The sequence below is a fragment of the Anthonomus grandis genome, chromosome 22 (assembly GCF_022605725.1).
Source record: "Anthonomus grandis grandis chromosome 22, icAntGran1.3, whole genome shotgun sequence".
NCBI lineage: Eukaryota > Metazoa > Arthropoda > Insecta > Coleoptera > Curculionidae > Anthonomus > Anthonomus grandis.
In genome coordinates this window covers 41,509,183-42,030,942 of record NC_065567.1, presented here as the reverse complement: position 1 = coordinate 42,030,942, position 521,760 = coordinate 41,509,183, and the positions used below count along the sequence as shown (strand labels likewise).

At 35.2% G+C, this 521,760-nt stretch overlaps 2 protein-coding genes and 1 pseudogene across 2 annotated transcripts; 2 read left to right on the top strand and 1 right to left on the bottom strand.

Moving 5' to 3' along the window:
- Positions 1 to 4,716: 4,716 nt before the first annotated feature.
- LOC126748474 (uncharacterized) lies at positions 4,717 to 8,448 on the bottom strand (annotated as a pseudogene).
- A 3,516-nt stretch (positions 8,449 to 11,964) lies between these two features.
- LOC126748532 (transcription initiation factor IIA subunit 1-like) lies at positions 11,965 to 47,463 on the top strand. The gene is made up of 5 exons (XM_050457838.1): positions 11,965 to 12,149; positions 33,559 to 33,727; positions 43,996 to 44,241; positions 44,304 to 44,863; positions 47,167 to 47,463. The coding sequence occupies exons 1-5, from the start codon at positions 12,120 to 12,122 to the stop codon at positions 47,272 to 47,274; spliced, it is 1,113 nt and encodes a 370-aa protein (XP_050313795.1). The 5' UTR covers positions 11,965 to 12,119; the 3' UTR covers positions 47,275 to 47,463.
- A 22,103-nt stretch (positions 47,464 to 69,566) lies between these two features.
- Positions 69,567 to 518,122, top strand: LOC126748530 (rho GTPase-activating protein 7). The gene is made up of 14 exons (XM_050457835.1): positions 69,567 to 69,802; positions 188,873 to 188,917; positions 294,169 to 294,238; positions 426,565 to 426,667; positions 469,192 to 469,602; positions 478,467 to 478,697; positions 486,743 to 486,785; positions 497,673 to 497,744; positions 502,529 to 502,759; positions 509,782 to 510,103; positions 510,223 to 510,470; positions 510,548 to 510,856; positions 512,240 to 512,535; positions 513,153 to 518,122. The coding sequence occupies exons 4-14, from the start codon at positions 426,614 to 426,616 to the stop codon at positions 513,879 to 513,881; spliced, it is 2,946 nt and encodes a 981-aa protein (XP_050313792.1). The 5' UTR covers positions 69,567 to 69,802; positions 188,873 to 188,917; positions 294,169 to 294,238; positions 426,565 to 426,613; the 3' UTR covers positions 513,882 to 518,122.
- The last annotated feature ends 3,638 nt before the right edge of the window (positions 518,123 to 521,760 follow it).

Genomic DNA, 521,760 nt, shown 5'->3' with positions numbered 1-521,760 from the left:
GCAACACCGGCACACGGACTATTCGCGGCACATCAAAGATTCTAATAGATCTCTGAACTGGACTTTATCGAGATACGGTTTTCACTGACCTATTTACGGTTTTCACTACATTTTTATGAAAAAAAATTCATATTATTGCATTTAATTTTTTAGAGAATTTTACAATTTTCTGTTATTAGATCAAAAAAACGCACTCTAGCGGCATTACTAAGAACTAGACATATCACAGATAAGATGGATTTGATGGAGCAATAAATGTTTTTTCCAACTAGACCAAGTTTGACCAAAAATCCGTTTAGTCGTTTAGGAGTTACAGCTGTTTATTTAAAAAAAAAACATTTAATTACCCCGCCTCTTTATTTTAATAGATGCGTAACAAAGTGTTAAACAAAAATTACTCAAGTAAAGCTGAGCTTTAAAAAGCATATATTTTTTGGTAACATATACTGGGTAGATTTCAGTGAAAAAATAAAAAATCACTTAAAAAGTTAAGATAGCTGTTACGCCATCTGGCGACCATCTTGGCAATCTGAAAATATTTTGCACAATATTTTTTTGGCCACTTTAGTTATAAAATTTTTTACCGCAAGTCTGTACGACGAATAGTTTCTAAAATACAGCACTTTGCATTCTTATCTAGCACCCTGTATACAGTGACCGCCTAAAGTTTCGCATAAATTCGATAAAAATTAGAGACATGATTTTTTGAGAAAACGCTCGGACCCGTCGATTTTTATTTTAAGTTGCGCATTATTTCAGATAAATTTTTGTATACAGGGTGGAACAAAAAAAAAGATATACAGGGGTATATACAGGGTGTCCGCTAATTAATGGTACATGGAAAAACCACAGACTCCTGATGTAAAAATATTACGATTTAACTATATTTACCTATATCCCAAACTCGAAAAACTCATCCATTATCCCAAAGATGCTGGTCATACACTTTTATAAAAGGTAAAAAACACGAAATCTACAGCATCACAAATACATTTAATAAAATAACGAAGGTTACATGTTTCGCTCGACTAGAGCATCATCAGACCTAAACAATAATTAAAATTATGTAACCCGAAAAAAGGAGAATTCAACAAAAACTTACCATAACATACACAAAACACCTGATATATAAGTAAACAAAGATTACAATAAAGTGGCACTATCTATGTACAAAGAACTCAACTAAACAATCAAATCACTTTATACATTTTAGAAATCTAACCATCATTTAAGAGTCTAGAACTACTTGAGGTTATTAAAAACTAGGTGGCCATCAAAATCAAACCTTTCATTAACACAGGACAGATCTGGGCTTTTAAAAGCTTTACTAATCTCCATTGTCTCCAACAAGTCTAGTTTTTTACTTTTATTGCATTGATGCAGTATTTTTATATTTTGGCTGTCAGGAAAATCATGTTTGGAGTCGAGAAGGTGATTAGCAAAAGCTGATCTGGTCACTGTGATTTCGGTATTTTTAAATTTATTGTATTGGGCCTTGTGTTCACTAATCCTAGTAGAAATCTTCCTACCAGACTGGCCGACGTACACTGCAGGGCTCTCTTTACACCTAATCTCATAAACTCCTGGAGAAGATAGCGGGGGTAGTTTATCTTTAGTTTTAACTAGATGTCTATTTAAGGTATTATTGGTTTTAAAAGCTGGGGTTATGCCAAAGGGAGAAAAAAAGCGGGATAATTGTGATGAAATTGGTCCAAAATAAGTAAACGACCTAAAAGTTTTGATATTGTTTGTTTGTTGTCTGATAAAATTAAATGATAATTTATACTTGTTCACATAATGAAAATACATTTTATATATAGGTTTAAGAGGGAAAAAGTTACTGACTGCTAGTTGTTTAATGGTAAGGAATTCTTTTTTAAAAGCTTCACGAGAAAGTGGGATGTTAAAAAGTCTGTAAAATAAAGAATGGAAAGCAGCAAATTTATGTGAGGACGGTGATGTTGAATTATATTGTATAATATTATCTGTTGTTGCTTGTTTACGAAATACTTCAAAGGATATCTTATTTCTTTCCCTCTTAAGTAATAAATCTAAGAATGGTAAGGTGTTGTTCTGTTCCCGTTCGATTGTGAACTCAATTTTAGAGTGAAGAGAGTTGACATAATTATGGAAATTTGTAAGCTCTACCTCACTTCCATTCCAAATCAAACATATATCATCCACATACCGTTTATAAAAGATGATGTTATTTTTAAAATTACTGCTCATTATTTTTGTTTCTAAGTTGCTAAGAAATAGTTCACTAAGAAATGGCGATAAACAAGAGCCCATTGCTAGACCTTCTTTTTGTTTGAAAAAACGGTTGTTAAATTGGAAAAAATTTTGATCTAACACAGTAGAAAGAAGCAAAAGTAGATTTTCCACCAAAAGTGAATCAAGTTTCCCCCTGAGAAGATCTTTGACTAAGACCAGACAATCAGCGGGTGGAATGCTTGGAAATAAGTTTTTCACGTCTAGCGATATAAGCTGGGCTGTATCTGGAACGTGAACATTCTAAATGCTTTTGGCAAAATTCACTGAATTTGTTACAGAATATGGCGCTTTGAAGTTTGAGACATTTTTGAGAACGTTGTTAAGCCAAGATGATAACTGGTAACAAGGGGAGTCAACAAAGGAAACCACAGGTCTAATTGGCATGCTAGTTTTATGGACTTTTGGCAACCCATATAATAGAGGTGTTTTAGGGTTCATGGGATATAGTTTTTGTTTTGTGGAATTAAAATATTCTAAGGTTACCAAGGTCATGTCTAAGACTTTTTTTAATTTATTAAAGAATGGACCTGTCGGATCTCTGTCGACCTTTTCAAAGTCTTCTGTGTTTAGAAAATCCATTACTTTATTTATGTAATCGTCTCTTTTTAAGGCAAGTAAGCATGATCCCTTATCGGCTTTTGTGAAAACTATATCGTTGTCCCTCATTTTCTTTTTTATAGATCTTAATATTTTGTTGTTGTTTTGATTTATTCTCTGTTTATTGTTAAGGAAACAATTTTGATTTAAAAAGGAAATAATTCTTGCTCTTAAAATGTTCTTATTTGATATATCCGTTGACTGTAGAGCATTTTCAGCCTCTACAGCCAATGTTTCCCTAACACATCGGTCAGTTCTGGTAGGAAGATTAAATTTTAAATTGTTGTTAAGAAATTTTAATTCGACTTCAGAAAAAGAAACATCACTAAGGTTCATAAATCTATCGTGAAAAACATGACTAAAATTTCTTTTGCGATATTCGTGGAAATCATTGAGTCTAAGTGAAGTTATATATTTGTTTTTAAGGTTACTAAGTTTCTTGTGTAATCTATTAAAAGTAGTAGAGCCGAAAGTTGTTACTTCATCTCTGAATTTACAATCCAAATAAATAAATTCCGCATAATGTAATACGTTGTTAAGTTTGAAAAATAAAAACTTTAATTAATAAGTTTTTAATACTGCATCAATGCAATAAAAGTAAAAAACTAGACTTGTTGGAGACAATGGAGATTAGTAAAGGTTTTAAAAGCCCAGATCTGTCCTGTGTTAATGAAAGGTTTGATTTTGATGGCCACCTAGTTTTTAATAACCTCAAGTAGTTCCAGATGTAGACAGTAGTTAAATGATGGTTAGATTTCTGAAATGTATAAAGGATTTGATTGTTTAGTTGAGTTCTTTGTACATAGATAGTGCCACTTTATTGTAATCTTTGTTTACTTAAATATTAGGTGTTTTGTGTATGTTATGGTAAGTTTTTGTTGAATTCTCCTTTTTTCGGGTTACATAATTTTAATTATTGTTTAGGTCTGATGATGCTCTAGTCGAGCGAAACATGTAACCTTCGTTATTTTATTAAATGTATTGATGCTGTAGATTTCGTGTTTTTTACCTTTTATAAAAAAACTATATCCCAAAGTTGATATTAACTGAGATACAGGGTGTTAACCTTAAAACTTTTTTTTTGTTTTTCTCCAATAACTTTAACAAAAGTTAACTTTTTTTCACAAAAATTTGTAGTTAGGGGTTTTTTAGGTCGAGAAATTCATTTTTTTAACAAATTGAGTGTACAATGTAAGGGGCGCTGTCTGCGACATCTTTTTCTCTTTCATAAGATCATAACTTTTTTGTGCTTAACTATATTTAAGTTTTTATTGAAAATAATACTTTTTTCATATTTTTTACGTAAAAAAGGTATGCTACTTTCGGGTCGCTCAGAGTCGCCGTTTTCGAGATATCTGCCTTCAAATTATTTAGTACAGCAGCTCAAGCAAGCAATAATGTTTTGTTACTCTTTACTAATCATTTTTTACATCATAAATAATGTTTTAGTATAAGTCATTGAGAATAATGCAGACAAAAATTGGATTATCATTTAATTAACTTTATTTAAAATAACTATGACACTGGAAAATCTATTGAAAGAAAATAACATTAACGAAAACAAACTTAACTATGCGACTGATAACTTTTCCATTTTGAAACTGTGACGAGATTTAGTAAAAAAATAGATCTGCTTTTCACAAAAAATGTTCAAAATGTCTACCATTCACTTCAATACATTTAACAGTTCTTTTGCTGAAAGATCTCCTAATTAAAAAAAATAATTGTTCGTTTCGTAGCTTTTGTGCAGCATATAAAATTCTCTGCCATAGTTCTTCTCTGGAATTCACTATTTCTTTGTAAATGAGCGACTTCATATAGCCCCATATACAAAAATCCAGCGAGTTAAAATGGCCTCTGGCTCCCACGACCTATCCAGCGATTAGGAAAACGGTTGTTCAGGTACTCTCTGACAGCTCTAGAGAAGTGTGCTGGCGCTCCGTCTTGCGTGAAATACATATGTTGCCTTATGTCCAGCGGAATATCATCGAGAAAATCTGGTAAATATGTTTCTAGGAACTCAAGGTAGAGTTCCCCGTTTAAATTGGGCGGTAGTTCGAAAGGGCCCAATAAATGATTATCGATTATACCACACCATACATTAATTTTGAATTCATGTTGGAAATGACGTTCGTGTACTGAATGTGGATTTTGTAATGCCCATGTGTGTTTATTTCTAAAATTGAAAATGCCTCTACGTGTAAACGTTGCTTCATCAGTAAATAGTATCTTATTCAGAAACATGGGGTCGGCATTTATTTGGGCACGGCAAAAACGAGCAAATTCTATCCTGGGCCACCGAACATAAACTAGAATAGAAGGATCACTCTAAGCGCCGCCCAAAATGTTGCCTTTCTCACTCGCTTTCTGATGCTACTCTTTTTTGCTGCCCGGTGGCGACTGCGTTATACAGGGGCGTCTTCAATATTAGAACTATAATAGCGTTGTGCGGAAGTTTTGTACTTTAAAAGTGCCGGCGATATGTTGCGTAGATGGCTGCAAGAGTAAAAGGGGATATACATTTTTTTTAAAATAAAAATGGATTAGTTTACAGAAAAAAATACACGCTTTTCTTCAGTATTTCTTAAATATCTCGGAAAATTGAGATCCTACAAAAAAATCTAATAAACAAAAGTTGGTTTAAAAACAAAAGATCTTTTGTTTGATTTATCTAGGTGCTATAGGCGCTAAGATATAACTGTGTGAACATAACCCTTTTTTTAGATAACAAAATATAATGACGTAAAATAATAACGTGAAATAATTTAAAAAAAAAACGTTTTTTAGACAAATATCTAGCACATTTTTTCAAGTATGTACTATCAAAAACTTTAAAAATAAACTTGATTGTAAGTCATTAGCATAAAAATTTAAAAAGTTAGGAATAAAATAAAAATAATTGTAGTTTTAAAAAAATTTATCATAAAAAATTATGTATTTATTTCAAAAATTAAAGCGTAGCCTTCTACAATGGATTATATATAGGTACCAATAATATGTTCAAAAAGTGTCAGCGATTTAGAGTACATATTTTTTTTAAATCGTGATTTTAATCTAAAAAAATGCAAAATTTTTGGTAATATTCTGTTATTAGTGGTGGTTTTTTAATAGTGAAAGCTATCCGATTTATTATTAGTTGCATTGCAATCATTTGAATGATATAAATTTTACCCACTTATACCGTCTAACCATACTTAAAACTGCATTTTTTTCGTCATTAAGGGTGGTTTTTAAGGGTTTAAGTTTCAAAATATTGATGTGTACTATAATCCCCAATGTAAAACTATATTTATTTTGCATATTGTTATAATTTTTTTTCCTAAATTGAATAAAATGGTGTGTAATGGTGAACCGATGAATGCCAAGTTAATCAAAAGAAAAGAAGTACTAAAAATAGTGAAAGTTTATGGCCTTAAGAGGGTCTCCAAAAGTTGTTTGATGCCCGGAGGAACTTAACCCCTCTTACCTGAAACGCCCAGAGAAGGAATCCTTCACAATGCTGCTAGCTCAAGCCGATGTGGGTTCTAGCTTCTTTCTCAACCAAATGAACCAAAATTTCTTAGGTAGTAACTACCCAAGAGTTACCCAATTAAATGTCAAAATCAGTATGGCGCCACCAAGTTTTGGATTTTATATAATCCCAAAGGACGCCCAATATTTATCAAAATTTATTTAGGCAAGTTCAAAACGAAACTTGGAAAACAAAATCAAGGTCAAGTCAGTATACACTATTGTTTCCAAATTACCTATGATATTCCAACCTACTCAACTCAAGTGAAAAACAAAATAACAACAGAAAATAACAATTTATTTAAGTCTTGATTATCACAGAGAATTATGTTATGTTATTTATCGTTAAGAGGAATAATTATTTAAGTTGGTAATAAGGAACCACAACATCACACCAAAAAAAATACACAATCAAAGTGTGGTTGTCAAAATAAAATAAATTATGTTACGCCCAAACCTTTTGGGGAACGAAGCTTCAATTCAAATTAAACTAATAATTTACATGGCCCGGTATATCCCGCCACGGACATTGACCTAAGCAAAAAAAAAAATAACAACCCTAACTGTTGAAGCTTCCCCACTTAAAATTACCCTTTTATTAGTTTACTCTAATATTTACTAGCTAATCTGAGAAAATTTGACATCTTAGGAGTAGTTTGAAAATAAATAATATAACCCAAGTATATACTCGTAGTACTACGAAGCCGGCTGCGTCTTACCTCACAGGAGTCACTTATCACATATATATGTACTCTTATCAGTAATATTCAATTATAATAGCATCGATCAAATAATGTCAATATAATTTTAAATAAACTTCTGAGACAAAGTACAGTCGAACCTGGTGGGTCTTTGGATTATCAAAGTAATATAAATATATCCAGCCTTTGAATGAGAAAAATAATTACATCCCCTAACCACCACAATTCGGCTTCACCCCGCTCAGATTGTAAAGTCATATATGTATGTATAAAATGCCAATTTTAACCTGTAACAATATTTATATGAATTCTAGGTTGTAAAACACCTATTTTCGTTTTATTTGAATTTTAGTGGTTTGTTCTTTTATCCCCTATTTAAAAAGCAAATAATTAGGCATTTAATAAGTTTTTTTATTTAACTGCCTTTTTATATTTCACTGTTACCGAGTTCCATATGCTGAGTGTTGTTATCACATTATTATGTAAATTTTATTAAATATTTAAAAAATGGGTATATTAACGAAGTTATTATTAATTAAGTGTATGTAATATTAGGTAGGTAGTTTCTTGGTCAGTTAAGAAAAGAGCATAAAAGGAACGTAAAGCTAAGATTTAATTGTGTACATTCTAATAAACTTAATTTTAAAGCTATCTACCAAGTGTTTTTCTTACAGTTATTTGTTCAAAAGAGATACTTAATAATATTCTTTCAATTTCATTTTAACAATAATACAAAGTGCCTTTAATTTCAAAAAATTCCATATATTACACGCTGCCCGCCGCGATGTACGAAAATATTCCTTATTAAAAATGTTTCAAACACCCCCCGTATCGTAAAGGATTGCCGTCGAAACTAAATAATGATTTAGGACCGCGTAAAAAAAGTCGGCACTGTTTAGAAGTCCCTACTTCAAACGACCGCAAGAGAGTGAACCTACTGTCTTGTTCTTTATACTGTGCCTGGGCGCAAAATCATTTTCTAATAAATTTTGCACAGGAGTGAAATGATACGGATAAAGATCCTCTTCGTGAAATATTTTACAAATGGATGACTTGCCTACTCCAGTTGCCGTAGCAGCATGTCTTGCACTTATTTCCGGATTTTCAGCCACGCGGACCAGAATTTCTTCTTCTTGTTCTGGAGTTATAACCTTCGGGCGCCCTGCGGAATTCCGTTTAGGATAAAATGTACCTGTTTCTCCTAATCGATCGTAAAGATTTTTGAAGATCTTGAAATCAGGTTTCTTCGATTTGGATAGAGTTCTGAATATCGTCTATAGGCTTCGCGTCCATTAAAATTTGCCTGCGCATATACACACAACATATCCCTCATTTCGGCATTTGAAAAAAGATTGTGCCTCGGCATTGTTTCTCAACTTACGAAAAATTCAACAAAACAGTAAACTAGATGCAAAATCACAGAAAACACTAATTAAATATTTTCTGACAACTTTAAACTAATCAACAAACAACCACAACATGGCGGTTTCCTAACAACTGCGTCTCTAAAGTTCATTTGCTTTCTCATAGCTTACTTTAAAAAAGCGAATTATTTCCCGATTATACAGTGTGTCCCACTTAAGGGTTAGCCACCCCTCTAAAATTTTTGTTTCTTGACCAATTTTCAAAAACTTTTTTTTGTTGGATAGATGGTCAAAAATGGCACTTATGAGCCAAGTTCGACATTTAGAGAAAGCAGGGCATGGCCTACTATATTCAAGTTTGAAGTGCGAAAAATCGAGAAGTAGTATTAGCGATATTTATTTTTGTAAAAATGGTACTGGATTATTGTTCAGGACCACTTAAAACATAAGTGTACCAAATTTGGTTATGATAGTATACAGGGTGTTGAAATAAATTGGTGTCAAATTTTTAAAAGGCGCAATAACATTCTTAATCAAATACGAATATTTTTTAAATTTTTAGCTAATTGGCATGCGTCTTGAGAACACAAAGGTTGGAAATATCCTTCAATAAACAACAATCGATCATATTATCATTCTATTTTGGGCTCAATTTGTTTGTTTTTTTATGAGTTTGTTTGTTAAATTCCAAAGATATGATTGTGTCTGGTTAAAAATTATTTTGTGGGAATTTTACCCAAGTATGCTATGAAAGAAAATGTTCCTGACAGTTTGTCAAAGTTTTCATGCATTTAGTTCATTTTGACTGCTTGTCGAACAATTATGGGTGATTATAATTTAAACGAAAGAGTTGAAGTAGTGCGGCTAGTTGGCGATGGAGTTAGAACATTTCGTGAAGCTGCGGCGGAATTTAACAGGAGAATCCTGGTAAAAACATCCACCATTCAACAATAGCCAGAATAAACTACGGGTTTGATCAGTCTGGTTCAGTAGGCGGAGTACGTCCTCATTTACATCGTAATCGAGCAAATAATAATAACCAAATAATTCTTAAATACTTTAATGCTAATAGCGTTAGCTCTAGCATTAGAGTTGCTAGTGCCAGCTTAAATATTTCCAAAAATTGCATATGGAGGTGTTTAAAGAAAAATAACAAGAAGCCTTTCAAGCCTATATTCCGTCACACTTTGGAACACGGGGATGAAGAACGCAGGATGGAATATTGTTTGTGGTTGCAAGGCGAGTACTTGGCTAACCCTACATTTTTGAAAAATATTTTATACACCGATGAGGCAACATTTACTACAAACGGCATAGTGTCATCTCAAAATATTAGAATGTGGAGTAACGTAAATCCCAATTGGGTGATTCAATGTAAAAGGCAGTATTCGCAGAAAATTAACGTATGGTGCGGTATCTTGAACGAACGTATAATCGAGCCGTTTTTCTTTAATGAAAATCTAAATGGACTTAATTTTCTTCGATTCCTGGAAGGTGATTTTAGTGACGTAATCGATGATTTGCCGTTAGCCGAAACAAGAAACTTACACATACAATTTGACGGTGCGCCTATCCACAATGCAGTGGTAGTGCGGAATTGGCTAAATCAGAAACATCCGAATCGATGGATAGGACGAAACAGTCCATTAATTCAGTGGCCAGCACGTTCCCCCGACCTTTCTCCCTTAGATTTTTTTTTTGTGGAACCCTTAAAAACAAAGCGTACAAATCAAGACCGCAAACTCTACATGATCTTTGTGAGCGCACTAGACAAGAGTGTAATGAAATAAGCAGGGTACAGTTAAGAAGGGTGGTAGTAAACAACAGAAGACGCATAGAAAAATGTATAAGAATTAATGGAGGACATATTGAAGGAACTAATATTTAGTTTTGTGGCATTAATTTTTAAATTTGAGTGTTAGTAAAGATAAAATACTAGTAGTATTATTATCTTTGGTGTTGGCGCATGCCAATTAGCCAAAAATTTTAAAAATATTCGTATTTGATTAAGAATGTTATTGCGCCTTTTAAAAAATTGACTCCAATTTATTTCAACACCCTGTATACTATCATAACCAAATTTGGTACACTTATGTTTTAAGTGGTCCTGAACAATAATCCAGTACCATTTTTCAAAAATAAATATCGCTAATACTACTTCTCGATTTTTCGCACTTCAAACTTGAATACAGTAGGCCATGACCTGCTTTCTCTAAATGTCGAACTTGGCTCATAAGTGCCATTTTTGACTATCTATCCAACAAAAAAAAGTTTTTGAAAATTGGTCAAGAAACAAAAATTTTAGAGGGGTGGCTAACCCTTAAGTGGGACATACTGTATTAATTATTCAGCCGGGGTCGAGTGCATGGTGCACTAAATAATTTAAATACAAATATCTCCAAAACGGTAACTCTAAGCGAACTCAACTTAGTATACCTTTTTTACGTAAAAAGTATAAAAAAAGTATTATTTTTAATAAAAACTTAAATACAGTTAAGCACAAAAAAGTTATGACCTTATGAAAGAGAAAAAGATGTCGCAGACAGCGCCCCCTACATTGTACACTCAATTTGTTAAAAAAATAAATTTCTCGACCTAAAAAACCCCTAACTACAAATTTTTGTGAAAAAAGTTAACTTTTGTTAAAGTTATTGGGGAAAAACAAAAAAAAAGTTTTAAGTTTAACACCCTGTATCTCAGTTAATATCAACTTGTGGATATAGGTAAATATAGTTAAATCGTAATATTTTTACATCAGGAGTCTGTGGTTTTTCCATGTACCATTAATTAGCGGACACCCTGTATAGGTATATAAATTTTCTTCGCTCTCTCGGATTTTTCCTGTTTTTTTTAAATCTACCTCAAAAACCGTAATGATTTTTTTAAATGAGAATCATACTGGTAATGTTTTAACAAAAATCATCACTAGATTGTCCTAAACATTATTGGTCATAAATGGTATGTTTGTGGCATGTCCTGTGTTATCTGGGTAGGAGATCTCTTATAAGCAAGAAGCTTGAGTTCAGCTTGTGGTAGCAAGTGGTAAGTATTTTTAAAATCTCGCTTTTCTGACTTAAAGTCTTGGATATTTAAAAGAAGCTGGTCAAAGAAGAAAAATTAACTACATAAAATAAATAGATAGACCAGTCAAACTATGATAGATAAACTTTCAACAAAAAAATGTTTGAATAATAATAGGGTTTTCTTGAAAACCGTCGAATTTATCGATATTAACCAAGAGTAGGTACTCCTTTTTTTGGGTAAGATCTGAGGTATCTAAGTATAAAAAATGTGTCAGAGTAGGCAAAAATGTTAATAAATTCAAATCCGGATTCTACCCGACATCCTGTATATGTAGTAATAGACATTAACATATTTATGGTTTGAACCTAATTATGAGGGTCGTTAACTTTCCAAAGAAATTTAACTTTTTTTAAAAACAATTAATTAGATGTATTCATCGAAGACTACGTGTAGCGAGTAAAACCACATCGCATGATGGTGCATAGAAGTGCTATAAGCAGTAACAGTTCAGTCAGTGTTCCACAACAAGTTGTTCGAGTTCGAGGTACGAGACAGTCGAATAATAACGTTGGTTCGGTGTAGTAACAGTGTAGAGAGAAAGTTCCAAAAGTAATGAAAACAACCGGACTTTAGCCTTTGCTGTGAAACAATGTCTAATTCTTTATGTAAATCTTCAGTGGTAAGTTGTAGTTTTACTTTTATTGTTTATATATTTCTCTAATAATAATTGCATATATGAAGCAGTGCATATATTTTAACGTAATTATTTGGCCTTCACAGTGGTTTGTTTAGAATGTTTTATGGGTCGGTACCCAATCAATTTAGAAATCTTACAAATTATACCCTGAGTTACTAAAAAACTATAATTTACTATGTTTTAGTTAGTACGCAATTTAAGACTTAAGAATAATGTCGCACAAGGTTTTGTTATGGAAAAATCAATAAGTCATCTTATGCTCTTTAAGAAATACTAATTTGCAGCTTTATTTGTTTTTAATTAATCCCAATATAGTATAATAATAGTTTAAATTCAAATTCAAAAGTAATTTATTTGCCATAAAGAGTCAATACATTGCTAGAAACAAAATGAAGATAATATATGTTATATTTTAAATTACATCGTCTCTTGGCCAAAAAGATCAGTCCCGCGATTTTCAACAACCGATACTCTTTAGCTACTGACAAAAGAGGTCAACAGTGGAATAAACCCGTCAACCTAAAGTTAATTAATAAGGAAATTAAAAACCAAAAAAAAAGAATAGCAAACTAAATAAATTATTACAGAAAAAATTACAACAAATTTGCACGAGTGTGCGCTAAGCGTCAATAAAAGTAATTAATATTATAATATTTTATTTTATTTTATTTTATTTTATTTTATTTTATTTTATTTACGCCATTCAACAGAAATACATCCAATTACTGAATGGGGAAAAAATACATTTACAATCAATAACAATAAGGAAATGCTTAAAAAGAAAAACAATGAGAAAAGTAAAGAAAAAAAAACAAAGTTTTACTAAGAATAGTGTACTTTTTTGATATCTGCTATGCTACAGTTAAATAAGTCACATTGACCCTGAACAGAATTATACAGTGCTTTCATTTCAAAACGATCCACCCTTAATAACATTCTTTAAAAAAAAAAAAAAAAAAAAAAAACACGTCAAATTAGATATACAGGGGGACGTTTAATTATGCATTTACTGAAGTTTTGTCAATCACCTCCACACCTCCAGCTAACCTCACTTTAGTATGTCAAATGGGAACCCCCATCGTGTGATACATCATAGTAAGCAGCGTAAAATTCTCTATTCAACGGTACCAAAAAAAATGAAATCGGTAAAGGTGTAAGCAAATAGTTAGCGAAAATGTCTAGAAATAATGAATATTTTATTTACGCCAAACTTTGGTATGTCAAATGCCTACCCCATGGTGTGATACATTATTTTGAAGGGCATTCATTATGCTATCAATAGGTTTAAAAAAAATAAAATTGATTGACCAAGAAGCAATTAAAGTGTAAATCGGTAGGGTAGAAAAACAAATTTAATTAGTTTAACAAATTTATTTTATTAAATGTTCAAAATGCATGCCGTTATTAGCAAGACAATAAAAAAGCCTATTTTCAAACTTCTTACGAACATTCGATTGCACCACGTCTGCCAATCCACTTTTCTCGAAAATTTTCATCAAGTCACTCTCGAACTACCAAAGTGTAGTGCGCGGGACCTCCATCCTGCTGAAAATGTATATTATTTTCATTCAATAATATAGTACCATGTTGATCTACTTGATTTTCTATAGATCGGATGATGGAAGGGTATATTGCATTTTCTGAAAGGTTTACATAAATTTCGCCAGTCAAATTTTCTTCCAAAAAAAATGGCCTATTTCATTCCCATAAATTCCTGCCCAAACATTAATTTTTTGGGGATATTGGGTATGGCCTTCCCGAAAAACATGCGGATTTTCATTATCCCAGTATCTACAGTTATGTCTGTTCACCAGGCCATTTAAAAAAAAGGTCGATTCGTCACTGAAGCAAATGTTCTTCAATAAATGGGGATCTTCACAAAATTGAATTCTCCTATCAAAATCATCTTCTCCGAGTTCATGAAGAATATGAATTTTATAAGGAAAGAACTTATTTTTTTTTTAAACTTTATGTACGGAACCAGTGAAAATATTTGTTAGTTTTACGGCCTTTGGTATAGACAAAGTTGGATCCATAGCAAATTGTCCTAGTACTTCAACTTGGCATGCTTCATCGACAACTCTATTTTCATATTTTTATTTATTGCAAATTGATCCCGTCTCTTCAAATTTTCGTATCAATTCTAATACGTATTTATGGCTCACGTTTTTATCTTGATACCTTCCATTAAATGCTCTCGCGGTTCTGCGAGCACACCGACCTTGAGCTCCATAAAGGAAAATTATTTCTATTCTTTCGGCTAGCGTATACACCATTTTATTAACTCACTGTTTTAACTAAAATTGAAAAATTGCACGCGTCAAACTGACAGTTTTAACAATAATAAATCGCCTGCTTTTTAAACGCCTTAAAAATGTAAGGTATTGCAGTGTTTTTTTGTACCTATTAGGTAGGTTTCGCAAAAAATATAAGTGAAATAAATACACATACAAAGTTATAAGGCTGCAAAGATTTTTGCAAAAAATTTGAAGACACTCTTTTTTCTCGCAAATAACGGTACACATTCTTTACTTAAAAAAAATAAATAATTTGCTTGAACTAAATGTACTGTTTGTTACCACACATTTTAACTTCTAAATTGCTTGTATTTTTTTTTGATGATCTATTATAAAAATGTAAGAATTTTAAAATGATGTCGGTACCACACTAAAAAAAAGTTATTAAGGGTGGATCCTTTTGAAATGAAAGCACTGTATGTGTTACATCAGGCTCTGCGTAGTGGAGAAAATTTGTTAATGTTAGTCCTTGGTCTAGGTAGGTAAAATGTTTGTGAGTTTCTGGCTGATATGCGAAGTATGTGAAAGTTCAATTCTTGTAATAATTCTGGCAAGTCGATTAAGTTGTTCACTAATTTATATAGAAACTGCAAATCGGCAGATTTTCTTCTATCTTCTAAAGAATGAAAGAAAAATCTTTCCAGTAACCGTGCATGTGGAAAACCGATTTCTGGGTACACTCCAACGCATTTATAGCAAAAAAATTTTAGAAATTTTCTCTGTATACCTTCAATCTAATTTATATGGTTTTGGTAATAAGGGGACCAAACTTGAGAAGCATACTCAAGTATGGATCTGACATAGGAGAAGAATAAGATTTTTAGGCTGAGGATATTATTAAAATTATGAGAGTTACGTATTACAAAACCTAGCATTCTGTAGCTACGTTTGACAATATCTGTAATATGTGGCTGAAAAGAAAGTACTACTACTTTTTTCTTTAAACTGAAAGAAACAACATTACATTTAGCAGCATTTAGAGGCAGGTTATTATTTTTACCCCATGCATTAAGTTTGTTTAAGTCACTTTGAAGTAAAATACAGTCCAAAATGCTGTTAATTCGATAAAAAACTTTTTTATCGTCCGCGTATAATAGACTATTTACAGAAAGTTCATCAGATATTTTATTAATAAATGAGTTGAAAAAAAGCAGTCCTAAAATTGAGCCCTGTGGGACTCCAGAGGCGGCAACAATCTTTGCCGAGCTTCGACCATAGCATTCTACGTACTGGGGGCGGTCACTCAAGTAGGATCTAAAAAGATTCGTTAGGCCGGAAGAAAATCCATAAATTCGATCGAAGTTGTTAACGAGAATGCCATGGTCGAGTCGGTCAAAGGCCTTAGAAAAGTCCGTATATATGACGTCGACTTGAGAATTGTTATTTATTGATTCAGTTATAAATTCAGTAAGAGAAACTAGATTTGTTGTGGTAGACCTGCCCTTCATAAAACCGTGTTGTCTACTGTCAATCAGATGTTTCATTGATGGATATAAAGCAGTATGCAAAACACGTTCAAAACATTTAGAAAAGTTATTAATTATTGTTATAGGGCGATAGTTTTCTATAAAATTTTTGTCACTCTTTTTGTGTAAAGGAATAATTTTAGATATTTTCCAAAGATCAGGAAAGCTTTCTTGTTTTAACGCTAAATTAAAAAGGAAAGTTAATGGTTTAACAAAAGCTATGGCACAATCATAGAGAAGGAAACCAGGAATTTTGTCGGGTCCAACAGTTGCTTTTGGTTTAATCATTTTAAGAGCTCGTAATACTTCATCTTTCGTGAATCTGGATATAATGATGGTATCTGCAAATATGTTTTGAGCATTGTTGCCAGGTTGTGTAGCAGTGGAAGAAATATATGCACTTTTAAAGAAATCTGCGAATGCGTTTGCAATAGCTTGAGGATCAGACATAATCATTCCCTGTTGGTCAGTCATATTTTGAGGTAACAAATTGTTATTTTGTGAGCTTTGAAATAGCTTCCAAAAATTGTTTGGTTGGGAAAATAAATTATTTTCAAGATTAACACAGTATTGTCTGTGTGACAGGTCAATATCTTTTTTGATTTTCGATCGCAGCTCTCTAAATTTAGTTAAATCATATTGTTGATGAAAACGCTTATATTTCCTCCACGAGCAATGTTTATTTCTAATTGATTCAATAATTTCAGAGGTAAACCAGGGCGGATAAGATCGTTTGCGCCTGGCAGTTTTAGGGACACAGTTATCAAGACAATTATAAATTTTATTATGGAAAAGTTCGCCGGCAGAATTGATATTATCCACAGATTTCAATATATTCCAGTTAATGGATGCCATGATTTCTTAGTTAAGGAAAAAGATATTCATCCAGCCTTGTTAATTAAGTTTAGATATAACCTTGTCAAAAAAATAAATAGCGGTAAAGTTGAAAATATTTTTTATAATTTTAAAAAAGCTGACCTAAGAATTTTATATCAGAGCTTTCTTAACATTAACTGGAATGTTTTTGATGGTGGTAGACAATGGTACAGTTAAAACATCTTGTCGAACTTGCATTGTCTTATTTATTTAATGTAACACGACGTTTCGGTTGGTAAGTATCTCCAACCGTTATCAAGTGTAAACTGACAGCAAACTACTATTCTATAGGCTTATATACTAGATGTATGCAGCGATGTGGAAAGGAAAGTCAGCCGTGAAAAGAGTTGGGGGGAGGACACGCCTCTCTCTAGATCCTACACTGTCCTGAGAGTAGAGGCTTCCAGATGTTGGGTACATCGACGCTTGGCTAGCTGAAGATCCCCTGATTCTGTGAAATGAAAACTGCCTCTACGAACTTCCTCTTCCGCCAGTGCTGTTCCTTGTGCAGAATCTTGGCTTCTGACCAATGGATATTGTGTCCATTATGCCACGCGTGCTCTGCTATTCCGGATTTGGAAACCTCTCCTCTTTGGGTCCAGCTGCGATGTTCCTTCGCTCTGACTTCTAGGGGGCGCTTCGTTTCACCTATGTATGAGTCACCGCACTCACCGAATATACGGTACCAACCGAAACGTCGTGTTACATTAAATAAATAAGACAATGCAAGTTCGACAAGATGTTTTCACTGTACCATTGTCTACCACCTTCAAAAACATTCCAGTTAATGTTAAGAAAGCTCTGATATAAAATTCTTAGGTCAGCTTTTTTAAAATTATAAAAAATATTTTCAACTTTACGGCTATTTATTTTTTTGTCAAGGTTATATCTAAACTTAATTAACAAGGCTGGATGAATATCTTCTTCCTTAACTAAGAAATCATGGCATCTCTGTACTTCACAAAGATCTGATCGAGATGTAATAACAAGATCCAGAAGCCGTCCCTGGAAATTTTCAATAAAATTTATTTGTTTCCAATCAAAAAATTCTAACAAATTATTAAGTTGGTTAACTCTAAATGACGGATTAGCTCCTTTCGAATACAAAATGTACTCTGGAATATTGAAGTCTCCTAGAAACATAATTTTTGAATTGTAAAGGTACGTTAGCGTTGAAATGTAATCAAAAACATTTTCAAAAACCTCTGAAAAACGTCCTATAATAATATGGGAGGCGGAGGAGACGACAAATGGCGGGAGATGGATGATGATCCAGACAATTTTTAATAATGTTTACTTGTATATATTTTAATTCAAAAAGCGAATGCATGCACCTTTATTGTTAAAAAAACAAAAAAAAGAAAAACCAAAGACAAGAATAAAACAAAAATGTATGTATTGTAACCTCCTCTTTATTTAGATTTCTGGTTTTTATAAAAATTTGCTGATTTTGAAATTCTTGAATGAAGTGGCACATATTATGCTTACGGCAGCCTATCATGCATGAATTATTCTAGAGATGCTTACCTTTTAAGTTGTCATCCAGTTTAATGTGTTTATTTAAAAAAGGTGCAGTACCTTTAACTGGCAAATTGGTTTTCATATAAATAAAATTATATTAATATACATATATCACACAATAAAACACAAAATAAGCTTAAATTATTGACATTATATTATCAAAATATGCTGTTTTCGGTCAATGTTCATTGTTTAAACTTTCACTTAAATAAATCAGCATTGTAAAAATTATAAGACAGTTTCTTGTGAAAAGTACAACCCCTGAAATCAATACTTTATGCACCAAAGTTCTAAACATAAAAAGAAATCAATAACCCGCTACAAATAAACAAGGCCAACCAAATAAACGTCGCCTCTGAGATGCGCAAACGAAGGAGTTAAAAAGACAGTGTGTGCAACAGAGACGTAGAAGAGAAAATTAATACTTTAGGCAGGATGTGCTGTGTTTACACCCTGCATATTGTGCTGTGTTTGTTCATGTTAGTTACATAAATATTTGATATACTACGTGAAATAATACTTATTACTAATTACATATTATACACTATTTAGTAATTATGAAATAATGGTATATTTATATGTACACCATACGAATATTTACAATTGTATATTTTTTTAGAAATGTTGCATGGCACAAAAAAAAAGTATATCGAAAGAGTTTTAGATAGAATAGTAGTAGTGATCAGACTTATAATGTGATTTTTTGTAAACCTGGTTAAGTATTTACAATAACATTCGTTTTATATAAATATTTCAGATGGCGTCCAATACTACGCCATCGCAGGTTAAAAAAACTTTGTTATATTAAATATTAATCTGTAGGTGTTTTTTTAAACATCCGTTTACTATATTGGTTTACATATTTAAAAAAATGTTTTTTTTCTTAAAATCACGTTTTTTATTACATTATTATTCTCCAGTTACAAAAATATTTAAAACTATATACAGGGTGGTTGATGATAAATGAAATGCAAATTCACGAAATAAAATATTATTTATGAACACACAACAAACATTTATAAATTAACATAGGTTCTATCCTCTTCAACAGTTAAGCTTTGTGATCCATCATCTTCGTCAAGTTCCTCTATTCCAGACAGTTCGCTATCTTCGTCCTCTTCAGTGTCACGTTCTGTATCACTATTCGTTGAATCCAAGTTAATTATCAGCTGCTCGACAACTAGGTCTATGGTTGGTTTTTTTCTAAATATTCCTGTTCAAAACGTTTGGCCCGTTCACATCTAGATTTCCATTTTTTGGCAGAGAATTCTTCAAAATAGGCATCACAATATTTTATAACTTCATTGAAGTTAAAATTTATGTTTTTTTTGGCCACGTATGTTTTGAGTTCAGCCCAAACCAACTGGATCGGATTTAAATCGGGATGATATGGAGGGAGCCGTAATACCTCGTGACCTTTTGCGTTAAAGAGTTCATCTATTTCATATTTTTTATATTTCGGCTTATGCAGCTTTATTAAATTGTATAGTTGCTGCTTTATCATCATAAGGTATTTTCCTTAATCGTAACCATTTCCGCTTTCTTCGTTAAAGATGTGGGTATTTTTTTTTGCTTGTTTATTGTGATATGGAGCGTTGTCAATTACTACTACAGTTTTTGGTTTTAGATTAGGAATAAGATTTTCCGTTACCCATTTTTTATAATTATCAAAATTCATCTCGTGATGGTAGTCGCCACTTGTGCTATTTGATTTCCACCTTATGTATGCGTTAGGGATAAATCCGTTCTGTCCACCTGCGTGTACTATGATAAGGCGTGGTCCTTTTCCAATAGGTTTTTTGATCCCCTCTGAACTTTCATCACTCCATCCTTGTAAGTGCGTATGGGAGGCATGAATATACGTTTCGTCCATGAAAATTATGTCGCGATTTTCCTCCCTATACTTTCCCATCCTTCTCAGAAATTCTATTCTAAGCAATCTTATAGGTTCACGTTCCATTAATATTTTCCGGTTATTACTAAATTTTCTCCAGCGAAAACCAATTTTGTGGATACTTTTACGCAAAGTCCCTCTACATCCATGATAGCCAGTGTCTTCTACAAATTTGCTGTGTACTGTTTTTAACGTGGGGACCGTCTTTTCTGTGATGTGATGGTTTATTACGGTTTTACGCAAAACTCCTAAATTAGCGTCGTCAAGAAGAGTGTTTGTTTTTCTCTTTTGACGTCTTTTTTTGGGTGTTGAAAACATTGTTGCTTCGCCTGTTTCCATTTAGGTTGCCTCCTGCTTAATTCTGCGACTACTCCTTAGGGAAACGCCCGTTGCCGCTGCAACACGGTCTTGAACCTTCAAAAGAAATTATTATTTAAAAATATGTCTGCCATATTTTAATTTTTCATTAAAGCCCTTTTAATTTTCTTTTTAAAGATGTATCACACTTGCAGAACATGGAAGTAATATACAGGGTGCAAGCTAATAAAAAATAAATTTCGGCTGTAACAGTGTTAAAGTTTCCATATATTTTAAAAATTTGCCACTATCATTCCTTTATGAGATAAATTAGTTTTTTTATTTGACAGGGCTCTTCTTAGCTTTAGTTATTTCCATCTTTTCTAACAAGTCCAGTTTTTTGCCTTTTGAGCACTCATTCAAAATATCCGCTCCCTGAGTTAAAGAAAAACCATGTGAGAGGGCCAATAAATGATTTGCAAACGCCGATTTAGTTTCGATCATGTCAGTATCCCTATACCTGTCGACCAAACTTGTATGTTCCTTTATTCTGGTGGAAATTTTTCTCCCCGATTGCCCTATGTAAATGGCATTACAGTCATTACATCTTAATGAATATACCCCTGATTTTGAAAAGAAATCTGCCTTATTTATTGTACTAACTAGCTGACTTTTTAAACTGTTTGTAGTTTTAAAAGCAATTGTAAGATTTATAGACTTAAAAAACTTTGCAAGCTAAAAAGAAATATTACCAAAAAAGGACATTGATCTAAAAAGGTGACTATTTTCATTATTAAGATGGATTAAGTTGTAAGTAAGTTTGTATTTATTATAGAATTTAGAATAAAGGCGATTAATTATATCAAGTGGAAAACCATTATTAAAAGCAATATGTTTAATTAAATTTAGTTCATCAAGAAAAGCTTCTCTAGAAAGGGGGATGTTGAAAAGCGGATACAAAAGGGAATTAAAAGAGGCAAATTTGTAGGAATAAGGGGAGTTTGAGGAGTATTGGATGACATTGTCCGTAGTGGTGGGTTTGCGGTAGATCTCAAATTCAAGTTTGTTGGTATTTTTTGAAATAAGAACATCAAGAAAAGGTAACTTTCCATCTCTTTCTTCTTCAATGGTAAACGAGATATTTGCGTGAAGAGAGTTTATAGAAATGAGGAAATCCGCCAATTCCAGATCATTTTCATTGCATGCCACAAAAATATCATCCACGTATCTCCTATATACAGTGAGAAAAGCACCAAACTTCCCATTGACAATCCTTTTCTCCAAATGGTGCATAAAAATCTCACTGAGAAGAGGAGAGAGGCAAGACCCCATTGCTAGTCCTTGTCTAAAAAACCTGTTGTTGAAAACGAAAAAATTCTGATCAAGTACTAGCTTGAGGAGTGTTAAAAGATCATCAACAATAAATCTGTCAAGCGGTGACTTAAGCAAAAGGGGCCTGACTAGATCAAGGCAATCACCAGGTGGAATGCTTGGAAATAAGTTCTTAACGTTGAGAGAAATTAGTTTTGAACCCTCTGGTATGCAGATATTTTTTAAAAAATTTGTCAACTCTACTGAATTTTTTGTGGAATAAGTACTTCTGAAACCAGTTACATCTCTGAGTGTGGTATTTAACCAGGCTGACAATTTGTAACAAGGTGAGTTTACAAACGACACCACTGGCCTAATAGGGAGATTGAGTTTATGGATTTTAGGAAGGCCGTAGAGGAGAGGAGTTCTGGGATTCATAGGGTATAATGTTTCTTTCCTAGTATGAAAACATTCTAAAGTCAGATTACACCTATCAAGGGTTTGTTTTACCTTGGAGAAAAAAGAGCTAGTAGGATCTTTGTTTACATTAACAAAGTCACCCGAACCCAAAAAATCCAAAACCTTCTCTATGTAATCATCCCTCTTAAGTATAATCAGGCAGTTACCCTTGTCAGCTTTCGAAAGGATTAAATCGTGATTCTTTATTTTATTTTTAAGAGAAGTTAGATGTTTATTATTAAAATTAGATTTATTAGAATTTGAGTTAATATTCTGTATGATTCTTTTGTAGTATATTTCTAAATGATTCTGTAAATTTATGAAAAAAAATTAAAAACATACCTTTTGTAGAGAAATACCTACTTCACCAGCAACTGCTTCTGCTTGCATGAACTTCAATACATTACTAATTATCTCACGACTTTGACCGTTCAACAATTTTTTCGTAACTTTACTTGTAAAAGGCATTTTAAAAATAAAAAAACGAACGAAGGTCACTATTTTAAATTTTTCACAATTAACTTTAATACGCCGATGTAAACTCTCTAAACACTCCGAACGCACAAGTAAAAAATGAGCTCTCCAGCTGGACTGGGGGTCTTGCTACCGCGCACCCGATTCTCAGAGGCCACGACTATTTGGTTGACCGTATGTATTACTCTTTGGCCAAAGTCAGTAACCTACCGCACAGTACACTGTACAACATGTACTAAATCAAATAAAAATAAAGCTTTCAGTGCAATTGTTTATATCTAATACTGTATGAAAATCAGGATGGTAAAATTAAAATGTATTAAGTAAAATATTATTTCAGTAGATATACAATTTACATTACAGTACAAATTGCGAAAAAGGAGCTTTAGGCACTAGACATTAATTAATAAATGAGCGAGCCATCAAATGATATAAATTAGCAAGGGCGTACCCAGGATTTTAGCTAGGGGGGAGCATCTCATACCTGTTTCGAGAAGATGGTCAGTCGGGTATATTAAAACAAAAAATCATGAAAATGGACTTTTATTTATTAGTTTGATTGACACAAAACAAAATATTATATATATAATAATCATAATATATATGTATATTAATTTAACAGTAATCTTCTCGGGTTTGCCGAAAATTGGTCTATGACAGTCTTTTCAATAAACTCACTGCTTTCTTTTAAATAATTGCGATATATAATAATACTAATAAAAATAAAAACGTTTATTAGTCACTCAAAAAACAAAAAAAAAGTACAAAGAGAGGTACACAGATAGTGAACAACACTATGTTTTTTTAATGTAAATAAGAAAAATAAGAATATTATTCGTTACCCTTAACCCAGACATTACGGAATTAATTTTTGGAAAGAAAAAATTAAAATTTTTGTCAAAAATGATTGATTATAGTTCCTACTAATCAAATTAAATCATTTGTATTTTATCCAATTTTTTTAAACCAGAATTTTTTTCAAAAAACTTGGGTCCTTTTAAAAGGTCGCTAGTAATATGGGGTACTAATAATACAACTAAAACTTTATAAATCATTTATCAAGACAAAATATTTTGTAGTATGTACTTATGTTATACAGTATGGTACTCTTTAAAGCAATCCTTGGGATGCAGCCCGATGTCACATTTATCGCATCTAAACTGCACTTTCTTGTGACAATTGCCACATTTTGTTTGCTTCTCTTGATATATCCCTTTTTAAAGGTCTCTTATATGTTTCCAGGAAATTAGTGGCAATTGCTCTTCGGAATGTAAGTTGATCCGTTAAACTTGCCGAACAGGCTCAGAGGAACATGCATTAGTAGCTATAGATACAACATTATTGTCATTACACTTACATACAAATATTTTGGAAGCATCAGACATACCATAGGAGCTTTCAAATTTGCCCCTGTCAGACTTTTTTTAAATCTTTGATGATGGTATAGGACATCAACCAAGCCTATTTTCTCTAATAGTACCTGTAGCTTTTACACCTCTCTGAGTGAGTACGTCTAATAATGGAAGGATCGTAAAAAATTATCAAAGTAAAAATGAAAATTTAAGTTTACTTTCGATGTATATAGAGCATCAGCAAATCGTAAAATTACACCAGGGCCTAATCCCAAGTCTTTATAGGATTGGTCAGGCTGCTGAATAAATGAACCCTGATATGGTTCAAACCATGCTACATAACCTAGTCTGGTTGATCCCACCCAAAATTTGTAGCCCCAGCGAATACGTTTTCCGCGTATAAACTGCTTGGTTGGATGACGCCCATAACCATAGCCTCATTAATACCGTAATTTTCCTTATTCGGAGAAAATAACATAAAACGCTGATTTAAAGCATTGAAGAGAGGCTTCATTTTAGAAAATTTATCATTTTTATTGAGATTATTATTATCGCAGCAATGAATGTATTTTATTATATATGTAAATCTATCACGAGACATTGCGGAAGCAATTAATTCTTCATGAGAGTCATTAGCAGTCTCCCAATACATAAATCGTTTTGATACGTAATATTTGAAACAAATTTGGTTTTGCCACAAAGTACTGAGAGAGGAACATCCTCGTCAGAATCCGCCTCTGAATCGGAGTTTTCACAGGTGCTCGAAGTTGACTTCCGGGTAAATTATTTATATCTACCAAGTCCTCTTCACCTGAATCTTCATTGGTATGGCACTCGTTTGGAGTTCCGGGTGGAAAAATCACTAATTCTACAGGCGTATCATCTTCGTCAATATAGGCATTCTCAGCCTCGATTAGAAGCTCATGTTAAGTGAGTGGTTTTTTATAGCTGAAATTAAAATATAAACATAAGTAAATATACACACATATTATACAATGTTTGGTTAACAATATCATTTTTTAATATAAAAAAATGCGTAAAATTTATAAAAAATATCTATAATTTCACAAAGACGCAAAGTATTACCCTCCAAAAAAACAAATAATTATCATTCTTTTATTATATATACTGTATACCTATTAGATGCTCAAATTACTAGCGTCCTTTAAAAAGGTCACTAAAGCTATCCTTACCGGCAAAACGTAAACTTATGCATCTCTTTTTTATTATTGCATATCGCCAAAGTAAGTATTTTTAATTATAATTAACATAATTTTCATCCAATTACTTTTAATTTGTTTCATTTACTTACCTTCAATTACACATGGTTTTATAACAAAATATACACGTCACAAAAAACTACTTAGTTTGTATACAAATTCGCAAACTGACGGCCACCTGTTTCTAGAATATTCCTACAAGTTTCGGAAATACAATTCAACAGGTATATCAGTCACTCCATCTTTCGGGCGGTAGCTGTAACATGAAATACAGCATTCTGTATAGCGTACTTTTAAATGGACGTTAGTAATATTTGGGTTAACAATATAATTTTGTACACACATAGTAATAATGGAAATGAGTGACCAAATAGGTCATTATATTTAGACTTTCAGGGATGACTTTTAAGACGTTCCCCCAAATTCTGTTGAGGCCCTAGAATTTAAAAATCGTATGCAAAAAAAATAAACGGGAACATATACCTAAAAAAGGAATCGGATAGAAAGAGGAGAGGGGAAGGTTAAACTATAATATCAATTTTAAATTCCATCTTTGTATATAATATAAAAAAAAAAACGTTTTTTTTATTTTATCATAAAATATTAATTTGCACATTAATATTCATAGTTATTTTTTATTTGTTTAGAAAAAGAAAATTTATGTGTTGAACAAATGCTGCTTAAATTTTGCTTTAAATGCGTTCTCGAACATCGAAAAGTCTTTAATATTTTAAATTTATTTACAAGGTGCACTATAACATATGAAAATTACTTTTTAAAAATTTCTTTGTTGTGAGAGGGAACAGTTAATAAATTTTTTCTTCTTATATTTAAATTATGTACATCTGTTCGATAGGTCACCTTTTTAACTAGATATAGTGGAGTTTACCATTTAAGCAACTTATAAAAAAAACAAACAGAATGCAGCAATCGTCGATTTTCCATATTTAGCCATGCTGCGTCCTTCAGCTTATGAGATATATGCTCTTTTCTTGTTAAATATAAGCTTAAGGCAAGAGTTTTGAAGTTTCTATATTCTATATGAGTGATAGGGCCCATAACAGGGCCACAGGGCCCCAAGACAGGGCCCATAGATGGTATCGCTGAAGTTTGTTGGTGATAATACAAGGGAATCGCAAAGCATTTTTTTAATGTTTTAAATTACTCAAAAGGGCAGCTCTGTGGCTATGGCTACAGAATAGAATAGCTGTTGATTTAGCAGAGTTAATTTTTAAATGTTGCTTTTGAATTTTCTCCAGTAAGTTGTTAAGATCAGTATTCATTTTTTGATTATGCTCAACAGACATAAATCTGTAAGCCTTTCTTTACCCATAGTACTTCTAAGCCACGTTTTAACTCTTCACAGCGTACTGAAAGACTGTTCTACGGTCACCCTGTTGCATGGGATAGTGCTTAAAAAAATCAATGCCTTTCTGACAGCAGGGTAAAAAATGTTGGCTTCGTTGAACAGATTAACTACTTCTATGTCCCTTAATTGATCATCTGATAAAGCCTTCGTCACCCATAGATTATGCCAAAGGTTCAGTTCTCCGGTGATATCCAGATTATAATATTCTTGAAATGATTCTGCGTTCTTGTGTAAGTCTGTAATGCTGGTTTTGGTCTTGGTCATATATAAGAGATGTAGCTTACTTAAAGCAAACGCCGAAGTATTTTCTTGGGAGAATCGAATATTCAATGATGATATGACTGAATCAATTTATGGTATTATCAGGGAACGCCGCCAATATTCGTTATCATTGTTTGATGGTGGATTACTTCTATGTGTGAAACTGAAATTTCTATGTTCAAATCCATTGCTCGCGCTTTTTGCAGCATTTCATTACTTCAGGAATCTTCTATCAGGAAACGGTTATTTCTGAGAATATCTTTGATATTTTTGATGTGTTCCCCCACCGAGATCATATCGATCGATTTAGCTTGCAGTGCGCTAACTACTGGTTCTGAAACTGCCGAATATTTGGCTATTGTTTGTAGAGCAATAATAAACACTGGTTTTGTAACGGCTGAATGCAACTGATGCAGATTTTCTGGTGGCATAATTTCCCTCTATGAGATTGATTTATATTTTTCGGACCATCTCGTCTCACACAATCGTGATTGGTTTGGAGCGTAGTTTCAACGTGCAGTCGATTCTCTGAAAAACTTTATATCATCCTTTACAGTGGCGACAGTATTTGTAATTTTTGGCACTGCGTTTGCATCATTCACAACAAGGTCGAGTTTGTGACGTGAACAATGAAAATATAAAGCACGAGGATATTTTTTTTCTTAAAATGGCTTGTACGCCACCGCCTTTCCCTGCCATTGTAGAACAGCCATCAAATAGAAACCCTACGCAATTTTTGGTTGAGAGGTTAGAACTAATCAAGAAATTGTCAATTGGTTTGGCAATTGCTGAAGTATTTTGTGTTTTTAGTTCAACGAACCCTACAAATTCTTCTCTGATTTTTCTTTTACTTTCGTCGTAGAATCGCTGACAGCTGTTCTTTCCCAGCTACGTCTGCTGTTTGTTGTCATTGTCGCTGTTAGGTGAAGGTTGGTCGTTGCATTCGGCAGTCTTTATACATATTTTTGAACTTTATATATGGCCTGACCATAAATGATCCCAAAATTCCTCTCACAGTGCTGATGGGTGGAGGTAACAAAACACAATGTTTACAAAGAGCATCTTTTAGTCGCTTGGAATATACTAGTCATGGTGCATATTGATCCAACCAAGAATGATTAAATTTTCTTTTCAAATAGCTTGCATCACTTTCAAAATCGTAATTTTTGGGCGGGATCCAAGGATTTTGTAACAACTCCCTCTTCTTTTCCATCGATAGCCGGGTAGCCAACCCAACATAATGACCCAGATCATTTTCATGATAGCCATTGCCCACTATAATTTCAGGATCGGCGTTGATGTCGTAAGTTTGTTGGGATGTCGATGGTGAAGAATAGTCGGCAACAGATGTATTTACAGATTCTGCTGGAGAATGTGACGCTTGTCCAATGTTACCATGGAATGAACTTGGCATTACATTTATCATGGTTGTCATTTTCATCACTTCCGCTTCCACTGCTACTTTCCCGACCTTTTTTTCTTTTTTCGCGTGTTTTTCCTCAAAAATGGATATACAAAATTACTCTAATAGTAGACGAAGTATAGGGCGAAAATACAGAAAATAAAGATCAAGATACCTATAACAACATCACATTCAAATATCATTCACTTCGGACTTCCTAACAGTAAAACTAAAATTGCGATATTCAAAGTTTGAACAAAGAAATCAAATAATTGTAGCTGTCTGCTTCAAGCATGAGCGGTGAAATAACTCATTACACTTTAAACACTTATTTGCCACTTCTACTGATTTTTTGCAGTAAAAACACACATGTTTATTAACTTTTCCATTTATTTCAAGATCGGAGCTCGAATGCAACCGTCCACTTGACGCCATCTTTGATGACTGATCTTGAAATTGATCTTTGAAATGACTGATTTTGTCAAACATATCCTTGGACTTTTCACAGTCCATAATATGTATAATGTACTTTTTGTTTATTGTTGAAATTATTCATTCAGCATCCTTTTTATTCCACTCATCCTCTCATTCCCACTTATCCTCTTGAGTTATACTTTCATATTTTAAGTCCCCTGTAATAATTTCATAGAGATCATATGCTTTAAATTTTACCACAATATGAAACTTCCAAATTTGGTAGGATGTTTCATCGCTTAATATCTCAATATGATTTTCGTCTGTTGGAAATGATTGAGCCATTTTTACAGCTTTGTTGACTAAGCTAACACTAACCTGGTTTTCTGTTACTGCTTTTACTTCTTATTTTCTGGAACTCTGATTAAACACAACACAAGGAGCAACACGTGTTTTACGGATTTTTTTTACTGTATTTTTTTATTGTGTTAATCATTACTTTTAGGTTTTTATTAATAAAATAAAACACACGTTTTGTGTAAAAACAAAAAGTTTTTATTCTAGAAAAACTAAAATCCAACGTTGCCAAGATTACGTAGAACTTAAAAACAAATCAACCTTAAACTTATTATCTCTAACATTAATAAGTTAAGGTTTTATTGGCTATGTACTAAATAATTGTTATTACTATGTTTTTAATAAGTTGGTATTTAATTCCCCATTTGCACTAGCCTATGAGAGAGGAATTGTATTTTTGCGTAGTGAACGCCGCACCCGACACAACTTAATATCGATACGTTCAATTTAATTTTCGCTCCCAAGACTAAATTTGGCCAGACGTGTATATCAATAACCTACAAAAAGAATTCTTTCTATACGGGGTGTTTCGGAAGGAAAGAGAAATATTTTGGGAACATATTCAGAAGGTCAAAATAAGATAAATTAACCTATATGTTTTAATCCGATTCTTAACCGTTTCTGAAATAATCGGCTTTAAAGTTTTTTTTGTACATTTTTGGAATAATTACGTCTTCTGTAGTTCGAAATCACGTTTCAGGTATTTCATCATTGTTTGTTAATACCTATTTTAATTGACTGATAATTTTCACAAACATGGTTGTCAGTTTGATTCTGACCGTTTCAATTTGAAAAGAGCAAAGTTTCCATTACGTAATGCCTCACACATTCACCCATAGGGAGTATACTGACATGATATTCGTGTATGGTTTCTGTAATGGTAACGCATTACGTACTGTTGATGAATACCGACGTCGTTTTCCAAATCGAAGAATTCCTAATCGAAAAGTTCCTAATCAGACAGTTTTTGCAAATGCTCAGGAAACAGGAATGTTTCCAAGCGTAAGAATTAATTCTGGACGAGAGGCGGGACTAAATGTGGAAAATGAAACAATGCTCTGGATATGGACGAAGAGAACCCGGGTGTTAGTACGAGGCGGATTACAAAAGAACTTCGATTAGCATCACATGTAAACGTTTGGAAGACACACAGGAAAAACGGTTTTAAGCCTTTCCATATTCAACCGGTTCAACATCTTTAAGAGGGTTGGAATGTATCCAACAAAATCGAAGCCTACATAAATACATTTTATTTAGCGATGAAGCTCATTTTACCCGCAATGGAATTAATCACCGACACAATGAACATCGGTGGTCAGATGAAAATCCTCATGCCACGTTTGAACGAAACTTTCAACATGGTTAACGTGTGGTGTGGAACGCTGATCGATCAGTTCGATGGTTTGGTTCCAAATGTGGCTATCTTCAAAATTTACATAGCCTTGTTAAAAGTAAGGATTTCTAATAGTTCCAAAAGGGGGTATATCGATAAATTTAAATTTGGCGCCAAAATTGGCAATTTGAAAAGTGTCTATCTACTCTTCAAATTATTTTATGAGGTCCAAATATGTTTAAAATCACATAGCTACTTTTGGAACTGTGAAAATATATTTAAAGGAGTCATTTTATCGCCATATTTTTAATTCTCATTTTAAACTATCATTCCATAAGCCTCGAAAGGATCAATGTCCAACATATACAGCGTATGAATCTGCTAACACAGAAAACAAAGTAAATTTGCTGCAAAACTATGAAGATCACATTAAAAATAAAGAAAGAGCCAGACAGGAAAAAAATTTGGATAAGGATGCAGCAAAGGAAAATCCTAAAGAAATACATTCCGCCAACTTTGATTTGCAACAAGTATTGTATGTGCCAACAGATCCCACTAACCCCATTCCTTTTTACAAGACGAAGTTAGCTAATAACAATTTCACTATTTTTAACTGTGGAAATAATTCTGGAAAATGCTACATGTGGTCTGAAGTAGAAGGTTCACGTGGCCCATGCGAAATAGCATCTTGTTTATTCCACCACCTCAAAAGTCTTTCTACATCCATTCAAAATCTAAGGCTCTTTAGTGACACATGTGGAGGCCAAAATAAAAATCAATTTGTTGCCGCTATGTTTATTTATGCCGTACAAGTTTTACCGATAGAGGTCATTGACCAAAAATTCATGGTTTCAGGACACAGCCAAATGGAATGCGATTCAATGCACGCAAGAATTGAAATTGCATCCAAAAATGTTCCAGTTTATTTGTCGCACGAATGTGTAACCATTGCTCGGAATGCAAAAAAAAAATGACCCTAACTACGAAGTTTTTCCAAAAAAAAGGCATAGCTTTTTTTGGCTGGAAAACCCTGGCAAAGCTAATTATGATCAACCGAAACAAGGATCAAGATGGGAATGTGGTTAATTGGCATCCTATTGAGTGGATTATGTATGAAAAGGCATGCATTTACAATGAAAATTAAAACAGATTTTGATGAAGATTTTCGCAGTATAATGATTCTTCCACACTGAAGAAGACGAGTGACAGTTACTTCCATGGAAAAATGTCTCAAACCCTTACACGAGGAAAAGAGGAAAATTTCAGCATTAAAGCTGAAACATTTAAAAGAAATTTTCAATTCTGGAAGTGTCCCAGATGACTGCCGGCTCTTTTTTACAAGTTTGCTAAGTAGTGACGAAACCATTGATGAGGATGAAACGGTGGTTCCAGATGTAAATGACCCTGAGGGCGAAGACTTTTTCTTACAATAATATTATTAATAATTATTTTTATCTTTTATTATTATGTTTAGAATTAGTTCTTTAAGTTTATAGCTTTTCGCATCACTACAACTTTGAGAAAGTATTATGTGCCAAATATGGCTATCTGCATTTTTCCTGTTTAAATTAGTTATTATTTATGTTTTTCGAAAATCTGGGTCATTATAAGAATTTTTTTTATTTTATTCAAATTAATATATAAAAAAATATATAAATAAAAAGATGAGTTTTATTAAATGTGTTTTTTTATAGATTTGATTTGATACAGCCTAAACTCCTGGACAAAATGATCGCACCACTAATTATTTTGTCAAGAAAATTTAAATAAAAATAAATATCAGTTAAAACAGTTATAATATCTTTTCTCGCATAAAAAGCAGAACTGGACAAAAACTATGTTTATGCTTTATCATGGAACATGCTGCTCGTGAGGAGTGAGAATACATCCGCAGGAAAGTTTTCATAATTTGATACGAGAAATGCTGCGAAGACTTCAACCGGTCATTGCAGCTAGAGGTGGCAATACACGTTATTAAGAATTCATTATGGGTCTATTGTTTTATTTTTGTATCAAAATTGAAGTGAAAATCGATGCTTTTCCTTGTATTGAATTTAGTTACTTAAATCTCGTTTTGTTAAATAGAATATAATTGTTTTTGTTAATTAATAATGCATAGTTAACAATGCTTATAAGTTTGCTTATTTTTTTATCTTTATTAAAAAAAAAATCTCTAAAAATCAAGTGGTGCGATAATTTTGTCCAGGAGTTTATTAAACTTTATTTTGTGTTTCCTAAATATAAAGCATTTTGTAGATAGCTACATATGGAAACACACCATCGAGTTGTTTGGTCCTTTTGTATTAGATGAGCGTCTTGCTGGAGAAGAATATTTACGCTTTTTGGAAGACCATTTAATACACAATTATGTTCCGCTAATTATTGTTCAACACCGAATGTATTTTCAACACGATCGAGCCCCGCCTCATTTTAGTCGCCGAGTGCGTAATTTCTTAGAAAATCGTTTTCCTGATCGTCGGATTGGCAGAGGAGGCCCTCAAGTTTGACCACCGAGATAACCAGACTTAAATCCACTGGATTATTGCCTCTGGAGTGGATGAAAGCTCTAGTGTACGAAACACCAGTAGAAACCATAGAAGGACTTCACAAGCAAATTTTAAATGCTTCAAATATTATTAAAAACAATCCCCAAGCAATTAAACGTGCGACACGAGCGCTTAACAAACGTGCTACAGCTTACCTTGAAGTTGGTGGGGTATTTTCAATCATCATTATTCATCATTCATCATTATCAAACATCATTATTTTTCATAAAACATTTTAAATTAGTGGAATTTTGTTTTTTTACTAGAATTTGTTTGTGTTGCTTTTAAAATAAAAAATCCTACAAAAAAACTTCAGAACCAATTATTTCAGAAACGGTTGAGAATCGGATTAAAACATATGGGTTAATTTAGCTTATTTTGACCTTCTGAACAAATATTTCCCTTTCCTCCTGAAACACCCTGTATAATAAAAATATAGGATGTTTAAAATATTATGAAAAATTTTGATATTTATTTATTTTTTGTCTGCTTAACAAGTATGATATACTTCCTTCCTAACGTTAATTTCAGTTTATTTTTAGTTTAAAACTTATCAAGAAGTTATAAATGATGCTATTGAAAACGTCCGAGAACATTTTCTCGAAGATGGTATCGATGAGGCAGTACTCCAGGAACTTAAAGCTTTATGGGAGACCAAACTCGCCGCAACGAAAGCAGTTGAAGAAGTAAAGGAAACTGATAAAATAATAGGTTAGTATACTCGCTTTTATATTAAATAATAATCTTCAGTCAAGGGTTTTGAGGGCTTCAAATTATCTGATTTAATTGAAGTATACATTTAATGAAAATATTACCCCAATATTACCCCCTGTATACAGGGTGGGCCAATCAAAACGAAACAAGTCTTTTATATACCACTGGTTAAAAAAAATCCCTTAGAACCGTCGATTTTTATTTTGAGAGGTAAAGTTTTTAAGTATATAATTAGCTTTGCAATTTCAACTTGAGAGAATAGAAAACAAAAGAATAATTAAAAAATCGATTTCTCTTTATTGCTTCCTGAAAAAAAATTAAAACCCGTTAATTTTTTATCGGAGCAGTCTTTGCTTTATTTTCAACTTGGTCACTAACCTCACGCAGAGGCGAACTTCATCCCTTAAATGAAAATAGGGTTAAATTTGATGAATTAAAAATCGATTGCACTAAAATCCCTTTTTAAAAAATACAATTTTTATTAAACGTATTAAATACCTAAAAATATAGTTTCCTTTTTGATTCCTAAAGTTATGACTTTACTCTGACTTACTACAAAAGCCACAATGAATAGAATAAAGCAAACGAAGCTGAAAATAAAAAGTGCAAGGTTAATAATCACTGTAGAACAAAGAAAATGTTTCGGGTTCAAAAATAGCTTCTAATGCATTACTACCTGCTAAATTCAAAAATAACCATAAAAAAGATCAATTAGCTCTTGTTTTGGAAATAAAGTTACATGTCTATTCATATACTTTATATTTTTTTAGTTTTGGGAAAATTTAGTTTTTAAAGTTGGCACACCTGGCAAATGGCAACATTATCTATTTGTAGGTTATACACACGAACTTAATAAATATCTCTGGACTGCTAATAACCACTGCCTGGTGGCCGCCATGTTTATAGTGGTTGTGTTCTTTTGATGTTGGTCACTCTGAACATTTTCAGTGTTGCCAATAAGAAATATTTTAAATAACGGTAATGAAGTTGACGACGCTGACTTTGATGTGTGACCTATCACGAACTAAATTAATTGTTCTCATTGACACTGTTTTTAAACCATCATTGGGATTCTAAAATCACGACTCGACAACGATCACTAGATATGACTGATTCTAAATAACATTCTCAATTGTGAGTATAGCGGATTGCCTAGTTTTTAGCGCTTTGTAAACGGCACGTTTAGTATATCGTCTGCAACAGGCGATATAGTTTCTTTTTTATTTAATTGGTGGATAATGTATCACCATCCTTATTTAAACGTTTTTGATTCACTGTTTCTCAAAACCGAATTATTGTGAATCGTCTGTCTGTGATTATCATAGAATAAAATAATATAGAGTTGCTTATTTTTACTATATAAACCCTTGCTAATTACAAGCCGTCATAAAATCATCTATATTTTGATTTTTATAGGTGGTTGTACCTATTAATGTGGAAACACTGTACATAGAAGGAAAGTAAAAGCCGTAACAGTCAAAATAAAAAGAAAATAAAAATGTTTTTAACTGATTACTGTGAGAAATACTAAGAAGGTACCCGCGTGACATTTCTACGAGGGCGGGTCAATAAGTCCGTGACTTTTTGGATAAAAGACAGGTTTTTATATAAAAAGTTATTTTATTTTTCAACATAGTCTCCTTTGAGTTCTATACACTTAGTCCAACGTTTCTCCAATTTATTTATCCCTTCGAAAAAATATGATTTGTCGAGGTCATCAAAATAGGCATTTGTTTGAGAGATGATTTCGTCGTTGGAGTCAAATCTCTTGCCGCCGAGCCATTTTTTTAAGTTTGGGAATAGGAAATAGTCACTGGGGGCTAAATCTGGAGAATAGGGTGGATGAGGAAGTAATTCGTAACCTAATTCATGGATTTTTGCCATGGAAACTGCACATGTGTGGACCCTTGCATTGTCTTGGTGGAAAAGAACTTTTTTTTTGGCCAAACGTGGTCATTTTTCTTTCAGTTCCTCATTGAATCTATCCAATAAGTTGGTATAAAATTCTCCATTGATTGTTTTCCCCTTTTGAAGATAGTCAATGTGGATTATACCGCGTGCATCCCAAAAAACGGTCGCCATGACTTTATTGGCTGACAAACCCATCTTTGCCTTCTTGGGCGCCGATTCACCCCGAGAAATCCACTGTTGTTTGGTCTCCGGCGTGTTGTGGTGGATCCACGTTTCGTCCACAGTGTCGAAACGACGCAAAAATTCGTCCATATTGCGGTTGAATAATGCCAAATACTCCTGGGAAATTGTCACACGGTTGCTTTTGTGGTCGATTGTGAGCAAACGCGGCACCCATCTTGCGGAAAGCTTTCTCATACCCAAATGATCATTCAAAATTGAAACTACTGAACCATGTGAGATGCCTATGGCTTCCACAATCTCTCTCACTTTCAATCTCCGATCGGCTAAAACCATATCGTGAATTTTTTTCGATTGTTCTGGATGTAGAGACCTCGACTGGGCGTCCAGAACGTTCGGCATCTTCCGTGCTTGTACGGCCACATCGAAATTCAGTAAACCACTTCTTTACCATGGAAATGGATGTTGCAGAGTCCCCATAATATTTATCAAGCTTAGCCTTGGTTTGAGTGATGGTTTTTTCCGTAAAAAATAATGCTTAATGAGCACACGAAATTCACTTTTTTCCATTTTCTTCTCAAAACGAGTGGTAGTCTGCTATCAACAGCTGTCAAACACAAACTAAATGACGCAGCTTGGTCAAATTTTGACAGGCGTCAACTGACAGTTCTCTGTTAACAGGAGCAGAGTTGCCATTTCCATTAAAGGGCGGGAAATTCAAAAAGTCACGGACTTATTGACCCGCCCTCATATATCAACTAAAAACTCTATTTAACCTATACTCTATATTTAATAAACGACTAAAGAATAATAATCATTCATAACGCTGATGCCTAATCAGCTCCTTTTATAAAAACAACTTTCGGTTCTTTTTCGATATCAGAAAATAAAAATTATATCTGGCGACTTAACAGTAATGTATTGTACAAAGATTATTAGGAAATTGATTTTTGTTTATATTCCAATACCAAAACCCATACATAGATCACTAATAAGCAAACCATAGAGTGCCTAGTAGAAAATACAAATACGGGACAAATCGGAATATTTCGACACGCAACGCCACTGGCGTTCGCTTTAGTAAGCCCGTTGACCAATTGAATTGCCGTGCAATCTTTTCCATGCACACATGAAGTTTTGAAAGAAAAATTGTTAATAAGGTCATTTTTAAATTTCTTAACCAAATGAATAAAAGTTAGGATTCTCCAAATCCCGTCTAAAGCGTAATTAATCCCGTAACACCCTAATAATTCGACAACTGCTCATATCTAAATTTAAAATAAAAGTCAAAGAACTTCTATTGCTTGGAGCATTATTCTCAGGAAGAGTATCTTGGTGCTTCCTTGTTGTGATGGTCTGCTAGATCATAATGATCTGTTCTTCCTTTCTGTGTTTTGTAATTTCACATTTTTTTTTTAAATGATGGAATTCCTAGATAGATCTTAACTATTAAGTAGAGTAATTGTTCTAACACTAATATTTTAAGTATTTTATTAGGTGTATTATTAAAACAAGTATAGAGTTAAGTTTAACTAAGTATTTTATATTTTATCCGATCTGAGTTGTGTGAATATAGTTCAGTTCAGAGATCTATTAGAATCTTTGATGTGCCGCGAATAGTCCGTGTGCTGGTGTTGCTTGTATTGTCACATGACATGTATGTTCAAATTGTTAAATTTTATGTGGAAAGAAACATAGAGTAATATTCTAAGCGATATTTAATCATTTCATTAAATAAATAAATGTTTTATGCTTTTTTTTTTAAATTTATACATTTAATTCATAAAATTTGACTACATGCGCCCACGTACTATTTTGTTAGACGTCTGACCTGAATCACAGCTACTTAAGCGTGAAAAGTTGCACAGGTCCGGCCTTAAAATTTATTTGTATTTATAACTTTATTATTCGGGATTTTTGGGTTTAGTTTTATTAAGTTAGAAATACATGATAGTTGATAGCAAGATTTTTTTTTGGGTATTGAGATTTATTTTTACTTGATGGGGATTTTGGCTGCCATATTCAATGTTCTTTATTATTGTTTTTTTAATTAATATTATGATATATTATTATAATAATATACTCATGAAAACCCCCGTCTCTAAATTTGTTACCAACTTTTTTTGATAAAAAGTAATTATGTAGTCAGAACAGTGGAAGTATATTTATCTCGCTGTCTATATCTTATGCGTGTAAAAGACACACAAGTTTTACTTTAAAAAAAACACACTTTACATCCTGAATGTAATATTTATTAATTTGTTTGCCTCATAATGGGTCTACCAATAGAAGTGATAGAAGTTTAGTGGGCCATGTACGCAAAATGGTATGTGTCAAAACGCGGATCAAGCGTCAGTTGTGTTAAGTATACTTTGACATTTCATCATGAATCGTTTAAGTCAAGAGCAACATATAGCTATCGTGAAAAGGTATTACGAAAATGCGCAATGGGTTAGAGCCTGTTATCGTGCTCTTAGAGAAGATTTTGGCCATCGTGGACTGCCTTCTGAGCTTGCAATAAGGCGCACAATTAATAAGTTTGATCGCTGAAAATATCGCCGCTGCAAGAGAAAGTGTTGACGCGAATAACAATGTGTCTGTTTTGTGGCGTTCTCAGCAATTAGGCATTTCACCAATGTCTCTGTGGCGCATTTTGAAGAAAGACTTAGGCCTATATCCATATAAGATGGTTCTAACTCAAGAATTAAAGCCTGCTGACCATGGTTTGCGAAGAACGTTTACCGACTGGGCCCTGTTGCAGTTGGAACAAAATGCCGATTTTGGGAAACAAATCATCTTTTCAGATGAAGCCCATTTTTGTCTTAGTGGCGTTGTCAATACGCAAAATTGCCGCTTCTGGTGTCAGAACAATCCCCAGAAATTAGTACAGGTGCCATTACACCCGTTAAAAGTGACTGTGTGGTGTGGTTTGCATGTCGGTGGAATTATCGGTCCATACTTTTTTGAGGATGCAGGGGGGCGTACTGAGACAGTCAACGGAGAGCGCTACCGCGACATGATAACAAACTTTCTTTGGCCTGCAATTGATGGTGGAGACTTCGAACAGAATTGGTTTCAACAGGACGGAGCAACATCACACACCGCCCGAGCCACGATTAATTTATTAAGAGAGCTTTTTGAAGATCGAATAATTTCGCGACATGGCAATATTAACTGGCCACCAAGGTCCTGTGATGTTACTCCCCTGGACTTTTTTCTTTGGGGATATGTGAAGTCGAAGGTGTATTCTAACAATCCTCAAACCATCAATGAGTTGAAAGTTACCATAACTAGGGTTATTTGCGAAATTCAGCCCAACTTGTTAGAAAAAGTGATTGAAAATTGGGTTCATCGTCTAAACGTCTGCCGCCGTAGCCGAGGTAGACATCTTAATGATATTTTGTTTAAAACATAATGTTACATAATAAACTACAACATGAAACATCAATCTTAGAAATTAACCAATTCGTTTTTACTTTTTAGCAATTTAAACTTATATCATTCTTATTGGTAGACCCTATATTTAGTTATTATGCCTATTAGGAGAGATTAGATGAAAATTAACAAAAATAAATGCTTATACTAAAAACTAAAAATCTTATACAAAAAACTACATTTCAAGTATACTGGATCCTAAAACTACAGTGAGGATACTAAATTCTTTTATAAATTTAACCACTCTTTTAAATTTGGCCCAAAGAGTTAATACAATTTTCTAAATTCTGCTTTTTTGCCATTGTTCTTTAGCAATTTCTTGCATTAAGGAGGAAAACAGTTTTTATATGTTGCCGCTATGGATTCCAACTTCATCTCGCACATCAGCATATAAATACTAAAGCATTACATTATACTTTATTGTGTCACTGAATGACAAACAGGGGCAGTAAGCTGAAAAAAAAACAAAACTTTAAAGTTGTTTAATTAATAAAAATAGGGTTTTCTTACCATAGCAAAAAAGGGTTTTTCCCAGAGAATGGTGAAAGAAGTAGTCTTTATTGTGTCACTGAAGGACAAACAGGGGCAGTAAGCTGTAAAAAATAAAATTTTAAACTTGTTTAATTAATAAAAATATGGTTTTCTTACTATGGCAAAAAAGGGTCTTTTTCCCAGAGCATGGAAATCATACATCAATCATAAATGTATTATACCAACGTTTACAGAATAGAATTCTATTCTGTAAACTTTGATTATACCATGTTTCGGCTAAATAATATATGGATCTTTCTTTCTCCAAAAATTTTTTAATTTTCTTCAAATATTCTATACACCAACTGACAATTCCATTACAGCAGCTCTTTTGTTAACCATCTTAAGCTTAAATCCAAGTTTTATCAGGTATCTCTGCAAGGTTGAGACTGAGAAATGGTTGTCCCTTGCCGATAAGGTGTCCTTAACCATCTCTATGGTCAGAACCTCATTGTTTTTTTATTTAAATTGTCCTGCATACTTCCTTTTTATTCTGTCTTTAATCCCTTTTTTTACAGGCATATTGTACTATAGGAACCCCCCGTTAGAAACGCTTTTTTTTTTTGCAAAGCACTACAATCATTTGTGAACTGAGGATCATTCCTTAGATTGTTATAGACAATTAGATAAATTTGTTTGGCATCTGTATTTAAACAATTACGTTTTAAAACTGCTTGACTTTCTGCTGTAGCAGAAAGTCAAGCAGTCTTACTTCCCTTGCTTCTTTTTGCTTTCTCAACACTAGAAAAAGAACTATCAGAGCTATCTAAGTCTAAATAACTGTCCAGATTATTCTTATTGTTTTCATCACAAATGTTATTATCTTTCTTGTGCGCCCACGGTCTCTATAAGCCCGCACAAGCACTTTCCTCTTCATTTGCCACATTTTCCTGCCTATTTTCCCAGGGTCAAAACATTTTAAGGTCTTAGGTATAATACCAAAACAAATCCACAAACACAAATAAAAAAAAACACACTTCCTCATAGTAAAAACTGCAAAAAATTTAGACGAACACAGGCCAAATTCTAAATTCTCCACTTTTACATGTAAAAAGCCAAACCAGCAAAACCCATCAAATAATAACCTCACATGGCCTCCCTTCCAACTATTAAAGGTACCCATCCTTAAAAATCTTTTTAAAAACACGACTAAAGTAATACAAAAACAGCCCAAAAATGTATCTGGGTATGGCCCTGTAATCCTCAAAATCAGTGGGATAGAGAGAGATACACAATCACTTGCACAACCCAAAGTAAGAATCGCCACAACGCAGGTGTTTTATCTTTGTTTAATAAACTGGCTAAAAAGAGGTGAGAAGTCTGTGAGTGCTGGGAGTGTTTAAAATATTTTGTAAGATGCTTGGATTTTAGTCCGCGGTCAATTTTTTGATATTATTTTCTTGTGATATTATTTTCTTTCTAAAAATGGACATTTTCGAAAGAAAAATAAAAAATTGAGTAAAACATGGGGTTTTACGTATATTTAAAATGATTTCATTGTTAAACTGTATAAAATGTTGTCATTTAAACATGTATATCATGCTACAATAAATACGACATTGGCGTACGGACTAGTTAGTGCGGCATCTGCGACACAACAAAGATTCTAATAGATCTCTGAACTGGACTTTATTTTGTATTTTTGTAAACATAACCTCTCAAAAACGTTAATTGTTTTGTTTCCCTACAATTGGCACAACTAAAATTTGTCAGAGTGACCAACATCGAAAGGACACAATCACGCAAAGTGGCGGCCCCCTAGTAGTGGCCATTTTTTTTCATTGAATTGGCAGTTCAGGTATATTTATAAGTTCGTGGCCCCGCCACATTCGACCTTCATACCGGTGCCCCCAGAAGCGTCGCGGAACTGCTTAAGTAGTAGACCAAAAGACGTCCGGGCGCAAGACCGGAAATTGAGGAACTTCTCTCGTTACTTTATAGGTTTAGCCGCTAGGGGCCCAACCAAAACCCATACATAGATCACTAAAAATTAAACCATAGAGTAGAAAAGTTAGTAGAGGAAGTCTTTTCTCCACAAATAAAACGCTAATCCTCTAATTTCAGGAGTTATGCATTTCGGCAAGTGTTGTTGCCATCATCAGACTTGGGTTACTTAACACATACACAAATTATAAACAATAACAAACAATACTTTACTTACTTAAGTACTGTATAATTTAAATACTTTACTTACTTAAGTAGCCCAAGTCTGATGATGGCAAGAACACTTGCCTAAATGCATAACTCCTGAAATTAGAGGATTAGCGTTTTATTTGTGGAGAAAAGACTTCCCCTACTAACTTTTCAATTTTATATTGACTCCACTTCAGAATGGACTTAGAATAGAGTGCCTAGTAGAAAATACAAATACGGAACAAATCGGAATAAATCGACACGCGACGCCACTGGCGTCAGCTTTAGTAAACCGATTGATCAATTGAATTGCCGTTAAATCTTTTCTATGCACAGCATATTGTAAACAATAACAAAGAGTTAAAGTGGTGATAACATTGATAGTTCAATGAAAAATATTGGCGAATTCCATTAGAAATCATAGGCAATTGTAACACCCTAATAATTCGACAACTGCCCATATCTCAATTTAAAATAAAAGTCAAAGAACTTCTATTGCTTGGAGCATTATTCTCAGGAAGAGTATCTTGGTGCTTCCTGGTTGTGATGATCTGCCAGCTCTTAATGATGTTCTGTTCTTCTCTACTTTTTTTTTTTGTAATTTCATATTTTTTCTAAATGATGGAATTCCTAGATAGATCTACTAACTACGAGGTCTGACTATTAAATAACGAGACATACGTTTTTTCCATTGATCGAAGCAGTGCTGGAAGTCTTTGGTGAGGGCCTTTAGGAGCTCTGCCGTTTTTTGCTTTACCGCTTCCATCGACTCAAATCGGGTCCCTTTCAAAGCAGATTTTATCATCGGAAACAAAAAATAGTCGCACAGGGCCAAATCTGGCGAATACGGCGCGTGTTCGAGCACTGGAGTGCGCTTACCGGCCAAATACTGCTTCACAGATAGCGCGTTATGGGTAGGTGCGTTGTCCTGGTGCAAAATCCACGAGTTGTTTTTCCACAACTCGGGCCGTTTCTTACGAACTTGTTCTCGCAGTATTGCCAAAACTGACAAATAGTAAGTCTGGTTGACAGTCTGACCCTGTGGAACCCATTCAGTCATCACGATACCGTTAATGTCGAAAAAAACGATCAACATTGCCTTGAATTTTGATTTGGACATCCTTGCTTTTTTTTATTCTGGACGATTCAGGCGTCTTCCAATGCATCGATTGTCGCTTGGTTTCAACATCGTATTGAAAAATCCACGTTTCGTCGCAAGTAATAATGTTTTTCATCAGTCCGGGATCTTTTTCTAACCTTTCAAGGAAATCTAAGCAGACCTGTTGACGCAAGAGCTTTTGGTCAGGAGTCAGGTTTTTTGGCACCAACTTCGCACAGACTTTTGTCATGTGCAATTCCCCGTGTAAAATTTTTCTAACCGTTTCTTTATCGGCGTTTACAGCCTCGGCAATCATTCTGGTGCTCATTCGACGATCTGCACGCACAATTTGGTTGATTTTGGTTACTGTTTCCGGACTTGAAACAGTGACAGGGCGCCCTGAGCGCTGGTCATCTTCAGTGCTCTCTCGGCCCTCACTAAAGCGCTTACACCACTCAAAAACACGCGCACGAGAGAGAGAATTTTCCCCATAGGCCTCTTGCAACAATTTATAGCACTCAGTCGGAGTTTTTTTTCAATTTAACGAAAAATTTAAGATTGATGCGTTGCTCTTGTTTTTTGTCACACATGGTTTTCGACACGAGAAAAAAACACGTTCGTTTCAAACCGCTACTGCACGAATACTATAATAGTGACGAAAACGTGTTTTGGTACGTGCATAGACAAGATATCTAGATACCCAACGTACTACTCGTTTTTTTCCCCACGCGTCTAGGGCGCCCTCTAGGCACGCAGTCTCGTTATTTAATAGCCAGACCTCGAATTATGTAAAGTAATTGTTCTAATACTGTAATATTTTAAGTATTTTATATGTAATGGTTTACATTTTATTATGTGTATTATTATATCAAGTATAGAATTAAGTTTAACTAAGTATTTTATACTTTATCCGACCTGACTTATGTGAATACTTTGTATCCTGACATCAATAAAGTGAATTGAATTGAATTTTTAGCTGTAAGTAAGTCTCAAAAGCTTCAACAACAACATCAACAACAGAATTACGTAAACCAATTAGCCCAACAGCAACTAAATAAACAATTGGTAGGGCAGGTTCCACCTAACAATCACATACCACAAGGAATAGCGCTTACAGAATGGAGGAGGGTACCTGTTCAACTCACTATCCCATCTCCTCCTGGGTGTGGCACTGGAGAACAAAGAATATTAGGAATCGAAGTTCCCGAAGTCTTTTTGCAAGGTAACATTATTTGTAATATTTAAAACCTAATGTTTTTGTTTGAAACAAGGGTATATTTTTAGGTCACCATTTAAAATCTATCCTAACTGGTCCAATTATTAGTCAAACTCTTAATCTACCTCTTAATGCAGCAACTACTTTCTTACAAGATCAAGTAAATAACGCATTTGTAAAACACCAACAATCAACAAATATTATAAACGTTAATATGGGTATGAACCAGTCCATCGTACAAACAGATGGTTACGTAACAAGTGAGGAAGAAAACTGTGCAAGTAATAAATTTGGATATACCAAAAGACTAAAAAATAAGTCGATTTTTCAATCCAAAAGAAAAACTCGACGGAAGCTTGATTCTAAAGTATTTAAAAAACAGCAAGAGTTAAAAATTTATCAAGGTGATGGCACCAACAGTTCATCTGATGAAATTGATTTAGATGATGAAGATGATGATGAAGAAAATGAAAATGACGATGATGAGGATCTAAATTATGATATTGAGAATGACAGTCAGGGTGCACATGAAGACGAGCCGCTTAACTCAGAGGATGATATATCTGATGCTGATGGTACAGAGGAATCCTTCGAAACTGATAATGTTATCGTTTGTCAATTTGACAAGGTGCGTATTTTTTTTAAACTTTAAGAGGATATCTTTCATAACAATGACCTTTAAATTAGTAATTTATTACAGTTTAAAATGGCTAAAATTTTTTTTTTAATATAATTAATAATTTATAATTACAGGACCATCGTAAATAAATAAACTGGTTATTTTTATTTATTTTTTTAATATGGTCATAGTACCGCCATCTGTGTATAGGCATTGAACTAGTGAATTAAAACCAATTAACAATTTACAATTTTCTATTTCTCATTCATATCGATCATCATCAAATAGTAGTTTCTTTAACTAATAGTTCTTGCTATTAGTTAAAGAAATTAACATTGAATTTCTTAGGTTTTTAATACAAAATTCACCAATCTAGATTTGTTAGAGCTTGTGACCAGACTTTACCCAATACTTCTTAGTTTTTAAAAAATTGAATGAAAAAATTGATTTTAATTTACTAGTTCAATGGGAGATCTGAATGAAATTAGTTTTTGCGGAGATACAACCAACCGGGTAAAAAACAGCAAATGATATACTCAGATGTTGCCTGTTATTACTGTGGATTCGGAGATAACTGCATTCTCGGTTACAGAGTTAATGATATTATATCTATGATTATTTCATTAATAATCTAATACTAGGAGATAAATTTATCTCATTAATAATCTGCGATATATCACTCCAACATCAGGATTATTCTTCTTGCCTAATAATACTATTAAACTACTACTGATGATTCTACTAATGAACTATTGCCATGATCTAGAGGATCTAATCACATCACTCCGATAGGATACTGATAGATTGGTAGAGTAATTTTCTACTAAAAAGTGGCCTCTTAACCAACCAATCATGGTATGATTATTATTGGTGATACAAAGGTAGTATATATAAACGTTTATTATATTATCTATTATAAAAAGTTTATATTGCCTTATTGATCTCGTAAAACTCATCCATGATTTCCAAATAGTCGTTAATCTAAGGAAACCTACGAAGAGAGAAACATTATAAAAAATGCAAAAAAGGTGTTGGTAACATCATTGTTTTTAGTAGTTATTGAGCTTTAAATAAATAAATTATTTGGTGTATTATTTAATTAAGTACATAGTGTAATATAATGCATTTTAGCTTACCAATTATTGTCTTCATATCTTGGGTTACCCAAGTATTTTGATTAAACAAGATCAAACAAATTTGAAGCCAGCAGCCTGCTTATTAACTTATTGCTTTATACTCGCGCAATAAAATCAAAGTGAATAATAACATATATACTGTCTAGCCAGTAGCGATTTTAAGACCTTGAAAAAAATAAAATAAAATAGAAGAATTGAAAGAAACATATTATTGTAACGAAACTCAGGAACACAGTCTGATTGTCACAGTCTTTATTGTTGATGTCAGAGTACTAAACTTTCACCTGCCTCGCCTTAACTATCAATTTTCAAGTTTAAACTACCAGAATTTACAATTAAATATCCCAAATAATCTAAATTGATTAAAATGAGGACCTTAAACAAAATGAGCTACTAAAAACTAGAACCTATAGGTGAAAATATTAAGCCAAAGGCAAGTAGAATTCTAAGTAAACCTAATTAACTACCTTAAACTACAAAAAATACGCAAATCTGTACAAAACCTATGAGAATAATTATTGTATTTATATTTTCATAACAATATCTTTTGGCTAGAAGATATGTGCATTAAAGTGAAGAAAAAGATTGTATGGGTCTGCCTTGTTCTTTAGTTAAGGATGGAACTAATTGGAGTGGAATATTCATTGGTGCGTCCGCGCTATGATAGTATTAGAATTGTTTATTTATTTTCTTTAACAATTTAATGGGTTTGGTAAATAATAACGAATATGCAAGAAATTGTATTATTTTTTTTATTGCTACTATGCTATTTGCAATGAATATTGTTGTACAGGATATAAATTAATTTAAGTATTTTATATTAAACTATACCTCTGACCTACTTAATTTCCTAAATACTCCCATTTGATTATCCCTTTTTATATAGCCTACTATCCCCATAAGTATAATCTTAATATACTCGCATGAACCTATTCTGAGCACGTATGCGGGTCAAGAAGGTGAGAATGTGGACTAGCTGAATGGGAATTTTGACAGTGTTCTTTTTCCCTGACCCTGTCCTGCGGTACAATGGCCATATTCAAAAGTAAATAAAAATAAACAGTTTACGGTGGTCTGGTAATTTATTTAAAAAACTTTTTAGCCAATTTAAACTATATCAAATTTTTATTGCCTATTTGAAAGTTTTAAACCTAAATCAAATTTCGTATATTTCAGATTACAAGAGCAAGAAATAGATGGAAATTTCATCTAAAAGATGGTATCATGAATCTTAATGGAAGTGACTACGTGTTTCAAAAGGCAAATGGTGATGCTGAATGGTAGCGGTAAAACTGTTTATTGCTTTATTAGTATCCTGATAATTTAATTCAGAAATTTACTGGTGATATATTACTGTAATTGATATTTTGAAATTATATGTTATATTAGAAGACTAAGAAATATTAAATTATGTTATATTATATATATTTTATATAATTGTTGTTTATCCTAATAAATATAAGAAGAATCATATTCTGATCATATAACATGGCCTTGAATCCATAGAACTCAAAATTAAAGTTCAAAGAATTTTAAAGAAGTTGCTTATTTCTACATTTACATCCAACTACCTTTCCCTATGAATCCAATTTTCCAAAATAAACTAATGTCATAGATCTTGATAATACGTCTCCACTATTTAGGAATCTAACTATGCAGAATTAATCTAGTAAGTTCAAAGAGTTTTAAGGAAGTTGTTTCAACTTTCTAAAAGAATCCTTATAGCTTTGTGATTGCTTACTAGTTTAGCGCCAAGCAACTATCGGCTGGCTGCCGGAATATTTATCTCCACAATGGTGCTATCTATGAATCTAAGAATTTATAAACGAGTTCCATTCTGCTTCAAACGGACCTCTACAAACTCCTGGTACTGTGGGATTCCGTGCCTGGTTACCCTCTTCCTTGACTTTCTTGCTGGGTGGTAGCAGTTGGTTCCCTGCACTGCGTTCTACTCTGTTATTGAGCCCCATAGATTTACTCCTGGTTCAGTTCTGTAGCTTTTAGGAGGCCTCAGTATTTGGCCCAGTGACGTAGTTTTTATCCTTTTTGGTGAAGGTTTAGCTTCGCCCTGGTCTGGTTAAATGCTTTGCAGAAGCATAGAATGCAAAGAGTGCTTTCTTTCTCTTCCTCACAACCTCCATATAGTGGTGTATCTACTTTCCCGAGTCTATGTAGGTATTTCCTGCAGGCTGCATAGCCTGTTAGCAGCTCTGCTACCTGTTGCAGTTGTTGCTTAAAGTAGCTTAGTACGTTTTCACCCTTCCTGTAGGACTACCTAGCTACCCAAAAGTTGTTTGGAGAGTTCCAGCTTTGGCAATTGTTCCCAGTAGTTTTTATGCTCAAGTTCCAACCAGTGTCTGATATAACTATTTCCAGGTTTTTTCACTCACACAGCATGTTAGTGCTGGGCTTATGAGCATGTGGCTAGACCCCTTCATTGCAAGTTGGATTACCCTTCTTGCACCGCCAAGGGTGTTCATATTTTGTGAAAGGATCATCTCTGGCCTGTTTTGCTCTTTTGCTAAGTCCACGAGATCCTTCTAGCAATTTGGTACAGTCTTTGCCCTAGCCTCAAACTCGCCTACAGATTTTTTTCACTGTCTTGTCTCCTGTAATGATTGCGCAGGTTTGGCCCCTTGGCACCTCTCCTCTCATCAGAAGGACACAGGTCTGGGTACCTATTGTGCTTCCCTGTTTGTCTGTTGCTTCCAGCACTAGGGTCAGCTTGAGTTGCCTGCTCTGTTGTCCATCTTCTAGTACGCCCACGGCTAACTCGATCTTCGATCGCATGGCCACATTGTTGCATACTTAGTACCCGCCTTGCCTACGCCGGGTAACTTCTGTTCTCAGTGGACCCTTTCCCTCCTTAATTACAAAGAGTTTGCCTGGCTGTTTGACCTTGGTTTTGTCCGTTCTTAATGCCATTCGCCCAAGGTCCTATATCTTGTCGAATAGGGCATTGTATCCAACTTTCGTTAGGATCGTTGCGCCGTTGGACAGTAGCCATTTTGCTCCTGATATTGCGTCAGCCCGTACTACTAAGTGTAGTGGGCTTAGCCTTGTCAGGTAATTAAGGGCAGCGGTCGGTGTCGTTGACATCATTGCTGCTAAACTCAGACATGCTGTTTTTTGTGCTTTGTGGAGTACCTGAACAACAGTTCACTTCTCTGCCGCATGCCAATATATTAGTGCTGTATAATGATGGGTCTCTCCATTCTTGTGTATAACCAGTGTATTATTTTTGATGGTAGTCTCCATGATCTACCGAATATTCTCTTACAGTACATACGATTTTTTATGGCCTTGTTTGTATCATTTATTACATGCTTCTTAAAGCTGTTTTTTATCTAGGGTCACCTCTAGATATTTGACCTCATCTTCAAGTCGCAGGTATTCGACAAAAAGCACTAGGTCCTAGGACTCTTATGGGCTCTAGTTTTCTCTTCTCATTAAGGTGATTTTTGCGAGGGTTTACTCTTTGTTATTCTTCTATGCAGCACTGCTCGACAACGTTCAGAGCTATTAGCATTTTTTCAAATACATGAGCCTGGCTCCCCCATACTAGTAGAATAATGTCATCTGCTTATCTCACAGCGAAGATATGCTGTCTCTCCAGCCGTGTCAGCAGTCTGTCCGATACAAGGTTCCTCATAGGGATGCCCACGATGTATCGAAAGTATCGATATTTTTGTTTCGATTTTCGATGATTTTGCATCGATATTTTTGTTCCGATGTATCGATGTACTGCCTGTAGATATATCGAATCGCTTCACTATATCTAACAAAAAAAAATAAAGATTTAACTTCGTAATATACATAGGCAAAGTGGAACCGAGAATTCGCCGTACTGTACAAATCGGAACATTGGCAACAATGCACAATGCTTTGATGCCCTGCGTTCGGGGAATCCCATTTTTTTAACCATAACACTGCATAATTGTGCCGACTTGTAAACAGTTTTTAGTGTTGTTTTGAAGGAGCTAATGTAACGTTACTTTCGAATGGTGCTGTTCAATTTTCGTATTTGTGTCTGTTTTACATTGAAATACCTAATAATTACATACTCTACAAGTAAGTAACTATTTGTCTTTACAAATTTGAATCATATTGCTGTCGCTTGTTGCAAACTTATTATTAATCAAAATCGGCATCGTATAAAACAAAAAACATTTTTATCTTTTTTTAAGCTCAAAATGGCACCTCCAAAAAGCAACGTTTGGCGACATTTTTTTAAAAATTCAGCAAACACTGCCACTTGTCATTACTGTTATAAAATTCTAAAAAAAACTTCTGGAAATACTACGAATTTATTACTGCTTCTTGATCGCCTGCATAAAAATATTAATCCAACTAAGCCAGTGGACTCTAAAAAAAACCTGCAGGTACAGGTATTGCCTCCAAAAGCAATTACTACGATGACGATGTATTACCAGGGCCATCCAGCGCAAGATCTCAATCTCGCTCACCAGAAAGTTCAGAACAAAGTTCATCTTCATCTTTCACAGTTGCCACAAAGTGTCAATGTGTCAACGTGAGTATACACGATCGTTTTCAGAAGGTGGCAATAAAAATCGTCAAATAAAGGAATCGATTTTTTATATTATATGTAAAGATTTACAACCATTTTCTTTTGTTGAAAATGAAGGCTTCCTGAATTTGATGAAGGTAAATGTTCCTCAATTTAAAACACCAAATAGAACTAGCTTTACTCGACTTTTGGACTTCAAATATGATTCTGTAGTTGCGAATGTTCGTGAAATGTTGAGTAAAATAAAGAATATTACGCTAACTCCGGACGTGTGGACTGACACGATGCAGACGCGAAGCTTTTTAGGCCTTACAGTGCACTATTGCCCTGATAATGAAACAGAACTAGTATTAAGTACTTTGGGTGTAATCGAGCCTCAAGAACAGACATACGGGACAATATTTAGCTGATGAATTAGTAAACATCTGCAAAATGTGGAATATAAAAAAAAATATTTCAGCAATCGTAACTGACAGCGGTGCGAACATATTAAAAGCAGTAGAGTTAAAGTTTGGAAAAAAATATAGTATTCCCTGTTTTGCACATTTAATTAATTTAGTGGCTGAAAAATCTGTTAGTGACGTCTGCTCTGATATCAAAATTAAAAACGATTGTTACCTGGTTTAAATTAAGCGTAGTGGCTAGCGACGAACTGGTACTGAAAAAGAAACTAATTCAAGAAGTTAGTACTAGGTGGAATTCTAACTACTTTATGATGGAGCGTTTTTTGAAACGAAGATCAACCATAAATGAAATTATTAATTGACATAGATTAGCACCAAATATGATCAGTGCAAAAGAAGCTGAAGAACTAGAAGAGATTAAGCACTTATTGCGACCCTTGGAAGCGGCAACTAGAGAAGTATGTGGGGAACATTATGTAACCAGCAGCAAAGTTATCCCAATGCTACACTGCCTGATTGGTAAAGAATTTAAAAAAAGCTTACTTAAACTGATGGAAAAGAGATTTTGAGATATTGAAAACGTAGGGATACTAACAGTGTCTACATTACTGGATCCACGCTTTAAAAGACTTCATTTTAAGAACTCATTAGCTTGCACAAATGCTGTTAATTTATTACAATGCCTTAACAAAGAAGAACTTAAGTTACAGAAAGCTGGCGAATATCACGTTGGCGAGGTTGACGGAATTGACAACGTAGATGCAAATCCAGGTAAAACTAATATTTTTTAATAAGATGAAACTTATTTTTGCATCTAAATTTATTTTTTTAGCCAGTTCAAAAGAATTTAATTTGTGGAGCGGTGATCATAACGCATGAACGAACAAAGTCGAAACAATTAGATGAATTTTCTACCTATATTACATTAAAAGTCACTCAATACTTAAGGAGTTCAATTTCCAATTTTATAGATAACCCGCTAGCTACTTGGAAAGCAATGTCGGGAATATATTCCATCCTAGCAAAATTGGCCAGAAAGACTTATCGATTGTGGCAACCTTCGTAACTTCTGAACGGCTTTTCTCTAAGGCAGGACAACACTGACACAAACGAGAAATTGTCTGAAAGGAAAAAGACTCTCAAAGTTACTATTTTTAAATAGTGTTAATTAGAAGCTTTGGAATGTGTTATTTAATTTGTTTTTATTTTATGTTGCAGTTCATTTTCTATATGGATTTAGGATTATATGTTTAGTGTAATCTGTAATCTAGAACATAAATTCCCAAAGTATTTTTTTAAATAAAATGAGTCTCCTTTATAATAACTTTTTACTTTAATGTTTAATGACTAGTTTTTCCAAAAATGATTTGAATTATGATTATTACTTTACTAATCAAAACTAGCAAAATACGCTGATTCGATACATCGATTTTTTTGAAAATATCGCTGCATTAGAAAGAACGATGTTGATTGAATTGATGAACACACCTCGGCTCTTACCGCAGTGCTATTAAATGTAGGGCAATGTGTAGAGACTTGCTAGCACTTTCCTATGGCTTAGCATTTGGTTGGCCCAACCGCGTATTTTAGGTTGTATACCTCGTACAGCTATGCCATGGTTGAATAAATTATATTTTGAGTTGTCAAATATCTAAAAAGGCTCCTAGGCCGATTTTATTGTTGTTTAATGATTGCTCGACAATTTTGTCAATGATGTTCCCTGCCTGATACAGTTTGTTTAGGGGACATGATTTTCCTAATGTGTCTCTGATAGCCTCTGTAATTGACTCTGTTAGAATTTCGAGCCCCAGGTTGCTTTAATGCTCCGTTGGACAGTTTTCCAGGTTACGTCCCAGAGTCTCTTTATAGATACCTACTCCAGTTCATTTTTCTCGGATTTCTGTTAATCCTCGGGGCAATGCAGATTCTAGTTCAAACCTTGTCACAGATGTGTCCTTTATCTAGGGTTAGCTCAACAGGTTTTTCCAATCTTTGCTGGTCTACCAGCCACCGAACTGTGGTGGGAGGTGGTTTCCCTTATTGATCGTACGGAAAATATGTTGATACTATTGTTGTATCGTAGCTTTCCTCCAGTATCTTAATTTGCAATTTGACAGCCGTGTCTCTGTCGCAAAACTTCCACAGCAGTGTGACCTCTACATATTTTCCTATGAAAATGCAGCTTCTTCGATTCGATCCCTCTTTTTGGTCTGACACAAGTCTCCCTTTAAGATTCCCATGAAAGGTATTAGTTGGTTATTAAACGAAAGACCAATATGGGCTTCGGCGTCACCTTTTACCCAGTCAACATGTGGTTTTTCTTTGTTCTCTTTTTTCCTCGCAACCCTACCCAATTAGCAATTTTTCGACGCGACAACGTTACAAATTGCAATACAACGTTGCATTGTTACGTTGTTTTAACCGTAGAGACAACCCTGTTTTACCTCAATGGAAAGAGATTTTTTTAGTTGTCTCAACGTTGCGCTGTGACTACCCGTTCACTTTTTAAACGCTTTTGCAACGTTTTTAGAGTTACTGATTTTTGGACGGATGGACGCCATAACGACAGAAAAATTAATTACCTTTTTAACAATAAACTAATAGATCAAGCAGCTACTCCAAAAATTCAACCTTCTTAATCCATCTTTTGAACAGTACGCCCTGAATTTATAGCGGATTTCGAGAAAAAAAGTAATTTTTTTTATTGGTAGAAATCCGTTGTCGTTGTCCCTGGTTGGCCTGAAGCAAGAGGAAGAACGGATGGACCTAACCTAAAATTTTTATATTTAAATTATTGTTTGCAGTTTGTTGCGCGTATGCAGCACGTTTTTTTACAAACATTAATAAACAAAAACTTTAACTTTTACAAAAAAATTACTTAAGCTCTTCGAAAAATATAGACTCCGAGAAAATGGAAGGACATTTTAAAGTAGTCCACATGTAAAATTTAATACAAACCTTTTCACTGCTATCTTCCGCCACTTCCATTGATTCTATAATTGTATTATTATTATTCTATTGTATAATCCATATCAACTTCTACCTTCAACTATAAGCTAGTTGTAGGAATTTTTGCTTCCATTATATGAGTTGAAGAATATTTCAAGTCTTTATATCTCTTAATTTTCCAAGCAAAACGAAAATAATAAATCCCAATTATTCCAAACAAAAAATGAATTATAAAGATAAAAATATAGATTAAGTAGGTTATGTTGAATTGAATTTTTTTTCCTCTTATTCTCTTTACCTTTGTTTTTCATCTTCTTCCTAAAACTCTTAACATATCAAAAAGCTCCCTCTACAGCCAAAAGTGCTCAACACAGATGATCAGGCAATGTAATACCCATTCGTTAACGATGAGATAACGTTATTCTTACTGGGTTTTTGATTCGAAAAATTGTACACGTCTGCACGTCGTTGTTTTAAGTGTAAATTACTACTGTTACCATCTATAGTAAAAAAATACGTTGTAAAAACAGCAGAGTTTTACAACAGTTGCGAGACAGGTGCAGTACGTCGAAGTTTGGTCAAAAAAAAACGTCCTTGCAAAACCAACTATATTTTGCACTGAAAACAACGTTGCAACTAGTGAAAATAAGAGTAATCTCAAATTAGGTGACTGCAAATTGTTACTTGGGTAGCCAGTGTAGTGGTTAGCTGACTACCGTGCCCCGACTCTGAATCTCCCTCTTAGTCAGTACACACTGCGGAAAAGAGGTCAGAAAAAAAGGACATCCCCAATTATAGTAGAGACTAAATAGTACAAAATACAGAATTTGGGTGAATAATTAGCTGGTCAGATCATTGGTGAACACACGAAGAAGATGTTACATGCAGATTTTGCCCTAAGCATGTAACATGGGATTTCATATAAATTCGGGCAAAAGTTTATGGGTATCGGCTTGAAAGGGTTGTGTGATTTACAGTTTTATAAATGGAATTTGGGGTTTGATAGTAATGCAATTTTTTTTTAAGGCTTTTGGGGGTTGATTATTTTTAGGAATGTATTTACCTACCCTATTCTGTCAGCACACCTCGGTGGAGTTAGTTGTATTATGTTTCCTTAGTCCCTATTCATGTACCTGGTGTTGGGAACTTTCTGACCTTTGATTTATTTGTCAAGGGTTTCTATGAGGCCGGTATATGTCTGGGGTATGGAGGGACTTCTAGAGGGTGCTGTTGTGCCACAGATTGCGCTACGAGTGGAGTAAATAAGACCTTTTAGAGGGTGATCCGTTAGTGTAGGAAAACTCACAAATACTTTCTTCTATAGCGGAATCATGTTGGGCAAGGTATCCTAATTGATTTAAAATTGGGCTCCCCAGTTTTGCTTGCTATATTTCCCTTCAATTCTTCAAGTTAAGTTTTAGTAAATAAACGTGCCTTGACATCTAGTTTCTAACCCTACTAGCCGATTGACAGTGACTGTGATTGACAGTAATGACTATTGACATACTTGTTGTTGTGGAGGTTTGGCAGCGTTGCTGTTTCCCATTAAAGTTTGGTTTCCATTTGGCGGATGACGGAGCGTTATAAATCAGGCAGAGCAACGTAAGAGGAAAATTGGAATTTCGTAGCCCCGTTGGGAAAATTTTGTTAGTTTTCCATGTTTTAGTATCCGAGCAGTATCATTTTGCTGTGGTATTGCGGAATTTCTATTTTGATAGAGTGAGGCTCCGCGTAGTTTGCACCAAGAGGTAGAGTCAGATCGTGTCGAAGAAAGAGAGTGACAAGTTTACTGCCAGTGTCACCTGTCATTGTCTGGTCGGTTGTCAGTTCCTTGTTCAGCTGGTAGCCATCCCGTTATCAAAAAGAACAGTCGACATTTTGTGGTTTTAAGAAAAATTTAAGTTCATCTTGCCGGTAATTCGGTTGAATGGAAAAATATTCCTCCCAAGTTTTGGGGTTTAATTTGATGAACGTCTAGTGGGAAGTTGTAGCCGAGAGGATTTCGGATTGACCTGATATTTTTGGATTTGGTCGGCTGCTCCTACGAGCTGTCGAGTTAAGCTACCTTAGCCAAAATACACAAGAGATTAGAGGAAACGCAAGTTTTTGCACATTTAATTTTATTTTTCTCTTATTGAACGGTTTGATTTAGGGTTGGGGGTTTATTTATTAATTTGAATTTTATGGGTTTATTTTCTTTTATGTAAAAAAAAGGAGTTCTTGCTTTTCATTTGAGTCGAGCATCGACATAATTGATTTTGACATTGAGCCTAGATCACCTTGTAAGGGATCGGCTATTTGCTACAAATAACATATTTAGTCATAGTGTTGGTTGTTGGTTAATAGGTTGTATTGCACCAACATACCATTAATAGGCTTTTAAATTCGAACCTTACTATTTAAAAGTTTTATTTAGATTAATGTGACTTGACTAAAGTTTGTAAAAGATATTTAGAGCCAGTAAGGTATTGTGAATTAGGCTCCAAACATATACTTCTTGTAAACAACACGTGATCACGTTTTGGATTTTTCCCCTTGAACAGTAGTTCAATGCGGATTTGTTTTTTTTTTACTAAATCCTCGCCTTAAGCATACCTCAAGTAACTCTTAATTCTTTTATCCATTTTTTTTATTTACTTAAAATTACTACAGTATTACATTTTGAATAATTATCTAAATTTAAATATCTCAGTGGAATTTAATTTTTTTATATATTAATGGAAGTGACTGTAAATTCTTGGATGATTATATCAATCTGGTGGACCTATGGATTGTTATTTGAGTTTTTCCCAAATTATTTTCAGCTTTTAGGATCTAGGTACAAGCATAAATATAGGTCATCATTTTCTTGATTAAGGGGGGGCTTATATTACCATCATAATATATCAGGGGTTGGTGTAAAATATTTAAATCAAGTGGCGCTCTTATTAAAATTTTTCCCACTACCTTCTCCACTGTCTAAAAGCTGGCGGCCACCAAATCTCTGAATCTTTTAAAATAAAATTTGTTTGTCTGGACTTAGTAATTTTTTTGTGGTTGGATAGTAGGTATGACTCACACGGGTTGGAAATAAATCGGTTTGAACCGAGTTACGCGCTACAAAGATAATAGGCAAATGTACATAAGAAATAGGAATTCGGCAAACGAGGCTATAAGGATTCAGTTTTTTAGCTAGGAAAAACTTAACTCAAAGTGAGACGAAGACAGGTTAGGCAAAAATATTATTCTGTGATTTGCCATATAATTTTCATTGGCCATTGAATTTTAATGATCATCAAAAGAGGTGAAACGGTTGTTTTTCATTTATTTAGGGTTTTATTTGATGACTTTAATAAAAATATTGCTGAAATATCAGCAAGTTTGAAAATAAAAAAAAAGTGAATATCCAAATTTAAATATATGAGTTACCAAGTCGCTCGTCATACTCAAAAAAATTCATATAATGAATTAAATGTATTCAAAAAGATAAAAAATCTTCTTTTTGTAAGAACAAAAAGAATTGAGAAAGAAAAGAAATCTTAGTGTGTCTGCGTGATAGTAATTTTTAGAAGTTAATTTTTGCACTGGTCCCATTATTAGGTTTTTAAAAATAATTATATAAGTCTTTTTTTAGTGTATTCTATTGAAAAAATTAATTTTGAAATAATCTGCTTTAAATCAATCTGAGTAAATGTTGATTGTATGCATTTCTGCCTTTTATTTATTTTATACCTCACCCAAACATAAGTTTTTCTGGTCTGACTTTAAAACATATTTTGTGCATGTCAGAGGGTCCTCTTCTAATATTTCCTGTAATCGACCTCTTAGTTTAAACTCTACGGAATGTGTTGAAATCAATAGCGTCCCTAAAAATCAGTTAAGTTTTTGTAGTATTTATAGTGTTTTATATATACCTACGTATACCCCATGCCAACTTGTGCACTGACGGCCATTGTATTACTTCACCCGAATCTATAAAGGTCTCCTACCTGATTTATTTGATTTTTCTCTTCTCTTTCCCTTTCAAGGGTTTATGATTTTTTAAGCACAAAAAGGATTTTAAACACAAGCCATTTTCTATATACAGATTGGCCCTACGGAATGAAAAAAAACGGAACTGAATTCGTGAGTTTCGTGTGACGTCAATAATATTGTGAAAATTGATAGTTTATGATTTAATGTGCATATTTTTAATAATTAACATGCCAGGATGTTTATATTGTCATGAAAATGTAAATACGTTAATTATTCTCATAGTTTTTGTACTGATTTGCTCGTATTTTGTAGTTTAAGTTTATTTAACCTATAGTGTATGGTTTTTTAGAAAATTGTTCCATGGGTCTTTAAAAAGGATCGCGTTTCGTGACATATTATTCAGTTTTGAAGAAGTAGTCCATACTTGCAGTGGAAATAATATGTCAATGTGTAACTAAAAATGCTTCGGTCATCTTCCACTAAATTTATTTAAAAATTATTAATCCTACATGCTTCGGACATATAACATGTCCATCATCAGGGATCTATATAGATTCAAAGTGTTAAAATACAAAAGGTATTAAAATTACTTACACAAATTGAGGGTTTTCGTCAATACATATTAAAGCTATAGTGCCTCCGGCAAGGTCAAAAGGTTACAACAATTAACAATGAATAAAAATGGCATCTACAATAAATAATTTCCGTGTAATTTCCGTCCAATTTCTATATTATCTAACCTCTCCAGGATAGTTGAAAAACTTGCAAAAATCAGAATTTTGTCTTTTTTTGCAAAATAATTGCATTTTATCTGCAAATCAGTTTTGATTTCAAACGGGAAAAGGGACTCATGACGTTTTCGGCTTTTTGGAGAGTGTCTATGTGTCCTTAAATTCTGGAGAGTCCGGGGCGGCAGTGTTTTGCGATTTATCCAAGGCATTTGATTGTGTAGATCATGATATACTGCTGTCTAAGCTCAATAATAATGGCTTTAGAGGTGTGGCATTGCAATGGCTGGAATCCTATCTGTCTAATCGTACCCAAAGAGTTACAGTATCTGGATGTTTATCCGATTCCAGATCCCTTAAAACTGGAGTACTTTAGGGTTCAGTGTTAGGATCATTATTATTTTTGCCCTATGTAAATGATTTGAGTTTATTAAAACTGCAGGGCAAAATGCTTGACTTTGCTGATGATACCACCATATTATGGAATCATAGAGATTCTGATAGAGTGGTGTTCTGCAAACAGGCTTGTATTTAATGTGGGCAAAACCTTTATTATCCTCCTGGGGCTCAGACATGTTTTTTTTAAGTTAGGGTTGTAAGGCCTTTAAATATAATAAAACATACATAAATAAACATTGTTTACTAATAACTTTTTTTATTTTTTTTCTTACTTTGACAGATAGATGACGTCCATTAAAATGAACGTTGGGTCTTAACCTAAATAAAAATTCCTAATATATAATATTTTTTTCAATAACATTTCAGTCTAAACCTATGAAAACGCAGAAAATAAATGTAAACTTAAATTTATTTGCTATGGAACTCCATGAAACAGTTTCTGATGCCATACACAAAAATGTATTGCATGTATTGCATGTATTACAAAAAAACTCTTTTTTTTTCACAAGAGTCATTTTTACATCTAACCGAATTTTTTAAGTCTGTGGCAATTTCTGGAAAGTGTTGTTTCCGTTTTCTTTCGGAACCTAATGACGATGACGGTGAATCGACAAAGATATTTCCAGGATTTCTTTTAGTACCTACACCTCGGATTTTTTTTTGGGATTCACTTTGTGGGTTGGGTGTATTTGTCAAAAGTTGAGTGGCAATTTCGGTTTTAAAATCTAAATATTGTTGTATATTGCGTGGAGGGATTTTAAATATGTTTTTATCTCTTCGATAAAAAAGCCATGAGTTAGCCAATGCTAGATCAAAGAAATGGAAAATGACCCTTATAGTCCATTTTTTTGAGCTGGCTCTAATTCTATAATAGCTAATCATTCGGTCTATCAAGGCTATTCCTCCCATACAATCGTTGTCCTTAGCAATAACGTAAGGTCTTTTAACCTGAATGTATTTAGAGTCTTTCTTAGACCACCTTTTACACTCATCGCTAGCTTGAATTCCTAGAGCAGTAGATGCCAAAATTATAGATTTCAGATCATACCATTGTACAACTACTATTTCGCCATCTTGTCTTACAATTTGTTTCGAGCTGCCTCTACCTATCTTGGCCATAATTTTTTCCGAAATTAAATTTGCTGCCGCTAGTACACGAGATTTCATAATGGTTCCAGTACAATATTTCTCTTGTTGACGAAGATATTCGAGAAGTGGTATTGTCGTAAAATATCTATCGCAGTACACATGACTTCCAGGAAATAATGTCTTTCGAAGGCGAACAGCAGAAGGGCCAACACCAACTCCTTACAGAATCATCTGGAAAAGTATCTTTTCCTTAATATAATTTAAAGTCTACGACAAGACCATCAGGGGCAGCAACAACAAAATTTTTCAAGCCCTCTGGATCTGGCTTTCCTCTAACGAACTGCTTCATTTTACAAGTCCCTGTAAATGGGATCATCTGTTCATCTACAGCAACCACTTTCTCTCTAGGTAGCTGCAAACACCTCTGCCATACTGCTTTTATAATAGGACGTACTTCCCAAAATTTGTCAGACCTGCGTACCTCTTCAGCGATGCTGCCATCAATGACGATTTTAAGGTTACTTCTTATAACAAAAAATCTATCTCGAGTCATTGTATCTGCAATTCAAATTCAAATTATTCAATTCAAATTCAAATTCAATATATTACATAAAGTTATATACAAAAGTGTTATTGTTAAATAAAAATAGATAACAACCCTATTTCATGAGAGAAGAAAAATAACGTTAAATACCTATATACCTAATGTAAAAATCCAAGAAGAGGAATCGGCCTAAGGCCATCTAATGACGTACCTTGTGTGCAGATTTCCTCTTCCAAAATGGCACAGATATTAAGCGGTTAAGAACGGCCGCTATGCAGGCGGAAAACAGACGAGAGAACAAAAAGGTAGTAAAAATTACGACTAATATGCACTAAAATAACCCAATATCCACACACTCAGAACAACGTTTCAAAAAATGTTTGATTTTTCAATAAAAATTGTTTGGTTTTGGCTTTGAAAATTTTTAGATAATTATAATATTTTTTCAATTCAGCAGACAGTGTGTTAAAAAGAACTGGTCCATAATAGGTTACAAATCTTTGGGTCACATTTGTACGTTTAAATGGAATAAACATATTTATCTCTTTTGTTGCTCTTGTGAGATAGTTGATAGAATCACTATTAATTGGTGATAATGTAGTATGGACATAGTTTAAAGTGGAATGGATATAAATATTTCTGACACTTGGTAAATTTAGATTATTATATAGTTCACCAGTTGAAAATCTATATGGTCTTATAAATATTATTTTTAGTGCAGAATTCTGAGTGATTAATAACTTCTTTATAGTATTGTTATACGCGCAACCCCATATAATAATACAGTACCTTAAATTGGATTCTATTAGTGCGTTATATAAAGTTTTAACATTTTTACATTTAGGATTTCACGTATCTGATACAATTTATAGAAAATATTCCTAATTTTTTTATTAACGAATGCAATATGTTCCTCCCATTTAAGATACTGATCCAGTATAACCCCCAGATATTTGATTTTTTCAACTTTTTTTATTTTGATACAATTACATGCATCATTAGGCGATAAGCAGTCATTATTATGAATAACAATCTCTGTGGGCGGTGGTTGATCTACTGACGTTGCGGAAAAACTCATATAATAAGTTTTATTAAAGTTTAAACTTAAAAGACTATTGTTGAGCCACTCATACATTTTACTAAGGCCAATTTCGGCTTTTTTAAAGACTCTCTTCCAAGAATTATCAGAAAACAATAATGCAGTATCATCTGCGTACGAAATAACTTCGCAGTCGTCCAATAAGCTTCCTATATTATTAATATACACAAGGAAGAGTGAGTACTGGTCCCAGCACTGTCCCTTGTGAGACTCCGGTTTTAATGTATTTAGGAGAGCTCATTGTGTTATTAATCTTAACAAATTGTTTTCTATCTGATAAATAATTTTTTAATAAGTTAAGAGGCCCGTTTCGAATACCAATTTTTTCTAAGGATTTTTTCGAAAGATCCATAAAAACTGCTAAACTTTTTTTTCTGTTTTGTAGATTAATATTAATATTATTAACTAAATCAAATACGGCTTTCTCCGTATTTTTTTTAACTCGAAAACCATATTGCTTTTGATATAAAAGATTATTCTTTTCCAGGAAACTCATTATTCTAGACTTTAAACATTTTTCAAATATCTTAGCAAAGTTATTTATGAGAGAATTGGGTCTATAATTAGTAGTTTCATCACGATTATCTGATTTATATATAGGAGATACCAGAGAGACTTTCCAATCAGAGGGTAAGTTAAACGTTGAAAATGACAAATTTATTAAGTAAACTAAAGGTTTTAAAATATGAACATGTATTTTTTTTATTAAATTTGTTGAAATTTTATCTTCCCCTAGTGCTGAGTTATTTTTTAATGTTTTAATGTGCATTATAAGTTCATTTGTATTAACTGAAAAAAGAAACATGGAGTTAGGATTAATTTTTATTTTTTTCTTTAAAACTCGATGAATTCTTATTGATATTTTTTTGAATTTTCGAACCTACATTTGTAAAAAACTCATTAAAGGTATTACTAATTGTTACTTCATACGTTATTATGTCATTATTTACTTTTATTTTAAAATGATTTTGGGGCGCTTTTTTTTGATGGTTGGTAATCTCATTAATAAATTTCCATGTTTTTTTATAGCAATAGCTGAAACTTTAGTGGTTTTTGCCCAGTACATTCTGATTTTGGTATATTTTAGACAGGACATCAAACAAACTATTCCAAAAAAATTTTTAATCTCATTAAGAGTCAATTTAAGAGATACTCCTTTAAGTTCAACGTACCTTGCATTTGTGCAATGACACACTTTTTGGAATAACTCATCTTCAAAGTACATGGCTAAATACGATTTTGCAGTACAATCATACCGGAGCTCTGCGCTGCATTCACTAGAGGGGCCTTCAAAATTTGGAGGTGCAAAAGTATCATGTCTTCTCCTCCAAAAGACTTTCGCTTTAAAGGATCCACAGATTACTTGGCCATTTTTAAGTTTTCTCTCAGGACACTTAGAGGAATTCTATCTTCTTCTTATTCCTCCTCACTGCTGCTTACTAGTTCTTCATTAATTATTTCTTCTTCATCATCAGACATTTCAATGTCAGAGTCATCATTTCCAATGATTTTTAGTATTTGCTCCAATTTTTCGTCCCCTGGCCGAAGCACTCTTTGATTGCCAAAAATTCCTAAAATAAATTTTATGAGTTAATTTAAAATGTGCATGAGATAGACCCAATGTCCATTTAAATGGACGCGAATAACTTAGGGTAATACAAAACTTATTTAATTTTTTTATTATTGTAATGTTATTTAAATTTGTCTATTAAACATTTGCAAATAAAAACTTTCACAAAAATCATTACAAAACGTTAAAAAATAGGCTACATACCATCATAACGAGAACTACGTGCAGCCGCCATCACAACAGAAAACAAACAACTGATTTCCAGCACATGTCACATGTGCACAATTAAAGTCGACCGAATCGGACTGGGCGGCAACACCGAAGTGGCCAACGTAGTGGATGCGGTGGATGAGGTCTAAGCTGCTTAAATAATAAATTAACGAAACTGGAAACATAAAACTGGCACGTCCATTTAAATGGACGCTAGGTCCCAGGAAGATATGGGATTTAAGTGTGACGTTCAGGGCCTTATGTTTAGTGAAAACTCCTCCTTGCAATACAAAGAAAGCTATAAGTTTCTTGGTATTACCATTGATGGTCGCCTTCGCTTCGAAGATCATATCCTAAATCTTGCATCAAAATTATCCTCTGGATGCTTTGCAGTAAGAATGGCGGGGCATGAGCTGGGAGGGGTAGTTGCACGTTAAGTGTACTTTTCTCTTATTGAGTCCCATCTTCGTTATGGCTTGCCTTTTTGGGGTTTAAGCAACAAGGGATTATTAAACATAATTCTTGTGATTCAAAAAAAGGCAGTTAAATACATATGTTCCGCTGGGTTAAGAGATTCTTGTAAACCTCTCTTTATATCTCAAAAAATCCTAACTCTTTTTTCTCTTTTTATCTTAGAAACAGCTACTCTTATTCATAAATGTCCTAAACCTTCCTCTAACACTGGTCATATGACTCGCCAGGTTAACGATTTTCCCTTACCAATCCCTACATCCTCCCTCACCAAGAACTCACCTATATACCTTAGCAAAAAAATTTACAACCATGTTCCTCTACGTATCAGACAAATTTTAGAAGTTAAGAAATTCAAAAAGGAATTAAAATCACTTTTATTATCCAGGGCATATTATAGCCTTGACGATTTTTTTAATGATACCTTTTGACCTGTGCTCTTACATCATTTTAGTGTTTTAGTTTTGTTTCCTATTAAATAATTTAATTTACTTCCTCTAAATTCTGTTTTATTGACAGCTTTACTTATTTTTTAATCAAATTTATCTAAAAGATGCTTTTTTTTAATTTTTTCAACCTGTTTTGTTATAACTAATTTTGGTAATGTGGGTAAATTTTATAGTAAAATGTTTTAGATGTTATGTTTGTTTGAAATTTGAAATTTAAAGTGAATTTGGAATTTTTTAGTTTTTAGGATGCTTGTACACAAGATTTTGTTTTGTCTTACGTAATATAGCACATTTTCTTTCTTTCTTTCTTTCAATATTGATAAAATAGCTTAATTAATTAACGATTAAATAATTGGACGTTGAAGTCATAAAACTTACATTATGATGCATGAAAAAGAGACTAAAATTGGATCTACACAAACATTGAGATCACATGATTACAACACTACGATAATTGTTATGTAAACAAGAACTGAGAACAAAAGAACTATATAAATTTTCAAAAGATTTAAGGGTGCGCCTTATTTAAAATATGGTACCTGTAATTTGCAAAAATAGACTTTAATAAGTTGGCTACAGATGGCGGTACTAGAAATGATACTTATTTAAATAAAATATAAATGTCTTTGAGTCTTTAATATGAGAGAATGAAAAGGCGTTATAAATTAGCATTAAAATTTAATGAATTAAAAAAGTGTGTGCATGAATTATTTAATTGATTACTAACACATGTAATAACATTATTCTGTATAGCTCTATATATCTCTAAAATTTCTTGTAAATCTAGTTTATTACTTTTATGGCAGAAATGTAAATATTTGGTGTCTAAAAGATAAAAGAGGATCGAAGTTATGGTTATTGAGTTGTTGTGTCTAGCAAAATTGGATTTTATATTTGAAGGGCAAAGATTGCGTTTTCTAGCCTTTTCGATATTATTACAATGTTTAGTAACACGAGTGGAGAATTTTCTTCCGGTTTGACCGATATAAAAAACGCCACAGGTATCACTGGAGCAGTTTAGTTGATAAACACCCGATTTTTGACCAGGAGGTACTGTGTCCTTTGAGTTCACTATAAAGGATTTGAGAGTGTGTACGGTTTCAAAACTCGTAATAATAAGGTGAGAGCTAAAAATGTTTTTTAATTTATGCGATATTGGAGCCCAAAAGGGCAGTGAATAGTTGGTTTCTTTAGATTCTTTATATACTAAATTTTTGTTAAGTGATTTATTATATTTTGTTAAGTGATTTATTGATTAATTTATCTGCTGTATCTACAGACCACCAAGCGATACTCAATATAGACGGCTGTTTTTGAACCTGGTTGATTGCATTAACCATCTGCAAATTAACTACCCAAGCGCAGAAATCATCGTCATGGGTGATTTTAACGTTCACAATATCAACTGGCTGCGCTTTTGCAACAAGAACGACGATGAAGGACGAGAAGCTGAGCTATTTGCCACCATATGCGGGCTTACGCAGCTTGTGGAGGAACGTACCAGAATCCCCGATCGAGACGGCGACTTCGCGAGTCTCCTAGATCTGGTCTTGGCTTCAGACCCTGACTCGTACACAGTATCAGTACATGCCCCCCTAGGAACATCGGACCACAAATTGATAACAGTCTCTTGCCAGTTGGAGGTTAAAACGCAGGATCCTCCGATGCCGCGGAAGGTATGGCACTATAAATCAGCAGAGTGGAACCATCTTCGGGAATTTTATCGCTCATTCCCTTGAAAAGAAGTCTGCTTTAGAACCAATAACATCTCAGAATGTGCAAACCAAATTACAGAGACGATCTTGGCAGGAATGGAAGCTTATATCCCTTTTTCTACTAAATGCGGATCAAACAACAAGCAATGGTTCAACCTAAATTGCAAAAAGGCAGTAAACACTAAAAACGCAGCATATCGCAAATGGCGTCAACATCCTTCCATCGAAAATCGGAGGAACTTTTTAGCCTCCAGAAATAGCTGCAAGCGAATTATTGATGAATGCAAAGAGAGTCACAACAACAGGATCAAAAACAAACTGCTAAACTGCGTAAATGAAACAAGATCTTTCTGGTCGGTATCGAAAGCCGTTAGTCAAGGATTTGCTAAGTCGGCCTTGCCACCCCTAACAGCAGATGATGGTTCTATCGCAGTAACAGCAAGGGAAAAAGCCAACTTACTGGGTAAACTCTTTGCGTCCAATTCTACTCTGCACTCGCAAGGCAAAACACCGTCATATTTGCCAAGGGTGAATTCATCGATGGGAGAAATTTCGTTTCCCCAACGAATTATAAATAAAATTCTTAAAAGCGTAGACACCAACAAAGCTTCTGGACCCGATGAAATTTCAGCCCTAATACTAAAACGTTGTGCAGACGAATTGACTCCTCTCTTATGTAGACTGTTCACGGCATCGTATAAGCAGGGCCAATTTCCAACAAGCTGGAAAACTGCTCGAGTGCAAGCTGTACCCAAAAAGGGTAAGAAGACGATGCCCTCCAATTACCGCCCGATTGCACCAGTTCCAGTAATATCGAAGATTATAGAGAAAGCAGTCAACCAACAACTGTTAAGATATCTGGAATCATCTGGACTAATCAGCGATCATCAATACGGCTTTCGAAAGCTTAGATCCACCGGCGATCTTCTGGCTTACGTCACACACTTGTGGACGGAGGCCATGGAGAAGCACGGCGAGTCCCGCTCAGTCGCTCTTGACATTTCCAAGGCATTTGATAGAGTGTGGCATGACTACTAACCAAGCTCTCCTCAATCGGCATACAAAACTCATTATTGAATTGGATCAAAAGTTTTCTTGAACAACGAACAATTCAAGTAGCCGTCGACGGATACCTCTCCGACAAATTTAACATTAACGCTGGAGTCCCTCAAGGATGCATTCTATCCCCCACCCTTTTCTTGATATATATCAACGATTTGCTAGGAACCACTGTCAATCCAATCTACAGCTTTGCGGACGATAGCACACTTATTTCCACATTTAAGTCCGCCAAACCAACGACAGCCGCAAGTTCTCAGAATCTTAGGCAGCAACAAGTAGCTTCAACCAACAACGATATTAGACCAATCTTGGAGTGGGGCGATAACAATTTGGTCAATTTTAACGCTAAAAAAACGCAGGCTGCAGTATTTACGATGAAGACTAGCCTTGGTGGCCCGGAGCTGGTTATGGCAGGGAAAACATTGCCAATTAAATCATCTTTACATATTCTAGGAGTCGAGGTCACCAACAGTGTGTCCTCGCATGACCACGTTGCCGAGGTCGCCAGGGCGGCTTCCAAAAAACTCAGAGTGCTTTTCAAAACGAAAAAACTGTATACACCAGAATAGCGGCTGACTCTTTATAAGGCTCAAATACGCCCTCCCCTCGAGTATTGCTCGCATGTCTGGAGCTCTGCACCCAAGGATAGTTTAAACCTGCTGGATTCTATACAGAAGAGAGCTAGCTATTCGTCTTATCGACAAACCAGAACTGACAAAGAGTCTGGATAGTCTGGAGCACAGGAGAAAGGTGGCTGATCTCTGTTTATTCTACGGTTATTATCACGGTAAGTGCTCCTCTGAGCTGGCAGGCCTGATTCCACCCAGGGCTGTACCGGCAAGAAGGACGCGTCTAGCAGTTGCGGCTCATCAACATCGAGTCCACCTGCCTACCCCAAGGACGTCGCTGTATCGGGACTCATTCATCTGGAGAACATCTTCTTTGTGGAACGGGCTTCCACCTCACCTATTTCCGGACGCATACAACCTACAGCGATTCAAGATAAATGCCCACAATTATCTTCACGCAAGCACCACTTCAAGAGTGACATAGGACTTTCCTCTTGTGCTTGTGTTTACCATAAAAAAAAAGGGGGAAGCTATAAGTATTATCGAAATGACACCAGCATGCTTGTACAATGGAAAGATAATAAAGTTGTTTCTGTTGCATCCAATTTTAAAACCACTGAAGTAACTAACACACTTCGTTGGGACAGGGTCACTCGATCTAAGAAGACCGTTCATCAGCCGAAAATAGTAGCCAACTATAATAAATATATGGGTGTTGTGGATAAATTAGATTGTCTTGTTGCGGCTTATAGATCAATATTTCGACAAAGGAAATGGTATTGGCCACTAGTCTTATATTTATTAGATGTATCTGTTGTGAATGCTTGCTTACTTATGCGAAAATTGAAAACAAATCATCCTGACTCTGTTAGTTTATTGGCGTTTCGACGATACATATCGCTAAGTTTTTTGAAAAGTGTTGGTACTAAACCCCTGCAAGGAAAAACCAGAGTGCTTCGACCATTACATGACGTACGATTTGATAATATTAGGCATCTGATAGTATACAATGAAACCGACCGCCGATGTGCCCTATGTGGAAATAAAAGTCAATTCATCTGCGAAAAGTGTAACATTGCATTGCATCCTAAAATTTGTTTCAAACTTTACAATGATAACTAAAATATAATGTAATTATATACAAAACATAATAAACATGTTATCTTACTTTAATTATTTTTTTCCCTTTTGTCCAGCGTCCCTCTAAAGGGACGCCCTAAAACAAAGGCTCTAGTGAATTAAAACTTAAAAAACATAATTTAAAAATAAAACAAAAACTAACTTTGGGCACTAATGGGTTAAGCTAACATCCAATAAAATGTCATTTTGGTCCATCAAAATATGTCCTAGGTGTTTACACTGAAAAAAAAATTAATCAACCCTGTTTGGAATGCATCAAATTCGCGTATCAAACTTTAATGCACTGCCATTTACACCGAAAAAATAGTCTTCATAACGTCATTTGATCCAAGTATTAAATATTTGGTACACGCGTTGTAAACGTAGCTATTGAGTCTTGTGGCCAATTTTGGCTGTTAGCGGCCCTGGTAGGACATTCTTGTAAATAATAAAATAAACAAACATTATTTAAATAAGCGAGAAAAAAAACATAACACCTTCGATACACGTTTTCTAATAAAAACATTTCTATAATAAATATCACATTTGACATCAGACTCACAACAATCTTAACACCACTACACTCAACTACCCCTTAAGATTAAATCATTGCCTTTAAATAAAAGCACCGAAGAAACTGTAAAAGACCGCCCAATGCCAATCTCTTGTTAAGTGGATTCAACAGTCAACACCCAAATACTCAGTCGTATCTAACCTGCGTTAGCGGTCGGTACTACCCGAGACCCGAGTGATCGTTGTTCGTCGGATTGACGAAAAATTACGCGCCGCGCGCTTATTGCTAATAACGCTAGTTTATGTTTTGTGTATAATTTTTAGTGAATATTTGGTGTTTTAAAATTTTATAAAAAAAAAACATATTAATTTTATTTTATGTATTTTTAACCGTTTATTGTGGATCATAGAGTATTTCCACTTGTCACCTTCAAAGAGCGGTGAGTAATAGCAGCAGCTAAACACTTGTTTGCTTGTTGACAGTTGCGACATTGTAATAATTCTATTTTGTACGTTGTCGACCAGCGATTATAGGAATTGTTGTATTAAAAAAAATTAAAATTTATTATATAGGTACTCTAACTACGCCTATTTTGAACGCCGTAAATAGTGTTAAATTTTATTTTTCTTGTTGCTTTAAAGTCGCTTGCCCAGCACGACGAAAGTATATTTAATAGTAGTCAGAGTATCCGGTTTTTGCATGGCCCGATGTAGAAGCTACATACACCCACAAATTATTATTATTAGGTAGCACTAAATACTTTAATTTTAAACTTATATAGGGTGACTCTGACCAGGAGATAGAGGACACTGTAGCGGTTTTAACTCACCCGCATTTTGTTTATTTACTAATATAAACAGGGGTGATTAAGCAATTTACGACCCAAGTATATATAGATTTTTTTTTAATGTTTAAGGAGTTTACGTTAAATCTATTATTTATTTACGGGATGTCCCTATTCTAACAAAATTACAAAATAAATTATATCCTAAATGTATATAATTATTCTGCCATTAACAAATATATTAATAAGATATTGTATAATGAACTTAATCTATTAAATATCCAAATTTTCTATAAATCTACAATATATCTATCTAAATGTATATTAATATGTAGCAGCCCAAGATATACAAAAAAGATAAAACATCACAAAAAGTAAAGCAATCAAATTTATTTGATACTTAACATATAGTACTCAACGAGTAAACTCACTCAGACACCTTTTAAGTTTTGAAGGCCTTAAATCATCCACTAAGTCATAAGCCTGATTAACTCTATTTCCCAGCATGTGGAGTCGATTAATTGGAGAAAATTTACCATAGTTTGTATGGTGACATTCAACCAGAAAAAGGGACGTCTCTCTAAGGACTCTGGTATTGCATCTAAAGTTTATCCGCGATAACAATTCAGGGCAATCAATAGCATTATTAATCAACTTGTGAAGAAATAGCCATCACACCTAGTTCGATAGTCCTCAAGAGAAGTCATATTTAGCCGTGACTTAAGTTCCAATTCCTGGTACATTTAATCGACAGGCACAAGTCCTGAGAAATTTATTTTCGACCTTATCAAGAGTGTAAATATGGTTAGCATAATAAGGGGACCAGACTATGAAAGAATAAGACATGACACTAAAAATAAGTGTAAGATATAAAACTCTGAAGGCAGCTACTGAAAAGTCTTGAGTATTTCTAGTTATAAAACCAAGAGTATGAAGGGCTTTACTAGACAAACTATCTATATGGGGTATGAAAGTCAGGAAACTGTCAAACAACACCCCCAAATCTTTAATTAGCGATACTCTTGAAAGTATATTACCATTTATGTGGTAGTCAAATGAGACAAATTTTCTAGATTTAGTAAAAGAAATGATAAAACACATATCCTTATTAAGATGTAAGCCATTAGAGATATACCAATTATATAGAGAATCTATGTCTGATTGTATCATCAGGCAATCAGAAAAGTTTAAAATATGTAAAAATAGCTTCAGTTCATCTGCAAATAATAGGAATTGGCAAAATTTGATAATACTAAAAATATCGTTAATAAATGGTTTATTTTCGATGTTACAATTATTTTAGCTTTTTTGTGCATTAACTGCTTATGTTTATTTATTGCTTTATTCGTCGCGCAGTACATGCCACATACTTGACAAATCCTGTTAAACAATTCAATATTAATAGTTAAAAAAAGATCTAAAACATTTCAATCAGAAAACCTTGCTGGCCATTATTACCAGACAACCTTACAACTGTGGCATTTTTATCTCTGTAAGATAAAAATGCCACAGTTTGTAAATGTACTTTCGTCGGTCCAAATCATATTCTCAAGAAAATTGAGGTACCTACTTGATGAGAACAATCCGCTGGTATAGTCAGTTCGAATTCGAAAAAAAAATTCTGAAAAAAATCGATATCTGATTTTTTTCCAACGGTTTTGTCTTAGTTTCGTCCTTCTGAATCCAACAAGACCATCCGCAAGGTTGCAGCCCTTCTAGTAGCTGAGATATCGCATTTTTAGAGCCCATTTTTGGCCTCAAAAACGAGGTCGAAAAATGACTTTTTTTGAATTTTCAAAGTGCTTTCATTTTCTTAGTTCTGCTCGAATCTTAGTATAACCCGGTGTTTTCGTAATGTAGGTGATCTAAAGAAGGCGCTGGTATGGTTAGTTCGATTTCGAAAAAAAAAATTTTTTTGGTGAAAAAATTCGATACGGGGGAGGTATACCCGAAAAATGAAAAAAACCAAACTTTGGAGGTCGATATCTCGGCTTCCATGGGTCCTATTGGGAAAATTCCAACGGTTTTCTCTTATTTTCGTCTTTCTGAATCGAACGAGACTATCCGCAAGGTCGTAGCCCTTATAGTAGCTGAGATATCGCATTTTTGGAGCCCATTTTTGCCCTCAAAAACGAGGTCGAAAAATGACTTTTTCTGAATTTTCAAAGTGCTTTCATTCCCTTAGTTCTGCTTGAATCTCGGTATAACCCGGTGTTTTCCTAATGTAGATGATCTAAAGAAGCCACTGGTATGGTTAGTTCGATTTCGAAAAAAAAATATTTTGGTGAAAAAATTCGATACGGGGGGATATACCCGAAAAATGAAAAATACCAAACTTTGGAGGTCGATATCTCGGCTTCTATGGGGACTATCCAGAAAATTCCACTGGTTTTTTCTTAGTTTCATCTTTCTGAATCGAACGAGACCATCCGCAAGGTCGTAGCCCTCCTAGTAGCTGATATATCGCATTTTTGGAGCCCATTTTTGGCCTCAAAAACGAGGTCGAAAAATGACTTTTTCCAAATTTTCAAAGTGCTCTCATTCCCTTAGTTCTGCTCGAATCTCAGTATAACCCGAGGTTTTCGTAATGTAGGTGATCTAAAGAAGACGCTGGTATAGTTAGTTCGATTTCGAAAAAAAAATTTTTGGTGAAAAAATTTGATACGGGGGGGTATACCCGAAAAATGAAAAATACCAAACTTTGGAGGTCGATATCTCGACTTCTATGGGTCCTATCGCGAAAATTCCAACGGTCTTGTCTTAGTTTCGTTTTTATGAATTTAACGAGACTATCCGCAAGGTTGTAGCCCTTATAGTAGCTGGGATATCGCATTTTTGAAGCCCATTTTTGCCCTCAAAAACGAGGTCGAAAAATGACTTTTTCCAAATTTTTAAAGTGCTGTCATTCACTTAGTTCTGCTCGAATCTCATTATAACCTGGTGTTTTCGTAATGTAGGTGATCTAAAGAAGACGCTAGTATAGTTAGTTTGATTTCGAAAAAAAAAATTTTTGGTCAAAAAATTCGATACGGGGGGTATACCCGAAAAATGAAAAATACCAAAGTTTGAAGGTCGATATCTCGGCTTCTATGGGGACTATCAAGAAAATTTCAATGGTTTTCTCTTAGTTTTATCTTTCTGAGACGAACGAGACAATCCGCAAGGTCGTAGCCCTTGTAGTAGCTGAGATGTCGCATTTTTGAAGCCTATTTTTACCCTCAAAAACGAAGTCGAAAAATGACTTTTTCCAAATTTTCAAAGTGCTCTCATTCCCTTAGTTCTGCTCGAATGTCAGTATAACCCGATGTTTTCATAATGTAGGTGATCTAAAGAAGACGCTGGTATAGTTACTTTGATTTCGAAAAACAATTTTTTGGTGAAAAAAATTGATACGGGGGGATATACCCGAAAAATGAAAAATACCAAACTTTGGAGGTCGATATCTCGACTTCTATGGGTCATATCGCGAAAATTCCAACGGTTCTGTCTTAGTTTCGTTTTTCTGAATTCAACGAGACTATCCGCAGGGTCATAGCCCTTATAGTAGCTGAGATATCGCATTTTTGAAGCCCATTTTTGCCGTCGAAAAATGACTTTTTCCAAATTTTCAAAGGGCTGTCATTCACTTAGTTCTGCTCGAATCTCATTATAACCTGGTGTTTTCGTAATGTAGGTGATCTAAAGAAGACGCTAGTATAGTTAGTTTGATTTTGAAAAAAAAAAATTTTTGGTCAAAAAATTCGATACGGGGGGGGGGTATACCCGAAAAATGAAAAATCTCAAATTTTGAAGGTCGATATCTCGGCTTCTATGGGGACTATCAAGAAAATTCCAACGGTTTTGTCTTAGTTTCGTCTTTTTGAATCGAACTAGACCATCCGCAAGATCATAGCCCTTATAGTAGCTGAGATATCGCATTTTTGGAGCCCATTTTTGCCCTCAAAAACGAGGTCGAAAAATGACTTTTTCCAAATTTTTAAAGGGCTTTCATTCCCTTAGTTCTGCTTGAATCTCGGTATAACACGGTGTTTTCGTAATGTAGGTGATCTAAAGAAGGCGCTGGTATGGTTAGTTCGATTTAAAAAAAAATATTTCGGCTTCTATGGGGACTATCAAGAAAATTCCAATGGTTTTCTCTTAGTTTTATCTTTCTGAGACGAACGAGACAATCCGCAAGGTCGTAGCCCTTATAGTAGCTGAGATATCGCATTTTTGAAGCCTATTTTTGCCCGCAAAAACGAAGTCGAAAAATGACTTTTACCGAATTTTCAAAGTGCTTTCATTCCCTTAGTTCTGCTCAAATCATAGAATAAGCCGGTGTTTTCGTAATGTAGGTAATCTAAAGAAGATGCTGGTATGGTTAGTTCGATTTCGAAAAAAAATAAATTTGGTGAATTTTTTTTTTGAAATTTGGTATACCCGAAAAATGAAAAATACCAAACTTTGGTGGTCGATATCTCGGCTTCTATGGGTCCTATCGGGAAAATTCTAACGGTTTTATCTTAGTTTCGTCTTTCGAAGTGGTCTTTTTACAGCAATGCGACCAAAATTATTTAACAAACAAATTATTCCGGATGCCTTTACTCATTATTTTTTGTCTCATAGTTTTTGAAGCATGGATCTGGTGACTGTACAAACGGTTTCAATTTCTTTGAAGCCTAAGAAAGCTACGGGCTCTGACAAAATACCCTCATATAAGGCTTGTGCCGATTTCCTGATTGTTTCTCTGAAGTTTCTATTCGATCTCTCTTTCAGGCTATGATATTTCCCAGACAGGCTAAAATAAACCATTTTTATACCTATTTTTTAATATAATAGGAGAAACAATATAATTTATTATCGACCTATTAGTATATTAAATAGCCTGAGCAAGATTCTTCATACATCAATATTATTACACCTATCTGAGGAAATCTCCGAATTTCAGCATGGTTTTTTCCACTGTTACAAATCTCTGCATTTTTTCTGAACATGTGTCACAAACAATTTCGAATAAGCAACAGCTTGATGTAATCTACAGTGTATTTACTTAAGTACTACTTACAGTGTATTATTAATTTAATAAAAAAAGTTATTCTTTATAAAAAGTTTGGTATTTTCCAAAACTTAAAATGCAATAATCAAATATCAAATGTTATTAATTGTTTATGAGGTTTGCCAAAAAATGTGAATTGACAAAAAATGCGCTCAAGAGTAAAGTACCTTTATTTTTGACAATACCGAAAATTGTTATAAAGAGAAGTTGGTTGGTTAGTACTAAAAACGATGTTCACATATGCAATTACATTCTGTTACTTAAAATATATTTTTTACAAATGTTTCTAACACGTGGCTAAATGTGCCAAGCCATTATTGCCTTGTTCTATCACAAAATTTTTTGGTTACTCTTCTAATCTTAACCGGAGTAATACTCCGAACCAATTCTGTAATGATTCTTTCCAAATGAGCAATGTCTGTAAATAGCCTTTGAAGATATACATTTTGATCTAAATGACCCCACAAGAAAAAATCGAGTGTCGTCAAATCTAGAAAGCGAGGTGGCTAAAAAATTTCCGAAAACCAATGTATAACTCTTCCATTAAAACAATTTTTAAGGTATTGCCTTACATCTGACCTACTGTGGCATGAAGGAATATCCTATTGGAACCATATTTGTTGACGTTGAAGCAGGAAAACTTTGTCAAGAAAATCTTCTAAATTTATTCTCTACAAAGAGTAAATAGCAGTTCCCATTCAAAGATTAAAAAAAAAAAAACTAATGCGATTAAGACCACACCACTGAAGTAAAACTTATTTATTTCATACACTTACTGTGAGAGTAAGAGAAAAAGAAAAATGTGCGCGCGCAATACTCTCTCTTGCTCTTACAGTGTGATGACTAAGATATTTAGTGCAATGGTGATCAGAGGAAGAGAAAAAGAAAATTGTGCACGTGCATTGCTCTCTCTTGCCCCTACAGTAATATACGAACCGTAACTCTCTCTTTTTTGATCTCCACTAACTCATACCTCCTTCAAAACTACCGTTCGCTTCGCCCGATCACACTTTTCGTAACGCATTCGCCAACTTACTCCTCAACCCAAGCGTGCGTAAAGAAATTTACTTCAAAAAGGTCCAATTATTTTATTTCGGTAAATTCCACACCACACATTTATTTCGAATACATACTGGTCGCGATTTTTTATGTTAAAATTTGGATTAGTCTCACTCCACCAACGAACATTTTGGTAAGAGATGGTTCCATTTGATTAAAATGTTGTTTTATCAAAAAAGATTATGTCTTCCCATCTTCTAACATCCCTTGGATATCACAGCAGAATTTTCGATTATCTGAGTCTCGTCTATCATGATCTCCTTGAAAATTTTTGAAAACTTGAAGTATCTTTGATAATTGGATATGACATGAAATCTGCCCTTGTTCGCAAGATGATCTTCTGCCACTGTGAAAATTTGTAAGATCCCTTAGAGAATTTACTGCTTTCCCGGAATATTTTTGGCTGACTCTACTTTTAATTTCTTCTAAAGCTCTTTCAAACGTGTCTTCTGGATATTCTTTTCTAGGGTAAAAAATACAGTTATTGGCACAGAGTATAAACAATTATTGGCACCGTGCCAACAACTGAATTGCTAATTAAATCCTTTTCATAGGTATAAATCAATTAAAATATAAAGTTTATAGCTTTTAACATATTATATAACTATATAGATGACGATTTTTTATGCTCCTATTAACTTATGAACACAAATATTAAAATTATAGTATGGTATATAACAATCATTCGTTTATTTTATCAAAAAAACTGTGTTTAACAAAATGTGAAGTAAAATAAAATTTCCATAATTTTAACACTCAAAACTGCATAGTAGGACATTGATTTTTACTATTTTTATGAAATTTGACAGTTGTTTGTCAAAGTTTTGCTATTTTTATTTAGGGTAAAAATGCCTGCTGTTAAGCCTTATTTATAATTTTAACATCCACCTCTACGTGGGGGTGATCGCTTAAAAATTCAAGTGGAAATAGGAGTAATGTACTTTTTTAATGGTTCCATGTAGAAAGAAGTGGTGCATATTTTTCACAAGAAACCTTTTGTTGAAACAAAACGAAAACCTAACATTTATTTTTGAAAATTTCAGTTTTTCGTTTTGTTTCTATATTTGTCTAATAAGGCGTTCCATTTTTTTAAACGAAAACGTTTTGCTACGCTTATTCTGTGCATTAAAGATTTGTCGGATCTGATAACTATAATGAATAAATAGAGTATTTATATAACGTTCCAACGGTGGCGTTATCATAATATTTTTAAAGGATCTGGGCTCGAGGTTTATTTACTCAGCCGTCATTGCAGTTTGCACCAAACAACAAAACATATATTTCCGTATATTAACTGTTAAACAATAAACAATAAATTGTAGAACTTTATTATGCTAGCATAATATCACTAATTACTTATTAGTAAAACAACTGTCAGTTTGTTTTGAAAAGGAGACCTCGAGCAGCCGGGAAATTACAGATTCGTATCCCTTGCACCACTTGCTTCTAAAACTGTTGAGAGGTCCCAAAAAATAGACATATTTCTTGTTGAAAATGAAATTCTTACATATTGCAATATATGAATCATCGTTAGTTTCATGACTTGAGTAAGGCATATGACTGCGTTCACTATAAATAATATCCTGATGAAGAAACTGAGATTATATTAGCTCAAGTAGCCTCATATCGATTTCGTTTTTTAAGGCTTAGTATTGACACCAATAGTTTCTTTTATATGATCTACGAAATAGCGAGACACCAGCCGAATATTGAATAATAGTGAAACAATCAAGGGCTGAAGAACGATCCTATATGAGCCAACTTATAAACCCAGGTAAAGCAAATCGAATAGTGTTTCTTATGAGATTAATATAGGGGTTAATCAGAGATTTATTGCAAATGGTACTGCAGTGGAGATTTATTGTGATATTACATTTTTTCTTATACCATACTTACTTATGACTTGCTCAAGTCGGCCGGATTATAAAAAAGGCGATGAGGATTTGCATGGTCGTCAGTATCTGAATGACGGCAGGTATTTGACTGATTTCAACACTTTTATCTCAGTATAGTTCAGAAAATGTATTTTTTATTAGGCATACTTTTTATTAATTTAATGCGTGTCATGATTATTTTACCAATATGTTGTATTTTAAATTTATGATTTTAATTTTCTTATACATATACTATAAATGAACAGATAATGCTGTTAATACACCAGTATATTATCATCAACTTTTTTTTAATTGAAGCGAAAATCCAATAATTTGGTATTCGGTTAAAGCCGCATCCAGACAACATTACCAAAGTGAGCCAATGTTAGTACCAGCATTCAGCACTAAAGTGTAGCCAATGCTGTCTCTAACGCTGGCGATGGACTTGCGTGGATTAGGCCTTTGTAGTCCATCTATAGAGTATGGCAAATGAGTAAATAACCTACATTAGCCATCTATAAATCTAATCATCATGAAATCTAAATTAATTTCACTGAATATAAAGCAGTTGGAGATATTGTTGCTCCTCAAACCTGTCTGTTTAAACGGTTGTCACAATAGATTTAAGATTACTAGTTTCAAAATACATAATATTTATTAAAATATTAATATTCTTCATTCGATAATATAAACTTCCAGAATGAGTGGCACAATTGGTCCAGGATTCTGTGGCAAGGCTCCACATACCCGCCGAACCTACTCGCTTGAAAAGCACACCACTGTCTTTCAGGCTGAAGTATTTGCTGCGTTACAATGAGAACAAAATATTTTTTCAACTTTCTCGGACATCAGAGCCGCCATTAAGGCTAAAAAGGTGAACTCTAAGCTTGACTTAAATTGTATAAAAGTCCTAGAGGTACTATGAAGCAGGACTACAAGGTTAAGCTCGTCTGAGTTTCTGCTTAGGCGTACATAGACTCTACCTATCTCACCAAACAACTACTGCGCTTAAAGAAACGCGACATTCCAGAATTCCGAATACCTCGGTTACCCGTACTGAGTACCGTTGGTGTTGGAAGGATGCAGAAACTGCAGAAAACATCATCGGTGAGTGCCCAGCACTCACGCGTGCTAAGTTTAATTATGTGATAAACACCTATAGCTTGCTCAGCGATATAAAATTTATTAGACCTGGGCGTCTCACTGGCTTCTCCATGGCTGTTGGCGTCTGGTAATCTGGGGGCACGACAGGTACATCAGAGGACCTATGTATGTAACAGCCGTCTGGCTGCACACTATCCCAATTCAATTTAATTTATAATGGGTAAACTAGGGCAAAAAAAATACATAGGATCGCATTTTTCGAGGAAATGGATTTTGCCTGATCACCGTAGTGGACAGAAGGTCAGGCGTCGAGGAGGTATCATGTTAAAGCCAGCGTGTGTTATAGAGTTTCTTTAATCGTTTTCGCCTGTTTAAGCTAGTAGTTTCATCATGTAAATTCTAGAGACTGGATATATCGTACATTTTAGGACTAGAAATTAAGGGATGAAATCCTAATTTAGGGATAAAATCCCAATATCTAACCCGCTTCATCCTAACCAACATGCATAAACTCCAGGGAGGTCAACAGACTCTGCCCTACACTCAATGATAAGGCGGGTGGAAAGGTCGATGGACCACTAAGAGTCCACCCTGGGTGTTTTTATTGACATCGACGGTGCGTTTGACATAACAACCTTCTGTAAAATAAGCCAATCGCTAAAAATTGGCAAAACACCTCAGACACGTTGATCGGGTCAATTTTCAATGTGCTTTCCAAGAGACTTTTGGACAGTCTCATTATCCGCCTGAATAATGACCACCACCACATAATAGCTTACGCGGATGACTTAGTCATTCTAGAAACGGGTAAATATGAACAATCGCTTTGTGAACGAATGCAGGCGGCTTTTCAATTACAATATAGAAAGGGTGTGCGGGTTATTTACTATCCATTAACCCGAAAAATACTAAATTGATGCTATTTATGAAAAAGAGGAAAATAACATCTCTTCTGGCACTCAAACTATCAGGCACCTCACTAATTTATGCATCGGAAATAATGTATCTAAGTCAGTTAGACACTTAGACACTTATACACTTAATGGCAAACTGAAGAGAACAGAAAGCATATATCTTTTACGAGCAGTGCAGGCGCACAATTGGCAAGACCTAGGGTTTCTCCCTCGGGGTGGTTAGGTGGATCTACACAGATATTATAGGACCTAAGCTTATGTACTATGCGCTATTCTGGCGCCAATCACAATTCGTCGAAAACTAGATATTTTCAAAGAATGGCTTGCCTCAACATAACGGGAGCATTGAGAACCATACCAAGTAGGGCTTTGGAAGCCATTTTGTGTTTGCGTCCCTGAACATTTATGTCAAGGAAGTCGTCCTACTAACAATTATGCGCTTCCGCTCTACTGAAATGAACGTAGGTACGAAGTTAGGCCTGCAAAGAGCTCCCCTCTAGCGAGAAGCAACAGACTCGCTCCCTATACTGGAGGCTCGAATTGACCTTGCCTCGAAAATCTTTGCTTTTAACAAATCCTACAAAATCAACATAAAGGGCATTGGTACCAATCGGTGGTATATGGAGGTATTACTAATATCTATTCGGACAGTTCCAAAACTAAAATAGGTTTAGGCTGCAGCGTATGCTCTAAAGACCTCCAATTAGACACAATGATATTAGGCACTGTGCCAAGTGTCTTTCAAACCGAAATATATGGCATAACTCTGGCGGCAGAACAAATAATCGGTAGTGAGATTACTGATAAAACGGTGATTATCCACATAGTCTGCAGACAGGCAGTTCTTGTGCTGCCAAGACGACGCCTCACGTCGGAATTTGCTCAACAATGCCATTGCACCCTGGTGAAAATTTCTTTCACAGGGAACAGATTTAATAAATTGATAAAACAGATTGAACGTCGGATCATAACCACAGCAAGCCGCCGCTCGTCAACCAGTAAAAGCATAGCCCTTTGTAGATCTCATCATGGCGAATATCAATGAGCTAATTAAATCTCACTCTCACACGCTTTTCAAAAAGCGATGGGATGCTTACCGAAATTTTTTAAAAGCCTGGCTTCTCACGTACCTGGAGAAACTGTGGGCAATTCCGAAATTGCCTCTGATTAAAGGGAAACTTGGTCTTGTAACAGGCATCCTATCTGGTCACTGGTCTGTCAATTAAATGGCCACCGTTTTAAAATAAAGCTTAGCAGGAGTCCAACCATAAAGACGAGAGAGCAGGGTATATCCCATCCATCCCTTGAAGAGATCCGGGAGTTCTTTGCCGATTTTCGTTGTTGATTCGCTGGACTGGATGATGAGCTAAGGGAGCAGCATACTGATGTATTTCAGAATCTTCACTAAAACCGGGTAAATCTGAAGTATATATAAGAAATACTAGTGGACTTGGGATCGACCCTTGTGGGACACCAGAAATAATATTTTTCGAACCAGAATATTCATTATTCACCCTCACTTTTTGGGTTCTACGCCATAAGTAAGTTTTAAAAAAGGACAAAACAACATCACTACAGCCATAACATTTCAGTTTCGCTACAAACAATAATCATGATCGGTGACATCAAATGCTTTCGAGAAATCAAGAGCTATCATAGTGGCTGAATTTTTTTTTTCAAGAGTGATATTATTGGTGACGTTTAGAAGTGAACTAGCTGTACTATGATGTTTCCTAAAACCAGACTGATGGGAAGGGAGGATATTATTTGACATTAAAAATGATGACAGCTTCATATAGACTATTCTTTCGAGAACTTTGGGGAATTACGGGAAGCAAACTTATTGGACGCAAATCTTGAACACTTTCAGGACTGGAAGATTTGGGAATCGGACATACCACCGACTGAAGCTACCTTACCGTCTTTTGTATTGACAAAGATATTTCCATATACATTTTTAAACGTTTTATAATTTTGTGTCTATACTATATGTCTCCCGCTGGTCTTGTTATTTATTGTTCTTCGATTAAATCAATTCTCGGATATTTCTGATTTTAAACTTAGTAGAAAATTAAAAAAAAAATTTTGACTTTAAAATCACATTACAGAAACCGGTTTCTTGCGAGATTTAGAATTAAGAAGAGAAAGTGTAATAGGTTTAGGACCTTAAATAAAACTGGTTTTATCCTATACGAAATGCCGACGTTTCGGTTTTTATTTAGACCATCTTCAGGACTATTTTTGTTTAAAAAACCAATTTATGTTCAATGATTAAATAAAAAAACATTATATAGCCGCTCATCATATACATGGCAACAAACTCAAAACAAAGACACCACGACAATTCATAGGATGAACCTACTGTATACTACACTTTCTCTCCATTTAACACTAAGGACGCTAAACTTGATTAATTTAAAATTACGTCTCTTCAAAAAATAAACTTTTTTTAACTTTTTAATTATCAAGTCCTAATTTAAAAGCAAAAGTAAATAAGTCAATTATACCATCCTGTATTATGGGATTTGTAGTTTTCATTAGTAATAATGTTACGACATCAATATAATTATTGTGTTTACGTGAGCGCAACCATGAAAATATCACAAATTTATTCATAAAGTATATGTATACTTTTATCAAAGCGGTATGCTTGCGGTACCTAAAATTTAAATAATGATGAAACTAGAATTTTAATTTCAGCCAAAAGCGTCGGTATTAAAATTATTCTTAACTGGTTTGGTAACATGTTATTTTTAAGGTTATTCGGTAAGCGATTGTTGTTTGTATTAATTTGCCTTATACATAAATCATCACTATAAAAAATTACTTGCGAGTAAATAATGTTTCAGGCAAAAGCTACTTATAACATATATTTTCTTATTAAATATAAAATGAAAATAAGTGCATAATAATTCTTACATCCACATAAATGTTAACAGCTGTACAGTTGGAAAATGATAATCTGCATATATTAAGTTCGCTTTAAATATAAATAGGTAAAAAAGAGTAAGAAGGTATGTGTCGGAATTAATGAATGCGGCAAAAGCTAACCGAAGACAAATTAACAACTTAATTAAAACATCTCATAAATATGAGCGTACATAGATTTATACTTGAATTCATACAATTTTACATTAGGTTCAAAAGATTGAGAGACGACTTTGTTGGATCGGAAGTTTTGCTTCTAATTATTTAAAATATAAAATTTACACGGTAGTAATTAGAAACGTGCATATATAGGGTGTCTCGAAAGTAATGGGACATAGAACTACAGTAGATTCCTTACGTCAAAATAATGTGATTGAGGTCAACTTGTCTTAGGCTTAGTTCAGATGATAGGCGTTAGACGCGCGTTCAACCCGCGTATTTTAAATGCTGATTGTACACATGACTGCGTTTATTGAGCGTTAGTATCATTTTGTTGGTCATCGAGAATGGATGTGAAAGAAGCTATTTGTTTGTGGATTGCGTATAGAAGAATGAGACATCGTAGAAGAGAAAGAGCATATTGGGTTCATCTTGTTAGAGAAAATTAATCATGATATTGCAGCCGATGTAAATCCAGCGGTATTGCATTTCACCAGAAGAAAAACTCATTGTTACCCTAAGGTAAGTAATTACTTTTCTATTTTTTAATTCCCAAAGTTGCATTAATAATAGGTTTGTTCGCAGAACAATCAAAATAAAAACCCAAACTAATAACATCAGCAACGTCTAGAAAACAAAGAAAACTAAAAACATTATTAACATTATCAAGAAAAACATAAAAACAAACAGTAACTAAAAATATTTTCAAATTAAAATGGCCTATATTCAAGTCATTTGCATCATAGACAATACATGAAAAAGCTGCGTTATCAAATAGGCGATATCGTGCGAATTTTCAAATTAAAACATTTATTTGGAAAAGGAAACAGCAAATTGGACAACAGAGCTTTTTAAAAAACGTGATATTAACTCCACCTACCCATATTCCTACTTATATTCACGTAGATCGTTAACTACATAATAAACCAATCTTGGGGTGCTTTTATCTAGAGGAGTTACAAAAAGCCAGTCATTCCGATGTTTATTTAGTTGAAAAAATGTTACCTAAAAAAATAATAAAAGTGTATGTAAAATGGTTAGGCTTTGATAACTCTCATATTAGTTCAATTAAAGCAACTAGTTTTAATTTATCATAATAGGCCTTAGGTAATAAATTTGTCATGTACAATTAGGTTAAAAATTTAGTGGTAATTTATGTAAAAAAAGGTATAATACAATAATATATGTCGAATAATATACAGTAATATATATCGAATCTATCATCAACTCGAAAAAGTGGATGGGCACAGCTTTTATTTATGAGCCTCATAGCTTATTCAGTACGCACTGTATACGACTTCTTTCAGGATCCGTGTCGTCCTCAATCAATCCATGATTGCTCCGATCTACGATTTAGGCCATAAAAAAGACGAAAAGCGAGATATGTTTCTCGAGCTCCACCATCTTCGTAAAAGATCTGCACAATTTGGAAGCGCTGTGCAGCTGTCAGTCTGTTCATGGAAAACTAAACTACAGAAAACACATATTAAATGTTTGGTTTCTCCAAATAAGAAGGCGCGGTTAGATCATCTCCTAACCTCCGTATTGATACTGGTGAATGATTCTCTACAGATAAACAAAAGATACTAAAAATTAAGTGGTTTTTATTATATCTGTGTACCAAGATAATAATATTTCACAAAATATTCAGATACTATACCAGAAACTTATCTAAAGTTTAGTAAATGCAGGCGACTGCTACCAATGTTATTGGTTTATTGGAGAATATCTTAGCAATGCGATGACCTATGACTACTACCAATTTACTACCCATATACTATCCTCGTCTGTGAAATAATGCACATAGAAGACCAGTGTAAGATTGTTGAATATAAAAATAAACGATATCTTAATTTGTCAAGATTTGAATTAGCTAAACAAGCAACACCAATCTTAGATCTAGCAAAAAACCGTCATAAAAACAAACTCTTCATTCCATAACACAACTTAACACAAAAACATGTGTTCTAGAAAATCAATAATTTAACTCAAATTGTGCTGCTTGACAGTAGGCAACACACAACATAATATGACTACATATTCTAAATCTACACTACATCTCCCCTTTACATAAGTTTTATAAGTCTAAACTAGTTGGTTTTCTGACAATGCGACCAGATCTAGTAGTAGCTGGCTCGTCATTGATCAAGGGCGGATTGTCAGATTCTACATTAGATCTACACACATCAAGGGGATCAGGGTCATTAACCAAAGGAAGTTCATCATCAAATAAAGTGGGAATATACTAATAAAGTGGGACTCCTTAAGGTCAACTCTATTTCTTCTAATTTTGTTTCCACTACTATTCTTTATTATATAAGAAGGAGGGTAGTGGTGTTTATTTAAAATTTTTCCCACTTCATTTGATCATGATTAAATACTACAACATTGGTATTGTCTTTCAGCGGTTTTAGATCCTTACAATTTTTGTTGTAATTCTGTTTGTACAATGTCTCTTTTCTACTTATTTTTTCTGCAACATTTAGGCAGAGTTTTCGCTTAAGAAGTTCACAGTTAATTGGCACCTTAGTCTTACAAATTCGACTCATTAGGAGGTACTAAACAAGCATTTTCAGGCCAAGCATTAAGGCTGAATGGAAATGGGAGTATATACATGACCATGCTCTTACTCAATTAAAACGCCATTTAACTTCAGCACCTATTCTTTCATTTTTTAATACAAACGCACAAACTGAAATTGAAACAGATGTTTCTAAAGATGGCTTGGGGCGTTGTCTCTTACAAAATGGTCATCCAGTATTTGCTTCTCGGAGTTTAAATCACAGGTATGCCCAAATAAAGAAAGAGATGCTAGCCATAGTTTTTGCCTGTCAAAAATTTCATTTTTTTATTTATGGTTTAAAACTCCAATTAGAGTCTCAAGTGACCATAAGCCCTTAGAGGCTATTTTTAAAAAAGATTTAAATAAAATTTCACCAAGGTTACAAAGAATGCGTCTTAGGCTCCTCAATTATAACTTAAGTGTTAATTATAAGCCAGGCAAATACCTTTATATAGCGGACACATTATCTAGAGCCTACCTCCAAGAAGGAGGTCTTATATCAGACAATGAATTTGAATATGCCATTCACTTTATTGAAAAAAAATGTAGCTGTATCTGAGTCCCGTAAAAATCAATTAAAAAACGAAACTAAAAATGATGCTAAACTTAAACTTGTAGATTTTTAAAGAGTTTGTTTTTATGACGGTTTTTTGCTAGATCTAAGATTGGTGTTGCTTGTTAGCTAATTAAAATCTTGACAAACTAAGATATCGTTTAATTTTATGTTCAACAATCTTACAACCAGTAGTGAGACACTTCTCGATTTAATCCTAACTTTATTCATTATTTTTGGGTAACACTTGGTCGAGTGAAACGCTATCGTATTGGAATACAATGCACTTAAAATTCTCTTTTTTGCGCAATTAAGTTTTTCGTCATAAACATTACACACATATTATGGTCACCCAAAATACTCGCTCACGCGATAATAATCTCTTTGTTTTCAGTATGATTATTTTGAAACCTGTGAGAATTCATGTCTGATCAATAATGCATATTTAGCTTATGTACCGTTTTATAAAATTTCATACTTTCATTATCAAAATAAAAAGAGTTAATGTCTGACCACATAATCTCAAAGTATTTTTTTTAGCTAGGCGGAATTAATTTTAGAGTATTTATTTTTTATAGTTATTTCTTTGGCAGTTCTTAAACTTGTTTTTTTTTTATATTATATAAGTGCTTTGTGTTAATGAGCTAGCTAATAATAATAAGCTTTATTTATGTCCAATAGGTTACAAATACGCAGTTACAGGAAAATCAATTAAATATATAAATGTACAAGTACAAATGCATGAACTGTATTAGATCCATGCAACTAAACTATAAAAGAATTGCTATATAATAAAAAAAGTAGTGAGTTTGAGAAAACAATAAAAAATCAACACTAAATTAGGATAAGAATCTAATAGTGTTAAAGTTTTGACACATAAAGTGAAAAGGACTCTGGTACAGAATGTTGGACCTGGCTGTGTCCAAGTTAAAAGCTGGACACTGTCTAGATTGTGGGCGTGGTATATGAAAGCAAATCCTTTGCAAAAGGGATGGGCAGTCAGTTTTATGGTTAAGTAAATTAAACAAGAATTTCACGGAATGCATTTCTCTCCTCTTCGCAAGTTATCAGTATATCTAGGGAGCAGCAGGTTATGGTCAAAACCCCTTGGAGGATAAACTCCATCATGCTTAAATGCCAAACATTGGCAAGAATCGCCGTTGGACTGTTTCCAATAGGTGAATTTGCTGATTGTAGATGGGAGACTAAATGAGGGAGCTGTAGTCCAGCCTGGATCTAACAAATGCATAGTAGAGAGTTTAGAGCAATTTCTAATAATAAAGCCCAGCATCCGAGTAGCTCTAGATACAGTATCTTCGATGTGAGGGATAAAAAAAAATTTTTGGTCAAAGGTGACTCCAAGAATTTTAAAATAGGTAGACCTTGCCAGAAACTCTCCATTGACTGAGTAATTAAGGATAACTGGACTTGATTCGAAAGTAGCTGGCCACATTACACTTGGAAACATTAAGGTTAAGCCTGTTTGCCAAGTGCACCAAGCCAAAGTGCCAAGCCAAAGTGCATCAATGGTGTACAGTATTGATGTTATTTTGCAGTTGACTACAATCTGCTATAGAGTCAATCCTGTGGAAAAGCTTTACGTTATCAGCATATGCTAACCGAGAGCAATTGAGGGAGGAGATCAAATCATTAGCGAGAACGTTAAAGAGAAGGAGGTCCAAGTTAGAGGACTGAGGGACTCCAGAGGTGAGTGAAAAAGAAGCAAATCTAAAGCCTTCGATCATTATAAACTGAGAGCAATCAATTAAATAGAAGTTAAGGCATTTTATCAAGCGACCGGAGAAACCAAACTGGCGTTCAAGCTTATTTAATATAATGAAGTGGTCAATCTGGTCAAAAGCCTTTTGAAACACTGTGTTGATAACATCGAATTGACCTCTATCATTAAGTGCTTCACGCAAAAACTGAGAAAATAATGCTAGGTTTGTAGTACATGATCGACCAGAAGCGAAGCCATGTTGATCGTTGGCCAACATGGACTTAACCTTGGGAAAAATTAATTGATATAGAGCCAACTCGAATAACTTTGAGAAATTACACAGAATGGATATAGGGCCATAATTCTCCATTGTTCCAGCATCGCCCTTTTTAAAGATAGGGCAAACTTTGACTTGCTTCCAAAAATTGAGAAAAATACCAGTGTTAAGGATAAAGATTAAAAATGTAGAGCAGAGAGCCTGTAAGTGCAACAGAGGTCATTTTGCTTTTGAGACACTTGCTCGCCGTAATGTCGGTAGCCCCGAGCGCGACGACGTCTATGCAAGTTAAGGGAGGTTCAGAGACGACAAGATGATCGCTGGGAAATGAGTTCGTATATCGATAGTTCGTGTGTAATAATCTCTCTGATTGGTTAGAAACCTAGAAACCTTCATTGAGCCGGGGATTTGAGACTGATTACGTTTGTTTCGAATAAAAGACCAAAATTCACTAGGATCGGAGGTTATTTTGTTCTCAATACTATGGAGGTACATTTTGTAGGCTTGAGAAGTTAGAGCTTTAATTGTCTTGCGCAGAGATCAAAATATCTCTAGATGATGATTAGACTTGGAAATCTTAAAATAACGAGATTGTGTTGATTGAATATGGTCATTAGCGATATTACTAAAGTTTGTTCTGAGTAGATACTTCTTAGAAAGGTGGCGGCAGAAATACTCGCACGTCACAACAAAGAAAACACAAAATTTTGGAAAACAAATATCCTTCCTTTTCAATATAGTCTCTTTTAACTACCCTTTTCCCAGCTTAAAATAGCCATCAATCTTTTAATTTTTATCAAATATTTTACGATCCCAAGCAACACACGATAGTTAATTAAACATTTATTTTTGGCTTACCAGGTGTACATTTTTGGTTGCATTTAAACTATAAATGTCGGATAAAATGTCCGCGTGATACGTAAAATAATGTTAATATTATGTCTATCGAATTCACGTTTGACAAGAATGTTTATTACATGTTAATAATATACAATTATAATTTCATAAAAAGTTACACATTTAAGTATGGTACATTGTTTATTATTTAAAGACTTTTACAAATTGCGTTTAGTAAACAAATATATTTATCAACAAAACGTTGAATATTTAATTACAGAAAACCAGTATAAGACCTTAAACCTAACTTTTACTCGAAAAATTTGAGGTTACGTAAAAAAAGTGTAGATACAAAAGTTACCAATTTTTTTATTGCCAATAAGCAAAACAACGGTAAGTACAATTAGATACATACATAATGAATGGGTTGTTTAAATAGGGTGGTGTGTACTTAATGTTTTTTTTTTATTAAATTTACGGGAATCCCCATTTTACAAAATAAATGTACAAAATAGATTATTACATAATAGATAACTTAACCTAGTGAGTTGATACAATGTAAATATATATATATATATATATATATATATATATATATATATATATATCTAAGAACTGAGTTGACACCATTACAGCCATAGTCTGCTCAGGCTATTCTTAAAAACGGACAGTGAACTACTACATAAATCAATGTTATGAGCGTTTAAGACATTCAGAGATCTATCGATATGAGAATGACGGCCATATTCAGTTCTGTGCATAGGAACATGATAAAAGTCAAAATTGCGTAGAGTTCTATTTGGAATATTGAGACCCACTTTAGAAAGAAGGTCAGGAGCATTAATCATGCCATTAACCAGCTTAAAGACAAAATAAAGATCAGCGTTCATACGCCTTTTGGCCAATGTATCCAGGTTAAGTCTTACTCTCATGTCCTCACGATGGTACTCGTTAATGCTAATGCCCATTCTAAATGCAGCACACCGTAAAAATCCATCTTGCACTCTCTCAATCATATCTATTGAATTCTGATATAGAGGAGACCACACTACTGAAGAGAATTCAAGATTAGATCTAACCAGTAAGACATAAAGGAGTCTATAGGCTTGCAGAGAGAGATGTGAACTATACCTGTTTACAGCACCCAACACTCTTCGTCCCTTTAAAGTTATTTTAGAGATGTGATGAACAAATCTCAGATGCTCATCGAACCACACGCCCAAATCCTTGACTACATTCACATACTGCAAGGACTTAAGGATACTATATGTAGAATTGAATCTCTTCGAACCTCTATGAAATGATATGTAGCAACCCTTGGAAATATTGAGCCTCAATCCGTTCATCACTAACCACTCACACAAAGCATCAAGGTCTTTCTGAAGTTTGGCTTTATCATTCACCTGCTTAATCTGCATGTAGAGCTTCAGGTCATCAGCAAACATACTTACAGAACTATGATTGATCACATTAATAATATCATTCACAAATAGATTGAAGAGCAGAGGGGCACAGTGAGATCCCTGAGGATATCCTGAGACTACATTAGTAGGTGCAGAAGTACAGGCATGCATCTTCACACTCTGAGTTCTTCCTATCAGAAAACTCTTTAGCCATTTTAAGTGGGAGTCATAAAAACCAGCACTTTCCAACTTGGCCAGTAAGAGACCAAAGTTCACCCTGTCGAAGGCCTTGGAGAAGTCGGTATAGACCGCATCAGTCTGAACCCCCCTCTCCAAGGTCCCAACAGATCACACTCGTATTGGACCAAACTGCTGGTTGTGGATTTCCCAGAAGAGAATCCTGACTGTTTTTCACTAATGATTCCTTTGCATTGCCATGCTAGCTGACCGCAAACCAAACTATCAAACAATTTGGCCAATGAGTTTTGAATACATACTCCACGATAATTGGCAATATCCCCCCTTATTATTGCCAGCCTTAAATATCGGCATGATGAAACTGTGCTTCCAAGCTTCTGGGAAGGTAGAGTCCTGTAAAGACATATTAAAGATCATCTGAAGAGGCCTACTAATTGTATAAATACAGTTCTTTAAAAAGACATTAGGTATATTACTTGGCCCACAGATAAACTTATTAGGTAATTTCTGGATATTAGAAAATAACTCCGAGAGAGTGAAGCGTCCAACAATAATATTCTGGGAACCAAATTCAAGAGAATCAGGAATGGGATAAGTAGAGTTGTCGTAAACTGTAGCAAAAAACTTTGCAAAAAAATCAGTAATTGCTTCCCAAGACTCTGCCATTTCCTGGTCCAAAAACATCGAATTTGGAAATGCATTGCTCTTTCTTATGTCATTGATAAACCTCCAAAAGTAACGACTATCGTCCACCACTGACCTCTCCATTTTACCAATATATTCACTAAAGCAACGATCGTGTTCTACTTTACATCGAGATCTAAAGGTCGAAAAATGAGCATAAGAGTCCGGTGAGGGAGTAGACGTATATTTCCTGTGTGCAGCCTTCTTTTTACAAATTAAGTCTTTAAGTAAAGGACTAAACAATTTAGGAAAAGATGAAGACCTTACTCTCTTTTTAGGAACATACAAATCAAGGCAATCCTGTAAAATATCATTTAACTTACCCGCAGCACCATCAACATTTAACCCATCAAAATTCATACTCCAATCAATAGCCCTCAAATGAAAGTTAATAGCCCCAAAGTCAGCATTCCGAAAATCGAAATAAAATTCATCAAGGATTAGTGAAGATGAGTCAGTTTGAATATTAATATGATAAGAAACGTGGTGCAAATTATTACTAAAAATGCAGTCAACAGCAGCCGAAATATTAACATTATGCAGATCAGAAAATACTAAATCTAAAAATGTGTTTCTGTTATTTGGTACGTTATTGCATTGAAACATATTATGATAAGAAAAAATGTCAGCTAATACTCGGGCTGGATAGTGTTCATTGCAAGCTACACAAACCCCATCAACATCAGTTTTTGGGTTGTAATCAATCATCAGGTTGTAATCACCGAACACCAACACCGATTATTGTTGGCAGCTTTCACAGATTTTATGAACTGACATTCCGTGTAACTCGCACTTATCGCGTGTAGCATTTGGTGGAATATACACTACACCAAAAACAAATGACTTCTTGCAAATATTTACTTCTACATATACTTGCTTCACTGCGATGTAAGGGGTAGCAATTTTTCTAGAACTTAATTTATTACTAACTGCTATAAGCACCCCACCACCTCTAAACTTTGTACTTGATTCCAGGTTACGGTCAGTGCGGTAGATGGTATACCCAGGCAGAAGGATTTCACTGTCAGAGATATCCTCATTCAACCAAGTCTCAACTAGGATTATGACAGAATAATCAGACAGCTGCACTCCGTGATGAAATTGTTCAATTTTAGTGCGCATACCACCAACATTTTGGCAGTAGAGGCTTAATCGTTTTTTGAGTTGTTATCACCATCTTGAGACCTCTCATTTTTCAACGGCCCGATCTTGAGCACTCCTCTAATGTACCTGATTCCCAGATTTTGTTCTTCATTATTAAGGCGATTCGAAAGAGTAAGCTTTAGTTCCTTAAACTGCTTTCTCTGGAGAAAAGTCTGATCAGGACCTAATTTAACACCAGTGTCACTATACACTATGCTTCTCAAAATCTTCAATGCCACTTGTTCATTAGCAAGAACAGCCTTGATAGGTCTCACTCCTGTACCCCTCTTCCCAACACGAAAAACTTTACTAATTTGATCCTCTGGTCTGTCCTCCACCACGTTCTGAAGCAAGCTTCTAACTTTGTTCGTATCAAACGCCACTCTCTCTCTCTAGCATCCTCAGATGTCGACTCAGTCACATTGTACAGCATGATGTTCTTAGATTGCCTCTTTCGCTCTTCAAATTCCTCAAAACAATCGCCACCTGTATCTGAGGCAATGAGTGCTCTGTGAATTAGATCTAGAAAAGGCTACTTGAAGTACTGCATCACTTACCGCCTGTTTCAAGGTAGATACTTCCTGTTCCAGACTTTCAATACGCTCTGATTTTTCTTTAGTCAGGTTGGGTATTTCCTGCAAGTCCAAAGTCTCATGCAATTCAGTTCTCTGATTAAGCATAATATTGAGCATATTTGAAAATAATGCAATAACATCTTTGGTGTTCACATTCTGTTTGTTCAGAAGAGATGACATCTGGTCCTTAACTCCATCAAAGAGAGAGGTCAGGGAACCGCCAACCGGGGCTTTGAGGGAATTGCTATTGTTGCGTCTTGTCCCATTGGTGACAGTCATGTTGCCGCTGTTTGAATTAGATCCCAATGGTTTAGTAGAAACCTTGTTAGTTTAACACCCTGCGAGCCACTTGTACTAGGTCCGCAAGCATCCATGGAGACTCTTCTGACTTCAGTTCTGGCACATGCTTTACATTCCCAAACATGTGCACCCGTATTTTCGAATGTCGAAAATATTAGTCAAATTGCGCATTACTCTGCCATAAATTGGTGGAAGTTCCGGAGGTGCAACGTTCAATCCTCCCTTCGACCCAATTAAATTATTATAAGAAAATTACCGTTTTTAGTATTATTTTTATATTTATTTTTCGAAGTACAAGAAAAAATTAATTTTCACCAGTGGCGTCCATAAGAGATTTATGAAAAGGTCCATCACTGCATTTTTGTAATATATATATATATATATACGCTCTACTGATTTTTTTCTTTGTATATCTTGTTTGGTGTTTTATACACGTTAATGCATTTCCTACTTTTTTCTAGATTTCCCTGTGTATGATATTCCATTATTACATTATAAGATATATACGTGTATGAAAAGTATATCGTATGCTACGAAGTGGCATACAGTGCATATCCACCCTTTACTTTCAAATGTTGTTCGGTCAAGATAAGCTTACGTGATGGAATTGAAGAGAGTTAAACCTATTAAACCCGTAGAATTGTTGAATAGCACTGTCAAACTGAAACTGTGTTTTTTTAGTTTACATATTATTTCTGCGAAAATCAGTGTGATCAATCGATACCAACATTTAAAAAAAAATTAAGTTCTACCAACATATCAACAAAAAGCTCATAATATCAACAAGAAACATATGAAAATAACAGATTTGCAGCATGGATCTAGTAATATGGCAGGGGACTGTAAGCCTCAAATTTTACTTGGACTTACTCGCACTTATTACATTATATATTTAACGCAGAACAGAGCAAGTCATATTGTTTAAAATGTATTGTGCAGAATGTACGGAGTTCTATTGTGGAGTACTTTAAGGAACAATTTTAGGATCGATTTAAAGTTTAAGCATTAGAGTATGATAGGTACTCAGCTTTATTGTCACTTATTACACGGATAATAAAGAGGGATCTTCAACTAACAAATATTTTATAAGAACTCTCTTTGAAACTTTACGCCTTGTACCAGGATGTATGAAGAAATACTCAACAACTAATTATAAATCTTCGTTAAAATCTATAATGATTTAAAAGCGCCTAGACGAGAATAAATTGACCCACCGCTAATCTTTCTGCCAACTGCCCAGGGTGTAAAATTACGATTATCTTGAAATTAAAATCAGAATCTTTTTATAATTAGTTTCCTTAATTAGTTTTTAGGTTTAAGAGCTATTTTAAGAAAGTTTTGTTAGTGGGTTGAGTTTGAGTAGAATGAAAAATTGTAAATCTATCATTTAGATTAGAAGACGTGAATTCCACTATAATTTACTAGTATGTATGTAAATAAAGGAAATTCAACCTTGTATAATCATTAATCAAGTTAAAATAAATTTGGCTTTTGGAAAGTTTAACACCTGATATCCTGCTAATAAAGTATTTATGGTCCATCCTTAATATACATTTTTTTATGAGAATTGCCGTTTTATTGCATTATTCGTGTAAAAATTATTGTATTCACTAATATGATAGAATGACATTTTCTGCCGAAAATAGTAACAAAATATATTTTTTAAATTTATAAGATAATTAGAAATTTTGTGAATTTATTTTTAAATCGTTTCTTATTCTGTCCAAATGATGAACATTGATTAGAACTGCATTATAATTTTTTTTTTCTCTAAATACCATATACTTTAGCGCCTATATACTATACTCCTAGCACACAACTAATGAAGGATATTCATCAGTAATTGTAAGGAATACTACACACAAAGCGGAAAAGGTTAATGTTCCAGTCTTCGAACACATAAGTCTTAATCGTTTAGTGAAGTTTTGAATAAGAGTTCAAATGAGAATTATCGTAATAGCCGTTACACATGTAGGTATATATGAACAACATCGCGACTTTTATGGAAAACAAGTTTTTTTTTGTTAAAATAAGTAAATTCATTAAACGACTAGTATATGTTCAACGACTGAGACATTCACATGTATGGGATTTCACCTGTATAACGTACTCTATTCCGAAACATATGTTATTGAAGTTATACAGTGCATCCCAAAAGTTATGTCTAAATTCATTTGAAATTCAGTGTGTTCGAAAAAAAAACGCTCGGACCCGTCGATTTTTATTTCAAGTTGCGCATTTTTGTACATGAAGTTTGTATATACAGGGTTGCTCAAAAATAAATTACGACCATCAACTTCATTTTTTCAAATGAAAGCACCTTTTCTTTATTTCATCTTCAAATTTCGCGTGGAATTCTACGTATGTTTCATGCATCATGTCCTATAACTAAAGTCAACAGTTATCAAAAAAAGACGATTCATGTAATAAATAAAAAAAGAACAAAAATTCAGTTAAATGTTCAAAATGGTTGCCATTCACGGCTTGACAATATCCAAGGCGATCAATAAGGCTCGTTGCACATTTTCAATCATTTCCGGAGTTATGGCGCGCACTTCTCTGCGAATTCTCTCTTTCAAGTCGTCTAGATTATTTGGCCTATTAACAAATATCTTCGACTTGAGGTATCCCCACAAAAAAAAGTCCATTGGTGTTAGGTGAGGCGACCTAGCATGCCATTCGATGGGTCCTCTCCTTGCTATCCACCGATTGGGAAAGGTTTCATCCAAAAATGTACGCACAGTGGCAGCATAGTTTGGAGAAGCGCCATCTTGCTGGAAAATTAATTCTTCGTTAGGATAGTGTGAGTCCAATGGATTTGGAAATAAAGCTAGTAATGCTGGAACTAATTCAAATTGGAGAAAATCGAGATACACTTGTCCCGTTAAAGTCTGTTCAAAGAAAAAAAAACCTATTACTCTTCCGCGCACTATTCCACACCACACATTTAGTTTTTGAGGGTACGGGTGTTTACCTCCATCATTCAATGCGGATTTTCTGTTGTCCAATATCGACAATTTTGTCTGTTCACACTACTATTCAAACAGTGTAGCGCGTAACTCGGTTCAAACCAATTTATTCCCAACCCGTGTGAGTCATACCTACTATCCAACCACAAAAAAAAAATTCCAGTCCAGACAAGCAAATTTTGTTTTAAAAGATTCAAAGATTTGGTGGCCGCCAGCTTTTAGACAGTGGAGAAGGTAGTGGGAGAAATTTTAATAAGAGCGCCACTTGATTTAAATATTTTACACCAATCCCTGATATATTATGATGGTAATATAAGCCCCCCCTTAATCAAGAAAATGATGACCTATATTTATGCTTGTACCTAGATCCTAAAAGCTGAAAATAATTTGGCAAAAACTCAAATAACAATCCATAGGTCCACCAGATTAATATAATCATCCAAGAATTTACATAGTCACTTTCATTTATATAAAAAAATTAAATTCCACTGAGATATTAAATTTAGATAATTATTCAAAATGTAATACTGTAGTAATTTTAAATAAATAAAAAAATTGATAAAAGAATTAAGAGTTACTTGAGGTATGCTTAAGGCGAGGAATTAGAAAAAAAAACAAATCCGCACTGAACTACTGTTCAAGGGGAAAATCCAAAACGTGATCACGTGTTGTTTACAAGAAGTATATGTTTGGAGCCTAATTCACAATACATCACTGGCCCTAAATACCTTTTACAAACTCTAGTCAAGTCACATTAATCTAAATAAAACTTTTAAATAGTAAGGTTCGAATTTGAAAGCCTATTAATGGTATGTTGGTGCAATAAAATCTACTAACCAACAACCAACATTATGACTAAATATGTTATTTGTAGCAAATAGCCGATCCCTTACAAGGCGATCCAGGCTCAATGTCAAAATCAATTATGTCGATGCTCGACTCAAATGAAAACCCTCAGGTTAATGTTAATAGACTTAGCAAGAACCCCTTAACGTTTTTGTTTTACATAAAAGAAAATAAACCTATAAATTTCAAATTAATAAATCAACCCCCAACCCTAAATCAAACCGTTCAATAAGAGAAAAATAAAGTAAAATGTGCAAAAACTTGCGTGTCCTCTAATCTCTTGTGTATTTTGGCTAAGGTAGCTTAACTCGACAGCTCTGGAACCAGTCAGCTACAACCAGGGTAACAACCACATGGGCAAGTCGATTTCGGGCAAGTTCCAATCCAAAATCGCAGAGCCACAGTACAATGCTCAGTCCAGGCTGTGTTGAGGCTCACTTCAGCCGGTCTCCAACAGTGTTGGGATGACCAGAAGAAACCAGAGAATAGGAAGAGACCAGAGAATAAAGGAGAGAATGAGAAAAAGGAGAGCCCTCTAAGGTGGTGAGCGAGGCCTAGAGTCTCGTTTTGTGGTTAGAAAATTTCAAAGTCCCATAAATGGTGTGGGAGCAGCCGACCAAATCCAAAAATATCAGGTCAATCCGAAATCCTCTCGGCTACAACTTCCCACTAGACGTTCATCAAATTAAACCCCAAAACTTGGGAGGAATATTTTTCCATTCAACCGAATTACCGGCAAGATGAACTTAAATTTTCTATAAAACCACAAAATGTCGACTGTTCTTTCTGATAACGGGACGGCTACAGGCTAGACAAGGAACTGACCACCGATCAGACAGTGACAGGTGACACTGGCAGTGAACTTGTCACTCTCTCTCTTCGATACGATCTGACCCTGCCTCTTGGTGCAAATTACGCGGAGCCTCACTCTATCAAAATAGAAATTCCGCAATACCACAGCAAAATGATACTGCTCGGATACTAAAACATGGAAAACTAACAAAATTTCCCCAACTGGGCTACGAAATTCCAATTTTCCTCTTACGTCGCTCTGCCTGATTTATGACGCTCCGTCATCCGCCAAATGGAAACCAAACTTTAATGGGAAACAGCAACGCTGCCAAACCTCCACAACAACAAGTGTGTCAATAGTCTTTACTGTCAATCACAGTCACTGTCAAGCGGCTAGTAGGGTTAGAAACCAGATGTCAAGGCACGTTTATTTACTAAAACTTAACTTGAAGAATTGAAGGGAAATATAGCAAGCAAAACTGGGGAGGCCAATTTCAAATCAATTAGGATACCTTGCCCAACATGATTCCGCTATAGAAGAAAGTATTTGTAAGTTTTCCTACACTAACGGATCACCATCTAAAAGGTCTTATTTACTCCACTCATAGCGCAATCTGTGGCACAACAGCACCCTCTAGAAGTCCCTCCATACCCCAGACATAAACCGGCCTCATAGAAACTCTTGACAAATAAATCAAAGGTCAGAAAGTTCCCAACACCAGGTACATGAATAGGGATTAAGGAAACATAATACGACTCCACAGAGGTGTGCTGACAGGATAGGGTAGGTAAATACATTCCTAAAAATAATCAAACCCCAAAAGCCCTAAAAAAAAATAAATTGCATTACTATAAAACCCCAAATTCCATTTATAAAACTGTAAATCACACAACCCCTTCAAGCCGATACCAAAACCCATAAACTTTTGCCCGAATTTATATGAAATCCCATGTTACATGCTTAGGGCAAAATCTGCATGTAACAACAGAACATGGCTTCATCGAAAAAAATAATATTTGTTATTAAATTATTATTTAGATTGCACATGTTTTGTAACCGTTCACAAAACTCATTTCGCCAATCGAAATCGTCATCAAATAACTCTTGCACAGGAATAACTTTCTAGGGATGATATTTGTGCTTTTTAACTATTCGGTGAACTATAGATTTCGCCATGTGTAAATTTGCCCCAATCTGCGACAGAGGAGTGCATGGATTTTCTTCCAAAGAAAGCAAAACGTCAAGTTGTTCATTTCATCTCGAGCAGGACGACCAGATTTCGGCAGATCTCTATCATGACCGAATTTTCTAAATTTAGCCTCTATTGTACTCACCACCTTTTGACATATCGGAGGACGATCAGGATGGATTTCATTGAATAATTGAGCAGCTTCTCTTTGAGTACGTGTTCTATCACCAAACCCAACCATGCACAGAATTTCTATTTTTTCTCGTTCCGTTAACTTTACCATTGTGAAAACCGCAACTTTGCTCGTACACTTCACACTTGACAATATCTGTTTGGCGTACAACTGTCAGACAGTTTCTATGAAAATACACGGTCACCAGCCAACAATAAAAAAACACAAATGAATGGAATTTTGCTCTGTATAAAAATTCTCAGAGATAAGGTGACTCGTAAGGTGAACTTCAATAAATTTATTTTATTTTATTTTTTATTTTATTTTATTTACGTCATTCATGGAAAAAAAATACATTTACAATCAATAACAATAAGGAAATGCTTAAAAAGAAAAACAATGAGAAAAGTAAAGAAAAAAAAAACAAAGTTTTACTAAGAATAGTGTTTTTTTGATATCTGCTATGCTACAGTTAAATAAGTCACATTGACCCTGAACAGAATTATATGTGTTACAGGCTCTGCGTAGTGGAGAAAATTTGTTAATGTTAGTCCTTGGTCTAGGTAGGTAAAATGTTTGTGAGTTTCTGGCTGATATGCGAGGTATGTGTCAGTTCTTGTAATAATTCTGGCAAGTCGATTAAGTTGTTCACTAATTTATATAGAAACTGCAAATCAGCAGATTTTCTTCTATCTTCTAAAGAATGAAAGAAAAATCTTTCCAGTAACCGTGCATGTGGAAAACCGATTTCTGGGTACACTCCATCGCATTTATAGCAAAGAAATTTTAGAAATTTTCTCTGTATACCTTCAATCTCATTTATATGGTTTTGGTAATAAGGGGACCAAACTTGAGAAGCATACTCAAGTATGGATTTGACATATGAGAAGAATAAGATTTTTAGGCTGAGGATACTATTAAAATTATGAGAGTTATGTATTACAAAACCTAGCATTCTATAGCTACGTTTGACAATATCTGTAATATGTGGCTGAAAAGAAAGAGAGCTATCAAATGTTACACCTAAGTCATTCAAAACTGTTGATCTAGGGACTGTGACATTGTCTATGGTATAGTCATAAATAATTATTTTTTTTTTAAACTGAAAGAAACAACATTACATTTAGCAGCATTTAGAGGCAGGTTATTATTTTTACACCATGCATTAAGTTTGTTTAAGTCACTTTGAAGTAAAATACAGTCCAAAATGCTGTTATATCGATAAAAAACTTTTTTATCGTCTGCGTATAATAGACTATTTACAGAAAGTTCATCGGATATTTTATTAATAAATGAGTTAAAAAAAGCGGTCCCAAAATTGAGCCCTGTGGGACTCCAGAGGCGGCAACAATCTTTGCCGAGCTTCGACCATAGCATTCTACGTACTGGGGGCGGTCACTCAAGTAGGATCTAAAAAGATTCGTTAGGCCGGAAGAAAATCCATAAATTCGATCGAAGTTGTTAACGAGAATGCCATGGTCGAGTCGGTCAAAGGCCTTAGAAAAGTCCGTATATATGACGTCGACTTGAGAGTTGTTATTTATTGATTCAGTTATAAATTCAGTAAGAGAAACTAGATTTGTTGTGGTAGACCTGCCCTTCATAAAACCGTGTTGTCTACTGTCAATCAGATGTTTCATTGATGGATATAAAGCAGTATGCAGAACACGTTCAAAACATTTAGAAAAGTTATTAATTATTGTTATAGGGCGATAGTTTTCTATAAGATTTTTGTCACTCTTTTTATGTACAGGAATAATTTTAGATATTTTCCAAAGATCAGGAAAGCTTTCTTGTTTTAACGCTAAATTAAAAAGGAAAGTTAATGGTTTAACAAAAGCTATGGCACAATCATAGAGAAGGAAAGCAGGAATTTTGTCGGGTCCAACAGTTGCTTTTGGTTTAATCGTTTTAAGAGCTCGTAATACTTCATCTTCCGTGAATCTGGATATAATGATGGTATCTGCAAATATGTTTTGAGCATTGTTGCCAGGTTGTGTAGCAGTGGAAGAAATATATGCACTTTTAAGGAAATCTGCGAATGCGTTTTCAATAGCTTGAGGATCAGACATAATCATTCCCTGTTGGTCAGTCATATTTTCAGGTAACAAATTGTTATTTTGTGAGCTTTGAATTAGCTTCCAAAAATTGTTTGGTTAGGAAAATAAATTATTTTCAAGATTAACACAGTATTGTCTGTGTGACAGTTCAACATCTTTTTTGATTTTCGATCGCAGCTCTCTAAATATAGTTAAATTATATTGTTGATGAAAACGCTTATATTTTTTCCACGAGCTATGTTTATTTCTAATTGATTCAATAATTTCAGAGGTAAACCAGGGTGGAAAAGATCGTTTGCGCCTGGCAGTTTTAGGGACACAGTTATCAAGACAATTATAAATTTTATTATAGAAAAGTTCGACGGCAGAATTGATATTATCCACAGATTCCAATATATTCCAGTTAATGTTAAGAAAGCTCTGATATAAAATTCTTAGGTCAGCTTTTTTAAAATTATAAAAAATATTTTCAACTTTACCGCTATTTATTTTTTTTGTCAAGGTTATATCTAAACTTAATCAACAAGGCTGGATGAATATCTTCTTCTTTAACTAAGAAATCATGGCATCTCTGTACTTCACAAAGATCTGATCGAGATGTAATAACAAGATCCAGAAGCCGTCGCTGGATATTTTCAATAAAATTTATTTCCTTTCGAATACAAAATGTACTCTGGAATATTAAAGTCTCCTAGAAACATAATTTTTGAATTGTAAAGGTACGTTAGCGTTAAAATGTAATCAAAAACATTTTCAAAAACCTCTGAAAAACGTCCGGGTGGGATGTAAGTTAAAATAATAAAAAGATTGGTGTGATTAATAATTATTTTTAGGCCAATGATTTCTATGATTCTACGCAAATCGTTAGAAAGAACCAATTTTAGGTTTACGACAGAAAAAGTTTGTCTAGCCGCCAATATAATACCACCTCCCTTATCCTCACTCATCTCGGCGTAGTTTCTGTCCCAGCGATATACTGTGTATTCATTCGGAAAAAGTTCTGAATCAAAAAACTCAGCACAGACTCTGTAATAGCGATAATATCATATGTACACGTTAGTACAGAATTGAAAAAAGATTTTGTTTTCGAGCGAAGGCCATTGGTATTCTGATAATAGATGCAAAGGTCGTCAGTACGCTGCTGCTGCCGGGTCTTGATCGACTGAGAGCCACTGCAGCCATAAGAGTTAAGTTAAAGCGAGAGAGTGTCGTAAAGCTAGAAGGAAGAGCGGTGTGAACCTGATGATTGCTACAGAGTGGACCCAAATATTTCAGATTTATACTTTGGATTAATTTGCTTATATGAATAACAATTTTTGTAATTCCAAGAAGCGTGTTTGGTGTCTATGTCTAACTTAAATCTATCTTTTACAAAGCTACAGTTACTACACTTGTAATTATCTTCTGAGCCATTGCAATTTTTAAATTCGTGTGAGCCTGAGCATAGAGGACAAACAATTTTATTTTTACAGAATTTATTAGAGTGCCCAAAATTATTACATTTGAAACAACGAGTTACAGAAGTTGAATCGTAAATTTGACAACTATCAAGCCCGACAACAATGTGTTTTCGATCTGTTAGTTTTTTAAAAGTGACTGTATCTATATGTAGCAAAGCCTGAAAAATGTTTTCTTGTTTCTTTGTTGACCATACTTTAATTACACTAAACTCAGATAAGAAAAGATTTTTATGTTGACATTTTAAGTGATATTCTAAAGCTTCTTTGGAGTAGTTTTCTGTAAAACCAACGACTCGTACTATCGGCCTAGCTGATTTAAGTTCACGGATTTCATATTCTTCTGCTAATTTCTCATTAGCTAAATTTATTATTCGATCAGCACTGTTTGGGTCAGCAGTTACAATTAACCCTCCATTGGCAGCATGCTTAACGCTCGCAATTTGTAGCTTCTCATTCGCCGGTTTAATATGATTCAGAATATCTGCCTTCGTGCGACTATTATCCTGGTCTGCATTCTTAGGTTTTATAATAAGTTTTGTCATCTGGTTCGCCACAACATCCGCATAACTAATTTTAGGTAAGGGTGTCTCGGTAGGACTTAAAACAGAAAATTTTTCTTCAATGGTCTGCAATATTGAGTCTTTCACAGAAGAAATGTTGTGCTCCGTAGACTCTTTGATGGTGCTCCTAATGTCCTCTAAAGGTAGGTTACGACATGAAGGGCATCGCCAGATTAATCCAGGAATGGTCGGTATAATTGTTGCCGCCTCACTGGGTATACGCATGCATTCAATATGAAATCTTTTCTTACAAGATCCTGCGCAGTTGATGTACGGCTTGCTGCGAGACGATCCGCCTGACGTGCCGCACACACCACACAGAGACATAGTGTATTTTTTTGCCTTATGTAGTAGGCCTCCAGGATGCCACAGAGCAACTTTCAGAAATTTTGGCACAGAATCACTTTGAAAAATTTAACTTTAATGGAGAGCGCTCGAACACACGCCGCTGTTCACGTCGTCGACCCACTATATATGCTTTATCGTTTTTTAATGTTTATATAATATTGTTTGGTCGTCTTTTTTTCGATAACTGTTGACTTTAGGTATAGGACATGATGCATGAAACATACGTAGAATTCTACGAAATAAAAAAAAGGTGCTTTCATTTGAAAAAATTAAGTTGATGGTCGTAATTTATTTTTGAGCAACCCTGTATATACAAACTTCACGTACAAAAATGCGCAACTTAAAATAAAATTCGACGGGTCCGAGCGTTTTTTTTTCGAACACACCCCTGAATTTTAAATGAATTTAGACATAACTTTTGGGATGCACTGTATATCAAATCAAGAAAAAGAAAAGATACCTATCAGTATCGAACTTCTATCACATACAAGGTGTCAATTTAAATACTTTCAATGCAAAAATCTCTGAAACTAAAAAAGTTAGAAAAGCGCAATTTGGTGCAACTGTTATACAGGTAGGGGAAGCTACAACCACCATATGATATAGAGTGAGTCACCCCTTGGGCTCGACGCACTCCAACCCCAACATTTTAATAGGGACCACCCCTTTTGTGATACCTTAAATTAAAGGTCTTTTGGAGTAGTATTATCCTGCATAAGAATTTTTCCTAAATTTTATACAGGGTCAAAGAGTAGTTTTCCACAATAAGTTGCATTTCGATGCTCATATTAACACAGTTGTTAATAAGACATTTAAGATTTTAGGATTTATAATTCGTAATGCCCGTAACTTTACTAATTTAAATACCATTACTACTCTCTATAATGTCTATGTTCGCAGCATATTGGAATATGCCTCGATTGTTTGGTGTCCATTCTATTCGGTTTACGAACAAATGTTGGAAAAAGTTCAAAAAAGGTTTTTGCGGTATTTGAACTATAAAAACATGGTGTGTATCTGATGGTTATATCTTATGAAAACCTTTTGACAGAATTTAATTCAAAAAAACCTACTTCCAGAAGAATTATTGCCTGCTTGTTGTTTACACATAAAATCCTTCATAATAATATAGATTGTTCATTTTGTCTCGAAAAACTGCTGTTAACGGTAAATATTCAACAATAGAGATTTAGGAACTTTTATATAAAAAAACAAATACCAATTTAGGTAAAAAGTCGCCAATTTTTTGACCTACTATTTCATATTGACATATTTTACGAACCATTTGGGAAATTTAAAAAAAAATATATCTAATATAGAATATTTTAAAGTTTTTTTCTTTTAGTTTTTTTTTTTTTTTAATTTACCTAATGTGTTATCTGGGGGGAAAAGAATCTATTTTTTTTTAATTTTGTAATAGGTAGTGCTTACTTACTGTGCTTATTAGTCATTAAGGACCAATTGTAATCATTTAATGGACTTTGTGTCTGTAGATTGCATAAATAAATAAATAAATAATATCCTGTATATAGGTTAGGTTTTAGATGAGTTTAGGGCGGATTAGAGAGGGTTAGAGAGCTAATTCACTGGTTTACTGTGGTTCACACTTACCTAGATTATATACAACCTGCTGAGCAGTTCTATTTTTCTGAAGTTTATTGGGGAAAGCACTTAATTATTAAAATCTTTTACATAAAATTTATCATTCTTTATACATATTCTGTAACCAGTATTATCATATGCATGTGAACAGAATAAACTCTCATAAGGACTTTTAAATATTTCCCGATATAAATTTACCAAATAAGTAGTATCAGTGTAATTGCAAAATGAATTGTATAATATTAATTACATAATAAAATTTATCTTGTATTGGTGTAAAATGTATTCTAGGCACACCGATTCTTGAAATATATCCTATTATTTCCTAAATGTTCTATACCTAATTATTTATTACAACCAGCGTTAATATAGAATCAGTTACTTAATATACTATTCTATAACTATTCATAATAAATTTAATGGGAATACCGGATGATGTAACATTTCCAGTAATATACCGTTTATCAAGGAGACATTTCTACTACGCTTATTTCTTTAGTCGACAGTGTGCCTATACTTTACCATAGCGTACTCCTCCTATATAGGTAGATAATTATAGATATAAATATAAGAACCACTCCTAGTGGAACATTTTGCTGCGAGATCTGGTATCATATAACACATATTAAATTTATTAAACTTTGAAGTAATTGCCTAAATTCCCCTATTAATGTGTAGCTTTTAACTTTATTTTAACTGACCTTTAATCTATTTTTATTAGGTTAAAAGTTTAATTTTAAGCAAATTAAGAAATGTGTAATAAATTATATTAATAACTCAATCTGATAAAGAAGATTGGGTTTATAGCGTATAATTAATTTATTGTTTAAATATGAATGTTTGGCATTAAATAACAGCGAATTTTTATTCTCATACTTTAAAAATTAATTGGTTTTACTTAAAACATTCATTTACTGATAGTTACATCGGTTGTTCTTTCTAATGGATTGAACCTGACCTTAACCTTTTCAATATACAAAATTTGTTTAATATCCCAATTAAAAATTTAATTTCATTCAATTTATATTTTAAACAAATATCGAGTAAAAATATATTGGGGTCTTGAGGGATGCAATCGTATATTTAAAGGCGTTAAATTAACTAACTATATTAATGACCCTACAAAATAGTTCTTAAGTTGCATCGAATGATCCACAATACTTTATGACTTCTTGGAGCCTGGTGGCTTAAAACACCCATAGGCCCGAGGTTCTGTTGGCAGGTTGTGGGTGAAAAATGATTCTTAGATGGGCGCCACACATGTTACTGACTAGTAAAAGACCCACTAATCACCCTGCCTAGGTGATATATTTAGTACTTTCAGTGGTGTATGTTTTAAGCTGTTTGTTCCGCAACCCAGCTTGTTGCTCGGTCAGCACAAGTTGCTCGCTTTAATAAGCTTTAATATTAATCCATTAACGCCTAGCGTTACCACATGGCTACGGCAAACACGTGACTACTCAAAGTGCGATAGCATTGGCCATGCGCTAGTAAATTTGTTGCGAGCGTGTCCTATCACCAATCACAGTGTGCAAAAACCACGCGTTCGCTTAATTTCCGTAAAAACGCCGAATTGTGTGTGTTTAGTGCAGTTAAATTTGATAGTTATTGAAACATCGTGAAAATATGGATATACAATTCGAGTAAGTATAATTTATTTTTTATGTGTAATAGTGGGGGATATTTTGTTACACTGTGATGCTCAGAATACTATGGCTTATCGTTGGCCAAATTTTGAATAAAATCCATTGATAAGTTAGTGAGTTACAAGGGCGTAAACTTGTATGTTACCATATGGCAACACTAGGCGTTTGCACTAAGTGATTTCAAATAATTACAGATATGGCTTTTCACTTGCGGAAGCGCTTGATATGGTGTATAACGATGATCTTGACGGCGATATTTACATTGAGCCACCAGAACCCAATGTAGACACAGATGAGGACTCAGCTGACGAGGACGATGGCGGGTAATAAGCCAACTTTTTATCGTAATTTATTATTTTTTGATAATTTTTTTTTCGTAAGCTAGTTGACAATTTGACAGCTCGACAGTTGCGAGCCCCGGCCGAACTAAGGTTATACAATAACGAGAGATTGGGTACCCAATATGAGGTTGAATGTGATGCAAATATAGCAGATCAGGAAACAAATACTGTGCCTACTTCGGTTTTTGTGCAGGAATACACAACTTGGCTAAAAGATAGGCGAAATCAGTCTAAATCATTTATATCTCAGTGGAAAAAAGGAGCAGACTATGCAGTTGTACCGCCAAAATATTTCCCGCCACCAGATTATTCCAGATTTGAGCAAATGTCCGTAATTCAAATTTTCGAAGAGTTTATAGATGATGAATTTATAAAACATTTGGTGGCGGAAACTCGCAGGTATGCATTATTTTTGAACTGTCCAGACCCTAATATTACACCAGATGAAATTCGTTGCTTCATAGCAATATTATTTGTAAGCGGCTATAATAATTTGCCATCTAAAAGGCAATATTGGAGCAGTGGCGAAGATCTTAAAAATTTAGCTGTGTCTCAACCAATGCGCCGTGATCGATTTTTACAGATCACTCGGTTTCTTCATTGCTCTAATAATACACAACTAGACAAAAATGATAAGTTCTACAAGATTCGGCCTGTCATAGAAATGTTAAAAAAAAAACTGTTTGAAAAATTTCGTTCCGGAACAAAATTTGGCTTATGATGGGAGTATGGTTCGATATTTCGGGCGACATAGCTGCAAGGAATTTATTCGTGGAAAAACCATTAGATTTGGGTATAAAATTTGGAGCCTAAATACTACAGATGGCTATTTGGTAAATTTTGATGTTTATCAAGGTAAAAGTCCCAAATCTAATGCGGACTACGATTTATTGTTTGGCAAAGCTGCGAGCCCTTTGGTAGTAATGTTAGATGAATTGCCGCCAGAAAAAAAGGATTTGCGATATAAACTTTATATGGATAATTTGTTTTCAAACCCAGCGCTTTACTCATATTTGCAATTTCGTGGTTATTCTGCAACTGGGACAATTCGTGAAAACCGCATGCCCAAACAATGCCTCCTTACGAATAAAAATATGTTTGTCAAAAAAGACTGTGGATATTTCGAAACAGCCATGGAGAAATCCGATGGCCATTTGTATGTGAGATGGATGGATAATTCAGTGGTAACTATGATGTCTACTTCGCATGGAGCTCAAGAAATTGGACAAGTGAAAAGGTACTCACAACAACAAAAGAAAAATATAATGGTTACACGACCAAAAGTCATTGCGAAATATAATGCCCACATGGGAGGAACTGATCCGATGGACCAGAACCTTGGCTGCTATCGCATCGGTATTCGAGGTAAGAAATGGTATTGGCCTTTGCTAACCTGGATTTTCGATGTTGCTCTTCAAAACTCCTGGATACTATACAATCGATCTCGAAAACAAAAGGTTTCACAGTTAGAGTGTAAAAGAGAAGTGGCGACTGTATACTTGAAAAAATTTCAAGTTTTGCCGAAAGGATCTGGGCGACGAGCTTCTGCATTGGAATTTTCAGATTCGCGAGTTTCGGATAATATCCGGTTTGATCATTTTGACCATTTAGTTCAACAAACAACACAAAACAAACGAAGACGATGTGCACTCAAAACATGCAACTCCACAGTAAGAACCATGTGTTCAAAATGTGATGTAGCTCTATGTATTTTTTGCTTTGCACCTTATCATTCCCGTTAATTTAAACCTGTTTACTTATTTTATATTACTTAGTATAATGTTTTATAATAAAATGTTAATATTTTCTAATTAAAAAGATTGTTTCAATTTTAGGTAGTGTAAAGTCCTAGCGTTGCTATATGGTAACGGCTAATATCTCAAAATGTTAGTAGCTAAAATTAAAAAACTAAATTTTTACAGCTTCCTGAACGTATTTTTAGTAATCTTAAAAGAGCATAAAAAGGTAGCATAAAAAAAATTATTCCGGCGCTAATGGGTTAATAAATTAATATAGAAGAAGACAAGCTTGGAAATAAATGTTTCCGGAGAAAAATGACTAAACGTAAAAAGCAAATTATAAAAAAAAACAAAATAAATTAGAAGCAAAGGTTTTCACCCTTCTTATAAAAAGATCTGCAAAATTATTATGTATTCTGCATTTTTGCATAACTCCACGATCATTCAGATCATATCAATCTCCTATCAATCAATGTCCTAAAAACGCTGCCAATTACTCTGACTTTTCCAGTACAAATCAAAAATTCACGGTTATATAAAACGTGTTAGTAAAAATAGCATGACATAATGTTACTTTAGCAACTATTTAAAGCAAGCTATTTAATGACTTATAACTTTTACCTAACAGTTGACAAATATGAATCTTGATCATGCTGCCTATTTAGGATACCAACTTCTCACTAGCGTGACAGGAGAATAAGTATCATCGACATATACAAATGATACAAAACATACACCAGAAGTAAAAAGAAATTAAAATTTAAATTCTGAATTTTTGCATATTATAACTTGATGCAATAAATAAACCGTTTCGCACGACTTGCCTAGCATCTTCTATAATTTCCGATACGTTTAGATGATGACCAGTCAATATTTGCCATACCTTTCTATTTAAGAACAATTTAAGTTTTTGTCTCTGCACTATATAAGGAATAAATTCAAATATGGTATTGCATCGATCGAATTATGTAGACATCAGACATTCAGTATTCCTTTAAGTAGAGTTTGGGACCACCTTTTATTAGATTTTTGCGTTTAATAAAAATTGGTGATGTTAAAAGTCTTTAATAAAGTGGCACATATGCTAACGGCAGCTTATCAGTCTGGAGAACATTGATTGGTAGTGGGTTGGCATGAATTATTCTAGAGATGCTACCTTGTGGTTGCTTACATAATATGTATAATATGGTATGAAGATCAGAATAGTGAAATTAAAATCTATTAAGTAAAATATTATTTCAGTAGATATGCAATTTACATTATAGTACAAATTGAAATGCAAGAAAGAGACTTAGGCACTAGACAATAATTAATAAATTAAGTAGCCATCAAATAGTGTGAATTAGCCAATATGATCATTCCCAAAATCGAAATAACAATACAAACCAGAAATCGTAATATTGCTTACACATTCCTTCTGTTCCACTATCCACAAATTCCACTATCTGGTTTGACTTGGTAACCCAGTATGCAGATTTAAGGACAGCAGTTAAATAAGGTCCAATCAAAAACATCATGAAAAGGCAAGGAATCCTGATAAAGCTCTAATTTATGATGGCAAATGGGAACAGCACCTGAGATTGCTCGGGATGGTCTTGGGATGGCCCTTGAAACTAAGATCTTACTTAAGGCATAAGATCTGGTTTATGACCCAGCATAAAATCCCTGAAATTAACATGTAAAACCCTATAAATGGCAGCCTTAAAAACCATGAGAAAACGTTTAACAAAGAATAGGAATCAAGCTTACCTCAAGTTATTGGAGAATCTTTTATTAAGTGTATTCAAATATTCTTTCACCTTACATGGCTAGTGTCGCCATGAGGTAGGTAACTATGAGGTCGAATCCTAACCTCGAACAATTGAAATTGAACTTGTTAACCCGAAAACCACACCACTTGGAAAGAAAGCCAAAACGCAATTTTTGGGTACTTTTTCGATGGATAATCCTACGCAGGCTTGGTTTTATAAGAATTGATAATATAATAATGCCTTGCTTAACTTTAAGTTGCAGCGAGTACGGAAATCAATCTAATCCCAAAAGGCAAAGCATTCAAATTACAGGAAAAACAATGGCAACAACAGCCCGGTATCGAAAATGTCAATACGTAAGGCATTCTGTACACGGAGCTTATCGTCATAGACGCGTACAAGATTCGTCTTGCAGCAACGATTCCTCTACTCTTTGAAATCCGCAAACGAATCGGCTCTCAAGCTACATACTCTACTACATGCTATATTTATTAACAAATCGTGTTCATACATAGTATATAAATATATTAGTTATTATCAAGATCATATATATAATAAAGTATAACTACTATCATTTTCTATAAAATCATGTTGTTCTAAATTGATAGCTGTAATAAGTAGCAAATGAAAATGGAGACGATGCTACATCGTTGGGCAAAGGAGCGGGCGTCATGACTGTTCTGCTGGTAGAAAATCCACTTAACCAAGATGACGCGATCTTCAGAGGTTGCTCTTGCTGCGTTATCAACTCTTCCAACAACATAAGAGTTTTTAATTTAAACTGTCGTAAAGTCCTATCCAACAGACTCTTTACATCAGGTAGTAAACTTGAAGAAATAATCATCACTTGGTGCTTCTAAGGTATTGTTTTTCTTTTCTTGGATATATTGTAAAACAGCCACGTCAACTTCATCTTTTTGTGGTGAAATTCTCTTTTTTTTCTGATTTGGCTGAGAGTATCTTGAGTGTGATGTTTAGAAGATTCCACCATTGAATTATTGCTAGAACCCTCAGTATTATTTTCAGATTCGTTCTCATTTTGCCTCAAACGGCTCGTCTGGTTTTTATCTGGTTGCGTTATTGACTCAGTCTGTGGTAAAGAAATATTTCCAGTGTATCCTAAATGTTGGACTGGCTTTACATACGGCATTACAAGTTGCATAACGTCGTGCAAGTAGTAGGGTTTTTGTTTTGAATGAAAAACCACCTGCCGCTGGTTTCAGGCTCCGGACAAACCCATTACGAATGTTCTTCCATTTTTCTTTACAATCAGTCACTGCAAAAGATACATATTGTTTGAATTTTAATACATACTGGTTTCTAAGAATTGGCCAAAATTCACGAGTGTAATTTTAAGGTCAAAATATTGTCAGTTTAAGTACTAAGATAAATTTCTATATGGCATTATCTTGGGTTAAAAATTCTACAAGTGAACTTTAGCCCATTACTTTGAGGCAACCCTATAAAATTAAAATTCTATAAATATTTTTGTTTGTTTTAGGTATTTAGCTACTGAATGTACATTTGCTGCCCTAGCTTTGTATTTTCAAAGAGATGAACGTACCATTGATTTAATTATAGAAAAAACTACAAAGACCATATGGAATTGATTTAAAGGACTTAATATCAGTTTACTAAATGAAGAAGGATGGAAAGATAAATCAAAAAGATTGTTTATATTATGGCAATTACTAATTTGTTTAGGAGCAATTGACGAGAAGCACATTAGAATTTAAAAATATCTTAATTCCGATTCTATCAATTTTAATTAAAAAAACTATGATTCTGTTATTTTGCTGAACTGTTGCGATGCTGATGGTATCTTTACTTCAATAAAATACGGATATGCTGGAAGAAATAGCGATGGAGGCATTTTTCGAGTGTGTATACTCAATAATTCAGTGTGATTGCGTGTTACACAACTTTATTAGAAAAAAGGAATGCTCAATATTAACAATTACTTCAGCACTTGCAACGGAAAATAATCAACGAAATGCTAGAACAATGCCAGATATGGACAACTTAAATAAAGATGAAACTTCTTCATCTCAACATCTACGAAACTACTTGGCTAGTTACGTTTTACTACCAAATGTTTCTTTACCATGGCAATGGTATTATTGTTTATAAAATATGAATAAAATCAATACAAATAACAAAACTGATATTTTAATACTTCCTTACGTGACCATTTCATCTCTTTAGCTATAGTTGACCAAGCTTTTTCAGTAACATCTTTTCTCGAGTATTCTTGTAGGGTATTATTATATAAACATTGATCATTTTCAATTAATTATACACATTTTAACGTTTCATCGGCCTTTTTCAGCTATTTTCATACAAAACAATGTGTTTTTAAGCCGGCGTATCGCAAGCGACTAACATCGCTGTACGCCGAGCAATTTACAGCTTGTCTGCTTTAACGAATCCGCGCCGCGGACAGCTCATGTACAGATTTCTATTAAAACACAAGTGAGCAGCAGAAAAGCGTATACGCTTCGCATGTTGCATGTAATACGCATCTACGACGAGAAGCTCCGTGTGCAGAATGCCTGAGAGTTGATCCTTGGGCATGGCGTACGTGACCAATGACAAAGACAGACAGATAGAAAATCACGTTAGTCAGAGAGAGAGAGAGAGAGAGAGAGAGAGAGAGAAAAACAACCTGATTCCGGTAAATTGTTTAAAATACAACGCGAAAAACACCTAACGCCGTCTAGGAGTTCTTATTTTTACAATGCCATTAACTAGACACTAGATGTCGCGAACAGTACTATTCATACAATATTAAATTATCATATTATAAAGGCAACCAAAAAAATAAAAACGCTACAAGTTCTTGCCGAAAACCTTATAGAACATAAATTTACATCTCCATGAAGTTGGATAAAATATTGCAATAATTTAACAATTAATGATAATTTTACTATTTACGGCAAAAAAAATAGACAGATGTTAATGAACCACCGATAAGTCGGTCCTTTCGTAACTGCTCCTCATACCTGTAATTAATTATTATAATAACTCCGACTTCTTATAAGAAAATAACTGACTCAAAGCTAACCACCTTAAAAGTAGTTTCCCTCTCTTTAAGACATCACACAGTTCTCTGAGAATCGCCGTCATTATTAGAAGCATATTAAGAAAGCCGCTTTTACAATGCAGTTTAACTCGCCTATCGTTGTAACCATAATGTCCTCTCTTGTTAGAAATTGCTTTCAATGGCTTCTTCCCTTTAGGAAATAACCAGGAAATGTACAGGGTAATATCAGGAGTGTAGGGAGCCTCTTGAACCATAGAGTCTGGTTTTGCCAAACAAGTTTGAACTGACTGTGAGGAATGAGCTTGAGCGTTTTCGATCGTTGATGAAGATGCCAGTTTTGTGAAGACCATCACTCTGCTCTTTTGCACTATAGAGCTTTATTTAGACGAGGTAGGAGACTCCTGGTATGTCACTGTACGGGAGTAAAAAAAAGCAGTTAAAATCACTTTGACATTGTTCAGCAACTGGCGGGGCTTGACGATTGGGTATCCGGATTCCATCCCTTTTTTTTATGGTAAATACAAGCATAAGAGGAAAGTCCTATGTCACTCTTGGAGTGGTGCTTGCGCGAAGATATTTGTGGGCATTTATCTTGAATTGCTGTAGGTTGTATGCGTCGTGAAATATGTAAGGTGGAAGCCCGTTCCACAAAGAAGATGTTCTCCAGATGAATGAGTCCCGATACAGCGACGTCCTTGGGGTAGGCAGGTGGACTCGATGTTGATGAGCCGCAACTGCTAAACGCGTCCTTCTTGCCGGAACAGCCCTGGGTGGAATCAGGCCTGCCAGCTCAGAGGAGCACTTACCGTGATAATAACGGTAGAATAAACAGAGATCAGCCACCTTTCTCCTGTGCTCCAGACTATCCAGACTCTTTGTCGGTTCTGGTTTGTCGATAAGACGAATAGCTCTCTTCTGTATAGAATCCAGCAGGTTTAAACTATGCTTGAATGCAGAGCTCCAGACATGTGAGCAATACTCGAAGGAAGGGCGTATTTGAGCCTTATAAAGAGTCGGCAGCTGTTCTGGTGTATACAGTTTTTTCGTTTTGAAAAGCACTCCGAGTTTTTGGAAGCCGCCCTGGCGACCTCGGCAACGTGGTCATGCCAGAACACACTGTTGGTGACCTCGACTCCTAGAAGATGTAAAGATGATTTCATTGGCAATGTTTTCCCTGTCATAACCAGTTCCGGACCACCAAGGTTAGTCTTCATCGTAAATACTGCAGCCTGCGTTTTTTTAGCGTTAAAAATGACCAGATTGTTACCGCCCCACTCCAAGATTGCTCTAATATCGTTGTTGATTGAAGCTACTTGTTGCTGCCTAAAATTCTGAGAACTTGCGGCTGTCGTTGGTTTGGCGGACTTAAATGTGGAAATAAGTATGCTATCGTCCGCAAAGCTGTAGATTGGATTGACAGTGGTTCCTAACAACTCGTTGAAATATATCAAGAAAAGGGTGGGGGATAGAATGCATCCTTGAGGGAGTCCAGCGTTAATGTTAAATTTGTCGGAGAGGTATCCATCGACGGCTACTTGGATTGTTCGTTGTTCAAGAAAACTTTTGATCCAATTCAATAATGAGTTTTGTATGCCGATTGAGGAGAGCTTGGTTAGTAGCCCCTTATGCCACACTCTTTCAAATGCCTTGGAAATGTCAAGAGCGACTGAGCGGGACTCGCCGTGCTTCTCCTTGGCCTCCGTCCACAAGTGTGTGACGTAAGCCAGAAGATCGCCGGTGGATCTAAGCTTTCGGAAGCCGTATTGATGATCGCTGATTAGTCAAGATGATTTTAGATATCCTAAGAGTTGTTGGTTGACTGCTTTCTCCATAATCTTCGATATTACTGGAACTAGTGCAATTGGGCGGTAATTGGAGGGCATCGTCTTCTTATCCTTTTTGGGTACAGCTTGCACTCGAGCAGTTTTCCAGCTTGTTGGAAATTGGCCCTGCTTATACGATGCCGTAAACAGTCTACATAATGGAGGAGTCAATTCGTCTGCACAACGTTTTAGTATTAGGGCTGGAATTCCATCGGGTCCAGAAGCTTTGTTGGTGGCTACGCTTTTAAGAATTTTATTTATAATTCGTTGGGGAAACGAAATTTCTCCTATCGATGAATTCACCCTTGGCAAATATGGCGGTATTTTGCCTTGCGAGTGCAGAGTAGAATTGGACGCGAAGAGTTTCCCCAGTAAGTTGGCTTTTTCCCTTGCTGTTACCGCGATAGAACCATCATCTGCTGTTAGGGGTGGCAAGGCCGACTTAGCAAATCCTTGACTAACGGCTTTCGATACCGACCAGAAAGATCTTGTTCCATTTAGGCAGTTTAGCAGTTTGTTTTTGATCCTGTTGTTGTGACTCTCTTTGCATTTATCAATAATTTGCTTGCAGCTATTTTTGGAGGCTAAAAAGTTCCTCCGATTTTCGCTGGAAGGATGTTGACGCCATTTGCGATATGCTGCGTTTTTAGTGTTTACTACCTTTTTGCAATTCAGGTTGAACCATTACTTGTTGTTTGATCCGTATTTAGAAGAAAAAGGGATATAAGCTTCCATTCCTACCAAGATCGTCTCTGTAATTTGGTTTGCACATTCTGAGATGTTATTGGTTCTAAAGCAGACTTCTTTCCAAGGGAATGAGCGATAAAATGCCCGAAGATGGTTCCACTCTGCTGATTTATAGTGCCATACCTTCCGCGGCATCGGAGGATCCTGCGTTTTAACCTCCAACTGGCAAGAGACTGTTATCAATTTATGGTCCGATGTTCCTAGGGGGGCATGTACTGATACAGTGTACGAGTCAGGGTCTGAAGCCAAGACCAGATCTAGGAGACTCGCGAACTCGCCGTCTCGATCGGGGATTTTGGTAGGTTCCTCCACAAGCTGCGTAAGCCCGCATATGGTGGCAAATAGCTCAGCTTCTCGTCCTTCATCGTCGTTCTTGTTACAGAAGCGCAGCCAGTTGATATTGTGAACGTTAAAATCACCCATGACGATGATTTCTGCGCTCGGGTATTCAATTTGCAAATGGTTAATGCAATCAACCAGGTTCAAAAAGAGCCGTCTATATTGGGTGTCGCTTGGTGGTCTGTTGAGATATAGCAGATAAATTTCGTGGCACCACTGGCTATTATTTTGAACCACAAGACGTCGAAGTCTGCAGGTTCAAGCGTTTCCTCCCGCTGGCAACTCAAATCGTTCTTGACAAATACTGCCAATCCAAAGTTTAGTCGAAATCGGGTGTGTAGATCGTATCCAGGATAAATGAGGTGAACATTTGTTGTTGAAGGTTTCACCTTTGTTTCTGCCAATGCCAGAATGTGAGGCTTATTTGATTGCAGGTGTTGGTATACTGCATTAATATTGGTGTTTGGGCCTCTAATGTTGCAGAAATTGATTTTTGGGCTTTTTGATTTGCCTGATGGACCCCCCCCGACCAGCCTCCGCCCGGAGATCCGAATGGGAGGCGAGTTTACCTCCGGAAAGGTTTGGCATCCCTGCACCGTTACTAGTAATTATAATGTTTCTTAAGTTATGACCATTATTTATTGAGTCCAGAATGTCCTGTGAGACAATAACGAGGTTACTTTTGCTCTGCCACTAGCATCCTTCTAACAGTGCGTCAGTCTTCTCTAAAGCCTAAAAAAAAACGGTTAACATTTTCTGACCTCTTATTTTTTTTTTAGACATGATAGCGCATGTCCAGAAAATATTTTGAAATATACACGGTGCTTTAAAACAGTGTGGACATATATTTTTGAAGTTTGGATAAGGTGATCTTTAGCAATAAGAATAAATTTAATCTCTTTGCTTCGAATAAACGTCTAGCAGTGCAGAGAAGACCTAACGAGGAACTTCTTAAATAAAATTTTATAGCGACATTAAAACACAGCGGAGTATCTGTGATGGCATGAAGATATATGTCTGGTGCGGAAGTAGGCAATTTGCATTTTATAGAGCATATTATTAATAAGGAAGTGTATCTCATCAACTTAAAGTAAAATATTAAAAAAAGTGCGAGAAAGTAAAACTTTAGTGGCACTTTTGCTGTTTATCAAGATGCTGAGATAGTCATACGAAAAATACGACTGTCTTTTACTAATGAAAATAACTTCATAGTCCAGCAATTTTCAGGAAGCCTAACGTCAAGAATTGACAAATATACATTCCAGTTATTTAATTATTTAGGATTGCATTTTAAAGAGCAATAGACTTACAAATTATTAAGAAAAATAAGAGACATAGATAGATAAAAAAGTAGAATCTCTTTAGTGTAGGAGTTGTGATGCAAATCTAAGGATAATAAATGACGATTTTTTTTCATTAATTTATAAAAAGTAATACCTAAAAAGCTATTATTATTCAGACGATTACTGTCACCTATGATTAAGAATTAATCATTTTTCTTCATAAGTATTAGACTCATGAATGTATAATTGTGGTGGAAAAATAACAAATTGTTAAATCTCGCCATTCCTCTTACTTTATTACACATACATATGTATATGCTCTGTATGCACTTTATTAATAAGGATAATTTATGACCATAGTTATTATTTTTGTTCTCTTTAGTAAGTAGAAATGAGATGACTAATTAATGAATATCCTGAATTTATAAACATAATTCAATTTTATGGTTTTGATGGTGCTATTTTCTATTACAGATCTATTACATTGTGATATGCCTAAGTTTTCATATATATTTAATATAGGCATTATTATTTCCATTTAATAATTAGTTAATTACTTTTTCAATGGTTAATTCCACAATTAATGTGTCCACTTTAAAATATAGTGGGCTCAAAACTCGATAAACTTATAGAAGTGAATCGGCGGTATTTATTTATCTCGACTACAAGGATTTGTTTATATTACTGCGATAAGTTATATGGTCGCTTGTCTGTTGACAAAATACTTGTGTATTAAAGCTTTTTCTCACGGTTTCCTGTTTTCCTAAAATCATAATCTACTTTGGTTTGTTTTCTCACTAACAAATTCTCTCGGAGCTCATCTAAATAATAGATAATATGTTGGACTACCGTGACCTAATTTGAAACATGTTTTTAACGATCAATTAATTCAATTACTAATGGCTTATTAATCGAGGAGCAAAAAAGTCATCATTCATCAATCATATTAGTAATACAAGGAAATGTTATTAGCATTTAATTAAAAATAAAATTTAAAAAAGCTAAAAAATATGATTAAAAGGTAGTAACACTTCATCTATCTAAAAGATTATAACATTGTAGCGGTAAATTTAATCTAGTCGTCCAAATTAAGATTTTACCTAACTAGCTTTAACTGTCATTACAGTTTAAAATTACAATAATTGGGTTCACAGTATTTGAAAAAAATAAATAAAAAATTAAAGGGGGAATTAATAATGTATGGCAATTTAAAGAAGTAAAATATCGAAAATTCTAAACAACAAAATTTAAAGAAACGTTAATAGAAAAGAAAAAGTCCTTGTTAATAGGTCGACATCTGTTTGGTATGCTCCTAATTAAATGTTTATTTATTTATTTATTTCAATATACGGCAGAGCCAGTTTACAAAAACAAAATAGATAATGCAAAATACTAGATAATATAACAATATAAATACAATACTAGAATTACAAAAAGATGTCAATGTCTTTAGATCAAAAATTCTTGAATTTGATCCCGATATTCGTTTGGTGTTAACAACCATTCAATGGGAACCAGATTAGTCCGAAAACCTATGGAAACACTGGCTAAAATCATCAAAGTTCTATCCACCCCACCATCATTCCGTCATATTGTAATATTGAAGTTCCGTAATGTCTGATGACAAATGAACCTATCATGTATAGGTTATGTTGGTCTTGTTTAACCAATATGACCTTCACTTACATCACCAGTCTCTTCAAATCTCTGTTACAACCTACCAAGAGCACTTGGTACAATTAACAGCTTCTGCGATGTCGCAGATGTTCATACTACCCTGTATGATACCAACAGTGCGTAACTGTATTGCCTTCGCCTATAGTACGTTGCACGCACAGTTAAAACAAGCTCTCACTACACTGGCAACAGTAAAAATTTTACTGAATACATTTTTCAGTTTTCTAAATACACCTTGAATCATTGAAAAACAAACAAATTTAATAATAATAATAATAATAATAATAATAATAATAATAAAACAATACCTAGTAAATGCAACCTCGACACTAAATGGCTGACTGAGAACGAACAAAGAGCCAAGTATATAATCTAATGGCATTTTTACCATTTTAAGTTGATGAAGTCGTCTAACGTCATAAAAAAAAAACTACTGGAGCTTCCGGCTCCAGGCCCAGATCACGTCCAAAATTACTGGTTTAAGAAATTGTGGTCAACACATCAACAACTGACCGACCTTCTAAACGACGCGCTTACGAATCCTCACAATTTGCCCAATTTTTTAACAGAAGATACCACTTACCTCTTATCCAAGGACTGCCAAAACACTCAAGATCCGGCAACATATCGACCAATAACATGCTTACCCACACTCTATAAACTAATTAAATCTTGCATTACAGAACGTATTTACCGACATTGTGATCAAAATAGTATCATAGCGACTCAACAGACAGGATGTACCAGAGGTGCCATGTGCTTTTTAGAATTCGCTATGGCATCTTGGCGAACATCAAAAAAATTTCAGGTGCCTAACGGTAACTGCATTGGAACTAATATGATTCCTATTCGTAGAAGTAAATTCCAGGGAGATTCCTTAAGTCCACTTTGGTTCTGCCTTGCCATGACCCCACTATCTAGCCAACTTAATTCAACTAGGTACGGATTTGGCCTAAAAAGGGATATTAGAAAACTAACAAGAGTAAACCATCTACTTTATATGGATGACTTAAAAATTCTTGCATCAACACGAAATCAACTAGATCAGAAGTTCACTACAATAGAATGTGACGACTTCTTAAAACAAGTCTTAGCAGCAGAAACTTATTTAAAGCTATTAATACATATGGAGTCAGTTTATTAACCTACTCTTTTGGTATTATAGGATGGAGTACAACCGACATCGAAAGGCAAAGAAAGGCTAGAACACTCTTAACGAAAGCCAATAAGCATCATCCGCGAACTACGCTACCTCGACATATGGGAGGAAGAGGAATAACCGACATAGAGAAGCAGCTAACTCAGCAAATTAGTAACTTGCGTTCCTTTTTCTTAAGAAAGGCTGAAACATCACATATTTATCATGCGGTATGTAAAGCAGATGACTCAACACCACTTAAACTACAGGAGCTTGAGCTGCCCATACACCATAGCACCGAGCCAGAAAAAATGCAAGCTTGGACAGGAAAACCACTAGATGGAAGGCATGTTCACGGAGATCAACAAGAGTATGTCGACATAGCGGCGTCGAACTACTGGTTGACTTCGGGACAGCTTTTCCCCGAAACTAAAGGGTTTCTTGTGGCTATCCAAGATCAAGTAATACCAACAAGAAATTATTTAAAGTTTGTCGTAGGTGATCCGATGCCGACGGTACAAAGTGACAGATGTAGATATGGATGTGAGACAACGGAGTCTATTCAGCATGTCACCGGTGGATGTTAAACTTTTGCACCAACGAAATATAAAGAACAACATGATCTAGTTGCAAAGATCATGCTGCATCACGAGCTCGCAGAAAAAAAACTAAACCTCTTATTGGCAGCCAAGGTACCATATGACTATAAGTCGGAACCAGTTCTTGAAAATGACCAACACAAATTGTATTGGGATCGCACTGTACTCATAGATCAACGAGTAAATAACAATAGGCCTGACCTAATCCTAATCGATAAAATTTCTAGGAAAACAACCCTTATTGATGTAGCTATTCCCAATAATAACAACCTAAGAGCAAAACATAATGAAAAGATTGTTAAGTACGGGGATCTAGAATATCAGATACGAAGACAATGGAAAATTAGAAAAACAGTTCCAATGGTTTCCAAGAGGACAGTTCCAATTATTGTGTCAACAACAGGAGTAATACCAAAGAGCCTGATCGAAAACATGAAACTGCTTAACCTTAAGAAAAACATCTATAAGCTGATGAAGAAGTTGACGCTATTATCCACATCTCAAATCGTCAAAAAATTCATTGGAAACGCAGAACATCAACTAGTTAATCACAATTTTTGGATAAAATTAGGGTATACACACGACCGATTAACTAAGTTTTTTGATGACATATTGATTAATCCTCAATTATTGCCCTTCTTTTTTACACCGGGATCAACTTATCTTCTGCCCAAAGACGATCTTAATAAACATGATTCTGCAAAATACCGCCCAATTACCTGCTTATCAATGATGTATAAGATTCTTACTTCGTGGCTTTGCCCAAAGGATCTACGAGCATTGCGAACACAACCCAATTATTGCAGATGAGCAAAAGGGGTGTACAAAGAATGCTATGGGATGCAAAGAGCAATTGATCATTGACTCTGCGATAGGTAGTCAAGCATATACCAAAAAAAGAAATCTTTTTATGGCTTATATAGACTATAAAAAAGCATGTGACTCCGTGCCTCATAGTTGGCTTTTGCAGATACTAAAAATCTACAAAATCAATCCACATATGTATTACTTAATTTTTAGAACACGCAATGTGAATGTGGAATACTATTATGCAACTAAATGAAGCAACCTGCAGTATCATGACGCAACCCATCCGAATAAAAAGAGGTATATTTCAAGGAGACGCGCTAAGTCCTCTTTGGTTTCGTCTGGAAATGAACCGTTTATCATGAAGATTAAACCCGACTAACTATGGATATTCTATCATAAACAACAATGCCGATATCAATAAAATAAACCATCTGCTTTATATGGATGACCTAAAACTACTGGCAGCCACAAAACATTAACTAAACCAAATGCTTAAAATCGTTGATGAATTTTCGACAGACATTAGCATGAATTTTGGAATGCATAAGAGTCGGACTCTTAATATCCAAAAAGGTAAGATTAATCAAGGTAATTTGATTGAATGAATGAAATAAAGGTATGATTAATCAGATGGAGAATGGAAACTGGATCGAGTCAATGCAAGTAAGAAAGACTTATAAATACTTAGAGGTTAAACAAGCACAAAGAATGGACCATCGGACTTGGAATCGGAAGAACTTGCTAAGTACTGGACTTAATAGCAAAAATCTTTCTAGGGCAATTAACACACGCCTGTTCAGTGCTGGACTACTCATTTGGTGTAATTACGTGGAGTAGAACGGATATTGCGAACATACGAAGGAAAATAAGAACCCTTCTTACTAAGTACAAATACCATCATCCTAGAAGTGCGGTTGAGAGAACCACGCTACCACGATGCGAGGGAGGAAGAGGATTTATCGATCTAGAAAACCAATTGGACCAACAATTTAATAATTTAAGATATTATTTCTTTAGAAAGTTTGTGGATTCATCTCTCCATGCAGCTATTTGCCAAATAGACGAGTTTGCCCCACTTAAACTGAAAAAATGAAGAAAATGTAGTGAACCATCAAACAACAAATGACAAAATACAGAACTGGAAACAGAAACCTCTGAACGGAAGACATATTAACGAGCTCATGCAAGAACATGTTGACAAATGTGCGTCAAACAGAGGGTTCACTCTTAGCCATCCAAGATCAAGTTGTTCCAACGCGTAATTATCTAAAGTTCATAGCAAAAGATCCAGTTATTGAAGATAACCGATGTAGATATGGATGCCAAACATCTCAGAAAATCAAGCACGTAACAGGAGGTTGCCAAATATTTACCCCCACGGAATACAAAGAGAGACACGATGTGGCAGCAAAAATGATACATCAAGAACTCGCTCTAAAACTGAAACTTCTGCAGAATGAAAAGCGTCCTTATAATAAATATGTTCCAGAAAAGGGTTCTGGAAAATGCAAACTTTAGGCTTTATTGGGATCGTACTATTTTAACTGATCAAACTGTGAGTAGTAATAGACGTAACCTAGTTTTCATAAATAAGCAATATAAGATAGCATCTCTTATGGAAGTGGCTATTCCCAATACTAACAATTTAGTTCAAAAGCACGCAGAAAACATTTCAAAATAAGGCGACCTAGAAGTACGGCTACAGAGATAATAGCAAATGAATGTTCCAAAGAACCTAGAAAGAAGCATTGAAGAACTAGGTCTCAATCAACATATATACAGAGAGCTACAGAAGTGCTGCTATTAAATACAGCCCGAATTGTAAGGAAATTTCTGGAAACCAATACCATTAATCGTTACCACGCGCTCGATAATCTGGTAAAGGCCCCCACAGAGCTCATTCCCTTTGATACTTGAGTATATGAGATGAATGAACGTTACCCTCTGAGGGAGGGCTAGCCATTTTGGCTGAAAATCATAATAATAATAATAATAGGCGTGTCGTACCCCTGGCTAATAAAAGCACTCAGAATTTCGCAAACAAACACTAGCCTTTTATCATTCATTACAAAATCTGTGAGAAACTAGAAGACAGACCTGAACCTAAGAACAAAAGATGAAACCTTAGAACATTGAATGCCTAGAATAATCCTAGCTGCAAATCATAGGCGAGGTGTTTGAGTTTACCATCTCTCAGACAATCGATTGTCCAATTTTTAATACAATATCTATTTGTTTTGTATTTTATAACAGCTAAGAAATGTATTCTCCAAGTTTTTCTTTTATTTGCTAACTAAGAATATATACTTTGAGACTAATCAACAAACTTCTAAAAATAAAAAAATATTCTTAACAAAAAAGTGTATGAAAAAAAGCAACGTGGCAATGTAGACTACTTCAATGTTTATAACGCAAGTATCCAATGTTGCCACCTTGTGTTTTTTTCTAAATGTTTTTGCATAACCAAAATCGAGAACGCAGCATATGTCAGCAACCTATTTATAGTCCGCGCCCGCTGTTATTTAGTCAATATATGCACGTATCTCCGATAATTCTTAAGGGATTTTAATAATTTTAGAATTATTTGATGCTAAAAAATATAAACGGCTATAACTTTCAAAGGAAACGTTTTATTCATATCCTTTGGGAGTTTTGTTATTCATCGACTTAGTTATTCATTGTTAATATTTGGACAAAAAATTATTAAAATTCCTTGGGATATGGCCATTATATCCATTATATAACATCAGGCGTTCAGGCTTGTAAAACTGGAGACAGTGTAACAAGAGAACGTTACGATATAGTTAATGATAGATAGTTTGGGGCCTACGGGACTATGGGATTTGCCGGCGAGATCGCCAGATCTGACACCCCTTGATTTTTATTTATGGGGTAATATAAAGGAAATAACGCCAGTAAACAGTAAAGAAGAGTTACTTCAGCGAGTTATTACCTGTTTTGAAAAGCTAGATGAGCGTACTTAGAACAACGATGAATATGTGCACCAGGAAACGATTTTATAAATGTCAGTAATTTCGAAATTTTTTTATAATAATAATACTTTTTTTTGTTACATAACTGTCACTGTCATTTATTAAACCATTGTGACATTTTCATAGCTAACTTGAGTCTAATTCTAATTAGAAAATTCTAGAATAAGCAGGAAGAAGTAATAGTCTGAGCAAAATCAAGAAGAAGTTTCGACCTACAGATAAGAGATTAACTAAAATCTTCAAAATCATTAAACACAACAATAATGACATGAAAAGAATATTTGAAAAATGTTTCAGATATAACATTGATAAAGACTTAAAAGTCAGGAGAGACATAATTATTAAACTCTTCCAAGTCAAGTCGAAATAACACTGACCAAGGACTGAAACAAATACTACCTACTAACCTTCTTCTCTAATCTTGCTAGTAATTTACAAAATAAAAATGTTTTAAATTATCAAGTTTCATGAAAATAAGTATTTATTTCTAAAAGGCGGCTACTTAAGTATAGGAATATGTTATACTAAATTTAGTAAAATTTTAATTAAAGGTATTTTAACTGTCCAGTAGAATAAAAAATAAAATAAGGGAGATTCTATTTAAAAAAATTGACTTTTCGCTATTTTTGTAAATGAAGTATTTGAATTTAATTTTTAATCACGCTAAATAATCCTGATTAGGTTGGGATATGGAAAGGTAATCAAGATGATCTCTTAAAGTGATATTTAAAATTTGAGCTTTTTAGGAACTTAAATGGATAAAAAATAAACAATTAGTTTTCCCCTGGTTTTTAACAAAAAACACAAACATTTTTTGTCCCAAAAACCGCTAGAGATAGAGAAGTACGATTAACAAAGACTCAGAACAGAACAGGGAATCAAAATATCTAAAAATATATAGGGTGTTCCTCTAAAAAAACCAAAGGTGTTGCCATTTTTTTATATAAGCGGCAACGCTGTAGTGCTGAAAATACTTTAGACTGATAGAACATTGTCTGTTACCATGGCTGCCACATTTTCAGAAAAATGCTACGTTCCGTTTTCCGTTTACGGCTAACGTACCATCGATCGTCAAACACCCTGTACGCAATTTTAATTTGCGAGAATTTTCATTTTGATTAAAAAATTTTAAATTTAAAATAGTTTTTTTCAAAAATGAACAATGACCAAATTACATAACGCTTGCTGATGATAATAGTAAAATGTGTCACGCTGTTACACACTAGCCATCGATAGAAATTAATTTTACACAATAGGTATGTTCATTCAAACATTTTTTTTTATTTGTTTCTATTAATCAGGAATTTTAGTAACCGGTCAGATTTAAAAAGGGTGATAAAATTCTCTAAAAGCACTTACCAATCAAGCTGTTATTGTTAAATTTGCTTAGTAATCTTTATTGACAGTTTTATGATGTGTTCGGGATGCTCTGCTTACTGCACAGGTTGTTTTAAATTTACATATTTATTATCCGAATAAAACGCGATTCTGATCAGGAGTTTAAGATAAATATCCACATATCAAAACAAGTTTAGTCTGCCTGTGCTCATTCTCAACTGTTTAAAAAATAGTTCAAGAGACTTGTTTTTTTTTCTAGAAAGTCTCTACTTACAAATCAAATAATCAAATATACACTACCGCTCAAAAGTATTTGCCCACCATGTATTCTTTTTAATATTTTAAATTAGATACAAAAATCTTATCTTTATACCTATATTTAGATTGTATCTCTTTTGTAAATTGCATATATGCTTAGGCAGCATACCTATCAACTATGGTTCGTTGAAAAACACTGAGTATTTAAAAATATGCACTTCTTCTAAAAAACTAATCTGTTTACAGCTCGTTTCCGATGAAATTTGAAACGTTTAAAGGTATTTACTCTTCAAGAATTGATTTTGTGTAACATTGGTAAATAATTTCGCTTGCTTATTGACGATTGTCACCGTTTCTTTGCTGGTTTTTCAACATTCTTTAAAATGGCTAAAACAAAAGAGTTATCAGTCGAAACAAAAGGTATCATCATTGGACTTCATAAGGCTGGAAAGACTAACCGTCAAATTTCGACGGATTTGGGAATTCCAAGGCAAACTGTCGATTATAATGTTAGGAAATTCACCAGAGAAGGGACTATTAGCAACAAACCTGGATCGGCAAGGCCAAAGGCAACAAGTTCAAAGGAGGATTTAAATATTATAATTACAAGCAAACGCAATAGACGCCTTACCGCCCCTGAAATCACAGCAAAAATCAACAAGGAGCGTAAAAAAGCGGTCAGTGTTTCGACAGTAAGACGGCGACTTTATAATGCTGGTCTTAAAGGACGCTTAGCTGTATCAAAACCGCTACTGAAGGATGTTAATAAGAAGAAAAGACTTGAGTGGGCCCAATCACACAAAGAATGGACCATTGATGACTGGAAGAAACTTCTCTGGAGTGACGAGTCGAAATTCGAGGTTTTTGGAACGAAGAGGCGAGTTTTTGTTCGCCGTTATGCCAATGAAAGGGTCGCTGAGAACTGTACGGTGGCCTCAGTCAAACACAGTGGTGTGGGGTTATTTCAGAGGATCTGCAGTGGGCGATCTAATTAGAATAGAGGGAATTCTTCGAAAAGAGGGTTACAAAAAAATGTTAAGTGACAATGTACTTCCTTCTGGTACTCGAATAATTGGGGAAAACTTCATCTTTCAACATGACAATAACCCCAAACACACGTCGAAATTGTGCAAGCAATATTTAGGTCAATTACAAAGGCAACATCTTCTGAAAGTTATGGTATGGCCTTCACAATCACCGGACCTCAATCCTATCGAATTACTGTGGGATGAACTGGATAGACAAGTGCGAAAATCATGCCCCACATCAAAAGAAGACTTGTGGAGGATCACGCAAGAAGAGTGGCACAAGATACCTCAGGAAACTTTGGACAAATTAATTAGAAAACTACCGAAACTCTGTGAAGCTGTTATTAAAAATCGAGGCGGACATGTAGATGAATCGAAAATTTGATTTTCTTAAATTTAATTAATTGAAAAATGGATTGTTTATATTCATTTTGTTATAAATAAACCGTTTCATAAGAATAACTGATGGGTTTATTATATTTAGTTAAAACTTTAAACTAGTATTTGTGGGCAAATACTTTTGAGCGGTAGTGTACATTAAAAACCAAAAAAAGAGTTTTTGTAGGGTACGTGAGAAAGAGATGTGTGGGGCAATGCAGAATGCTTTGGAATTGCTTAGGTTCAAGAAGCTAGGAGATGCAAATCCAGAATCTGGAGTCAAGTTAGAAAGAGAGATAAACAGCTCTAAATACAAATACATCAGAACCTAGAAAGTAACTTAACTTCTTAAGGTGATAATTAATTGAACTGTATTGAAAGGAAATGATCTATTTACCTCCTGTTATTTTTATTCATTCCTTTTATAATCTATTTTTTCACCAGCACGATTATTTTGTTTATCTCGTTTTTTTTAAGCGTTATAATATAATATGGGTCTATAGCTACAGAACGCATAATTTCTTATTCCATGTTTATTGTATTCATTAAAAATAAGCGTAGGAAGAAGGTTAAAAGTTGTAAAATATTGTAAAATATTATTTTGACTTCAGAAGACCACATTTTGGATCAGTTTCTTAAATCAAAAAGAGAAAGATATGTTCTAATTGAACTGGTTTATAAGTCAGCAAATGTGATGGCGATATTGATTAAGATTATTTTGATGACATATTTTCTTTTGCTTGTTCATAGTTAGATAACATTATCATCATTGGTAATGTAAATGTGAGTCATTATATAAACAGTAATTTACTATACTGTGTTTCGTTATGTGATTCTTCTCAGTTGATAAACGAACTATCTTGTATATCAGGTTATGCTCAGACACTGATTAGCATAATCTATTGTAATATACCTTTAAATATTTATCATTCTTTTAATGTAAAGGCTGATTAAATTACTAATCATCAGCAATATTTTGCGTAATAAATAATACCTATAAAAATCTTGGTGATTCTTATTGAACCAGATAGTGAGTTTGATATTGTTATTTGTTACATTACTGAACTTATTGTATTATCTGTCGATATTTCAATAATTGTCTTATTATTACGATTTGTTCCCTGTTGGACAATAAACTAGATTAACCATTGTGATATCAGATCTTGTCATCTCATCTTGGGATATCAGATTAGCGCAGATCATTAATTTGGATACAACACGAGTTTTATTTTATTGGCACAATGAACTAAAATTAGTTCCAAAGCATCAATAATACTATGGATATGGGAAGAGAACGTATGAAAAATAGTAGTAGCAGTAACGTTTATACCCAACTGAAATGAATGTATAGTGTCAATTATTGTCAGCTAGAAAAATAGTTCCTTGTAAGTATCTTATACTATTCAGACATTTAGGACCTGATTTGTCAAGTGATTCCAGTGAGCATCTTGAGCTCCTTTTCTTCTCAATAATTTTAATAGCATATAAATCATTATTATTTTTAATGATTGCTATTTCAACATTTACTCACCTATTTAAACCATTACAAGCAAATTAACAGCTGATATAGTGCGTATTCAAATACAAATTTATGGCTTTAGTACGGCAAGAGGCGCAATAATGGTAAGTTTAACAAACGTCTTGGTATGCGGCAATTTATCGGAATTTTTTCAGTAATTTTATATATCGCATCAGTATCTTATCAGATCTTAACAAATTTTAACACTTGGAAAGCGCAACAAGCGCAGAGATTTTTTATTTATGTACTTGTGCAATTTTTCTTACGATACGTGCAATTTTTTACGTGTCAAGCCGCTATGTTTTTATTTTGTTAATATTATTTAACATGATAGTGCGGTATATCTTAAGTAAATAAGTTATTTTTTAGCATCAATAGCCGTGCATATGAATAGGTGAAAACTTTGGTCTATCAAAGGTTAAAACAGAATAACAAAATTATTTAAAAAATCAGTAAAAAAATCGCATTTAAATGTTTATAAAGTGCAATATTTCAAACACCGTCGCCCAATTAAATCAATGATTGATATTGCACGTTTTCAAGATTCAAGAAAATATTCTCGAGTAAATATCTTTATTTGGTTAGGCCATTTGCTGAATTGAGAAAAATATGCAACTCTTTAGGAACAGTAGCCAAAGATAAAGTCTGGGAGATATCTAGGATTGCAGATAAGAACAGTAAACTCGATTTAACAGGATATGAAAGTATGAGGACCAAATATTGGAAATTATGTCGGATCACATGATTTCCAGAAATAACATTTAGTCATCTTTCTTGTAAGTTGCCTGTCCAAGCAGAGAAGAATGGAATGATAGCGACCTTATGATTTGTTGGATCTGATCAAAGACCTATGAAACCTAACTAAATTTTTAGAGAAAAACCAACACAAGAAATATTCCATCCATCTTGCATCGGTCTTTCAGACGAAAATTTTCCATAATAAAAAAAAATTCATTGACCTTCGAACTTTTAAATAGACAACAATTATCGGACTTCAAATTACGAGGTACATGAGGTCTTTGAAAAAAGGAACCAGATATAACCTGCGCTTGTAAGACACTATACTTCATTTTTTCAAATGAAAGCACTTTTTTTATTTCATTTTTGAATTTCGCATGGAATTTTATGTTAGTACATTTTTTGTTTTATGCCTAAGTCTATACCTAAAGTCAACAGTTATCAAAAAAAAAAAAAAAAACACGGCCGAACATTATTATTGAAGGTCGCACCTTATCTCGGAGAATTTTTATAAGCAGCAAAATTCCATTCATTCGTGCTTTTTTAATATTAGCTGGTGACCGTGTATTTTCATAGAAATTATCAATTGTACGAGCAAAGCGGTTCTCACAATGGTGAAGTTAACGGAACGAGAAGAAGTAGAAAATCTCTGTATGGTTGGGTTGGGTTGGGTTTTCAATTCACCCTTATGATTCTTCAATATGTCAATAGGCGGTAAATAAAATAGAGGCTACATTTAGAGAATTCAGTCATGTTAGAGATCTTCAGAAATCTTGTCGTCCTGCTCGAGATGAAAATTAACAACTTGATGTTTTGCTTTCTTTGGAACAAAATCCATGCACTGCTCTATTGCAGATTTGGGTTGATTTACAGTTAGTGAAATCCGAAGGTTACCGAGTAGTTGAAAAGCACAAGTATCACCCATATAAAGTTCTTCCAGTGCAAAAGTTATTTGATGACGATTTCGATAGGCGAAATGAGTTTTGTGACTTCTTGCAAAACATGTGCAATCTAAATAATAATTTAGTAACAAATATTATTTTTTCTGATGAAGCCACGTTCTGTTTGAATGGTTGTATGAACAAACCAAATTGTCGATATTGGGCAACAGAAAATTCACATCGGACGATGAAGGTGAACACCTAGTAACCTCAGAAACTAAATGTGTGGTGTGGCATAGTGCACAGAATAGTAATAGGTTCATTTTTTTAACAGACTTTAACCAGATAATTGTATCTTGATTTTCTCCAATTTGAATTAGTTCCAGCATTACTAGCTTTATTTCCAAATCCATTGGACCCAGACTTTCCTGACAAACTAATTTTCCAGCAAGATGGTCTCCTTCGCACTATTGCTGCCACTGCGCGTAAATTTCCATTAACGTTCCATAGTTGACAACCTAACTAAGACTAATCACTCTAAAATCCTCTCGATTACCTAGTGAATGTAAATATACCATATACATATATAATATACCATATATATATAAATATATGCATTCTCTTTTTAACCCACCAACTCAATTGATAGAGTTCTCAGTGAAGTGAAAAATCAGAATACTTCAGGATATGATGGTATTTCCCTAAAAATCCTAAAAGAGCTTCTTGAAAATTCTCTTTCAGCACTGGCACTTACTGTTAACTCCTCTTTTGCTGGAGGAAGTTTTCCCTCTTGCCTTAAGCTTGCTAACATAATACCGGTTACCAAAGGTGGTGACTCTTTTGATCAGTCGAATTATAAACCAATTTCATTGCTTTCCACTCCGTCCAAAGTAGTAGAACGCCTAGTTAACATATGCATCACAAAGGTTTTTACTAACTTCAACATCTTAAACAAAAATCAGTTTCAACATCAAAAAAGCACTGCAGATGCTGTATTCCACTTTATAAGGACTCTACTTATAATTCTTTGAACAAGCGTAAGTCTTCGGCAGCAGTGTTCTGTCATTTATTAAAACCGTTAGATTGTGTCAGTCACGTAATACTACTGTCTAAGCTTAATAAGTATGGCTTCCAAGGTGCTGAGCTTGCATGGATTAAGTCTTCAGACAGGACACAGTCGGTCTCACATGCAGAGTATAGAATAGCAAAACCATTACTTGTGGTATTCGTCAGGGGTCTGCGTTGGGCCCAACTCTCTTACTGATTTACATCAATAATTTGCTAAACCTTGATATTTCAGGAGAGAATGTAGTTTTTGCTGATGATTGTACAGCACTGTGGTCACTGGACGTGGACAACCCTCTCGATCTGCAACATATTATTGCTCTTGACGTTCAAAAGATTAAGGATTGGTGTGATACTAATCAACTAGCTCTTAACCTATCAAAAACCCATGTTGTTAAATTGAGAGACATGCGCTTGGAAAATATTGCCATTGAGATTCAAATTTTGAAGGTTGTTCAGATTATAAATATCTGGGTTTAAACATAGATTACAGGTTGAAATTTCACTCTCATGTGAGCTCTCTAAATAAGGAGCTGGCTTCTGGTTGCTATAGCGTGAAGGTAGCTGCAAGAGAACTTGATTCCATTATTGCACGGACTAGTTATTTTGCCTTGGTGGGATCACATTTAAGATACCGTATTCCATTCTGGGGTTTCTGTACACAATATCTTTTTCAATCTTCTCTTTTGTTCTAGACAAAAGAGCTGGTCGGTCATTATGTCTGATACATCCACGTACTCATTGCAGCCCACTATTCATTGAAAATAAAATCCTCACCCTACCAACTCTCTTTGTTTTGGAAACAGTGTGGTTTGTTCACAAACATTTTTCTAATTTCTCAAATGCCCGAACTTATCAAACACGCCAGGAACATGATTTATGTTTGCCTATTACTCACTTTAGTTACATAAAGGACTCCAATATTATGGGCATTAAAATGTATAACCACTGACCATTGAGTGTTCGTTGTATTGAGAATTTGATAATGTTTCGTCATAAGTGCAAAAACCTTTTAATTGACTATGTGTTTTACTCTGTTGATGAATATTTTTTCTTTAATATCGAATAGAATCTAGTCTCTATTAGGCTTTTAAGATTCTGTAATTTGACCAATAATTGTATTAGTAAAATATTTCTGTTGCTGATAAATGTTGCTATCTTTATGAATTCTATAAAATTTTATTGTTTTATTGTATATTTTAAAGAACTTAATATTGTAGATATGTCTTTCAAGCTTTGTTAATAAGAATTATATATGTTATAGTTCTTGAACAATAAAGTCTGTTATTCCATATCTATCGAATCGCCTGCTAGGGCGCCTGACCTAACACCAATAGACTTTTTTTTGTGAGGATACCTCAAGTTGAAGGTATTTGTTATAAGGCCAAATATTCTAGACGACTTGAAAGAGAGGATTCGCAGAGAAGTGCGCGCGTAACTCGGGAAATTAAAAATGTGCAACGACAGTTTATTAATCACTTTGGATATTGTCAAGCCGTGAAAGGCAGCCATTTTGAACATCTAATTTAATTTTTGTTTTTTTTTATTTGTTATATGAATCGTGTTTTTTTCGATAATATTGACTTTAGGTATAGGACATGATGTATGAAACACACGTAGAATTTCAAACGAAATTCAAAAATGAAATAAAAAAACTTGCTTTCATTTGGAAAAATTAAGTCGATGATCGAAATTTATTTTTGACCAAGCCTCACGTACAAAAAAGCGCAACTTAAAATAAAAATCGACAGGTCCAAGCATTTTTGCAAAAAACCCATCGCTTAATTTTAAATGAATTTATACGTAACTTTTGGGACGCACTGTATACACTAAATTCAGAAGGACTTATACCACAGTACCAAAAGGGCTGTACAGGGTGTCCCAAATTCGAGGGTGACCATTGGAATCTCGGAAACCGTAAGAGTTACGGGATCGGTCAAAATATTAGGTTAGGAAAGGATACATTTTCATTGAATTGGTTTCAAAAAAAATCTATATCAAAACAGAGTATTTTATAGCTTCAACTTATATAAAATCAATTTATTGGGAAATCCCATTGATATATCTTTCTCTCTTGCACTCATGGAGTTCTTATGGGAAGTACTAGAAGGAGTAATCGGACATGCAAGTGCAATACCTCATTTTAAAGACAAAAAAAAATACTTTTTAAAAATGAGAAAATCCATTATGGCGCCCATAGGAAAAAATAAATTTGATGATAATCGAAAAAAAAAAAACAAAACGTCGGATTATTTATTTTGCGTCATGTTGTAGAGCATAAAAAGTGGCAATGAAAAACTGTTTTTAGTTTTCCGATATCTCTTTAAATTAAGTCGGTAGAAGGTAAAAACGATTTTGACAAATTTCGGTTTTTTTTGAATATCTCCGGAGGTATCCGGAATTTATAATTTTTTAAACTTATTTTATTAAGATCCAAATTGCGCAACTTTGCCTTCATTTAACCGACCCCGTAACTCTTACGGTTTCCGAGATCCCAATGGTCACCCTTGAATTTGGGACACCCTGTACAGGCTAGTGCAGTGTAGGTTGTATAGTATAGATAGATAATGGAGTAAGCTAATATAAGGGATATTCTGTCTGATATCCCTTATATTAGCTATCTGATATCTGTCACCTGTCACAAGCTGAGATGTACTAGAGAATAAAAGGTGGAGGAGTCAGATAGAAAGGAAAAAAAACATAATAGTCTTAATAATATCTCCTGATTAGTGATTGTGCACCGGCATTGTTAATACTTTTGTTTTATTTATTTAATGTTTCGTTAGAAATAGTATATTTTTTGAAATGTAATAGTAGTAGTAGTAGTAAGGGTGGGGAAGCTAGAGCTCGGCAAATAGGCCTAAAAGTCCGTTTTCGCCAACCCCAGAAACACGTAAGGCTTGTATGTTGTTTCAGTCCAGATCCTTAAGATCTTCCCGTTGGAGTGTCGTTGCTCCGAAAATTTTCCTTGTCGGACAGAGCGGACTTTCTCTTATATCCAGAAGATGTAGAGGTCTGTTGAGGCAGTTATGCTCAGTTATGATTTTCACCAAGTCTTTGATTCCCTGATGGCTTTTTGTTAGCAGTCGTCTTACTTTAGAGCCATCATGATCTGTACTTCGCAAATTCTTTTCGTTTTTTCCCAGCCCCAATTATTATATTCCTGGGCAATTTGTTTTTTAATGAGGTCGAGACAAGGTTCGGGGCCTATGAAGGAGTTAACAGAACCTTGTCTGGCCAGTTCGTTGGCCCGCTCATTGCCCTCGACACCCTGGTGTTCTGGTACCCAGACTCTGGTCTGGACCTTAGTCTCACTTCTTTGTGTGCTGTCGATCTTTCCAATGCGTCTCTACACTCCTGGACTAGCGCTGAGCTGTCCTGGGTTTTCGGATCGCCTAGAGGGCAGCTTGATTATCAGAGTAGATACAAATCTCCTCGTTACCTTCTAATGCTTCGAGTTTTATTGCTACTTCAAGTATAGCAAACACCTCCGCTTGGAAAACTCTGGAATGTTTCCCTAGCGGAAAGGATTCGCCTATATTCGTGTCCATCCTGTACATAATAATAAATAATAATAATAATAAACAAAATTTATTACTTTTCATAAACAGGTACAAAATACAATATAAAAATTAAGTATTAAATTAATTAAATACACAATGTCTATGAAAAATAAAAGGCCGTGTTACATCAGTATTCTGGTACGCAGACCAGATACTGTTTAGGCGCTCTCTAAAAAATATAGCATTTAAAAAAATGGCTCTACAACCAGTACCAATATTTCAAAATAAAAATAAAAGACCAAATTTTTTTTTTTATAGTAAACACAAGCACAAGAGGAAAGTCCTATGCTTGCGCGAAGATATTTGTGGGCATTTATCTTGAATCGCTGTAGGTTGTATGCGTCGGGAAATATGTGAGATAGAAGCCCGTTCCACAAAGAAGATGTTCTCCAGATGAATGAGTCCCGATACAGCGACGTCCTTGGGGTAGGCAGGTGGACTCGATGTTGATGAGCCGCAACTGCTAGACGCGTCCTTCTTGCCGGAACAGCCCTGGGTGGAATCAGGCCTGCCAGCTATGCTTGGGTGCAGAGCTCCAGACATGCGAGCAATACTCGAGGGAAGGGCGTATTTGTGCCTTATAAAGAGTCAGCAGCTGTTCTGGTGTATAAAGTTTTTTCGTTTTGAAAAGCACTCCGAGTTTTTTGGAAGCCGCCCTGGCGACCTCGGCAACGTGGTCATGCCAGGACAGACTGTTGGTGACCTCGACTCCTAGAAGATGTAAAGATGATTTCATTGGCAATGTTTTTCCTGCCATAACCAGCTCCGGGCCACCAAGGTTAGTCTTCATCGTAAATACTGCAGCCTGCATTTTTTTAGCGTTAAAATTGACCAGATTGTTACCGCTCCACTCCAAGATTGCTCTAATATCGTTGTTGGTTGAAGCTACTTGTTGCTGCCTAAGATTCTGAGAACTTGCGGCTGTCGTTGGTTTGGCGGACTTAAATGTGAAAATAAGTGTGTTATCGTCCGCAAAGCTGTAGATTGGATTGACAGTGGTTCCTAGCAAATCGTTGATATATATCAAGAAAAGGATGGGGGATAGAATGCACCCTTGAGGGACTCCAGCGTTAATGTTAAATTTGTCGGAGAGGTATCCATCAACGGCTACTTGGATTGTTCGTTGTTCAAGAAAACTTTTGATGCAAGTCAATAATAAGTTTTGTATGCCGATTGAGGATAGATTGGTTAGTAGTCCCTCATGCCACACTCTGTCAAATGCCTTGGAAATGTCAAGAGCGACTGAGCGGGACTCACCGTGCTTCTCCATGGCCTCCGTCCACAAGTGTGTGACGTAAGCCAGAAGATCGCCGGTGGATCTAAGCTTTCGGAAGCCGTATTGATGATCGCTGATTAGTCCAGATAATTCCAGATATCTTAACAGTTGTTGGTTGACTGCTTTCTCCATAATCTTCGATATTACTGAAACTAGTGCAATCGGGCGGTAATTGGAGGGCATCGTCTTCTTACCCTTTTTGGATACAGCTTGCACTCGAGCAGTTTTCCAGCTTGTTGGAAATTGGCCCTGCTTATACGATGCCGTGAACAGTCTACCAGAACTTTATTTACTAACGTAAAAACAGAATGTCTTTAGTTTTTCTTTGAAAAGTTTGAACGGGCCAGATCAAATGATGTAATCTTTAAGGAATTCAAACTGGAAGCCAAATTATATGAAAAGCTTCGTTTAGAAAGTTCTTTTTTGTGTCGAGGAATAGTAAGAAGATGTAAATTGCGTAAGTTACGATTATTGCTGTTAATTCTAAAATCTGCTCTATCAAACAAGTATTGGGGAGATTTAAATTTTATTACCTTGTAGCGCAACGAAATGAAGTGTAGTTTTCTGCGGTTATACATATTAAGCCAGCCGATGTCTATAAGCTTATGAGAGATCCGATTTCTGCGGCGTATCCCAAAAATAAGGCGAAGGTACGCATTTTGTACTTTCTGAATTCTACGAGAATCAAACTGATCCAAACATGAGCCATATACTGTGTCACAGTCGTTAAAGTTGGATAGCACTAAGGAGTCACATAGATGTTTTTTTAATATTTGATTTAAAAATTTTCTTTGATTATAAATTAGTTTAAGAGCACCATAGGCTTTTCGGAGCTTTTCTGTGACATGCTCATGAAACCGAAGATCAGAGTCAATAACAAGTCCCAATGATTTCGACGTGTTAGTTAATGGAATGGTGACGTTGTTAATTTGTATATTAAGCTCGTTGCTAACTCTCAATCTATTATTTTTATCTCCTCCGAATACAGTAACGGATGATTTTGAAGGGTTTATCTTTAGGATTTCTATTATACTTTTTAAATCCAAATTTATACTTTTATTGGCAATTTCTGTATTATTTGGGTGAAAGTGAAGATAGAGTTGGGTGTCACAACATTCCGGCTGACTTCCATCCATGACCTATCTGTGTACCGCGCCTGGAAACTGTTTAGCTCTTTGATTTGCTTCGTTGACTATTATTTCCTTGTCGGGATTTCCACCCGAAAGCCTATCTTTAACCTTAGTTTACCACTTGCTGTTAGAAATGGGATAAGTGTGATAATTGTAATTAAAGAAGAATGTTATTATTATCAAATTGTGTTAAAGTTCTTGAAACTGGTCTATAACAGTAACTTTTCTACCTAATAAAAATGCATATTTAGTGCAGTCAAAAAACTATGATAGTGAAACTCTGATATAGAACTTGCTCCTCTGCTTTTCTCTTAATTTATTACTGATATATGTATGTGTCAATATGAGCAAGAAGGTCGTTCTTTGCTGAATTTAACTTGTGTTTTTAGGAGTATAATTTGAGTCATGTCATTTTTCCCTTTAACCATAAAAGTATAGTCTCGAGAGAAGAAGATACATAGTAATACAGGCACTGGAGAGATCAAAATACATAATACACAACAATTGATCATTTTCGCATATTTAGTTTTTTTTTGAAAACATCAATTAAAACACAACTTAATTATTTTTTTTCTAAAACTCCCTAAACATTTTAGAATGAGGCATCTGGCTTTTACAATAAACACTTTTTCTTCTGGATCCTATTATTTTAAGAATGACGGCAATTTAGAAATTTTTCTTGCACAAATGCATTCCAACAAAGAGCGAGTTATCGGATAAATATGCTAAATGAAGCAGAATAATCGAATGAAGGTAAACCGACACGTGTTTCTGCTTATGGACTTCATTACGGCGATGTAATCTTGAAAGCATTGATATTCTTTTATGGTTGCACCTAAACCAATCACGAATATCTCAGGAGATATTTCTTTCTACCTTACGACAATACCTTAAATCTCTACTCACTTTGCATTTTATTATTAAATAATTCCAATTATACTGGTTTTCTCTGCTTTACCCTCCAAGAGTCTATCTTATTATTTAAGGTATTTTAAATCTGATAACAGGATTATAAGAAATATTATTTCCCTTTTAATTTATTATGAAACGAAATTTGCATTAATCTGTATGACGGTTCCATGGCATCACATAACCTGTTTTTTCTACCTTAAGAATATTTTATGAACATCATGGAATTAACATTCTAATTATATTTGATGCCCTAACCTTTAAAACAAGTTCTGTGTTTTCTTTTTTTTTTAATTAAATTCACAAAAGTAAATGGAAATGTATAGACAGAGAACAACCCACTTATAGATAGAGCTCCCGTTGGATATTAAAATCTATTGCGATAAAATAGAACGTGATTTATATTCAAAACGATTTTCAAAGCGCGCTTTTCATATTGCATTTTCCATTGTACCATCACATTTCTGCTAATCCGTATAGAGGCTCTTTCTTTTGTAACACTGGAAAATTTCATGCAACAAAAAATATATATAGTATTGGTCATAATTTTTTCTTTTTTATTTCCCTTTCCTTAGTTTTCCTTTTCCAGTTTGTATCAATACTTTGTAAAATAATAAGTATCTTGGTCCTTAATATCAAAAACTTTTATTGTTACGTAAATAAGTGAATAAAAATATGAAGATAATAAAAAACAGCCTGGACAAAACTATTGCGAGATATATTTATTTTGTATAATAACATAAACTATTCATATCAAATAGTTCATTATCAATATGAGAGGGTTAAGTGACCTATTTATATCTTGGGTGATTTGAAATCAAATCAAATCAAATGGTTTATTGTGTCACTACAAAAAAAATGTTTACATTCGTCAAAATATATAAATCGAAAAATCTTACAGCTAAATATAAAATATTAATAGTAGATACTACACTACACATAATCAATTAAAACATGGAACAATACCCTAAAATATAAACACTAAAATTAAGATTAAAAAAAAAAACATTAAAATACAAATATACGTAATACATTTCAAAACACTAATAGAGAGTGCATTTAGATGCTATGGCGGACGATCAAAACTGGAAATCAAGAAATTCTTGTACACTATAGAAAGGATTTTTCAATAGGAACCTGATGTCGCATTTGAATTCTTTTAAATTTTTTCCCTTACAGAACTAGGTAGCTTGTTAAGCAACTTAACACCAATAAAGTCAGGTCTACTCTGACACTTTCCCAAACGGCAAAACATAGGAACACAGCTAGCCTTGTTTCTGGTGTCATGTGTATGTATGACTTGATGAGTAATTATATTTCCATTTTTCTTAATGTAAAGAAGGTTTTATAGGATATACGAGCCCTGTCTCAGTGAAGTTGGCTCCACACCCAAAACATGATATTTCTGCAGCAAGTTGAATGGTGCGTTTATGCGCTTCGATAAATTAAATGATAATATTTTACATTGCTAAGAAGCCGATTTTGACATTTAAATCAACTTTGTTATTAAGAAAGTATTAACAAATCCAGGTGTACAGCTCGAAATAATATTAAATTGTAAAAATCAACGGGATCTACTGCTCAAAAACCCAGAATTGGAAGCCGACCACGATATTGCAACACCAACTTAAGAGGCTTAAAATGGATTATCAAAGGAAATTGGCATGAAAATTATAATGAATTAAAAATATTGTGTTATTAATTAGACAACCACAAAAGAGTTTTCAAGAGCAAATTGTCACTGAGCTGGCCAAAAATTGGGATGTAAAACTTACAAGGTAGGCTTAAATTTTTTTTTATTATTCGTTTTTAATTCATTTTTTTAGGAAAAAGAGAAACTCTTACTAACAAAGATTCAGCAGAAAACAAACTAGCGTGAGCTAAAGAACACAAATTATGGTCATCGAACCAATGGAACTCCATTGTGATGAAGCCAGGTCTGAAGTATGCGTGAGTGATAATAGGAATCGCGCTATAAAAACTAAAGAAGAAGTGTTTAAGAATGAGATCTTAAAAAAAGTTAAGTTTCTGGTTTTTGTTATGAAGGGCCATGTCAGCAAGTGAAATAAGAAACTTACACTTTGTCGAAAGTATAATGAATGCTGAGGAATACATTAATGAACTTCAAAATACCCCAAATGTTAGAAAACATTATTTCAGCTTTAAAATGGACGTCGAGTAGTCCAGACCTATCGCCGATTGAAACCTTGTGGCATCTCATGCCGAAACAGCTTAGATCGAATCCCGCAAGAACCGTTCCAGAATTACGAATCTCCAAGAAATTTGGAACAGTTTTACACCAGATGACTGCCAAACATTAGTTGACCCTATGTCAAGACGTATAAAAGCAGTAATCAGTCGAAAAGTCGATGTAACGCCGTGCTGATTTGCTGCTATTTGGTTTCGTTGATTTTTATGATTAATTATACCTTAATCGGCAGTTGTTTAAATTTTTTTAAGATATTTTTTCTCTGTTACAAAATATGTCGTATTTTAGGCTAATATTAAATAAAAATATCGAATATTATCAGAAGTACATTTTAGTTTTTAATACATTTCGGCTAATACGACAAATTTCATAAACAAACGTAGTTTTAATAGTTGGGCCAACTTCACCGAGACAGAGCTCGTATAGACAAGGGAGTGTCAATATTCCCAACCGAGGGAAAGAGTTTCGGCAGTCCTCTTTATAGCCCATACTACACAGAATCCTAATGGCCCTTCTTTGAAGACCAAAAACCCTCTGTGCGTGAGAGGATCCTCCCCATACAAGCACACCATAAGCCATAATGCTGTGGAAGATGCCAAAGTAGGCGGTTTTCAGGGTATCAGCAGAAACAGACCCACACAGATTACGCAAGAAAATAACACTGCTGCCAAGCCTCTTACAAACACTCTCCACATGCACTTCCTATTTTAATGTTGGATCCAGAAGAATACCAAGGAATTTAACAGAGGATGTTTCATCCATGCCAGAGGTGTTTCTTAATGTGAAGGTCATATTTTGGATCTTCTCCTGGTTCAACAAGAGCCCGTTTGCTAAAAACCGTCCCTCCACCCGCTCTTTAGTCTCAGACAGTTTTGCGAGAGCTTCTGCCTCAGACTTACCAAATGCAAAGGCAGTGGTATCATCAGCAAAGATTACAAATCCCCATATTTGCCTTCCAAGGGGAAGATCATTAATAAAGATCAGAAAGAGAACTGGGCCCAGCACAGACCTCTGAGGAACTCCCACACTTACCCTGGCTTGATCAGAAAATTTATTATTGACCTTTATCATCTGCCAGTGATCCTGCAAGTAGCTCGATAAAAGATTTATGGTGTTTTCACCAAAATTATAGTATTTAAGTTTTTTTAACAATAAATCGTGAGACATACAATCGAATGCCTTGCTAAGATCACAGAATAAGGCAGAGAGATAAAGACGGTCCTCATATCCGTTCATGATGTTATTTAATAGGTCAAGCACCACATTTATGGTGTTGTCTAAAACAAAACAAGTTATTGCACTCAAAAAAATTTACAATTTGATTGGCTATGACTTTTTCAAAAATTTTAGACACAATTGGAAGCAAGGAAATAGGCCTGTAGGTATTTACAGAGTTTTTGTCTCTCTTTTTAAAGATTGGTGAAACTACAGCTTGTTTAAGGCAAGATGGAAAGGTGTTCTCACGTATGCACATGTTAATTAACTTAGTTAATGGACTGATAATTTGGTTTTTAATTGATAATAAGGTATGTACACTTAGACCAAATGTATCACAGCTTCTTTTGGGTTTCAAACCATTAATAATTTCCCTAACGCCATTAAAGCTCACCTCCTTGATTTTAAAATCTCCACAACCAAAGCTCGATCTAGAGAGATGAAAAAGGGGGTCAGAATTGCTCGATGGAAGATCTTTTAGAATGTTCCTTGCAATGGTCGCAAAGAAAGTATTAAACTGCTCAGGGCTTTATTGGTTTTTCGGGTTTTTATAATATTGCCAATCATTTCCCTATCATACCTCTTGCATATCTCCCTTACAAGAGATAATGTCTATCTCATTGTCTTAATGTTATCCGTAAACCAGCTTACCTTATTAGGGTCAGTGGATTTTTTTTGTGAATGTTTTTTTAGGATATGATCGTTCGATAGCATCTCTCAGAATTGACATAAAGACCTCAAACTTCTCATCAACAGTAACTTGCTCAGCCAAAACAAAATTCCACGAGTTACATGTGAACTTCACATGTAACTCGTGTGTATACATGTGAACTTCACATGTATTTAATGGGGCATTTAATTCACATTGTGAAGTAAATCCGGCCGATTGTACCGACCGTGCCGAGACGATCGATGTCGATTCAGTGGGAGTCGTGCTTAATTTGGGTCCTGAGCTGCCCGACCTTTTTGCAGAATATTTTAGGTCTGTTTATAGTATTGATACTGACTTGAATAGACCTGAAGATTTATCTTTTGGCCCTGTTTCTTTTGCCGATCTGAAAATTCCGATTTCTTCTATATACGAAGAGACCATAAAGTTAGAAACATATAAGAGCCCTGGTCCTGATGGAGTACCTCTAACTTTGTTACAGTGTTGCAGTATTATAATCTCTCGATTTTTACACATTATTTTTCAACAAATCATTTTCAACTGGAATATTTCCTAAATCTTGGAAGGTTAGCTATTTAACTCCAATATACACATCTGGAAATAGGGAAGATATTACAAACTACAGGCCAGTAATTAACATTAGCACCATTTCTATGTTTTAAAAAAAAATGTTATTGTATCTTTATCGAACTTATTATCTTGCACTATCATGGATGAACAATTTGGGTTCCTCAAAGGAAAATTTACTGATCTTAATTTGTTAACATATGTTGATTATCTGTCGGAAATTTTGGATTGTTCTGGTGAGGTCCACGCGATATATATCGTATTCTCTAAGGCATTCGACAGGGTCAATCATATTATTTTTATTGAGAAATTGGAAGCTGCTGGTATTGGTGGTAGTATGTTGATGTGGATTCAGAGTTACCTTAAAGATCACACTCAAATAGTAAGGGTACACAATTTCAAATCTAAAGAAACTCTGTGCCTTGAGGTGTTCCAAAGGGGAGCCATTTGGTTTAATGTCTTTATTAATGACATTTCTAAGTGTTTCCTTTACTCAAGATTTCTTTGTTTTGCTGATGACCTCAAGAGCTTTATATCTTCGTTACTGCCGCCGACTGCAGGCTGATGTGGAAAGGCTGGAGCTGTGGCGTCAATGTAATTTCATGAGATTCAATACATCTAAGTGCCTTTTTCTCTGTTTCTCAAAGAAGAAAAACAATTAGATTTTTGAGTATAAAATCAACAACTCCTCATTGAGTGGAGTGGCCTCTATTGTGGACTTGGGAGTTACAGTTGATCGCTTTTACAGAACATATTGATAACATGATATCCAAGGCTCTAAGGATGTTAGGATTTATGAAACTCTGAAGGCTAGAAGGAATGAAGCTGATTTAAAAATGTTTTTTTTTTAACTTATGAACGCTCTAGTGGATAGTCCTCTAGATTTATTATTATTGTTATTATTATTACTATAAAAAAACAATAATAGTTCATCCGGCATCCCTCAATAATACTGACTCGTTGTAAATGATTGGCTAAAAAATAAAAATATTTTAAGATGTTATCAAGGGTAATGACGTTCTGTGATGTGATTTTATTCGTTTAACTAAAACTTAAGATAAAAATTTAGTTAACTCTGAACAAAGATTTTCATTATTTTTTATTTTTAGATGTGCGGCATTCTTTTGTTTCTTTTACTTTTTCTGAACAAATTAAAATACCGAAAATACTGAATATTCAAACTATTCAATGTGAACAGACCTTGCATTATAAATATTTGTTCCTAATTGTGTAAGAGTATGCCGGGGCGATTGCTATTTTATTGGTAACCTGGTAAATAAAATTCCGTACAAGTCATCACTAAAATTCCACTTTCGTTGTTATTTAGTAAGTTTTGGTTCGGTCCCATTTTGACAACTAATTTATTCCTGCTATCTGCATGGTAAACACGTGACAATTTTCAATTTTTTCTGTGTAATTTATTTGATTATCTCGTTCAAACAAAAAAAAACATATTTAACATAGATAATACTTCCAATCTTCTTATCAGTGGTGGTCCACCATTCTCTAGATTTAAAGGTTTTTAACAAATAGGTGACGTTTTCGTAGCTAATGGGTCGTATGAATAAAAACGAGCATTTAGTATCTACTCAGGAATTTGGAGCAAATACTCCATGTCATATAAACAAAAATAGGGAGCAGATGCTCCATTTAAGTAGGTACTCTATGTATAATTTGTTGTGAGTTTATTCTCAGTTTTCCTATAAATAAAAATTTTTATCGGAAGGAGAATGTACTCCATAATTTTGGAGTCTGATATACGGGGTGTGTCAGAACTATGGGATCAAACTTCTGGGGGTTGTTCAGTGCAACAGAAGAATCCATTTGAGTATAGGAACCCATGTCCGGAAATGCGTCCCTACGCCACTACGGCCCTAAGACGCGTTAAAATTTATAAAAAATATTAATTACCTAAATAGGATCTGCTGCATTTATTTTTACCTTTTGTACATGATACCATAACAACAATTATTTAAAATCAACGCTTATCAATGTCATGTTTAAAAATTGTATAGCTTACAATTCTTAAACATTTATTGCTAATGGAATACTTTACCAATCAAGAATTGGCGGATATGCATTTGGCATACGGAGCAACAAACTGCAATGCACAAACAGCATCGCGGTTGCATCATGAATGTTATCCCGAACGACAGCATCCTGGATACAAAAAGTTTATTGCGGTTCATCGGCGGCTCACTGAGACGGGCATGTTTAAGACCAAGATGCATGATACTGGTGTTGCTCAAACCGTAAGAACGGTCGAATTTGAAGAAGAGGTCTGGCGGGTACTACACGAGCAACAACTCCATCCTTACCACTTCCAGAAAGTTCAAAGGGATAACTGCAGCCGATTATCATCTTAGAGTTCAATTTTGTCGATGGCTTCTGGATCACATCATTGCACAACCAAATTTTTTACGATATGTTTTGTAGACCGATAAAGCCTCTTTCACAAGAGACGGTATTTTTAATAGTAGGAATAGCCATGTTTGGGACGAAGAAAATCCTTATGCAATTTTTCCAAAAAAACATCAGAATCGTTGGTCTGTCAACGTATGGGCAGGCATTCTTGATGATTATTTAATTGGGCCTTACCTTCTACCGGAACGTGATACATTTCCGGACATGGGTTCCTATACTCAAATGGATTTTACTGTTGCACTGAACAACCCCTAGAAGTTTGATCCCATAGTTTTGAAACCAGGGATAGCAGACTTCAGTTTGACTACGTCAGAGCTATGGCTGAGTTTATGCTTAATTTGCGTTATAAAAAATATTACAAACCTAGAAGGCGTACCTGTGATCGTGATTTTAAAGTGTTATATCGATTTACTAAGGAACACGTAGAGTGGATATTAAATCACTTTTTGAGTACAGAATCTGGAGCAGCTATATGTAACATTGATAAAATGAAAATATTTTTGCAATACATTGGTGATCTGGGTTTCCAAACAGGAGTAGGAGAAGATGTTGGCGAGAGTGTTCATCAAAGTTCTGTCTCAAAAGTAGTGACGGAAGTTACTGAGAAGCTAAGAGAAAAATGTGGTCTGTGGATAAAATTTTCTCACACTGCTACCGACATAATAGAGGCGAAACAAAAATGGCAATCAAGTTATTCTTTTCCTTGTGCATTGGGCGTGATAGACTGTACCCACATAAAAATAAAAAAGCCACCCATTCATAGCGATGAGTATATTAATCGCAAAAGATATCACAGCATTAATGTTCAAGCCATATGCCAGTCAGATTAGTGGTTTACAAGTGTAGGCCATGGCCAGGATCTGTTCAAGATTCAGGGATTTGGAGCAATTCAGAAATGTTGCGAGGAATGATTTTCAGAGGTCCCAAGTACTACTCTTAGGATATGAAGGATATAGCATAGCACCGTGGCTAATGGTACCTTTTAGAAATCCTAATACACCACAAGAATGTGCTTTTAATAATTTATTTACAAAGGAACATGTAATAATTGAAAGATGTTTTGGTCAACTAAAACAATGATTTCCGATGCTACAATATAAAGTGCGGGTATCCATAGAAAAAGTTCAAAAATTTATCATATGCTGTTGTATATTACACAATGTAGCAAAATATTTAAAAGATGAGCTAGATCCTATGGAGCTCTCATTAGAAGATATCCCACTTGCGTATCCGGCAGTCTGGCATTTTAAACCAAAGTAAACAACAATTTTTTGTTTTTTTTATTCTCATATCAATAAAAAGTAATGCTGAAATAGTTTTTGCTTGCTTTATCATTACCAAGAACTAAATGGGCAAGAAGTATTAAGTGAGTTGTAGAAAATCTTGAAAAATAAATAATTTTCTTTTCTAAATGTTATTTTTTGAATTTTATATAATTCCGAAACAGTCAACGATACGTATAGGACATTGTATACAAAATATGTCTAAAATGATCTGAGGAATCTAAAAATTAATTAACATATAGGGTGTTATGTTTAAACTAAGCAAGTACACCCTGTATAAAAAGTTTTTATGAAAAAAAATGCGCAACTATAAAAACCAATCGACGTGTTCGAGCGTTTTTTCCAACACGCTCCCATCTATTTATTAGCTAATTTATTCCATTTGGCTGACACACACTGTATATGTGAACTGCCTATAGTCCATAAACTCTACCTACTTGTGCGAATTTTGAAACTTTACATTCCGCGATAATTTAAAATTTAAAATATTTATGGAATATCCGAAATATTGCGAATGCTGTAACTATTCCTTTCACAAGTTTGATTCATATATCATTTATTATGCAGGGTGGTCCATCGAAAACAGTCCAGCAAGGTTTGGGGCCCTATTTTAAAACATTTTTAAAAATACTCGGAGCTATCGATTTTTGATTTCAGGAGGACAATTTTTTTTATTACTTTTAACCTCTTAATATCAACTCCTTGGCGGGGGTTGCAACCACCCTCAAAATCTTAAATAGGAGTGGGGATCAAGTGATAGATTATTTTAAAGGTCTTTTTATTCTGGTTACAACTGCCAAGTTTGAAATTGCCGACTTGAGTTTTCACAGTATGACAGTTTGTCAAAGATTTTGAAACAATGCCATTGTTTAATACTTTTAGCGCTAGTTTTTAGAGGTTCTTGATTTAAAAAACAAAAACGCTCTGGAAAAATTTGTTCACACAAGTTTTTGCTTATTCAGGGCACGTCAACCAGAAAACTTAACCCAAGCAACACATCAGATATTATCGTTAACTATATATTAATTCAACGATTTTTTAGTATTTTTTTGGTATATTTATCGACCGTATTGGAGGAGATACCGTAACTGGAGAATATACGTATATCATATACTATTCTGTTTACAAAAGGGAGAAAATTTCGGCATTTAAAAAAAATTAAACTATACACTAACTATACTTAAACTATAGTACGCTTTACTAGCAAGAAATATTTTCGTCTTTGTATGTAGACTTCTTTCGTCTTTAGTCGTTTAAGTTGTTTTAGTTTAAGTTGTTTTAGTTAGTTGTTTTTGTTTATTCGTCTTAAGTTGTCTTATTTCTAGTGGAAGTTTATTAAACAGCTTTCTACCTCCATATATGATAGAGCTATGGACAAGTTCAAATTGAGGAATGGGTAGCGTCAACAAATAATTTTGTCGCGTATTATAGTGGCTTCCTAAGTGGAGTTCCTGTTTATATTTTCTAAAAACTAAGCAAACTGTTTCCAAAATAAAAATATAACACAGGGTTAAAATATTATGACTTACAAAAACATGAGTCACGAGGCTTGGCCCCACATAGATATCTAATGGCCCTTTTCTGGAGTACAAACACTGAACTAAAAAGTGAATTTGAACATGAACCCCAAAAGCAAATTCCATATCGAAGGTGCGACTCGATAATCGCGAAGTATGCAGATCTGGCGATGGAGAAATTAAGACTGGTGGCAATAACCCTTAGGGCGTAGCAGCCTGATGAGACTTTTCTACATACATTCACAATATGGTCTTCAAATTTAAGGAACTTGTCTATGGAAAGACCCAAAAACTAACTGAACGGTGGAATGGTGATGGCTTCATTATTTAAAAATATATCATTTGTGTCATTGTATTACATTTAAAATTAAGGATATTTGTTTTGGAAACATTAAATGTCAAAAAATTTGCATCACACCAGTCTTTTATTTTTAACAAATCTGCACGTATATTGGCCTCCATTTAAGAAACATCAGAGTCGTGCCAGAGGATGGTGGTATCATCGACAAACAACGTAAATTTGCCAGTTACCTGCAGTTGTGGCAGATCGTTCACATAAATGAGAAAAAGTAAAGGACCAAGTACTGATCCTTGCGGAACTCCCACATTTATATTAAGTTCCTCAGAGATACCACCATTAAATTTGACAGCCTGAACACTATTTGATAAGTAGGAACGAAACCACTTAAGGGCAGTTCCTCTGAAACCATAGAGCTCCAGTTTTATCAGCAGCACTCTGTGGCTCACGCAGTCAAATGCCTTGGACAAGTCACAGAATACCGCTGCTGCAACTTCACCAACATTCAGTCGGTTGTACAGGTGCTCTAGAAAGCTAAAGATAGCATCATTTGTGCTCACAGACTCACGAAAGCCAAACTGCTGAAGACTCAATAGGCCAAACCTATTTAAAAATGAAACCATCCTTACCTTAACGAGCCGTTTCACTATCTTGGCTAAAGTAGGCAATAACGCTATAGATCTAAAGTTAGAAGGACAGTCGTGATCGCCACTCTTGTAAAGAGGAACAATCATTGCTCTTTTTAAGCACTCTGGGAAAACTCCAGACATAAATGAAAAGTTAATTGACTCGGCCAAGACTTGCAAAGCAACAAGAGGTAAAGCAGAAAATATTTTAAGAGAAAGCCCATCCCAACCTGATGAACTCTTATTCTTAATATTAACCATGAACTGTTTAGGCTCTTCTACATTTGTGGGGGCAAAAAAGAAAGATTCGGCTACTACCACATTGCTGAGATAGCCCCTGGGATCTATTTTTTGTGAGAGATTGGCTGCAAGGTTACTAGCAATATCACAGTAGAAGGAATTGAGGACATTGGAATCTAAGGTACTTGGAATAACCAAGACATTATTTTTGCCCCTTAGCTCATTTAAAATCTTCCAAGACTCTTTTGCTCTGTTGGAGGAATTATTTATCCTCCTTTGAAAGTAGCTGTTTTTATACTTAATATTTATACATAAAATTGTATCCAATTTAAATAAACAGTGTTATTAAATTAAATATTGCATATATATTTTCTGCAAAAACATTGTTTTTTTCATCAACACACCCTTACCCCCCCCCCCCCCGCCCCTTACATTTTCCCAGTAAGAAATTCTTTTAAAAAATCACTGTTTTTGTATTAAATATTTATTAATATACAAATATATAATTATATCAAATTTAAATAAAGAAACTGTGTTATTAGATTGGGTATTAACGACGAAATCAGCTGTTAGTTATGCGTATTATTTTGGAAAACAATGATATTTTTAAACAATTGCTTAATGGCATGTTGTGTGGGGCGGGTGGGGGGGTAAGGTTGGGGTTAATGAAAAACGGTTTTTATTGCAAAAAATAATTGCCTGAAAGAAAAATGCTTTTTAAGAAAATTATAGGTGATAAAATTCCCTTCTCTCCCTTCAAATCTCCGGGCATGGATGGATTATATCCATGCCTTTTGCAAAACGGGTTAGAAATACTAACCCCACACATAATCAGACTATTCAGGTCGTCCCTTGCTCAGGACTACGTCCCAAAGTCATGGCGTCAAGTGAAAGTCGTCTTCATTCCGAACCCCGGAAAAAGCGATTTTACAGACCCCAAATCGTACCGACCTATCAGCCTTACCAGCTTTATGCTGAAGGCGATGGAGAGGCTGATTGATCGATACCTTAAGGAAAGCATCCTGGTCAACAAACCACTACATGTTTACCAATACGCTTATCAGGCGGGCAAATCCACGGATCTGGCCCTACACCACCTCGTTAGGAAGGTGGAGGGCGCTCTGGGTAGTGGAAAGGCCTGTCTGGGTGCGTTTTTAGACATTGAAGGGGCGTTCGACAACACCCCTTTTGCATTAATCTGCCAAGCACTCGAGAGCCGCGGCTCAGAACCCTGTTTGGTTAGCTGGATAGAGGCCATGCTCTCGAAACGTCATGTATCTGCCCAGCTCAACAACGAGATTGTCGAAACGTTGGCGGCTAGGGGCTGCCCGCAGGGAGGAGTATTGTCCCCTACCTTGTGGTGCCTTGTGGTCGACAGCCTGATAAATCTTCTAAACAATGCTGGCCTATACACACAGGCCTACGCTGATGATCTGGTAATCCTTTGCCCAGGGAAAGACGCCGTCTCAATGCGGGGCCCTATGATGAGAGCCCTGCGTATGGTGGACACATGGTGCCTCTCGGGAGGTCTCAGGATTAACCCCAAAAAAGCAGAGCTCCTACTATTCACGAGGAGACGTAACTCTGGCACGCCCCCTGTTATATCTCTAGGTGGCGAACAGCTGCATTACTCCAGGACAGTTCGATTTCTGGGAATCAAGTTGGATCCCAAACTCTCCTGACACGATCATGCAGACACCAGAATGAAGAAGGCCACCTGCGCGCTATGGGCCTGCAGGGGGGCTTTCGGCAATACCTGGGGTCTGTCTCCTAAGATCCTCCACTGGATCTACTCGCACATTGTGAGACCTCTTCTCACATACGGGGCTATCGTTTGGTGGCCATATACTGAGAAAGCGAAAATTCGCGCACAACTGGACAGAGTTCAACGTCTTTGATGTCTCAGCATAACGGGTTCCATGCGGACGGCGCCAACTAGAGCGCTTGAGACTCTGCTGAGCCTTCCGCCTCTGGACCTCGTTGTGCAATTCGAGGCAATGAGGACTGCGTACAGGCTATACGTCCTCGGCGAACTACGTGCTGGCGAGACCGGTCACGCAAAAATTTGGTCACGGGCCATACAGGAATGTCCTCTCCTTCTGATGGGCAGTGACTGCATGGCTCCAGTGACTGTGGACTGCGAGGGATTCGTGACGCATATTGCAAGCAGAGAGGAGTGGCAGCATTCCAACAGACCTGCATTGCTAAACAGGGGGACCATCTGGTACACAGATGGCTCCAGAATGAATAACAGAGCTGGATCAGGGCTTATTGGTGGGATCCCACATACCAGTAGGGCATACTCGCTGGGGGAGCACGCCACTGTCTTCCAGGCCGAAGTATTCGCTGTATTAAAATGCGGACAGAAAATCCTAAGCTGCGGATACCGCAATACAGTCGTATCAATATGCTCGGACAGCAGAGCTGCCATTAAGGCTATCACGGCCGCAAAGGTAAGCTCCAAGCTTGTACAAAAGTGCATAAAAGTCCTGAAAAAACTGGTACAGGTTGGATGCAGGGTCCAGCTCGTCTGGATACCTGGCCATGCAGGCCATGCAGGTAATGAACAAGCGGACTCTCTTGCCAGACTGGGATCCGCGAATGTACCGATGGGGTCGAAACCCATAGTTGGTATCGCCAAATGCGTTGCGGTCGCATCAATGAAGGGTCTGCTGGACAAGTGGACCCACCGAAGATGGACTGAGTCCCCTGGTATGAGACAGGCCAAAGCGCACATAGGTGGGCCCTCTGCCTTTCTTTACCAAAAATCTACTACGCCTAAAAAGACGCGAAATTCGGCTAGTGACAGGTCTTTTAACCGGTCACTGGCACTTAAGAAGCCATCTCCATACTATCGGTATTGCGGACAACCCGGAATGCCGATGGTGCTGTGAGGAGGATGAAACCGTTGACCATGTAGTCGGGGAGTGCCCAGCACTCACGGGCGCCAGGTTCAAATACTTGGGTAACACTTTCAGTGTACCGAGCGACTTTAAGTCCTTCAGACCTTATAGGTTTATAAGGTCTGAAGAGAGCCTTAGAGAGCCTTATAGGTTTCTCTAAGGCCGTTGGGCTCTGGTAACCCCCGGTGGGGCATGACGGGTCCATCAGGAGACCTATATGCACAACTGCCTTGACAGCCCACTGTTTCGTCAATTCAATTCAATTCTATAGGTGATAAAAAAATCTATACTTTTTGTGTCTATACTTTCGTCACATAACCTTAAGTTTTTCGAGTAAAACGTAATAAAACCTTATTTTATTTCTCGAAAGCAAGGCGTATCGCTATCAAAATTGCAGTAGTTGTGCCATTTTTTATCGCAAATAAGTGGATATTTACTTTTGTAAGATACAAAAAAATTTAAGTTTTTTTTTGTTCTAAACAATTTTTGATTATCTAGGTTCAAAAATACAGTTTTTAAATTATTAAAACGTAGTATATTTATCTACCTACCATATATGGGCAAGGTATATTTATTAGACCGCAGAATATACGTATATTATATACGATTCTGTTTACAAAAGGGAGAAAATTTCGGCATTTAAAAAAAAATATCACGAGATTTCCATATCTAGTTTTTCAACTCGATTACTACACCTCAAATATGTGATAAAATTTCTCCGATATCACATATATGCCACGGTATAGCATACAATATACTTTTCATACACGTATATATCTTATAGTGTAATAATGGAAGATCATACACCGGGAAATCTAGAAAAAAATAGGAATTGATTTAACATGTATAAAACATAATTATTATAAAAAAAACCATACTGACTTCAACATACATATCCCTTGCATGTTGTAATACATCTTTTTAAAAACATTAATAAGCATACAATATGCTTTGAATTTGCGCTCCAGGCTTCCGAGAATAATCTAATTTTATTGATTATTACTTACGTGTTATCATATTAAGTGCTCAAAATATCCACCGTTCACCTCCATACAATAGTATCTATAGCAGCTGTTTAATGTGTTCTCGGAGATTATGAAGAATATCGGGTGTTATTTGTTGGCATTCATTAGTGGTACGGTTCTGTAATGGATTAAGTACGGTTGGGTGGCAAACATTTTCGATTTTAAATTTCTCATGATAAACCGGAAGATAATTGGGTCATTTCGCGCACATTCGACAGCATAGGAGGGATGCCTTAATCCGTCTACCAGAAAACCTTTTTTCAAAGACAAGTAATTACTTGGAGCGAAGGAGCCTTTTATTGGTAACGAAGGTCCTTAACGATATTCTACAATTCCAACAAAAAATTTTGATGTGCTTAATCTGAACGACTTGGTATATCCTTAAATTGCCATGAGAAAAAGTGCACAGTCTTAAATTTTCTTTTAATTAGTGAAGGGTCAATCGTAATTTGACTTAGAACAGCTATGTCTTTTGCTTCACATCTCCTCTTGACTGTTAACACGCCTCATTCGGCAATTTCTTGCTAATTTTAGGATGTAACGCCGACATGCAGCTACATTTTTTGATCCGACGTAGGATAATTAGCAATTAGGACAATTAGCAATTTCACCTACGATCCCGCCCCACATGTTGACTTTCCACATTCTCTGAAAGTTTTTACTAACCGTAGCGTGAGGATTTTCCAAAGCATACTGCAAAGGGGGTTAAACAAACCTGCACGAGTGAAGATTCATCAGTCTATAGAACATGCCTTAAAAAATTTGGGTATTTTTTGTTAACCGCAAAATATGGCTGCAAAATGCAAATCTTCCAATTTCTGAACCTTCCTTTCATGGTAGGGATGCACGAGGGATGTTGTTGATCATTGAACGCGAGATTCTCAGGCGCCGTACAAGTTTTTGCTTGTAGCAGGGTTCTCTTTAACGCCAGCAAAAACCCGCTCTTCGACACATTTCCTGACTATCGGAGACGATCGATTGCTCGGAGAATGACGTTGTGATCAGAATGGTGATCCCAATCCAGGAAAAGCTCTCGGTACAAACGTGACGCAGCTTCAGCGCATTGATTGCATTCATTATACATGATGAGTGTCTCACAATAATCCGCAACAGTGTAATTATTCATGGTTACCACGTAACACCAGAAAAGATTTAACAAAGACTTACAGGTGACTCATTTTTTATATCTCTGTCATGGAATCTTCAAAATTCTATTGGATACCTCTAGTATCTACCTCTCAATTCTGTGCGGGTACTTTCTGACACCCGGTAGAGTCGTAAACCTTGCTAGACTATTTTCGAGGCAGTGGCGGATCATTAGGAATTCTTATTAATTTCAGTAGTAATATTTGCTGAAAAGGTTTTTCTTTTAATTTCTCTTGGTATATGAGACTAGGATCTGTAGTGCCTAAAATTGCTCAAGACTTTTTCCTAATGTTCACTGATTTTTCTAATGCTCAGATCTGTTATATGTCTGTATGCCCAAAAAAATGTTTGTAGTCGAAAAGCATCGCAGCGTAATTTGGATCTGTATCTGGATAGAAGGCAACCAAATCATCAAATATTTAACGTATTGTATTAAGCGATAACAGATTAACCGAAATGATCTTATTTTGATCAAAAAACATAAATGCGGAAAGACCAATGGTAATTTCATTTTCCGTTTAAACGGAAATGTTACGAAAATGGAAATTCGGTATAAAATGAAATTATGGTCCATGTTACCGCAAATCCTAAAACCAGCTCAAGATTATTAATGCAGCCACTGGTCTAAGTAAATTGCGTTGTTTGAAATTATACCCACGAATAACTATTATGCGTGTCACTTACTCCAGTTCAGAATATTCTTTCGCAAGACTCAGTTTGTCAGTTAATTTTTTGCAATAAAATGTTATTTGCGGATAAAGTCACGTTACTAGAAAAGGTATTTTTTATTGGGATGATAATTGGATCGTTTCGATGGAAATCCTCATGCTTTTCAAGAACACCATTTTGAGCATAAGTTTTAAATAAACATTTGATGTGGTATCTTTGATGATTATAGTATGGGACCATTTGAATTTCCAGCTAGATTTAATGAGGAAAGTTGTCAAAAATGTTTAAGGAAAGATTGACTCATTTAATTAGAAGATGTGCTTTTAAATTTAAGAATTGGCAGTTGGTATATACCCAATGGTACACCGAGACATTATTTACTGGAAGTCAGAACACACTTAAAAAACAAACATCATAAAGAAAAAATGTATTAGAAAATTCAAAAGTTAAACCTAGATAACAAACGAAATATAAATTTAAATAAACAATGGTGAACAAAATATAAAAATATGATCAACTAAAGCAGATCCTTACATTTTACACTAAACCTATTTAATGACATAAAGAGATCAACCTGATTAGATCTCATTAAAGCGTCTTTGCACTACAGACATTGGACTGTTGTATCCATAATTGGTGCAATGAAAGGGCACTTTAAATAGATTAATATTTCTAGTATGTTGACTTGGAACATGAAAATTAAGAAGACTCAAAAGTTTAGTAGAATTAATCTGCCCATTAGCAAGTTTAGGTAAGAAAAACATCTGACTGCAAAGTCGTCTAGATTCTAGTAATTGAAGGCCAAAAATTTTACATGTTTCAAAATAACTTATATGTGAAATATCATTAGTTAACCTATACCCCAGCAGCCTGACAGACTGATGCTGGACAGCCTCTAACAAATGAATATAGCACTAAAACCGAGTGACCACACGATGCTCCATCATATTCCAAACATGGTCTAACATAAGAAAAATATAAATGTTTAAAAACAATAAGCGAAACATCTTTAGTATGAAGCGAAATCAGACCAAGCCTTTCCAGCATTGATAAAAAATGATCACTGGAAAATAGCTGAGAAACTAAAATTACACCCAGACCCCTACCATTTTCTACCCTATTAATATTATTCCCATTAACACTATAGGCAAAATCAAGAAAATTTCTACTACGAGTAAAAGATGTTACTAAGCACTTTGATACATTCAAACGCAGACCATTAACTGACGACCACTTAGACAAATGGTCTAAATCCAACTGAAGGGCAAGAGAGTCTTGCCTAGATAACAAATTTTTAAATATTGTAATATCATTTGCATATGAAAGATGATTAGAATAAATTTTAACTGATGTTATTAGTAAAGAGCAAAAACAAAAAGGGGCGACTATGGGCGCCTTGCGGTATCCTAGAAGTGACCACAATCTTAGACGATAAAGATCCACCATTGCAACACATTGCAGCCTCCCAGACAAAAAAGCTGGGAATCCTTGCAAGGAAAGACCCTCTAATTCCCATTAGCTCTTATTTACCAATTCGAAGTTTGTGGTTGACCTGGACAAAGCCCTTACTATAATCGGTATATAAACTGTCTACCTGCCAATCATTTTCCATAGAAGTAATTAAATACTGCATGTTTTGTGTGGGATTGGTGACATTACACAATTTTACCTACACAAAAACCATGTTGATTGTCACTAAGAGATTTAAGACAGGTCCCAGCTAACTATGCAGTGACAAACTTATCAAAAACCTTACTCATGGTTGATTGAATATTTACGCTCGATGATAGTAGTAGTAGTAGTAAGGGTGGGGGATTTAGAGCTCGGCAAGTAGGCATAAACAGTTCCTTTTGACCAACCCCAGAATTACCCACTACTACGCCTCCACTCCGAATGCGCGATCTTCACTGAGTCGGCCCGTCCGTTTAATAAGGGTTTGCTCGTTGTCCCAATCCAGATCTTTAAGATCTTCCCGTTGGAGTGTCGTTGCTCCGAAAGTTTTCCTTCTCAGGCGATTCCACCTATCACAATTACGTAGCCTGTTTAGACTGTTGTGCCCGGTCAGGATTCCCACTCAGTCTTTGATACTTTGTCGGGTCTTTGTTAGCAGTCGCCTTGCTTTAGAGCCGTCATGGTCTGGTATCATTTCCTTGATCTGTCTACATCCTTCTGTTCTTCTTTAATTCTTCCTTGTTTTTTTTCCCAGGCCCAATTAATATGTACCTAGGAGATTTGTTTTTTGCTAAGACCGAGACAAGGTTCGGGGCCTACGAAGGGGTTAACGGAAACTTGTCTTGCCAGTTCGTCTGCTCGCCTATTGCCCTCGACAGCCTGGTGTCCTGGGACCCCCCTCCAGCCCACTTCCCAGTGTGCTGCAAGCCTTTCCAATCAATCAAATCAAATCAAAACTTTTATTATCCAAAAAAAAATAGACACAAAGTGTATGGATTTCGTCACAAAAAAAATATTTCTAACTACCTAGATAACTAAAATTCAAAAATATCCACCTATACTATATATTACAAAAAAAGTTAAAATAGTCGAAAGTAAAGTGACCTTACATCGTTAAAAAAGCTATAATACTCTATACACTGCCTAATCAGCTAGATAGCTATCTACATCATAAAAACATTTATTGGCTAGGAATTCCTTTAACTTTCTTTTAAATATCGAAACGGTTTTGCTAATATTTATATCATTCGGTAATTTGTTGTATAGTTTTGGACCTATTCTTAATATAAATTTTTAAGAAATAAGTAGCCTGCTATGAGGCATGGACAAGTCATTTCTAGAACGAGTTGGGTAATTATGAAAACTACCATTAACAGTAAAGGAATTAAAATTCTTAAAAACATATAAGCAAACTTCAAATATGTACACACACGGGACCGTCAAAATTCTATATTCCCTAAAAAGAGGTTTACAGGAAGTGATCGGTGATACTCCGGCAATACACCTAAGAATCTGTTTTTGGCTAATAAACACTCGACGTGCATGTGACGTACAGCCCCAGAGCTGAATATCGTACAAAATTCGTGAGTGCATCATAGCGTGGTACAGACAAATTAGTTGATTAATTTCCATTACCACCCTAAGGTTCCTAATGGCATAACATAAGCTACCGAGCTTCATCGACAACTCAGCACAATGAGATTCCCAAGAAAGTGAATCATCCAATATTAAGCCAAGAAACCTAACTGATTTTTGGCGTTTCAAACAATCGTTATCGTTAGTTACACACAAATTAATATCACCATTTATCTCACCATGACATGTATGAAAAACCATGTAATTAGTCTTTTTATTGTTCAAGTAAAGTTGATTTAAAATAAACCAATTGCTAAGTTCCTCTAAGGCTTTTCCAGCAGATACATCAATTGTTTCCATGTTCTGTCTTCGGACCAGCGCATATGCATCATCAGCATACATGGTGACGACACTACGTGTTATTGCCAGAGGCAAGGGATTAATAAATAAAAGAAACAACACCGGGCCCAATACGGAACCTTGTGGGACCCCAATGTCCACTTTAAGGTTTTCAGACCGCATACTAGATCCAAAGCTATCCCTCACTGCTACATATTGTGAGCGATCCGCCAAAAATGATGCAAACCAGCTCAACACTACACCCCTTACACCATAGGATTCCATTCTATCCAAGAGCAAAGTGTGATCTACGCAGTCAAACGCTCTGCTGAGATCGCAAAATATCCCAACAGGGCGCTTACCCGCCTCAAGAGCCTCAATTACCCCCGACAAAAATGCCAAAACAGCAGACGTCGTGGACCTACCAAATACCATGCTGGCCTGGCGAAATAATTTGATTTTTTTTCAAATAAGACATAAGCCGATCGAGCATTGCATATTCAAAAATTTTAGAAAAACAAGAGGTTAAGGCTATGGGTCTGTAATTGTCAGGCATAACTCGATCCCCTTTTTTAAATACCGGTATAACTTTAGATATTTTTAACGAATTTGAAAATTCCCTTTTCAAAAGATAAATTTATAAGATCAGTTAATGGTTTAAGGCAAGCCCCAGCAGTATTCTTAAAAATATATAAAGGAATGGCATCAGGTCCACTTGACTTTTTGTTTTTAATTTTGGTTTTAATAATATGCGTCTCTGCATTACTGGACTAGCGCTGAGCTGGCCCTGGGTTTCTGAATTGCCTTGAGGGCAGCTTGACTATCAGAATAGATGCAAATTCCCCCGTTACCTTCCAATGCCTCTCGTTTGTTTGCTACTTCGATTATAGCAAACACCTCCGCTTGGAAAACTGTGGCGTGTTTCCCAAGCGGAAAGGATTCCCCTGTGTTCGTTTCCATCCTGTACACTCCGGCTCCGGCCGAATTGGTGCTTTTCATCCATGATCTATCTGTGTAGGCCTGCAAACCATTTGGCTCTTTAATTTGGTTCGACGATCATTCTTCCCCTGTCGGGATTTCGACTTGAAACCCCTTGTTTAACCTTAGTTTGCCACTTTCTGTAGTGCATCTGGAGGTCAGAATTGGTATGTTCTTACACCTCCTGAGAGCAATCCTCATATGACCTTATCTTAAGTGAACATTGCGCCACTCTCCGCTATCCATCCTCTTATGCGCCGCCATGGCCTTCCTCTCAATCCAGACTGGGAAGTCCGGTAGCCCAAGAAGAATATTTAGTGATGCCGCAGGTGTTGTTCTCATAGCTCCAGTAATTCCTAAGCAGACCAGTCTTTGCACTCTGGTCAGCTTTTGGGCGTTGATGGCCTTCAATACAGCTGGCCACCATACCACGGATTCGTATGAGATCCTCGGTCGTATAACTGCAGTATCAAGCCACTGGAGAACGTGGGGTTTTAGACCCCATCTTGTACCTATTGTTCGCCGTAATTGCCATATTAGGGCTGTTGCCTTATTTACTGCCTGCTCTACGTGAGTTGTAAATGTGAGCTTGCTGTCTAAAGTGACTACTAAGTGTTTGACCTGCTACCTCAAAGTTAGGCGAGTCTGATACATAATGGGAGGTTTAAAGCCTGTCAAATTCGACCTCTTAGTAAAGAGAATGAGCTCGGTCTTTTCAGGGTTGACCGACAGCTCTGTCTCCCGACACCACTGTTCTGCACGCGCCTTGCATTCGCTCACAGACTGTGTTCACGAATTTACCCGTGACCATCACTAGTCCGTCGTCTTTTGAAAAATAGAAAAAAAAATTGGAAAATGTCTCTTAAGAAGAGATATTGAAATGTTTAAAGAAAGAACAGGAGAGAGTGCAAGCACAGGCTGGTATTCCAGCCTTCATGCTCAAGAATGGATAAGTTGACTACTTTTTGGAAAACAAAACATTATACCTTTTTTGGCTAAGTTTAAATACTGTTTTAATATTTTTACTCGCAATTGAACGTACAGGGAGGTCAAAAAATTTACAATAATTTAAATGAACCAATGCTTTATGTAGCGCCATGTGATAATGGTCAAATAACTATTATATTTCTATTACTAATACCAAACCATATACGAAGTTTCACTTCAATCTATGTAATAGATTCCGAGATATTTCATAAAATATCTTTCAAAAAATTTAGGGTTCTGTTGAACGAAAGTCAATAACATTTTACTAAAAGTCATATTAAGCTTAAACGCTTACTTTAACGTCAGAAATTCTATGTTAAGCTATGTGCAATTACTTACAGGAGACGGTGTATATAACCAAGCGTGTATTCTTGCAGCCTTCTTAATTGATTATAATAATGAACGTTAACGTGCTTTTATGTTAAACAGTCTATATATTTAAATACCCATTAGCTTGTTGTTTTATTAACCCGTTAAATATACTAGTTCAGGGCAATAATTTGAAAAAAAAATTGGATTCCTATATTGACATTGGAACTGGTGTAAAAACAAACTCATTCAATTTCATAGACAATAACTTAATTTAAATTAGTTATACTATCAGTCCGGAGTATCTACGCCCATGGTGTTTGTTTACAAGTGCCCTGACGCTAACCTCAACCTTGTGTTTATGTTCCGGACAAACATATCAATGCTTTTAGTATAGAGACTTCTTATCTCATCACATATAATCTAAAAATAGACTAGATTAAGCTTCATGAAGATACCTACTATATATTGGATAATATTTCTAAGCCTGTTTAGCAAAATTTAATAAAGATTAATTGGTTAATGTATAAAATGATGGTCAAAAGTTAAGTAACATAAATTTTCGCTAAACTAATCAATGGTATGTCGACCTTTAGGTTATTCTCATGGTGATTGACTAACCTAGTAAGTATTTATTACATACTAGTATTATTTTTTTAAAGAAATAATTTTATATAGCCAATCATCGTTATCATAAACTTAATAATTAATTATTTTATGAAAAATTTAAGGTTTATTAGATCATGAATTGAAATGTTGCAATTTCTGTAAATGGATGTTTTCGGAAAAAAACACAATTTCAAGATAGCAGATAGTTAAAAAACATCGTATCTTCGTTGTGTATTAATATTTTTTTTTACTTAAAAAAATATTTAGTTTATTGATTGAAGCACGTGCCACTTTTTGAATCATGAGAGATGAATGAGAAAAAGTAAAACAAATTTTGACTCAAAAAATGATTGTACTGATGTGTAGAAGTTACTTCATTGATGGTGGCACTTGTCTAAATCATCTTTAACCTAAAAATTGCATTGCAATTCAAACGAAATGCATTAATTATTGAAGCTCTTGCCTGTCTTTGAAAGTCTTTTTTTTAAGCAAAAAATTATGGTGAGGTTTCGAAGGATCGCCTTAATTTAAAAATTGCAAAAAAAAGACAATTTATGATTTTTGTTAAGCTATTAATTTTTCAGGTAATTTCTTTATTGCAAAAAAGTTACTTGCCAACCTCCGCATCACGTCTCTATAATTAAAAGTAGAGAAATACTTAGGTTTTTAGAACCTCAAAATGACAATAACAACAAATTATGATTTTTCTTGAAAACTGTTGTCTTCTCAGACTTTTTTATTGGGCAGTCTTAGAATCTCTATATCTCTATATTAATTTATCAAAACACAAAAATGTATCGAAGTATACCCCGTGAATAATAATGTATGACAATTTAACGAAGTAAATTATCGAAAATTCGAATTAACAAAATTTAAAGAAAAATAGAACATAAAAGCCCTTATTAATAGTGTATGACTACCCCTGTTGTTAATAATAGTTTGAGTCTCTTTTGCATGCTAAATAAATTGTCAATCTCATTTTGCTTAATTTGTTGCCACTGCTTTTGCATTCAGTTCAGCAAGTCTTCCCTTGTCTGGAACACTAATCCTTGATTTAAAACACGCTTTTTCAACATACCTCAAATGTGCTCGATAGGATTTAAGTAAGAATATTGAGTCTGACTATTGCTGCTCCAAGAAGCTTCTAGCAGTTCTTGCAACATCCAGGCGTGCATTGTCCTGCATGAGTACAAAATTTTCAGCAAATTCTCTAATTCGTGGATGAACAATGGGTTCCAGAATTTGATCCCGATACTCGTTTGCTGTTAAAAACCCTTCAATGGGAACCATATCTGTCAACCTATGGATTTAGCCTAAATTATTGAAGTGTTCGTTCCGTCGTGGTACCTATAAACTTTTTGAATAGCAAGGAAGGAAAAATTAATGAGGAAAAGATTTATGATTTGTTGACAGAATTAAAAGAGAAGGATAGACATATAGAGAGAATGAGAAGAAACAGCATGGTTTTTGAAGATGAAGTGTCGGAGGCCGAAAAGAAGTTCTCCTCATCCCTGGAAAATCTGCATAAACGGAATAAAGAACTTAAAGTTGAATTGGAAAACTTAAAAATTAAAGAAGGTGAATTGTTGGCATTACTGAAAGTGAGTGAAAGGGCAAGTCTTAAGTTCAATTCACAAATTAGCGAGCTAAGTATCCTAAATAAAAATTTAATTGTAACGATAAAAACATTAGAAGATGAGTCTTCAACCTATAGGACTGAAATAAACTTGCTACAAAAAGACGTAAACGACTTAACTAACTTAAATAAGAAGATGTTAGACTCCGTAAAGGTGTTGGAAGTTGAAAAAGATACCTGTTATTCCGACATTTGTGCATTGAAGGAACAGTTACAGATGTCTAAATCTGTTGTTATTAATTCTTCATCACAGCTACCAACTAGGCCAAATATACCTGACGATAGTCGACCTCGGCTTCTCTTTGTTGGTGGAAATTGTAGCAGAGTGTTCCTAAAACATTTACGTTTAAAGTTTGAAGCTTACTACAAGGTCCAGTGTTTCCTGAAGCCGGGCAGTTCAAGCAGTGAAGTGGTTAGGACAGTATCAAATTTAGTTAAGGACTTTACGAAAGAAGATTTTTTCATAGTAATGTTAAATAGAATATGTTCTTCATCTGATGTTTTAAAAAACTTAATTCAAAATCATGTTGATACAAACACTTTAGTGATGACAAGCCCTTATACTTATTTAAACCATAATATTATCTATAATAGTAATAAGGCCCTTTATCGTACTTTTCATGCAAATAATATTAATCTGTATGGGATTTTAGAGTCTAATCACGCCAGTAACTTTGGTTCAGACTTGGCATCATTATTACATGCATATATTTTCAAATATTTTAAAATTAATATTTCATCGAATAAATTGTCTTTGAATCATCAAATTAATGAGTCTGAACTGATTACTGATCGTGAATTGAATTCTTCTTTTTTATAGACATGTCCACGAAGGTTGAATCTCATTCATGTTCATATTCTACTAGTAAGATTGAAATTAGCTCTTCGAAAAGCTTAAGTATCTTTATTCTTAATATACAATCCCTAAGAAACAAGATGGATGATCTTCATCTTTTGCTGGACACATGTAGTTTTCCTGATATTGTACTTCTGACTGAACACTGGTTGAGGCCTTGTGAATGTTTTTTAATATCTGATTATATTCCTATATCAAATTTTTGTCGTCAACAATCTATACATGGAGGAACCATGATCTTGGCTAGCTTTCTTTTTGTAAGCGTTTTAATTTATATATTCTTTGTGTTTATAGGCCACCTACATGAGATATTGTTATGTTTCTGGACAAACTTGATTCTCTTTTATCCCAGTTGTATTCAGTTGTATACACTCTAAGGTTATATTGGCTGGTGACTTTAATATCAACTACACTGATGAAACCTTGCCACGTACTTCTCTTTTAAGTATTTTAAATTCTTACGACTTGAAAATGCACGTTCTTTCTCCCACACGAATAACTTCTTCATCTGCAACTACAATTGACTATTTCTGTACAAATTTTGATGACGTTTTATGCACAGTATTCCCATCTGGTATTTCCGACCATGAAGCTATTCTTGCTAAAATGCCATATAATACTGTATTATCTTCATCTCATTATATAGGAAGAATTTTCAGCAGGAGAAATTTCAATGCTTTTTCTGCTGCTACAGCTTCGGTAAATTGGAATGCACTTGAAACGGCTTCTGACCCACTTACTTTATTTTTTCAAGTTCTGTGTGATAAGATCAATCAGTGCTTTCCTAAAATGAGGCTTAAAACTAAGAAACGATAACCATGGGTAGGCCTTAGAATTTCAGCTAAAAACCTCCGTTTTTTGACTAAATTGTGCAAATATACCACAAATGAAAATATCCTTGTATATCATCAGAGATACCGTAGTCTGTACAGAAAGACAATTAAAGCAGCAAAATCTAATTATTATAGGGATCGCTTAAATATGTCATTAAATAGGCAAAGAGAGTGTTGGTCGATTATTAATGATTTTAGACATTGCCATAGAAAAGTATCTGAACCGGAGTTAAGACCTGACATTTTAAACGACTATTATTGTGATATGCCTAATATTGCTCAAGGGCATTCGTAGTAACATTGATCCCTTACGCTATTTTCAACAAGTGTCGGTTGAGCATTAATTTTTTTTTATCCTGTCCATCTTACCGAAGTAAAAAATGAAATCAAACACCTAAAAAACCATAAATCATCTGGAGCTGATGGGATATCTTCAAGGTTGTTACTCTTTTTGCCTGATTCAGCCCTAAATGCTTAAGGTTCTGCCTGAAACAATTCTTTACATATTGGCATTTTTCCTTCATGTTTAAAAGAGGCAGTGGTTATTCCTCTTCATAAGGGTGGAGATTTGGATCAGCCTTGTAATTTCCATCCCATTTCTGTTTTGTCTACCCTCTCTAAGATAGTTGAAAAACTTGCAAAAAGCAGAATTGTGTCCTTTTTACATCATAATCGGCGGCAGTGTTTTGTGATCTATCCAAAGCATTTGACTGTGTGGATCATGGAATACTGTTATCTAAGCTCGATAAATATGGTTTTAGGGGCGTAGCGTTGCGATGGCTTGAGTCCTATCTATCAAATCGTACTCAGAAGGTTACAATGTCAGGGCGTTTGTCTGCTTTAAGATCCCTGAAATGCGGCGTTCCCCAGGGTTCAGTGTTGGGACCACTGTTATTTTTACTGTATGTGGATGACTTGAGTTCATTGAAATTGCAGGGCAAGGTAGTTCAGTTTGCTGATGATACCACCATACTATGGAGCCATAAAAATTCTGATTCTATTAAGACTTGTATCCTTAAAGACCTTCAGATTTTATCAGGGTGGTGTGCTTCCAACAGGCTCGTGTTTAATGTAAAAAAGACGTCTATTATGGGGTTTAAGTGCGATATTCAGGGTTTGATGTTTGACGAAAATTCCCTCTTGCAGAATAAAGAGTGCTGCAAGTTCCTAAAAATTACCATTGATGGTCGCCTTCGGTTTGAAGATCATATTTTACATTTAGCTGGGAAATTATCTTCTGGATGTTTTGCAGTAAGAATGGCAAAACAAGAGCTGGGAGGGGTGGTTGCACGTTCAGTGTACTTTTCACTTATTGAATCTCATATTCGGTATGGCTTGCCTTTTTGGGATTTAACCAATAAGGGGCTACTTAACATTGTCTTTGTTATTAAAAAAAAGCAGTTAGATACCTGTTTTCTGCTAAGTTAAGAGATTCTTGCAAACCCCTCTTCATTTCTGAAAAAATCCTAACTCTTTTTTCACTCTTTATCTTAGAAACAGCTGCTCTTATTCACAAAATTCCCAATCTACCCTCTGACACTGGCCATTTGACTCGTCGTGTAAATGATGTTCCCCTACCTATTCCTACGTCTTCCCTTACCAAAAACTCATTAATTTTCATAAGTAAAAAAATGTACAATCATGTTCCGCTATGTGTTAGACATATATCGGATGTTAAGAAATTTAAAAGAGAATTAAAGACGCTTTTATTGGCTAAGGCATATTATAACCTGGATGACTTTTTTTATGATAGGTTTTAACCTTGGACATGTTGGAAAGTTTTTTTTCTCTAGTTTTGTCAACAAGTTTACTTTTATTTAGTAATTGATTGTTTTATTTAGTTATCTTTAATTCAAGTATATTAAAAAAGTTTTGTCTTCTTGTGTTTAATTTTGTTCATTGTTTTGTCAATTTTTGAAATTGTATTTTTTTTTTAGCTTGTAGGATGCTTGTACACAAGATTATTCTTACGTAATATAGCACATTTTCTTTCTTCCTTTCTTAGCAAAGTCTAGATTTTGAACATCCACTGTCCAATTTAAATTAAATTTAGCACGACGTTTCGGTTAAAAAGTATCTCCAGTCATTATCAAGTGTAAACTAACAACAATAATAACAAGTTCCATCGGAGTATCCCTTAACATTATCAGGGAAAGACTCAGTCAAGACGCAACACTTGCTGGACGCATTGGACTTCCACTGGAGGGAATGATGGACCTTTTGAATTCAAAGATAAGATTTACGCCCAGGACGAAAGTCTTCCAATGGACTTGCAGTTATCTCCAGTAGTGGCCAATATATACATGGAGTGGCTGAAGGAGCACGCTATAATCCAAACCCAAGATGTGGCTTGGATATATCGATGACACATTTATTATCTGGGACAAAAGCCATAGAGAGCCAGCAAACTTTCTTGAGCACGTCATCAGGCACCAAGCATCAAGTTCACGATTTCTTCTGAAGATATTAGGAAAACTGCTCGTCAGACACATTAGGGACGGACCATTGGTTGAACACCCTCTGCTGCAAGACCAATGTTCATACACCGCAGGCAAATCTACATAGACGATGCTGTATAGACTTATATATGTTATTATCTGCCTTCCTGGATGTTGAAGGAGCATTTGGCAATACACCATTCGAGTCTATTACAAGGACCGCATGAGAACTTGGAATAGACGCACTATCATGCAGGTCGATAGACTGCATGCTCAGAGGCAGGAGAGTAAGATGCGAACTGCTGAATGAAACTCTGGAAGCCTTTGTACCTCAGAAATGTCCACAGGGAGATGTTCTGTTGCCTATCCTGTGGTGCATGGTGATGAACGGGCTGCTATTAAAACTAAGGGAAAAAAGGTTTAGAACTTTAGGCTACGCAGATGAGTTGGTGATAATATTCCAAGGAAAATTTAATACAACGGCGAGAGAAAGAATGCAAACTGCTCTGAACATCATGAAAAACTGGACGGAAAGGGAAGGTCTTAAAATCAGTCCCCTTAAATCCGCAATTATACCATTTACCAAAAGATGAAAGATTAAGGACCTTGGGCTACTATTCTTGCATGGTAAAGAAATTCTTACGTCGGGAGAGATAAAATATCTGGGGGTTATCTTGAACTCCAAATTAAGCTGAAACCAACATCTCGACAAAGTGACCAAGCGATTGAAATTGATTTTATTAACGACCAAACCCACGCATGGGCTAACCTGAGAATTAGAGCCCAAAATGGCACACTGGATCTATACCAGAGTAGTAGTGCCTACTATAACTTATGCTGCACTAGCGTGGTGGCCAAAAACCCTGCAAGTAGAAGCAAGGCTTAAGTTAAGCAAAATATAAAAGCTGGCATGTCTAGACATAACAGGAGCCATGAAATTTACACCAACCGCATCCATGGAAGCCCTTCTTACCTTCCACCATTACACCTGGTGATTCAAGTAGAAACAAAGCTTGGACTGGAGAGAATGGTAAATAACAGTCAAGTTAACTTGACAGAACATCAAGGGATATCAAGATTCTGTGAGGCAATCAAATCAGAAATAATTTCGGATCACATGATTCTAAAGTATTACTTCCGCACACCATTCAAAGTTGAATATCCAAGAAGAAAAGAATGGAATGACAGGAACCGCAGACCAGATGGAGATCTTATTTGGTACACAGATGGATTCAAGACCGACAAGGGAACGGAAGCGGGAATTTTTGGAGAAAAACTTAAGCATGAAACATTCCAGCCGCTTAGAAAACATGCAATAATTTTTTAGACAGAAATATTTGCGATACTAGAATGTGTTAAGGAAAACATTAGGAGAGCATACACTAATAGGCAGATCCTAATAATAACAGATAGCCAAGCTGCCATAAGGACCTAATTGAACCTTAGGATTACATCAAAGCTGGTTTGGGAATGCCTCATAGAATTGAAAACATTAGGGGACCGTAAATCAGTTAGACTTATATGGGTTCCGGGACATACCGGTATTCCAAAAAATGAAAAAGCCGATAAACTTGTAAGAAAAGGCTCTATGAAACCTTATATTAAACCAGAACTTTCACTGGGAGTTCCAAGAAGACACACTCCGCAGTGAGATCAGGGACTGGGTGAAAAGAAAATATCAAGCTCACTCAACAGAAATAAGACAGCTGAAGAGAGAAAACACGTTTATGAACTTTAAAATAGACGAAAAAATTACCAGGGACCTCCTTACATTTCAGAACAATCTCAGAACACTTATAGGTATCAGAACGGGACACATTGCCGTTAAAGAACACCTTAACATTGGAGTGTATAATGGTGACCTTAATTGCCAATTGTGTGAAAAGAAACCAGAAACAGTGCGGCACATAATTTGCAATTGCGAAGCCTTGTGCCGCAAAAGGCAATAAATACTAGGGAGAGACACACTGCACCTAATTCACGATTGAGTTAGAAACTGACTCAGCACTGCATTTCTTAGATGTTCTTGTAAAGGACAAGAATGAACGCCTAAGGACATCAGTATATTACAAACCAATATACACAGTATCTACATTACAACTCCCATTAACCTGGTCCAACAAAGGTGGAAATCATTCAGGGTTTTAATGATTTATAGGAGGGCACCCACAATATTTAACAACAATGTTGACATCAACAGAAAAAGAGACAACATCACCAAAGACTTACAGCAGAACGGCTATCCCAGCAAACTAAAAAAGACCACTATTAGGAAAGCAGCAGAAATAACCAGGCAATAGTTACAGCCACTTGAGGATCATACTTCACTACACAATGTTTGGAAGGTGTTATAGCCACCCATTACAATGACATTCTCGAATAACTCACAGGCGTTAGTTTCATAAGGGTTGATTTAAAAAAGCTATTTGCAGCAATGAGTACTCCGTTTTTAGTATTAGTAGCAGAATTCTTGTCCGTTCTATATATGGCGTAACGAGAGTCTAGAAGCACAGTATCAATAGAGGATCCAGCCAAGTCTCGGTTAAGATTATTACAGGATACGACTTAATTGGAGCAGAGGTGAAAAAGTCTTTTAGTTTTGTTTGGAGTCCTCTAACATTTTGGTAAAATAGATTGATGGTTTCTATTGATTGAGATGCATTTTTCGTCGTTGCTAAAAATGTTATGACGCAGGCACGTTACGTCCTACTGGGCAAGAAAGACGGGGTCGAAACTCTTTAACGCCAATCCTTTTAAAAGAGCCGCTGATTTTAAAGGAGGCTACATCTTCGTTTTCATTGAGAATATGACACTTTACATCTTGCATCTGGGTAGATACAGTAATTTTTTCCTTTCACCGGCGCTTAGATTACTATTATTAAGACCAGTGCCAATAATCAGCTGTTTATATTCTTCTCTAGGATAGACTGGAGCATCGTTAGTTTACAATTGGAGATACTTCCCCACCGAAACCTTTCTTATTGCTCCTGATAGAATTTGCAGCTTCTGCGACGTCGCGGATGTTCATACAATTCTGTATCATACCGACAGCCTATCATAACTATCTCCGATCAAGATGCTAACTTATTTATAAAAAGCAGAGAGAGCCATCAACAATAAATAGCTTGTATTAGCACTCTTCTTTGATGTTAAAGAAGCCTTCAAGAAGGGGAAGCCCAATCAGATCTGCGAGGTTCTACAGACCAGGAGCACACTGGCTTCATTGATCCGTCGGGTCAAATTAGCGCTGCAAAAGAGGATTGCTCAGCTCTGGGAGATCACCGAGCAGAGATCGGGGTGGGTGCCCGCAAGGGAGTTGTCTGGTCATGGACGGTCTCTTAAGGCAGCTTGAGCAGGAAGGGTACTATGCGCAGGCCTATGCTGATGGCGGACTAGTTATAGTCACAGGTAAATGTGTGTCAAATCACATGCAAAGCGGATGCAGGAACATCCAAAGATGGTGCGGAAAACGGGCCTTTCTTTCAATCCTGACAAAACAGAGCTCATACTTTTTACGAAAAGGAGAAATCTTGCAGGACTAAGGCCGCCATTAAAATACCAGAAATCTCTGCACATGAGGCAAGATGTCAAGTACCTAGGCGTGTACCTGAACAGCAACCTAACGTGGTGTAAACACTTTACCGAGGCAGTCAACAAAGAAATCGCCATCTTGTGGCAACTTCAAAGGGTAGTAGGCAGGAAGTGGGGTATAAAGCCCAACATCCTGCACTGACTATATCCTGCTGTAAATGAGACCTAGTGTACGGCTCGGTGGTATGGTGAACGGCAACAAACAGGTCTTCAAATGCTCAAAAACTAGCTAGACTGTAAAGGCTGGCCGGTCGCGGCTTAACATCCTCCTGGGCTTGCCGGAACTCCCTCTATTCATTCAGAGGGAGTTCATCCAGTAAGGATGAAGGATAGCGCTACATGGCAAGATCGACTCGGGGTAGCAGGGCATACATCTATCAACAAACTGGTAGATAAGGAAATGCCAATTCTGCTGCCTCTCAATGCAAAGCCAGAGGAGATTGTGTGGTTTGATTGAGGTTGACATAGCAAGTAGGGATGAATAGCCTAACATAGAGGCTCGACCTCGAAAGAATTTGCATATATGGTACACAGACGGTTCAAGAATAGGCAACACAAGGCTGTCAGGAGCTGGAGTTCATCGTAGCGATATCGATCAAGGACGAGCTTTCTCGCTTGGAAGACATTTGCACTCTTTCAAGCGGAAGTGTTCACCTTTCACGAGGCGGCCACCAAGGAAGAAGTCAAAGAGGGCTCGGAGACTGAAGCACCAAGCCATCCAAGCACCCAAAACCAGCTCCAAACTGGTCCAAGAGTACAAGAATGCGCTGGACACATTAAGTAGGAGGAAGACAGTTCGAGTGTGTTGGGTTCCCGGACATAGCGGAGTCGAGGGCAATCAGCGGGCGGACGAGCTCGTGAGGTTTGGATCAGCTCTTCCACCGATTAGCTCCGAACTCTACCTTGGACTAAGTAAAAGACATATTTTCCATAAATACTAGACAACTGGGCATGGGACAAGACCGGGAAATACTGGAGTAGGAACAACGGTTGTCGATAGGCAAAAGAACTGCTATCAAATTCAACTAATGCTAGGATAGCGTGGCTGCTATTCAGGCACAGAGGGATTATAGCAGACCTGACCGGAGTCCTAACAGATCACTGCAGACTTAACCTCCATCTGCATATTATCTTAGGCGTACCCGCTGTGATCTAGGTGTTGTCAGAGGAAACGGCATATCATTTTATAGGAGGGTATGATGGTCTAGAACTAGGAGAGACACCGTGGGTCCTCCGTTTCTGCCACGAGAGGAGCTAAAGGACCTAAAGCCCTTCATTAGAAGGACGGGTCGCCTGCTAAGGGAGACTAGAGAGGCTGGTTAGCGGTGATAACGGGGTTTCACGGGTTGGCTGAAAGGGACTTTTAGGCCTACCCGCCTGACACTGTCTTCCCACCTACTACTACTACAGTGACAACAAAAGTTATACTGAATACATTTTTTAGTTTCTCTAAATACGCCTTTAAGAATTTAAACTAGTAAATATCAACAAGAATAAATTAGGTAATTAAATCAATTTGATGAATGAGATAATCTTAATCTCTAATGTTTTTTTTCAGATTTTTTTATTGACTCATAAAAGTTACTTCATTAGTCGCAGAGCGTGCCAATTTGTGAATCACATAGCACAGAAATTTTTGCGTTTTTTTGAAAATCGCCTGAAACACATAAAATGACATATTTTTTATTAAAATATGGACTTTTCAACTAGTTTCTTTTTTTTCCAAACATTAATAAACTAAAATCGAGTAAACAAGCAGAAGGGAACATAATATGGCGGTAAATATAAATCGAATAAATAGCTTCATTGTTTTCTACGACCGCAGTTCTTTGCGGTCGTGCAAAAACAAAGAATTTAATTTTTTTTTCTGGGTTAAAAGCGTTAAACTTATTTGTTTTAACAAAAACGTATAGAGATTTATTATAAGATATAACTTGAAGGATATTATTTGTGCAATGATTCCGAGACCACTATACTTATTGATGTGGGATGCATATTTCATTTTATGGTATTTTATATTCAATAAATCTCTTTATACCACATAAGGCACAAAGGGAGCATTGAAAGCCGACTAAGATTGATTTATATCAATGTTAAGACTTGAGTTGTTGAAGTGTCTTCAATAAGACCTTCGGTTATGTTTTTAAGGCGAAGCCGGCGAAAAATACTTATTAGGCAGAACTCCTATAAAATAAACTTGAAAGATAATTTTATTCACATGATTTCTTAGGTATTTTCTCGAGTAATTAGTTTAAAAGTGATCAGGTCAAAAATTAATTGAGTGAACGTTGTAAATAGTTAAACTGGTTGAGCGTCTTCTTTTTAGCCACTTAAATAATTTTAAGCATCTAAATAATCACTGCAAAAGCAGAAAGAAGAATTACAAAAAAGTATGTGTTAGAATTAGTTTCGTGAGAGCTGATGAAACTGTCAAAAAAAAACATCTAATGAAAACGAGCTCTAGTTTAAGTGTCCTTGAATTCTATACAATGGACCATGCAAGCCATAGCTGGTTCTTCGTTATGTTCCAAGTTATTTGACTTTGTAAGATGTACTGTATCAATATTTAAACGACCTAGCAGATGATTGCAGATAAACCTAAAAAAAATCTTGATACCTTTCAGCGACATCAGCACTAAATAAAATCCCAGACCCTTTTTACCAGCTAAATAATTAACCCAATATGAATCAAAATTCTATTTTTTGGATGATGCATCCTAAAAAAACTAGCTTGAGAATGCTCAAAGCACTCTCGAGAACAGAACTATCTCCTTTGGGATTTAGTTCACTAACACCTCCTAGATCCGGTTACCCAACAAAAAATTGTAACAAACAAAACTGGAATACAGTTGCAAAACTAAAATCCTACTGATTTACTTTGTCAAATACCTTTTTTAGAAGTCAGTATATACACTGTTGATGTATATTTACCAAAACATTTAACAGAGAATCCAGGTACTTCACTAAGTCACATAACAATGGGAAAAAAAAAACATTTGCAAATGGGAAAAAAAAAAAACATTTTTTTCCAAAAAATGTTTTTATTGATCAACATAGTTCCTTTCAATAGTTTTTCAAAATTTCAATACCTTTTTTGTAAAATTATTTGTCTTGTCCTTCAAAATACGCCTCACATTCGGTGATCATCTCGTTGTTGGAATAAAATTTTCTCCCACCGAGCTGATCTGAAAACAAACAGACCTCGCATTTTAACTCTAGCAGAGGCGATACTGAACTCAGAAACAACCAAGGTTATAATACCAAGGTCGTATCCAAGATACATCCTGGATACGACCTCCACACCCGATGTAGGTACAATATCGCACTCGCCGTCTTCATTAGAAGCGATATATCTTGAAAGCGAGACGAAGCTCTGAAACTCTATTTCTACTTCCTCTACAGACCATCCAGCAATATACACTACAGAAGGATTCTCACCGACCTTGTTGATAAAATCGACGATCTACAAGCAAACACTACAAGTGTAAAAATTGTTATTGCAGGAGATTTTACGTCCACTCTGGTTGAAGTATTCTAACAGGACTGATGGTGAGGAGCGCTAAGCAGAAGACTTTGCGATTAGTCACGGTTTAACACAACTTACACGGGAGCCAACCAGAATTCCTGATCCACAGGGCAACTTTGCTAGCCTTCTGGATCTGTTTCTCGTGACGGATAAATTAATAGCCGCCATATTTGAACTAGAAACGAAAACTCAGGATGAAATGATGGAATACATTATTAGTATTAATAACATATGCAGTGGTGCTAATACCACCGTTGTGCAAACTGTTTTCTTTTATACAGAAGAAGTCTGTTCCCTGGAAACTTGCTCGGGTTCTACTAATACCCGAAAAAAGATAAAAGATGGGCCCATCAACTACCGTCCAAGCCAATGGAGAAACTTGTCAACCAGCAAATTTTGAAATACCTGGGGTCCAACAATATCATTAGCAACCGTCCGTATAGTCTACCGGTGATCTATTGCACCTCCCTCAGGGATGGCTCTTTTCGCCTACCCTCTTCCTGTTATATATCAACGATCTTCTCGACAAGAGTTTTAATCCAATTTACAGCTTTGAAGATGACAGTACATTGGTGTCTTCCTTCAAGTTACTCAACCAGATGACATCAGCCGACACCCAATGCCATAAGCGTCGCACAAGACAGGTAACAACTGTTAATGCCGCCATTAACATCATTTTGGAGTGGGGTGAGTGCAATCTGTTTGAGTTTAACGCAGCTAAGACTCAGGCTGCTTTATTTGCTAAAGAAGGCTGCCTCTGCCGCCCCAAATCTTATTATATCCGGGCTTTCTTCACCGCTGTCTTCGACAGTTCACTTGTTAGGTGTAGAGGTCGAAAGCAGTAGGTCTTGGCATGATCATGTACTGGGAATAGCTAAAGCAAAGCTAGGTTTTAATGCTTTAAAAAAGCTCAAGTTCATCGATCTCTTGAGTATTGCTCTCATATATGGAGCTTTGCACCCAAACACACTTTAAAGCTGCTTGATTCCATCCAGAAGACGACCATACATCTTATAGGAGATCTATAGATAACTAGAACCTTGGACAGTTTGGCTCAAAGACGGAAAGTTCTTTGAAAGATCCGCCTTCTTATTCTATTTTATCGATACCATCACGGTAATGATCTTCTGAACTGACTCATTATTTCACCTAGATCTAGCTATACGCGCAAGATCTAGTCGACAGGCAGATGCGAGTCATGAATATCGACGCATGCATCTGTAGACGCTTTGAACATTGCTATATCGTTTCTTTAGAGAAGTGCAAATTTGTGGAATCTTGCAGATTTTTAAGAAAAATATCAACAGACACTCATGATACTTGAGTACTTATTGAAATTTAAATTCAACGGCTCTATCTGCGTAGGCGCGATGGTGGGCATGGCGTACTTATTCTAGAGGATGTGCAAAAAAAACAGTTGCAAAACCTAAGAAAAAGTTTTAAGTCAAAAAAGCTATAGCTCTTTTAAAACGTCGTCGAAAAAAACCTGAAAAAGAAAAACATACCTAGATGTAAATTAATCAAATAATGAAAATTTAAACCGGTCGTTTTTTATAACAGTCTACAAACATGAGCATGTCGATAAAGCGGCTAGCAACACTTACTTTGGTTACCTTTTCCCTAAGACTGAGGGTTCCCATATCGCGATTCAGGACCAGGTTCTAACGAGATACTACCGGAAGCACATTCTCAAGTGTCGGTTATGTAACAAAGAGGAAGAATCCATCGAAGATCTACTCTTGGCGTGCACTAAGCTTGCTCCAATTTCATACTTAAGATATAACAACATGGGTAAAGCACTTCATCAAGTATATGCTCAAAACGGAGGCCTTTTAACCAATAACATAACTTCATACAAGTATGAACTCCAACCCATTATTGAAAACACCCACGCGAAACTTTACTGCAATACCGAAAGCGAAATCATTACAGACTGAACCGTGCAGCACAACAGACCCGAGATGATAAATATCATTAAAGATAGAAAAACCTTTCAGTACCTTTGGATGACAATATTAACACTCACTAAATATCAGGATCTGTGTTACAATATATAGCAGTGGCGTTTACAAAAAGTTATCATTTTACCGATTGTTATCCGTGCCAATGGATTAATACATAAAAAGTCAGTTATGAAAATCCATGATTTAAATGTAAATCCCAGTGTTTTGACGTGGATACAAAAGGCGGTAATGCTAGATGCACGATATTAATAAAAGAGATAATGAAAATCTGAAGAACAAAAACTACAATATCATCAGAAGCGAAAACCATGCAAATAGATGAAATATAAATCCGGGGAGGCATCTTTCAAGGTGATACGCTAAGTGATTTATGGTTCTTCATGTACCTAAATCCTCCCAAATTAACTACCTTCTGTATATGGACGATATAAAGTTCATCACGCCAACAATAAGAAAACTTAAAGGGTTGGTCAAGACCATAGAAACAGTTACAACAGATATAAAGTTCAGTGCAACGATATATTAGAATGGTCACCCGTCAAAACACCAGCATTCCACCTGCCAAACAATGTCATCCACCTTCTATTTACATTGTTTGAGAAGTAAAATGCTGGTGTTTTGACGGGTGACCATTCTAATATATCGTTGCACTGGACTTTACAAATGGAATTCGGTATAAGTATTTGTAAAACATTACATATCGAAAAGGGCAATTGGAAAAAAAGTGAGAACAGAAAAACCATAAACAATGAAATATTAGAGAGTATGACAGAAAACTAAATTTGGTTTGTTATAATAAAATGGACCCAAACAAACCTGGAACACCCATATACTCACTAGATCAGATCTCACAAACTATAAAAAATACCATCCAAATTCTTGTAAGGAGAGAGTTGGAAAAAACAGAAAAGAAGGAGCAAGAGGCATGATAGGATATCAAGGCACTACATACAAAATAGATCCAGCAACTTCGGAAATTCTTCCTCTGTAAACACATCCCTTCACCAGGCAGTCTGCAAAGCTGACAAAAGTTAGACAGCTCTTGTTTTATCCTCAGCCAATCACCCATCGGATATGTATACCCCAACACAAAATATAGAGAAAAGACTTAATACATGAAGAACAGAGTAACTAGATGGAAAACAAAGAAACAATATACAGCACTGCCACATATTAGAAAAACTCGTATAAATAGCTTGAAAATAGAAAACTTTTCCCTGTGACCGAAAGTTTTTTCCTCGCAATACAAAGCCACGCGAAACTACCAAAAATATATAATAAAAGATCCGAATGTATGCACTAATATATTATGTAGAAAATGTCACCAGTATAAGGAAATGATAGATCATATTACTGCTGGATGCAAAATCTTAGCATGCACAGAATACACCAAGAGATACAAAGTGGCGTGAAAAATTATTGATCAGGCACTTGCAAAGACATAGAAGCTCACCAAAGAAGAAACATCATACTACAAATATTACCCAACGACGATTATAGGTACCAACAAATACAAACTATACTGGAACCTAGAAATTCGCACAGATATAACAATACCATGCCATACATCAGACATTGTTTTCCCAAAAAAAACTACAAATCACGTATCTTATAGATATATACATTTACACCAAATATAATGAAATAATATAAAAGTATATAGAATTAGCCACAGAAGTTCAGAGATTTTGGAATCAGAAAAAAGTAATTATACCACTCATTATTTCAGCGACTATCATCACCACCCCACATGTCTTCAATACCCATCTTGAACAACTTGGTCTCAATCAAAACATCCATACAAATACAGGGTGTTTCAGAACTATGAGATCAAACTTCTAGGTGTTGTTCAGTGCAACAGTAGGATCCATTTGAGTATAGGAACCCATGTCCGGAAATGTGTCACTTCGCCACTATGGCCCTGAGACGCGTTTAAATTTAGAAAAAGTATTAATTACCTAAATAGGATCTGATGCATTTATTTTTACCTTTTGTATATGATATCATCACGACAATTGTTCAAAATGTCTTCCTCCAACCTCAATACACCGATTTAAACGCCGCACATGATTTCGGCGGACTACACTAAAATTTTGATCCTCGTTTTGAATGATTTCAAATGCTGCTATTATTCATTCAATTAAGTCTAGCTCTGATTCTACTGGAGTTTCGTAGACTAAAGACTTTACATGTCCCCACAAGAAAAAATCGAGCGAAGTTAAATCGGGTGACCTAGGAGGCCAAGAAACTGTTCCACCTCCAACGGTGCCCAAACCGCTGAGCCAAATACTCGCGTACTTTGTACAAGTCTGTGTGTGCTGTACGCAAAGTGAGCCGGCGTTCCATCATGCTGAAACCACATTTGCTCTCTAACGTTTAGTGGAACATTTTCAAGGAGTTCTGAGAGAACTTCCTAACCGAACCCTCTAAGAAACACAGATAAATAGGTCCTGTTAACCGTTCCGGTAGAAGGTATGGCCCAATTAAATAATCATCAACAATGCCTGCCCATACGTTGACAGACCAACGATTCCAACGTTTTCGTGGAAAAATTGCATAAGGATTTTCTTCGTCCCAAACATGGCTATTCCTACTATTAAAAATACCGTCTCTTGTGAAAGAGGCTTCATCGGTCCACAAAACATATCGTAAAAAATTTGGTTGTGCAATGATGTGATCCAGAAGCCATCGACAAAATTGAACTCTAGGATGATAATCGGCTGCAGTCATACCTTGAAGTTTCTGGAAGTGGTAAGGATGGAGTTGTTGCTCGTGTAGTACCCGCCAGACAGAAGCGTTACTCGTATTCATATTCTTAGCGACGTCACGTGTGCTATTTGATGGTTCATCGGCAACTCGCTGAAGCATCTCTTCTTCAAATTTGACCGTTCTTACGGTTCGAGCAACACCAGTATCATGCATCTTGGTCTTAAACATGCCTGTCTCAGCGAGCCGCCGATGAACCGCAATAAACTTTTTGTATCCAGGATGCTGTCGTTCGGGATAACGTTCATGATACAACCGCGATGCTGCTCGTGCATTGCAGTTTGTTGCTCCGTATGCCAAATGCATATCCGCCAATTCTTGATTGGTAAATTTTTCCATTAGCAATAAATGTTTAAAAATTGTAAGCTATAAAATTTTTAAACACGACATTGAGAATTGACATTGATAAGCGTTGATTTTAAACAATTGTTGTTATGGTATCATGTACAAAAGGTAAAAATAAATGCAGCAGATCCTATTTAGGTAATTAATGTTTTTTATAAGTTTTAACGCGTCTTAGGGCCGTAGTGGCGTAGTGACGCATTTCCGGACATGGGTTCCTATACTCAAATGGATTCTTCTGTTGTTGAAATTTGATCCCATAGTTCTGAAGCACCCTGTATACAAAAGTCTGTTATCCTTAAAACATTCACATAAGTGTTTTCAACCTTCAAAAAGCTTATTTGAGAACTATTCTGAACAGTTGACGTTGTAACGACAGTAGAGGTACAAACATTATAATACTGATAACGCCTCATATATTTTAAAGGCCTTCGAGTAATTAATTTTATAGGCCCAAAGATGCACATATAAGATAATGGCTTTAAGATTTCCATTAATAAAATTGTAGTGTTGAGTTTTTCAAAGTTTACCTTGGTGATTTGCCATTAAGTTTGCACTACTATTAAAATTTTTCATAAAATGAAACTAACCATTGAATATAATAATTTATAGTTCTTTTGTACAAAAATTAAATAAATGGAGTTACATTATTGCATTTTATGGTAAATAATACGTTTACGTCATCGACCAAACAGTAATTTTAAATTGTACAGCATAATTTTTAATAGGCGTTTTATTCAGGAGGTCATGAAACAACAAGACCATAAAATATTAACAAATCAATAAAACAAAGTACATACATAAGTTGTAGTAAAAAATTACGACTGGTTGCAAAATTCAGGATTGGACATCAGAGAAAAGATTACACAGTATATATGAAAAACCGTATCTGTGGACAGCTCTTTTATCTTTTATGTATTTTTAAGAATTATGTTTTTTAAGACTATTTATCAAAATAATAACAGGAGTACAGGGCGTCACGAACAGATAATGATTTACTTTGACATATAAATAATAGTTTACGATAATTTTGCAATGTTTTAACAATTTGCTTTAATACAAAGATTGCACAGTCTGCTTACTGCAAACCCTTTGGAATACTTCGGAAGTAAGTCTTCTTAACAGATCTTCCTTATTACGAGCAGGTATTTTGTTAACTAAACAGATTTCAAATAACCCCAAAGAAAAAAGTCCAATCCCAATCGATCAATTGGCGCACGTTTTCATCAAAATGTAAAAGTGCCCTGTCATTTTAAAACCACACATTATTTAAAGTTTAAGGAGATATTTCGCAATCATAGAGGCAAAACTTCTTTTATCAAATAGCTTCCTTGAAGAATGCTAAAGAAGACACTCTAAATATTATTCTGTACAAGAGACAGATAATTCTATTTTAAACATTAGACGATCTTAAATTTACCATATAAAAAATCACCTCTTAGTAGATAGAAGTCTGCGTTTAAAATCTTATTTTTTGTGATCATCAGAAGGACATGCCTTTGCTTAAGATAAAAATTCTGCAAGCATCATTGTAAGAGGAAACATGAAATATCGCTCATAGTCTTTCAAGGCATCAAAACATAACTTAATATAAACATAAAATATTAGCAGCACTCTACGGTTTATTTGAAAACTCTCAACTAACTAAAAAGTGCTTCAAAAGATATTTTATTAGTGCTGTTCTTAATAGGGTTTTTTCTGGGCTGGTACATTCATAAGTTATATATTCTTTCTGAAAATATAAGCAAAGAAATCCTTCAATCTTCGTGTTTGGTTATGAGATTTCATTTTACCTTATTTGATTTAAAGAAATCTATCAATTATTGTCAAAGTCTATCAATTAAATTAAAGTCTGACGTTGCTGCTATTTTCTGTTTTTTTTAAATAATAAAATAGCTGTAAAAAGAAAACATGCGTGGCTTATTTTTTTTTTAAGTACGGGTTATCGCAACTTAATATTGTATCATTAATCATAACCGAATTTCGAGAGTTGAATTACGGCGTAATTTATGGTTTTAATAAAAATTAAGGGTACAGAAAATTGTATCGTATTGTATAGTATTGCTTCATAAGTATGAGTTGACGTCACGTCATCACTCGAGAAGAAATGTTGAAATTTTAACTGCGTAAACGTTTATAGTAAATTGGTTGTGAAAAGGAAAATTATTGCTTAATTATTTTGAAAAAAAAACACGTTTTGTTCAATAACGTGACGAGGTTAATTCAGTAATAGAAATTTTGATAATCAGGTTTTTTAATATGCACTATCTATAAAAAAAGTAATTTTTATTAATTTCTATAATATATTTTAAATCCAAGTCATATTTATTCATTATATTTAACAATATTGCAAGAAAAAATATTAACCCAATGCCAGGAACAGAACATAGGGCGTGTGCCTATAATTATCACCTGAAATACTCTATACTTTGACTGACTCTATATATTGATTTGTTATTTTTCAAAAGTTATTGTGAGCAAAACATGCGGTCCGCATCATGAATAAATGAATTGTCGAAACAGTGGGCTGCCAAGGCAGTTGTGCATATAGGTCTCCTAATGGCCCGTCATGCCCCACCGGGGTTTACCAGAGCCCAATGGCCTTAGAGAAACTGATAAGGCTCTCTGGTCTGAAGGACTTAAAGTCACTCGGTACACTGAAAGTGTTACCCAAGTATTTGAACCTGGCGCGCGTGAGTGCTGGGCACTCCCCGACTACATGGTCAACGGTTTCATCCTCCTCAGAGCACCATCGGCATTCCGGGTTGTCCGCAATACCGATAGTATAGAGATGGCTTCTTAAGTGCCAGTGACCGGTTAAAAGACCTGTCACTAGCCGAATTTCGCGTCTTTTTAGGCGTAGTAGATTTTTGGTGAGACAGGCAGAGTACCCACCTATGTGCGCTTTGGCCTGTCTCATACCAGGGGACTCAGTCCATCTTCGGTGAGTCCACTTGTCCAGCAGAACCTTCATTGACGCGACCGCAACGCACTTAGCGATACCAACTATGGGTTCCGGCCCCATGGGCACATTCGCGGATCCCAGTCTGGCAAGAGAGTCTGCTTCTTCATTACCTGCATGACCTGCGTGGTCAGGTATCCAGACGAGCTGGACCCTGCAGCCAACCTGCACCAGTTTTTTCAGGACTTTTATGCACTCTACTACAAGCTTGGAGCTTACCTTTGCGGCCGTGATAGCCTTAATGGCAGCTCTGCTGTCCGAGCATATGACTGTATTGCGGTGTCCGCAGCTTAGGATTTTCTGTCCGCATTTTAATACAGCGAATACTTCGGCCTGGAAGACAGTGGCGTGCTCCCCTAGCGAGTATGCTGTACTGGTATGTGGGATCCCACCACAAAGCCCTGATCCAGCTCTGTTATTCATTCTGGAGCCATCTATGTACCAGATGGTCCCCCTATTTAGCAATGCAGGTCTATTGGAATGCTGCCACTCCTCTCTACCTGCAATGTGCGTCACGAATCCCTCGCAGTCCACAGTCATTGGAGTCCTGCAATCACTGCCCATCAGAAGGAGAGGACGTTCCTGTATGGCCCGTGAGCAAATTGCTTTTTGCGTGACCGGTCTCGCCAGCACGTAGTTCGCCGAGGACGTATAGCCTGTACGCAGTCCTCATTGCCTCGAATTGCACAACGAGGTCCAGAGGCTTAAGGCTCAGCAGAGTCTCGAGCGCTCTAGTTGGCGCCGTCCGCATGGAACCCGTTATGCTGAGACATGCAAGACGTTGGACTCTGTCCAGTTGAGCATAGCCCCATATGTGAGATAGCCCCGTATGTGAGAAGAGGTGTCACAATGCGCGAGTAGATCCAGTGGAGGATCTTAGGAGACAGACCCCAGGTATTGCCGAAAGCCCGCCTGCAGGCCCATAGCGCGCAGGTAGCCTTCTTTATTCTGGTGTCTGCATGATCGTACCAGGAGAGTTTGGGATCTAACTTGATTCCCAGAAATCGAACTGTCCTGGAGTAATGCAGCTGCACGCCACCTAGAGATATAACAGGGGGCGTGCCAAAGTTACGTCTCCTCGTGAATAGTGAATAGTAGTCTGCTTTTTTGGGGTTAATCCCGAGACTCCTCGAGAGGCACCATATGTCCATCATACGCAGGGCTCTCATCATAGGGCCCCGCATTGAGACAGCGTCTTTCCCCGGGCAAAGGATTACCAGATCATCAGCGTAGGCCTGTGTGTATAGGCCAGCATTGTTTAAAAGATTTATCAGGCTGTAGACCACAAGGCACCACAAGGTAGGGGACAATACTCCTCCTTGCGGGCAGCCCCTAGCCGCCAACGTTTTGACAATCTCGTTGTTGAGCTGGGCAGATACATGACGTTTCAAGAGCATGGCCTCTCTCCAGCTAACCAAAGGTCCGCATCATAATCATCTAAAAAAGATGTCTTCGTTTAAATAAACAAAAATAGAAATATTAGGCCTATAATAGCTTGGAGTAGAAACAATATTCAGTGAATAAATGTCCTTTAATTTGTTTAATAATTTAAACTATATTGAATGAGGATCAAACCATTTTCATGTTAGAGTGATCATGTTACAGAATTAAAAAATATCTTCATATCTTCAACTAGTATTAAATTATTCGATATAATACCAACCAAGGGGGTTAAATCTTCAAACATAAGTCGCTGATGGTCAAGGTACCTTTAACAAATTTGGTTTCAGGGTAATGGATATCAGGGCCTCATTTTCTCCGAGAATGCTATTCCTGATTTATAAATATTTCACGTTCTTATTCATTTCTAATGTTCCTTATCTCTTATATATGAGCCTCGACACCCAGAGGCGATCTGATAGATATATTTTTACTTACTATCAGTTTGATCTTTGACCTCTGAATGTGATCTTCTCCGATGTTCCTCTTGTAAATGTTTTTTTTAATTTGTTCTACTTCAGAAATTCGCATTGATATGAATATCACTCTCTCCTACAGTGGTTTGATGATCGCCACTATTGCTTGATTGATTGATTAATTAATTTGTTTTTGCAATAAGGCAAGGTCTAAATAAATCCCTGACACTGCAACCGAATGCTTATTGTATCCCCTGTTTCATTTTTCGTAATTAAAAAGGTCGCTAATCTTTGCTAGGCGCAGTAACCTCTTTATTAGTCTTCCTTCTGGGGAAAGTTGTTCTCCAGTGGATTTTGTTTCCTTCCTCGAGTGCAGGGCACTTGAAGATTATATGAGAGGCTTATTCATCATCCTGTTCAAAAATCTACACAAAGGTTCTTCATGGAATATTCCTATTGTGTGTAGATGTTTTCTCAGTATGCAGTGCTCAGTGAATAGTCCTGTCACTATTTTAAGTTGGCTTCTGCTGAGTTTTAGTATCTCGCAGGTAAAAGTGGCTAATGGAACTTTCAGCATTGTTTTCCTGTAGTTGGTTCCAGCGGTTCATCGTGAGTCTCGTTTGTCCACTTTTTTGACTGCCACGGACCGAGGTTTTTGTTATACCAAATACAGGTTCAAGGCCTATGATTGTTTTTTCAGATCCTCACCTTGCGAGGGAGTCTACTTTATCATTGCGTTTTATGCCTGTATTTGCTCGCATCCAAGAAAGAGTAAGCCTTTTTCGGTTTGCCAGACTGAGGAGGTGTTGTAAACAGTTCCAGACTAATTTGGAGCTGATGTTAGAGCTTTTATTGAGGCTTGACTGTCTCTAAAGATTGTTATGTCTTTATTGACACAGCCTTTTCGCAAATTTTCCCTTAGGCACATCTCTTTACTATATATTTCTGCTTAGAATACTGTGGTATGTTGCACCAGTGATGCAAACAAGTTGAATTTAGGGGTAAGGCTATATATTCCTGCTCCTGTTCCACTTTCTATTTTTGCTCCGTCAGTATACCATTATACTATACTATTGATTATTTCGTTTTAGGCTCCTAATTCAGTGTTAGAAATGCTTCATTGATGTTGATTTTGGTCGTTATAGTGTCACTGCTCATCTCTAAGAGTAAGTTTGTGATTGTGTTTATTATTCTTGTATGACCTGTAGTTGTTTTTCATACCAGTTCCCATTACATTGAAGTCTGTATACCTCAATTCTAGCCTCTTCCTTAATATTGATATTGAGTAGTGGAAGGTTTAGCATGGTTTCCATGGCAACAGTTTGAGTACTAACCCTTGCTCCTACAATGCATAGGCGGGCAAGTCTTTCGAGTTTGGATAGTTCTGTTCTTGCTCTGGTTTATTTAATTTTCTCAAGAAAGTTCCCAAGTCTTCCCTACTGCTCATTTGGTAGCTATCAGCGGCATTCGGCTTTTGTTTATTGCGTATTCAATATGCGAATTGGATCAAGAATGCCTCGTAAATATTTAACTTCCCGTGCAAATTATAGACGTTGACGGAAAAGAGTTGGATTGGCCAGATCTTCCATCTTTGTTCCTTTCGTAGACGAAAAGTTCAGTTTTTTCAGATTTCACGGTGAGATTCGCCCGACTGCACCAGCCCTCGACTATTTTAAGAATTCTTTGCATTTTGTCATATTTTTCCCCTCAATGAGTAGAACTAGATCATCAGCATACTCCTGGGTGTATATGCTTTTACCGTTTAATTCTTTTAGATTGTCTATAACCATATCCCATAGTAGCGGGGACAGTACCCCACCCTATGGGCATTCTTCTGCTACAGACACCTTCAATATGTCACCATTTAGGGTGGTTTGCACTTGTCTTCCTCGAAGCATATTTAACCCATCTACCAAAGGTTTTGTATGTGTTATGTCTTGACAAAGCTGTCCCTTCAATGGCTAGAAAGGCGACCAATATGGTCCTATGTAGGATGGTTGTTGATGTAGTGGAAGAAGTCGGTTAGATTAAATTCTTAATTTGAACATTCTTATCTTGAAATTAAGAGATATACTAATAAAGTGTAAGTTTAAGTTAAGTAAAGGCACATACTGCATACAGTATCAGATATAGAAGTACAATATTACTGATACATCAAATAATAGGCGCTGCGATTTGAGATATCAAAGTAAGGTGAGTGTACAGGAGATTCCTGATAACGTAATTTTTTAGCTTTAGTAAAGGCAAATTAAACCATCAATAAATTATAACATATCCTTTACTACGTATAAATTTGAATAATTAATAAAAAATGGACTGTATTTTACAATAACATAAACGCGAATCGGTCAACAAAAAACCAATACATCAGGGAAGCACTGACCGCGATGACTGACTGTCACTCAATGACTTTCGACACGGCCGCTGACAGTTCCACACCGCTAATAGGGATGGGTTATAAGAATGGGGACGCATAGCGATAAATTGTCTTTTCCCAACAGTGTGGAAGTGAGTAAAATATATCATCTAAACTACATCTATCAAATATAAACTGAGATGGCAGTTTTTGTTTGAAAAAAAACTTTGCCTGAATGCAACAACTTTATAAATACTATTTTTAATTTGATTTATATTTTCAAGAAGCTACATTGTTTACTATTTGTCTCGAACCATCTATGGTGAACGTGCTCACTACAATTATAAACATGGAAAATTTTTAGTTGTCATTGTTATGTAATACAACACTTTCATTTGAAAGGTCCCAGTCCAACTAATATTGAAGCTGAACTAGACTTTACTGCCTCATTTACAACAATAAAATATTAGGTGGCAGAGTTTAAAAGAGGTCATATGACCAATAACAAAGTGCGTCAAAAATTGTGAAGAAAATTCAACAAATTGTATTGAATGGCCGTCCACTGAAAAAAGTGCGTTAGTTAACATGGTAGGCATATCAAACGGTATTGTACATTACATATTAACTTAGAATTTAAATATGAAAAAACCTATAAGGAAGATTAGTATCACGTTTGCTCACAATGGAACAGAACCAACATCGTGAGTCTGTTCCAATACAAGGTCTGACGTTTTGTCGCAGTAATAAGACTAAGTTTTTGGGTTGATTCATAACTGATCATGGATTCACCTGAAATGAAAGAACAGTCGAAGCAATGGAAAATCTATAGAGCTAAAAGAAGATTATGTTAGAAAATAAAGATAATTTTTTTTAATTTCTTTTCTTTATTACGTTGAGTACTTTTGCTAGTATACTCGTACTTACGAAAACTGTGGCATCATTATCCGACTCTGGGCGGTTCCATGTTATAGCCTTTTCCTCTATTATATTTACTGCTTTTAATAGTGCTACTTATTAGAGATGTAGAATAGAGCTTGATCTATTACTGTATGCCTGTGAAGCACTCCTTGCATTATATACTGCGTCGATTTTTTGATGCGCAAAATAATTTATTTTAATGAAAATAAGGTTTTATAGTCTAAAAAATAGTATATTTTAACTACTTTATTGAAAATGCATAAAAGATTGAACGATTACTAATGGATACTTTACTCTTTTTAGGTATGCGACGTCATGATTTTCGATGATTAGTTACTGCAATCTATGGTAAGTATATTATTTCCCTTTTTAAGGACTTAGTTTAAATGTTTGGGAAATTAATTTTTTAATAAATTTAAAACAAAAGACTCCAGTAAAGTAAAAGCTAATTAACCCAAATGATCTTAGACTTAGTTTACATTGACTTTTGTTACTTCCTTATTGGTTTTTTATTGCTAATGCGTGTTTGAACTCGGTAATATTTAAGTGACTTTATAAATAAAATTTGTGATAATTAGAAGAGTTAACGATACTATGTACAATATAAATCTTTGGCCAGTCTAATTACACGATGATACGGAGTGTATGTATTTGAAAGTTTTATAACTGGGAGAAACCAACTAACCTGTGTCATCAACGATACAGAGAACGATACTTAATCATGTAAATTATCGAATTAAAGGCAGGCAGCTTATAGTCTTAAAAGAGTTTTAGATGGTAGTTAGTGTAAAAGAAAATACTTTCCTTTGGCGTTACATGCGCCGCATGTATTGATTAAATTATACTGTAATTAAAATTACATAAATTATGTGGTAATTAATTGAAATAAATCTAAAACTTTATCTTCTACCATATTAAGGTCGTCAAGTCCACTGCTATTCGTCATCTAAAAATCTTCAAATTGTGAGAAAATTTTTATTATATGCAGACGATACCACCATTTTTTGCGATCACTCAGACGTCGTTAATTTGAGACCAATATAGATAGGTCTCAGATACGGGGAACGAGTGCGCACGCAAAAAGGAGTAAGTGAACTGTTTAATGCCAAATACCGAAATCATCCTATTTCTTAGTCAACAGTTAGTAGAATAGAGCACATCTCCATAACTTTAGGTCATGTTAGGGATTTGCCATGATCAGGTCGTCCAAAAATTTCTGAAGAAACAAAATTAAACGTTTGGTTTGAGTTTGGTTTTCGGATGAAGCAACTTTTTGTTTAAACGATATCGTAAATCGGCAAAATTGTCGGTACTGGTCAGTGTCAAATCCACACTGGGCAACTGAGGCTCATAGACAGTCCCGTAAATCTATTAATGTTTGGGCTGGTATCGTGGAAAATAAAGTAATAGGGCCATTCTTTTTCGAAGAAAACTTAACAGGACAACACTATTTGAATTTTCTTCAAGAAGATCTTATCCCTGCATTGACTGCCCTATACCCAGACGAACAAGACCCTGCTGTCCCAACAGATAATTTGTGGTTTCAGCAAGACGGCGCACCGCCACATTTCTTTCGAGATGTCCGTAATTACTTGGATACAGTGTTCCCAGAAAGATGGATAGGACGAAGAAGGCCAATAGAGTGGCCGGCCAGGTCAGCAGACCTAAATCCCTGCGACTATTTTCTATGAGGATACCTGAAAAGTAAAGTTTATAGTGAGAAACCAAACAACGTAGAAGATTTGAAAAATAAAATTAGATATGAAATTAGACATATATCACCCAAAATAATTGATAGTGTTTTACATGAGTTTGTAAACCGCCTTGCTTTCTGCCAAGAAGTAAATGGAGATCAGTTTGAACACTTGATACGTTAATAAGAGTTTTCACAGTTTATAACATTTTCTCCTACATTTTATCTTAATTTGTAAATAGACGTACTTACTTGCTTTCTTGTTGGTTAAATGTAAATATTTCTGAGTATAACAGTTGAGTTTTGGGATAAGGTGTGTTATACGAAACTTGCTTGGAATTTCGCCTATATTTTATAAATGCAATAAAAAACATAGCATTCCATTTAAAAAAATTACCAATGACGTCATATCTTTTTTTTTTGTTCCACCCTGTATACAAAAATTTATGTGAAATAATGCGCAACTTAAAATAAAAATCGACGGGTCCGAGCGCTTTCTCAAAAAATCATGTCTAATTTTTGTCGAATTTATGCAAAACTTTAGGGGGTCACTGTATGTCTAAATTATGAGTCTATCACTATGCCAACTTTTCATAGGCTCCTAGTCCTGTCATTTAACAGATTCCTTAAATTTGAGAATGAAATAGGAAATTTATATAGCAAGTTTTCATTTAGTTGCTATGGTTTGAGAACTGTTGCAAATAACTTAAACTTTTCAATTACTATATGTACACATTTTGCTTTTATTCAGCCCTATCTTTGTTATGGGATTGGTTTCTGAGGTTTCCATTATAATTATCTTTTTAATGAAAATTCATGAAAAGCTAAATCTTGAAATACATGTTAGTAGAACAAGAGAAAATCCTTCAATATCAAAAAGAGCAACAGCGTTTGTCTAAGAAAATGTCAACTGAAGTACTGTACTGTTCTCAAATGACTCTCTCGATAAATGAAAATAACGTGTAATATTGTATAGAATATTTGGAACCTGATTTCGAATAATGCATTATTTGTCAGTTAGGAAATGCTATTCTGTGAATATAATATACAGGTTGGGGAATCGATCATTATGCATAAAGGGATACTTAAAGGCTAGTTAAGTAGCTCTGCGCACGCATTAATACCGTGCGCTCTGCTAGCCATAGTAAGTTATAAAGGAAAATTACGCTTTAAAATTAAACAGTGCATCGTGCAGTCAAAATGTGACATGCCGATATTATTACGAGGTTCATTTAAGAAGTTTTTAGCCTTTTTAAGAAAAACACATAATTCAAGGCGAACAAACATTTATTTCTCGACATAGTCTCCACACAAGTCAATACATTTGATTAAACCCTACAGGTCATCAGAAAAATAATCTTTAGGTAAACCTGAAAAATACAAGTTTACTGATTTCTCCCACCTCAGTATTTGACCCATATTTTCTTCCTCAGAGAAATTTCTTCAAGTTGGCGAACAAAATAAGTCACTCGGAGCTAGATCGGAGTACGGTGGATGTTGAAGCAATTTGAACTTTAAATCTTCGATTTCGTCATTGCAACCATGCACGTGTGAACTCGCGCATTGTCCTGATGAAACAGCACCTTCTTCGCCAATTGTGGTCTCTTCTTCTTTAGTTCCGCCTTCAATCGGTCCAATAACGCAGCATAATAGGGTCCACATTTTCCGTGCTGGTGCCCCACCGCAGCCCACTACATTGACGGTTGTTTAATCTACGGAGTATGGTGAATTGCCATGTTTCGCAGTAATTTTTCGACAGTAATTAATCGGCGTAAAAACTCAACACGATTCTTTTGGAACAGCTGAAGAGTCTCGCGCGACATGTCCATCTATACGCGCTTTTGGTTGATCGTTAACAATCGCGCAGATAATTTTCTCATGCACAAATCTTCATGTAAAATCTTATGCACCCGTTCAATCGATATCCCGCAAGCCTCAGCAATTTCTTTAATAGTTAATCGGCGATCTTTCATCACGGTTGTGTGCACTAAGCTAACGACATTGTGCGTGGGAACAGTTTTTGTATGTCCAGAACATTCATCGTCAATAATGCACATGCGACCGCGTTAAAACTCAACCATCCAATGTTTCAAGGTTGTAAATGAGGGCGAAGATTCACCATACACGAAATCTAACTCTTTCAAATAGAGGAACTTTATCATTACGCGTTATTCGATTTTAACAATTGTCAACTGTCAACTTTGGAATGGTATTATGTATTTTGTACTGATCGAAATGACTTAAAATTTGTATGCCATACATACGTAAAGGTCATCTTTCGGTAAACGAGAGATCTCGAATATACCACTACAATTTGCCGGTAAGGCCGGTAACTTTTCAAATGACCCTCGTATTGTTATCCACTCAAAATAAAAACAGCAAATACCTATCAGACGACGGAATGCGGCCACGCATCGATAAGAGGAAGCGGTGTTGCCATCATTTTGGATAATGTGTAATCTTCAATTCCCCAACCTGTATATACTGCAACAATACGAGATATGATGTAGCGTTTTATTTTTCTACTCCTATTTTCACTAACGCTCCATTGATATTTCATTAATTTCAATAATTATATTAATAATTTCAGTCAACTTCTTTTATTCATATTTCTTTAAATTCACACTGTCACATTACTACTGTAACGCATCACTCTCCTGGTTTAATTATTCAAGCTTTCTGTTTGGTCTTAATTAATCCCGTCACTCTTCTGGTTGGTCTTAATTAATGTTTTCTCTGATTGGCTGATATTGACAGCTCAGGCGAGAGGTGGGGTCGTTACTTATTTAGTCGGTACTGCATCCATTTTTCGACGACTTGTTCCCGTAGATTTAAAGAGACAAAAAAAAATATCTTAACAATACAACCATATTATATTTACATCAAAGATATGTATACACCTCATGTTCTAATCTGTTAAATGTTAATAATTTATTATGAATTAAAATATGAATAATGTTGATATGATTAAAATAAATTTGACAAAAGTAACATTTAAATTATGATTTCGCTACTAGGTAGATTTCAGCACTTGAAAAATAAATTGCAATTATTAAAGTTTTTTAGTATATATTTATATTACGCAGGGGAAAGTTCATGAACCTTTTTACCTAAGGCATATCAGCCTTATATCTACTTAACTACCAAAAAAGGTACTAAAGAATACTGAACAAAAAATAACTAAAATTATATATAAGAAATTGACGTATTAAACTATAATATTGATTAAATATTTGTAGCAATAATTTGAAATTAAAGGTATATTAATAAAAATTTAAATAAGAGACAAATCTATGGTTAGTAATATTTAAATAAATGGAATAAACTGGCCTGTATATTCCTCCAAGAAATGAATGGCTAGCCTTCAAAACCGAGGCTGTGAATGTATGCTCAGCTATCTGGACTGGGAATCTCTAATACTAGCTCTAACTCTGGCTCCAGCTCCACCGCTTTTAGCAATTTCCCGGGGAAATCAAAAGCCTGCAGCCATCAACAATTGAAGAAGAATAAAGAGGAAAACGGAAAAGTAAAACCCTAAAACAACGGTTGCCATTGTATTCACTGTCGATAAAAAAAATGAATGGTGTTAAAAATGTGACACACTCACCTTGCTAAGTTTCATTATCTATCGATCAAAATCTTGGGCATCCTGCACCAGAATTATGAAATAAACGGTTCCCTAAAGGAACCAATTAATGATATTAAGGACTATAAATTACAAACTATATTGGCCACTTCCTGCTTCACAAACTTCGGAAATAAAAAACTGGCCTTTTACGTGTGCTTCTACCTGCGACACGGAAACAAGTCGTCGAAAAATGGATGCAGTACCGACTAAATAAGTAACGACCCCACCTCCCGCCTGAGCTGTCAATATCAGCCAATCAGAGAAAACATTAATTAAGACCAACCAGAAGAGTGACGGACCGTCAACAAAATTCAAAGCATGAATAATTAAACCAGGAGAGTGATGCGTTACAGTAGTAATGTGTCATTGATAGTGTGAATTTAAAGAAATATGAATAAAAGAAGTTGAATGAAATTATTAAAATAATTATTGAAATTAATGAAATATCAATGGAGCGTTAGTGAAAATAGGAGTACAAAAATAAAACGCTACAATGAGTGACTTATTTTATTAGGTATTACGTTACTTATAGTAAAAATAACTAATAACTATATAAATGAAGTATAACGAAAGGTATCATTAAAGATTTAAGTTCATATTTCTTCTAAATACGTGATTAAGTCTATTTTCTTCTTCTTTTCAATTTTTAAACGTGTAAGATATTATCTTCTAAATTAATTTTTGCTAAGAGTGGCGTAATACCCAATAAAATAAGTAACTCATTATGAATTAGTCACAACAATACAGATTTTAGTTAAATCAAAAATACGATGTATGCTTCAGATAATTCAGATATTGATTAAATAGATTGTCTAACTACGTTGCTGGATCTCAATCCAGTATAACACATGTGATATGCGCTCGGAAGTGCTGTTAGATATAGACTAAATCCACCGTAAACCATGAAACAGCTGTATAAAGCGCTTACAGAATAATTGAATGTAAAAATATTTATAAAGAGTATGCCCAGAATATTTTTAGAATGCAAATAAATGGCAGACAAGCTATAAGAGCAAGAAGTAGCAATATCGATTATTTTGTAAAATTGTTGATTTTATCTGAATAATATATTTAAATAAAATGTTCCTAAATCAAAAAAACTAAATTGAGATGAAATGAGATGTATTACAAAAATTTGAAGTACGAAGTTAGAGATTATCTTTCATATTGGTCTACTTCATAGTCAATATTTTAGATTAGGTTGCTAAACCAAGTTCGACTGTAAAATGTTTGTTGTATTAAACTTGTATTTAGCATGTAAAAAAATTACACTGATGTATCGACTGGAGCTGTCACTTTTCTTTGTTATTCCACAAATTTTTGTATAATATTATATTTTGTATTAGAGATTCTAAAAGTATTGACAAAATAATATGTTTAAATTACTTGGCTAACATATTATCAAAATTAATATAGTGCCTCATTTTATGTGTATGTTTAAAAAGTGTAATGTACCAAGAAAATGTTTGTTTTAAGAATGAACCAATGATTTTGTAAGCTATTTTATGGCCCGAAGAACAAAAAAGTAACTACGACGGATAGGTACTGAAAAGACGATGTGGTAAGCCTCTTCTGCTTAAATTATTTATCTTGTCAAGAAGAATATAGTGCAGCACAGGGTCAAAGACCTTTGCTCGATCTAGATAAAAGAAATCATAAATTTTCTTTATTTTCATCAAAAATTTAACGCAATAGGTTCGACCAGATGTGCTGGAAAATAATCTATATTCAAACTGATATTCTGATAAAATCTTTTATTCATATGGGGACTTAAAATCTATCTGGGATCTCTAAATATTTTTATGATAATAAATTACTCAATTCTTTCTTATTACTATTGTCAAGGTAATAAATAGTGGTTTATTAGGTTTGAATATTTAGATAATATGATTAAGATATTTAGCAGGATTTTTTTTTAATACGGTGTTCTGAAAATAATTTTTATATATTCTGATTATTTGAAAAATGTTTGCCGATAAATTGTTTAAGACGCTTTTGTGACAAAAATTAAGAATTAAGCGTTGGTGCGAACAGTTTTAATGTCTGAGGTATGGACATACAGGGTGTCCCAGCGAAAACGAAACAGAGGTATTTTTGGTATGAAAAAAAATTTTTTTTACAAAAATCTCGAACACGTCGATTTTATTTTCGAGGGAGACAACTTTTCCTTACCAAGGCACTCTCATACCCTAAAATCTTAAATAGAAAGAGGGGTCGTGTGATATCTTATTTTAAAGGTCTTTTAATTCTGAATATAACTGCCAAATTTGAAGTGGCTAAAATTTTTTATCCGGATATGACAGCTTGTCAAAATTGTAGAAACAGCGAAAATGAAAAAGGTATTTTGAACTCTGTTTTGGATAATATTTTTAAAAGAATAAGGAAGTCCTAATTTCAAAGGGGTCACTTATTAATTAAGAGGCCACCCTAATATCTGGAACCCTTTACGAGGGGTTGAAAGCACCCCTTAAATCTTAAATAGAAAAGGGGTCGTGTCATTCCTTATTTTGAAGGCCTTTTTACTCTGAATTTAAATGGTGACTTCTGAGTGACTGATGGATATCTTGTGGATATAAAAATAGTAAGAAATGTCTTTACTGCCAGTAAAAGTGGAAAGATAAGAAATACCTACCCTTTTCCTTTTGTGTCTTTTAAATAAAACAAGTTTATTTAAATTACGTCAATTTATTAAATGTTCAAATTGTGCTCCGCCTATTTCCATGCAGGAATACAGGTTTTGCTCAAAACGATGCCTGACGTTTTGTAGAACTTCAGGTGTTATCATCTGACACTCATTTATAATTCTCTGACGTAAGTCTTCTAGGGTGTCTGGTTGGGTAGCGTAAACTTTTGTTTTTAAATGCCCCCATAAAAAAAATCTAATGGGGTTAAATCGGGTGACCTAGCTGGCCATTCCATAAAAGGATATTTCCTTCACAGATATTTCCTTCCAATCCAACGATCAGGAAATATCTCATCAAGATATTGCCTCACTAAGGAACTTCCTTATTCATGGAAGCTCTAGTCCTTATTCCAGATTGACTCAGGATGTGTCTCATGGTTTATTATGATGTCCGTACATTTCGATTTACAGTTAGTTCATGTTGGAGCTGAGTTGCTTTTACGCATCTTCGACGAAAAGCTTGCAAAATCAAAAACAAATATCTATGAGCGCAGTTGATAGGGGCCGACCTGGTACTGGTAGCCTGTCGTTGTTTATTGGCATATTTCGTAGATTAGCTAACATATTGCTGACTGCGTCCATCTTCAATAAGAGAAGTTATTCTTATCATTTGAGCTTTTCTTGAGTTTGCGTTTGTGTTTGCGCAAATATCCATATTCAATTTTTTTACGGAATTTATGATTTATCGGAAAAAGTAAACCCTAAATATACTACTTTGTCAAAACAATTGACTAGTAATTCTGTATAGGAATATTATATTGGCCTAAAGGTAGTAATGTGAATATTAAAGACCAAGAAAATCAAGGAATTATTTTTTTACATTCAGATTTTATATTTTTGATTGTGATGCAATACTTTCTTGACGGAGTGTATTTTAATAAAATATAAAACTATTTGTATACCTCAAATTACAAAATGACAGCTGCCGATAAAAGAAAGCCGCTCTATCTTATTTATGGAATCAACTTAAATTATTACTGCTAGTTTTTTTTGCTAACACTGTCTATACCACAAATCTTATCGTTACTGTCTTTTCACTATTCTCTGCTTGCGTACTTTACTTAAGGGTACTCTAGAGTAACTGAAAGTTGTATCGGATAATTCTTTGATATCAAACCAACATAATTGTTGTTATATCCCATCCGCTGTATTCTCAGTTTGGCTTGGCCTTGAACAATCACATGAAATGGTGTCATGTCCAGTACGGCTTCCATTGATGCCAATTCTCCCTTGTTTTTTCCCAGGCCCAATTATTAAGTGCCTGGGAGATTTGTTTTTTGCTGAGACCGAGACAAGTTTCGGGGCCTACGAAGGGGTTAACGGAACCTTGTCTTGCCAGTTCGTCGGCTCGCTCATTGCCTTCGACACCCTGGTGTTTCTGACACCCACCTCAGTCTCACTTCCCTGTGTGCTGCAAGCCTTTGCAATGCGTCTCTGCATTCCTGGACTAGCGCTGAGCTAGCCCTGGGTTTTTGAATCGCCTTGAGGACAGCTTGACCATCGGAGTAGATGCAGATTCCCCCGTTACCTTCTAATGCCTCTCGTTTGTTTGCTACTTCGACTATAGCAAACACCTCCGCTTGAAAAACTGTGGTGTGTTTCCCTAGCGGGAAGGATTCCTCTGTGTTCATTTACATTCTGTACACTCCGGTTCCGGCTGAATTTGTGCTTTTCATCTATAATTCATCTGTGTACCAGGCCTGGAAACCATTTGGCCTTTTAATTTGGTTCGCCGACCATTCTTCCCTTGTCGGGATGTCGACTTGAAACCCCTTCTTTAAACTTAGTTTTCCACTTTCTGTAGTGCATCTAGATGTCAGAATTGGTATGTTTTTACGCATTCTGAGAGCAATCGTCATATGGCCTTGTCCTAAGTGAACATTGCTCCACCCTCCGCTATCCTTCATCCTCTTATGCGCTGCCAGGGCCTCCCTCTCAATCATGACTGGGAGGTCCGGTAGTTCAAGAAGTAGTTCAGTCTTTGCAGTCTGGTCAGCTTTTGGGCGTTGGTGATCTTCAATACGACTGGCCATCATACCACGGATCCGTACGAGATCCTCGGTCGTATGATTGCGGTATAAAGCCACTGGAGAACGTGGGGTTTTAGACCCCATCTTGTACAAACAAATTGTAACAAATCTGCCATCCGTTCTCTGAATTAGTATTTTCATGGAACAACCGTTTGGAATGCTCTTTTCCTTCTTGGTAGAAAAAAATATTAAGATACTAAAGCTGCTAAAACCGATGAATGTGTGTATTTTTTTAATTAGGAGAAAAACATACAAAGGAGAAGCTATGACGGAGTCTTAATCAGAATTCATTATTTAACCTCGCCACTCCCGTGCGATCCGCTTGCTCGCTTCTTAACAGGAAAGACTTGAATGAATCTTAAGACCCTTTCCCAAACATGTACATTACATAAGTAATATGTGATCTTTGCATATCTTACAAATTTGTATATATCATAATGAATAATAACACTTTTAATAATGTCTACAGATAATACATAATAGGTTATTCAGATGTTACATAATCCGAATACGTGTAGCGAATTATGATAATTAACTATAAAAACTTCAGTAAGGCGGTCTATTCATTTATTCTAAGAAATAAAGGTTTATTTGCATATTTTTATACTGAACTCTGCGCCATTAAAACAATAAATTTTTATCGATTTAAATGCTTAAATTGAATGAATTATTTCAGACAATGTGGTATCCAGTCGGCCTTTTCTAAGAGATTTGTATACATACCATTCAATTCAATTTTAGTCAGCGAACATGTTCTGCACGCAACATTCTTTTATATTCCCGTATTTCGCTAAAAATCTTACAGTATTCAATACGCACAACCTAAACTGGTTTATAAATAACCTAACTATAATAATTTATTGGCAATAGGGAGTTATTGAACACTTTGCTTTATTGAGGCATACTTTATTGTGACAGCTACGCATGCTCAAAATAATGTTTTAGTAGTCCATAATATAATACCTTATTTACGCTTACCAATTATTTACCTTGTCCGTTGTCAGTAATAATATTCTTCATAAGATAACTTACTTATGAGTTTGTTATAGTTGTTAATATTTACGATGTAGTTCTTCCTTTATTTTGTATATTGACATGAAATGAATATATTAATGTATTCGTACTTTTTTTTCAATGGTCAAAAAAGGAATACGGAATTAAAGAGACATAAAATACAATAAGGCCTTAATAACTAACAAAACATGCATTATATAAAACTTAATAAAAACAGACACAAAAATTCAGTACAAATTAAAATCATTTATTATGACATACTAACTCATTTATATTGTAGAAACAATTTTGTATAAGACAGTCGTAAATTTAATTAAAGATAAAACCATTATGTCTCTTGGCTTGTTCTTCTTCTTCCTAAATTACAATGGACTCGAGTCATTTTATGGACGGCCGCCCAGATTAGTTTTGTTTATTTTGATTTTTCTTTGTGACAAAAATAAACAACCATGCCGATGCCAGGATTCGAATCTGAGACCACACCGGGAATATTTGCCCACGATGCTACCGGGGTGGCCATTTCTCTTGGCAGTTTTTTTTTTAAGAAAAGTAGGAGGATGGTCTTGCGTCAAAAGTTTTTAGTCTTAGAAATACACTTGGTTTGTTGACAAGTTAGGTGATTGTGTTATTGTTCAACTGTCTTTATTATTAAAGGCATATAAAAGTGCTTCATTGGTGTATTGAGATGGAATAGTCAAATTCCTAAACTGGTTTAGGTTTAAAAGGTTTAGCACCATCCTTGTAACCCGCTCGATATATAATCGTAATATATTCTCTACAAGCCAAATACCCGTATTACATGAAATAGATGATCCCTCGAAAAATTCATCCATTATCCCAAAGATGCTGGTCATACACTTTTATAAAAGGTAAAAAACACGAAATCTACAGCATCACAAATACATTTAATAAAATAACGAAGGTTACATGTTTCGCTCGACTAGAGCATCATCAGACCTAAACAATAATTAAAATTATGTAACCCGAAAAAAGGAGAATTCAACAAAAACTTACCATAACATACACAAAACACCTGATATATAAGTAAACAAAGATTACAATAAAGTGGCACTATCTATGTACAAAGAACTCAACTAAACAATCAAATCACTTTACACATTTTAGAAATCTAACCATCATTTAAGAGTCTAGAACTACTTGAGGTTATTAAAAACTAGGTGGCCATCAAAATCAAACCTTTCATTAACACAGGACAGATCTGGGCTTTTAAAAGCTTTACTAATCTCCATTGTCTCCAACAAGTCTAGTTTTTTACTTTTGTTGCATTGATGCAGTATTTTTATATTTTGGCTGTCAGGAAAATCATGTTTGGAGTCGAGAAGGTGATTAGCAAAAGCTGATCTGGTCACTGTGATTTCGGTATTTTTAAATTTATTGTATTGGGCCTTGTGTTCACTAATCCTAGTAGAAATCTTCCTACCAGACTGGCCGACGTACACTGCAGGGCACTCTTTACACCTAATCTCATAAACTCCTGGAGAAGATAGCGGGGGTAGTTTATCTTTAGTTTTAATTAGATGTCTTTTTAAGGTATTATTGGTTTTAAAAGCTGGGGTTATGCCAAAGGGAGAAAAAAAGCGGGATAATTGTGACGAAATTGGTCCAAAATAAGTAAACGACCTAAAAGTTTTGATATTGTTTGTTTGTTGTCTGATAAAATTAAATGATAATTTATACTTGTTCACATACTGAAAATACATTTTATATATAGGTTTAAGAGGGAAAAAGTTACTGACTGCTAGTTGTTTAATGGTAAGGAATTCTTTTTTAAAAGCTTCACGAGAAAGTGGGATGTTAAAAAGTCTGTAAAATAAAGAATGGAAAGCAGCAAATTTATGTGAGGACGGTGATGTTGAATTATATTGTATAATATTATCTGTTATTGCTTGTTTACGAAATATTTCAAAGGACATCTTATTTCTTTCCCTCTTAAGTAATAAATCTAAGAATGGTAAGGTGTTGTTCTGTTCCCGTTCGATTGTGAACTCAATTTTAGAATGAAGAGAGTTGACATAATTATGGAAATTTGTAAGCTCTACCTCACTTCCATTCCAAATCAAACATATATCATCCACATACCGTTTATAAAAGATGATGTTATTTTTAAAATTACTGCTCATTATTTTTGTTTCTAAGTTGCTAAGAAATACTTCACTAAGAAATGGCGATAAACAAGAGCCCATTGCTAGTCCTTCTTTTTGTTTGAAAAAACGGTTGTTAAATTGGAAAAATTTTGATCCAACACAGTAGAAAGAAGCAAAAGTAGATTTTCCACCAAAAGTGAATCAAGTTTCCCCCTGAGAAGATCTTTGACTAAGACCAGACAATCAGCGGGTGGAATGCTTGGAAATAAGTTTTTCACGTCTAGCGATATAAGCTGGGCTGTATCTGGAACGTGAACATTCTGAATGCTTTTGGCAAAATTCACTGAATTTGTTACAGAATATGGCGCTTTGAAGTTTGAGACATTTCTAAGAATGTTGTTAAGCCAAGATGATAACTGGTAACAAGGGGAGTCAACAAAGGAAACCACAGGTCTAATTGTGGTTTCCTCCCTCTAACAACGTCAATGTAAAATTAAAGTTTTTATTTTTCAAACTTAACAACGTATTACATTATGCGGAATTTATTTATTTGGATTGTAAATTCAGAGATGAAGTAATAACTTTCGGCTCTACTACTTTTAATAGATATAAAATGTATTTTCAGTATGTGAACAAGTATAAATTATCATTTAATTTTATCAGACAACAAACAAACTATATCAAAACTTTTAGGTCGTTTACTTATTTTGGACCAATTTCGTCACAATTATCCCGCTTTTTTTCTCCCTTTGGCATAACCCCAGCTTTTAAAACCAATAATACCTTAAAAAGACATCTAATTAAAACTAAAGATAAACTACCCCCGCTATCTTCTCCAGGAGTTTATGAGATTAGGTGTAAAGAGTGCCCTGCAGTGTACGTCGGCCAGTCTGGTAGGAAGATTTCTACTAGGATTAGTGAACACAAGGCCCAATACAATAAATTTAAAAATACCGAAATCACAGTGACCAGATCAGCTTTTGCTAATCACCTTCTCGACTCCAAACATGATTTTCCTGACAGCCAAAATATAAAAATACTGCATCAATGCAACAAAAGTAAAAAACTAGACTTGTTGGAGACAATGGAGATTAGTAAAGCTTTTAAAAGCCCAGATCTGTCCTGTGTTAATGAAAGGTTTGATTTTGATGGCCACCTAGTTTTTAATAACCTCAAGTAGTTCTAGACTCTTAAATGATGGTTAGATTTCTAAAATGTATAAAGTGATTTGATTGTTTAGTTGAGTTCTTTGTACATAGATAGTGCCACTTTATTGTAATCTTTGTTTACTTATATATCAGGTGTTTTGTGTATGTTATGGTAAGTTTTTGTTGAATTCTCCTTTTTTCGGGTTACATAATTTTAATTATTGTTTAGGTCTGATGATGCTCTAGTCGAGCGAAACATGTAACCTTCGTTATTTTATTAAATGTAATTGTGATGCTGTAGATTTCGTGTTTTTTACCTTTTATAAAAGTAGATGATCCTTGACAAGATGTTCATACATAGGTGCAGAGTACACCAAAGAATGATAGGCCATTAAGCATAGTCCATAGATTGTGCAAAATGTTGCAATAGGTATATTCCGGATGCAAGTTTTTTAAATATGGCATCGACATGTTTTTCAAAAGTAAATTTTTGATTGATTTACAATTTTAATAGACGAAAGTAAATTATTTAAGTAGAAGAAAGATTGTCGCTTTGGGATTATATTGGAGCGTTAACAGAACGTAACTCATCTTCTTCAGTTATTAAAGCCCGACCAGATTTTTGAGTATCTTAAACATGCCTGAATTCATAAAACTTTTTTTCAACTCTGCTTACCAGGCTTTGGCTAATAGGCGACCGATCAGGATGAGTTGCATTAAATAACTGAACCACCTCCTTTTGAGTACGCGACATATCTCCGAAACCAATCATGAACAAGATTTCGATTCTTTGACGTTCGGTTACTTTTCTCACACTTCAAATAGTTGCACCAAAATACATTCATTTTTTGACACTGACAATAACTAAAAAACCAAGATACCATAAAAGCATTTAATTTAGATAAGTATTTCTTTAATTTTACATTTTATCATCATTTTTCGTTGAAAATTGCTTATGTAACCACTATTCATTCGTACCATATCCTTCGTAAAAAAATGCGTTTCCATTAAAAAACATTTTGATGACGTCATATCTTTTTTTTTTTGAGGCACCCTGTATATTTAATTTCCACGTAGAAAAACCCTAAACGAAATATTAAAACCGACGATATTTTAGAAAAAATTTATCCAAAACTTTTGGGACTTTTTTGGAGATAGAGCCTTTCTAATTTCTTTAACATTTAACTTTTAATTAATTTTCACATAAAACCTTAGTGTTTAGAGTTAATATTTGGACAAAAAATTATTAAAATTTCTTGGGAATAATCGGAGATACGAGCATCAATACATAATCGATATATTAAATAACAGCGGGCGCGGACTATAAATAGGTCGCTGGCATACGACATATGCTGCGTTCTCGATTTTGGTTGCTGGATATCGATCTGACGCTTCACGCACATGCAAAAATATGTAGAAGAAAATAAAGTGGCAACCTTAAATACAACTGTTGTCATCTTCATATAGGGTAATAAAGATTGTCGTACAGACCTCTCCAATAAAACTTCTGACTGAAAAAGTTTGTCAAATAATGTGCATTAAGGCCTATACTAGCTCCTGAGAACCCATAGAATCTAAGCTTATCAATCAAATTGTCGTGTAACACATAGTCGAAGGCCTTGGACGGACCAAAGGCACCACTTTGGTTGAGGATGGTTTTACTGATTTAAGCTAAAGCCAAACAATAAATAAAAATGTTAAAAAAATATTTTATAAAGCAAAGAATTATTCTGAAAATGATCATAAACAATAATATATTACGGGTACTGAATCTATCTAGAAATTTCAAAAAAAATTATAAAATTCCCATCCAAGAAAGAACAGGAGTATTTTTTTCTTAACAAATACTCATTAAAGAAAGAAAGAAAGAAAGAAAGAAAATGTGCTATATTACGTAAGAATAATCTTGTGTACAAGCATCCTACAATGATGAGGCAAATGGCCAGTGTCAGGGGGTAGTTTGAGAATTTTGTGGATAAGAGCAGCTGTTTCTAAGATAAAGAGTGAAAAAAGAGTAAGGATTTTTTCAGAAATGAAGAGGGGTTTGCAAGAATTTCTTAACTTAGCAGAACACAGGTATTTAACTGCTTTTTTTTGAATAACAAAGACAATGTTAAGTAGCCCCTTATTGGTTAAACCCCAAAAAGGCAAGCCATACCGAATATGAGATTCAATAAGTGAAAAGTACACTGAACGTGCAACCACCCCTCCCAGCTCTTGTTTTGCCATTCTTACTGCAAAACATCCAGAAGATAATTTCCCAGCTAAGTGTAAAATCTGATCATTAAACCGAAGGCGACCATCAATGGTAATTCCTAGGAACTTGCAGCACTCTTTATTCTGCAAGAGGGAATTTTCGTGAAACATCAGACCCTGAACATCGCACTTAAACCCCATAATAGACGTCTTTCTTACATTAAACACGAGCCTGTTGGAAGCACACCACCCTGATAAAATCTGAAGTTCTTCAAGGATACAAGTCTTAATATAATCAGAATTTTTATGGCTCCATAGTATGGTGGTATCATCAGCAAACTGAACCACCTTGCCCTGCAGTTTCAATGAACTCAAGTCATCCACATACAGTAAAAATAACAGTGGTCCCAACACTGAACCCTGGGGAACGCCGCATTTTAGGGATCTAGAAGCAGACAAACGCCCAGACACTGTAACCTTCTGAGTACGATTTGATAGATAGGGCTCAAGCCATCGCAACGCTACGCCCCTAAAACCATATTTATCGAGCTTAGATAATAGTATTCCATGATCCACACAGTCAAATGCTTTGGATAGATCACAAAACACTGCCGCCGATGACTCTCCAGAATTTAAGGACACATAGACGCTCTCCAAAAAGCTAAAAACAGCATCATGTATCCCTTTACCGGCTTGAAATCCAAACTGATTTGCAGACAAAATGCCATTATGATGTAAAAAGGACAAAATTCTGCTTTTTGCAAGTTTTTCAACTATCTTAGAGAGGGTAGACAAAATAGAAATGGGACGGAAATTACAAGGCTGATCCAAATCTCCACCCTTATGAAGATGGATAACCACTGCCTCTTTTAAACATGAAGGAAAAATGCCAATATGTAAAGAATTATTTATGGCAGAAACTAAAGCATTTAAGGCTGAATCAGGCAAAAAGAGTCACAACAAACAACCTCGAAGATATCCCATCAGCTCCAGATGATTTATGGTTTTTTAGGTGTTTGATTTCATTTTTACTTCGGTAAGATCGACAGGATGAAAGAAAAATGAATGCTCAACCGACACTTGTTGAAGATAGTGTACGGGATCAATATTACTACGAATGCTCTTGAGCAAAGATATTGGGTATATCACAATAATAGTCGTTTAACATGTCAGTTCTTAACTCCGGTTCAGATACTTGTCTATGGCAATGTCTAAGATCATTAATAATCGACCAACACTCTCTTTATCTATTTGATGACATATTTAAGCGATCCCTATAATAATTAGATTTTGCTGCTTTAATTGTCTTTCTGTATAGACTACGGTATTTCTGATGACATACAAGGATATTTTCATTTGTGGTATATTTGCACAATTTAGTCAAAAAACGGAGGTTTTTAGCTGAAATTTTAAGGCCTCTTGTAACCCATGGTTTTCGTTTCTTAGATTTAAGCCTCATTTTAGGAAAGCACTGATTGATCTTATCACACAGAACTTGAAAAAATAAAGTAAGTGGGTCAGAAGCCGTTTCAAGTGCATTCCAATTTACCGAAGCTGTATAGCAGCAGAAAAAGCATTGAAATTTCTCCAGCTGAAAATTCTTCCTATATAATGAGATGAAGATGATACAGTATTATATGGCATTTTAGCAAGAATAGCTTCATGATCGGAAATACCAGATGGGAGTACCGTGCATAAAACGTCATCAAAATTTGTACATAAAAAGTCAATTGTAGTTGCAGATGGAGAAGTTATTCGTGTGGGAGAAAAAACGTGCATTTTCAAGTCGTAAGAATTTAAAATACTTAAAAGAAAAGTACGTGGCAAGGTTTCATCAGTGTAGTTGATATTAAAGTCACCAGCCAATATAACCTTAGAGTGTAGGGACAACTGGGATAAAAGAGAATTAAGTTTGTCCAGAAACATAGCAATATCTCCTGTAGGTGGCCTATAAACACAAAACATTCTCTAACAGAAGATATTAATAATACAAAAAATCGTTTTAATTGTTTGCCTAGCCAAGATCATGGTTCCTCCATGTATAGATTGTTGACGACAAAAATTTGATATAGGAACATAATCAGATATTAAAAAACATTCACTAGGCCTCAACCAGTGCTCAGTCAGAAGTACAATATCAGGAAAATTACATGTGTCCAGCAAAAGATGAAGCTCATCCATCTTGTTTTTTAGGGATTGTATATTAAGAGTAAAGATACTTAAGCTTTTCGAAGAGCTAATTTCAATCTTACTAGTAGAATATGAACATGAATGAGATTCAACCTTCGTGGACATGTCTATAAAAAAGAAGAATTCAATTCACGATCAGTAATCAGTTCAGACTCATTAATTTGATGATTCAAAGACAATTTATTCGATGAAATATTAATTTTAAAATATTTGAAAATATGTGCATGTAATAATGATGCCAAGTCTGAACCAAAGTTACTGCCGTGATTAGACTCTAAAATCCCATACAGATTAATATTATTTGCATGAAAAGTACGATAAAGGGCCTTATTAATATTATAGATAACATTATGGTATAAATAAGTATAAGGGCTTGTCATCCCGAAAGTGTTTGTATCAACATGATTTTGAATTAATTTTTTTAAAACATCAGATGAAGAACAAATTCCATTTAACATTACTATTAAAAAATCTTCTTTCGTAAAGTCCTAAACTAAATTTGATGCTGTCCTAATCACTTCACTGCTTGAACTGCCCGGCTTCAGGAAACACTGCACCTTGTAGTAAGCTTCAAACTTTAAACGTAAATGTTTTAGGAACACTCTGCTACAATTTCCACCAACAAAGAGAAGCCGAGGTCGAATATCGTCAAGTGGATTTGGCCTAGTTGGTAGTTGTGTTGGAGAATTAATAACAACAGATTTAGATATCTGTAACTGTTCCTTCAATGCACAAATGTCCAAATAACAGGTATCTTTTTCAACCTCCAACACCTTTACGGAGTCTAACATCTTCTTATTTAAGTTATATCTTATTTACATTATTTAATCTATCAGGTCCATGGTGATTTTTTTGGTATAATTCCCATTGTCGACATTATAACTAATGTTGTTTGGACCGTATTCATGTGCAATTTTCTCTGTAATCGCACTTCTAGGTTATGCTTTTTATCGACGTATCTGCGTGCTTTTGTTGTAAATTGTATGTGGGATAATCACTTCGATATTATGTCTTGTTGAGAATAACACCCTTGACTGTGATTGCGAGAAAATTGAGACCAGGAAAATTCTCAGTTATAGCTGTTACTTGATGAAGATTTCTGGTCAAAGGTAGCATAGGTAAATAAGTTTTTAAACCTGAAGAAGCTAGTACCTTCGAGGAATCCCTTCGAGCGATTAAACAACATGCAGATAACACATCAGAAAAGATGATATGTCTGAGAATACTAAAGGTCTGGTCACTCAAAGGCAAAGTTTTACAACTAGATTTTTTTATTATTGATAAAGATTTGGATCCCATTTACGTCACAGAATATTGGGTAACAGAATTTAAGGTTAGTAAACTTTGTGTAAGCGGCTATAATATTGTAAAATTCTGCTGCCAGAAAAAAAGCCATTTGAGGTGGAACTTGATACTTGCCAGAAATACTTTAATAGCCATTGCAACAAATTTTCATATAGATTATAATGCAGAACAATGTATAGAGTTCTCATGTATTTTTATGAGTAACTTAAATGTCTTTGTCAGGCCATTTTTACACCTTTCCAGAAGCCTCGATTTAATGCTTGGTAATTTGGGGGATGGTAAGCGTGTTGTCTTAGCGGGTAATTTTAATGTGCATTTTGGCACACATGAACTTTCTGCTTAAGATGAAGGCAAGGTGCCAACAAGACAACGTGCATGCTTAGATGGCATTTTTTTTGGGTTCAAGTATGGAAATAAGTTTGTCTGATGTAATTGATTCTGATATGTCGGATGACCTAGCTCAGATCTTCGGGGTTTCTTTTGTGTTTGAGCCCATATGCAGTTCACAGATAACGAGAGAACGTTTTGACCAATTACATAAAGAGGTTTACATGAATTTTGTGATACTATTTCTGAAATATTTGTTATATATACTTGAATTATTTGTGAGCGATTTTCGCGCCTCCTGAATGAATGTTATATTACAAATTTGCCTTTGAAAAAACACAAAATGAAATCTCAAAAAGATATTGGGTGGTTTGGTTCAGAACTTCGGACTATGAGAGGATATTTAAGGTTACTGGGTACTATTAGCAAGTAATACAATACCCTTGCAAATATAATATAAAAAAACCATTATAAAAAACCCATAAGTAAATAAAAAACTGCTTCAATTAATGCTATGTATCAATATTAATTGATGTACTCTAATAATTGATTAACTCTAATAATCCTATGAGAAGCATGTGACAGATCATAAATAGAAACATGAAAAATTTTTTAAAAATTACTACTGAATCAATACCTCATTTCAGATGGTTTCAATGAAAATGTTTTAAATGCTGCAAGTACTGTTGTCCATGGTATGCCTGAATCAGAATTACATCCTCTGTTAATTCTTTGTAGCCCTAATATTTCCGAAAATTTCAGTTTTAAAAAAGTAACTTTTAATAATGAGTAATAATGAGAAAAAAATTTAGTAAAATATTTTTGGTTTCCGAAATAAAGTTAAACAAATGTAAACAGAACGTGTATCAGACGAACTTATTTTGTTTATTAATAACTGATAGTAAACAAGTCATAATGTTTGGAATTTGTTGTTTGGAATCTTTATCAGGAATCTTTGGAATCAGTATTTAGTTTGTTGGTGGCTGTGATCGTTTTCGATCGTTATTTTCACACGAACAAAATAAAAGCGTCAAATGTAATGGCGCACATTTTTACAAACGAAGAACTTGTCGACATGGTTTTGGAAACGCATCAGAATGCAGTGGCAGCAGCTGATCTGTATACCCAAAGATTTCCCCGAAGATATCACCCGAGACGTGGGGCTTTCTTACGTGTTATTCAGCGAGGTAGAAAAACTGGCAATTTGCGGCCGCGGCCTGGACAAGATGGAGGAGCTATTAGACCTAGGCACATTCTAAATCTCGAAGAGGATATTTTAGAAGTTATCAAAGAACAACCTGAAATTAGCACTAGGACAATTGCAGCGCGATTTGGAATATCGCAATCTACAAGTTGGCAAATTTTAAGGCACGAGTTGCTGTACCCGTTTCATGTGCAGAGGGTACAAGCTCTACTTCCAAGAGATTTGCCGCATCGAGTACACTTTTGTGAGTGGTTGTTACATCACCAGCAATTAAGCCCAAACTTTACCATGAACATTTTAGTTACGGATGAGGCAAATTTTACGCGCAATGGAATTTTCAACTTTCATAACACTCATTACTGGGCTTTGGAAAATCCGCATATTACGCAGAGAACATACTTTCAACAACGTTTTTCTGTAAATATATGGGCTGGAATTCTGAAAGGGATGCTCATCAGACCTTTTATTCTGGAAAATCGTTTGACTGGTGCTCGGTATTTAGAATTTTTGCGCAACAATTTACCAGTGCTCCTTGAAAATGTGAATCTCAGAGTTAGGCAGAACATGTGGTTTCTTCATGATGATGCTCCACCACATTTTTCACGACCAGTGCGATAATATTTAGATCGTGTATTTCCCGGACGATGGATAGGCCGTGATCGTCCAATTGGGTGGCCCCCTCGCTCGCCTGACCTTAATCCATTCGATTTTTATTTGTGGGGTCATATGAAAACAATGGTGTATGTAAACGAAGTTGATACCGAGCAAGAGCTGCGACATCGCATAAACGCTACCAATGACGCAATTCGCCTACAGCCTGGTTTGGCCCGTGCATGTACGTCTTCATGGATTCGACGAGCTCAAGTCTGTATCGAAAATAATGGAAACAACTTCGAACAGTTGCTTTAAATTAGTTTAAATTAAACACGTTAAAAAATACACGTTTTTTATTTAAAAAAATATGGATATCTCCAAAACTAAAAATATTTTACTACATTTTTTTTTCATTATTACTCATTACTCATCGGCTATCATTTCCCAAGTTTATGCGCATACGTTGAAAATCACCCTGTATATGGCTTTAATGTGAAGGCATTTAAATCTATTAAAAACCTTACTGTAATTGTTTTAACAAAAGTTATATATGTATGTATTACAGAAAACGGTTTTCTAGACTGAGGCTTTGGTGGTTCCCTTGTTTAAGAAGGGAAGTTCAGACGTTGCAGGAAATTATAGGCCAATTTCTCTTCTTCCCATTGGTTCCAAATTTCTGGAGAAATGTGTGTCATATCAAATAGTGAACTATTTTAAGGCACCACATAGGGTATACTGAGTATGGATGCTTTTAATGAGCAATACTATGATGTGGTTTTGTTCTGTAACCTTAGGAAGGCTTTCGATTGTGTCAACCATCGGATCCTTTTAAAAAAGTTTTGGTCTTATAACTTTATTTACAATAGTATTAAATTTATAGAATCATATGTAACAAGCAGACACCAAAGAGTTCGGTTAGAGATGTAGTGTCGACAAAGCAGGATATAAAGATTGCTGTAATCCAAGGTTCAATCCGGGGTCCAATATTATTTTTGGTATATATATTAATGATTTTCCACTTGTGACCCTTATGTAAATTTCAAACTTTTTGCCAATGACACTACAATCTCAGTTACTGGAAGCACGAATGAGGCTTCTCTGCTGGGTTTCCTTAAGGCACAGGAGATGGCAGAAAGGTGATTTCTTTCAAGTAGGCTGATGTTGAACAAGAGGAGGAATTAGTTTTTGCTCTGAGAAGCGTTTATGGCTTCAATGAATATGTTTCTCATACCAAATTTCTTGGTATAATTATGAATCCAACAGCTTATGGGGATCTGCATATTGGCCGTCGTCTTACAGATAGTGTATCCCAGGCAGTTTTAAAAAATCTCTACTAAGCAACTTTTCATGCACAGATTTCATATGATGTGGTGACATGGGGCCAAGCTACCTCTGCTGAGCGACTCTTTAGAATGCAGAGAAGTGCAGTTAGCGTTTTAAGTCAGCTAGGTTTCGGGGAGGACTGTCGAGCTGCATTTCGAGGCTTGGGAATCCTGCACTTCTATATTCTGGAGTGCCTGCTGTACATCAGAAGTAGCTTAACTACATTTGTTTCTCATGGTGAACTATATGGCCATCAAACCCGAAATAGGGATTCCCCAATTCTAGCTATAACTAAAAGAGAACTTTCTTTTTTCTGCTTTCTCAACATATTTTTGCATAATCTTCTTGATATATATCTTGTGCCAAAGTTTTTGCTTCCAGCTCTGCAACTTCTCACCTGACGGAGTGTTTGTGTAGCAAGAGTAAGGTGGAGTCATCCTTATATTAGTTTTAAATAAATGGCTAAGAACCAATTAGGCATATGTATTAAAAGCCTTAAAAAGGTTTTCCAAGTGTCAAACCCAATATTATCTCCATTTTGCTTTTGAACATCGCTCTGAAACGCGTCAGACCTTTCAAATATTAAGTGTACTGCACTTAACACCTACAATTTTTAGCGTTTGCTCCAACTGATTTTTTGCTGCTCTGATTTTCAAGTCATCCATGTAATAAGTTTGAAATGCTTTAGCATTCATGTTCTTAATAGAGAGCTCATTGTTCGTTGTATTAAATTTCTTGCCATGGAGCAAAACAAAAGTGAGGTCAATATAATATAAGAAATGAATATCCTAAATAGATAAATAATAATACACGGCACGTCTCTAATTTTATAAATAAAGTTATACGGTCTAATGAAATACACATCGGTAGCAAGGGGATTTTTAATAGGCATAATAATAGGCATTGATACCCAGAAAATCCACACCTAACACGGGAGCGCCCAGAGCAAGGCGGAATCGGGTTTAGCGTTTCGTGCTTTATTGGGCACGAAAATAAAATACCACTTTTATCAAGATAGTTTAACAGCAGGCAGATATCTAGAATTATGGCAACAGGTTTTACCAGGGCTATTGAATGACATACTGTTGGTATTCTTAATATGCAGCATGCAGGGTTGAATAGTTGTAGTGGTTGGTTGAATCATATGTGGGCAGATATCTCGAATTTAGATAGAGCACAAGAATAAGAAATGTTCCTATACATTTTTTTAGACTGTTTTCTAAAGGAAAAGGGCGTCTTTGAAAATTGAGTTTTCTTTTCAGACCTTTTAATATACTAGTTATATTTTAAAATAAATACTGATAAAGCCAGATTAGCTTGCCCGAAAATGCAATAGTTTATAATAGAAGAATAACTGTTTTGTTGCATCTTGTAGGATATAGAGATATCAATAATATTTTTTTCATAAATAGTACTAAATAAAAAGGTTACTTTATATAAAATGCGGTCTTTAAGAGTCTGCAACAGCAGCTATCATTTTGAATGTCTACTTTAGCATCATCACTGCCAGGCATCTGATTGCTACTCTCCGTCCTGTTATCGAGATGTCTTTTTAGTGAAGTTCAGCTACATATTTGGCTATGGTGATTACGATTCAGGGCTAGTTTCGTCGATCTCAGTCTAGCAAGGGTCTGCTTCTTCATACCTAGCATTATGTGGCCAGGCACCCAGACAAGGTGCACTCTGTATCCCTTCTTTACCAATTCTCCAAGGACCTTTATTCACTCAGAGTTTACCTCGCAATAACCTTAATGGCGGCTCTACTTTTCGAGCAGATGCAGACAACTATGTTGCGATGTCTATTTTTTAAATTCTAGAAGTTTAACACAGCGAATAGTTCAGCCAGTAAGACAGTGACAGTTCCGAGTAGGCCCTACTCTGTAGTATTTGGAACACCACCACAGAAGCCCGTAACAGCGACATCATTCGTTCAAAGGCATCTGTGTATGAAATGGTTTCCCTGTTTACAAATGAGTCCTTCCACTACTCTCTTCCTGCCAGATGGGTCACGAACGTCGCCGGTGCTATATAGTTACTTCCCTAGTGGTATGGTGGCCAGCCGTATTGAAGGTCATCAACGCCCAAAACCTGACCAGACTGGAAAGACTGGTCTGCTTGGGAATTACTGGAGCCATAAGAACAACACCTGCGGCACCACTAAATATTCTTCTTGGGCTACCGGACCTCCCAGTCTGGATTGAAAGGGAGACTATGGGCGGCGCATAAGAGGATGAATGATAGCGGAGAGTAGCGCAATGTTCACTTAGGACAAGGCCATATGACGATTGCTCTCAGGATGTGTAAAAACATACCAATTCTGACATCCAGATGCACTACAGAAAGTGGCAAACTAAGGTTAAAGAAGGGGTTTCAAGTCGACATCCCGATAAGGGAAGAATGGTCGGTGAACCAAATTAAAGAGCCAAATGGTTTCCAGGCCTGGTATACAGATGGATCATGGATAAAAAGTACCAATTCGACTGGAGCCGGAATGTACAGGATGAAAAAGAATGCAGGGGAATCCTTTCAGCTAAGGAAACAGACCACAGTTTTCCAAGCGGAGGTGTTTGCTATACTGGAAGTAGCAAACAAACGAGAGGCATTGGAAGGTAACGCGGGAATTTAAATCTACTTTGATAGTCAAGCTACCCTCAAGGCGATCCAGAAACCCAGGACCAGCTCAGCGCTAGTTTAGGAATGCGGAGACTCATTGGAAAGGCTTGCAGCACACAGGGAAGTGAGACTGAGGTGGGTCCCAGGACACCAGGTTGTCGAGGGCAATGAGCGGACCGACGAACTGGCAAGACAGGGTTCTGTTAACCCCTTCGTAGGCCTCTAACCTTGTCTCGGTCTTAGCAAAAAACAAATCTCCCAGGCACTTAATAATTGGGCCTGGGAAAAAACAAGGAGAAGGACAGAAGGATGTAGAGAGGCTATGGAAATGATACCAGACCATGACAAGACCCGACAGAGTAACAAAGACTTGGTGGGCATCTTGAATGGGCACAATAGTCTAAACAGGCATCTACACCTCCTTAGTATAAGAGAAAGCCCACTTTGTCTGAACTGCGGTACGGGGGGGAACTTCATACAACATACTAGGTATTTGTGATAAGTAGAGTCGCCTGAGAAAAAAAACTTTCGGAGCAACGACACTTCAACGGGAAGATCGTAAAGATTTGGACCGACTCAGTGAAGACCGCGAATTAGGAGTGGAGGATTAAGAGTGGGTGATTCTGACTGTTTAGGCCTACTTGTCGAGCTCTAGCTCCCCCACTCATACTACTACTAGTCACTTCCCATTAAAAGGAGAAGACATTATTAAGCGCTTTAGGACCAGATTTTAGTATGGCCGATCTTACCAGTCCTCGTTTTGACTGTTTTGTACCACTATTAGACCTCTTTAATGTGGAGGAGCTTTAATTTCAGAAAAGCGGTGCAACATGCCAAAGTGCGCGAAACTCAATTGATTTATTGAAAGAAACGTTTGGTGAATGATTTAATGCCGCTTAACCCATAGGTGATCGATTCCTTGAAAGACAATATTTGCCAGGTATATCACTGAATGCTTCATAAAATGATAGAAAATCGAACTTTTCGATTAGAGTTCCTGCCAGCCAGTCAGCCATATCTTAAAACATTGAATACCTATAATAAGCCTAGCTACAAACCATAGAGGAGGTGTTTGAGTTTATCATCTCTCAGACAATGATGTCAAATCGATTATCCAATTTTTAATATATTATATATTTTTTTTTACACTAAACATTTTTTTATTGTGTTGTATTTTGAAACCGATAAAAAATTCACTGTTTATAATTTTCTTTTATTTGCTAACTTGTAATATATACACTGAGCCTAATCAACAAACTTTTCAGAATAAAAAATATTCTTAACAAAAAAGTGAATGGAAAAAAATGCAACACGGCAATGTAGAATATCTATAAGTTTACAATGCATGTATCCATTGTTGCCACTTGTAGTGTTTTTATAGATATTTTTGCATGTGTATGAAACTAGCGGCAGATCGATATCCAGCAACTAAAATCGAGAACGCACCATATGTCGCTTGCTAGCAATTTATTTATAATCTGCGCCCGCTGTTATTTAATCTCCTGAACTTTGAGAACCAAAGAATTTTTGTCCAGATATTAACATTCAATAGGTAAATCGATTTATGGTGGTTATAAACAAGGGTTAATGTTCAAAAAAAAATCGTAAATCGACTTAGTGTTTCATTTATAATATCTGGGGACGTATTTTTGAAACCATTCGACTTTGATTCGCATACGAAATTAGAGGATTTCGCACGAAAAATCGATATTCGTATTTTCGACCGCTTCGTATGCGAGCTTTTTCGCATGCGGTGTCTCGAATGGGTGGGTATATACCATTCAAAGTTTGTGTGCGATTTTCAATTTGATTCTGCCACTTGTCTTGTTTTGATTTTAAACTAGCTTTATTTCTTTTTTTTAATTTGTGTAAGTTAGTTAAGTATTTTCGTAGTGTTTTTTTGTTGTTTATTGAAAAAAAATGACAATAATCAAAGAGAACTGAAAAGACTGAAACTCTGGCGGATAGAAGGAATAGGATATACTCTTCATTTCCTGACCCATTTGAAATGTATTCAGATGCTCAATTCAAATCAAACAAATCAAACACAAAACCGCAATATTTTTTATTTTTTGAATTCATATAAAAAAAAAAGTCAATTCGAGAAACGCCATGAAAAAAAATCTGAAAATTCCCTAATGTTTTTTAACTTAAATTTTAGGTTAGGTTAAAAAATCTTTATCGTCTTCATCCCGCTTGACATGGCCTCCAATAGCACTCGACTTTGCTACGTTGCCACTACATTTCATGTTCGTATGCGAATGAAATTTCGAATGCTGTTCAAAAATGCACTTTTTAATTCGTGTGCGAATTTTGCCGCACGACTTTGTTCACATTCGAAGATTCTCGCATGGTTTCGAAAATACGGTCCCTGGACAATTTTCCCAGAAGATACGGCAATATATTATTGATTAATAACAGCAGACGCGGACTATAAATAGGTTTCCTTGGTCGAATAAGCGAAAAATTTGCCAGATTATAACAATATACTTAACTCAACAGTTTTAATAATCTTTTCCAAAAAAAATTGAAAAGAAAAAGCTTATTTTTGATATCTAATAATCAATATATACTTTACAAATATGTTGTTTGTCTTTTATGATATTATAACCTACAGTAATTTGATTTCAAAATTCAGAAGTGCGAATAATTTAAAATGGTACACAGCACACTACGCTACGCTTTGACAGTTCGGGAGTTGCTTAGTGAAGAGTCTTCAGGGATGTGGATGAATGGCTATTGAATGGCCCACACGGTCGGCAGACTTAACACCACTAGATTTTTTTCTTTGGGGGGTATTTAAAAAGCAAAGTTTATAAAACCACATTATTAGTATTACTGGCGACACATGTCAAGCCAGGCTCAAACGACTCGCGTATTTGGCAATTATTTGTCACTTGCGAATACTTGCCAAGTCGTGTGAGTAGTTTACGTGGACAATTATTCGGCACTCGTGTTTTTCCCACTGCCTATCGGTAAAAATACTACGAGTCAAAAGTAACGCGATTAATTGCTTATTTGACGAGTCCGGACTAGTCAAGCACTTACACGCTTCGACAAGTGACTACGTTAGTTTTGGTATTATTTACTATTTAGTCTTTTTGCGGATACGAATAGATACGAATTCAGTAATGGAGTGGCCAAACGAAGTAGTAATTGAATGTCTTGAACTTTATGAGTCTTCCAAACACCCAAAACATAAAAATCGCAACGAAGTACAGGACGCATGGAAAAGAATTGAGGAAAAAATTAGTATTGAGTGTTCAGTAAAAGATTTAAAAAAAAGAAAGATTCACTAATGGCCACGTTTCGGCCCTTATTCAGTAAAGTAAGAGCTACTTCAGGAACGGGTAGTGAAGCTTCTCAAGTTTTTAAGCCAGTATGGTTTGCCTACGAAAAAATGGAAAGTTTTTTACATGGAATTTATAAGCCTAGGACTACAGAAAACACGAAGGTAAGTAGATTTTTTTATTTATATTTATGAGTAATTGTCTTGGCATGGTATTTTTCCAACACCTATAAAATAATCAGAAAATGAATTTCGTATGTCTTGCGCTTGGCGGCCAGCTTTTCTTGGTATTTTTTAATGTGACAAAAAAGATGAATCCAGCCTTTGGTCTTGCCTCCATGATCCTGGAACAGTATGTCCATCCTTTTCCGTATCAAAAGTTCCTGGTGGAGTATATACGTGTGTGGAGGATCTGCTTCTTCTTAAAAAATTATGTAACAAAAAAAAACTATTTTTGAAGCTTTTTCGGGTTCGAGTTGCATTGGTTTTCTAAAAATTCTAAATATCGCTGCCATTATCCCAAAAATGTTTTCAACTATTCGCCTAGTTCGCGACCAACGATAATTGAAAATTCTTTCTTTGGTGCCTTTTTCATAAATTCCTGCAAATCGTTTCATTAAATGAGGTCCTAATGCAAACGCATCATCTGCAACAAATAGATATGGAATGGGTATATTTGTCATAGGCAGTGGCTCATCTTCGGGAATCATTAGGCGTCTAATTTCTTAAATAAAATCGTATTTCTGAAAACACCGCTGTCACTAATTCGTCCTTGGCACCCGATGTCAGCAAATGTAAAGGAGAATTTAAGGAAAAAAATCATCAAAAAAAAATTACATTAATAGTAAAACTTAAAAAAAACATATCAATTCTTAATATATATATTTTTTTTCAGGAAATAGAGGCGATTGTTATTATAATAATAATAATAATAATAATAATAAATCGTCTTTTATTAGATACCACAAAATACATAAGTAAGTAGTATAAAACATTAATTTAATATTTTAATGGTATAGGTGCAAGCAGTGGCGAAGTCTAGCTGCAGTAGCTATTCATACTTAACCACTGAAGCACCATAGATGGCTTATTTACTAATACACTATAAATAAAAGAAAATTAAGATTTACATTTAAAAGAGATAAAACAAAAATACATTGTGTTTGGCTAGCAAAATTAAAGTAATGACTTAAAAGTACCCAAAATAATTAAAAAAAAAACTAATAATGTCTAAATATTACAAGTTTTAGACAAAAGATAATATTATAATTTTTAAACAATAATAATAATCATTGTAACACATAAAAAATTTAACAGAATAATATTTTAATAACTGATGCGCTCACCTTTCATAATTCCTGGTTTATAATAAAAACTTTAAACGCTTTTTTAAACTTGGTATATGTTAAAGATCTTAACCTGTCAGGAATCCTATTATATAATTTAATACTGTTATATACAAAGCTTCGTTTAAATAAGGCCGTCCGATGACGAGGAATGGTAAATGAACTTGAAATACGTAGGACTCGTGAATGTACGAGAGTTCTTAAAACAAATTTATCTTTTAATGAATAAAAAGCATTGGGGCATGTCATTAATTTGTGAAGAAAGTTACCCACATGAAGAGCTCTACGATCTTCCATTCTTAACCATCCCAACTCCTCAATTTTAGCACTAATACGATCATACTTTCTTAAGCCAAATATAAGTCTAGCGCAAGTATTTTGAACTTTCTGGATTCTATACTTTGTGTTGATATCCAAGCATGGTCCATAGATAAAATCGCAGTGATTAAAATTTGACAACACTAGTGATTCATATAGATTCTTTCGAAGTTGTTGGCTTAAGATATGTCTGCTGGAATATAAAAGTTTTAACGAAAGGTAGGCCTTTTGTGTAATCTTAGAAACATGCATTTTAAATCTTATATCAGTGTCCACCCACATACCCAAATTCCTTGCAGTTTTAACAACAGGAATCTCTACACCATTAATATTTACATCTAAATGCTCTCTAATAAAATCAATTTTCGTTTTAGGGCCAAATATTAGTAATAAAGATTTTGAGGCATTCAATTTTAAATTATGTTGTGCTGAGAGTTCACTTACAATTTTTAGATCTTCATTAATTAATGTATTTGCCAATAAAACATCAGAAGAATTAAAATTAAAATAAAGTTGTGTATCGTCAGCATAGGCTTGGCGTTTACAATGTTTTATTGACTGCAAAATACTAGAAGTATATACCAAAAACAGTAAAGGACCCAACACGCTACCCTGAGGAACACCAGATAAAATGAAGATAGAATCAGACACCCTATCATTGCACGAGACACACTGAAACCTGTCTTTTAGGTAGGAAGATATTAAATTAATCAGCGAATAATGAAAGCCGTAATATTTTAATTTAGCTATTAATAATTTATGATCAATGGTGTCAAACGCTTTTAAAAAGTCTAAAAGAGCTAAAATAACGTTATCACCTTTATCATAGGCCTCAATTATATCACTGATTACTGTAGCTAAGGCAGTCGCCGTTGAATAGTTTTTTCTAAACCCACACTGATAGTTTGGAATTATATTTTTTTTACATACATATTGGTATATTTGTTTATAAACAAATTTTTCAAAAACTTTTGAAAACGTTGGCAAAATACTGACTATTCTAAGGTCGGAAAAGTCCTTAGGGTCGGATGTCTTTGGAATAGGGCTACCGATTGCAGTACGCCAAAGACGAGGAAAATATTGCTTTTCAAGGCAGTAGTTTATGAGGTGAGTAATATATTTATCAATAAATGGGCTACAATATTAAAAGTCAATGCAAAATTACGACGTTGTTTATACTCATCCCAATCAATCTGTAAACGACTTCGCTTGAATTTTTGTAAAGTATTATCTCTTTGTTTCATAATGAGTTTCAAGTTAGGAGTAAGCCAGGGTGCTTTGCATTTGGAGACTTTTATGGTTATAATAGGCGCATGCTGATCAAAAGTAGAGAGAATATGCTGGTTCAAAATATTAAGCTTTCTATCAACATCATTTTCCCTTAAAAAGCTGCCAATCCTCTTCTAAATCCTGTTCAAAATTATCAAAGTTAAAATTTTTATAGTCTCTTATATTTATTATTCTAGGTTTTACTTTTGTTATAGATATATTCAAAATACAGTACGTCAGGCTATGATCCGAAATATGGTTTGTATCTAAGATACCAGATGAAATTACCCGATCAGGACAGGTTAAAAATATAGGATCCAGAAGTCTACTAGTATATTGCGTAGTCCTAGTTGGCTCACTAATTACTTGACTCAAGTTATAAGACTGCAAACAGGAAGCAATGGGATTAAATCTGATGGGAAATCTGAGTTAAAATCTCCCAAACATATGACCTGATCAAAAATGGGACATAAGTAGGAAAAAACATTATCACAATCTGATATAAAACTATTCATATTTCGATCATGAGGTCTATACATAGCCCCAACTGCCAAACTAAGCGACTTTAGGGTAACCTTTATTACTACTGAAGATGAAGAAAACTCAATGAATGAATATGAGGAAGCTGAATCTTCTAATAAACAAAGTCAAGTTCATTCAGAAACTTAAGAAAATGCCCTATTTTTTTATTGAAGAGAGAGAGCGTTTGCAGAAGGAAACCTTCTAGGAACCATTTAAAGGCAAAAATTCAAAGAAGAGGCCCTTGGATATAGTAGAGCAACATATGGATGAGGCATACAAAATTATGAAAAATGTCAGTAATGCTAAGAAGTCAAAACCAAATCAGTGTCTGCTGTTTGGACAACTAGTAGCTGAGAAGTTGGAAGGCTTCGATGAATTTACACGAGTCACTATCATGCATGATATTGACAATATTTTATTTCGGGCCAAGATTAACCAGTTACGTCAACAGTCACATTACATGATATGCCCTCCATAATCATCCCCTCTAAGTTATACTTCACAATCACCTTCACCAACCACCTATTCTCAGCCACTTCAGGATCAAATGCTTATGTCAATGACCAGACCGAATTCTGGTTTACAGTCAACTTCATTCTCACAACCAACTTCACCGGCAATGGCTTATGCTCCTCAGCCATTTCCACTAGGAGGAATACATACAGAAACCAAACAGTGTACCACACAATCCACAGGGTTGTTACCAGCTCCGACACAATCTTATCAGACTCAGTATGATAACGATAACCCTAATAATCTTACTTATTTGATTTAAATTAAAGATTTTCTCTGTCGTTTGACATTAAAGATTTAAATATTCATATAGTTTTTTTTTGTAAAAAAATAGTTTATAATTATTACGAAAAAAAATTACTTACCTTTATCTCATCCTGTAGGACAGTTATCAAAGCGTTACATACGTCAAATACGCACGTTGAAACTGTTTGTGCTGAGAACTTGAAGAGATAGGAAAGGCTTTTGAAACTTTCTCCAGAAGCTAGAAACCTAAGAGCAATAGCAAATCTTTCTTGGGGATTGCTTTCCTCATATTCGTATCTTTTTTTACTCACATCAGTGGACCAATTTTATTCAAAAAAAAGTTGAAGTCATCTGCGGACATCCTACAAAAATTTTCAAACTGTACAGAAGGTTCGCTTATTAAATCTTGCAACATGTCAGAAGCGTTGTATCTAAAAAAACACACAGTAGAGTTTCATTATTTAAAAGCATAAAGAAGTAAGTTATTTTTGTACCTGTTTCTACTTTTATTTAAAGACACCATCCACCATCGCCTCTTATTTTTTTGTTTTATTTTTTGTTGTAATTTTAAATAAGCACCACTTGTTACCACATACGCAGCACAAGCAACGACTTTGTTAGTATCACTTTCCATGATGACTGCAGACAAATTAAACCCGCTCGTTTTCTACTTTTAACTGAAAATTGACGAGTAACCTTGCCTCTGATATTTCTTCAATTATTAAGTCGTGTGAATTATAATTACCTGCTTACTCGTATACTTGCCAAATATTCAATTATTTGCATATTCGTCAAGTATACGAGTCGTTTGAGCCCGGCTTCACTGGCAACACTTGCCAATGTTTGTAAGGAATTTCAAAACAGACTTTATAGTTGTCTCGCGAATAATGGAGCACATTAAAATAACAGTGATTTTAGTGATTAGTATACATATAGTACAAAATAGTTTTGGTTATTAAGTAAATTTTACTTTTTCTTTGGTTTATACTAAAGGATACAATTCAGTTTTTGTTAATTACAATAATTAATTATATCTTGTGTGTTGTTTTCGTGATCCAGTCCAATTTTTTTAATTTTTAAGGGTTTAGTTGGATAAATGGTCAATGGATGGTCAATCAATATATAAATGTTTTTTTTTGATTATTTATTTAAAAATAAAAAAAAATAAATATCACTTTAGTTTCTTCTGCTAAAATTGAGTAAATTAAGTTGCGCTCAATCCAAAACAGTTAATGTTTATTCTATTGTATTCAATATTCTAAGGTTCACATGCAGAAAAACGTATTCAAGTAAAAATGACAGAATTATTTTTGAAGTAATACCATTTATCTGTATTTTTTTATTTAGATAATAATATTAACATTGATTGGATTGTTTATTGGGAATTTCATATTCATATACTTCAAAACATGACATGCGCTAATCAAATCAAGAAGCAAATCAAAAGACGAAACATAGAAAAAGTGATTATTAGTTTTAACTAAATAATAAATGAAAAATACCTAATTCCTTTTGTTTTATTTAGAAAATCTTCAACCAGTTTCTTTTTTAAGATAAGCTTTACTATAAGCTACTCGGAACTAAAGGTTTAAAAAAGAGCTTAAGAACCTTTCGGTTCTAATAAAAAAATCTTTAATACCCTGCATATTATTATAAGGTTGGTCTTCATATTACCATTTTAATCGTATTTTTTAAGCTTCTTAACAATAGATCTGCCATAAGCCTACTACAAATATACCTGCCTAAGTATACATATGTCTGTTTTCTTTATCCCCGATGGTAGATATTAAACTGATGTATTCTTAAATTATTTGATTTTTATGTAATTAAATTCAATAATAATTACAACATTAAGATATTAAATTCACGGAATTCAGGAATTATAACGTTTTTTACCCAATAGATTTAATTATCCGTTAGTCAGTATTAATTGCGTTGAAGTATGTGATGTTGATCTGTTAATGCTAAGGTAGGTTTACATACTGAGAAAGTGATGTTCTTGATAATTGACTTGACATTCGTGCTCCTGTATACAGATACCTTAAGATAATGTGAAAAGAGCGAAATAATGTAATCATAAAACAACTAAGACTGATATAGATTGGCAGTGACAGAAGCACCAAGAATGTAGGAAAGTTATTTACGAGAATTGTATAAAAGAAAAAAGGGGACCTTAATTTTTTTAAGATAAACAGATGTTGGAAAGAAACATGTGAGCCCTAAGTGATTGCAATGGTATACATCTAAAAGCATTTGGTTAAATCTAACTATTGATTTTTTTAAGAATAGTCATTGCTATAACTTATTATTTTTTTTTTTTTTTTTGTGCTTGCGCGAAGATATTTGTGGGCATTTATCTTGAATCGCTGTAGGTTGTATGCGTCGGGAAATATGTGAGGTGGAAGCCCGTTCCACAAAGAAGATGTTCTCCAGATGAATGAGTCCCGATACAGCGACGTCCTTGGGGTAGGCAGGTGGAGTCGATGTTGCTGAGCCGCAACTGCTAGACGCGTCCTTCTTGCCGGAACAGCCCTGGGTGGAATCAGGCCTGCCAGCTCAGAGGAGCACTTACCGTGATAATAACGGTAGAATAAAGAGAGATCAGCCACCTTTCTCCTGTGCTCCAGACTATCCAGACTCTTTGTTAGTTCTGGTTTGTCGATAAGACGAATAGCTCTCTTCTGTATAGAATCCAGCAGGTTTAAACTATGCTTGGGTGCAGAGCTCCAGACATGCGAGCAGTACTCGAGGGAAGGGCGTATTTGAGCCTTATAAAGAGTCAGCAGCTGTTCTGGTGTATACAGTTTTTTCGTTTTGAAAAGCACTCCGAGTTTTTTGGAAGCCGCCCTGGCGACCTCGGCAACGTGGTCATGTCAGGACACACTATTGGTGACCTCGACTCCTAGAAGATGTAAAGATGATTTCATTGGCAATGCTTTCCCTGCCATAACCAGCTCCGGGCCACCAAGGTTAGTCTTCATCGTAAATACTGCAGCCTGCGTTTTTTTAGCGTTAAAATTGACCAATATGTTATCGCCCCACTCCAAGATTGCTCGAATATCGTTGTTGGTTGAAGCTACTTGTTACTGCCCAAGATTCTGAGAACTTGCGGCTGTCGTTGGTTTGGCGGACTTAAATGTGGACTTAAATAAGTGTGCTATCGTCCGCAAAGCTGTAGATTGGATTGACAGTGGTTCCTAGCAAATCGTTGATATATACCAAGAAAAAGGTGGGGGATAGAATGCATCCTTGAGGCACTCCAGCGTTAATGTTAAATTTGTCGGAGAGGTATCCATCGACGGCTACTTGGATTGTTCGTTGTTTAAGAAAACTTTTGATCCAATTCAATAATGAGTTTTGTATGCCGATTGAGGAGAGCTTGGTTAGTAGTCCCTCATGTCACACTCTGTCAAATGCCTTGGAAATGTCAAGAGCGACTGAGCGGGACTCGCCGTGCTTCTCCATGGCCTCCGCCCATAAGTGTGTGACGTAGGCCAGAAGATCGCCGGTGGATCTAAGCTTTCGGAAGCCGTATTGATGATCGCTGATTAGTCCAGATGATTTCAGATATCTTAACAGTTGTTGGTTGACTGCTTTCTCCATGATCTTCGATATTACTGGAACTAGTGCAATCAGGCGGTAATTGGAGAGCATCGTCTTCTTACCCTTTTTGGGTACAGCTTGCACTTGAGCAGTTTTCCAGCTTGTTGGAAATTGGCCCTGCTTATACGATGCCGTGAACCGTCTACATAAGGGAGGAGGCAATTCGTCTGCACAACATTTTAGTATTAGGGCTGGAATTCCATCGGGTCCAGAAGCTTTGTTGGTGTCTACGCTTTTAAGAATTTTATTTATAATTCGTTGGGGAAACGAAATTTCTCCCATCGATAAATTCACCCTTGGCAAATATGGCGGTGTTTTGCCTTGCGAGTGCAGAGTAGAATTGGACGCGAAGAGTTTACCCAGTAAGTTGGCTTTTTCCCTTGCTGTTACCGCGATAGAAACATCATCTGCTGTTAGGGGTGGCAAGGCCGACTTAGCAAATCCTTAACTAATGGCTTTCGATACCGACCAGAAAGATCTTGTTCCATTTGGGCAGTTTAGCAGTTTGTTTTTGATCCTGTTGTTGTGACTCTCTTTGCATTCATCAATAATTCGCTTGCAGCTATTTCTGGAGGCTAAAAAGTTCCTCCAATTTTCGATGGAAGGATGTTGACGCTATTTGCGATATGCTGCGTTTTTAGTGTTTACTGCCTTTTTACAATTCAGGTTGAACCATTGCTTGTTGTTTGATCTGCATTTAGTAGAAAAAGGGATATAAGCTTCCATTCCTGCCAAGATCGTCTCTGTAATTTGGTTTGCACATTCTGAGATGTTATTGGTTCTAAAACAGACTTCTTTCCAAGGGAATGAGCGATAAAATTCCCGAAGATGGTTCCACTCAGCTGATTTATAGTGCCATAACCTTAAAATACCAATATAACCAAAATAATACCTTCCGCGGCATCGGAGGATCCTGCGTTTTAACCTCCAACTGGCAAGAGACTGTTATCAAATTGTGGTCCGATGTTCCTAGGGGGGCATGTACGAGTCAGGGTCTGAAGCCAAGATTAGATCTAGGAGACTCGGGAACTCGCCGTCTCGATCGGGGATTCTGGTAGGTTCCTCCACAAGCTGCGTAAGCCCGCATATGGTGGCAAATAGCTCAGCTTCTCGTCCTTCATCGTCGTTTTTGTTGCAGAAGCGCAGCCAGTTGATATTGTGAACGTTAAAATCACCCATGACGATGATTTCTGCGCTTGGGTAGTCAATTTGCAGATGGTTAATGCAATCAGCCAGATTCAAAAAGAGCCGTCTATATTGGGTGTCGCTTGGTGGTCTGTAGATACAGCAGATAAATTTCGTGGCACCACTGGCTATTATTTTGAACCACATGACGTCGAAGTCCGCGAAGGTTCAAGCGTTTCCTCCCGCTGGCAACTCAAATCGTTCTTGACAAATACTGCCAATCCAAAGTTTAGTTGAAATCGGGTGTGTAGATCGTATCCAGGATAAATGAGGTGAACATTTGTTGTTGAAGGTTTCACCTTTGTTTCTGCCAATGCCAGAATGTGAGGCTTATTTGATTGCAGGTGTTGGTGTACTGCATTAATATTGGTGTTTAGGCCTCTGATGTTGCAGAAATTGATTTTTAGGCTTTTTGATCCGCCTGATGGACCCCTCCGACCAGCCTCCGCCCGGAGGTCTGACTGATCATTGACTTCTATCATTAGTTAAATACAGCTTATATGTGACCAAGTGATTCTCTTTATGCTTCTAAGTCTTGGAAGTAATAATTTATAAACAGGTAGAAACATATGTATGTCTTAGTCTGTCTTGAGTATTATTGAGAATTGTTCGGTTAGACATTTTAATGCTCCTTAAAATGATGTGTCACAAGATGGAGGTTCCCATTTAATATATCAAGGTGAGGTTAGCTGGTCAAATATAAAACTAAACATCCCTCTATATATCTAAATTGACTTGTTTTTTTTAAGAAGTTATTAAGGGTGGTTGGTTTTGAAATGAAAGCACTGTATGTTCCTATATGTGAATATAATTTTCTTCCAAAATATTAACTGTTTTTAAATCTTAAATTATTTGGCTGACGCTACTTAGATTGTCAATTTTGAAGATATTCGATTAGAGGCTAAGAACCCAATTAAGGCCGCAAGGTTTTATTGTTACGTAAAACTTGTTATGATCAATCTTTACTTAGTAAAGTACGTCATATGTGTGTCTCATATTCGTAAAGTAATAGATTAGAAGTGAGTCGTTCCAAGCTTTAAATCAGTAAGTAGAGTAAGTAGGATTTTAGGAAATATTAATATCGGGAGATTTAGCAATTAAACTTTTGAACTGATGTGGCAGGCATAATTAATTAATTATATATTTCACGAAGAACTTTCTGCAAATGTAAAAATTATTGGACAGTTGAGGTATGTTCTCAAACATTCAAATTACTACAACTTCTTGGTCCCTTCAAGTTTAAAATCGTTAAAAATTACTTTGCATTTAAAATCTATTTACAATAATCATATTTGATATTGACTGACCTTCCTTGTTTTTGGCCCCTACGTGATATTTGTTTCTGCTTCTTTCATCAATTTTTGAACTACTCGCGGTGATGTCATTCGTATCACTTTTTGCATGTCTAATAACTTCTGTCGGTGAAATGATTATGTCGATGGTATCGACATTTCATTCCATACTGTCTTTCAACTTTTAAGATCTCCGTATTTAACGGTTTTCGTATTAAATTTGGCTAAGGTATAATTATTGTAAGGGATTGCGACATTAATCAGTGCTTATTTTTGTCCACAACTACGATGTCTGGCTTATTGTCTGCTTAAGTTTCAGTAAATTCTCATTTCTAATGAAGACTATAGAAGGGCTTGTAGACAGGTATGTAACAGAGGAGATTCTAACACAATTGCCACTTTATAGAAATCAACATGCTTATATAAAAAAGAAGTCGACGGAAACGGCACCTCACTTTATAGTGAGCAAGGCTAAAAAAGCTATAGAGAACAAGGAAATGGCACTTACTTTTTCCTTTGACGAAGAGAAGCATTTGTTAAGGCGAAAATAGATACCATCTGCTGCTTTTGACTAGGGGCACTCCGGCTCACTTGATCAGGTGAGTCAAAATGACACTGGAATACCGCAATATCAATGTTATACTAGGAGATCGAAAGGTGGCTGCTCACAACGCAGCTACTTTTCGCCACGTCTCTGGTGTACGGTGATGCACAATGTCCTCAGAAGGCTAGAACTTGAAAGATTCTATGCACAAGCATACGCGGACGATGGACTTGTGATGACTACGGCTAAATTCGTAAATATAGTCTTTGAGCACATGCAAGCCGCGTGCGAGATAGTGGAACAGTGGTGTCAGGAGACAGGGCTTTCGGTCAACCCAGAGAAGACCGAGCTTATTCTGTTTATTTAGAGGCGAAATTTGACAGACTTTAAACCTCCCACGTACAGTATATATCAGACTCGAACATTGGGGCATCCGGTCAAATACTTGGAAGTTATTTTAGACAGCAAACTCAGGTAAAGGAGGCAGTCAACACGGCAATAGCCCTGATATGGCAATAACGGCGAACAATATGGGATCTTAAACCCTGTTTGCTCCATTGGCTTTACACTCCAGTCATGAGAATCTCATATGGAACCGTGGTATGGTGGCCAGCGGCATTAAAGCTTACCAACACCCAAAAACTGGCTAGACTACGAAGACTGGTCTGCTTGGGAATTACTGGAGCCAGGAGAACAACACCTGCAGCACCTCTAAACATCCTTCTTGGGCTAGCGGAGCTTCCAGTCTAGATTGAAAAAGAGTGGAGGATAGCGGAGAATGGCGCAATGTTCACGTAGGGCAAGGACAGATAACTATCACTCTTAGGATATGTAAGAACATGCCAATTCTGACATCCAGATGTACTACAGCGAGTGGCAAGCTAAGGTTAAAAAAAGGGTTTCGGATAGAAATCCTTACAAGGGAAGAATGCTCAATGAACCAAATCAAAAATCTAAGTGGTTTCTAGGCCTGGTACAAAGGGTCATGGATGTAAAGCACCAAGTCAGCCGAAGCCGGAGTGTACAGGAGTTTTCCAAGCGAAATTGTTTCCTATACTTAACTTAGTAGCAAACAAACGGAAAGCGTTCTAAGGTAACGAGGGAATTTGTAACTACTCTGATAGTCAAGCTGCCCTCAAGGTGATTTAAAAACCCAGGGCCAGCTTAGCGCTGGTCGAGGAGTGCAGAGATGCACTGGAAAGACTGGCAGTACACAAGGATGGATCTCAGGACACCAGGGTGTTGAGGGCAATGAACGGGCTCACTTACTAGCAAGAAAAGATTCCTATAATATATAATTCCTATAATAATAATTCCTCCAAGATAGCCTCTTGATAGACCCCGAGCCGTGTCTCCACCTTATTAAAAAACAAATTTCCCAGGAACTTACTGATTGGGCCTGGGAAAAAAGTACAAGGAAGAATTGGAGAAGGACAGAACGATGTAGACAGGTCAAGGAGATGATACCTGATGATGACGGCTATAAGTAAGGACTGCTAACAAAGAGTCGACTGAAAAAGAGGGGATCAGACTTCGAGGGAATCCTAACTGGGCACAAAATATTTAGGGTTACACCCTAAATAGGCATACACTTTCTTGGTATAAGAGAAAATCCGCTCTGTCCGAATTGCAGTACAGGGGAGGAAACTTCATACAATATATTAGGAATTTGCGATAGGTGGAGTCGTCTGAGAAGAAAATTTTTTAGAGCAATGACACTACAACGGGAAGATGTTAAAGATCTGGACTGCGATAACGTGCAAGCCCTTACTAAGAGGACGAGTTGACTCAGTGAAGACCGTGCATTAGGAGTGTAAGCGTAGGATGGGTTATCCTGGGGTTGGCGAAAAGGGACTTTAAGGCCTACTTGCCGAGCTCTAACTTCTTACCCTTACTACTGCAAATTCAATAAATCTTCGGCAACATGATTTCCCAGAATTGGCTCTGGATAGTACTAATAGTATGGGACTTTTTCAGCTAGGATTAGTTTAAACTTCTTTACTAGCTGCCTGTCATCTCTCAACTGTGGGATCTTTGACGATATAATTCAGGTGATATAGTTTCATATTAGGCTAACCTGACATTAAATTGGTACCATAAATCTTTGTCTTTAGGATTAGAGCCCTGATGTCCAGTAAGCTATTTCATGGCTTTTCCCAGACAAATCAGACAGACAGACTCTCAAATAGTTTTGCGTTTCCTCGTTATCAGCTGTACATAGCTCGGTAGAATTGGGATGTCTTAGCTGTTCTGAAAAAATTTACGTACAAATTAATTAGTGGTTTATCCCGTTGGGCCACTATATAGATGTTTTTCTCCCTGCTGTCATATATATGTTATTTTTCGGTGGCTGCTAGGGCGAATTTTAGTTAGCAAAGTTCGTTTTTATTGCAGATTTTCGATATTACTTTATACAATAGTGTCAAGGAATAGGTAAGCATTTAATAACTTAAACATTCGTTCAGTTCATTTGTGATACTCTTCTTATGAATTCCTTCAATATTCGATATTTTCTTCTTCTTTTATTTCTAAATATTTTTGGGAGACATCTGCTTCTAGTGCTTGAATAATATGACAAATCAAAACTTCTTTCTCTAATCTCTTGTCTACTTATAAATACATCAAAATAGTCTAAGGGACAAGGAAAAAAATCAATACGAATTGTTGGTATGATACTGAGTAAAATGAACATCCGCGACCTCGTAGAAGTTGTCAAATCTACCAAGAGCATTATAGTCAGGTTGTGGCAGAGATTTGAAGAGGCTGATGATGTTAAATGAGAAATTGTGCTAAAATTTGTGCTAGACGTCATTAGAGCTCCAATACTCTCCCGTGGAAATCAAGCAATGATATTAGGATGGACTAAAGAACATCAGAATTGAAGAGGTCGAATAGGCATGAGTTCTTTTTACCGATGAAAAGAGGTTTGGCTTTCATCCTGATTCAAGAAGGTTGAGAGTGTGGCGAACACCTAGCAGCGCGTCTTTCTTGCAAACCGTTCATGAAGTTGAGAGGCATCAAGGCAGAACTTTGATGGCCTAGGCTGGACTTTCGATAGATTTCCAGACTAATCTGGTTCCCATTGAAGGGTTTTTCACAGCAAACGAATATTACGATAAAATTCTGGAGTCCATAGATCATCGGCGCCCTCTAGAATTTGGTAGGAATTTTGTACTTATGCATGTCACATATTACAAGAATTGCTAGAAACTTTTTGCAGCAGAATATTCAGGTATTGTCATGGCCTGTGCAATCCCCTGACTTAAATCTTATCGAGAACATTTGAGGTATGTTGAAAAGGCATGTTTTAAAACAAAGAATAATTGTCCAGGCTTTAATTTAACAGACCAAAATTTAATTAGGAGCATGCCAAACAGATGCTTAGTCATTATTAACAGCAAAGCTGGTTATGCACCCTTTGAGCAAGAACTTTTCCTTTTCTATTCACTTTTCTTAAAATTTTGTTATTTCGAAGTTTCGATGTTTTGCTTCTTTAAATTGTGTCGTACAGTATTAATCCCCTGGTTTATTATATCTTTAATAAATTTATATTCAGCAGTGTTTCCAAAATGAATTCAGATGTCAGATGTCAATAGTTTCGCAATTATCATTTAAATATCCCTAATGACCATATTGATGTGTGTATTTACAGTATGATACTCGTAATCTGCATAATTATATTAGCAAAGATTTATGATTGGTTATGATCTAAGTAGGGAATTTATTAAAGATTTTTTCCTTTCATATAAACAAACCTAATAAATTTGAAAAATGCGGGTGGTCGAGTCACCAAAAATGTTAACAGAAACATGGTAGAAAAACTTGTGTTCAAAGGGACACATATTTCAAACATATTTTTAAATCTGTCAGACCCTCTTCTTTGCTAATGAAGAACACAAATAATTAAAATTCTTGTCTCCCATATTGTACATGAAACCTAGAAATGTTAAAATCTCCAGCCTGGCCTGGGTGTAAACTTCTAAATGTCCCCGCCTAGAGATATTATCGGATAATGGCCTGTTTGCCCCCCTGCCAAGAACGGTTCACCGAAAATAATTAATTAATTTTGAATAAAAAACACATAGCCCGGATTTTAGGTTTTTATAATGGAATTACTATTTTACGGCCTAATTTTTAACAATTATGTACTCTTATTAAAAAAAATACCATTATAATTATTATTAAAATAATAAGATAAATATGATGTATAGAAATGTATTTATTATTGTCTTAACATGCGTATTAGCTACACAGGGCTATTTTATTTTATACACGAATCTTGAATCTCGACTCAGATATAAAATAGGTTACCTAAATAAAAAAATTATCCAATTTTATGAACAACCAGTTTTAATGAGTTATTGGGTATTACGTCACTTATAGCAAAAATCTATTTAGAAATTACTATCTCGCACGCTCAAAAAAGAAGAAGAAAATAGACTTGTTCACATATTTAAAAGAAATATGAACTCAAATCTATATTGATACCGTTCGATATACTTAATTTAATTTAAGTTCAATAGGTTTTAAATACAATAATTTACGTTTTTTCTTTTTAATATCCTACCTAACTTTGTTATGAATATTAAAATTAAAAAGCAATAAAAACAACGAGAAGACCTACTTTTTAAAAAATACCTAATTTGAACCAACGTTTCGTTAGTTATATCACAGTCTAACATGTTGAAATTGAACAGGTTGAAATCTATATACTTTGGTTACATCTACTGCCGTTATCAAGGTAAATAAAATAAAATTAAATTAAATTAAAAACCTAAACAAAATATACTTATCTTTTAAATCTCCTGCTATATAATATCTCCTTCAAAACTCCTTCCTAATACTTTAAATACTTTTTTTATACAGGGTGTTTTTTTATACATTGCGACAAAATTCAGGAACTTGTTCTTTGGACAAAAATTCGCAAAAAAGTTCCTATAAACATAGGTCCTAAACCTTTTAGATTTTGAGCTACAGGGTGGTAAAGTTTTAACAAAAAAAAATGATTTTTTTTCGATAACTTAAATACCCCTGTAGATATTTGCCCAAAGATTGGTAGGCAGGGTTTGTGTATCCAGAGCCATCTACCAACATACTTTTAACTTTTTTATGTTCTCCAGTGGCGTATGTGCGGGTTTTCTGCTGAATACTTTTATAAGGAAATATAGTACGCCACTGGTTTTTCTTGTATTAAAAAATATTTTTAAATTTCCCGTTTTATTTGCAACATTTTTGATCCCTTGGACTTTGTCCGTTAGATGCACGGTTTTCGCACAAAAAATTAAAAACCATGGACATGTTGCTCAGATTTGATTAGACTTTCTTTATTCTAGTAATTATTCGTTTTTTTAGTTTATGGCAATTTTAATAATAAATAATAAAATTTTTATTAATTAATTTAGTACAAAAGCCAGCCCAATTTAATAAAACTATAATTGAGGATTTAAAACTTTTGCATCTACAATCTTTAATTTAAAATACAAGTTTTTAAGTGATAAAAAAACATTTCATTTTTTATTATTTATTTAAGTAATATTATTATTTTTACAAAAGTTGTTTAAAGTGTGCTCCTCCAACATCAATACAAGCATCTAATCGACGTCGCATTGATTGGCGGACACGTTATAATGCGATTACGCAATTCCTCCACATTATCAATTGGATTTCTATAAACCAGTGATTTAAGGTGGCCCCACAAAAAAAAATCCAGCGGATTTAAGTCGGGAGACCGTGGGGGCCAAGGGTGAAATACTTCCTTGACCTATCCAACGATTTGGATACGTAATAACCAAATACTACCGAATCACTAAACTAAAATGGGCTGGAGCACCGTCATGTAAAAAAACATTTGCTGTCTCAGCTGAATGGGGACATCTTCTAGCATCGCTGGTAAGTCATTTTCAAGAAATTCTTGATACACTTGTCCAGTCAACCTTGCCATGGTAAAAAAAATGGACCGATGAGAAAGTTTTCAATAATGCCGACCCATACATTAAGTGAAAACTGATGCTAAAGACGGTTTTCTGCCACAGCATGTGGGTTCTCATAATGCCATATGTGGTTATTGTGGAAGTTCATAATTGCGTCCCTGGAGAAATTAGCCTCATCGGTGAAAGGTATTTTTCTTATAAACAGTGCATCTTGCCTTATGCATTCTTGCATCCAACGACACAAAGCCGTTCTTTTCGGTAAATCGCCTGGCAAAAGTGCCTGCACCCGCTGAATATGATACGGTTATAAAAGGTTTCTTTTAAGAATATTCCAAACTGTAAAGTTACTAATGTGTACCGTTTGAGCAATTTGCCTAGTGCTTGTGGTGGGATCTTCCTCGAATTCATTGAGCACCTGTTCTTCAATTTGAGGAGTAACTGTTCGGGGAAGTCCGTTTTCAGCGGTGAGGTTTTTTGAGACGTTGGTGTAAACGCGTAAACATAAAGTGATGAGGAATAACACGATTCGGAGAATGTGATTATCGTTGCGGCGGCGTTGTCCGTAGTTACGTTAAAAAAATTATGTTCACACGCTACTTCGATTTTGGAAGCGTGAAATATTAACACGTTATTAATATGTCACAAGCAATTTTCCAAAAATTCTTTGGGATAATTATTTTGTATTAAGATATTTTTAATAAAATCTTTTTCAGTTGTTAAATATTCATTATTACAAATAATGTTTGCACGATCATATAAACTTTTTACCACTCCTCTGTTTACCATCCAATTCTATTTTAATTCACCAATTCTAGTTTCAAAATTGTGTAAATTTTTTTTAATTAAAATATCAAGAAAAGGAAGCTGACCATCAGCCTCCTTTTCAAGAGTAAATTTTGTATTAGATTCTTTGGAGTTATATTATTATATTACTTAAAATTGGTGAAAGAGGAGAACTTATAGCCATACCAAAGTTTTCTTGATAAAATTCATTATTGTATTGGAAATAAGTAGTTTTTACACAATAGTTTAAAAGTTCTAAAATTTTACCTAGTGTTGTACGTTGACAGTAAAGTACTTAGTGACGTAATATCCAATAAAATAAGTAACTCATTATGAATTCGTCACAAGAATACAGATTTTACTTCAACCAGTTTTAGTTGTTTTATTACGTTGGTGCATATGCAATAACGCTTTTGACTATTTAGTTCTGATGATATTGACTGTAAGAGAAACGCTACATTTTCATTGATAAACAATACGAATAGTAAAAATTTTATATTTCATTTATCACAAATTATATATTTACTAAAAAAATAGAAATTCATAAATCCTTCACTACTATTTCCAAAAGTAACACTAGTACTTACCACCGTACATTAAAATTCCTACTTCTCCAACCGCCCTGATGGAAACTAGTGGGCCTTGATAGACTTTAACCACAACGTTAACTGCTGCAGCCCGGCTTATTAATTATTGGAATTAATTTATTAATTATTTATAGTTGGAATAACGTCTGTTTCAAGACCATTGATCTTTTAGCGTGTGCGAGCAAAATCAGACGTGATTTTGGCAGGTATGGAGGCTTCTATTCTATACACCTTGAAAAGCTCTTCAGGCAGCAAACCGTGGTGCGACAAAAGTTGCACGCAAATGGCGCCAAGACCTAAATCGTATCAACTTTGTTGCCTTGAGAATGGGTTGAGAAGATGGTTCCATTGCATTGCAGGCTTGCGGGGTCAGATGTTCGCATCATAGACCTACAAGGCAAAACACCACCGATTTTGCCAAGAAAGAGCTGCCACTTTTTCGGTGCCATAGATAGTCTTCTATCCCAAAGAGCTTGAAAGCTTAAACACTAATAAGGCCATCGGCCCTGATGGAATACCGCCGATAATATTAAAAAAATGTGCGGTTGTTCTAACACCATCATTGTGCAAGCTGTTTTCTTTTTCATACAGAAGACGTCTGGTCCCTGGTGACATTTGCGCAGATTCAACCGATACCCAAGAAAGGAAAAAAACGATGCCGATCAATTTCCGTCCGATTGCTTCAGTCTCGGCAATCGCAAAGGTAATGCAGAAACTTGTCAACCAGTAAATGTTGAAATATCTGGAATCCACCAACATCATAAGCGACCGTCAGTATGGACTTCGAAAACACAGATCTATTGGCCTATATATCATGCATATTTGGTCGAGGCTATAGAGAATTATGGTGAATTTCGTGCAATAGCTCTGGATATTTCAAAGGTATTCGATAGGGTCTGGCACGAAAACATTTTAAATACACTGTATTCTTATGGTTTGGCACTGCTTAAAAGTGGTCGCGGTTGGACCAGTGGTTTATTACAATAGAGGGGACTGAGTAAGGGGCTTGAGAAGAAGGAAAGGGTTATTTTTGCCATAGTATAAGTGAGGAGTTTTTGTTAATTAGTTAAGGTAAACAGGTACAAGATGTTTAGAAATTGTTTGCGAATTTTTTTAGTATGCAAGGTGAATGGTGTAGAATGCAGGAGAGAAGTCCATGCATAGTAGAGGAGTCATGTGTATTGTTGTCATTCTTTTCAATAGAATGATTTACATGTTTGGCAAATGTAGGTCTTGTGTGCAAAAAAGTCACAATTGACTAAAATCAAAAATCACTAAAATCGATACACTAAAAGTCAAGATATTGGAATTCTTTTTCCAGGAGTGCTTGTAAGAACTAAATGACTTTATCTCTTATTGACAAGTGAATATCTTGAGTTCTAGTAGTCAAAATTTGGAAATTATTGGTTAATGCACTACTCTGAGGATTTTTTTAGTTTTTTTTCAAGAAATGCCTAAAATAGATGCACTAAATGTCAAGATATTGGAATTCTTATTCCAGGAGTGCTTGTAAGAACTAAATGACTTTATCTCTTATTGACAAGTGAATATCTCAAGTTCTAGAATTCAATATTTGAAAATTTTTAATTAATGGACTACTTTGAGGACTTTTTCAGTCTTTTATGAAAACATGACTAAAATCGATGAACTAAAAATCAAGATATTAGAATTCTTATTCCAGGAGTGCCTGTAAGAAGCAAAAGACTTTGTCTGTTATTGAAAAATGAATATCTTGGATTCTTGTAGACAATATTTAAAAATTATTAATTTATGGACTAGTCTGAAGGCTCTTTTAGTCTTTTTTGAAAAAATGACTAAAATTGATGCACTAAATATCAATATATTGGAATTCCTATTTTGAGTATGCTTGTCAAAATTAAATGACTTTGTCTCTTATTGACAAGTGAATATCCTGGGTTTTAGTAGTCAAAATTTGAAAATTATTAATTAATGGAGTCCTCTGAGGACTTTTTTAGTCTTTTTTCAAGAAATGACTAAAATCGATGCACTAAATGTCAAGATATTGGAATTCTTATTCCAGGAGTGCCTGTAAAAATTAAATGACTATGCCTTTTATTGACAAGTAAATATCATGGGTTCTATAGTAGTCAAAATTTGGAAATTATTAATTAATGGAGTCCTCTAAGGACTTTTTTAGTCTTTTTTGAAGAAATGACTAAAATCGATGCACTAAATGTCAAGATATTGATATTCTTATTCCAGGAGTGCCTGTAAGAATTAAATGACTGTCTCTTATTGACAAGTGAATATCATGGGTTTTATAGTAGTCAAAATTTGAAAACTATTCATTAATGGAGTCCTCTGAGGACGTATTTAGTATCTTTTGAAGAAATGACTAAAATTAACGCTGGTGTCCCTCAGGGATGCATCTTGAGCCTTATTCTCTTACTGGTAAATATCAACGACCTTCTCGATAAGACTTCTAATCCAATTTACAGCTTTGCTGATGACAGTATTTCCTTCAAGTCGCCCAACCAGATGACATCAGCCGACACCCAGTGCCATAGGCGTCGCTAGATAGCAACTATTAATGCCGACCTTAACATCATTTTGGAGTGGGGTCAGTGTAATCTGATTGAGTTTAATGCAGCTTAGACTCAGGCTACTATATTTACAAAGAAAGATGCTCTCTGCTTCCTCAAACCTTATTATATCCGGGCTTATTTTGCCGATGGCTTCATCGCTTGTGTGGAGGTTGGAATCATGGATCATGTAGCAAAAATAGCTAAAGCAGCTTTTTAAAAATTTGGGGCTTTTTTTAAAACGAAAAGGCTGTATACACCGCAACATCTTTCAACGCTTTACTCAGATTCGTTCGTTTCTTGAGCATTGAGAAGAGAGTATTGGAACACCCAAATAAACCTTGAAGCTGCTTGATTCCATTAAGAAGAGAGCCATACATCTTATAGGAGATCCTAAAATAACTAGAACTTTAGACAGTTGGCGCATAGAAGGATGGTGGTAGACCTTACTCTGTTTTATCAATACTATCACGATAAATGCTCTTCTCAACTAGCCCATATCAGTCCACCCAGAGCTATAAACGTAAGATCTACTCGATAGGCAGATACAACCCATGAAAATCGAGTGCGTCTGCAGAATGACTCTATATTGGGTCTCCTTTTTATGGAAAAGTGCCATTCTGTGGAATCACCTTCCAAAGCACGTCTTTGCCGACCCTTAGGAAAAATATCCACGGATACCTTCGTAGCACTGGCGGTACTCGTGATACTTGAGTACCATAGGGTTTGCTCTTTTGTGCCAGTGTATTCCATAAAAAAACTAAAAAAAATAAATATATAAAATCTAAATTATCACGTAATGCTTTAAAAGTTTGTAGAGATGACTGACGGCGATCCCCTTATAATAAACCTTATATCAGATTCTATCTGCTATTTTAAAACCAGTCATCTTCCGCATTAATTTTTAACTTTACGTACATGTTAAACGTTATATATTTTACACAATGTAGTTTAAAAAAACAGATTAGGTTGCGACAACAAAATTGAGATACAACTATGATAGATCACCTACATAGTGCACTTGTCATGACAAATCATATCGATGATGAATTGTCTCAGTCGCATGACGTATGCAGATTCGGAATATGCAGGATATTTTCAAGGTTGAGTCATTTATTTTAACTGCTTATAGGACTCGTCAAAAGGAGTGGTATACCAAAAATCACCTTTTTAAAAATTGCATAATAAAAGAGATCTTTACAAATTTGACAAATTAAGAATGTTAATTAACCAATTTTTTTATATTCTCGGCGAATGCCGTGGACACTCTTATCGGTTTTTGTGTTATTTTATGGTCTTCAGTACGACATTTTGGTTCGGTATGTTTGTAAGCTTAGTTATTATACTTATTGATATAAGATATTTACAAGAATAATAAGGAGGCCACGCTGAAAGAGCTGCTCAACCGGAAATATTACAAATTGACGAAGATATTTTAGAAATGGTCGAAGAATCCATAGCAGGTCAAATTAAAGTTTCTCATAATAAATTGTGAAAGATCAGTATTATCCTTAACATTATCGACGGGTACAAGAGCTGCAACCTGAGGATCACCCTATAAGAGTTGTGATTTGACTTTTTAAAACAGTTAGAAGCGGAATGAAGATTTTACGGAATTAATTTTGTGTACGAAACCACATGTACACGAGATGAACATTTTCACAACAATCATGTTTTGGCAGTAAAAAATCCGCATGCTGTAAAGAGATATAGTTTTCAACATAGATTTTCATTAATGTTTGAGCTGCCATGGTAAATGGCAAGATCATTGCACCCTACTTTTTTGCATCTCGACTGACCGGAATTTATTAAGTTTTTTTCGACACAATCTACTACAATTATTAGATGTTCCTCTAAAAGTGAGATAGAATATGTGGTTCCTATATGATAAAGTTTCACCACATTTTAGACGAGAAGTTCATGAACATCTAAATAATGAGTATCCGAATAGGGCGCAATGGACCCATTTGGCCTCCTCGTTCCCCAGATTTAACGCCTTGCGATTTTTCTCTGTAGGGCTCTTTGATGTATCATCATGGAGCAGTAAATACTCTGGAAGTACTTCAAGAGCGCATTGAAAATTCTTGTGATTTAGTTCGTGGACATCATGATTTTATTTTCGAAGCTTGTAAAGAGTCGTGGATTCGCTGAGCAAGATTGCGTATTAAACGACCAAATTGGGACTTTTAAGTTTGAAAAAAAATTGTGGAAACGGCAATCATTTAACTCAATAATGATTTTTTTAAAATATTTTCTATAATGTGAAGTAAATTTTTTATTATATAACTTTTTTATAGGTAATTCTTGGCATATTAACTTCTATTGACAAATTCTACAGAGTGTTGAAATAAATGACTTAACTTTGAAAACAGACTGTATATTTTGATAAAATCATGAAGATCAGCAATTAGTATAGCAGCGATTTTAGGTCTTGGTTGCGGAAATCAATGTTTAATTTTCAATGTTTTTTACTTGCTCCGTAGTGGTTGTAGGATCGGTGGACATAAGATCTGGTGATCTTAGCGGGAAAGAAATGTTCCTGATTTTTTAAATCACAGTTCCTGGCAACAATTCACGTATATTGATGCTGTTGCTCAATAGTGTATTACCCTGGCTTGGTGCGCTTTGATGTGACTGAACAAACTTTCTTGCCCAGATATTTGAACCTTGCGCTCATGAAGTGCAATGTTCTGTTGCCCGCATGATGGTTTTCGCAAGATTGAATTTTAAGTGCCAGTGTCCAGTCACTAGCCGAATTTTGCATTTCTTTAGATGCAATAATTGTCTGGTGAGACAGGCAAAGGATCCAGCTGTGTGTTTTAGCTTCTCTCATGCCAAGTGTACATCTCCAGAAAGCCGTGCTGTCCCCTGCAGCGCTCCTTAACCTTCATCTGCTTTCATTAACTTCAACCGTTACCTCTACCCTTTATATACTCTAGTATAAGATTGGACCTCACTTTATCGGCCGTAATAGTCTTAATAAACGCTCTGCTATTGAAGCAAATTGTGGCAACTATGTTACAGTGTCTAGTATTTAAAGTTTCCTATCCGAGTATTTTAACATAGCTATTACTTTAACTTGGAAGGCTGTGTTTTTTCTCCCTGCAAAGATAAATGTACAAATCAAGACCAGAAAATATAAATTATGCAAGAGGAAAGAGGAATTTATTCAACATATCAGCCTTTACAGTATCGGCTCTAATCGAGTATCTAGGCACGGTGACAGGGTGACAGGGTTAAGGCCTTTCATCAGGCCATTGTCGGGTATCTTGCAGTCTATCTTAAAATATAATCACAGGGAAATCTACTAGGATGCCTTGTTATTAATGCGATATATTGTTTAAAAAAAGTTGCAAAATATATACGGTGAACAGCAAAAATATGAAACAATTTTAACAAAAAATAAATGAGTGTTCGAAAAAGCGGTCGCACACGTTGATTAATATTTTTGGTTGCGCATTTTTTCAACAAAAATTTTGTATACAGGGTGTCTCATGTAGCCCCCAAGCAGCACAAATGTGCTCGAAATTATCATATAGCACGCTATATAACATAATAAAAAAACTTTATTGTCGTCAAACTTGCTCTTATAAGCATTTATAAATCGTGTATTAACTCAAAAAGGGGCCACGTTAATAAAATACTTTTATTTTATTAAACTTGTTTAATAGTTCTATATAGGATTATAAAATCGATTGCAGCCCATAATAAAGCATTTACAAAATTATTTTATTAATGTTACATAATTGTTTTATTCCTAACTTGTAGGTCTACGAGGGTGGTCCCAGAAGTACCCAACCCAGGAAAGAAAACACGAAAATTTTGGAAAAAAATTTATTTATTTTTTAACATAATCTCCTTTCAGCTCTATACACTTTTCCCAGCGATATTTTATAAGTTCGATACCCTTTTTATAATAAGAACTGTCTTGCGCCTCGAAATAGCCAATAACTGCAGACATCACTTCTTCATTGTTGAAAAATCTTTGACCACTGAGCCAGTTTTTTAAGTTTGGAAACAGAAAGTAATCTGAGGGGGCTAAATCTGACGAATAGGGTGCATGAGGTAGCAATTCAAACTTTAATTCGTTAATTTTGGCAATTGCAATGTCTGTGCATTGTCTTGATGAAACAACACTTTCTTCTTAATCAAATGCGGCCGTTTTTGCTTCATTTATTCGCTCAAAAGTTGCAATAAGTTCGCATAATACTCGCCGTTGATAGTTTTACCTTTTTCAAGATAGTCAATGAAAACTATCCCTCGCGTATCCCAAAAAACCGACGCCATGACCTTGCCTGCAGATGAAACGGTTTTCGCCTTCTTTGGAGCCTTTGGTCCCTTTTGAGTCCATTGTTTTGATTGTTCTTTTGTCTCAGGTGTGAAGTGATGGACCCATGTTTCATCCATGGTTATGAAACGACGCAAAAATTCTGCTTTGTTGCTATTAAATTTCGCTAAACACGCAATTGAAACATCTTCACGACACTGTTTTAGCTCGAGTGTGAGCAAACGCGGCACCCATCTTGCACACAGCTTTCTCATGTCAAAATTTTCAGTTAATATGCGATGTACCGCACTTTTTGAAATGCCTACTATAGGTTTGTTCTCACAGCAGTAAGAAACAAGTTTCCGACAAATAAACATGCGCAATAGAGTAAAATGCGTTCGCACAGGAACTTCGGATCGGTTTCAAATCAAAAGTTTGATGTTCTTACACAAATTTCTGATCGTCATCTGATAGTCAGACTTGTTTTCGGATTTATTTCAAGCAAAGTGTCAGAGAATTCGTGTAGCCAGTCAACGCCGATCTTCGGAATATGAACATAACCTCTAAATTGTTGTTTGTATTTTGTCGTTTTGTATACTCCTTGATATTCGTTTTGAAAATTATATTTTAAATTGTTGCATTAGTCTAAAAATAAACATTAAGGAAATAAGGGATTTTGAATCGTCGGAAGAATCTGATCAGAATTTTGTTGATTCCGAGTTATGTTGATTCCGACACAGACTTTTAAAGAAGATTTAATTGAAGAACGGATAAAGCCCAAAAATCAAAACTATTTTGATGAAACTGTGTCCCAATTTAATAGAAAAGAATTTCTCGACTATTTTAGAGTAAGTATTGAAGTAGCAAATAGTCACACAATCTTAAACTCTATTAATAATATACAGCTATTTCAAGGTTGTAGTATATATTTTTTTGTTTATGTTTGATTTACTTTCCCATTTCCCACTGGCATAAAAAAGTGAGGTTATTTTTCTTCTCCAGTCAACCCGTATTTGATGTTCGCACAGACGGTTTCAAATCGATCAGAAGTTGTAATATTTTACGCATGCTCATCAAGAACGGTTTGGAAACAGTTTCAAACTTGTAAGAAATTTGCAGTGAGAACAAACCTTATGTCCGCTAGCTCGGGCACTTTCAGTCGACGATCATCCAGTACCGCTTTGTGAATTTTCTTTAAAATTTCTGAAGTCGTCAGATCATTTGGTCGACCACTGCGATACTCTTCTTGGCAGCTCGTACGGCCTCATTTAAACTCTGCTACCCAATATTTTACTGTTATTAACGAAGAAGCAGACTCACCCAGAGTAGAATCCAGTTCAGCTTTTATATTGGTTGGACTGAGGCCTTTCAAATAAAAGTATTGTATCACATAACGATGACCAATTTTCTCCATTTCCACAAATTCACTGAAAACGTTCACTATTGATGGCTGCCAAATAAATACTAAACAATGTGGCGTCTTCAAACTTGAAACATATGTTTTATAGATTGTATAGTTTCTAATACACTGATATTTTTCAAACTACTACCGACATCTCTAGGTCAGGCCGGGTAATAATAATTAACCAAACGTAAGTAGAACCCTAAATAAAACCTACGAATCAACTTTATCTACATAATACTAATAAAACAGTACAAAAACTAGGAGAATAATTAACGTATTTACATTTTCATAATAATATAAATATTTTAATCAACACAATTTGTCTTCGGTTTAGATTATTTTATCAGACTCATAGAGATTAATAAAATTAACAAAGTTTATCAGCTTTATACCTCTTGCAAAAAGTAATGATAAATTATTGCTGAACTGAAATCAACATCATCACGCATGTTCGCGTCATTAGATAAATCTATTTAATTTTATAAGAGATGCTAATATAACATAATTATTATAATTATTATAAAGCAACTAAATAACAAATTTTGCGTAACACAATATAGTTATATAAGATTCTTTTATAAATGATTTATACCAAATTACTTATTGCATTATACAGTCACATAGTTATCATTAAAACTTTGTTATAAAATAAGTTTATTTATAAGTATTATTTTATTGTTCAGTATGCTCTTAATATAACTCATATAAAATAATTTTTTTTCGTAGTATACTCTGTGTGCTACTTTCTGGTCCCTAGCTCATTTTACAAAACTTCAAAATGACGGCAAAACGCCATTTTAAAAAATAAAATGAAATAGAAATAGGAGTCATTCAGATACATCGTTTAAAAGCTCCCACTGAATACTTTATGCTCCTAGAACATTTAGTCATTACTTCTACCCATAGCAAAATGGCAGCCTTTTAAAATTTTATTTTTGAGAGAAATGTACCTATTTCACTTCAAAAGATGTTGAAAATGTGCACCATTAACTTCAAGATAGTAAAATAATCTATTGGAAAACTCTTCACGGACATTTTGGAAAGTGGCAATATTGCGACATGCATCGATTATTATTTGACGTAGATCGAAGATTGGCTTTTTGGTTCAAGTAGTCCCATAAAAAAAAGTCTAGAGGTGTAAGATCGGGCGACTTGGCTGGCCACTCGGTAGGCCCTCGACGACCAATCCATTGATTAGGGTATTAGTCAAATATTTTTTAAAATTTTCTCTAAAGTGAGGCAGTGCCCCATCTTGTTGAAAACCTGCTTCCAACTTAAATTCATGAGGATTGTCTTCAATAATCTCAAGGATCAGTGGTTCTACTGCATTTTCCAACATATTTAAGTAACCTATCAAATTTTGATCTAAAAAGACAGGCCCAGCAATGTGATTCCCTAATATGCCAACCCACACATTTATTTTTTCGGGGTATTGTGTGTGTGTTTCACGAAATATGTAGGGATTTACGTCGCTCCAATAACGGACATTTTGTCTATGAACATTACCATTCGAAAGAAAGTACATTCGTCAGTGAAATAAATGTTTTTCACGTAAGCAGGCTGGCATCCTATTCTCTCGGTCATTACTTTGCATAATTCCATGAGTCGATTAGGATCATATTCTGTCAATTAATCAACCATTTGAATTTTGTACGGATGAAATTTATGTTATTTAAATACCCTTTTCACAGTAGTAGAAGATAAATCACACGTGTCACCATCTGTGGAAGTAGACTTTTGTGGATCTCTTACTATAGCTGCTATAATATCCGCCAGTTTTTCTTCTGGATAGCTGGGGCGCCCTGGATTCTGCCTACTGGCAACACGTCTCGGTAAATTTCTGAATTAGATCGCTAATATACTTTCGACATACTGGATGGTCAGGAAAGCGAACACTACAATTTTTTCCGTCTTATGTACATTACAATTTTCACCGTAAATGAAAATAATTTCAAATTTTTCAGCAAAGGGACGTGGATCATCATTCTCGATTAAATCAAGGTATAAATAAAATTGTACTCAACGAAATAATAAATCAAAAATATTCTCTCCTTTCGTTATTATTCGCTTTTAAAGGTATTGGTAAACCAAACATTTTTAATTCAAATATCAAATATTTAATTGACAAAATTTAAGAAAAATAATAAATAAAAAATAAAAACATAAAAAATAACTGAAAACTAAAAGTGGTAACTCTCCTAAAAAAGGTCTCCAGTACTATCGTAATTTAAAAAATTTTACTAAACACGCTATCATACGCGAAAAAAATGCTTATTTTCGCAACTTATCTAAAACTTCTGGAAAGCCCTTTTGGGATACAGTAAAGAAGTTAAATATTATACATGAAAAAATGATTACAATATACCTGCCGCATTATCTGAAGCAAATGTACTCAATGACTTCTTTGCTACTTCTAATAAATTGAATGATACTACTTGCAAAGAAAAAATTTCCTTTTATTTATTTTGATAAAAAGCTCTTAATTTCCCCAATTCACTAAATTTTAATCTTATGGATGAGACCACTTTAAAAGATATTATAGCATCAATTGGTACTAATTCAGTAGGTCATGATGGAATAGCAATAAGAGATGTTGTTGCTTGTTTTCCATTTTGTAGCAAACCGCTACTCAATATTATTAATTCCTGCATCTTAGAAAATCAATTTCCAGACTTGTGGAAAAAGGCTTTCATTAAACCATTTGCAAAAGTCTCAAACCCTAAAGAAGCTAAAGATCTACTCCCTATTAGTATTTTACCAGTTTTGTCTAAAGTTCTAGAGAGACACATGTATAATCAAATTACTGCATTTTCAAATTCCTATAAAATTATACCTGAATGTCAGTCCGGGTTTAGGAAACATTTTAGTACATCTACTTGTCTGGTAAATCTTATGAATGATATCAGGCACTATGAAGAACAGAAACAAGTAACAGCCGTATGTTTGCTGGACTTTAGTAAGGCATTTGACACTCTAAATCATGATATGCTGCTAGCTATTTCTTTGGTTTGTCTAATACTTCTATTGCCTTGCTGAGATCCTACCTGACCAGCAGGTTTCAATGCGTGGAGATTGATTCTCATCCCTTATACTCAAAATCTAAATTTATTCCTGTTACCACTGGGGTACCTCAGGGATCTCTATTAGGACCCTTATTATTCTCATTATACGTTGCTGATATGAAAAATTTTATATCTTATTCAATACTACAACAATACGCAGATGATTCTCAGATTTATACATCGTTGTCATTAAATTCCTTACGACACTCACAAACATAATTTATTTCCGACTTAAATAATTTACATATATGCTAAGGCTCATAATTTGAAACTAAACCCTTCAAAATCGTGTCTCTTATTTCTAAGATCCAATAGAAATAACATAGAACATATTTCTCAAGACTTTGTGGTTAAAATAGACAATACAGTAGTACCGGTGGTTAATGAAGCAAAGAATTTGGGTATTATTTTTGATTAATTTGATTATTTTTTGATTTTTGATTATTAACGCTTTGTCTCTTAGTCCACATAAACAAAAACATTGCCACTTCTTAAATGTGCTTAAAATATTGAAATAATCTAAAGCGTCACTTACCGAGTGAAACCAAGTATTTTTTGTGCAACTCTTTAATATTATCATCGTTTGATTATGGTGATGTAATCTACTATGATGCAATTACTTCGGCAGTCTCATCTTCTATTCAAAAAATGCAGAATTCATGTATGCGTTTTTCCTTTAATATTTGCTACAGAAGTCATATTACCCTATATCTTAACAATCATTTTATTCTTTAAATGTCAAATAGACGCAAATATCACATGTACTCTTTCATATACAGAATTTTAAAGTCGGGAAACCCACCATATCTAAGAAAACTTTTCAATGTGCATGAACACAACCATAATACCAGACGGTTTAATATTTTTAGGGTTCCTCAGCATACAACAGCAGCTTTTCAAAAATCATTTAGTTACGTTGCAGTTCATTTGTGGAACAATTTGCCTCATTGTGTTAAAGATTATTCCCTTTATAAGTATAAGAAGTACATAAGAGATATGCTTATGCAGTCACAGTATGATGCCTAATAATTAAATATGTATTGACATGACTTTTTTCCAGTCTCTTTTCATTCAGGTTGTGTCATATTCATGTAGCTGTACTGGGTCGAGTCTTCAGTTACATTTTCGTTTCGCATTTAACAAGATATACTTGTATCATATTATTTATATTCATATATATTGGATGTGTTTCCTCTCCTGCGCTTCCCTGATTCAGTCGCTGCCTACCCCTGCCCTGTGTACATAAATATAAATAAATTGTATTTTTTTAAATTTTTTTCAAGCTCTCACTATCAAAAAGTATCGAAGAAATATTAGTAGGGTTTTTTTAGTTTTTTTGTTATTTTGTTTCCTTTTTTGTCGCTTTTTCTTGAGGATGTATCACTTAAAAGTGCCTCCTGCAGAGGTACTTTTGAGAAACGGTTTTTATAATCGAGATGCATTCCTATTTGCTAACTTCACTTACATCATAAGTACAACTGTTTTGTAATTTTTGATATTGGCAAATAAACGTTTTAAAATTGAATTTGAAATAAGTTCTTGTGTAGAACAGTAACTTTGATGATAATAATGTGCTATAGATATTGACAAAAAATACAAACAGCAACATACCTACAAACAAATTACACCTGAACAAGTGTAGTAAAGAAAATAAAAATGCTAAAAATAAGATTTTAAACGGCTGCCATTTTGTTATGGATAGAAGTAATGACTAAATATTCTAGGAGCATAAAGTATTCAGTGGGACCTTTTAAACGATGTATCGCATGACCAAAAAGTAGTATTTAGGTTGCTAATGATGTGTGCCAAACTTCAAATCTTTACATAAACACATTCAAAAGATAAGAGGGGGGAAGAGACAATTAAGAGCGGCACTGTATATAAAAAATGGTGACATGACAACAAAGGGTAATATTAAGAAAAACAACTAAATAACATTCGAAAATAATGTAAATTAACTAATTGCTAAACCGCTGATGGTCGTGTATCCGCATTGATCGTCTCAGTTTCGTAATTCGTAACCACTACTGTATAACAATTAAAGAATGGGCGTTAATGTAAATGTCAACGACTGACTCATTTGAATTCTGTAATATTCCACCTATAAAAGCCATAATTTTAGTTAATATTAATGAAGCCATGCGGGTTTTATTTGTAATGCGGGTTTTATTCAAAGATTTTTGAAAAACACTATTTAAATTATTTTATAATAGTTTGGTTATTAAATTTTACCAAACAGTATTTATCAATAATATTTGCTCTTATTGGCAAAAGACCTAAAGATAGCAAGGCCTTAAAACATTTCTATTTTTAAATTATTGCATAATTTATAAGTTAGCCCACATGTGTAATTTGTTGTGCACGCAATTAGGTCTTTAAACTATGCAGGTCATAAAGCCTTCTATTCATGCATTACAGGGTGTTATAAGAAAATATAATTGATTCGAATGGCATCAGACAATTATTTGCAGAAGACGTGTAACCGATAGCAGTTCTTAGGATCTTGAATTGTGCCATGAGGAGCAAGGGCGGAAAGTTAAAGTTTCAAGCCTTATCGGTTTTTTTTAAGGCCATTGGGCTCTTGTAACCCGCGGTGGGATATGGCGGGTCCATCAGGAGACCTATACACGGTGTTCATTTGAAAACTTCCCACCACGGATTTATCGAAAACCACTGTTTAAAAAAAAAACGCCGAAATACGTCAAAAGGTTTGTCAAGGGGACAACTTTCTAACCTAAAATTACTTCACCCCCTTTTACCCTTTGCCCCCCAGGGTCATCCCCTTAAACATTTTAAATAGCAAGGGGTATCGACTAATAGCTTGTTTAAAAGGTCTTTCGAAGTCTTTTATTTTGACGTTTGATTTTTTTAAATCGGTCGATTCGTTTTTGAGAAAATTAGAAAAATCTTTGTTTATCTTAATTTGTTCAGATAGAAAACAAAAACATAAAAATATTAGTTTTTTTAAGATATATAGGGTTATTCATTTTATGCTTGGGAAAGTAAAGTTAAATAAAACACACAAGATATTCAAATGGAGACGAAATTTTTATTTTGTTTTAAAGATTGAATTATTCCATTATATGTGAATTATAATATCATTTAAATGTCCACCGCGGGACCTCTGACAAACTTCAATCCTTTTAAGAAAATTTTCGGCACATTTCAGGTGATATCTCGGATAGAACTTCACGAATGTTGGCTTTAAGTTATTGAAGAATTTGAGGGTTATTGGCGTAGACACGATCTTTCGCATAACCCCACAAAAAAAAATCCAAAGGTGTGAGGTCACAGGATCTTGGGGGCCAATAGATATCACCTAATCTTGAAATTAAATGTCCTGGAAACTTCTCTTGCAAAAGAGCTCGGTTGGCCTGTGCTGTGTGACTTGTGGCCCCGCCCTGTTGCAACCACATGTCTTCCAGATCTTTTTCTTCGATTTCTCTCAAAAAATAATTGGTCAACATGCTTCCATACTGCTCAAAGTTTACTGTTAAGGCTCTCCCACGATTGTTTTCAAAAAAATACGAACCAATAACATCACCAGACCATAATGCACACCATACAGTCACTTTTTCGGGATGCAAAGGCCTTTCTACGATCACCTGAGGATTTTCAGAACCGCATATGCGGCATAGATTCTGTTTATTTACGTAGCCACACAGCGTAAAATGAGCCTCATCACTGAAGAAAATTCTGCTCGAAAAATAAGCATCAGCAGCTTGTTGTTCAAGCACTCAATTTGCAAATGTTCTGCGTTGTCCATGGTTTGTAGGCTTAAGTTCTTCAGTGAGTTGGACTTTGTACGGATGGAGCTGTAAATCCAAATGTAAAACTCGCTACAGTGAGCCGTAAGACAAACCCAAATTTTAAGCACGCCAAGGAATTGACAAATTTGGTCTTCCTCCACACTTTGAGCCACAGCAGCGATATTTTCAGCTGAACGAAAGTTACGGTGATGCACGTGCCTTACAATATCAGTAACCGATCCAGCCTCTTCAAATTTTCTTACTATGTTCGAAATTGTTTGCTCTGTAGGACGATTATGTCGACCGTAATCAGTTCTCGTAAAGCTCTAAACGTTGACACAGGAGAATCACCATTTTTATAGAACAATTTAATAATTTTAGTACGTTGTTCGACTGTTAAACGATCCATATTTATAAATGGCAAACCTTCAATTAAAAAAAAAACGCTTCACATGACGTTTATTTCTGACAGGTGTCAAACGGCAGGGTCGTACTTAGCCAACTTGTCCATAATATAGCTTATAACCATACTAAGCCGATAGTATGGTTACTATATGGAAGATACTCCTCACCAAAGATCAAAAAAGCTGACTTCATAGGATTAATTTTTAGAGCATGCTCCTTAGATTTTAAATAAATATTTTTTAAATCTGAATTAAGATTTTTAATTGCATTAGCATACTCAGATTTTTTAAAAGAAATATAGAGTTGCGTGTCGTCTGCGTATAAGTGATAATCACAAAAATTTAGACAAGAGTAAAAGCCTGCAGTATATAAAGTATATAAGAGGGGTTAAACTACTACCCTAAGGAACGCCTTGCTCAACCGGAAGTGATAAAGAAAGGCTATATTATTAAGTTTGCTTGCTGTTTGTTGTGTTCTACCTGAAAAATTAGATTACATGAATTATCGGAAAAACCAAAAAAATGAAGAATAGAAACTAAAATTTTATGATTGATAAGATCAAATGCCTTCGTATAGTTCAGCAGTACAAGAATGGAAGCTTTGCTTTGATCTAAGGATCTTGGAAGCTAGGTTGTTTTGCAGGTAATATCGCAAATTTTTGGAGGTGACTACGTATTTGAGACTCCAAAATCTTTTCCAAAACTTTTGAAAATGTGGGTAATAGACTGATTGACCGAAGATCTTTAAATTCTACAGGAGATGAGTTTTTCTGAGTTGGTACAACAAATGCGTATTTCCATTCTGTAGGAAAAAAGGAATTTAAGATGCTACAATTAATAATATGTGTGATATAGGGAATTATTTTAGGACAAAACAATAAAATAATGTCGATGTTCAGTTGGTCTGAGCCCACAGACTTAGTTTTAAGTTTTAGAATAATGGAAATTACATCATACTCTGTAATAGTAGCAAAAGCAAATCGATCTGTTATACCCTCTCTTATATTGTTCTTGTAATAATTTAAAAGTGCATCATTAGGAGAAAAATTAGTTTTAGAAGAATTTATAAAATAATAATTGATATCGTTAACGTCACTTAACTGCTCAGGAATATTTGCTTTATTGTCGTTTACAATGTGAAGTTTTTTAATTTTTTTTCAGATTTCGTGGAAAAGCAGTTGGTCGATAATTTTAAGCATTTACTGTTTAAAAAGCACTCCACAATATGATTAAGAAATAAATTAAATAAAAATGGTGAACAATGTTGGCCTTGAGAAATACCAGATGTTACAAAAATTGTATAAAACTACCAATTTTAACATATTGAATCCTGCTAGTCAGAGAACTGTGAAACCATGAGACAGTTTGAAGATTAAAACCGACTCTTTGCAACTTACTCAACAGAATCCGATGGTCCACCCTATCAAAGGCCTTCGAAAAGTCCGTGTATATCGAATCGATTTGCTTAAATTGTTCCATATTTTTAATTATGTCAGCCTGGTATGTAACTAAATTTTTTAAAGTTGATTTATTGTGACAAAACCTATGTTGTTGCTCGGGTATTAACCCTTTGCAGAGCCAACTGAGTTGTTTGCTATTTATAGAATCAAAAAGCTTTGGAATTGAGAACTGACACTACGATAGTTCTCAATATTCTCCCTTTGACGATTTTTAAAAATTGGAACAAAAAAGCCAACTGTCCATGCATCAGCGGTCTTTCCGCTGATTGAAGGGATTTATAAAACAAAATGGACAAAGGTCAAACTATTGTACATACATACCGCTTAAGAAAGTAATCAGGTATTTCATCGGGTCCCTTTGAAAGATTATCTGGCAGTTTACTTATGCTATAAAATATATCTCTCACAGTGATTTTTACCACATAACATTTGTTTTTATCCACAACCGTATCAAGTGGAAAAGACAAAACTTGGTCATTTACTTACACAGTTTGGAAAAACTCCTTGAATAAATTAGCAATATTCTGCTCATTTGACGCAGACTGACCATCATAATAAAGTGCACTTGGAAAACTTGATTTTTTGTCTTGAATAAACCTCCAAAAAGACTTAGGATCGACCTTCGATTTCATATCAAAAGACCTGATATAGTTCAAGAAGCAAATGTCAGAAAGCCTTTTACATTATGCTCGTAAATCTGAGAACCTTTTGTAATTACTATACGTACATCTTTCAGAAAAATTTAGTGTGTCTTTTTTTCTATAGAGTTAATTCCCTTAGATCAGCATTAAACCATTTTGGAAATGATAAAGTTATACTTTTTTAATGAGACGTAATAAACTACACATGTGGCAAGCAGTTCATAAAAAATATTCGTAGCTAAATTTACATTATTACTACTCAAAATGCTACACCACTCCCATGAAGCTAACAAGTCATTAAGTTCCCCATAGTTTGCATTCCGGAAGTCATAATGATATTTATCATAAACTAAACCACTAGTTTTTTATGAAGTAACCACAAGCCAAAGAACATTCATACCCAAAATGATGAAGACTGCTTTCAAACAGTTCGTCTGAGGCTCTTCTAACTAATAAATTTTTTATACTACTAAAGACTAAATCTAAAAATACATTTCTACTATTAGGAATAAAGAGTTCCACCCTAGTTTCAGGTATATTAATTCTTTGTGTTGAGATGTTGTTCTTAACAAAAATCAAAACGCCACCTCCACTTTGCCTCTTACTGGTAGACGAGTTAAGGTCGCTTGTAAAGATATTAAAGCCATTACAATGTAATTCACCATCCAAGAACTGTTTGTTTAAGTTACTTTCCACCAATACTATAACATCATATGAACAACTAGAAATAGTCTTATTAAGAGCTGCTATTTTAGTCCGTAACCCACCTACATTTTGAAAGTAAACAGTTACTGGTCTGTTTTTTGGTTGTTTGGCTTCAACTACTGGCACTCCGTTTCGATGTTTTATGACCAAATTTTCTTCACCTTCCGCTACCCTTGACTCAAGCAATGCTTTGGCACTTTTGTATGCTTCTTGCTGCATTTGATCTGATCCCTGGATATCTTGTAGTTAGAACCACGCAGCTTTAAACCAGATTTTAGTGCAAATTTGACAGTTTCCACATTACTGCAAACGAGTTTAACTGGTCTAGGTTTCCTACTATTATCTTCGCCTTGTTGTGGTTTATGCGATCTTCCAAATTATTGGAGCTGGATTCCTGTACATTATACGTCATCAAGTTTTGTGCAGCTGCTGTTCGTTCATGTATTTTAGCAGGGACATATAGCTAGTAGTAGTAGTATTACTACTCGAGTCATTATTACATCTAACCGAATTATTTAAGTCTGTGGCAATTTTTGGAAAGTGTTGTTTCCGTTTTCTCTCGGTACCTAATGACGATGACGGTGAATCGAGAGAAAAATATTTTCCTCAGGATTTTTTCTAGTACCTACACCTCGGATGTTTTCTTGGGATTTACTTTGTGGGTTGGGTGTATTTGTCAAAAGTTGAGTGGCAATTTCGATTTTAAAATCTAAATATTGTTGTATTTTACGTGGAGGGATTTTAAATATTTTTTTATCTCTTCGATAAGAAATCCATGAGTCAGCCATTGCTAGCTCAAAGAAATGGAAAATGACCCTTACAGTCCATTTTTTTGATCTGGCTCGAATTCTATAATAGCTAATCATTCGGTCTATCAAGTCTCTTCCTCCCATACAATCGTTGTATTTAGCAACAACGTAAGGTCTTTTAACCTGAATGTATTTAGAGTCTTTCTTAGACCATCTTTTACACTCATCGCTAGGTTGAATTTCTAGAGCAGTAGAGGCCAAAAGTACAGATTTTAGATCATACCATTGTACAACGACTATTTCGCCATCTTGTCTTACAATTTGTTCCGAGCTGTCTCTACCTATCTTGGCCATCATTTTTTCCGAAGTTAAATTTGCTGCCGCTGGTACACGAGATTTCATAATGGTTCCAGTACAATATTTCTCTTGTTGACGAAGATATTCGAGAAGTGGTATTGTCGTAAAATATCTATCGCAGTACACATGACTTCCAGGAAATAATGTCTTTCCGAGGCGAATAACAGCAGAAGGTCCAACACGAAGTCGTTTTACAGAATCATCTGGAAAAGTATCTTTTCCTTGATATAATTCAAAGTCTACTTTTCTCTAATGAACTGCTTCATTTTACAAATCCCTGTAAATGAGATCGTCTGTTCACCTACAGCAACCACTTTCTCTCTAGGTAGCTGCAAACACCCCTGCCATACTACTTTTATAATAGGACGTACTTTCCAAAATGTGTCAGACCTGCGTACCTCTTCAGCGATGCTGCCATCAATGACGATTTTAAGGTTACTTCTTATAGCAAAAAATGTATCTCGTCTGTCATTGAATCTGCAATAGCTGAAACTTTAGTGGTTTTTGCCCAGTACATTCTGATTTTGGGATATTTTAGACAGGACATCAAACAAACTATTCCAAAAAAATATTTAATCTCATTAAGAGTCAATTTAAGAGATCCTCCTTTAATTTCAACGTACCTTGCATTTGTGCAATCACACACTTTTTGGAATAACTCATCTTCAAAGTATATAGCTAAATACGATTTTGCAGTCCAATCATACTGGAGCTCTGCGTTGCATTCACTAGAGGGGCCTTCAAAATTTGGAGGTGCAAAAGTATCATCTCTTCTCAAAGACTTTCGCTTTAAAGGATCCACAGATTGCTTGGCCATTTTTAAGTCTTCTCTCAGGACACTAAGAGGAATTCTATCTTCTTCTTCTTCCTCCTCACTGCTGTTTACTGGTTCTTCATTAATAATTATTTCTTCTTCTCTCCCCATTAAATTATCCATAGTTTGAATTTCTTCTTCATCATCAGACATTTCAATGTCAGAGTCATCATTTCCAATGATTTTTAGTATTTGCTCCAATTTTTCGTCATCTTCCCCTGGCCGAAGCACTCTTTGATTGCCAAAAATTCCTAAAATAAATTTTATGAGTTAATTTAAAATGTGCATGAGATAGACCCAATGTCCATTTAAATGGACGCGAATAACTTAGGGTAATACAAAACTTATTTAATTTTTTTATTATTGTAATGTTATTTAAATTTATCTATTAAACATTTGCAAATAAAAACTTTCACAAAAATCATTACAAATCGTTAAAAAATAGGCTACATACCATCATAACGAGAACCACGTGCAGCCGCTATCACAACAGAAAACAAACAACTGATTCCCAGCACATGTGCACAATTAAAGTCGACCGAATCGGACTAGACGGCAGCACCGAAGTGTCCAACGTAGTGGATGCGAGGTCTAAGCTGCTTAAATAATAAATTAACGAAACTGGAAACATAAAACTGGCATGTCCATTTAAATGGACGCTAGGTCCCAGGAGGATATAATAGATTTGATGCTGTGAACTATTTCTAATCTCTTTGTGAATTCTAATCTGGTGCGAACTGATATTTTCTCTCCTTCTCAGTTTCAATTTAAGTGCTCTCTCTAAGAAGATATCTTAAATAATCTTCTTAGAGGTTTCTAGTGTAGGTGAGCAACTAATTTATTGTATGTACATTCGGCTACATGCACGCACACGGAAGCAATATTTTAATTAACTAAAAAAACTTTTAATTTAAAATTGTTTTATCGAATAAGAAATAAATTTATGACTTCTTACTCACTTACTTAACTAATAATAGTCATCAATAAGCGTGCAAAAAACTATTCTAGATCAATTACATTCATCACCCATGGTAGTTGTAAAAATAAAAGGCCTCGCGCGCTCATGTTTATGGTCACGACCAGGATATTGAAATATTAACAGCTGTGAAGACTGTGCATTACATAAAGGTAATTCGCCGAAAGCGAACCTAATATAATTGATACCATAGATACTGTCGTATAAACCCTGATTAAGAAGTTGGAGAAGTAAAGGTAATCGTTTTATCGAGTTTAATATTAATGAGTCTTCCTATGGATAAAGGATTACGGCTATTCGCAAAAGTTTATATAGGCAAAAAGGATTAACGTAAAAAATATCGTGTTGAAATAAGGTTTTAGATTTGTTAGTTTGGAAACTTCAAATCTTTACCACACTGGTCCCCTTCCCAATTTTAAGGACATCATTAGTATATACAGGGTGTTCCGTTGATCATGTTACAAACTTCTAGGGCAGATAGAAAACGTCAAAAGAAAAACAAAAGTTCATATAAACATGGGTCCGGAAAAGTTCCTCCTCAGGGAGCTAGAGCTCTTTGAAAATAACCTTTAAAAACAAGTTTTTTTTAATAGCTCCGGAGCTACTTTAGCTACCGCAACCAATTTTGGGAGGTAAATTATTGTTAGTACGTTTACTCTTTTGAACCTACTAAATAAAAAAAATATTTACCAGGGGGTTCAGAATCAGGGGGTATTTGGTAAATTTTGGCCCATTTCTTTAAGACTTTAATTTCTGCCCGTTTGGGCATTAGATTATGATGTTCCTATGCTTTTTACATAAAAAAGGTGCTCTTAGTAAAAGTCGGTAAATGGTAAATATCACCATTTTTGTGAAAATTGACGAAAAGCAAGTTATGAGATACAAAAATGAATTACCTATTATTAATAATAAACAGTTAAAAAAAAATCTGGCGTCAATAAAAAATAAATGTTTAAAAAAAGTTAAGGTAGCCACTTTATTAAATTGGTACTCAAATTAATTAACTGTCACTTTAATTACCTTGAGGCATAAAATGTTTAAATGATTTTAAGTGTAATAAAAAACCAACAAATTAACAATTTTAGAAACGTAAACAAATTTTATTAAAGATTGGTATTACCAAAATAAACTTAAAATATTAATTGCTCAAAATGCCGGCCGCCACGATCGATACATTTATTGTATCTACGCCCCATATTAAGGTTGACGTGGTTAAAAATATCAGGCGTGGTTTGGATTACTTCAGCAGCTGCGGAAATTCTGGCCAACAGGTCTTCTTCTGACTCGACTGGAGTTTCATATACGAGATTTTTCATATGCCCCCCAAAGAAAAAAATCTAAGGGTGTCAAATCTGGTGAGCGCGCTGGCCAGGTGACAGGGCCTCCGCGGCCAATCCAGCGCCTTCCAAAAGTTTCATTTATAAACTCGCGGTGTAAGTGAAAGTGAAAAATGAGCTGGCGCTCCATCGTGTTGTAGCCATAAGTTCTGTCGTATATTTAGGGGCAGATCATCTAATAGTTCTGGCAGTACATTTCTTAAAAAATTTAAATAAATATTTCCCGTTAAACGAGGAGGCAACATAATTGGACCAATTAAGCGTTCTCCAACAATGCCGGCCTACATATTGACCGAAAACTTATGTTGATAGCGACTAAAATGAATACCATAAGGGTTTTCCTCACTCCACACGTGATTATTCTTAGAATTAAAAATGCCTTCTTTTGTAAATAAAGCCTCGTCAGTAAAAAGGGCATATTTTGGAAATTAAGGTTCTTCTGTACACCGGTCAAGAAACCACTGGCAAAAATTCAGGCGGGGCATAAAATCATTGGGTCCTAATGATTGCACCTTTTGCAGGTGGTAGGGCCGAAGAAGCTGTTCATTAACAACGTTCCATACCCTAACATGATTTACATGCATCGCATCAGCTACTGCTCGAGTACTTACTGATGGGTTATCTTCAAATCGCTGAAGCACTTCTTCCTCAAAATCCGGGATTCGGATGTTCCTTTGCGCGCCATTATCTTGGCGTTTTATTTTAACGGAGCCAGTCTCCCTTAGCCGTTGATTAACCCTTTCAAAAAGTGTGTGAGCTGGCCTTTCGGGAAACCGCTCTTCATATAGTCGAAAAGCAGCTCTACCATTGCATCGAACTTCCCCATAAATTAAAAGCATATCGGCGTATTCAGCAAAAGTGTAATCTTCCATTACTTAACCGTAATAAAAAGGGAATTAATATCATGTAAAAAATACTGACAGTGACTAATTTAAAAAATACTGACATTGGCAATGAATTAGCATTATTATTATTATTAAAATAATTAATTCAGGTGCTGTATCTTAGTTTGGTTTTAGTCAATTTCCACAAAAACGGTGATATATTTACCGACTTTTACTAAGAGCACCTTTTTTTATGTAAAAAGCATAGGAACATCATAATCTAATGCTCAAACGGGCAGAAATTAAAGTCTTAAAGAAATGGGCCTAAATTTACCAAATACCCCCCTGATTCTGAAGCCCCTGGTAAATATTTTTTTTATTTATTAGGTTCAAAAGAATAAACATACTAACAATAATTTACCTCCCAAAATTGGTTGCGGTAGCTAAAGTAGTTCCGGAGCTATTAAAAAAAAACTAGTTTTTAAAGGTTATTTTCAAAGAGCTCTAGCTCCCTGAGGAAGCTTTTCCGGACCCTTGTTTATATGAACTTTTGTTTTTCTTTTGACGTTTTCTATCTGCCCTAGAAGTTTGTAACATGATCAACGGAACACCCTGTATAAGGTTCCCAGAGGACATAAAGCAACCAATTTCTATTGGTACCTTTTGAAAGGTAATGTCATGAAGTTGTCAGACTTCTAGCTATTACCTAGTTCTTTTTAATAAAATATGCACTTAAAGAGCACTTTTGAAGCCTCACAGTTGTTACAGTAGGTGTTGGTGAAGCAGTCGAAGCCACTATAGCAGAGATATGGTATGTGAGTCGAGTCACCGTCGAATTTACTTACGAGTTACCCCTATTCCCCATTACCCCTTAAACCATAATATGAATCTCTCTCCAGACACCAAGAGTCTCACCAGTTACAGATTTGCAGGACGGAATTGAGTTAAGTCGTTATTAAGTAGTTAGAGTATTTGATCATCACCATTGTGAAGTTGCTTGCGGAGTTGTGTCTATTTTCCCTAGTATCCCTAATACCCAAGTCAGTTTCTCTCTCTCTCTCTTTCTCTCTCTCCTTACACCTTTAGTTACGAAGTATAGGTCCACAATCCCTATTAATCTAAAAAGGGTCTCCCTCTTTACACTCTTAGTGTCCTAGTGAAGATCTGGAAATGCCCTTATACTCTAAGTTTATTTAACAACCTACCTTTTCAAACCTAAATGTCTCTTGTTACGAGTTCGGTGGTCTTATGTTGATGCAATAAGTAAAAGTCCAAAACCCCATGGTTAGATTATGAGCTCTGTAGTATTTTATTTTTCTATTTAATTTAATTTTTATTATAATAAGCCAAATGCTGCATTCATGACTCAAATGAATCATAATATAGATTATTTTAAATTATTAGTCAAATAAAAAAACAATTTTTAATGATACATGTGGCTAAAATATATTTTTATTGCTCATCTCAAATCGCCTAAAATATGGCTTGCCACTGATTTCTTAGAACCTCTTTTAACTTGGCAATGATTTAGTAGTTTCATAAAAGGATGCTTAAGATTCAATAGAAAACTTAGCGAGGTAAGTGATAGACCATTTCTTTATTCGCATCAACGTGGTGACATTGAGTTTTTTTATTATCATTAGAAAATTGTTTCAAGGTTTTTTTTCTTATCATCTCTTCGATTATTACTTCTTAACTTTTCCACTGCCTTGTAATGGTTCTGAGGGTGTAATGGTTCGAAGTTCTGTGATATACCATGGTTTCCAAATCACATAGACTGTGGAGGATTCTAACCCCATTATCGACCGTTATGAGCACCATTTGAACAACACAATTTAAGAAAGACCGTCTAGCTTGTCTTGTTGAGGCCCCACGTGTGGCTAACTGGAGAGTGGGACAATTCAGGGCAGTTATTTCGTAATAATTATTTTATCATTAACCATTTTTTTTATTTTAGAATCATTTTTAATTATTAGTGAAAGTTGTTGTTCTTGTTGAGGCTAATTGGGAAGATATGGACACAAAGCCGAAGCCCATATAACCTTGGGTTGTGTGTTCCGGTCTTCCGCACCTCACTCAACAGAGCACACAATAGAATATTACTTTTCATACCATTGATTTTTGTAATTTGTACAACTGTTATAATTTAAATATTTGATAATTTTTAATACTACACCCGCCAAACAAGATTCATGAACTTTCCCTGTGATATACAATATTTTATTTTAATTTAAATATAATTGGAGCAAAACATTCGTTACCCATAAATATAATATATATTGTAACGAAATTCGGGAACACACTTTTATTGTCAACGTCAAAAACACTAAACAATTAAAACTGAATGAAATATACCGAAGCGCGTCCTTTTTAAAGCCCGATGGAACAATTTCTAGGTGAAGTTTATCTCGTGCTTGTTCGTGAACAATTTGCAAACGCTCTTGTAAATGATCGAAGTACTCCTCAAGGGTTTCAGACTTTTGGGGTCTTTCAATAATAATGTCCAAAGATAAACGAAGTTCATCACCGAAGACAACTTTTGCCGGGCTTTTTCCAGTTGACCGGTGGATAGAAGAACGATATACCAATAGAAATGATTGTATACAGGTATCCCAGTCGGTTTGTTTAGAATTAACTGCCATCCTCAAATAGGTTTCAAATGTGCGGTTAAATCTTTCAACCCTTCCATCAGACTGAGGGTGTAGTGGGGTTGTACAAGTCTTATTGATTCCCAGCAACTGGCATACTTGTTGGAATATTTGTGACTTAAAGTTCCTTTCTTGGTGTAAATGTATCTCTCTTGGTACTCCAAATCAACAAATCCAGTTCTGGAACAGCACTTCAGCTACTGGCATTGCTTCTTGGTTTGGAATCGGATAAACCTCGGGCCACTTACTAAAGTAATCCATAGCAACAAGAGCATATCGGTTTCTGGAGCTACTAGTAGGAAAGGGTCCTGCTATGTCTATGGCAATTCGTTCAAAGGGTGCACCAACAAGATACTGCCTCATCATCTTTCCTCTTGTCCGGGTTCTTGGGCCCTTGCTTAATGAACACTGCTCACACTGTCGGCACCAGCGTTCAACATCTTCATGACTGTTCAGCCAGTAAAACCGTTCTCTCACTTTTGCCAAGGTCTTACTAACTCCAAAATGTCCTCCGCCGACACCGCCATGAACAGCTTCAAGAACTTCTGGAATCCATTTTCGAGGAAGATATGTCTTTTTTTTTCCATCTACGCTCTTCCAGTCTCTTTTTAACAATCCATCTTTTATAACCAATGAATTCCATTGAGACCAATAAGCTTTTAGTTCTGGAGATTTGTCAGAAATGTCTTTCCATTCTGGTTCATTCTGGACATTTCTCGAGATTTCAGTTCGTAAATAAGACTAAATACTGGGTCATCACACTGATCCTGGATTAAACTGGTACTCTTTAGAACTGTGAAGGCCAATACGATTACAAGTAAATATCTCTGGATGATGTTTTGATTCCTTTTTAAAACAATGTTGACATGTTTCAATACAGGGTCTTCTCGATAAAGCATCGGCATTTTGGTGAAATTCGCCTTTCCTATGTTCTATTGTAAAGTGATACTCTTGTAATCGCTGAAGCCACCTTGCTATTTGTCCTTCGGAATTTTTGAACTGAACAGCCATTTCAGAGAAGCACGGTCAGTTCTAAGGATGAATCGTTGACCATACAAATTATTTATGGAAATGTTCAATAGCTTTTACTACTGCCAATAGTTCTCGTCTGGTCACACAATTGTTTCTGGTTTCGATAACGTTTTACTGAAATAAGCTATCACTTGCTCGCCATCTTCATATTTTTGTGATAGAACGGCTCCAATTCCACATTGCTTGCATCGGTATCCAAAATAAAAGTTTGTCCAGGAATCGGATATGTTAAAATTGGAGATGTGCACATGCACAATGCTCTTTTTAACCGTTAAAATGCGTTTTTACAGTCTGTTAATCAACTAAATATCATTTTGTCCTCCGTGAGCTTATGTAGAGGCTTTGCAAGGTTAGCGAAATTTCTTATAAATCTTCTGTAATAGGTACAAAGGCACAGAAAGCTTCTTAACTGGTGTTTGTGCTTCTACTTTATCTGGATCACTCTTGACACCTTTTTTTGATATTACACGGCCAAGGTATCGATATTTTTTACTACGACTTAGCTTCAGGTTGGCCTCTCGGAGCTTAACAAATACCTTTTGAACATTTTTCAAATGATCTTCAAATGTTTTTCCCAGTATGATGCCGTCATCCAGATAAACTAAACACGATTCCCAAGTCATGCCACGTAACACTTTTATAAGTCTCTCAAAGGTAGCTGGGGCATTGCAGAGTCCAAAGGGCATGACAGTAAACTGCCAAAGTTCAGTCGAGAATGCGGTCTTTTCCTTATTTTCTGGGTTCATATTTATCTGCCAGTATCCACTCTTTAGTTCGAGTGTTGAGAACCATTGTGAACCTGATAGCGTATCCAGGGTGTCGTCAATTCTTCGGTAGGGGATAACTTCTTTCTTGGTAATGTCATTCAGTCGCTTATAGTCTACAAAAAATCTGGTGAATCCATTCTTTTTCTTTACTGGCACAACTAGAGATGTCCAAGGACTCTGGGAAGGTTCTATCACTCCTTGTATCCTCATTTCTTGAAGCATTGAGGAAACTTCTTCTTGTTTAGCTATCGGAATCCTTCAAGGTGCTTGTTTAATCGGAGCATTGTCTCCAGTGTTCAGGGTTTTTTCGATGCTGCACCAAATCAGTTCTTCCCAGGTCATTATCGTGCAAGGAAAACACATCTTGATTTTCTTTAAGAAGACGTCGTAATTTACTACACTGGTCCGTGGTTAAATTGGCAGAAAATTCTTTAAATAGGTTTTGTAAACATACAGGAAAAGGTCATGACTGCCACTACTTCAAAGCATACGCCAATGTTCTCTCCTTGTTTCAGGTTTTGATCATATCCTTTTAAATTTACCATTCGAACCAAAACAGTAGATTTCTTCTGCGTACATAACGATTTGGCTGGAAAAAATTGCTTGACCATATAGTTTACAGTTTCCCATGGGCTCAATCAAAAAATTTCTCCCTCTTCTCTTCCAGTTGTAGCATTAACCACTGCCACAGATGTAATGTGAGCTATTTACATCTGTGCCACTGCCTCTGAATTTGGTGGTATGGTAATATCCTTGAATAACTTAATGACTCTGGTATTTACTTTATCTTCATATAGGTGGTTCATAAAAATCTCTTCATTTCTCGTCGTCAATATCCGGTTATATACATCCATTTTAAACTGCTGAGCATTCATAACATCTAATCCTAATATGACATCATCCATGATTTCTGCCACTGTAGAGTCTAGTCTATGGGCCAAAGCTTCCGAAATACTTTTATGATAAGCTATCCTTAAAGCATGGTTAGTATCTGGATCTCGAACTCTGTCAATAAAACAATTTATAGAAATTTGTTCTCGGAACTCTGTTGGGGCTGAATGGTAAGCCAGATTTACTAATCGAGCAACATCGGCCTCAAACTGTTGGAGTCCTTCTTCGGGTTGTTGTCTTCTAGATTTCAATTGAGCCTGGTACACTTGTTGTAAATGGGCTTCACCGTATCTCATCTCTAAGGTACGCACCAGTACGTCGAAATTGAGCTGATCCTTAGATGGCACCATTCTTAATATTTCTGTAGCTTCTCCTCTAAGACTTAGCTTAAGATTGATTGCCTTTTCTTCGTTATCCCAGCGATTTCCCCTAGCTGCCTCAAATTGATTCAAGTAGGTACTCCATGCATCTTTGCTATCAAATTTTGGTGATCGGGATGAAAAGGAGTCCGCTTTACTTTCATATCTAGTTCTTAGATATTTTTTGCACTTGCCCAATTCTTCTCACTATTGCTTCAAAGTTAGTCATGAATTGTTTCTGATTCATCTCCAGATCTGCTCTAAGTTGTAAATCTCGTTCCTTTTGTTTTCTATCTCGTTCGTCCTGCTCCTTTTTAAGGTTATCTTTTAAATTCAGTAAGTCTGCTTTCATGGTCTTTATAAGGTGTTCTTGTTTTCTGTCTCGTTTTTCATTTTCTTTCTTCAGGTCGTCTTTCATGGTCTTAATAAGGTCTTCATTTTCTTTCTTTAAGTCATCTTTCTTGGTCCTTATCAGGTCTTCATTTTCTTTCTCCAGGTAAGATTTAATTGTCTTTAATAAATCTCCCTGTTTCTTGTCTCGTTCTTCTTGTTTACGGTATCTTTCTTTTTGTTCTTCCTTTTGTTTACGGTCTTGTTCCTCTTGTTCTTTTCTCTGTTTAAGATCTCTTTCTTCTTGTTCTACTTTCTGTTTCTCAAACTTTCTTAATAAGAACTTCATCAATTTCTCGGTCTCCATCCCTGCCTGACTTCTTGTTAAAGGCATCCACTAAAATAAGCTTCTAAATATCCCACTTCTGACACCAATTGTAACGAAACTCGAGAACACACTTTTATTGTCAACGTCAAAAACACTAACTTAAATCGCCTTGACTCGTTTAATTAAACGAAAGTTTCCAAGGTAAAACTGACTAAACAATTAGAACTGAATGAAATGTCACGAAGCGCGTTCTTTTTAAAGCTCGATGGAACAGTTTCGAAATATTTAAAATTATCTTATAATTTTAGGAGAATACTGACAGTCAAAGCAAGCATGTATACAAATTCTAGAAAATTAAAACTACTGGGATTTACAATAATATAACCTAAATAACCTAAATTGGGGTCGAAATGGGTCCTCAAACAAAATGAACTACTTAAAAACTAGACACTATAGATAAAAATAATAAACCAAACGTAAGTAGAACCCTAAAGAAACCCTACGAATCAACTTTAACTACAGAATACTAATAAAATAGTACAAAAACTAGGATATATTCATATTTTAATTTTATAAAAAGTAATCATTGATTACATTTTGTGGATTTTACTTCTATAAATCAGGGATTTAGTTTCTATACTGCATAAAGTGTAAATAGGATTATATAAATAAAATGGATCGTTGTTGGGAACTGTTGCCTCTTCTTGCAATAGCATAGTCCAAATTGTCTTTACAGGAATTAAAATATTCAAGTTTAGAAGTTTTGATAGTCTTTACTGACTGTGATATTAAATCCTAACCTACGAACGCTCATCCTCCAATAATTCTGAGCTACGATCTGCGATACTTAGGTACAATTTAAAATTGTGCGATAAAACATCATTGTTACTAGTTAGTTGGAAGTGAGTAAAGTTACCTGTTAAGAAGCAAAAGTGAAGCTAAATAACCATTTTTTTATCGTTGGTGCAAATAAATGGATATATTTTATATCATATAACTACGTTTTATTTATGATTTCTTTTATTTTACACCATATAAGCTGTGGTTCTTCAACCAAGATAAAATAGTAAATTAATACTGTCTATTAGTACTCTCCATTGGCATTATTAAACAGTATCCCTCTCTATTTGGGAAAGAAACCGGGTAGTAGTTCTCCCAAATATTAGGGGATTAATTTTGCCTATTCCTGTTATAAAAGTAATCAGGAATAATTGAAAATAACAAAGTCCCTACTTTATTTAGGCTTAAGAATTAGAAGTGACAAATTTTATAAAACCGGACATCCGGAGGACAACAATATTTTAACAATTATTAAGGGTCTTGTTAGAAATTTCATCAGATTCATCCTATACTACTTACTACTTGTAGTCGCAGTTGCCTAGTCGTAGACTTTCCAATCCAAGTAGGCCGTTTGAATAGGCCCCGAGTATTCTGTCTCTCTTATTATAGTCAGAATAATTCAGAAAGCAGAAAGAAATAAGGATAATATTTGATGACACCTATTTCTGGTTGTTGACTTAAAATTAACAGAAATAATCTTTTATTTACATAAAATGTCATAGTTATAGTAATCTTATTTACATTGATGCAAAATAATTCTTTATTCAAGCATGCTCTTATTAATATATTTAACAGCATGTATCCCGACTGAGCGCCCAAACAAGTCACTGTCAACTTCCAAAGACTCACTGGCTTATCCAAATCCGTTTTATATTTTTAGATCGCACCCTTATTACTGTTTGCTGTCAACCTCGAGTAAGTTGACAATTCAGAGGTTCACAACCTGGTACATCGAAAAATGCATAAAACCTACATACGTGATTCAGCCAACAATTTGTAGTATAATTATTAGAGTTTTCGGATAAATCAGCTAGAGGCCAATAATATAATAAAAGGAAGAGATTCGACAACAGATCCTTGAGGCACCTCAGATAAGATCGGAACTCTACTTTCTTCAAACTTTCTCTCTGCGAAAAATATTATTCGAAAATATTTGTCTCATCATTATTTTTAAATCTCTTAAATAAATAAATAAGTCTTTATTTCCAACGGCCACCCACTTACAGGAAGTGCAGAAAAAAAAATACAAATCCAAACAATAATAACAGAATAAAAATTAAATGCAAAAAAACAAAGTAGTAAAGTAAAACAGTTAAAACTAATTTAAAGAATAAACAAAAAGAAAAGAAAAAAAAAGAACTCAACAAACCTTTATGCCACACTTCTAAATAACAAACAGCATTAGACAGGTACTTACAGGTTGGTTATTGATTGAGTAGCCTCAGGACAGAAGATAGCGTATCAACAAATAGATCTATGTTGTAGTTACAAAGCGTATTAAACAAATTACATATGTAAAAAATCGGAGCTCTCTTGAAAATATTATTTAATGCTCTGTTGCAATAAAAAGTGCGAGAATTTCTGGAGTTTGTCCTTGGGACAATGTACCAAATCTGATTTAGGAGTGAAATGCAGTCTATTTTGTTGTTTACTAGCTTATATAAGAAAGTTATAGCCGTTGTCACACGACGATCGAGTAAGGTTTTCATATTGAACCGTCCAAGCATGACATTTTGGCAAGTGCCTCTGGCTGGATAAACGCCATCTTCCCTATAGTGCAAATACTTTATAAACCTGCGTTGTATATATTCAACGTTTTTGATTTCAGTTTCATATATTGGATGCCATATAAGTGACGCATACTCGAGTCTTGAGCGTACAAAAGATTGATATAATAATAGTACCACGCTGGTATCGTTAAAATTACGACAATTTCTAATAATAAACCCCAAAGACCTGGATGATGATAGTACAATATTCTGAATGTGGCTTTTAAAGTCAAAATTTTCATCAAACGTTACACCCAAATCCTTGATTTCCTGGCATCTTGTTAAAGGAAGATTCTGTATATGGTAATCATATTGTATAGAAGTTTTATTTCTACAATAGGAAACAAGAAAACATTTTGATACATTAAGAAAAAGTCTGTTATTCTGACACCAGCTATTAATACTATTTAATACTTCTTGAAGATGTTGGCAGTCGGCTAAACAGTTAATTTTAGTGTAAATTTTCAGATCGTCGGCAAAAAGCAATTTATAACAAGAGATGATTGATGCGAGGTCGTTAATAAACAATATAAACAACAAAGGACCCAAATTTGCTCCCTGGGGAACTCCCGATTTCACTATATATTGAGAAGAACGAAAGCCGTCGATCTCGACAAACTGCCTACGCCCATTGAGATACGAGGAAAGAAAACTTAACAGACCTGTGGAACAGCCCAAATAATCCAGTTTTTTTAATAAAATTCTGAGATCTACCTGATCAAACGCCTTCTGAAAGTCCATGTAAAGGACATCTACCTGACCTCTAGCATTAAGCGCCTGACACACATATTCAGGGGCCGTATTTTCGAAACCATGCGAGAATCTTCGAATGCGAACAAAGTCGAGCGGCAAAATTCGCACACGAATTAAAAAGTGCATTTTTGAACAGCACTCGAAATTTCATTCGCATGCGAACATGAAATTTAGTGGCAACGTAGCAAAGTCGAGTGCTATTGGAGGCCGTGTCAACCGGGATGAAGACGATAAAGATTTAACCTAACCTAAAATTTAAGTTTAAAAACATTAGGGAATTTTGAGGTTTTTTCATGGCGTTTCTTGGGTTTTTGCGAATTGACTTTTTTTTTTTAAATGAATTCAAAAAATAAAAAATATTGCGGTTTTGTGTCGAGCGAGCGAAAGAAAGAACTAATTTAATTTATGGAATTATCATTTACGGAATTAAAGTCGGGCAAATTCACCCAAAATTTTTCGGCTAAAACTGCACAAGTCTTGTGGATAAAACTAGCGGACAGATTACACACTTACACAGTCTCTGGAGCACATAAAGAGCACATCATCGTAATAGGCTTAATCATTCTATCGTAATAGGCTTGTTTAATCTATATTACTAAATTGAGAATCTGAATACATTTCAAATGGGTCAAGAAATGAAGAGTACATCCTATTCCTTCTATCTGCCAGAGTTTTAGTTTCTTCCAGTGCATCGACGACTTTTCTTTGCACAATATTGTTTTATCTTGCTATTTGATTATTCTTATTTTTTTTTCAATAAACAACAAGAAAACACTACAAAAAAACTTAACCAACTCACAAATTAAGAAAAAAAACAAAGCTAGTTTAAAATCAAAACAAGACAAGCGGCAGAATCGCACACGAACTTTGAAATTCGAATGGTATATACCCATTCGAGACACCGCATGCGAAAATGTTCGCATACGAAGCGGTCGAAAATACGAATATCGATTTTTCGTGCGAAATCCTCTAATTTCGTATGCGAATCAAAGTCGAATGGTTTCAAAAATACGGCCCCAGAAAGACAGCTCAGGTTTGTGACACATGATCTCTGCTCCACAAACCCGTGCTGATCGATAGAGATGAAAGATTTAACTTGATTGTACAGTTGTTTATGAATACAAATTTCAAAGAGCTTGGAAAAATTGCATAAAATAGATATAGGTCTATAATTTCGAAGCTCCGACTTATCGCCCTTTTTAAAGATTGGTATGACTCGCGCTATCTTCCAGCAAGAAGGAAATATACCTGTGCGTATGCAGAGGTTAAAAATGTAAGTCAATGGTTTCGCCAATGCCGCAATACAGTCTTTCACTATGAAGCTCGGAATAAAGTCTGTACCGCAAGTTGACTTGTTTTTAAGTTTTTTGGAGGCTTCAATAATATCAGACTCATTTAAATAATTTAAAGTTACATCACTTTGACAATGTTTTAGTGTAGATGAAGTAAAGTTGTTAGCGTCAGACTCAATGTAAACACTCTGAAAAAAATTGGCGAAAGCATCAACTATCGATTGTGGATTCGAAAACTCATCGGCACCATCCCTTATAATACCCGGTATTCTAGAATCGCCCTTCCTCATTTGAATGTACCTCCAAAACTCAGAACTATCCCTGCAAATATTCGTTTCTATATTACGTAAATAGTTATTATATGCGTTTCTTTTTGCTGTTTTGAGAGTAGTTCGTATGTTTTTAAATTTATCATAATGGTAGATTGTATTATATCTTTTATAATTCTTGTGGGCTGATTCTTTACTTTTAATTAACTGTGTGATCTCTGAGGTAAACCAGGGAGGATACCGACGCCTTCGATCCTTCCTCAAAGGTACAGTGTTCTGAAACATAACGTTAAGAGAGTTATATAAATGGTCACAGGCTTCGTTGACACCCAAACACTTAAACAATTGTTCCCAATTTGCATGCAATATTGAATCGTATAACAAAGGAAAATTGGCCCTTCGAAAATTGAACGTCTTGGGTGCATTTCTGCATAGTTCAAATGATGGTGATTTTTCGATTTTTAAGTTATTAACATAGACGAGTAGCGGGGGGTGATATTGATCAACCCTCGAAATCGGCATGTCTGATTCTATGACCGTACAGTCAACATTCGAAATTACCAAATCCAGGGTTCGGTCAATAATATTTTTGACATTGTTTAATTGCTTTAGATCTAAAATATTTAGAAAATAATTAATAAGTGCACATTTATTATCAAGTTCACTAATACCAAAGAGAGGTACGTTGAAATCACCCAAGACAATCAACTTCTGGTTTAAAACTGCATCATGCAGGCATAGTGCCTCAATAAAATTTTCCAGATAATCATAGGATAAAGACGGCATAAGATAAATTATAATTACACCAATACGAAAATGAGAGTTAATATTTAGTCTACATCCTACAATATCTATTAATGCAAAATGTTGATTTATATGGGAAAAGTCAATAGTAACAAATATGATTTTTTCATCCTCCTATCTAGTGTAATATAGCTGAAAAGTTTTGCTAATAAATGTTTTTGATTAATCGTGTCGAATGCCTTTGAAAAGTCTATAGGAATCAATACCGTTAAAAATTATTGCCTAATAAAGTTATTAGGTCATCAGTAGCGGTTACCACATTGTATTTTTGGGATAATTTTATTCACGTTAATATTTTTCGTTAGCAGATTATATAATAATCTGTCATAATAGGTATGATTATGTAAATTTTAAGGTAATTATTCTTAGGTTAATACAGTTACTTAATTTTTTTATTTTAAGTACAGGTTTGCCTATTGATATTTTTCACAAGTCAAGAAAGTAATTTTTTATGGACATCAGTTCATCATAATAACTACTGTAAGAGCTACAATACTTCGGATTAATCTCATTCTCACCTGAATCATTTATACTAATTTATGCCATATTGTGCCACGAAATAAGACTTAGCAAAAAAACTATTGCAATTTATGTTTCAGAATTGATGTGAAATCTTCTTATGTAACTTTGTGAATATTGTAAGTAAAAACAGTGAAACTGAGTAATTAGTTTGTATAAGAAATAAGAGATTGTTGCAAGTTATTTATATTCTTTAAAATTCTTGACATAGGATTAATTATCTCATAGTTAGTAGTAAGGTGTGAATCACATTAGCCATAAACATTAGTACGTCTATTCGTTCTAACTCTGGGTACCAAACAATTATTCCATGATTTCTATGTAAATATCGAGCTTGGATTGAACTTTCTCCCCTCCAGAGTCAAGAAGTGATCCTTATTTGCAACCAATTTACCGTAGACACTGGAGTTGACATAGTTGGATTGCCTTAACATAAGTTATCTAACAAGGAAACCAAATTATTAGCTTCCCCAGCAACAAACGATAGTTAAATCAACGTTTGTTTTTGGCTTACACCAGCCGTACATTTTTGGTTGAACATCAATTATAAATATCGGATAAAACGTCCGCGTGATATGCGTTGAGAAATTTAATATTATTTTTATGTTTTACTCACGTTTAACAAGAAGGTTTATTATATGTTAATAATATACAATTATATTTTATCAAACATAAACGTCTAAGAATGGTATATTGTATACTATTTAAAGACGTTTATAAAATGCGTTTAATGGAATGAGATTTTCTTTTTAAATAACTTTCAATTCAGTTTCACCATTAACCAAAACTCTTTATTTTTACTCTCGACACATGTTTTGCTAACGATGTTCGCATCTTCGGGAGAAGATTAAAACTCAATTTTACACTATTTTCAATTCAGTTTTCTTTGAGGATCTTTATTCGCTTTAAGTTGCTAATATTGTCTAAATTACGATATATTGCGGAAAGTGCCTTAGTATCTTGTAAAACCCAGTCCTCGCCGAGAGTACGAATAGTTCCAAACATTTCATAAACTTCAAAATACTCCTTCTTGGAAACCATAGTGGTCAGTTTCTCCAATTTTCGTTCCACCCTTCCAAACACTCTGTCGGCAGGCAAAAAGCTGTGGCCTCGAACTGGAAAATACAAAGTTATATTCTGGACAGAACTTTCACTATTTTTGGACAACCAGGCCATCAGAGCATGAAGCACAATATTGTTTTTGTTCTGTCCTGCACATCTGTCACAAAACAATCTAACGTTTTTTTTACCACAAATTCGAATATTTTTTTCAAGAAAGTCTAATAAGGCTGAAGATATTTCAAGTGATCCCCTACCAGCCTGATCTTCTGTCCATGTATAAAAAAATGGTTCTTTGGAGGATTGGTCAACAACACAGAAACAGTAAAAACTAATTTGACGAGAATAAAACGCTTGCTGGATCGGTGTCTTTGGTAAGGGCTGTACCTGTTGCAAATCAAAACAATACGTTATCGTATCCTCGTTATCATCTTTACGTAGCAGAGAATAGAATGCAGCTGCTCTCATTTTATGCACTCTTTTCTCCAGCTGCAATTTATTTTTGTTTGCAACATCTTTTTCACCTTTTATTTGCAGTGATAGCCTCGTGCAGTATGTACAAACGTCGCAAGCAGGCGATTTAAAACCAATGTTAAATTGTGAAAAAATTCTCTGAAACATTGTCCTAGACACCTGAAATTCAGGAGCAATATGTGTTATAGATTGCACGCAGCTTATTTTGCGTCAGTTCACTATGCAAATAAATTCGTACAGACTTTTTTCTATTATAATGTGATTCGCTACCTTTTAAATTTCCTATGAACTCTTGCACTTTTTCCTTTTTTTTAAATGATTTATGGCCAACACGATCACCTCTCCTTTCTGCAATGCATTCTCCAGATTTCATTAATTTGCAAAGGTTATTTAATCTATTATTTTTTAAACAAGCCAAATGCATAAATAATTTTTGACACACAGTAACAGTTTTTCCTTTCTGCGTTGGCACACAATATTTAACGTTAAACGAGTGAGGTTTAACTCGACAATTTTCTTGATGTCTATGTTTCTTTTTAATATCTGAGACACTTGGCAACTTTGTTATGTTGAGCAACTTTACTCCCACACGATTGCAACTTTCCACGAATTAACAAGGCATCACCAGGACGAACTTTACTGCATGAAAAGCGTGCTGAATTATGAGTACATCCCACAAAAACCTTGGAACCCAGAGGTCTACAAATCCGCGCTTTTTTTGCTTGTTCTCGCTTAGATTTTTGCTTCTTTCTGCTACCTTTTGCTGCTTCCCTTACTGTCACTGAAGCCTCGTCAATCTCCTCCATGCCAAAAAACTTAACACTCACACTTTTATTTACTTAAATAGGTACTTTAGAAAAACGTACTAAATACGACGTACTGACTACTGTTTCAAAACAAAAACACTTGAAAAATAAAAACATCAAACGAACCTCTAGCCCCAAAGCGCGTAAATCAAACTTCCGTCACCTGATCAATTTTACCTGATTCTGATTGGCTGGTAACATATGTTTGCTTTTGATCGGGCGCTACTTGAGCATTTGTTCGTTTTTGCTCAGGCCAGCAATGTTTAACATATGAAATGGTCCGGATTTATTTGCTTTTGGTTAGGTTACTTTTAAGTTTTGTGCATGTGGCTACCATTACTAAGCGATCCAATATTTAACTAATTTTTTTAAATTTGATCATATGTTTGCTTTTGCTTGGGCGCTCCTCATTTTATCTCTGGTATAAACAGAATCGTATATGATATACGTATATTCTACAGTTTAATAAATATACCTTGACCATATACGGTTGATAAATATACCAATAGTTTTAATTTGAGAACTGTATTTTTGAACCTAGATAATGAAAAGTTGGCTAGAACAAAAAAAAAACATAAATTTTGTCAAAACCTAATGACTTATATTAAGAACTGAGTTTCTACTTATTTGCGATCAAAAATGGCACAACTACTGCAATTTTTATAGCGATACGTCTTGCTTTCGAGAAATAAAACAAAGTTTTTCACGTTTTACTCAAAAACCTTAGGGTTATGTGAAAAAAGTATAGATACAAAAAAAGCATTTTTCTCTCAAGTAAATATTTCCTGTAAAAAAACAGGTTTTTATTAACCCTACCCTTACCCCCCACCCACCCCACACAACTTACCGGTAAAAAATTATTTTCAAAAATCATTGTTTTCCAACATAATACACATGAATAACAGTTGGTTTCATCGTTAATATCTCATCTAATAACACAGTTTGTTTATCTATTTGATATAATTATATATATGTATATTAATAGATATTTTATACAAAAACAGTGCTATTAGATTGAATATTATGAACAAAAAATGGTGATTTTTTAACAGAATTTCTTATTGGGCAAATATTTGGGGTGGGGGAGGGGTAAGGGTTTTGCTTACGAAAAATATTTTTTTGCAGTAAATATTTAATTTAAAAATACTGTTTATTTAAATTTGTTTCAATTTTATATATAAATATTTAGTATAAAAACAGCGTTATTAGATTGGATAATAAAATAACAGTGATTTTTCAGAAAAATTTCATCAAATATTTGAGGTACAGTTATCGAGTTTAAAACTTAGATATGTAAATTCCATGTCAATTTCTTTAAATGCTGAAATTTTTTTCCTTTTGTAAACAGAATCTTATATGATATACGTATATTTTACAGTATTAATAAATATATCTTGACCAGATACGGTTGATACATACACAAAAACCTAAAATGTACTAAAAAATCGTTGAACAAATATATATTTAACGATAATAATATATGATGTGCTGCTTGGGTTAGGCGAGTCTCTACATACCGGTGGCGTCCCTACTTGCTGAAAGAGCACGCCACTGTCTTCTAGGTTAAAGGATACCGTAACAGTCATATAAATTTTCGCAGATTAGCAGAGCCGCTAGTAAAGCTACTCCGGTTCAAAAGGTGAGCCTAGAGCTTATACTAGAGTGTATAAAGGACCTAAAAAATCTGGTGAAAAAGGGGTGCAGAGTTCAACTCGACTGGGTGTCTGGTCACTTTTTACATTCATTTTTCAATGCTGGTAACGAGGAAACGGACTCTCTTGCTAGACTGGGAGCCGCCGTTAGGTCCTAAACCTATAATCAGCATAGAGAAATGTGTAGCTGCTGCATCAAAGGAGATTCAACTTAATTATACAGAGATCTTCAGGAGATGGATGGAAGCACCTGGCATAAGACAGTCAAAGGCGGACATATGGCCCATATATGCCTCCTACTTGCCTCACCAAATAACTACTGTGCTTAAAAAGGTTCGAATTCTGGCTAGTGACAGGCTTTTTAATAGGATAATGCACTTAAGACGCTCCCTGTATACTGTAGCGTTTTATTTTTCTATTCCTTATGTTCACTAACGCTCCATTGATATTTCATTAATTTCAATAATTACATTAATAATTTCAGTCAACTTCTTTTATTCATATTTCTTTAAATTCAACTGTCAATGACACATTACTACTGTAACGCATCACTCTCTTGGTTTAATTATCCATGCTTTCTGTTGACGGTCCGTCACTTCTCTGATTGGTCATAATAATTAATATTTTCTCTGATTGGCTGATATTGACAGCTCAGGCGAGAGGTGAGGTCGTTACTGATTAAGTCAGTACTGCGTCCATTTTTCGACGACTTGTTCCCGTGTTGCAGGTAGGAGCGCACGTAAAAGGCCAGTTTTTTATTTCCGAAGTTTGTGAAGCAGCAAGTGGCCAATATGGTTTGTAATTTATAGTCCTTAGTCTTGTTCCTTTAGGGAACCGTTTAATTTATAATTCTGGTGCAGGATGCCCAATATTTTGATGGATAGAGAATGAAACTTAGCAAAAGTGAAAGGGTTTTACTTTTCCGTTTTCCTCTTTATTCTTCTTCAATTGTTGATGGCTGGCTTTTGGTTTCCCCAGGAAATTGTTGAAAGCGGTGGAGCTGGAGCCAGAGTTAGAGCTAGTATTAGAGATTCCCAGTCTGGATAGCTGAGCTACAAATAGCATACATTCACAGCCTCGGTTTTGAAGGCTAGCCGTTCATCTCTTGGAGGAATATACAGGCCAGTTTATTCCAATTATTTAAATATTACTAACCATAGATTTGTCTCACTTATTTAAATTTTTATTAATATACCTTTTATTTCAATTTAATCTTACAAATATTTAATCAATGTCATAATTTAATACGTCAATATCTTATTTATAATATTAGTTATTTTTTGTTCAGTATTTTTCAGTACCCTTTTTGGTAGTTCAGTAGATATAACACGGTTAAGGCTGATATGCCTTAGGTAAAAAGGTTTATGAACTTTCCTCTGTGTACTACAAATATATACTAAAAACTTTAATAATTGCAATTTATTTTTCAAGTGCTGAAATCTACCTAGTAGTGAAATCATAATTTAAATGTAACTTTTATCAAATTTATTTTAATTATATCAACATTATTCATATTTTAATTTATAGCAAATTATTAACATTTATCAGATTAGAACATAAGGTGTATACATATCTTTGATGTAAATATAATTTAGTTGTATTGTTAAGATATTTTTTTGCCTCTTTAAATCTACTTTATCCAGGGTCATTTAATTGTTAATTGAAACCTATATACCAAGTCTTTTTCTTAGTTTTCTTTCATTTATTAAAAAAAACTAAGTGGCGCCCTCTTATTTAATAGTTATAATTAAGTTTAGATTCTTTAATAGCCAGTCATAAGTGAACCTTCAAACAATCTCAAGCCTCCAATAATTCTGAGCTACCGTCTGCAAACTCTTGGCAAAATAGTAACAGTGTAGGTATTACTAGGTATTGCGAATAACCTGGAGTGCCCTTGGTGGTGGGAGGAGGAAGAAACTGCAGACGACGTCATTGGGGAATGCCCAGCACTCACCCGCGCATGGTTTAAATATCTAGGCAAAGCTTATAGTTTGTCGAACAACATAAAATTGGTCAGACCGGAGGGCCCCACTGGCTTCTCCAAGACACGACGGGTATATGCGCAACAGCTCTATTGGCTGCCACTTTCCGAATTCATTCATTCATTTATTGGTTTTTATGTTATATTAAAATATTGCACTTTTTCTATTCTATCGGTATAAATACTCTGCAACTAACTAAGGCTCTTTATATCGAAAGCTTTAAAAAAAATCAGTATAAATGGAGTCGTCCCGTGTTTCATGTTAAAAACCAATATAATTTAGGAGTTTCATAAAGAATTCCAATACAATCGTAGGATATTTTTTTAGAAAAACGAGAATTTATGTATTTCATTCTGAATGCATACCCTTCCATAATTTTTAATATCTGACGCGATGCCTAATTTAAATACAAATGCTTAAGTAGTCTACTTTCCAGAATACAGAACAACTGCTCTACCTTTTTGCCTAAGTAAACACATTATTTTGGAAAAAACATCTATAATTGCTATTGAACGAAAGTGATAATTATTTACATTGAGACTTCTCTCAAAAGGATTTAGGCACTACAAAAAATTAAAATCCGTTAAAAAAAAAATACTGATGAAAATGTACTTTTAGCATTAGTAGTACTTTTTTAAATAGGTCAAGAGATAATACTTGACTAAACCAATTGTAAAAAAAAGCAAATAGATCATGAAATAAAGAGCTACTTAAATAAATTAATATTCAAGTTTCACTTCATTTAATATTAAAGTTCTCGAGAAACCCTTGCCAAAAGCATTATCAAACAAACAAAATCAGTGGGTCGACAATATTATGGTAGGCGTAAAGTAAATGAGAATTCCATATTTCTTAATCCTACAAATAAACCAGAGATTGGTATTAACGTTGTTAGCAATTCAAAATAAAAAAAACAACTTCGTTATTACAGCGAAACCATTAATAAAACAAAAAGATGCAGAAGCTCATACATTTTGTGGCAAATGAATTTGTTAAAAGGAAATATTAATATTACTAAATGCAGATCTGTAAAACTAATTTCTAATGTCGCTAACATTGCTTAAACACAAAACTTTTTAAAAGATTTTTTTTAATCCTATACTAAAGACCAAGCCAGGTTTTATTTAACGATCACAATCTTAATAAATATATTTTTTTAAAAGAACATGAGCAAACTTAGGTATTAAAGGATTAACATCAAACACACATTTAAAGCTTATACACCATGCTGGTTGTCTTTTTATAGGCTCGAAAATAAACTTGAAATAAGAGACGCATTTGTTGAATTAACATAAAATTTAGTTAAAGTTTAACGAAGCAAATTATAACTACCCAGCAATGAGTATTCTTGATTTTTATAAATTTTTATTAAAATCAAAAATAATAAATTAAAATAATCTGTTAATAAAAGATTTGGGAGAGTTTTTTTAAACAGTTTTTCTTTGATTCTGATATAATAAACTTGGTGAAGTTTGTGGCGTTCGTCCAGGTTCATTCTATAACAAATCTTTGACTTAATATATTAATTTGAATTTACATAAGAGCGATAGTGTTAGCTTACATAGTAGTAGTAGGAGTAATGACTGTTCGGTGGGTAAGCCTAAAAGTCTCTTTTTCCCAACCCCTGAAATCCCGTCATTACCGCTGGCCACCCTCCTAAGCAGGCGACCTGTTTTCCTAGTGAAGGAGAGGGGGCTTTTCCAGTTAAGGTCCTTAACCCATTAGTGCCCAAAGTTAGTTTTTGTTTTATTTTTAAATTATAATTAGAAAAAATACCTTATTATGGGTCTAATAAACATTAAAAAAAAAATGTTTTTTAAGTTTTAATTCACTAGAGCCTTTGTTTTAGGGCGTTCCTTTAGAGGGACGCTGGGCAAAAGGAAAAAACAATTAAAGTAAGATAACAGGTTTATTATGTTTTGTATATAATTACATTATATTATAGTTATCGTGGTAAAATTTGAAACAAATTTTAGGATGCAATGCAATGTTACACTTTTCGCAGATGAATTGATTTTTTTGTCCACATGTGCCCTATGTGCGGCGGGTTTCCAAGGAGAGGTTTCCAAATCCGGGATAGCAGAGCACGCGTGGCATAATGGACACAATATCCATTGGTCAGAAGCCAAGATTCTGCACAAGGAACAGCACTGGCGGAAGAGGAACTTCAGTTTATAGAAAACCAACACACACGGGCCAGTATCTGCACTATGAGTCCAACCATCCTGCAACCACCAAAGTAGGCATCATAAGATCCCTCTACAATAGAGCTCGAACCATCTGTAGAAACGACGAGGATCTCAAGACTGAAGTGGATACCATCTACAAAGACCTACAACAGAATGGATATCCAAAGAAGCTAATAAGTAGGACCATCCAAAGGACGCGTCCAAATCAAATCAGAGACGAGGCCACCACGACAACCAGACTTCTACCCATACCTTACATTAGGGGTACATCGGAACAAATCCGACGCATTGCCAGCAAGTACAATATTAGAACTGCCTTTAGATCTAGCACCACTATCAGAAGCGTGGTTTCAAAGACCAAACCAGATGGCATGGTGGATACCAAAAATTGCGTCTACCGGATCCCATGTGAGTGCGGTGACTCATACATAGGTGAAACGAAGCGCCCCCTAGAAATCAGAGCGAAGGAACATTGCAGCTGGACCCAAAGAGGAGAGGTTTCCAAATCCGGGATAGCAGAGCACGCGTGGCATAATGGACACAATATCCATTGGTCAGAAGCCAAGATTCTGCACAAGGAACAGCACTGGCGGAAGAGGAAGTTCGTAGAGGCAGCTTTCATTTCACAGAATCAGAGGATCTTCAGCCAGCCAAGCGTCGATATACCCAACATCTGGAAGCCTCTACTCTCAGGACAGTGTAGGATCTAGAGAGACGCGTGTCCTTCCCCCCCTCCAACTCTTTTTCACGGATGACTTTCCCTCCCTTCCCTCCCCTTCCACATCGCTGCACACATTTAGTATATAAGCCTATAGAATAGTAGTTTGCTGTCAGTTTACACTTGATAACGGTTGGAGATACTTACCAACCGAAACGTCGTGTTACAATAAATAAATAAGACAATGCAAGTCCGACAAGATGTTTTCACTGTACCATTGTCTACCACCTTCAAAAAGCAATTTGATGTGTTTGGTTGTTTTATGTTGAATTTCGACATTGAAGTTTTCGAATGCAAATCATCGAGGTAAGTTAGATATTTCATTTGGACATTGTTTGTTATACTATTGTGTTTATTTTACGCCTAAATGTCTGTCGACAAATTTTATAATCACTAATTCAGTGTTTGCATTTCCCCCTAATAAATTTGCTCTTGTGGAAAATGTATACACACTTTTGGGGTAATTGTAAACATAATAAAATTAGTGTCTCGCCAATAATTTATGTAAAATGAGTAATATTTTGTCTTATACGTCCATACAACTGAAGATGTTGCGAATGCCGTTGCAGATGTCCAAAATAAAAATAAAACGTATCGTCAAGCAGAAACGTTCTATGGTGTTCCCAGATCAGTTATTTACCAAAGGATAGGAGGAAGAAAGACTCCATTAAATGTGACAAAGGGTGGACGTTCCCAAGTTTTATCCTCAGATATCGAAAATGAAATAGTGAAATGTTTATTGGCACGTACTGCGATGGGTCTACCATGAAACAAAGCAGAACTTAGACAACTGGTTGGAGAGTATGTTAATGCAAAAGGTGTAAGAACACGATTTAAAAATGGAGTACCGGGAGAAGACTGATACTACTCATTCATGAGAAGACATCCTGAATTGTCTCTTAAGAAACCGGAACATTTGCAAAAACTGCGGAAGGATGCTAAAAAACCTAAGATCGTCTACCATTTTTTTAATGACCTGAAAAGAATCATTGATGAAAATAATTTAGATGATAAAGGAAGCTTTATTTTTAATGCTGACGAGTCAGGTTTTAATAATGATCCCTATCGTATTAGGGCAATTGGAGAGAAAGGAAAGGCCCTGTGCCGGATATCTGGAGGCTCTGGAAGAGAGTCGACGACAGTCGCAGGATGTGTTTCTGCCGATGGAAAAGCACTTCCACCGCTCATCGTATTTAAGGGAGCTGGAGTTCAGGCTCGTTGGACTTCCAATAGCGCCTATCTAAGAACTCTATATGCGGCCTCCACTAATGGATGGATGGAGGAGCCGCAATTTTTCCAGTGGTTTACGACAGGGTTTATACCTCACATTAGAGATTTAAGAACTTCCCAAAACCTTCTAGATCAAGCAGCTCTACTGTTGTATGATGGTCACAGCAGTCATATGAGCGTCAGAATTATTGAAGAGGCAATGCACAACAATATTATTTTGATAAAGTTTCCAAGCCATCTTACGGATAAGCTTCAGCCTTTGGACAAGTGTGTCTTCGGACCCTTAAAGGTGAACTGGAATAAACAATTGGTGAAGTTTGGTAAGGAACAAATGGGACGAGGGTGTGGACGGCTAACTAAGGAAAAATTTACCGAATTGCACGGTCGACGATCAAATGCCTTCAACTTCATCATGTTGTAGTCAACATTATTCAGTGTCATCAGCTGAAAGCCGACCGCAGCCTTCTTCATCGTCAACTGACTACCAAAAATTATAAGTGGCATCTACCCATAGTCCACAACCATCGACGTCATCGTCTATCAGTAAATCGACAGAAATTACCAACATTTTCTTGCCACTCAGCCGCCGTGAAAATATTGTTGAAGAGAAAAAACAAGTCATACCGAGATTAAAGCAACAAAGATATGGAGAGGTATTAACAACCAACCAAGTCTTGGAAAGACTAAAAGAAGCAGAAGAGGAGAAGAAAAAAAAAAGGCTAATCCGAAAACGGACAACAAAAAGTTAGAGCCGAAATTGAAAAAAATGAGAAGTGAACCAGTTGCAGAGTCGGAAAGTTCTGATGGAGAAATAAGTCTAGGTGATATTGATGATGAAATTGATTGGGCAGAACCGGAAAACCAAGATATAGAGCTTAAAAAAGTCGAGAGTTCAGACTTCTCCATAGGGAAATTTATTCTTGTGCAGTTCAAAGGTGGAAAGAGAAAGACTACTCTTTTTAAATATGTCTGTTTAATTGAAGTTGTGGATGAAAAATTAACGGAAATCAAAGTGACTGGTCTTAAATCCTGGGATGCATCAAAAATGCTTTTCAACATTGTTGAAACTGATGTCAGTTATATAACCTTAAATCAAATCATTGGTGTGCTTCCCGATCCTGGCATTCAAATGAAGGGAGAGAGAATACTACTTTCCAGAAAATACAACTTTCCAGCAATAGTTCCTGTTTATGAGCAAAACTAATTTTTTATACCTATAATATTATTATAATTACAGACTTAGAATAAATTTCTTTTATCTCGACTTTTCATTTATATTGCAAGCAAAACCTTTAAGGTCACATTATTTTGAAGTAAATGTAAACACGACTTATATCAAAAAATATTTTGCTACACAGCGACTTTATATAGTTCGTTTACATTTGCCCCAGGTTTTTTTCTGGTAGAGTAAATGAGATGCTTGTTTACAATTACCCCTAAAGAGTAGGGGCAAATGTAAACGGACAAGCATGTTGAATATATTTTTTTTATCTTAATGTAACTTGTAATTACAGAAAACCACTAGTAATTATCAAAGAAGATACTATGAGCTATGTGACTGCTAATTTACATATATAACATAATGCGTAATGTCCACAAAAATCGTTTAGCAAGTCAAAACATTAAATATCGTCCACAATTACCCTAATTGACCCTATCGTCGAAACGCCAATAAACTAACAGAGTCAGGATGATTTGTTTTCAATTTTCGCATAAGTAACGAAGCAGTCACAACAGATTAGATACATCTAATAAATATAAGACTAGTGGCCAATACCATTTCCTTTGTCGAAATCTTGATCTATAAGCCGCAACAAGACCATCTAATTTGTCCGCACCACCCATATATTTATTATAGTTGGCTACTATTTTCGGCTGAGGAACGGTCTTCTTAGATCGGGTGACCCTGTCCCAACGAAGTGTGTTAGTTACTTCAGTGGTTTTAAAATTGGATGCAACAGAAACAACTTTATTATCTTTCCATTGTACGAGCATGCTGGTGTCATTTCGATAATACTTATAGCTTCCCCTTTGCTGATTAGTTCATTCCTTCTTAGTTTGTACCGGACATTTCTCTAAACGATTATCTCTTATTGTGCCTGTGGCACAATAATTGTTTTTCGATAAATAGTCAAAGAGAGGAAGGCCTGTAAAGTAATTATCCATAAAAATTTTATAACCCTTACCTGAAGGTAATTCGACTTGCTCTAGTAAAGATAGATATTACATCTCCACCCAAATCAAATTTCTTTTCTTTTTCTTTGTTTTGATTTTTTCCGGTATAAATCTCAAAACCATACATGTATCCGGTACTCGAACAAATAGCCCAATTTGTGTAGCCAAATCTTACGCGGGCTTACCCCAAATGTATTGCTTGGCATAATGTTTTCCATAATATGGCACCATGCTGTCGTCAATGGATAAATGCTCATCAAAGCAATTGTGTGTTCTAAAATTCAGGTTTAGATGATCTATCAAGGGTCTCAATTTATAGAGCCTGTCGTCTTGGGATAATTTTGAATTGTCATTAAAGTGAATACTTTAAAATACTTTAGAAGAGTCTCAAACCGATTTCGACGCATGCTGTTTTGTAATATTTTTGGGATATCTTCTTTACTCGACCAATAGAGTCTTCTGTTTGGATATTTTCCATATCGCGATAAAAGAAACGCTCCTAGTACCACATGCAGTTCGTCCAGAGTAAAATCTTCTAAAGTAAAGTTCTACATTTTTCTGCCGTGCATACCTATTACTTTCTGTAATAATCAACGTCAAAAGTTCTTTATTGAAAAACAATTTGAAAAAATCAACCGGGGTAGTTGCATTTTTTGCATCCTATGAGGGTTCACTAGGGCTACAGACAAGGGCTAATCACAAGGTCACTATTATTTACTCGGCCAGTATCAGGATCAGGCTCCCGCCATCTTCATTTTTAGTACGCGTACTCTGTTTGTTGCTTTGTATTGTTATTGCCTTTTAGGTTTTTCTGAAGGACAGATAAGTGTAGTAAATCTTCAGAGTCATTTACGTAAGCTATTTCACATTCCTGAGATAGAATTCGGCGAAGTAGGTGATTTATATTCGCTGCATGTTCGTCGTCAGATTCGTCGTTATCAACTTCGGTCTCATTTCCATCATCTGGAGGTAAAATATAGATGTTAGATTCCGGCAAGTCGTCATCCTCCTCTAAAAAGTCCATTAGTTGAGCTAAGGTCAATCTGCAATAAAGGAGACATAGCGCTTAGCGTCCCGTATAAGGGACACGATATATGTAGTAACGTATTTTACACGCGGTTACAAAATCAGGGGTTCGATGACCTTTACTATTTTCTTTGACATTATTTATAAAGATTCAATTAGTAATCAATGCGGAAAATGCTTATTTATACATACATAAAATAAAACTTACCCTTGACCCCTAGTAGAGTACATGGAGGGATCCATTTTCAATATAACATAAATAATTTCGCGAGAAATAGAAAACAAAAACACCTGCCACGTCGAATCAAGTCTGCTAAATACGCTTTGCAACTCTAAGTGCTCGATGTATCCCCACTCTTTTTTTATCGCAAGGAATTTGCTGGTCCCTTTTAAGGGACGCTAGGTATTAATGGGTTAAGTTTCTCTCATGACAGAAGGGGGAACCCATGATTTCTCTCTTGATCTTAGCCTATCCACCGCATATTCCTATTTAATGATACGTCATGCCACAACTAGGGCACAGCGGGCTGGGTACCACTCCTAAGATATGGAGATGTCGGTTAAGTATACAGTGACCTGTGAGAACTTCAGTCAAGTCTGCCATAATCCCTCTGTACCGGGACAGCAGCCACGCTATCCTAACTTTAGTTGGATTTGACAGCAGCTCTTTGGCCTGTCGGAAACTTCTGTTTGTACTCCGATTTTCTTTAATCTTTTCCCATGTCAAATTGTCCAGGATATGGGAAATGTGTCTTTTACTTAGTCCAACGTAAAGCTCGCGGCTGATCGGTGGAAGACATTATGAGATATCGATGGAGACGCTCATTGCCCACTACTCCGCTATGTCCCGGAATCCAACACGGTCAACCAGCGTGTCCAGCGCTTCCGTGCACTTTGGGACCAGTTTGCCTGGGTCCTTGTATGGCCCATAAGGCAGTCTGGCTGTCGGATTAAATAAAAATTTCCATTTTCGGGCCCTCTTTAACCTTTCCTCGTAGCCACTTCCAGAATGGCGAACACCTTCACTTAAAAGACTGTTGAATATCTTCCAAGAGAAAAAGTTGGTCCTTAATTGGTGTCGCTATGATACATTCCAACTCTTAACAGCCTGTGTACCATAGTTGCTGATCTTTTCGAGATCGAGCCATATACAGTGTCCTCTGGCTTTGCATTAAGAGGCAGCAGAATTGGCATTTCCCTCTCCACCATTTTGGTGGTGGATGTATCCCCTGCTACCCCGGGTTGATGCTGCCATATGGCGCTATCCTTCGTTCTTACATAGGGTGCCAGCGGTGCCTCGGTGACGTGTCTATTCCACGTTAGCTTGCTCTTCAGGTACACGCCAGGCTGCCTCTTGCTTGATTTGCAGTGGTATGAGAAAGCTATGAGCTCTGCTTTATCAGGATTATGAAAGAGTCGTTTTTAGGCAACACCTTGCAGTTAGCTTACCTAACTACAATTCTACCCAAATTAAACCTTTAGAAGACGTATAGCGTATTATATTTCCCTTATCAGCAGCAAGCGCAGGAAACAGGAGACAGGTAAAAATAGGAGAAAATAGGTAAAACTTTGCTATTCTGTCTTTTCATAAAAGGTGTGCCTACGATTTTGTATTGCATGCATGAGTATTTCGGCACCCAAGAAAGAAGTTGGCCAGGTAGGTATACAGATTGCGTATTCAAAAATTTAGCACCACTAAGGGTTTTAGAGCGAAACTTACTTAGCGAGCCTCTGACATTGGCGGTTGATCTGTGGCCTTGTCATCTAAAAAGAACTAGTATTGCCGTGTATATGTTAAAAATACTATTAACTGTTAAACGTAAAACGATTGAAATGTATAAAAATAATAGTTTGCCAAATAAAGTTATTCACATCGGACAGAGTGGGTTATTTAAATGTTATTATGAATTATATTAATTTAAAACTTTTTAATTTTATGATATATTGACTAAAGTTTAAAAAAAATTATTATCCTACAAAATTATACTGAACAATATGATTAACACATTTTTATGAACAATATATACAGGGTATTTTCAAAGTTGAGTCACTTATCTTAACTGCTTATAGGACTCGTCAAAAGAACTTGATATACCAAAAGTCACCACAAAAGTTGCTTAAGAGATTTGTGTTATTCTATGGTTTTCAGTACGAACCTTTGGTTCAATCAGTTGACAGTGAAAAGACTCATATTTAATAGTGCCTATTTCATTTGTCTGATAATTTTGTGTGAAAAAATGGCCCATATTTACGAAAACAATAAACTAGTAGACATAATACTTACCTATGGAGAGTGCCACCAAAATCCAAGCGCAGCATGCGGAATGCTTCATTCGGCCCCACGTACGTTGGTAAATTTAGTTATTAGACTTTGTGACAGAGCTATTTAAAAGAATAATGAGGAGGACACGTTGAAAGAGCTGTTCAACCTGAAATGTTACAAATTAACAAGACATTTTAGAAATGATCGAAGACCATGAGTTCCACAGCAGTCCAAATTGAAGTTTCTCATAGTAAAGTGTGGAAGTCAATACGATAAAACCAGTAATATCTTTATCGTGTTCAAGAGTTTCAACCTGAAGATCATCCTAGAAGAGTTGTATTTTGCCAGTGGCTTCCAGAACAGTTCGGCAGAAGTGAAGATTTTACCAGAGTAGTTTTATATACAAACGAGGCCATTTACATGAGATCGAGTGCAGAATTTCCGCAACCATCATGTTTGGGCCGTAGAAAATCCGCATGCAGTAAAAAGATCTAATTTTCAACATAGATTTACAATAAATACTTGGGCTGACGTGGTAAATGGCTTTTTGGACCTTACTTTTTTCCACCTCGACTGACCGGTGAAATTTACTTAGACTTTCTTCAACATAATCTGCCAAAATTATTAAAAGATGTTCCTCTAAATGTGAGACAGAATATGTGGTTTCTACATGATGGGGTTCCACGACTTTTAGATGAGAACCTGATAAACGTCTGAATAAGGAGTTGCGCAATGAACCCATTTCTTGACCTCCTCGCTCCCCAGATTTAACGCCTTGCGATTTTAAAGAGGTGGTATATTAACCATGTTATGTTAATACAGCAGTGTCTGCATTCAGTTTTAGTCCTCTATTCCCAAACTCATTGATAGCTGGTCGATCAATAGAGGTGTATGAACCGAAATTTAGTCAAGTAACTAATTTGTTATATCAAAATAGGCTAATCAATGGTTTTTTTTTGAGTAGATTTTTTGGTTTTGGTGCGGCTACTCTCGGTTGGATAGCTAGTATTGTGGGTCATCAATAGAGGATGAAAATAGGTTCTTTTTTGTAAAGGAAGAGATTTGGGGGTCAATTTTCAAGAGAATCTATCTTTCAGTGAATATCTGAACGAAATTACAGTTAAATGACTAAAAACATAAATATATGTGATTTGTTCTCAGGTATTGTAAGAATTTTTCAGGGTGTCTATGGCTTACTGGTTCGTTCTAAGCTAGACTATACCTCCATAGTTTGGTCATCTCTCAGGCAATATAAAACTTGACTGTGGAAAGAGTTCAGCATAAATTTTTAAGATTTTGCGCATTCAGGATGCGTTTTTTTACTGCTGACATGATTACGCATTAATTAAAAGTCGTTTACATCTGGTTGCGCTAAAACGTAGATGGTATATCGGGTGGTGCGTCGCCGAGCGGAATATAGGAAATCCCATGTAAATTTTAAGGGGGTCAATTATTGGCTTGGAACTAATCTGGCAAACCCTCGTGCAAAGTTTCAAAAGATTTTAATAAGCGAATCTCGAATTATTCCATTAAATGTAATTGCAAAATTACCAAATTTTCGGTTATATGATCCTTAAAAGGCAATTCTTGGTCGATTATAATATCTAGAATTTTAGATGTAAAAATCCAGAGATTGGAGGGACACAAAAATTTTTTTAGAAACAGTAATTATTTCTCAGAGTTATAGTTTGGTCTTACGACGACAGTACCTTTTTGACCTAATGTCTGGCGTAAATAATTTTTAAGATTAAAAGCCTTTTCAGAATTAAATGATTTTGATTTTTCTGACTTAAAAATAAAATTTGTGAAAAAAGAAATGAATTTTCCGATTTGAATCTTTTTTGAATTAGATGTTATATTTTCTGGCAATGGGTCACTATCCAAAAGTATACTATTTACGTCACATTTAAATCTGCCTATGTGAATTTTACCCAGGTGTAAACAAAGACGATTGATTACAGGCAAACCAGTCTCTTGACTTGATCTAGAAGTAATTTTCCATAGTTTCATGTAGCCCTAGAGTTTTGTTACATTTAAGTTCGACCTCCTAAAAAGTAGTATGAATTTATTGGGGGAACCGTTTTTTATACCTTTTGCTTGAAGTGAGAAATTGTAATGATGGCCTGTCTAGTTATTTCCAGTTTTGGACGAGTACATAGAATCTGTCATTGTTTATTTTGCTGCCATGCATATTCTGCATTGAGTATCTGCCACTCAATTTTTTTGGCATTTTTGACATTAGTAACTCTTTGCCTGAAATTGAAAGACTGTATTAATAGCTTGGTAGCACTGTGGATATACACCTGCCTAGCAGCGTGTGTTCTTGGGTTCGAATCTCAGGCTTAGTATGGGAGTTTGTGAATGTCCATTGTAGTAAATACAAATTATATTTGTTGTAGTGACTGTATGTGTACAGCGCAAAGCCCGGCGATAGCCAAAATAAAGAAAAGTAGAAATATTGCATATAATACGTTGACACAATCAAATGCCTTACTCAAATCACTAAATTTAGTATCTATATATTTAGCCCTTTTAAGACCGTCATTAACTATTTCAATAAATTGATTAATAGATAGTGTTCTTGATGATGATAGTGAAAAATTAGCTGATTAGTACCACCAGTTTCAGTGTTTTATTACTTTCGTTATTTCTTGCAATGTTAGCACACATATCTAATCCATCAATCGAAATATTGCTGTTCTATATTATTTTACATTTCAATCACTTATGAACTTTTGAATCTTTTTTCGTAACTATTTCCTATACAGTTAAGGATTTGTGATAGAATCATTTATTTTTTTTAAAACAGCTTCAATATACAGGTTAGAGAAATGATCATTATGCATGCATAACACCTCTCTGTTTAAAGCGTGCTTAAAGGTGCTTCTTTGGCTAAACAATAAATTAACGTGTCACAAAAGCCATTTAGTACTTCCAAAAAAGTTTCTGGTGAAATGGAAGTAGCGCATTCAATAATTTTCTCTTTTTCCATCATGGTTTTACAAAACTCCATTTTTCGCCAATGGTCTTCGGGGAATATCATTTGAGTTTTGGAATATTTGAAGCATTTGTACATGTTTTTTTGCCAATACTGGTAACAGTTTTATGGTCCATACTAAATTCCTTTCCAACGCTTCTATTTGATCCTGTTGAATCCACTTCTAAGGCAGACCATTTCTTCTAGTCGTTCTTGCTTCTGGACTCTTTCGATAAAAGATTCTTGCACTTATAGAAATAGAAATAGTTCTAGTACCATCGACTATGTCGTGTCATCTTTTGCTCCTGAACTCGTAGATTGTACGGTTTTTAATTCCGGATTTTTTGATCATGAAGCTGCACTAACTAAATTTTCCATAAATTCTAAAGACAAAAACACGTTACGTAAATTAGGCCGTATTTTTGGCAAAAATAATTTCTTACAATTCAAGAACTTATGCCAAACTGCTGATTGGGATTTTCTTTCTGACGATATAGATAGTGAATTTTCTAGTTTTATAAAGTCTTTATCAAGTATTGCAGATAAGTCGTTTCCTCTGAGACCTATCAAAATTAAACATCATAAGCCATGAACCACTAAAGGCTTACGTGTTTCTGCAAAAAACATGCGCTCATTATCACACTTGAAAAAATTTACAGACAGCGTATTTTTTCATAACTATGTCAAGCTTTATAGAAAAATGTACCATAAGACTATAAAAGCTGCAAAAGATAATTATTATAATAAAAGGATGATCGAATCAAGTAATGTTGCCAAAGAAACATGGTCTATTGTAAATGAATTAAGAAATAACACTTCTTCATCTAGCACTATCCCTACTTCACCTGAGGACCTTAATCACTACTTTGTTAATGTAGCTAAAAATCTAATGGCTACCATAACACCTTCTCACGATCCTCGTTCATATCTTCCAAATGAAAATTTACACAGCTTCTTTTTTACCCCCATTGTATCAACAGAGCTTCAAACTACAATTAATGAAATAAAAAACAAATCATCATCTGGTACAGATGGGCTCACTCTCAAAATGTTTTCCAATCTGCCAAATTGCACCTTAATCCATCTAACAAACTTAATTAACAAGTCATTCCAAAATGGTGTCTTTCCTACCTGCCTTAAGACTGCAATAATTATTCCTTTGCATAAGGGAGGAGATAAACAACAAGCTTCAAACTATCGCCCAATCGCACTCCTTCCCACTTCATCAAAGATCATTGAACGATTGGTTAAAAAAAGGCTCTTATCGTTTCTGTTTAAATATAAAATTCTTACTCCTCAACAATTTGGATTCTTGAGTAACAAGTGCACAAATGATGCTATGTTTTCTCTCTTTAATAGTGTTTACAGCAGTATAAATAATAACCATTCAACAGCAACAATTTTTTGTGATTTCTCCAAAGCTTTTGATTGTGTAAACCATAACATTTTAATTGACAAATTGAATCACTATGGGTTCAGAGGAACGCCCCTTGAGTGGTTTAAATCGTATCTCAGTTACAGAAATCAGCTTGTAAAGGTTGATACGACAAAGTCTTCTTGCAAACCAATAGAATGTGGGGTACCTCAAGGTTCAGTCCTGGGCCCTATTTTGTTTCTGATTTTTGTAAATGACATGGCCAATCTTAACATCAGTGGCAAAATCTGTCTTTTTGCTGACGATACTAGCTTTACATGGAGCAATCCGGATGCTAGGGCACTACATGCTACTATTTCTAATGACTTAATTACCATTAAATCGTGGTGCGATTCTAATCTTCTGTGCCTAAATGTCTCAAAAACTAAAGTCTTATCATATAAAACTACTATTCAACCCTTTGTACTTAACAACACCAGTTTGGACGTTGTTGAATCTGTGAAGTTCTTGGGACTTAATGTTGACTACTCTCTAAAATGGGACTTGCATATTGATGCCTTATATAAAAAATTAAGTTCAGCATGTTTTGCCTTAATATCAGTTTCCAGGGAATTAAGTTTTCAAACATCAAGAACAGTTTATTATGCCCTTTTTGAGTCACATCTACGTTACGCCCTTCCATTCTGGGGCACATGCGGTGTGACTCAATTTGAGCGCATCTTTAAACTCCAAAAGAGAGCAGTTCGGTATCTGCTTGGACTTAATAGCAGAGCTCACTGTCAAGAAATCTTAAAAAAATACAAGATACTTACTCTTCCCTCTTTATTCATATTGGAATCTATTTGCTTAGTACGCAAACATAAGTCAGAAATGCCAAGTAGGCCGTCTCACAATTATTCACTTCGCAACGCAGTGCATGATCTTTATCTGCAAACCCCTCGGTCCGAGTTAGTAAAAAGCTCTATTCTATACAGAGCCAAAAAGATGCATAATCATTTGCCTTTGGAAATTAAATCAATTACTTTTTTTCCTCGATTTCATAATGCTTTGAAGACATACTTTCTGGAAAAAGCCTTGTACGCAGTGGAGGATTTTTTTCTAGGATAACTTTTTGGGTATCACACACACACTGGCTCTTTTTATGTCTTAAAATAGAGAATATATTAGTTTTTTTTTCTTTAGTAAATGAATTGAACTTTCATTTTGTATTTAATTTAATTGATTTACTGTTATTGACTATTGTGTTTATTTTTATTGACATTTTATACATCATGATGTATATTGACCAGGTACATTGTTTTTGTACAGTTTTGCATGTATTTATTTTGTTTGTATATTTTATTTTTATTTTGTGTGTTTTGTTTTGTTTTTATATGTTTTTTGTTATTAGCTTTGTCTACAAAATTTTGTAATTTTTTGACAATAAAGCATATGATTGATTGATTGATTATATTTTTGAAAACAAAAGTTGACAAATGTATAAATTATCGAAACCATATTTAAACTTGTTTTTTTCACAAGGAATCACTTTATTTTCAAAATGTAGTTGAAAACAAATCCCTACATTGTAATGTCTAATTGCCTTCTCATAAAACCATTTAAGAATTTGAACTTTTTCGAAAAAAGTGATGACCACTCATCGACGAGAGGAAGCAGTATTGTTATTATTTTGGCCAATGCGCAATCTTCAATTCTCCAACCTGTATTGTTTATTTATTAACCATCAGGTTTTTTAAAAGCTTTGTATATTTCGTATGTATTTATTTTATATCAAAGGTTGCATCTTGTACGTGCGTACGTAGGTACCTACATATATTAAAATAAATACATGCATTACAAAGTGAAGGTATCCTTTAATATAGGGTATTAAAACTTGCAACCATTTCCGTTTTCTCTTGTGTATGCAATAATGTTTAATGTTTAATTGTGAAAATTAGCAAATATTAACTTTCCAAATGCATTAAAAAACATTTAGGTACTGTTTAAGACACGTCTTACTAGATATTTAAAAAATGCTTACATTCCTTGGCTACTATTTTTTTTAAATATTTCTTTTATATGTATTTCAATGCTCATTTGAATCTTAGAATATTGCAAAAAGAAAGAGAGATATTCCATATCCTTATGAGTAATATGTGTTCTAGGATTTAAAAGAATACTTCTAGTGTTTTATTAAAAACTAGGTTTTAGTATATTTAGACTACTAGAACCATCACCTTTATCTATTCATTTGTTATTATAAAAATATTAGAATATTTGTGGGTTTATTATATTTTTATACGATTTATTTTATTTTCAGACCTGGAGCACCCTCTTCACAGAGAGCGTTTGTAAATTCAGAAAAATACATTTTTAGTGTTTGAAAATAGGTAAGTGTATACCTCTTTTATCAGTAGCCTTAAAACTATTTACATATAGGTTATAATTTCTTGCTTGCCTAATCTAATGATAGAAATACTTTTCAACCATTAGTGAGATTTAAATGTAGGTATTAAAGTACAAAGTCTGACTCCTATAATAGAGGAAGCTGCAAAGGGTTATGGAGTTTCAGAAAACTGGTATCCTTACTCTGTACAATATAAACAGTATTGTTAAATGTAGTTAGTTCGTACTAAGTATTTTTTCTCATTCCGCTGATCATCAACCACAACATGAATATGACAACATGGTTCTGTTTTCAATTTTACCTTTATGCTGATAAATGAAATATAATCCGAAAAAGAGAACTATTAATCACAATTTGATGTGGTGATCGTTATATGACACAGGAAGAGGTTTACCATTGGCTGATGACACAAATATCTCACTCTGCAGTCCAATTGAACAAAAGTAACAAATTCTATACCAAAGTATAGGGAAAAGGGAAGTAAAATTTAAATAATGCATAAAATTTTAAACGCATTAGAAGGTCCTCTTGGAGTATCTAACGTGGAGATAATGCAAATACCAGAAGGGTTAAATTATACTAAATCAGCTAATTCAAAAGTGGTGGTTAATGCTACAGCTGGGAGAAAAGACGGATTGTCATCGAAAGTTGTAGGTTATATGGTCAAGAAATTCTTGCAGCAAAGTCGTATCTACTCAACAAAAATCTACTGTTTTGGCTGAAATAAGTAGAGAAAATTAGCGTATGGTCTGAAGTAGTGGCAGTCATGAAGCCTTAACTGATAAAATCGTTATTTAAGCAGTTTTTTGCTGTCTATATTCAAAAACTGGTTCAAAAATATTCTGACAATGGACCAGAACTTAAAATTGCGACATTTTATTGCTGAAAATCAAGATGTATTTTCCTTATACGATCCACCTGGAAAGTACTAATTTGGTGCAGCACCGAATTAATACTGCTTTGATAAAAGAAGGACCTCGAAGAGTTCTGATTATGTCACCAGTTATGTAGCTTAATTTCTCATAATAGAAATAATAACTTGGCTTTTTTATTTTCAGAAAATGTAGAGAAACCAACCATTAAAAAAAGTTTTATCTTACGTTACTTTTAACATACGTTATTACTTTTATCATATTAAGTTAATTTTGTTAATATTAATTAAATAGTTTAAATTCTTTAAAGCATATTTTGTAAACCGAAAAATATCTTCAGTACAATATTTGACGCCTGTGCAATGAGAATTTGTTTTAATTGCCTGCAACATAGTCAATATGCAAAGGCAACATCTTGATCATCAAACACAGTTATGAGCTGTTAGTATGATCCTGGGTGGTATAAAGATTCACGCCACAGAAGCTGTCAATTCTACCAAGAGCACTAAGGGGAGCATTTGGCAGAGATTTGAAGAAACTGGTGATGTGAGAGAAAGACCTATTGGTCTAACAAGAGCAACATTGGTTTATTCGCCTTCAGGCATTACGAAACACCAATATTACTTTCAACCATCTAAGAAGGGAGCTTCAAAATGTTCATAGCGTTAGTGTCACTGCTCGAACAATAATGAATTCCCTCACCTTTCCATGCGTTTCTTCCATTGAGCGAAGCAGTGCTAGAAGTCTTGCTTAATGAGGGCATTTAGGAGCTCTCTGTTTTTTGCTTTACCGCGTCCATCGGATCAAATCGGGTCTCTTTCAAAGCAGATTTTATCTTTGGAAACAAAAAAAGTCGCACGGTGCCAGATCTGGCGAGTATGCTGCGTGTTCGAGCACTGAAGTGCGTTTATTGGCCAAATACCGCAGTGCTGCTAAATACCAAACTCTCGCAGTGTTGCCACTGTGTTGACACTCTGACCCTCTGGAATCCATGCAATCATCACGATACTGTTAATATTGAAAAAAATGACCATCATTGTCTCCAATTTTGATTTGCACATCCTTGCTTTTTTATCGATTTAGACATCTTCCAATTAATCCATTACCGCTTTATTTCAACATCGTATTGAAAAACCCACGTTTGGTCTCAAGTAATAATATCTTTGGGTTCGGCATTTTCTTCTAACCTTTTAAGAAAATCTGAGCAAACCTGTTGATGCAAGAGCTTTTGGTCAGGAGTCAGGTTTTTCGGCAGCAATTTCACAGAGACTTCTGTCATCTGTAATTCCTCGTGTAAATTTGTTCTAACTATTTCTTTATCGGCGTTCACAGCCTCGACAATATTTTGGATGCTTAATCGACGATTTACACGCACAATTTAATTGGTTTTGGACCTGAGCGCTGGTCATCTTCAGTGCTCTCTCGGCCCTCATTGAAGCACTTACATCACTCAAAAACACGCGCACGAGATAGAGAATTGTCCTCATAGGCCTCTTGCAACAATTTATAGCACTCGGTCGGAGTCTTTTTTCAATTTAACGAGAAACTTGAGATTGATATGCTGCTCGTGTTTTTCGATACATATGGTTTTCGCAATGAGAGTTACTATCGATTTTTTCAAAAATGGATAAAAATTTATTTAAAAAAACAATTTTATAATCCAAAGTAACCTTTATTTTTATAAAAAAAAAATAAATAAATCGCTCTGCCCCTTGATGGTGTACAGTAAGAATTAACGAGGTCCACAGTAAGACAACCCTTTATTGGACTTCTAGCTTCTAGACAAAACACTAGCAACTTCTGGAACATTTGCGTAGACGAATTTGTTGGATCTATTTTTTCGTCGCAAATAACTTATATCATATTCAGATTTATGGGAGATATTACTTAAAATTTTGCCAACGAATTATTTTGGTGATCTTTTCCCAGAAAATTTCACTAGGACGTAATCGTTAATATTAGCATTTCTATCTAGTTCCTCAAATCGTGTAATAGAAGCATCCATGTCTACATCATATTTGGATGAGCTGTCCAGAATCTCTGCTTCGTCACTAGGTAAACTAATTTCCGGTTCGACTTTTTTTACAATGTTGGCTTTTACTTTCCGTTTCTTGGCGCTCTTTCAGTTCTAATTTTGCGGGAGTGTCCGTTTAAATAAAACCTTTTTCGCGCTTTCTGTTTTGCACCTGTTTTCTCTGAGCAGCTTTAAGAAATTCTCGAAACTCCTGAGGAGTTAAAAATGAACTCTAAAAGTATCACAATTGACTTCAAATCTTCTTCAGGTAAATCGACGGAGGATGGTCTTTTCATAACATCAGTATGTGAAATCGTGGGATGCTCTTGCTATTGTTTGTCAGTTTTAGTAGAATCCAGAACTGACAATTCAGCAATAGCATTTGATGGTGTAGACTGTTGGGGCTCAGAATTTAAAGACGTAGATGGATGCGGTTGCAGGCCTATCTGTAGCGGAGCTAGGTAGGCATCAAATTCTGAAATGCAGTGGTGATACACAGTATATCATAGATCGTCATTGGAATGCTCGGATGGAGTATAAGCCAGGAGTCAATAGGTCAATTGTTATGTGCTTTAAATGAGAAATAAATGCCTACATCTAATGGTTGTAATTTATTACTGCAATGAGGCGGAAAGGTCAAAATACTTACTCCGTTACCCTTGGCTAAACCAGTATAGTCAAGTGAAAGGTGTTTTTTATTATTGTCAAACAGCAGTGAATTTGGATTTTCTATTGAGGAGTTTGTATGTTTTATAAGTGCCGCATAACATCCACAAATAATTCGCTGTTCATCCAGTCCCAAGCTTCTAGGTGGTCCATTACGAAGCATGTGCGGCTTAAAATACGTTCTACGAAATGTAAAAGCTATTGCAATCGTGTTTTATTCTTTCTGCACTTATAAAACAATAGGCGGTTACCAATGTTTGTTGCTCAGCATTAGTAACTTGATTAATTTGCTTGACATTTTTACAAGCGATGACTTTCTTGGGTTTCTGGATAGTGCTTGTTCCTGTTTCGCCCAAATTTCAAATCCTAGAGCCATTAAGAAAACCTTCGTGTCTGCTCAAGACTTTGCCTAATTTATCAAAGAACATTCCAGCATTGTACATATTAAAGGATTTAGTACGCGAGAAGCTACAACCCTCTGGTTTTCTAATACTTCGTTTTCAAAAATCTCTCATCCATTCAGGTAATTTTATTTTTTAACCATGTATTTGGAATCTGGATATTTTTTTTTTCGCATTTCTCATATTTTTGTATCTCGACACATTGCATTTAACCAAGCGTAGTTAGACCATTATTCATTTTTGAGTAACTTTTAAGGTTTTCGGCCAACACATTTTCTTGATCTTTGGTCATAATTTGTTGGCATTCATAAAAAGGTCTCATTCTAATTTCCGTATCCCTGCTATTTTTTGTTTTTACACGTATCTAAAATTAAAAAATAAATGTTTGTTTCCGAAATTATTGTATAGGTACGAAATTATCTAGGACTGTCTACAGGGTGGTCTAATAATGCCACCGGATTTATCTGGAAGTCTGGAAGCTTGGTAAAAATAATTTGTTGCATAAATTGGAATCTGCCTTTCCATTAATATTTTGTGCGCCTTCCCAAAGTCTATCGCAATGTATTGTAAATCTGATGTGATCCTTTCAATTCGTCTGCCTTTCTCAATGAAAATCCTTCATCTGTAACCAGTTTTACGGCACTATTTATCTAGTTTTCTAAAAAGGAACCTATAGTTGTTTTTCTTTTCCTATTTCTTGCCATTCTCTAAGAAAATTAGTTTTAAAGTTCTTTAATAAAGTACTCCAAAACTTCTTTACAAGCACCGTTTTAAAAATCATGAAATTATTTCTAATGATCCCGAAATATAGATAATATCGTAATGTAAATCAACACACAAATAGCTAAGCTTTACTTATCACCAACTAAAAGCACACCAACTTTTCGAAAAATTACTTTTGTGGACAAAATTTGCATAAGCTCCGCTCTATAGATAAAAATAAACTAAACTGAACAAAGACTCGTTGATGGATATGTAGCATTAAAACAAGATGCGCATGACGCGACGTAAAGAGCGGCGACTTCCAGCGTCTTAGAAATTGTACTGTCTTACTGTGGAACATGTCTCATTGTGGACTACGCTCCCCTAATAATAAAAGTGACGAAAACATGTTTTGGTATATGAATAGAGAAGATTTCTAGTTACAGTATAATTGCTCCTAACCGGCTTCACATTAAGTCGACGGGTTAACCGGCCTGTTTACAACAGCCGAACGCAACGCAATATTTTCCAAGAAATTCAGCGGCGAGGCGATTCGGCTGAGATCCCTGTGAACTGAACTATAAACGATGTTGGATAGGATTATTTTGTCGTTTTGATCAGTTTGGTTTGTTCTTGCTGTGGGTACGTACAAAACATAACTATTTCCTTAGCAATGGGTGCAAAGCGCAAAAGAATTGTGGTTTCGATGGATACACGTTTAAAAGTGTTAAAGCGGATTGTGAATCTGTGGCGAAAATCTGTGCAGAATTTAATGTTGGAAAAAGCACTGTAAATGACTGGCGAAGAGATAGGCATTCGATTGAGGAGTTTTGTTCGAAAATGGAATCTGATAAGAATCTGGGCAGCCGTTGTACGAGAAAAAAACCGATTTGCGAGGTCGTCGATGAAGCTTTGTAGATCTGGTTTCTTCAGGAACGTCGAAAAGGTACACGGATTGGCGGCCCAATTTTGAAAGCAAAAGCTCTGGCTATCCACCAGATGATTAATAATGGAAGCGAATTTGTGGCAAGTGATGGTTGGCTTAATCGATGGAAAAAGCGACACGGAATTAATTTCGCACATGTAAGTGGAGAAAAACTGTCTGCTGATACTTCAGGTGCGACAGAATTCAAGACTAAGTTTGGTAAAATGGTTAAAACAGAGGAATTATCTCCAGAACCATTAAAATGTTACCAGAAAAAACTTTTCTAGGCAGTCATGAACAGTCTGCCTCTGGCTTTAAAAAGAACAAAGAACGTATTACAGTGGCCGTTTGTTCGAATGCAGCGGGAACTCATAAAATTCCTCTTTTCATTATTAGCAACTCTGCTAAACCACGGGCATTCAAAAACTTGAATCCATCGTCCCTTCCGGTCTATTATAAGTCACAAAAATAAGCGTGGATGAATTCAGACCTGTTTAAAGATGTTTAATTTAGAGTTTATCCCAAGAGTTAAAAAGCATTTAAAAAGTGTTAACTTGCCTATCAAAGCAGTTCTAATGTTAGATAATGCTCCAACCCATCCTCATGACTGCGATGTAGATGACATAAAATTAGTTTATCTTCCTCCTAATGTGACAAGCTTAGTGCAACCAATGGACCAAGGAGTGATCGAAAGCTCAAAAAGACGATACAGGCGTAAACTTGTTTCTGAAATTCTGCAACACTCGGAGAGTGAAGACAAAGGTCTTTTAGAAGTCATCAAAAAGATCAATATCAAGGACATTATCTATATGTTAACTACAGCATTTCAAGAAATGCCCTCTGCAACGTTTATTAAATCTTGGCTAAAAAACTTTGGTTAGATGTTGAGAATCTAGTTGCGATCTCGAATATTGCAGGGACTGAAGAAGAAGAAAATAAATCCACTCTACAAGACCTTCAAAAGTTAACGGGTAACGAAGCATTGCAACCAGAAGATGTGGAAAATTGGATGATAAGTTGTGACGATCACCTTGAAAATGAATTTTTGAATGATGAAGAAATCATAGATTTAGCAACCAAAGAACCAGAGGAATATGATGAGAGTAGTGACATTGAAGAGGAAAAACGATTTCTCAGGAAGAAGCCAAAAATGTAATGGAACCTGCATTAAAATACATTGAGCAGCAACATGAGTCAACAGCATTAGACGTTTTGGTGATTAGAAAATGGAGGGATATCGCATTCAGAAATTCACTGAAGGTTAAAAAACAGAAGAAAATCACAGACTTTTTCAAAAAATAATTACATATTAAACTTACATACATATGTATATTTGTTGATGTAGCACCTTCATGTATGTAAATATTAAAACTATATAAAGAATATTTTAATACAATTTTGTATATTCATATTATAATATAGTATGAATATACAAAACGACAAAACACAAACAACAATTTAGAGGTTATGTTCATATTCAGATGATCGGCGTTGACTAGCTACACGAATTCTCTGACACTTTACTTGAAATAAATCAGAAAACAAGTCTGACTATCAGATGACGATCACAAATTTGTGTAAGAACATCAGAATTTGAAACCGATCCGAAGTTTCTGTGCGAACGCATTTTACTCTATTGCGCATGTTTATTTGTCGAAAACTTGTTTCTTAATGCTGTGAGAACAAACTTATACTTCAGTCTTCCTATACTCCTATAGGTCAGTGGGGACTAGTTTGAAATATTTGTGTAAGGAATTTTTGAGAAAAATACACATTGTTAGTTAAAAATAAACATTGCGGTGTAGTTAAGTCTGATTAGTCGAAGGGCCAAACTTTATTGCGAATGAAAAAGAGGATGAGTTCTTGAGGTATCTCGCTTTAAAGAACCATAATGTGTTATATCTAAATAGCCAGAAAGAGTAACAGACATAAACTTTGTGACATATGTCAAAACCAGCAGAATTTGACAAGTAGAATAAAGTTATTGATGTCATATGACAACAAAACTCCAAATACCAAATCTTAATGAAATCGGACCAATAGTAAAAAATATGACCTTAAAAGCCAACAATAAAAATATTTGTCAGAATTCATTATTTGCTCTAAACATTAAATTGTAACCAAATTGGACCAATAATTATAGAATCTCATTATTGGGACTTTTATATTAATTATTATTTATTTGATCCAAATTCTGTTCAAATTTTAGAGGCATTCGATATAGTTTCAACAAGATGGGTACAACTCCACATTTTAGTAGGGAGGTGTGCTAGTATTTAAATGAAGAATATTCGGGTCAATGGATTGCCCGAAGGGGTCAATTTGACCTTTATCCTAAGACACCTGACCTAATACTGGTTCGTTTTCTTTTTGTAGGATCATTTATAATAAAACTTAATATTACTAATAAGCTCACCATTACAGATGACTTATGAATACGCAATTCAAAAAACACGCGCTTAAGTATTACGTAACGTGATTGAAGAATTTGAATCGCTTGGTTACTGCCAAGAGGTCAACGGGGCACAATTTGAACATCTGTTAAAGACCAGATTAAGCTAGGTCGTTTAAGCTACGTTTTTTTATTTTAATGAGCCTTATTCAGTGTCCAAAACATGGAAAAAATATTAAATCATGCTTAGTAATTACAAAATCAATCAAGTGACACCATTTTAAGAGTCTAACTTTTTTTATAGATTTGACAACATAGTTATGTTAAATGAAAATATATATTCAAATTTTAGACTTTTTGTAGAAATCTTAAAAAACTAGAAAAAACAAGTCAAAAATGGCGAAATTTTAAATAATTCTAAATAATTAAATTTATAATCCCCAAATTTATAGTCCTAAAAAAATGTATAGTCCACAAAAACGACAGCACGGTGTCAAAATCAGATTGGCCAAAATAAGAAAAAATTCAAATGTGAAAGCCATCTGTTCCCTAAAAATATTAAAATGGCAATATTGAAGGCGTATTTTAAAAGAGCATTTTTAATTAATTAAGATATTAATGTTGACAGGCGGCAATATTTTATTCAAATTCAAAAAAAATATTACTTAAAAACGTATGCATTTGACTTCTTTTTATACTTAAAAACCACCTAAAACCTTATTTGTAATTTGAAAATTTTCAGAAAAAAGACATGCATATGAATAGCTCTATTACATAAAACAAATTTGAATAAATGGAGAAATAAGTACCCGCATGCATATTACTATTATATGCAATTGCATTAGCATCCGGATATATTAGTACAACGGCTATATGGTAAGGATTTCCTTTAGGGTAATTATTATTATGTAATGAACTTATAATAAGTCTAAATTAAATCGATGTGTAATATAAAATGTCATAACACGCAAATTATAAACTTAAATAAATGTATATTAATATAAAAATATAGGCTTCGTAGCACCGACCCTCGTGATACTCGAGTACCATAGGGTTTGCTCTTTTGTGCCAGTGTATTGCGTAAAATAAAACATTATCAATAAAAAGCAATAAATATTTAAAATTATAAGCGCTCTAAAATATGGCAAGGCTCCCGGTCTAGATAAATTAAAACCGTGTGATTGTTATAAATAAATATTTTCCTGATGGTTATTTTTCCTGAAATTCCTAAAAGAATACTAACATACTCACCCATAAACAGTAAACCGACATTTATACTAAGTAAGATATTTGAAAAATTTTAAAGATCCTATTAGTTCATTTTCTTCAACTTAGTCAATTCAACTAGGTGCTGTTTTTAAGGCTGGAAATTTTTTTGTCAAACTACATTGAAAGTTGTTTCATCTAAGTGAATCTGTGAAGTGCTCTGTTTTTTGGTAAAAACTATTTGAGTGAATTATTTGATTGAGCAGTTTAGACATAACGTCTTCAACAATTTTTGTAGTTATTTAATTGATGACCATTCAGACTAGATTTTTCTGGAAAATTTGGTGGACTAGTATTTTGTTTTATAATTTCCACAAGGCAATCTATGATTTGGCTAACTGTGGTCCATGTAGTCTTGACCGCATTTCCTTTAGCTCATAATTAAATCACCCCACCTTCTTCTCCCTATGGTTATTTAATTTAGTTTTTAATGGAAAAAATGCCTTAACAGCATCAGGAAGTGTGTCCACAAACTGATGAAGCCCGACATCAATTAATATGATACTTACCGATAAAATCCTAGTTAACCCCTTCAATATAGTTATAGAGCCTGAAAGACCCTCCTGAGCAACTGGCCTATAAATAGACTTTTTAGTGTCTTTTTTAGCTTTACAGTTTGGATTAAAAGACAAGATTACAGTGCTGTGGTTAGACAGATGATGCACCTTAAGAGGTTTGCATAAGAATTTGTCTGGCTGCAAATTGGTAAAGAGATCATCTATAACCGCCTTACCCCTAGTTGCAAAATCGACCGACTTATGAAGGCCAAAACATTGCAAGAGGAAACAAAGCTGCCTAGAGATACTCATAGTCATTGTTATAAAACTATACATTTAAATCATCTGTTCTGTCTTAAGGGACAGATGAACCTTATCCAGAGCCTCAGCCTAAAGCTAATAAATCGAAATTGCCCAGAGGAAATCTGTATACAGTAACTAACTGGGTTAAGAACTGCATCAGGTAGAAACCAGTTATTTCATATGTGATCATAAAATTGATCCAGGCTACTAAAAGCAATGCTATTTTTGTTTTCCTTTGCTTTTTGTCCTTCTTGCCGGAACAGCCCTGGGTGGAATCAGGCCTGCCAGCTCAGAGGAGCACTTACCGTGATAATAACGGTAGAATAAACAGAGATCAGCCACCTTTCTCCTGTGCTCCAGACTATCCAGACTCTTTGTCAGTTCTGGTTTGTCGATAAGACGAATAGCTCTCTTTTGTATAGAATCCAGCAGGTTTAAACTATGCTTGGGTGCAGAGCTCCAGACATGCGAGCAATACTCGAGGGAAGGGCGTATTTGAGCCTTATAAAGAGTCAGCACCTGTTCTGGTGTATACAGTTTTTTCGTTTTGAAAAGCACTCCGAGTTTTTTGGAAGCCGCCCTGGTGACCTCGGCAACGTGGTCATGCCAGGACACACTGTTGGTGACCTCGACTCCTAGAAGATGTAAAGATGATTTCATTGGCAATGTTTTCATGTTTTCCCTGCCATAACCAGCTCCAGGCCACCAAGGTTAGTCTTCATCGTAAATACTGCAGCCTGCGTTTTTTTAGCGTTAAAATTGACCAAATTGTTATCGCCCCACTCCAAGATTGTTCTAATATCGTTGTTGGTTGAAGCTACTTGTTGCTGCCTAAGATTCTGAGAACTTGCGGCTGTCGTTGGTTTGGCGGACTTAAATGTGGAAATAAGTGTGCTATCGTCCGCAAAGCTGTATATTGGATTGACAGTGGTTCCTAGCAAATCGTTGATATATATCAAGAAAAGGGTGGGGGATAGAATGCATCCTTGAGGGACTCCAGTGTTAATATTAAATTTGTCGGAGAGGTATCCATCGACGGCTACTTGGATTGTTCGTTGTTCAAGAAAACTTTTGATCCAATTCAGTAATGAGTTTTGTATGCCGATTGAGGAGACCTTGGTTAGTAGTCCCTCATGCCACACTCTGTCAAATGCCTTGGAAATGTCAAGAGCGACTGAGCGGGATTCGCCGTGCTTCTCCATGGCCTCCGTCTACAAGTGTGTGACGTAGGCCAGAAGATCGCCGGTGGATCTAAGCTTTCGGAAGCCGTATTGATGATCGCTGATTAGTCCAGATGATTCCAGATATCTTAACAATTGTTGGTTGACTGCTTTCTCCATAATCTTCGATATTACTGAAACTAGTGCAATCGGGCGGTAATTGGAGGGCATCGTCTTCTTACCCTTTTTGGGTACAACTTGCACTCGAGCAGTTTTCCAGCTTGTTGGAAATTGGCCCTGCTTATACGATGCCGTGAACAGTCTACATAAGGGAGGAGTCAATTCGTCTGCACAACGTTTTAGTATTAGGGCTGGAATTCCATCGGGTCCAGAAGCTTTGTTGGTGTCTACGCTCTTAAGAATTTTATTTATAAAATTTCGTTGGGGAAACGAAATTCCTCCCATCAATGAATTCACCCTTGGCAAATATGGCGGTGTTTTGCCTTGCGATGCGATGTATACTGTCAGACCCACATGGCCATGTTTTGATCGGCAGAAACCAGAAGCATTACTGAAACCATGTATCTAAAAATTTAAAAGGTCAAGGTCGTCCTAAAAAAATCACTCAAAGAAAATCAGCCTCATTTTATCCAAGGACTATCTGAACTTCAGACATCTCATTACGTAGACTTTGAATATTAATATGCAGTACATAATTATCTTAAAATTAGAGAAAAAATTATATATGTCTATATAATTATATAGACATCATCCTGTCTGCATTCCGGCATTAAAGGTTCTTATTAAAGGTTTTTATCTTAGTTTAATTATTTACTCTAACATCAACTGGCCATAGATTTACGTCAATAATTTTGTCCTTAATTCCACAAGGTACACCAAGTTTGAATAATTTAACTTGCCTTGAATTGGTTACAATTTCTTAACAGGTACATTCAGCATCCAAGTTATTCTTCTTGCGAAACTCGAGGATGCGTCCTTCTTTCATCTTTTTCGAGATTCCTGATATAAAGAACCAGCCAAGTTTTTTCGCAGCCTTTAAGAAAAGGGCTTTTTTGTTAGCCTCAGTTATTGGCTCTGATCGATTATTTGCTCGTAGCCTCATTTCGCTTAATCTATCCTCAGTCCAAGGAAGTCGAGCATCGTCTTCAGAAGTTTCTTTGTTTAAAACAGTTACAACCAACAACAACAAATTCAGATTTGTTTTGATCTTGCTGCTGGGTATGAGTGTATACTAAGTACCACTGTTGACGGATTTTCTTGAAACTTCTGTCGGCTGCATATTTGGCGTTTTCGGTTTTCACTTCGGTGTTAGTTGCGGCAACGCTGTCGACAATAAAGGGTTTTCTAACCTCATTTATCGAGATTTTGGATTTTGGGAATTTTTTATCTTTTCCTTGAGTTTTCTTACGTTCTCACCAATAAGACGTTTGTTTTCTGATAGAAAACTGTTTTTTTTTTCTCTAGGAGATCAATTACCATTCTAAAGAACTCTCGCTCGTTGCTCCACACATGGCGACACTTGGCAGCTTTTTGAGTTGCAGCCTGTATTTGGCAGGTCGAATGATAAAATTGATTACATTTACTATACTGGATGGAGTTTCTGGTAGTTTCCTTGCAGAGCTTGCACCTTCTTTTTGCAATTTCACTACTGTTTTTCGCGTTTTTTCTTCTGCTAACTGTCGGCCATCTTGATTTTTCAATCTCACTATTCCTTGCAAAGGATCGGGTTACTGGAGTTGCGAGAGTCTACTGTATTTTATTTGAAAAATGGGCCATGTTATGTATAAGTCGAAATACCCTCGATACCTGTAATACTGCAGCACTTAAGTGAGAGTTTTGGGTTCTAAATAAATAGTTTTAAAAGTATTACTTTTGACTTTCATTTGGGTGTTCAAATTAACCACAAACAGAAAAGGCCATACAGGGGGAGTGAATAATTTTTGCTAGGGGTGGCCACGACATTAGACATACTGGCATACGATAGTCCTCACATTTTTATGCAGGGGACTTACAACATGGGATTGTTACAACAATTTATTGTCGATAATGATTTAGGAGTGATACTCGAGCTCTTTGATTAATCTGCACCGAAACTGGCATGACAATATACCTGTGAAAAAAATTTATTACATAATACCCAAGGTGATTTTAGAAAAAATATGCTAGTTATTCTATAGTCCAAGCTTTGGCTGCTGTTGCTAGTAACTTAATTGGTGCATATAATAAGGGTGGCAATGTAATACTAGCTTTCGAATATTTTTAGATTATTGATTATCTAAAATATTATATTACGGTTAGGTCCATTGTTCTTAACAGAGGCCAGTGCGTATTGTGCACTTGTAGGCATTGGGGTTCAGGTCGACGGCTTACTTCGTCTAATAATGTGATCGTCGGTTTAGGACGCGCTGGATGTTGGAATTAATCCGGTCAATGGAAACTACCACACATAACTCACAAAAACTAAATTTACTTCTTGGAACTTAATATAACGTTCAGACCACTCGTCACCTCTTCTTCCTTTTTTTTCCGTTGCATACCTCGACTTCCTTCACACCAATCATAGAGAGACAGATGTGACCGAGGAGAGAGATAAACATATCACGGAAAAGCAGTTCCCTACACACAGATATGTTATCAGATTTTATACTAATTTTGTCTGGAGTAAGCCGTTAAAACCTGTCGAAAAAATTTCGATTTTGATTTTCTATATGGGCCCTTTTTAGAGAAAACCTCAAAGTTCAGAATTAAGAACGTCCAAAACTGAAGTACATGTTAGTGGTAAAATTGAGGGTCGTGATGAGATTATTAAAATATTCTAATGTTTTTTTTACCAATGTTCTTTGTTTCTACTGCCATTAAATCGGATACAACTTGATGGTTGATGACATGGCCAATGTGAACCAATATTGGTTAGTTTGCCTTATAAATACAGGGTGTTTCAGAACTATGGGATCAAACTTCTAGGGGTTGTTCAGTGCAACAGTAGAATCCATTTGAGTATAAAAATCCATGTCCGGAAATGTGTCACTACGCCACTACGGCCCTAAGACGCGTTTAAATTTAGAAAAAAATTGTAATTACCTAAATAGGATCTGATGCATTTATTTTTACATTTTGTATATGATACCATCACAACAATTGTTCAAAATGTCTTCCTCCAACCTCAATACACCGATTTAAACGCCGCACATGATTTCGGCGGACTACACTAAAAATTTGATCCTTGTTTTGAATGATTTCAAATGCTGCTGTTATTCGTCGAATTAAGTCTAGCTCTGATTCTACTGGAGTTTTGTAGATTAAAGACTTTATATGTTGCCACAAGAAAAAATCGAGCAACGTTAAATACATTGCCCAAACCGCTGAGCCAAATACTCGCGTACTTGTACAGCAAAGTGAGCCGGCGCTCCATCATGCTGAAACCACATTTGCTGTCTAATGTTTAGTGGAACATCTTTTCAACAACATTTCAAGGAGTTCTTGGAGAACTTCCTCCAAGAAACGCAGATAAATAGGTCCTGTTGACCGTTCCGGTAGAAGGTATGGCCCAATGAAATAATCATCAACAATGCCTGCGCATACGTTGACAGACCAACGATTCTAATGTTTTCTTGGAAAAAATTGCATAAGGATTTTCTTCGTCCCAAACATGGCTATTCCTCCTATTAAAAATACCGTCTCTTGTGAAAGAGGCTTCATCGGTCCACAAAACATATCGTAAAAAATTTAGTTGTGCAATGATGTGGTCCAGAAGCCATCGACAAAATTGAACTCTAGGATGATAATCGGCTGCAGTCATACCTTGAACTTTCTGGAAGTGGTAAGGATGGAGTTGTTCCTCGTGTAATACCCGCTAGATAGAAGCGTTACTCGTATTCATATTCTTAGCGACGTCACGTGTGCTATTTGATGGTTCATCGGCAACTCGCTGAAACACCTCTTCTTCAAATTCGACCGTTCTTACGGTTCGAGCAACACCAGTAAATAAAACTGGTAAACAAAAATATTTTATTTACCGTGATATATCGTCCACCTTCAACAGATATTAACAGTTTTCTTGATTCCCTTGAGGATCTATTTACAAATATTGTTCCTTTATTTGATCATGTGGTTTTTATGGGGGATATTAATATTAATTTACTAAAGAAGTGTAGACTTTCTGACAGATTTTTAGCGCTCTTAAATACATTTGATTTAAATCAAGTAATAACCGAGCCTACAAGATGGAATATATCTAACAATACAAGTACCCTACTTGATGTCATTATTATAAATAAACATTTCCCAATAAATGGTGTCGGTTCGTTGTGTTTGCCACAAACCATTAGTGATCACAACTTAGTATTCTGTTGTCTTGAGTTTCCTAAAAGTAAAGAGGGACATTTTAAAATGAAATGTAGGAACTATAGTGTTATTAATACGGATTTATTTGAGCATGACGCTTTAAGACTTAATTGGGATAGTATATATTACCTAAATTCCGTTAACGATAAACTTGTAGCTTTTAACAACAATATACTTTGTTTAGTTGATAAACATGTGCCAATTAAGACTAAAAATATTTAAAATAAACCATTTACTCCTTGGATAACAGACAATATTAAATTGCTTATGAAGTTCCGAGATAAAGCACTACGAAAATATAAAAAAATAAAACTGAGTTAAATTTAAACTATTATAGGCAATTGCGAAGAAACTATACAAAACATGCTATTCAGCGGGAAAAAATATCATATTTTAACACACTTTCTACAAAAAAAAATCGTGATTTCTGGATAAATGCTAATAAACTACATCTAACTAAATCAAAGAATTTAAAAAATTTTAGTAATCCAGAAGCCCTAAATAATTATTTTTCTCAATGCGTTAACCAAATTAACAATAATATATCACAAACCAAATTAAATTTTTACAAGGAAAATAAATGGAATAATAGTATTCAAGAATTAAATTTAAGTCTTCTTGATGAAGAAAGGGTTAACAGTATAGTTAAGACCATAAAATCAAATGCTATAGAAGCTGACGGACTTTGTATAAATGATATCAAGCTTTGCCTACCTTTTTATAAAAAACCACTTCTAAACATTTTAAATACTTGCATTCTTACAAATGTATATCCTGATATCTGGAAAAAAGCACTTATAAGACCTATTTCAAAAATCTCTAATCCAAAAGAACTAAAAGACATAAGGCCTATAAGTATTTTCTCAGTAGTTTCTAAAATTCTAGAAAAGCATATTCACCAACAACTTTATAATTTTGTTAACTCATTTGGTATACTTCCAGATACGCAATCGGGATTTAGGAGGAATTATAGTACAACTACTAGTCTGGTGGGAATGTTAGATAATATAAGACTTAAAGTACTTGCATGGCGGTGCTTGATTTTAGCAAAGCGTTTGATACAATAAATCACTCAATGCTCCTTGCAAAGTTGGGATATTTTGGTTGTTCCGAATCTACAGTTTCTTTTTTTGATTCATATCTTAAAAATAGATCACATTCGGTGTTGTTAAAAACCAACAATGGAAGTTTGGAGCACTCAAGGTATCTTGACTTGGAAGTTGGTGTTCCTCAGGGCTCCATATTGGGACCTCTTTTATTTTCGATTTATGTTGCGGATATGCCTAACTGTATTGAACATTGTAAATTACAACAATATGCTGATGATTCTCAAATATACATGCCATTAAATTTTTTAAATTTTAATATTTCTGAGCAAAAAATTAAATCGGATATACTAAACATAGTTAATTTTTCCAATGAGCATAACTTAAAAATTAACCCTGCAAAATCTAACATCATTTTATATGGCTGTAAGTCAGGAATTCTGAGACACTTATATGAAAGTATAAATATTGAGATTAATGGAAAAAATTCCAGTTGTCAATGAAGTGAAAATATTAGGATTGACTTTAGATTCTAACTTTTGTTTTGAGACACACATTAAAAACAAATTAAATATAGGCTATATGCGTCTTAGAAATCTGTACAGATTTAAAAATGTCTTAAAAAGTAAAACCAAATATTATCTCTGCAATAGCCTCATTCTCTCCTTACTCGACTACGGTGATATCGTATATTCTAATTCTATAACATCTGAGCTTTCTAGATCTATACAAAAATTGCAAAATAGCTGTATAAGATTTTCTTATAGCGCTGCCTATCGGGAGCATATCACGCTTTATTTAAACATAAATTCTATTTTAAATATGGAAAGGAGAAGAAAATTACACATATATGCCTTTATATATAAAATAATAAAGTCGGGTCAACCCCCTTATTTAAATAAGTTATTTACTACTCTCTCGCATTTACACAATACTCGTAATGTTGGAAATTTTAGGATACCTCAACATAGAACAAGTAACTTCCACAAGTCATTTTCGGTTGTCGGAGTTACAATGTGGAATAACTTGCCAAATAATATTAAAGATTTGTCATTTAATAAATTTTACACCAAGGTAGAGCAAATTCTTCTCGACTCCCAACGAGATGCCTAGTAGTATGACTAGTAGTAGATACATAGTAGTATAAACTGCAAAATCAACTAAGACCAAAGATAAGCTGGCCTGTCCAATCTTTCTTTTGTGGTTCTTTTTTGTCTATTCTTGTTACCTTCCGTCGCATGCCAGCCAAATTGCTTTGCCATTTTTTGTTTCTACCCTTTTTAGTTTTAGTTTTGTTCTTTTTTAGGTTAATTAGGAATTTTTTTTTGTGTTTATTTATAATGTTTTCAAGGCCTGTTTCACGCAAATTGCGCTATCGGTTTTATATAATCGCGAAGCAGTTCCTTTTACCAGAAATTGTCAATTTTATTTTCTCATGTAGCTAATTATATTTATAACTTTTTTTGGTAATAAACTTTTTTGACTTTGACTTTGACCAGTATCTTGGTCTTAAACATGCCTGTCTCAGCGAGCCGCCGATGAACCGCAATAAACTCGTTTTATCCAGGATGCTGTCGTTCGGGATAACGTTCATGATACAACCTCGATGCTGCTCGTGCATTGCAGAGTAAAAGTAGAAGTGCAAGGTAAAAATAAATGCAGCAGACCCTATTTGGTAATTAATGTTTTTTATAAATTTTAACGCGTCTTAGGGCCGTAGTGGCGTAGTGATGCATTTCCGGACATGGGTTCCTATACTCAAATGGATTCTTCTGTTGTACTGAACAACCCCCAGAAATTTGATCCCATAGTTCTGAAACACCCTGTAAAGTACTAATCCATCGTCAAGGTTAGGTTAGCCTGATTCATACATGGTCAGCATTGGTGTCCAATGTTGGCTTGTAAAGTATTTACTCAATTCTTTATTCTTAAGATATTTGATTTGTTCATACATTTATTGCAAATTTTAGCATTAAGTTTGTCGTATCTGTTAAAATAATCTTATTAGTCACATTATTTTATAAAGTACGATATTTAATTATCACCATTTTGGAGAAAATTACTAGTTCGCTAATTTAAGTGACCTCGGATCTTCACGGATAAATAAATTAGCAGTAATAGTGCAGACTTAATTGGTGATTCATTGTGTAAATTTGAATGACACAATAGCTCAGGTCTTAAAGTAACGTTGCATTATTTATTTACTCGCCTTTTTTAAAGATTTTCTTAAGAAACCCATTAGGCATTCTAATGGATGAAGGAAACATTTAACATATTTAGTTACGTTTTAATATATATGCATCTGATATATTATTTCGATATTTATATTTTACATATAAATAAGTGATCCCAAAATATATACTAAAATCTAACCAATTCAGATTCAGAATGACGTCAAAGAGTTCGTTAAATATTCTGGTTTTCACCTAGTATTATCGTTGTTACATTTATTAATAATATCTGCGTAATCATTTTAGATAGAAATCAATAAGCGGCCTACTTTTATTTCTATATCGCAAAAAAACTGGTTTGCTTCGTTTTACAAGATCAATAAGACGGACAGAATTTTCATCAGCTAATATTTTTTGTTATTTAAAAAGTATTTTCGACAATTTGAATCGTGCAAAGTGTACAGCTGAACAATGCGTTAAAGCTGTTGAAGCTTATACATATATACAGTGCGAACGTAAAGGTTGGAATAAATTCATTTAAAATTCAGGGGTATGTTCAAAAAAAAAAAAGGCTCGGACATATCGATTTTTATTTTTAACTGCGGGTTTTCTTACTATAATTTTATGTATACAGGGTGGCCCAAAAATAAGTTACGGGCATCAACGTAATTTTTTTAAATGTAAACACCTATTTTTTATTTTAGATTTAGGTTCTACATCAAATTCTAAGTACATTTTATGTACCATGTCCTATACCTAAACTTGACCGTTGACGATTGAACACAATAAAAGGCTATTTTTGGAAGAGTTATTTATATCAAGCAAGAATACATAAAAATATTTTAATTAATTTATTAAGTGTTGAAAATGGCTGCCACGAACCTCTTGGCAATATCCCAGTCGATGCTGAAATTCTTGTAAAACGTTATCGATAACAGAAGGTTCTATCAATCTTATTTCTTCCGTTATTCTAATTTTTAAGTCTTTAATGTTGTTTGGCCGATTAACATAAACTTTGGACTTAAGATACCACCACAAAAAAAAATCTAAAGGAGTCAGATCCGGCGATCTGGCCGGCCATTCAATTGCACCCCTCCGACCAATCCAACGTCCAGGGAAAACGGTATCCAGGTACTGGCGCACGGGACGAGTGTAATGGGCTGGAGCTCCATCTTGCTGATACCATAAGGAATTATCTAATATATCCGGGTCTTCTGGATCGGGGTATAAAGTGGCAAGGCATGGAAGCAAGTCATTTTCTAAAAACTCTAAATACCTCTCACCATTCAAGTATCCTTCAAAGAAAAAGGGCCCTATAACCCTGTTTTCAATCACCCCCGCCCAAACATTTACTTTTTGAGGGACTTGGCTGTGGCACTCCATCATCCAGTGCGGATTTTCAGTAGCCCAATATCGGCAGTTTTGCCGGTTTACACTACCATGAAGACAAAACGTTGCCTCATCAGAAAATACAATTTTTTTTGAAAATTGTGGATTAGCATGGCACAAGTCCATAAGTCTCTCACAAAATTCTAAACGCCTATCTGGGTCATCTTCATTTAGTTCATGAACCAATTGAACTTTGTAAGGGTGCCATTTATTTATACCTAAATACTTAACGACGGATGTCTGGGATATCTGATTTTCTAACGCAATATTGCGAGTCGTTGTATGGCAATCTTCTTCAACTGCCAGCAAAACATTTAGTTGCTTCTCTTCTGATATACTTGACCGACCTTTCGTATAATTATCCCTGACATGACCCAAATCCCGATATTTCTGTTCTATTTTACTGACAGTACTTTGAGATATACGTGGCCTATCAGGATACTTGGCATGATAAATTTCACAGACTTCCATCTGAGTGCGCATCCTGTTTCTATAACCAATCATCATCAAAATCTCTATTCGCTCTCGCTCACTAAGACGTACCATTTTTTGAAATTTTAATTTTATCTTTTGATAAACTTAACACAAGCAAAACTTTGCTTAGGCATCTAAATCAAACTAAATTCACTCAAAATTATTTGATGTCAACAAATTGTGACAAGTTAACAATCAAAAACACCAACCAGAAATGTAAATAACCAAACAATAACTGATAGGTTGCTCTTCCAAAAATAGCCTTTTATTATGTTCAATCGTCAACGGTCGAGTTTAGGTATAGGACATGGTACATGAAATGTACTTAGAATTTGATGTAGAACCTAAATCTAAAATAAAAAATAGGTGCTAACATTTAAAAAAATTACGTTGATGACCGTAACTCATTTTTGGGCCACCCTGTATGCATAACATTATAGTAAGAAAACCCGCAGTTAAAAATAAAAATCGATATGTCCGAGCCTTTTTTTTTTTTGAGCATACCCCTGATTTTTAAATGAATTTATTCCAACCTTTACGTTCGCACTGTATATAAAATGCCTATATCCATCGTTACACATTCATTGAGATTTTTTTGGATATTATAATGAGTACAACCATAACCAAGAGTACAATTATAAAAATTCTGAAAGAATTTAAATATACTAATGGTAGATGTGTAGTTACCATTCCGGGGTCATGCATGTCGCTCAGCTGAAAACATTGCTGCAGTGGGCGAGAGTGTGGACCATAATTGAAACACCTTAGTTCGTCGAAGTGTACAGGAACTTTTCCGCGACTTACGATTTACCTGTATATCCATTTACTGCGTCCTACGTTCGCCGATTGGATAATGAGAATATTTTATACAAAATCATCTTTACTGATAAAGCCCATTTACATCTCAGTGGTTTTGTTAATAAACATAACTACCATCTTTAAATTGGCGAAAATACAAAAATGTTTATTGAAAAGTTGATGCATCCACAAAAACACTTTGTTAGGTTTAAATTGTTTGCTAGTGAAATTATTGGCTAAAATTTTAAGGCTTTTAGTTGTTGAGCCAAAAGAGACTAATTAATAAACAAAGCTTTCAGTTTTTCCCGTCAATGAGTGTAAAACCTGTGCAAGATATTTTGCAAGAACATTTATGTCTGATTTAAATCTCGTGCCAATATTCCGAGCTTTACTTCACTGAACTGACAACTGACTTTCATCAGCTATGCGGCTCCTTATATACTCGGCAGAACGCTGTTCTGGAAGATTCTCGCTAACCTTCGAAACGTTGTGTGGTGTGTCATTTGTATCTTTTAGGAATGATGGAAAATCAGCTGGTTTCTCGGTGTTAACAATATAATGCTAACGATTGACCTAAGAAAAAAATTAGGCTTGTGGATCTTTCGTAGGCGATATTGGTATCTTCTACATTTGACGGGCCTCTTAAATTGCTACAAACAAATAAAAAAAAAGATAAGTAAAATACATATTCTATATAAAAGGTGTCCTATGTTCTCTTTATTTTCGTCTTGGTATACTCTTTAATATGCAGCGTACCACTAGAGTAACCTCTTCCACAAGTAAACCAAATGACAATGTTTTCTCTAATTTAGATCCTGAGAAGATTACTTGCAGTATATATATTACATGTGTTTCAGATCCCTATAGCGAAACAATTTTAATTGATACTGTTTATACAAAAAAAGGTTTTTTACTGAAACAAATGTATACAACTTTTTATTAATGAAGAGACTTGAGAACATATTGTAAACTGTAATTTTGTGGATGACCAGTAAACTAAAAGTAACTTTTTCTATTGAATTTATTTTTATTGAAGTAAAAGTTCTTTATGCACGCTTGAGTTAGGGAGTAAGTTGGCGAATGCGTTACCAAAAGTGTGATCGGGCGAGGCGAACGGCAGTTCAGAAGGTGATTTAGAACGGTGATTTCTTGATTATTTCGTAATTTCACTACATTCTTGAACAATTTTATAAAATCATTTTAAAGTTCATATTTTGTGAATTTTCGGGTGAATAATAAGAAGTTTTGGCAGGAAGTGATAAAGACTCTGACTATAAAAGTGGTGCTCCAGGACCATCTAAGAAAGAAGTAGATCCAACTAAGAAGAAATTACGTACGGAAATTGTGCATAAATATGTCTACATATGAATAGAGTTAAAGAAGTTTTACTTCAGTCGTGTGGTTTCAAGCGCACTAACTTTTTTATTTTGATAAATCCTTTCCTCTGTGCGATTCCAAAATAAATAATAGAAGAACTCTGGTTGGTTCTGGTATGGTTGAATCTGGTTAAACAGGTAACAAAGCTATCCAACTTAAGCATAATAATGTGATGACGGAGGTCTAAGGAAGGACCATTGCCAATATGTTCTCGAAGCAATTTAATAGTATAGTATTACAGAAGCAAACTAAAATTACAAAATACAAAATCTTTACTTTTTAACAATTTTTCTACAACCAGTTCACCAGCACATTATGAAGGACTTATGATCATAATGAAACAACCTAATAAACTTTCAATTGGTGTAGATGACCTATCCAGTGTTACACATTTAACCCATAGCATCTATTATCTACTATTTGGCGTTATGTATGTGCTTCTTCTTCATGAAATCTTTTCACCAGCTTTGAAGAGAGCCAAACTGGTCCCCAATCTTAAAAAAGGTGCCATATCTGACATAGCAAACTATAAATTGGTATCTACATTGTTATCTGTATCAAAGATCTGTGAGAGGGTAATTTACAAAAGACTTGTTGGTTTTATTAACCAAAAAAATATTCTTACTGATTAATAATTTCGCTTGCAATCAACTCAACGGGCAATTTTTAAAGCCATTAACTATATTCTTGACAATGTAAGAGCAAGAAGGTAGCAAGTCTTTTCATTAATGTGTCGAAGAAGGGCTTTTGACTCTATAGGAAAGACTGAGTGGTATGGGATTAAGAGAATGGCTCAGGATACTTGTTCCTGAATCTGTATGCATGAAACGGCGAGTACTCCGGGACTTTTGCTATTTTGCTCCATTTTGGCACTTTCCCAGATGGGTTTTACACAGGTGTCAGTGTGTCAAAATGCCGATGACACATCTTTTTTGCTGACAGAGTATAATGTTGAGCATTATACTCTGTCAGCACGACTGGTACCAGATAAATAATTTAACACTGAACTGCAAGAAAACTAATTTTCTGCTCGTTAAAAAACAAATAAATTTAGCTGCTCTCTTATCTAAAAATGAATAAGGTCTGTAACGTTGCATGATCAGGTTAAGTTTCTTCGTATCACTGTCGATTTAACTTTATGTTCGAAACAACATATTTAAAATCTCCAGTCACAGGTTAACAGGTTAACAGGTTCTGTGTTATTTTGTAAGGGCTCAAGCCGAACGAGCGAAAAACCGAAACATCTTAGTTCGTTAGACCATTCCTTAACAAAGGGTTTCATATGTTCTTTTTTCAACTGCCTGGAAGGAAAAGTTGAACATTTCTTACAGGCAGTTGAAGAAATTAAACATTTTGGTTCATTGGACCATTCGTTATTAAAGTTATGTTCTTGATACATTAAATGCCTTGGCATTGAGCGAATAAGATTATCGACTTTTTCTTGGCGAATATTGTTTCACTTTTCCAGTGCCGCCACAATTAGCTCCTAAAGGATTGTTGGTGGGTTTGGTCTCCTTAATATGGATTTTGAAAGCATATCCCACATGTACTCAATCGGATTCATGTCTGGCTATTGTGCTGGTCAGTTCACTCGCTAGAAATTAGCTTCAGCTAGTACATATTGATTCTTCTAGTTCTATATGGACGGGCGTTGTCATCCAAAAATATAGAATTTGGTCCAACTTCTTCTCTCCAAGGTAAAACAATTATTAGCCTAATAATATTTTCTAGGTAAATGTTTCCCGTCAACGTTTCTCGTATATGAATAAGTGGTTAACTGGTTAGATTAGAATTGTTGTGAGTGGGGCACCTTGAGTCTCTCCACTGCGACCCTAGGTGTATTGTCGCTCACTCCTAGGTGTTTTTTATACGTCCCCAATCAAGTCCGCCCTCTTTAAGTGTTCGCTAATTTGATTGGGAGTCTTGCATTGGCATTGCCGAAGATGGCCTGCTTAATTCTCTCTAGTGCCGGACATCTGCATAGCATGCGCTCTGCAGTCTCGTCTTCCTCCATGCATAGTCTGCAATCGACGATTTCCGCCAAACCAACCTTATTCATGTGGTGACTCAGTTTGCAGTAGCCGGCATACATTACCATTAGCACTTTTAAATACTTCCTGTTAAGTTCCTTTAGAAACTTATCTGTTACCTTCCTTGTTACGTCCAGTATGAAAGCCTTCGCATAGTTGTGTCCTGGTAATCCCTCCCAGTAGCGCTTTGCTTTGTTGTGCACCTGGTATGTGATTTTGTATTTTGCCGTATTGTAGACAATGCCTAATGCTGGTTCTAGACCTACCATGTCCTATATGTCACGGAATCTATGTTAGGGTAATTTTGTTCCCTTTCCCAAGTAGTATGAGCTGGTTTTTGCAGTTTCATGTTGCTCTAGATGTGCAGGTAGGGGATTCAAGCGCTTTTAGAGTTACCTGACTGTCACTGTAGATTTTGATGGATCTGTTTTTAAGTTGCATTTGGTTAAGCATTCTTACACAGATTTCAATGGCATGTACCTTCGCTGAAAAATTGATGAGCGTTTCCCAAGGTAGACAGATATTTCTGTCCTGTTCGCTTTCTCTACTTCCATCCGTTTGTGATTCTAGTCCGCTCGGTCTGGTATGATGAATAAGTGGAGTACGATAACTATGCATAATGCTCCCGCCCTCCCAAACATAATGTCTTTGGTAAAAAATCACTTCTTGAGAAAATGCTAAACGTGCTACACCTGGCTTTCTCCGTACCCTTACACGACGGCTGTTATTTGTCAATCCAAATCGGGAAAAAAGGACATTTCTTTATCGAGGTAAAAGCCAGTACCTGTGAATACAGCCAAGAAGCCACTTTTATGTGCTCTAGTAAGCCTCGGTGCTTTTAAAGTTCTTGGTCGTAAATTGGCGCCAGCCAGCTGTTTTCGAATTGTAGGCCTAGAAATGAATCTTGCGTACGTTCTTCTGAAATGGGTTCTTACCACTGTGATATTCCGTTAAACAAAATTGGCTAAATATCGATTCTCCCTTTTGGCTGTAACACGATGATATCCACTACCAGGTCTCCTAGTCATACCTGCAGTTTCTTGAAAGAGTTGCACTATTCTGATAATAGACGTCCTAGGAATGCCGAAATCCTATGATTTGACTAGTTCTGTTGATGTAGTAGAGCGATTATTTTAGATCTATCAAAATCTGAAATTTGATAGCCAGGCATTTTTTAACAATTACAGGCCAAATTCTAAATTTTCCACTTCCATAAACGTGTAATAAGCAAAACCGGCAAAACCCGTCAAATAATAAGAACCTCACATGACCCTCCTCCCAACTATTAAAGGTGATAGACCCATCCTTAAAGATCTCTTTAAAAACACGACGATAGTAATACAAAAACAGCCCAAAAAGGTATCTGGGTACGGTCCCGTAATCCTTAAAATCAGTGGGATAGAGAGAGATACACAATAACTTGCACAGCCTAAAGTAGCAATCGCCAGAACGCAAGTTTTTTATCTTTGTTTAATAGACTGGCTAAAAAGAGGTGAGAAGTCTGTGAGTGCTGGAACTGTTTAAAATATTTTGTAAGATGCTTGGATTTTAGTCCGCGGTCAATTTTTTGATATTTTTTTCTTTCTAAAAATGGATATTTTCGAAAGAAAAATAAAAAATAGTGTAAAACATGGGTTTTTACGTATATTAAAATGATTTCATAGATAAAGAATATAAAATTTTGCTATTTAAACATGTATATCATGCGACAATAAATACGAGATAGGCGCACGGACTAGTTAGTGCGGCATCTGCGACACATCAAAGATTCTAATAGATATCTGAACTGGACTTTACTTTTGAACGAGATTTATTCGAAACTGACAAATTTCAAAAAATGCTGTAGTTACAGATAGTGATAAAATTTTGTGTTATTTTTTGTTCAGGATAAAAAATAAGAATTTTAGAATTTAGAGTTTTAGATTTGGTGTTAGACAGGGCGTCCAAGTACGACGCTGTGTGTATATTTACCCGAAATATGTCAGTAACTACAAGAGGAAGAACTAATTATAGTTTGCGACATCATAGCTCTATTTTATATGGAAATTAAAGCCTACACTTTCTCGAGTTTGTGTGTACTTATGTTTCTAAATTTTCCCAAACGCAAAAATCACAATGATTATACCGAGATCTAGGAAGGCAAGCAACCGTATAACTTCATCCTATATCCTATTATTTTGGTGCGCATTATTAAGATATTGTCGATCATTTAAACCGAAGTAGGCGGCACCGCCATCATGCCTTTACCAATAATTTCATAGAATTATAGTTTCTGGACAAGCTATATAATAAACGCAGCAGCTTTTACCTTTAAAATGTTTTGAAATGCCTTATATAAGTACATGCCATAAGTGTATTCGGGAACTTTGACCGGAACAATAATAATTGCGAGTTCAGCAGATTGTTTCTTGATTGTTTGACTCGTTTTTTTTATGATCGTTGATAATATTAATAATTTGCGGATGAACTATGTAGATAATGGTAAGAAGATTACTTTTTTAATATTTATTTCTCTGAAACTCTTTAAAATTAGAGAGAGGATTCAATTATTATTGCGAAACAAATTACTAGAACCTCTCAAAGTCATATTTTGCTTGATCGAGAACTGAATAGTTTTTAATATTCTTTATCGAGCAGGAAACCATCCCTTTGTGTCAATATTTCATACTTTTTTAGGTATTATAATAAACTTTCATCAATTTGATTTAAAAATTGTAATAGCTGTTTATGACAAATAATATGATCGTGTGATGTTTCTGTCGTATTAGAATTTTTAATACATATTCCCAGTGTTTAAAACCACGCTTTTGTCCAAAGGAACTAGATTCGTTTCAAAAGTTAGTAATTTTTTTATTAAAATTATGTTCATAAAAATTTCATTTACCTTTCTGGACTAAAAATAATCTTGTTTTATCAGAAAAGAGTAGAGCCCATTTTCTTGGATCATCTGCTGGCAATTCGCATTCTTGTTACAAATAATTCTTTAAATAAAAGGCTCAAAAAGACCTCCTTTTTTAACTAAACAAAACCAAAAGAGTTTGAAGTGAAATGGAATTGGTAGATTCAACAATTTTGTTTCTCAACTCCTCCAAATTCGTTGACCTACTATTATAATGTTTATAAATATTCTCCTTAAAATAACCCCACAAATAAAAGTCATTTGGTGACAAATCGGGAGATCTTGGAGGCTATTTTTTTAATATTGCCAGTCCCACTAATAGGGAGGTTAGGAAAAGTATTTGTTAAAAATTCTTTTACTCTAACCGCACTATGAGCAGGACAGCAATATTGTTGAAAATAGACTGATCCCAGGTCTATCTCAGGGAGGAGTTGAACGGCAGGAAGAACTTGGTTTTGTAGCAACTCGAGGTATTTTTCAGCATTCAAAGTACCATCAATGAAAAATAACCCAATAATATGGTCGTTAAAAATACCAGTCCAAACATTCAACTTTTGAGGATAGTGAGTACGGAACTGAAAAGTTCTGTGCTCGTTTTCCTGAGACCAGTAACGAACAATGGATGGGTTGTATTTACTATGGCAATGAAAAAGAGGACTCATCTAAAAACAAAATATTTTCTAAGTTTAATTTGCTATTTCCACCGTGGTTTCTCAAAATGCCATTCTTCGCCACTGGTCTTTAGGAAACACCTCCTGAATATTTAAAACATGTGTATCCATGTTTTTTTTTTCAAATACTCGTCACAGTTTTATGGTTCCTCTCCAACACTTCTGCTCTATCGTGTTGAATCCAAAACTAAGGCACTACAAACCATTTCTTCCCGCCGTTCTATCTTCTGGACCCTTTTAGTAGGTGGTTCTTGAGCTTTGATGTGATAATTTCTACATTCTTGGAGGCTAAAAGATGTCTCCAAATTTGGCACAACATTCAAAATAGTTTTAGGACAAGGAATGGGTCTTTTCAAAATTTACTGAGAATAAATACCTGCATTGTACTGCCCAATTGCCTCCATAAAACTATTTAATTAGTTGAACTTTTCCGGAAGGGGTATAAACAGCCATAATGAAAAATATTTAAAAAAATTTAAATAGCCCTTTAAGACTCAACAACTGCAGTATGCAATGACACAGTAAAACGAGCTCAAATAATTCAGCAAATCAGACGATCGGAATCCGCCGTGCCACTTATCAACCAGAAAATAAGCCAGAAGCGTTATTGTCATGTATAATGCCTATGTATATTCTTCTATTTGCCAACCTGTATATATATCAAGTAAAAGGGTTTGCAGACCCGTAACACGGCTGGGTTTGGTCAAATCTCAATGCCATTGAAAGTGGTTTTAATTTAATGTAACTTAATGTGTTTAAATAATAATGACCATAAGAATATTGTTGAACATAGTCAGAAGGATTGCTAATTTTTGCGTGTGATCCTTAAGGACGCTTTCCTGTGATCTTTTCTAGAAAAACAATATGTTGTGCGGTCAAAGCATAGCTCTGATATATCATGGTTCAATGATAACATTCGTCAAGTGAGAGACCATTGTTTCCTTGGTGAGGCCAAGCTAGAGCTCGGCAAGTAGGCCTAAACAGTCCCTTTTCGCCTACCCAAGAATCACCCACCCCTACGCCTCCACTCCCAATGCGCGGTCTTCACTTCCCTGTGTGCTGCAAGCCTTTCCAATGCGTCTCTGCATTCCTGGACTAGCGCTGAGCAGGCCCTGGGTTTCTGAATAGCCTTAAGGGCAGCTTGACTATCGGAGTAGATGCAAATCCCCCCGTTACCTTCCAATGCCTCTCGTTTGTTTGCTAGTTCGAGTATATCAAACACCTCCGCTTGGAAAACTGTGGTGTGTTTCCCTAGTGGGAAGGATTCCCCTGTGTTCATTTCCATCCTGTACACTCCGGCTGAATTGGTGCTTTTCATCCATGATCCATCCATGTACCAGGCCTGGAAACCACTTGGCTCTTTAATTTGGTTTGCCGATCATTTTTCCCTTATCGGGATTTCGAATTGAAACCCCTTCTTTAACCTTAGTTTGTTACTTTCAAAATTGGTGTGTTCTTACACATTCTGAGACCAATCGTCATATGGCCTTATCCTAAGTGCGCCACCCTCCGCTATCCTTCATCCTCTTATGCGCTGCCATGGCCTCCCTCTCAATCCAGACTGGGAGGTAAACTCGGTAGCCCAAGAAGAATATTTAGTAGTGCCGCAGGTATTGTTCTCATAGCTCCAGTAATTCCCAAGCAGACCAGTCTTTGCAGTCTGGGGCCGTATTTTTGAAACCATTCGACTTTGATTCGCATACGAAATTAGAGGATTTCGCACGAAAAATCGATATTCGTATTTTCGACCGCTTCGTATGCGAACTTTTTCGCATGCGGTGTATCGAATGGGTATATACCATTCGAATTTCAAGTTCGTGTGCGATTCTGCCACTTGTCTTGTTTTGATTTTAAACTAGCTTTGTTTTTTTGTTAATTTGTTGGTTGGTTAAGTATTTTCGTAGTGTTTTTTTATTGTTTATTGAAAAAAAAAATAGCAATAATCAAATGGCAAGATTAAACAATCTTGTGCAAAGAAACGTCGTCGATGCACTGGAAGAGACTAAAACTCTGGCAGATAGAAGGAATAGGATGTACTCTTCATTTCTTGACCCATTTGAAATGTATGCAGATGCTTAATTTAATAAATTATATAAATTAAGCAAGGCTATTACGATAGAATGATTAAGCATATTACAATGATGTGATCTTTATGTGCTCCTGAGACTGTGTAATCTATCCACTAGTTTTTTATAAGGCTTGTGCAGTTTTAGCCGAAAAATTTTGGGTGAAATTGCCCGACTTTAATTCCGGGTGCTCTTCCATAAATGAAATTAGTTCTTTCTTTCGCTCACTCGACACAAAACCGCAATATTTTTTTTATTTTTTGAATTCATTTAAAAAAAAGTCAATTCGCAAAAACCCAAGAAACGCCATGAAAAAACCTGAAAATTCCCTGATGTTTTTAAACTTAAATTTTAGGTTAGGTTAAAAAATTCTTATCGTCTTCATCCCGGTTGACACGGCCTCCAATAGCACTCGACTTTGCTACGTTGCCACTACATTTCATGTTCGCATGCGAATGAAATTTCGAATGCTGTTCAAAAATGCACTTTTTAATTCGTGTGCGAATTTTGCCGCTCGACTTTGTTCGCATTCGAGGATTCTCGCATGGTTTCGAAAATACGGCCCCTGGTTAGCTTTTGGGCGTTGGTGACCTTCAATACGGCTGGCCACCATACCACGGATCCGTTCGAGATCCTTGGTCGTATGACTGCGGTATAAAGCCACTAGAGAACGTGGGGTTTTAGACCCCATCTTGTACCTATTGTTTGCCGTAATTGCCATATTAGGGCCGTTGCCATATTTACTGCCTGCTTTACGTGAGTTTTAAACGTGAGTTTGCGGCCTAAAGTGACTCCCAAGTATTTGACCTGCTGCCTCAAAGTTAGGCTACCTAATGGGAGGTTTAAAGCCTTTTAAATTCCGCCTCTTAGTAAAGAGGGTTGACCGACAGCCCTGTCTTCCGACACCACTGTTCTACTATCCCGCACATGAGTTGCATCCGCTGACAGACTGTGTTCACGAATTTGCCCCTGACCATCACTAGTCCATCGTCCGCGTATGCCTGTACATAGAATCCTTCAAGTTCTAGCTTCCTGAGGAGACTATCCATTACCAGGCACCAAAGCTGTGGTAAAATGCTCCTTCCACGCCAGAAAAAGAAAACGCCAAAGAAAAGAGCTATTTCCTTGTTCTCTATGGCTTTTTCAGCTTTGCTCACTACAGAGTGAAGTGCCGTTTCCGTCGACTTCCCTTTCATGTAGGCATGCTGATTCCTATGTACTGGCGATTCTATTATAATCTCCTCTGTTATATACCTGTCTATAAGCCTTTCTATAGTCTTTAGTAGAAATGAAGTCAGGCTTATTGCCCCAAAGGACTTTGGTTGACGGTAGTCTTTCTTACCCGGTTTTGGGATAAAGACCACATTTGCCGCCCTCCATGTTAGTGGAACATACCTCATTGCAATGCTGGCCTCAAAATCTCTCTTTAAGTAAGGCAGTGTGGTTTCGAGGCCTACTTGCAACATCATGGGTATGATTCCATCAGGTCCCGCAGCCTTATATAGACTAAACTCACCCACTGCCCAAGCTATGGCTTCGTTTGTTACTATGTTTTTGGCGAGGTTCCAGTCTGGCTCCGGATCTGGTTCCTCGCCCCATGGTGCAGCGTTTCCTTCTCCAGGAAAGTGAGTTTTAAGGAGAACCTCGATGGTCTCTTCTTTGTTTGAGGTTAATAGTTCACCTTTCTTCAGGCATCCTATCTCGGTTTTCCTGTCAGAGTTCAGTAGCTTCAGAAGACGGGCTGTGTCTGAGAGAGATTCCATCTCTCCACAGAACTTGCGCCAGCAGTCTCTTTTGCTTCTCCGGACTTTGTTTTTGAATTTCCTTCTAGCTGTTAAGTATAAATCCCAGTTCTCTTGAGTTCCCCCCTTAAGAGCGCGGTGGTGCGACCTTCTTATGTCTTTTTTGAGACGGTCCAAAGTGTCATTCCACCAGGGCAATCTCTTGTTGCCAACTCTCCTGGGAAGACATGTTGCCTCGTAAGAACTGATGATTATACTATTTAGCCGTACTACCTCTGTATCTAGTTCCTCTTTGGAGGATATGGCTCTACCTAGAGTATCCATGGATTGAACAAGGCTTTCTTTAAATTAGGTCCAGTCGGTAGCCCTCGGGTTTCTCTTGAGGGGTTCTTCCTCCTTATCCGAACCGATTTCGAATCGGATCAAAGTTGATAATTCAATAATTCTGCTTTTGATCTCTACAAAAAATCTATATCTATAAAAGTTCTGTTTGTAAAAAAAAGAGAGGTGGAATTTAGTGTTCACAGAACTTTTCTAAAGTAATGTGGAGAATCATAAATAAATATAGCAAACCATTTGATAAAAAATATTGACCCTTTAGAGACAATTATCAATATAAAAAGATCCAATATTTTTTTAAATTTCTCAGAAGTTACATTATACTCCCAATAATATCTAAGGTCGTTAAAGAGGGTTTAGGAAATCAGCTGACCATATTTTTTGAAAAAGAAAATACTTCTTCTCATTTTTTTCTTCTCTGAATGCCAATTTGGTTTTAGAAAGGGAGAGATCGCTGTAATGGGAATATTGGACTTGATCTTTGGCATCGTGGATAATTAAAACAGCCTCGAATATAGTTCCGACGTTTCTTATGACTTAAGTAAGGCATGTAACTGTATATATATTCTCTTAAATAACTCAGTGCATCAGAAAGAGTGGTGGTTAAATATTGGAGTACCCTTAGGCTTGGTGCTTGGTCCACTGTTTTTTCTAGTTTATATTAATGATCTACCTGTGGCAATCCCGGAGACACTCTGTTTGCTGATGACATGACAATGAACTCATTGATTTTGTCTCTGCTAGGATCCCGGCTGACTTCTGACGTGACTGAGGAATGATTTGCAGCAAACAAGCTACTGTTTAATGCAGAGATGATTTAACTGGGGAGTTAAAAAACAGTCACTGCACTAAAGTTTCTGGCTGTCGAAGTCAACACATAGATGGTCTGGCTGATCGATTCTCAAAAGATATTTATTTGTTGCGAACAGTAAGTACCTGCGTATTACAAGCTGAAATTCGTGTAGTACTCTCCTCAAGATTCATTTCTTCGCATTTTCCGATTACAAAGATGTGACGTCGAATGTATGGTAGTTTCGGGTTTTAGGCAGGACTGTATTAAAGCGGTATTTGGTTTATTAAGGATATGAACATTTCTATGTTATTTATCTACTGAAATTTACTGTATATAAAAATTGTCCGAACATGTGAATTTCTATCCTACAATGCTAGATGCTATATTACCAGACTTGGGGAATATAGCAAGGGAAGTCAAAGGCCCATTCCCAATTTTAAAATTTAAAAGTGAAGTGCTAATTCATTTTATACGTTTAGTAATTTTTTTAATTATAGATTTTATATTTAGATTATTATATCTAAATATTTAGATTTATATTTAGATATATTAAATTAACTGAATTTAATATATGTCATTGTGCATAGATTTGAATTTTGTTTTATATTTAGTTATTATTCAAAACTTTTGTGATTAGCTTGGTAAAACAATAAACTTTAAAGGATTTTACACTTTAAAACTGCAATAATAGTAAATTAAATAGAATTATTCATCAGAAGACATCATCAGAAAAACAAGTTGTTTTATTTTTAGTAATTTTATTACCTGGACTGGCTTAAGACATGTTAGTTATCTTCAGCAAAACAAGTCCCACGGATAAAAGGTTTATATCGTAAAAATAATCCGAGGGTTTGTCAAACCATTCTACATTAAGCCACTTAATTTTTTTCTTAATTTTATTGTCGCAATTTTATAAATAGCAACAGATCTTTTTATGCTAATAGTAACCATACTTAATGTGAAAAAGATGATAAAATTTGGTCAAATGAGAAGTCTGTTCTTTTAGCTGATCGCGGTTAAGTATCATAACCCGATGTACGAATTACATTTAAAAACCCTCGAGGTAAAGTTCAATTATTATATAATGAGTTTTTATTTATTTATTTACCTTACTCAATACAAACACTATCAACGCTGTAAATTTCATGCAATGGAAAAAATTGGCATTGATTGAACATTTATATATGTATACAAACTTAATCAGGATTATAGATATTGCAGCCTGTTTGTGTTGTTTATCTAACAAATTTGCAAGGTGACGTCAACAAAAATATTCCTTAAGATTACAAATAGATATGCATTTTTTTTCTGAGATAGAAGTATTTGTTTGGTAAGACAAACAGATAAACCATCTATGTATGCTTTAATCTGTCTCATGCCAGGGATTTCAGCTTACCTCCGAAAAGGCTCTCTGTGCTCTTCATTGGTGCGGTATGAATTTAGGGCCTACGGGCAGTTTTGCAGATCTCAGCCTAAAAAAAAGGTCTACTTTCTCTTCCTCCAGCATTGCCTAAGTGACCAAGCAGCCAGACGAACTGAGCCCTAAAGATTATGCAAATTAGGCGTTGGACTCTGTCCAGTTGCACTGGAATTTCTCCGTGCAAACCACCAAGCAATAACGCCTGATCTGAGTTTGACGATAGAGAAGTAGATACAATGAAGGATCTTAAGAATTAGACCCCAGGTACTCTCGAAAGCTCTCTTGCAAGCCCAAAGAGCGCAGGTGCCTTTCTTGATCCTGATTTCTATGTGGTTGCTCCAGGAGAGTTTGAAATCCAATATTATCTCTAGAAATCGCACAGTTATACAATCTTTCTAGGGCGATTGAAATTTCTTTCGTCCTTGGTTACTGTAGACTTAGATATTGTATGTAATATAAATTATTATATAGGAATAGGATAAGACAAATCTTTACTCACAAATCTATTTAGGCTATAATTAACACTGGTATATGAGGACTCGTACTATAACGTCATTGTTGTTATTTCTGTATGTTTTTTTAGCAAGGAAATTCTTTATGAATACTGATAGTTCTTGAACCCTCGGTAGTGTGGGACTTCGTAACCGGTTGTCCACTATAAATTCCTCGCTGGGTGGTGCACCAGCTGGTATTTTCCCTGCACTGCGGTCTGCTCTGTTGCAGTCCTGTTGTGCCCCCATAGATTTACTTCCATATATTTAGTTCTGTTCTCTTCTAGGATGTCCAGTATTTTGCCCACTGGTCTGTTTTTTATCTTCTCTGCTGAGGGTTTGGCTTCGCCAAGAAGCTGCCTTGGTCTGGTTAAACGCTTCGCAGAGGTATAAAATGCGAAGAGTGGTTTCTCACTCTTTCTCACAACCTCTACATAGCAGCATATCTACTTTCCCGAGTCTATGTAGGCATTTCCTGCAGGATGCATATCTTATGAGCAGCCCTGCTACCTTTCGTAGTTGTTGCCAGGAGTGGCCCAGTATATTTCCCCCTTTCTCAAAGGCGGACTGCCCAAAAGTTGTTTAGAGAGTTCCAACATTGACAGTTGTTCCCAGTAGTAAAGCTCAAGTTCCAATAAGTATCTGATATCCTATTTTTAGGTTTTATCGCTGTCATAGCATATTTGTTCTGGGCCTATGAGTCTGTGCCTCGCCCCCTTCATTGAAAGTTTGATTGCCTTTTTTGCAGCATCATGGTTGCCTATATTCTATAATAGGATTATCTGTTTTCAACTTTGACAAAGTTAGCGAGATCCTCGCAGCAGTTTTGTATAATCTTGTCCTAAAGCGTAAACCTAATCTCCTGTAATTGCTTAGGTTCGACCCCTTGGTGCCCCTTCTCTCATCAGTTGAATAGGAATCCAGACACAGGTCCACATTTCTACCATGTTTGCCTGTAAGTTTGTTGCTTTCACACCCAGGCTCAGCGTGAATGGCCTGCTCTGTTGTCCATCCTTTAGTGTGCTCACTGCTACCCCGATCTTCGATCGTATGGCCGCGGTGTACCATACTAAGTAGCTGCTTGGCTTAAGACAGAACTTCTGTTTCCAGTGGTCTCTTTCCATCCTTAGTTACAAAGGGTTTGTCTAGCTGTGTGAGCTTGGTTTTGTCAGTTCTTAGTACAATACGCCCAAGATCCTGTATCTTATCGAATAGGGCATTGTGTCGAACTTTTGTTATGATCATTGTGCCATTTGATAGTAGCCTTTTTGCTCCTAATATTGGTTCAGCTCGTAGTACTAGACGTAGTGAGCTTACCCCTGTCGGGTTTTCTAGGGCAGCAGTCGATATCGTTGATATTGCTCCTGCTATATCCAAACAAGCTATGTTGATTCAGCAACAACACGGATTTATTAGGTTTAAATCAATTACATCTAACCTATTGGAATTTCAATCTACTGTGCTGGGAACCCTGGAGAGTTATTATCAAATAGATACAATATGCACTGACTTCTCGTAGGCTTTCGACGAGGTAAATCATTGTATTTTGATTCACAAACTTAAAGTAATGGGCGTTGGTGATGCTCTACTCAATTGGTTAGGGAGCTACATTACAGGACGAACCCAAGTAGACTGAAGAATGCCTTATCTAAAGAGATAACTGTTCATTTGTGTTCCCTAAGGTGGACACTTGTCTCCATTTCTGTTTAATTGTTTCATAAATGATCTGTATGGTGTTTTGACTTGTGATGTCTTACTGTATGCCGATGATTTAAAAATTTTTACAGAGGTCAAGTCTATTAATGACTGCTTTAAGCTTCAGCAGGATCTTACATCAATGATGCAGTGGTGCAAATTAAATAAATTGAAGCTTAATATAAACAAGTGTAAATCAATAACTTTTTACCGCATAAGGATCCAATTTTATTTCCATATGACCACAAGAGATAAAGGATCTTGGCGTTACCTTAGATCAAAAGCTTGCACTTGCTTCTTATGTTGCTCAGATATCCAATAGAGCTATGAAATTACTTGGTTTTGTATTAAGATTTCTCAAATGCTTGTATATGTCATGGCTGTGTATATAATGATGGGTCTAACCATTGTTGTGTATATTCAGTCTATAATTTTTTTGTGATAGACCCACGATCAGCCGAACATTCTCTTACAGAGTTTTCGAAGCCATGTTTGTATTATTTATAATGTGCTTCTTGTAGCTGAGTGTTTTATTCAGGGTCACCTCTAGATATTGGACCTCATTTTCAAGTCGCAGATATTCGCCAAAGAGCACTAGGTCTCTTATGGGCTCTAGTTTCCTCGTTTTGGTGAACGCAACTAAGGTGTTTTTTTCTGCGGGGTTTATACTTAGTTGTTCTTCTATGCACCAATGCTCGAAAACGTTCAGAGCTCTTTAGATTTTTTCGAATACATAAGCCCGGTTGCTCCGTTCCCCACATGCTAGTAGATATCGTCTGCGTATCTTACAGTAAAGACATGCTTTCTCTCCAGTTGCAGTTCTCCTCAGCAAGCTGTTCGATACAAGGTTTCACAGCAGCTACTCGTACATACCTTGGCTTTTACTGTGGTGTTGTTGAGACTCGCTGTCACCTTCCTATGGTTTAGCATTTTGTTAACTCAACATTTCTGTATGTTACAAATATGAAAAATACAGGTTTTATGCCAACTATTTCCAAGATATTTGCAATTTACTCCAGACATTTTTTTATTCATAAATTAATTTCTATCAATATTTCAATAATATCAATAACCCCTCAAAAATCTTAATTGGGCAATAAAAACATTAATGTGTTATTAAAAAACTCATTGCTAAAATTACTTTTCCACTAAAACACATCAACAATAAGCTGGGTATAAGCTGGGGATGGTATTAAGTGGAGTGGTTTAATGCAGAGCTAAGAGCACAGAGGGAAGATGTGAGAATGTGGGCCGAGTTGAACCACCAACATCAAAACGCTTAATTTAAATCGATATTGTTAGAACGAAGGAGGACTCATCAGAGTACCATTAGGGTTGCAAAAATTGTTGCGAACGACACTCTTATAAACAAGTCTTCCCACCGTGTCAATACAATGTGGCAGATACTCAAAACCTATAGGGGTAAAGACCATAAGGATGTTAGTAGATCTTTTATAGCACCTGATACATTCAATAATTTTTTTCCACTATTGCCTCAGAGGTCCAGAACTAAATCGCACCATCCAATATCAATCCTGTAGAAAACATTCGCCTGCATAATGTTACCTCTTTTGAATTTGTTGAAGTAACATTTATAGAAGTCAGCGATATAATCTGCAACTTAAAAAATAAAAAAATGCTGCTGCTGGCTTTTGGGACCTTCGTAAGGCCTTCTATTGTGTTCCCCATGACATCCTCATCAAAAACTGCCTCATTATTGCTTTAATACAAAAAGTGTTTCTCTCAGTGAACGGTTCCAGAGAGTCCGTGTGGGTGGGGTTGATTCGGAGGAAAGACAGTTGGGCATTGAGGTGCCACAGGGATCGGTCCTTGGACCACTTTTTTTTTGATTTTTATCAATGACTTACCCAGGGCCGCCCCTGGATTGCACTTTGTCCTTTTTACTGATGACACCACAATTGCCTGCTCTGCTGGAAGTAGTGCAGAGGCAGAGGTTATGAGGAGGAAGGGACTGTCGATGGCCGAGTAATGTTTCTCATGCAACAAACTTTTTCTAAATTCCTCTAAAATCCAGAAAATGATCTTTTCTTGTCGTGTTAGGGATACGGAGGGCACTGGTGAAAATATTACATTTGTTGGGGTCTACCTAGGACTAGAGGCCAGAGGTTAAATGGAATGTTCATGCTGATTCTTGCATCACGAAGTTGTGAAGCATGTTCTTGATGAGGTTTGGCAGACTGTGTTTTCTCACCATCACTTAAGTAGGATTATTATTTCTTATGTCACTGCCAAGGTGTTCTAGGGTGTTCTCCTTGCAATGTAAAACAGTTAGGTTTGTGGCGGGTCTTGCCTATCGGGCTCATTATAGGCCTTCTTTTATTGCCCCAGGTATTTTGACTCTTCCTTCAGTCTTTATCCTTATATATATATATATAAAAACCCATATTTTCCAATACCAGACTTATGAACATGGAGAGAACTTAAAGAGATGCGGGGATGGTCCAAAGTGTCTGGCAGTACAGTTCTATAATCGCCTAAAGCTATAAAAGATCTACCTTTTAAGTTATTTAAAAGAAACATAAAGCTTCATTTAGTCAATAAAGCCTTTTGCAGGCTACACGAGTTTTTTAAACACAATTTTTTAATGTTGTGTCCCATTACAATTAAAAACTATTTTATTTGTTGTTGCTAGACATAATTTTTATTTAGTTTTATTCTTTTAAAAATTCATTTATTTTTTTAAATGCTTTAGTATCAGTCTGTGTATGTCTGTTATTGCAATGTTCTTGTATTTTATTGTTTTATTATATGACATATTAATAATTATTTTAGCTTTTAAGTTAGTTAAGGATGCTTAAATTTATTGAATACTGACCTAATTTGAATTGAATTGTCGAAATAGTGGGCTGCCAAGGCAGTTGTGCATATAGGTCTCCTGATGGACCCGTCATGCCCCACCGGGGGTTACCAGAGCCCAACGGCCTTAGAGAAACCGATAAGGCTCTCTGGTCTGAAGGACTTAAGGTCACTCGGTACACTGAAAGTGTTACCCAAGTATTTGAACCTGGCGCGCGTGAGTGCTGGGCACTCAGTATATTACGGTAATTAACCAATTTACAAAATAAATATAGTATATAAAATATTCAACAAAATAAGATTTTATATTGCAACAAAGCACTTGAAGTATTAGTACTATCATTAAATATCTAGCATAAATAACAGATAACAGGTAACGTCAATAAAATTAAATAAAATATAAGGACAACAATAGTTTAAAACAGAGTAACTGCAATAGAAAAAAAGACACACTTTAAGCAAAGTCAAGATATAAAATTATATTGCACTTAATCAGATTTTAAAACTCGTTGAAGTGAACTCAGAGAACAATGAAACAAATCTATACTGACACTATTTGAGTTAATCATCATTCTACCTATTGCATAGTTTTCACCATACAGTATACGATGTTGTTCAAGGTAGAATAATCTAGTCTGTCTGAGCACTGTAGTAGGAGGAACATTTAAATTAAGCTGACACAGCAACTCAGGAGACTGTATTACATTGTTAAGAATCTTGTATGTTGTGACAATATCGCAGTTTTTACGTCAAGTCTCCAACTTTTCAATGTTCAGCAATCTATACATTTCACTGTGATTAATATCAATACAAGGAATATTAAGCTTGTAAGCAATGTATCTTATGAATTTACGTTGAACTTTTTCTAGACACATTATATATTTAGCATAATAAGATGACCATCTACATGAATTCGACTCAAGTTGACTGCGAACCAATGAAAAATACAGAAGTTTGATGGAATCAATACTGCTGAAATCATGAGTGTGCCTCTTAATAAAACCCAACATTTTGTAAGCCTTGTTACACAGGTTTTCAATATTTTTTGAAAAAGTTAGTCTGCAATCAAAAAGCACCCCAAGATCACGTATCTCTGATACCTTCTTAATAAGTGAACTCATTAGATGGCACTGATGAAATGGTGGACTAAAACTCCTGGTAAATTGAATATATTTGCATTTTTTAGCATTTAGGACCATTCTATTGTTCTTGCACCATAATTCAAATTTGTAAAGATCAGAACAAAGTTCATGATGTGCCAAGTTACTGTCTATAATTCCAAAATCTTAACATCATCAGCAAAAAGCAACACATTACAATAATCACAATAATCAAAACAATGAACTTTTAATAAAAAGATTAAATAAAAAAGGGACAAGATGGGCACCCTGAGGAACCCCAGAAGTCACTGGAAAAAGGACTAGAATAAAAGTAATTTATCTTTACAATCTGTGTTCTTCCAGACAGATATGACTTCAACCAGGCCAAAAGACAACCACAAATGCCATAGAGTGACAACTTCGGAACCAGGAGAGAATGATCAACCCTGTCAAAGGCCTTGGAAAAGTCAGTATATATGGAATCAACCGACATACCGCTCTCCAAGGCCCCCGACAAAGCTGTTTGGTAAAGCAACAAATTAGTGGTAATGGACCTACTCCTGACAAACCCATGCTGCTTAGTTGAGATTATGTTTTTAAATTTCTCTGATAAAAAATATGTGACAAAACTTTCAAGAACCTTTGCAAAGTGACAAGCCAGAGAAACAGGACGATAGTTTTTCACATCATCACTCTGACCTGTATTCTTAAATATAGGAGTCTAATAATTTAACTTCCATGAGGTTGGAAATCTACTTGTCTTGAAAGACAAATTATAAATCAGCCATAGTGGATGTGCCAAAGCAAAAGCACAGTGCTTTATGAAGACAGCTGGAATACAGTCAGGCCCATTATTTACATATTAACATTGACATTGGTTAACTTTTCAAAGACTTCAGATATTTGTACATGCATTTCATTAATATCAAAAGAACATGCAATATCAGGCTGCGTAAATTCCTGAACATCAAATTCATCAGGAGAGTAGACTGAAGAAAAATATTGTGCTAAAGATGCTATTTCATGGCCATTTTCACCCACTGCATCTAAATATTTCACAGTAGATGGAATACTGTTATTTTGTGTCTTATCTCTTATATATTTCCAGAAATATTTAGGGTCACCGGAAATAGAAGATTGGGTTTGCTCAATATAGTTTGAGTAGCACTGATCGGCCTGATTTTTACAGATTGCTCTAAGATTACTGAACATTTCATAGTCTTCAACGGCCTTAGACTGTTTATACTTTGCATGTGCCAATCTTTTTTGCAAGACATTGATTTCAATTCTGCGCTGAACCATATTGGAAACTTGAATTTATTGTTAATTTTTATGATATATGATAATTTATATGCATTATACAAACAGTTCACATTAGCGTTAACATCAGATGAGAATAAACTATCCCAATTCGCTTCAAGGAGGTAGCTGTTAAGACCTGCATAACCCGCATTCTTGAAGTCGTGTATTTCTTCACAATAATCAGATTCAAAATTGTTTAACTTTATAAAAATCACCAATGCAGGATGATGCCGATCACATTTGACTAAAAGATCATTTGAGCATGATAGGGTATCATTACTATTGTTACTAAAAATTAGATCTAGAGATACCCCATTTGCATTTTGAATGTTATTGATCTGATTCATGTTAAGGTATGGCATTGTTTCTAGTAAAGATATTGCAGGCCCCACAACACCACTACTAAACATTCCAAGAGAGTCATTACACCAAGTCAATTTTGGTAGATTAAAATCACTGGCAATCAAAATTGAGCTGTCACCATAGTCTTCGGCCACCCTCTCGGTTGTCTCACAAAAACATTGGTAGTCTTCGGATTTAGAATTGGGAGGTGTGTAAAAGCAACAAAAAATTCGTCTTACTTTACCAAAAATAACGGAAACCCAGATGGCTTCAGATTCTTCATGAGCCACAGGCAGCAATTCAAACTCTAGAGACGAGCGAACAGCAATAAGTGCCCCGACTACATGGTCAACGGTTTCATCCTCCTCACAGCACCATCGGCATTCCGGGTTGTCCGCAATACCGATAGTATGGAGATGGCTTCTTAAGTGCCAGTGACCGGTTAAAAGACCTGTCACTAGCCGAATTTCGCGTCTTTTTAGGCGTAGTAGATTTTTGCTGAGACAGGCAGAGGGCCCACCTATGTGCGCTTTGGCCTGTCTCATACTAGGGGACTCAGTCCATCTTCGGTGGGTCCACTTATCCGGCAGACCGGGACCGTCGAAAGTCTATCGGGCCGGAGACTGGTTGGCGTGACGTCACGTTAGTGGCCGTGTATTGCAGCTTTGCCCCGTTTAATTAACACACAGAGCGGCGTCGAAAATATATTTAAATTTAAATATCTTGGAAACAATTACTCGTAGTAAGTTGAAGTAAAAATTATTGGACATGGAATATTTTTAGCCATAAATTTAAAAAGTTACTTTTTATTTTTAAGCCTTACAGTAAGTAAAAAAAAATATCTAAAATTTTGAACTGCTAATTATTTCAAGAAAACGAACATAATATCTCACAATTGCCTAGGATAAAATTATGTTAAAACAAGATAGACACGTTTTTTTCAAATAATATATTTTCCGGAAAAAAAAATTAACTCAAAATATTATACACAAACCTATTTAAAGTGTTTGTACAAAAACAAAAATATATAGGTAACAAAAAAATAATTTATAAATATACTTAATTAATATCTAAACAAAAATAATTACCTACAAAAACTAAATCAAATAAAAGTTTAAATTCATTAAGTGAAAAGGTGGGTAAATTAGTCATAAAACAAAAAATAAACAAATTAAAAAATAGCAAATTAAGGATTATTGGCCTTCAGTACATTTTCGAATTCTCTTTTTTTTCCAACTTTCTTTTTTTTTTAATAAATCTTCCTCGATAATATTATTTTTGGCCTTGCTATAATTATTTAAAAGGATATTTGAAAATGTGTTAATACATTTTTCATTAAGTGTTGGTAAGTTGTTACCACAGTCACAATTGTATTTATCCATTTCAAAATTTGCTACCTCCAGTTTTTTTAACGCAAGTGTTTTAAAAATGATTTAGTAGGAAAATTCAGTGAAATTTAAAAATGTATTTTCGTATCATTCAGAAATAATAGTTTGAAACAAAGTGTACATGGTTATAATTATATTATTAAAATAATCTTTGGCATACTCGAGTCATATCTTAAATCATTATCAGATATGCTTATTTCGTTATACAACAAAAAATCATTAAATGTATTAATAATAGTATTAGTAGTGGTACTGTTAATCACTGATGCTTTGAGTGTTGAAGTATCGGTTATATTGAAAAACTGTTTCAAAACGAATTTTCCATTTGGGCCCCAAAACGCTCACTGTGTAGTATTATTGCAATAGTAATATTTAAAAAGCGAGGCGCGATGCGTGATTCCCGCCGGCCACTAGTGTGACGCAATCATTGTGGAGGGCATACAGTCTCCGGCCCGATAGACTGTCGACGGTCCCGAGCAGACCCTTCATTGACGCGACCGCAACGCATTTGACGATACCAACTATGGGTTCCGGCCCCATCGGCACATTCGCGGATCCCAGTCTGGCAAGAGAGACTGCTTCCTCATTATCTGCATGGCCTGCGTGGCCGGGTATCTAGACGAGCTGGACCCTGCAGTCAACCTGCACCAATTTTTGTTGGACTTTTATGCACTCTAGTATAAGCTTGGAGCCTACCTTTGCGGCCGTGATAGCCTTAATGACAGCTCTGCTGTCCGAGCATATTGATACGACTGTACTGCGGTGTCCGTAGCTTAGGATTTTTTATCCGCATTTTAATACAGCGAATACTTCGGCCTTGAAGACAGTGGCGTACTCTCCCAGCGAGTATGCCCTACTGGTATGTGGGATCCCACCACAAAGCCCTGATCCAGCTCTGTTATTCATTCTGGAGCCATCTGTGTACCAGATGGTCCCCCTATTTAGCAATGCAGGTCTGTTGGAATGCTGCCACTCCTCTCTACCTGCAATGTGCGTCACGAATCCCTCGCAGTCCACAGTCACTGGAGCCATGCAGTCACTGCCCATCAGAAGGAGAGGACATTCCTGTATGGCCCGTGACCAAATTTTTGCGTGACCTATCTAAGTGTTTTTTTTTTGACATTGTAAGCAATAATAAATCACAATAAACAGAAAAAATATATATTTACGTTAGTTTTCTAGATTCATTAAAAATGAAACTATATATAAACTCTATTCTTTGTAACAAAACAACATCTTTAACTGTGTAAAGTGTATACGTGTTTTCAGTTGAATTTGGTCTCGTTTGATCTCGGTGGACTTAAAATATTATTGGTTTTAAATTTGAACTGAATTTTTTTTGTTTATTTGTTGTTTTTTCCTACTTCATCGTAAAGGGAGAAGCTGGCCAGCTGGTGTAACCAGTGCCAAAAAAAAAAAACAAAAACTGTATCTGTAAAATAATTCTAATTACTATATAATACAATGTAAAGCTCATGAATTCCCGAGTCGAGTTATATTATGTTATACGATACTGCATAATTGAAGCAGAAGGTATGACGCAAGATATTTAATACTGGAGTGAACTTGAAATGTTGAATGAAAATTTAGGCTAAAAAGCGACTGAATGAGTATGAGTCATTATATGTTGTTTAATAGTGATTAGTTGTACGTTTGACAATAATATTTTAAAGCTGTTGGAATGCCGGTCAGCGAACTCTGTTTCGCCTTTACAATTTTATACTTGAGTTGTAGGTAAACGCAACTTTTAAAATTAATTTATTATTTTCATAACATAAACGTATAAGTTAATGTTAGATGGAACTAATGAATGCGTAACTAAATTAAATATTAGAGAATTGCAAAGAACTAACAGTAAAGATTTAGCAAATTTTTGTAATAAGTTTTTTCTCAACGTTGGTAAAATCATGTCGCGGAGTATTGTTATTACAATCTAAATAATTATTTCAAAGTGTTCATATGGACATAAAAAAACTTTTTGTGCACATTTTAATATTTAAGTCAGGTAGGGTATCTCACGAGTTTAAAGAAACCATAGTAACCCCAGTACACAAGGCTTTTTATTGCAATAGTTTTTGAGAATACTACTAACTCATTTTCTTAATTTTAATAAATACCACATTTTCATTCGACCAATATGGTTTTATGTAGTGTCTTAGCACATCAGATACCGTGTACGAAGTACAAATGTTAATTTCTTTGATAAAACAAAAAATATATCGCCCTATTGTTAGACTGCGCTAAGGCGTTCGGCACTGTCGCTCATGCCATTCTTCATAACTTGATTTTAAGCGATAAACGTCTTCAGACACTATTTTTTAGACCTACAGGGTGTTAGAATGGTTCATATATTGAATGATTCACAGGGCACTGTTATCGGACCTATACCTATTTACGTAAATTATTTATGTCAAGCTGAAGTTAATGGGAAAATCATTGCCTATGATGATACTGTTGCTATTTTTTTGTAAAAAGTCATGGCATGTTGTAAAAGAAAAAATGAAGTCTGGTTTTGTGGAAACGAAAACCATATTTGAAAGTCTTAAACTTACTGTAAATGTGCAAAAATCAATGTATATTTCTTCTACAGACTTTCATGAAATATCTTGGGTAGTTGATTGATTCTAACCAAAAATCAGATCCAAATATGCAATAAACTACAAAAAAAACAACGTTTAATTTATACATTTTTCATACGAAAAGAAATGAAAGGACAAAATTTACGATGTTCGCGGATGACCCCACGATAGCTGCATCATCCGGGTGATTTTCCTTGTCCTAAAAAGGCTATGCTCGAGAGTGTTGACGAATGGTTTTGAACAAACAGTCTACTTCTCAATAAAAATAAGACAAATAAGATCATGTTCACACATAGAAATACTGATGTGAGATATATAAATGAGATTCATATGTCAAATTCTTAGGAGTTTAACTAGCGCGAGTTACCATATTTATGAAATGGCTGTAAAGCTCAATTTTGCTCTGTATGCTCGTCGGTCCTGAGGATAATATTTTAGCCTATTTCATCATGCTGCACTAGCATGAACATATAAACCTCAAGTTGATCGGCCTTCTAATCTAAATTACGTAAGGCCTATGGTAGGGTTTGGTTTTTTGGTACAATGTTCGATTTAAAAATTTATTATAAATTTAAGGAAATCACCAAAGCTACCCCGACAACCGCCATGGAAGTACTACTTGGACTGACCCCTCTGCTCATACACCTGCAGGGGGCAGCCATAAGAACTAATCTCAGGCTGCACCATGTCATAAATTGCATCTCGACAAACACAAAGTTTGGATGGAATCAACTGAACTGGTTGAGAAGGTGTGTAATCACAGCCCACTGGGTATGCTATCGGAACTAATGCCAGGCAAAAGATTTAACGAAAGTTTATACATGTTCAACATACCAGATCGAGCAGACTGGGATCAGAAGAAAGCGGACTTCCGAGTATATTCAGACGGCTTCAAAACCAATTTTGGAGTAGGAGCTGGAATATACTGCACTAACCGAAGGATAGAAATAGGAAGTTTATGCCATTGAAATTTGTGCAAGAATGCTTAACCAAATGCAACTTGAAAACAGAATCATCAAAATCTACAGTGAGAGTCAGGCGGCTTTAAAAGTGCTAGAATCCCAACCTACACATCTAAAGCAATATGGAGCTGCAAAAATGAGCTCATACTCCTTGTGAAAAAGAACAAAATTACCCTAACGTGGATTCCGGGACATGCAGGGTTGGCAGGAAACGAGGCGGCTGACAAGCTAGCCAAAAAAGGAGCAGAATCCAACCTGATAGTTTCAGAATACGACCGATAAACATTATACGGTGATAAACATTAAGTAAGCAATGCCTACAATACGGCTAAACACACAATCTCAAACCTGGTGTACAACAAAGCAAGGCGCTACTGAAAGGGATTACCAGGACAGAACCATGTAAAGGCTTTCATACCAGACGTAACAAGGAAGGTAATAGATACCATAAGGAAACTCAACAGGAAGCACCTAAAAGCGCTAATGGGAATATATACCGGCCACTGAACACTGCGTCATCACATGAATATACTTTTGGTGGACCAATTATATTCATGTGGTGACGCAGAGGGAGGACTTGATTGGGGAAGTATAAACACCTAGAAGTGAGCCACGAGCTAGGTCACAGTGGAGGGACACAAGGTGCCCCACTTATAACAAACCTAAACTAATCTAACCTAGTTCCATAAGTTAATGATATATTTTTCGATCGCGGGGGCGATAGTAATATTCAGTTAACTAGTTTCTACTTATCTTATTAAGAATCTACAGTTTTTGTATCTTTTTTTTAATAAAATTTTTGATCCGCGTGCTATGAACAGAAATTCTGCTCATGTCAAAAACGAATTCATTTCTTCCGAAACATTGAAAAACCAGAATGTCTATATGCTATTAAATAAAAAGTAATAGTTTTCTTATCTTAAAAGACAGGGCTATACGATTTCCTTAATCCAATATCCAAGGTAACCTTATCATATATAATACACCTAGAGAGAGAGTAAGGGAATATAAATATCTGGGTAGCTGGATAACAGGAACGTTGGATCAGTTAATTGAAATAAGATCTTAAGTAGAGATAGCAAGAGTAGCATTTGTCAAACTACAAAAATTTCTATGTAGCAAGAATATCAATTTAAAACTTAGAATACGAATTGAATAGAATACGTACCTCGGAAAACTTACTAAAGTAATCCATAGCAAAAAGAGCATATCGATTTCCGGAGCTACTAGAAGGAAAAGGTCCCTGCTGCGTATATGGCAATTCGTTCGAAGGGTGCACCAACAAGATACTGCATAATTTTTTGCCTGATACGGGCTCTTGGGCCCTTGCTTGCACACTATCAGCAAAAGCGTTCAACATCTTCATGACTGTTCAGCCAGTAAAATCGTTCTCTCATTTTGGCCAAGGTCTTACTAACTCCGAAATGTCCTCCGCCAACACCCCCATAGACAGCTTCAAGAATTTCCGAAATCCGTTTTCGAGGAAGGACTTTCAGATATGTCTTTTCTTTGCCATCTACGCTCTCCCAGACTTTTTTTAACAATCCATTTTGTATAATCAACGAATTCCATTGAAACTAATAAGCTTTTAGTTCTGGAGATTGACAAAAATCTATCCATTCTGGTTTTAAAATTGCTCGAGATTTCAGTTCGTAAATAAGACCAAATACTGGTCATCACATTGATCCTGGATTAACTAGCTAGATCCCACTCCTCAAAACTGTTAGGGCCAATTTGATTACAAGCAAATATCTCTGCATTTTGTTTTGATTCCTTTTCAAGGCAATATGGACATGTTTCAATACAGGTCTTCTCGATAAAGCATCGGCGTTTCGGTGATATTCGCCTTTCCTATGTTCTATTGTAAAGTGATACGTAATCTTGTAATCGTTGAAGCCACCATGCTATTTGTCCTTTAGGGTTTTTGAATTGAAACAGCCACTTGAGGGAAGCATGATCCAGTCCTAATAATAAATCGTTGATCATAAATATTTATGGAACTGTTCAATAGCTTTTACTGCTACGAATAGCTCTCGTCTGGTGACACAATAATTTCTTTCTGGTTTTGATAGCGTTTTACTGAAATAAGCTATCACTTACTCGCCATCTTCATATTTTTGTAATAGGACGGCTCCAATTCCAACATTGCTTGCATCTGTATCCAAAATAAAAGTTTAAAAAAAAATCGGATACGTTAAAATTGGAGATGTGCACAGTGCTCTTTTTAGCCTTGAAATGCTTCTTTACAGTCTGCTGACCAACTAAGTACCATTTTGTCGTCCGTGAGCTTATACAGGGTGATTTTCAACCTATGCGCATAAACTTGGGAAATGAAAGCTGATGAGTAATAATGAGTAATAATGAGAAAAAATTTAGTAAAATATTTTTTTAGTTTTGGAAATATCCATATTTTTTTAAATAAAAAACGTGTTTAATTTAAACTAATTTAAAGCAACTGTTCGAAGTTGTTTCCATTATTTTTGATACAGACTTGAGCTCGTCGAATCCATGAAGACGTACATGCATAGGCCAAACCAGGCTGTAGGCGAATTGCATCACTGGCAGCGTTTATGCGATGTCGTAGCTCTTGCTCAGTATCAAGTTTGTTTAGATACGCCATTGTTTTCATATGACCCCACAAATAAAAGTCTAATGGATTAAGGTCAAGCGAGCGAGGGGGCCACCCAACTGGACCATCACGGCCTATCTATCGTCCGGGAAACACACGATCTAAATCTTGTCGCACTAGTCGTGAAAATTGTAGTGGAGCACCATCATGAAGAAACCACATGTTCTGTTCAAGCACATTGTGCCTAACGTTGAGATTCACATTTTCAAGGAGCACTGGTAAATTGTTACGCAAAAATTCTAAATACCGAGCGCCCGTCAAACGATTTTCCAGAATTAAAGGTCCGATGAGCATCCCGTTCAGAATTCCAGCCTATACATTTACAGAAAAACGTTGTTGAAAGTATGTTTTCCGTGTAATATGCGGATTTTCCAAAGCCCAGTAATGAGTGTTATCAAAGTTGAAAATTTCATTGCGCGTAAAATTTGCCTCATCCGTAACTAAAATGTTCATGGTAAAGTTTGGGCTTAACTGCTGGTGATGTAACAACCACTCAGAAAAGTGTACTCAAAGCGGCAAATCTCTTGGAAGTAGGGCTTGTACCCTCTGCACATGAAACGGGTACAGCAACTCGTGCCTTAAAATTTGCCAACTTGTAGATTGCAATATTCCAAATCGCGCTGCAATTGTCCTAGTGCTAATTCCAGGTTGTTCTTCGATAACTTCAAAAATATCCTCCTCCAGATTTAGAATGTGCCTAGGTCTAATAGCTCCTCCATCTTGTCCAGGCCGCGGCCGCAAATTGCCAGTTTCTCTACCCCGCTGAATAACACGTAAGAAAGCCCCACGTCTCAGGTGATATCTTCGGGGAAATCTTTGGGCATATAGATCAGCTGCTGCCACTGCATTCTGATGCGTTTCTCCGTAAACCAAAACCATGTCGACAAGTTCTTCGTTTGTAAAAATGTGCGCCATTACATTTGACGCTTTTATTTTGTTCGTGTGAAAATAACGATCGAAAACGATCACAGCCACCAACAAACTAAGTACTGCTAAAGATTCCAAACATTATGACTTGTTTACTATCAGTTATTAATGAACAAAATAAGTTCATCTAATACACGTTCTGTTGACATTTGTTTAACTTTATTTCGGAAACCAAAAATATTTTACTACATTTTTTTCTCATTATTACTCATTATTGATCTTCATCTACCATTTCCCAAGTTTATGCGCATAGGTTGAAAATCACCCTGTATAGAGGTTTTGAAAGGTTAGCGACATTTCTCACAAATCTTCTGTAATATGTACAAATGCCAGAAAGCTTCTTCACTGGTATTTATCAGTGGGTCGTGGTCAATTTTTGATTGCTTCTTTATCTGGATCAGTCTTGACACCTTTTTCTGATATTACAAGGCCAACTTCTTTTTGAAATAAGCAACATTTTTTAGGACTTAACTTTAGGTTGGCTTCCCGGAGCTTAACAAATACCTTTTGAATATTCTTTAAATGATCATCAAATGTTTTTCCCAGTACGATGACGTTATCCAGATAAACTAAACATGATTCCACATAACACTATTTCCATAAGTCTTTAAAATGTGGCTGGAGCATTTCTGAGTACAAAAATTAGTGTAAACGGACACTATGGATGAAAATATTAATCTAAACGTAAGTAGAACCCTAAATAAACTCTACTAATTAACTTAACTACAAAATACTAATAAAATAGTACGAAAACTAAAAGAATAATTAACGTATTTATCTTATTTAGAGTGTACAATGGATTACAATCTGTGTGTGCACATCGTTGAAATAATATATATATAACGATATTTATATTAACTAAAGTATAGTTAAAGCGAGAAGAAGAGTAGTATCTGATTTGTTATTGTTATTCAAAATTTTTGAATAGCATATACTATTGTCCTGCTCTTTTGTCGTGAATCCCATTTAACAGCAATTACAGATGTCATAATCTTTCATTTACCTTTTCATTTTGCAAATTATGGTTTCTTCTTTCCACTCACAAGAATGATCAATACCTGTCTTGCCCCTTTTGCAAGCAACCTAACGTTTTTTTTTTAAATCTAAAATTTATAAAAAAAATAAACATCTGTTTTTTATTACTGTTACAAAAACCAAGTATTCTGTTGTTGTGTATTGTATTAATGGTCTAGGTTAATATAGTTCTATGTGTGCCACTGCTTTATCTTGTTTAAGATTATCGCATTTTTAAAAAATATTTTTTGCAAATTGGCTCTGCCAGTAAAATAAATATTATAAATGCAATGACAGCGTATGAAAGGAACAAAAATGGGTAAAATGCTCCTTATATTTCCTTACCGAAATTTTACATCTGCAAAATTGCGGCCGGAGAAACCGTGCTTATTTACTATAAACAGTAACATCCTTTATTTAATGATCAGTTGGCCTTAAAACTTCGTTTTTTATTAAGTCTAGTAATTTCTAGGCACCTGTTTTATTACCGTAGTAAAAATAAAATGTTTATAGTCAGAGTCATTTACACTAATACGCTAAACAACACTAGTCAATTCACTATAACTGTTGTTGTACAACTTGCTACACATATTGCGAAAATATTTAAAATTAATTAAGATTCAATTTTAACACATTAATAAAATTTCAAAACACAATGAGCATAAACGTAACACGCCACAAAACTATTCACTCGAGATAATATCTGTAACGTGATCTAAATAACATTTTCTTCAAAGGATATTTGGGTCTTGAGTCCATTAAATATTTTCATCCACTTGGCTTCTAAAAACAGCCGTCATAAAGACACTTATTTAGCAACTCTAGCCTAAATATTGAAATAAGTTAATCTCAATTGCTTTTCCGTTTCTTTTTCTGGCTTATGCCATGTTATTAAGTATGTAGGGAATACGATAGACTGTGTACTATTGCTAACGTTTTTGCTGTTAATAAATAAATAAATAATGGCTTTATTTGTACTTTTCAATAGTGTACATAGGCGAAGTCTAGCCAAAGGCTAATCTACTTAACCTATTTAAAAAAAGTAAGTAAAATTATTTTAGATAGCACAACAGAAAGAAAAAAAATTAACATTTGTAATGGTAACACTAATATTAATATAAAAATAAATAGATATATACCCATTGGTCCATAAAAATCAAAAAATTATAAAATAAGAAATACCTACTGACAATTTAGCTATTACGTTTTGTTAAAAAATGCAGCTTTAGTTTTTTCTTGAAACCCGCCACTGACATTTCTTTTATAGGATGCGGAACAAGGTCATTGTAAATTGCCACAGCATTATACATAAAACTACGACGAAAGAAGGCTGTTCGATATCTAGGAATTGACAACTTATTTATAAATCTCAGATCTGCATCATGTAAATTTTTCCGAAAAGTAAGTTTTTTGCGGAGGTAGGGAGGAGTAGACGACGCTAGCAGTCTATGCACAAAAACCGCCATTTGCAAAGAGAATAGATTTTCCACGCGCAGCCAACCAAGTTCACACAGCCTTGCAGAGACTCTATCATACTTTCTTAGTCCATAAATAAATCTGCAGCATTGATTTTGCAGCTTTTGCAAACGGTACGCAGTGATTTTGTCTAAACATGGATAATAAACAATATTGCAGTAATTCATAATAGGTAATGCTAAAGACTCACACAGTTTTTTCCTTACTTTAAAATTAATTATATTTCTGTTTGCATACAATGGCTTTAAAGAATAGTATGACTTTTTAATAACATTAGAAACGTGTAACTTAAAGCGCAATTCATCATCCAAAAGCAATCCAAGATTTTTTGCACATTTAACCATACTTAGCTGATTACCTCCCACAAAAAGCTTTAAACCGTCCAATGCTATTCTTTTTTTGTTCTTAGAAGTAAAGCACATAACGCAACACTTTGAAGGATTGAGTTTTAAATTATTTTGAGAGGAAAAGAAGGAAATTCTAGAAAGATCGTCGTTTATTTTATTTGATGCTTCCAATACAGATTCAGCTTTAAAAGAATGATAAATTTGCATATCATCCGCGAACCCCTGGATCTGGCAGTATTTTACAACTTTAAACAAATCCGAAACATACATCAGAAATAAGAGAGGTCCCAAAACAGATCCCTGAGGTACTCCAGATGTTATATATTTGATATTGGAAAAAGTCTGATCTTCCAAGACCACCATTTGCCTTCTGTTGCATAAGTAGGATTTAAAAAACATTTGGGAAACATTATCAAAGCCATAATAAGCCAATTTTGCCAAAAGCAAATGATGATCCAAGGTGTCAAATGCTTTGGAAAAATCAAGCATTATAAGTGCTGTGGAGTCACCTTTATCCATTGCAGAAATTATCTCTTGGGTAACGTTTAGTAAGACAGATGTCGTGCTATGTTGTTTTCTAAACCCAGATTGCTTATGCGGAATAATATTATTGGAGGTGAGAAAGTGATAAACTTGCGGCTGTATAAACTTTTCCAATACTTTAGCGATGACCGGGATAATTGAAATTGGTCTAAGGTCGCTGAAATTAGTTGGATTAGTAATTTTAGCCAAAGGTGTTAAGAGAGAAATTTTCCACATACCCGGGAAATACCCAGCTTCTAGGCAACAGTTTATAATATGCGTAATATGTGGAGATAGCTTTGGAATACAGTGTTGCAACATTAACGCTGATATTGAATCACAACCGTGTGCATTTGATTTTAGGCTTAAGACTATTTTAGAAATTTCCTCAACTTTGGCTAATCGAAATGAAAAATTTAGATCATGTTTAAACTGTTTGTTCTGAAAATTAGCAACTTCTTCGGGGCAACTACCTAACGGGCTATAAATTGAAGCAAAATAGTCATTAATTTTATTTGGATCTCGGAGATTTAAAGGAATAGAACGATTAGAGACATTTTTTAGACTTAGATTATTAATAGCTCTCCATAACTGTTTACTATCTCTGTTCTGATGAAATTGCAGATAATTTCTTTTTTCTCGCCTAATCATTCCCACCACAAGATTACGCATCTGTCTATAATATGCCCAATCAGTCAAATTTTTAGATTTTTTAAAACTTGACAATGCCTTATTTTTTTCTTTTATAAAAAGCTGCACATTTGCAGTTATCCACGGGGTATAAGGCTTAGAAATTTTTGACGTCGTAAAGGGTGCATGTCTATCAAATAATGAGCAAATATTACTGGTAAGATACTGAATTTTTTCGTCTAGATTATTGATATAGTACACATTATCCCACACAATTTTATTCAGGTCCTTATAAAAATCATTTTTATTAAAATGTTTAAAATTACGATAGAGTTTCGTTTTTATCTCCCTACTCCGTGCCGCAATCTCGATACTGCAGAATATAGCTTGATGGTGACTAACTAGATCAGCGTTAAGTACTGCTGTACTTGTAACATTTGAGGGTTTATTAAAACAGATAACATCAATGAGTGTTTGTGCCATAGCAGCAATACAAGTAGGCTCATTTATTAACTGAGTAAAATCATAAGCTGTAAGACAATCAAGTAAAATATTATTTGTAAAATGATTAACATTAACATTACCCAGGATGATAATATTCTCATACTGTACACATGCATGTGATAATATATCATCAAAACATTCAACACAACGCCCTAAATCTGACCTTGGTGGTCTATAGACTGCTCCAACAAGAAAAATTGTTTTGCCTATATTTACTTTAATAAACAAACACTCTAAATCATCAGAAAAGTCAATGTCAGCAAAAACTAAAGAGCTTTCAAAAATCTGTCGTACATAGACAGCCACGCCCCCACCCCTACCACGTCTATTCTTTACAAATAAATAATGCATGCAAATATTTAAATTTAGATATTAACACTGTTTCTTGAAGTTGTTTAGGAAACAACAGATTTAAGAAAATCTAAATAGAAAATCGAAATGTATTTGGTCTCAGGATTCGGGCGCTTTAATGATATAATGAGTGGAATGAACTCACTGTACTTCTCCAGTTCATGAGTTGACTAAAACTCGACAAATTTTTCTAGCATATAGGGAATGTTCCATATGCATAAGTGACCAAAAAAGCGTGAACATGTATTAGGGCGTACAGCTCATTAGCAAATAGATAAAAAATTAATTGAAAAATTATGAATTTAGGCATGAAATTAGTTTTATTTATTTTGCCATTAAACTAAAATGTTTAATTTTACTTTTCTATAAGCATTCAGGTAATAAATAAATAAATAAATAAATAAATAAATAAATAAATAAATAATGTCTTTATTATACCAAAATGTATAAGAACAAAGGCTAGCCTTGGGCTAATCAACTTAACCTGTAATTACATGAACTAAAATATATACCAAATTACGTAGATAGCAGTTATAGAAAGAAGATAATAGAAAACCCGTGAAATCCATGAAATCTATCTTGAGTTGGAAAATAAGCAATGACATAAAACTAAAAAAGAAGAAGAGATCATTTGTAACGTAATAGACGGAGAGCTGGCTACGTAGGATTGGCCACTCGGTAAACGTGAAATTTTGTTATACAGGGTGTCCCATTAGGGCGATAACGGACGATAGCTCCTTATACAGTGATACAAAAAAAATTTTTTTATACAAAGTTACTTTACTGTCTAAGGTGCATAACATAAAAATATTTTTGGATATACAGGGTGATTCATAAATATGATATGATACACAACTTTTTTAATTTAAATGGAACACCCTATATTTTATTGCATTTTTGGATTGCTTTCAAAATTCTACATACCTTTTATCAAGCATCGTCTATACCAAAACTTACCCGTTTGTGAGATATTTAATATTTTATCAAAAAGTCGACGTTTGCACGTCTCCACAAAAACAAAAATAATTCACTCATTTAGGATCCTACAAGCCAAATCTTTTGTGGGTTGTTAGTGCATACTTATACTTACTTTATGGTCCTATGAGAATTTGATAATATTTTACAGGGTGTTCGCAATACTCTATCCAAAACCAAAAAATGTAAACAACCATATCTTATTTTTTTCAAATGGAATGACCCATATTTTTTATCTTAAAATGTTCACAATGTGATAAGCTTTCTTTTTTGTTCAGCATGTCCTATACCTATCTGTAATAGTTATCGAGTTTTTTTCACTTTTTCCTAATTTCGCCCTTAAAATCCACAACAGTCGCGTTTTAATTTAAAAGAAGTTTGCTTAGTTGGCCATGGAAATAACAATTGCTCAAAAATCAAGCAATTACTTTGACAGAAGATTTAGTGTTGTCAGTTTATCACTAAAGCAAACATTTTTGCATTAAAAATGAATTTTTCGAAAGAGGATATGGTGAAAATGATTTACTGTTTCAACTGTTTGGATGCAATTGAGGTAACTTTACTGTTTATTGGCAAGCACAGTTAGATAATTCAAAAATCCACTGTTACCAGAATCACATGTTTTTATGTATGAACCTACAGATTATGCAATGTATATTATGCAGATTATGTATTGGCTGCTACACGAGTAGACTCATTAATTACCTGGGCAACATCATATGCAGAAAAGCAATGCAACAAAATATTGTCTGAAAAGTGATTCACATTGGAATCACAACATGAAAGGGATAAAATATCGTCAAAACAACAAACACAATGACGTAGATCTCCCCTAGGAGGCCTATAGAATGAGCCGACAAGAAAAAGTTCCTTTCTTAAACGTAATTTAACGAATAAGCACTCGAGATCAAGGGAGAAATCAAAATCCTCGAAGGTTAAAGAGAACCGAAAATTTGGTAATTTTGCAATTACGTTTAATTGAATAATTCAAGATTCGCTTATTAAAATTTTTTGAAACTTTGCACGAGGGTTTACCAGATTGGTCTCTTCAAAAAGTTATCTTAAATTTTTTCTGTAAGATGTACAGGGAAGCCAATAATTGACCCCCTTAAAATTTACATGGGATTTCCTATGTTGCGCTCGGCGACGCACCACTCGGTAGACTTATAAGTTAGTAATAAAACAATTATATAATATCTTAATAAAATCATTTTGCAAATGCTTTATTATGGACTGTAATCAATTTTATAATCTTATATAAAACTATTAAACGAGTCTAATAAAGTAAAAATATTTTATTAGCCTAGGCCCACATGATTAATAAATGCTTATAAGAGCAAGTATGATGACAATAAAGTTTTTTTATAATGTTATATAGCGTGCTATATGATAATTTCAGGCACATTTGTGCTGCTTGGGCTGTAGGGGCATTAACGTGAAGAAGTAAGCTTTGAAACCACCTATTAAATAATTATGCTCCGGAATTCCCCAGAACCCAACTATCCGATCCAACTGTTGATTTCCTATATTTCCGGATTGTAAAAATTATGCAAATTGTATGGATTTTTTTACTTTTTTTTTGTTAAAACTTGATTCTGGGATATACTTGTAGTATTGAGACTCTTTAAATATTAATTGTTGGATAATATTTTATTCTTGTAAAACCATTTACCAAATCCTGTCTTGCTTGATATGGACATTTTTCATCACCGCAAACATTTTTCATCAAAACTCTTGCAAATACCGATAGATGTGGCTCTCTTCGGTTAGGAAATCTTCTTTGATATTCCCTCGCTGGTTCTGACGAATTTACATTTGCAACACGATAAATAAAATAAATAGCAGCTTGCTCCCAATTGATACAAAAGCAAATACTGACCCATCTTGTATAATATTTGCCACGAATAGTTTCAAGTCATAAAAAAAGTAACAAGGTAACATTATTTTTCCAAGAAGGGTCATTGCTTTAAAGCTGTAATAATTCTTAAGACAAATTAAAATATCACGAATGTTGTTAACGTAATGTTTCGACATAGCGGTTTTTCTCACACACTTGCTATACACGCTTGTCTAACATCTTTAGCATCTATGCCAAAGAAGCAGCGAAGAAGCAACTGGGTGACCTCAGTGATCAAACGTCCTTCAGTCTTATTTGCTTTTAACGTTTTAATGTGATAAGGAATTGTGCAAACAACTAAGGAATTTCGGTCTAACCCAGTATAAATACAACGCTGCTTAAATTACTACTAATTAGCTTAAGAACCTTTTACTAGCTCTACCAAGAATATTTTAAAAAAATAGCTTACCTACCTATTGGGGAATTAACACAATTTATTTATAATTTGTTTTAAAAATGCATGCAACTTAGTTCTTTAGGTGTATTAAAATATGTATGTTTGGTCAGTAAAAGTTAAACTCCTACACCTCTCGTTTTCTAATTAATTTTAAAAAAATACATGTAAACTTCTCCGTACAATAACCATTAATTATACAAATAATAATTTAATATATTTTATTATTTATTCACGGGACTTAAATTACAATAACAACGCAAATTACAAATTTGGAGCAAACACCAAACAAAGTTACTACCGTAAAGTCGGGGGAGTTTGACTCACGGGGGTGACTTTGTCTCAAAACAAGGAAAAAGAATAAAATTGTGTTTTTTAAAATAAATATAGCAAAATTAACTTAAAAAATTCTTAAATGTATACATAAACCTACATACAGTGCTTTCATTTCAAAACGATCCACCCTTAACACGTTGACGGACACTCAAAAAACGGGTTTCAAGGTAAAAAAAAGCACCTGTACTTTTAATCATTTTTGAAACAGTGATTATAAATACTTTTGAAAATTTTTTTTTTTTTTTTTTTTAAATTTTTGTTTTTGAAAAAAAGGGCCGACGGGCATAGACGTCATGCCCCATGACACATGACTTTTATTTCATATGGGCATTGACGGCTATTGCCGTCCACCATAAAAACACAAGGGTTTGAAAATATTTATTGAAAACATAGTAGAACAGTACATAATCGCTTAATTCAATATTGAAACGTAAAAATGAAATGTAAAAAAGAAAATTTATTTATGCCACGTGTCTCTGGACAGAGTGGAGGCATGACTGTACAAATTTTGCAACGCAATGAGGTCTCCTTTCTGATTTTATTCTTGCTGCAGTTTCTGCACCGTAGATAATAGTTTCCTTTTTTCTTAAAATTTTCCGGAATGGGAATATCTTCCAAAAAATGTTGTTCTGTTTCTTTGCCTGATTTTGACACCCGTTTTCTTTTTCTAGAAGGTTTCGATGTCACAAAATCTCTTCCGTCTAAAGCGTCAGTTGTTGATAATCCCAGAAGACTTTTTATTATCGAGTGTCGGTAGTTCAATAGATCCAAATTGGAACTGACACATTTTTTATGAAGAAAATAGGCATTCCAAATGCACAAATCCAAAATACGAAAAATACCTTTTTTTGGCCATCTTATTGTTTTTCGCGGACAAGAAAAGTAGCTGATCATTTGATCAGCTCTATCAATACCAGACATATTGTCATTGTATGCTGCAATTTCTATAGGTTTTTTTTGGGATTGGCCATATCGGTTTTGTACCTCAATTTGTTTGGGTTTGTAGCCAGTCGTAAGTGCAAGAACCTCCCGTTTATCCTTCCACTTTTTTTTTTTTTGGTAAACACAAGCACAAGATGAAAGTCCTATGTCACTCTTGGAGTGGTGCTTGCGCGAGGATATTTGTGGGCATTTATCTTGAATCGCTGCAGGTTGTATGCGTCGGGAAATATGTGAGGTGGAAGCCCGTTCCACAAAGAAGATGTTCTCCAGATGAATGAGTCCCGATACAGCGACATTCTTGGGGTAGGCAGGTGGATTCGATGTTGATGAGCCGCCACTGCTAGACGCGTCCTTCTTGCCGGAACAACCCTGGGTGGAATCAGGCCTGCCAGCTCAGAGAAGCATTTACCGTGATAATAACGGTAGAATAAACAGAGATCAGCCACCTTTCTCCTGTGCTCCAGACTATCCAGACTCTTTGTCAGTTCTGGTTTGTCGATAAGACGAATAGCTCTCTTCTGTATAGAATCTAGCAGCTTTAAACTATGCTTGGGTGCAGAGCTCCAGACATGCGAGCAATACTCGAGGGAAGGGCGTATTTGAGCCTTATAAAGAGTCAGCAGCTGTTCTGGTGTGTACAGTTTTTTCGTTTTGAAAAGCACTCTGACTTTTTTGGAAGCTCCCCTGGCGATCTCGGCAACGTGGTCATGCCAGGACACACTGTTGGTGACTTCGACTCCTAGAAGATGTAAAGATGATTTCATTGGCAATGTTTTCCCTGCCATAACCAGCTCCGGACCATCTACGTTAGTCTTCATCGTAAATACTGCAGCCTGCGTTTTTTTAGCGTTAAAATTGACCAGATTGTTACCGCCCCACTCCAAGATTGCTCTAATATCGTTGTCGGTTGAAGCTACTTGTTGCTGCCTAAGATTCTGAGAAGTTGCGGCTGTCGTTGTTTTGGCGGACTTAAATGTGGAAATAAGTGTGCTATCGTCCGCAAAGCTGTAAATTGGATTGACAGTGGTTCCTAGCAAATCGTTGATATATATCAAGAAAAGGGTGGGGGATAGAATGCATCCTTGAGGGACTCCAGCGTTAATGTTAAATTTGTCGGAGAGGTGTCCATCGACGGCTACTTGGATTGTTCGTTGTTCAAGAAAACTTTTGATCCAATTCAATAATGAGTTTTGTATGCCGATTGAGGAGAGCTTGGTTAGTAGTCCCTCATGCCACACTCTGTCAAATGCCTTAGAAATGTCAAGAGCGACTGAGCGGGACTCGCCATGCTTCTCCATTTCCTCCGTCCACAAGTGTGTGACGTAAGCCAGAAGATCGCCGGTGGATCTAAGCTTTCGGAAGCCGTATTGATGATCGCTGATTAGTCCAGATGATTCCAGATATCTTAACAGTTGTTGGTTGACTGCTTTCTTCATAATCTTCGATATTACTGGAACTAGTGCAATCGGGCAGTAATTGGACGGCATCGTCTTCTTACCCTTTTTGGGTACAGCTTGCACTTGAGCAGTTTTCCAGCTTGTTAGAAATGAGCCCTGTTTATACGATGCCGTGAACAGTCTACATAAGGGAGGAGTCAATTCGTCTGCACAACGTTTTAGTACTAGGGCTGGAATTCCATCGAGTCCAGAAGCTTTGTTGGTGTCTACGCTTTTAAGAATTTTATTTATAATTCGTTGGGGAAACGAAATTTCTCCCATCGATGAATTCACCCTTGGCAAATATGGCGGTGTTTTGCCTTGCGAGTGCAGAGTAGAATTGGACGCGAAGAGTTTACCCAGTAAGTTGGCTTTTTTCCTTGCTGTTACCGCGATAGAACCATCATCTGCTGTTAGGGGTGGCAAGGCCGACTTAGCAAATCCTTAACTAACGGCTTTCGATACCGACCAGAAAGATCTTGTTCCATTTGGGCAGTTTAGCAATTTGTTTTTGATCCTGTTGTTGTGACTCTCTTTGCATTCATCAATAATTCGCTTGCAGCTGTTTCTGGAGGTTAAGAAGTTCCTCCAATTTTCGGAGGAAAGATGTTGACGCCATTTGCGATATGCTGGCGTTTTTAGTGTTTACTGCCTTTTTGCAATTCAGGTTGAACCATTGCTTGTTGTTTGATCTGCATTTAGTAGAAAAAGGGATATAAGCTTCCATTCCTGCCAAGATCGTCTCTGTAATTTGGTTTGCACATTCTGAGATGTTATTGGTTCTAAAGCAGACTTCTTTTCAAGGGAATGAGCGATAAAATTCCCGAAGATGGTTCCACTCGGCTGATTTATAGTGCCATACCTTCCGCTGCATCGGAGGATCCTGCGTTTTAACATCCAACTGGCAAGAGACTATTATCAATTTGTGGTCCGATGTTCCTAGGGGGGCCTGTACTGATACAGTGTACGAGTCAGGGTCTGAAGCGAAGACCAGATCTAGGAGACTCGCGAACTCGCCGTTTCGATCGGGGATTCTGGTAGGTTCCTCCACAAGCTGCGTAAGCCCGCATATGGTGGCAATTAGCTCAGCTTCTCGTCCTTCATCGTCGTTCTTGTTGCAGAAGCGCAGCCAGTTGATATTGTGAACGTTAAAATCACCCATGACGATGATTTCTGCGCTTGGGTAGTCAATTTGCAGTTGGTTAATGCAATCAACCAGGTTCAAAAAGAGCCGCCTATATTGGGTGTCGCTTGGTGGTCTGTAGATACAGCAGATAAATTTCGTGGCTCCACTGGCTATTATTTTGAACCATATAACGTCGAAGTCCGCAGGTTCAAGCGTTTCCTCACGCTGGCAACTCAAATCGCTCTTGACAAATACTGCCAATCCAAAGTTTAGTCGAAATCGGGTGTGTAGATCGTATCCAGGATAAATGAGGTGAACATTTGTTGTTGAAGGTTTCACCTTTGTTTCTGCCAATGCCAGAATGTTAGGCTTATTTGATTGCAGGTGTTGGTGTAGTGCAATAATATTAGTGTTTAGGCCTCTGATGTTGCAGAAATTGATTTTTAGGCTTTTAAATCCGCCTGATGGACCCCCCCGACCAGCCTCCGCCCGGAGATCCGAATGGAAGGCTAGTTTACCTCCGAAAAGTTTTGGTTTTAGACACATACACATCACCTTTGCGACTCCAAATGTGTTCTCCTTTTTTTAATTTTTTGCCGACGATGTGTTTCGGATTTCCACGTTTATTACTTCGTAAAGTCCCAGTAGTGTGCGTTTTGAAGTCTGTAAGTAACTCTTCGGAAAGAGCTACACTGTTACAAAAATTATCCATGTATAAATGGTGGCCTTTATTTAGGTAAGGCATCATGAGACGTTTCACCAAAGCAGTAATTTTTGGTTCCGTTCGTGCATCATCATCTCCTGTTTTTCCTCTATAAATTTCTAAATTTAGTACATATCCATCACTGCTACAAAGCTCATAAAATTTGATTCCATATCTAGATTTTTTATTCTTGATATATACACGAAATTTCAGCCTTCTGCGAAATAATAAAAGCGATTCGTCTAGTGACAAAGCTTCTTGGGGATAGAAAGCGTTTTGTGAATTTTTTATAGAAAGCTGTACGAGAGCGCTTATTTTATATAAATTATTATTTTGCTCTTCATCATTTTTTGCACAGTTCAAACACCGAAGTATTTGCTCAAATCTACGTCCAGACATTGTGGCGGGAAATATAGGATGATAATAAATATGGTCATAGGAAAACATGTGTCTAATTTCTCGGCATTTTACGTGCGCAGCCAATAAACAAAGCCCAAAAAACTTCTTTAGTTCCACTAAAGTAATTCCTCTAAAAGATTTAAAACGCTCGTACCTTCTTTTAGGTCTATTTGCATCAAATAACTTTCTACCATATTCATTCATTTATTATTACCAATAGTAAGTTCCAAATTTCTTCAGACCACAATACCTGAAAAGTCTGAAGTGGATCAAAATCATCCAATGACTGCTTTGGCCCAGATTGATGAACATAAAATCAATATTTTCTTTTACAGTTCCACTCCATTCTTTATCGTCCCCTATACCCTCACTGTCATCTTGAGCTGAAAAAAAAATATATGAGGGGTAATGAAATTTGCGATTTACAAAGAAATCTACTTTCTGCGGTTCTACGGTCGTCATTTGATGGATTGTGATTTCTCAAGGCCTTATTTGATATATCCGACAATGCATCGGCCTCCAAAACATCCAGGTGACCATCTAAAAATACTATAAATTAGCTGTAACAATAAAAACATACCATAAGGACAAAACCTACCCCTCACTACGTTCGCTTCCGAGTCCGAATCACTCAACTCATAATTTGGATCCCGAACAGAATCATCATCGTCTTCACTAAAACTCTCCCTCTGCTTAAATTTCTCCCTTGATAAATTTGAATTATTGTCATCACCGTTATCAAGGTAATTATCGTCATCACTAGGAATTTCGTCGTACCACTCCAGAAGTTGTTTTTTGAGTTTTTCATCCATTTCTATGGAATGCACACGCTCTGGTACTTACACCAAAAAACACAAATAATTTCAATCCAAACAACGTAAAAATATAGCACAATATTTCCACCAGTAGATTTTGCATACACAAAAAATCAACATACAAGCCAAACGTAAGATATTACCTACCACAGGAAAACACACCGCAAGAAAGAAAAACAATATCCCAGTTTGACGGAGTTTGACCGATAATAATAAACCGCGTGCATGTGCATTAAGTTAACGCGCAGAATTCCCACCTAATTACGCGGCGAGGTGGGAGCAAAGTCACTCACGATCACAAACGGATTTCGCCAAAAATAGCAAACCAATCAACTTCTTTTAAAAAATTTGCAGGTCTAGTAGGACACTACTAATACATTTATATGAAAATACGACGGGAAATCACGACACAATTGTTTAATTGTGCAAAGGAAAGCTTATATGGCGCTAAACCAATTAGCATAATTAAAAGAAACTTGTGCAAAATATCCCTATTTATTAGCACCAAAGATGGGAAACTTAAACAGTTTTTCAGTATAGCGGGTGTAAAATATAGGGTGTCTTAACGTTTACTTAATTTAACCATATTTACAATCACTTTTGCTTCTTAGCAGGTAACTTTACTCACTTCTCACTAAGTAGAAAATGATGCTTAGACTTTAATAACAAGTGAAGTACTTTAACCTATTTCAGCAAAGACCACCGAACTTCAACTCGAACAAGAGACTTTTAGGTTTGTAAAGAGGTTTTCAACTGGGGTTAGAGCATGAAAACATTTACGGATCTTCACTAGGTCAGTTAAGGTGTTAAACTTAAGTTAAGGTGGAAAACCATGTGAGCATTTCTCACTCCCCGACAACACCATTGATCTAACGCAATTGGTCACCAAGGGTCTGGAGACAACTCATATTTCAGTTCAAGGAGTCATTGGCAATTGGGGTAACGCGTTTCAAACTTTCAACTTCTCTATTCAACTGAGACTGCGAGTTGCGACTCGACTCTCGCACTGGTCCTCGGTGACAGACAATTAAAAACTAAACTTTGACAGTGTAAATTTTCATTAGTTTGTTTACTTACTCAGATCAAAAGTGCTCACTAAGTGCATATTTGGTCAAAGTGCGATATGATAAAGAGCGTAAAAGCTTGAAAATTTCATGCCAGTTTATGGGTTTTACTTATAGTACGAGCGTTCAAGAGGTTATAGTAAGAGCGAGAGACCAATTGAATTTGATTGCTTTATGACCCCTGGGAACCTTCTAAGGATCGATAATGTCCTTTTCGGACTTTAAGTTAGTGAAAATAAATAAATCTTAATAAAGGAAAGGGTATTCTTAAGTTATTTCCCTACAGTTAGTTTTCAGGACTAGTTAGGAATTCAAAAGGGTAAAATTATAGAATTTTATTTGAATGCACAGGACGTAAGTTTAAAATAAACGTAGAAGTGAAGTATAGCGGGTTAAGGACAGAAATCAAACCTCAAGATTTGAAATTAGCCGACGTTTCGACGTTTATTTACGTCTTTTTCAAGGCTGAAAAAGATACAATTGGTACAAAATGGTAAAAGCAATAGTTATTAATATAATAGTTAAGAAACCACCAAACAAAAACACAAATAAAACGGAGAACAAAGCATAAAAGTTAAAATTAAGATGACTTACCAAATTTACATTAGAGGTTTACATAACAATTAAAACCTAATAACATCTGCATCATACATACACCACAGATACGATTGTTATACATTAAAATATGCAGCACAACCATTAAGTAAAACCAAAAAAACACACAGTATACATAAAATAAAATTGGCTTATATCACAGATTGATTAACAATGAATAAGTAGTACATATAATAATTATAGTAAAAAATAGCACCTTCTAAGTTAGTGTTTAGTAGTAACTGTACGCAGAATTTATTGTTATAAAGCAGGAATGATGCACATTCTTTTTATGTCTATAAAATAGGTTTAATATTACCTGGGCTCATCATCAAAATTGAAGTTATGCCCTGTGGAAAAGTGATGCTGTGCTAAAGCGGTCTTATCTTTTTTGTTCATATTTATGACTCTACAATCATATTGCTGCTGATATAGTCTGTTCTTTAAATGCTGCCTAGTGATACCTATATATATAACACTGTTCACAATTACGACAAGGTATACGGTATACCAAACCTGAGCTCAACTCAAGGGGAGTACGATCTTTTAATTGGGAAAACAATACACTGCTTGAGTTTATGTTGTAAAAAGCCAGTTTAAAATTGTAATTTTTTTCCCGGATATGTCGTTGGATTTGTTCTGAAAATGATTTTACATATGGAAATCTGAAATATTTTGTTTCTTTATTCCTTACCAGTTGTGTATCTGTTGAAAGTTTAAAATTATTGAAAACTCTATTTACTAATGTTGTGGGGTAATTGTTATTTCTTAAAAAACTTTTAATTTTCATTGTATTAGATTCATGATACTTCGGGCTACTCAATTTATAGGATCTAAACAATAGGTTTTTAATTATTCCTATTTTGTTTGACATTGGATGTGACGATAGGTAATTAATTACTCTGCCTGAAGATGAAGGTTTTGTGTACCAATTAGTTGTTAAAGTCCCATCGGTGTTCCGTTCTACCATAATATCCAAAAATGGTATACAATTATTATTTTCTAATTCCATGGTAAACTTAAGCTTGTCATGATAATCATTAAAATGATTTAAAAGTTCCTTTGTTTTGTTAGATGGGCACGCCAAAATTGTGTCATCAACATATATTTTAATAAAAGCTAATTTAAAAGGTAAATTAGGAACTATGTTAGTTAGGAGTTCGTTCATCACCAAATTTGCCAAAACTGGGCTGGCAGGGTTGACCATAGCTGAACCATCCAGTTGTTGGTAGAACTGACCACCGAAAGAAAAGTAACTGCTATCGAATAAATATTCAATAATTCTCAGCAAGAGACTTTTAGGTATATCTGTGTAAGCGGATATAGTGCCCCATTTATTTTTTATAATATTTAAAACTAACGATTTAGGAATATTTGTGAACAATGACGTAACATCCAAGGACACTAAAATATAATTTTCTGGTATTGACACACTTTGTGAGAATTCTACAAAATCAAAAGAATTTTTTATGTTAAAACAAAAAGTTGATGTAACTTGGTTTAGAATACCATGAACAAAGACAGCTAAATTATATGATGGAGAATCAATACAACTGACCACTGGTCTTAAGCTCAGGTTTGGTTTGTGTGTTTTCCGCAAGCAATAAAGTTTAGGAAACACACTATTATTTGTGCGTAACTTTCTGAAGAATGTCTCATTAATGTAATTGTTATCTAATAATTCTTTAGCGATTTTATTTGCTTGATTTTGAAACCTCATAGTAGGATCAGATTTTAAGGTTTTATAAGTGTTGTCATCACTCAATAAATCACGCACACCAGCTAAATATTCATTCTTATACATGACGACAGTAGAGCCACCATTGTCAGAGCGCATAACAACTATTTCAGGATGTTGTCTTAAAAAATTCTTACATAATGCAAAATCTTTTTTAATTTTATTCAAGTATGGTTGTTGATTAAAACAAGAACCATTTGTAGATGTTAGAAAATTGGTTAGACTATGGATACATTTGGACCTTAAATTTTCTTGTTCTTCTTCATTTAAACTTAATGATTGAACACAAAATTCTAAATCCTTTATTATAGTGGGTATTGGGACCTTATCCCGATTTACAGGCAAAGAAAATTTAGGGCCAGCACCTAGGATTTTTTTTTATTTAAAATAAACATTACACAGACAAAATACGTGAAACTAAAGTAATGCCAAAAATATATTGTCGATAATAGTCTCCAGTAAAATGATTTACTACACAAATCGCAGGAAACAGGAAACCATTAAATTTAATCACTAAAACCAGCCAGATTAAAAATACAGTGGTGAGTATTTATTGAATGCTTTTGACATCTTCATTAAATCGTTGTGTTAAAAAGAAATGTTTATTTTAATTCTGAAATATCTATTGTCTATCTCTCTACAAAGTGACTGGAGTTGATGCTTAAAAAGCATTTCCGATGCCAATATTTTTTTTATGATTAAATACACGGGATACTATGGAGAAAATGCAGTTGAACCTAGACTTACGGCACCAGTACTTTTCTGGTACCGCTTCTTTTGCTGTGGTAATTTATTAAATAAATTTTCTCTTTTATGTGTATTTTAAAGCGAAAAATATCTCTAACAAAAACTCTTGCCCAGGTCCTACTTTAGTATTAGAATTAGTGGTAATACCATAAATGATACAATTAGTATCCCCCTTTACTAACTCAAGATGAGTTTGCCAGTATAAATCTTGAATTTTCATGCTTTCATTCATTGATTATTGATGATATGCTATGGGAGGATGTAGTATTTACAGCAACAAATTTATTAGAATTATTTGTTATGTACTTTGACAATCAAATTTTGTAACTGTATAATGCGTATGACACTTCAGATATTCGCCAGTAGCCTACTAGATTCTTTAGTTATTACATTTATTAAAAAAATATAAGCATCAATAAATAAAATGAGTGCATACAAGCTCTAATATACCGGGTGGTGCGTCGCCGAGCGGAACATAGGAAAGCCCATGTAAATTTTATGGGGGTCAATTATTGACTTTCCTGTACATTTTATAGAAAAAATGTAAGATAACTTTTTGAAGAGACCAATCTGGCAAACCTTTGTGCAAAGTTTCAAAAAATTTTAAAAAGCGAATCTTGAATTATTCAATTAAATGTAATTGTAAAATTAGCAAATTTTCGGTTCAGGTAAAACCAAACGGGCACCAGTAAAATGAATATTGTCACTGACGTGAGGAAAAGTGTCAATAAATCAGTGACCGTCGATATTTGAAAACAACTATGAATTATTCAGTCGACGAAAAAATAGCCATAATTAAGTGGCATTATGCGAGAAACAGTTTTAGAGCAGTATCTGAAATGTTTGCAGTTTATAATTATTATTATTATTATTATTATTATTATTGTTATTATTATTATTATTATTATTATTATTATTTAAAAAAATATTTTTATTTTTTATTTCATTTATTATTCAGCTGTACGTCAGATTTGACAAAGCCTTATAACAAATTGTTTGCTGGTGGCTGGTGTTTGGTTTTACCTGAACCGAAAATTTGCTAATTTTGCAATTACATTTAATTGAATAATTCAAGATTCGCTTATTAAAATTTTTTTAAACTTTGCACGAGGGTTTGCCAGATTGGTCTCAAAAAGTTATCTTACATTTTTTCTGTAAAATGTACAGGGAAGCCAATAATTGACCCCCTTAAAATTTACATGGAATTTCCTATGTTCCGCTCGGCGACGCACCACCCGGTATAGTTTTACTCTCAAAAGAGTAAAAATAAAGAGTTTTGGTTAGTGGTAAAACTATCTCGTAATTTAACCTTGTATTTTGAAAACGGCGCTCTTCCGACCATCGGTGTCTTATCTCAAACTACTTTATTATGGCTCCTGTATATACTCTAGCATTTTTGACCATTTAAAAGGGGACATCCTGTATACAAGATAATAACCATACAAAATTAGGTATAGGGAGGTTTTCTAAGGTGCTAAATTTAAGTTTTTTGTAGTTTTGATGTCACTAATAGAGGGCGGCACGTATTACATTTTGAGTATTTAAATACAACAATGAAAACAACCATTTAATTTATTTAATTTAATTCTTATAAAATCAAAGGTCTTTGCAAAAGGGAAAAGTGATCAACATGACGTAAAACACAAACTAGGAGTAGAGGTTATACAAGTTGTTGAAAGTGTTTTCCAACTCCAATGCAAGCATATATCATACAAACCATTGATTGTCGTACTCGTTGAAAAATGCCTGCTGTGTTTCGAATAATTGCGCAACTTGCCACTAATCTATTTGTGAACTCTTCAACATTTTTAATCGGAGTAGTATAAACTATTTGTTTAAGGTAACCCCAGAGAAAAAGCCTAATGAGTTTAAATCGAGAGATCGCGAAGGCCATGGTTGTAGACCTTCGCGGCCTCTCCAGCGATTTGGATATTCTTTATTTAAATATTTTCCAGCAATTATCTCCAATAATTCCCACCCATACTTGCTGGTAACGACTTTTAATAATTTCATGCGGATTTTCTCCTATCTTTTGTTGTAGCCAAATGGATGTCTTTGAGAAAAATCACCTGGTAAAAGTGTTTGCACTCGCGGTATATGGTACGGATATAAGAGTTCCCTCTTCACTATTCTGGAGACGGTCGATTGACTAATATTTAGTGTTGTAGCAATCTCTCTTATATTTGTTGTAGGTTCCTCCGCAATTTGGTTTACCTAACACTGCCTCTTCCGCTTCTACAGTTGCAACTGTACGAGATCCGTTCATTGTTAGCGGTCAATTTCTTGAAACTTCAATTTTCGCCGAGTCTCTGATGGAAATGACTCTAAACATTTGACTATGTGGAATTGCATTGGAAGGTAACGGGGGGATTGGCATCTACTCCGATAGTCAAGCCGATCTTAAGGCAATTCAGAAACCCAGGGCCAGCTCAGCGCTAGTCCAGGAATGCAGAGACGCATTGGAAAGGATTACAGCACACAGGGAAGTGAGACTGAGGTGGGTGTCGAGGGCAATGAGCGGGCCGACGAACTGGCAAGACAAGGTTCCGTTAACTCTTTCGTAGGCCCCGAATCTTGTCTCGGTCTTAGCAAAAAATAAATCTCCCAGGCACTTAATAATTGGACCTGGGAAAAAAACAAGCAATAATTGGAGAAGGACAGAAGGATGTAGTGAAGACCGCGCATTGGGAGTGGAGGCGTCGGGATGGGTGATTCTGGGATTGGTGAAAAGGGAATAAATATAAAATAGTTCAGACCTACTTGCCGAGCTCTAGCTCCCCCACCATTACTACTACTACTATGTGGAATTGCACGATTCGAAAATCTTTCTTCGTAAATACACCATGCTCACCCATTGAATCACCCATTTCTTTGTTACTGGAATTCATTTGAAATGAAAATTTGAAAAACTGTCAAGTATAGAAAAGTGTTCAATGTAGGTATGGCTCATCTACTAACATTTACCAAACTAATATTTTATTTACGAGAAATGATTGATGATTTTATTTAATAAAATTACAAAAATGCAACAATATCAACAACAAAAACTGGAAGGTAAGAGTGTATTTCAATTCTGACAATCGACTTTTTCTTCTTGTATTCTTTGTGACGTACGAGCCGTGCATAAATATGTTGTTCTTTGAGAACAAAAATTAAATAAAAGTCCCATATTTTTTTTGAAGTTTATTTTTTATTTTATTAAATTTGGCATTTTATAAGAATTTTCGGATATAGGTTTATAAAAAGTTTTTTCAATATTTTAGTCCAAGGAATATGCCCTTAAATTTTCGAGCAATATTAATGACTCACCCTGTAAATTATTGTTAATCAGTTTAAGACTAATCTGATGACTAAATGTAAACTACTTAAACTATTTTCTTAAATATATTTTATTTAATTGGTCTCTACTGCTCATATGACAATTTATTCATTTTCTCTGATCAAATATTTCTTTTTCTTTTTTTCTATCTACTATTTCCTTTAATTACCGGAGCGTCGCCGAGCGGAACATTCCATGTAAATTTTAAGGGGGTCAATTATTGGCTTCCCTTTACATTTTATAGAAAAAATGTAAGATAACTTTTTGAAGAGACCAATCTGGCAAACCCTCGTGCAAAGTTTCAAAAAATGTTAATAAGCGAATCTTGAATTATTCAATTAAATGTAATTGCAAAATTACCAAATTTTCGGTTCAGGTAAAACCAGACACCAGCCACCAGCAAACAATTTGTTATAAGGCTTTGTCAAATCTGACGTACAGCCGAATAATAAATGAAATAAAAAATAAAAATAAATATTTTTTTTAATAATAATAATAATAAACTGAAAACATTTCAGATACTGCTCTAAAACTGTTTCCCGTATAATGCCACTTAATTATGGCTATTTTTTTGTCGATAGAATAATTCATACTTGTTTTCAAAGATCGACTGTCACTGATTTACTGACACTTGTCCTCACGTCAGTGACAATATTCATTTTACTGGTGCCCGTTTGGTTTTACCTGAACCGAAAATTTGCTAATTTTGCAATTACATTTAATTAAATAATTCAAGATTCGCTTATTAAAACTTTTTGAAACTTTGCACAAGGGTTTGCCAGATTGGTCTCTTCAAAAAGTTATCTTAAATTTTTTCTATAAAATGTACAGAGAAGCCAATAATTGACCCCCTTAAAATTTACATGGAAAAAAGTCGATTTTTTTCCTTTGTATTAAAAACGCTTACAGCGATTTGAATGAAACTTTTAAGTTTTAAATGATAGGTGATAAGGCAACTTTTTAAGGAATTGCAGAGAATTTGACCTGTCCAGGGGCGGAGTTGCAGCACATGCATGTTAATTTTTTTTTATAAAAAAAAAGATACAACACTGTTTTTCTGCACCTGTTGACTCAAGATGTACGCGAGTAAAGATCCCTGGATCGTTTCTCAAAAAGTCCGCAGCCACCAGAAGTCTAGCAACTAGGTTTTCTCTGTTGTTTACAGATGTTGCGTAGATAAGCTGTTCCGTGGCGCCGCAGACAAAAAAGTCTAGAGGTCAGTTCAGGTGACCTTGCTGGCCAAGGGACTGGACCACCTCTACCAATCCACGTGTTGTTGTAGTTCTGATCTAAGAAAGCCCTTACAGTACGAGCGAATTGCGCTGGACGGCCATCGTGAGTCCTCTCTGATCTCTAATATTCTGTCTGACAACATTATTTGCAATTGGGTATCTATGTTTCTGGATAAACTTGATTCTCTTTTATCCCAGTTGTCCCTACACTCTAAGGTTATATTGGCTGGTGACTTTAATATCAACTACACTGATGAAACCTTGCCACGTACTTCTCTTTTAAGTATTTTAAATTCTTACGACTTGAGAATGCACGTTCTTTCTCCCACACGAATAACTTCTTCATCTGCAACTACAATTGACTATTTCTGTACAAATTTTGATGACCTTTTATGCACAGTACTCCCATCTGGTATTTCCGACCATGAAGCTATTCTTGCTAAAATGCCATATAATACTGTATCATCTTCATCTCATTATATGGGAAGAATTTTCAGCAGGAGAAATTTCAATGCTTTTTCTGCTGCTACAGCTTCGGTAAATTGGAATGCACTTGAAACGGCTTCTGACCCACTTACTTTATTTTTTCAAGTTCTGTGTGATAAGATCAACCAGTGCTTTCCTAAAATGAGGCTTAAAACTAAGAAACGAAAACCATGGGTTACAAGAGGCCTTAGAATTTCTGCTAAAAACCTCCGTTTTTTGACTAAATTGTGCAAATATACCACAAATGAAAATATCCTTGTATATCATCAGAAATACCGTAGTCTGTACAGAAAGACAATTAAAGCAGCAAAATCTAATTATTATAGGGATCGCTTAAATATGTCATGAAATAGGCAAAGAGAGTGTTGGTCGATTATTAATGATCTTAGACATTGCCATAGAAAAGTATCGGAACCAGAGTTAAGACCTGACATTTTAAACGACTATTATTGTGATATACCTAATATCTTGCTCAAGGGCATTCGTAGTAACATTAATCCCTTACACATCTTCAACAAGTGTCGGTTGAGCATTCATTTTTCTTTCATCCTGTCGATCTTACCGAAGTAAAAAATGAAATCAAACGCCTAAAAAACCATAAATCATCTGGAGCTGATGGGATATCTTCGAGGTTGTTACTCTTTTTGCCTGATTCAGCCTTAAATGCTTTAATTTCTGCCATAAACAATTCTTTACATAATGGCATTTTTCCTTCATGTTTAAAAGAGGCAGTGGTTATCCCTCTTCATAAGGGTGGAGATTTGGATCAGCCTTGTAATTTCCGTCCCATTTCTATTTTGTCTACCCTCTCTAAGATAGTTGAAAAACTTGCAAAGAGCAGAATTTTGTCCTTTTTACATCATAATGGCATTTTGTCTGCAACTCAGTTTGGATTTCAAGCCGGTAAAGGGACTCATGATGCTGTTTTTAGCTTTTTGGAGAGCGTCTATGTGTCCTTGAATTCTGGAGAGTCACCGGCGGCAGTGTTTTGTGATCTATCCAAAGCATTTGACTGTGTGGATCATGGAATACTGTTATCTAAGCTCGATAAATATGGTTTTAGAGGCGTAGCGTTGCGATGACTTGAGTCCTATCTATCAAATCGTACTCAGAAGGTTACAGTGTCTGGGCGTTTGTCTGCTTCTAGATCCCTAAAATGCAGCGTTCCCCAGGGTTCAGTGTTGGGATCACTGTTATTTTTACTGTATGTGGTGACTTGAGTTCATTGAAACTGCAGGGCAAGGTGGTTCAGTTTGCAGATGATACCACCATACTATGGAGCCATAAATATTCTGATTATATTAAGACTTGTATCCTTGAAGACCTTCAGATTTTATCAGGGTGGTGTGCTTCCAACAGGCTCGTGTTTAATGTAAGAAAGACGTCTATTATGGGGTTTAAGTGTGATGTTCAGGGTCTGATGTTTGACGAAAATTTCCTCTTGCAGAATAAAGAGTGCTGCAAGTTCCTAGGAATTACCATTGATGGTCGCCTTCGGTTTGAAGATCATATTTTACATTTAGCTGGGAAATTATCTTCTGGATGTTTTGCAGTAAGAATGGCAAAACAAGAGCTGGGAGGGGTGGTTGCACGTTCAGTGTACTTTTCACTTATTAAATCTCATATTCGGTATGGCTTGCCTTTTTGGGGTTTAACCAATAAGGGGCTACTTAGCATTATCTTTGTTATTTAAAAAAAAGCAGTTAGATACCTGTGTTCTGCTAAGTTAAGAGATTCTTGCAAACTCTTTTCATTTCTGAAAAAATCCTAACTCTTTTTTCACTCTTTATCTTAGAAACAGCTGCTCTTATTCACAAAATTCCCAAACTACCCTCTGACACTGGCCATTTGACTCGTCGTGTAAATGATGTTCCCCTACCTATTCCTACGTCTTCCCTTACCAAAAACTCATTAATTTACATAAGTAAAAAAATTTACAATCATGTTCCTCTGTGTGTTAGACATATATCGGATGTTAAGAAATTTAAAAGAGAATTAAAATCGCTTTTATTGGCTAAGGCATATTATAACCTGGATGACTTTTTTAATGATAGGTTTTAACCTTGGACATGTTGGAAAGTTTTCTTTTTTTCCTTTTTTCTTCTCTAGTTTTGTCTATAAGTTTACCTTTATTTAGTAATTGATTGTTTTATTTAGTTATCTTTAATTCAAGTATGTTCAAAAAGTTTTGTCTTCTTGTGTTTAATTTTGTTCATTGTTTTGTCAATTTTTGAAATTGTATTTGTGTTTTGTTTTTTTAGCTTGTAGGATGCTTGTACACAAGATTATTCTTACGTAATATAGCAGATTTTCTTTCTTTCTTTCTTTCTTATCTCGATCAATGCAAAAATTGACTTCCCATCCGATCTACTAAAAAAATGACTTCCATACCGTAAAAATACGATAGTAGGTATGCACCTACTATCGTATTTTACAATATGTACACACTTTGTTATTAGTATTTATTTTATGAAGATTATTATGAAAAAAACTGCCTAAAATTTTCAGGAAATAAAAAAAAAACTAATAAAATAAAGAATTCTGGTATGGATTTTGTTTTTTTGCACCAAAAAAGTGTGTCATACTGCAAAAATGGAAGACCTGTGTTTTGTTAGAAATAAACAAAATATTTAGAAAAAAAAATATATTTTTTTAAATACCGTGGCGTACCTGTTTTTTTATAAAAAATTTAACGTACATGTGCTGCAAGTCCGTCCCTGGACAAGTCAAATTACTTGCATTTCCTCAAAAAGTTGCCTCACCACTTATCATTTAAAACCTAAAAATTTCATTTAAATCGCTTAAAGCGTTTTTAATACAAAGGGAAAAAACATTTTTTTTGAAAATTTTCAACACCCTGTATCTTGGAAACGGGGGCACTTCCGACCATTGATGTTCTATCTCAAACTACTTTTTTATGGCTCTTGTATATACTGTAGCATTTTTGACTATTTGAAAGGGGTCACCCTGTATAAAAAAACTTCTTTTAAAGGATTCTAGATGAATATCTGTTTTAAATAAAATTATATATTTTTCTTATACAAAGATACAGAATTGTAGCTTTAGAATTTCATAAAAAAAGCTCGCTGCGTGTAGTTTTCTTTTATTTACCATATTAAGCCAGTAGCTTTCCCTTAACTTATGCGTTATTCTGTTCTGCCTTGGAATACCATAAATAAATCGCAAGCAATTATTTTACATTTTTTAAATTCGATGGAAGTCAGAACTGTAAACATGGGCCATTCAACATTATCGCAGTGATTAAAATGAGATAACATCAACGAGTCACATAAAAACTTGTTTACTTCTTCTCTAGGAAGTGCCGTGTGAGCAAATATTTTAAAATAAAAGATTTTTTAGGAACAAAATTGATATGTCCTTAAAACCGAAGATGAGAATCCAAACTGTGACCCACATTAACTAATTTCTAAGGTTTATGTTGTTACATGGTTTTCTTTGCCAAATAATAAGATCGCTGATCTATTAGCTTCCAGATTAATGAACTCACACAGAGAAGTATATAGATAGTATATTGGAACTATATAGATAGTATATTGGACCAAAGCCTACAATGTGGGCATCAAAATGTACCGCGTGAAGCGAAATACAAACCTGGGTTAAGAGATACAAAATTGACTGGAGATTAATGCAATAGTTAAACAGGGATATGTTTTTCCAAAAAGAAAAAAACAGTAAGGTGGCTTGGCACTTAAGTATGCCAACCCATGGCAATCAAGGTACACCTACATTTAATTGATGTGTACCCCTGAGATTGGCTATCGTCTTCGCAAAAGGAAACTAAAAACTGTTCGACACATAACCTGCGCTTGTGACAAATATTTGGGAAGGGTACATTAGACTCATAAGAAGTAAAGGGTGTTTCAATAAGAACGCCAGATTTCAGTATTTAATAAAACATAGTTTTCTGTAGCAAAGTACTGAAACATTAATTGATGGCCACGGATTTTCTGGCACATGCCTACCATTTACTACGCGACTCTCTAAAACTAATTGTACTTTGCTGGATTATTTTATTCTGTCAATATGATGCAGGGTGACATCAAACATCATGATATGCATGAGTTAACAGACCACCAGCTCATATCGTGTGAACTCTTATGTAGAATACCTAGCACGAAGCCTAAATTTGTTGTATTTAGGAGTTTTAAATATTTTTTGAATTTGAGGCGTTTAACTCTGACTTGATAAACACTGGCTGGGGACAGATTTTTGATCTTGCTTGTATAAATGAAAAAGCACAGTTTATGACAGACAAAATATTGGCGTTATTTAATTGTCACGCACCTATTCAAAAGGTATGTGTGACAAAACCAAGGGCAGCCTGGTCTACGGATGTATTAAAAATTATGAAAAGGGAGCGAAATAAAACATTAACTAAATATAAGCGAACAAAAAACTAGAGGATTGGCAAGCTTATAAAAAATCAGGAAACTATTTTACAAAAAATGTTCGAAAAGAGAAAAAGGCCTATTTACAATTTGTAGCGTAAAATAATAGTAGTAAAGATACAGGGAAAGCTCTAGATAATCTTAATATTTATGGGAAACAAAAACACATTCATTTAAAGAATCCCGAAGATATAAACATTTTTTTTATAGAATTAGTTGATGCTTTAGAGATAAATATCATTGACGTTTGTATAAATAAATTTAAACAGGTACATCCTACAAGCAGTTTTCAGTTTCCACCGTGTTTAGAAATTGATGTGTTAAATGCAATATCTACTATTAAATCAAATGCCTGTGGGTCGGATAGTATAACGATCCAAATGATTAAACTTTGCTGCCCGGTTATAGTCCCTTTTCTTATACATCTTTTTAATGAATGTCTTCTGTGTGGCCAATTTCCTGATCTGTGGAAATCATCTGTGGTTCTTCCTTTGCCCAAAAATAATAAATTAGTAACGTTTTCTGACTTACAACCTACAAATTTTTATATATATGCTGTAAGATCCTGGAAAAACTAATTTACGCCCAAGTGACTAATTATCTAGAGCACTATTCTCTCCTCAGTCCTAATCAATTAGGCTTTCGAAAAGGCTATAGTACAACATCTATTTTATTGCGCGTCTTAGACGACATATATGGGCTGGGATAGCTGATAAGGGTAATACTACAGCACTGGTTCTGCTTGATTACAGCAAGGCTTTTAACACGATAGATCACAAGCTTCTATGCGCTAAGTTGAGTTCTTTGGGATTTTCTCTTTCGTACATTCGAAGAACTCAGTCAGTGCGTTTTGAGGATCAAGGAATCATCTTTGAGGCCTTTGACTAAAGGCGTGCCACAGGGATCAATTTTGGGACCCTTGCTCTTTGTTATTTATACGTGTGACATAGATTCTATTGTCAATAATTGTATAATTCAACGATACGCGGATGACACTCAAATATATACCAGTTTTTCTAAAGCAAATGTCGCGACTCAATTCGTCGAAATCGGTCGTAATATACATTGGTCCTGATCATAAGTGGGCAACGAATAATAATTTGGCTATTCGTGTATCCCAAACTCCAATCCCGATCGTGAGAGAATGTAAGAATCTCGGCATTATAATTGATTCTAAGTTACGATTTCGCAGCCAATTGGCAAGGGTCCTACAAAGGTGATTGCGGAATCTGTACAAAAGTAAAGATATACTCGAACTGCCGTTAAGAAAGGTTTTGTGCGAAACATTGGTTCTCTCTCATACTGCTTATTGTAATTTTGTGTATGTCCCAGCCCTGGATGTAACATCAAAAAGAAGATTACAACGCTTGCAGAATTCATGTATACGTTTTATTTACAATTTAAGGGCCCGTGATCACATTAGATACAAGTTACCCACACTGAAGTAGTTAAATATGCAGGATCGAGATACGGTACACTTCGCATGCTTTCTTCATAGAATCTTCTTTAGTGGAGCGCCTGAGTATCTTAGAGATCGTTTAACTTTTAGATTCCCCACTCATGATCGTATCACACGTCAAAATACCCTTTTAAATATACCAAAGCATCCCACAGCTATGTTTCGACGTAGCTTTTCGTTTATTGCTTCAAAAGTATATAACAATTTGTTGCATAATAAACTTCAAAATTGTAGTTTTTCTCATTATCATAATTACTGTTACTAATTAGGACTGTTTATACTATGGTAATTTATAATATCATATATTGCTGATTTCTGTATGCTCGGTTAAGCAAACAGCTTTGGCTGCCCTTCGCCAAATTTAATAAAAAGTCGTTTATTATTATTATTATTATTATTTTGACGGAATTTTTAATAACGTTATTGTATCTATATTTGTGATGGTATTTCATTGATATAGCGTCTAATTTCAACATTGACTACTTTGTTTTGCAGGCTTATTGGCATAAACCTGTGACTTGAGATAACCCCACAGCCAGACGTCTAAAGGCGTCAAATCGTGGAGGCCAAGTCAGGTCACCAAATCGAAAAACGCGTGCAAGATTGTCAATGTTTCACTGGAGGAATGACATGTGGCACCGTCCTGCTGAAACTACATGTCTACAAGATCAATAGCTTCCAAATGAGGCACAAGAATTCCCATTCGTCGTTACTGCATTACCTTGTTCGTTTACGAGGAAAAACGGTCTAATTATTCCTCCAGGCCATAATGCGCGCTCTACCGTGACACATTGTGGATGCATTGCTTTCTGATGAATCATTCGTAGATTTTCTAACCCCAAATGCGACAGTTTTGACTATTAACAAATCCATCGAGTTGTTTGCATCAATATTGTTTGCCAAATCAATAGGTTGCTTAAGGATCTAATTGGTGAATTTTCTTCACTGCTGGCAAAAGTTGTTGCGTCAAAGGTTGGATTTTTTTGAAAAAGTTGGATTTTGTTGGCATGCAGCTGTAAATCTTTAGTGAGATTTCGCTGAAGAGTGCCTATTGGAATGTCCAATTTTTGTGCCCATTGGCGAATTGACGTCTCTGGCCTTTCTGTCACACTCTCGCGAATTGCCGTGATACTAACTCTGAAGAGGTCATAGGATACGAGGTCTCTACGAACTCGTATTGTGTGTTTCGCACTACTAACCGAACCAGTACTTTGGAATTTTTTAATTTTCTTTTCACATTACCACTTTACTGGCAATTAAACTTTCACCATTTTGATAATAATTTTTGACAATCAGAACCCGTTGTTCATGCTCCGTATTTACTAACTCCCATCTGTCAACTTTCGATCTTTCACGTTATATTCATGTGACATTATGACTGTTAGACATAGCGCGTAATTAAAATCTTGTATCTTGGAATAAATTCGATAATAAATAAATGGAAGCGTGTTCGAAAAAACGCTCGGACATGTCAATTGAGATTGTAAGTTGCGTATTTTTTACAATAAATTTGTTTTATACAGGATATGCCGCCAGATGTAGGCAAGGCTAATACCAACTTATTTTAAACTTATTCAACTTATTTTATTTTAAATAGGACACCCTATTAGTTATTATATTTTTGGATTCTGCACAACATTCCAAATATTTTGAAGTATCTCATGCCATACCTTTATTCACCTGTTTTTAAGTTTTGATTTTTTATTTTAAAAATGTTTTAAATTCAAAAAATATGAGTTTCGGTAAACAGTTTTTCTTTTCGTAATGTATTTTATGAATGTCCTATAAAAAGTGGCATTTTTATAATTTTAACATTTTATAAATTTTGAGATTGCTACAAAACGTGCCTTTACTGTCGGATAATCAGATATTAAGTTACTTAATTTTTTTTACGAAATGAGCTATTTAAGTAAAAATCACAAGATTGAAATCTTAATGATGATTGGGTACAGAGATAGAACAAAAACCCAGATTGAAGTTCTGCATTTGTTTAGACAGAAGTATTCTGATTTACCACCCATATCTCAAAGTACTATAAGCAAGATTGAAAAACAGTTTCGGTAAAATGGTCACGTAAGAACATTAATTAGTTGTCGTCGATCTGCGCTTAATGAAGACACCAGAATTAATGTGTTATTAGCCATTGAAGCCATTGAAATCCTAATATTCCCACTAGACAGGTAGCGCGCGAATTGGAAGTGAGCTAGTCTTCAGTACTAAGGGTTCTTGATGCAGACAAATTTCATCCCTATAAATGAACAATTCTCCAAGAACTCAATGAGGAGGATGCAGATAGAAGAATTGAATTTTGTGAACAATTAATGGAATTAATGCAGAATAATAATCTCATTACAGAAGACATTCTCTTTTCCGATGAGTCGACATTTATGCTGAACGGAGAAGTAAATCGTCAAAATTGCCGTTATTGGGCGCAAGAAACTCCATGTTGGGTGAGGCAAGGCCACACTCAACACCCAGAAAAAGTAAATGTTTGGGCAGGAATTCTAGGTCAGCAACTTATAGGCCCAATTTTCTTCGATGCAAATTTAAATGGAGCAAGATACTTACAATTTTCACAAGAAGAACTATCATTCAGCATCATATCATTCAGGTTTCAGCAAAATGGTGCGCCCCCCCATCTTGCAAGACCTGTTCGAAACTATCTGGATACTATTTTTCCAGGCAGATGGATTGGCAGGAGAGGACCTTTTGAATGGCCACCAAGATCGCCCGATTTGACTCCACTGGATTTTTTTTTATGAGGATATTTGAAATACAAAGTTTATGTGACCAAGCCGGCAAATATTGGGGAGTTGAAAACTAGAATAAGGCAAGAGTGTCGAAACATTTCTCCAGAATGCGTAAGAAACGTTCAAAATGAATTTGTACTACGTTTAGGGCATTGCCAAATAGTAAATGGTTAACATTTTAAACGCTTATTAAAGAAAAAGATTTACAAGAACCCTCTTTAAGTTTATGAAATACGTTTTCGTTAACGCCCTGTATCTTAAAAACAATCGAATAAAGGTATTATATATGCATATATGCATGTGATACATCAAAATATTTGGAATTTTGTGTAGAATCCAAAAATATAATAACATATACGGTGTCCTATTTAAAATAAGAAAGTTGGTATTAGCCCCGCCTACATGGCATACCCTGTATAAAAACTTTTTATTGTAAAAACTGCGCGACTTATAATCTCAATTGACGTGTCCGAACGTTTTTCCGAACACTCCCATTTATTTACTATGGAATTTCTTCCTAAATTACAAATGAGGTGATAACAATTACTCTACTACAGGCTAAGGTGCACTCAGAAGTGAAAGCTAGACGAGTCCCAGAAAGAAAAATAACAAGCCAAAATAAATTCAGAAGGAAGGAAAGAATAGTTGTCTTTGAATGTCCTCTGCATAGGGGTGGTAATTGTAATTCATGAGATAAATGAAAATCAGAGGTTTAAATTTAAAAAAAAGGTGTATAAAGAACATTGTCTTCAGGTAGCCTAGTTTTTACTACTAAAGCTTTAGATATATTTCAATTATTTTTTAGGTTTTAGGCGCTCTTTTCTGTTTTCTTTTAATTTTTTCAAATGTAGCACATAAATACATAGCAGCTTATGAAACATTATTAATAATAACATTTTTCACAAGTATTGTAATTTTCTACAAAAATTACGTTTTTAAAATAGTAATAAACATTTAACCGTAAACAAATATCCATTATGGAAAATAAATGAGTGTGCCTATTCTTCGACACTATATGTGTGTTTCGAAAAGGAATTTATGGGGCGTGACTTATTTATTAAAAGTTTTAAAGCAATGTTGTCATAGTGATCCCCTAAAAACACATTTTTTTTTCAATTTAATATATCATTGTATATGCTAAAAACTAAAAAAAAATAACCTTTTTTGTAGGTTCAATCTTATTCAGTTTGATTAACAAAATTATAATATTGGATTAGCAATGATTTAGATTAAACCATTGCTGCATACGACAACTATTTCCGTATATCTATTAAAATAAAACCAATATGACAACACAGCACGGTAAAGGTGCCGCGCACGATCGACAGGTTATCTGAGTGGCTCGGTTACTACAACAGCAAAATCATGGCCATTTCGCGCCGAGCCTATTCGTGACTTTTATCCCATCCACTAGCGAGACAAGCGTATCCGTAAAATGACGTTATATTTTTACTCGAGTTTTTGGTGTTTACAGGTTTGACGTCCCACAATTGCTTTAACCTATTTTTATGCCCTGATTGTAAAGGGGTTCTCGGATCTCATAGAGGCCATTAAAGTTAAAAGCTTAAGTTAAAATATTCTCCTCATTATATTGCCTCCAGCGCAAAGCTCAAAGGTGAAACCCTGATTCTCCTCCACATGTACTAGGAAACGTTGATGTTCCAAATAATTGAGAATGATACGAATGAAGAATGATACGAAATAACGACTAGTAAAAAAAAATTGGTAAAAATTCAAAAATAACAATAAGAAACAAATAGTACAACGGACCAAAAATACGGAATAAAGTTCGAATTAACCAACTTCTATCCGTGTTTTCCTTCACGTAGGTACGTGAAACCTTTTGGGTGTCTTATTAGCTGATAGCAATCACGTGGTTCCAACGGATCCGTAATTATGTATCAATGTGGATTCAGGCTTAAGCTAATGTGCTAACTTTTTACGTCATCGTTAGGTTTTTTAGGAGGCGTCCTCTACGACAAACAGAGGCGTTGTCATATTTATTATTTTCATTTGTGATACACCTGTTTATGAGGCTTTATCAAATTTAAGTTATTTAAATTTTCTGAAGAATAAAAAATAGTACGTCAATGGAGCGACCATATTTACCTCCCGTCTCACCTATATCCCTAAGCTTCAGATAACTTTGTCGACCTATACACATCAGTGCTTACGTTAAAACAAACTTGTGATATAATTGAGGCTATGAGTGCAAAAACGGACTAACCCCAATATTATTAAGTGCTAAAAAATAGGTTAAAGAAAAATATGAAAATGTAAGTGCGAAAAAACCCTTTTAAAAGGACATTTCTGTAGTTCGAATTAATTGAATGTTCTTGAGTGTTACTTAAATTTGCGGAATTTGTTTTAAATTTTTGGATATGGCTAATATTCGATTTTTCTATGTAGATTAGTACACTCTGCATTTAAAATAGATTGGGTTTTTTAATGGGTTACTATAAATTCTTCTTCCTCAATTGGGCCAACTACTTCACCTCCAGTTGCTTGAGCAAATGACCTCAGATTTTTATAAAAATCTTGGTATGAAGGAAATAAGAATTCCATTAACTCAAGGAGATCTTTATTTTAGCTTCATTAATGGCATAACCATTTGGGTATAAAAGAGGCAGATCCTTAATTTCCTTGGAAACAGATTTCCTTTTACTAAGATCTACTGTGTTAAAATAAACCTCTTCATTATTCGAGTACTTATACTAAATAGTATTGGGAAAAACTAAAATAGTATTGGGATAATCTTTTCTAAGCCTTAACCATTGGATTTTGAGCCACTCCACCATTGTTTTTGTTTCAGATACTTTTCTGTTTATTATGTTACTTTCAAGTTTCTTGGTGGAAAAAAATCTTGACTTATCCATTTCTATTATGGTAAAGGGTTTTTTTTCTAGCATGTCTTATGACTGTATGCCAGTCTTGAGGTATAAAGACATGTGGATGAAATTTCTTTTCTTTTTCTATGAATCCGAAATCTTTGTCGCATGGTAAATAGGAATGACCACTTACAAGGATTTTATGATCAATTTCTTTCATAGTAAATAATGGAGATGCAGTAATATAGTTACATATCAATGAAATTTTTATATTACGATTCTGACCACCACATTGGTCAGAATACATAATAAGTCTTCTCGATGTAACAAAGTTTTTTATGTAATATAAAATACAGGATCCCACCTCTTGCGGCCTCTTGGAAGCAATACTTTCATCCCATACAAACATGAACGAATTATTGGTTCCCATTTCATGTATATTAAAGCAGTAAGTCCATAACTGCCTTTTATAGTAACAAATGCCTGTGGTAAGTACAGGTGTAGGACGAGTCTTCATTAGATCAAAACAGATGACCGTTGCGTTTCTACTTTTTGCCAGTTTAGTGTCTTTTTTTTAAGGTGTCTCTAACACATAAACTTCTTACTTTTAGCAGCACGGTGGACTAACTGAGGATAGTCCACTTTGCTTTTTTCAACTTTTATCAATAATAAAGTTCAATAACTAGTTTAGTGCTGCCATCTCGTAACGAAAAGGAATAGGTCGTTTGGTCCACTGTGCAATAAATAGATTTTAACTTGACGGATAATATTCTACAGTAAAGTCGATTTTGAATTTTTGTGGGTTAGTCCGATATTGCACTCATAGCCTCAATTAAATTATGGATCTCTTGTCTCTATAGGGACTATGGAGGTTTTTCTGCTTGTTAGTTGATAACTTGCACATTCGACCCGGTAAACAATTATTTTGGATATAATAATCGCATTGGTTTTTTGCAAATATATTGACCGCCATTTCAAACAAATACACTTATATTTTGGTTTGATCCTCCATAACCAATATAATCTATGTGCCTTTCAATTTATTTGGGTTTTCTTTTACAATTCGCATATTTCGCCTACCACAAAATGCACTAAAACAATTTCTAAAGATTCTTGGCCTTATATTCAATCCTGTGACATTTCCCCATATTTGTTTTTAAGACTTTTATAGAATCCATTAGCATCTGACGAATGTCTTCATTAGCAACGCTTTCAGCCGTCATCAAGGCTTAAGACATTGCCACAATGTACCAATAATCAATATATACTTAAGGTGCCATAGGCAAATATGCTATGTACCGTTTTTTTTGAATAGTGTCGTTGCTTTGACAATGTCTAAGACCTGATGTGGCCAAAAGCGCTAGGCAACAATTATCAATTTCAATTATACGCTGAATCCAAGTAGTGTCTTTTATTTTTTAAGAAAACACAGCGTAAAACTGATATACTCATCATTACTTTATAATTCCCAACATGTTTCGGACACAGCGGTGTCCAACATTAGGGGATAAAAAGCTTAAAATTGGTATCAGTTAACACATAGTTTATCAAACGGTTAAATATGAGTATTATCTCAAATACTTTAATATAAACTATTCGCTAGGACTTGGACGTCCCCAAGTAGATGTCTATAGTGAATGTGAACTATTAAGGACAAGACTAAAAAATCCGAACCTAAACGATAATGCAAAAAGGGTTATGACAGCTAAAGTAATGGTACACAAACATCGTGCCAAATAATTTTATACGCAAATCCAAAACGTAACAACAAAACTTTGTGCTGAAATGGAAGACGTTTCTGCAATAACATTTGACTCTATCACATCGCTGTACAGGCAACTTTCTACTACCGTCAATTATGGGTTTACGCGTTCCAACTCCATAACTTAAAAGATAACACTGGCCATTTTTACATCACATGGGACAGCCTTATAAAGTGGCCCAATGAGTCTTTACTTTTCTTCTGGATTATATTGAAAACAAACTATCACCAGAAATAACAGAGCTACATATATTTTCGGATAGATGTCCTGGCCAAAATCGTAGCCACACAATGATGAGGTTTTTGTTGACAGTTGCTGCCACAAAGCATTTAAAAACAATATGTTATCATTTTTTAATCCGCGGTCACTCTTTTCTGCCGTGTGATCGCGATTTTGGAACGGTTAAGGAAGTAATAAGAAAATGTGATCGAATTTATATAACTGTTTGTCATAGGGTTTGAGTCCATGTCAAAAAAACCCTTATTTATTATGATAAAAATGCGTTTTTGTTAATAAATTTACTATTACGCCCTTATTGCTACTGAACTTAATATACAAAGCGATATGATTTAATTAATAATCAGTCTGATACAATGCCTTTATTATCATCCTAGAGCCTAAGAGAAATGTTTATATTTTATTGTCGTTAATCTTTTAATTGGTCATGGGAAATAATTCAATGAGTTTGTTCGGTATCACTGGCACCAATTTATTTTAAATTGGATAGCTGAAGTGAAAAAATGCTTGCATGAAACTCATCATGAATTTACGCTTGTTTGATAAATAGTTCATTAACCCTAATATGTTTGTAAACATAGTAAGTAGCTTTATGATGTGTTAAATTACTTGTAAACTGTTCGTCTTTTAGAGATTAAATTATGTTAAATTAATAATTCAAATGATCAATATCATAATGAGCTATTCTTACAAAAAATTTGGTTTATAAAAGTAGGCCATCGAGAGTCTTGGAAATGCATTTGAAACAAAAAGCAATCAAAATAAGCTGTAAAAAAATTATTTGTTCAGCAAAGTTCTTTTAAAAAAAAATTATAAAATCTTGACTTAAAATGCTTAGAACATTGAAAGGCTAAAATTTGCATTGACATGGAACTATGGACAACAACATTTTTTGCTTGCAACATCTCTGATGCAATGATGCTTTTGTAGAAATGGCAAAAAAACATTTTATAATATCATAAAAGTTTGCCACTATAGCATCCATGAAATCCGACGACTGTCACGTATAAATGGCATATAGAATTAGAATAATAACGAGCACGTTTTTATAAAGTTGAAACAGAACTTAAAATACAGCTTTTGTTAAATATACAACAGTTGTATTAATTTAAACAATGAATAAATACGAACAACAATAATAAGCTTAATTGAGACGGATCTGCATCATGCCATAAGATAGTTGTGTCGTCTGCAAACATAGTGAACTTCCCAGCGATCATCCTGTCGTCTCTGAACCTCCCTTAACTTGCATAGACGTCGTCGCGCTCGCGGCTACCGACATGATAATGGCGAGCAAGTGTCTCAAAAGCAAAATGACCTCTGGCCCAGATCTAATTCCTAGATTTTTAGCTAAGAACTGCTCTGTTGCACCAAAGAAAATAATAGTAAACTATAGAAAATCCATCCCGTGTAAATTTTTTGACCAACTAAAAGGATCCCCGCTTTTCGAGCGAGGATCCATCGGTGAAATTACGCGTTGAAATCTGGCCGATCGCTTGGCTGTGTTGCAAAATTTAATTTGGCGGCTACGACTCGGCTGAGCAACACAATATTATTCTTGTTATTTACTCTTGTGACGGACGTATCGATACAGGTTATCAACACCGGCAAAGCTCTCCGTCGATTTTTGACAAAACTCATTTACAAATAATTCTGTTATTTTTTTTAAATTTTGTCACTGGTTCTGTAATACATAATGTCGGGCAATGTATGCCAATATTATGACTGTAGGCGAACTAGAAGAGAGAATGCTACGTTAAAGATGTTTAAATTTCCTTATAAAAATCCAAGTATTTGCGAACGTTGGATTTTAAATTGCGGTAAGTCCTAGAGTTCTATAAACATACTCAACCTTTACAGTGCCTTAGTAAGTAAGTACAGGGTGTTCCATTTAAGAGGAAAAACGCCATATTTTTTGACTTTCCCGGTATATTTAAAAAAATTGAAGATAGCCAATCGACGTATTTCAACTCGGAGAATTTGAAATTCGTAATAAGAAAACAATTCCATAAAAAACAAAAAAGACTGACGACATTGTTTTCTTATTACGATTTTCAAATACTCCGAGTTAAAATACGTCGATTGGCTATCTTCAATTTTGTAAATATACGGAAAAAGTAAAAAATATGCCATTTTTCTTCTTAAATGGAACACCTTGTACCTAAAGTTCGTTTCATGGGTCTTTAACTGTGGCTCCTAGAAGAGCCAGGTATAAATACGTGTATTTTACGCAAAGTTACAGCTGAATACCTGTGAAATGAACATCACCTACAATCTATATCTATCTCAAGTTTTAATTGGGAACTATTCGGCAATGAAAATTACAGTTAACCAAAAACTATAATTTTCTGACTTTTAGGTAAATGAAAAATGTGTAAGGTGGTAAAACTATAAGGTGATGTACAAAGTTAATTTTTGAATACTGAAAATTAAATTTAAAGAATAAAAATATATAATACCGGTTTAAATAGTCAAATTACAAAACAATAATTACTTTGAGATAAAACCTTAAAATTAGTACCATAACAAATAATATAATAGTTATTTATTAGAGTAAAATAGGCGTTTTAAAATTACTGCCTTCGCTAAAGCTCGTGTAGTAAACTTCATCATTTTACTCCCTATTAATCATTTTACTGCCTCATCTGTAAAAGTCAATCAAGTGAACTTTTTGAGTGAAGGCGGAAAATATATTATTTTATTTTATTATACTGAATCTTCTAATCTTGACCAACTTTAAAGTATACAAACTCAAAAATTAGAAAGATAAATTGTAACCTAAAATTGTAAAGCGAATCGTCAAATTTAGATCATCAGGTTGACAAAAAATATAAGGTAAGCTTTTTTTTTCAAATAGGTAGGTATTATATGATACCGATTTTGGGAAGTTTGAGGATGGGATCGTTGATATAAAGATTTTTGATAGAATTTTTCTTTTGCGCGCCAACGTTTCTTTTGTGCTCATGCAGTTTTGTATACTTAGTGTTGCCATTGCTAAGTGGGACACAGGAAATCCCATGTTATTTTTTATAGGGATTGGCTTTCCTCTTTAACTCAGAGAAAAAAGTATTAAAATTTATTAAAGAGCGCTAAAATCTACAGCCTATAAAATAGCACGTCACGCACAGACATTTTTTACTTATTTAAATAGCTTAAATCTCTACCACTTGTTACTTTGATAGTCAAAATACCTTTGACATATATATCAATTCACGCCGATTCTGTGAGCTTTATTAAGCTAACCCTATCAAATTGCGAGATTTTGTAATTTCTTGTTTTCGAAAACAATTCTTTTGTAAATGGTTTTCGACTACGTTCATCCAGGGACACGCTGTATTAAAAATGTGCATATTTTATTTGCAATTTTTTTGTCAACCGCTCATTTTTTTAACTAGTTTGTGAATTTTTTAGGGAGAAAATTAAGAAAACAATACCCAATAATTGAATCATCATCAAAATTTATATATTTTTTAATCTGAGACACCCTGTATTCTCATATTTATGAAAAATCCTACAATTTGAGTTTAAACACTTAACTGTATCAATTATATAGCTGTAACTTAAAATAATTCGTATTTCTATTGTATGAGATTATATATACAGGGTGTACAGATGTATTAGATTATATAGATTATATGTATGTGATGTACATATAAGTACAAGTATTAGAATAATTTTCTTTTTTTTTCGTCTAAAAGTGTTAATTATTTGCGGATCCAAGATTTTAGTAATAAATGTTATAAAAATGTGAATATGTACTACCTACATGTTTATGAAAATCCAATTTTAGAATAACTTAAGCAGAAAGTATAATATACATATACTTAGTACATATACATATATTATGTAAGTACATACCTATATTATTAAAATTAGAAGTTTTTAAATTTTTGTTATAAAATATAGGCAATTATGCACCAAAATTCAACCCGGCATTTTGTCTTGTTTAATTAGCTTTAAACCATAACTTTAAGTTTTTTTATAAAAATAATATAGGTACTAGTAATGTTTCTTTGATTTTGTTATTTAAAATGTTAGTGAGAATTATTTTCTATTAAAATATATTAAAACAAATTCCTCCACTTTGTTCCTAATTAACTTCAAATGTCAACCTTAAAGATTAAGGCCTTATCAATAATAATTCTGCGATGTGGTACAAAGACAAATCAATGCAAAAAATGCCAAAAATTAAGTCTTTATAGATTTGGAATCGTTTTATTTTTCTACGCACGTGCATTTTCTTTTTAATTTTAGCGTTTGAAATAATAATGGAGAAATTTTAATTTTAATGCGAACAAAACCAAAATGATGATGTTGATGACTCAACAATTTTTCGCGATTTTTACAAATTTTTTCAATGCAATAATATGGTAGGTGTAATATTTTATGTAGTTTTACAGAGGCAAATAATACAGGCGACAAAACCTCACTATATATTAAGGCCCAAGCAATTTTATCTCAGTGTATCTAAATAAATAAGACAAAAAACATAGTCACAAGTTTCTAATAATAAGTTAAATCAATATGTTAAGAATAAACTAAAAATTAATTAAAACATCCATTTTCCCAAAACTTAATTTTTGCGAATACCTCGTTCTGCCTTTATACGGCGCGGCGCGAGAGAATTATTCACTAACAGATAAAATTTAAAATGTTATCAGTAATGGCAACGCCGCTTCGATTCTTACACGGTTAGCGCATAAAATATTCTTATTTAAGGAAGCATTGATGTCTCCTTGTCGGTTCACAGCTTGCCATTTACGTGGGTTATCTATTCGTTAGTATAATCATCTTTGGTTGCACTTACAGACCCTCTGCTCCACATTTTTAATTTGATATTAAAAATGTGGAGGTGAAAATATAATTTTTCCCAATATCTGGAAGCAAGCCAAAGTTTGCCCTGTCTTTAAAAAGGGCGATGCTGGAACAATAGAGAATCACCGCCCTATATCCATTCTGTGCAATTTCTCAAAGTTATTCGAGTTAGCTCTTTATAAATTAATTTTTCCCAAGGTTAAGTTCATGCTGGCCAACGATCAACATTGCTTTGTTTCTGGCTGCTCATGTACTACAAACCTAGCATTCTTCTCTCAGTTTGTGTGCGAAGCACTTAATGATAGAGGTCAAATCGATGTTATCTATACCTATTAAATCTACTACTATACACTACATCCTATTAAATAAGCTTGAACGCCAGTTTGGATTCTCCGATCGCTTGATAAAGCTCCTTAACTCCTATTTAGTTGACCGCTCTCAGTTTGTAGTGGTCGAAGGTTTTAGATCTGCTTTTTTTTTACCCACCTCTGGAGTTCCTCAGGGCTCTAACTTGGGCCCCCTTCTCTTTAACGTTTTCGCTAATGACTTGATCTCCACCCTCAATTGCTCTCGGTTAGCATATTCTGATGACCTAAAGCTTTTACTGCTAAAGAAAATACTACTTAAAACTCTATAGCAGATTGTGGTCAACTGCCAGAGAACATCAATACTGTACACCATTGGTGCACTTTGAACCGGCTTAACCTTAATGTTTCCAAGTGTAATGTGGCCAGCTACTTTCGAATCAAAAGTCCACTTGTCTTTAATTACTTAGTTAATGGAGCGTCTCTGGCAAGGTCTACCTGTTTTAAGGATCTTGGAGTCACCTTTGACCGAAAATTTTCTTTTATCCCTCACATCGAAGATACTGATTCTAGAGCTACTCGCATGCTGGGCTTTATTATTAGAAATTGCAAACTTTTTTCGAACACTGCCACTGCCAAAACTCTCTACTATGTATTTGTTAGATCCAGGCTGGACTACAGCTCCCTCATTTGGTCTCCTATTTACAACCAGTACATTCACCTATTAGAATCAGTCCAACGGCGATTTCTTAAATGTTTGGCATTAAGGATGATGGAGTCTATCCTCCAAGGGGTTTTGACCATAACCTGCTGCTCTCTAGATATACTGAACGGTCACTTGCTAAGTGGAGAGAAATGCATTCGGTGAAATTCTTGTTTAATTTACTTAACCATAAAATTGACTGCCCATCCCTTTTGCAAAGGATTTGGCTTTCATATACCACGCCCAGGACCTAGACAGTGTCCAGCTTTTAACTTGGATACAGCCAGGTCCAACATTCTGTACCAGAGTCCTATTCACTTTATGTTTCAAAACTTTAACACTATTCTGATTCTTGTGACATTCACCATGACAATTTGGCACTTATTTTGAGTCACTTGCGTATGGTCGGTGGGGGAGGCTAGGTTATTTAGTTTTGAGTTTGAATACATTTATTTACTCATTTTTTTTCTGCTCTTTTGATTTAAATTAATTCTTGATTCTTATCCTAATTTAGTGTTGATTTTTATTATTTATTTTCTCAAACTCACTACTTTTTTTTATTATATAGCAATTCTTTTATAGTTTAGTTGCATGAATCTAATACAGTTCATGCATTCGTACTTGTACATTTATATACTTAATTGATTCTCCTGTAACTGGGTATATGTAACCTGTTGGAAATAAAGTTTATTATTATTATTATTATGTCGCTTAAGAAATTAAATAATTCTCACCGTAACAAGTCTTTCAAGAACCTTTGCCAATGTAGGAAGAAGCGCAACGGAATGGAAGTTTGATGGATCATTTGGATCTCCACCCTTGTGAATAAGGATAATGACAGCTTTCTTAAAGCACACCGCTGACAAAAAAGGTGTTTATCGTAGCTACAAGTATCTCTAGCATTTCTGTAGGAAGAGCCAGAAAAATACGCAAGGATATCTTATCTTAACCTGAACTAGTTTTATTTTTAATTCTAGAAAGAATTTTCCTCACTTCTAAAACGTCAGTGGGAGCAAGAAAAAAAGATTCAGGTACACTTACATGTGACAAATATTTCAAGGGATTTCCAGTCTATGGTATAGATTTTGTTCGAAGTATTTTGTCCAGCCTATTTTTGATTTTTGATTCTAAAGCTCAGGTGCGAGTTGATTTATTCACATATTACGATTACTTATCTTTGATCTGCAGTACGCAAGAGTTTAGGTAATAAGATTTTACAATTAACGAAAACTAATCAGAAATATTTCAAATTCTTAAAAGTTCCAACCATTCCGGCCAATACTGTATCATAAATCTTTGAATTTGTGTCGAAGTAGTGCCAACAATTACATTAAGATAACGACATTGAGAAAATTTTTCTCTCCTCCGAAAATTTCTTGCGCTATATTTCTCATCAGATTTTCAATATCGCTTTTCATTCTCCTTTAAACCAGTTTGTACAATGTTGCTACAAATTCTCGCACGTGTCCATGATGTACGTGTCTATGTCATTAAACAAAGTTGCCGTTACGCCTGCACATTGATTGTTTATAAAATACAATAGAATGATTTACACTCTTAGCAATAGAATATATAATTTTTCCAAAGAAATAAAAGGAAATAAAACCACATACATATACACATTAACTACTTTACTCAAAATAATAAACTCGAATTGTAGACTGACAAACGTACTGATATGTACAAATGTATTGAGGACCTTACTGGACTGTTTTAGATAGGCCACTCTGTAAAGATGTTTTTTTTATTAGTTCCTCTTTACGATACGAATCGACGCCCTTTTTTAAAGCGAAAATGGTTTTCTTTCAAAGATACAAGATATGGTCGAAAAAACCAACTATACAGAGAACCCACAAAGCAAGCCTGGTGAGCTTTTTTATCACCAAGTAAATAATAAAAAGGGGATTGTATAGCTTATCAGATCTAGGAATTCTTGTTATTTAATCTTTAAATTACAAGGTCCAACATTAAGTAAATTACTTCCTATTATCATTCTCCCCTTTATAGGACTGGCAGACCTTGTCGAGTAATTTTCATGGTAACACGAGCGCATATGATGAATTCATTGTTTTTTTTTTTTATACATATAATGTCCTATACTGAGAAAGATTTTTTTTATGGTGACTTCGTAAAAAATCAACATTTTAATTTTTAAATGATTGTAGCTTACACTAGGATTAGAAAACGGATGTTCAGATTTTAACAAAACTAATTTGCACTAATTAATAAAATGTATTTGTGGGGGAATCGTCATTCATAGAGGGGAACCCTTTCAGGCAATTTTGGAAAAATATGGTGGAAGTGACTTGATCTTTATAGGTTTCAAATTATCGTCTATTTGCACTCTTTCTCAGTTTATCCAAGTTCATTAAAAGATTGGTTAAGAAAAGGCTTCTATTTTTTCTGTTTTATTATAAGATACTTATTCTCCTTTAATTTGGGTTATTTAGTAATAAATGCATCAACGATAATGTGTTTTTTCCTTTTAAGTAGAGAATACTACTATTCGATTTTGTAAATTATAATATCTTAATTAATAAGTTGAAGAAATACGGGCTTAGAGAAACACTTCTCGAATGGAGTTATGTTTTAGATAGATAGATAACGTATTTTATTGTTCAAGAACTACAACATATATAATTCTTATTAAGAAAGCTTGAAAGACATACCTACAATATTAAGTTATATAAGATTCGCAACAAAACAATAAAATTTTCTAGAATTCACAAGGACAGCAACATTTAACAATGACAGAAATATTTTACTAATACAATTGTTGGTCAAATTACAGAATCTTAAAAGCTTAATAGATGCTACTCGAGTTTAAACAAAAAATATTCATCAACAGATTAAAACGCATGGTCAATTAAAATGTTTTTGCACTTATGTCGAAACATTTTCAAATTCTCAATACAACGAACACTCAATGGCAGTCTGTAGTTAGCAATTGAGCAGTTGTGAGCAGTAAGCAGGATAGCAGTATCCACAGCGAACACCACATCTATTTCATCAACCAGCCAAGTCACCAAAACAAACGCATCAGTGGGGGCTAAACCAGCACCGCAAGAAGTATGAAGAAAGACAAAAAATGGACCTGTACGACGGCTACATAACCATCGAAAAGTAAACGAAAAGTAAAGGTAGCAACAAAACAAAAAGTAAACAAGAGAGAGAGCGGGGTAAGACTCCTCAAAATTCAAAAAACCCTCTTCACAATCCCGTCTTGATCCTAGACTCTCCAAACAACTAAAAACCTCTCCAAGCCCCGACCTGAGAGCTGGCAAAACGCACCCTCAGAGTGCGGAGCTGAGGCTCAGTGAGGAACTGAAAAGAAAACTCCAGAAAGAAATTCAGGAAAGAGTTCTGCGAATTCTGAGAGAGGCCCTTTAAGGTGTATTTGGGTGAAGAAGTCTATACGTGAGAGGAGCTATGAAGAAAGCTGTTGAAAAAATCAGTTGCGGGGTATACCGCTTTTTTGTTTTCAAGACAGTCTTAAGTTTTTGAGAATTCTTATTTTCTTTAAACTCCGTCAGATTGCACTCCCATTTTAAAATGACGTTAAGGATTAATAGTTGTTACCTGGCAAAGCCTATGGCAGTAGGTGTCGGCTGAAGTTATCTGGTTGAGCAATTTAAAGAAAGACGCCAATGTACATTCATCAGCAAAGCTGTAAATTGGATTGAAGTCTTGTCGAGAAGATCGTTGGTATAAAGTAGGAAGAGGGTAGGGGACAAGATGCATTTACATTAAAAGGTTTTTATGCCAGACTTGAATGCCTTTAAATTATTCATAGCTATTGCATGGGATTCACTATATTTTTTGATAGTCTCGGTCCAAAAATGCGTAACAAGTTTCTTCATTACCTTAGCCACTGTCAGGACTAAAGCAATCGAATAGTAATTGATGGGCATCGTCTTTCTTTTTTAGGTATCGGTTGAATCCTCACAAGTTTCCAATCTCCAGGGAAGAAACCTCTTCTGTATGAAAGAGAAGACAGTATGCGCAATAGTGGTGTCAGCACTACAGCACACTTTTTTAATACTATTGGCGGTATTCCATCAGAGACGATGGCCTTGTTAGTATTTAAGCCTTTGAGAACTTTTCCAAGATCTTTGTGACGGAAAACTAACGCTAGCATCGAAGAAACCTTTTTTACCAAAGTTGAGGTGTTTTGCCTTGTGAGTCAACGGTGGAGTTTGATGCGAACATCTGGCATAGCAAGTCCGCCTTTTTCATTACGATCATTGCAATGGAACCATCTTGACAGTACCGGATGATCACAGACGTCATGCCTCATGTCACCTACAGCCTAATTAGGTTTTTCACCCAGGTGATGCTGAAAAAAGAATAACATTCAGCTTTAAACTTGGCGGAAGAAAATCCTGATTTTTGGATTAACATCCTTTGGACTGATCAGTCCTCCTTTACCAGACATAAGGTAGCAAATTACCCTGTTTGCATTTGTGCTCATCAGACTCTTCGACAAATACGGTCAAGATCATTTCAAAATACATTTTTGGTTGGGCGTTATTCATCAATAGTAATTATTTACTCCACATTTCCTAACCCCAAACTCGGAATTATTTATGACGTTTCCTTATAATAATCAAAAGGACTACTTAGAGAATTTCCCCATTAAATTAAGTTTCTGCGAGTGAACTGGATAGAGCTCCTCCTCATCTTAACGATGGATTGGCCGGCTAGGGAGGCATAACATAAATACCAACTAAATCTATGGGAGTGGCCTGGCCACTTAGATCACCGGACTTTTTTTTTGCTTTCTAGTGCTTGTTGCTCACCCCATTACCTATATTGCTTACCGCATTTTAATCCGGTAGACTTTTTGGGCACTATTGAAAAAGTCTCTGCTAATCTAGTTTTAAGAATAAAAAATAAAACTAGCAGCAAACAATTTGCAACATATATTACAAAATATGAAAATAGAATTATTTTTTAAACTATTGCAAAATATGCTTTAAACCTTTTTATTGGAGTGACACTAATCCTCACGTCTTCCGCGAAACTCATACTCAATATCCAGAAAAAAATAAACGGTTGGGCAGGGATATTGGAAAACCATATTGTGGAACCTCTATTCATCGAACAAAATTTAACAGGGAAACTGTATTTGGACAGATTTGACACCTCTAGAGTTTTTTTTATGGGGCTATTTGAAGCAAAAGGTGTACGAAACTGAACCTGTTTCAGTATTGGACAATAACGAATATTTGTAGAAATATAGATGTATATACGGTAGCACTTTTAACCATTTGAAAGGGGACACCTTGTAGATTTAAACGCCACTACTCTCAAGATTCCTTTTTCTGAGATAAGGATTTAGATGAAAAACAGGAGTAAAAGTCCCCTTTTTGATTTTCTACCGCATCTCACCACTCAGAAACGTCGTGAATAATTTTAAAAAGTTACTTTTCTTACTTCAATAATCCGTTTACAAACGATAGGCATAATTTCATAGCGATCGTCAATGATTCCTGGTTCTGAGATAAGGATTTAGATGAAAAAAGGGGGTAAAAGGCCACTTTTTGATTTTCTACCGCATCTCACCTCTCAGAAACGTCGTGAATAATTTTAAAAAGTTACTTTTCTTACTTCAATAATCCGTTTACAAACGATAGGCATAATTTCATAGCGATCGTCAATGATTTCTGTTTCTGAGATAAGAATTTAGATGAAAAAGGGGAGTAAAAGTCCACTTTTTGATTTTCTACCGCATCTCACCTCTCAGAAACGTCGTGAATAATTTTAAAAAGTTACTTTTCTTACTTCAATAATCCGTTTACAAACGATAGGCATAATTTCATAGCGATCGTCAATGATTTCTGTTTCTGAGATAAGGATTTAGATGAAAAAGGGGAGTAAAAGTCCACTTTTTGATTTTCTACCGCATCTCACCTCTCAGAACGTCGTGAATCATTTAAAAAAATTACTTTTCTTACTTCATTAATCCGTTTACAAACGATAGGCATAATTTCATAGCGATCGTCAATGATTCCTGGTTCTGAGATAAGGATTTAGATGAAAAAGGGGGTTAAAGTCCACTTTTTGATTTTCTACCGCATCTCACCTCTCAGAAACGTCGTGAATAATTTTAAAAAGTTACTTTTCTTACTTCAATAATCCGTTTACAAACCATAGGCATAATTTCATAGCGATCGTCAATGATTTCTGTTTCTGAGATAAGGATTTAGATGAAAAAGGGGAGTAAAAGTCCACTTTTTGATTTTCTACCGCATCTCACCTCTCAGAACGTCGTGAATCATTTAAAAAAATTACTTTTCTTACTTCATTAATCCGTTTACAAACGATAGGCATAATTTCATAGCGATCGTCAATGATTCCTGGTTCTGAGATAAGGATTTAGATGAAAAAGGGGGTTAAAGTCCACTTTTTGATTTTTACCGCATTTCACCTCTTATAAACGTCGTGAATAATTTTAAAAAGTTACTTTTCTTACTTCATTAACCCGTTTACAAACGATAGGCATAATTTCATAGCGATCGTCAATGATTCCTGGTTCTGAGATAAGGATTTAGATGAAAAAAGGGGGTAAAAGGCCACTTTTTGATTTTCTACCGCATCTCACCTCTTCAGAATTCTTGACTCTTTCAATCTATTGGACACCCATATGAAGAGGACCAGTCGTGCAAAAGATGCTAATCTTAAAAGAAGATATTGAAAATTTAGTCGAGAATCTGTGAACAAATCCAAGTACCCCACTGAGTTCTAGATGTAATTTGATTACTGGGCCTGGAGAATGTGAATTTAGAGTGAATTAAGTCTTTTTTGCCTGGTAAATGTAACCCTATCAGACCTGTTTATATTTATTTTCATCTCGATACGCCATATAAAAAAAATAATTGAAATACTTGTGAACGGCCTCCAACTCGGTTCTAATCTCAATAAAAAACTTTATCTGTTAGCATCAAGGATCTAGTGTATCTTAATCTAATAATTGAATCTAACACAATAAGAGATGTGGGGCACTCCAGACAAGACTTCAATAGTTTCAGATATCAAGCCACCCATTGTCACCTGTGTTCTTCCAGTGGAACTATGAAAAAAAAAGGATCCATAATACAGAAAGTTTTAAAAGTTTAAAGTATTCAACTGTTCATGGGAGCATTTTTCGACTAAAGTTTATGATATAAATTTCCTCTATAATGCATTCCTGTATTGTATTCAAAGGGATTCATTAGGGAGTTATTTTATACTAAATACTATTTTATGATTTCATTGTTGGGATATCAAGCATCTATTGCTCATTAAAAAGGTTATTGACACATTTTAAATGTAGCCTGCACATGTGTACGACACAAATGTCTATAAGCCTAACAAAATAAATTAATGTCGGCGAAAGAAGCAAGTTCTACTAGAAAGACCCCGCTTTTTTTTATACCAATTCGTCTCATTATGTCGTAGCAGCTTAACGAAATATAAACCATTATCTGTGTGAGCAGGGCAGCGTTTCGTCTGTCAAACTTAAGGAATATTTATACACGTCAGTCGATTCGAACAAAAATATTTCAATTATTGAATACAATGCAGCGTTTCAAGAGTACGCTGTTTAAAGTACCCATTGTTTTCCAACAAGAAAAAAGCCATTAAATTTCAATAAAAATCTTTTACAACGTGTTAAAGACGGGTACGATTTGTTATTTTTTCAATTTTTTATTGTTATAACATTATACAGTAGAAATAACCAATGTGCCTATTTTTATTATTACGAAAAATATACAGGGTGGCCCATCGAAAACAGTGCAGCAAGGTTTAAGGCCCTGTTTTAAATTTTTTTTTTAAATGCTCGGACTTGTCAAATTTTGTTTTTATTAATATCAACCCCTTGGTTGGGGCAACCACCCTCAAAATCTTAAATAGGAGTGGCGGTCAAGTGAAGCTTATTTTAAAGGTCTTTTTATTCTAGTTACAATTGCAAACTTTCAAATTGCTAACTTGAGTTTTCGCAGTATAACAGCTTGTCAAAGATTTTGAAACAATACCATTGGTTAATACATTTAGCGCTACTAAGCCAAAAACGGTCGCATCCGTCGATTTTTGATTTTAGAAACGATTTAGAACGATTTTTTGTTTAAATTTTTAACTGCATAACTTCAACCCCTTAGCGGGGGCGACATTCACCTATTGCACTGTTTCTCGCACAATGCCTAAATGTGGGTTACAGGGTTATGATTATTAGCCTTTATTAGGACACGCAAAGAAAACGCAGCTTTATATCGTTAAACCCAGCTTTAGTATTGAAAGATAAATCAATGTCATAATTGACAACTAATTTAATCTATAACCTCAATTTAAAAAAAATAAATACAAAGACAGTAATGGTTTAATACTTAAGTTATGATTATGAAATTTAAAATTATGAGAAGAAAATAAAGTATAATTTAGCACTTAATACTTATTCAATTGTACATCTGACAATACCTCGCATATACGTATATACTCAGTTCCCAATTTCAAATCAAATCAGTGATGGTGGTTATATAAACAATTTTACTAAATTGAATTTAAAATCTGTGATTATTTCTACATATTAATTCAAAAAAAAAAAAATCTATAAATTGCGACGAACCGATAAATCAATACCTGGAGAAACCAAGCCAAAAAGAAAAAGGGGCTACCTGAAATTCTGAGTCTCTCCGACTGGTAGCAGGGCCCACCTGATCTGAATGGGGCTCCTTTGTTGGCAGCTATACGTTTGGGTCAAAAGAGGCAGCAGCAGATCGACCAGTTAGGATGCTTCCAGAATGTCTAGCAGGTAGTGGAGGGCAATCGGTATTAGGTGTAGCCGATTGGAAGGAATGCAGGTTCCGGAGGTGATGATCCAAGCGACTTGATGTGGTAACACGTGGAGTAGCAAGTGAGGTGGAAGCAGTAACAATAAAAATGCAGCAAAAGCAGAAGCAGAGGATAAGCAGAAGGTACAGGAAGGCCGAAGATGGAATGTGGCCTTTTCTGGGGTTTATTTAACACAACAAAAACAAGGAGCCCTATAAACTCTTAGGCCTACTTAGAAAATCAGCAATTGGGCTATCCTAGCACATACTAGTAACTACAAAAAAATTAGGCTAAGATAGGGTCTACCTTTTTGACATCCGCATTAAGCGAAACTATCTGTCATACTCTAGAACCAGATAAAGAATGAATCTATTAAAAATAGGATTGTCAGTTCCCTCCAAATTTTAAGGAATGCATTTATCTGTCAAGTACCTAGGTGTTGACATGCTGGGTTTAACTACTGGGTACTATCTGGTACCAACATTGGTTTAAGTAATTTGCAACTATGGAGCAATCTATAACTTGAGGCCATGGTTTAGCAACAATAATTTACAAAAAAAAAACTGACAGACCAGATTGACATTAACATTCTTATCACTATTGATCCTTATGATTTGAACAAAATAAACAATTAGTTAATAAGTGCTCAGTATTCATTAAAATCTAAAATAGGCCAAATTGACCTGCAAGGTAAAATCAATGCAAAATCAATGGCAGTTCCTAATTCTATTCAATCAACAAAACAATAAAACAATATCCCATATTATTATTTACTTTCCTCATCCAATAATGGTTTTCCTTGCTTTTCAGATCGGGTATGTTAGGACCCATTAGGGACCATCTTAACGGTGTATCATATCTGTGTAGTATGTATATTTATGTATGATTTTTAAATAAATTATTTTATGAAACTATGGTTGAGATTTACTTTATCTTGGTAAAAAAAAAATAATAAATCAATTAATATATCTGTTGGAGATTAAACCTGTAACACACCCTTATTTTTTAAATGGGAAGAAGTGTGTTGTGATAAATCTTTTGAAAGTGCATTAAATTTTCTCTACAACAGCGCTTTGTTTTTTAAAGTTGGAAACCGAAAGGATTTTCAACGATCGTTTCTTGAATCGTCCTATTTGTAGAAAATATTTACGGAAACGTCCGTCCATTTCAGAAGAAAAGCATGTTCAAAAAATTGGTGAGATGATAGTTAATCCCCAACAATCAACTTCTTTCAACGCGAATGAATATGAGGTTTGTCCTTCTACTGTATGGAGACTTTTGAAGAGGAATAAGTATCATCCGTAGAAAATTCTAATGGTACACCAGTTAACTGAAGATGACCCTGATTAAAGAACAGAATTCTGGGAAACTATGACGGAAATCATTGCACGGCATCCTACCATATCTATCTCCATAATATTTGTTTTAGTGATGAATGTACATTTTTTCTCAACGGTAATGTTCATAGACAAAATTGTCGTTATTGCAGTGACACTCCTCACGTCTTCCGCGAAACTCATACTCAATATCCAGAAAAAATAAACGTTTGGAACGGGATACTGGGAAACCATATTGTGGGGCCTCTATTTATCGAACAAAATTTAACAGGGGAACTGTATTTGCATATGCTGGAAAAAAGTATTGACCCTCTTAATCACCGAAATTGTCGAAACGAATCCTAATAAATTCGATATGGATATTGTATTCCAGCAAGATGGAGCTCCACCACACTACTCCAGACAAGTTCGGAACTATTTAGATAACAATTTCCCCGGTCGTTGGATTGGCCGTCGAGGACCTGTGGAATGGCCATTTTGCTCGCCAGATTTGACACCTCTAGATTTTTTTTTATTGGGCTATTTGAAGCAAAAGGTATACGAAACTGAACCTGCTTCAGTATTGGATTTACGACAGACAATAATGAAAATTTGTAGATATATCGATGTTAATGTCTTTGAAAATGTTCGGTGTGAAATTTTGGACCGACTGTTCTTGCTTCAAGAAGTTCAAGGCAACCATTTCCAGCATTTTCTCAATTGAATTCAATGTTTTTATATGATATATTAAGTTAAATGTTGATGTATTCAGATAATTATTAAAGGTACCACCGTTTTGTAGAACGTAAAGATATTGAATTTATATTCTAGGGTTATAAAGTACTCGTCAGGAGCTTCAAAATAATGTGCCACAAGACCACCCTTTCTATTTAATTTTTTTTTCTAAGATGGCGCCCAGCAGCAATCTTGAAATTTTCATCTGTCAGCTTTGCTTTAAAACATAGTATTCATTCGTCAATTGCATTACCTTAAGTTTCAATATTTTGAATTGATCTCTTCAGAAAATAAAGAGGGAAAGGGCATTAAAGAAAAGCAATGATAATATATATATCGAGATATTTGTTTTAAACGTTCCAATGCATTATTTGTACCATGATGTTAAAATATATGTATAACATAATAATGAACTTGCTTTGGGTAATATCTGATTAGTATTGCTATGGTGTCTAACAGTAACAAATGAGGATGACAACAAAACTAATAAAGGAAAACACTTACAGTAAAAGTTGCTCAAAGTGAGCACTATCTTACCTGTTACAATCTCTATCTCGACGAACTAATACTTGCTGCACTTCCAAAAGCATTTGGAGGTTATTTTTTTCAATTCCTGGCTATGGTGAAAATTTCTTTGTCAAAGATCACCTTTAGTTTTCAGTGGCGTATTGTAAATGCGTCGATTTAAATCATCTTAGAAGAAGAAATCCATAGGATTTAAGTCTGGTGATCTAGCCAGCCACGATACAGATCTTGATCAGTCTAGCCAGTGGTCTGGATGAACTCTATTTAGATGCTCTCTAACTAATAAGCTAGAATGCGGTGGACTAGAATGCGTGTTTGTAGTGAAAGATCTTCCAGTAGAATAGACAATTGTTCTTTAAGAAATTGTAAATACCTTTGGCTATTTAGTCTAGGTGGTAACACAACGACTCCTTTTAAATATTGTTCAATTTTTAAGACGGTGGACGGTTTGCCTTATTACATGAGGATTTTGTCTGCATAAATGTGAAGATTATGCTAGTTAGTTGGTCCATCCCTTCGAAATCCTGCTTCATCCGAAAATATAATTAACGAAGTAAATCTATTGTCGTGGTTAAACCTTCTTATGAGCCATGTACAAAATTCTACCCTTGCAGTGCGAAAACTGTCCAACATGTCATTTTTTTAAGATATTTGGTAGTGTTGCCACACTTGACAAAATTCTATGCAATTTAGATAAAAATTGGCAGATCAATGATAAATTCTGGTTTTCACTTGGAGTTTCTTATAACTGAATTTCTCATTGTTTAATAGTCTTATTACTATTGCTAATATAAAAATATTAAAATGATTACTCCATTTTAACACACACTAACTGTTTATATATTAGTTTTTTTAATTAAAAATGGAAGCCACTGGTATCCCGCATCTGATACGGAAATTATCTAATTTAAATGATCTAAGATGGTCTCAAAGTACTGGTATAACAAATCGACAGTAAAACAAAACAGACCTTCTGATCTGGAGTCAAAAAATCTAAAAATCGTTGGGTCGTAAATTGTTTAATCACCTAAATAATTTTTGACATGTTCTTGAAGTTTTATAAAAGATCGACTACTAAATCAAAAAGACCGTAAGGTGTTAGCCATAATCGAACATGTCAAATTTAATTTCTTTCATTAATCAATCCATCAATGGAAGATAAATATATTTTTCACTCAACATATATAATAAAAACAAAATTTCGTGAAAGCTTTTCTTACTTTACAACCCTCACCGATCTAAAAAATGATATCGCCGAAGCGAATAATAAAGGAGTTGCAACTGTCCTTCTGCTTCTATACTGTTCAAAAGCGGTTCACATCATAAATCATGATAGAATCTAATCTCCTCCTTTGTGTCCAATAGGATTCAGCGGGTTGTCATAAATAACAATATTTCGTAGCCTCTTACTATTATTGATGTAGTTCCCAGGAGTCTATTCTTGGCCCTTCATTATTTTATATTTAGACGGTAAGTCTTATACAGTAACTGATATATTGTCAGATCTTATGTATGCAGATGCCACCCAACTTTATTTATTTTAAAAGCCTGAAGTAGCCGAGATTGCTAACCAACAAATAAATTTAGGACTGAAAACAATTTTCAACATTTTTATCAAATGTGCTTTTATGTTTACAAACATTGAGTAAACTTATTGATGTTTTAATCCTACATATTTATTTATAGGGTCTAAAATAGGGTTCTGTCTATAATATAGCAAATATCTCATATTTTCATTGCTTACTAACTTTGCTAAGGGTTTGTGGAGTAGGTATCGAATAATAATGATCATATGCAAATATGTTTGAATAAAGCATTACAAAATTAACATAATTTTAAACAGATTCATGTGCGCCTGGCTCATTCACCAATTTCAGTCCCTACCCGTATAAACTGACTTTTTAAATAATCTTTTCTTTTGACTCGATTTTGATTTTACAATTTAAGGTATAATTATCACCTTTAAGAAAATATAAAATAAATGAGATAATTATTAATCAAAAAAAAATTTAATCGGTGGTATATTAATACAAGGCGTGTTTTAGGGCCTAATAGTCTTGGAGATTAGCTTAGCTTAATATTTCACTGAATATAGCAAACGCTTTATTAAAAATTGTTTTATCGTAGACCGATTTTCAATCAAAGATATGAAACATCCACCACAAATGTATTCGACTCGGCCGATATTTTTTTTTGCATGAATATTTAAAAGTTATTAATATTTATAACAAACTTTCAATTTTGCTGAGACATTTAATGCACTTTAATAGCTTCACTGAAGAACGACTAAAAACTAAAACATCTTACATTTATTTATTGCATTATTGGATTTTATTGAAGCATTTGATACCATTAAACGTAAAATATCAGGAAGGAGTATAAGGTTCTGTAATTTTTTTTGAAAGACTATACAGGATGTTAATCAATTAGTTCGACAAACTGCAGGGGAGTGATTCTGAAAATAATGACAGTTTGCTTCGTTTTCCGTCATACAGTGTATTGAAATTTTTCTTACATATTAACGATTTATTTATTGCTTTGAAACAGACTGCAAATAAAATTTGGTGGTTTCTAAAAATAATATGTTTATATGGGTAATAGTCCCAATTTTTTTGAACAAAAAAATGGTACGCCCCTAATATATTTCAAATTAAAAATTCATCATTTCCTCGTTCAATTTATGAAAAAACAATCTGTCTTTCCTTTTTGAGGCGCGGGTTTAATACAAAAAAAAATAACCATCTTAACGTGTGTTTAATTTCTTTAATAAAAATGTCCTAAAACCTTGACAATTGTATACTTGAATTATATCAAGGGAAATATTTGCTAGTTTTCGGCAATATTTACGGCAAAATGGTACATTTAAGAAACAAATGGCTTGCTGCAGGTATTTTCTCAACATAAGACCTGTGCAACTACAGGAAGCAGTTCTCGAGTTAATTATACTAGTAATTTTATATAAGCAACTTCACTGTATTTCACATTCTTAAAGAATCCCACGCTTAAGTTCTATTATCTAAAGCCTCTTGTCCGCGCTAATTTTTTTGCTAATCGATTTTTTATCAAATCAGTTTCATTTACTGGTAAGGGTATTTTTGAAGAATTTCATATAAAATTTCTACGAAATTTCAATAACAATCAGCTATGAGCTTTGTCCAACCACCTTTCATTTAGAGTTATTAACCTTTTGTTTAGCTGAAGAAAGAGGTCTTTTTGAGCCTTTTATTTAAAGAATTATTTCTTAGGTTTATTATTTAGTTTTATTTTCTCTTTTTTTTATAATGTTTTCATTCTATTTCGATGAAAGTTTATATTTTATTTTAATAAGAGCAACGCTTTAATTTTCAATATGCAATGCACAGCATAAAAAAAAATTGTAATTTCGCATTTATGCGGGTTTTACAATTCCTGTATTAGAAAAATATTATACAAATGTCGCGTAATATTTTTTTAAATTTTGCCACAAGAGTTACAGTTACTGCCCCCACCGACGTCAGTCGCTTATTAAAATAAAATTTAAAATAATCGAACTCGAACCTCGAACTCCAGCGTACTGTCGTGGCGGCGACGTTGCAACATCTCGCTTGTTAGGAACTTTATATGTGTAGTGATCTATTCGCCAATCTGTATAATATCTATGTAAATGTATTATTTTTCTTATCAAATATGCCTTTTTTTAAATAGAGAGTAATAAGATCAACGAATCGCACCTCATCATACAATATTTACACGCCTTCGTCAGAGATTACGAGAAACGGGAACTTTTCAACCAAGAAAGCATCATTGTGGTCGCAACGAGATATTAGAACACCGAAATTGGAAGAAGCAGTACTTAATTTAATTAAGGAACAACCTGACACCAGTACTAGAAAAATTATTCTGCAGCTACATGTCAATCATATGACGGTATGAACTATTTTAAAGGATCAGATTATATCCATATCACGAGATTTTCCTAGGCGTCTTGAATTTTCTCGTTGGATGTTAGAAGTCATTGAGCAAAATCCTCAATTTTTAAGGCAGATTCTATTTAGCGACGAAACAAATTTTTCCAGAGAGGCAATCATTAACTACCATAATAACTACATTTGGGCAGATCCCCATGCCATAGTTAAAGCTCATCACCAACAACAATTTCCTTTAAATATATGGGTTGGGATCATTGGAGACCTCCTTATTGACCCACATTTTCTACCACAGAGATTTAATGGGGAAACATACACTGGTTTTCTCCAAGACATACTTCTAGGACTTCTTGAGGCGGTACCCCTAGATGTGGTTTATGCACGATGGTCGTTATTTAGACGAAACATATCCAAATCGTTGGATAGGCCGAGGCGCTCCTGAGTTTTGGCCACCTCGGTCACCAGATATAAACCCACTAGATTTTACCACATGGGGTCATTTAAAAATGTTGCTGTACTGGATATTGATCACTTGAGAAATCGAGTCATTAATTCGAGTGCCGTAATTCAAAATCCTCCCGGAATTTTTTATCGGATTCTTCGACAAATGCGGCGACGTATAGACTTGAGAAGAAGAATGCTTTTTGATGCATAGGAAATGCATATCAAATTTTATTAAAATATCTACAAGGGTTTTACAGGTATTATAAAAAAAACATATTTTTTTCTTTAATCTTTACCACCCGGTATCTTAAAAGCTACGCCTTTTAAGACATCCGTTCATATAAAGTTTTTTCTTAAAATTTACCCAAGAATCAGTCGCTGAATTTTTTCGCATCTATTTATTTACACCCTGTATACTTTATAGAACTGGACCAAGTAGACTACGCTGAGGTACTAGTTCAAGCAGTGAGGTGATTAGGACAGCATCAAATTTAGTTAAGGACTTTACAAAAGAAGATTTTTTAATAGTAATGTTAAATGGAATTTGTTCTTCATCTGATGTTTTAAAAAATTTAATTCAAAATCATGTTGATACAAACACTTTAATGATGACAAGCCCTTATACTTATTTAAACCATAATGTTATCTATAATAGTAATAAGGCCCTTTATCGTACTTTTCATGAGAATAATATTAATCTGTGTGGGATTTTGGAGTCTAAATTATTACATGCACATATTTTCAAATATTTTAAAATTAATATTTCATCGAATAAATTGTCTTTGAATCATCAAATTAATGAGTCTGAACTAGTTACTGATCGTGAATTGGATCCTTCTTTTTTATAGACATGTCCACGAAAGTTGAATCTCATTCATGTTCATATTCTACTAGTAAAATTGAAATTAGCTCTTCGAAAAACTTAAGTATCTTTATTCTTAATATACAATCCCTAAGAAACAAGATGGATGAGCTTCATCTTTTGCTGGACACATGTAATTTTCCTGATATTGTACTTCTGACTGAGCACTGGTTGAGGCCTAGTGAATGTTTTATTAATATCTGATTATGTTCCTATATCAAATTTTTGTCGTCAACAATCTATACATGGAGGAACCATGATCTTGGCTAAGCAAACAATTGAAACGATGTTGCTATGTTTCTGGACAAACTTGATTCTATTTTATCCCAGTTGTCCCTACACTCTAAGGTTATACTGGCTGGTGACTTTAATATCAACTACACTGATGTAACCTTGCCATGTACTTCTCTTATAAGTATTTTAAATTCTTACGACTTGAAAATGCACGTTCTTTCTCCCACACGAATAACTTCTTCATCTGCAACTACAATTGACTATTTCTGTACAAATTTTGATGACGTTTTATGCATAGTACTCCCATCTGGTATTTCCGACCATGAAGCTATTCTTGCTAAAATGCCATATAATACTGTATTACCTTCATCTTATTATATGGGAAGAATTTTCAGCAGGAGAAATTTCAATGCTTTTTCTGCTGCTACAGCTTCGGTAAATTGGAATGCACTTGAAACGGCTTCTGACCCACTTACTTTATTTTTTCAAGTTCTGTGTGATAAGATCAATCAGTGCTTTCCTAAAATGAGGCTTAAAACTAAGAAACGAAAACCATGGGTTACAAGAGGCCTTAGAATTTCTGCTAAAAACCTCCGTTTTTTAACTAAATTGTGCAAATATACCACAAATGAAAATATCCTTGTATATCATCAGAAATACCGTAGTCTGTACAGAAAGACAATTAAAGCAGCAAAATCTAATTATTATAGGGATCGCTTAAATATGTCATCAAATAGGCAAAGAGAGTGTTGGTCGATTATTAATGATTTTAGACATTGCCATAGAAAAGTATCGGAACCGGAGTTAAGACCTGACATTTTAAACGACTATTATTGTGATATACCTAATATCTTGCTCAAGGGCATTCGTAGTAACATTGATCCCTTACACTATCTTCAACAAGTGTCGGTTGAGCATTCATTTTTCTTTCATCCTGTCGAACTTATCGAAGTAAAAAATGAAATTAAACGCCTAAAAAACCATAAATCATCTGGAGCTGATGGGATATCTTCGAGGTTGTTACTCTTTTTGCCTGATTCAGCCTTAAATGCTTTAGTTTCTGCCATAAACAATTCTTTACATAAAGGCATTTTTTCTTCATGTTTAAGAGAGGCAGTGGTTATCCCTCTTCATAAGGGTGGAGATTTGGATCAGCCTTGTAATTTCCGTCCCATTTCTATTTTGTCTACCCTCTCTAAGATAGTTGAAAAACTTGCAAAAAGCAGAATTTTGTCCTTTTTACATCCTAATGGCATTTTGTCTGCAAATCAGTTTGGATTTCAAGCCGGTAAAGGGACTCATGATGCTGTTTTTAGCTTTTTGGAGAGCGTCTATGTGTCCTTGAATTCTGGAGAGTCATCGGCGGCAGTGTTTTGTGATCTATCCAAAGCATTTGACTGTGTGGATCATGGAATACTGTTATCTAAGCTCGATAAATATGGTTTTAGAGGCGTAGCATTGCGATGGCTTGAGTCCTATCTATCAAATCGTACTCAGAAGGTTTCAGTGTCTGGGCGTTTGTCTGCCTCTAGATCCCTAAAATGTGGCGTTCCCCAGGGTTCAGTGTTGGGACCACTGTTATTTTTACTGTATGTGGATGACTTGAGTTCATTGAAACTGCAGGGCAAGGTGGTTCAGTTTGCTGATGATACCACCATACTATGGAGCCATAAAAATTCTGACTATATTAAGACTTGTATCCTTGAAGACCTTCAGATTTTATCAGGGTGGTGTGCTTCCAATAGGCTCGTGTTTAATGTAAGAAAGACGTCTATTATGGGGTTTAAGTGCGATGTTCGGGGTCTGATGTTTGACGAAAATTCCCTCTTGCAGAATAAAGAGTGCTGCAAGTTCCTAGGAATTACCATTGATGGTCGCCTTCGGTTTGAAGATCATATTTTACATTTAGCTGGGAAATTATCTTCTGGATGTTTCGCAGTAAGAATGGCAAAACAAGAGCTGGGAGGGGTGGTTGCACGTTCAGTGTACTTTTCACTTATTGAATCTCATATTCGGTATGGCTTGCCTTTTTGGGGTTTAACCAATAAGGGGCTACTTAACATTATCTTTGTTATTCAAAAAAAAGCAGTTCGATACCTGTGTTCTGCTAAGTTAAGAGATTCTTGCAAACCCCTCTTCATTTCTGAAAAAATCCTAACTCTTTTTTCACTCTTTATCTTAGAAACAGCTGCTCTTATTTACAAAATTCCCAAACTACCCTCTGACATCGGCCATTTGACTCGTCGTGTAAATGATGTTCCCCTACCTATTCCTACGTCTTCCCTTACCAAAAACTCATTAATTTACATAAGTAAAAAAATTTACAATCATGTTCCTCTGTGTGTTAGACATATATCGGATGTTAAGAAATTTAAAAGAGAATTAAAGTCGCTTTTATTGGCTAAGGCATATTATAACCTGGATGACTTTTTTAATGATAGGTTTTAACCTTGGACATGTTGGAAAGTTTTCTTTTTTCCTTTTTTCTTCTCTAGTTTTGTCAACAAGTTTACCTTTATTTAGTAATTGATTGTTTTATTTAGTTATCTTTAATTTAAGTATGTTCAAAAAGTTTTGTCTTCTTGTGTTTAATTTTGTTCATTGTTTTGTCAATTTTTGAAATTGTATTTGTGTTTTGTTTTTTTAGCTTGTAGGATGCTTGTACACAAGATTATTCTTACGTAATATAGCACATTTTCTTTCTTTCTTTCTTTTATTCTTGATTTGACAGTCAAAAATTCTGATTTGTTCCCTCAAGGCAACCTCGCTGCTCTCTGTCTGACATATGAAAAATGAATTAATTAAAGACGTCGAAAGATCCTTAAGGCCTATATATTTTAAAATCGCATTAATGATATTATGATCCAGCATATTAAAAGCTTTGGAATAACTTAATAGTATCAAGACAGTTGCATTTCCAGAATCTTGAGAAGTGACAACATCGTCCACTATATCACACAGCGTCGTCAAACAACAATATCGGGCTCCAAATTCCGACTGTTTATAGGGAAGAATATTAGACTAATATTAGACTTTTAGATGGCTCTATAGGTACTTATCGAATACAAGAATAATCTAATTCTGAAGTTTATTAGTCATAGACTCAGTGCTAGCTATTGTTCTTTCGTGTAGTTGGTTTCACATTCATATCATCTACCACTGTTAACAAAGCTTAACAGTGTGTTAAACTGGCTTTACCAGAAACTTAATGTTCCTTAAAAAAATATTTTTTTATATGCAAATTTTAGTTAATCATTAGCTTTTCTTACGGCGGTAATACTCTTAGATAGATTAAAGGATATCTCTCATACTGTCAGGCACAATATAATCAAGATCGAAGAAGTTTTGTACGTCATATAGGGACGCATAAACCCGATCAATGTCGAGTTGGTATTCCAACCCGCAAATAAACTGTAATGGATCGGATTCCATTGAATTTTAAATTTCCAGTCTGCGATTCGCTTTCAAACAGTCGACAACAGATGCGATGTTACGTAATTGATTTTTGACTTTAGCAGCCATTTATCAATTCTTGAAGTTTTTGGGTCTTATGTGTTTTTGTTTCAACTTACGTCTTGTGAATTTTTATTTTTTGGCATTTCATTAACATTTATAATCAGATAATATATACATGTTACGTAAGTTTTATGTAGAATTAGGTAATTTGTGCTAGTTTGTTTAGGAAATGAAAATCTTTTTTCTGAAAACTAAGTATCGTATTCTTTTTCCACTTTATCATCATATTTTTTCTTTAAATTTCTTAGTTAGTCATTGTAAGAAGGAAAAAGAATAACTTGAAGGAACTAAAAAACGCAAATTCGAGTCATGGATGTGGATTATGGAGAATTTTAATTCCCAGAGTGGCATCAGTCTTTCGATATATATTATGAGAATATGAGAAATTGTAAGGTCTATAAGCAGATGTAATAATAATTCATGTGATGGTGTGTCAAAAGGTTTTTTATAATTATTCCAAGCCATACATAGGTTGCGCTTATATTGGATTGAATCTGGGGTAATACATCTGTCAATTAAAAATTTTTCTTTGCCACCACTTCTTCTACTTTTTTTCATTCATATTTGACTGCCTTCGTTTAGCCAAGAATTAAAAATTCTGGCTAAGTGTGGATGAGAGCTGGGAAATTTCTTCCACCAGATGTTATAAATACCATCCGGACCAGGTGTAGAATAATTTTTGACACCCTCTAAGGTACTTTTAACCTCTTCCGTCGTTGATTGGTGAGCTTTCATGCTCGGTGACCTGCATTTCTCTACAGTAAGCGCTAAAGAAGGATGATGCTCTGAAGGAGCCCTTTCCATTTTATCGGACTCTGTTTTTTACCCTTATCAACAAATAATACACTTAGACTAGAATTACATGACATGTTTCTTAAATTAGTTTGACGTTATCTGCGTTTCCAATGAATTTTCTGATGATTAGTGATGTGGATAATAGCGTCGACTTCTGCATTAGCTTATAGATGCTTTTCTTAAGGTTTGGCAGATTTATGTTTTCGATCAGGCTCTTTGAAATTACTCCTATTGTTGACACGATAATTGGGATTGTCCGCACTTTTCTCATTTCCCATTGCCTTCACATCTGGTATTCTAGATTCCTGTATTTAACAATCTTTCTATTATGTTTTGCTCTTAGGTTGTTATTATTAGGAATACACCATTAAGGGTTGTCTCCCTGGAAATTTTATCGATTAGTATTAGGTCAGGCCTATTGTTACTCGTTGGTCTGTAAGTACAGTGCGATCCCAATATAACGTGCTACTCATTTTCAAGTACTGGTTCCGGCTTATAGTTATAATATAAGAGGTTTAGTTTTTCGGCGAGTTCTTGATGGAGTATCTTTGCGACTAAATCATGTCGTTTTTTATATATCTTTGGTGCAAAAGTTTGACATCCACTGGTGACATGCGGAATAGACTCCGTTGTTTCACATCCATACCTACATCTGTCACTTTGTACCGTCGAGTCATCTATGACAAACTTTCTTGGTGGTTTCAAATTTCTTGATGGTATTATTTGATCTTGGATAGCCACAAAAAACCATTCAATTTCAGGGAAAAGCTGTTTCGAAGTCAACCAGTAGTTCGACGCCGCTATGTCGACATACTCTTGTTGAACCTCGTGAACATGCCTTCCATGTAGTGGATTTCCCATCCAAGCTTGCATTTTTTCTTGCTCGGTGCGATGTTGTATGAGCAGCTCAAGCTCCTGTAGTTTAACTGGTGTTGAGTCGTCTGCTTCACATGCAGCACGGTTACTAATTTGCTGAATTAGCTGCTTCTCTATGTCAGTCATTCCTCTTCCACCCATATGTCGAGGTAGTGTAGTTCGTTCTACGGCACTCCGCGGATGATGCTTATTACCTATCTGAGTAGGTTAATGAACTGACTCCATATGTATTAATAGCTTTAAATAAGTTTCTGCTGTTAAGACTTGTTTTGAGAAGTCGTCGCATTCTTGTAGTGAACTTAGTAGTCAGCTCATTCTTTATAGTTCTGTGGTCTATTCTTTGCGCCTGGTTTATTCCTAGATATTTGTAGGATTCTTCTTCGTCCATAGTATTAATTATCTGATCGTTTTCTGTTTGAAAGTCACCTGGTTGTAGTTTACCCTTAGTAATGTTTATAATTCGGCACTTCCAAAGGTCATTCCTATATCATCAGAGAATTTTTCTACTATTTTAAACATCTGTTCTAATTGATTTCGTGATGTCGCAAGAATTTTCAGTCAAGTCATCCATATAAAGTAGATGGTTTACTCTGGTTAGTTCTCTATTATTCTCTTTTAAGCCGAATCCATACCTAATTGAATTGAGTTGGCTAGAGAGTGGGTTCATGGCAAGGCAAAACCAAAGTGGACTTAAGGAATCTCCCTGGAATATACCCCTACGGATAGGAATCATATTAGTGCCATGCAGTTACGGTTAGACACCTGGAGTTTTATTGATGTTCGCCAAGTTGCCATAGTGAATTCTAAAAAGGAAATTATGTGGTTATCTATTTGATACAATTTAAATACATTAATAAGCCATGTACACAGAGTGTCCGGAAAAAGGAGGCCAATCCGCCTGCCACATATAGGGTGGACCAAAATAATGCGACTTTCGTTATGCCATTTTTTAATTTAGCGTTCGGTATTCAATAGACAGGGCGTCAAAATGAGAAATATAAAATCGTTTTTTTAAAGCAAGTCGAGTGTTTCACAAGATATTAAATTAAAATTTGGTGTGAGGGGGTTTTTTGGAACGAGAAATTGAAATCCGTTCACGGATTCGCTATACCTTGCAGAGGGCGCCACCTGCGGTATATTGCATGTGTTAAAAATACCAAAACATTTTTCTACCCCTGTATAATAAGTTCTAGTAAAAAATTCTAATTATCCAATCTTTTCTTGTAAAAAAGGTATTCTTAGTAAATGTCGTTTTAAGAATCCGTTTATTGGATATCTTAATTTTTAAATCTAGATACATTTTATCAAGTTAACAAAATAAACGTAAATTATTTTTTCTAAATTAATGCTAAATTACTTACTATAATAAGAATCTTAGAATAATGACCCTAAATTATTTGTTGTACGTAACCTCCATTCATTTGTATACACATACATACAGCCCTCTTTATTAAAGAAAATCTAAGATTTTCTTTTTTCCAAATTTTGAAGGCCGATATCTCGGCTTCTATGGAAGCTACCAGGAAAATTCCAACGGTTTTGTCTTAGTTTCGTCGTTCTGAATACAACGAGACCATCCGCAAGGTCGTAGCTTTTACGATAGCCGAGATATGGCATTTTTGACGCCCATTTTTGTCCTCAAAAACGAGGTCAAAAAGTGACAATTTCCGAATTTTCAAAGTGCTCTCATTCCCTTATTTCTGATCGAATCCTGTTATAACCCGGTATTTTCGTGATCTACTTGATAAGAACAATCCGCTGGTATAGTTAGTTCGAATTCGAAAAAAAAAATTTTTGTGAAAAATATCCAAACGGGGGGGTATACCCGAAAAATGAAAAAACCTAAACTTTAAAGGCCGATATTTCGGCTTATATGGGACCTATCGGAAAAATTCCAATGGTTTTATCTTAGTTTCGTCGTTCTAAATCCAACGAGACCATCCGCAAGATTCTAGCTTTTACGATAGCCGAGATATGGCATTTTTGATGCCCATTTATGGCCTCAAAAACGAGGTCGAAAAAATACTCGATTTCTTAGTTCTGCTCGGATTCCCTTATAACCCGGTATTATTGTGATCTACTTGATGAGAACAATCCGCTGGTATAGTTAGTTCGAATTCGAAAAAAAAAATTTTGTGAAAAAAATCCAAACGGAGGAAATACCCAAAAAAATGAAAAAACCCAAACTTTGAAGGCCGATATCTCGGCTTAAATGGGAGATATCGGAATAATTCCAATGGTATTGTCTTAAGTTCGTCGTTCTGAATCCAACGAGACTATCCGCAAGGTCGTAGCTTTTACGATAGCCGAGATATGGCATTTTTGATGCCCATTTTTGGACTCAAAAACGAGGTCGAAAAAAAACTTGATTTCTTAGTTCTGCTCGGATTCCCTTATAACCCGGTATTTTCGTGATCTACTTGATGAGAACAATCCGCTGGTATAGTTAGTTCGAATTCGAAAAAAAAAAAAATCTGAAAAAAATCCAAACGGGATACCCGAAAAATGAAAAAACCCAAATTTTGGTCGATATCTGGGCTTCTATGGGAGCTATCGGGAAAATTCCAATGATTTTGTCTTAGTTTCGTCGTTCTGAACACAACGAGACCATCCGCAAGGTCGTAGCTTTTACGATAGCCAAGATATGGCATTTTTGATTCCCATTTTTGGCCTCAAAAACGAGGTCAAAAAGTGACAATTTCCGAATATTTAAAGTGCTCTCATTCCCTTATTTCTGATCGAATCCTATTATAACCCGGTATTTTTGTGATCTACTTGATAAGAAAAATCCGCTGGTATAGTTAGTTCAAATTCGAAAAAAAAAAATTTTGTGAAAAAAATCCAAACGGGGGGTATACCCGAAAATGAAAAAACCCAAACTTTGAAGGTCGATATCTCGGCTTCTATGGAAGCTATCGGGAAGATTCCAATGGTTTTGTCTTAGTTTCGTCGTTCTGAATACAACGAGACCATCCGCAAGATTGTAACTTTTACGATAACCGAGATATGGCATTTTTGATGCCCATTTTTATCCTCAAAAACGAGGTCAAAAAGTGACAATTTCCGAATATTCAAAGTGCTCTCATTCCCTTATTTCTAATCGAATCCTGTTATAACCCGGTATATTCGTGATCTATTTGATAAGAACAATCCGCTGGTAAAGTTAGTTCGAATTCAAAAAAAAAATTTTTTTGTGAAATAAATCCAAACGGGGGGGTATATACCCGAAAAATGAAATATAACCCGAAAAATGAAAAAAAACAAACTTTGAAGGCCGATATCTCGGCTTCTATGGGAGCTATCGGGAAAATTCCAACGGTCTTCTCTTAGTTTCGTCGTTCTGAATCCAACGAGACCATCCGCAAGGTTGTAGCCGAGGTTACGATAGCCGAGATATGACATTTTTAATGCCCATTTTTGGCCTCACAAACGAGGTCAAAAAGTGACAATTTTCGAATATTCAAAGTGCTCTCATTCCCTTATTTCTGATCGAACCCTGTTATAACCTGGTATTTTCGTGATCTACTTGATAAGAACAATCCGCTGGTATAGTTAGTTTGAATTCGAGAAAAAAAATGTCTTGTCAAAAAAATCCAAACGGGGGGTATACCCGAAAAATGAAAAAACCCAAACGTTGAAGGCCGATATCTCGGCTTCTATGGGAGCTATCGGGAAAATTTCAACGGTTTTGTCTTTGCTTCGTCGTTCTGAATACAACGAGACTATCTGCAAAGTCGTAGCTTTTACGATAGCCGAGATATGGCATTTTTGATGCCCATTTGTGGCCTCAAAAACGAGGTCGAAAAAATACTCGATTTTTTAGTTCTGCTGGGATTCCCTTATAACCCGGAAAGGTTTCTCTTGTTGTTAAATGCCTGATTGCAAACTACTGAATTGATAATTAGCTGTTCTTAACACACTTTATTATTATTATTATTATTATTATTATTATAATAATAATAATAATAATTATTATTATTATTATTATTATTGTTATATAATTAGTAAGAAATGAAGGTGTTGGATGCGGAAATCAATGCTTTTATTCTATTCTCCCTCAATAACTACATTTCGACTTAAATTGAACGTAAGGATGGCCGAAACGCGGCATTTTTAAAAATGTTATTTGTCTGTGTTAAATTCTAAATTGCTGTTCGAAAATGCATAGTAAAGGATGGCATATAATAAATAATAATAATAATTCTAATTATCTCTAATTGTATTAAGTCGGACTTTTTTTTCTGTTAATTTTTATTTCTGTCTTAAGTTAATTTACAGTGATTATTTTTCTTAGATTATATATAATTATAGATATATGTTTTTTGAAAATCATCACTTAACTCAATTTTCTCATACCTAAAAAATAAATTATTAAAGCGTCGTAAATAATATGACGAATACTTTTTTATGTGCCAGTACAATTCGTCTTGCGAATCAAATCTTCAAACATATATCGAAAAAACCCACTTTTCTGTCACGTTTAAAATAAAATTCTGACGTTTAAATTCTTCGGATTTGCTTATTAATCCAACCTAAACATCCGAGTTTTACGAGTGACGAGCTAAACTAACCATAAAAAATGGTACTAATATGAATAACAAGAGTCGACCAGGGGGGCCACACCCGAAAGCAGTTAATGAATTTCATGAGACCAGACGTTATTTTGATTGATGTTCCTTTAAATGACATGTCATTTTTAGCTTTTGTATTTCGTTGTTTATATTTTGCCCATTCAATTAAAATCAGACATTTTGTATGGCTTTTGAAAGAGGTCTCTGGTTTGATGCGACACATGACTTAATTTTAAATATACCGCAGCTCATAAAATAATGACTTTAGTTTTATTTCTGGGACATTGACAAATGATTCATACTAATTTATTTCCATTATTAATGTCAACCTTAAAATGAAGGATTATATTATAATTACTATTTATAACCATTTAAATTTTATATTCATATTTATTATTATAATTATTGATATTTAATTAATTACTCAATTGTCATGATCTGGACCTTAAACGGTAGATGGGATAATACTGATATAGTAAAACTAATATTCAACTGATATGTAGAAAAAGTTTGTTATATGCCAAGGGGCGAAAGGCGGTTCTGACAAGATTGAAGTATACAACCTAAAAAAGATATCAATTCATAAGCGTCTGACATCTTAAAGACTATCCATAAATTATGTAAGACATTTCGAGGGGATTTGACTCAATCAAACAAAATCTCAGGCAGGGGAGGAAGGCTGTGGGAGTTTGTTTTACCAGGGAAAATGACCTCGAGAAAAAATCGAGAGTGTATTAAATTTTTTGGCAGATTATTTTAGTGTCACTTTTTTAAGTTATTGAAGATGGTTAATGATTAGAAAATCCATGTGGCTGATAGAGAGAGGAGATAGGAGATAAATAATAATAATATTAATAATAATAATAATAATAATAATAATAATAATAATAATAATAATAATAATAATAATAATAATAATAATCGCTCCACCGCTTATCAATTTATTAAAACATATGATGGGTTTCTGGACCACACAGTTGAATCTTAACTGCAGAAATGAAGGGTTACGTGCCGGATCGTTACGGGGTAACACTGTGTATTCCTTAAAAAGTGCTAGGGGGCTACGTGTCGGACCGTTACGAGGTATCACCCTGCATTGGACATTATTTCCTTATTCCTAATATCCACAGGATACACGGGGTTGCGTGCCGGACCGTTACGGAGTAACACTGTGTATTCCTTAATAAAGTGCAGACGGCTACGTGTCGGACCGTTACGAGATAGCACCCTGTATTGGATATTATCCCATTATCCCAACCTGACAACATTGCCATCTTTTACCTACATAATTAAGACCGCGCCTACCGACATTTTAAACAGAGTTGGCCAAGGTTACGAGCGACCGCATTTATTTTCCATATTAGTCCGCTTAAATATCCTGTGGGTGACTTAGCGCTTACCATTCCGATTAATACCGACCGTTTCATGCTTTATTTTCTCTGGGCTGTATCTGATCCGTTTATTCACTGCCATAAATTACCGTACCGCTTTTATATTCTGCTTACCGACATGGGTTTTCTTCCCGCACCGTACCGTATTGAATTTGGCCGTATGTAAGGCTTACTGAAAAGTGTTAGGAAAGAGATGACATGTTAGGTTTTGGGATGAATAAATGTGATTTTGTTACAATATTTCCTATAGTTTTACTCACACAGAAGACCTGGATTACTTTCTCCACTGTCTAAAGGCTACCCGATAGGCCGTGGTCCCTCATCCACATTAAACTTGAGGGTGGCGCCCGAGATAATGGTTGAATAACCAACTACAAACTTTATAAATAACCCAGAAGATCGAGAGGGGATAGAAAAAATTAATTAGCGCCAGTAATACCATTAAAACCCTTCAATGAAATATAACATTAAATTTCATGGAAGGGTTACGAAGTAATTCAGCCCTTCTCTCATTTAAGAAGCGAAAGACCGGGCTAATATTTATATGATCATCTGAAAGGAACTGTACATTATTAAGCTTTTGCAACGATGCCACGAACGGCTCTTTCATTAATGTATCTTTGGTCATTCGATCGACTTTTTCATCGACCATCGTTGGTCCACAGGCAAAACCGAAATTTGTTTTAGAATTTGATCTAAAATATTTGATACAAAGCTGTTAAATCTTGTAAGCTCAGATTAACGCCAATCATGATATTATTTAAAAGAGAAAACTTCATATCATGTTAATACAGCATATCAAAAGCCCTCAAGAATCTAGTGAGTTTTGCAAAGAACTCATTTAAGAGGAAAATGTTGCCTACATTTCAAGTAAAGAAGAGCAAATCAAACAAATCGAACGTCAAGCTTTATTAAAAGTTCATATTCATAATCAATCTGTATATAAGATCTTTATTAGGATTAATTCCTTCCGCCTTGTAGTTAAGGTGAGAAAGAAATATGAAAGTGGTAAACTTGTTCAGTAATTGAGAATTCACAAAAATAGGGTTAATTTCATTTTTTTATCGAAACCAATAAATCATTCACAGATACATAGATGCAATTATCGTGATAAAATGTTTACTAAGTGGAATTGATGGGGTATAATCTACTCGATCTGAAAAATACAAAAGTTACATAATAGATTAAAAATAATAAATACACTGGCCCGCAAAATTAACCGGGCAACGAAAATTTGGTTCAGATTCAATCCTTAATAACTTTTTCAGTATTGCATTGATTTTGCTAATTTTCTGCCCAATTTTAGGCCGTTTTATTGACGCTACAAAAATCTCTAACGGATTTGTTATTTAACAGGGGTTAATAAAAAGTCGATTTTTACTCTAAACTTTTAAACACCCTGTAGAAAAAATTGCCGTTCGAATAATGATTCTTTTTGCTGTTTCAAGCCTCATATTTTCTTAACAACTTGTTTTTTTATTCATTCCGATAATTGTATTTTTAAAGAAAAAGCACTAGCTTAAAGGAAACAATGAAATAATGCTTTATTAGCAACATTTTTTTTAAATATGGATAACGGCGGTATTAGGATTTACATTTTTTTTTTAATCGGGTATTTCCCCCACGAGCTTGAATAACAACTCTCATTCTTTCAGGCATAGATTCAATTAAAGAAACAATCGCATCTTCTCAGTTGCAACTGCGTGCTATGGTACTTTGATCTCCTTTACCACTTTTCTCTGTAGCATCTGGGTGCTGAGGTTGGATTAAAGAATTTTTAACTTCTTTCAGGATAGGAAAGAGTAATTAGGCGTCGGGGAGAGGTTGCCAGTTATCTTTGGGCGGAGCCAGAGCCCGAGCCCCACTCCTCGCAGAGAAAACAAAGCCTGAGTGAGTCAGGCGGAGGACTGAGCGATCTCAGTCCTTTGGTTTCAAGTTAGATACTAAAAGAACTGTTTTAGTCAGTATATTTAAATTCGGCGGCTAATATCACATTACGCCTTTCCATGGCCAGTTTTCTTTTGGTCTCAGGAGAAATTCTCCTATTAGGGAGTTGGCCACACTTCTGACTTTTTCCTTGAATTTTGAATGTTTTTTAACTATGTATTCTTGTATTGTATCAAGTTTGCAGTCAGAGTGCAAATCAAGATTCCTTACGAAGAAGGGTGTATTAGTGAACATCCGCAAACACTTATTCTGAAACATCTGAAGCTTTCTGATGTTCGTCTTCGTAGTATTCCAGAAAATGTTTGAGGCCTAAAACAGTTTAGGATGTAGAACCTGTTTGTAGACCATTAATTTATTACTCAAAGAGAGCTTACTGCTCCTGCAGAGAAAGGAGTAGAGTGCATGAATGGTTCCATTGCATGAATGAATTTGTTTTATGATGTGCGTTTTGAAGTTATTTTTTTTGTCAAAATATACTCCTAGGTACTTTATCTCATCTTTCCAGCAAACCAGCGTCCCCGAAATTGCCAAATTTGGGATGTTGCGGTCATGCTTTTTTGTTATTAGAATGGCCTCTGTTTTCTTACTATTTATTTTGATTTTCCAGTTGTTTACCACTCTATAATTTTATCTAGATGACCCTGCTGTCGCCCGCGAATAATGCGACTTGCGAATAGTGTGTGCTTTTTGGAATGTCTGCTTGGTATATGTTGAATAAAATTGGTGCGAGCGGGGAGCCTTGGGGAACTCTCGCTCTCATCCTGTTAAAGAAGGTAATAGTTCCATTTATTCTAACAGTAAATTCCCTGTCTTTTAGGAAATTTTTTATAAATTTAGTTAACCTTGCGGACACCCCAAATTTCTGCAACTTATCGATCAAACCGTCATGCCACACTCTATAGAAGGTCTTTTCTATGTCGAGCGTGATCATGGCGGTAGATCCCTTCGCATTAAACGAATCCACCAGAATCTATAGTATCCGTGCAAGCTGCAACTCAGTTGATAATCCTCTTGTAAATCCGCACTGCTTCTTCCATAATCTGCTTAGTACCGTCTTTTTTTTAAAGATTTTTTCCAGTCGTTTGTCAGTGCTTCTTCTAACGCAGCCAAAGTTTGAAACTCGCCGTAGTTCTGCCTGACGCTTCGTCGCAGTATATTCCACAAGTGCTCAATAGGGTTGAGGTCTGGATATCTTGAGGTCCAGTCCAATACATGAACGTCAACGTCGATTAAATATTGCCTTGTTATTTGTGCTATGTGCGGTCGAGCATTATCGTGCATCAAGATAAAATGTTCTATAAATATAAGGCACATGTGGTGCCTCTATACTTCTAAGCACTCCCTAATGTATCTTTCGGCGTTAATACCTCCTTGAAGTGTAACAAGATCTGTACGGGCTTTTAATTAAATAACACCCCATACCATCACTCCTCCGCCACCAAATTGCACTCTAGGAGTGACACAAGATTGAGAGTATTTTTCTCCGTACTCTTTGACGTCCGTCAGGTGAATATCTCGTAAAACGAGACTCGTCTGTAAAAAGAAGATTTTGCCATTCGTCCATGTCCCAATTTGCATGAGTTTGAGCAAACTCCAGGCGCAGCCTTCGATGACCCGCATCTAATAGAGGACCTGTAGGAGGTACACAAGATGTTAAATTCTGATCCACTAAGCTTCTTCATGCGGTATCAGGTAAAACCAAGGAACCGTGAACATCTGCCAGTCTTCTTACCAAAGGAGGAGCAGAGGCTGTTCGCTCTCGAAGAACTTCAAGACGAGGAAATCGATCGTCAACTGCGTTTGTGGCCCTTCGTTTTCCCCGTCCAGGTCTACTGGAATAAGAATCAGTTTGTCTGAATGTTTGCATCCGATACCGAACTGCGTGGATGGCCAAGCCTTTCTGCAATACACCTAATTGGACGACCATCGTCTCGTAGGGCAACGGCTTGTGCCACTTCTTCTGGGCTCATCGTTTTTAAACGTATCGTTTACGCAACAGTTCCGAAACACAGTTTCAAAAATAACTTTAAAAATGTTTCAAAAAATTCAAAAATGTACAGCAAAATTAAATCTGTAATTTAATGACAGCAATTTTTTTGACATGCCACGGCGTCATGGCAACTTCTACATATTTCTTTTGCCATAACAGGCAACTTTACAATATTTAAAAAAATAAATTCCTGCTACTAAGGCATTATTGCATTGTTTCCTTTAAGCTAGTGCTTTTCCTGTAAGAATACAGATATCGGAATGAATCAAAAAACAAGTTGATAGGAAAGGATGGAGAATCATTATTCAATTGCGAATATTTTTTCCACAGGGTGTCTAAATATTTAGAGTAAAATTCAACTTTTTATTAACCCCTGTATAACCAGAAATCAGTTGGATTTTTGTAGTTTCGATATGAATAAATTATGACAATAAAACGGCCTAAAACTCGTTGTTCGGTTAATTTTGCGGGCCAATGTATATATTTATGAGAGTTAGTAAAGCTTGTGTTCTTACTCACAGGTGAAATATCATTGGCATGTGACTAATACTAAAAGTGTTTATTTGTCTTACTACTTATAAAAATACATTATTATCTTATTAAATAGCCTCTCAAACAGCGGTACGTGATACACAACTATAATAATCTTATTTTGATTTTATGATATCAACATGTGAGTAAATATTAAAAATGATTTAGACATGGGTCCAGCATTTTTTTAAAAATATTATTATATCACGGAGCTGGAATATATGGACTCTAAAACCAAGGATAGAGCTAGTAATCAGCCTCACTAAAGCCTAACACATGCTCATCTAAAGCGGTTTAAAACTGCATTCTTATATGAAGTTATGATAAGATACCATAATATGAATACAAGGTCATATTAGACTTAAAGGATATTAAAAGGCAGATAGGCTAGTAAAAGTCTAAAGGACTTTCTTACAAGATAAAATAAGAAGCACTTTAGGCAAATCGTCTATTCAGTATGCAAGGATTAAACTTACAGGCAAATATAATAGGAATCCAGACCTGTGTCGAGCTGATCAGAGAAGGGACGCCAAGGGGCCGCAAACATTATAGGAGACCAGGCAGCAACACACGTTTTAGACAGTTTGAGACTAATCCAACTTGCAATGAAAGGAGCCAGCAACAGATTCATAGGCTCAGAAAGAATAATTATGCTTTGTTAGCCATAAAATCTGTAAAAAGGATATTAGACACTAGTTGGAACTTGAGCATAAAAACTACTGGAAACATCTGTCAAAAATGGAACTTTCCAAACAACTGTTGGGCTATTGTTCACATTATCTTCTGCGAAGCATTCAACCAGGGAAATGGTCCTAGGCAAAATCAAACCTTCACCAGAGAGGATAAGAACTACACCACTGAGCAAAATACTGGACTTCCGAAAAGCAACAGAACTGATCATGCAACAGAGCAGACCGCAGTGCAGGGAACCAACTGGTACCACCCAGCGGGGAAGTTTTAGTAGGCAACCGGATACGGAGTCCCATACTACCAGGAGTTTACAAAGAATTTCTTCGCCGACAAAAAGAAAAGAAGGATTTAACAATCCTAATAATCACTTCGAACTAAGACATCACATGAATATAATTGCACTGAAGGAACCCAGACAGGTCATGCTTGGGATTGCCTCACCTCAAGCGGAATATAAGGGAAATGTAAGTAGATGTGAGCCACAGTGGAGGACTGTTAATCGACCACACATAGTATACCTAACCTAATCATCAAATCAGCATCAACATTTTTATTTTTTATAATTTTACCAATTTAATTGTTTCCTGTTTGCCAACCAATATTAGTATCTATTAAAAAGAGAAGCTAATTTTTCGGTCAATGAACCGTTGAGAATCTAAAGCTTATAATGGTATTCGTTTTGACCTTCCGTGAGAGCTTTCATTAAAGTAGAACATAACAAAACAAAAAATATATACGACGAACTCAATTAATAAAAAATTATAGTACTTTTACTTCCATATAATTTAGACCTTCCGCGTTAATTTAAAAAAAAAACTCTGTAGAAAATACAAACATCACGTTGTTTTATTTTTAAGCTAACTCACAGATAATGCAGCAAATATGTTATAATTAATAGAAAATATTGATCTTTCATAAAGTTATTTGTTTGTATCAGTCAGTCAGTATAGAAGGAAAATAGTTTATGACAAATTATTTGATCCACGTCTTAAGAGAAAATTAAAAAATTTAATAGGGTTACAGTGTTTGTGTACACACATTTTTTTAACATAAAAAATCGCGATTTTTTCTTTAAATACTATAAAATATTGAGTTAAGCCTGAAACTAAGAAAGCAAAAGCAGTTATATATGAATTGTTTATAAATAATCATACAAAAAAAGATAGATACAGTAAGTAGTGAGTTATTAAGCAAATGATAACACTAAGTTCATTTAATGCGAGGCATGTAATTGTTTTTTATTCCTCATCAACTGGGTAATGCCAGGCTTGATAGAAGAAAGTTGAATTGTCATGTCTGGTTCGGCATCCAGTCTATTGCGGTATTTTGTTTTTGTAGCTGTATATACTGAAAATTCCGTTTCACACAAATACGTTGTTGGGAACGGCAGAAGAACATTCAAAGCTTCTGTGGCAAGTTGTGGATATTCATCACGAATCCTGCACCAAAAATCATTTAGTGAAATTGTTTTGAAAAATGATTCCATGCTTGTATCAGATGTCATTTCTAGAAATGATTCATAGATCTGATTTGACATAGTTTCAGGCTTCTGCAATTTAGATGAAAAAAGGTTTTGAATCCATGAGTTTATTTTCAGTTTTGTATTATGTTCTTCAGGAAAGTAAGATTCAAAAGTTCCTTGCAGATCATTGAGATATAGCACCAATTCAACAAATATTTCATGTTGAAATATTTCTGTATCACTAAGACTATGGTGACTAAGGAACCCACTTAGCAATGAAAAGCGTTCGATTTCTTTCTCACCAAAAACAAGTAATCCAAAAATCTAATTTTCTTTTAAAGGCAGTTATTTTGTTGTTAGCATTGAAAACTGTTGTCTGTTTTCCTTGTAGTGACAGGTTTAATTCGTTAAGTTTTCCAAACATGTCTGCTAAAATTGCTAGTCTAAATACCCACCTTTTATCGGACAAACGGTCTTTTAAATTAAAAGGAACAACTGTAAGAAAAGCTTCTAATTCTGTTCTTAGTTCAAAAAACCTTGTCAAAGTTTTACCCCGAGCAATAGTGTTTTATGATCGCTACCATAATCTTCACATAATATTGAGAACAATCGGGATTGTAGTGGCCGTGACTTGACAAAATTAATTATTTTTACTGACTCATCAAGAACCAATTTTAGATTTGGTGGCATTTTCTTAACCGCGAGTGATTGTCTATGCAGGATGCAGTGACTGGAACTACAATTTGGCGCTTTCATTTTTATTCGTGATATTGCTCCTGCTGTTCTACCTGTCATTGCCTTGGCTCCATCGGTACAAATATCAATGCAATCATTCCAATCGAGTTGGTTTTCGTCAAAAAATATGTTAATCGTGTTAAAAATTTCTTCTCCGGTTATGTTAGTACGCAGCGATGAGCACATAAGCAAGTTTTCTTCGAGTGAATGTTTATATGGATATCGCACAATTACTAGCAAGATGGCCAGTCGACTCATCCATTTGCAAGATGCATTTGTTATTTTGAAGCCGTGAAGCCAGTTCTTATTTTATGTTTGCTGCGATATCCCCAATTCGGCGCGTAACTGTATCGTTCGAAAGCGCCACTGTAGAAAGATGCTTTACAGATTTTGTTATGTCTACCACACATGGTTTTATTAGCTTTTCAGCGATAGTGTGCGCTTCTTCTGCTTGGGTTCTTAATAATTGTTCTTTTTTACGTAGAAAAAACTCTTTACTTTTGTTTTTGAAGTCGGGATGTACAGTTTTTAAATGTCGGCGCATCTTAGCAGGTACCATCGAACTATTAGGAAGGAGTTTGCTGCACAACATACAAAGAGGTGAGCCGTTGGAATCAACAAATCCGAGATTAATGTATGATTCGTCATACTTTCGTTTTTTCACCTTCAGTGTGTCATTAGATGTTTTACTACTTGAACTTAAAACCATAAAACTAGAACTTGACGCCGTCATATCAACTTGATTTAAATTTGACGCATCATCCAAGCGAACTCCATTCTTCTTTAACACTAATTTGATTTGGTCAATTTTTTGACGAATGGTATCTCTTGACGCACGAAATACAAGATTTTACAAACACTACGAACAACAACAAGACAAGCGAACATAAAATACTAAGCACGGTGTGAGTACATTTTGCGGTACGTTGCTTGATTAATAAATTCCCCGCGCCAAACAATCCTCTTTTATATTATACCAGCAACCATCGAATCATCTCGAATTCCTCAGAAACTTCGGAGAGCCAGACGATTTTCTCCGAAGTACGAACCGGGGTCATTCGATTGCTGATTGGTGGCGTACGAGTAACGCTGTAACATTTCAATGTAATAGGTCTGGCATTTACTTAATAATACATATATTAAATTTTCGTATATGTACCAGTAACACCTATAAGTAGGCGTTTCGTTTTGGTTGTTTTTATCTTAAGTAATTTTATTCTTAGGGTCCACTTTTATACATGCATTCATTTATTATGACTGCTGGCGGAGCCCTACCGAAGGTTTCGCGAAGCACACTTTGAGTAACGCTGGTATAGAGGCACTGATCTTATATTATCAAGTATCACAAGCTGGGACCTGTTGTCCAAATAACTACGGATAAGCTGTATGGTTTTAGATTTGAATCCGAAATATCTTAGTTTGGCACAAAGCAGAGAGTGGTTGAAGGTATCGAATGCTTTGCTGTAATCTAGTAATACTAGAACAGATTTTTTCCCCTGTCTGCTGCCAATAAGATGTCATACAACACTTTTAGTAAGGCCGTGGCTGTGCTATATCCTTTACGGAAACCTGACTGCGTTTTGGTTAAAATGTTGAATGAAATGATTTGTTTGTAAATAAGCTTTTCAAATAAACCAGCCATTGATAAATATCGGATAAATCTACATGATATACGTTGAAGAGTTTGATATTTGAGTTGAGTATGCTTATGTTACTCACGTTTAACAAAAACATTACAGGTTTATTACATAACATGTAAATCCTTGCTTAGTATTGAGCAAATTTGTATTCTGAAAATTTTTTTTATTTGTTTATCTTATTTGGTATAATTTTGTATTGTGTTTCATACGCGGTAATGCATTTCCTACTTTTTTTCTAGATTTTTCTGTGCATGATATTCCATTATTACGCTAAGATATATACGAGTATGAAAAATAATTATACCGTATGCTACACAGTGGCTATACGTGTCGTTAAATATTTAACTATAATAATATATTATGTGTTGGTAATTGCTAATAAGTTAGTGCATTGGACGTTTAGCGCACACTCTGTCATCCAAAAATAACTAACAACTGTTTGATCAGATTTAAAAAACATTAGTGCCTTGCGAGGTCAGATTATTTTGACTAACTATATTTTAAATTACAAGACAGTTTTACCACGAACCAAAACTCTTTAGTTTTACATACTCTTTATCATTACATATACCCACACGCTTTTTAAAAGCGGTGGATACATACTCAAGGCTGCAATTTATTCAAAGAGCTTCTCAACCCGAAAAAACTCGAGGCAATCGAAAAATTGTCTCTGACTAAAGGGAAACTGCGTCTTATAACAGGCATCCTCACTGTCATTGTCAATTAAATAGCCACCTTTTTAAAATGAAACTACGCAGGAGTCCACTATGCAGGGCATGCAACCATGAAGTAGTGACAATGCAGCGCATACGTTGCGACTGCCCTACTCTCTTGTCAATAGGTAGCAGCATTCGAGGCACACTTACACTTATCCCTTAAAGAGATCAAGCGACGTTGTCACTGGGCTGGACGATGACCTGAGGGAGAAGTTCTCTAATTCTTCAACAGGTGCACAATAGGCCTATTAAGGCCTAAGTGCAGTGATCATTACAGATACAGATGGGCTGTAGGGTTGAACCCTGAAGGTCATCAATTTGTATGTCAGCTGAGGCTACTCCAGAAACATGCATAGAGGCATATGTCAGACCTTCTAGATTCGATTTTATCAGCTGAAGGCTTGGTAGGTCAAAATAAGCTTCTAGGTTCCGGAGAAAAAATCCTTGAGGCAGCACAGTCAAGGGGATACAGGAGAGGACTGGGCTGTATCCTCGAAATGAATTGAAAAGCCCAAAGAATATCAAATATCAAATCCAACACACCAAGGATAGTACTTTTATCCTACCTAAAACTAAACAGGTTGTTTTTCTCAAAGTAATCAATAATCTGACACAGGAAACTGACTCACTCTTCCAGAATTTTCGAGATAGGCAAGGGTGATATAAAACGATAATACACAGGTTTATATCACCTTTGTGAAATAGAGAAATAATTATAGCCTACCCAACAACAAAATGGATCAAGGTACATTCTTCTTTAGGACAGAAGTTTGTTACAGAAATAACAATCTCTTTCATGATTGATTTTAACATTTGCGCATTCAACCCAAAAATGTCTATTTTTGATCGATCCGAGCCTAAGAGATTGCCCACAAATTCTAGAATACCATATAAAATGTTTTGCAGTGAGACATACAGGTCACCGGTTAGGAAATCGAAAGCTAGTTCATAACTAATATATTAATTTGAAACTAATCTGAATAAAGCAGACAACCACTGAACCATAATATTACTATTACATTTTTTAAAATTTTACAGGAATTCCATTTGGTTTTATCGTTCTTAATTCGCTATACATTATTAATATTATTACTTTGTAATGCGTTCTTAAAATTCTTTTAAATGGTTAAAAAGAATTGAAACGGGTATATTGACCTTTGGAAGGAACCTTGTATATAATTGTATATAAATGTACCTTTATTCAACTAATGCCATTCTGTGTTTAAACGAGGATAGCATATCAATGAGCATGGAAAGTTATTTATTGTATTTATAATGTCGTACGTTGCAGGTGCACAACGGCAGCATGGCTGCAAGCAAAAGTCGCCACTGGTGAAAAAATGACCTGTGCAGACAACTACCACGAAGTTCTCCTCTATCTTGAACAAGCCGAGGTATGCTTTTTTTATATATTATGTTTCCTTCTATTACAATGTCATCGCTAAAACTGTAAATCCTTCATTGCGAACTATTAAAAATAATTTGCACGCAGTTACAATGAAATGAAATATTTTATTATGTTATATATGTAAGGAGTATAGTAAAGTAATTGAAGACATTGGTGAAAAGAGAGTTTAATAACAGATGTTTATTTGATTTATTACAAAAAATACGAAAAGAATACGAAAGAGCTTAAATTAATAGTAAACATACATTTTCATCTCAGTTTTATCCTTATTACAATCATGTTTTTTAAGATATGCAGACTTATTTTATTAATTACTAGCTGACCCTGCGAACTTCGTTGCGCCTTAGAGATAATAAACAAGTAGATTTTTGATTTTGTTAAGTTAATTTTTTTATTAATAAAGTATTTTAATATTTCTTTAATAGGTTGCACTCTTTAGTGAAGCACCTTGTGAGACACGACATTTTTTGTTTTATTATCATACGCAAGTACAAAAAACGCAGATAGTCTTCCGACCCCTGAACATGCGAGATATAATAATTGACCATGTGAAAAACATTGATTTTCCAGATTCAGACCACAAACTTTCAAGAATTTGCATCGTAATTTATTAATGGTCATGGCGAATGTAAGACGGATTCGAAATTGAAGTCTTTTAAACGCGAGCGGCATATCAGTTGGGATCATCGGAATCCTCGGAATGAGAACTTCTTTGATTTTTCCTTTGAGTATCGTTTAGTAAATCACATTGTTCATCAATTTACTTAGCATTAAACGCGTACCGTTGCCAAGTTTTGGTAAATATATGTTTCGAAGTATGACTGCGGAGACAACCTTGTGCGGTGGTAAGCTAGGCACATCCACGGAGTTAAAAAACTCAATGCATAGTTGGTGGCTTCATCTTAATTTTTACGCAGTCACTGGATTGGAATGAATGCATTGTTACAATGATATTCTGAATTATGTAGTGATGATACTCGACCATTACCGATAGTCAGCAATTTCTCAGAGAAAACTAAATGTAAAAATTGTAAATTCTGTAAATATGTTAAAAAATACTGAAAATCTTCTTTTTAAAATACGGCAGTCATTTGTTAAACGTATTTCAAAATGCATTGAAGTTAATGGAGGGCATTTTGAACAGTTGTTCACGAAGAAAATTATTTTGTTACTTTTCAAAACAAAACAAAACAACTTTTGCTGCAAAAAAGTTAGGGGATTTAAAAACGTCAAAACTATCGAAACGAGCGCCCTTTACCGAAAACACGAAAACTGTATACGAAATTTTATTTATCTTTTTAAAAGGTTCGTATGTTCTAAATTTCATAGCAGTATGTCATTTGGTTCAGGACCTATGAGAAAAAAACGATAAATTAAACAATACTTTGACACCCTGTATTTCAGTTACTATAGTCTGCTCGTTTTACCCTTACACATTACGGATTATTTCGGGATATAAGCCGACCGGTTAAACAATCAATTCCTTGTCGCCGTATTATTTACTATTTATACTGAGTACCGGTTTGGACGACTGTTCCAGCGGTTTAAAAACAGTTTTAGTTTTTAATGTAATATTGGCTATTATTTTAAAGGGTACTAATATTTTTTTAAGGAAATATTTTTTTATGCTAAAATAATTTGTATTATTATTTATTAGTGTAACCTAATATTTATTATGATTTAATAAGGTAAAAAAGAGGTAGAATTGGGTTAAAAAAGAATTATAAATTTTGGGAAAAGTACAAAATCCAAATATAGTGCCAAAAAAATAGGTTAAGAGGATTATGTACCTGAAAGGTGTTAATTTGCCTGATTGGACAAGTAAATACTTTAAAGGTCTATACTTACATTCTATTCCTTCTGGTATTTTAAAGTGATATCATCAGACTATTAATTAAATTTACTTTTTGATTTTATAATTTTTGAATTATAGATTCGCAAGAAGAGAATTATATTGCTAAATATCGGTTTCTATCTTTGGGTGAACGTCGTTTAGTTTTAAAAGTATTATACAAAATTATTTTAAACAAGAAAAAAATAACATGGAGCCATTGACGTCTGTTTTGGTAGTAAAGAAGCGGACATGTAATGCATGCCAGATCTCAAGAAGTACACTGTGTCCCATTTTGGATGAGACTGCAGGGTATCTCTGTCATTTTTTAAGATAGAGCTTTGCGGTTTTCGCGACCCTGTATCACTTTTACACAAGCAGAAATATTCCAACTACTTTTGTTCCTGAAATACAGGGCGAACACGAAAATGTTCACTTTTGGAGATGTTATTATTTCTCAGGCCCTGTATAAGATAGAATAAAAATGAAAACTGCTTATAATAGATATTTTTACATAAAAGTCAGTGGCGTATTTAATTTTTTTTCCCAATGCACTGTTTTTAAGATTGGGCACAAACTTGGTATTTTTTAAATGGAACACCCAGTATATTTTAACGTCAAATTTTTGCATTTTTTTTTCTGAATACATTGATGTATCACAACCTATTCTTTAGTAAATTTTAGCTTCAAAAATCAGAAAAATCCATATTTATTTTTGTTTTTAATAGTAGGCCATGAATTCTTTGACACATGCATAAAAAAATGTTTTGTTTATTGCATTCATGGAAACTAAGTCACAAACAGACTCAATACATATCAATAATGATGGCTGACGGTGAAAATATGGAATTCCAAAATTTTGAAAAGTATGATATTATAAAATGTTTAAACCTTTCTAACGAAAATGTCGAAGCGGCGCAGCAATTATATTTAAATAGGTAAAGCTCTAGCTTATTTTATTTTGTTACAAAATTCAAAAAATAAAAAAGATCTTATTAGGTTTCCAGAAAGACGTCAGCCATCTCGGGCTACGGTATTCCGGTTATAATCTAATCTTTTAAATTATGGCTGCTATTCAAAACCTAGGCAACCCCATGTTGATAGAAATGAAGCTGGCGAAATTAATGTTTTAGCGTGTGTGGAAGCAGGACCCCAAATTTCCTGTAGAAAGATAGAGGAAGAGATAGGAGTTTCCAAAACAAAAGTGCAAAAAATTTTAAAAAAGCATAAATTTAAACCGTATAAGATAAATATTATTCAAGAATTGCATCCTGACGATCCGTTTAAACGACTGGAATTTTCTAATTGGTTTTTAACCAAAACTAATGAAAATCCGGATTTTGTAAAAAAGGTAATATGGTCTGACGAATCCCATATAAGCAGTAGTGGCATATTCAATAGGCAAAATACCAGACATTGGTATCAAGAAAACCAACATATTACTTTTGAACGACAGCAACAAGGCCGATTTGGTTTTAGTGTTTCCTGTTTTGTATTGGGCACTAAAATTGTATATACAATTTTTGAGGGTAGCTTAACTGCCCAACGATATCTAAATATATTGCAAAATAATTTGCCAGAGTTGCTGGAGGACATACCTTTAGCCCAGCGACATCAAATATATTTCCAGCAAGATGGAGCGCCCGCTCATAATTCAAGGGTAGTTAGAGAATATTTAAGTGCCCATTTTGATAGACGTTGGATTGGCACACACGGGCCAATCAGATGGCCCCCGAGGTCACCGGACTTAAGTGTTTTGGACTTTTTTGTATGGTCGTACTTAAAAAATAAAATTTATGCAAATCGGCATAATAATATAAATGAACTCCGAGCGACAACTGAAGAAGCATTCATAAACTTACAAAGGCAACCCTTTATAATTTTAAATGCCTTAAGACGAATACAGACTGTATGTGGTTTTTGTATAAGACAAAATGGACAGCAGTTTGAACAGTTTTATTAAATTTATATTTGTTGTTTTTTTTTTTGGTTTTTGTAATTAATTTTCTAATTTGATTCTTGTAATTACTAATTAGTTTTTAATGTTAAACCTGGTCCGATATATTTTTTTTGTTTTTAAAATTTTTATGTTTATATTAATATTTTAAGTTAATGTTTAAAATGTAGTTAAATAAACAGGTTTAAATCACATGGCGTTTTAAAAAAGTAACAATTAAATGCATGTGTGTAAGAATTCATGGCCTACTATTAAAAACAAAAATAAATATGGATTCTTCTGATTTTTGAAGCTAAAATTTACTAAAGAATAGGTTGTGATACATCAATGTATTCAGAAAAAAAAATGCAAAAATTTGACGTTAAAATCTACAGGGTGTTACATTTAAAAAATACCAAGTTTGTGCTCAATCTTAAAAACAGTGCATAAGAAAAAAAATTAAATACGCCACTGACTTTTATGTAAAAATATCTATTATAAGCAGTTTTAATTTTTATTCTATCTTATACAGGGCCTGAGAAATAATAACATCTCCAAAAGTGAACATTTTCGTTTTCGCCCTGTATTTCAGGAACAAAAGTAGTTTATTTATAATAATAATATATATAATAAAAGTAGAATATTTCTGTTTGTGGCTTTAAAAGTTTTACAAAAAAGTGATACAGGGTCGCGAAAACCGCAAAGCTCTATCTTAAAAAATGACAGAGATACCCTGCAGTCTCATCCAAAATGGGACACAGTGTACTTTACATAAGATTTGCAATATGGACGAAGAAGAACTTGATAAACTAAATAAAAGAATCCGTCGGCATCCAAAAAGTCTGAACCTACCCCAAACAATTAATAGCGAAATTAGAACCATTATTTATAACATGTATAAAAGTAAATAACACGTGACTATGGCTGCCACGTGTTATTTTAAATAATAAAAGGCAAAAAACTTCGCGATATTAGTTTAACTAGTTTGGTAAAAGATCTAAAGAGTTTGGGATTTCTTTACAAAAAGACGAATAATCGGACAGTACTGTGTGAACTTTCACATGTAGTGACAAAAAGATGGAATTTTTTGAGAAAATATCTAAAATATAAAACCTCAAAAGATCCCAAACAATTTGTGTTTCTAGACTTGGATTTTTACCAAGGGGAACTTATCAAAATTATCATGGCAACATGGTAGCACGCAATGCTATCCCAGCATCAGTTCTAGTTGTGGAAAAGCTACATTGTGCTACATGCAGGAAATGACGAGGGCTCTATCTCCAACGCTAGTTTGGTTTTCGACAAAAAAAAAACATAACATAACACCACGGAAATATGGATGCCGATATTTTAACATAGGTTTGAAGAAAAACTCCTGAAACGGTTGGAAAATCCTTCTATTACAGTCTTGGACAATGCCTCATACCATTTCAGAATATTTTTTTTCAAGAGAAATTTCTCACTAACATTTGGAAGAAATAGGAAACAAAAACGTGCCTAGAGCAAAAAAATATTGCTTATGACGATATACAGGGTGTTTCAAAATTCACTACATATATTTTAAGGGCGTATTCCTGAGGTCAAAATAAGACTTTTTTTTTCTATAAACATGGGTCCTAAAATGCACCCCCTTCAAGCTACAGCCATCGCAAGAAGTGTAAAAGAAAATCGATTTTTTAAAACTGTGTCTACAGTTTTGCATCAAATTTAACGAAATTTGGAACACCCCCGTTAATTTAGGCGGTCTATTTACTTTTTATCTTAGAAAAGGCGTAAAACTAATTTTAAGGGGTAAACTGAGGGGGTGCACACTTTTGACGGCCAAAATTTTATGTACGCATACATTTTTTTAAAAATTAAGCTACACCAGAATATGAGCCATACAAAAATCAAAATTTTATGTCTCTTGCATTTTTTTGATAATACGAATAGTTTTTGAGAAAATCACCGATTAATAAAAAGCTACCAATAACCTAATAATTAAAATTTAAACAGATAATATTAAGTAGTAAGTAGTAGGCTGTGACTATTTGTTTTAAGACATTTTTTAAGTGGCACGACATTTAACAATAAATAGGTCAAATAACAAAACCAGTCTTTGCTATTGTTGAAACTTTGTTATTGAGGTTTTTTCAATAAATTGATGAACAATTATTTACATTAAAGAATGACGTAGGAATAGGTTTATAAAAATACAAAAATTGGTTAAAAAATTATTTAACATTTATTAACATAATAATTAATTATTTTTTAAATAAACAATAAACTTCTGATATTATGAACAAATTTTTTTTTATAAAAAGTGCTCGAAATGCGCACCCCCCGCTGCAATACAAGCCTCCATTCGTCTTCTCATAGATTGTCTTACTCGCTCTAAAATTCCGGGAGTATTTCTTATTGTTTCAAAGGCATCAATAATTCTTTGCCTTAGGACCTCGAGTGAAGGCACTTGACCAGGATTATAGACGAGGCTTTTTACATATCCCTAGAAAAAAAAAATCCAGAGGATTGCAGTCCGGGGAGCGTGGAGGCCATGGTATTGGGCCTGCTCTACCAATCCATCTCTCAGGAAACACAAAGTTCCAAATAGTCACGCACTGTTATACAGAAATGAGGGGGGGTACCGTCATGCATAAACCACATGTTCGCTTGCACATTTAAAGGTACATTGTCTAGTAAACCATTTAAATGGTGCTGTAGAAAGTCTAAATAAGTGTCGCCAACTAAAATTCTCGGAAAAAAGAAAGGACCAATTAACTCATCTCCCACTAAACCTGCCCATACATTAAGGCTAAAGTGCTCCTGGTGGTGAGATTGCCTAATTTCGTGCGGATTCTCTGCTGTCCAAACATGCACACCCCTTCCCGCGAAAAATGAGCTTCGTCTGTGAATAGAATACTTGATAAAAAATTATTATCTCTGAAGTAACCACCTTGCAAACTGTAAGCGCCTTGAGAAATCTTGAGGTAGCAAAGCTTGAACTCTTTCAATATGGTTTGGATACAAGCTATTTTCGTGCAAAACCCGCCAGACAGTTGCATGAGAAACATCCAAATTCCGAGCTATTTGTCGGGTGCTTAGGCCAGGATCGTCGTCGATGGCATTCAAAATTTGCTCCTCTGTCACTGGGTTTCGTGCTTGTTGCGGTCTGCCTGCATTGTTCCTGGGGGTCCGAAAACTACCGTATTCCCTAAGATGCCGATGTGACTCTGAAAATGTTCCTACATTCGGAAGTAGGTGATTAGGAAACCTTAACTGATACAATCTTTGAGCTTCATACGCGTTACCATCAGTAAGACCATAAACAAAATGGATGTCTGCAAGATGTTCGAATGAATAACGTTAATTTTCCATTTTAGCAATGTTACCGTTTAGAAATAAAACATGGAAATAAAAACTACACTTTAAATGTAAAACGGGAAGTAAACTACTGGAATTAAACAAATAAATAAAAAATAAATATAAATAAAGTCAACAATGACAGTAAATTTATTTTACACCAAATGTCAAGCAAGTTAAAAAAATGTCATTTTAGGACTCATGTTTATAGGAAAAAAAAGTCTTATTTTGACCTCAGGAATACGCCCTTAAAATATATGTAGTGAATTTTGAAACACCCTGTATTTTTAAAGGCTGATTTGCTGCAGAGATGTAAAACGTACAGGTTTGATAAGAAGTACGTGATCGATGAGATGACTCTTAAATATACACATGCAGTCCTGCGATTACCGCCTCACCATTGCCAATATAATCCAATTGAGTCGATTTAGGGCATAGCAAAAAATTATTATGATAAGCACGCTTCCAAAATAACCAATGAAGCCAGTGTCCTTAATTTGGGGAAATAATCCTTACATCAAATAAAGGAAAAACATGGAGAAAATCTATAAATCATACAGAAACAATTATAGCTGAAAACTATCAAAGTGAGCAAGTGATAGAGGAGGTATGGCCCCTAATTATACGCCCAGACGTCTATTCAAGTATTAATGAATCTAATTATTTCGACACTGACATATCTTCAAAATCAGACTAAATTTAATTTAATGTATTTAATTTCAGACTAAACTTCCTTTAATGTTATAATTTTTAATCTTTATATTTTTGCTTCTCTGTTTATATTTTTTAACGTTTTTTTACATATAATAGGTCTTTTTTTTATTATTTTAGTAGAAAATAAAATATCATTACTTACACCCATAGAAATTAATACTAATACCCATCAAATTAAAACAAAGGTCTTATAAAAATATAAACTAAAAAATTGTTTGAGAGTCGCTGGTTTCTTAACCGTGGAACTTTTATTACTTATGTGTTAGGGTAAAGCGTGCCGACTATATTAAAGTTAGGATAAGGCAAGTTGACCTCAATCACATTATTTTGACGTAAGGAATCTACTGTTGTTCTATGTCCCAATAATTTCGGGACACCCTGTAGAAAAAAATTTAATTCAAACCAAACATTAACACTCTCTTTAACTGTATCTTTAAAATATGGCAATTTACGCCATATGTATGTAGGAACTTAGTCATAAAATAAGCTAAGGAAACCTCTTTCAGTATCGACATGATATTTAGAAACCCCTATATACCCGTATTGTTTTTGTTGTTCTTCATAAAATAATTGTCAAAGCCTTTTATAGTCGACCAGGGTTTGAACAACTTATGTACTGTAGTAGCTATACAACATTTACAGCTACTATATAACATTTAGTGCGATAATATTAATCTGTAAGGTGGGCTTAAGACCTACAATAACATTGCACAATACATATATTGTACAATAGTATTGTAAGAAAATAATCTTTCATCAGACATCTTTCACCTAAACGATCAATTATTTATCATGCAATACGCGTCAATATTTCACCGCCATTTTTTCGATGCAATCGCGCGAGAAGTTTCCTTCTTCGTACGCTAACGTGAATTAAAAATGATTGCCATTGCGCAATATTAATCCTGCACGGTAAAACAAAAATTATGATGCAATAGAATTGAAACTAGTTCAATTTTTGACTCAGTCATTGAAGAAATTACTAATCCTAAATGACCGAAATATTGGAGATTGATTTCAACAGCCTTTATGTTCTTGAAATTCTTAATATACACATTTTATTACCATTTAGAAATACAAAAAAATTATACATATAGTATGCTCTAAAAAATTAAATATTAATTATGTAACTGCTCTATAGGGTGGTTTTTTTAATATTGCGACATAATTCAGGCGCTGGCGCTGGTTCCTTGGACGAAATTAAGCAAAAAAATTCGTATGAACATGTATACTAAACGTCTTAGATTTTACATTACAGGGTGGTAAAGTTAAAAGAAAAAAACTTACTTATTTCGATAAATTGGATACATATATGTATTCATGTATACATGTTTTTAAGGCATGTATTCGAATATTTTATCGGAAATCTGGGGCCGTATTTTCGAAACCATGCGAGAATCTTCGAATGCGAACAAAGTCGAGCGGCAAAATTCGCACACGAATTAAAAAGTGCATCTTTGAACAGCACTCGAAATTTCATTCGCATGCGAACATGAAATGTAGTGGCAACGTAGCAAAGTCGAGTGCTATTGGAGGCCGTGTCAACCGGGATGAAGACGATAACGATTTTTTAACCTAACCTCAAATTTAAGTTTAAAAACATCAGGGAATTTTGAGGTTTTTTCATGGCGTTTCTTGGGTTTTTGCGAATTGACTTTTTTTTAAATGAATTCAAAAAATAAAAAATATTGCAGTTTTGTGTCGAGTGAGCGAAATAAAGAACTAATTTCATTTATGGAAGAGCACCCGGAATTAAAGTCGGGCAAATTCACCCAAAATTTTTCGGCTAAAACTGCACAAGCCTTATATAAAACTAGTGGATAGATTACACAGTCTCTGGAGTACATAAAGATCACATCATCGTAATATGCTTAATCATTCTATCGTAATAGGCTTGCTTAATTTATATAATTTATTAAATTAAGCATCTGCATACATTTCAAATGGGTCAAGAAATGAAGAGTACATCCTATTCCTTCTATCTGCCAGAGTTTTAGTCTCTTCCAGTGCATCGACGACGTTTTTTTGCACAAGATTGTTTAATCTTGCCATTTGATTATTGCTATTTTTTTTTTCAATAAACAATAAAAAAACACTACGAAAATACTTAACCAACTCACAAATTAAAAAAAAAAACAAAGCTAGTTTAAAATCAAAACAAGACAAGTGGCAGAATCGCACACGAACTTGAAATTCGAATGGTATATACCCATTCGATACACCGCATGCGAAAAAGTTCGCATACGAAGCGGTAGAAAATACGAATATCGATTTTTCATGCGAAATCCTCTAATTTCGTATGCGAATCAAAGTCGAATGGTTTCAAAAATACGGCCCCTGGAATACCTTAACATTCGGGTTGTTCCAAGTAAAACTTGTATCATCTGCAAACACTCTTAAAAATAGGTGAATAAAAATGCAACAATTGTATAGATTTTACATACAATTTGATTCTGGAAATGGTACAGAATCAATTTGTGTAAAATTTCTCTATGCTATTGTGTTTAAACAACTGTGGTTCTATAATCAACAAATTGTGTATCAATTTGATTTATTTTATTGTATATATAGTACACTATTTGTGTACTTAAATTCGACAATATTTTATATTTATTTAATATAATTGTTCAGTAAAAAAGCAAACTCTTAGTGTTTTTTTAACATGGTATGTACAGGAAAAAAACACAATTTGTGCATTTTAAATACACACGTTAGGGTAGGTTGTTTTAACAATATATTTTATTTTCTTTCATTTCAACTATTAAATTTTATTACAAATTGTGTATAATAATACTATATATTGTTTTATAAATTTAAATATAGTGTAGGTTACTTATTTTAGGTTTGTATATCAAATTAACATAAGAACTGGAGTTTTTTATTACAATGTTTTGTATTTATATTCATAAAAATTTAAAAATAATCAATATATTTGTATAAAAAAAATAAACAAATTGTTTAAAAATTTAAAATACATTTTAGAGAATTTCGTCATAAATCTGTGTAATAATAAATTCTAGTGAGCCTGGGAAAAACAGGATAAAAAAAAGCTGTTTTTTTTATTTTAACAATTTATTTAATTGTATGAAATATTTTCGAAAATTCCACCATTAATACATTAAAGCAATGTATTAAATATTTTCTTCAATCGTTTCAAACCTAAGTTTTTTCCATAGATATTTTACACTGTCTCCTTTATAGTTCCATGTAACTTTAGGGGATCTTGGTGGACACGATATATCTACAGGAGCCTTCCTTCCTATCTAATAAAAAAAAATCTTAATTATTTGTTTTAATAGTAATAGCCTAGGTAATTTTTAAGAAATTTTTAAAATTTAATTTTAAAAGGTTTTTAGTTTGTTGATAATAGTTTAATTACCATAGTAACATATCCAAACTATGATTAATAGTATCTACCCATTTTGTAATACAAATTGAAATACAAATGCAATAAAGGTTACAAATTTAACCGACCTCTACATTAAAATTGGATAGGTACAAAGATAAAAAAAAATGTAAAAAAAGTAAGTATACCTACTTATCTATTCTACTGTAAAGTTATCAGTTATCACTGAAAAACTAAATAGGTACCAGCTACCTGTCTAAACATCAAAATATCCAGTAAATTCCAAAGTATACAATAAATGCAAAAAAAAATATGGTGCTTACCTAATTACCTACCTACAAACTGCTCCTGGAGTTGGTCCAATAAACCCCACTCCTTAAGTTTATCTTCAACGAATATATCCATTTTTTTCTTATGCAATTTTAACACTTAACGAAACGAAAAAACCTTAAAACAAATTAATGCCGGCCGATTGATTGAAGGACTGAAGAATGAACAGTTGACCACCTGTGGCACTGGGAATTATAGCAATGCTGCCATCAAATGTATCTTAAAGATTACACCGCCAATTAAAAATGTACGTTTCCTTTTTCCTTACGCGTGTTATTATCACGATATTATTTAAATAAATAAAATAAGAACTTATGCTGATTGGGCTTATTTTTAAATATCCTATTAAATCATTTTCAATTAACAACTTTAAATCGACTGCAAATTTTGATGCATACCTTTACAACTGTTTAATATTGAATCTGGCAACATTGACGCTAACAACGAAGTTCTAGCGGCAAAGGCAAGGGCGTCGGGCGCATCCTCCTTTATACACAATTGTGTATTATAACTACACAATACATAGTTTAAAATTCTATAATTGTGAAGGGCTATTAGCAAGAATCGTTTTTATTCTACACAATTGTAAATAAAATCAACACAAGCCAGAATAAAAAAATAATTTAAAATTGTAGTAAAAATATACTTGGTTATTAGATTTTTTACCAAACTGCATTGGATTAAAAAAAAAAAATGTGGAATATTTATACACATTATCTTAATAATTAATATCCACTTATGGTGTATTAATTTAATATGCAATAATTGTATAAAATATACACATTAAAACATATACAAAATGCCTGAGAATTTTTATACAGGACTGTGAGATATTATCTAACAATTGTGTATTAAAATTAAACATTTTTTTTTACACAACAAAATGTGAAAAAATCCATCGGGATTTTTCTGTGTGAAGATACAGATTTTACCCTTGACGCCCAGACTAGCGATGTCATTCACAAAGAAATAAAATAGGCCCTAGAACTACTAATCCTTAAGGTAATTCACATTCTAGCGGCTTACAAAAAAGCGTCATCATGTCAACCCTTACAATCTGACTTTTGTTATGAGTACAGTGCCATCAAGATTTATAAACTTCCAAGGTTCATCACAAGGTTCATTAGGACTTAAGACGAGGAAAATGCGGAAATGAGACTGACTCTCATTGGTTGTTACGCAAGCACCGTTAACTTCATACTTTTGCCATGACAACAAAAAAAGAAAAAAAAATAAAACATTAAGCATCATGTATATTTTTTTGTTTGTACGCATTAGTATTTCCGTATAATTTACATCAGTTAAAATCAACTCTCTCTCAAACCAAACAATTATCGTTTTTACAGTGGCAATTTTATATTTATTTTCAGTGTACTAAAATTGAAATTACTTTCTTTACGATTTTAAAAACTTCACAGATATTTACATAATAACAGACGTTCGATCACTTAACATAAAAAGATTAGACAGGGACTAGCAAAATATTTTATTACACTTATAGTAGTTGTAAAATAATGAGCCTTTAGTATGGTATAGTGAAATGAATGGCGCTTTTGCTCAGTCGCTTTTACTTTATCTGTGATAGATAGGGTGCGCGCAGTTTATTTTAAAATTATGAAAGAATTAAAAAAAAAATAACCTTAAAACCGTTTTATCTAGAAAGAAAATTAATATAGGAAAGTATTCTCCTTAATCCAGGTTATAAACCGTCTTTAAGCAAAATATGTGCGGATAGAAAAATGGATATTTCGAAATGATCATAACTCACCCTGTATTAATGATAGCATCAAATTTTATACGTTGTTAAATTAGGAAATAATGTACTGTGTGACTTTTTGTACTATTCAATATTCAATAAGTTTTATATATTCTTAAAATGGGGTCTAGACAAAATTTGGAAATCTCGATGAGACTAACACTTCTTTTGTAAGTTACTATTTCTGCAAAAATAGCGTTAAACCTCTAGATGGGATTGAAATTCGCAAATTTTGTACCCTTTCGGCACTCAAAAAAAACTTTCCTCCCTCACTAACCAATACCATACAGGATGTGTTCTTTAGGTAAATTCGAGTCGAAAACGATTGTCCGCAAATGCTCCCTTACAAAGATATGACTTTTTTAAATTTAATAATGTTGCCGAAAAGTACAATGCTATAATAATAATTATTTCTTATCTTCTTTCAAGATCAAGTAGACCGAGTGCCGTGGATACTGGTTTTTTTGCCATGGATACTGCTTTCGTTTGTCTGTTTCAGTAGTTATGTCAGTTTGACGGGTTTTCACAAATTAGCGTCTTGTCTGTTTTTACAAATGAACAATACGCAGACATGCGGTTACTATACGGATATTGTAATGGAAGTGGTAGAGCAGCAGTGTAATGTATATCGCCGCCGGTATCCAATTCGAAAAATACCTGATGAGTATTTCGGAGAGTAATTAACTTAGAGTAACAGGATTATTTCCAAATGCCTTTCTCGTACGGCTTTCTCGTAATATATAAAATTGGATAGTGATCAAGAGGCCGAAGTGAGACTAATGAGAAGCCGCAAGCAATCAGTAACTGAGCTGATCTTAGGATGCAGGGCCATATCTAAGGGGGGGTTTTGGGGGTTCAAACCCCCCCCCGAAAATCTTATAACGTAAAATAAAATTGAAACGACTGTCCTCGTCTTTTTTTTTAATTTACTTTTTAAAGTTTTAAAGGTGTTCAGGCTATAATTAGAGAAAAATATCCAGCAGCAATATATGTGCACTGTAGTGCTCATTCTTTAAATTTAGCTCTTGCCCATTCCTGTAAGGTTCAGAGTATCAGAAATTGTATTGCAACAATAAAATCTATTGCAAATTTTGTATAAATATCAGCTATGCGCACTGAGATATTAAAAAATAAAATTAAAGAACATGTTCCAAATAGTAAATGGAGTAAGTTAACATCCATGTGTGAAACTCGGTGGGTGGAAAATCATGATGGACTAATTAGGTTTACTGAAGTTTTTAAACCCATTATTGAAACATTAGAAGAACTAAAACAAGTAAGAGACATCGAAACTTCTTCAAAAGCTTTGCAGTTCCTTCGAGCTATTATGACCAGTGAGTTTATTATCAGTATGTTAACAGCGTCCACTTTATTTGCTTTTACTCTACCGTTATGCAGAATTCTCCAGACTGTGGATTTTAATCTATTTAGCGCTGTTGAGCATGTGAATACTGTTATTAGTCAGGTCAGGAATATGAGACTGAATATAGATCAAGAATTCAAAAATATTTGTAAAAAATCTGAAGCTATTATAAAGTCTATAGATGATGAAGAATGCATAAAAATACCTAGAATAGTTTCACGACAGCAGAATCGTTCTAATGCCATGGTAGCTACTGCAGAGGAATATTTTCGAATCACAGTTGCAATTCCTTTTTTGATCAATTTATAGAAGAACTGATGAAAATCTGCAAGATTTGCAAATCACGAAAAATCACTTTCATTGTTATATTGTCTAGTACCAAATATGTGCGAAGCACACATAGTAAAAATGGAAGACTTGTTACCATATGAGGAATTTTTGGACCTAGATACGTTATCTGCAGAACTACAGTTGTGGAAACAAAAATGGATTGAGCTGCCTCAAGCAGAAAGGCCAAAAAATGCTCTTGATGCATTATTAGCTTGTAATCCATCTTTGTTTCCCAATATTCATACTCTGCTGCAAATTCTGGCACGTTACCTGTATCTACAGCCTCATCAGAACGATCATTTTCATCGCTAAAGCGTTTAAAAGACTATTTGCGCAATTCAACTGGTCAGGAGCGGCTAACAGGACTATTGCCCTTTTAAGCGTGCATAGAAATATTATAATTGATACCGCAGAGGTCTTAAATCGTTTTGCGAGGGAAAAGCAAAGAAATATTCAGTTGTTATTATAATTACTATTTTTAAAATTTTAACGTTGTTAAATGTGTTTTTTAGTTTAAACTGGTATCTTCTTTTAGTAAAACCTATTTATAAATTAAAGTTTTTTTTATCCCTAATATCTCAAATGTCACTGGCCTAACCCCCCCCAAAATTTTGGTCCAGATACGGCCCTGTTAGGATGTGAGCTGATATTTGGGGAAGCGCGAACACGAACCCCAGAGGTGAGTCACTATTTCAGTATACATATGGCATTCAGTTATAATGGCAAACAACTTAGATATTGTAAACAAAGATAATAACCCTAATTTTGTAACAAGACAAAGAAATGAGGCTATACACTTAACTGTATGTAGTAGTTACATAAATAATTCTATTAAAAACTGGCATGTATTCATGGAGGAGAGTTGCTCGGACCATGGATATATTTATTTTGGGGTGCTGACCGAGAAATAACAACTTATCGAAACCCGAAAAGATCCGATTGTGATAACTTTAAAGTAGAGCTCGATCGCGAGGTAGTGCGGGTTAGTGTAAAGATAAGTGACACAAACAAACTAAATGGATATGTGGAGAAACTGACTGACACAATCATTAAGTACTACGAAACCAGCAGTCTGGAAAGCAAAAGGGTTGCATCCAGAAAAACCGTGTGGTGAAGCAAAGACCTTGAAAACGTGAGGAGAACTGTTAAAAAAGAATTTAATAAAGCCAAATACAGTGTCACTGATCTCTGACTGACTACCTAACTCACTACAAAAAGCGGCTAAGGCAGGCAAAAAGGGACTCTTGGAGGAAGTACTGCGAGGAACTGAAAAACGCTCCAGACAGTGCTAAACTTCAAAAGGTTCTTAAAGGAGCAAATCTGCACGATAAGTATCTGCACGGTGAGTATACCATCAAAGAAAAAGAAAAACTGACCGAACTTTTTCGGGTACATTTTCCTTGATGCGTCATAACTGGCAGTCAGGACAGTACAGAACGACGTCAATATAAAGCACGTCGAGAGGACTGGGAAGCTGCCAAAAAAGTTGTGACATATGAAAAGATCAAACTCATTTAAGCCCAATAAATCTGCTAGTCCAGATGGAATCATTCCAGCAATGATGCAAGAAGGACCAGATGTATTAAATAAACTGACAATCTTTCAGACCGATAAGACTTATGTCTTTTCTTCTGAAGACACTAAAAAAAATGCTCGACAGACATATTAGGGACGGAGCATTGGTTAAAAACCCTCTGCTGCAAGATCAATGTGCTTACACCGCAGGCAAATTTGCATAGACTCGTAACTATGGCAGAGAAGTCTATAAAAACGAAAGGAGTATTACTAACTGCCTTCCTGAACATTAAAGAAGCTTTTGACAATACACCATTTGGGTCTGGAGGACTCTTAGTGAACTTAAAGAACTGCAGGAGAACTTGGAATAGACTCGAGAGTATGCTCTGCATGGTCAGAAGTAGAATAGTAAGATGCGAACTGCTGAATGAAACTCTGGAAGCCTTTGTAACTAAGGGATATCCACAGGGAGGTATTCTGTTGCCTATCCTGTGATGCATGGTGATGAACGAGCTGCTATTATAACTAAGGGAAAAAAGCTGTAGAACTTTAGGATATGCAGATGACTGGTGATACTGAACCAAGGAAAAAAAAAAGAATGCAAACTGCTCTGAACATCGTGAAAAAAACATATATATACCAGACTATATACCAGAGCAGTATTGCCCATTATAACTTGTGCTGCATTAACGTGGTGGCCAAGAACCCTGCAAGTAGGAGCAAGACTTAAGTTAAGCAAAATACAAAGAATCGCATGTCTAGGCATAACAGGAGCCATGAAATTTACACCAACCGTATCCATGGAAGCCCTTCTTAACCTCCCACCATTACACCTGGTGACTCAAGGAGAAGCAAAGCTAAGACTGGAGCGAATGGGAAATAACAGTCAAGTTAACTTGACAGAACACCAGAGAATATCAAGAATCTGTGAGGCAATGAAATTAGAAATGATTTTGGATCACATGATTCCAAAGTATTGCTTTTGCACATAATATAAAGTTAAATATCCAACAAGAAAAGAATGGAATGACAGTAACCGCAGACCAGACGGAGATCTTATTTGGTACACAGATAAATCCAAGACCGACAAACGAACAGAAGCTGGCATTTTTGGAGAAACACCTAAATATCAAACGTACCATCTGCGTGGAAGACATGCGATAGTTTTTCGGACAGACAAATTTGCGATATTAGAATGTGCTAGGGAAAACATTAGAAGAACCTACATACACTCATAAGCAGATCATAATAATAACCTTATAGATAGTCAAGCCACCCTAACGGCCGTATTGCACCCTAGGGTTATATCAAAGCTGGTTTGGGAATGCCTCATAGAACTGAAAACATTAGGAGACCGCAACTCAGTTGCCTAACTGTCTAACCTTATATGGCCAAGAAGCACACTTCGCAGTCAGATCAGGGGCTGGGTGAAAAGAAACCATCAAGCTCACTGGACCGAATTAAGACAGCTGAAGAGAGAAATCACGTTTATGAACTTTAAAATAGATGAAAAAATGATCAGTGACCTCCTTAAATTTGGGAGGAACAAACTCAGAACACTTATAGCTATCAGAACGGGACATATTGCCGTTAAAGAGCACCTGAACAGAATAGGAGTGTATAATGGAGACCTTAATAGCCGATTGTACAAAAAGGAACCAGAAACAGCCCGATATGTAATTTGAAATTGCGGGGCCTTGTGCCGTAAAAGGTAACAATAATTTGGGAGAGACACACTGGACCTAAAAGCATTAGGTACCACAGCTTCAAAAGACCTGTAGGGGCTAGTACAGGGCAGCGAGGTGCTAGGCTGGGAAGTATACATGTATATCGGGATGAGCACAATAAGCCTTTAGGTTGAGGTTTTATTCGGGCACAATTGACGAACCCCAAGAGAAAAAAAATGCTGGATAATGTTGAATGGTGCCCATTAACTAGTGTTAGCAGAATAACTTCGCACTGGTTTTACCCGGATGACTATATAGAAAACAAAGCATAACTTTTGTTTGTACCCATTTCACCTGCAATCAGTCCAAGTTTTGCAGCTCGTAATCTGGTTATTAACATTTTGTTCACCGACACACGGGGCTACATTCACCCGAGACGATGTCAATAATTTCTATTCCACAGGAATTTCTATTCTTGACAGCTTAAAAATCCACATACAACAATCGAATGGAATTTTCAACCCCTTTTTTCGGTTAATGTTTGGCGTGGTTTGTTAGGAGATCAGTTAGTCGCTCCTTATGTATTTGGCGGTCTTTTGGCATCTTTCATTTACTTTCAGTTCTTACGAGAGGAATTGCCGGGTTATTAAAGAATATTCCGATTCAAAGAAAACAATAAATGTGGTTACATGATGGTGCTCCGCCCCACAGTTGTACAAATGCGAGTGAGTATTTAAATAACACTTTTCCTGGATGTTGGATTAGACTCAGGGGCGCAGTTTACTGCCCTCTCTCCTCGCTCACTATATTTAGATCCTTTAGAGTAATGGACCTGTGTGGGGACACATAATTTAAAGGACTAGATTATGCATACAATGGGAAGATAGACACTTTGAACAATTATTGTAAACAGGTATTTGCATAGTGTGTTAATTTCTTTTGTTAAATAAAATTAATTTTCGCCATTGTTGTAGTTTTCGACACAATAAAGCTTTTAAACTAAAAAAAAAATATCTTGGTATGGTCTAAGTATTTGCGGACCCATGTTCATAGGACTTTTTCGATTCGCATTAACCTAAAGAACACGTTTTGCTCCTTAACTCGCAGAACACCCTGTATACATGGATAGGTATCACGTGATCCCTAATCGACTTAAAATATAGCATAAAACTCTTGTATCGAATTCCCTTGACGAAATGCGACTTTTACGTCTTGCTCTTAATAACAATGTCAAATGAAAATTTTGGAATTATTAGATGTATTTGCCACATATCTCCTGAGCATTTATTATTTTCTACTTGTTTCAAAAATACAAAAAAATATAACTCTTTGATTATACATCTTGTATGACTATTTATATAGGTCTTGCATTGATGGCTAATAGCAACAAGACATTTGTATACATCAAATTTATGTAATTTTTTAACTTTATTTGCAATAATATATAATATTTAAAACCAAATTGGAACCCTACCGGTTTAAACCTGCTTCACCCAAAAATATACAACAAACCAAATCAAAGTGCAAAAATCCTCAGTATTTTATTAAGCCCTGCAAGCCTATAAAAATCTAGTCATTAGTTATTACGTATTTATAGAATTTAGGAGCGAAATTTCAAATACATGGTTTCTTTGCTGTTACGTATTACTAAATGATGATGGTTCACGAATTTTTCACGAAAATTTTTATTTGTACGTGTGTTTTCACGTATGATATATGATCTGGCACTAAAGCTATTAGGGCCTAAAAGGTGAGCTCCAAGCTTGTACTGGAATGCATAAAGTTCCTGGAGGAACTGGTGAAGATGGGCTGCAAGGGTCAGCTCGTCTGGATGCCTGGCCACTGAGGCTATGCAGGAAACGAGGAAGAACTGCAGAACTGGGATGTGAAACGACTGGTAGGCTCCGAACCTACAACCGGTATTGCCAAATATGTAGCTGTTTCATCGATGAAGAGTCTGCTGGACAAGTGGACCCTCCAGAGATGAACGGAAGCACCTGGCATGAGATAAGCGAAGGCAGAGAGGTCTGCCTGTCTCATCAGATAACGAATACGCTTAAAGGCTTAAAGAGATGCTAAATCCAACTAGTGACAGGTCTTTTAGACACAGCTTTGCTGATGGTAGTACATTGGTGTCTTCCTTCAAGTCGCCGCACCAGATGACTTCAGCTGCCACGTAGCGCCATAGGCGTCGCCAAATAATAACTATTAATGCTGACCTTACCATTATGTCATTATCCCATACATGGTCATGTAGCATCGGCTTCTCCAAAAACTTGGGACTCTTTTTAAAATGAAAAAACTGGATACCCTGTAACAGCTTTTAACGCTTTCAGATGCGTTTATCTCTTGAGTATTATTATACCATCACGGTAAATGATCTGCCGAACTGGCCTAGATCATTCGACCTAGAGCTATACATGCAACATTTACTCGACAGGCAGATGCGACTTATGAACATCGAGTTCATCTGTACACGCCTAAAACGTCGCTATATCGGGATTCCTTTTTATAGAGATTGCAAGTCTGTGAAATCAACTCTCAAAGCACATCTTTCTCGAACATTACAACTTGCAGAACTTTAAGAAAAATATCCACAGACATCTTTGTCGGACTGCCGCTACTCGTGATACTCCAGCAGCAGAGTTTGCCCTTTTGTGAATAATGTATCCCATAAAAAAACAAGTGTGGACGAAGCGTGGGCTTCTTTAATTGTTTAATAAAGAACTCCTCTATCCCAAAGAGTATTCATGACTTATATTAATTTTCTTCATACACGCCAAAGTTTAGGTCTACTAAGCAACAATAAAAGCCTTGAATTAAAGTACTAATTACGACATTTTTCTTTATTAATTTTGTATCAAGATGTGGTAAATCTTATACAAAACTTAAAAAATAAATGCAAATAAGAATATAACCAACACTGAAAAAAGGCGGAAAACAATACCTAGGCGTGCAGCAAAAGTCCGCCGCTTAAAAAACGGTGACCTAGATAACGGTTTTTATTAGGCGCATTCCATTATTTTTACATTACTTTTAGTTATGTAATTGCCGTTAAGTAAATTAGTTTTGTTTTTCACCTTTGTGCTATAGAACTTTGATCAATCACCGGCGTAACTACAGGAAGGCCTGGGGGAGCCGCCCCCTTCCAAGTAGTTTGCAGGCCTCCCCCTTAGAAAAATGTTAAATTGACATTTCAACATGATAAACTCTCCCTATAAAATACTGATATAACCCCACCCCCCCAGACCAAATGGCGTTACGCCTATGTGACCAATAGATTTATTATTTTTATAATTATCGAATACTCTACCTATACGTTCGAACTAATTGTGATTTAGGAGTTAAATATGAATGTTAGGTTATACCATGATTTTGTCATTATAGCTACGTTAGGATGATATCGAAAGGCTTTTAATATAGCAAGCAATTGATATATTTATTTATTCAATCATTTTTTTTGCCTCGAGCAGCAAGAAACTCAGGATCAAACTCGGGTTCGCTTGCAAAATATCTTCTGTCCCTAGACTTTAAGCTATCGTCATATGAATATTTTAAGGTATTCCAGTATAAAGGTTTTTTTCCTCTTGATGTAAATAATGGCTCATTATCTGCAATTTTACTGCTTCTGATTAAAACCCAGTGAGGTTCATCGACAAAAAACTTTTGTTGCTTGTAGGTTGGATCTTTTTTGCCCCTGTTAGCCCAAAATGGTCCGAGCTCTTCTGGTGATCTTTTCAAACAGCTTTTTGATGTGCATGCAATTTCATCGTCTTTTTGGTAGTCCGAGGTGTCTATAAATAACCTTTTGCGAGGATCTTGTGTCTGAAAATAAAATAATCATTATATTTTATTATGTTGACTGTATAACCTTTTTTGCTATTTATTTTTTTGTAAATATATATTTATCATAAATATATTTAACTCGTAATCTTTATGTAACTCGTATACTATTATACGAGTATACTATTCTCGTGTCTGACAGGCTTTTCGATTTATTTCCACAAATACCAACTAATTATACTGATTATAATTAAGTGCAAGCAAAACTACGAAAGAAAAATTATCAGAAAAAAAGTAGGCTGAGGCAGGCAATTGTTAATTCTGTTTATAATAATAATAATAATAATGGATCCAAACTATTTTCATTAGAGAAAGGCAAAGTCGTAGTCAATGGAGAAAAAACCCATAGTTGGCCGAATGAAAGGATAAACGAAACATAGGAGAGTTGATCCTTCTTTGACTTTGAGGTGTTAAGAGGAATTGCTTCCAAGACGGTAGGACAAGGATATAAACCATTTAATATCTTATGAAACATTAATGCATCAGAATAATGCCATCTGACTTTAAGATTAGGGATATTAAATTGGACACTGATAGCATTATAGTGGATGTAATAATTATGAAAAATATTAACTTCAGCTCTATAAGCAAGGGATCTTAAGAATCTTCTCTGTACAGCCTCAAGGTGATACAATATGAGAATTAAAATAAGGGGACCAAATTACAGACGCATACTCAAGCAAGGAACGTACCAAAGAGTAATAAAGTAATTTGAAACAGTAAGGTGAAAGATGTACACTATTTCTAGTGATGAAACCAAGACTACGCATACTCCTGTTAATAATATTATTATGAAAATGTAAATACGTTAATTATTCTCCTAGTTTTTGTACAATTTTATTAGTATTCTGTAGTTAAAGTTGATTCGTAGGCTTTCTTTAGGGTTCTACTTACGTTTGGTTTATTATTTTTATTTATAGTGTTTAGTTTTTAAGTAGTTCATCTTGTTCGAGAGCCCCATTTTGGCCCCAATTTAGGTTATATTATTGTAAATCCCTGTAGTTCTAATTTTCTAGAATTTGTATACTTGCTTGCTTTGACTGTCAGTATTCTCCTAAAATTATTGGTCTCTTTGAGCAAAAACAATGAAGATAATTCTAAATATTTCGAAACTGTTCCATCGGGTTTTAAAAAGAACGCGCTTCGTGACAATTCATTCAGTTTTAATTGTTTAGTCAGTTTTTACCTTGGAAACAATTAAACGACAGTCAAGGCGAGTTAGGTTAGTGTTTTTGACGTTGACAATAAAAGTGTGTTCCCGAATTTCGTTACAATTGGTGTCAGAAGTAAAGGATATTTGGAAGCTCATTTTAGTGGATGCCTTTAACAAGAAGTCAGGCCAAGATGGAGACCGAGAAATTGATGGAGCTGCTATTAAGGAAGTTTGACAAGCAAAAATTAGAACAAGAAGAACGAGAGCATAAGCAGAGGAAAGAACAAGAAGAACGAGACCGTAAACAGAAGGAAGAACAAGAAAAACGAGACCGCAAACAAGAAGAAAGAGACCGTAAACAGAAGGAAGAACAAGAAGAACGAGACCGCAAGCAAGAAGAACGAGACCGTAAACAAAAGGAAGAACAAGAAGAACGAGACCGCAAACAAGAAGAAAGAGACCGTAAACAAAAGGAAGAACAAGAAGAACGAGACCGCAAACAAGAAGAACGAGACCGTAAACAGAGGGAAGAACAAGGAGAGCGAGACAAGAAACAGGAAGATTTACTTAAGACAATTAAATCTGACCTGAAGAAAGAAAATGAAGACCTGATTCGAACCATGAAAGATGACTTACTGAATTTAAAAGATAATCTTAAAAAGGAGCAGGAGGAACGAGACAGAAAACAAGAGGAACGAGTTTTACAACTTAAAGAAGATCTGGAGAAGAATCAAAAACAATTAATGACTAACTTCGAAGCAACGGTAGAAGAAGAATTGGGGCAAGTACAAAAAAAGATCCAAGAACTAGAGATGAAAGTAGAACGGACTCCTCTTCATCCCGATCCTAGAATGCAAACAATGATAAAAGTAAAGCCACCAAAATTCGACGGCAAAGAAGCATGGAGTATACCTATTTGAATCAATTTGAGGCAGCTAGGGGAAATCGCTGGGATAACGAAGAAAAGGCAATCAATCTTAAGCTAAGCCTTAGAGGAGAAGCTACAGAAATATTAAGAATGGTGCCATCTGAGGATCAGCTCAATTTCGACGTACTGGTGCGTACCTTAGAGATGAAATACGGTGAAGCCCATCTACAACAAATGTACCAGGCTCAATTGAAATCTAGAAGACAACAACCCGAGGAAGGACTCCAACAGTTTGAGGCCGATGTTGCTCGATTAGTAAATCTGGCTTACCCTTCAGCCCCAACAGAGTTCCGAGAACAAATTTCTATAAATTATTTTTAGATTTCTATAAATTATTGACAGAGTTCGAGATCCAGATACTAACCACGCTCTAAGGATGGCTCATCATAAAAGTATATCAGAAGCTTTGGCCCATGGACTAGAGTATGAGGCAGCTTTTCAAGCAACTAGAAGGCAAACACGAATAAGACAAATCAGAACTTCGGAAAGTGATCTCGAAGACCGCCTAAAGAAGACTGAATCATTATTAGCGAGGAAACCTAAAAGACCATTGCAATGCTGGAATTGCAATGAGGAGGGGCACCTTAAACGTCAATGCCCCAAGCCTTTAAGAGATCCAAGGAACCAGGAAAACTTCAACTAGTCAGCTTTATGGGGCGCAAGCTGGCTGGGTGCTACCAAGCCCCACGTATAAGACTAAACCGGCTGCCACATCCTGGAGAGAGCTTGGTAGTACCGGGAAAAATATGCGGCCGTGAATGTGAGATGGTAGTGGATACAGGATCAAGTCATACTATCGTGAAGCCGAACATCGTAGCACACTGTAGGCTTTCAGCACCACCCAATTTAATTCTGGAGTCTGCAAATGGAAAAAGGATCCCGATTCTTGGATTGCATGAAGCTGCAGTTACAATTGGCTTAACAACATTCCAACAGCCAGTACTAGTGGCAGAAATCATGGATGATGTCATATTAGGATTAGATATTATGAATGCTCAGCAGTTTAAAATGGATGTATATAACCGGATATTGACGACGAGAAATGAAGAGATTTTTATGCACCACCTATATGAAGATAAAGTAAATACCATAGTCGTTAAGTTATTTAAGGATGTTACTATACCAGGAAATTCAGAGGTGGTGGTTAATGCTACAACTGGAGGAAAAGAGGGAGAAACTATTTTGATTGAGCCCATGGAAAACTGCAAACTATATGGTCAAGGAATTTTTCCAGCCAAGACGTTATCTACGCAGAAGAAATCTACTGTTTTGGTTCGAATGGCAAATTTAAAAGGATATGATCAACACCTGAAACAGGGAGAGAACATTGGCGTATGCTCTGAAGTAGTGGCAGTCATGAAAAATGCTGATAGAAGTCATTATTCAACCAGACCTTTTCCTGTATGTTTACAAAACCTATTTGAAGAATCTTCTGCCAATTTAACCATGGATCAGTGTAGTAAATTGCGACGTCTTCTTGAAGAAAATCAAGATGTGTTTTCCTTGCACGATAAAGACCTGGGAAGAACTGATTTGGTGCAGCATCGAATTAACACTGGAGACAATGCTCTGATTAAACAAGCACCTCGAAGAATTCCGATAGCTAAATAAGGAGAAGTTTCCTCAATGCTTCAAGAAATGAGGACACAAGGAGTGATAGAACCTTCTCAGAGTCCTTGGACATCTCCAGTTGTGCTAGTGAAGAAAAAAGATGGATCCACTAGATTTTGTGTAGACTATCGGCGACTGAATGACATTACCAAGAAAGACAGTTATCCCCTACCAAGAATTGACGACACCCTGGACACGCTATCAGGTTCACAATGGTTCTCAACACTCGATCTAAAGAGTGGATACTGGCAGGTAAAGATGCACCCAGAAGATAAGGAAAAGACCGCATTCTCGACTGGAACAGGACTTTGGCAGTTTACAGTAATGCCCTTTGGACTCTGCAATGCTCCAGCTACCTTTGAGAGACTTATGGACACAGTTTTACGTGGAATGACTTGGGAATCATGTTTAGTTTATCTGGATGACGTTATCATACTGGGGAAAACATTTGAAGATCATTTGAAGAATATTCAAAAGGTATTTGTTAAACTGCGGGAGGCCAACCTGAAGCTAAGTCCTAAAAAATGTTGCTTATTTCAAAAAGAAGTTCGATACCTTGGCCATGTAATATCAGAAAAAGGTGTCAAGACTGATCCAGATAAAGTAGAGGCAATCGAAAAATGGCCACGACCCACTGACAAACACCAGTTAAGAAGCTTTCTGGGCCTTTGTACCTATTACAGAAGATTTGTAAGAAATTTCGCTAATCTTGCAAAGCCTCTACATAAGCTCACGGAGGACAAAATGGTATTTAGTTGGTTAACAGACTGTGAAGAAGCATTTCAACGGTTAAAAAGAGCACTACGCACATCTCCAATTTTAACATATCCGATTCCTGGACAAACTTTTATTTTGGATACCGATGCGAGTAATATTGGAATTGGGGCCGTTCTATCACAAAAATATGAAGATGGTGAGCAAGTGATAGCTTATTTCAGTAAAACGTTATCAAAACCAGAAAGAAACTATTGTGTCACCAAGCGAGAGCTATTGGCAGCAGTAAAAGCTATTGAACATTTCCATAAATATTTGTATGGTCAACGATTTATCCTTAGAACCGACTATGCTTCGTTGAAATGGCTGTTTCAGTTTAAAAACCCCGAAGGACAAATAGCAAGGTGGCTTCAACGATTACAAGAGTATGATTTTACAATAGAACATAGGAAAGGCGCATATCACCAAAATGCCGATGCTTTATTGAGAAGACCCTGTATTGAAACATGTCAACATTGTTTTAAAAAGGAATCAAAACAGCATCCAGAGATATTTACTTGTAATCGTATTGGCCTTCACAGTTCTAAAGAGTGGGATGTAGCTAGTTTAATCCAAGATCAGTGTGATGACCCAGTATTTGGTCTTATTTACGAACTGAAATCTCGAGAAATTTCAAAACCAGAATGGAAAGACATTTCTGACAAATCTCCAGAACTTAAAGCTTATTGGTCTCAATGGAATTTATTGGTTATAAAAGATTGATTGTTAAAAAGAGTCTGGGATAGCGTAGATGGAAAAGAAAAGACATAACTGACAGTCCTTCCTCGAAAATGGATTCCGGAAGTTCTTGAAGCTGTTCATGGCGGTGTCGGCGGAGGACATTTTGGAGTTAGTAAGACCTTGGCAAAAGTGAGAGTTTTACTGACTGAACAGTTATCAAGATGTTGAACGCTGGTGCCGACAGTGTGAGCAGTGTTCGTCAAGCAAGGGCCCAAAAACCCGGACAAGAGGAAAGATGATGCAGTATCTTGTTGGTGCACCCTTTGAACGAATTGCCATAGACGTAGCAGGACCGTTTCCTACTAGTAGCTCCGGAAACCGATATACTCTTGTTGCTATGGATTACTTTAGCAAGTGGCCCGAGGTTTATCCGATTCCAAGCCAAGAAGCAGCGACAGTAGCTGAAGTGCTGTTCCAGAACTGGATTTGTCGATTTGGTGTACCCAGAGAGATACATTTAGACCAAGGAAGGAACTTTGAGTCACAAATATTCCAACAAGTATGCCAGTTGCTGGGAATCAATAAGACCCGTACAACCCCACTACACCCTCAGTCTGAGGGAATGGTTGAAAGATTTAACCGCACATTTAAAATCTATTTGAGGATGGTGGTAAACTCTAAGCCAACCGACTGGGATACCTGTATACAACCATTCCTATTGGCATATCGTTCTTCTATCCACAAGTCAACTGGAAAAAGTCCGGCAAAAGTTGTCTACGGTGATGAACTTCGTTTACCTTTGGACATTATTACTGGAAGACCCCATAAGTCTGAAACCCTTGAGGAGTACGTCGACCATTTACAAGAGCGTTTACAAATTGTTCACGAACAAGCACGGGATAAACTTCATCTAGAAAGTAACAGAATGAAATCACGTTATGACATAAAGGCAAATTCTATCGGTTTTAATCCTGGGGATAAAGTCTGGTTATACAATCCACGGAGGACGAAGGGCAAGTCACAAAGCTCCAGAAGGATTGGGAAGGTCCAGTCAATGTGGTCACCAGAATCAACGACGTGGTGTGCCGTATCCAGCTACATCCGACAGCGAAGATGAAAATTGTAAACATCGTCCGGCTAGCGCCCTATCATGGCTCAGGTGGTCCCACGTTTGATCGGGACGATCAAACTTGAGAGGGGAGCAGTATTATGAAAATGTAAATACGTTAATTATCCTGCTAGTTTTTGTATAATTTTATTAGTATTCTGTAGTTAAAGTTGATTCGTAGGGTTTCTTTAGGGTTCTACTTACGTTTAGTTTATTATTTTCATCTATATTGTTTAGTTTTTAAGTAGTTCATCTTGTTCGAGAGCCCCATTTAGGCCCCAATTTAGGTTATTTAGGTTATATTATTGTAAATCCCTGTAGTTATAATTTTCTAGAATTTGTATACTTGCTTGCTTTGACTGTTAGTATTCTCCTAAAATTATTGGTCTCTTTGGACAAAAACAATAAAGATAATTCTAAATATTTCGAAACTGTTCCATCGGGTTTTAAAAAGGACGCGCTTCGTGACAATTCATTCAGTTTTAATTGTTTAGTCAGTTTTTACCTTGGAAACAATTAAACGACAGTCAAGGCGAGTTAGGTTAGTGCTTTTGACGTTGACAATAAAAGTGTGTTCCCGAATTTCGTTACAATATGTATTATTAAGTAAATGCCCGATCTATTACATCGAAATGTTACAGCGTTACTCGTACGCCACCATTCGCCCCCGGATTATAAGCAATCGAATGACCTCGTGCTCGTGCTTCGACGCGTACTTCGGAGAAATTGTTCGATGGTACCTGCTAAGATGCGTCGACATTTAGAAACTGTACATCCCGACTTCAAAAACAAAAGTAAAGAATTTTTTCTACGTAAAAAAGAACAATTATTAAGAAGCCAAAAAACTATGACGTATGCGACTCAGACTGTGAATAAAAAGGCCACGGAGGCATCGTATTTGGTTAGTTACCGCATTGCCCAAGCAGAAGAAGCGCACACTATTGCTGAAAAGCTAATAAAGCCATGAGTGGTAGACATAACAAAATGTATGCTCGACGAAAAATCTGTAAAGCATCTTTCTACAGTGCCGCTTTCGAACGATATCGCAGCAAACATAAAACAAGAACTGGTTTCACGGCTTCAAAATAACAAATTTGTCTTGCAAATGGATGAGTCGACTGATGTTACTGGACTGGCCATCTTGCTAGTAATTGTGCGATATCCATATAAACATTCACTCGAAGAAGACTTGGTTATGTGCTCATCGCTGCCTACTAACACAACCGGAGAAGAAATTTTTAAGACGATTAACATATTTTTTGAAGAAAACCAACTCAATTGGAATTATTGCATTGATATTTGTACTAATGGAGCCAAGGCAATGACAGGTAGAACAGCAGGAGTAATATCACGAATAAAAATGAAAGCGCCAAATTGTAGTTCCAGCCACTGCATCCTGCATAGACAATCACTCGCGGTTAAGAAAATGCCACCAAATCTAAAATTGGTTCTTGATGAGTCAGTAAAAATAATTAATTTTAAGTCAAGTCCACTACAATCCCGATTGTTCTCAATATTATGTGAAGATTATGGTAGCGATCATAAAACACTATTGCTCCATACTGAAGTGAGATGGTTGTCTCGGAGTAAAACTTTGACAAGGCTTTTTGAACTAGGAACAGAATTAGAAGCTTTTCTTACAGATGTTCCTTTTAATTTAAAAGACCGTTTGTCTGATAAAAGCTGGTTATTTAGACTAGCATTTTTAGCAGACATGTTTGGACAACTTAATGAATTAAACCTGTCACTACAAGGAAAACAGACAACAGTTTTCAATGCTTACAACAAAATAATTGCCTTTAAAAGAAAATTAGATTTTTGGATTACTTGTTTTGGTAAGAGAGAAATCGAAAGCTTTTCATTGCTAAGTGAGTTCCTTAGTCACCATAGTCTTAGTGATACAGAAATATTTCAAAATGAAATATTTTTTGAATTGGTGCAATATCTCAATGATCTGCAAGGGACTTTTGAATCTTACTATCCTGAAGAACAGAATACAAAAGTGAAAATAACTCATGGATTCAAAACCCTTTTTCATCTAAATTGCAGAAGCCTGAAAATATGCCAAATCAGATCTATGGATCATTTCTAGAAATGACATCCGATACAAGCATGGAATCATTGTTCAAAACAATTTCACTAAATGATTTTTGGTGCAGGGTTCGTGATGAGAATCCACAACTTGCCACAGAAGCTTTGAATGTTCTTTTGCCGTTCCCAACAACGTATTTGTCTGAAACGGGATTTTCAGCATATACAGCTACAAAAACAAAATACCGCAATAGACTGGATGACGAACCAGACATGAGAATTCAAGTTTCTTCTATCAAGCCTGACATTACTCAGTTGATGAGGAATAAAAAACAATTAGGTTTAATAAAAAAACAACTTAGTGTTATCATTTGCTTACTAGCTCACTACTTACTGTATCTATCTTTTTTTGTATGATTATTAATAAACAATTCACATATAGGTGCCTTTGCTTTTAGTTTAGAGTTTAGGGTTCCGGTAAAAATTTAGTTTTTTAAAAGGGTTCCGTCACGAAAAAAGTTTGATTAACACTGCCCTAGACAAACCAGACTTAGTCAACCCTTCCAAATAAAACACTATCGGATGACGGATTCACTATGGATATAACTCCTAACTATCGAGATCGGCTAGACTCGCGAATAATTACTGTGACAGATTAGACTGTTTTGTGAACCAGAGAGTATTTAAAGCATAGCATAAATCTTCTATGTGATGTTGCTGATAGTTATTAATAAGTACATATTTTTGCCTGTTTGTACTGTGTATTTTATGTTTTAGGTTAGGAAAAATTCTATATTAATAATTATTATCACTTTGTATTTTAATTGGGCGTTCATAAATAAATATAATATAATAAAGAGTTAATAAAGTTTTATCAAAAAATATACAAGTGGTGCAAATTTACAATTTCTTTTACCACTTTAGCAGACATAGGTATATTTCCTTATTTTTTTCTAAATACTAACTAAATTACACACTGTGAGTATATTAAGTAAGTTTCGGCGTCTTTGGCTTTTTAAAAAAAAAAAAAACATTTAACTTGAAAGCTTTTTGTCAACATAAATTTAAATGGGATTATAACGGAAGCTTGTGAATCCTTATTAAGCATAAAATTATATTTAGTACAACATATCAAAATAATATCTCGATTTTTTTTCAAGTAATTTTCACGAATGAATTCAAATATTTTAAAACTATAATTCTATTCAGGTTTAAATATTACAGTCATCATAGATAGTTGCAAGATTTTTAAATTATTATTTTTAGCATAATAACTATTCTAGTAGAGGCTATATTCTCTTATTAGAGCTAGCACTAGAACTATTTTCTAGGTTAATTTAGGATCATTTTGACCCTATAAAAAAAACATCAAAATACAAGAATCATAAATTATGTGTTGTTTTGTGTAATTTTATACTATCATAAATAGAAGTTTAAATAAAGTAAATTTAGCCTGTATCTTATAATTTTGTTTAAAAAAAAAATTAAAATATATTTTTACTTACCTGTATAGCACTAAACAAAAATAAAAACAGGAGAAATGTAACAGGCGCACACATCTCCGAGTATGTACAATCTCCAAGAAACTCCTTCAGACTTTAATCAAAGGTTTTGCGAAGTATCTTTAAATATGTGTCCAAGTTTCTAGAGCATAACATTACACCCGTCGGCCATCTTGAATTGGACTGGGATTTGGGAATAGGATTGTCAACATATTTCTAATGAAACTATGTTATATTATATTAGATATTTTCTGTTTGCTTTTTCATTATTTCACGATATGTGATTTTGCTTATTGTTTTGATATAATTAAAGAATAGTATATTTTTTTATTTTAGAATTATGAACACTACACATAGGCTTTTTAATAATGTATCTTTTTTAAGGTACATTATTTAAACAATTAAATAATCTTATTTTAAGAAGAGTTAATCGCATGTACACCAGATCACGTTTCCGCGCACCCTTCGCAGCCATTGGAACTATTTAAAAACTAAGCATATTTTTAGAGTACACTGCATATTTTTATAATGTGTTCTATTTTGTAACAGATAAAAAATGTACTCTTAAAAAGTTTCGTTTATTCGCTAACTAATAATATATACTTTGAGAGTAATCAACAAATTTTTCAGAATAAAAAAAAGATTCCTAACAAAAATGAAAAAAAAGCAACTTGGCAACGTAGAATACCTCTATGTTTACAATGCAAGTATCCGATGTTGCCACTTTGTGTTTTTTTTTATAGATATTTTTTCATATGTGTGAAGGCTAACTTCACATCAACTTTCACGTCCGATCGATATGCAGCAACCAAAAATCTAGAACGCAGCATATGTCGTTTGCCAGGAACCTTCTAGACCAGGGTGAAAGGCGGATGCCCGCAAGGCAGTTGAGAGGCGGCATTTGACAGGCTTTGTACCTCCCATTATGTATCAGACTCGCCTAACTTTGAGGCAGCAGGTTACTTGGGGTACTTGTTACTTGGCAAATACTTGGGAGTTACTTTAGACAGCAAGCTCACGTTTAAAACTCACGTAGAGCAAACAGTGAATAAGGCAACAGGCCTAACATGGCAATTACGGCGAACAATAGGTACAAGATGGGGTCTAAAACCCCAAGTTCTCCAGTGGCTTTAAGCCGCGTCCAGATCTGTACCACGTCGCGCAACCGTACCACGTCGCGAACCAATTTGGACGTCGAAACGAACGCCGTCGCTAACTTAAAAAGTGTTACAGCTCGGCGCTCTTCGCGATCTTGGGCGAGTCGGTTTTCTGACGAAACATCAAAGGATTGGACGACGCCAAGCAAGTCTGGACGGGAAACGAACGACGAGACCGTACGACACGATTTGTTTCTTTATTTTAGTATTATTTTGGATATCAGCAGGTGTTATGGAGTGGACTGACGAGCGTATATCTCTTTTAATTGCGTTCTATAGGCATCATGAATGTTTATGGATAAAGCGTAATGAATATAAATATACGCAGCAGCAGCAACATCCATTCTGAACGCTAAATTAACTACTGACAAAAATTAAAATATCAGTAAAATGGATCGTACAAACGGTTGCAATGCGAGGTGCGAAGCGTTGTTCGGTACGGCGTACGTGAACGTGGGTTTTCTGCGCAAAAGACTGGTCTGCTTGGGAATTACTAGCGCCATGAGAACAACACCTGCGGCACCACTAAATATTCTTCTTGGGCTACCGGATCTCCCAGTCTGGATTGAGAGGGAGGTTATGACGGCGCATAAGAGGATGAAGGATAGCGGAGGCTGGCGCAATGTTCACTTAGGACAAGGCCATATGATGATTGCTCTCAGGATGTGTAAGACACACATAGAAAGTGGCAAACTAGGGTTAAAGAAGGGGTTTCAAGTCAAAATCCCGACAAGGGAAGAATGGTCGTCGAACCAAATTAAAAAGCCAAGTGGTTTCCAGGCCTGGTACACAGATGGATCATGTATGAAAAGCACCAATTCAGCCGCAGCCGGAGTGTACAGGATGGAAACGAACACAGGGGAATCCTTTCCGCTAGGAAAATACACCACAGTTTTCTAAGCGGAGAGACAAACGAGAGGCATTGGAAGGTAACGGAGGGATTTGCATCAACTCCGATAGTCAAGCTGCCCTTAAGGCGATTTAGAAACCCAGGGCCAGCGCAGTGCTAGAAATGCAGAGACGCATTGGAAAGGCTTGCAACACACAGGGAAGTGAGACTGAGGTAGGTCCCAGGACACCAGGGTGTCGAGAGCAATGAGCGGGCTGACGAACTGGCAAGACAAGGTTCCGTTAACCCCTTCGTAGGCCCCGAACCTTCTCTCGGTCTTCCAAAACAAATCTCCCAGGCACTTAATAATTGGACCTAAAACAAGGAAGAATTGGAGAAGGACAGAAGGATATAGACAAGCCAAGGAAATGATACCAGACCATGACGGCTCTAAAGCAACGCGACTGCTAACAACGACCCGAGTATCAAAGACTTGGTGGGAATCCTGACTGGGCACAACAGTCTAAACAGGCATCTACACCTTCTTGGTATAAGAGAAGGCCCACTCTGTCCGAATTGTGGTACAGGGAAGGAAACTCAGCTCCCCCACCCTTACTACTACTACTACTACTACTACTTGCCAGGAACCTATTTATAGTCCGCGCCCGCTGTTATTTAATCGATATAATGCCCGTATTTCCCGAAACTCTCAAAGAATTTTAATAATTTTTTGTCCAGATATTAACAATTAGTAATTAAATTGCTTTATAGTAGTTACAAACCTCTACAAACTAAAGTTTTTTTTGTAAAAATAAAGTGGAATGTTAAGCAAATGATAAATATCTTAAAAAAATATCTTAACGCATTTGAGATGGTTGCAAAACTTTACAAATAAAAGTTTTTTGGTAAAAAATTATTGAATTATTAGATATTAAAAAATATAAAGGGTCCATATAAAAATATAAAACTCCTAACGGCTATAAGGAAAAGTTTTATCCATATCCTTTGGCAGTTATTGCCGTTTATAACATCTAACTCAATAAGTTTTAATCAAAACTTTTCGTTTGTAAAGGTTTAATTCACATTCTTTGGTAGTTAACCTTTTAATTAATGCATGGTACAAAAATTAACGTCCCTCCAATAGATGTAGAAGTGAAGTATAGCGGGTTAAGGACAGAAATCAAACCTCAAGATTTGAAATTAGCCGACGTTTCGACGTTTATTTACGTCTTTTTCAAGGCTGCTTAGTTCTACATTGTAAAACGAATATCCTGCGATTTTTAATTGCTGCTAGCTTTTTATTAATATTCATCCAGTTCTTCAGTGTATCAAAGGTATCTCTTCCGTATGTATTCAGGATGTGCTCAAAGAATCCCTCGTTGAAATGTATGGTACAAAAATTAACGTTGTTAACTTAGTTTAACATTATTTTTTTACTTTTTTAAAATTAACTTAGTTCTACATTGTAATGAATTAATTCAGCAGCCTTGAAAAAGACGTAAATAAACGTCGAAACGTCGGCTAATTTCAAATCTTGAGGTTTGTTTTCTGTCCTTAACCTGCTATACTTCACTTCTACATCTATTGGAGGGACGTTAATTTTTGTACTATGCATTTCAACGAGGGATTCTTTGAGCACATCCTGAATACATACGGAAGAGATACCTTTGATACACTGAAGAACTGGATGAATATTAATAAAAAGCTAGCAGCAATTAAAAATCGCAGGATATTCCTTTCACAATATAGAACTAGCCTTGAAAAAGACGTAAATAAACGTCGAAACATCGGCTAATTTCAAATCTTGAGGTTTGATTTCTGTCCTTAACCCGCTATACTTCACTTTTACTTTTAATTAATTTTTACAAAAAAATCTTAGTTTGTTGGGGTTTATACCCGCTATAAACCGATTTAGTTAGCCATTGTTAATATCTACATAAGGAATTATTAAAACTCCTTTGGAGTTTCAAGAGATACAAGCATTATATTGATTAAATAACAGTGGGCGCGGACTATAAATAGGTTGCTGGCAAATGACATATGGTGCGTTCTCGATTTGGTTGCTGGATATTGACCAGACATTACCTTCATTTTTAGACACATTATTTTTGCGGCATTTCGGGTTCTAATAAGTAATAAATTTGCTACATTATAATAATATACTTAATTACCCATTTTTATTAATATTTTCCTAAAAGAAATGAAGGAAAAAAGCTTAATTTTGGTATCCAATACTGAATAGATACTTCACAAATATGTGGTCTTTTATAATATTATAATATAGAAGGATCACACCATTGACACCTATGTAACTCGCCTGTGAAATGAACGATTTGAATTTCCTTTTTCACAATATATGTGGATCATTTCAGACTTCTTTATCATTTGTCAGCAAAAAGAGAGTTGTTTAGTTTTAATATTAATTAAAAAACCTACTGAAACCACGTAAAACATCCTTTTAATACTTATACTGTACGAAAGGTGCACCATCCAAAAGTTAACAACGAGCGAAGTTGGCAAATACCTTTATCGCGAGCATATTTTTGGGCGAAATCTACAGCGTGTGTGAAAATTTGGTGATTTAAAGAATCCAATTAAAAATATTAATTATTTTTAGTATTTAGTGTAATTATAGTACAAAATAGTTTTGGTTATTAAACAAATTTTACTCTTTCAGTTGCTTTATAATAAATAATGTAATTCAGTTTCTAATTATTATAATAATTTATTATATTACTTTATTTTCTTCTCTTAAAATTGAGTAATCACTGGCAACATGGAATACTAAGCATGTTTATCAACAAAATATCCCCTCTGCCCCCTGTGTAGATGTTGCGCTCAATCTAGAGCAGCCAATGTTTATTATAGTGTATTTAATGTTCTAAGGCGATTCCTTAATTTTTTTTCTCCAAAACAGTTCATTTTATTGATAATGGACAAGAGTGCTTCAAAGATGATTCAAGAAAAACCGATTTTTAGCGGCATCTTTAAGCAGGGTTGCCACCCGTCCAGATTTGGTCGGGACAGTCCCGATTTTACCACTAAAGTTCCGCGTCCCCACTTTAAGATCATATGTCCCGATTTTGGCTGATTGCTCCCGAAAAAAAAATGAAAAACAAATGATCAAAAAAAATCTGCATCCGTGCTGGAACGAATGCGAGTCGCAGAGTTGGCAGCAACGCTTAACGTCTTGGCTAGTCAGGGATTCCCCGTTGAATAGAATTAATATATTATTTTTCCCATTTAGTATTTAGTAGTTCAGGGCTTTTTGAACTAAACCGTTCTGTAATCTATCACGGCAAGCACGATTTTGAATTTGATTTGACGTTAGTTGATTTTTTTTTAAATATCGCGGTGTATCGATAATCGTTATAAGTGTGTGTGTTTCATTAAAGCATTTTAAAAGGTAAGATAAAACCATTTTATTCAGTAGTTATATTTTTGTAGTTTTTTTTTTGGTTCAAAAAAGATATCTAGCATTTTATTCTGAAAATAGTATTAGATAGGATGTGGTTCTTTTATTCTAATTAGATTTAAAATGAAAGATATCTGTATTCATTATTTTTCTAGGTTGCATGAAAAGATGAGCTTGAGGAAGTATTTAGTAGCACAACCTAAACCATCAACTTCACAAGCGCAAGATGGTGAATCTTCTTCTGATTCTACAGAGTCTAGAGAACAAAAAGAATACGTAGATGTATCTTTAAGTCCTCCCAATCCTAAAAAGGAAAAGAGGCTTTCCAAATATAGGAAAGTTTCGCAAGAGGATTTTCCATGGGTTGCAGGTACATCAAATGAGCTATATGCCCGGTCTTTGAGGAAGCTTCAGAAACGGCTGATGCAATTGCCAATTCTGTTACCAAAGCACTAGAAAGAGTAAATTTAAAAATTGAAAATCTCGCTGCTTTTAGTGCTGACAACACAAACGCAAATTTCGGGAAAAATAGATCTGGTTGCACTCTTTTAAGAGAAAAAAATTCTCGGTTAATTAAAAATGGGTGTTTGGCACATGTTGTTAACAATACGTTTAAATTTTCTCTTCAGCAATTAAATTTTGATGTTAAAACAATTATTTTAAAAATTTATAACCACTTTAGTTCTAGTGCTCCCAGAAGGGATAATTTAAAGTAATTTGTTGAGTTTGTAGATTTAGAATGGCAAGAATTATTAAAACATATTCCAACAAGATGGTTATCTTTAGGGCCTGCTATTCAGCGACTTCTTAAAAACTACCCTGCAATATTATCCTATTTTATTTCATTGGGTAATGAATGTCCCTTACCTATTAAACAACTTCTCGAAATTGAGAAATATGAAGAAGGAAGTGACTTAGACGCTTATTTACACTCCAAGACAGTCATTTACTTACATTTTTGTACCAATTTATTTCCCGTTTTTAAGAAAGTCTCGCTAATTTTACAAAATGAAATTGAAATTTTTGAAAAGAACATAACAATTATAAATAAATGGCAATCTATTTTTAAAGCTACATCAATTCAAATGCCCTCATTGTTGAAAATAGTTTCTTTTTTATTAAGTATTCCACCATCTAATGCCTATGTCGAGCGAATATTTTCATTAATGTCGTTAAAGTGGACAAACACAAGGAATAGATGTTCAGTGGATTTAATTAAAATCGAACTTCAAATTTCATATATCTTCAATTTAAGTTGTGCGGAATTCCTAGAGAAGATTAAAAATGATCAATCTCTTATTTTGGCAGCAAAATCAAATAAAAAGTATTCTTTTAAAAATAAATAAAATTATAACTTTAGTTTTTAGCATTTCTATTTAGTTAGAATTAGTATATAGTGTACCTATTACCTTTCTTAAATTTAAGTAAACTAGAAATATTAATTTTTCTTTTTAGATGTAGTTAAATAAATAGTCAAATGTATTAGAACGTAGTCAGGTTAAGTTTCTTTTTGGATTCTATTTCTAATAAATAATATTATTTAGTTTTTACTTTTAGGTAAATATAATAAAATGTAGATAACAAATTTAAGTGTAGTTTTTTTTTAAATCAATTTTATAATATTTGGATTTTTTGGCTGTGTCAGTTCTGTCCCGATTTTCTAAACAGAAAAGGTGGCAACCCTGTCTTTAAGGGGCCGTATTTTCGTAGGGAGGGCCTATATAGGAAATTTTTTTACAGAAAAGTTCCATATTAACTTAAACCTGAATCCGAGAGATTTCCCATATTTTCCAGGACACCCTTTATATGTATAAGGATAGGAACTTTGAATGTGACCTTTGAAGGAAAACGGATTGGTAGGAATGGACTTATTAATTGGCCAGCCAGATCGCCTGACTTAACAAAATTCGATTTTTTCTTTTGGGGCTTTATAAAAGAAGAGACCTAAACAAGCCTAAAATACGTTAAAAAATATAAACAGCAAATGTTTAAATGTTTAAATTATGAGCAAAAATTTAAATATTAAAAATTTATAACATTAAAGGAAGTTTAGTCTTTAATTAAATACATTAAATTAAGTTTAGTCTGATTTTGAAGATATATCAGTATCGGAATAATTAGATTCATTACTACTTGAATAGTCATCTGGGCGTATAATTAGAGGTCGTACCTCGTCTATCACTTGCTCGGTTTGATAGTTTTCAGCTATAATTTTTTTTGTGTGATTTATAGATTTTCTCCATGTTTCTTCCTTTATTTGATGTAAGGATTCTTTATATAAATTAAGGACACTGGTTTTATCGGTTATTTTGGAAGCGCGATCTTTCGAGTTTTTATTTTTTAGATATTTTCTCAGAAAATTCCATCTTTTTGTCACTACATTGAGAGTTCACACAGTACTGTCCGATTCTTTAGAACTTTTACCAAACTAGTTAAACTAATGTCGCACAGTTCTTTGTCCTTTATATTAATTGTAGTACGGCAGCCATCGTCACGTGTTGTTTACTCTTATACATGTTATAAATAATGGTTCTAATTTCGCTCTTAATTGTTTGGAGTAGGTCCAGACTTTTTGGATGTCGACGGATTCTTTTATTTGGTTTGTCCAGTTCTTCTTCGTCTATATTGCAAATCTTATGTAAAGTGCTTCTTGAGATCTGGCATGCATCACATATCCGCTTCTTTACTGCCAAAACAGATGTCAATGGCTCATGTTATTTTTTCTTGTTTAAAATAATTTTGCATTTTTAAAACTAAACGACGTTCACCCGGAGATAGACACCTATATTTAGCAATATAATTGTCTTCTTGTGAATCCATAAATCAAAAGTTAAAAAATCACAAAGTAAATTTAATTAATATCCTAATTATATCACTTCAAAATACCAAAAGGAATAGAATGTAAGTATAGACCACCAAAGTATTTATTTGTCCAATCAGGCATATTATCACCTTTCAGGACATAATCCTCTTAACCCATTTTTTCGGCACTATATTTGGGTTTTGTACATTTCCCAGAATTTATAATTCTTTTTTAACCCAATTCTACCTCTTTTTTACCATATTAAATCATAATAAATATTAGGTTACACTAATAAATAATAATATTAAAACAAATTATTTAAGTATAAAAAAGCCTTTACCTTAATAAAAATATTAGTACCCTTTAAAATAATAGTCAATATTACATTAAAAACCAAAAAAGTTCTGCAACCGCTGGTAACAGTCGTCCAAACCGGTACTCAATATAAATAGTGAATAATACGGCGATAAGGAATTCATTGTTTAACCGGTCCACCTATACCCCGAGATAATTCGTTATGTGTTAGGGTAAAACGAGCCGACTATAGTAACTGAAATACGGGTGTCAAAGTATTATTTGATTTATCGTTTTTTTCTCATATTGCAAATATCGCTTTTCATAGTGACCTACTCCTTTTCCATAACACAGAGCTGAACCGTAAGCCAGGTGCATATCGCAAAGTTCTTCTCATAAAAAATTATGTTATTTATTAAGTATATTTTCGGTGTATATATGATCATCCAATGCGGCATTTTCAAAAATTACTATTTCAACATATATAATTACTAAGGTTCAGTCATATTTTACTTATAGTGCAACTGGGATTTATATTGCTTTTTCTCGTCTTTTTTATACCCTCTATTGTTTCGTTTCAGAAAGCTGTTAAAATTTATTTTTACGTTACCTAATTATAGCATATCAGTTATTCTTATGGGTCAGGTATTAAACACAAAATACAGTAGACAGAGTAAAAATTCCGTCAGTCTATAAGCATTTATGTATTCTGCAATTACACCTGCGATTGCCTCCTAAGCTGAAAAAGAATTGGTAAGTGAAAATAGAAAGACAATTCTATGGCAGAGAAAATATATAAAATCATTGATAATATAATAACTTTTTCCAGTTGTTAGTTGAAAAACCCAGGCGAATCCTAAGTTTTTCTAGCTTTTGTTCTCCTGCGTACATACACGATTACGTAGGTTTATATGTTCGCTACTAATATACTTACTAAACAACGGAGAATTTGTTCAGATATATGATAATGATGAGAACTCGATTTCTTTTTATTAATTTTTAGTGCGTTTATATGAGAAAACAGTAAATAATTTTTATATGAAAACAATGAAATTAAACGACTTGAAGAGTATTCCAAGAAACTGATCCTGCAAAGCGAACAAGTTACCATACTTTGTCCTATCTAATATTTTGTTTGAATAATTTATTTATTCATTTATTGTCCAACAGGAAAATCCCAATACAAAAGACAATTATGAGTAATATGGTAACAAAAAAATACAACTCAACAAACTTAAACAAACTATGCATATAACAAGAGTAAACCCATCCAAAAGTAATTATGAATAGTACAAGAGAAAGAAAAAACTGACCCAAAGCACTCAAAACACCTCCAGCTCACCTAATACTGATCAAATCAAGAATTTTAATGAATTAACTCTAATCAATTGAAAACCAATAATTTATTCTGCAGAACATAATGCTTCTATCACTTTTTTTTTAAAAGCAGTTGTAGATCCATTAAAAAGGTCACTATTTAGTGTGTTAAACCATGAACAGGCTCAGTATAAATGAGCATTTCTGGTCAAGTTGGTACGGGTATTCTCAAGATAATGAACTAACGATTAAGGAATTACTACTAGGAACTTGAAACATGAAAGGCTTCATCACAAATTACTCTAACGCAGATGCGAAATGTCCAGAAAAATAAAGCGAATCGATTTTTGCCACCTTGAAACAGTGACCATAGATAAGCCGCATGGATGATGAACATTCTGCCTTGGAACAGCGGCTGCAGACCAACTGCATAGGTATTGAAAATCGTTTTTATTTAGATTAGTTAAGCATAACTTACATTAATGTAATTCGTATGATGGTAATAACCGTAGACTAAATAATGATAATTGTCGCACTTAATATGCGATATATTAAATATATAAAATCGTAACATATTAAAGTTGAAAAAATCAAAATCAACTGTCTTAGATAAGATGTCGTGAAAATTGTAGAGATAGGTAACGACTGGGTTTATTATTGATCCATCAATATAGACAAATATTTGTTATTCTACCTACTTCGTGTGCAAATGTATTTAAATAGTGGCTTCAAACATATCGTACAAGCCACTGACTTGTGAAGGTTCTTTAAGGTTCTGTAATTTAACTTTTTTTTAAATAAATAAAAGCAAAATATTAGACTATTAAATTTACATTGGATTACCTTTAGGTCCTTAACTTACTACAACCCGATATATTAAAAATTGTATATCTTGTATTTCAGAATATAACTATCAATATATTCAATTATATAAAGCCAATTTTATTTTTTTTTTTAGACTGACATCGATGAAAGCTTTGAAAAAAACGTTGCATCAAAGAAACACTATGACTTTAAACGATCCAACGAACTACCTAAAATCGAGGAAGAAAATACCATATCTATTAGGGACTCCTCCCTAGCACACTTTTGCGTAGATGATTCGAAATCACAAGCATCAGATCTTGAAGACATCAAGTTTAATTTACAGATGTTACTTAAGCTTAATGAAGCAATAAGATCTGATCTTTCTGAACTCTTGGCACATCACGATGATGTGAATGATGATGTGTTAAATTTAAGTGACTACAGATTTTGCAGAACCGTCAACCGAAGAGACAGACATAGAAGGGATGACTACGAGTTAGATGATGATGAAAAAGGGTTTACTGAGATTGATATGCTGTCTGACCTCGAGTCACAGTCAGAAGTAAGTAATAGTCTTATTAATATTTATTATTTTATAATGAATTTAATATTTTTGTCATATCTTAAGTGAAGGGGTCATACTGAAAAACCCTTCGATGGAGTTTTACCCTGTTAAAGCCTGTTACCATATGCTCCAAATGCATATTTTAAAAAAATAGCTGCATTTTTTATATACACACATCAAAATGGTCTAGGGAACACATACGAATATGTTAATATTTTTGAGAAGATTGGAAAAAGTTAATTATTGCAATTTTTTTCATTATTCGAATAAAATAACAATATAATTATTAACTTTTTTTTGTAGATTATAATTTACTCATAATTTAGGGCCCAAATAAAAATAAAGAACAAAATCCCATTTATTACCGTTTATTAAAAAAAATTATAAATATAAAAATTTACCAAATACAAATTAAACTAGTAGCCAGATGGTTCACCTCTATTATTAATAACACTTTGGCATCGCTTAGGCATACTTAAAATTAAATTATTAATTAATTCTTGGGGCAACTCCTCCCAAACATGTGTCACAGCAAGACGAAGCTCCAGAGCGCTTTGAAAAAAGTCAAATCGTTGAAGAAGTTGCCTTTTTAACCAATCCCAAACATGCTCAATTGGATTAAGGTCCGGTGAGGTAGAGGGCCAGGGTAGAAGATTGATTTGATTTTCCTTAATAGCGATTCGTACAAGCCGTGCTCGATGTGGTGGGGCATTTTCTTGTTGCAACAACAAATTTGGGCCCATTTCGCGTAAATATGGAACAATTTAAATTAAAAAAAAAAAAAATACAGGCAGTAGTATATTATCCCAATAACTTATTCCAGTCATTGTATTTTCCACAAAAATGAGGTTTGTTTTTTCGTCAAGTCTAATGCCATCCCAAAACATTAGTGATCCACCACGTTGCCTTACTACTTCCCGGGCATGACGCAAACGACTTTCATTTCCTTCCTCTCTCCAGACACGAATTCTACCAGAATCAGGATAAAATGAAAATCGAGACTCATCCGTAAAAAGAACTGTGGCCCATCTTTCTTGATTCCAATTAACATGTTCTTGGCACCACATTAATCTTGCACCTCGATATCCTAAAGTTAACCGAGGAACCCTTAGGGGTCTTCTGGCATGAAGTCCTCTCTCATGCAAACGGTTTCTAATAGTTTGACTTGAAACCTCGACGTTATGCACTCGTGAGAGCTGCTGAACCAAAACAGAGGCTGTTACCGTGGGATTTCTTTGAGCTTGCAAAGTTATAAAACGGTCTTGGGCAGGTGTGGTAACTCGCGACGGACCTTGATGCCGTTCTCTAACATCATTTGTCTCTCTATATCTTGTCCCCAAATGGTTAATTACACTGGGAGATGTATCCAAAGCTCTTGCAACGTCTCTTTGACTTGTTCCTGCGTCAAGCATTCCGACTGCTCTTAGCATTTCCTCTCGAGTTAAATGTCGTCTTTCCATTTTTATTCAATAAAAACTAAATCACAATTGTTCGGTTGGAACCACAGAAAATGCGATATTGCGTTTGAATTTAAAAATTATAATCTGCGTTATTTCGACAAAATGTTCAAGTAGCAAAAAACGCTGTTCTGGCATGATTTTTTGTACCCAAATATTTATTTTACTTTGTTGGTATCTTAATATTAAAGGTAGTATCTATTCCGTATGAAAATATAAATATATAAAAATTTATAAGGCGAAAAAAACTATTTTTCTAAGTGTTCCTTAGACCATTTTGATGTGTATATGTTAAAATAGTTTCCCTTGTCTTCTTGAAAGGATTTACTAAAAAGTCAGCATTCTAGAATTTTTTCATATGAAGACGACCCCAATCTTTAAAAATCACCTGAATTTATAATTCCTAATCTCATAGTATTTATTATGGTATCAGTCGAATATACTGAAACTTAATATCTCAACGATGAACACAATCTCGCACACACATTATAATAGGTCGCTTTATGGATGTACCTATCCCCCATGCAATGAAGTACTTAAAAGTGTTATCTGATCAGGCACTTTCCTGGAATATTTAGATTAAGAACATATTAAGCTTTAGCTATGAAAATTCACTATATAATATTTAAAAGACCAGTTATGTTTAGGGTTTATATTATCATATTATTATGGTTCATCAATGACTAAGTATAGCTTCCAATTCTGGTTCAACTTAGCAGGCTCGGATATTATTTTTGTTAGCTTAAAAAAAAGTTTTTTGATAAACGGTGTGTCCAAGAAAAGGATGTCTATCATGGAGATCTTGGAAAACAGAAGAGATACGAAGATTCTTAAATCTAACAATATGCCGTTGAGACAGTTTAAAAATTTAGAGTAGTTCCGGAGATTTGCCTAAGAAACCAAAATTTGCAGTTTTTTTTTCTGGCGTGATTTATTAGAAATATAGGAAAATATAAGACACTTTTTTAAGGTCACTTTTTAAGTTCTACAAAAGAGCGCTGCGAGATTTTCCGTACCATGTTTCGTTTCGGAGAAATCATCAACTTAATTGTTTTACATGGTGCGTTGAAAAAGTATACTCTGTATTAAATAACATTTTTTATTACGAATATAACGATGTATGACACAATATGATTATGCAATATTTAAATTGAAAAAAATAGGTTTTCATTAAATTCCGAGTGCCAAAATAATTTTATTGACATATAGTGTTTCTGAACTTTGTTCTTGCGTCTTTTTGTCAGAGTTTTTTTCTGTTTGAAAATGAAACGTGCTTTTTCATTTAAGGAAAAGTTTCATATGTTGAAACGTTGTATCTTATGTTACAGCGAGGCCGTTGAAGATTGTCGTATGTATTTAAATAATTATCCAGAGAGAAAACAACCCAGTACAAAAATTTTTGGCCGTAATCGTAATCAGTATGGTGCATTCAAGAAACTCGTACTAAAAATCATTATCAAACTAATCTCCATCCCCATATTGAATACGTAATAAACAAAAGCAGAATGGCGCTGATGGCCACCATACGAGCAATAGAAAACACTTGGGGATTTTCACCTCACATAACAAATTAACCTACGGCGCAACAATTTGGTGGCCAAAAGTTGAACAAACCAGAGCAAGAACAGAACCATATAAACTTCAAAGACTTGCCCGCGGATAAATTACAGAAGCAATTGGTAGCACGCCAACTGCTGCCATGGAAACCCTGCTAAACCTGCCACCACTCAATATCATTGTTAAGGAAGAGCCTAGAATGGGCACATTTCAATGAAATGGCAACTGGTATGAAAAATACACTGCAGGTCAATGCAAGAATAACAAACACTCACAAACTCACTCATAGAGATGAGCAGTGATACTAAGACAACCAAAATTAACATAAATAAACCGTTTCTAACCCAGCTGAAGTAGTAGAATAAACGGAAACAATCACTAATCCAAAATAATTAGCTAGTATACTGACGGATTAAAGATGGATAGTGGATAGTGGAACCGAAGCAGGAATATATGGCCTTAACCCATGAGTTGACTTGTTTGCATCACTCGGGTAACATATCACAGTATTTCAAGTAGATATTCATGCTACAGAAAGGCGACAAAAGGAAAATTTGAAAAGAGGCTGTGTCAAAAAAGGCATAACAATCTTTACAGACAGTCAAACTTCAATAAAAGCTCTAACATGATCAAATATCAGCTTAAAATTAGTCTGGAACTGTTTACAATAACTCTTCAGTCTAGCACACTAAAACAGGGTAACCCTTGCCTGGGTGCCAGGACACACAGGCGTTGAAGGCAATAAAAAAGCAGGCTCCCTAGCAAGGCCAGGATCTGAAAAACCATTTATAAGCCCTGAAGCTGTATTTGGCACAACAAAAACCTCAGTCCGTGGCAGTCTCAAAAAGTCGACTAAAGAGACTCGTCGAAACGAGTCGACGAAAACCACTGGAACCAACTACCGGGGCTGAATCATAACAAAACAATGGTGAAAGATCCATCAGCCCCTTTTCCCTGTAAAATACTAAAGCTCGGCAGCAGCGAACTCGGTACTATTCCGAGTTACTACCAGAGTACTCACTGGGAATATTCCATAAAAAATCTTGGTGTAGACTTTGCGAACTTTTCCTGAACTTTCCCCAGGAGGAAAACTCACAGAAAAAAAACTAATAATGTACCCAGCCTAGCACCTCGCTGCCCTGTACCAGTCGGTACAGGTCTTTTGCTGTGGTACCTAATGCTTCTGGGTCCAGTGTATCTCTCCCAAATATTTGTTGCCTTTTGCAGCACAAGGCCTCGCAATTTCAAAATTACATGTCGGACTGTTTCTGGTTCCTTTTCGCACAATCGCCAGTTAAGGTCTCCATTTCTCCAATTCTGTTCAAATATTCTTTAACGGCCATATGACTCGTTCTGATACCTATGAGTATTCCGAGTTTGTTCCTCCCTAATGTAAGGAGGTCTTTAGTCATTTTTCATCTATTTCAAAGTTCATAAACATGTTTTCTCTTTTCAGCTGTCTCTTTTCTGTCCAGTGAGCTTGATGTTTTCTTTTCACCCAGTCCCTGATCTCACTGCGGAGAGTGCTTCTTGACACTCACAGTGCAAGTTCTGGTCCGATGTAAGGTGCCGTAGAGCATTTTCTTCCAAGTTCATCGGCTTTTTCAGCCTAACTGAGTTGTGGTCTCCTAAGGTTTTCAGTTTCATGAGGTATTCTCAAACCAGCTTTGATGTGACTCTAGGGTTCGATTAGGCCATTAGAACGGCTTGGCTATCTGTTATTATTAGGATCTGCTTGTTAGTGTATGCTCTCCTAATGTTTTTCCTAGCACATTCTAGTATCGCAAATATTTCTGTCTAAAAAACTGTGACATGTCTTCCAAGCGGATGTGCAGTATGCTTAGGTTTTTCTCCAAAAATTCCAGCTCCCGTTCCCTTTCGATTTTGCATACTGTGATTCCATTCTTTCCTTGTTGGATATTCAACTTTAAATAGTGTGCGGAAGCAATACTTTGGAATCATGTGATCCGAAATCATTTCTGATTTGACTGCCTCGTAGAATCATAATATTCTTTGGTGTTCTGTCAAGTTAACTTGACTATTATTTCCCATTCGCTCCAGTCCCAGCGTTGCTTCTCCTTGAATCATCAGATGTAATGGTGGGAGGTTAAGAAGGGATGCGGTTGGTGTAGATTTCATGGCTCCTGTTTTGCCTAGACGTGCGAACTTTGTATTTTGCTTAGCTTAAGCCTTCTCTAGTGTAGATCCAGTGTGCAATTTTGAGCTGTAATCCCCATGTTTGCCCATGCATGCGTTTGGATGGAATAGCTTGGCCAATCTTAAGGTATATATAGTTAAGCAAAAGGCAATTCTGCGTTAGAACTTGATGGCTTAAAAAATTCGGAAGCTATTAATCAGTTTTCTACCGAGTCTGTACGCTGGGTGTCTACGCCAGTTTCTCCAGATACCGTTCGGGGATAGCACAGTAACAGATCAAGAGTTTTATTAGGAATTGGTGCATAATGATGTTATATCTAAAGCTATTACGCAAATAAAATCGAAAGCCAGTGGCATTGACGGTATATCATTGGAACTGATTAAGATGTGCTGGCCTACTCTCAATGACCTACCGGTATTAACTCATATCTTTAATATCTGCATCGAAAAAGGTGAATTTCCAACGTGGAAAAAGCAATAGTGCTGCCACTGCCCAAGGTATTTAACCCAAATAGTTTTTCAGATCTGTAGCCAACTATCTAAGATTTTTGAGAAGCTCATATATAAGCAGATGATTAAGTATATTGTAAAAAACAATTTGCTTTCAGATACGCAGTCGAGATTTCGCTAGTACTGCTTCAGCTTTTCTGGGGGTATTGTTATTGCTCATGACAAGGGCGAAACAACAGCTTTGGTACTATTAGACTTCAGCAAAGCTTGCGACACTCTTCACCATAACCTACTTTTAGCATAGCTCTTTCATTACGGGTTATTACCAAGTGCTATACGTTTTTGTAGTAATTATCTTTCAAATCGGTCTCATATAACGGATTGAAGGGTTGATAACGTGTACTCTGAGCCAAAAGAATTTAATAGGGGCGTACCTCAGGGATCCATTTTGGACCCTTTTGTTAATACTTTGTATAAATTATTTAAAAAATAAAATTTGAAACTGTCGCCTAGGTCAATACTGTGGTGATATAAAAATTAATAATCATTTTACTAAAAATAATGTTAATACAGCAATGGACTCATTAGGTCGAAGTTTAAATGCAAAACATCATTATTCAACGTTGAATTAAATTTAAAAAAATCTGCCGTGATTTATATTGGCATCTTGGCATCATGGTCTCGAATAAACTGTGAGATTCTAATAAATCATGAAAAACTGTTAAATATAAATGAATAGAAAAACTTGGGTGTTGTTTTTGACACACATTTCAGATTCAAAGCAAAAAAACTTGTATAAGAGTAAGGATATATTAGATGTTGCGTTAAAAAAGCAGCTTTGTGAACAACAGTGTAACTCTTGTTTTGTCACATTGTAATTGTTCCAATTTTCTTAATGGCCCAGGTCTTTATGCTTCGCAGCAGCATTTGCGATACTCTGTATATTAAAAAATAGTCCTATAAACTTATATATACTCTTATATTTTTTATGAAATTATCCTTATTGCAATTGATATTTGTACCTCTAAAAACATACCCGGCTAGAAAATTCCCAGTGTGGTTTTCAATTGAACTTAAAAATCGTATTATCGAAAAGAAAAAATGCACAAAAAATATAAACAAAAACTATCATCTGCAGATTATCGGGATTTTCTTTAGATTGAGATAGCTATGCAAGGATCTGTCACAGAAATGTTACACACAGTATATTTATTGCACTGAAGCAGCTATTGGCTCAAACATAAAGAAATTTTGGTCATTTGTTAATCATAAAAGGAAAAATGGCTCTTTTCCAAATACACTGAGACACTTGGACGGGACAAGTTGTTCTGGAGAAGAGATTGCTAACATGTTTGCTAATTATTTTTCTACCGCATACTCACACCATTGTGTTAACGTCCCCACTCATGAATTATCTGCATCCGATACCCATATCCCTCACCTTCACATTAGAATATCTGATATATTTACTAAACTCTCATTCTTGAATATTAACAAGGGTCCTGGACCAGACGGTGTGCCTACTTTATTCCTAAAAAAACGTAGCTTTAATCTCTCCAGACCCTTATACTACATATTCAATCTTTCCCTTCAAATTGGAATGTTCCCAGACTATCGGAAAGAGAGTTTCCTAAAGCCTATTCATCGTTGGGCGACAAAACCAGTGCTACCAACTATCGTCCTGTCACTATACTCAGTGCAGTTCTCAAAGTTTTTAAAAGCTTAGTATATGACATCATCACCCCCCTTCTTGAACCTCTACTAACTGATCAGCAGTTTGGATTTAGACCACGCAAATCTACGGAGCTGAACCTTCTTACTCAGGTGGACTTTTTGTTGGATGCCTTGGAGAAGGGATATCAAGTGGATACAATATAGACAGATTTCTCCAAGGCAATGACAAGGTACCTCACAATATTTTGTTGCATAAACTAAAAATGATTGGTATTGATGAACCTATATCATCCTGGTTTAAGAGCTATTTATCTGATCGTAGACTGATTGTTAAATTTGGTAATTTTCTTTCTAAAACTATTCAGATTCCATCTGGAGCCTTGAGGCAGCTCTCATCTCGGGCCGCTTTTTAATATTTTTATTAATAATATAGATGAATGCTTCACTAGCTGCCTATTTTTGTTGTTTGCCGATGATCTGAAATTGCGTTGTATAATCGAGTCCCCTGAGGATTGTGACAAATTACAATATGATCTAAATAATTTGGTAGTTTGGTGTAAAGGAAATGGTATGGAACTTAATCCAGCTAAATGTGAAATAATGACCTTTTGTCGTTCTAGAAATACTATTAATTTCGACTACAAGATCGGTCGCTATACCCTCGAAAGAGCTCTTCTTTTTAAGGATTTGGGTGTCACTTTCGATACAAGTTTACAATTTTCTCATCACTTAGATAGTGCTATCAATAAAACTTTCCGCATCCTTGGTTTTGTTAGGAGATGTACTCAAGACTTTAGGCACAAGTATTGCCGCAAATACTCTACTGTGCCCTGGTCCGTCCTAATCTGGAGTATACCTCCAGTGTGTCGTCTCCTTTCTATGGGGTACATATTAATGCTCCAACTAGTTGAACTCAAATTTTTAAAATAAATTGAATATCTTAGATAATTACAATGATGCAGATATACTTGATATGCTACATATGGTTCCCATCATTATTCGCCATAAGAGGAGGGATCTTATTACTTTTTACAATATCCTATATGGGAAATCTGGAGCTTCAGAGCTACTTCAAAAAATCAATATTCATGCTTCACTAAGAACAACTTAAGCCACTGATAGCTTTCGTTACCCAATCCACCGTACAACTATGGTCTTAATAACTTCCTCACTAGAACAATGAGATTAGCAAACCGACATCATGATCTTGACCTTTTTGAAAATTCCTGCGTCAAGTTTTAGTAAGCTTAGGTTAGATATTATTAATAGGTATTACTTAATGATTTTCTGTATTTCTTTATATTACCTATATTATGTATTACTGTTGTGAATTTATACTGTTGTGCCCGTTTATAAATAAATAAACCACACACTCAAGCTCAAAGCGTTTCTCCTTCGACCCAAAATGAATATAGCCTAAGCCGTCCGTACAACATATTGCATTTGCCCTTTCAGAGGCAAGCTCATTTGTGGGGGAATCGGCAAAGCATTGTCGTTTTCTTTTTTAGCTGTTGTGCTGGCTTTGCATTCAAAAAGCAGCTTTTTTCATTTTAATATTTTTTCTAGATCTCCACTACCATTACATCCCATGCAGCTACTCAAACGTCCCCATCACCTTCAGAGAGTTCTACAAATCTCACATGGGCATCAAGTTCTCCCGGCTCTGATACAGAATCTTCTGAGAGTGATCTTTGGAGAAATGCCTCGCCTATTTCATACAGAAGTTCAAGACGAGTTTTGGCTAGCGGGAAATCTAACTCTACACCTGTACTAAAAAAATTATCACCATCACTGGGGGTAAGTAGGTTTTCTAAAAGAACATTTCTATAGGCTTTTTTTTATTAATAAAAGAAAATCTTTGGAGAATAATACAGAGGCTTTTTTATTTATACAAAGTAGAGCTTTTTATGGCTAGAAATATGGATCAAAAAATATTGCTTACCTTTAATAATTGAAGAAAATATCGTTTTAACATTTAATACATTTATTTTAATTTTATTTATTTACTGGCTATCCCCTTTTTCAAGAAAATAAATCATATTAAAAAAATTTCTGTATCTTAGAACTATTCAATGTTAGAATATTTCAATGTTGTCACTAGAATAAACATTGGCTGCTTTGGATTGAGCGTAACATCTACAAAGGGGGCAGAGGGGATATTTTATTTATAAACATGCTTAGTATTTCATGTTGCCAGTGATTACTCAATTTTAAGAGAAGAAAATAAAGTGATATAATAAATTATTATATTTAGCAGAAACCGAGTTGCATTCTTTATTATAAGGCAAAAGAAAAAATGAAGCTCGTTTAATAACCAAAACTATTTTGTACTATATTTATATTAAACACTAATAATAAGTAATATTTTTAATTTGGATTCTTTAATTTATTGCTTATTCGAACACGAAATGCCGTAACATTAATGTGTACATTGATACACAAATTAGAGTTTTAATAATATTTTGTCTAGTTACATCTTTAGTATATAAGGCCACTTGTAACCCAAAAATGCTAACATCGTTAAAGAAGTATGGAAGAAATTGCTATTTGAACGCGAAAATTGACAGGCCTAAGCATTTAATTAACAGTCATCTTTACTACTACTGGCTCGCTTCATTTTCAAGTGGCTACCTTGTATATCACGCTATATAAGTATTTTTCCATGATTTAGATACACTAGTATTTTTAATTAAAAAAGGTTAATTAACAAAGATTAATATTCGTTGTGTAGCGTCAGGTACTGTAACACCATTGTTTCGAAACCCACTTTGATCTCGATTAGGTTATATAGGTTATCTATCTTGTGGATCAAATTTAATATACCATGTTTAGATCTTATACGCTAGCTTAAATCTCTGCAGTTTTACACCATTATTTTTTTCCGTTGTAATAAACGAAGTACCTATATATTGTAGCTTTTAAGTACCAAAAGTCCGGCATTCAAATCAATATTTCAGGCCCAGTTAAGGATTTATTTAACTCGAAGTAAGAAAGGCACAGAAAAATGAGGAATGTATAAGAATATTTAAAAAAGACATAAGAAAGAATAAGTGGGCTGAAATGATGACTCCTATACACAACCAGATTTCAATGGTAATTTGAGGGCTAATAATTTCAAATATCAACAGTCGTTAAAATACTCTCTATATTAATTTCTTTAGTTCCCTCCTAAACTTTTTAAGGTCTGTAACAGTCCTAATCGAAAGAGAAACATGATTAAATATTTTACGACTAATAAATATAAGAGACTTTCTCGTAATTGAGGAGGTAGGGATTGGAAGAGATAAGTTGTTTACTTGCCGAATATTATGACTGGTGCAGGATGGTGAACCAACGGACTTAATGGACTAAATGTATGAGTGTTGCAGTTTCCAATATAAAGAGTGAGAAAACTGTTAAAATTCTTTCAGCTACAAAAAGAGGTTTACAAGAGACTCTCAGACCAACACCACACTTTGCTTTTCTCTCACTTACAATGCTTTTTTCTGAATAGTAAAAATGATGTTAAGGAATCCCTTGGAGCACAAATCCCAAATGTCCACTGGCAACCCATACCGGATATGAAAGTCTATTAAGGCGAAATAAACTGAACGAGCAAATAACAACAGCTCATGCCTGGCAACCCTGACTGCAAAACAACCAGAAGAAAGTTTAGCAACGAGGCCCAAAACATGGTTGTCAAACCTTAAACTCCCATCAATGAAGAGGCCGAGAAATCGACAATAATCCCCACCCAGAGAAATTGACAATAATCCCCACCATGTAGTGGACTCTGCTCATCAAACAAAAAACGCTCCACATTAAACTTAAAGCTTAGAATAAAAGTCTTATCAACATTCAATACAAGCTGATTGCAGATGCACCACTTTTTAATTTTGTGAAGGTCCTCTACTATGAGAGATCTAACTACTTTTTGATCTTTGTTATGCCGCAAAATTGTACTATCATCAGCAAACTGAACCACTAGTCCATGCAGTGGTAGAGAGCTTAAGTCATTAACGTATAATAAAAATAAAATAACTTTGACCCTTGAGGTACGCCACATTTAAGGTGTGCTATCCCTGAAGAAAATTCAGATGCAACCACCCTCTGGGTGCGACCATATAGGTATGACTTCACCCACGTCAAAGCCACTCTCCTAAATTCATAAAAATCAAGCTTTGACAGCAGCATGATCCGCACAATCGAAAGCCTTGGATAGATCATAAATTACCCCCTGCTGCAGCCTCCTTGGAGTTCATAGATAGATACACACCCTTTAAGAATCTAAAAATGGCATCCTGCATACCCTTAGATGACTGAAATCCATACTGATTAGGGGAGATATAAAAAAATACATTAAATTAAAACAGGAAGGAGCATTTAGAAGACAAACATCGTTAAAATGTCGTAAAAAGTCCTAATGATGGCCTACTTTACCACTTAATAAAAACTTCAGGTCTTAGAGCGGCATTCAATGGACACTTTTTGGATAAAGGGATCCTCCAGACTAAATTTAATTGACATAATACTGGTTTTGGTTTAGTTCAAAAGGAGAAGATTAGAATTACACCAGAACCTTAAGCTATTCTTTGATTTTTAAATTGAGCTGTTAAACATCTGGCTGAATAGCTTTTGATAGACTCATATGGTCAGGGCAATGCCATAGAATATAATTTTCCAGAAATATTTAACAATGTAAGATGATTATTCAAAATCCGCAAGGAATAAGAGTGGGTTGAAAACTTAAGCCTGAGGATCTCCACAGTTGTATAAAATTTCAGATTATGAGATGATCCAATGCAAACTCTTTGAGCAAGACCAGCCAAGTAGGATTCAATAAAATATATTTTTCTCAATATATCATTTCTGGTGTAGCCACTGCAACTGGGCTTCATATTTATTTTAATTTAATTTCGACTACGCTTTAAGTCATTTATCCAAAAATAGCCTTTAGTGAGTGCAAAACCAATTTAATCTAAGCCGTTGCCAGCTGTTTCGTAGAGTGTACAAATGCGTATCACTGCTTACGTTACTGCTTTTAATGGTTTTTTTTTGGTTAATTATAATGATGTTGTGATGAGCTACTGGAAACGACTGCCACGCACAAAGTAAACATTGGATCCTACTTTGTAATGTAACTTTGTAGAGGTTTCTCCGAAGTGTATAGCTACATCATCGTATACACATAAAAATTATAGTACCACCATCTGTGGCTAATTTACCTTACTTATTGAACCACCCTCGTAGTACATAAGTGATAGATGCGGTACATAATTTGACGAGCGAAAAAAGAACGAAATGTGTTCTTAATTTCTTAGGTTAAACAATGATCATCAACTCTTAAAAAATTCTATCCAGTATTCAGTTTTGTCATTAAATTTATACTACTCTGCAAATTGCTGGTTATTAATAACCTATAATTACATTTAGATTAGGTACGCGTCTTTTTTTTTGTCGGCGTAGAAATTCTTTATGAACATCGGTAGTGCTTTAACCCCTGGTAGTGTGGGACACCGTGCCTGTTACCCATGAAAACACCCCTGCTGGGTGATACCAGTTGGTTGCCTACACTGCGGTCTACTCGTGTGTTTGCGGTCTGAACATTGGGGAGTAAATATTTTATCTTTGTGCCCCAAAGATTTACTCCCACATGTTCAGTTTTGTTGCTTCTAGCTTCCAATATTTTGCCCAGTGTGTAGTTCTTATTCTCTTTGGTAAAGGTTTAGCTTCGGCCAGTACTGTCGCCCTGATGTGGTTTAAAGAATGCTTCGCAGAAGCATAGAATCTGAAGAATGCTTTCTTCCTCTTCTTCACAACCTCTACATAATGGCGTCGGGTGTATTTACTTTTCCAAGTCTACGTAGGTGTTTCCTGCAGGGTGCATGGCCTGTGAGCAGCTCTGCTACCTTTCGCAGTTGTGGCCTGGAGTGACCCAGTATGTTCTTACCCTTCCTGAAGGGCGGGCTGCCGAAAAATGATTTGAAGTTCCAGCTTTGGCAGTTATTTCCAGTAGTTTTTATGCCCAAGGCTTAACCATATCCCTTTGTCCGGGTTTTATTTTTGACATATTTTCTTGCTAGCTCCTTTCATTACAAGTTAGATTATCCTACAACGCCATAGTTGACCATATTCTGTGATAGGATTATCTTTGGTCTGTTTTGTTCTTCAACTAGGTCCGCGAGATTCTCCCAGCAGTGTTGTACGGTCTTTAACCTAGTCTCGAAGATTCGTATTATGTTTGCCTGTAAGTTTGTTGCTTCCAGGCCCAGGCTTAGAGTTGCCTTCCCTGTTGTCCATGCTCTAGTACGCCCACTGCTACTCCGCTCTTTGATCGTATGGACACAGTGTACAGTATTAAGAAGCTGCCTTGCCTAAGCCGGGTTCTATTCAAGCCCAGTGGTCTTTTTCCCTTCTTAATTACCAAGGGTTTGGCTGTGTGACCTTGGTTTTACCCGTTCTTAGTGCCATACGCCTAAGGTTCTGTATATTGATGAAGAGGGCATTATGTCCAATTTTCGTGACGATCGTTGCGCTACTCGACGGTAGTCTTTTTGCTCCTAATATTGCTTCAGTCCGTACTACTGAATGTAGTGGGCTTAGCTCTGTTAGGTTTTCTAGGGCAGCAGTCGGTGTCGTTGATATCGCTTTTGCTATACCCAGACATGCTGTTCTGTGTGTTTTATTGAGTATTTGAATAACAGTCCTCTTTTCTGCCACATGCCATATTGGTGCTATACAGGGTGTCCATTTATAAACTGACACATTTTAACTGCTTATAAGTCGAGAACGAAAAATGACAACAATGTGCGGTTTTCACAGAACTTCATCAATATTTTTGAAGTTTTTTTTGACAGTGTTGCCAAGTTTCAAAATTTACCTGAAATAGGAGGAAAAAAATTGATGATTTTCAAAGGCCGATTTCTCAAAAATTTTAAACGTAACACCCTGTACTTTTTAATTTTAAATGAAAGCCTGTTAAATCCCCTTTCCGAAAATGTATAAATTGTCTTAAATTCATAAATTTTTTTTACAGAGCCAATTTTAGTAAATGACACCTTTTTGAAAATTTTCCTACAATAAGCACCTATTAAATAACATTCTCGGTATTAAGTGACAACAATAACAATTGTAGCTTGTCAAGGAGGCTGTGAGTTGCACAATTTGTTTTGTGGGCTTTAACTACTGTCAAATCTTTTTAACGTCATTCGTTGGGCAGTCCCAATAATTTGATTTCTATATGTATTTTTGCATTTTTTAAAGATTTTGAAAGGTTTAAATATGTTTACCACCCGGAAAAAGGCACGTTGCGTGTTATTATTTAGTGAATGCAAATCAGTTACGCAAACGAGAAGATTTAGGCTGATTTTTGAAAGAACTCCACCTTCACGCAATTCTATACTTCATTGGGTATGCCAATTTTACCAGGAGGGAACAGTTAAAAGAAAACTACTTACTTTTGGAAACAGATGGATAGGGCGAGCAGGTCCAATTGAGTGGGCACCTTATTCTCCCGATCTAACCATTCCGGATTTTTGTATATGGGGATATGTAAAAGACCGTTGCTACAATCCAACCCCAAGAAATTTGGATGAACTGTGCAACAACATAGTAAACGTTTTCAACCAAATTACCCCGCGAATGCTACAAAACGCCTTCGGCAACTTATTTCTCCGTCTACATTTATGTTCCGAGCAAAATGGGGGTCATATTCAGCAGCTAATTTATTAGTTATAAATTAAAATTAATTTCTTCAATTGTTTGTAGTTGGCATGTTTGTAGTTAGCATGGCAATAGCGCAAATTATTTAATTATGATCATGCTAAAGCGATACATAGGCAATTACCAGAAAATGTTCATCAATCACCAAATATGTATTCTACGAAAATTTTCAAAAAGGTGTCATTTACTAAAATTGGCTCTGTAAAAAAAGTAATGAATTTATGACAATTTATACATTTTCGGAAAGGGGATTTAACAGGCTTTCATTTAAAATTAAAAAGTACAGGGTGTTACGTTTAAAATTTTTGAGAAATCGGCCTTTGAAAATCATCAATTTTTTTCCTCCTATTTCAGGTAAATTTTGAAACTTGGCAACACTGTCAAAAAAAACTTCAAAAATATTGATGAAGTTCTGTGAAAACCGCACATTGTTGTCATTTTTCGTTCTCGACTTATAAGCAGTTAAAATGTGTCAGTTTATAAATGGACACCCGGTATATGTAATGATGGGTCTCACCATTGTTGTAGTGTATTCCCCAGTGTAGTATTTTTGGTGAGAGTCCCCATGATGTGCCGAACATGCTGTTACAATACATAAGGGTTTTCATGGCGTTATTTCTATTATTTATTACGTGCTTCTTGTAGCTGAGTTGTTTATCCAGGGTCACCACTAGATCTTTGACCTCATCTTCAAGTCGCAGGTATTCACCAAAAAGTACTCTAAGTTTCTTATGGGCTTTAGTTTCCTCCTTTAGGTGAAGGCGACTAGGGTGGTTTTTGCGGGGCTTGCCCTTACTTGTTCAGATTTGTCTATATTGAATTCACTTCCCAATTCTCTTTGCTGTGTTGAAGAGTTTTCTTTTTATCCGCCTAAGCTCACTCAGTTTTTGGTTCTACCAGGAGGTGTTCCCTGACGTGGTTTGCTTAGGGGACATGATTTCTCGAGTGGGTCTCTGATAGCCTGTGTAACTGGCTCTATCAGTACTTCGAGCTCCAGGTAATTTTTAGGCTCCGTTGAACAGTTTCCAGATTGCATCCTAGTGTCTTTTGCACCAGTGCTCGAAAACATTCAGAGCTCTTTGCATTTTTTCAAATAGTTCCATGTCGTCTGCATATCTTACAGCGAAGATATGATGACTCCCAGCCGTGTCAGCAGGCTGTCCGATAGAAAGTTCCACAACAGCGGTGAAAGTACTCCCCCTGCGGTGTTTCTCGGCACACCTTGGCTTTTACCGTGGCGGTGTTCAGACTCACTGTCCTGCCTATGTTTGATTAGGTCATATGACCTGTTGTCAAATGCCCCCTTAACGTCTAAGAAGGCTCCTAGGATGATTTTGTTTCTTGGTTCCACTAGGAGGTGTTCCCTGCCCGACATGGTTGCTTAGTGGACATGATTTCTCGAATGTGTCTCTGATAGCTTGTTTTTAGCCTCCGTTTGAGAGTTTTCCAAGTTGCGTCTTAGTATCTCTTTATAGAGACTGCAGTTCATTTTTCTGAGATTCCTGTAAATCCTTGGAGTTGACCGCAGATTCTAGTTTGAAACTTATGTACCTGTAATATGACAAACTGGGTTCGTCAGATATGCCAGTTTGTCTCAGGTGCATCCTTAAATAAACGCATAAAGTGCGCAACTTAATAAATGCGTTTATTATGAACACAGTCTACTTTTTGAAGTTTTGTAGATTAAAATAGTACAGCATTTGTGTAACTAAAATAAATGCTATTTTATTATTTTCAGTCCCACACGGTAGTAAAAAAAAATATGACCATTTTAATTAACCGATTTTGTTGTATGTCGCGTCATCTAGTGTTAATGATAAAATAAATATCATATTCCTGCTACTCACTTTAAGTTGTCAAATAGATTCCTAGATAGTATTCTAAGCCATATTAAGCTCAAACACTTTATTTTGATGTATCATACATTAACCTATGTCCAACTAATTACTAGACATCCTGTATAAGAGGATATCGAAAATGCTTAACAATGATTGAATATGTAAAGAGGCCTATGTATTAGTTACTCCATATAAATTACACAATCTGGACGACGCATGCATATAGCCATCGCATCGCCTTTGAACTTCAAGCCGTTAATAGCGGATGACTGACCATGCATAATTGATCTGCTATAATTTCAGGTGAGCAGGCAGTCCCGATCACAGTCCGATCGACATTTAGCCGGTGAGTAGTAGTTTTAAACTCACGTTGTTATACTGTCCTGTTGCTCTAATACAGGATAATCATGTCCATCCGGGTTAAAGAATATAAGTTTTTTCGTAGCCTTAGTGTTAAAGTTAACGATAATTGGCCGATCAGGAAGGCCGAACAACTATGGAAGCTTATGCGGACTACGAAAATTGCAGGTTCGCGGCATCAATCCCTTATACTCCTATAGACATACTAAACGTATGCCCTATATACATAGGCGTTGTGACCCTGCTACATCCTTTTATGTAAAATGCATGTAAATACACGAACAAAAGAACCTGCATATAGGATGTACGTTTGCCGCTTTACGTAGATCGTTTCTTAGTCCAAAAATTAGATTGTTCCAATATTAATATTACATATATTAGATCAACAGATTTTATCCATATATGTTTTTGTACAATTGAGTATATATCATCTAGATTTGGATTTATTGGGATATATACAGGGTGTGCCAACAAGGTGTACGGCTAAGATAGCGCCTTAACTATACGAGGTAGAGCAAAAAGTTTTACAGCAAAGTTGTAGGGTTGACAAAAACCTACGAACTAAAAATATTTTTATGTATACTGGGTGTGTCACAAAAAGTTACTATAAAATATGATTTTTTTTAAACGGTACGCCCTGTATATTATGGTACTAAAATGTGAGGCAAATGGAGTACTTTACTTTGGTATAACGTTTTTAAAATTTCCGTGCGGCGTTGCAACGTAATTAATTTTTTTATGTTATTTTTTGCCTTTTAGAGGGTTCGCTTAAAAAATCATAATTAAGTTAAAATTTATTCTGCGCCTATGAAACTTGTACTACAGTTAGTCTAGGGTACCTCCTCTAGGCTGACTATGATAATTTGCAATTTTTTAATACAGGGTGTTTTTAAAAAACTTTCAAACTTGCCGAAATTAAATACGCAATATCTCAAATTTTTCAAATGGAACACCCTGTATATTTTTATCTAATTAAGTTTGTTCCTCAAATACCTTCATTTTTTATGTAATATGTCCTATAGCTAAACCAAGTACTTTTTCAGATATTTTAACTTTTCTGTAAAATACTACGCATAAAACGGGTATTCTTTAAGTTTTGATCAAGATTGCTTAGAAACATTGGTTTAAACGTAAAATAATAATTGTCAGATTATTAGTTTTATGACAGCAGTAGACAAGATCAATGTTTTTTCTTCAAAAACCATTTTTGAAATTATTATCAGTGAGTTAGTTAATCGATTTTTAATTTTTATTGTTCATTTTGTAATCAATATGAATTTTCCTCGTGAGGAATTTGTTGATATGATATATGCCCTTGGAGCTGCTGAAAGAAATAGCCTCTTGGCATCTAAAATTTATGCGCAAGTTTATCCTGAAAGGAGACATCCCCAAGCACAAGTGTTTCAAAAACTAAAAGAATGATTTGAGAGAACAGGAAGTGTAATTTTTGAAAAACATGAACGGGTGAAGCCAGTTACAAATAAGGAAAACAGGATGACAGTAGCTTTAAGTGTCGTTAAAGATCCTCATAAAAGCGTTAGGCAGCTTCTTAAAGAATTACCCTTTAGTGCAACATCAATATCTTTCTTACTTCGAAGCGAAAAATTCCATCCTTACCATATTCAATTGTTGTAGGAATTACTTCCGCAAGATTATGAAAGAAGAATGGCTTTCTGTCAGTGGACGCAAAATAAGATTCGACAGCCTGAATTTTTAAATTTTGTGCTTTTTTCGGATGAAGCTACATTCCATAAAATGGCAGTGTTAATAAACATAATTTTCATTATTACGACACCAGCAATCCATTCTCCACCAGAGAAATTCATCATCTACATAGATGCTCGCTTAATGTTTAGGCAGGAATAATAGGACATAACGTTATTGGATCGCACTTTTTTAATGGACATCTTCCGGGTGAAATGTATTTAAACTTTATACAAAACGATTTTAATGTCCTTCTACAAACGTTGCCTGACCATGTTCGAGATAGGATTTGGTTTCAGCATAACGGCGCTCCAGCTCATTATAGCCATGCTGTTAGAAATTTTTTAAATGAGCATTTTGATAACCGATGGATAGGGAGAGGTGGGCCGGTCCCTTGGCCCGCAAGGTCCCCAGATTTGACCAAACTGGATTTTTTCTTGTGGGGATATATGAAGGAAAAAGTCTATCAAACAAGTCCTACCACAAGTGAAAATATAAAAAATAAAATTCGGGAGATTTTTCAAACAGTCACGCCAATTATGTTGGAAAAGGTTAATGACTCGTACTCAAAAAGGGTAAACGCTTGCGTACAAAATTTAGGAGGGCATATTGAACACAATTTATAATAATTGTAATTGAGAGTAGAAAAAAATAACATTTGAGTTAATATACCATGTTATATCACCTTAAAACAGAAAAAATACTCTTAAAACTTAAAAATAAATTGTCGTAAAAAAACAGTCGTTTTCTTATGTAACCAAAACTTAAAATACCATAAAAATGACTAACCTAAATATAATAAAACTTACTAAAACGACCTAACGTTTAACGAAATGTCACACTGCCACAAAGAAACTGCTGACACTAAAGTTTTAAGCCAAATGTTTTTGGAAGCAAGTAATACAAAGGGGAATATTACATGGTACACAAATTGTATTGACCTTTTTCGCATTTTTTCGGGCGTACGCAGCATTGTGAGCCATTGACATGGTGCTGTATTTAGTGCATCTCTTTCGAGTAACTCGTTTTTGGCCTTTCACTTCCTTCAACGTACAGCGTTGCGTTCTTGACGTGGAAGGACGAGAAACAGTATTAAGTTTTTCGTCGTTTTCAATGAGACCTGAAACTACCTCTTCTTTGAAAGTGGTGATGCTGATTTTTTTCTTGTTTATTTTATTACAAAGATGTAACGCGTTTACTATTGTTGTAGAAGTAATGAGATGAAACACTAGGCGTTTGTACCATTTTGAAGTTCGCCTTAGAAAAGGCGCGTATGCTGACATTTGATCCGACAAGTCGATAAAGGCCTTAGTCAACAATTACTTTCGGTTTCGTACCTTTCCTTTCTTTGCTAAAGTAACGGTAGAATCATCGTGTTTGGTGCTTAGCATGATGACGTCTCTCTTATCCTTCCACTTCAGGACTACAGTTTTGTCATTATCTTGCCGAGCTACAATTCCACCTCGATTCAACTTATTTATTACTTTCTGAGGATTACCTTTGCGGTTTGCTCTAATTGTACCAACTAAATGCGTTTTTCCGTCAATCAGTCTTTTGGATAATGATACGCTCGTGTACCAGTTGTCAGTGTAAAGTGTGCGGCCACTGTCCAAAAGACCTTCCATCAATTCCATGACTACTTTTTCAGAAACTGCAAATTCACTTGATTTTTCTCTGCCGGTATATACCTTGAAATCCCAGATGTATCCTCCAGATACACACAATTTAAAAAGCTTTATACCGTAGCGGTGTCGCTTATTGGGTATATATTGTCTGAAATAAATGCGTCCTCGAAACGGGACGTTACTTTCGTCGATACAAATGCCTTTTTCGGGCATGTAGGAGACATTTCTTTTGCAGCATGTCAAGAAATTCGGATATTTTGTAAAGTCGGTCCTTTTCTTTACCACTTACATGGAACATGCCCAAAATACCTTCAAATCTGTTTCTACTCATAATTGTGGGTATGCGATTTTGGTACAACGATTTGGTTGACCAATAATCCCGTAACTGAGGCATTGGAAGAAGGCCCATCCATAATATAATACCAAAAAATTTTCGCATTTCCACGGGATTGGTATCCACCCATTTCGGCACCTTGGCCTTCCGGTTTGGATCTGCTATTGCCGCAGCAATTCGCTGTGAAGCAAACCTATTGGTTTCAGTCACAAATAGATTAATCATCTCATCGTCGATAAAATAGTTAAAAAATTCAGTTGGTTCTTTCCCTGCAAAGTCTGCACTAACAGCTGGAACAACACCAACATTCTGAGGGCTTTCACTGAAAGACAATCGGTATCCTTCAACGTGATCCCATTTTTGCTTAGTAGTTAAAGTCGCTAGAGGTACGTTATCGTCTAGATCTTCGTCTTTTGATAATAATATGGCAGAATTATCTGAATTATTACCGGATGAATCGTTATCGGATGATAGATCACTTTCAACAGGAATAAAATCTTTATCTACGAGCGAATCATCTGAAAATCCGGTAATTTCGTCTTCTATTATATCTCTTGACTCGTCGTCGGACAGATTCTCCAGCTCCTTTGCCAACTCCTGATCCGATAGATATTTCTTAGCCATATTTGCTTGACTCTGAAACAAAAAAACACATTAAAGCTAGTGTCCACGGGTGGGCATTCAGTCCCAAAATGTAAAATAGCATTCTGGGACCACGTGCTCACCCGTGGGTAACCGCAAAAAAATTACAAAAACAGCCAAAAGTCGACAAAGTATTGATCCACAAACAACATAAACTGCAAAAAAATAACTATTAACAAAAAATATCCAGAATGAAAATTTGGTCCCTGGAAGTAAAATCCAAATGCCCACCGGTGGGCACGCGGGGCTCAACGTGTTAAAAACACCCTGTATTAAAAATTTACAAATTATCATAGTCAGCCTAGAGAAGGTACCCTAGACTAACTGTAGTACAAGTTTCATAGGCGCAGAACAAATTTTAAGTTAATTATGATTTTTTAAACGAACATTCTAAAAGGCAAAAAATAACATAAAAAAATTAATTACGTTGCAGTAAGTTGTGCTGTAGGCTTGTGGTTTCTGTGGTGGTATATTTTTGGGTGCTCTTCTTCTGGCTTCAAAAAAAGAGATATCTTCATATGTTGTTATAGATTCTTATATATTCTGAGCATTCAATTCTATATGTTCTGTATTGGTCCTTTAGATACCTGGCATATCTCTGCGTGCTCTTGCTGGTGTTAGCTCAGTGACAAAACTTTAATCATTCTGCATGCTCATCGTGGTGTTTCTACTTTCATAAGAACCAAATTGATTCTTTAAGAATAAAACCTTTAAAACACGTGATCTTTCAGGTATTTTTTATATAACGGGGAACAGTGAAAAAAAGGTGATATCTCGATATTTCTTCTTAGAAGAAAAGGAATTTTGAACCGTTGGAATTTCTGGCGGATAAACGTCAGTGATACCTTTAGTTAGTGCTGCTTTTTATTGGGTTATTTCAATTTTTGATGCGATGGTCGTCACCTATCTTAGCTTCCTCGATTTTACGCTTATATAACTTCTAAAATTATTTGTACTCATGATCACCTACACAATTATATTGCAGTTTGCAGGGTTTCAATAAAAAGTTCACTTTCCGTATGAGACTAGTATTTCTATCAGATATCAAATGCGAATCATAGAACGAGTTCAATCTTCTCTGTTTTAAATGTCGTTATACATTTTTGTTTGTCATTCAGGGTGATTAAACTACTTAACTTAATTATATAATGCTCATAGTGAAAAAATCTTATATCATATAATCTTTGTAGCAAACTACTATATTTTTTATAATGTCTTTCTTATCAATTATTTTTATCTTAAGTACTCAACATACTAAGAATTTATTAGTTGCCTTATATATTTTATTACTTGAAAACGTAGTAAACAGACAAATCATGTTTATATGAGTGAAAGAAACAAACGTGACCAGAAATCAAAGCTAAGATGTGTGGAACATTCATAATAGTAAGTCACAATGTACATTGTATATTGCGAAACTATTGTACGGGGCTATTCCTAAAGAGTTTGTAATTTTACCGAAGAGAGGGTAGTAAAACCTACAAGTGAAACATTAAACAGGAAAGTGTACGGTATTTTCTAGACCAGCAGAGTCAAAAATTACGAGCTATATCTGGATTGATGCAAAAATAGGGATTAATCATCGGATTCAATGGCATTGCATTTTGATCTTAAGGCAAGAAAGTAACTTACCAGCCAGATGATTTCTATTGGACTTAGAAGGATCCAGGGTTAAGTGTCGAAAATTGTGCAAAATATTTGTTTAAAAAAAAACCTTTTAACCAACAAAAAGACATTCTTTAAGAAATCTTCACATTAAGAGTTTGGCTTTTGTGAAGCCAGTACGATTTTGAGTAGTTATTAGTTAAAAAAAAAACACTTAAATGAAATAGATAGAACAAGAGCAGTTATTAGGACAGGATACTTCTTCCATTAGCCAGGCTTATTCTTAGAGTATTTTTAATTTAGCACTAAAAGTCCGTAATATTTGTTAAGATCACATTCAAGATTCAGCAAGACCAGCGCGGAAAATTGTAAAATATCATTTTAGTGCAACGTGAAAGCAAATATATATACACAAACTATAAGGGACAGGCTTGATTAGAGTTGTGAGAGCACAGTTAACCCGAGCGCATCAAAGAACCTGATTACATTTTTGCAGCGATCATTTAAATCGAGATATCAGTGGCGAATTGTTTTTATTTTTAGATATGTATAAATACATGGATTCGAAAAGGTGAAATATATCAGTTTCGAAATGCAAGGAAAGTCGTTCATTTCAAGGTAAAAATAAAATGTTGAACTATAAAAGATTATTTTTTTTAATGGAATACACTGGCATTAAAGGCAATACCCTATGGGAATCGTGCCTCACGAATAGCGCAACTGCTTTGGGTGGATGTCTGTGGATATTTTTCTTAAAGTTTTGCAAGTCGTAATGTTCGGATAAGACGTGCTTTGAGAGTTGATTCCACAGACTTGCATTTCTTCGTAAACAGTAGTCCCGATATAACGACGTTCTTGACAGATGCATTCAATATTCATGAGTCGCATCTGCCTTTCAAGTAGATCTTGCGTATATAGCTCTAGGTGGAATGATATTGGCCAGTTCGGAAGAGCATTTACTGTGATGGCACCGATAAAACATAGTCAGGTGCACCACCCTCTTTCTATGCACCACACTGTCCAAACTTCTAGTTATCTCTGAATCTTCTGTAAGACATATGGCTCCCTTCTGGATTTAATCAAGCAGCTGCAGAGTGTGTTTGGGTACAAAACTGCATATGTGAGAGCAATACTTGAGAGATGGACGAATCCGAGTTTTGCAAAGCGTTAAAACGTGTTGCGTGTATACAGCGTTTTCATTTTTAAGAGAAAGCTCTCAGTTTTTGAGAAGCTTCTTCAACTATTACTGCTACCATGATCATGCTTGACACATATTGCTTCCAATCTCCACACTTCATAAGCAAACTGACAGTGATAAAGTAAGCACCGACATAATAAGGCTTGCGGCGGCAGAGGCAGCCTTCTTGGTAAATACAATCAGACTACACTTACCCCACTCCAAAATTATGTTAAGGTCGGCATTAATATTTGTTGACGCCTATAGCACTGAGTGTCGGCTAAAGTCATCTGGTTGAGTGACTTGGAGCTGCCACCAATGTGCTGCCATCAGCAAAGCTTTAAATTGAATTGGAAGTCTTGTCGAGAAGGTCGCTGATATATATAAGAAAAAGGACTGGGGATCTGAAGCATCCCCGAGGGACACCAGCGTGAATTTGAAACCTCTGCGAGGTATGTTTATCAACAACATCCTGGATGGATTGCTTCTCGAGGAAGTTTCCAAGCCAAGTAATGAGAGTTGGAGGCAAACCATAAAAATACAGTTTATTTAAGAGGTTTTCTTGTCAGACTCTATTGAAATCTTTGAAATATCCAGAGCTATTGGACGAAATTCACCATAATTTTTGATAGTCTAGGTCCAAACATGTCTGACATAGACCAACACATCGCCAGTAGACACTAACACACTTGCTAGTTGATAGATCAATTAAATATATAAATGTACAAGTACGAATGAATGAACTGTATTAGATCCATGCAACTAAACTATAAAAGAATTGCTATATAATAAAAAAAGTAGTGAATTTGAGAAAATAAATAATAAAAAATCAAAAGAGCAGAAGAAAAATGAGTAAATAAATGTATTCAAACTAAGAACTAAATAACCTAGCCTCCCCCACCGACCATACAGAGGTGACTCAAAATAAGTGCCAGATTGTCATGGTGAATGTCACTAGAATCAGCAATAGTGTTAAAAGTTTTAACACATAAAGTGAATAGGACTCTGGTACAGAATGTTGGACCTGGCTGTGTCCAAGTTAAAAGCTGGACACTGTCTAGATCTTGTGCGTGGTTTATGAAAGCAAATCCTTTGCAAAAGGAATGGGCAGTCAATTTTGTGGTTAAGTAAATTAAATAAGAATTTCACCGAATTCATTTCTCTCCTCTTCGCAAGTGACTGTTCAGTATATCTAGAGAGCAGCAGGGGATGGTCAAAACCCCTTGGAGGATAGACTCCATCATCCTTAAATGTTTGACATTTAAGTTGTTGAAAGTTGGACTGATTCTTATAGGTGAATGTGCTGGTTGTAACTGGGAGACCAAATGAGGCAGCTGTAGTCCAGCCTGGATCTAACAAATGCATAGTAGAGAGTTTTGGCAGTGGCAGTAATCGAAAAAAGTTTGCAATTTCTAATAATAAAGCCCAGTATGCGAGTAGCTCTAGAAAGAGTATCTTCGATGTGAGGGATAAAAGAAAATTTTTAGTCAAAGGTGACTCCAAGATCCTTGAAACAGGTAGACGTTGCCAGAGACTCTCCATTAACTGAGTAATTAAAGGCAACTGGACTTTTGATTCGAAAGTAGCTGGCCACATTACACTTGGAAAAATTAAGGTTAAGCCTGTTCAAAGTGCACCAATAGCGTACAGTATTGATGTTCTCTTGCAGTTGACCACAATCTGCTATAGAGTCAATCCTATGGAAAAGCTTTAGGTCATCAGCATATGCTAACCGAGAGCAATTGGGGGTGGAGATCAAGTTATTAGCGAAAACGTTAAAGAGAAGGGGGCCCAAGTTAGAGCCCTGAGGAACTCCAGAGGTGGGTGAAAAACAACAGGTCTAAATTAGCCTTCGACCACTACAAACTGAGAGTGGTCAACTAAATAGAAGTTAAGGAGCTTTATCAAGCGACCGGAGAATCCAAAGTCTGAATTTGAAAGTCTGTGTAGATAACATCGATTTGATCTCTATCATTAAGTGCTTCACACACAAACTGAGAGAAGAATGCTAGTTTGTAGTACATAATCGACCAGAAACAAAGCCATGTTGATCGTTGACCAGCATGGACTTAACGTTGGGAAAAATTAATTTATAAAGAGCCAACTAGAATATCTTTGAGAAATCAGAATGGATAGGAGCACAGAATGGATATAGGGCAATAATTCTCTATTGTTCCAGCAACGCCCTTTTTAAAGATAGGGCAAACTTTGGCTTGCTTCCAGATATTGGCAAAAATACCAGTGTTAAGGATAAAGATAAAAAATGTAGAGCTGAGGGTCTGTAAGTGGCAACAGAGCAGTCCTTAGCTAAAAAATTAGGAATTAGATCTGGGCCAGAGGTCATTTTGCCTTTGAGACACTTGCTCGCCGTTATGAAGTCGGTAGCCGCGAGCGCGACGACGTTTATGCAAGTTAAGGGAGGTTCAGAGACGACAGGATGATCGCTGGGAAGTGAGTTCGTGTATACGCTCCTGAAATAATCTCCAAAAGCTGACACAATGCTGTCAGGCGTATTGTATGGTTGGTTAGAAAGCTTCATTGAGCCGGGCATTTGAGACTTATTACGTTTGCTTCGAATAAAAGACCAAAATTCGCTCGGATCGGAGAATATTTTGTTCTCAATACTATGAATGTACATTTTGTAGGCTTGTGCAGTTAGAGCTTTAATTGTCTTGCGCAGAGATCTAAATATCCCCTAGATGATGATTAGACCTGGAAATCTTAGAATCACGAAATGCTTTTTCCTAAGTTATATATATTACGAATTATGTCCCCCGAAAACCAGGGAGGGAAACGTCTTTTACGTTTTACCTTTATTACATTGGCAATTGTTGGGACTAAAGCAATTGGACAGTAATTGATGGGCCCCGCCTTTTTTCTTTTTTTGGATGTCGGTTGAATCCGTCGCACAGTTTCCGGTTTCCAGGGAAGAGACCTCTTCTGTATAAAAGAAAATACACGTTGCACAACAGTGATGTCAGCACAACTGCATACTTTTTTAATACTATGGGCGGTATTTAAGCAGGGTCGGCGCCTTGTTAGTGTTCAAGCCCTTGAAAGGTTTTGATCTCTCAAGATCACAGCAAGATCTCTGTGACAAAAGACTATAACTGATATCCCAAAAGCCTTTCTTGGGAAAGTCGGTGGTATTTTGTCTTGGTCTATGGTAGAGTTTGATGTGAGCATCTGATCCAGCAAGGCTGTCCTTTTCCATTTTGGTCATTGTAAGAGCTTTCGTAGTCAATGGTGAAATTTTAGCGTGTTGAGAAGGACGGGAAGACTTTTCTCCACAAACCAAAAAGCCAATCTTTTTGTCAAGAGTTATGCATTTCGATGAGTTCACTCATCATCATCATCAGAGTCTAAAATTTATTTTTTCTTTTCAAAGGAACACGTTAACATAACAAACAATAAGTCAAAGTTAAAAGGTACAACAAACGAAACTATACATACAATTTTGTTAAAAAGTTAAAAAAAATTCTAATTGTGATACTAATACTAATTAGAAAAACAATAATTATGACAATAAAATTAACAACCTATGACAATAAAATTAAAATAACTAAATGTATGGAATGGCGAGGTGGCCACTGTACAAAATTTTATTTAGATTGTAGAATGGATATGCTTTCAATAACCGTTAAAAGTCAATTATGAATACGAACTTGTAGTTTTTTCCCTCCGTCAAAAGCTTCCGTAGTTGTATATTTCGTAGTTAACGATTATTTTAGCTTAGGTTGAAATATAAATTTAAAAAAATCAACATAATGTGTCTAATTCTTTTAGAAATTGAAGCAGCTGAGGCGTGCAAATGGCTGCGTGCGACCGGATTTCCACAATATGCACAGATGTACGAAGGTAAAAACGTGATTAGTGTATTTACCAAATCATTATATTTTATTTAGTTTCATAAATGCGATCTAGAATTAATTCAAAATATTGTACATTTTTAATTCTATTATAAAGGAAAGCTATAGCTATAAAACCGAAAATACGCTACATATATTAATATATTGGTAAAAATATTGCTAGTTCCAAAGAAAGTTTTACTTATGTAATAAATTTTAATATAATAATTCATATATGATCGATTTGTGATTCAATTGATTTATGTGTGTTTCGGTTGTGTCTTGTGACTTAAGTAAGGCGTTTAACTGTATGATCAGTAAGCTTAATTCGCTCAGACCTCGAAACCAGGATACAATCTGAGGATTCCCTTGAATTCATATTATTTTTAAAATACATTATTTATCTTACAAGTGTTGAATCGAATGCCAAATACGCACTCTTCGCCGATGACACTATAGTCTCTTTGAAAGGGATACATTTGGAAACTCTTTCGGAGTTCCATATTGGGACATTGATCACGGAATGATTTTGCGTAGACAAACTTCTGCTCAATTAAGCAAAGACAATCATTGTTTTTCTCTCAGGGGAACTCAGTCTGATGATGTGAGTGTTGTAAGATTTATTGGCGTACACTTGGTGCTCAGAATACAAAAGGGTGAACACATTGATTATCTTAGCAGAAAATTATCCAAAAATCTCTTTAATTTCAAGATTCTAGCAAATGTTCTCGATAAGAGATGTTTTTGAAGCGGCCTTTCGAAATTTTGTACTCAAATTGTACACAAACAGATGTGTAAGGAAAAGTTTTGATAGTTTGTGAAGAATTTGGATACACAGGTTATTGCATAGACTCTTACTGTACTTTCCACATATATTTTTGAAAATCTGATGTTGGTTAATCGAAGTGGGAAGTACTACATAAGTAGGATTTTGTTACAACCTAGTGAAGGCTAAGATATACTCAAACTGGGTCAGTATATTGAGAGTATATCTTTATCTACTAGTAGTAGTAATGGTGGGGAACAATGTCCGGCGGGTCCCTTTCAGCGTATCACCGAAACCCTATTATTACCGCTGAACATCTTCCCCAGTCTCCCTAAGCAGGCACCCCGTGCTCCTAATGAAGAAGAGCAGGGCTTCCCAGTTAAAGTCCTGTAATTTCTCTTATGCCAGGAAGGGGAAACCCACGCTTGGCCACCCTTCGCATTCTCCTATAAAATGATATGGCGTCTCCTCCACCAAGGCACAACTAGTGCACAGCGAGCTGGGCACCACGCCTAACATATGCAGATGTCGGTTGAGTCTGCTATAATATCTCTGAGCCGGAATAGCAGTTAGGCTATTCTAGCATTAGTTGGATTTGATAGCAGCGCTTCGCCCGCTGTTCCTACTTTAATTTTCTCTAGTCTTTTCCCATGCCCAGTTGTCCAGGATATGGGAAATGTGTCTCTTACTTAGTCCAAGGTAGAGCTCGGGACTGATCTGTGGGAGAGCTGATCCAAACCTGTCGAATTCGCCACTCGCTCATTGCCCTCTACTCCGCTGTGTCTTGGTACTCAATACAGTCCCTACAGTACGTGTTCAGGGTATGGTACGTGTGGAACTGGTATTGGATGGCCTTTAAGACAGCCAAGCTGTCAGAGTAAATGATTATGTTCGTTTCCGAGCCGTTTTTATTTATTTCCCTTATAGTCACCTCCAGTCGCTGGATACACTCCAGCTCTTAACATCCCTGTATGGGCCATTCTTGAATCGTCTGTGTATTACATTTGCAAATTCTTTATCCAATATCTTAAACCAAAATCTTATTCGAGATCGAGTCTTTGTCTTGGGCCATTATCTGCTGCTTGCTATGTCGACCTTAAAGGAACCATACAGTGTCATCTGTCTTTGCATTGAGAGGCAGCAGAATTAGCATTTCCTTCTCCACCCATTTGGTGATGAATGTATGCCCTACTACCCCAGGTTGATTCTGCCATATGGCGCTAATCTTCATCCTTACACAAGATGCCAGCGCCTCCCTGATTCCACAGTGGGAGTTCCGCCGAATCTAGGAGGATGTTCAGCGCTGCACCTGGTGTGGTTCTCACCCACCGCACCCGTAATGCTTTTCAGTCTAGCTAGTTTTTCAGCATTTGAAGACCTGTTTGTTGCCGTTCACTAGACAACGAGCCGTACATTACTCTAGGTGACAGCGGTATATAGAAAGTGTAGGATATTTTATACCCCACATCCTACCAACTACTTTTTGAACTTGCCACAAAATGGCAATTCCTTTGTGGACTATCTCGGTGACGTGTGAACTCCATGTGAGCTGCTGCACATGTGCATCTCTTCCTTTATTTGCAGAGGTTTCTAGTACATTAATGGCGACCTAAGACCTGCAAGATTTCTCCTTTTCATAAAAAGTATGAGCCCTGTTCTATCAGAATTGACAGAGAAGCCCGTTTTCATGCACCAGTTTTGATGTGATCCTGCAAAAGTTCTGCATGCGACGCCCTACCTCAATGAATTTACCTGTAACTATTTCATCATCTTCGTAAATCTACGCGGTGAACCCCTTTCTGCTCAAGCTGCCTTACGAGTTTGTCCATGATCGGACACCAAATCTTTAATGCAAGGCAACTTCTTTGCAGTCATCCACCCCAAACTCTGCTCGCTGATCTCCCAGAGCTGTGCTGGCAGTTCTCTCTCGCAGCGCTGATCTGACCCAACCGACCAATGAAGCCGGTTTTGTTTCTGGCCTCTAGGGCCCCGCACATCTCCTTGGTTTTTACCTTATCGAAGACACCTTCAACATCAAAGAAGAGTGGTACTGCAACCTCCTGATTTTTTATGGCCCTCTGCGCTTTTTCAACTACGACGTGTAGAGTTCCGCCCTTTGGTGTACGCGTGTTAATTTCTATGAAGTGCATTTGCCATCAGTATTAGCTCAGTTAAATGTTTTTCAATCATCCCCCTTTTTTGCCCACTTTGGAGATAAAGACCACATTCGCCGCTCTCCATGTCTTCGGTACATATCCCATTGCTACGCTGGCTCGGAAAATATCGTTTAGTTGAGGAAAGATTACATCCATGCCCGACTGCAGCATCTTTGGGATTGTTCCGTCTGATCCAGCTGCCTTCTATGGACAAAATGCACTCACTACCCATTTGATAGCGCTACCAAATCCGTAACCGCATCGCCCTCTCCTGGGACGTGAGTCACGAGGAGATGTTTTAGTAGTTGTCCAGCTATTTCCTATCTTTAAAGAGCCTATTTCACGTCTTCTATCCGAGCTGAGAAGTTTAACAGGTCTGGCGGAACCACGCATCGTTTTCAGCTTACTACTAAACCTTTACATATTTTACGAACTGGCAGCTATCTCTTTTATTTCTTCTCACCTCGTTCTTAAAGCCATTTTTCGCCTCTTTATGCTCATCTTAAGCCTCTTGAGATTCTCTGCAAAGTGCTCGGTGATGGGCCTTCCTAGTCTCTCTTTTGAATTTATCTAGGGCCTCGTTCCACTATGGTTACCTTGCGGGCACTTTCTTTTCTCAGAGGACATGCTGTCTCAAATGCTTGATTGAGTAGTTAACCTTATTCATTTACCCTTGTTTCCAAATCTTCTTTGATTAGTATCGGCCTGCCTGAGATCTTAGACACTTTTTCCAGACTCTTCTATGTAGGTGGCATCCATGCTCCGTGGATTTCTTCTATGCGATGCAATCATCTCGTTCGACTCTAATTCGTATCGAATCATTCGAAGATCTGAGGTAATTATGTCATTCGATACTCTCCAGTTACCTACCATGTCTGCAAAGTCATGTGTCACCATCGTCAATCACTTCGTCAAACCTACTTTTGTGAATTGCAGCCTTCGGTTGCAATTCACAAAAGTAGGTTCGATGCTCGTGTGCAGATGCTTGAGAGACCTGATGCCTCTAGCACTTTAATTTGTTCCTTAAACCATACTGTGAAAAAAACAACTTGGCGTAATAGCTGTAAGCCTTCGTTGTAGAAGATCTAATTAAGCATCGTCAGTGCAAGCTTATTGTTTTGAATTTGTGTATGTGTTAAGTAACCCAAGTCTGATGATGGCAAGAACACTTGCCGAAATGCATCACTCCTGAAATCAGAGGATTAGCGTTTTATTTGTGGAGAAAAGACTTCCCCTACTAGCTTTTCGATATTATATTGACTCCACTTGAGAATGGACTTCTTCCTTAATATCTTATTGTCATTGTCAAGCCTTAACGTTTAAATTCAAATTTAAATATTCATGAAATATCTGATGATGATATGCTGTGTAACAAAAATGACAAATAAAAGTGACTTTTACTTAGGGGACCTAACTTTACATAAAGTTGTGAAGAATAAAAATGATATTGTTAACATTTGCCTTATCTTTCCGTCTATTTTGCTAGCTCCTTTCTGTTCAGCTCGGTAGAAATCCACGGTTTTCACTTTATAACATATTTCTCTTGACCTTGCTTTATAAACATTAGTGACTGAAAAGTATATTTAACAATGTTTGAAATAAATAGTTAAGTGTCTTTTTTACATTGTCTTTATTATAACGGAGCTGTAAATATTTGCAATATTTAGGATAGATAATGCTCAGGTCTAAGCAAAATATGTCACCTGATTTATTAAACTAGCAATAAATTAAGAAGTATATGCATTAAAAATGTTCCGACTCAGCCATCGTGCTTTCTTATAAAATGTATATGTAGAGAATTTTATGTTTATAAAATTCTTTATATCACACTTTCAAATGACAATTTGATGCATTCATAATTTACCTCGACAGATATGCAATTTCCTATCGACATTTCCCAAGCAGCCCAAGATCATCCCTTATTAGACAGCGACGTATTGCACTCACTTTTTCGGCGATTACAAATACTTAATAGTTGTGCACATTTACACCAGCAGCGTGTAACACATACCGATGAATCTGATGATGAGCACTGCGCATTAAGCGAAAATTGGACCTATCAACGCGATGTGCGCAGATGGAGTAGAACCTGTACAGGTCCAAGTAAGTACCAAACATTTATTTTGCTTTTTTTACAATTTAATCATCAAGGTATGGTTTTTTTTTTTAATTTGTTTTCTATTGATGCTATAATTTTCGAGTAAAACCACGATATGGAAAGAAAATATCACGAAATTTATTGTGTACTTCAAATTAATGGTGTACGCTCTCCCTGACAGAATTCTATTTTATTCTCTTCCTAGGCAGCAAAGAATTATCTTAAGTTGATTAATTATCTTAAAGATGTAAGTCATCATTCAAGATGCTCTTAGATTGGTTATTCGTAACATTCTGTTTACAACTGAGTGAGCGTAAGATTTACAGCCAAATTCAAAAAAGTCATTATTATTCAAGAACAGTAAGTTTAAATATACATGAGGATGTCGAGCCATGTGTATTACGAAAAAAAAAACGAATCAATTATTGTTTTTTTTCTACATGTTATGAAATCAATATAAATATTTACGTGTGGTGAACAAGAAAGATCTAGACTATTATGAAAAGTACCATAACATCTAAGCATGAAGTCGACGAAGATGAAGGTGCTGACGTGATCTGCGAGATTCCAATAATTCCAAACCAAACAGTCGGCGACTTTCATGACCTTTAGGCCTTGGATTAACTGAATATTTTATGGCCGCGAATGCAATAACGAATACGCAACTTTTGAGAACGATGTCTAGTAGAGATCTTAAACAGCGATTAATTATTTAAATATAATGTTTTAACTATATGGACGCATTAGCGGATCTGTATCGGCGCACTCAAACTCTTCAACCAAACATGGCCAACGTGTCGCCGAACATCCTGATGGCTTTTTCAAAACGTCTTCTAAAAATGAAGATCCGCTACAGCATCAGGAACGATCTTATGTACCTCTGGTGAGTGGTGAAATGAAAATGCAGTGTCTCGGTTGAAAGAAAAAAAATCAAAGGTGTTAAGTAACAAGATCGTGGTAGCTAAATGATATAACAAATGCCGTTATAACAAATAATGGCACCTGGAAGCTTGCGTCGAACTATTTTCTAAAGAATTCAATTATTTTTCGATTGAAAGCGTCTTAACCGTAACAGAGTTGTGCGAAAAAAAATGCACCCAACAACCAACACAAATTTGCAACGAGAAACTCATGATTGCTGTCCGAATAATGATAATGTCCGAACGCTAAGGCTCCAAGAACATACGCAAAAACTAGAAAAAAAAGTGTAATACAAAAACTGGGACGTTCTAGGTCTTAGTGAAACAAGACTAAATAGAGAATTAGCTACCACCCTCAAATCTGGGCACTTATTACATCAGCACAACTATCAAATAGGGGGCTCATACCTGTTTGATACCGTCAAATAGGGGTGAGGAACAGAGTTAGACGCCTAAAAAACAGAGTACATCCTGTTGGAAGTTTACAGATAGTGCAGGTGTAAACCTCAACTAGTACCTCTGATGAAAGCATCTTGTCGAACTTGCATTGTCTTATTTATTTAATGTAACACGACGTTTTGGTTGGTAAGTATCTCCAACCGTTATCAAGGTCAAGGTATCTCCAACCGTTATCAACCGTCATCACGTATTATAAAGATGATCAAGGAGGAGGAACACATCAGCTACCTGCGAGAGACGAGAGACGCCAATGTCATTCCTACTGGTCTACGGCTCAAAACCGCTATACCAGGTGGAAGATCAGAACGTATTCTTGAACGTGCTAGTATGGAGCTGCTGCGATCTCAACTTAGCTACCACCGTTGGAAGAAAGCACAAATAGAAATCGAATGCATTCAGCGATTCGAAGAAATCAAAGAAGTTACATTGGAGGAAGACTATCAACCAATCTTTGACAAAATAGACTTCGCTTGCCAGAAACTAAGAGAAAAGCTAAGAGCAGGCCACCTTTCAAAACTCCAAATCTTAAATCCAGACGAACCAACAGGACTCAACCAGCACCAACCTCTAACCTCCCCGCCACCATCATTAATGTGTCAAAAAGAACCCTTACCGATGCTGAACAAAAAGTGTTAAACAGAGGACTAAACTTCGCCATATCCTCAAAACCATCCTTTATAGACATAGTGTCTTCAGTAGAATCAATCCACCTACCACGTCCTGAGGCCGATGAATTTCGACACGAGGTAAGGGTTACTCTGGACTCACTTAAAAAACAGAAACCTTCGCAGAACATCAGCAAAGAAGAGGAAACAGCTCTCAGGAATCTCAAAAGTGAAAAGAACATCAAAATTCTTCCTGCAGATAAGGGCAATGCAACTGTGGTTATGGACCTGGAAACCTACGAAAACAAGGTTGAGGAAGTTTTGAACAAAGGCGAATACAGGCTACTATCTAAGGATCCGACGACAACCATAGAAGGTCGAATTTACAGAGCACTTAAGAAGTACTCCTCAACATTGTCGGATGCGGTACGCTCTAGGCTGACACCACATTATAGCAAACCTCCACACCTATACGGACTACCCAAGATTCATAAGGAGCAAATGCCTCTGCGGCCCATCACGAGCTCTAGAAATTCGCCGACATCAGAACTCTCGAAATTCCTATTGGAGATCATTAGACCGATCCAGGGAAACGCAGCGTCTTTCGTGCGAAACTCTGCCCACTTTGTAGACCTTCTTGGAGGGATCGAAGTCGAGACCAATGACAGATTGATGAGTTTTGATGTCGAAAGTCTCTACACCAATGTACCCATAGGAGAGTCTCTTAACATCATCCGAGACAAACTAAGCAAGGATGTAGCTTTCTCAACTCGGACCACACTGCCTCTGGACGGGGTGATGGAACTTTTGGAGATCTGTCTTCGTAATTCTTACTTTCAGATCAAGGATAGATTCTACGCCCAAGACGAAGGACTTCCAATGGGTTCATCTCTTTCCCCAGTAATAGCAAACATCTTCATGGAATGGTTCGAGGAACATGCAATAGATGCCTCCCATTGCAAACCCAAGCTTCGATATGTGGACGACACCTTCATCATCGGGGATAAAGAGGAAAAAGCACTTCAGGATTTTCTGCTTCACCTCAACAACTTCAGACCAACAATCAAGTTCACGATGGAAACAGAGAAGGACTCAGCTCCACCTTTCCTAGATGTCCTCGTTAAAAAGGTCGGTGGAAATCTACGAACTTCAGTTTATAGAAAACCAACACACACGGGCCAGTATCTTCACTATGAGTCCAACCATCCTGCAACCACCAAAGTAGGCATCATAACATCCCTCTACAATAGAGCTCGAACCATCTGTAGAAGCGACGAGGAACTCAAGACTGAAGTGGATACCATCTACAAAGACCTACAACAGAATGGATATCCAAAGAAGCTAATAAGTAGGACCATCCAAAGGACGCGTCCAAATCCAATCAGAGACGAGGCCACCACGACAACCAGACTTCTACCCATACCTTACATTAGGGGTACATCGGAACAAATCCGACGCATTGCCAGCAAGTACAATATTAGAACTGCCTTTAGATCTAGCACCACTGTCAGAAGAATATTAGAACTGCATTTGGTAGCACCACTATCAGAAGCGTGGTATCAAAGACCAAACCAGATGGCCTGTTGGATACCAAAAATTGCGTCTACCAGATCCCATATGAGTGCGGTGACTCATACATAGGTGAAACGAAGCGCCCCCTAGAAGTCAGAGCGAAGGAACATCGCAGCTGGACCCAAAGAGGAGAGGTTTCCAAATCCGGAATAGCAGAGCACGCGTGGTATAATGGACACAATATCCATTGGTCAGAAGTCAAGATTCTGCACAAGGAACAGCACTGGCGGAAGAGGAAGTTCGTAGAGGCAGTTTTCATTTCACAGAATCAGGGGATCTTCAGCCAGCCAAGCGTCGATGTACCCAACATCTGGAAGCCTCTACTCTCAGGACAGTGTAGGATCTAGAGAGAGGCGTGTCCTCCCCCCAACTCTTTTTACGGATGACTTTCCTTTCCACATCGCTGCACACATCTAGTATATAAGCCTATAGAATAGTAGTTTGCTGTCAGTTTACACTTGATAACGGTTGGAGATACTTACCAACCGAAACGTCGTGTTACATTAAATAAATAAGACAATGCAAGTTCGACAAGATGCTTTCACTGTACCATTGTCTATCACCTTCAAAAATAGTACCTCTGATGTTGAATATATCGAACAGCTATATGAAGACATTTCTATTAAACAAAAAACCACGAGTACCGCGAAGTACGCTATAATTATGGGGGATTTTAATTCTCAGATCGTCCAAAACACCAGTGACGATATCCCAAGTGTGGCCTTGGTCAGAGAAACGGAAGAGGAGATGTACTAATAAACTAGTACAGAAATGAAAATGTATACTGTAGGAATTCGTTTTTTCGAAAGTTTCTACAGAGAAGATGGACTTGGAGAAGCCTATGCGGTGAAGTTAGGAATGAAATTGAATATATCCTGATGAATAAAAAGGATATATTCTAGGATGTTGACTTCCAGATGTCCATGACAGTTTTAAACCGATTTGTTATTTGCAGCGACCACCGAATAATCCGATTAATCATAAAAAATTAATACAAGATTCGAAAGAAATAAGAGACGGACACAAAAATATGCAACATTAAAAGCTTTGAGTTGGAACAAAGCAACTTTTCAACGTATGTCAAATTCTAAACCAGGTGACTCCATCAACACTTACACCAGGAATAGACAAACTTATACTCAAATAGTATCTGCTTCAAACAAAGGGGACATTTGAGTAAAATCGAAAAGAAATAAATGGATCGATAAAAGCAAGAATCTAAAAATCTTAGCAAAGAAACAAACAGAAACATCCGAAAAGATCTAAGAAACCATAACAATTAAAAAGCCAATCGAAGTTAATAAAAGTGTAAAAGTTCTAAGATCCAAACTAGCAAAAATGAATAGTAAAAAACAAACAGGTATTTAGCGATCATAGGGAGATGGTGACTGCTGTTTAAGATGTCTACAAAAGTCTCTACAGTTCTAGGGCCATCAATACGACAGGAAAATAATACAAAATGTAGGATCTGAAGAGGTCCCAGAAATAAATATAGGAGAATTGGAAACAGCACTACATCAAATAAAAGACAGAAGAAGTCCAGGAGAAGATCAAATCAAATCGAAATTATCAAAATAGATGAGACACTGAGGGAGCATGTAAGGTTATTGCTTAATGAATATTTAATGGAAGGAAAATCCCAATTAAGTGGCAAAATGCAGTCAAAAGTCATGCTATTAGATAAGAAAGGGGACAGAAACAAAAATATATATTTATCAGAGAGTTAGAACTCTTACTGAAAAAGACAGACAACGCAAGGATCGACCCTAAATACTCACGCCTTATCAAACATCTATAATAACGCTTCCATTCGTGTAGAAATAGATGAAGATTTAAAAACAGGCAAGATTCCCATCAAAAGAGGAGTAAAACAGGGAGACACCATCTTACTAAAACTTTTTACCCTTGACTTCACAGCAAGGATACGGAATTAATATTGATGAAGTGCGTCTAAACCATTTACGATTTGCCGACGATATTTGGGTCATTGCCAACACAGGCGAAGAGCTTAAAACCATGCTTTGGGAACTTTATGGAACATCGCTATAAAATGAACTTAAGAAACATCATACAGATATCAAGTACAGAAGATATCCAGGTAACTGTTAACGACTAAGCCCTCCGTAGAAGAATATATTTACTAAGGCCAGAAAATTTAGCTTGGCAAAGAAAATCAATCTTCTGAAATCACTAGAAGCCCCCTCCTGGGCAGCTTTTGGCAAACTAGGATTTATCCTTAAATCTCATGAATTTCCTATAAATTTTAAAAGGAAAGTGTTTGACTCCTGTATGATGCCGGTGTACTCGAGACAATGGCAATAACCCTCAAATTTTCCAATAGGCTGCACACCACCCAACATGCAATGGAGAGGGCTATAACAGAAATGTATCAACAATGAAATACCAAAATACAATTTCTTTTAGTGGTTTGTGTTTTTTGTAAAAAAAATTGTCAATCCAGACATCAGTCATAGATCTTCATTCCTCGGTCTCCAAGACCGGTCTCTCCCCACCTCTCTCCGAGATGGCGTAACCCCTTAAGAGACAGACAAATAGCCACAGTAGTAATAATAAGTTTATTACAAAATTTAATATAACCCGCAAGTACGGCACTGCTTTGAAGACTACGTTAGGAAAAAATGTTTTTTCTTGTCATTTCTTCACATCTGTCTCAATATCTTTTGATCTTATGTAATCTCATCCCGATTTACTTGAACTCTCCCTATCTTATCCTATTTATATCCTCATCTTATCTCCATTTCTCTTACTTTTGTTTCTGTTTCTATTTTTTCTATTTTTTCATGCTATTTTGTGTTATTAAGGAAGAAAATGTTTTTTAAGTTCTAAGGTTTCCATGAAAATCTTATCTTACCTTAAAATGTTTAATTTTCTTTACCCTCTGGATTACTGCTTCTAAGGCTAACACAACCTCCAACATGTTGAGGTACAACTGAAATGGAGATGGGCTAGTCATATAGCAAGACAGGATGACCAAAGATGAGCACAAAGGATAATCATGTGGCACTCAAGAGAGACCAAACGAAGCATCGGTAGACCCCAGAGGCGATATCCAAAATGTTGCAGAAAGGAATTGGATCCGAACTGCTAGGGATAGAAGAGCGTGGAAAGGTTTGGAAGAGGTCTACACCAGGAGTGGATAAACATGGGATAAGAAAAAGACGCCTTTGAATTAAGTCTGTCTGGATTTTAAAACCACAAATATGAATATCGCTTGTGTATGAATGCTCCTTACGTATAGATGCGTTGCAAATATACACTGCTCCCTATGATTCAATTCCCATGTTATTAATTTGGGCTCTCTATGGATGTAACCACAAATATTTAATTAAAATCTACTGTGTAGTGAAATTAGTTTTTTTCTTAATTTTCGTCCACACTTTCGAACAAAACTCTAATCTGTCCTAGAATTTTAGAATATGGACACTAAATATTAATATAATTTCATTTCAGTTAATATTGAGGATATCAGTAAGCGACTGGAAATTAGTAGTTTGTCAAGTCAAGATAAAGATGACGTTTTTGAAAAATGCACACAATCGCCAAAGGAACGGTTACGTAGAGCGGGATCTAGTAAATTCAGACGACGTAAAGATGGAGCATGTTTAAGCGAGCGAGATGCTACTTTAGAATCAGTTTCACCGATAGGAAGTTTAAAAACTTTACAGCTAAATCATATTTCTGACACTGAAATTACACCTCACCATCACAGTAGGGTGAGAACCAAAAGTCTTGATAAAAGTGAAGGTTGGGTAGCTCCACCAGCGGTAGATAGGTAAGTCTAAGATCAGCAAAATGAGTTTCAAAAAGTTATTACGTTTAACTGATATAAATATGCTAATTATTATATTTAAAAAAGTTATGTTTAGCTCATATGGATATTCTTATTTTAAGGGTAATATGGCATAAGGTGGCATCAGAAACAGAAGCTGGGCAATTTAATGTCAGTGATGAAGCTACTGAGGAGTCAGGGGTTGAAATTTGTTTACATAATGTTTCAGCAACTCAATTCCAAATTTTAAAGAAGCTTGCGCTGCTAAAACTTACTGCTCAAATGGAAAAACATTGTCCTTCTCATAGAACAGGCCGAAACTGGGATTTACCAAAACTTATTAGAAAAATAAAGGGGCCTGCTTACAAAGGTAAGTAGCCTTAGTTAACATTTCTAACAGCGCAAATTAACACAGCATGTATGTTCTATGAATTGCAATATTTTTAGATAAAAACGTATTTGGCGTACCACTGACAATAACATTACAAAGAACGGGCCAAGTATTACCAAGGAATATTGAAGAGGCGTTACACTGGTTACAGCAAAACGCCGCCGATCATGTTGGGATTTTTCGAAAGCCGGGAGTTAAATCGAGGATTCAAGCCTTAAGAAATGTTGTTGAAACTAGTAATTGTGTTGATTACTCTACTCAGCAATCGTATGATGTAGCTGATATGATAAAGCAATATTTCAGAGATCTACCCGAAAGACTTCTAACTAACAAAATGTCCGAGACCTTCATTCTTATCTTCCAATGTAAGTATACATATTGTCGTTAATAAGTATTTTTGCATTAAAGATACTTAATTACTAGAATTTTAACGAATCCTATAGTAACTAGCAGTATAGGCTATACAGGGTATCCCAAAAATATACCGACAAACTTCAAGGTGTGGTAGGGGACATCAAAACAAATATTTTTTCTAGTCATAGGTCCATAGGTCCATTTTGCCATAGGACCGCAAATAAGTCGTTTGGGCTCTAGAGCAGAAAAACTATTTTTGGTGCTATTATTTTGCGCATTAACTGAATCGCTATTTACAGTGCATTCCGAACATTCGCAGCTTAGGATCGTCAGAAACATTATTTTTTTAAATTAGTTGACATTTTCATCAACTTGCATTAATTTAAAATTTGTATTAAAATGGCAAATAAATTTTCATTTGAAGAATATAATGCCGATATGCATCTGGCTTACGCTGCAGCTCTGTGCACTGGAAGAAAAGCAGCTCACTCATATCAAGAGATATCCAATTTGTAAGCAACCTCATCATACAATATTTTCTTCTATCCATCGTCAGGATCGCCTCGGAGAGACTGGAATATTAAGACGTCCTGGTATTACTGGTCGCCCAAGAATAGCTCGTACAGTTCAGATTGACGAAGAAGTATTACACCTTGTAACCACCACTCCGTAACTAATCTACAAGTTTTCGTATAATTGCACACCAGATAGGATCTTTTAGGAATTCGGTACATCGAGTTATTCGAGTATTCGGTAATTTTTAAAGAATATTGTCTTCAGATGAGGCATGTTTTACGCGCGATGGTTAATTCAATAAAAATAAAAATATGCACGCTGTGGCCCATAGAAGTCACCACCAACAATTTTCTGTAAACATCTGGGCTGGGATCTTTGGTAGAAAATAATTGTTCTAGTGATCTCAACCCACTAGATTTTTTTCTTAAGAGTTATTAAAAAAGTTTAGCCTACAAAACTCCTTTTTCTAATGACAAACATCTGCTAGCCAGGATAATGGCTGGCTCTACCTATGTAGAAGCTATTCCCAGAATGTTCCGAAGAATTCGCGACTCAATGACCCAAGTCACCCTCAAGACCCAGTTCAATCTTTGCGTTGAAGCTAGTGGTCGGCATTTTGAGCAACTATTGTAAATAATAATTCATTTATTAATAAACAAAATAATGATTAAACTGTACTGCAAAGAGCGATTCAGTTAATGAGCAAAATAATAGTACCAAAAATATTTGTTTTGATGTCCTCTACCACCTCTTGAAGTTTGTCGGTATATTTTTGGGATATGCTGTATACCTTTTTGTTTTTTGCTTCAAGAGTCTTAAAAGTTATGTAGTAATCAGACTTGTATGTTTTTCTCACATTCTCAAAATATCATTTTTAGATATTCAACCTCAGCTTCTTCGAGAATCGGTTCTTTGGGCACTTTTACTTATGCCAGACGAGCACCTAGAAGTAGTCGAAGCACTTCTTTACTTTCTACTCACAATTTCTAAGCAATCTGGGGTCAACCAAATGAATGAGAGTAACCTTGCCATGTGTTTTGCTCCATCACTTTTTCACTACTCTCAGGTCTATAAGCAAAATGTTGGATCTCCTCACCCCAAGGAGCTTGCAGAAAATAAAGCAGGATATGATTGCTTACATTTTCTCCTAACAAATTTTAATAATTTATTTAAGGTAAGTTAAGTGACGTTAGGTTTATGCCTAACTCAGGTCTTGGGTAAACACATCAATGTACGAATTCGTAATAACAAATTTGCCACAAAATAAAAAGAGTAAGGTAGCATTTCTCCCGCTTCCTCTCTCTCTCTCTGCTAACTAGAGTTTCACTCAAATTAAATGTAAAGAGAGGACTGACTGCTTGTGGGATTCGAAAGTTTTTAATAGCGTATGAACGTCACCGTTCACTACGAAAAAATAAATTTCCACTCCAAGCGACCAGCGCAAGTGGAGAATCGGTAAAACATTGTTGTTCTCGTAACTTAAGTATTTGCCTTCTGTAACGTGTTCATGTATGGGTAATTCCGCACCCAAGACCTGAGATGGTCAGATATACTGAGATAAATAGAAACATATTCGAAAGAAAGAAATACAAAAAAATCTACGTCATTCTATATGTAGATTATACTAATGTCATATTTCCATTCACCAAGAAAACAGAGCGAATCAGCACAATCGTTTTTAAATTTCCATTTTTTAACGAGTTAACCATAATCGAATAAGATAATTGAATTAAAATTATTATTCTATATTTTTGGAAATAACTTATATTTTAAACCAATTTAAATTTTTAGATACCCCAACACTTTATTAAGCAATGTAAGTCAAACGAGATCAAGGTCACAAAGGCGAAGCTACTAAATGACTTAGGAAGCGAGCGGGGAGGTTGGCGGGAATACTTAGGTGAATGTCAAGCAAATTTACTTAAAGAGGTAAAGGAAAAGCAACGAGGCTGGTATTCAGTACCAAGCCATCACGCAAGAGTAGAAGTATCATACAAGAAAGTCGCAGATGGAATACCTTTACGATTATGGAAGGTAAGCGCAGAGATAGATGCACCTCCTTTAGAAGTACTTCACCGAATACTTCGAGAAAGGTACGTCTGGGACCCAAACCTGCGCTCCGCAAAAACCGTTGTTCAATTGGATTGTCGAAGTGAAGTCTTTCAGTTTGTCCGAGCAAGCATACCTCCCCGTCCAAGCGAGGAGTATTGCGTAGTGCGTACGTGGCGTACCGATCTGTCAAAGGATGGTTGCCTGCTAGTTGAAACGTCTGTGGAGTACCCTGAAGCTTTGCCTGCGCCTAATTCCTGCAGAGGTCTAGTACTAGCCTCACGTTATCTTGTGGAGCCTTGTGGTTCGGGGCGATCAAAGCTTGTTCACTTGTCAAGAGTAGATACTATGGGCAGATCTCCGGAATGGTACCAAAAACACTATGGGCATTTACAAGCGCTCTATTTAGTAAACATTCAAAATTCTTTTTCCGGTCATCAAAATACTATGGGGCCGGAAAGCAAAGTCTAGAGCGTAACCAAAGACTGTACATATAGTACCAATAAGTACCATTAAACTTAGTTTAATGTAGTTAGTGTTTAACTAGGTAATATTTTATTTTTATAACAAAATTTTCTGAATATAAATTATATTTAATAAAAAATCTACAAATCTACAAAATACAGAGCGAAATTGTACATTTAACTTAATGAACACATTTATTTTTTGTTTTAATTGTTTTTTTTTTATTAATATGGGGTGATCCAAAAAAAATATAGGACAAAGTAATGTGTATAATATTCTTCTTATTTGATCATGCTCTTAAGACCTGTCACACCTGTGAAAGCTATCCTCGAAACCGCCCTTAAAGCGTTCGTCGCATTAGTTAGTAGGTCCCTTGTTTGTACATCACAGTCAGGGTAATTTAAGCGGCATATTTAATTTTGGAAACAGCCAAACGTCGCAGAAAGCTATTTCTAAAAGGAGGCTGAGGAAGCTGTTAAGTATCATATTTTGTTCAATATTGCAGCACGAAGATCGCATTTGCTGACGCGGTATCGTGGTAAAGCAGCCAATTACCGCTTGCTTAAAACCGTGACTGTTTTCTTCTTGTTGCGTCACAGAATCTTTTCATAACTTAAGATAACATTCCTAGGGTACTGTATAAAAAATATAACTGATGATGCATCTAAATGTTTATTGTCGAAGGACGCCTAGAGCGTGGATGACTATCAACACATCAATATCTTTCAATCGTTTATACCACTCTCTTACTTATGTGCTTATATTCTTATCTTCAAATACTGTCTGCGTTATTTCGGTAATCTTTGCATAACTCTTTTCGAGTTAGTAAAATTTAATACAAAGTTGTATCAATTTTTTTTCTCCGTTTTTTTTTTCAAAATGCGATGGACGCAAAAAAGATACTAGTAAACAGGCGCACGGTATTTACACACCAAAGGTTTGCTAGTATTCACACATTTCGTGAATATTAATTGTTACGCCTTACAAAGATCGCTTGGAGGCGCAGAGAGGTAAAACTAGTTGGATATTTTTGAAGCAGGCATACCAGGCATGCTTCCCGTAAATAATTGAAGGGACCACAAAATATCTCAAAGTTGAAAATTTGCGAAGATTCCCAATGTTTGTTATGTATGATTGGATCACCCTGTATAAATTTAAACCAGTTAAATGTTACTAGAAACAAAAATACTGATTTTTTCGATAATATAAATATACTTGAATTTGTTCTAAATTGTAGACTTGCACTATATATAGCTCATTAATACTCGGGTTGCGATATGTATGTCAAGCGTTAAATTATGTGGTAAGAGCGAAAATGTTACCGATTAAAAAATAGACATAATTTTAAAATATTGATATGATTATATTAAATAAATATGACTAGGTATGTCACTTAATTATTTTTTCAAATTTTATGATAATCAAATTTAATAAATTAGACATTAATATATTTTTATAAAATTAATATCTTCTATTTTGAAATATAGTTATAAACATACGCATATTAAAAGCTCTATATTTGTTTTTTATATTATTACGTACATAATTGTTTTTATCCCGTTTTCTATTCAGTGCCTAACACGCAACTAACCGTTTTCTGTATATTTTAGTAGATAGGTTTAGTAATTAATAAAAGTAAACATAGTAATTATTTGTATCATAGTAATTACATGTAGATATGCAAAATTCAGGGTACTATCGTAAATAATAATAAATACTTTCTTTTGAAATAAAAAAAAAAATAATCTGGACTAAATTTGTCGTTACCATAGTCATTATTCCATAGTCAACAGTTATTAATATATACCAGAGTAGCCCAAATTCGCCATTCCAATGGAAAACCATGTAAAACTTTTGTAATTCTAAGCAACATCCTGCTATGCCGACTCTATTTGGTGTGTCAAAAAGGTGCTGTCAAAGTTTAAGGGGTTTGTTTAACTTTTGAAGGACACCGCCCATATTTCTCTCCTTCAAATATACTTTTTTGTAGGCTCATGTATTATTTTTCTAATTATGATTTTCTGTTTACTTATACGTGAAAAACTCGTATTTCGTAAGGAGGATTTTTTTGTGAGATGTGGTCTTGTAAGAGCACACATGGAAGTGTAAGATATTCGGTAGCCAAAGAGGCTGTTAGGCTCGTTTTGAAATAAATCCTAAAAGAGCCAAAATCTGAATCTCCAATGGCGGCTGAATTGAGAATTTGCTCCATAGTTATTTAGAACGTTGTTCTTATATTACAAACACCATAACAAAAATAATTAATATTCTGATTAATAATCTTCTTTCGTTTATTTCCATGTCATAATTATACATAAAGGATATTTTGGTAAGAGCGTAAGATTTCAGTGTTCAATAAAACATGGTTTTCTGTAGCCAAAGCATTAAAATATTTATTGATTTAGAAAATATACATTTGGGATTTATGTATAAAACAAAACATCTTCTAAATCCACCACGGCTTTGGTGACATACATATGTGTACTTTTTTTAACGAAAATTTCAATTATTGTATACATGTGGAAGTGTATCATTGATGCAGAGTCTAATTTCGGTTTTAAATGCTTCGATGGTTGGAAGCTTATTAGCATAACCCTGTGACTTCAGATAATCCTACCCCACAACCAGAAGTCTAAAGGCGTTGAATCGTCGAGGACAACTCTGGTCACCAAATCAGGAAATGCCCGATGAGGAGCAGATTGGTGCAAGATCGTTAATGCTTTACGAGTGGTATAACATTCGGCACGGTCCTGCTGAAACCACATACCGTCAAGGTCAATAGCTTCCAAATGAGGCACAAGAAACTGTGTTATCATAGCATGATTATATTCGCTATTCACCGTTACTGCGTAACTTCGTTTTTAAAGAAAAACGGTCCAATTATTCCTCCAGAATATAATGCACACCATACAGTGACACGTTGTGGATGCATTGTTTTCTACAGCGCATAGGGCTTCTAATTGACCCGCCTTGCTTCCACCGAGGGTTACCAAAGGCCAATACCTTTGAAAAAAGCAATGAGGCATTTTGGTTTGAACGACTTAATGTTGCTGGGTAAGCTGTAGGTGTTACACAGATATTTGAACTATAATACCTATAATACCTATGGTGTGAAGGTGGCATCTTAAATGCAGTGTCCACCTGTCACTAGCCCGATTTCGTGTTTCTTTAAGTGCAATAGTTGTCTGGTGAGACAGGCAAACGGCCCATCTATGGAAGCATACATCCATCCAAGCGTCCATCTTTAGAGGGTTTACCGGCCGTTTTACGGATCTCAGTCTGACGAGGGAGACCGCATCCTCCGTGTGTGATCTTTTAGAGAAATTTTATTACCTCAATTGGCGTCTAATTACTAAATATTAGATTGAATTTTTTATTAATAAAATATCTTTAATTTAAGCAAAATTAAATATCTTAAAATTAATTTTTATATTTTTCTTAAGACGATTACATCACACGATTAGTTGTGATAGATATTGATTGATAGATGTAGTTGAAATCAAGAAAATATTTGTAGGTGCCTCCTAAAAATTACAGCTTAAGGAAATTTAGATTTAAATTTCTTAAATTAAAAATATCTTCATAATATACGAAATTCTACTATTTTCTTGACTGTAAATCATATTCGACTTAGTCCTAGACTACTTTGCACTTTCTCTAGAAACTGCGAACTTCAGAAGACAAATCCCAAAAGGAGCGTTATTTCTTGTTGCTCTCATTTAGTAAAAATAATAGCACTATTATAGAGAATCTAGAATGTAATATCCCTAATACCAGCCCTGCATTTAATAAAAACAAATTACCTTACAGACAAGGTAGTAACGTTACAAATGTATATGCGAGGAATTAATTGATCAAATCTTATTATCTCACCCTACTTCTTCTAATATAGAAAATTGCAAAATTCTATAAATTTTAAAGATGTAAGTTTGTACTTGGTTTTTCATTGGAACGGTTGCGGTATACCCTGTGTATTATTTTAAATGAATACTTATGGTCAAATCCTTAAGCGGGGTAAAAATCTCAAGTAGTCGACTGTAGAAGGTGGGCTTGTTTGTTAGGTGCCATGCTAGTCATAAATGAATAATTTTATTCAATTATAGCTGTACTCTTACACATCAAATTTACTGTTACTTAAGCTATAAATATTGTTTAATATGTTTTTACAGGCCAGTATTGTACGAATACTTGTATAACATTGTTATTATAATTTTATTAACTAATAAAATAAACTTGTGTTTACTGAATATTTATTGTTTGCATTTCCTTAATTACATGGTGATAAACTATTTGTTCCAACCATGGTCAGAGATGACAAAACAGCTAAAGAAAAACCGTCTAATAGCAGAATATAGATATTAATTTTTTCACCATTTATAACACTGCAAAGATTTAAAAAATTCTTAATAAAAGCATCTCCGTTAGTAGGTTAATTCTTTAGTATTTATTAAATTATTATTCCAGCAAATGGTAGTTACTACTAAACAATATAGGTATGCGTCCGGTGAAATTAGGATTGGGTGCAAAAATCAATGTATTGTTGCGTTTTTACCGTTCGTTAGGTGTAAATTAAACACTCGATGTATAAAAATAGTCAACTAATTTATTTTACACGCACGTAGAGACACTATCATTTAAAACTACTAGAAATATTTATTTACTAGTATTTATGTTGATTTTGAAAGTAGCACCAATATCCTCACTGGTCTCCGTGCGAGCTCCTTATATACTCGGCAGACCATTCCGGAAGATTTGCCGACCTTCCACGGTTCTTTAGAGACATCGTGTAGTGTGCCCACTTGTGTCATTCCCGAATGACAGCTGGTATTTACTCCTTCCCTAAGCGCAATTTGCCCCAAAACGATACGAAAGATGGTGGTTGTCGATATCGGCAGCACATCAGGACCTGCACGCCTGTAGACCTAAAGACACTTCTAACATGCTGCGAATCGTCCCCAAGTCCAAAATATTAAGTCCGCATGCGAGTTTGGTAATTGCTAGGCTTCTCAGATCTTTGACCTCATATACGTTCCTTCATCCGATCGCTGGCATCTTGAATGGAAATGTGCAGTTGACTATGAAAACATCCGATCGATAAGCCAGCTGGAATAAATGTAGAAACCTATCCTAGTCTTTATGGTGGATACAGACTACTTTGACCAAATACCGATTAATAGTTCTATTTATTCGTTCTACCATGCCATCTGACTGCGGGTGTAATGCAGAGGTTCTTATTTTCTCAATTCTATATGTCTTACAGACGTTCTGCAATAAGCTAAGTAAGTATTTAAATTTGCATCCTTGAACTAAATGTAACTCCAAAGATACATTTTTTTATGAAAACGTCGGCAGTGAGAGACAGTGGAGGCTTCATGCTTTGGTAAAGGGTATGACTTAACCCATTTGTCAAAGAAGTCCATCACGACCACGACGTACTTATATCCTACTGTTGATTCGGGAAATGGACCGGCAACGTTATTAGCAATTCTTTAAAAGGGACTTTGATGGATAACGGTGTACTGACGCATCAAAGCCTTCTGCTTTTTCTGCGGTCCATTACTTGCCGCACATACAACGCAGTTCCTGCACCAGTCCCTTACGTCTGCCTTGCTGTTAACCCAGGAAAATCTGTCCCTCACTTTCCCAGGGTCTTTGTTACTTCAAGATTCCCTCCTGACACACCGGCATGAATATCCTCTAACAACTTCGAAAGCCAACATTTAAGCATAACAATTTGTTTTCTTTCCTCTTTGCCGTCATAGTCAACCATTTTCCTCCGCAAGAATACATCTTCCAAAATTAGGGAGTTCCATTGTACCAATATGACTTGACACTGGGAGAATGCTTAACAACTTCTTCCCAAATTGGCTCACTCCATTTCATTATTCATGATAGGACTATCTTGATATCGGGGAGATCGTACTTTTGGTCTCTTATAAGTTATCCATTGTTTGCCAAGTATCATCGACGATAGTGGTTCTTAGTAACTGAGCATATTTTTTTCTTCCCGCTAGCAATGTTTGCAGTCCTCTGGACATGGTCTTTTTGATAGGCGATCTGCATGGGATGGATTCCATGGATTCTCCCTGCTTCTTGTTCAGTTTGAAAGTCAATCAGTCAATTTAATTTCAATCTCCTGTAGCATCTTTATCCATCTTGTCACTTGACCATCCGGATTTCTAGAATTAAGAAGCCATTTTAAGTCTGCATAGTTATTTCATAGCACGATCTTCCTCCCATAGAGATACTTATATAACTGCTCCATCGCTTTGACAGCAGCTCTCGGCGGGCGACGCAATAGTTACCGTCTGACTTGGACAGCGTCTTACTGAAATGACTTTTTCTTCTTGGCCATTTTGAATTTGAAACGGCATGGCTCCTATGTCCACATAGCGTCGGTAGTATGTGTTTATTTATGCACATGAGATTATTCTCAAGAAGCTGCGTAGCTTATGCTTGGCTTTGGGAACTGGCCAATCTTTGATAGTCTGAACCTTTGCTTTTCCAACCACACCTTCTTGACTGGAAACGACGTTACCCAGATACTGCATAGCTTTATTCCAAAATCTGGCTACAAAAAAGGTTCTTTTAGATTTTTTATAGGGTCCTCAAACGATTTTTTTATTACAATAATGTCATCAAGGGAAATCGGGCTTCCATTCTCTTAAAATCGTTTCCATCAGCCGTTCAAAAGTGACAAAAGCATTGCACAGTCCAAATGGCATCACGTTAAATTGCCATAATCTAGTATCTACGATAAAAGCCTCCATATACTGTGTACAACGTGTCATCAATGCGGGGAAGAGGATAACCGTAGTAAGATGACCGTAATCTACGCACAATCTGGTCGAGCCGTCTTTGTTGGCCATATTCTTAACAATATTATCAGCCGCCTTTGTCATAACTGATGATAATCTTTGAGCTGTCTTTCCAAGGAGCCTCCTCAACTCGCCGTTTTTTGAAAAGCGTATGAGAGTATGATTTTTTTATTTCTTTTGATATTCGTCATGGTCAATCCTACGAAGGGCTTTAGTTCTACTGGTTAAAGAGCGGCGGATCTCTTGACAAGGTATTCAGCGGTCTGCTGGGGTTGCGCCCCTTGATCCAGCCGACTTCTACCCTGTCTTTGAAAGAAGCTTCTACGAGGATGCGATGGCATTGTTGCACTTGTTTCGCCGTGAGGGCATGGTCTGGACAGCGCAAGAACCACCTGTCTTCAGTGTGGAGAATTACCATTTTATCAGTAACGTTGCTACTGATTAGCCATTCGGTCGCCATGGTTACGCCAATTATATTTAGTTAAATGTCAATTTGAAAGATACTTGATTTAGTATCTAATGTTAGTATTGTGTTTAATTAGAGGTATTAGTGCCGTATTTGTTGATTGTGTAGGGTTTATTGAAAGAAAATATACTAAATTCTCCAGTCTAGAAGGCGAGTTGTTGCTATTTCCCAAAGGCAAGCTCTTTAAGCCTATTCCCACACTTGTGTTCATTCCAGTAGAGCGGGAACGCACCATTGTGAGTAAGACGATCTCACACCGCGGACGGCTTCGGACACAGCATAACTTAAACCCTGGTGTGGTTCTCATTGCTCCCGTTACGTTAAGGCAAGCCAGTCTTTGAACATGTTCTAGTTTTTGATGAATGGTCAGTTTCCAACTGTTCCTTTATGTGGTCCCAGACAATAGTGCCGTATGTTAGCATAGGTCTTATTATAGTTCTGTAGATCCACAAAACCACCCTGATGGAGGAGCCCGATGTCTTGCCTATTATGCGCATACAATGTTCGTAAGAGATTTATACTTTCTGTAATCTCTTTGTAATATGAGAGTTCCAATTTAGTTTGCTATCGACTGTCACATCAAGGTAATTTACTTACGATG

What these genes read in the sequence shown, in the direction of transcription:
- LOC126748532 (XM_050457838.1), top strand. Translation starts at nt 12,120, where the DNA reads ATGTCTAATTCTTTATGTAAATCTTCAGTG. An exon ending in GGAAACTGATAAAATAATAG is followed by an intron (nt 33,728 to 43,995) that starts GTTAGTATACTC and finishes TTGAATTTTTAG; the next exon opens with CTGTAAGTAAGTCTCAAAAG. An exon ending in TCGTTTGTCAATTTGACAAG is followed by an intron (nt 44,864 to 47,166) that starts GTGCGTATTTTT and finishes CGTATATTTCAG; the next exon opens with ATTACAAGAGCAAGAAATAG.
- LOC126748530 (XM_050457835.1), top strand. Translation starts at nt 426,614, where the DNA reads ATGACCTGTGCAGACAACTACCACGAAGTTCTCCTCTATCTTGAACAA. An exon ending in CTTCATTCTTATCTTCCAAT is followed by an intron (nt 510,857 to 512,239) that starts GTAAGTATACAT and finishes TATCATTTTTAG; the next exon opens with ATATTCAACCTCAGCTTCTT. An exon ending in ATTTTAATAATTTATTTAAG is followed by an intron (nt 512,536 to 513,152) that starts GTAAGTTAAGTG and finishes TTAAATTTTTAG; the next exon opens with ATACCCCAACACTTTATTAA.